The following is a 479,424-nucleotide window of genomic DNA, read 5'->3' as shown; positions in this document are numbered from 1 at the left end:
GGAAGAAAAAAATGAGAAAATATGCGACAACGGCCAAGTTAGCTAATCTTGGGAATAGAAAGCCGAAGGAGGAGTTTGATGTGAAATAAAAATGATATTTTATATATTGTACTGAAATGGTTTTAAAAAATTATGTTTTTGATCATTTTTACATATTAATCAGATTAAAAATTTACGGCTAGGCTCTTTTCCCCAAGTGAATATGTACTGTGGTTTTAGTTGATATATTATTAGTATAGCAGGGGAAATTAAGTAAAGGAAAGGAAGACTCCTCTGAATTAAAAAAATGAAATATAGGAGCAGCAGTGGCGTAGGAGGTTAAGGGCTCATGTACCTAATCTGAAGGAACCGGGTTTGATTCCCCGCTCTGCCACCTGAGCTGTGGAGGTTTATCTGGGGAATTCAGATTAGCCTGTACACTCCCACACACGCCAGCTGGATGACCTTGGGCTAGTCACAGCTTCTCGGAGCTCTCTCAGCCCCACCTACCTCACAGGGTGTTTGTTGTGATCCCCCCCCCCCACCCCCCCCCCCCCCCACCCCCCCCCCCCCCCACCCCCCCCCCCCCCCACCCCCCCCCCCCCCCACCCCCCCCCCCCCCCACCCCCCCCCCCCCCCACCCCCCCCCCCCCCCACCCCCCCCCCCCCCCACCCCCCCCCCCCCCCACCCCCCCCCCCCCCCACCCCCCCCCCCCCCCACCCCCCCCCCCCCCCACCCCCCCCCCCCCCCACCCCCCCCCCCCCCCACCCCCCCCCCCCCCCACCCCCCCCCCCCCCCACCCCCCCCCCCCCCCACCCCCCCCCCCCCCCACCCCCCCCCCCCCCCACCCCCCCCCCCCCCCACCCCCCCCCCCCCCCACCCCCCCCCCCCCCCACCCCCCCCCCCCCCCACCCCCCCCCCCCCCCACCCCCCCCCCCCCCCACCCCCCCCCCCCCCCACCCCCCCCCCCCCCCACCCCCCCCCCCCCCCACCCCCCCCCCCCCCCACCCCCCCCCCCCCCCACCCCCCCCCCCCCCCACCCCCCCCCCCCCCCACCCCCCCCCCCCCCCACCCCCCCCCCCCCCCACCCCCCCCCCCCCCCACCCCCCCCCCCCCCCACCCCCCCCCCCCCCCACCCCCCCCCCCCCCCACCCCCCCCCCCCCCCACCCCCCCCCCCCCCCACCCCCCCCCCCCCCCACCCCCCCCCCCCCCCACCCCCCCCCCCCCCCACCCCCCCCCCCCCCCACCCCCCCCCCCCCCCACCCCCCCCCCCCCCCACCCCCCCCCCCCCCCACCCCCCCCCCCCCCCACCCCCCCCCCCCCCCACCCCCCCCCCCCCCCACCCCCCCCCCCCCCCACCCCCCCCCCCCCCCACCCCCCCCCCCCCCCACCCCCCCCCCCCCCCACCCCCCCCCCCCCCCACCCCCCCCCCCCCCCACCCCCCCCCCCCCCCACCCCCCCCCCCCCCCACCCCCCCCCCCCCCCACCCCCCCCCCCCCCCACCCCCCCCCCCCCCCACCCCCCCCCCCCCCCACCCCCCCCCCCCCCCACCCCCCCCCCCCCCCACCCCCCCCCCCCCCCACCCCCCCCCCCCCCCACCCCCCCCCCCCCCCACCCCCCCCCCCCCCCACCCCCCCCCCCCCCCACCCCCCCCCCCCCCCACCCCCCCCCCCCCCCACCCCCCCCCCCCCCCACCCCCCCCCCCCCCCACCCCCCCCCCCCCCCACCCCCCCCCCCCCCCACCCCCCCCCCCCCCCACCCCCCCCCCCCCCCACCCCCCCCCCCCCCCACCCCCCCCCCCCCCCACCCCCCCCCCCCCCCACCCCCCCCCCCCCCCACCCCCCCCCCCCCCCACCCCCCCCCCCCCCCACCCCCCCCCCCCCCCACCCCCCCCCCCCCCCACCCCCCCCCCCCCCCACCCCCCCCCCCCCCCACCCCCCCCCCCCCCCACCCCCCCCCCCCCCCACCCCCCCCCCCCCCCACCCCCCCCCCCCCCCACCCCCCCCCCCCCCCACCCCCCCCCCCCCCCACCCCCCCCCCCCCCCACCCCCCCCCCCCCCCACCCCCCCCCCCCCCCACCCCCCCCCCCCCCCACCCCCCCCCCCCCCCACCCCCCCCCCCCCCCACCCCCCCCCCCCCCCACCCCCCCCCCCCCCCACCCCCCCCCCCCCCCACCCCCCCCCCCCCCCACCCCCCCCCCCCCCCACCCCCCCCCCCCCCCACCCCCCCCCCCCCCCACCCCCCCCCCCCCCCACCCCCCCCCCCCCCCACCCCCCCCCCCCCCCACCCCCCCCCCCCCCCACCCCCCCCCCCCCCCACCCCCCCCCCCCCCCACCCCCCCCCCCCCCCACCCCCCCCCCCCCCCACCCCCCCCCCCCCCCACCCCCCCCCCCCCCCACCCCCCCCCCCCCCCACCCCCCCCCCCCCCCACCCCCCCCCCCCCCCACCCCCCCCCCCCCCCACCCCCCCCCCCCCCCACCCCCCCCCCCCCCCACCCCCCCCCCCCCCCACCCCCCCCCCCCCCCACCCCCCCCCCCCCCCACCCCCCCCCCCCCCCACCCCCCCCCCCCCCCACCCCCCCCCCCCCCCACCCCCCCCCCCCCCCACCCCCCCCCCCCCCCACCCCCCCCCCCCCCCACCCCCCCCCCCCCCCACCCCCCCCCCCCCCCACCCCCCCCCCCCCCCACCCCCCCCCCCCCCCACCCCCCCCCCCCCCCACCCCCCCCCCCCCCCACCCCCCCCCCCCCCCACCCCCCCCCCCCCCCACCCCCCCCCCCCCCCACCCCCCCCCCCCCCCACCCCCCCCCCCCCCCACCCCCCCCCCCCCCCACCCCCCCCCCCCCCCACCCCCCCCCCCCCCCACCCCCCCCCCCCCCCACCCCCCCCCCCCCCCACCCCCCCCCCCCCCCACCCCCCCCCCCCCCCACCCCCCCCCCCCCCCACCCCCCCCCCCCCCCACCCCCCCCCCCCCCCACCCCCCCCCCCCCCCACCCCCCCCCCCCCCCACCCCCCCCCCCCCCCACCCCCCCCCCCCCCCACCCCCCCCCCCCCCCACCCCCCCCCCCCCCCACCCCCCCCCCCCCCCACCCCCCCCCCCCCCCACCCCCCCCCCCCCCCACCCCCCCCCCCCCCCACCCCCCCCCCCCCCCACCCCCCCCCCCCCCCACCCCCCCCCCCCCCCACCCCCCCCCCCCCCCACCCCCCCCCCCCCCCACCCCCCCCCCCCCCCACCCCCCCCCCCCCCCACCCCCCCCCCCCCCCACCCCCCCCCCCCCCCACCCCCCCCCCCCCCCACCCCCCCCCCCCCCCACCCCCCCCCCCCCCCACCCCCCCCCCCCCCCACCCCCCCCCCCCCCCACCCCCCCCCCCCCCCACCCCCCCCCCCCCCCACCCCCCCCCCCCCCCACCCCCCCCCCCCCCCACCCCCCCCCCCCCCCACCCCCCCCCCCCCCCACCCCCCCCCCCCCCCACCCCCCCCCCCCCCCACCCCCCCCCCCCCCCACCCCCCCCCCCCCCCACCCCCCCCCCCCCCCACCCCCCCCCCCCCCCACCCCCCCCCCCCCCCACCCCCCCCCCCCCCCACCCCCCCCCCCCCCCACCCCCCCCCCCCCCCACCCCCCCCCCCCCCCACCCCCCCCCCCCCCCACCCCCCCCCCCCCCCACCCCCCCCCCCCCCCACCCCCCCCCCCCCCCACCCCCCCCCCCCCCCACCCCCCCCCCCCCCCACCCCCCCCCCCCCCCACCCCCCCCCCCCCCCACCCCCCCCCCCCCCCACCCCCCCCCCCCCCCACCCCCCCCCCCCCCCACCCCCCCCCCCCCCCACCCCCCCCCCCCCCCACCCCCCCCCCCCCCCACCCCCCCCCCCCCCCACCCCCCCCCCCCCCCACCCCCCCCCCCCCCCACCCCCCCCCCCCCCCACCCCCCCCCCCCCCCACCCCCCCCCCCCCCCACCCCCCCCCCCCCCCACCCCCCCCCCCCCCCACCCCCCCCCCCCCCCACCCCCCCCCCCCCCCACCCCCCCCCCCCCCCACCCCCCCCCCCCCCCACCCCCCCCCCCCCCCACCCCCCCCCCCCCCCACCCCCCCCCCCCCCCACCCCCCCCCCCCCCCACCCCCCCCCCCCCCCACCCCCCCCCCCCCCCACCCCCCCCCCCCCCCACCCCCCCCCCCCCCCACCCCCCCCCCCCCCCACCCCCCCCCCCCCCCACCCCCCCCCCCCCCCACCCCCCCCCCCCCCCACCCCCCCCCCCCCCCACCCCCCCCCCCCCCCACCCCCCCCCCCCCCCACCCCCCCCCCCCCCCACCCCCCCCCCCCCCCACCCCCCCCCCCCCCCACCCCCCCCCCCCCCCACCCCCCCCCCCCCCCACCCCCCCCCCCCCCCACCCCCCCCCCCCCCCACCCCCCCCCCCCCCCACCCCCCCCCCCCCCCACCCCCCCCCCCCCCCACCCCCCCCCCCCCCCACCCCCCCCCCCCCCCACCCCCCCCCCCCCCCACCCCCCCCCCCCCCCACCCCCCCCCCCCCCCACCCCCCCCCCCCCCCACCCCCCCCCCCCCCCACCCCCCCCCCCCCCCACCCCCCCCCCCCCCCACCCCCCCCCCCCCCCACCCCCCCCCCCCCCCACCCCCCCCCCCCCCCACCCCCCCCCCCCCCCACCCCCCCCCCCCCCCACCCCCCCCCCCCCCCACCCCCCCCCCCCCCCACCCCCCCCCCCCCCCACCCCCCCCCCCCCCCACCCCCCCCCCCCCCCACCCCCCCCCCCCCCCACCCCCCCCCCCCCCCACCCCCCCCCCCCCCCACCCCCCCCCCCCCCCACCCCCCCCCCCCCCCACCCCCCCCCCCCCCCACCCCCCCCCCCCCCCACCCCCCCCCCCCCCCACCCCCCCCCCCCCCCACCCCCCCCCCCCCCCACCCCCCCCCCCCCCCACCCCCCCCCCCCCCCACCCCCCCCCCCCCCCACCCCCCCCCCCCCCCACCCCCCCCCCCCCCCACCCCCCCCCCCCCCCACCCCCCCCCCCCCCCACCCCCCCCCCCCCCCACCCCCCCCCCCCCCCACCCCCCCCCCCCCCCACCCCCCCCCCCCCCCACCCCCCCCCCCCCCCACCCCCCCCCCCCCCCACCCCCCCCCCCCCCCACCCCCCCCCCCCCCCACCCCCCCCCCCCCCCACCCCCCCCCCCCCCCACCCCCCCCCCCCCCCACCCCCCCCCCCCCCCACCCCCCCCCCCCCCCACCCCCCCCCCCCCCCACCCCCCCCCCCCCCCACCCCCCCCCCCCCCCACCCCCCCCCCCCCCCACCCCCCCCCCCCCCCACCCCCCCCCCCCCCCACCCCCCCCCCCCCCCACCCCCCCCCCCCCCCACCCCCCCCCCCCCCCACCCCCCCCCCCCCCCACCCCCCCCCCCCCCCACCCCCCCCCCCCCCCACCCCCCCCCCCCCCCACCCCCCCCCCCCCCCACCCCCCCCCCCCCCCACCCCCCCCCCCCCCCACCCCCCCCCCCCCCCACCCCCCCCCCCCCCCACCCCCCCCCCCCCCCACCCCCCCCCCCCCCCACCCCCCCCCCCCCCCACCCCCCCCCCCCCCCACCCCCCCCCCCCCCCACCCCCCCCCCCCCCCACCCCCCCCCCCCCCCACCCCCCCCCCCCCCCACCCCCCCCCCCCCCCACCCCCCCCCCCCCCCACCCCCCCCCCCCCCCACCCCCCCCCCCCCCCACCCCCCCCCCCCCCCACCCCCCCCCCCCCCCACCCCCCCCCCCCCCCACCCCCCCCCCCCCCCACCCCCCCCCCCCCCCACCCCCCCCCCCCCCCACCCCCCCCCCCCCCCACCCCCCCCCCCCCCCACCCCCCCCCCCCCCCACCCCCCCCCCCCCCCACCCCCCCCCCCCCCCACCCCCCCCCCCCCCCACCCCCCCCCCCCCCCACCCCCCCCCCCCCCCACCCCCCCCCCCCCCCACCCCCCCCCCCCCCCACCCCCCCCCCCCCCCACCCCCCCCCCCCCCCACCCCCCCCCCCCCCCACCCCCCCCCCCCCCCACCCCCCCCCCCCCCCACCCCCCCCCCCCCCCACCCCCCCCCCCCCCCACCCCCCCCCCCCCCCACCCCCCCCCCCCCCCACCCCCCCCCCCCCCCACCCCCCCCCCCCCCCACCCCCCCCCCCCCCCACCCCCCCCCCCCCCCACCCCCCCCCCCCCCCACCCCCCCCCCCCCCCACCCCCCCCCCCCCCCACCCCCCCCCCCCCCCACCCCCCCCCCCCCCCACCCCCCCCCCCCCCCACCCCCCCCCCCCCCCACCCCCCCCCCCCCCCACCCCCCCCCCCCCCCACCCCCCCCCCCCCCCACCCCCCCCCCCCCCCACCCCCCCCCCCCCCCACCCCCCCCCCCCCCCACCCCCCCCCCCCCCCACCCCCCCCCCCCCCCACCCCCCCCCCCCCCCACCCCCCCCCCCCCCCACCCCCCCCCCCCCCCACCCCCCCCCCCCCCCACCCCCCCCCCCCCCCACCCCCCCCCCCCCCCACCCCCCCCCCCCCCCACCCCCCCCCCCCCCCACCCCCCCCCCCCCCCACCCCCCCCCCCCCCCACCCCCCCCCCCCCCCACCCCCCCCCCCCCCCACCCCCCCCCCCCCCCACCCCCCCCCCCCCCCACCCCCCCCCCCCCCCACCCCCCCCCCCCCCCACCCCCCCCCCCCCCCACCCCCCCCCCCCCCCACCCCCCCCCCCCCCCACCCCCCCCCCCCCCCACCCCCCCCCCCCCCCACCCCCCCCCCCCCCCACCCCCCCCCCCCCCCACCCCCCCCCCCCCCCACCCCCCCCCCCCCCCACCCCCCCCCCCCCCCACCCCCCCCCCCCCCCACCCCCCCCCCCCCCCACCCCCCCCCCCCCCCACCCCCCCCCCCCCCCACCCCCCCCCCCCCCCACCCCCCCCCCCCCCCACCCCCCCCCCCCCCCACCCCCCCCCCCCCCCACCCCCCCCCCCCCCCACCCCCCCCCCCCCCCACCCCCCCCCCCCCCCACCCCCCCCCCCCCCCACCCCCCCCCCCCCCCACCCCCCCCCCCCCCCACCCCCCCCCCCCCCCACCCCCCCCCCCCCCCACCCCCCCCCCCCCCCACCCCCCCCCCCCCCCACCCCCCCCCCCCCCCACCCCCCCCCCCCCCCACCCCCCCCCCCCCCCACCCCCCCCCCCCCCCACCCCCCCCCCCCCCCACCCCCCCCCCCCCCCACCCCCCCCCCCCCCCACCCCCCCCCCCCCCCACCCCCCCCCCCCCCCACCCCCCCCCCCCCCCACCCCCCCCCCCCCCCACCCCCCCCCCCCCCCACCCCCCCCCCCCCCCACCCCCCCCCCCCCCCACCCCCCCCCCCCCCCACCCCCCCCCCCCCCCACCCCCCCCCCCCCCCACCCCCCCCCCCCCCCACCCCCCCCCCCCCCCACCCCCCCCCCCCCCCACCCCCCCCCCCCCCCACCCCCCCCCCCCCCCACCCCCCCCCCCCCCCACCCCCCCCCCCCCCCACCCCCCCCCCCCCCCACCCCCCCCCCCCCCCACCCCCCCCCCCCCCCACCCCCCCCCCCCCCCACCCCCCCCCCCCCCCACCCCCCCCCCCCCCCACCCCCCCCCCCCCCCACCCCCCCCCCCCCCCACCCCCCCCCCCCCCCACCCCCCCCCCCCCCCACCCCCCCCCCCCCCCACCCCCCCCCCCCCCCACCCCCCCCCCCCCCCACCCCCCCCCCCCCCCACCCCCCCCCCCCCCCACCCCCCCCCCCCCCCACCCCCCCCCCCCCCCACCCCCCCCCCCCCCCACCCCCCCCCCCCCCCACCCCCCCCCCCCCCCACCCCCCCCCCCCCCCACCCCCCCCCCCCCCCACCCCCCCCCCCCCCCACCCCCCCCCCCCCCCACCCCCCCCCCCCCCCACCCCCCCCCCCCCCCACCCCCCCCCCCCCCCACCCCCCCCCCCCCCCACCCCCCCCCCCCCCCACCCCCCCCCCCCCCCACCCCCCCCCCCCCCCACCCCCCCCCCCCCCCACCCCCCCCCCCCCCCACCCCCCCCCCCCCCCACCCCCCCCCCCCCCCACCCCCCCCCCCCCCCACCCCCCCCCCCCCCCACCCCCCCCCCCCCCCACCCCCCCCCCCCCCCACCCCCCCCCCCCCCCACCCCCCCCCCCCCCCACCCCCCCCCCCCCCCACCCCCCCCCCCCCCCACCCCCCCCCCCCCCCACCCCCCCCCCCCCCCACCCCCCCCCCCCCCCACCCCCCCCCCCCCCCACCCCCCCCCCCCCCCACCCCCCCCCCCCCCCACCCCCCCCCCCCCCCACCCCCCCCCCCCCCCACCCCCCCCCCCCCCCACCCCCCCCCCCCCCCACCCCCCCCCCCCCCCACCCCCCCCCCCCCCCACCCCCCCCCCCCCCCACCCCCCCCCCCCCCCACCCCCCCCCCCCCCCACCCCCCCCCCCCCCCACCCCCCCCCCCCCCCACCCCCCCCCCCCCCCACCCCCCCCCCCCCCCACCCCCCCCCCCCCCCACCCCCCCCCCCCCCCACCCCCCCCCCCCCCCACCCCCCCCCCCCCCCACCCCCCCCCCCCCCCACCCCCCCCCCCCCCCACCCCCCCCCCCCCCCACCCCCCCCCCCCCCCACCCCCCCCCCCCCCCACCCCCCCCCCCCCCCACCCCCCCCCCCCCCCACCCCCCCCCCCCCCCACCCCCCCCCCCCCCCACCCCCCCCCCCCCCCACCCCCCCCCCCCCCCACCCCCCCCCCCCCCCACCCCCCCCCCCCCCCACCCCCCCCCCCCCCCACCCCCCCCCCCCCCCACCCCCCCCCCCCCCCACCCCCCCCCCCCCCCACCCCCCCCCCCCCCCACCCCCCCCCCCCCCCACCCCCCCCCCCCCCCACCCCCCCCCCCCCCCACCCCCCCCCCCCCCCACCCCCCCCCCCCCCCACCCCCCCCCCCCCCCACCCCCCCCCCCCCCCACCCCCCCCCCCCCCCACCCCCCCCCCCCCCCACCCCCCCCCCCCCCCACCCCCCCCCCCCCCCACCCCCCCCCCCCCCCACCCCCCCCCCCCCCCACCCCCCCCCCCCCCCACCCCCCCCCCCCCCCACCCCCCCCCCCCCCCACCCCCCCCCCCCCCCACCCCCCCCCCCCCCCACCCCCCCCCCCCCCCACCCCCCCCCCCCCCCACCCCCCCCCCCCCCCACCCCCCCCCCCCCCCACCCCCCCCCCCCCCCACCCCCCCCCCCCCCCACCCCCCCCCCCCCCCACCCCCCCCCCCCCCCACCCCCCCCCCCCCCCACCCCCCCCCCCCCCCACCCCCCCCCCCCCCCACCCCCCCCCCCCCCCACCCCCCCCCCCCCCCACCCCCCCCCCCCCCCACCCCCCCCCCCCCCCACCCCCCCCCCCCCCCACCCCCCCCCCCCCCCACCCCCCCCCCCCCCCACCCCCCCCCCCCCCCACCCCCCCCCCCCCCCACCCCCCCCCCCCCCCACCCCCCCCCCCCCCCACCCCCCCCCCCCCCCACCCCCCCCCCCCCCCACCCCCCCCCCCCCCCACCCCCCCCCCCCCCCACCCCCCCCCCCCCCCACCCCCCCCCCCCCCCACCCCCCCCCCCCCCCACCCCCCCCCCCCCCCACCCCCCCCCCCCCCCACCCCCCCCCCCCCCCACCCCCCCCCCCCCCCACCCCCCCCCCCCCCCACCCCCCCCCCCCCCCACCCCCCCCCCCCCCCACCCCCCCCCCCCCCCACCCCCCCCCCCCCCCACCCCCCCCCCCCCCCACCCCCCCCCCCCCCCACCCCCCCCCCCCCCCACCCCCCCCCCCCCCCACCCCCCCCCCCCCCCACCCCCCCCCCCCCCCACCCCCCCCCCCCCCCACCCCCCCCCCCCCCCACCCCCCCCCCCCCCCACCCCCCCCCCCCCCCACCCCCCCCCCCCCCCACCCCCCCCCCCCCCCACCCCCCCCCCCCCCCACCCCCCCCCCCCCCCACCCCCCCCCCCCCCCACCCCCCCCCCCCCCCACCCCCCCCCCCCCCCACCCCCCCCCCCCCCCACCCCCCCCCCCCCCCACCCCCCCCCCCCCCCACCCCCCCCCCCCCCCACCCCCCCCCCCCCCCACCCCCCCCCCCCCCCACCCCCCCCCCCCCCCACCCCCCCCCCCCCCCACCCCCCCCCCCCCCCACCCCCCCCCCCCCCCACCCCCCCCCCCCCCCACCCCCCCCCCCCCCCACCCCCCCCCCCCCCCACCCCCCCCCCCCCCCACCCCCCCCCCCCCCCACCCCCCCCCCCCCCCACCCCCCCCCCCCCCCACCCCCCCCCCCCCCCACCCCCCCCCCCCCCCACCCCCCCCCCCCCCCACCCCCCCCCCCCCCCACCCCCCCCCCCCCCCACCCCCCCCCCCCCCCACCCCCCCCCCCCCCCACCCCCCCCCCCCCCCACCCCCCCCCCCCCCCACCCCCCCCCCCCCCCACCCCCCCCCCCCCCCACCCCCCCCCCCCCCCACCCCCCCCCCCCCCCACCCCCCCCCCCCCCCACCCCCCCCCCCCCCCACCCCCCCCCCCCCCCACCCCCCCCCCCCCCCACCCCCCCCCCCCCCCACCCCCCCCCCCCCCCACCCCCCCCCCCCCCCACCCCCCCCCCCCCCCACCCCCCCCCCCCCCCACCCCCCCCCCCCCCCACCCCCCCCCCCCCCCACCCCCCCCCCCCCCCACCCCCCCCCCCCCCCACCCCCCCCCCCCCCCACCCCCCCCCCCCCCCACCCCCCCCCCCCCCCACCCCCCCCCCCCCCCACCCCCCCCCCCCCCCACCCCCCCCCCCCCCCACCCCCCCCCCCCCCCACCCCCCCCCCCCCCCACCCCCCCCCCCCCCCACCCCCCCCCCCCCCCACCCCCCCCCCCCCCCACCCCCCCCCCCCCCCACCCCCCCCCCCCCCCACCCCCCCCCCCCCCCACCCCCCCCCCCCCCCACCCCCCCCCCCCCCCACCCCCCCCCCCCCCCACCCCCCCCCCCCCCCACCCCCCCCCCCCCCCACCCCCCCCCCCCCCCACCCCCCCCCCCCCCCACCCCCCCCCCCCCCCACCCCCCCCCCCCCCCACCCCCCCCCCCCCCCACCCCCCCCCCCCCCCACCCCCCCCCCCCCCCACCCCCCCCCCCCCCCACCCCCCCCCCCCCCCACCCCCCCCCCCCCCCACCCCCCCCCCCCCCCACCCCCCCCCCCCCCCACCCCCCCCCCCCCCCACCCCCCCCCCCCCCCACCCCCCCCCCCCCCCACCCCCCCCCCCCCCCACCCCCCCCCCCCCCCACCCCCCCCCCCCCCCACCCCCCCCCCCCCCCACCCCCCCCCCCCCCCACCCCCCCCCCCCCCCACCCCCCCCCCCCCCCACCCCCCCCCCCCCCCACCCCCCCCCCCCCCCACCCCCCCCCCCCCCCACCCCCCCCCCCCCCCACCCCCCCCCCCCCCCACCCCCCCCCCCCCCCACCCCCCCCCCCCCCCACCCCCCCCCCCCCCCACCCCCCCCCCCCCCCACCCCCCCCCCCCCCCACCCCCCCCCCCCCCCACCCCCCCCCCCCCCCACCCCCCCCCCCCCCCACCCCCCCCCCCCCCCACCCCCCCCCCCCCCCACCCCCCCCCCCCCCCACCCCCCCCCCCCCCCACCCCCCCCCCCCCCCACCCCCCCCCCCCCCCACCCCCCCCCCCCCCCACCCCCCCCCCCCCCCACCCCCCCCCCCCCCCACCCCCCCCCCCCCCCACCCCCCCCCCCCCCCACCCCCCCCCCCCCCCACCCCCCCCCCCCCCCACCCCCCCCCCCCCCCACCCCCCCCCCCCCCCACCCCCCCCCCCCCCCACCCCCCCCCCCCCCCACCCCCCCCCCCCCCCACCCCCCCCCCCCCCCACCCCCCCCCCCCCCCACCCCCCCCCCCCCCCACCCCCCCCCCCCCCCACCCCCCCCCCCCCCCACCCCCCCCCCCCCCCACCCCCCCCCCCCCCCACCCCCCCCCCCCCCCACCCCCCCCCCCCCCCACCCCCCCCCCCCCCCACCCCCCCCCCCCCCCACCCCCCCCCCCCCCCACCCCCCCCCCCCCCCACCCCCCCCCCCCCCCACCCCCCCCCCCCCCCACCCCCCCCCCCCCCCACCCCCCCCCCCCCCCACCCCCCCCCCCCCCCACCCCCCCCCCCCCCCACCCCCCCCCCCCCCCACCCCCCCCCCCCCCCACCCCCCCCCCCCCCCACCCCCCCCCCCCCCCACCCCCCCCCCCCCCCACCCCCCCCCCCCCCCACCCCCCCCCCCCCCCACCCCCCCCCCCCCCCACCCCCCCCCCCCCCCACCCCCCCCCCCCCCCACCCCCCCCCCCCCCCACCCCCCCCCCCCCCCACCCCCCCCCCCCCCCACCCCCCCCCCCCCCCACCCCCCCCCCCCCCCACCCCCCCCCCCCCCCACCCCCCCCCCCCCCCACCCCCCCCCCCCCCCACCCCCCCCCCCCCCCACCCCCCCCCCCCCCCACCCCCCCCCCCCCCCACCCCCCCCCCCCCCCACCCCCCCCCCCCCCCACCCCCCCCCCCCCCCACCCCCCCCCCCCCCCACCCCCCCCCCCCCCCACCCCCCCCCCCCCCCACCCCCCCCCCCCCCCACCCCCCCCCCCCCCCACCCCCCCCCCCCCCCACCCCCCCCCCCCCCCACCCCCCCCCCCCCCCACCCCCCCCCCCCCCCACCCCCCCCCCCCCCCACCCCCCCCCCCCCCCACCCCCCCCCCCCCCCACCCCCCCCCCCCCCCACCCCCCCCCCCCCCCACCCCCCCCCCCCCCCACCCCCCCCCCCCCCCACCCCCCCCCCCCCCCACCCCCCCCCCCCCCCACCCCCCCCCCCCCCCACCCCCCCCCCCCCCCACCCCCCCCCCCCCCCACCCCCCCCCCCCCCCACCCCCCCCCCCCCCCACCCCCCCCCCCCCCCACCCCCCCCCCCCCCCACCCCCCCCCCCCCCCACCCCCCCCCCCCCCCACCCCCCCCCCCCCCCACCCCCCCCCCCCCCCACCCCCCCCCCCCCCCACCCCCCCCCCCCCCCACCCCCCCCCCCCCCCACCCCCCCCCCCCCCCACCCCCCCCCCCCCCCACCCCCCCCCCCCCCCACCCCCCCCCCCCCCCACCCCCCCCCCCCCCCACCCCCCCCCCCCCCCACCCCCCCCCCCCCCCACCCCCCCCCCCCCCCACCCCCCCCCCCCCCCACCCCCCCCCCCCCCCACCCCCCCCCCCCCCCACCCCCCCCCCCCCCCACCCCCCCCCCCCCCCACCCCCCCCCCCCCCCACCCCCCCCCCCCCCCACCCCCCCCCCCCCCCACCCCCCCCCCCCCCCACCCCCCCCCCCCCCCACCCCCCCCCCCCCCCACCCCCCCCCCCCCCCACCCCCCCCCCCCCCCACCCCCCCCCCCCCCCACCCCCCCCCCCCCCCACCCCCCCCCCCCCCCACCCCCCCCCCCCCCCACCCCCCCCCCCCCCCACCCCCCCCCCCCCCCACCCCCCCCCCCCCCCACCCCCCCCCCCCCCCACCCCCCCCCCCCCCCACCCCCCCCCCCCCCCACCCCCCCCCCCCCCCACCCCCCCCCCCCCCCACCCCCCCCCCCCCCCACCCCCCCCCCCCCCCACCCCCCCCCCCCCCCACCCCCCCCCCCCCCCACCCCCCCCCCCCCCCACCCCCCCCCCCCCCCACCCCCCCCCCCCCCCACCCCCCCCCCCCCCCACCCCCCCCCCCCCCCACCCCCCCCCCCCCCCACCCCCCCCCCCCCCCACCCCCCCCCCCCCCCACCCCCCCCCCCCCCCACCCCCCCCCCCCCCCACCCCCCCCCCCCCCCACCCCCCCCCCCCCCCACCCCCCCCCCCCCCCACCCCCCCCCCCCCCCACCCCCCCCCCCCCCCACCCCCCCCCCCCCCCACCCCCCCCCCCCCCCACCCCCCCCCCCCCCCACCCCCCCCCCCCCCCACCCCCCCCCCCCCCCACCCCCCCCCCCCCCCACCCCCCCCCCCCCCCACCCCCCCCCCCCCCCACCCCCCCCCCCCCCCACCCCCCCCCCCCCCCACCCCCCCCCCCCCCCACCCCCCCCCCCCCCCACCCCCCCCCCCCCCCACCCCCCCCCCCCCCCACCCCCCCCCCCCCCCACCCCCCCCCCCCCCCACCCCCCCCCCCCCCCACCCCCCCCCCCCCCCACCCCCCCCCCCCCCCACCCCCCCCCCCCCCCACCCCCCCCCCCCCCCACCCCCCCCCCCCCCCACCCCCCCCCCCCCCCACCCCCCCCCCCCCCCACCCCCCCCCCCCCCCACCCCCCCCCCCCCCCACCCCCCCCCCCCCCCACCCCCCCCCCCCCCCACCCCCCCCCCCCCCCACCCCCCCCCCCCCCCACCCCCCCCCCCCCCCACCCCCCCCCCCCCCCACCCCCCCCCCCCCCCACCCCCCCCCCCCCCCACCCCCCCCCCCCCCCACCCCCCCCCCCCCCCACCCCCCCCCCCCCCCACCCCCCCCCCCCCCCACCCCCCCCCCCCCCCACCCCCCCCCCCCCCCACCCCCCCCCCCCCCCACCCCCCCCCCCCCCCACCCCCCCCCCCCCCCACCCCCCCCCCCCCCCACCCCCCCCCCCCCCCACCCCCCCCCCCCCCCACCCCCCCCCCCCCCCACCCCCCCCCCCCCCCACCCCCCCCCCCCCCCACCCCCCCCCCCCCCCACCCCCCCCCCCCCCCACCCCCCCCCCCCCCCACCCCCCCCCCCCCCCACCCCCCCCCCCCCCCACCCCCCCCCCCCCCCACCCCCCCCCCCCCCCACCCCCCCCCCCCCCCACCCCCCCCCCCCCCCACCCCCCCCCCCCCCCACCCCCCCCCCCCCCCACCCCCCCCCCCCCCCACCCCCCCCCCCCCCCACCCCCCCCCCCCCCCACCCCCCCCCCCCCCCACCCCCCCCCCCCCCCACCCCCCCCCCCCCCCACCCCCCCCCCCCCCCACCCCCCCCCCCCCCCACCCCCCCCCCCCCCCACCCCCCCCCCCCCCCACCCCCCCCCCCCCCCACCCCCCCCCCCCCCCACCCCCCCCCCCCCCCACCCCCCCCCCCCCCCACCCCCCCCCCCCCCCACCCCCCCCCCCCCCCACCCCCCCCCCCCCCCACCCCCCCCCCCCCCCACCCCCCCCCCCCCCCACCCCCCCCCCCCCCCACCCCCCCCCCCCCCCACCCCCCCCCCCCCCCACCCCCCCCCCCCCCCACCCCCCCCCCCCCCCACCCCCCCCCCCCCCCACCCCCCCCCCCCCCCACCCCCCCCCCCCCCCACCCCCCCCCCCCCCCACCCCCCCCCCCCCCCACCCCCCCCCCCCCCCACCCCCCCCCCCCCCCACCCCCCCCCCCCCCCACCCCCCCCCCCCCCCACCCCCCCCCCCCCCCACCCCCCCCCCCCCCCACCCCCCCCCCCCCCCACCCCCCCCCCCCCCCACCCCCCCCCCCCCCCACCCCCCCCCCCCCCCACCCCCCCCCCCCCCCACCCCCCCCCCCCCCCACCCCCCCCCCCCCCCACCCCCCCCCCCCCCCACCCCCCCCCCCCCCCACCCCCCCCCCCCCCCACCCCCCCCCCCCCCCACCCCCCCCCCCCCCCACCCCCCCCCCCCCCCACCCCCCCCCCCCCCCACCCCCCCCCCCCCCCACCCCCCCCCCCCCCCACCCCCCCCCCCCCCCACCCCCCCCCCCCCCCACCCCCCCCCCCCCCCACCCCCCCCCCCCCCCACCCCCCCCCCCCCCCACCCCCCCCCCCCCCCACCCCCCCCCCCCCCCACCCCCCCCCCCCCCCACCCCCCCCCCCCCCCACCCCCCCCCCCCCCCACCCCCCCCCCCCCCCACCCCCCCCCCCCCCCACCCCCCCCCCCCCCCACCCCCCCCCCCCCCCACCCCCCCCCCCCCCCACCCCCCCCCCCCCCCACCCCCCCCCCCCCCCACCCCCCCCCCCCCCCACCCCCCCCCCCCCCCACCCCCCCCCCCCCCCACCCCCCCCCCCCCCCACCCCCCCCCCCCCCCACCCCCCCCCCCCCCCACCCCCCCCCCCCCCCACCCCCCCCCCCCCCCACCCCCCCCCCCCCCCACCCCCCCCCCCCCCCACCCCCCCCCCCCCCCACCCCCCCCCCCCCCCACCCCCCCCCCCCCCCACCCCCCCCCCCCCCCACCCCCCCCCCCCCCCACCCCCCCCCCCCCCCACCCCCCCCCCCCCCCACCCCCCCCCCCCCCCACCCCCCCCCCCCCCCACCCCCCCCCCCCCCCACCCCCCCCCCCCCCCACCCCCCCCCCCCCCCACCCCCCCCCCCCCCCACCCCCCCCCCCCCCCACCCCCCCCCCCCCCCACCCCCCCCCCCCCCCACCCCCCCCCCCCCCCACCCCCCCCCCCCCCCACCCCCCCCCCCCCCCACCCCCCCCCCCCCCCACCCCCCCCCCCCCCCACCCCCCCCCCCCCCCACCCCCCCCCCCCCCCACCCCCCCCCCCCCCCACCCCCCCCCCCCCCCACCCCCCCCCCCCCCCACCCCCCCCCCCCCCCACCCCCCCCCCCCCCCACCCCCCCCCCCCCCCACCCCCCCCCCCCCCCACCCCCCCCCCCCCCCACCCCCCCCCCCCCCCACCCCCCCCCCCCCCCACCCCCCCCCCCCCCCACCCCCCCCCCCCCCCACCCCCCCCCCCCCCCACCCCCCCCCCCCCCCACCCCCCCCCCCCCCCACCCCCCCCCCCCCCCACCCCCCCCCCCCCCCACCCCCCCCCCCCCCCACCCCCCCCCCCCCCCACCCCCCCCCCCCCCCACCCCCCCCCCCCCCCACCCCCCCCCCCCCCCACCCCCCCCCCCCCCCACCCCCCCCCCCCCCCACCCCCCCCCCCCCCCACCCCCCCCCCCCCCCACCCCCCCCCCCCCCCACCCCCCCCCCCCCCCACCCCCCCCCCCCCCCACCCCCCCCCCCCCCCACCCCCCCCCCCCCCCACCCCCCCCCCCCCCCACCCCCCCCCCCCCCCACCCCCCCCCCCCCCCACCCCCCCCCCCCCCCACCCCCCCCCCCCCCCACCCCCCCCCCCCCCCACCCCCCCCCCCCCCCACCCCCCCCCCCCCCCACCCCCCCCCCCCCCCACCCCCCCCCCCCCCCACCCCCCCCCCCCCCCACCCCCCCCCCCCCCCACCCCCCCCCCCCCCCACCCCCCCCCCCCCCCACCCCCCCCCCCCCCCACCCCCCCCCCCCCCCACCCCCCCCCCCCCCCACCCCCCCCCCCCCCCACCCCCCCCCCCCCCCACCCCCCCCCCCCCCCACCCCCCCCCCCCCCCACCCCCCCCCCCCCCCACCCCCCCCCCCCCCCACCCCCCCCCCCCCCCACCCCCCCCCCCCCCCACCCCCCCCCCCCCCCACCCCCCCCCCCCCCCACCCCCCCCCCCCCCCACCCCCCCCCCCCCCCACCCCCCCCCCCCCCCACCCCCCCCCCCCCCCACCCCCCCCCCCCCCCACCCCCCCCCCCCCCCACCCCCCCCCCCCCCCACCCCCCCCCCCCCCCACCCCCCCCCCCCCCCACCCCCCCCCCCCCCCACCCCCCCCCCCCCCCACCCCCCCCCCCCCCCACCCCCCCCCCCCCCCACCCCCCCCCCCCCCCACCCCCCCCCCCCCCCACCCCCCCCCCCCCCCACCCCCCCCCCCCCCCACCCCCCCCCCCCCCCACCCCCCCCCCCCCCCACCCCCCCCCCCCCCCACCCCCCCCCCCCCCCACCCCCCCCCCCCCCCACCCCCCCCCCCCCCCACCCCCCCCCCCCCCCACCCCCCCCCCCCCCCACCCCCCCCCCCCCCCACCCCCCCCCCCCCCCACCCCCCCCCCCCCCCACCCCCCCCCCCCCCCACCCCCCCCCCCCCCCACCCCCCCCCCCCCCCACCCCCCCCCCCCCCCACCCCCCCCCCCCCCCACCCCCCCCCCCCCCCACCCCCCCCCCCCCCCACCCCCCCCCCCCCCCACCCCCCCCCCCCCCCACCCCCCCCCCCCCCCACCCCCCCCCCCCCCCACCCCCCCCCCCCCCCACCCCCCCCCCCCCCCACCCCCCCCCCCCCCCACCCCCCCCCCCCCCCACCCCCCCCCCCCCCCACCCCCCCCCCCCCCCACCCCCCCCCCCCCCCACCCCCCCCCCCCCCCACCCCCCCCCCCCCCCACCCCCCCCCCCCCCCACCCCCCCCCCCCCCCACCCCCCCCCCCCCCCACCCCCCCCCCCCCCCACCCCCCCCCCCCCCCACCCCCCCCCCCCCCCACCCCCCCCCCCCCCCACCCCCCCCCCCCCCCACCCCCCCCCCCCCCCACCCCCCCCCCCCCCCACCCCCCCCCCCCCCCACCCCCCCCCCCCCCCACCCCCCCCCCCCCCCACCCCCCCCCCCCCCCACCCCCCCCCCCCCCCACCCCCCCCCCCCCCCACCCCCCCCCCCCCCCACCCCCCCCCCCCCCCACCCCCCCCCCCCCCCACCCCCCCCCCCCCCCACCCCCCCCCCCCCCCACCCCCCCCCCCCCCCACCCCCCCCCCCCCCCACCCCCCCCCCCCCCCACCCCCCCCCCCCCCCACCCCCCCCCCCCCCCACCCCCCCCCCCCCCCACCCCCCCCCCCCCCCACCCCCCCCCCCCCCCACCCCCCCCCCCCCCCACCCCCCCCCCCCCCCACCCCCCCCCCCCCCCACCCCCCCCCCCCCCCACCCCCCCCCCCCCCCACCCCCCCCCCCCCCCACCCCCCCCCCCCCCCACCCCCCCCCCCCCCCACCCCCCCCCCCCCCCACCCCCCCCCCCCCCCACCCCCCCCCCCCCCCACCCCCCCCCCCCCCCACCCCCCCCCCCCCCCACCCCCCCCCCCCCCCACCCCCCCCCCCCCCCACCCCCCCCCCCCCCCACCCCCCCCCCCCCCCACCCCCCCCCCCCCCCACCCCCCCCCCCCCCCACCCCCCCCCCCCCCCACCCCCCCCCCCCCCCACCCCCCCCCCCCCCCACCCCCCCCCCCCCCCACCCCCCCCCCCCCCCACCCCCCCCCCCCCCCACCCCCCCCCCCCCCCACCCCCCCCCCCCCCCACCCCCCCCCCCCCCCACCCCCCCCCCCCCCCACCCCCCCCCCCCCCCACCCCCCCCCCCCCCCACCCCCCCCCCCCCCCACCCCCCCCCCCCCCCACCCCCCCCCCCCCCCACCCCCCCCCCCCCCCACCCCCCCCCCCCCCCACCCCCCCCCCCCCCCACCCCCCCCCCCCCCCACCCCCCCCCCCCCCCACCCCCCCCCCCCCCCACCCCCCCCCCCCCCCACCCCCCCCCCCCCCCACCCCCCCCCCCCCCCACCCCCCCCCCCCCCCACCCCCCCCCCCCCCCACCCCCCCCCCCCCCCACCCCCCCCCCCCCCCACCCCCCCCCCCCCCCACCCCCCCCCCCCCCCACCCCCCCCCCCCCCCACCCCCCCCCCCCCCCACCCCCCCCCCCCCCCACCCCCCCCCCCCCCCACCCCCCCCCCCCCCCACCCCCCCCCCCCCCCACCCCCCCCCCCCCCCACCCCCCCCCCCCCCCACCCCCCCCCCCCCCCACCCCCCCCCCCCCCCACCCCCCCCCCCCCCCACCCCCCCCCCCCCCCACCCCCCCCCCCCCCCACCCCCCCCCCCCCCCACCCCCCCCCCCCCCCACCCCCCCCCCCCCCCACCCCCCCCCCCCCCCACCCCCCCCCCCCCCCACCCCCCCCCCCCCCCACCCCCCCCCCCCCCCACCCCCCCCCCCCCCCACCCCCCCCCCCCCCCACCCCCCCCCCCCCCCACCCCCCCCCCCCCCCACCCCCCCCCCCCCCCACCCCCCCCCCCCCCCACCCCCCCCCCCCCCCACCCCCCCCCCCCCCCACCCCCCCCCCCCCCCACCCCCCCCCCCCCCCACCCCCCCCCCCCCCCACCCCCCCCCCCCCCCACCCCCCCCCCCCCCCACCCCCCCCCCCCCCCACCCCCCCCCCCCCCCACCCCCCCCCCCCCCCACCCCCCCCCCCCCCCACCCCCCCCCCCCCCCACCCCCCCCCCCCCCCACCCCCCCCCCCCCCCACCCCCCCCCCCCCCCACCCCCCCCCCCCCCCACCCCCCCCCCCCCCCACCCCCCCCCCCCCCCACCCCCCCCCCCCCCCACCCCCCCCCCCCCCCACCCCCCCCCCCCCCCACCCCCCCCCCCCCCCACCCCCCCCCCCCCCCACCCCCCCCCCCCCCCACCCCCCCCCCCCCCCACCCCCCCCCCCCCCCACCCCCCCCCCCCCCCACCCCCCCCCCCCCCCACCCCCCCCCCCCCCCACCCCCCCCCCCCCCCACCCCCCCCCCCCCCCACCCCCCCCCCCCCCCACCCCCCCCCCCCCCCACCCCCCCCCCCCCCCACCCCCCCCCCCCCCCACCCCCCCCCCCCCCCACCCCCCCCCCCCCCCACCCCCCCCCCCCCCCACCCCCCCGAAACCCCCCCCACCCCCCCCCCCACCCACCCCCCCCCCCCCCCCCCCCCCCCCCCCCCCACCCCCCCCCCCCCCCCCCCCCCCCCCCCCCCACCCACCATTCCTACTATCAGATCCTCTGAAGATGCCAGCCACAGATGCAGGCGAAACGTCAGGAGAGAACGCTGCAAGAACACGGCCATACAGCCCGGAAACCACACAGCACCCCAGTGATTCCGGCCATGAAAGCCTTCGACAATACATTGTCTTTGTTTTCTTTTTGCTGGCCTTGTGGCCGTAATAAACTATTCATTCCTCACTCCGCCATGGAAACTTGCTGGGTATGCTTGGGCCAGTAAAGCGGTCAGCATCAACCCTGACTAGTATTTGGATGGGAGGTCTCCAAGGAATTCCAGGGTTGTGACGCCTCTGAATGTCTCTTGCCTTGAGGACCCTGTGGGGTTCCCATGCTTGCTCAGCTTGACAGCACTTTACACAGACACATACCTCCCAGAGGTGACCAACGACAGGTGCATCTGCCCAGGAGTGTTCGGCATTCAAGCCAGCCTTCCCATTGCGGAAAACTACCAGCGTGAAAGATTTGTCAAACCACCTGTTGGGAAAGAGCTAGGAGTTGTGATCCTTCCTGGGGCAATGACATTCCTAATGAAATCCCCAAGCATCACCAGGGTTTGCAAGAGAGAAACCAGGAACCCAGGCTGAGTAACCAGTAATGTGTGCAGAGGGGAGAAAGCTTTCAAAGACACCCCCTCCAGCCCACCCTTTGGTGGGGTCCTGCTCACTTGGCTTTTAAAAGTAAAAAAAAAACCCTCTTGCAAACAAGATCTCTGATTTGTGCTGATTTCGTGATGGCAAAGGAGATAAAGGCAGAGCAGAAAACAAGATGGAGAGGGGAATTGAACGGCGTGGAGCTGAAAAAGGCTCCTTTGCATAATAGGGTGGAGTTGGAAGGAGATAGCCCCCTTTCCCATAATATGCTGCCCAGAAAGGTTTTTGGCTAGTGGGTGGAAGGAGGTACATTCCAGCCATCTCCTGTGTGATGAGAGGTCCATAGTACTAACTTTTGCTGGGGGTGGAGAATTTTTTGAAACCAAAACTCTACATGGGGTCCAGCAGCTATGCTGGGGAACATTTAACAATGTCACTCATGCAAATCACAGAAGTACAGACACCCCTCGGCGAAGCTGCTCGTGGGCATAGCAAAACAGACTGTGGTTGTTTCCCCACTTACCTCGACCCAAGGTTGCTGCGCGCTACTCCCAGCGCGCGTCATTTCTGGCGCGCTCCCAGGCTTCCCAAGGCACTGTTTCTAGGAGCGCCAGGAATGATGCGCGCTGAGGGGGTGTGACAGCGGCAGCGTCAGGGCAGCTGCGTTGTTGCTGCCCCTGTAGGGGGGAGTGCCGGGGGACCCCGCGCTACTTGGGGAGAGTAGCACGCAGCAGCAGGTAAGTGGGGAAATGACCCCAGATGCTATGTAAGTACTGACCCTCGCTAGTAGCTTCTAGATTAAATCAGGAGAACAGCATAAGGGAAAGAGTTCAATATCCCCTGTCCCAATGCTACTGCATTGATCAGATTTGGAATTTTCTGCATGGACCTACCCTGTTTCCCCAAATATAAGACATCCCCTAAAAATAAGACATAGTAGAGGTTTTGCTGAAGTGCGAAATATAAGGCATCCCCCGAAAATAAGACGTAGCAAAGTTTTTGTTTGGAAGCATGCCCGACGAACAGAACACAGAAAAATAAGACATCCCCTGAAAATAAGACATAGCGCATCTTTGGGAGCAAAAATTAATATAAGACACTGTCTTATATTCGGGGAAACAGGGTATTTGTTTGTTTTCATCAAAACAAGGTGGGAAAGGGGGCAATTCATACATTGTAAAGTCCAAGCGGCAGGTGCACAGGGTGTTGATCGGAAGCACTCTGTTTTCAGAACTTTATTTCCAAGCATTGTCGGGCCTAATTTGGATCAGGACTGGGGACTACAAAGGCTCATGAACACGATGAGGCTTCGCTTCCCCCAGTGCCCCCAATCACGATATGGAATATTATCCCCTGCAACATTGCTAGGACCATTTCCCATTTCCCAAAAGGAAGACCCAACAGAGAATGATTCCCATGGGATCTCCTTCTTCCACTGCTGCCCAGAGCTTCTCCTATTGGGAAATGGGAAACCAGTCCAGCTTCGCCAGTCAGGCATGAGTTCTTGCATGTAAGCAGCCATGCCAACCTAATGCCGTCCCTATCCATAAATGGGAATGTTGGACAGCTTTTTTCTCACGAAGAACGGGCAGTGCCATCTAGATTGCCCAAGTAGCAGAACTCACCTGTCATAACAGCGCCCATGTAGCAGGGACTTGGCATAGGCGTCCAGCGCCTGACCTGGATTGGGCCCCTGTAATCCTTGTTCGCTGGTGTCCAGGGTGACAAAGAAGGCGGCTTTCTCCACAACATTCAGAGATTGTTGGTTCTTCCCTGACTGGAAGTACGTTTGGCGGGCCCGGGCCCAGGGATCTCTGCAAAGAGCAACGTAGTCACAAGAGCTGGTGTGGTACAGTGGTTAGAATACTGGGTAGCTTTGGGAGACCTGAGGAACCTTAGGAGAGTTGAGAGACCAGATCCATTCTAAGATTCCACTGGGAGAAAATCAAGTCAATTTCTGCTTCCTGGAACATCTGATGGGGAAAAGGGCTATGGAATGATCTGGCAAGGATGCGGGAATTGGGACCAAGGGAACATAGGGGCCATTTCTGCATGGCCAAAATACCCCGGGGTGAGAAAGAAAAATATCCCTGTGCGGCCGAGAGGTGCACGGTTCTAGTTCACGGTGCTAGCGCAGCGGGCCACACTGCCTCAGTAATAAGCACATAGCAATATTTACTATTGCACGGGGATTTTCAAAAATCGCCAGTTTGGAGATTCTTTTTAAAAATCCCTGTGTGACCCAGCTTGTGCCTGCTACCATGCAAAAACCAATTGGGAGCAGGACCGGTTTATTTTTCCCGCCCAGCCGCCCCATCAGCCGTTTCATTCAAGCTGCCACTCAAAAACAACAGCCAATCAGAACGTGGGACACCGGGCACGCTCCGAGAAGCTTCCGACGTAAATACAGAAGTCCTGTGCTCACGCAGAGCAAACAGGATCATTTCCTCCTGGTCCTAACTCTGCTGCTGGGAAGAAATGGGGTTCCTCCATGCCACTTCTCAGGGAAAATTACACACACCAAAGTGAAAAGCCGAAAACTTGTACCCTTTAACCACCGCCGCAATAATGACCCCAAAAATTAAGTTCTCCCCGCTGGAAATTGCAATTTACTTATAAGTAACCAAAATAATTCTATAGTTTTACAAACAGTAACAAAATGTTTTGGAAGTCAAATTGTAGCCTGTTGGGTACAAGTTTTCTTTATTTTCACTTTGGTGTGTACCTTCCCCTTTTGCTTAGCATGGAGGAATCTCCTTCGGGGGCCTTGGCATCCACTAGCCTCCTGGCTTTTAATGACCAGGATTCTACAATCCTTAAAAGATAGAGGTAACACTTTACCATCTGGGATCTCAGGTGATTGGTCCCACATATTTACTCTTAAGAAATGTTCAAAACCAGAAGGTATGGTACGTACTTTTGAGTGCCAGCAGATTATGTGTGTGACCTTATGATTTGAGGACCTCTGAATACAGAAATGTTTAATGATGATGAGGTTTTCAAAAGCAGATGGGCAGCTATTCTCAACAAATGCTCCCATGACCTGATGTTATTGTTGATTGATAGATCTTTATCAGAAATGTCTACTATTGACAAGGAATTGGACAATTGTTTGTCTAAATTAAAATCCTCTACTGTTGGTGATGATTTTGATATTAAGTTAGCTCAAATTGATGCTGACATAAAAACTTTTAGTGATAACATTCATGACTTCCAAAACATTTTGTTACTGTTTGTAAAACTACAGAATTATTTTGGTTACTTATAAGTAAATTGCTACTCCAGTGGGAGAGCTAATTTTTGAAGTCATTATTGTAGCCTGTTGGGTACAAGTTTTCTTTATTTTCACAGGGAAGAAATGGGGAGCCGTGCGGAAGAAGAAACAGGGATAAATTAAGCACAGTATTAAGACCCTGGTTCAAACCCGGTATAATTGTGCTATATGGAAACAGCCAGGGGGTTGCACTTGCTAGCGCCGTGAAGGAATGGACCATGGTAGGGGTGGTCTCACCTGTCCGCAGCAGTCAAGACTGGCAGCTTCTCCTCGCCGGGCAGAGGTGGCGTTGGGTTGTCCAGAATTGACTGAAACTGGGCCTGAAGTTCACGAGGTTGCAGGAGTCTCCCGTTGTAGTACAGCCACACCCGAAAGAAGCGCCCAGCGTGGTATACTGCGATGTGCTCGCTGTCTCTCATATGCTGTACTCGGTCTGGGGGTAGGGAGGAAAGGCAGCGGGCGTGAAGGGCGGTGATTTGCGGCAAAGCACTAGCTTTGCAGGAGGTTTCGAGTTCCATCCCCTGGCATTTGTGGTTAAAGGGGACCCTGAACAGAAGGATGCAAAAGGCTCCCACCCGAGGCCAGATTTACATATGCAAGAGGATGAGGAAGTGTGAGTTAGTAGAATGCTGAGGCATTAAAAGGCACCCACTTCTGATCACGGGTGGATTCCAGCGTTGAATATTCCTTTGAATTGACAAAAGAAACATCTATGCTGTTTTGGGAGAAGGTGGCAATAAAAGGAACTGCTCCAATTCTAAAGCCCCAAGAGACCCATTGAGCTGTGGCTCAATGGTCGAACGTCTGTTTTGGGTACAGAAGGCCATGGGTTCAAGCCCAGCCATCTCCGGTTGAAAACTTGACATGGAAGACCTCTCCCAGAGACCCGGGAGACCCACTGCCTGCCAGAGCAAACAATACTGACCAGGACTGACCAATAGGCTGAGGCCCCTTCCGCACATGCAGAATGACGCAGTTTCAATCCACTTTCACAATTGTTTGCCAGTGGATTTTGCTATTCCGCACAGTAAAACCCAGCTGCAAAGTGAATTGAGAGTGGATTGAAAGTGCATTATTCTGCATGTGCAGAAGGGGCCTGACTCAATACAAAGCAGCCTCACGTGTTCAGTTTCTGTTCCCCCATCCTTGAAGTGTACCCTCCCCTATTCCTGATGGAGAGACCAGAGTCCCCCAAAACAGCACAGGGACGGATCTGAAAGAGAGGGGAGCCCATTTCAAGCCCTCCTCTGCAGGTTCTTTAAGGACGTTGATATCAGGGACAGGGAAGTAGGGTGTGCCGCAGCGTCATACCTCCCTCTTTGCCTGGGATACGTGTTGTATTAAACATGCGTTCAAACTGAGCCGAGCACATGGGCAGGGAGCCTTGGATCATCATCTGGGGAAAGCAGCGGCAGAGGAGGGGAAAGAGAGAAATGGAGAGAGAAGCAGTCAAGATGGTATGCCTGCAAAGCCAAGTAAACAGTCCAATGACATTAAGAGCCTTCTAGCACAAGCGGAACCTTCCTTTCTCCCCAAAAGTTAGAAAAGTCAAACCAAAGCATACAGGCAAAGCTCAAAATGCAAAATCCAGCGACATCCGAGCTTTGCAAGTGAGTGTCCCCAGGACGCACAGCAGGGGGAGCAAGGAATCCAGAACAGCCGCAGGCGGCGACAGATTTGTAGAATACAACCGTGACCGAGAACAGCGGGGTCTGAAGAATAAAATCCTAGCATCTCAGGACTCAAAACCGGATCAGAAAGCCCATCAAGAGACACCGTCAAGCCGAAGGCACCCTGCAAAAGGCCCCTGGCTAGGGGAAGGGTGGGGGGTTGTTTCACAGTGCCCCCTGAGTCACTTACCCTGACCCACCCCAGGTATCCGGGTGGTGTTGAAGAGACGTTCCCACTGAGCGGCACAGAGGGGGATGCAGGAAGAAGGGACTGGGTTCTGTTTTGGGAGGGGACCCCAGGGTTAGATTGGGAGAAAACATACCAAAAACGGGGGGAGGGGGGAATCAATGAACCATAGTTAAGGAACATTTAAAGTCAACTGAGAAAGGATTTGTTAAATTAGTAAGGAAGAAGAGAACCAACACTGAAAATTTTAGGCCCTACAGTACACACACATCGTTTAACACAAGATATGCTGTCTCGAAAAGGAACTGCCGAAGACAATTGTCGTGGGCCATTTGTGCATTTGGGATCTCCTTTGTATTGAGTGTACATTCCTTCTGGGTTTTGATTTTCGGTTACACACACATTTCCCCCTCTTCAGAACTCACTGCGCTCTCAGATCAGAGAATCCCCACAGTTTTCGAAAACTGTTAAAGCGTAACTTTTTCTCTCCATTCACAGGGAAAGCAAAGGAGATCCTTGTGCATTAAGCTTTCTTCAGGTTTTCTTGCTCCTCCCCACCTTCCCCCACCCACACAACAACAGTTTCTCTCACTCTTTGAGCCACCATTTCAAAATTATCAGAAGAGCTTTCTTTCTTTTTTAAATTTTAATGCTGAAGCTCTGTGGCTCCAGTATGATCATGTGAAATTGACATGAAATTGGCATGGTCTAGCTATGTAACACTAGAGCAGACCTGGGCATTATACGGCCCGCGGGCCACATCTGGCCCGCCAGATGATCCTGACTGGCCCCCCTGCCGTGCTGGGGAGCGAGGCGCCTTTGAAAGCCCCACAGAAGCCGGTTGCCTTGGCTGCCGGCTTCTGCGGGGTTTTCAAAAGCGCCTCCCCCCCCTGCCTTTTGGCCCGGCCCTCCACAATATTTTCTGTTTCTTATGCGGCCCCATGGAAAAAATAATTGCCCACCCCAGCACTAGAGCGAAGGCCGCACATAAAAAAAGTGACAGGCTACTTCCCAAAATGGAGGTTGCACAGAAACAACAAGGAAGCAGTGGGTGGGCAAAATGGCAGTTCGGTTCAGGATACTTTGCAGGAGGAGAATCTTGGGTGTAAGCAAAAAACTGCAGGAAAACCCCACTGCAAACCTAACAGCAGTGAGATAAATAATGCATGCTTAAAGGGCTATGGTGTCCTTGATGAGTGCATCTTTGAATGTACACAGACTGACTTGAAGTCCAGTTTCTGCACCCAGGGCTAAGTGTGCTACATTTCCTTTATAAGAACTTAGTAAAATATAATGGTGGCGGCTTAGGTTCATGTGTGAATGTGGCTGGGTCCCGAACTTCAGCAAAGAGACATCTGAGAAGAGCGTTCTAAGAGGAAAATAGCTAGGTAGGTTGGGTCTATGCTGAAGTCCTTTCCGGCCCAATCCCTACGTCATCATTATGGGAGAAAAGGCTTCCGGCTGCTCCGCCCTCCATCCCACCACAGTATCCAGGTTTGGCTCTCAGCGTGGTGTAGTGGTTAAGAGCAGGTGCATTCTAATCTGGAGAACCAGGTTTGATTCCCCGCTCTGCCCCTTGAGCTGTGGAGGCTTATCTGGTGAAATATATTAGCTTGCGCAATCCAACACATGCCAGCTGGGTGACCTTGGGCTAGTCACAGTTCTTCAGAGCTCTCTCGGCCCCACCTACTGTTTGTTGTGAGGGGGGAAGGGAAAGGAGTTTGTAATGTCCTTTGAGTCTCCTTATAGGAGAGAAAGGGGGGATATAAATCCAAACCCTTCTTCTTCTACTACTTACAGGCTTTATCTCTTCTCGGGTGAGCTTCCGTCGGTACAACAACATGGCATAGACTAGGTTAGCAGCACGAGCAGCCTGGATTGGGGTTGGGGTTACATACAGGAAATCCTACAAAACGAGTGCACAGGAAGGGGTCAAAGTTTGAAGAGAAGCATCCCCACCCCCTAATGTATACACAGTATCTTTCCCCAGCTTCTGAAACTCACCATGGCGTAATAGTTGCTATTTACCATCAGAGGGCCTCGTGAACGGAGATAGATGTACTCTTCCCACCAGTCACTCACCTGGGGAGGTGGAAAGGAGAATTAAAAACACACACAAACACACATTTGTGTTCTGCGTGCATACTCAGAGGAGTCCCCTCTCCCTTTGAGGACCACTCACATAGTTGGATGCCCACCAAGATTTCAGCTTGAGGTACCACTGCAAACGAGGTCCCAGGTTGCGTTCGAAGTCGCGGGCAAGACCGGTCATGCGCTGGAACTCGGCATCCGTCAGAAGAGGTCGTACAGACTCCAGGTACTGGGGGTGTGTAGAAGAACAGTGTGTGACCAAAAGAGCATGGCAGCAAAGACCCATTGCTTTGCTTCAGTCCACCCACCAACCTGTTCTTGAACGTTTGTTCTGTGAAAACCAGTTTGGACAAGGAGGGTCCTATGGACAAAGAGGTGGGGGGGGGGGGAGTGCTGACTTTTTATCTTGCTTAGACAGTTCGCTTTGGGAACTTGCCTTGGAAGACTGTGAATAGCAAGCCCAGACAAGCCTCAGGCCCCTTCCGCACATGCAGAATAATGCACTTTCAATCCAGTTTCACGATTGTTTGCAAGTGAATTTTGCTATTCCGCACAGTGAAATCCAGCTGCAAAGGGCATTGAAAGTGCGTTACTCTGCATGCGTGGAAGGGGCCTCAGTGGTGCTGTTTGGATTCAACCGGTAGCAGCAGCACAGGCAGAAGAGATGCTCAGTTTCCATCATTCTCACCATGACCTGGGCTCTAGTGAAGCAACACTTGGGACGAGTGAGGGCTGCTAGCAGAGGTGGGAACCAACCAGTTCTCACCTCTAGAAGTGGTTACTAATTTTTTCAGAGTGCCGAGAACGGGTTACTAAAGCAACCTCCTGCCCAATAGGGACTGGAGGTGCATGTGTGCAGCAGCACCACTGTTTGAATCCCACCACCATTGGAACCTGTTATTAAAATTTTTAGATCCCACCACTGGCTATTGGCCTGAAGTAGCCACTTGGCTTGGTTTGTTTTGGGGCCTTTTCAACTTCTCAGTCCACCACTGAGGGAAGGAAAGGGATACTGTACACAAGTACAGGTCTGAAGGAAGGAAATACATGCTTCAAAAGGGAAGGTGGAGTTGAACAGAATGACCATGGCGGGGTATAATGTCCAAAAGTCCATCCTCCAAAGCGGCCATTTCCTTCAGGCCAACTGACCTCTGTAGCTTGGAGATCAGCTGTAATTCCAGGAGATCTCCAGGCCCCACCAGGAGGTTGGCAACTCTAAATATAATAAATGCAATTTTAAAAAAAGAGGGCAGGGTGCAGAACAGAATCGGACTCACGCGTCGCATCGTATCCTTGATAGATGGGACAGGCAGACGAGGCAGCGAGGACTGATAGCTATACAGCATGGCTTTCCGGCCAGCAAAGATTTTCACCAGAGCCTTCGATGAGGGAAAACCAAATACAAGGTTTCAGTCGGGACAAAGTTCTGTTCCTGCCTCCCATCCCTCTGCTTTTCAAAACCCCTCGTTTGACTGAACTCACCCCCTCGAAAAAGTTTTCTGGCTGTCGTTTTGTGGTCGTTCTCTTCCCCACCCCACCCCCTTTTTTTTACAGATCTGTAGATCTAATGCTACTATGGCTTCAAAGCCTCGTGCTGAGATTCTATAGGGATCATAGACCCTCCCTCACCCTCCCTCAGAAAACTGATGGAAATACAGTGTGAGACAGCCAGTGCGAGCTCCGCAAATGGCGCCGAGGAGGAGATCCACACAGCAAGTGAAAACGGTCCCACAAAAGAAACGCTTCCAGAAAACTGTTTTCAAAAAAATAATCAGGCTCATTCTGCACATGCAGAATAATGCACTTTCAAACTGCTTTCAGTGTTCTTTGAAGCTGTGCGGAATGGCACAATCCACTTGCAAACAGTTGTGAAAGTGGTTTGAAAACGCATTATTTTGTGTGTGCGGAATGAGCCCCAGTTGGGAACAGCATGCAAATAAAACGTTTTCAGGATGGAAATAAAACGTTTTGGGCTAAAAACCGTGGAGGAAAAGTTTTATTTCCTGTCTCAAAACATTTTATTTGTTTTTTTGCGGAAAAAGCCTTTCAGTGGCAGTGGGCAAACCAGCGGTTCAAGCACCAGCTGTTTTCAGGTGCCTTCCCAGCCGTATGACTCAAGCCGTGTGGGTTTTTTAAAAACCAAGGCACCCCAAAAGGTCCAGCTGCCAATATTTGTTTGTACTCCATTTATTCACCTGCTTCCCAATAGTGAATGCATGAAGCTGCTCTATATTGAATCAGACCATTGGTGTATCCCTGTCAGTATTGTAAGCAGATGATAGCAGTGACGTAGTGGTTAAGAGCAGGTGCACTCTAACTTGGAGAACCGGGTTTGATTCCCCACTCTGCCACTTGAGCTGTGGAGGCTTCTCTAGTGAACCAGATGAGCTTGTGCACTCCAACACATGCCAGTTAGGTGACCTTGGGTTCGTCACAGTTCTTTGGAGCTCTCTCAGCTCCACCCTCCTCACAGGGTTTTTGTTGGGAGTGGGGAGGAGATTGTAAGCCCCTTACAGGAGAGAAAGGGGGGATATAAATCCAAACTACTACTCCTTTTCCTCTATTCAGATGGTCATGGCTCTGCATGGTCTCAGGAAGAGCTCTTTTACGCTGCCTACGTTACTCTTTTACCTGGAGATGCTGTCAATTGAATTTGGGACCCTGAACTCAAGGCTTTTCCAATACATACCAGCCAGATCTTGGTGATGTTGGACATCTTGCCATGCTCTTCATACATCCATCCATGGTAGCACAGCAGCATCCTGAGAATGGTCCGCATGGTCAGGATGAGGGCCAGCCATAGCCCTGTGGAAAAGGCCAAGGCACTGAGGACATTCTGGCCCTGATCTGACAGGTAGTCACTGGGGTCAGTGTGACAGAGAAGAGAAACAAGAGACAGTCAGAATTTTAAAACACACGCACACACCATAAAGCAGATGGATCCATCTTACAAAAACATAACCCCCAGTTCTAGATTTAAGCCCCTCTGTTCTAGATTACACAAATGCACACCCCAATTTCCAGTCTTTCTGTTTCAAACTGTTTACTCCAGCACCTTCTCAACAGTGGCCAAAACATGACCTGGGAGGCTCATTAGAAAACATCAGCATTTGAGAATCAGATAAACTATTTATGAAAAGGGAAGTTCCAGCACAGCTGTTATGTTTAACAGCCATTGATAAAACTTATCAGTTGTGACTCCCAGATCCCCACTGGGTCCTGTCAAGAATGGTATGCTATGAGTTCCCAAGTGAAACCTGATTCCCAGGTACATGGGGTCCAATTCAGATTGGGACTGTGTGGCATGCAGAGAGAATGAGTTGAAGAAGAAGAAGAAGAAGAAGAAGAAGAAGAGGCGGAGGAGGAGGAGGAGGAGGAGGAGTTTGGATTTATATCCCCCCTTTCTCTCCTGTAGGAGACTCAAAGGGGCTGACAATCTCCTTGCCCTTCCCCCCTCACAACAAACACCCTGTGAGGTAGGTGGGGCTGAGAGAGCTCAGAGAAGCTTTGACTAGCCCAAGGTCACTCAGCTGGCGTGTGTGGGAGTGTACAGGCTAATCTGAATTGCCCAGATAAGCCTCTACAGCTCAGGCGGCAGAGCTGGGAATCAAACCCGGTTCCTCCAGATTAGATACATGAGCTCTTAACCTCCTATGCCACTGCTGCTCCTAAGTCATCCCTGTGTGGTTTTTCTAATCAAAAACAACTATTTGCCCATATATACAAATGGCTACAAAAAAGAACCCCCAATGAGGGTGAACCACATCTTCCTGGGGCTATTTCAGTCTAGGAAGGGCTATTTCGGACTAGGAACCACAATCCTGATCTGAATTGGACCCACACACAGAGGAGAATCAAGTTTTACCCTGGATCTCCTAGTGCAGGGGTAGGGAACCTGTGGCTCTCCAGATGTTCCCCCACCCCCCCCCCCCCCCACCCCCCCCCCCCCCCACCCCCCCCCCCCCCCACCCCCCCCCCCCCCCACCCCCCCCCCCCCCCACCCCCCCCCCCCCCCACCCCCCCCCCCCCCCACCCCCCCCCCCCCCCACCCCCCCCCCCCCCCACCCCCCCCCCCCCCCACCCCCCCCCCCCCCCACCCCCCCCCCCCCCCACCCCCCCCCCCCCCCACCCCCCCCCCCCCCCACCCCCCCCCCCCCCCACCCCCCCCCCCCCCCACCCCCCCCCCCCCCCACCCCCCCCCCCCCCCACCCCCCCCCCCCCCCACCCCCCCCCCCCCCCACCCCCCCCCCCCCCCACCCCCCCCCCCCCCCACCCCCCCCCCCCCCCACCCCCCCCCCCCCCCACCCCCCCCCCCCCCCACCCCCCCCCCCCCCCACCCCCCCCCCCCCCCACCCCCCCCCCCCCCCACCCCCCCCCCCCCCCACCCCCCCCCCCCCCCACCCCCCCCCCCCCCCACCCCCCCCCCCCCCCACCCCCCCCCCCCCCCACCCCCCCCCCCCCCCACCCCCCCCCCCCCCCACCCCCCCCCCCCCCCACCCCCCCCCCCCCCCACCCCCCCCCCCCCCCACCCCCCCCCCCCCCCACCCCCCCCCCCCCCCACCCCCCCCCCCCCCCACCCCCCCCCCCCCCCACCCCCCCCCCCCCCCACCCCCCCCCCCCCCCACCCCCCCCCCCCCCCACCCCCCCCCCCCCCCACCCCCCCCCCCCCCCACCCCCCCCCCCCCCCACCCCCCCCCCCCCCCACCCCCCCCCCCCCCCACCCCCCCCCCCCCCCACCCCCCCCCCCCCCCACCCCCCCCCCCCCCCACCCCCCCCCCCCCCCACCCCCCCCCCCCCCCACCCCCCCCCCCCCCCACCCCCCCCCCCCCCCACCCCCCCCCCCCCCCACCCCCCCCCCCCCCCACCCCCCCCCCCCCCCACCCCCCCCCCCCCCCACCCCCCCCCCCCCCCACCCCCCCCCCCCCCCACCCCCCCCCCCCCCCACCCCCCCCCCCCCCCACCCCCCCCCCCCCCCACCCCCCCCCCCCCCCACCCCCCCCCCCCCCCACCCCCCCCCCCCCCCACCCCCCCCCCCCCCCACCCCCCCCCCCCCCCACCCCCCCCCCCCCCCACCCCCCCCCCCCCCCACCCCCCCCCCCCCCCACCCCCCCCCCCCCCCACCCCCCCCCCCCCCCACCCCCCCCCCCCCCCACCCCCCCCCCCCCCCACCCCCCCCCCCCCCCACCCCCCCCCCCCCCCACCCCCCCCCCCCCCCACCCCCCCCCCCCCCCACCCCCCCCCCCCCCCACCCCCCCCCCCCCCCACCCCCCCCCCCCCCCACCCCCCCCCCCCCCCACCCCCCCCCCCCCCCACCCCCCCCCCCCCCCACCCCCCCCCCCCCCCACCCCCCCCCCCCCCCACCCCCCCCCCCCCCCACCCCCCCCCCCCCCCACCCCCCCCCCCCCCCACCCCCCCCCCCCCCCACCCCCCCCCCCCCCCACCCCCCCCCCCCCCCACCCCCCCCCCCCCCCACCCCCCCCCCCCCCCACCCCCCCCCCCCCCCACCCCCCCCCCCCCCCACCCCCCCCCCCCCCCACCCCCCCCCCCCCCCACCCCCCCCCCCCCCCACCCCCCCCCCCCCCCACCCCCCCCCCCCCCCACCCCCCCCCCCCCCCACCCCCCCCCCCCCCCACCCCCCCCCCCCCCCACCCCCCCCCCCCCCCACCCCCCCCCCCCCCCACCCCCCCCCCCCCCCACCCCCCCCCCCCCCCACCCCCCCCCCCCCCCACCCCCCCCCCCCCCCACCCCCCCCCCCCCCCACCCCCCCCCCCCCCCACCCCCCCCCCCCCCCACCCCCCCCCCCCCCCACCCCCCCCCCCCCCCACCCCCCCCCCCCCCCACCCCCCCCCCCCCCCACCCCCCCCCCCCCCCACCCCCCCCCCCCCCCACCCCCCCCCCCCCCCACCCCCCCCCCCCCCCACCCCCCCCCCCCCCCACCCCCCCCCCCCCCCACCCCCCCCCCCCCCCACCCCCCCCCCCCCCCACCCCCCCCCCCCCCCACCCCCCCCCCCCCCCACCCCCCCCCCCCCCCACCCCCCCCCCCCCCCACCCCCCCCCCCCCCCACCCCCCCCCCCCCCCACCCCCCCCCCCCCCCACCCCCCCCCCCCCCCACCCCCCCCCCCCCCCACCCCCCCCCCCCCCCACCCCCCCCCCCCCCCACCCCCCCCCCCCCCCACCCCCCCCCCCCCCCACCCCCCCCCCCCCCCACCCCCCCCCCCCCCCACCCCCCCCCCCCCCCACCCCCCCCCCCCCCCACCCCCCCCCCCCCCCACCCCCCCCCCCCCCCACCCCCCCCCCCCCCCACCCCCCCCCCCCCCCACCCCCCCCCCCCCCCACCCCCCCCCCCCCCCACCCCCCCCCCCCCCCACCCCCCCCCCCCCCCACCCCCCCCCCCCCCCACCCCCCCCCCCCCCCACCCCCCCCCCCCCCCACCCCCCCCCCCCCCCACCCCCCCCCCCCCCCACCCCCCCCCCCCCCCACCCCCCCCCCCCCCCACCCCCCCCCCCCCCCACCCCCCCCCCCCCCCACCCCCCCCCCCCCCCACCCCCCCCCCCCCCCACCCCCCCCCCCCCCCACCCCCCCCCCCCCCCACCCCCCCCCCCCCCCACCCCCCCCCCCCCCCACCCCCCCCCCCCCCCACCCCCCCCCCCCCCCACCCCCCCCCCCCCCCACCCCCCCCCCCCCCCACCCCCCCCCCCCCCCACCCCCCCCCCCCCCCACCCCCCCCCCCCCCCACCCCCCCCCCCCCCCACCCCCCCCCCCCCCCACCCCCCCCCCCCCCCACCCCCCCCCCCCCCCACCCCCCCCCCCCCCCACCCCCCCCCCCCCCCACCCCCCCCCCCCCCCACCCCCCCCCCCCCCCACCCCCCCCCCCCCCCACCCCCCCCCCCCCCCACCCCCCCCCCCCCCCACCCCCCCCCCCCCCCACCCCCCCCCCCCCCCACCCCCCCCCCCCCCCACCCCCCCCCCCCCCCACCCCCCCCCCCCCCCACCCCCCCCCCCCCCCACCCCCCCCCCCCCCCACCCCCCCCCCCCCCCACCCCCCCCCCCCCCCACCCCCCCCCCCCCCCACCCCCCCCCCCCCCCACCCCCCCCCCCCCCCACCCCCCCCCCCCCCCACCCCCCCCCCCCCCCACCCCCCCCCCCCCCCACCCCCCCCCCCCCCCACCCCCCCCCCCCCCCACCCCCCCCCCCCCCCACCCCCCCCCCCCCCCACCCCCCCCCCCCCCCACCCCCCCCCCCCCCCACCCCCCCCCCCCCCCACCCCCCCCCCCCCCCACCCCCCCCCCCCCCCACCCCCCCCCCCCCCCACCCCCCCCCCCCCCCACCCCCCCCCCCCCCCACCCCCCCCCCCCCCCACCCCCCCCCCCCCCCACCCCCCCCCCCCCCCACCCCCCCCCCCCCCCACCCCCCCCCCCCCCCACCCCCCCCCCCCCCCACCCCCCCCCCCCCCCACCCCCCCCCCCCCCCACCCCCCCCCCCCCCCACCCCCCCCCCCCCCCACCCCCCCCCCCCCCCACCCCCCCCCCCCCCCACCCCCCCCCCCCCCCACCCCCCCCCCCCCCCACCCCCCCCCCCCCCCACCCCCCCCCCCCCCCACCCCCCCCCCCCCCCACCCCCCCCCCCCCCCACCCCCCCCCCCCCCCACCCCCCCCCCCCCCCACCCCCCCCCCCCCCCACCCCCCCCCCCCCCCACCCCCCCCCCCCCCCACCCCCCCCCCCCCCCACCCCCCCCCCCCCCCACCCCCCCCCCCCCCCACCCCCCCCCCCCCCCACCCCCCCCCCCCCCCACCCCCCCCCCCCCCCACCCCCCCCCCCCCCCACCCCCCCCCCCCCCCACCCCCCCCCCCCCCCACCCCCCCCCCCCCCCACCCCCCCCCCCCCCCACCCCCCCCCCCCCCCACCCCCCCCCCCCCCCACCCCCCCCCCCCCCCACCCCCCCCCCCCCCCACCCCCCCCCCCCCCCACCCCCCCCCCCCCCCACCCCCCCCCCCCCCCACCCCCCCCCCCCCCCACCCCCCCCCCCCCCCACCCCCCCCCCCCCCCACCCCCCCCCCCCCCCACCCCCCCCCCCCCCCACCCCCCCCCCCCCCCACCCCCCCCCCCCCCCACCCCCCCCCCCCCCCACCCCCCCCCCCCCCCACCCCCCCCCCCCCCCACCCCCCCCCCCCCCCACCCCCCCCCCCCCCCACCCCCCCCCCCCCCCACCCCCCCCCCCCCCCACCCCCCCCCCCCCCCACCCCCCCCCCCCCCCACCCCCCCCCCCCCCCACCCCCCCCCCCCCCCACCCCCCCCCCCCCCCACCCCCCCCCCCCCCCACCCCCCCCCCCCCCCACCCCCCCCCCCCCCCACCCCCCCCCCCCCCCACCCCCCCCCCCCCCCACCCCCCCCCCCCCCCACCCCCCCCCCCCCCCACCCCCCCCCCCCCCCACCCCCCCCCCCCCCCACCCCCCCCCCCCCCCACCCCCCCCCCCCCCCACCCCCCCCCCCCCCCACCCCCCCCCCCCCCCACCCCCCCCCCCCCCCACCCCCCCCCCCCCCCACCCCCCCCCCCCCCCACCCCCCCCCCCCCCCACCCCCCCCCCCCCCCACCCCCCCCCCCCCCCACCCCCCCCCCCCCCCACCCCCCCCCCCCCCCACCCCCCCCCCCCCCCACCCCCCCCCCCCCCCACCCCCCCCCCCCCCCACCCCCCCCCCCCCCCACCCCCCCCCCCCCCCACCCCCCCCCCCCCCCACCCCCCCCCCCCCCCACCCCCCCCCCCCCCCACCCCCCCCCCCCCCCACCCCCCCCCCCCCCCACCCCCCCCCCCCCCCACCCCCCCCCCCCCCCACCCCCCCCCCCCCCCACCCCCCCCCCCCCCCACCCCCCCCCCCCCCCACCCCCCCCCCCCCCCACCCCCCCCCCCCCCCACCCCCCCCCCCCCCCACCCCCCCCCCCCCCCACCCCCCCCCCCCCCCACCCCCCCCCCCCCCCACCCCCCCCCCCCCCCACCCCCCCCCCCCCCCACCCCCCCCCCCCCCCACCCCCCCCCCCCCCCACCCCCCCCCCCCCCCACCCCCCCCCCCCCCCACCCCCCCCCCCCCCCACCCCCCCCCCCCCCCACCCCCCCCCCCCCCCACCCCCCCCCCCCCCCACCCCCCCCCCCCCCCACCCCCCCCCCCCCCCACCCCCCCCCCCCCCCACCCCCCCCCCCCCCCACCCCCCCCCCCCCCCACCCCCCCCCCCCCCCACCCCCCCCCCCCCCCACCCCCCCCCCCCCCCACCCCCCCCCCCCCCCACCCCCCCCCCCCCCCACCCCCCCCCCCCCCCACCCCCCCCCCCCCCCACCCCCCCCCCCCCCCACCCCCCCCCCCCCCCACCCCCCCCCCCCCCCACCCCCCCCCCCCCCCACCCCCCCCCCCCCCCACCCCCCCCCCCCCCCACCCCCCCCCCCCCCCACCCCCCCCCCCCCCCACCCCCCCCCCCCCCCACCCCCCCCCCCCCCCACCCCCCCCCCCCCCCACCCCCCCCCCCCCCCACCCCCCCCCCCCCCCACCCCCCCCCCCCCCCACCCCCCCCCCCCCCCACCCCCCCCCCCCCCCACCCCCCCCCCCCCCCACCCCCCCCCCCCCCCACCCCCCCCCCCCCCCACCCCCCCCCCCCCCCACCCCCCCCCCCCCCCACCCCCCCCCCCCCCCACCCCCCCCCCCCCCCACCCCCCCCCCCCCCCACCCCCCCCCCCCCCCACCCCCCCCCCCCCCCACCCCCCCCCCCCCCCACCCCCCCCCCCCCCCACCCCCCCCCCCCCCCACCCCCCCCCCCCCCCACCCCCCCCCCCCCCCACCCCCCCCCCCCCCCACCCCCCCCCCCCCCCACCCCCCCCCCCCCCCACCCCCCCCCCCCCCCACCCCCCCCCCCCCCCACCCCCCCCCCCCCCCACCCCCCCCCCCCCCCACCCCCCCCCCCCCCCACCCCCCCCCCCCCCCACCCCCCCCCCCCCCCACCCCCCCCCCCCCCCACCCCCCCCCCCCCCCACCCCCCCCCCCCCCCACCCCCCCCCCCCCCCACCCCCCCCCCCCCCCACCCCCCCCCCCCCCCACCCCCCCCCCCCCCCACCCCCCCCCCCCCCCACCCCCCCCCCCCCCCACCCCCCCCCCCCCCCACCCCCCCCCCCCCCCACCCCCCCCCCCCCCCACCCCCCCCCCCCCCCACCCCCCCCCCCCCCCACCCCCCCCCCCCCCCACCCCCCCCCCCCCCCACCCCCCCCCCCCCCCACCCCCCCCCCCCCCCACCCCCCCCCCCCCCCACCCCCCCCCCCCCCCACCCCCCCCCCCCCCCACCCCCCCCCCCCCCCACCCCCCCCCCCCCCCACCCCCCCCCCCCCCCACCCCCCCCCCCCCCCACCCCCCCCCCCCCCCACCCCCCCCCCCCCCCACCCCCCCCCCCCCCCACCCCCCCCCCCCCCCACCCCCCCCCCCCCCCACCCCCCCCCCCCCCCACCCCCCCCCCCCCCCACCCCCCCCCCCCCCCACCCCCCCCCCCCCCCACCCCCCCCCCCCCCCACCCCCCCCCCCCCCCACCCCCCCCCCCCCCCACCCCCCCCCCCCCCCACCCCCCCCCCCCCCCACCCCCCCCCCCCCCCACCCCCCCCCCCCCCCACCCCCCCCCCCCCCCACCCCCCCCCCCCCCCACCCCCCCCCCCCCCCACCCCCCCCCCCCCCCACCCCCCCCCCCCCCCACCCCCCCCCCCCCCCACCCCCCCCCCCCCCCACCCCCCCCCCCCCCCACCCCCCCCCCCCCCCACCCCCCCCCCCCCCCACCCCCCCCCCCCCCCACCCCCCCCCCCCCCCACCCCCCCCCCCCCCCACCCCCCCCCCCCCCCACCCCCCCCCCCCCCCACCCCCCCCCCCCCCCACCCCCCCCCCCCCCCACCCCCCCCCCCCCCCACCCCCCCCCCCCCCCACCCCCCCCCCCCCCCACCCCCCCCCCCCCCCACCCCCCCCCCCCCCCACCCCCCCCCCCCCCCACCCCCCCCCCCCCCCACCCCCCCCCCCCCCCACCCCCCCCCCCCCCCACCCCCCCCCCCCCCCACCCCCCCCCCCCCCCACCCCCCCCCCCCCCCACCCCCCCCCCCCCCCACCCCCCCCCCCCCCCACCCCCCCCCCCCCCCACCCCCCCCCCCCCCCACCCCCCCCCCCCCCCACCCCCCCCCCCCCCCACCCCCCCCCCCCCCCACCCCCCCCCCCCCCCACCCCCCCCCCCCCCCACCCCCCCCCCCCCCCACCCCCCCCCCCCCCCACCCCCCCCCCCCCCCACCCCCCCCCCCCCCCACCCCCCCCCCCCCCCACCCCCCCCCCCCCCCACCCCCCCCCCCCCCCACCCCCCCCCCCCCCCACCCCCCCCCCCCCCCACCCCCCCCCCCCCCCACCCCCCCCCCCCCCCACCCCCCCCCCCCCCCACCCCCCCCCCCCCCCACCCCCCCCCCCCCCCACCCCCCCCCCCCCCCACCCCCCCCCCCCCCCACCCCCCCCCCCCCCCACCCCCCCCCCCCCCCACCCCCCCCCCCCCCCACCCCCCCCCCCCCCCACCCCCCCCCCCCCCCACCCCCCCCCCCCCCCACCCCCCCCCCCCCCCACCCCCCCCCCCCCCCACCCCCCCCCCCCCCCACCCCCCCCCCCCCCCACCCCCCCCCCCCCCCACCCCCCCCCCCCCCCACCCCCCCCCCCCCCCACCCCCCCCCCCCCCCACCCCCCCCCCCCCCCACCCCCCCCCCCCCCCACCCCCCCCCCCCCCCACCCCCCCCCCCCCCCACCCCCCCCCCCCCCCACCCCCCCCCCCCCCCACCCCCCCCCCCCCCCACCCCCCCCCCCCCCCACCCCCCCCCCCCCCCACCCCCCCCCCCCCCCACCCCCCCCCCCCCCCACCCCCCCCCCCCCCCACCCCCCCCCCCCCCCACCCCCCCCCCCCCCCACCCCCCCCCCCCCCCACCCCCCCCCCCCCCCACCCCCCCCCCCCCCCACCCCCCCCCCCCCCCACCCCCCCCCCCCCCCACCCCCCCCCCCCCCCACCCCCCCCCCCCCCCACCCCCCCCCCCCCCCACCCCCCCCCCCCCCCACCCCCCCCCCCCCCCACCCCCCCCCCCCCCCACCCCCCCCCCCCCCCACCCCCCCCCCCCCCCACCCCCCCCCCCCCCCACCCCCCCCCCCCCCCACCCCCCCCCCCCCCCACCCCCCCCCCCCCCCACCCCCCCCCCCCCCCACCCCCCCCCCCCCCCACCCCCCCCCCCCCCCACCCCCCCCCCCCCCCACCCCCCCCCCCCCCCACCCCCCCCCCCCCCCACCCCCCCCCCCCCCCACCCCCCCCCCCCCCCACCCCCCCCCCCCCCCACCCCCCCCCCCCCCCACCCCCCCCCCCCCCCACCCCCCCCCCCCCCCACCCCCCCCCCCCCCCACCCCCCCCCCCCCCCACCCCCCCCCCCCCCCACCCCCCCCCCCCCCCACCCCCCCCCCCCCCCACCCCCCCCCCCCCCCACCCCCCCCCCCCCCCACCCCCCCCCCCCCCCACCCCCCCCCCCCCCCACCCCCCCCCCCCCCCACCCCCCCCCCCCCCCACCCCCCCCCCCCCCCACCCCCCCCCCCCCCCACCCCCCCCCCCCCCCACCCCCCCCCCCCCCCACCCCCCCCCCCCCCCACCCCCCCCCCCCCCCACCCCCCCCCCCCCCCACCCCCCCCCCCCCCCACCCCCCCCCCCCCCCACCCCCCCCCCCCCCCACCCCCCCCCCCCCCCACCCCCCCCCCCCCCCACCCCCCCCCCCCCCCACCCCCCCCCCCCCCCACCCCCCCCCCCCCCCACCCCCCCCCCCCCCCACCCCCCCCCCCCCCCACCCCCCCCCCCCCCCACCCCCCCCCCCCCCCACCCCCCCCCCCCCCCACCCCCCCCCCCCCCCACCCCCCCCCCCCCCCACCCCCCCCCCCCCCCACCCCCCCCCCCCCCCACCCCCCCCCCCCCCCACCCCCCCCCCCCCCCACCCCCCCCCCCCCCCACCCCCCCCCCCCCCCACCCCCCCCCCCCCCCACCCCCCCCCCCCCCCACCCCCCCCCCCCCCCACCCCCCCCCCCCCCCACCCCCCCCCCCCCCCACCCCCCCCCCCCCCCACCCCCCCCCCCCCCCACCCCCCCCCCCCCCCACCCCCCCCCCCCCCCACCCCCCCCCCCCCCCACCCCCCCCCCCCCCCACCCCCCCCCCCCCCCACCCCCCCCCCCCCCCACCCCCCCCCCCCCCCACCCCCCCCCCCCCCCACCCCCCCCCCCCCCCACCCCCCCCCCCCCCCACCCCCCCCCCCCCCCACCCCCCCCCCCCCCCACCCCCCCCCCCCCCCACCCCCCCCCCCCCCCACCCCCCCCCCCCCCCACCCCCCCCCCCCCCCACCCCCCCCCCCCCCCACCCCCCCCCCCCCCCACCCCCCCCCCCCCCCACCCCCCCCCCCCCCCACCCCCCCCCCCCCCCACCCCCCCCCCCCCCCACCCCCCCCCCCCCCCACCCCCCCCCCCCCCCACCCCCCCCCCCCCCCACCCCCCCCCCCCCCCACCCCCCCCCCCCCCCACCCCCCCCCCCCCCCACCCCCCCCCCCCCCCACCCCCCCCCCCCCCCACCCCCCCCCCCCCCCACCCCCCCCCCCCCCCACCCCCCCCCCCCCCCACCCCCCCCCCCCCCCACCCCCCCCCCCCCCCACCCCCCCCCCCCCCCACCCCCCCCCCCCCCCACCCCCCCCCCCCCCCACCCCCCCCCCCCCCCACCCCCCCCCCCCCCCACCCCCCCCCCCCCCCACCCCCCCCCCCCCCCACCCCCCCCCCCCCCCACCCCCCCCCCCCCCCACCCCCCCCCCCCCCCACCCCCCCCCCCCCCCACCCCCCCCCCCCCCCACCCCCCCCCAGGAGAATGTCTGGGAACTGAAGAAGTGTGGGAGACATCTTAAAGATATAAGCACAGCAAGTGAAAACGTTTTCAGAAAAAGAATCACTAAAATCCAGAATGCATATAAAATGTTTTGAGGCTGGAAATAAAATGTTTGGCACTAAAAACCATGGGGGACTCCTCAGAGGAAACATTTTATTTCCTGCCTCAAAATGTTTTATTTTGGTTGTGTGGAAAGGGCCCTTGTATAGTAGCAAATAACCTGCTGACACCAGTTCTGGGACACCTGGACTCAAATTTCTGCTCAGTCATGGATTTCTAGAGAGGTTTTTATGTAAATGAGGATAGTAAGGAAAGTACAGCAGCAGGTGTGCTGTAGTGGTTACAGTGGCAGACTAGGGACAAATCCCGGCACTGTCACAAAATCTCTGGATGACCTTGGGCTCATCACAGGCCCCTTCTGCACATGCAGAATAATGCACTTTCAATCCACTTTCAATGCACTTTGCTGCTGGATTTTACTGTGCAGAATAGCAAAATCCACTTGCAAACAATTGTGAAAGTGGATTGAAAGCAGGGACGGAGCAAGGTGAAACTGCGCCCAGTGTGCATGCGCGCCCAGCACCCCTTCAAGCCCCCGTCTGCCCCCGTCCACCCCAGAATGCCCTGAGAACACCCCGGAACACCCCTGCCACACCCTCAGAACGCCCTGGGAACGCCTCCGCAGGGGCGTCCCCCCCCCCCGCCCCTTTGGCGCTATACCTCTGATTGAAAGTGCATTATTCTGCATGTGCAGAAGGGACCACAGTCTCAGCCCAACTTACCTCTCAGGGTTATTATTGTGAGGATAAAGTGAAGGATGGAAGAATGATGTGATAAGCTGTATGTGTTCCCACGAAAAAGAAAAGTGGGAGAAAAATTTTAAAAAATAAGCAGAAATAAATAGGAATCGGCTTTCCTGTGTTATTGTTAACACAGCGGCGAGTGCTGTGCAAAGGATTACCCACAATCTTTCCTTAATGCTGATTCTTGTATGCTTTGATGCTCTCCACCACAGAAGCTGTCACTTCTCAGCATATGCTGTAAAAACCACGAGAGCATAGGAGCGGGATGTTAACTGGTTAACATCCGCCATGTGCTGCCCGCCAAGGACCGGATGCAGCTGGGCTTGAATACAAAGGAAGACTGATGTGCCGGGTTTTTTTCCCTCTGACATAAGCAAATATTGTTGCCCTGCACCACCGGAAGGTTTAAAAATAGTTAAGATTTGCTGCCTGACTGTAGGTTTAAGGTGAGAGAGAAGCGTAAGGCAGGACTCCTGGGTTTTCTGGGTCAGGGGGAACTGGAGCATAATGATGCTACAAAGACCCAGATACCATTGCTTGGGATGGCAGACTGCTTGTCCCCCACCACAGAAAATGCCTTTGAGATTCATAATGCTCCAAACTTTGACTTGGTCTTATCACCTGACAAGGGCAGAAAGAGATGAAGAAGAGAAGAGTTTGGATTTATACCCCACCTTTCTCTCCTGTAAAGAGACTCAAGGTGGCTTACAAGCTCTTTTCCTTTCCTCTCCCCACAACAGACACCTTATAAGGTTGGTGGGGCTGAGAGAGTTCAGAGAGAACTGTGACCAGCCCAAGGCCACCCAGCAGGAATGTAGGAGTACGGAAACACATCTGGTTCACCAGATAAGCCTCTGCCACTCAGGTGCAGGAGTGGGGAATCAAACCCGGTTCTGCAGATTAGAATCCACCTGCTCTTCACCACTACACCACGCTGGCTACCCTGGTTTAGGTTTTAGGGAAATCTGGGAGGCTCCCAACTCTGGAAGCTCACTGGGTCACTTTGGGCCTGCAGCGCATTCCCAGCCTAACTTAACCTTAAGGGTTGTTGTTGCAAGGATAAAATAGAGAAGGGGAGAACAATGTTGTAATCAGCTTGGAGACACTATGAAGGAGAAAAGTGAAGTATAAGCAGCTAAATAAAATAAGTCAAGTTTCCACGCTCTAAAGGCCCTTCGGCACATGCAGAATAATGCACTTCCAATTCACTTTCAATGCAGTTTGCACCTGGATTTTACTGTGTGAAATAGCAAACTCCACCTGCAAACGATTGTGAAAGTGGATTGAAAGTGCATTGTTCTGCCTATGAGGAAGGGGCCTCCATTTTTTGGAGACCATTGTGATCAGCAAGAGTAGCTGATCAGGAAGGCCACAGAAAAACATGTTATTGAAATAGGCTTCAGAGACATGATCACCATCTTGCCGCGAAGGCAGGCCTGCTTCCCACACCAATCCTACTCTTCCAACAGGGATTTTTCTCCTTGAAGATCATGAGTAACCAGAACTTCTGATTCAGACCATCCAGCTGCCATGACCAGCCCACATCATGAACTCCTCATAGGTGCAGGCCACAAAAACCTGAGAAGGTTGGCAGGAGTTCTAAACATTAAATAAACTCCTGCATTTATGGAATCTGGCCTGTTGGCATGCTACCTATATTAATGCCACATTAATGCCCATTCACATATGGTGTTTCCTATAAAGGGTTTATTTCAGTGAAGGAAAACGTATGCTCTTTCATGTACAAAACCCAGTATTTTTTTCCCCCTTGATATGAATACATGAGCTGGAAAGCCAGAATACTCAAAATTAAATGTGCCAGCTTAGCACATACATGTTTCATCTTGCAAGGAGAAATGCATGTGGGCAGCAGCCTACGAAATGAACCGTCAAGGGCAGAGTTTGACGTCTTAAGGTGTGTGGCAGTGATTATTTTTTAATAATATGTGTCTCTTCCTCACTTAAAACAATAATAAAATGCTTAAAAACCACAGGGAATTCAGCAAGGTTTTCCAGAGTGTAAGTCCTTCCTTTAAGAACCTTTAAATGGATAGCCCATTTCTTATGTCCTTGAGAACTACTCTCTTCTCTAGACCACAGTCTTCATTTCACTACATAAAACAATCTCCGTCATAATAAAGTTGCAGGTATCACAAAACTATGTCAGTAGACTGTGTATTCCTCCACCACAGAACTCAAGATGCCAGACCTTTTTTGTCATAGAATGTTCCTCCTGAGTCCTAGTGCCTACCTAGCCCTGTTCTCCCCATTTGTTTGAAAGTTTGATTTTATTTATTTGTTTGTTTGTTTGTTTGTATCTAATTATTTAATTATTTAATTATTTAATTATTTAATTATATACCGCCCCATCCCATGAGGGCTCTGGGCAGTGAACAGCAAATAATATTACATAAACAATAAAAGCAGTAAGTAATTAATATAAATAGCATCATTAAAACATAAAATTACAACGTTTCACATAAACCACTTCACATAAACCACTATAAATGCTCTTGTATCAAATGTTCAGTAATGCACAAAATAATGGGTTTGACAAAGGCAACACATAAAAATGAATAATTCTCATATTTGTCCATTAGAATATATTCTAATGCGGAAGCATACACTTTTATCAACTGCCGCACCTCAACTGGCTGTACTGACATCTTTATCTGAGGGCCTTTCCCCACTTACCTTAAGCCCCGAGCTACTTGAGGAGAGTAGCGCGGGGTCCCCCGGCACTCCGCACGAGAGGGCCGGTGACAGCGCAGCTGCCCCGACGCTGCCGCTGCTGCGCCCTCTCAGCGCGAGGTGTTCCTGGCGCTCTTGCAAAGGGCGCCTTTTGATGACCCTGCACAGAGCACGGGGTCGTGGGGACGCCCGGGCGCACGCCAGGGATGCCACGCGCTGGGAATTGCGCGCAGCGATGGCAGCCGCGGGAAAAGTGGGGAAAGGCCCTGAGACAGAGTAGCTCCAAGAATAATGCAGAGTGTGTGTGTCCCCCCCAATGGGTAACTCCAGGTCATTGGGCACTTCTGCACATGCAGAATAATGAACGTTCAATCCACTTTCACAATTGTTTGCAAGTGGATTTTGCTATTCTGCACAGTAAAACCCAGCTGCAAAAGTGCATTGAAAGTAGATTGAAAGTGCATTCTTCTGCATGTGTGAAAGTGCCCAATGACTGACAGAGGTTGAGAAAACAGCAAGGGAAGGGAAAGGGTTTTTTTTTAATTTGTTCCCCATAATATATTTCTTTCTCTTTTTTTTTAAGTGAAGGAAGATCCTTTCATAGCTGTGCTGGGTGTGTTGAGTTTGACGTTTCTGTGGCATGTTCGGGGCTGATTTCCCAAGTTCTTGGGGCCAGTTGGGGCTGAGCTACTGCCTCCATATGGATTTTCTGTTTTCACTGCAGTATCTTGCAAAGAGTCTCAAGCACAATCCAGGAAGTGGAGGGAAAACCCCATAAATCAGTCCCCTACTGGATAAGGTTCCAATGTTGTTTAGAATTTTCAGAGTGAGAAGAGAAGTTGATCTGTTTGCTTACAGTAAAGGGAATGCCAAGGGAGTGGGAGGACTTTCCCCCTGAGTTCAAGAAGTTCACAGCAGCAGGCTGAACATAAAGTAGTGATACTCTAGGGCCGTGGTGGCGAACCTTTGGCACTCCAGATGCTATGGACTACAATTCCCATCAGTCCCATCAATTTGGCCATGCTGGCAGGGGCTGCTGGGAATTGTAGTCCGTAACATCTGGAGTGCCAAAGGTTCACCACCACTGCTCTAGGGCCCCTTCCACACACACACAATAATGCGTTTTCAAACCACTTTCACAACTGTTTGCAAGTGGATTTGGCTATTCCGCACAGCTTCAAAGAGCACTGAAAGCAGTTTGAAAGTGCATTATTCTGCATGTGCAGAATGAGCCTAGGAAAGGAATCTCAGAGGCTGCTAACCCTATCCCTAATAGTAGATTAAAGAACCCCTAGCCGCCATGCTATGGGGCCCAACATACAAAAAGCTCAACAGCCCCATTCCACCATGTAACATTCAACAAATACATTTTTAATTGCCCAAAAAAGAAAGAAGAAAAAGAATTTGGATTTATATTCCCCCCTTACTCTCCTGTAAGGAGACTCAAAGGCGCTTGCATCTCCTTTTCCTTCCCCCCTCACAACAAACACCCTATGAGGTAGGTGGGGCTGAGAGAGCTCCGAGAAGCTGTGACTAGCCCAAGGCCACCCAGCTGGCGTGTGTTGAAGTGCACAAACTAATCTGGTTCACTAGAGAAGCCTCCACAGCTCAAGTGGCAGAGCGGGGACTCAAACCCAGTTCTCCAGATGAGAGTGCACCTGCTCTTAACCACTGCACCAAGCTGGCTCTTAGGGAATAAAACCTGAGATACTCTGGTCAGCTGGGGACAAGGAAGCTGGTAAAGCCATTCAATTTGCTTTCACATGATGCTTGGATTCAATCCGGGTTGTGCGAGGAAAAAGGAAATTTGCCGATCAGCTTATCAGACCACAGTCTGTCCTTGAAGGAAGACCTTCCAGATCACATACATTTTTTATTCCCTTTCCCTACCTAACATTGCTCAAATGCATTTGAAATCCTTAGGGCAGTGGTGGCGAACCTTTGGCACTCCAGATGTTATGGACTACAATTGGCCATGCTTGCAGGGGCTGATGGGAATTGTAGTCCATAACATCTGGAAGTGCCAAAGGTTCGCCACCACGGCCTTAGGGGATGCCTAGTTGATTACACAGCCTGAACATTCTGGTCCCTAGGCCTAGAAAATATACATTGGCCCTTGAGAAGCGTTACGATTGCAAATCTGGAAAATTAGACACAATCTGGCATTTCCTTACTGAGTGCCACAGATACGTTACTGCTCAGGAGAAGTGGATCACAAATGTACATTCAAAAATGCACCCAAGCTCCAGAGGTGGGCATTGTAGCTAAACTGCTAGCTGATGTTGATCATCATGTGACTCCTGCAGTCTAAATTACAAAATTCCCGGCAACGGCATTCAATAGTAACAATGATGTCTCATGACGTAATTGGATCATTTCTAATCACGTCCTTTGTTTTCCCCTATATTTGCTTACGTCCAATTGGTCTGCACGCATAATGACGAGAAGTGTGATGGACCTTCTTTGTTGAAGACTTGACGGAATGGCTTATGGCCCATCAGTCATAGAAGAAGAAGAAGAAGAAGAAGAAGAAGAGGAGGAGGAGGAGGAGGAGGAGGAGGAGGAGGAGTTTGGATTTATATTCCCCCCTTTCTCTCCTGCAGGAGACTCAAAGGGGCTTACAATCTCCTTGCCCTTCCCCCCTCACAACAAACACCCTGTGAGGTAGGTGGGGCTGAAAGAGCTCCGAGAAGCTGTGACTAGCCCAAGGTCATCCAGCTGGCGTGTGTGGGAGTGTACAGGCTAATCTGAATTCCCCAGATAAGCTTCCACAGCTCAAGCGGCAGAGCGGGGAATCAAACCGGGTTCCTCCAGATTAGATACACGAGCTCTTAACCTCCTACGCCACTGCTGCTCCTAGTAGGAAGTTGCTAAGCCCAAGAAGCACTGTGGTGAATAACTCACACACACCCTATCTTTGCTGACACCCTGAGGCCTCCCATCATTATTCGGGAAGGGAGAAGCACAGGAATATAGGTGAAAAGTCAAGCAACTGTAGCTAGATTGCACAAGCGCTTGTTTTCCCACCCCAGGACTTTCCACTGGCAAGAGAAAAAAAAATTGCAAATGGAGCATCTACTCAGATGGAAGATAAGTTTGTGCCCAAAGGGATCAGAGGATGTTGGCTCGAAGACCCATCTCCTCAGGCTGCAAAAGGGGCATTTCCTGCTCAAAACGAATCCAAAATCTTGTCGTTTCTAATCTTGTCGTTCTTAAATCCCTCTAACCAACCTGTAAGGCCCCGTGTACATGTCCCAATTCGGCCTCTGCGTTCTGCAGAGGCCAATTTGCTGGTGGTTCCCGGCCCCTCTATGATGCGGCTGGCCTCCACGCAGGCCAGGACTTTTACGGCACTGGCCCTGGCCTGGTGGAACACCCTTCCTCCAGCTGTCTGGGCCCTGCGGGACCTGGGTGAGTTCCGCAGGGCCTGTAAGACTGTGTTGTTCCACCGGGCCTTTGGAGGGTCCAGCTGCTGATACGGTGCCCCCTCACTGCTCTGTGCCTTGGGACAGTTACATCAGGGTCCCCTCATATTGAGGGGCCCCACCGTGTCCCCCCCCCCTCATGGGGGTAGGTTTTAAATTGGGGTCGGACGCCTCCTGTTTATTTATGTATTACGGTTATTCGCTGTTTTTGTGAGTTTTAAGCTATTTTATGGGATGGAGCCTATGTATTTATATTTGTATGACCGCTCCTGTTTGATATTTAGATGATGTTGTTCACCGCCCGGAGCCCTTCGGGGATCGGGCGGTATACAAATTGAAGAAATAAATAAATAAAAATAAAAATATTTTTAATTGAAGGTTCATGTAGGAATGATGGCTTGTAGGAATCAATTGGATTACACATACCCTGTCAACACTCAGACACTTCCCAGACTCTTGACAGGAGTCAGACTAAGGCCCCTTCTGCACATTCAGAATAATGCACTTTAAATCCACTTTCACAACTGTTTGCAAGTGGATTTTGCTATTCCACACAGCTGCAAAGTGTACTGAAAGTGCATTATTCTGCATGTGCGGAAGGGGCCCAAGAGAAAGAAGGCAGTAGTGAATTGCAGGACCATCAAGGGCATGACACAACCAAAACACCATGTCCTTTTCCAGGAACATTAGCATGCCAGACTCTCCTGATTCCATCTTGTAATCAAATCAACTGACTGCTATGATCTTTCCCACAAAGACTCCCATCGTCTACAACGTGAGGCGTCAGTGCAATGCTAAAACTGTCTGTGCAGCAAGGGAGGGGCTGACATTAACACAAATGCTACGTCCAGTACCAACCAAGCCGCTCAGTTTCACAGCTCAAAATAAAGGCTGCAAATCTGCAGTCCCTCCCGAAATATCCTTCTGCTTGACTTGCTCCAATGAAGTTGCCCTGGCCCATACCTAGTCCTTGCAGAATTTTTCTGCAAGAATTTTTCTGTGCCTGGATGATAAGAATCACTACAGAAAGGCAAGAGCTTTAGACAGGTATTGGGGGCAATGGGATATAGCTCCTCTGCTTAGTCATCAGAAATTCAGTCTTTGCTTTCAGCCCAACACAAGCCAACATTTTTTCCTCATGTTTTTTTTTTGATGGCCTGAAACACTTTCAGCAACTTATGTTCAGTGTTTCATTCAAGGAAATAAATGTATTGGCTGCTGTCCTCAGAAACCTCTCTCTTACCCTCTCTTGAGAATGAGGAAGCAAGCATCTTTCAAGAGCGCTTAGGAATAAAAGAGAAAAAAAGAGTAAAATAGTATTTTGGCTTCAGGAGGAGTAATCCTGTCACCAGCACCAAGATCTTTAGCCCATATTTATGATGCTATGTCCTTTCTGGCCCCTTTTCCAAGCAAGACACGCTAGGTCAATCAATGTGTTTTCAAACCACTTTTCACAACTTTCATTTGGTAAGTGGATTTTGCTATTCAAGCCATTGCAGTTTCTTCAAAGAGCACTAAAAGAAGTTTGAAAGTGCATTATTCTGCATGTGCGGAATGAGCCTTTGTCTCTCAGCAGTACAATTTACCTCACAAAAACCCACAACAGTGAAAGCAGTGAAATAACTGTTAAAAATACAAGTCGGATTTTGTTACAGAAAAAACTGAACCTAATAGGTCCATGAAAGAGGAGTGAATGGACCAAAAGTCTGAGGTAAAAATAAATGTTTGTACTTGATATTTACAACAGTTTAGACTTGTCATTGCAGAAGGACCTGTGGGAAGAGAGTTCCAAAGACAAGGAGCAACAACAGAAAAGTCCCTGTCTCTACAGCCACCCCTCTTACCTTTGAAAGTGGGTGCATGTAGACTCAGACCACTGTAGATTATCTTTCCTGATGGGCAAGTTAATACAGAAGCAAGAGGTCCTTTTAGCATGGGTTCAGCTGATCCACGGGTATCAGGTCTTTGGGACCCAATGGCACTCGGGGATGAAGTAAACAGAGTTGATGGACTGAGGAAAAAAAACCCATTGATTTTATTTTGAGATCACAGAGCCTTCTTCCCTTGAAACACCTTCCCGTCAGCCTCCCACTCACAAATTCCATTTTCTCAGTCAGGGAACTGGAGCAAAGTAATGAATAGGCACGAGCACTTTCCAAGAAAAAAGGAACCATTACAATACCAGAAGAGAAACACAGAAAGAGATCAGTGATGTACAAAAGGTTCTGAACTACAGGAGCCAGAAATCTTGGCAACTACACCCTTGTTGGAGTCTGTTCTCCTGTCACAGAATCCAAGAGTCCTGCCAGAAGTCACATCCTCCTCTACAACCCCCTCCAGCTGAATACAGATCAGTTGTGTGCCACAAAATTCTCCCCAAACCCAAAGGTCTTTAATCCCATCCGTAGACTGCTTTTTTTAAGACAAGCTATTCCAAAATCTTGGTTCGTGACACTTTCCCCATTCTAGCTAAATAGACCCCCTATGCTTTTTCCACAGAGCCCCAAAACTTTGAATCACGGCCCTACCATATGTGATCCCTAAATCCTTTGTCATTTCTTGCAGTAGAAAATTCTCAGAAAAACCCCAAGCAGTTCCACTAGCAGCCCCTAAGATCCCACTAAATATGACTATCAACACAGTCCCCAGCAACAGGGTACCGTGCTGCAGATCCTTCAGCTCCGCGCTGGTTCCCGTGAGGTTAAGGATTCGCATCTCCTCCACATCCACAGAAACCCTCACCTGCTCCCTGCAGCCTCTGCCAAGGACTGTATGATCAGCCAGGAACTCTATCCTCAAAACTCTTCTTCCGCAAATACCGTCCCATCTCAAAACAAGTTGAACTCGTTTCCCCTGATAGGGCTGAGGCTGCAGCCGGTAAAGTACCCACTCAACACACACCCTACATATGGAAGGAGGATAAAGGAGAGGGTGGGGGAAAACTCTGGGGTGGGTCAGACAGATGTGCAGCCAGCTACAGTAGCTTTGCCTGTAATATACAGTGACAGAACGCAGTCCAGAATCTTTGTGTCTCCACAGTCTCAAAGTTTATGTCTGCTTTAGCCCAGAGCTGAGAGCATCCAGGTATAATATTTTACTGTAGGGTCCCCAATATGGCGTCCATGGGTGCTAGATTAGCTGTCATCACCTCTTTTAGCATCCTCCATGTTTTCAGGAAGTAGATGGGGCCAGGTACGGCTTTTGCCCCGCAAGGCTTCTACTTGACTATTAGAGATGTCATTGGCTGTGCAGATTTCTAAAACTGTTTCTTTGGCAGCAGCTGCCACCACAGCACACGGATCTGCCCTCTGTTACTGAAGTAATGCTTTGCCAATCGTTTTGTGAGTGGCTCCACCTTCTGCAGCTGAAGGTTGAGAACCACTGTGATAGTGGCTAAGAAGAGTAGGTAGATTCTAATCTGGAGACCTGGGTTTGATTCCCCACTCCACCTGAATGGCAGAGGCTTATCTGGTGAACCAGATGTGTTTCCACACTCCTGCATTCCTGCTAGGTGACCTTGGGCTAGTCACAGTTCATTCAGAACTCTCTCAGCCCCACCTACCTGACAAGGTGTCTGTTGTGGGAAGGGAAAGGAGCTTGTAAGCCACCTTGAGTCTTCTTATAGGAGAGAAAGGTGGGGTATAAATCCAAACTCTTCTTCTTCTACAAGCTCACCTGACCCAAGTCCCTACAAGTGATATTGACTTTTCAGACTGCATAATGCTGAAGATTCTGGAAATAATATGGGAAGCAATGGAAATGTGCAAGCATATATTAGCCAGATGTGAAAATACTCTTTCTGAGATATCATGAAATGCACTTCTAATTAGATGTTACAAAAGTTCCTTGCTGCATCTCATAACTCATGACCCCTTTCGTATGTAGGTTCCAAAGCTGTAATGCACTGAAATTTAATCGCCACTTGGCAGCTGTAATATATTGATGGAATGTTGCTGTTTTAAAATGTTTTTGGGCCTTTCCCCACTTACCTTCTGCTGCGCGCTACTCGCGGCACTCCCCACTACAGGGGCGGCGACAACGCAGCCGCCCCGACACTGCCACTGTCACGCCCCCTCAGCGCGCGTCATTCCTGGCGCTCTTCAAAACGGCGCCTTTTGATGACCCCCGCAGAGCGCGGGGTCATGGGGAAGCCCGGGCGCGCGCCAGAAATGACGCGCGCAGTGAGTAGCGCGCAGCGACTGCGGTAGAAGGAAAAGTGGGGAAAGGCCCTGTGTTGTATTGCCATCAACAAGGGGGCTACAAGCAGACCAATCATCATCAAAACTACAGACGTACAGCATGCAAGAAAATTGTGCCATCGTGGCCTGTTACTACAACTCAGAGCCAAAAAAAAACAAAACAGGATGCTTGAAGTGAATGTACGAACTGTGGAAACTGTGGAAACAATATCTGGATTCAAAACAAAGACTGGAGCAATACCTGGAGCAAAGACTGGCAGATCAAATATATATAGATATATATGGAATATATAGATTTGAAAGAAATTCAGAAAAATGGCAAAAAGAAATTAACTGTAACACCAGAAGAAAGAACAGTACATACTCCAGAAATATCGGGAGATGTAAAAGCAGAACTGCCAGATGAAAACGCCAATACAGGAAATAATAGTGCAACTACCAGAAAAGAGTTTGGATTTATACCCCCCCCCCTTTTCTCTCTGTAAAGAGATTCAAAGTGGCTTACAAGCTCCTTCCCTTCCTCTCCCCACAACAGACACCTTGTGAAGTAGGTGGGGCTGAGAGAGTTCTGAAGAACTGTGACTAACCCAAGGTTTTCCAGTAGAAGCCTAAATAGCTAGATATAAGTCACAGCACAGATTCTCCGGCCACCTTGTAATAAGGGGGTGAATAATCACATAAATGCAGATTCCCATTCTGAAGAACACTTTTGGGAATATTTGAGGGAAACACATTTAATGCCCCGACCTTTCTTATTATAGTAGGAAGACAAGCAAAACTGAGGCTGCCTGTTTCCATCTTTTATTCTGGTTGGGCCTGATTTACTGATAACATCGCAGGCCCTACCTATCCCCCCCCCCCTCCCGTCCTTGGTGTGGTTCGGGCGCCATTTTAAATAACGTTTAAATAATGTTGTTTACAATACTTTAGTTGTTTTTAAATATTGCTGCATAGGTTTTAAGGGTTTAAGTTTTGCGTTGCTGTTTGTTGATTTACTGATTTGCTGTTCATTGGAACGGCCATGTTGTGAGCCGCCTCGAGCCCTTCGGGGATGAGGCGGCCTATAAGTTTAATAAATAAATAAATAAATAAAAACGGAGTACTTCTGAAAACCCATGTCTATTGAGCAAAACCACTTCTCTAATGTAATCCTCTATCTCCCTAGCCCTCAAAACACAGATCCCCCTCATGTCAATGAAACATCGATCACTCCCTGCCTCAGCAGAAACATCACAGGCCAGATTATTAATAGTATCCAGTACAGTGATGCCCTTAGGGAACAGCGGGAAGCTACACAGAGAATAATTCCTCTTCCTCCTCCCAGACAGCTGGCACCCCCCAACCAATCTCCAACCCGGACTTTGCTATTGACTTACCTGTCCCACCAGCAAAGCCAGGAAGAACGTTCATTGGTACCCTCTTGAGGGATGTCAGGCAGTCAGCTATGGGAAAATAAAATACAAAATGGAGGGTGGAAAGTGCTGTCCTGTTGCAGCTGACTTGTGGTGACCCCATAGTTTTTTTATGGCAAAAGATAAACAAAGGTGGTTTGCCGCTGCTTGACTCTGCACAGCAGAGGTTTCCTCACAAGTACTAACTAGGGACTATACTCCCAAAAACCAAATCGAAGGAGATCCACTTTAAACCCATCCTACTTACACCATGACCTCACTGCTCCTTCTAAACTATTCCCTTTCTTAGCAACCCAACATTCCTGGCACCCACTAGTTCATGGACCCGAAACATTTCCCCCTCATATGGTTAGCGTGAATAGACTAGGAACAGAGTTCAAATCTGCCCACTGTTCTGGAAGCTTTCTGGGTGACCCTGCTCTCATTCCACTCGTTCCGGCTAACCTACCCCATGGGGTAGTTGTGAGGATAAGATAGGGGAAGGGAGGACAGTTGAGGCCTTGAGGTCTTTGGGAGAAGGATGGGTTTAAAATGAGATAGATCGGTAGCTCTCTTTCGAGGGCAGCAACTCTCTAGGGCAAATGAAATGGGGCAGAGCAAGGCCTCTCTAGGGCAGCAGCTGTCTAGGGCAGACCTTTTGTAGCACCCCCGACTTCAACTGGAGATGTATCCAGGGAAGAATTTTATCTGCTAAACCAGTAACTAGCTTTCCAAAGAGCCTACCAGCCCTGGCTTTCAACCTCCTTACACCTCCCCTTTCTCTGTGCCACCCTCCCAGCTTGTTCAAACCCATTAGGGCCCAGAGCAGCCCTGGACCATCCAGAGCAGCCTAGTCCATCCAGACAACCAGGACCCTCTCCCCATGCAGAAAGGTACTCACTTGGCAGCTGGTTCGGGGGCATGCCCCAGTCAAGTGCATCCTGACCAACTGCTTGGGCGGAGTGCTTCCCCCAAACTAAACTAGCCTCTCTTTTTTGAAGGGGGGGGGGTCAACAGCACCCTTCCTCCCTCTTAGCCCCCCTCCATCACCCCCCCCCTTCCTCCTCTCTCCCTCCACTCCCCTCACCCTGGCTTGGCTGTCCCAGACAAGCCGCTCTCTCTTTACTCTCCCGCCCGCCTTCTGGCTCGCCGGCCGAGAGCATCTCGCATCCTCCAGTTGGCCATGCCGGCTGCGTCCCTACAAAGATTCTCCCATCATCCCTCGCGCCGCTTGATGCTCCCTTACCGCTGCCGATGCTCGCAGCTTCCGGAGCGCCTGCAAATGTGCAGCCGCCTTTGGGCTAGTTTTGGAGGGGCCGCTCGTCTAGGAAGCCAGACCCCTCCTCGCCCCCCCCCCGCGCCCCCCCTTCTCCCGCTGAGGGGCTACTACTAGCTAGTTTCCAAAAACAGATCTGGAAGGGGATCAAGGCTGTGGGAAAGTCACACTTTCTAGCCTGGATGACAGTCCCCTCTTTCCCCCCGCTCCCCCCCCCCTCCAATACCCGGCTGAGATCAAGTTTGTTGCAGTTAAAGGAAAGGCACACTCTGCATATAATCAGAAACCGTTCAGGGGGAGGATATTACGACATAATTTCCCTGGTCATTTCTGAAAGCAATAATATACTTTTTAAAAAATCCATACAGGGACTTCAGTGATATAGATGAGAGAGAGAGAGAGAGAGAGAGAGAGAGAGAGAGAGAGAGAGAGAGAGAGAGAGAGAGCGTAGCATCTTAGACCTGCAAGCTCCAGGTCATTACGGACCCATGGGAGACTGTTTAAAGGGTGATGTGCCAGTGTTTTCCCCCGTCATCTTAGAAGTTCAAAAAATTATTAGGGCAGATTATCCCTCTCTGTCATTACACACACTCAACTGAACACAAAATGTCCAGTAAAAAAAAAAAAGTACAGATCCAAAAGAACATTCGTGCAGTTCAGACATTCTCATCTGCACGGGTGCTGTCCAGTTCCCGTGCTGCTGAGCTCTGTGTAAGCCTTCAAACAGTAAACAGTCACACCTTTTAAACCCATCAGTTTTAAGCTTAGGATGGCTTAAACATCAGAGAATGTTTCTGTAGGCAACAAAGTAGGTACACACAGAGAGGTAATACACAAGTATGTCAGAGCGACAGAAGCAACGTGTGCGATCCATTATTATTTTGTAAAGCCTAGGCTGCCTCTGAGTAATGTTGCAACTGACAAATGATCACAATAAATCTGTTGGTCTCCAAGGTGCCACAAAGCTGTGTTGCCGTTATTTTTATTGTTTTGTTTTTCCGCAATAGGATCAGACATTTAAATAGCTGAAAATACTACACATTGGGGGGAAAGGTACATTTAACTGAATCACTGAATCTCAAAAAGGACATAGCAGAGCTGGAAAAAGTACAGTGTGGTGTAATGGTTGTTGTTGTTGTTGTTGTTGTTAACAACATTGGGTGATGCTTTAGGCTGAAAACGTTTTGTCTTATTATGGCAAATCCTAATTAAAGGTATTAACACGGCTTTTGTTTGGGGATTTTGCTTTGAAACCACAGTGTTACCTGTAGTATGTCAGACATCAGTATCTGACTCATCGGCTGAGGGTTTGGTTTGGTTTTGCTGTCAAGTCGACAGTCAACATGCCATAGGGTTTTCAAGGCAAGAGACATGCAGAGGTGGTTTGCCATTTCCCAACTCAGTGTAGTGACCCAATTCTTCCTTGGTGGTCTCCCATCCATGTACTACAGGGCCAAACCTGCTTAGCTTCTGAGGTCTGATCAAATCGAGCTAGCTTGGGCTATCAAGGTCAGGACAAGCTGAATATTAGATATGGGGGGGGGGAGAGAATATTAGATATGAGGGGGGAGAAGAGAAATGGCGGGAAAATTATCTAGAGAAGTTACATATTCTCTGTCCTTGTTTCTTCTTGCCAGCATTCCAGGGGCACAGCACAGTGTAATGCCAGCTAGCACAGTGCCGTACCAGCTGGCCACATCCTGTGCCCACTGAAGTCAGCTAAGCATCCTACAGCCACCTGATAGGTGAAGACAAAGAGGATTTACCACCACAGACGGACAAAGGTTTCCTCACTTTTTTGTTTTGTTTTGGACGTCCGCTCTAACGAAGACTTCTGGAGGACTCAAAACCTGGCCCATGGTTTTGTGTCATTTTGATTGGCCCTAATAAAAAGTATTTAAGCTGATTTTGTTTTTTGAGTTTGCTACCTTATATTTTTTGCAGAGTTCCATAACAGAGCGGCCAATAAAGTACCTTGTCACTCAGCAGGAGAATGGACCAGATGGTTTACAGCCTTCCCCAGCTCTCTGATCCTAATGATAAACCACGAAGAATTTAATCATTCTCTTTCTTCCCCTTTTATCCCACACGTGGGATTATAACATTGAAAGAGTTGGTTCAACGCATTCCTTTCCCTTTTTCATGCCCCCTATGGTGCCTAGCTTTCTGTTTGCAGAAATTAAATGTGTGAAAGATAATAGGTGAGAACTGATAGCATCTGGAAATCCTATCAAGATTTGCAGTGACCCATCTTCTTCCCCTGCTCACTCCCGAGTGGTGTCTCCTCAGGAAAAAAAAAAACAGGGGAGAGGAAATTGGCGTCACTGTGTTGTGTAAAAATATGACAGCTCGGGGTGTTTGGAACTGTGTTGACGCACATATGATACACAGGGTTGCCTGGAGAAAAATGTCCTGTCCCTTCAATAGACATTTAATGTACAGAAATGGGCAATCAAAGCTATTTATGGCATGGAAGTTAATAACATCCCCAGGTAAACAACATCCTATTTAGCCTCTATTAAAATGGTGGGATATTTTTTGGTAGGTCAGTTGGCAACTCTAATAATATGTTCCTCTCTCTCTCTCTCTCTCTCTCTGTGTGTGTGTGTGTGTGTGTGTGTGTGTGTGTGTGTGTGTGTGACAAAGTCACAATTGCTTTACGGCAACTCCATAGGCCTTTTATGGCAAGAGATGTTCAGAGATGGTTTGCCTCTCAATTTAGGTGTGTTAACGTTTTTGGCCCTCATCTAAGCGTTCTGTCTAGATGGCATGCTGAAAAGTCTGCCTAAATGCCCAACACCTAAGCCAGGGTATGCAACAAGTCGTTCCGTTTTGTCAAAACAACAAAGAGAGTCTTGTGGCTGGCAAATTTATTGTGGCATAGGTTTCCATGGCACAGCCACTTCATCAGACGCATGAAGTGTTGGCAGACAGATTGGTATCAAGAGCTACAAAAAATTTTTAAAAGACAGAAGAAGGAAGAGGGGAACTTTTATGAAGAAGTCCAGTTTTCCAAGACGCGCCGTGTTGCGTTACATCAATGAAAACAAGCACAGCAGGACAATTTGTGTACATTATTCAAATTCATCCTACTTTGCTGTTTCATCAGCAGGAAGGAGTGGGCCACACCTACCCTGATTGTTTCATTTACATTTTTACTGGATTTGATTTTCATCAATGCCCTGAAACGTTACAAACTTTGGGCCTCTCTCCATAATGACTCCCTACCCTTTTGCCTTTCCGCTGTTTGCAGTTTTGTGCATATGTATCTCGCCCGTGGCCTATAACACTTCACGATCCAGCTGAAGTAGACTTATGAAAGCCGATGCCACGATAAATGGGTCAGCCTTTCCAAATGTCACATGACTCTTTGTCATTTAGTTACTCTTCCGCGTTTTTGTTCTGTGCTTGTTTGGAATGGCCAAGTATTAAGAAATAATTTCTTCAGCTGCAGGAATGTGCGCACCCAACAAATGAAACAATTTCAAAGGCGAGTCAAATGTGTGACACATACCCCGTAGCTCCACATTTACCATGAAAGCTACTGTGCTATGCTGACTCCTGTTCAGACATGAGCCAGGGCTAGGGGAGGTGTGCTTCGACATAAAATTGAGGCAGGCCCGGGAAAAGAAACAAACCCAAATCCCCTTTCCCTCCTTTCTCCCACACACAAAATAAATCCCTCTAGAGACAAAATAATACAGGTACAACATTAAAGATTCCAGATATATAAATCTCTTTTACTAACAAATCTGTCTCTCAAACCAATCCATATGCACAAATGAAGTAAACAGAGGAACAAGTCAAGGAATGCCTTTAGGTGATTTTGTTTCTGCCTTTCTGCTCCTCCACTTTGCCTACAACGTCTTTAGTAGGTAACATCAACTTCCACTTTCCAGAGGACTTGTCCGCATGCTGAGCTGTTCTGTTAATCCATAAAAGAGAAATCTCCTGCTTAAGAGGACGGAGTAAACCAGGTCCGCTGTCTTTCAAGGAATTCTGCCCTCTTTTCTGCCTCTCTTTTCCTTCTTTCTCAGCTTCTCTGTCTTGACCGCTGTCCCGGTGGAGGGCAGGTTTGACCACAACAAATACGATTCCATGGCATAGGAGCAGATGAGGAGGTTTATGGGAACGATGCGCAGATGATGCCTTCCAGACATCCACTTCGGAGTCTGCATACTTTCAAAGTTTGCAGGGGGCACCAGCTGTGGATTCTCAAGTGTATGTCAGAACCACCCCCCGTTCTCAGGTGAAGCACCTAGGTGGCCGTTTCACCAAGAAAGCTTCTGTAGATGCCCCTTGCTCTTTCCGGAGCAGAACCTCCAAGCGCCATCGGTCATCCAACCAGTTCTGCGGGCCCTTGCAGAAGCTCGGGGCCCCGTTTTGTTAATGCCAGTGTTTCCTTCCTCCAGACACGGGTTCTTAAGTCGGCACACCAATCGCTTGACGTTTCCTGCGGCCATAGCCCATGGGATCAGCCGCTCCCTTGTTGTTCTTCCCGGATTCATCTTTCTGGTTGTTGCTTCCATAACGATAGAGCAGATTGGCAAGGTTCTGGATCTGGCAAGTGCCTAGGTGACATCCCCGTATGGGAGGTGAAGCGAGCGCGTGGCGGGGGAAACGGTGTCCAGGAATGGAGCTGTGGGCAGAAAAGAGACTTTAAGGAACTCTGGAGACTCAGGGAGGACTGAGAAATAGTCTCCTAGATGTATTTGGGAAAAATATGGGACTAACAGTTTGAGTGCTTAGACAATAGGTAAGCTTTGGACTGGGGCAGGGATGTAATATAGGTGGGACAAGTCAGAGGTATAATGTAGGTGGGAGAGCCAGTGTGGTGTAGTGGTTAAGAGCAGGTGCACCTAATCTGGAGAACCGGGTTCCCCACTCTGCCACTTGAGCTGTGGAGGCTTATCTGGTGGGCTAGATTAGCTTGTGCACTCCAACACATGCCAGCTGGGTGACCTGGGGCTAGTCACAGTTCTTTGGAGCTCTCTCAGCCCCACCTGCCTCACAAGGTGGTTGTTGTGAGGGGGGTAGGGAAAGGAATTTGTACGCTCCTTTGAGTCTCCTTACAGGAGAGAAGGGGAGGATATGAATCCAACTCTTCTTCTTCATCATCTTGCCCTGGGTGCCAGTAGCATGGGGGCTCACAGGCCACCGCCCCCACTGTCCCTGTCACCACCACAGCTGAAGATTGCTGCATTAACCCTGTTTCATTAGACTTCTGAGTACTTTCTGTATGGTGAGTGGGAGGCCATCTGAGGGGCCGGCCAGAATCCTTCAGCTGTTGAGGGGAAGGCTAAGAAGAGTACATTTTTTGCTTCATGGGGTCGCAATTTGGGGGCTGGGGCAATTTTGGTGCGTGTGTGGGCGCCATTTTCTTTAGATAGGTCCCTGGACTGGGGAAGTCACTGGTTTTAGCACTGCAAATGTATCACCCAACAGTTCTGTCACCTACACTTGGGCTGATGCCGGCAGCAACCACATTATCTAAACCCAGGCAGGTAGGATTGTTAGAAACCACTGACATAGGAATCACGAGTATCACTAAGAAGTGTACACACGAACACGCTTGGAAGAATGCATTAAACTGAGCTTACTTGAAATAAGCATTTATAAGAATACAGCTTGCACAAGGATGGGGGCCTTAAACAAAGAAAAGGGTTGAATCCCACCAGCTTTTCGGCTGACACGGAAGGGAGAAAGAGTGATCTCAGACAATTCCCTTCCTCACTGAGGCCCCTTCCGCACATGCAGAATGATGTACTTTCAATCCACTTTCACAATTGTTTGCAAGTGGATTTTGCTATTCCGCATGGTAAAATCCAGCTGCAAACTGCATCGGAAGTGGATTGAACTTGCCTTATTCTGCATGTGCAGAAGGGGCCCGAAATCCCCCTTGTCCACATAAGGGCCCACAAACCCCAGCACTACTTCGGGGAAGGGGTCAAAATGGGCCCCTTCTGCCTCCTGCACCACTGTAAAAGCTGATATAATCTAACCCAACATCTGTTTCATAAGAACATAAGACAAGCCAGCTGGATCAGACCAGAGTCCATCTAGTCCAGCACTCTGCTACTCGCAGTGGCCCACCAGGTGCCTTTGGGAGCTCACCTGCAGGATGTGAAAGCAATGGCCTTCTGCTGCTCCCGCTCCCGAGCACCTGGTCTGCTAAGGCATTTGCAATCTCAGATCAAGGAGGATCGAGATTGGTAGCCATAGATCGACTTCTCCTCCATAAATCTGTCCAAGCCCTTTTTAAAGCTATCCAGGTTAGTGGCCATCACTTATCATTTGAGTCTGACCCAGGGTGAAAAACAGGGGAAATACTTAGGAAGAGTTCACTAACCATTTTGTTAGGGAGACTCCTGATAAATCACTTTGTTCCAAGAAAACCTTTGCCAGCAAACTTTCTCCCTGTCAAGCAGTGATTAAAAGCTCAACAGTTTTACCAGGGGTGTGGGTGGGGAGCAGGAAGTGTTTGTATGCAGGGGGCGGGGAAATAAGCGCTGTGTGATTTTGAATATACAGCTGCCAGTCTGGTATTTCACAACAGCTTGCTCTAAAGCAAAGAGAGACTGACATTCCAAGAATGGTTTCAGGAAGTGTCAATCAAGCAAAATCTTTGATTGATTTCAATATAATTTACATTCCAGATCTGTATCACAGAGCTCCTATTGAGATAAATCATAAAATTGAGAATGAGCCGGGAGGACTTCAGAATTCACTGAGAAAGACTCACGCCCCTTCCACACATGCAGAATAATGCACTTCCATTTTTTAAAAAATTATTTATTAGTTTTGTGCAATAAGAATGAAAAAAAGGATTTTACAAAGTGTATATAATACATTTTATACCTTACATATACATTTGGTATAGTAAAGGGAAAAAAACCACGGTAAAATAGAGGACAGATACTGCATGCTAGTCTAAACTAATAATGCACTTTCAATCCACTTTCAATGCACTTTGAATCTGGATTTTACTGTGTGGAATAGCAGAATCCGCTTGCAAGCAATTGCGAAAGTGAATTGAAAGTGCATAATTCTGCATGTGCGGAAGGGCACTCAGTTCTCCCTGACTGAACAGTTGTCCGGAACCATACAAAATCTAGCAGGTTACAGAAAAGCAGACAGTGGGCGTTTCCCCACTCACAAGGATCCCCCCTATGCCGTGCGCCCGGGCGTCCCCACGCTCTGCGGGGTCATCAAAAGGCGCCGTTTTCTCCAGCACCAGGGATGCCGGGCGCTGAGGGGGCGCGACAGCGGCAGCGTCGGGGCGGCTGCACTGTCGCCGCCCCTGTCGTGGGGAGTGCAGGGGGGACCCCGCGCTACTTGAGGAGAGTAGCGTGGGGCTTAAGGTAAGTGGGGAAAGGCCCTAAGTTCTCCAGAACACTAGCAATTTAAAGGGCCAAACTATATATGACACTGGAGACAGATCCTCAGACATATAAATAAAGGCAAAAAAAAAAGCAGTTGTGAGGGAGAGTTAATATGGATCAGTGCTGGGGAAGTGAAAGGAAAGCTTTATTCTCAAGCTTAGTCCCTAACTTAATCACAAATGTCCCCTTGGTGCTTTGAGCAATAGCAGAGGGGAAAGTCAGCAATTCTATGTTGTGCCTACTGGTTCCCCACTTGATGGCTAAAAGTGGTGGGGAGGGACAGGTTTTTAGAGGGAAAACCATGCAGGGCAACCCCCACACACACAGAAACTCCACAACTGAACCACAACACCTCCTTTCCCCAGCTGTTTTTTACACGCAAGTCTGATCCCATCTTGTGGGTTGTTTGGCCTCTATCCCAGCTGGGCTTGTCTGAGGGAAAGAGATTCATTTCTCATATAAGCCCCCTCCCCCACACACCACACCACAGTGCCACTTACCTCTTAACCAGGTTGAGTTGGCTCCTTGCTACCTCTGAAGGTGCCCACCAAGGGGGTCTTTCCCCTGCCTCCAACCCAGACTCCTCTGGGGCCCGGACATCTGCTTCTCCATGGATTTTCTGGAGGCGGTCCAAGAAGGAGATGACAGGTGGAGGCTGCCTCCTGGAAAAGAGATTGAGCAGAAAGGTATGTGAGGAAGGTCCAGGTAGAACTTCAGTGGGGGCTTCAGTGAAGAAAGGAATTGCCTGAGATCACTCTTTCTCCCATCTGTGTTTGCAGAAAAGCTGGTGGGATCCAACCTTTTTCTTTGTTTATAATAAGGAAAGGATCCTTCGCTTGCTTTTTTCTACCTGACCCTTCTCTTCTTCTATCATATCCCATCCCAAATTTCCTTTTGCCCTCACCTGTCTGGCTTCCACCAAGCCCTCCAAGGTTGACAAAAGGATGCTGTCAGCAAACAGAGCAACACAAGGACACTTCTGGAATCCATGGCCCTGAACTGGAGAAAAAAAGGCACAAATTAATCTGAGATCAGTCACAACACAGTTTTTAGCGTCAAGGCTCACAGAGCATCTTGACGATGACAGTCTCTGAACATGGGCAGATTGCCTTTCCCGCTCATTGCAAATAACCCCAACACCCCAGTCCTGGGCATCAGAAGGTTTTGAGGGTCTTGGCATGGTGGCATCTCTTCGTCATTAGTTGAAGAACCACTGTCTCACTTATAGGGAACTCTGGTTCTCTTTCAAGGAGAGGGCACTTGACTAAATCCAGATTGGGTGCTTGGGATATTCACACAGCTGCAGAGCATTTGCTTTGCAGGTGGGAAGTTCAAACCTCAACACTCCCATTTTTTAAAAAAAAAAATCTGATCGTAGGTGAACAGAAAGACCTCTCCACAGGACCCTGGAAACCTTCTTCCAGTCAGAATAGTCAAGAATGTTAAGGAGCAGCAGTGGCGTAGGAGGTTAAGAGCTCGTGTATCTAATCTGGAGGAACCGGGTTTGATTCTCCGCTCTGCCACCTGAGCTGTGGAGGCTTATCTGGGGGATTCAGATTAGCCTGTACACTCCCACACACGCCAGCTGGGTGACCTTGGGCTAGTCACAGCTTTTCAGAGCTCTCTCAGCCCCACCCACCTCATAGGGTGTTTGTTGTGAGGGAGGGAAGGGCAAGGAGATTGTAAGCCCCTTTGAGTCTCCTACAGGAGAGAAAGGGGGGATATAAAGCCAAAAAGAAAAAGAAAAAAGACTGACATTACTGGACCAAAGCTCCGACCCATTTCATGGCTAAGCGAGCAACCCTTCTCTTTCGCCTGATTATTTTTATAACACCCCGTCCATGACCTCGAGGAGAGTAATAGAACTTTTTCCCCTAGAAAACCCGGGCAGCCTTGAAAAGGCTTTCAGACCAAGCCCGTCAGCCTGCTAAGAAGCCCACGCGCCCCACTGCATTCCCCAGACAATCCAGGAATCTTGAAGAGAAGGACCCACCTGATATTCCCAGATCTTCTGCTCAAGCTCAGCTCTCTTCAGCAAATGTCTCTGTCCAGCAGTGGCTGAGAGTTTGTGTCGAGACAGGCTGTGTGGAGTGTGGTTTATATTCTCACAAGTCAGGAGGTGGAGTCATCAGGGGAAGACTTTACAACCAGGCAGGATGGAGGGGGGGGGGGTCCTTCCTCCTTCCTTGGTAGGATGCCTGTGTCTTTTCCCCATCCCTCCTCACTTCCAGCTGCCTTTCATGTTTTCTGCCGTGCACCCAGGGGTCATGCTGACTCATCACAAACTCAGGCATTTTGTCTGACACCACTTGAGTCTCTTTCCCACTCTCGGTTATATGCACCTGCCTCCCTACAAGGAATGCTTTGTATGTTGAAGTAGAACAGAAGTTGCAGGAGGCATCTAGAGTTAGGGGTCACTCAGAAGGGAAAAGGTCGCTTTTTATTTTTTAAAAAATCTGTTTCCTTACGTGCACATTGCTAGCAAAACAGAAAGTGAGGCTGGGAGAGTTTCGTGAAAAGCCGTGGGAGGATAAACGGCTTTTGTAATGGGCTCTGCCCTTCACCAGGCAATCCACCCCCACATACATAGCTCTTACTCTTGCTAATGAGAATAGCCAACGCGTGGTTAGTAGGGCTGTTGCTAAGAGCAGGTGACCTTCTAATCTGGGAGGAACCAGGGTTCTTGGGCTGCCCTGCTCTGCTCACTTGAGCTGTAGGAGGCTTAATCGAGTGAGAACCAGATATGCTTTCCACACTCCTACGTTCCTGCTGGGTGACCTTGGGCTAGTCACAGTTCTTCAGAGATCTCTCAGTCCCACCTACCTCACAAGCAGAGGTGGGATCCAACCAGTTCTCACCACTTCTCTAGAAGTGGTTACTAATTTTTTCTGAGTGCCGAGAAGGGGTTACTAAAGCAACCTCCCTGCCCAATAGGGACTGGAGGTGCGTGTGTGCGGCGGCGCCACTGTTTGAATCCCACCACCATCGGAACCTGTTATTAATATTTTTGGATCCCACCACTGCTCACAAGGGGAGAGGAAGGGAAAGGAGCTTGTAAGCCACCTTGAATCTCCTTACAGGAGAGAAAGGTGGGATATAAATCTGAACTGTTCTACATGTGCTGGAGCCAATGTATTTGTTTATTCATATGTACAGTGGATGGGGGGAATCCCCTCCCCCCCCCCCAAAAAAAAAGAGCAGAAGATAATCTATATATCACTGCATTCCATGGCTTTAACATTCACAGGTTACTTCTGGAATGGGAACCAAAAATGCTTTAAAAGAACAGAACGTAACTAGTAAGATGGGGAATGACCGAGCAGAAATTAAGTCCCCTTATTCACCACATGCTCCATTTTGTCTGAAAATAAGACCTTCACCTGTTTTCCACAGAAACAGGTAAATACCCATGAATTGCCCCATCATATCTGAGTTCCAGTTCATTACACTCTACTCCTCTCAGAACAATTCTAATTTAATAGTAAACTGGCTAGCTCCTGTATGAATGGCGAAAAGATCCCTCACACAGGAACCCCTGCCTCCCTGACGGACTGCACAACGATACAGAAAAAAAAAGACTAAAATGGGGAAAATATTTTAAAACTAAGATAGTCTAAAAATACACCAGAAGATAAGTCTAAAAGTCTTTTGGGCTCATTCCGCACAAGCAGAATAATGCACTTTCAAACTGCTTTCAGTGCTCTTTGAAGCTGTGCGGAATGGCAAAATCCACTTGCAAACAGTTGTGAAAGTGGTTTGAAAACGCATTATTTTGCGTGTGCGGAAGGGGCCAAAGTTCTTGCTTTGCCAATCCCCATTCCCAGTTACAGTCTCTGGATTTTTCTAGGACTGGAAGATTTCCTGGTCTTTCCCCAGGTCCCTCTGAGCATCTCTCACTGTCTAAAATAGATAGTCTAAAAGATAGTCTAAAAATAGTCTAAGATAGTCTAAAAATACACCAGAAGGGATGGAAGTGTCTGAGTGACCATGGAAGTGGGAAACGCAAGAAAGAAAAAACAGCCTTTTTAAGCCCATAAGAGCTTGTGGGGGGGATTTTGATGGGGGGGGATTTTCAAATCGTTCTCCTTTCCCGTGATTCCGTGTAGATAACAGTTGGCCCTGATTACAAGATAATGAAAACCACAACATCCGTTTGGGGGCTTCCAAGCATGCAGGACAAATATGACTGCAAATATACCAAAAGAAGAATAAATACATCATTTTTTTAAAAACAACAACAACCCTCAGCCTGATACAGGCTGAAAACATGCCAGAAAGTTAAGACAGTTAAAGGGGGGAATCACCCAACTCATAACCTCTGAGTTCCCAGAATTCTTGAGGAGGGAATTGGGGGGGACTTCCAAACTGCTACTGCTTTCGGCACTTCCGCTCATATTTTGGAAAAGACACTGGCACTAGGAACGCCACCTCCGGGTGCAAGCTGGGAATCCCCTGAAATTATAGCTCATCTCCAGATGACAGAGATTAGTTTCCTTGGAGAAAATGGGTGCTCTGGAGGGGCGGAACCTATATACCATCATGCCCCACTGAGATCTTTGTCCTCCCTAGGGTCCACCACTAAATCTCCAGGGGTTTCTGTCAAAACATGTGTTTAGATGAGCAAAATCTAAATGACAGCTGGACCCTCCTTCTAGCAGGTGCCGTGTGCAAATTAGGACTGAGTGCACAGCTTGTATCGTGTGCAAAATCTGATAAGGTGAGGGCACCTGATTGGTACCACTTTTGTATATAGATAGCGCAGACAGCAGAGCGATGTGTGCCTGAAAACACCTGTGGTCTGGCGAAGCACTTTGTCAATAGATAGCAATAAATAGAACTGCACTGGTGACTGTGTGTCCGTCAGTTCTTGTCTACATTGCGTCCTGCAAAGTGGTCTACTCCAAGTAAACCCGCTGTTTCAACAGTTTCTCAACCTGGATCTGGCAACCTACCCCTCCATCCCCCCTCTGGTGGCCAGGGGGACCTGGCAACCCTAAACGGTACCCCAGATGTCTTCCACAGAGATGCCTTCTATTCCACTGATCCCCACCACTAAGCATGTTTAAAGTGCAGTTCAAGCCAGCCAGGATGAAGCCTTTTGAGACCAGACTCCAGGATTCTTCTGGAAAAAACTGGATAGCATTTGAAAGCCAGGATATGTAGGTACGCCCTCCCCATCCACCTTTCCTGTCCAGCTTATTCTTAGCTGCTGAAAATGTTGACTCTTTGGTCATCTGCTAACGTTTCAAGGGCTGACTCACACCTTTGGTTGGTGGGAGATTGAGCCAGGGACGTGCCAGAAAACACAAGACACACAGCTGGGAGTAACAGAAGGAGGAACCGTGGCTATAGTTATGGGGAGGGGGTGGGGGAGAGAATCAGGAAAATAGGATACTGTGAATCAGGATGCGGGAACCAGGTAAGGAGACTCTCGAGATCAAAGTGGACAATAAGGAAACCATAGATTTCAATCCATTTCTAAAAGCTCTTTCAAAGTTCAGTCCTCCTCCCCGCCCAAAGTTTCGCTACCAGTTTTTAAAGGGAGATTGGAAGGAACGCAAGAATGTCTGGAAGCCGGTCAACTGGATGTTACGCAAAATTTTATCTGCACAGAAAGCCGCTGATTTAAACTGCAGGAAGAAACGCTTTATTTAAAGCTGAGTGACGGCGAATTAACCATCAGAGGGAGCAAAATGCATGCCAATCTGGAAAAAAAAACCCCAAAGAAACATGAAGTTAGATGCAAGGAAACTAAGAATCCGCAAAAGCCCTTAGATGTGTACCCAACCTCAGATATTTAGGGATGGGGTATTCAGAAGGAAGACAAAAAAGAGAAGATCCTCTGAAGATGCCAGCCACAGATGCAGGCGAAAGGTCAGGAGAAAATGCTACTAGAACCCGGCCGTACAGCCCAGAAACCACACAACACCCCAGTGATTCTGCCGTGAAAGCCTTCGACAAAAAGAGAAGAGTCTGGATTTCTATCCTGCTTTTTCTCAGCCAGAGGGAGTCTCAAAACGGCTTATCAACTCTTTCCTCCCCCAACAGCAAAACACCTTGTGAGATAGGCGAGGCTGAGAGAATTCTGGGAGAACTGTGACAGGCCCAAGGTCACCCAGCAGGATTCATGTGTAGGAGCACAGAAACCAATTCAGGTCAACAGATTAGAGTCCACCTGGTTCTCCAGATTAGAGTCCACCACTCTTAACCGCTATCCCACAGTGACTTTCGCCACGCTGGAAGAGAAATACACTCTGCACGCCTTTAGATATCTCTTTATAAAGTCATATGACTTCATAGTGTAATTTATGAAATTAATATCTCCCTCTGGCTTCCACAAGGTTGTTGGATCATGAAGTTCCTAACCCTGTTCTGGAGATGATTCTAGGCCAGTGGTGGCAAACCTATGGCACTCCAGATGTTCAAGAACTACAATTCCCATCAACCCCTGCCAGCATGGCCAAAGGTTCGCCACCACGGTTCTAGGCCCTTTCTCCAGCATCAAGAGTAGAGCTTTAGTGAGTCCTGGTCATAACTGAGAGATTATGTTAAACAGATTAACCCGTAGAAATTCAATTCAACTGCTGAGTTTTGAACCAGATCTCCCCATTCTCCTGCCCATGAGAGCCTTTTTCAAGAAGAGGCTTCAGAAAACTTAGCCACAGTCTTGAATACATTAGTCTTATACTGAATCAGACCATTGGCCTATCTGGATCAGCAGTGTCCATTCAATCTGGCAAAGACTCTCCCGGGTTTTAGGCGGGAGTTTCTCACATCACCTCTGACCTCTTCTTTTTAACTGGAAGTGTTGGGGTTGGAACCTGGCACTCTCAGCATGGAAGGCAGACTGCTCTTAAGATTGAGAAATGGCTCCTCCCTTCTTATCATGAATTCTCCTTCAGCAAATCACAGCGCAATCCTGTGTAGAGTTACTTAAGTGTAAGCCCATTGTAATCCTTGAGTAAACCTCATTGCAGTAGTAGAATAACTCTGCGCTGTCAGTCTCTGTGGCCTCTTCCGCACATGCAGAATAACGCACTTTCATTCTGCTTTCAATGAACTTTCCAGTGGGATTTTACCACGCGTAAGAGCAAAATCCACTTTCAAGCAATTGTGGAAGTGGATTGAAAGAGCATTGTTCTGCATGTGCGGAAGGAGCTTTCGGCAGCTCTACATGACTTCTGCCCAAAACCCACACTAGCGTACACCTACAAATATAATGTGTGACGGAGACAAACTCGTGTTTGTAATAGTGAGTCCTAAAAGTACACTCGGCAGCGAGACAGAAATGGCTCCAGTGCCCTTCCATATACACTCTGGTCGAATCCCCACTACCGTCTTAGCCAGGTTTCAGAACACAAACGACCTCAAACCTGGTTAGTTTGTGTTCTGAAACCTGGCTAAGACGGTAGTGGGGATTCGACAGGGGAGGTCGTCCCTCAAACCTGGTTAGTTTGTGTTCTGAAACCTGGCTAAGACGGTAGTGGGGATTCGACCTCTGTGGCAAACTTGGGCTTGATGCCCATGTGTAGAAAGGCCCTAAAATAGGCTGACCAGACGTCCCGCTTTTGGCGGGACAGTCCTGCCTTCAAACAATTTGTCCCGCGTCCTTCGGGTTCTCTAAACTGTCTCAATTTTTGGGAGGCTGCCGCACTGCCTTCTGGGGGGCAAGGCAGTGCGGCAGTGCGGCAGCCTCCCCCGTGCACGGCCGCAGGGAGCCGCGGTCTTCTGAGGGCTTTGCACCGCTTCAGAGGCCCGAGGAAATGGCAAGCCCCAGAAGGTAGTATGCCCTGACTTGCTGCACACTATGCGGCACGCTCTACCCCGTCATCCGGTTCGACTAAAGGTGACCATCTGGTCACCTTACCCTAAAAGATACCCAGTGGGTTTGGAGGGGAATAATTAGATGTTTCTCAACTCCCCTGGTGAGTTGAGATGGTCCATTAACTTTGTGGAAGGGAGGGGAAGATGAGGGGAGCTGGTTGTTTTTCATCCTGTCCTTGGCTGTATACGACTCTTTTCAGCAGCTGGAAAGAGCCGGAAAAAATATGACGCTTATGCGACTGTGACAATGGGAGGCCTGAAGAAGGTGTTAAGAAGGAAACAGCTGGTCTTCAGTGCTGGGGGGAGTGAAAGACCAGACAGGGGAAGGCTGGTGATGGGGAAGGCCTAAGAAAGCCCCTTAGACAGGGTCAGTGGAGTATCTTTTCATTGCGAGGAAGAATAGTCAACGGTTATTGGAGCAGCAGTGGCATAGGAGGTTAAGAGCTCGTGTATCTAATCTGGAGGAGCCGGGTTTGATTCCCAACTCTGCCGCCTGAGTTCTGGAGGCTTCTCTGGGGAATTCAGATTAGCCTGTGCACTCCCACACATGCCAGCTGGGTGACCTTGGGCTAGTCACAGCTTCTCGGAGCTCTCTCAGCCCCACCTACCTCACAGGGTGTTTGTTGTGAGAGGGGAAGGGCAAGGAGATTGTAAGCCCCTTTGAGTCTCCTGCAGGAGAGAAAGGGGGGATATAAATCCAAACTCTTCTTATTATTATTATTGGATGAACAGAGGAGGGAAAGGAGATAAAAAGGGAAATCTTCACAGGTGAAGGCTTATTGGGGAAGCCTTCTCAGGGTTGGAAAGAATGAGGCACACACAGGGATATGGCTTTTACCTCAGAAGCCATCTTTCCCTTTGCTTTGACATCCCAGGCCCCGCTCACGTGCTGCCGTGACACACTGCACGCCAGCCCCCGGAAAGGAAACTGCGGTTCCCTTGATGCGTCCCCCATTTAGAAACCACCTGCGTGTTTTGCCAGCAATAGTATTGTGCCAGCTATTTCCAGAGCTCGGGACCTTGTCTATATTTGTGTTGATTCTGAGCATTCCTTGAACTTTAAAAATGCGTGTTTGGATGGACAAAGGAGCGGAAACGGATGAGGAAGCTAAAACAACAAGGGAGGGCCAATTGTATTCAGGACAGATTCTCGTAACTGGGGAGGGGGGGATTTCTTCAGCGAGGCATTCCAGCAATGCAACGTGTAGATTTGCGGGGCTGGACGAAAGACGGAAAGGGCACCTTGCAGGGCTGGAACAAACGTATCACCTGTTTTTATCGCTTTACGTGCGTGTGCTCTTTTTCTCTCTCTTTCTCAGCTTAGAATGGACAATAACTCAAAAACACAAAGAAGAGCTTTTCTTCTCAGACTTCTTGACTTTAAAAAGTCCAACGTCTTCAGTCTCAGAACTAGACTTTGGGCCCTTCAGAGAGCAAATTTTAACAACAAAAAATTCACAATGAATGGCAGCTTTGTCTTTTTACCTTTTTAAACTTGGAGCCTTGGCGGGAAAGTAGATGAGTCTCCCAGGTATGGAAGTAGGAGGTTAACTGAACGGCAGTCCCAGCCACCATGAAGATGGAATGCTTCTGGAAAGCCAGCGTGGTGTAGTGGTTAAGAGCAGGTGGATTCTAATCTGGAGAACTGGGTTTGATTCCCCACTCCTCCACCTGAGTGGCAGAGGCTTATGTGCAGAGGTGGGATCCAGCAGGTTCTCACAGGTTCCCGAGAGTTATTTGTGTGTGCCGAGAGGGGGTTACTAATTGGTGATTTTGCCACGTGATTTTTGCCTTAGTTACGCCCCTCCTCTCAGCAGTAGCGAGCAGAACTTGAAGCAGTCTAGGAGGTGCGCCAGCTTGCGTGGCAGCCTGCGCCTGCGTGCATTTGTTTCCCACCCACAGCCCTGCCCAGGAATGCCCCGCCTCCGGAATGCCCGGCCACGCCCCCGTTGTGCCCCGCCCAGCCCCATTGGCGCTACGCCACAGTTTGAATCCCACCACCATGGGAACCTGTTACTAAAATTTTTGGATCCCACCACTGCTTATGTGGTGAACCAGATGTGTTTCCACATTCCTACATTCCTGCTGGGTGACCTTGGGCTAGTCACAGTTCTCTCTGACCTCTCTGAGCTCCACTCACCTCACAAGGTATCTGTTGTGGGGAGAGGAGGGGAAAGGAGCTTGTAATCCACCTTGAGACACCTTACAGGGGAGAAAGATGGGGTATAAATCCAAACTCCTCCTCCTCCTCCATTAGTGTTAGGCCTGAAGTTAAAGACTTTCAAACATTGCAAAGTCCTTGTGTCCTGTTGACAGTCATGTTCTGGGAATTCTGTGCTCAGAGAACTTGGCATGTAGAGGCCAAATTCAGATCGGAACTATGGCATATAGGACAGAGGATTTAAGTCTCTACCCCAGTGCCAGCTGCCTAACATGGGTGTCCCTGTTTACATTGCTGGGAAACTGACATGCAGTCCATCTGAATATGTATGTTTCCCCAGCAGGGCAAACAGCAGTTCCCCGAACCACTGCAGATCGAGGAATTAAATGAAAGAGGAAAATATTGATGCATGTTTCTCTCTTCCACAAGCTGTGCAAAGATTCAGGGGCAGCACTACTCACATTTGTGAACGAAAGAACTCTGGAGATTGATGGGGTTGTCATAATATTTCCTTTATTCGCAAATATGCGATAGCACTAGCAGAGCGTAAGAACTCCGAGACAGCAGCGAATCTTGCTGCTCTACATCAGATCTCCAAAGAGAGAAATTGCTCAAGACAATAGGGAACAAAATGGAAACACAACAAAACAAACTGCGCAGACAGAGGCCCCTTCCGCACATGCAGAATAATGCACTTTCACTCCTCTTTCGGTGCACTTTGAAGCTGGATTTTATTGTGCGGAATAGCAAAATCCACTTTCAAGCAGTTGTGAAAGTGGATTGAATGTGCATTATTCTGCATGTGCGGAAGGGGCCTAACAAAGGAAAATACCTTCCCTAGGCAGAAAAGTGCCCCTTTATTCTCCTGTGCATGGGGTCCCTTTACTATCCATGGGACTCATTTTTCCTTCTCCCCTCTTTGGGAGGGTTTTTAAATAAGGATTTTATTGCTGACACTGTTTTATTATATTTACCGCTGTTTTTATTTTAATGGTCTTAATTGTATATGTTTTAACTTTATGTTGTTCACCGCCCAGAGCCCTTCGGGGGTAGGGCGGTATATAAAACTTAGAAATAAATACATAAAATAAATAAAAAAAGATTTCTGAAAATGGTGTTCAAGAGAATGTACTTGAGAAGGGATTGCTGTGAGGAGCCAGGAATGGGAGACTTCCAAATTGCTATTCCCTTTTGCAATTCCGCGCAGGCCCCAATCTTATTTTGAAAAATACACTAGCATTAGAGTTGCCAATTTCCAGGTGGGGGCTGGAGATCTCCTGGAATTGCAACTGATTTCCAGGCTACAGATATCAGTTTCCCTGGAGAAAATGGTGGATTTGGAGAGTGGAGTCTGTGGCACTGAGGTTCCGCTTCTTCCCAGGGTCTTTCCCCAAATTTCCAAGAAGTTCTTATCCAGAACTGGACACTCTAGTGTCCAAACATCTCACTTCCTTTTGAAGGGTTGATTATCCCTTTGGCTTACTGCCCTTTTGGACATGCTTGATAACGTTATTATATGTTGCCCAAGCTAGGCTAGGGATGACCAAAAACAAAATTGAAATTCACTGGCGCTGGACTGTGTTTATTGGCAGGGATCTTCAAGGCCCGCCGGGCCTTTGGAGGGACCAGCCGCTGAAATGGTGCCCCCCACCCCCAGTTAGCTTTGTCATCTAGATTCATCATCTAATGGGATTCTGTCCTCCCTCTCTCCTGGGGAGAATTTTTAAAGTGGGGTGGCGGACACCCCTATTTCCATTATTGTTATTCGCTGTTTTAAAGGTTTTAGTAATTTATTATATTTATGTTTTATGTTGGACACTGCCCAGAGCCCCTAGGGGCCATAGTTTGAAGACCCCTGCACTATGGTGATAGAAAATGCCATCAAGTTGCAGCCAAGGGGTTTCAAAGCAAGAGGCACTCAGAGGTAGTTTGTCATTACTTGACTCTGCATAGAGATCTTGACCCTGCTCCAAGTACTGACAAGATCTGGCTAGCTTGGGCCATTCAGGTCAGGGCAGAGACAAACAGAGGTAGTTTGCCATTGCCTGGCTCTGCATAGAGACCCTGGACGTCCTTGGTGGCTTCCCATCCAAATACTAACCAGGATCAAGCTTGCTTAGCTTCTGAGATCTGATTATACCATAGAGTCTGGGTGAAATACAGCCCCAAACTCCTCTTCCACTCGCCCTGCCCTCCAATCTCCGGGCATTTCTCCAGCCAGCACTAACAACCCAAATCTCGTATTTCATATAAGGAGCTGAAACTGAGAGAGAGGGGTTGTTTAAGGCCACCTGGTGAGTTTGTGGCAAAAGTGACATTCAAACCAGAGCTCCTGCTCCTCTAAGCACATCAGTTGTTAGTCCTATGCCCCCCGTCATACTTCCTGTATCCTTTTGGTATTCTGGTTGACTGCACGTTCCCGTTGTGCTTCCCAGAACGATGAGGAAACAGGTCACAGCATCACACATCAGCTGTATCCAGTGGATAAATATTTAACTTTGGTGCAAAACCCAAAATCTTTTGAGTCACAGGATGCTCAGGGACATGCATGCGGAAAACACTCTCCATTCTGGTCCATCTGAGACAAGGAAGCGTTTTCCTCCTGAAGGAAGTCTTAATATAAAAACACAAACGTCAAGATATTCTGAGTACTGTGAAGAGTTGAACTGCTGTATCTTGGATGTTTACCACAAAAGGTCAAGGCAGTTCATAAAAATGGGTGTAGAGGTTGTACTGATGGTATTTAATAGCCACAATTTAGAAGAAGAGGAGGAGAAGGAGGAGGAGAAGTTTGGATTTATATCCCACCTTTCTCTTCTGCAAGGAGACTCAAGGTGGCTTACAAGCTCCTTTCCCTTCCTCTCCCCACAGACATCTTGTGAGGTAGGTGGGGCTGAGAGAGTTCAGAGAGAACTGTGACTAGCCCAAGGTCACCCAGCAGGAGGGTGGAAACACATCTGGTTTACCAGATAAGCCTCTGCCACTCAGGTGAAGGAGTGCGGTATCAAACCTGGTTCTCCAGATTAGAATCCATCTGCTCTTAACCCAGTGACGTAGCTATAGAATTTTTATGGGGTGGGTTCGGGGGCGTGGCCATGCCCCTACTCACCCCTGGGGGCATGGGCACACCTCCCCAAGCTCTGCCCCTGCCTCAGTGGTCTAAAGCCAGGGAGGGCAGCCTCCTCTCAAGGCACTTGAATTAGGAATCATAGAATTCTGAATGAAAATATATTTTATTTATTTTATTTATTTATACTTTAAATTTCTATCCCGCCCCGTCCCCGAAGGGCTCTGGGCGGCGTACAGCATACAATGGATACAGTCATAAAATATCATAAATAGGCTAAAACTTATAAAAGCAGCGAAACTAGCTACACATTAACATATAAAATGTAGAATGAATAAAAGCATAGATATAGGTATAGGTGGCGCCCGATACCTAATATTAAATTCTTCCCCCTAGAGAGGAACGGCAGATCTTGATAGATGTTAAAGGCCCAGGTGTAGGGCCAGAGAGAGGGGGGGCACCATCAGCGGCTGGTCTCTCCAAAGGCCCGGCGGAACAGCTCTGTCTTGCAGGCCCTGCGGAACTCACCAAGGTCCTGCAGGGCCCGGATAGCTGGTGGAAGAGCGTTCCACCAGGCCGGGGCCAGGGCTGTGAAGGCCCTGGCCCGTGTGGAGGCCAGCCGCATCAGCGAGGGGCCGGGAACCACTAGCAAATTGGCCTCTACGGAACGAAGAGGCCGTGTGGGAACATATTGGGTGATGCGGTCTCGAAGATACGAGGGTCCCAGGCCGCGTAAGGCCTTAAAGGTCAGCACCAACACCTTGAAAACGATCCGGAACTCTACTGGAAGCCAGTGCAGTTGGCGCAACACAGGCTGAATGTGATCCCAACTGGCGCTGCCTGTGAGCAAGCGCGCCACCGCATGTTGGACCAGTTTCAGTCTCCGGATCGAGCGTAAGGGAAGGCCAGCGTAGAGCAAGTTACAATAGTCTAACCTGGAGGTGACCGTTGCATGGATCACAGTGGCCAGGTCCGCTTGGGAGAGGAAGGGGGCCAGCCGCCGGGCCTGGCGAAGATGGAAGAAAGCAACCCGGGTTATATGGGCCACCTGGGTCTCCATAGAAAGAGACAAATCCAGGTGGACCCCCAGGTTGCGCCGCGGAGAATCGGCGCCAATGTGACCCCTCCCACACCGGCGGCTGAAAAGTCCCGCCCTCGCGGCCAAGCCAAAGGATCTCCGTCTTGATGGATTCGGTTTTAACCTGCTCTGCTCGCGAAAACCAACCAGCAACCGCCTCCAGACAATGCTGTAGAGCCGCAGAGGCGGGCTGCTCCCCTCCATCGACAGAATGAGCTGAGTGTCATCCGCGTACTGATGACAGACCAGCCCAAAACTCCGTACCAGCTGAGCAAGGGGTCGTACATAGATGTTAAATAATAGCGGGGATAATAGCGCCCCCTGGGGTACACCGCGAAAGCGGGCACTTCGGAGGCTTGATCCCCGCACCTCACTTGCTGATTCCGACCCCGGAGAAACGAGGCAATCCATTGAAGGACCGTGCCCCGCCTCCGGAGGCGGCCAGGCAGCGGGTCCAAAGGTCGTGATCGACCATATCAAATGCTGCGGTAAGACCTAACAAAGCCAGCAGCGCCGATCCGCCTCGGTCAAGCTGTATACAGAGTGTGTTTGTGACGGCGACGAGAACAGTCTCCGTCCCATGCCCAGCACGGAAGCCGGACTGGGAAGGGGTCAGCCGATGTGTCATCCAGAAAGCCTTGAAGCTGCTCCAGCACCACTCTCTCAATTACCTTCCCCAGAAGCGAAAGATTCGAGACAGGCGGTAATTGGCCAGATCCTGGATCCTAACGGTGGTCTTTTAAGAGTGGGTGGACCACTGCCTCCTTCAACCCATCCGGAAAGACTCCTTGCTCAAGGGAGGCATTGATGATATTCAACAGATGGGGTCGTAGCTCCTCGGCAGGCTTTTACAAGCCAGGAAGGGCACAGATCAGAGGACAGGGAGTTGGTCTAACAGCAGCTAAGGCCCTGTCGCATAGCGGCTTCAGAGAGCAGGGAAAACTGGGCCATGCAAGGGCCCGAAGACGGGCAAGGGAGCCTCCAGTTCGCTAATTGTATCCAACGTGGGGAAGGTCTTGGCGGGCGGCGCGACCTTATCCGTAAAAAAGCTCATAAATGCCTCACAGCTAATGCTCAATTGAGAATTTGAAGAACCCTCTGATAGGGAGGTTAAAGACCGAATTATACGGAACAATTGTGCGCGAGAGCTAGCGGATGCAGAGAGGAGGGAAAGCTCTCTTACGCCTCATGCGTGCATCATCTCATAGGCTTTCATGAACGTCCTATAAGATGTTCGCGCCGCTTCGTCACGATATTTCCTCCATACTCGCTCTAGGCGTCTAAGCGCCCGTTTCATGCGGCGTAACTCCTCCATGTACCATGGAGCACGCCGAGAGCGGGGGCGTAGAGGCCGCCGGGGGGCAACAAACTCGATGGCGTCAGAGAGCCGGGAATTCCAGTCCTTTACCTGCTCATCGAGTGTGCCGGTGGGTTCAGGGTCCCGCAGAGCATTCAGGAAGCCAAGTGGATCCATAAGTCTCTGCGGGCGGGCGTAAATCAGCCCGTCGCCCGCACAAAAATTTTATCCCCTCCCTCCCTCCCTCCTTGCTTGCCTGTGGTTCTAGATTATGTAAGTGGCATGCTTGCTTCTCATCCTCTTCCAGTAATATTTGAAACACGGGGGGGGGGGGTGTACATTGGATGAATGTGAGACTGTTATTGCAGCAAATAATGCATCCTTTATGGCTTCAGGCCTTGGATACAAGGGAAAGTCCAGTCTTGATGGTAGCATGATAAAGTGGCTCTTCATGGGAGGTTATATCAGGGAATAAACAAACCTTTTTGTGCTTTCTGACTTTTGTCAGGAGAGGAAGGCCATCCCATATCCTTCCCTACGCAGCTCTAGCCCATTGCTTGTTTAGCTTAGAAAGTCCCTTCATAACAGAAATTAACTCAGAAGCAAAAATTCCCAGAATTTCATTTTCCAGTTCCCAGCAATTTCGTCCTTGCAAGAAGATGGAAGAGTTTCCCAAACAAAGCCAAACCTTTATGGGCATGCACATAGCAAAACAAAAAGATTTAGAATAAACAGAATAAAATACATAAATGAGATAAAATATTAAAATAAAGATGAAATGGGGATGTATCAATTTCCAGTTTCAAATTTCCCATTACCTAAGTTCTGTTGGAAATTGTACAGAAATAATTTCATGGTTCCGGATCCTATGAGCTATCACTAAAAATGCAGCTATATCAGCTGTTATCTGGGGGGCATTATCACCCAATAGATATCTAATTTTCCCTGTGTCAGAGGTCAATCAATCTTCTTTTAAGTGAAGATTTATCAGTTTATTTCTTTGCTGGCAGTAGAGATTGCAGTGGAGTAAGATGTGTTTGATGGATTCTATTTCCAAATTTCCTAAACCAGTGATAGCGAACCTTTTCGAGACCGAGTGCCCAAATTGCAACCCAAAACCCACTTATTTATCGCAAAGTGCCAACACAGCAATTTAACCTGTATGCTGAGGTTTTAGTTTAGAAAAAACGGTTGGCTCTGAGGTGTGTGTTACTCAGGAGGGTTACTGAGAAGCAAGCCCCATTGCCAGCAACCGAGTTTACTCTCAGGTAAAGGATTACGCTTTAGTTCTTCACATGAAAATCAGTGGGGTTTACAGCGCTTAACAGGGTTACCTAAACTGTTTCCCCAAAACTAGGGGCTGATTCCACAAGGGCCAAAAACAGTGGTGTGAAAACAGTGTGAAAACAGTATAAACTCTTTTACGCCGTTTTAAACCCTTTTACACCATTTTCACACCGTTTTCACACTGCTATTTTGGGCCCCTGCGGAATCAGCCTAGGTCTTAGGTTTAATGCTAATAATCAAGGCCAGCGGCCCAGGCCAGCCTAGATGTGGGAGGGGGGGGAGAGATGGCACTCTGTTTGCGCGTGCCCACAGAGAGGGCTCTGAGTGCTACCTCTGGCACCCGTGCCATAGGTTCGCCACCACTGTCCTAAACCATAGCACAGTATCCCCAGTTCCCCAGGGCACCTTTAGCAGAATCCACAATGTTTATATAGAGATATATTTCAGAAGAGAATGAGGGAGATTTGTCAGGGTCCTAAGTCCTATTCTTGGATAAATTCAAAAAACTCTCCCAGAATTTGTTTATGATTAATTTATAGTGAATTCTAACTCGAGCAATGTTATCAAACACACATCGAGAGCCTCTTTTTTCCCTAAGGATTTGTGCCTTCGGAAGCCCTGAACAACCAACTGAAAAACAACATAAATGTCTTCATGGGAATGGATATTTGCGCTTTCTGCGATTGACCCAGCCCTCGCAATTGACACAATCATCTGCTGATGATCTAGTGCAGTGTTTCCCAATCTTTTCGAGGTCAGGGTACCCTTGACCTCACTCTTCATATCTCACGGTACCCCTGCCGCCACCCTCCACCTTCCCCTCCCATTGCCCCTTCTTGCCACACACCCCACCTTCCCCTCCCAGGGTGAAGGGAAGCACTGGGGGGGGTGGTGGCTGCTGACCAACAGGGCCAGCTCCATGTCCTTGTTGGCGCCAGTGGGAGACACCACAAAAATGAGGGGGGGCGGTAGTGTTGCCGCGGTACCCCTGGGACATGCTCACGGCACCCCAGGGTACCACGGAACCCTGGTTGAGAATGGCTGATCTAGTGGATAGAAAGCCAAGAGAAAAGGACGAAGAAATAGGTGGAAAAATAAAGGGCAGGGAAGGGGAATACAATGAGGAAAGAGACAACGAATGCTAGAGAAGGTAGAGAAAACCTGTAGATATATAAACCCCACAAAACTCTTCAACAGCAGTGTCCACATTTCCTTAGAAATTTCCAGGTTGTTCCTTCTTTTTAGGGAGAGGGGGCAAAATATTATTTGTTCCTATTGTCTGGAGTGCTGTGTGGTTTCCGGGCTGTATGGCCGTGTTCTAGCAGCATTCTCTCCTGACGTTTTGCCTGCATCTGTGGCTGGCATCTTAGTTGCCCAGTTTAACGTGATAGTCAATAAACTCAGAAACTTGTGCGATAGCAGGGCCCAAACAAGACAGTTACATACCTGGGGACAGAGCTGGATGAAGGCAGAAAGTGAACTATTTTAATTTTTAATCCTACAGCTATGATGCTCCTTTAAAAATGTATTTTTACTAAAATGACTAAATTACCATTTTGTGGTAAAGCAGTAGAGTCTCCAAACTGGCCATACTTGTTTAACATGTCTTAACCTGGCCCAATTTTAGAGATGCCAGTTCTGAGGATTTCACTTGAAGCATAAACGTAGTACTAGCAGCATTGCTCCCTTACTGGTATCAGGGACTTCCAAGAGTGGAAATCTATTCAGGGTTTCACTGTAAGCCTCCTTCTTAGGGTCTCGGCTTCTCAAAAGTCTCCAGGAAACTCTCCCCTCCAGGCTTATGCAAACAAATCACCTTCTCTGAAACATTTCAGAATGCAACTCCACCTCTTTCACCCCTGACTGGTTGCACTCCCTGGCTAGGGTCCCTGACCTGATAGGACTAAGGCCCCTTCCGCACATGCAGAATAATGCACTTTCAATCCACTTTCACAATTGATTGCAAGTGAATTTCACTATTCCGCATAGTAAAAATCCAGCCTTGATGAATCTCAAAAAGGATATTGAAGAGATAGAAAAAGTGCAGAGAAGGGCAACGAGGATGATTGAGGGACTGGAGCGCCTTCCTTATGAGGAGAGGCTGCAGCGTTTGGGACTCTTTCGTTTGGAGAGGAGACGTCTGAGGGGGGATATGATTGAAGTCTATACAATTATGCATGGGGTAGAAAATGTTGACAGAGAAATTTTTTCTCTCTTTCTCACAACACTAAAACCAGGGGGCATACAGTGAAAATGCCGGGGGGAAGAATTAGGACTAATAAAAGGAAACATTTCTTCACGCAATGCTTGATTGGTGTTTGGAATATGCTGCCGCAGGAGGTGGTGATGGCCACTAACCTGGATAGCTTTAAAAGGAACAGATTTATGGGGGAGAAGTCAATCTATGGCTACCAATCTTGATCCTCCTTGATCTCAGATTGCAAATGCCTTAGCAGACCAGGTGTTCGGGAGCAGCAGCAGCAGAAGGCCATTGCTTTCACATCTGGCAGGTGAGCTCCCAAAGGCATCAGGTGGGCCACTGTGAGTAGCAGAGTGCTGGACTACATGGACTCTGGTCTGATCCAGCAGACTCTTTCTTGTGTTCTTATGATTCTATGAGGTGGCCAAACGAACATTCTTTCAGATTGCAGGAAGAAGAGAGATCACATTTGGGGATGCAGCTCTGATAAAAATTCCTCGCAAGGAGAAAATCAACACAGCACGGAGGGAATCTTTCAACCTGCTTGCTATTTTTCTGTTTGCATTATTAATTCAGATGACACTCAAAGCTGGGAAATCTCCTTCGTCCTCACTCCAATCGGAACTGAAGCAGCGCATCCCATTTTGACGCTCATTTGGCTGCTTGTGTGAACCAAATCTGATCACATTATTGCAGGGTAAGCTCTCATAGGCAAGAGCTAGCCAGTGGAATATTGGACGAGTGTAATCAAGGGAAAACTTTGAATGAGATTATGGCCTACAGACACTACTGCCCTCCTGTGGCCATTCTGAATTTTATTATGGTTTCTGGAATCTGTAGAGAACATTCACAGGTGCCAGTATTGCTCTTTTGCTACTATTTCAATCAGTGGTGGGATCCCAAAATTTTAATAACAGGTTCCAATGGAGGTGGGATTCAAACAGTGGCGCCGCCGCACACACGCCCCTCCAGTCCCTATTGGGCAGGGAGGTTGCTTTAGTAACTCCTTCTCGGCACTCAGAAAAAATTAGTAACCACTTCTAGAGAAGTAGGGAGAACTGGTTGGATCCCACCTCTGATTTCAGTCCTGGAAATACCTCTTCGATAGACAGTCTCATCCTTTTTTCGGTATTAAGTTTGATGCATGGCGTCTCAAGGGAGCCAGAGTGTGACCCCCTCTCGTTTTTTAAATGCTGCTTTTCAAACAAAGAAGGCCTCTGAAAACTGCTCAGGACCATTAGAATTCAACCTATCAGGCTGATTGCAGGCGGAAATGAAAATAAACATATGCTCTACCCAGTCCTTACAAACGAAAGGTCTCAGAGCTGGGAGTGAAAATGCATATTTGTTTATAGGGATGGTGTTAAGCTCCTTAACCTAGTACAGTGGTGGCGAACCTATGGCACGGGTGCCAGAGGTGGCACTCAGAGCCCTCTCTGTGGGCACGCGCAAACAGAGTGCCATCCCCCCCACACACCCACACACATCTAGGCTGGCCTGGGCCGCTGGGCTTGATTATTAGCATTAAACCTAAGACCTAGGCTGATTCCGCAGGGGCCCAAAACAGCAGTGTGAAAATGGTGTAAAAGGGTTTAAAACGGTGTAAAAGGGTTTATACTGTTTTCACACTGTTTTCACACCACTGTTTTTGGCCCATGTGGAATCAGCCCCTAGTGTGGGGAAAACAGTTTAGGTAACCCTGTTAAGCGCTGTAAACCCCACTGATTTTCATGCGAAGAACTAAAGCGCAATCCTTTACCCGAGAGTAAACTCGGTTGCTGGCAATGGGGCTTGCTTCTGAGTAAACCCTCCTAGGGTCGTGATTCACCCGTTGGAAGAGTTGCATCGTTGCTTCAAAGCAAAGCCACCGACTACCACCAAGCTTACTCCTAAGTAACGCACACCTCAGAGCCAACCGTTTTTTTCTCAACTAAAACCTCAGCATTCAGGTTAAATTGCTGTGTTGGCACTTTGCGATAAATAAGTGGGGTTTGGGTTGCAATTTGGGCACTCGGTCTCGAAAAGGTTCGCTATCACTGACCTAGTACCTTCAAGATCCGTAATGTACTCTTTTGGTATTGTAATGGGATCTGAAGTGTTTGTGGTGTTGACTGAGAGGGAACAGAGGCAAGTCAATCCAGTTGGGAGGAGACAGGATCCTTTGGAGCATGTAGAAAAGGAGACCAAAGGAAATAAATTGCCTTCAGGTAGTGCCAGATTTACCTTTGGGCTTGGCAAGACGAAGTCTCAAAACCTAGGGGACAAGATGTATAATATAATAAACAAGATGTATAATATTTTTGACACTGACATAGGCCTTTCTTACATGCAAGGAAGAGTTATTTACTTCATTTATATCGTTTTCATCTCCAGTGGGAGTGCCCCATTCCCTTCCACTTTAGCCTCACAAAAGCCTCATGAAATGGGTTAAGCTAAGAGCGTATGACTGGCCCAAGGTCACCCAGCAAGCTTCCAGGGTAGAGTGAGGATTCGAACCCGAGCCTTTCCGGTCCTACTCCAACACTGGAGGAGCTCGTGGGAAAAGAGGGAGGAGACCCTTGAATCCAAAACAGCAGGACAAACTGGAACTAAGGAATCAGGCAGCAAGGTCCCCTTGAGACAAAAATACCAACCAGCATATAAAAATTAACTGTCCACGAATTAAGTGTTTAAGCCACTGCCTGGGGCAGAAAGAAGAAAGCTGTGCAGAGATAAAACTAACACAGGTAGCTGAAACGCAGATAAAAATACTTGAATCTCTGCCCCCACGTGACTAGCTAGCTTGTGTCCAGGGACGTGTGACCCCACATGTTCCCGTGAGTGCTCCGCCTCTGCTTAAATGTGTTAATTACTCCAGCTATACATGTATAATTTATCATAATTTCACCTTGCACTAGATTTTCCATTTTGACTACAAGCTAGTCAGAAGTGTCTCCCACCCACTATGAGCAAACATTTCAGATCTTGTTTTGAACTGGCCTTTGGGGGGTTAATAGTCTTTCCCGATCTCGTTGAAGCCCATGCTGGAATAAATTGTGTTCATGTTTCTGGTGCTACTGAACTTGTTTTGATGCTGCTGCCATAGCTACCTCTTTGGAATTTCCAGTTCCTAAATTATCCCGATATAATTTGCAGAAAAGGCCCCTGGGTGGCAGTGTGTAACAAGGGATCGAAAACAGCCAAGTCCAGAATGAAGGGTGTTCTACCGTGTTTCCCCGAATATAAGGCATACCCATGAAATAAGACATAGTAGAGGTTTTGCTGAAGTGATCAATATAAGGCACCCCCCGAAAATAAGGCGTAGCAAAGTTTTTGTTTGCCCGCCACGGAACAGAACACCAGAGCAGGAAGCTGTGGAGCGGCCCCTGGAGGAAGTGCACCAGCAACAGCAACGTTTGGCTTTTTACCCCGCCTTTCTTTCCCATAGAAAGAAACCTCGGGCCACCGAGGAAAGAGCAGCTTCTTTGTGCACGTTGGGAAAGGTTGGGAAAGGTCGTCGTGCCTCTTTTCTCCCTCTCGCCTTCTACTTGAAAGCCACCTTGAGTCTCCTTACAGGAGAGAAAGGTGGTTTATTAATCCAAACTCCTCCTCTTCTTCTAGTAAGTTAAAAAAACCCCTTCTAATATTTTGAGACGTTGCTGCCCACCCCCAGAGCTAGCTGGCCGAGCAGCAAGTGGGCATTTAAACCTGCGCCCGAGGGCCAGTCCAGCCTCTGTTTCTGGCTGGTGGGGCTCGCCGGCGGCAGCGATGGCAGTGCCCAGGCACAGGAGCAAGTGGGCTTAGCTGCTGCCTTCCTCTCCTCCTCCCCACGCCTGCAAGGCTCGGGCTCACCTTGGGGCCCGGGCCGCTGCCCCCTCCGGCCACCCTTGCTGCCTTCTCCCGCCGCTGCTCCCGCCTCCTATCTTCCCAGGAGGGATGATGACAGGGACGCCCTGTTGTGCTGAGGGGAGGTGTCGTCGAGGCGGTGGTCAGGAGCTTCACTCAAGCACAACGCAGGGCCTCTTCTTCCTCCTCTTGTTTACCAGCCCACTTCCACCACCACCTCCCTCCTCCTTCCCCTTACACACTCCTGCAAGTTTGCAAGCTTCAGCTTGCAAAAGACCCTCAAAGTTGCAGAAGCAGCTCTTCCCTGCACCCCCCACAACGGCCCGGGGGTTGCAACTTGCAAGCATCGCCCTGCGGTTTGCAAGCAGCGCTGGAAGGATCGTGGGTATTGCTCCCTCCCATTTTTTTTTGCAAGGGATGCCTGGAGATGCAAAACTGCGAACTTGCCCCCGGGCCTGGGCACATTTGGGTTGGTTGGAAAGACTGGCCCAGGCCGGGGTTTGTTTTGGCGGTCGGGTCCTCCCCATCCTGGTCGGGCGGCGCGCGGCTTGCAAGGCGCACCGGGTCGGTTTCTGCATGCACGGCTGAAGTGGGGAAGGGGGACCAAACAGCTCCCTAGCGGTGCTGGATTCTGCAGCGCTTTTGCACCGCTGCTTAGGCCAGTAGGGAGAATTAGCGTACTTTTAGCAGGAGGCGCTGGGGTGGAGGAAGGAGAGTGAACGGAGCAGGGAGAAAGTCAGAAGGAAAGAGAAAGAGAACGGAGCAGAGAGGGAGCCAAAACAGAAGAGAGAGAAATGCAAGGGGGAGAGAGAGAAGACGAAGCAAGACAGGGAGAGAACAGAGAGAAACTGCAAGAAAGGGCTACCAGGAAGGGAAGGGGGAATTGGAAGCCCTGAGAGTCAGAAGGAGGGGAAAAGAGGAGGGTATCTAGGGAAGAGGCAAACCCTGGGTGGTGCCTCTTCAACAACTCCCGGGACATCCTGCAGTCTGGAAGACGGGTGGGACAGGCAATCACTCTGTAGGGCTAACAGCCTTTATTGAATGACAGACTCCCTAAAACCGGGGTCTCAGACAGGGACAAGACCACCCCAGATAGGGAAGGAGGGAAGGCACAAATTCTTGATAGGATTCACATTTTGTCTAGTTATGCTGGTTTCAGATGACAACTACTCGTACAGTATATATAATAAATGTCTATTTTTGTTCAACAATAAATGTGAATTCTTCTTCATGGAAAAATAAGACATCCCCTGAAAATAAGACATAGCGCATCTTTGTGAGCAAAAATTAATATAAGACACTGTCTTATATTCGGGGAAACAGGGTATCAAACTAAACTTGTCACATGAAAACAGGGATTACATTAGCTAGGGCTCATTCCGCACATGCAGAATAATGCACTTTCAAACTGCTTTCAATGCTCTTTGAAGCTGTGCGGAACGGCAAAATCCACTTGCAAACAGTTGTGAAAGTGGTTTGAAAACACATTATTTTGCGTGTGCGGAAGGGGCCTAAGATTCATCAAAGCTCATCCTTGAGATAAGAGGCATTCCACCCCAAGACAGAGCAGGGCTTGCCTCTGTGAAATGCAAGTGTTCTGAGCATGTGCAGAATGCCTTTTCTTTCACCCCTGCACAAATGAGCATAGATGGGTGAATCAGTTTATTGGGGAGTGTCCTGCTAGACTTCCATTTCAGCACTTCTCAGTTTAAAAAGGTTGGCTGCGGGAAAGAGAAGCTTGTGTACAATTCTTTTTGCATTGCTTTATCCCCAGATCCTTTTTATGTAGGTCTCAGAAGAGGCAGTGTCGTGCAATGGGGTTAGTGTGTCAAGCTAGGCTCTTAGCCTAATCTATTTTGCAAGGTTGGGGGTGAGTATAAAAAGGGAAATGATACTGACGTAAGTTGCTTTGGGCCCCCACTGGAGAGAAAAGCACGGCATAAATGAAAATAAATATATTTGACATCCGCTTAAAATTCCAATGTGAATTATTTACAGGCTGTGGATCCACATACACTCAAGACAAACATACTAGATACAGGGTGACTCGGCACAATAAAAGGCAGATTATCTATCCTCCACCTGCAGAGGGAACTCTGTACAGCGCCGGAACATTAGAAGCAGTTCCTACTCCAAATTCATTTTATTTTTATTGCACCCAAGGGTCCCAGGACAAGACAGCAGTCTGAGAAGATCAAAATTAGAACAGCCCGAAGGGCTCGAGGCGGCTCACAATATAGCTGTTCTCTAAGACAGCAATCAATACAAAAATATAACTTAGACCCATTAAAACTTGAGCAGCAGTTACTAAAAATAAATACAATAAATACAATTAAAACAACAGAAGTTGTTAAAAACAGGCGCCCGATCTAAAGGCCAAAAGGGGTAGGGGGTAGGCAGGGCCCAAGATGGAGTCAGGGCCCAACCAAGATGGAAAAACAGATGTTCAAGAGCCCTGTTCTCCGACACAATTAGATGGCAAGGTGTAGTTGAGGAGATCCGAGTGGGCCCAGGTGCGCAGAAGCAAGGAGATGGAAGGGTTTACCAGGCTTTAACGTGGGAAAAACAAAGGCAAAGGATAGGGCGGAACTAAACAGAAGTCCAGTGGCACTTTACAGACTAACAACATTAATTCCAGGATGCACTTTCATGAGCCGGATGTAGACACTTTATTGTGTTCAGATAAAATTGGTAGAGTGTGTGAAGGCAGGAATAGAGAGAGTACGGCCCTTTCTGCACCTGCAGAATAATGCACTTTCAATCCCCTTTCACAACTGTTTTGCGAGTGGATTTTGCTATTCTGCACAGTAAAAATCCAGCTGCAAAGTGCATTGAAAGTGCATTATTCTGCATGTGCGGAAGTTGCCTATGTCACAGTCAGTTCATTCCTGGTTTGATCCTGCCATGTCTCCTGGCCGGGATGTGGGATCCTTTCCATCTTCTCTTCCTCCCTCCTTCTTAATTACTGTGGTTGTTCTCCTCGCTCTTTGTATTTCTGCTTCCCAAGCAATGCCTTATCAGCTCATTAGATACCTGCTATTGTAGTTCTTTCAGTATTGTGGAATGCAGATTGTTTTGCCCCGGGGAGACTTCATTGGATCTGGACCAGAGGACTGGTGGGACGCCATTCACTCTTGGGAACTGGTAGTCAGAAATGGTACTGTGTAACATGGGGGGGGGGTGGCATAGTGTTAAGGAGCGGGGGGGGGGTGCAACACACCAAGTGTGTGCCCCTGCAGGGGGTGGGAGGGGTGCAGGGCATGAGTGTGCACTGGGTGCAGTTCCCCCTCACTCCGCCCAAGGGGGGGGGCTGACGTGGGGTATAACAGAGGGTGCTTTGCTGCTTATGCTTTAGTTCTGGCAATAGTAGTCTAAGTGCTTATTCTTGATGCTGCTTCATACAAAATAAATCATCTGAACACAGAGTCTTGTTATTGAACAGTCCAGGGGCACGACAGAGTATATTCTTCAAACAAGTGGGGAAGAACAGAGGTTGGGTGAGTGGTACAGTCCACAGGTCATCGCTAAGCAGAATCATACACCCGGTTTTCAGTACTGGGGAGCAGCAGTGGTGTAGGAGGTTAAGAGCTCGTGTATCTAATCTGGAGGAACCGGGTTTGATTCCCAGCTCTGCAGCTTTGGGCTAGTCACAGTTCTTCTGAGCTCTCTCAGCCCCACCTACCTCACAGGGTGTTTGTTGTGAGGGGGGAAGGGCAAGGAGATTGTCAGTCCCTTTGAGTCTCCTGCAGGAGAGAAAGGGGGGATATAAATCCAAACTCTTCTTCTTCTTCTCTTCTACTGCAGTGGGGTGCTGTAGATGGATTTGCTTCCTAGTTCAGACGCCAACTGAGCTGGAGGTGGGGCAAAGACCGGCTCAGAGCAGAGTTGTCTCTACACCACCCTATCCTCCATCCACTGTACCAGTGAAGGTCCAATTAACACTGGTACAAGGGTTGGGAGACAGGGGGAGAGAGGGGTGCGCTCAAATCCTTACAGACCAGGTGGAGAGAGACATTCCTCAAATCTGTAAAGTCAAAAGGAAAGAGAAAATTAGTAGACAAAAAAATCTGGGCTCAAAGAAGATTTTTTAACACCATAACCAATCTGCCGTTTAACCAATTAGGCACATGAAACACACACATCAGCTAGTGATTTGGGAACCTGGGCTTCATCTCAGCTACTGGTTGGATGCCACACCTGATATACCTGCATGTGGAACCTAATCTCAGAGCCACAGTGTTTGCGCACTCGAAAAATGAGCACAGGTGTTGTCCGTGGCACGGTTCTAACCCAAAACAGCAGAGTCTAAGGAAGTCAAAAGAATCATGAACTTGGCTGCAGATCTAGTGTGGTCAAACCGCAAAGGAACCTTGGGGCTTCGCTAGCTATAAACACGATTAACTCTTGCAAGGAACAGAAACTGCAAGTCTATTTGCAATCGTCCTTCGGTTGCTCTTTGGATGGCCTCAGTTTAAGAGACATGTTTTCAAGCACTTTGGCTTGGTTGAGTGTAATCTCACGCATGCAGGATTTGTTCACCGTTGAATCTTGGCTTAATCTCTGCTCACAGAACCTTCCCTATCTATTTCTCCCACCTCACATCCCCTCCGCTCCAGAAATCTTTTCTGCCGGCTCGCCTTAATATTGTCCCCACAACCATCCTTTGGGGTAGATGTTTGTACATACCTTACAGTGAAATACTTTGCCTCTGTTCTCAGAGACAACAAACATGTCCCACTCTAGCGTGAGTTCTACATACCCCAGCAGGGAACACTTATTGGACCGCTGTTCAAAGCTGGTACCTTGTCTACCATCAAGGAAACAGTACCCTATCTTTTAGGTGATCAGCATTGTTACACAGTGACGGAAGTCATGTCAATTGCTGTGAAGATATGCAACTCAAAATGCAATTTTTGGTAACTTTTTATGCTCAGTTCCAATAAAGGTCGATAGAGAAGATGATGTCAGCTCACCCATCAACAGCAAACACATTTGTGTCTGTGTGTGTAAACAAAAAAATGGTTTTTACTGAAGAATTTTGAGGAAACTGAAAACCTGCTCATTACTTTGTGGAATTTTATTTATTTAGGTCGATTTGTGCGCCGCCCTCCCCACAAGGGCTCAGAGCGGCTTACAGTAATAAATAACAAATAAATTTGATTAAACACTTAAAACAATTAAAACAGTTTAAAACAATTATAGTAGTTAAAAATTATGGTAGTTGAAATCTACTACATTAAAAATATAGTAGTAATTTAGAGTTTGAAGAAGAAGAGTTTGGATTTATATCCCCCCTTTCCCTCCTGCAGGAGACTCAAAGGGGCTGACAATCTCCTTGCCCTTCCCCCCTCACAACAAACACCCTGTGAGGTAGGTGGGGCTGAGAGCGCTCCGAGAAGCTGTGACTAGCCCAAGGCCACCCAGCTGGCGTGTGTGGGAGTGTAGAGGCTAATCTGAATTCCCCAGATAAGCCTCCACAGCTCAGGCGGCAGAGCGGGGAATCAAACCCAGTTCCTCCAGGTTAGATACACGAGCTCTTAACCTCCTACGCCACTGCTGCTTTAAAACAACTGTAGTCATTAAAATCCAATCTAATCCAGTTAAAACAATTTAAAACAGTGATAGTAGTTAAAATCCAATCGAGTTTAAATACATTTAAATTAAAACCAACTAAAAGCTTAATTTCAAATCGCAATTGAAATAAGGCTGGCGTCAGATGCCATTTAAAGCAAGAGGGATTCAGGATTTGGGCGGGCAACCAAGTACAATTAAGTTTTCAGACCTCAACCAAATGCCTGGCGGAACAACTCTGCCTTGCAGGCCCTGCGGAACTGCATTAAATCCTGGAGGACCCTGATCAGTGGTGGGATTCAGCCGGTTCGCACCACTACTGCGGAACCGGTTGTTAAAATGGTGCTTGTAAACAACCAATTGTTAAATTATTTGACTCCCACCACCGGAACTGGTGGTGAAGGAGCAGCAGTGGCGCAGGAGGTTAAGAGCTCGTGTATCTGATCTGGAGGTACCGGGTTTGATTCCCAGCTCTGCCGCCTGAGCTGTGGAGGCTTATCTGGGGAATTCAGATTAGCCTGTACACTCCCACACACGCCAGCTAGGTGACCTTGGGCTAGTCACAGCTTCTCGGAGCTCTCTCAGCCCCACCCACCTCACAGGGTGTTTGTTGTGAGGGGGGAAGGGCAAGGAGATTGTCAGCCCCTTTGAGTCTCCTGCAGGAGAGAAAGGGGGGATATAAATCCAAACTCTTCTTCTTCTCTTCTTAAATTATTTGAATCCCACCACTGATACCTGATAGTAGGTGGCAGAGTGTTCCACCAGGTAGAAGCCAGAGCCGAAAAAGCCCTGGCCCTGGTGGAGGACACTAGTAGGACCAGTGATCACCAGGAGGTTTGCAGTTGCTGATGGTGATGATGGAAGGTGCCACTGAGTCACAGCCAATTTACGGCAACCCTGTAGGGTTTTCAAGGAGAGAGACATACAGAGGTAGCTTGTCACTGTCTGCTTCTGTGTCTCAACCTCAGACTTCCTTGGTGGTCCCCCATCCAAGTACTAACCAGGGATGACTCTGCTAAACTTCTGAGTTCTGAGAAGGCTGAGTTTGCCTGGGCGATTCAGGAATGTGAAACTTCAGCTGAATAGAAAGTATAACACATCTGCTACTTTTGAATGTGTCATGTTTTTGCCCAAGTACCACGGGTTGTTATTTCATATGTTTTCTAGGTTAGCAAGCAAAGTACAGGGGGAATAATTAAGTGGTCTAAAGATACTAGCTTTTTGGTGAGATCGACAAGACACCTGGCACAAACGTCAAACTTCATAACTGCACCTTGAGTCTGCAGCGATATGGTCAAAGAGCTACACTTGTTATGCAAAATGGGCAGCTCGCTTTCTGAGATTTTTGTATAAGCTGACACTTGATCGAGCAACCGGTGTTTCCGGGATTTGAGAGCCAGTGAGGTGTAGTCCTACACATGAAGCCTGCTGGTGACCTTGAGCGAGTCACAGTTCTCTCCAAACTCTTTCAACCCCACCTACCTCATAAGGTGCCTGTTGTGCGGAGAGGAAGGAAAGAAGTTTGTAACCCGCTTTGAGACTCTTGACAGTTGAGAAAGGCGGGCACAAATCCAAACTCTTTTCTCCTTCTTCTTAAAATTTCCCACCACTTAGGGTAACATGAAATCATAAACTGATGCTCCCCATTAACTAATATTTCTTTCTCCATCCAACTTAGGGAAAGCGTCTGACACACAGAATGGCACATTTCCTCTCACAAAACGTTTCACAGGAGCTAGAGTTTCTCTCCATAACCTGACATTTTCCACCTTAATCTCCTCAGATACTTTCACAGTAGGCCTGTCCTTGGCCTTCCATCTTGATATCAACCTTTTCTAGACAGCTTGCGATGCTGTAAAGATGGTACATATACCAGCACTCGAGTATCCCACTTTAGAATCAACACCTTCATTCTGACATCTGTCTTGTACATTTTTAATCCTACATTCCCTCAAGGGTTAAGAGAAACATACATAGATCTACACCCACCCCATTTTGGTTTCACAACAACCCTGTGAGGTGGGGGAGGAGAGCGGGAAGGAAAGACTGGTCTAAAATCACAAAGCGATCGCACAATGGAGCCATACCTAGAAAAACATTGTGTCTTTTGAGACAGAAAATGGATGCAGCACTACTTGGAGCATGCCAAGTTGTATAAGACTCAGGATATTATAACTCAAACATTCTTTTTTTAAAAAATGTATTTATTTAAAATATTTCTAAGCTATCTTTTGACCCAGCTCAGGAAATTCAGGATCCTACAAAGCACTCTTCCTGAAACCAGAGCGATTTCCTGTAAAAAAAATCATGCTACGGTCTAAGAAAGTCAACTCTGAGAACTCAGGAAGAGTCAAGGATAACACCCCACCTTTTCCACCACGTACTTTTACCACACACACACATTCAAAAATAAAGCGCAATTATTACGCTTACCTCTTAAAAGCACAGTACTGATGACTATTTTCCCCACAGGTTATCTTTTTATCTACCACCCTGCCCCGAGGCAAGAGGCCTTTCATTAAATCAAGGCCCACAAATCAGCTTTTTCAAGGAGACCACCTTTTGAATGCCTATCGAGATCAAATAAATAATTCCTGAACTTTTTGCCTACAGGCAGTTTCACATTTAAGGCCAAAATCAGTTTTTGCCATCTACCACAAACGTTGTGCAAATGTAATAACCCTTCGTTGCTAGAATCTACACACGGGGTATTTTTCTGTTTTGTTCTTCAATCGCTCTGCTTTCTAGCCACATATACCCAAATAAGCATTCAAGAGAGAGCCAGAGGCCCTCTAGCTTGCTTGTGGCTAAGGTGAGGTTTGCAATGCAGGTTCTCAGCACAGCCTTTTTGCTATGCTAGCTTTGAGCACGAAACACTTCGTGCGTGCAAATTTCAGCGGCAGAGTGCTGCTCCGGACCTCGGAATCCAGCATATAGCTCAGGCTGACCTACAGTCCAATCCTCAGGGTTGTAATATAGACGTCAAATGATTTAGATGGGTATGATTAAGAACATAAGAACTAGCCTGCTGGATCAGACCAGAGTCCATCTAGTCCAGCATTCTGCTACTCGCAGTGGCCCACCAGGTGCCTTTGGGAGCTCACATGCAGGATGTGAAAGCAATGGTTCGCTGCCGCTGCTGCTGCTCCTGGAGCATCCTTGGTCTGGCTAAGGCATTTGCAATCTGGAGATCAAGGAGGACTCAAGATTGGTAGCCATAGATTGGACTTCTCCTCCATAAATCTGCTGTCCAAGCTTCCTTTTAAAGCGCTATCCAGGTTAGTGGCCATCACCACCTACTGTGGCAGCATATTCCAAACACCAATCACACGCTGTATGAAGAAGTGTTTCTATTGGGGTCCTAATTCTTCCCCCCAGCATTTTCAATGAATGCCCCCTGGTACTAGTATTGTGAGAAAGGGAGAAAGATTTCTCTCTGTCAACATTTTCTACCCCATGCATAATTTTATAGACTTCAATCATATCCCCCCCTCAGACGTCTCCTCTCCAAATTAAAGAGTCCCAAACGCTGCAGCCTCTCCTCATAAGGAAGGTGCTCCAATCCTTCAATCATCCTCGTTGCCCTTCTCTGGACTTTTTCTATCTCTTCGATATCCTTTTTGAGATGTGATATCCTTTTTGAGATGATTCTTCTTCTCTGACCTGGACGGACCAGATATCAAAAGCTAAGCAGGGTCAGGCCTGGTTAGCATTTGTATGGGATACCACCAAGTCAGTCCAGGGTCGCAGAATAGCAAATTCCACTTTCAAATAATTGTGAAAATGGATTGAATGTACATTATTCTGCATGTGCGGAAGGGGCCCCTGAAAGACCAATGCATGAACAGTCTGACTCATGTATGTGTTCATGGTCCGTCCTCCTCAGTGGGTGAAAAAGGGAGACTTCACCTGTCTCCCTCGGTAGCCCTTCTCTCCAGAGGCAGCTGGCCTCCTACGGCCCCGTGATGGGGAAGACAGAATACACCGTGCTGCTCTTCCTCTATGCTTTGTGGCTCCCCACAGCTTATTTTTAGACATGTACTCAAGACAGAAACGAGATGTATCTGTGCTTCAAATGCAGAACGCACAGCAGGAAGCAAGGGGGACCTCAGAACTTGGTCAGAGCGTTCATCAGCTCCAGCATCTCTGCGGAAGCCAAGCAGTTCTGGGTTAGGTCAATCTTTGGAAGAGAGGACTCGCGGCAATCTTATGTAAGCCATTTGGAGATTCAATAAAAGACGGGTATTTATGCAAATAAACTGAATGCTTCCCACCTCCCAAACGATTATTTGCTCTTTGCTACAGAGAAGCCCTTTCCTGACCACTCATTCACCCTCTGATGCCAGGAAACTACTTTGCCCTGGTATTAAATGGGTACCAACAGACCCACAATATGACTTCGCACAAGACACAGAAAAATCATTAATATGGTAAACCTCTGATTTACAGGTGTTTCCAGAGAAACCAACAGATGGCAAGGCCCTATGATTTACATCAAGAGGGCAATGCATGTGAGAGAGAGCGAAGGGCTAGAAAATATTTGAGGGAATGAAGTGTTTTATTCGTCACAAAGAAGGAGGAGGAGGATTTCTACCCCACCTTTCTCTCCTGTAAGGAGACTCAAGGTGGCCTACAAGCTCCTTTCCCTTCCATAATAGACACCTTGTGAGGTAGGTGGGGCTGAGAGAGCTCCGAAGAGCTGTGGCTAGCCCAAGATCACCCAGCAGGAATGTAGGAGTGCGGAAACACATCTGGTTCACCAGATAAGCCTCTGCCACCCAGATGGAGGAGTGGGGAATCAAACCAGGTTCTCCAGATTAGAATCCACCTGCTCTTAACCACTATACCACGCTGATGCTTTATTGTTAATTACCCTTTGGTTAAAAACCACCAAATTGCCTTAGGCCCCTTCCGCACATGCAGAATAATGCACTTTTAAGCCACTTTCAATGCACTTTGCAGCTGTGCGGAATATCAAAATCTGCTTGCAAACAATTGTGAAAGTGGATTGAAAGTGCATTATTCTGCATGTGCGGAAGGGGCCTTAGAAGCAGAAAAGTGGGATACAAAATAGGGTAAATAGATAGGTGGATAGATCCAGACAACCTGTATCCCTGCCAGGAGCCTGACAAACCACAGTCAGAAGTAGTGGGGGGGGGGGTTTGGACCATTCTGGATCCTAGAGATGCAAACTATGTTGAAGAATCACAAAGGCTTGCTGTGATATAATCCTACAACAAGAGAACGCAGCCTGTTTTGCAATCCACTCAACTCAAGGGAAGATGGCTGTTTCAATTGTCCGGAAAACACCCTGGTGGGTCATCACCCCCAGAGGACCATCAGTAGCCAGGAGCAAGCAGAGACCAGGCTTGGCCAGTCCACCAGTACTTGAGGCTCCACCTGGCTCAGACCCTTCAGTGGCAATGCTACGTTGGTGCCAGCTCACCCGCTGTCCCATTAAGAGTGCTGCCATTTTGAGAGAGGAGGCCCTAGGCAAGCTAATTGCTCACCGCTAGCGTCACTGATAAGATCTGAGCTGAGTGTCCTTTGCAGAAGGGTCTTCTAACGCCCTAGAGATTGCCCACCCTTGCCTGGCTCCCGGGCCCTTCTGGCTGAGAGAACATGACCTGTATTTTGCCCTTGCCAGGATGCTCAAACTGCTCCATTCCAGAATGATATCCCATCCCCTTGTAATGGATAGGTGTGGTTGGTTTTACGGAATGGTTGTTCCCAGTGGCGGAGCTACAAGGGGACGAAAAATCACTTACAAGGTCTCCTGGGTAATTCCCATCAGGCCGTTTTTAAGCCTGAACTGTGAATAGGCCTTTTTTTCACCCTGAAAAAGTTCTAGGAAAAGAACTAAGGTAAGTGTGGGAAGGGGGGAGGGGGCGCCGGTGGGAGCATGGGGGGAATATAGACTGCGCACCGGGCGCAGTTTGACCCAGCTACACCTATGGTTGTTCCTACCTGTAAAAAATAAATGGGGCTGTTAATGTGCAATTCCATTGACATTCAAGAGTGCACAGCACTGAAAGACCAACATTTGAAAAGGAGAAGAAATAAGGATGAGGGTGAACATGCCAGAGGTTGTCCACAGCACACAGGGTAGGGTTCCAACACACCATCTGATAAACAGATGTTCTTTTACCACGCCAAGCAAAGAGATAATTTACCAAGTTCCTAAACAGCCTGCTAATGGAAGGTGAACAAGAGGTATTTTTATTTAAAAGCCATTGTAGGAGTCAGTGTGGTATTTTATTTATTTTATTGGATTTATATCCCGCCCTATCCCTGCAGTGATACAATGGTTAGAGTATCAGAAAAGGAGCTGGAAGACTCAGGTTCGAATCTCCACCCTGCCATAAGAGATTGCTGGATGGTCTTAGGTCCACACCGGTCTCTCAACCTAACCTATATCACAGGGTTGTTGCAAGAATGAAACAGAACAGGGAAGAAAGATGCTGTAAACAATTCTGGGTCTCCAATGAAGAGAAAAGCACAGTTCAAATACCTAAATAAGTAAAGATTTGGGATGTGCTTTACATCCTAGAACCATAGAGTTGGAAGAGACCCCAAGGGCCATCCAGTCAAGCCCCTTGCAATGCAGGTACACATAATCAAAATGCAGGAACACACAATCATATCTACCTATGTAAAAGGACTGAAAGAAAATATTTTAGGAGATGAACAAGACTTAACATGGAAACTGACAATATGGAAACTGACAATATTTTGACATTGTAATTGATGCAGGAAACAGCTTTAGAAGCTGCGGAGAGATAATGTTAAGGTTGTCAGTGAAAAATTCAAAGGGGCTAAATTCTTTCTTAAAAAACAGAAACAACAAAAACGAGATCTATTAACGGGTGTGAGAATGACCACAAGATTCAGTACTGCTTCTATCAGATTACAAATAAATTGTATAGCATTTGCATCAGCCACCACAAAAGATGGAAATCAGCTATCAGGAAAAGAGGTTTACATCCACAGTGAGAATATCCAAAGCATACATACTGGGGGAGAGGGAGGCGGGGGGGGGGGACTACATAAGAATAACAGATGATCTATTATGATAATCTTCGTTGATGCTTCGGGGTTTTTAAATAATTGCATATTAAATTTTCTTCAATTTATGATACTAGATCCATTGGCAGTAGCTAAGTTAACTACTGCAAAGGATGGGAGCAGCGCTGAAACTATTTATTAAAGATGGATCACATATTACAAATCATTGAGCGTGGCATTGAGTCTTAACAGCCAATCAGTGCTGCATGCCTGCAGGAGGCATAAGTTAGCACCCTAGTCAAAACAGATTTTTTTAAAAGGGGTCTTACTGTTATGCTTTAACAGAAGAACAAAACTGCTTACTTTCCCCTAACATGGACAGAAGAAATGGGAGAGTCATTAGCAACTAAATTCAGGGAATTATTTTCCAGAGGAGGATACCTCAGTATACAAGATGCCAACATCCAGTTGTTTTGCTGCATTATCCAACATCTGTATTATTCCTGAAGACCCTCTAGAAACCTCAATTTTAGGAGCCTGCAACGGGGGTTGTAATGAGAACTTGGGGTCTCCCTCGCAGGAGGCGGGCAATTTTTTGACAGAGTTTTTCTCTGTTCACAGCTAAAACAGTGGATTTAATTTTCAAGAGCTTAGAACTGGTGACTTCAAAGTTGGACAGCTTAGCGCTGCCAGTAAGAAACCTTTGTTGACAAACTTGAGACAGAATGGAAGATAGACTACAATGGCCAAATTAACACATCTGGTAAACAGGTAGTCAAAACAAGAGGTTGATGAGAAAGGAGAACTGTGTTTCTTATTTGAGGCTGAGTCGACTATGCAAGAATAATAATAATAGTAAGAATATTAATTGGTTAGTGGTTAAGATGTAACTGCTTACTAGATACTTATTGCTGTTTCGGAACTAAAGGTTAAAAAGTCACAAATGTTAAAACTATGTAACCTTCTCTCTGAATGATATCAGTGTTGCAATTTTAAGATCCAATGTGTTAGAGCTAATATATATATATGTATATATATAGAGACAGAGAGAGTTTATGGGTAACTGTTTTCTTTTTCTTTATCGTCTTTTCTGTTATTGAATTATATCTGAGAAAAATTAATAAAACTATTACCAAAAAAAGAGACAGAATGGAAGAGACTTTAGCCAGGTTGCTAAATGTTGAGCGCCAGGCTCCTGTTCTAAGGTAGAGAAGCAAAGCCTGTATAGGGAAAGGCAGTTAATCTCAGGCCTCTTCCACACACTTTCAATCCACTTTCGCGATTGTTTGCAAGTGGATTTTGCTATTCCGCACAGTAAAACCCAGCTGCAAAGTGCATTGAAAGTGGATTGAAAGGGCATTATTGTGCATGTGCGGAAGAGGTCTCAGTAGCTCTGCAGGAGCCACAAATCTGGAAGCCCAACATTTATACTCGGAGGTCTCCCCTGGAACCAAGCCAGCAACCCCCTTTCGCTGGGCATCTCTGTGCTTCCCTTGGAGCAATCTCTGCTGGAGACCTGGAAGCTGGGTCGAGTCAGGAAAGCAGCGGTCCTTGGATACTCTGGGGTTTTTAGCCAGTGGGGTTTTAGGAAGCGAGACAGGATTTATGCAATGGGGCGGATCCGAGCAAACTTCGGAGGCACGAGATCTGGAGCTTTTCAGAAAGGGAGCAGAGCGGAATGCAAAGAGGCAAAGCAAGCAAGGGATCCCAGCGTCTGCACCAAGGAAGGGGATCGAGTCGATTCCAGCCAAGAGCCCCAACACTAAAAATACACACACACACACCAGCAATTAGGAGAAAGCTACAACATTTGCACCCCTCCCTTGCTCCCCCAGCGGTTTGCATCTTACCCTTCCCGGGGCTTGCCTCTTGCCTGCCACGCTCCACCCTGCAGCCCGGCCAAGCGCCTTTGGGTGCAGCCCTTTAAAGCCCGCCCGAGGCTCCCCTACCCCACCCGGGCCCATGGGGTGTGGCGGGAAGCTGGAGTCCTGCAAAGCTTCCTGTTGGGGGGGAAGTGAGCTCAGAGCCCACCCATGAAAGTGCCTGCGCCGGCTTGTCAACAGGAAACAGCAGCTGGGGGAGAGGGGGGGGGGGTGCAGGCGGATCCTGGACCAAAAAATGTTTATTGCAAGAGGGGAGCAGAGTTGCAGAGAACCCCGCGCCCCGGGGGGGGGGGGCGGGGCTCTCCAAACCCGTTAGAGATTTCCAGTGAGGGAGACCCTACTTGATTCCCCAAACTCTGCATGGCCACCTGTCTGTCTGTGCCAGCGGCCCTAAATGCAGCTTGGCACAGATTGGGAATCCCTTGCGGGAAGCATCCTAAATAGGTCTGATATTAGGAGCAAGGGCCATTTGATGCAACGGGGCTTGGTTTCCAGGGAAGTTTTAGAGTTGCAGCATTCTGCGTGCAGAGTTATTGCTATATGTGTGTGTGAGAGAGAAAACTGTATTAAGGGTATTTTTTTATATATATATCTACGATTATGTGCATTTTTTAATAAAGCCCTGATTGGTTTCACAGACATAGTCAATAAAGGTACATGTAAATTGCATCCGGTACATGTGAATTGCATTTGGTACATGTAAATTGCATTTGGTAAATAAATTGCATCAGGTACATGTAAACTGCATCTGGTTATGTACTGGTTCTCTCTCCCAAGGAACAATATGGCGGGTGACGGGGGTGACATTTGATCTTCTCTCCCTCCCCGACCAGTTAGTTTTAACTGAACAGGTCGCCTCAGGGAGAGGCAGACTTTCTGACCTGAGTGTCAAACATGTCGCCCAGTGAAGATGCTGGTATGCCAGCGAAGGGGCAGGATGAGGTACTTGGTCATACATACCAGGAGCCAAGACTCCTGACTGGTCGCTACTCAGGTCTGGGAGATGACGGTGAGCATAAAACAGAGGACCCAACCTTTTTGAGCCTGTGAGCACACTTACTTCAACATGGCTCATGTGTGGGTGTAACCCATGCCATTTCACTATTTGTGTTTGGGTTGGATTGTCGGGCCCAGGAGACAAGAGCTCAGCAATAATGTGCAACTGGTAAGCTTGCTTGCATATTACAAACCACACAGCACCCATATTACAAACTGCTTGCATATTACAAACCCTCCTGAGTTGATCTAGCCTGCAGTAGGAGAAGGAAGGCCCACAGCTCAACTGAGGGAATTACTTAATTTTTACAGGTATGTGGTGGGCCCAATAAGAGAGAAAAGGATATTAGCATTGGGGGGTTGTGGTTTTTCCAGGCTGTATGGCCGTGTTCTAGTAGCATTTTCTCTTGACGTTTCGCCTGCATCGTGGCTGGGATCTTCAGAGGATCTAATGGTAATAAAGCATGTGGAATATATATACCTGTAGAATGTCCAGGGTGGGAGAAAGAACCATTCGCCTATTTTAACAAGTGTAGAGGGTGCAGTTAGCAAGCTTGAATTGCATATATTAGCATTTCCCCAATGTAACAGAGGGGTGTATTAACATGTTAATTATGTTATGCTCCTGAGTTGATCTGACCTGCAACAAGAGAAGGAAACCCTACAGCTCAATTGTGGGAATTGCTTATTTTTTTTACAGGCCCAAGTTGAAGAAAGACCTGCAGCAGCTACACCCTATGCAGAAGAACAGATGGGATAAAGAAGCCCTGCATTGTTGTTTGGACTTCCTTGCTTTTCTTTATTTACTGGGCGCTGTTAGTGGTTGTAACTGTTTTGAGTGCTTTCCCTAAAAGGCACTGAAGAATTTAAGAAGAACATAAGAACAAGCCATCTGGATCAGACCAGAGTCCATCTAGTCCAGCTCTCTGCTACTCGCAGCGGCCCACCAGGTGCCTTTGGGAGCTCACGTGCAGGAGGTGAAAGCAATGGCTTTCTGTGGCTGTTGCTCTTGAGCACCTGGTCTGTTAAGGAATTTGCAATCTCAGATCAAGGAGGATCAAGATTGGTAGCCATAGATCGACTTCTCCTCCATAAATCTGTCCAACCCTTTTTAAAGCTATCCAGGTTAGTGGCCATCACCACCTCTTGTGGCAACATATTCCAAACACCAATCACACGTTGCGTGAAAAAATGTTTCCTTTTATTAGTCCTAATTCTTCCCCCCAGCATTTTCAATGTATGCCCCCTGGTTCTAGTATTGTGAGAAAGAGAGAAAAATTTATCTCTGTCAACTTTTTCTACCCCATGCATAATGCATAATTTTATAGACTTCAATTGTAGCACAATCATTGTTGTGCTGTGTGTGTGTGTGTTCACGATTATTTATCCCTAAATGATTGAAGGTTGTTGTGTTTCAATTAAAGGTTTGTGTTTAAAATAAAGGTTTGTTAATTTGTTCAAGCAATTTCGTGTTTGTTTGCCAAGCCATAGGGTGCTGTCATTATATTCACTTTAAAATTTTCCTAAGTGCAATGGAGATTGATGTGGCCAAGGATAAGGAGGTGACATGGGCAAGAAGGGCTATAGAGGTCTGCGTTCAGTTTCTTCATGGAATGGGAATGAATGATGCAGTGGTGGGATCCAAAAATTTTAGTAACAGGTTCCCATGGTGGTGGGATTCAAACAGTGGTGTGGCGCCAATGGGGCTGGGTGGGGCATGACGGGGGTGAGGCCGGGCATTCCAGGGGCGGGGCATTAATAATTTCTCTGTTACTGTAAAAACTCTTACTGTAAAAAAACTACTTACTGTAAAACTTCTCCTCTAATTGACTGCCTGTCAAATACTTAATACTTTCAAATACTTAATTTTGTTTCTAGAAATCAAAAGAAGGATACTTTCCTTAAACAAGGAACTTTACCATATTTCTAAAACATGTTTTTAAAACAGCCCAACAGGGAGAATTATCCCCTTTTCTGCCTTTGCTAACCAGCCACATAGGAAACAACAGGACTCTATGATTTTTGGATCTAGTGGAATTTCTAATGGAAAAGCAGACCCAATTAGTAACCCCCTCTTGGCACTCACAAATAATTAGTAACCCACTCTCGGGAACTGGTGAGAACCAGCTGGATCCCACCTCTGGAATGATGGGGTAATGCCAAGGGGGTTATTTGGGTTGCCAGCTCTGGGTGGGGAAATACCTGGATATTTTGGAAATGGAGCTTGGGGAAGGGCAGAGGCATAGCTCCAAGGGAGCGCAACACACCAAGCACGCAGCCCTGTGGGGGTGTGGTGAGGGCGTGACGTGGTGTTTCGGGGCGGGGTTGGAGGATATACCAGTGCACCAGGTGCTTTCCCCCCTTGCTACTCCTCTGGGGAAGGGAAGGACTTCAGTAGCGTATAATGCCATTAAATCCACCCCCCCCCCCAAAGCAGCCATTTTCTCCAGAGAGACTGATCTGTTGCCTGGAGAGCAATTACATTAGCAGGAGATCTCCAGGCACCACCTGGAGATTGGCAACCTTAGTGCATAGTTACTCGTTGCTTTCCCATCGTTTCTATCACAGGCATGGCAACTGAGCACTCTGGGGATGCATTCCTAGATGCAGATTGTGGGAGAGAAGATAAGGTGTCCTCTAAAAATGGTATTTTGCAGTAGGTCCCCAGAGGTTTGGCATGTGTTTTCCCACAGTCCCTTGCTCCAATTCCCAGGGAGTCTGGCATACATTCCTTTTATAATATTTTTAAAAAATCCACCTCAGATATTAAAGGACATTTTATACAGAACGCTGCACCAGATCTCAGGTAAAGAAGGCTCCCGTCATCTTAAAAACAGGGTCCAAAAGGAATGGCAGGTTTTCTCTAAGAGAGGAGCAGCAGTGGCGTAGGAGGTTAAGAGCTCGTGTATCTAATCTGGAGGAACCGGGTTTGTTTCTCCGCTTTGCCGCCTGAGCTGTGGAGGCTTATCTGGGGAATTCAGATGAGCCTGTACACTCCCACACACGCCAGCTGGGTGACCTTGGGCTAGTCACAGCTTCTCGGAGCTCTCTCAGCCCCACCTACCTCACAGGGTGTTTGTTGTGAGGGGGCAAGGGCAAGGAGATTGTCAGCCCCTTTGAGTCTCCTACAGGAGAGAAAGGGGGGGATAGAAATCCAAACTCCTCTTCTTCTCTTCTTCTTCTTCTTCTTCTTCTTCTTCTTCTTCTTCTTCTTCTTCTCTTCTTCTTCTTCTTCTTCTTCTTCTTCTTCTTTTTTTCTTCTTCTTCTTCTTCTTCTTCTTCTTCTCTTCTTCTTCTTCTTCTTCTTCTTCTTCTTCTTCTTCTTCTTCTCTTCTCTTCTCTCTTCTTCTTCTCTTCTCTTTCTCTCTCTTCTTCTTCTTCTTCTTCTTCTTCTTCTTCTTCTTCTTCTTCTTCTTCTTCTTCTTCTTCTTCTTCTTCTTCTTCTTCTTCTTCTTCTTCTTCTTCTTCTTCTTCTCCAGCTCTCAAGAATACAAATACAGGGTACACTTTTCCCACAATTCTTTGCTCTGGATGAAGTTGGCTCTGTTTGTATAATGTGTATTAATCCATTCTCTGGTCCATCTTGGCACACAAACATGTATGAAAAGTGGTCCCACGCCCTTGGCCAACGGCCTCCAACCGCTTCCTTCGGCAGGTGCTCCAATCTCAGAAGGGTGTGGTATTTTGTGGTTCTCACAAGTTGCTGTCGGGGGGGGGGGAGGGGGTTGCGAATAAACAGGAACTAAAAAAAGATCCAACTGTGAGAAGAAAAGCTTAGCAAACATACAAATTGCCCTTGGCAGAAAATCGTTCCACAACCTTCCTTACTGGAAGGGGTGACTATGGGCTCGGATTAAAGGCCAAACGTTTGGGAGGAATGTTCCCCCTCCTTGGCAGTCCTAGCTCCTATTAATTTTAGAAACAACACCTTTTTCTGACAGTCTCCATACCTTTAACAAGCTTGAGTCAGGCAGAAATTCTGCTGGTGAAGATTTCCATTCAAAATGGAGGAGCAATAATGTGGCAACAGCTTTACCTATTGAACTTCTCCCCGACTGTGGGACTGTTAGCAGCACAGTGGATGATAACCTCGCAAAAGCAAATGATGAAGGATGGAAGGGTGAGAACAGCGCTCCATCATCTGAACGTCCACCCCGTGCCATACAGGTTTTTATCTTTTATTACAAAATAAAATCTTCAACCTATGATGTGAAAAGTGAGTAGAAACAAGCTATTCTTATTCCCTCTGTGCCAGTAAGTGGGATATTTAAATTGGCTATCATGAAGAAGAAGAAGAGTTTGGATTTATATCCTGCCTTTCTCTCCGATAAGGAGACTCAAGGTGGCTTACAAGCTCCTTTCCCTTCCTTTCCCCACAACAGACATCTTATGAGGTAGGTGGGATTGAGAGAATTCTGAGAGAACTGTGACTAGCCCAAGTTCACCCAGGAGGAATGTAGGAGTGTGGAAACACATCTGGTTCACCAGATAAGCCTCTGCCATTCAGGTGGAGGAGTGGGGAATCAAACCCGGTTCTCCAGATTAGAATCCACCTGCTCTTAACCACTACACCATGCTGGCTCTCACCATGGCTAGTGTGACCCTTAGCTGGAAGAGAAGGCTCTAAAGACTTGGTAGCTATGGTTCTGTTGGGAATTAAAAGCCCAGCCCAGTCCTGAGGAGGCAATGGATCAATGGTTCATCGTGGACCGCATTCTGTTTTCTACAGTGGACTCCAGAAGGCCTATCATACAAGACACTGAGGTGAAAACCATCTCCTGTTCTTCTGCTCCAGCATTAGTAGCAGGACACTGGCTCTAAAGATGGAGGTTACGTTTAGCCATCTTGTCTGACAGCTGTTGATGGGCCAAACCTTCATGAATCTGTCTAATCCACTTTTGAAACTATCTAAGGCCCCTTCCGCACATGCAGAATAATGCACGTTCAATCCACTTTCACAATTGTTTGCAAGTGGATTTTGCTATTCCGCACAGTAAAATCCAGCTCCAGAGTGCACTGAAAGTGGATTGAAAGTGCATTAGTCGTAAGGTGACCAGATTTTCACCTTTTAAAAGCAGGATGCATTTCGACGCACGTACAATACATCGCGAGTCGTTAGGAAGCATTGCCTCTCTGGCGCCTGGTTTCCCACCCTGTCACAGGGCGGGAAAAGGGGAGTGCCCCAGAAGGCAGTGCGCCAGCCTTCCAAAAATCGGGACATTTAAAAAAACCCACAGGATGCGGGACAAATTGGTTAAAAGCAGGACTGTCCCGCCAAAAGCGGGACGTCTGGTCACATTAATTATTCTGCATGTGCGGAAGGGGCCTATGGTAGACGCAACCACATAAGGTCATTATGCAAGGTGTAGAATATTTCTTTTTGACTGTTTTGAACCTGCTGCCCATGGAACGCATAGATTTGTCATCCTTTTGCTCTCCGTGTAGGACCTGTTGTCAGTTAACATCCCTTTCTGTTGTCAATTAACCGGGCATTGGTGTTGCTATAGAGTTGAGATGGTTGCAGCTCTGAATAAAATGGGCCCAGCAACACCTTAAAGAATAACATTATTCTATCTAGCGTGAGCTTTCATGGGTCACTTCTTTAGAGCTCACTTCTTCAGATGCTATGAAGAGGAAATCCTGGTCCATATATTTGCAGAGAAAATGATCAAGGGGTGGGGAAGGCAGAAGCTCTACTGCAGCTCTGAAAATTAAGAAAGGCATCCAAGTAATATCTATTTTCTGCATAAAATACATTCTGCCTTGTTAGACTGTAGCTTCGGAATAAAATAAAAGCCCACTGATAATTTAAAGACTGTGGCTCATTCCGCACATGCAGAATAATGCACTTTCAAACGGCTTTCAGTGCTCTTTGAAGCTGTGCGGAATGGCAAAATCCCCTTGCAAACAGTTGTGAAAGTGGTTTGAAAACGCATTATTTTACGTGTGCGGAAGGGGCCTAACAATTTATTCCAGCATAAATGTATACTGGAATACATTTTGTTAGCCTTTAAGAAGCCGACACACTCTTATTTTATGCTGTGCCTCTGAAGGCCCTTCCACACATGCAGAATAATGCACTTTCAATCCACTTTCACAACTATTTGCAAGTGGATTTTGCTATTCGCACAGTACAATCCTGCTACAAAGTAGATTGAAAGTGGATTGAAAGTGCATTATTCTGCATGTGCGGAAGGGGCTCAAGTGTGTCCAAATTCTGAATCCAGGATCCAAAAGAAGAAGATTACCCTAAATTACTCTCTCAATCTTTCTCTCTCTCAGCCTAATTTGTTTGGGACAGATTCCACCAGCAGTCTTGGGAACAACACAGCCCTTACCTAGCTAAGAGCCACACAGCTCTTTCTGCCGCACAGCGCTCTAAACCGCTGTTTTTCTGCTGTTTTTCCTTCTCATACACATAAGGGGAAAAACCACAAAAAGGGGGTTGGAGGGTAGGAGGTGTCTCACGAAGTAAGGTGTAACGCAAATGTATTGATGCACAAGGAGGCATGGGCGGGGGACAGGAAGATCTGTAAAACGGCAAACAACTGACAGAGCAATAACAGTTCGGGCAACGCAAATAACTTTTTTGTGAAAGGGAAAGGTTCGATCTCCAGCATCCCCAGTTAAAAAGTTCCAGTAGTAAATGATATGAAATGATATGAAATGCCTCCAGTAGTAAATGATATGAAATGATATGAAATGCCTCCGTCTAAGACTCTGTCCCCTCCCGCATAGGCAGAGTATTGCACGTTCAATCCACTTTCACCATTGTTTGCAAGTGGATTTTGCTATTCCCCACAGTAAAAATCCAGCTGCAAAGTGCATTGAAAGTGGATTGAAAGTGCATTGTTCTGCATGTGTGGAAGGGGCCTTTGTAGAGCCCCTGCCAGTGAGAGTAGACAGTGCAGACTTTGATAGACCAGTGCTCTGAAGGCTGCTTTACATGATCGTACTGCATGCAGTTCTATGTGCTTCATTTTGTGAACATTTCCCATTACATCTGTTAAAGCACAGGTGTCAAACTCGCGGCCCTCCAGATGTTATAGACTACAGTTCCCATCATCCTCTGCCAGCATGATGCTGGCAGGGGATGATGGGAACTGTAGTCCATAACATCTGGAGGGCCGTGAGTTTGACACCTATGTGCGAAAGGTTGCTATCGCAGCTCTTCTTTCATGTGAGTTATCCCTAGGCATCATTGCCTAAGGTTGGAATGCATGGCGATGACTCACTGCCAGCCAATCGCCACGCATTCCATCAGGGTCCAGCATTCTAGACCCCCATTGGCCTTCCCCACCACACACGCACAAAGAAAAAGTAAGACCTGGAGGGGCAGTGGTAGTGAAGCACTTTCCCACCTGGCCCAGCACAGGCCCACCCAGTTCCCACTGCCCACCACCACCCTCCAAAAAATGAGCAGAGCCCAGCAGGAAGCAGGGAGGGGGGCAGAAAGGGCTGGATCCTCCATGTGGGGCTCAAGCAGTGCAGGACTTGGGAAGCACAGAAGGGCAATGTCCCAGGAGATCTGCACCCCACAGTTTTCTAAAGCCCATTGCATTGTCCCTCACAATGGGCTTTACTGCTAGTGATGTACACCAATTGTGTGAAACACCTAGAGAAAGAGAGAGCCGTTTCTAACATGTAGGATACATTTTGCAGGAACAGCTCTCTCTGTAGATGTGTCAACCAACATGTCCATGATGTTAGGAACATACCAATGACTTATAGGCTTTTCTTTCACGATTTTCCCCTGCCTCTTCTGAGAGTTTTCCCAGCCTCAATACCCTTCTTTTTCTCTACCTCATCCAACATTCTCAATTTCTCCTGCTTCTTTCAACCTTTACTCTGAGACTGCTTGCTGTCCCCTTCCTCCTTTGCTCTTTTACTATGTTGGCAGCATATACTGAGGGCTAGGTGCAGAGGCATATCTAGGGAAAATGGAGCCTGGGGCAAAATCTGAGTCCATTTAGATACAGGGTGGGGGGAGATTGAACCATCTGCCTATCTCACGGAGGAGAGCCAGGTTGATGACAATGCCCAGATCTACCACTTGAAGCCAGTGAGGCGCCCAGGTCTACCTCCCAGAGCCAGCAATGGCACCCAGGTCTACCGCCCGAAGCCGGTGAGGTGCCCAGGTCTACCATCCGAAGCAGGCGATGGTGCCCAGGTCTACCATCCGAAGTAGGCGACAGTGCCCAGGTCTACCACCCAGAGCCGGCAAGCGCAACCTGGGCCGGGCACCCCCCATGTGATTAGATGGCGTGCACCTGGGGACATGTGACACCACGTGTCCCCATAGCCAGTTCACCCCTGGCTAGGTGTAAGTTTGCACAATGAGACAAACTGTGGTGCCGCAGAGCCATTTCAGGCAGGGGAATAGCCAAGGGGGGAGGCTTAAGTCTCCTCGTCCTATGTGTCATGATCCCAGTCTGATTTGGGCCATGCATGCTTGGGAATTAAGGCTCAGCATAGATCTCCTAGACCACATCCGTCGACAGTCCAGAGTTCCACCACATGGACTTTACGACAAATGAGTTGGCCCTGAGAGGGACTAATGTGTTAATGGTTAATAGATTCAGGAGAAATTGAAGGAAGTGATTCTTTACACAACAAATAATTAAATTGTGGGATTCAGTACCAGTGGATATAGCAATGGCCGCAAACATTGATAGCTTTCAAAGGGGTTAGACAGATTAATAAAGGATAGGCCCATAAATGGTTAGTAGCCATGGAGACTAAAGAAAATCTCCACAGGCAAAGGCAGTAAAACCCTGAATACCAGTGCTAGGAGGCAACTTAAGGGTAGGCCTTGGCCTCTATGCCCCGTTTCTTGAGTCTCCAGAACAACCTGTTGACCACTGTGGCAAGCAGGCTGGTGGGCTAGATGGCCCACCAATCTAATCCAGAAGGGCGCTTTTTATGTTTTATTCGCATTGCACACAAGACGAAGAGCTACACGTGTTATTTACACAGGTCCTTTATTAACACACTCGAAAACACAGTTTGAAACAACAAGTGGTGTGTGTGTCTGTGTGTACTGAGGGGGCCATTTTGTGTAGATCAGAGGTCACTAGTCCTCTGGGATCCAAGTGAAACCCAGCTAAGTGAATTCCATGCAGGGAAGGAAAGAGGTGGGTTAAAGTGAGTCAGGGGGGGCCGAGGTGGTAGGTGGACCGGATAAAGGGCAATCTTGCAGGGAGAAATCCCAATGAACACCACACACCCAAGAAGTGAGACGAGTACCCTCCCCATACTGCAGGTGGGCACGAGAAGTCATGGACAAACATCATCTTTCCCATGATGCTCTAGGAGGGTGAAAGACAGGAAAGGTTAGTGCTTTATTCCCCACAATCCTTTGCAGCAAGGAGTAGAGGTGATTTGGGGGGGCGGGGTTTACACTCTCTGCAGCCGTATAAAAGGGGATAAATGCTTTTGGTTCCTTCACACCGACGCTTTTGTTGATCTCTCTTTCTTCCTCTTATCTGCCCATCCTTTCCAAAAAATTTCAATGTTTTCCTAATTTTTTCCCTTTCCGATATGCGCTCTAGCTTTCAGTTTTCAGTTATTATTTTTGGGGGGTTCTTTTAGGTTCCTATTATTTATTTGTATCAGTTCCCCAACGGGAGGAGGGAAAGTTTGTTCTTTCTTTCCTTCCTTCCACAATTCCTTTGTGTTGGCTCCCTATAGAAGTTTCTTTCTCTTCTCATCATAATTGCAGCAACTTTTCCCAGTCCTCGCTGCCTTCTTTAAGGATCGGGAAAGGAAAGGCAGGCAGGGGAGGGAAGAAGAAAGTCATCCTATCATGGGATGGAGAAGAGAGAAGGGACAGATGACTGAGGGACTGTCCTCCTTCTCCTGTGGCGCATGAGTGTGCACAATTGAGGGGAAGGAGACGGCTCAGCCCTGACAAAGACATGGTTGCTTAACATAGATACATGAAGTTGAGGAAGGCTCCCCTTCGCTACTGTTCCCTACCCCCGGATATTGTGCCCCATCGCTGTTTTAACCCTATTGAGAAAAAGCCCCTTCCTCTTCACACATCTCCAGCTTTCCTTCTGCCTTCCGCTTTCATTTTCCCCTTCACTGCAGCCTTGGCCAATACTGAGAAAGATCCGGGTCCCCGCCTGGGACTTGTACGGGAACCGACACTCCTGGAGAGATTAACCCTAGAAAGAGAGAAAGGAAGAAGAAGAAGAAGAGTTTGGATTTGTACCCCACTTTTCTCAACCGTGAGGAGTCTCAACGCGGCTTACAAACTCTGCCCCTTCCTCTCCCCACAACGGACACCTCGTGAGGTAGGTGGAGCTAAAAGAGCTCGGAGAGAACTGTGACTTGCCCAAGGTCACCCAGCAGGTGAAGGAGTTGGGAATCAAGCCTGGTTCATCAGACTGCTCTTAGCCAGTACACAACCAAGTTGTTAGGAATTCCAAAGGGGTGTTGTTGTGCGTTATGGTTTTTCTGCTGGTGAAAAAATGGAGGAGAAGGGTCCAGTTTGGCCACCCAGAAAGGCTATGCTGGGGGTCATGGGACCTATATGGAGAAAAGCCATGTAGGATGGTGTGATGGAATAGTACCGTAAAACTAGCAAAATCACACATGACTGTGAAAAGCATCTTTGCCTTTTGATCTCCTGGAGGGAGGACAGGAAGCCATACAAAGGTGCCAGGATGAAACTTCAAAGGCCTAAGTTACCTCGTGGCCTGAACAGAGTTTTCCTGAGAAGGAGAAAACAAAAAGTTTTGAATTCCATCTTGAGATGCGGTCAGAAAAGCATCTCTGGGCCATGGGTCCCCGGAAGGGGGACAAAGAACCAAAAGGAACATAAGCAGCTGAGCAACCTCCGTGCATTTAAGTTTTATTTCTTTGATTTCTGTTTTTCAATAAAAATCGTTGAGACCTCAGCTGGTTGGAATTATTGGAGAAAAGAACCCAGGTTTTACTGAAACAAGCGTGGCTCTCCCAGGCTTGCTTTCATCATAGATGGGGTTTGGAGTATAGAGATAAACTGGGTGAGACTGAGGGACGATCTCCAGATTAAAGATAGGGTTACCCAAATCAAGAATGGTTCCCCCAGAATTAAAACTAATACCCAGACTACTAAGATCACTTCCCTTGGAGAAAGTGCTGCTATGGAGGGTGGATTCTACGGAAGTGCTCCTCAACATGGGGCCATGATACCCAGTGACGAAGGGAGGGGGAACTGCGCCCGGGGCATGAACTACCTGCATGCGTGCCCCCCATCCCACCCACCAAAAACTCCAAAATGCCCAAACACGCCCCCCAGCCCCGCCTCCCCACATGACTGCAATGGCGGCGCCCGGGACAAGCTGCCCCGGATGTCCCAATTGCATCTACGTGCCTGATGATACCTGATATTGCTGTCCTCTTGCTTCTTCTCAAAGCAAAAAGTCCATTTTGGCTTTCCTCCCCTTCACTGGACCAGGACTCCTTTTGTCCTGATCCCCGTCGGTGGGACCAGAGGTGGGATCCAGCAGGTTCTCACAGGTTCCCGAGAGTAGGTTACTAATTATTTGTGTGGGCCGAGAGGGGGTTACTAATGGGTGATTTTGCCACATGATTTTTGCCTTAGTTACGCCCCTCCTCTCAGCAATAGCGCGCAGAACTTGAAGCAGTCTAGCAGGAGGTGCACCGGCGTGCGTGGCAGCCTGCGCCTGCGTGCATTCGTTTCCCGCCCAAGGACCGGCGCAGCGGCCAAGCGTCCTTGCCACAGCCCCGCCCAGGAATGTCCCGCCCCTGGAATGCCTGGCCATGCCCCCGTCGTGCCCCGCCCAGCCCCATTGGCGCTACGCCACAGTTTGAATCCCACCACCATGGGAACCTGTTACTAAAATTTTTGGATCCCACCACTGGATGGGACCCCACTAGGTCACCACCACCACCACCCGCATCCCCTTTTGAGCCACTCCGCATCCTCAGTGGCTTCCACCCTTCCATTACCAGTAGAGGCCCCGTTGCTGGAGCTCAGGTTATGAGATGGGAGCTGGGAGGGAGCGTAAGAATCGTAGCTGCGCACCGACGAACTTCCAGGCAGCATGCAGGAATAAGAAGACGTCTGGCTAGCCACAGGAGGCACCGCCTGCTGTTGAGGGCAAAGCGACATACATTCGAAAGGCGGGGGGGAAGAAAAGTGGAGATTAACAAGTTTGGATTTATATCCCACCTTTCACTCCTGTAAGGAGACTCAAAGGGGCTTACAAGCTCCTTCCCCTTCCTCTCCCCACAACAGGAGGGGAGGAAGGTGGGGCTGAGAGAATTCAGAGAGAACTGTGCCTAGCCCAAGGTCACCCAGCAGGAATGTAGGAGTGCAGAAACACATCTAGTTCACCAGATAAGCCTCTGCAATGCCTGTGGAGGAGTGGGGAATTAAACCCAGTTCTCCAGATTAGCATCCACCTGCTCTTAACCACTACACCATGCTGGCTCTCAGGAGGATCAACACCTGCCCTCCCCTCCCCCTTCAAGTCCGTGTCAGTCTTGGCTCATCTTTTTAAAGCTCACCTGGATAGGGAGGCTGTTGGCCATGGAGAAAGTGGGCAAGGGTGGAAGGGCACCGTAGTTATTGCTGAGGGCACTTTCTGTACGGCTCAGCATCGTGCCTGGAAAGAAGAAAGAGGAAGGACATGTGACAAAGGACTGAATCTGCTGAGTTCGTAGAGAAAAGGAGGGGGGGGGGCTGTGGATCTCCCAAATGGTACGAATTCTTCAGGGGGTACAGAGCCAGTTGGATTTACATCAGAGGCGGAGCACTCACCGGGACCTGTGGGCGTCCCATGTCCCGAGGCGCACGTCATGAGTGGGGGGTCAAGAATTGCCCCCTACGCCCCTCCCGTCCGCCCTGCCCCACCAGCCTGCTCCTTCAGACAGCAGAGGCTCTGCTGGCCAAAGGAGCAGCCTGGCAGGACCAGGCCAAGGAGCAGCCTGCGACAACTAAGGTAAGTGGGGCATGGGGGCACACCTGGAGCAGGTATTGCCCTGAGCGCCATCTCCTCCCCTACACCTCTGATTTACATTCAAGCTAAGTAAACTACAACACAAAGTCTCAAATTTTGAGGGGCTTCTAAATACAAAAAAACAATTACAATTTCTAAATTTGGGGTGGGGGGTAATGTTATGTGTGCCAGCACATTGCGACTGCTTGATGGCAACCCCAGCAAGGGGTTTTGCTATTGCCTTCCCCTTCAGAGTCTTCCTCGGTGGCCTCCCGTCCAAGTGCTGGCCATACTTAGCTCCTGAGACCTGATGAAATAGCGCTTGTTGGTATTTTTGCAAGAGTCTGTCACACTTCAATCACGAAAGGGTTCACTGTGTGTATGTTAACTAATGACTGATGTCACTGTTTTGTGACCTGCTTTATTGATTAGCTGTCGGTCAGTCAGTCCGACATTGCTTGCACGCAAGTGGTCACGTAGTCAGAGGTTATAAAGTTAAGTCTGTTTTCTTTGGCCCTTTCCCCACTTACCTTAAGCCCCGTGCTACTCTCCTCAAGTAGTGCGTGGTCCCCCGGAACTCCCCACTACAGGGGCAGCGACAACGCAGCCGCCCTGACGCTGCCGCTTTTGCGCCCCCTCAGCGCGCAGCATCCCTGGCGCTCCTCGAAACGGCGCCTTTTGATGACCCCACGCAGAGCGCGGGGTTGTGGGGACGCCTGGGCGCACACCAGAGATGCTGCGCGCTGAGAGTAGCGGGCAGCAAAGGGTAGCAAAGGTAAGTGGGGAAACGCCCTTTGTTTGAAGAGAAGCCATGCTCACACGCACACACCATGATGCAGAAGCCACGTGAGCAGAAGAAGCCACTATGTGACCACGAGGCTAGGTAGAAAGATGTGACCAAGTATAGTACTATAGGTATGTAGCAAGAAAGTATAGAATTTATTGTTTTTTCTCCATGTAACCTTCCCTAAGAGTAAACTCTTTTTATATACAAGCAACTGAGAATCAGTCTCTTCTGTTCTACTCTGCTAATATGTATATATATTAAAAATTACCAACAACCATGCCACCTTCCTTCCAGGTAATGCTTTGGGGCTTCCTAAACATAACATGGTTTAGAGCAGTGGTGGCAAACCTTTGGCACTCCAGATGTTATGGACTACAATTCCCATCAGACCCTGCCAGCATGGCCAATTTCCCCATGCTGGCAGGGGCTGATGGGAATTGTAGTCCATAACCTCTGGAGTGCCAAAGGTTCGCCACCACGGGTTTAGAGCCTGTCTTAATCCAGTCCCGGTTACGGTACCTTGCTGAATAATTCCTGAAATAGACAATTGAGACTGACTGAGCTGAGTCCATGGCCCCTACCTGATCCAGTAGGTTGTGGCAGGGACTGGTAGACGCTGCTGCCCCCTGTGCCAAAACTGCTGTTTATGGTCAGGTGCCCCCCAGTGCCCCCTGCCTGGCGCCTTTGGTTCCGCAGTTTCTCCTCCCGACGCCACTTGGCACGGCGGTTGGAGAACCAAACCTGGAGGAACGACAGAAAGTAGCCAATTGCCAAGGGAGAGAAGGGGGAAAGGGAAGTTTTATAGCTTCTCTCCTTCCCATCCCAACCATAAGGTCCCCCTCCTATTACCTGAATCCGGGCTTCCGGGAGATCTATTTTTGCTGCCAGGCGTTCGCGGGCAAAGACGTCAGGGTAATGAGTGCGCTCGAATTCTGAGGAACATTGAGGGAGAGGTCAAGTTGAGGAAACAAATTCCCTTTTACCCACCCACCCCAAATCTTTCACATCTTTTCTTGCAAAGCATCCATTCCCAGTCTTCAACAACGACATCAATATCTTGGAACCACCTGGCAGCTAACTTCGGGATTCTGTCTTTCCTATATTATTTCTACTAATTCTCATATTCTTCATTATGTCAGCAAACAAGTCTTTTAAACCAGGGGGCATACATTAGAACCAGGGGGCATACATTGAAAATGCTGGGGGGAAGAATTAGGACTAATAAAAGGAAACACTTCTTCATGCAACGTGTGATTGGTGTTTGGAATATGCTGCCACAGGAGGTGGTGATGGCCACTAACCTGGATAGCTTTAAAAAGGGCTTGGACAGATTTATGGAGGAGAAGTCGATTTATGGCTACCAATCTTGATCCTCTTTGATCTGAGATTGCAAATGCCTTAACAGTCCAGGTGCTTGGGAGCAACAGCCGCAGAAGGCCATTGCTTTCACATCCTGCATGTGAGCTCCCAATGGCACCTGGTGGGCCACTGTGAGCAGCAGAGAGCTGGACTAGATGGACTCTGGTCTGATCCAGCTGGCTTGTTCTTATGTTCTTATGATTGTATCACATCTCCCTTGCCTTGCATATACTAATGAAGCACAGTGGCAGTGCATCCTCTGGATTTTTCAATGCCATTCGTTGGAGTTGGAAAATACTGGATGTTGACATCTGGGATTAAATTGCAGTGCTTTCTGATGTTGTGTCTAAATACCAGCCGTTTTACCCCCTTTCCTGGTGGATCTAACGAATCTGTGCACAGATTCTTCCTTTGCACCAGCTGGCTCTGAGGAGGTATGTCATATGGAAACACTAGAACTCTTTCCTGGGCACTACAATTGCTTTGCCAGTGCCCAAAAATAGGACTGAGAAGGAGCAGCGCAGAAATGTTTGAAGAAAAAGCTGCCAAAGGTGTGCCCAAGCTGCAATGTTGCTTAAATCCACTAGATGGCCATGCATACCGTTGGCCTCCCAACAGCCTAAATCCACTGAGATTTTTTTTATAAAAGGCACTCTTTTCTCTGGGACATTCCAAAATTTTTTAGCCTTATCCGCAGAGTGCCTCTAAGTATGTACGGATTGATTTTCCTATGTAGAAGGAAGCAATTTCTGCTTTTCTGAAAAAAACAAATTACATCTAAAGATTACATTGTCTCAAAACACCATCCTAATAAACAAAAATGTCTTGAAGGTAAGGAACTTCATTTTGTTGGATTGGATGAGGATCCAACCATTTTTTCTGCTGGTAAAAAGAAGAAGAGGAGTTTGGATTTTTATCCCACCTTTCTCTCCTGTAAGGAGACTCAAGGTGGCTTACAAGCGCCTTTCCCTTCCTCCCCCCCAACACCTTGTGAGGTAGGTGGGGCTGAGAGAGTTCTGAAGAACTGTGACTAGCCCAAGGTCACCCAGCAGGAATGTAGGAGTGCGGAAACATATCTGGTTCACCAGATAAGCCTCTGCCACTCAGGTGGAGGAGTGGGGAATCAAACCTGGTTGTCCAGATTACAATCCACCTGCTCTTAACTGCTACAGCACGCTGGCTGTAGGGGTCCCCTCTGACCACACACACTCACACACTCAAAGATTATGCTGCGGACCTGCATGCATGGGTGAAATCCAGGAGTTATAGTATGGAGAATTGGGCGAGACTGAATGAAAAAGCTGTCTGGATCCATCCCTGTGTCATCTATTACTCAGAATATCTGTCCTTCCTACTGAGTATAATTACAGTCCCAGAAAATCTACCTCAAAAGGAGAATTCTGAACAAATCTTGCTTCTCCCACCATGCCCTGTGCCATCCTTTCAAAAGGGGCACCTCATAAAATTTGTTCTTTAGATGCCGTTTTGGTTGCATCCTTAAGAGAGAAAGCCCCTGCCCTGTGGGTTTTTTAAAGGCAGGGTTGAAGCTACCTCTCCATATGCTCCTATAGATGGTGCGAGATAACAAGGCGGTGTGTGTAACATAAGAGAACAGACCACAGGAGTCAGTGGATGGCTTCTCGGTTGGTATGAAACAAATTCACATTTGGAAGGAGCTGCATTTTGTAGACACTGAGGACCGGTAGCAGAATGAGGTAGAAATTAAATGGCAGAGCTCCAAGATGGTAGAAGGGACTGTACCACTTCAGACTCTAGGTAGGCTACATTTTTTGAATTCTCACCTATGTTAAAAATTCTCAATAAATAGAAAAGATGCACAATGGATATATGGCTGGGCTATAATCTTTTGCTGTGGTGTGCTAATTTTTTATCTCGTAGGGAGGCTTTTGTAAATATATGAGGAAACATTCAGAAATGGAATCCCTGTTTGCAGCCTCAGTTGGCATGGTGTGGTCCACTCCACCATCTCAGGATTACAACATCTCAGCAACCCCTCCACTGGCATTACTCCACGGGGTAAATGGCGTACAGCATGCCAGTGTCATGCCAGTATGTGACATCACATCCTGCAAAAACATTGAAATGATGTCATTTCAAAGGCTAGTGAGTAAAAATGGGATGGGGCACGCCAATGTCATGCCAGCACAACATGACGTCCGACAAAAAGTAGAAATGATGTAATGATGTTGCAGTGACACTCTAGGATTCATTCACAACTCTATGGTTTAATCAAAAAAGGAAGTGACAGCATGGTGGGAGCACATCAACTCTTCTCTTTTGTTGAAGTAGCACATACGTGTTCACACTTCTAGGATTCATCCATAACTCTATGGTTTAATCAAAAAGGAAGCGACAGCATGATGACATCAGGGTGATACTGTAGGATTCATCCCCTATGGCAGCGATGGCGAACCTTTTCGAGACCAAGTGCCCAAATTGTAACCCAAACCCACTGATTTAATGCAAAGTGCCAACAAGGCAATTTAACCTGAATACTGAGGTTTTCGTTTAGAAAAAACGGTTGGCTCCGAGGTGTGCGTTACTCAGGAGTAAGCTTGGTGGTAGTCGATGGCTTTGCTTTGAAGCAACCGTGCAACTCTTCCAATGGGTGAGTCACGACCCTAGGATTTACTCAGAAGCAAGCCCCATTGCCAGCAACTGAGCTTACTCCCAGGTAAAGGATCGTGCTTTAGTTCTTTGCATGAAAATCAGTGAGGTTTAACAGCGCTTAACAGGGTTACCTACACTACTTCCCCAAAACTAGGGTTTAGGTTTAATGCTAATAATCGAGCCCAGCGGCCCAGGTCAGCCTAGATGTGCGGGGGAGGGGGCACTCTGTTTGCACGTGCCCACAGAGAGGGCTCTGAGTGCCACCTCTGGCACCTGTGCCATAGGTTCGCCATCACTGCCCTATGGTTTAACCATAGAATTGGGAATGAATCACTCCTTGATGTCATGCTGTGTCACTTCCTCTTTCTTTTCTTTAAATTGGAAGTGACATCACACACCAGTGCATTGCCTGTCCCCGCCCCCTGAATCCTCCTGGTGAGTTGCCATCTGAATCTGGCAGCCCTACTTTCTGTTGATTGTGTGAGACCTCACACAGAAAGGTGGCTCTTATTCAGGGCCAGCGGAGCACTTAACCCCGGCCACAAGTCCAGAGAGGGCTTATATGTAAGACACGTTAATTTGGGGGCTTCTCTGAACCTCTGAGAGAGCTGGGACCTCTTAAAGAAGTTTTCTATCTGCAGCGCACACAAACCAGTTCCCTCTTTCGTTATTGGCCGCCTGCCTAATTCATGTTTACACACTTGCATAACTGTCCATGGGAAAATGAAAATAGTCATCTGCCAGCCAGCCCCAGAAGGTTTGCAGAAGCTCACTGAGAAACCACTCAGACTGAAGGCAAACAGGCTTCACTTCCAAAGCTGCTGAGCTGGCTGGATCAGCTGCGTAACCACACCATTAACGAGCGCATGGTGGCAGCACATCGACTCTGCTCTTTGGTTGAAGTAGCACATACGTGTTCACACTTCACATTTAAGTAGCGTTTCCGCTCATCTCGAAAGCATGTTAATGCACAAGAATGAACCAGCACACTGTGCTTAACGATGAGAACAATGACACCCACAGCGTCTTATTGCCTCTTCAGCTTTTCCTTCAGTACCTGCCAGAGGAAGGTTTACCTGCGCTGACCACCTCAACCGACTCTCACCGTTGGTGCCTCGCTTTATCCTTTTTTTCCTCACCTTTCTCCAGCGCCTCTATCTGCTCCTGTGTAAAAGAGGTCCTGTTCCTTTGCAATTTGCGCTTCAGTTGCAGCCGGATTTGGGACTCATCCAGGTCTTGGCTGCTGGCACCTTGAGGGTGCTCAGGGTCCAGCCCGCTGTCCAGTTGCTGGCAGCTCTCTGGGGTCAGGGTGGAAAACACACAAGTGAAACAAAGAAGAATTCTCTACTACCTTCGTCGTCATCCATTTCCCATCCTGTTTGGCCAGCTAACTCCATTGATTGGAGCCTCATAATTCGAAGGTTATGGGTCTCAGTCCCTCACTGGGAATATCAGGCCTCAGGGACATGTTTGTAGCTCAGTAGCAAAGCACAGGCCTTTTCCACACAAGCCCCTGAAAACGTTTTTTAAATAATAATAATAATAATAATAATAATAATAATAATAATAATAATAATAATAATAATAATAATAATAATAATAATAATAATAATAATAATAAGCCTTTATTTGGCATAACAATAATCATAACACAATAAAAAACCTGAGATAAAAGGTACACAAATACAAAGGTTTGAGATAGAATATAAATTATTGATTGTGCATCACCTCCAGTAAAAATCGTGCTACCAATTCACAAGTTTCATTGTCAGTGAAAATGTTTTGCAGACTTAAAAAAAACACATTTGTACGCACTCGCCCCCTCATAAACATTTCCTAGATGCCATTTTGTCATCTCTCTTTTTTAAAGCTCCGTGGGTTTGAGATGCTGTGAAGCTTCAAAGCCTTGTGCTGCAATTCTGTAGGGGTCGTGTCTTCGTAGCTATGAAGGCAGGACCTCCCAAAATTTTTAAAAATGACCAAAATACAGGGCAAGAGTGTGAGCTAGAAAGTAGCACTGACATGGAGTCTGGGGACTAGGGAGGGGCATGGAAAACATTTTAACGAGATTGCACGCCAGTGAAAACGTTTTCACAAAACGGAAACTTGGGCGCAGCACGCAAACAAAACGTTTTGGGCTATGAACCATGCAGAACTCCTCTCAGGAAACATTTTATTCCCTGCCTCAAAATGTTTTATTTGGTTTGTGCAGAAAGGGCTGTAGATGGGAGTCCCAGATTCAGTTCCTGGTCTTGTGGGAGACATCTGACCTTTCTCTCTGCCTGCTGCCAGTTAAGCTAATACTGACCTAGATGCAGTCCAGAGGACAGGCCCCTCCAACTACATTCTTAGATCAAATTACATGTCTGGAGTCCCAGTAACGGAACTCCGGCATCACGCGAAGAACTGCCCTCGGCCCCCTTCCTCACAGACCATAGATGCTCCCTTTCCAGGTCAACACCTGCCCCCTCCTATTCTCTCAGGCCTTCTGTTCCTCCTGGCCGACCGTGTGGAATTTGTTCACAGTGACAGACATTTATTAATAGTTTATACAAGAGTTAATGAATGATTAATTAGCAAGTGTTAAGGAATTGTTAATCCGTCGCTGCACTGCGTGCCCCGTGTGTAGAACCTCGCCTCCCGACACACTTGGCGGGAGGCGGGAGGGCCGGAGGCCTGCGAGGACCTGTGATTCGGGGGCTGTGGGTGTCCCGAAAAGGGGAGGCCACATAAATAAAAAGCCGGGACACCTGGTTTCTCTGAACGGAGCTGATTAGACTTAAGATACCAGAAAGGCATCTGAAATCTCTGGGAACGAGGAGTTCTGTGGCGGTCGGGAGCCCTAGAGGTTGGCATTGTACTGAAGAAGAAGGGAAGTTGGATACCCTGGGTCTGGGGTCTCAGAGTACAATGGCCCGGGTGACAACAGGGGATTTTGGGGAGCCCACGAGGGTTTAACCTTTTATCCCAGGGGAGCTGTGGTCTGAACAGTGACCTTTCTTTGCTTCTACAAAGCCAGGCACTTGGACCTCCGCAGGCGACGCAAAGCCACGGCATCAGCCACAGTGCCCTAATGCGAGGCGACACTGTCAGCTCCCCCGCCTCCCTGAATCCTTTGCTGCCCCTGAAGCAATGAGATCCAAAAGGCCCCCTCGGTGAAGAGTGTCTCTGCTTGGCCCCAGCCCAGACAGCAGTGTTGTCACGATCGCCACCCCCATTCCTGCCACAGCCAAATCCGGCTCGCCCGCCCAGCCCCCAGCCCTGCTCTCTCTCTCTCTCTCTCTCTCTCTCTCTCTCTCCCTCCCTCCCTCCCTCCCTCCCTCCCTCTCCCCCCACACCCCCATCAGCTCTGTTTTGCTGAGAGATCTTTGCAGAATGCAAAGGGAGGAAACACACTTGCATAAGCCCAGAGGGGAAATGGGGTGGGGAGGGCGGGGAAGAGGTTGACGAGAGAGGAGAAGGGAAGTGTGGGGAGGGGAGGCCCTGCACAGTATCTAAAAACAGCACAGATGGAGAGAGAGAAAGAGAGAGGCACAGAAACAGCAAGCTCGGTTCGTGGATCACAGGACCAGCTAAGCCCGCCTTCTCGGACGAACACCAAATATCAGAACCCAGAATTCCAGCCGGGGAATTGGCATTTTAGAGGGTAGCAGAATCAGACCAGGCCGACAAGAGCATATGCCCCCAGACACTATTTGGGTGGGGACGTAAAAGAAGTTTTAAATCTGGCTCTTTGGAATAATCAGACATTTGCAAAGTAGCAAAAGGAAAACCAGAAACTGGCCTCCTTTCCAGGAGGCTTAGTAAGGGCAGCAGGCTAGATTGTACAGCACAGCAGTGTTACATTTTAATTTTCTTCTGCATCTACAGCTGAACACAGTGACACATATATTTCATTAGCATGACAATGTGCTCCTGCCATAGCAGCAGCAAATGGTTGGGGAATGGGTGGGAAAGACATCCACATATCCCCATTCTCACGCTGCTTGCAGGATGGGAATGTCTGTCTCATGATAAAATAAGACAGGAAAAGCTGATCTGCCCATTGGATAGTTATCCCAGGGTTTTTTCCCTTACTGAATTCAATGAGCTACTATTTATGGGGTAATAATTTGAGGGCTGCCATTTCATGTGCTTAAAATAACTGAAATCCTATTATCATGCTTACAAATATCATTAGCTGAAAGCATTTTAAAATAACAGGCTACGTTCTAGAGGAAGGCCATGTGATAGCCCCTCCCCCATACAGCAAGGTATTTGGGTTGTAGCTGCACATATACACAATTTCAGTAGCCTTGTTTGTTTCTTTTAACACTGTACATAGATAATAATCATCTGAACTTATGAAGCTGTCTTTTTTTTTTTTTTTAAATTTTTATTAAAAAGTATAAAAATCATTACAGTTTCCCTTGTCATTATTCTTGACTTTCAAATACGTAAAACATACAACATACATTTTACAATATAGTTGATCACACACAACACAATCCCAAACATAAAAAAGATATTAAAACAAAAACTATAATAACATGACCCTAGTCAATAACTATTTGTGACTATGTAATCACACCGTAGGGTCATTATGAAGCTGTCTTATGCTGGCACCAAAATGTTGGGGTCTCATCCAGAGACTTTCCTTATGATATCCCTCAAGTTTGGTGAAGTTTGGTTCAGGGAGGCCAAAGTTTTGGACCCTCAAAAGGGAAGCCCCCATCTCCTGTTAGCTCCCATTGGAAACAATGGGGGATGGGGGTACCTCCTTTGGGTGTCCATAACTGTGCCCCCCCCAGAACAAAACCTCACCAAACATGGGGAGCATCATCAGGACAGTCCATGAATCAGACTCTGAGATTTTGGTGCCACTATCTTTAAAAATGTGCCTACTGCAGGCCAAAATGTGAAAAAACACCCCCAAAATACAAAAAATTCAAACAGACCCGAATTTTTCAGATATACCCGAATATTCGAATATACCCGAATATGTTATTTGTCTTATTCGGGCATACAGATAATTTTATGCCCGAATAAATCCAAATCCGAATTTTACCGAATTGTTAGGGTATTTACCTAGTGCTGCCCTACGGTGCACCCTGATGAAGTGGTGCCTGGGGGTCCAGCCCTCCTATGCCCCCTAGCTACGCCACTGCACCCTTTTCTCCAGGGGAACTGATACCTGTAGTTAGAAGATGAGCTGTAACTCTGGAGGATCCCCAGGTGCCACCTGGAGGCTGGCATCTACAGTTCCACAAAGGATTATGCAATAGAGTAGACCGTACGTGGCACACTGCGTTTGCATCTGTGCATTTCATACCTGGGTTGGGGGGCCCTGTCACCAGGCTGTCTTGATACCACTCCTGGCGACTGCCCCACGCGCTGTTCTGGATGTTCAGCATTCTGCTCTTCTCATACATTCCATCCACCCCCATGGAATGGAGCCAAAGACCAGAGGGGTAAGGAAAAGGGAAGTGGGGCTGGTGGGTGGGTGACCCCCACCTGGAAGACAGTGAGCTGCAGGGCACACGCCCTGCCCCAGATAAACCTGGAAGACACAGCAAAAGAGAAACAACAAATCAACAGAAGCTGAATGTTGTTAACTGACAGACTCAGTTTCACAAAAAGATGTTAGTAGATTGCATATTCCTCCACCACAGAAAACCACAGCTCCCTCCATCTGCTTGAAAGTTTTAAAGTGAAAAAAATACATTTTGGCTTAAATGTTCTTGCATCAAAGTACCATGTTCAATAATGTACAAAATATTTGTTTTGAGAAAAGCAGTGTGTAAAAATAAATGATTATTCTCATATTTGTTCAGGACTATATTCTAATACAGAAGCATACAACTTTCTCAACTGCTGCACCTCAGCTGACTAAGCTAACATCTTTATGTGAAACAGAATATAGAGAATGTTAAAAGCATAGCCTGCTCCTTAGTAATCAGCCATGGACGCAGCCAGTATGGTGTGGCAGTTGAAATGTCAGACTAGGATCTGGGAGACTCGGATTTGAATTTCACCTTTGCCTTGGGCCAGTCAGTCACTTTCAGCCTAAACTACCTCACAAGGTTGTTGTGAGAATAAAGACGTGGAAACAGTGATGTTGTAAGATGCATTATGTCCCTCTTAGAGAGAAAGCGAGAAAAATGAGTGATCAAGACAGAACTAGTTCATGGCAACCCCATCCATGGGGCTTTCCTGGAAAGAGACAAACCAAAGTAGTTTGTCGTTACCTTTCTTCAAATAGCAACCAACTTTTCCCTTTTGGTCTCTCACTCAAGTACTGACCAAGACCAATTCTGCTCAGCTTTCAAGCCCTGACAAATTCTGGCTAAACCGGGGAGAAAAACAGCATACAAATATCTAAATACAATTAAACAATAGCAGATATAAACAATGTTCCTTCAATGTTTACATTATTCACGTGACATACACAGACCAATCCTACATAGATTCACTTGGAAGTAAATCTAGGGCCCCTTCCGCACATGCAGAATAATGCACTTTCAATCCACTTTCAGTGCACTTTGCAGCTGGATTTTACTGTGCGGAATAGCAAAATCCACTTGCAAACAATTGTGAAAGGAGATTGAAAGTGCATTATTCTGCATGTGCGGAAGGGGCCTAGGTGAATCAAAAGAAGCCTTCTGCGTGTTCACAGAATACACAGATGTGTTCAGTACCAGAAGCAGCAATGGTCTATTTTAAACCAGTTCCTAGGGAAAAGATTTGAGATGATCTTTGGCTTCCTGTCCTCTGATTTAGTTGAAGTGTATAGCCTGGAAATAACATCCCATTAAGCCTCTGCTAAAAGGATATACCATTTTTATCCAGGACTGTTGGCAACCCTAACATTTGTACATGCTGACAGCAATCATCTGGACTGAATTGACACCTTCACCTATTTGAATTATGAAAAGTCTCTCTCCCTGTCTCTTGTGTTCTCTCTCATTCCTTTCCCTACCAGTTTAACATAGTGGCAAGAGCAGCGGACTCTGATCTGGAGAACCGGGTTTGAGTCTCCCCTCCTTCACATGAGCAGTGCAGACTCTAATCTGGTGAAGCAGGTTTATTTCCCCACTCCTCCACATGAAGCCTGCTGGGTGACCTTGGTCCAGTCAAAGTTCTCTCAGAGCTCTCTCAGCCCCACCTAGCTCACAAGGGATCTGTTGTGGGGAGAGGAAGAGAAGCCGCTATAAGACGTAGTTCAAAAAAGCGGGGTATTAATCAAAAGTCATAATCTCTTCTTCTTCTTCTTCTTCTTCTTCCACTACTACTACTATACTGTACATTGGGGAGGGGATTCAGGGATGTCCAGCCCCCTACTTTTCTACATGTCCATGTTCACACCACAGCCAGAGGAAAAGTCCATCACAAGGACATGGGTTTTTTCCCAACATGTCAAGGACCTCTTTCTTTGCCCTTGAAAGCTGCAGATAGTGTGTGGTGTGTGTTTGTGAACAAGGGGGAGGCCTAGGCTATATCCTATTCCTCCCATCGACTCTCAGTACCACAACATTTGACATGAAAAGCCTAAGAAACACAAAGACTCTTTCCGCACATGCAGAATAATGCACTTTCAAACTGCTTTCAGTGCTCTTTGAAGCTGTGCGGAATGGCAAAATTCACTTGCAAACAGTTGTGAAAGTGGTTTGAAAATGCATTATTTTGCGTGTGCGGAAGGGGCCAAAGTTCTTGCTTTGCCAATCCCCATTCCCAGTTACAGTCTCTGGATTTTTCTAGGACTGGAAGATCTCCTGGTCTTTCCCCAGGTCCCTCTGAGCACCTCTCGCTGTCCCCCGCCCCACACACCCTGTCCTGCCCCCAGCTAAAGCAAGATTTAAATGCACTGCTGGCGAGGCAAAAGATCTTACCTTTGCAACTTAATTTTATTTACTTCATTTATACCCACTGTCTTCCTTCATGGGGACCCAAAGCAGCTGATCGTTTCGTTCTGTCCTCCATTTTATCCTCACAACATTTTATCCTCTGCAAGGTAGACTGGGCTAAGAGCATGTGACTGGCCCAAGGCCACCCAATGAGCATCGAAAGCAGAGTAGGAATTTGAACCAGGGTCTCGCAAACCCTAGTTCAGTGATGGCGAGCCTTTAAGAGACCGAGTGCTGGGGGGGAGCAAGGGAAAACTGCGTCAGGGGCACGTGTGCGCCCTCTGCCCCTGCCACGCCCCTGTCTGCCCCCACCCTGCCCTGGAATGCCCCGAATCACCCCCGTCACACCCTCGCCACGTCCCTGCAGGGGCACACGCCCAGTGCATTGCACACCCCTTTCCCCCTTGACACTATGCCACTGCCCAGTGCCCAAACTGGAGCGATGGCGCGTGTGCCCACAAAGAGGGCTCTGAGTGCCACCTCTGGCACCCGTGCCATAAGTTCGCCACCACTGCCCTAGTTGAACTCTAACTACTTCACCACGGTTTGCACGTTAGCCGCATCCTGCTTGTAGTGGATAGTTGTTTTGCTCAGGTGGTTGCCTAGTTTAAATGTGATACTGCGCAAGAGCAAAGGTGTGGGGTTGAGATCTTCCATCACAACAGCATCATAGACTGGCGGGGGGGGGGGGATCAGTATATTTGGAACGGAGGAAAGAAGGAGTTAAAGGAAGGAACCACAAGAAGATTGGCAGATGGATAGATACCCTGTATGCAGGTGGATAAATAAGGATGATCAGACCAACAGACATAAGGTAAGAAGTGAACCAATAGATGAAACATTTGCTGACAGTGAATACAAGAGACAGGCATACATCGCACAGAAGCGTTGACAGGGTATTTTCCCGCCTCGGGCTTTTCCTTGTCAACTATCTGCACCAATCTAGATAGGCCCTAACAACCAACACCTTGAGATCTAGCCTCTAAAATACTCTGCTTTCTGCACTGTGAGATGCTAAAACTTGGGTGTGCATATTCCTTTTATTTACTGCTGAGCTATCTGGATTTTGACGCGTGCGAAGCCAAGCTACGTTTCAGGGACTCGAAACAGCCCCTGAGCACGTCCAGAATCGCTGCTGCTCTGAAGACAGGCCTCTCTTCTTTCCAGCCAGAGGACCAAATGACAGAAGCACCCAAAAGTAGACTCGAGGATGGTAATATGGACTGAGGCACAGCGCAGAGGCAGCGGGGAGGGGTTAGCTGTTTTCTCCGTGTCATACCCTGAATCCAGCATGCCTCCCATAGGCAAATTTAAGTCCCAGCAGAATAAAATACAGGTACTCATATTATGCCAATCTGTTTTCCTCATTTGAGCTTAAAATAGTCCAGGAGAGATGCAATTGTTGACTGGGAAAATGAGGCTGGGCGACGAAGAACTAGATCTTTCTCCCACAGCACCACACTCCCAGCCAAACTTGCTTTTTTCACTCCCCAGGTGCTAGAATGTTGAGGCGGATGGATACTAGTCATGATGCAAAGGTATTCTCCCCAGAGGAACCAGAGGATCGTGCCTATGATATTAGGTGCTCTGGAAAACAAGCAGGATAATGCTGTAGCAGTTATCTTTTTTTGTGGGCTTCCTAGAGGCACCTGGTTAGCCACTGTGTGAACAGACTGCCAGAATTGATGGACCTGAGTCTGATACGCCATGGCTTCTCTTGTGTACTTATGAATGCTCAGGAGAATGAAGTGGTGGACTGTTGAGATGGAGGAAAGTGCAGGAAAATGAGGTGGTGGGATGTTGAGAAGGAGGAAACTGCAGGAGGAGTAAGGTGGTGGATTGTTGAGCCAGACAGATATGCAGGAGAATGAGATGCTGAAATGTTGAAGTGGATAAATGTGCAAGAGAATGAGGTGCTGGAATGTTGAGGCAGACAAATGTGCAGGAGAATGAGGTAGTGGAATGTTGAGATGGAGGAAAATGCAGGAGAATGAGGTGGTGGAATGTTGAGGCAGACAAATGTGCAAGAGAATGAGGTGCTGGAATGTTGAGGCAGACAAATGTGCAGGAGAATAAGGTGGTGGAATGTTGAGGCAGACAAATGTGCAGGAGAATAAGATGGTGGAATGTTGAGGCAGACAGATGTGCAGGAGAATAAGGTGGTGGAATGTTGAGGCAGACAAATGTGCAGGAGAATAAGATGGTGGAATGTTGAGGCAGACAGATGTGCAGGAGAATAAGGTGGTGGAATGTTGAGGCAGACAAATGTGCAGGAGAATAAGATGGTGGAATGTTGAGGCAGACAGATGTGCAGGAGAATGAGGTGCTGGAATGTTGAGGCAGACAAATGTGCAGGAGAATGAGGTGCTGGAATATTGAGAAGGAGGAAACTGCAGGAGAATGAGGTGCTGGAATGTTGAGGCAGATAAATGTTCAGGAGAATGAGGTGGTGGAATGTTGAGGCAGATAAATGTTCAGGAGAATGAGGTGGTGGAATGTTGAGAAGGAGGAAACTGCAGGAGAATGAGGTGCTGGAATGTTGAGATGGAGGAAAAAACAGGAAAACGAGGTGCTGGAATGTTGAGGTGGATAAATGTGCAGGAAAATGAGATGGTCGAATGTTGAGGTGGACAGATGTGCAGGAGGATGAGGTGGTGCAGTGGACTGCATCACTTTAGACTACACAGGGTTACCATTTTGAAATGTTCCCCTGTGTGAAAAATATTTGGGAGAGATGTTCTATATCTATCCAAACCTTTGCTTGGTGTTCGTTTTTTTCTTATTTGCAAGAAGTTTTTATTCTTACATGTGAACCTCTCATTTTCAGTTTGAAGTAGCACAGTCTATTCTTCCTCCTCAGGATGCTACCACCTTTGTTCTGTTCGTGGTTGCTAACCCTCAGGTAGTGGCTGGATATCTCCCTGTATTACAACTAATCCCAGGCAGGCTACATAGATCAATTTCCTTGCAGAAAGTGGCTGCTTTGGAAGGTAGACTCTATGACAGTGCACTTCATCCCCTCCCCCAAACCCTCCCCTTCCCTGGCTCTGCCCCACAACCCTCCAGGAATTTCCCAGCCAAGTGGTGGGAGCCCTGGCTAAGGCTGGAAGCAGGGGTTGAAATCAAGGCAGTCCTTGGGTGAAGGAAAAGAGTCAAGCAGCCACCAGAGATCACACTGCCTTGATCATAGAGCACAATGGAGAGAGCGGTTGACCAGGAAAGTGAGTTCAGAAGCTGTTGAAAAAAATGGGAAAGTGGAACGCCAGGAGAGAGGCTGAAGGAATACACACAGCAAAGCATACAGTGCCAGGTTAAGGTCAATGGAAAATGTCAAAGAGGAAGAAGCAATTGCAAGAGGCAAATTGGTAGAAGAGGGGGTTGGTTATGTGAAAGTTGCATCCACCGGAGACTGACAAACTGTGGTATTTTGTCACCCATTCGCTCCTCACATTTATGTTCTTCAAAGATGCTCAGGATAATGTACATCAACAAGATTACCCTATTTATTTCAGTATTTATATATTGGCCTCCCTTTCCCATCAAATGGGTTCAAAGTGGCTCGCAGCAGTTATATATTACAATTATAAAACCAACTGTAATCATAAAACCAATATCTCTGCACCCAAGAACTAATAGGTAGGAGACCAACTGGGAGGGAAAACAAAGGCAGATTCCTCATGGGCCAAAAACAGCAGTGTGAAAACAGTGTAAACCCTTTTACCCCATTTTAAATCATTTTAAACTGTTTTCACACCGTTGTTTTATGCCCATGCGGAATCTGCCAAAGAAAATAAATGAAGGATATAGAACAATAAACTGAAAAGAACTGGGGAAGAAAAGAAACAGTTAAGTTGAACACTACTGCTGCCCTCAATTATAGGCTTGGTGAAACAGTTCCATCATATAAGCCCTGCAGAACCGAACCAGGTCCCACGGGGCGTGGGTCCCATCTGTGTCCCACCAAACTGGGGCCACAGCTGAAAAGGCTCTGGCTCTCCCCCCACGTCACACGCACGCACACAACAACCACCTTGTCAAATAGGTTAGACCTCAAGGCAAGTGACTTGCCCAAGGTGAGCTTCATAGCCCTGTGGTCAGGATTCAAAGCCAGGTCTTTCCAATCAGACTTGTGTACCTCACTGCCTTGCCCTTTGCTCTATGTGTGATTTTTTTCCCCCTATTGCTGGAGGAAGCATTTGGGGCCATCTGCTCGACTGCTCATAGCAATTTTTCATGCTCTTGCTTTCGGTTTCCTGTTTTGAAGAGCATACAATCCACATCTCTTTCTGCAAGGCCAGGGTGGGGACAGGAAATTAAGGCCCCAAAGAAATCATTTTGACTTGGCCTTTGATTTGTTGAACATTTTGTATGATATGCACCTCAGGATTTTGGGATACACATTTAAATAGAACCAAGTTTTAGTTATTTATTTATTGAAAAAGTTCTATGCCTCTTTTCCTCACGGTTCAAGGTGGCTTACAATAGTTGTCAAAAGCAAAAATAAAACAACAAACATTGAATCTGTCTTTCACTCTGATCTTGCCCTGTATGATACTATTTTATTAATTATGCTTTCATTTTACCCTGCCTTCAAGGAGGTGTTAGAGATTTCCCTCCCTCCAGAACTGCTCTGTGAGGTAAATTAGTCTGAGGGAAAATAATATATTACAGCGCCCTCTCCTTTCTCCTGTGAGGGATCCAAACCTGAGTTTCCTGCAACTACCTGCATGCATTCTAGCTGCTACAGATATCCAAATGAGATAACTAAAGACTGCTGCCCTATCCCCACTAAAGAAATATATAGCAAATAAGATTGTTTCTGCACGGTCCAAATATCCCAGGTTGAGCAAAGGTTTGGCCAAGAAGTTTGCACAGTTCCCAGTCCTAAACCTGGTTTGTCCTGTGATATTTCCCTTGTCCCGGGATTTTCAAAAATCACCAATTTGGTAATCTTTTTCAAAAATCCCGCAGTGAACCCGCTACCATGCAAACTAACACAGGAGCAGAACCAGTTTATTTTTCCCGCCCAGCTGCATGATCTTCTCGCCCTGCCGTCCACCCCCCGATCTCCCCACCTGACAGAGTGTCAGTTTTCAACTCTGCTGAGTCACTGACTGTTGCAACCCGCCCTTCCCGAAACATTTCCCTAAGCACAGTTTCTGCTCATGGTATCGACCGGGTGCCATTTTGCCTGGGTTAATCAGGAGTAGAGTCCCAAAATGTACATGCTCAGAGCACATAGCTAGGAATATGTGCACTTTGGGCCAAATGTTAGTGGGCATATCACGGCGGGGGAGGGGGGTTCCTCTCATTTTCCACAAAAATATGAGAACGTGAGTGGGAATGTGATGTGAGCAGGTGTAAAGGTGGGTGCCAGCAATTCAAAAGGCAGGGCGGAGACGTTCATTCAAGCTGGCTCCCAAAAACAACAGCCAATCAGAACGTGGGACACCAGGGATGTTTGCATATGTGCAGATACGCTTGCGGTGTAAATACAAAAGACCCGGGCTCGTGCGAAACAAACTGGAGTATCTCCTCCTGGTCTTCACTCGATTCCTTCACAGAAACTGGCAGCCATGCGAAGGGAAAAGCCAGAATAAAATAGACCCAGATGGTAAGATACCGACTGTAACCCCGTATAATTGTGTGTGCAGAAAAGGCCTAAGAAAGGGAGAATTCTAGGGAAGGAAATTAGAAAAAGATGCCCAAATTGTAAAGTCACACCAGTGAATAGAGAGACTATAGTCAAATCCAGCTAGGCTTTTACTTCACTCTTATTTGTCATAGAAAGAAAAACACAACAAAACAGCTGAACCAGACCATGCAGAAAATAAAGCTTGCTTTCTATAGGCAAAGCCAGCTTTACAATGCCATCTTTTGTGAAAAGCTATTGACTGTATGGAAACATAAAGTCACTCAGGCAATCTCATATTATTCTTGTAATGAATCTGATTGTCATCACTCGGGCCCCTTCCGCACAAGCAGAATAATGCACTTTCAATCCACTTTCACAATGGTTTGCAAGTGGATTTTGCTATTCCGCACCGCTGCAGAGTGCATTGAAAGTGGATTGAAAGGGAATTATTGCCTTCTAGCTACGGTTGAATTCAGATTGATTTTTTTTTAAAGTGCATCTGGATTTGTATTGTCGAAGGCTTTCACGGCCGGAATCACTTGGGTGCTGTGTGGTTTCCGGGCTGTATGGCCGTGTTCTAGCAGCATTCTCTCCTGACGTTTCGCCTGCATCTGTGGCTGGCATCTTCAGAGGATCTGATCCTCTGAAGATGCCAGCCACAGATGCAGGTGAAACGTCAGGAGAGAATGCTGCTAGAACACGGCCATACAGCCCGGAAACCACACAGCACCCAAATGCATCTGGATTGTCTATAAAGACATAACCTGGTCACACTGGAACAATTATTCTAGGCACCACCATTCCTGTGCCACAGAATATACATTTCCAGCTCCATAAAATGGTATGAAGCAGGCATTCTGATTTTCCAAGACTGTCAGGGGTAACCTCCGTTTTTTGCAGGGGCTGCAAAGCTACGTACCTGGCTATCTGAAACTACAGTCTAGCTGTTGGTATTTTGCAAGTGTCTGTCAAAATTCAGTTACTAAAGGGTTAACTGTATGTAAATAAGTTGTTGAGGTCACTGTTTTATGACCTAGTCTATTGATTAGCCATTGGTCACTGAGATTGCAAATGCCTTAGCAGTCCAGGTGCTCGGGAGCAACAGCCGCAGAAGGCCCTTGCTTTCCCATCCTGCACGTGAGCTCCCAATGGCACCTGGTGAGTCACTGCGAGTAGCAGAGAGCTGGACTAGATGGACTCTGGTCTGATCCAGCTGGCTTGTTCTTATGTTCTTATGTTCTTATGTCAGTAAATCGCCATTGCTTATGTGTCAGGAAGCACATATATCAGAGGTTATAAAGTTCCCTGTTTTCTTTGCTTGAATATATAGCACAAGAGAGAGCCAGGAGGCTAGTTACCAAATAGCTACAAGATGTAGCCTTAAGTGTAAGATTACTGTCTGTCAGTATGAAACTGTATAGCATTTGTTGTTTTTATCCCATGTAACTAGTGGTGGGATTCAAATAATGTAACTACTGGTTGTTTACAAGCACCATTTTAACAGCAGGTTCTGCCAAAGTGGTGCAAACCGGCTGAATCCCACCACTGCATGTAACTTAAGCTAGTAAACTATTTTTATACAAAAAGCAACTCAAAGTATATCTGGCTACCTTTATTTTTCCATTTCTGCATCTCTGCTATTAGGAATCTCTTTGAATATATTAAAAACCTACGAAGGTTACGTTGCCCAGTTTTGCCTTCCTACTAGCCTATGTTTTTGCACTATTATGTGATGAAGCTTTAGAGCTCTTTTTGGACACAGAAGGAAACCAAGTAGGACGATAAGCCCCTTTGATTGGCAAGCAGCGTGAAGTCTCTCAATTGACCAGGTCAGGCATAAACAATGGGAACATAGTGCCAGGTTCACAGAATAGTGCTCCTCCTTGCTGCTGTTTCTCCTTTCTGCAAGCCATTGCTTTAGGAGACTGAAATCTGACAAGACCTACATTGGGGGTATGGCCAACCATAGTCTTGTCTTGGTAGTCTTTTAACAAGACAGCTCCCCTTCAGTATTCATTTTTCAATGTAAGTTTATTGGCCTCCAGATTTAAAGGAATGCCCGTTTGCACAGAAATGGCCCCCAGCCGAGTTCTCTGTATTCGGGATATTTAGAGATGGCGGCCATTTTGATGGGCATTGTGGACATAGTGTGTCCAGCGGTCCCTTCAGTTGAACCTCCCTTCTTCCTACCCAGTTGCAGCCAATTCATTCCCTCCAATTGCAGCTTGAGTTCCAGTCCCTCTACTTGCAAATATTAAAGGGACTAGAGCAGGGATGAAAACCTCCAGGTGGGATTTGGGGATCCCCGGTGTTTTAGCTCATCTCCAGGCAACAGAGAGCAGTTCCTCTGGAGACAGCGGGTGCCCTGGAGGGTGGACTGTATGGTAGGCTGACCAGACGTCCCACTTTTGGCGGGACAGTCCCGCCTTAAAACAATTTGTCCCGTGTCCTGCAGGTTTTTTCAAGTGTCCCGATTTTTTGGAAGGCTGCCGCACTGCCTTCCGGGGCGCACGGCCTTCTGGGGCGCTCCCGTTTCCCGCCATGTGGCCGTGCACGCACCTACCCGCCCGTCCTGGTTCACAAAGGTGACCATCTGGTCACCTTACTCTATGACTTTGCGCCCCACTGAAGTCTCCATCCTCCCTAGGCTCCATCCCCAAATTTCCAAGACTTTCCCAACCTGGATCTGGCAACCTTACCCCCACATCTGCCAGTGATGGCCAGGGTGGACCAGCCTGGTGTAGAACTCCCTGTAGAACTCCCTATGGAGCAGCAGTGGCATAGTGGTTAAGAGCAGGTACATTCTAATCTGGAAGAACCAGGTTTAATTCCCCGCTCTGCCGCCTGAGCTGTGGAGGCTTCTCTGGGGAATTCAAATTAGCCTGTGCACTCCCACACACGCCAGCTGGGTGACCTTGGGCTAGTCACAGTTCTTTGGAGCTCTCTCAGCCCCACCTACCTCACAGGGTGTTTGTTGTGAGGGGGGAAGGGCAAGGAGATTGTCAGCCCCTTTGAGTCTCCTGCAGGAGAGAAAAGGGGGATATAAATCCAAACTCTTCTCTTCTTCTTCTTCTTCTACCTACCTTGAATTCAGTTCAAGTTCTCAGCTTCCTCCTCTTGACCGCTGAGAAACTATTGGGACTGAGGTCACCCATAGGTTGTGAGGTTTAACTTGCTTTAGTTCCCTATGCACTTTAAAAGCATTCCCCACAGTATCCCAATACACCAATACTTTCATTCTTTATTGAGTCAAATATTTTGACCAAAACCATAATTTCCACTGCATCATTATAATGACCAGGCTGACCTCAAAGGGAGATGGTTAGGCTTCAGGTAAACTCCATGGAAGTTCACAGTGGTTTTTGCATTAACTGCAGTATACTTTGTATAATGGAATGAGTAGATTATATACCCCTCAAATTTAATTCCAAATGGCATGCTACTTCTTACTACTATTACCATGACTGCTTTTGAAAAGTGTGATATGCATCCTGAATTTATTTATTTGTTTAGAACATCCCTATCTGAGTTCTCCTCAAGGTGGCTTACAAAAGAACCACTGCTCAGTGTCTTCTAAAATGATCACCAGTATCATCCAGTCCATGCATTAGGATTCTCTTCACAAACCCTGCTCTGTGCCCTTGTCTGTAAGTTGAGGCAAGTGGTGACCACAAGGCACTTTCTGTGGTGGCATCCTGCCTGTGGAACACCCTGTTCCTTGAAGATTGCCTAGCTAGCACCTAACTACTTTATTTTAGGTACAATAAAATATTTCTTTTTACCCAGGCTTTTAAGGAAGAGGTTGGTCTTTCTGAATTGTTTTTGAAATTTGCTTCAAGCCTAGTGAATGTTTTACAAGAATTATTTTACAGTGCAGTTCCAAACAGAGTTATACCCTGCTAGGCCCATTGAAGTCAAGTGGCTTAAAAGTGTTTAACCCTACTCATGATGGAACTAGAGTGGCCAACCTCCAAAGGGCACTTGGAGATCTGCCACTATTACAATTGATCTCCGGGCTATAGAGATTATACTTATAACAAGACTTCATCTGAAAATAGACAGCAATTGCTGCCAGCCTTCTTTAGTGTAATTTCTATTGGGTTGTCCTGTGGAGAAAATGGCTGCTTTAGAGGTTGGCCTGTATGGCATTATACCTTGTGGGGGTCCCTCCCCTTTCCCAGATTCTACCCCCCCCCCCCAAAAAAAAATATCTCCAGGCATTTCCCAACTGAGCTGTCAACCCTAGATGGAACTATTAGGCTTCTATGGGTTTTTTAAAATATGGGTTTTTTAAAATGTTTTATTGGTTTTTAAAATGTTTTATGGGTTTTTTAAAATATGGGTTTTTAAAATGTTTTATGGGTTTTTAAGATGTTTTATGAGTTTTTTTAAAATATGGGTTTTTTAAATGTTTTTATGGGTTTAAAAATATAGGATTTTAAAATGTTGATGTTTAAGATTCTTTTCCTCTTTAATGACTTGTTTTATTTGGTGAGCCACTTCAAGCAGGTTCTTTGGAGAGGGACCATATACATTTTCCAAATAAATAAATAAACTTTAACACCCACTCCTACCCTTGACTAGAAGATTGCCCCAGGGGCCCCATGATATCACAGGGACCTCTTGGGAAACCTCCCACTTCACAATAGAGGGGCACCTGGAGCAAAGTATGCAATTATTTCTCTCTGTATGCACCATTGCAACCAGGCATCTTTTCCTTGGAAACTGGAAAATCAACCCCATGTCTGCAGACAGTTGCTCTACTAGGCCATAGGCCATCCAGATGCTTTGCCACATCAAGCCACAATCACAACAGAAAGCTCTCAGCCACATTAATATCATGATCATGAACCAACTTGTATCACAACCTTATGGCACCCAGAATAAGACATGGTGCCCTCTTACGGCCCCTTCCGCACATGCAAAATAATGCACTTTCAATCCACTTTCAATCCACTTTGCAGCTGGATTTTAAAGTGCGGTACAGCAAAATCCACTTGCAAGCAATTATGAAAGTGGATTGAAAGTGCATTATTCTGCATGTGTGGAAGGGGCCCAAGCTGTGTTCACACAAGTTTTACTGAGCACTTATAAAAACACTACTGAACACAGAGCACAATAATATGTATTACAGAAGTATCACAGTGTGCAGATGTTAATATCCGTTGCTTAGCCTGAAGGATACAAAGGCACATCAACTGCAACAATTTTTTTTAAAAAATAATGTTACTAAAGATAAAGAACCTAGATAGAGTCTCCGCAACTAGAGTTTTGCTGAGCAGTTTATTTTTAAAACAGTTCTTTCTTTCTTGCTTTGCCGAGGTTTGTTTCCTTCGTGGCTTCACACTTGTGGCCAAGTTCAACATGTGTGTTTTTTTGCCTCCGGGCAAAGATTTCAATCTGTAATACTAGAGTGGAGCAATGCATAATACATACTGTAGCTATTTCGAAGGAAGTGCATTCTGGCATCTTTTAACTCCTCACCCGTTGGCTCTGAGGCAAACCAGACATCCCTCCCCCCTTTTTCTAAATCAGTCTCCATGATACTTTATACATGATTGTAAATCAACATACATGGGGGGAAATACATGGGGGGAAATTAGCGGATCTGGTCCACAGAATGTTGCTGCTTGTGGAGAAAATCCACCTGCTCAGCAGTAATATGAGGGGAAAGAGAAAGAACTAGAAACCCCCTCAGATGCAGAAAAGACAAAAACTGCAGCGAAATTTTCTCTGCAAGAATGCGTGCCGAACGAAAAATCAGGAGGGGCGCACCACCGCAAAGGTCATGCCCTGTGCACCCAGGCATTACAGGTTCATATCATGTTTGTAAACATCCCGGGGCACTCACACCCGAAGGACGCATTGCAGCATAGTCACTGCTCCACAGCTACAAATTCCAGATGCACACACACAAAGGGAAAAAAATGATCCATTACAACATTGTTCGGAGCAGAGTTGTGCAGAAGGAAAACAATGTGTCGGAGGACTCCCTCACGATATCCTTGCAGGAGAGAGAGAACTTGCAGGAATTCTCTCTTCTACGTAACAAATTTGCCCCCTGCTTAAAATGGCTGTTATAGCCGTAGGAATCCCCAATTCAAATCAGGCTTTGAGCCTAGCAGGTTTATCAGAACAAGCACTCTGCACAAAACCCTAGTCACGGTAATCCATAAAACAAACATTTCTGGGTTTTAAAGATCCAGGAGTTGTGAGCTTCCACTTGATATCTGCCAAATCTTATTTGCAACCCTAAACAGAGCTGCACCCATTTACGTCTACTGAAGAAAGACTTAACTCATTTAAGTTTGCCCTGCTAACTTCACACTTAAAATCCAAGAGTTTTTATCATATGAGAATCACAGAAACTGGGAGTATTTTTTTTAAATTCAAGTTACTTCTGATCTGTGGAACTGTGAAGTGTCAAATGACTATAAAGTTGCCCTCCGATCAGTATTTGTGATCAACATACAAATCAGTATCCATGATCAATGTATCCTTTATCAAGGACGATGAGAGATAGAAAAAAAGCTAAATTCAGTGCAGGAGAAACATATTAGGCTTGCTTATGTCTGAACTCATTCGATTCAAGGAAATTTGCACTCAGCCCTGCTAGAAGCTGTTTAAAAAGGAAACAATAGAGTTGTAGGGAAAAATGAAAGCACTTCAAATTTAGATTCAGAGAGATTCAAATGCCGAATGGAATGGGGAACTAGTTTGAATGAGAGTTCTGGATTTGGAACCTATTATTTGTTCTGACAACATCAGCAACACATAAGTGGGAGACTGCCCAATTATGCTCTGTATAGGCACAAAAGCCTACAAGGCACAATTTGCAAGGACCAGTGCCACAAACACACAGCTATACTCCCACAGTGGCGGGCCAACACACACGCACTACGTTTCAGGAAATGTGTGTAAGCAGCACAAAAGGAAGAAATAGAAAACAAGCAGAGTACAATCAACAACATGAACAAACAAGGAAAGATCAAATGGGTACATCAGAACCAGGCTGTCTTTGTAACACCCCCCAGCTACAAACATATATTTCTGTTGTGTTTATAAACCAGGCTGGTGGATGTGAGTTTCAACGCATGAAAACTTACGCTGGAGTAAATTTTGTTCAACATTAAAGTGCCATTGGGTGTCTGTTTTATTCTCCTGCTACAGACTAACATGGTCACCCAACTGGAATAGTACTTCAAATTGTAACTCAGTGGGAAGCAGAGATGCACATGCAGCTGGATGTAAATTATACCCAAATACCCGCACCCTGCAGTAGTTCCACATTGTCCTTTTCCCAGTTTTGTAGCCTGATCTGTTTTCTTAGAAGGATAGAACTCTTCTAATTCTGCGTGTGCCGTATTCCATATTTTAAGAATGGTGAAAATCTAATTAGATTGAAGGCTTGCTTATATGTATTATTTTTTAATCAAGAAAACAGGTTTTCCAAAGTGCTTTGGAACCAGACGTCCTCTTCTCCCCTCCCCAGTATGAACAACAGCCTTGAAAACACACACAGAGTAGCTTCATCTGGGGAGCAATGCAAGCCACCGCAGGTACAATAGGCACTTCTGGTTTGAGACAGAAGAAGCCAGTCAAAAGGAAATGAGGTCAGATGAAGTGAAGGTCATTTCTTTGGGGTGTTTGCAGCATAACCGAATGAGCTGATTCAGTTCTTCTGTATCCCTGATACAAGTACGGTCAATCTTGCCCAGCCAAATCCCCCTTCTGAGCATATGTCCATCCATCCCACAGTCCAACCCACCTCCCTCCTATAGGATATCTCTGCTTTTTCTCTATGTTCATCTAACTACAATATTTCTTCCCCGACTCTTCTACACACCCACCTTGTCATAATTTAATTCCAATTCTCAATATAACGTTTCCTCAACAAAACTGAAACGCTGATTTTGGAACTATCACACAGTTCCACGCTAAAACCTTTTTGTGCGTCTGAACAATCCCTTTGGCCCATTCCAAATGTTGGGGCCCTCGATTCTGGGTCACCAAGAGCTGGGGGTATCCCAGGATGTATTGGCCACACCTACTCTGGCACAGGCCACACCCCCATGCGCCATCGCAGCTTTACTAATGGCACACAAAGCAATACCAAAGTAGTACTTTATAACAATATAGAAGCCACAAACACAGCGCCTCCCGCCAATACTGCCGGCATTATGCACAATAAGCTAGCTGCAGCTCTGACTTATAGTTCTGAATGCAGCCTCTGTCATAATTCCCCTCAGACACATATGAAACAGAATTGCACCAATTGCTCATGATCACATATCTGTGAACACACGGCACCCATCACCCACAAATATGGTCTTGAGACCCATCCTAGTGCCATCCAAGCACCTGACGAATGCCACGTTCTTGAAAACACCCAGTGCAAGTACACATCACTTTCATTGTATGCACACAGAAACACACATGAAAATGCCTTTATGACATTTCGCTCCCATGTGCTTTGTTAATAACAGGGACTTCTTTATGGCTGTTCAGGTTTCTTTCCATTTGTGCTCCCCGAAATAGCCCCCTTTCTATAGGCTCAGTAGTTTCGGCACACAGAGCCCCACAAAGCCCCACAAACTTATTTTCCTCAGCGTTAATGCCACCTTTCCCCCTCAGCCTGAAGGTCGGTCGCCCCAGACTGCAAACCACAATAGCAAAGGAGCATTCGTTCCCAGCCCCTTAAATACACACCCCAAAATGGCTGCTCTGCCTAGCCTTCTGCATAGTAAGATGGGCGCAATAAGCTCTTCTGACCTAAGACGAAGACATTTCGGAGGGAAAGCACAAAACTGGATTCTGAACACAGACGAGAAGGATAAATGGACCAAAAGTAAAGGCTGGGGGACATCACAGAAATGCAGAATTTTAAATGGTAATGGAATGGGGGCTTTGAGGTTATGTAATGCCCTACCTCTTCATACATATATCCCCCCCCCACTGCTTTCATATGGAACAGTGTCTTCCCCAAATTCACCAACCAGCACAATCTCTTCGCTCCAACTACCCTTAGAGCTAGATTCCACTTTTGCCCTCCCGCCAGAAGGATCCACAGAATCCCTGCCCCTCTGTGACCCATGCCCAAAAGCTTGGGTCTGCGACAACTCTGGGTGTGTTTGTGGTTTAGCACCAACCGAAAAACTCCAATCCGAACCATCTGTCCTCTCCCAAGATTTCTTTGGTATGGAGTTTGTCAGCTTTCTGCACCCTTCGCCGGACGTATTTATCATTTTCTACAAAGTAGATCCTCACATCAATAGTACAATATAAAATAATATTTTAAAATATACCTGGAATCCTCTAGTTCTGAAAACTGCAAATGAGCGAAACTGGAGCAGGCGAGGGAGAAGGTGAACCTGGTTGTAAACAGTCAGCGACAGGCGGAATTTGGGTCCATACCAGTTAGCTATTTACAAGTGGGGGTTCGATCCAACTGCAATAAAAGAGCACATTTGTTAGTAGGGAAAACTGTGTTTTCAAAGTCCTGCCCACAGATAGTTTGCTTAAATAAATCAGTGAGGTTTAGGGAAATGAACTGGGCTGAAAAGATGCCTAACCCCGGGGGTCTATAGTTGGGGGTAGGGGGAAAAAAGAAGGATACAGGAATGGAAGGATCCCAAAGAACGAACATATTGTGTTGTCAGTGCTTTTTCCCTCCCGCAATCAACCACCCCCTTCCCCACCTTGATCCCCGGCACCCATGCCCGGTGCCTACCTGTTTGTCAGAAGCCAAGCAGTCTTGTGGGCATAAGTTCTCCAATCCTTCCTTTGTCTCCCTGCCACCCAGTTTTAACCTCCCTGCCCAAGTCTTGCTCCCTGGCCTTTACAATTATTTTCTTAGAACCTGATGAACAGGACTTTCCTCAAACCACTTCTGATCACTGCTGGCGAGGTTCTCTTTGTCTCAGCAGTGCCCACCTGACTGTGCCTAGACAGGTGCTTGCCCGTCGCTGCCTACTTTCGCCTCATGCCCCCCGCGAACCCTCAAATACATTCCCCACTTTTCCCTCCTTTCACTCCCTAGCCTTGCTGGGTACCCCGCTCAAATGCCCATCCTTTCTGCCCTTCTTCGGTGTTTCATTTTTTTGGAGATCTCGCCCTCTGCTCTTAGCCCCCTGCCTCGTGATGCCCACCCTATTTGGTCTTCCGACAATGGTTTCGATGCCCCTTGCCGTGCCTGCTGCCCATACCCACAGCCTCTTGTTTGGCGTTGTGAGTGATTCTTGGGCGGGCGTAGTACAGGAATAAATATCATTCCTGGGCACTTTGATGAGGGGGGGAGGCTGGGATGCGCTGGGGGGGGAACGCAATGCTGCTATGACATTTGTGCTAAGTTGTCGTGTCAGATTTGAACTTAATTCCCTCCAATGGATCTGGGGGGGGGGGCAGAGAGAGAGAGAAGTCCCCAGCTATACACCCATGCGCCGTTGCTTGCAGAAATCATAGAGAAGGGGCTTGTCATAGCCAGTCAGGGCTACAGGGTATGGCAAGGATGGGGAGGGGGGGAAATGGGACAGACGGCACAGGGAGAGAGGCGTGGGGTTGCTGCACCTTGTAGTCAAAGGCTGCAGGGATGGAAAAATTAGAAGCCAGGATTTCAGTCTACAAACCTCCATCTGCTGCTGGCTCTGAGGACCTTAGAGTGCAGGTTCATGGATCCCTTTCGCTGTAGTCAAAACAGACTCCAAAGAATCCATTCTCACCAAAATCCAGGAATGCCCCCTGTGCTTCAAACTCTCTATGCACGGTGCTCAAAGCATCCAGGAACCCTGACTTTAAGCCCCTGTCCCCTACGAATGTTCCAACAGGCTGTCCAGGAGAACAACTCTAAATCATGTTCCATCCAGAGGCGTATCTAGGGAAAACGTAGCCAGATGCAAAATCTGAGTTTTCCGCTCCCCGCCCCCTGTATGGTCGGCTGCCCTCCCCCACCATAACCAAACAACTTTTTTTGCATCAGGTCTTGAATTCAGTGTATGGACCCAGGGGGGAGAAGGAGGGGTGTGGGGAGATTTTCTGCCCCCCATGTGACTAAATGACCTCAGCCTGGGGACATTTGACTAGGCTGACCAGACGTCCCGCTTTTGGCGGGACAGTCCCGCCTTCAAACAATTTGTCCCGCGTCCCACGGGTTCTTTAAATTGTCCCGATTTTTGGGAGGCTGCCGCCCTGCCTTCTGGGGCGCAAGGCAGTGCAGCAGCCTCCCACGTGCGCGGCCGCAGGAGCACGGCCTTCTGGGGCTTGCCGTTTGCCACCCTGTCACAGGGCGGGAAACGGCAAGCCCCAGAAGGCAGTGCGCTCCTGCGGCTGCACTCGCGCAGCCGCCTACCCCATCCCAGTTCACAAAGGTGACCATCTGGTCACCTTACATTTGACCCCAAATGTCCCTCAGAATGGTATGCCCCTGGTTCCATCCTAGGGTTGCCAACACTGGGCTGGGAAATTCCTGAAAATTTGGGGATGGGGCTCAAGGAGGACAGAGTTTTGAGAGGGAAAGGACCTCAGTGGGATACAAGGTCATAGACTCCACCCTCCTAAGCAGCCATATTCTCCCCAGCACCTGCTCTTTGGAGATCAGTTGTCGTTCTGGAAGGTCTCCCAGGTTCCACCTGCAGATCGGCAAGTCCATTCAACCCCAGATCAGGGTCCCAAGGAACCCCGGCTTGGTCCAACCACAAATGGCCAGTGCCCGCTCCAGTGGCAGAGGAAGGATCGGAATTCAAGATTCCTTAGAGAAACAGTGAGGCCTACAAGATTTGGTCAAAAGCAGCTGGGCGGGAAAAGCAAAAAGCAGGTTGAGTTGGAGCTTTGGATCAGGACGTATCACAATAAACGGCAAGAGGTCCTGCTTGAGAGGATTTGTAGACAGAATGAGAAGGGAGAGAAGCGGGTCAGCTCTTGGCAGCTTCAAAGGCAAAACACTGGAGCTGGTTCAGGACCAAGCGACAGCGACTAAAGAGAACCACAGGCAGTAGACCTCTTGGTGCCAGGAGGTCCCACCAGGAGAAACCCTTGGGCTCCATGCTTGATTGTTTGCCTTCTAAAGTAACTGGTAGGCCACTGTGTGGGATGCTGGACTAATTGGACCTGCTTCAATCCAGCAGGGCCTTTCTTATGTTCTTATGATCTGCCACTCCAAGAAAGTGGGCAAGATGGGGTCCTTGGTTGAAACCATTGGGTCTGAGTCTAGTAAATAGGGTGAGAGGTAAGGTTGGATTCTGAATTCACGGGGATGCTCCTAAGACCACACAGAGTGCTTTGCTATTGTCTCATGAGGAGACCACACCTAGGTACTGATGCCTTTGGGTCCATGAGGGTGTGTTTAGCTTATCTGGCAGAATTAAGCGTGGATTTGGTGTAAGGTGACCAGATGGGCGGGAAACGGGAGCGCCTGTGATAGGGCAGGAAATGGGAGTGCCCCACAAGGCCATGCGCTCCTGCGGCCGCGCACGCAGGAGGCTGCAGCACTGCCTTGCGCCCCAGAAGGCAATGCGGCAGCCTTCCAAAAATCGGGATGCTTGAAATAACCCGCGGGACACGGGACAAATTGTTTGAAGGCGGGACTGTCCCACCAAAAGCGGGATGTCTGGTCAGCCTAGTTTAGTGAAACCCCAGAGCTTATTCTGTCCCAAGCCAGTGTGAGTTCCCTTTGGAGTTAAGGGTGGGAGTTTTAGGAGAGTGTTCAGATCTGTGTTGGAAAGGTTTACCCTAAGCAGAGACACCTGTGCATGTGTAAAATTATATGTCAAGTAATCTGTAAACTGATACGACCATCTTTAAGTGAAGCCACATCTTGTAACAGCCGTTTAAAAGAAACCATTTGCTCTGTAACCTCTAAGAAAATATCTGCCTAAAAGAAACCAGTAACGCTTAAGTACCTATCTGTAACAACAACCTGAGAAGAAACCCTTGTAAAATAAAATCTAGTTTTTGTGTTTTATCTTTCTGAAGGGCCGTGTGGGATGCAAAGAAGAAATGAATCTGGGCCAATTAGAACCAATTGGACCAAGACAGAGAAAGAAAGAGAAAAGAAGGATTAATTTAGGACAGTGGTGGCGAACCTATGGCACGCGTGCCAGAGGTGGCACTCAGAGCCCTCTCTGTGGGCACACGTGCACAGAGTTGGTCATGTAGGGGGAGCAGAAAATCACCCCCCGTTACACACACATATCTAGGCTGGCTTTGCTTCTGAGTAAACCCTCCTAGGGTCATGATTCACCCATTCGAAGCATTGCGTGGTTGCTTCGCCAAGCTTACTCCCGAGTAACGCACGCCTCAGAGCAAACCGTTTTTTCTAAACTAAAACCTCAGTATTCAGGTTAAATTGCTGTGTTGGCACTTTGCGTTAAATAAGTGGGTTTTGGGTTGCAATTTGGGCACTCGGTCTTGAAAAGGTTCGCCATCGCTGACTTAGGATAATACCCCTTTCCAGATATTATGCTTGCACATATGTGGTGTCGGACAACCACATGTTGCAGACTTCTGAAGCAAGGGGTTGCCACGCTATCTGAGAGGGAAAATGTGAAATTTTCGCATACACGTATAAGCTGTGCATGCAATACAAACCCCTGATTGTTCATAGTGCTGGTTCAAATGTACCAATACTGAAAGTTCATGCATGCATTTTTTTCCAGACAACATGATGTCTGCACATCTCCTCCAAGTGAACTGACCTCTGCAATCTAAGAGATCAGTTTCAATTCTAAGACCTCCAGGCCTCACTTAAAGGTTGGAAAACAACCGGGTCGCCTTGAAACCTCCTAACATTTCTGTGGAACCTCCTCACACAGTTAGGACTCCAGCGTGGTGAGAGTGGTTAAGAGCAGGTGCACTGTAATCTGGAGAACCGGGCTGGATTCCCCGCTCTACCACTTGAGCTGTGGAGGCTTATCTGGTGAACCAGATTAGCTTGTGCACTCCCACACATGCCAGCTGGGTGATCGTGGGCTAGTCGCAGTTCTTCGGAGCTCTCTCAGCCTCACCCACCTCACAGGGTGTTTGTTTGGGGTGGGGGGGAAGGGAAAGGAGATTGTCAGGCCCTTTGAATCTCCTTGCAGGAGAGAAAGGGGGGGGGGAGACAAATCCAAACTCCTCTTCTCCTTCTTCTTCTTGTGCAAGAATTATAGGTGAAAAATGGTAGAACCAATGGCCCCAAAAGGGAGAAGAGCAATGGAATCAGGTCAGGATCAAACAAAAGTGGGGAAAGCAATCTGGAGGGAGAAGTCTGGTCTAAATACAAGGTTGCCAACCCGGGGTGGTTGGAAATTCCTGGAGATTTTGGGGGTGGAGCCTGAGGAAGGTGGGGTTTCAGGTGGGAAAGACCTCAGCAGGACGTAGCTCCCTACAGTCTACCCTGCAAAGCAGCCATTTTCTCCAGGCGAATTGTCCTCTGTAGCCTGGAGACCAGGTATTATTCTGGGAGATCTCCAAAACTCACCTGTAGGCTGGAGACCCCAACTTATCAATAGGAGAAACATGTGGGACACTAATTCAAGGTTTCGCTCAAAGGCCGAAAAAGTCAGGGGGGACCAGTTTCCTGAGATCAGGGTCAAATGGCACACAACTGGGGGGATGGGGGGGAAACACAGCATGGAGTCACTCTTGGGTAGGACCGAACGACCCAGAACAGAAAGAGGCTCTGGAGCAGTGGTTCTCAACATCTGATTCACCAGATAAGCCTCTGCCACTCAGGTGGAGGAGTGGGGAATCAAACCTGGTTCTTCAGATTAGAATCCACCTGCTCTTAACCACTACACCAGTGGCTCTCAACCTTCCTAATGCCGCGACCCTTTAATACAGTTCCTCATGTTGTGGTGACCCCCAACGCTCACATTTATCCATTTTACAGATGGAGAACACTGATGCAGAGGGTCTTAGGTGACCCCTGTGAAAGGGTCGTTCGACCCCCAAAGGGATCCCGACCCCCAGGTTGAGAACCACTGCTCTGGGGTGATCTGGTCATTTCATGGCTGGAACTGCGAGGCAAAATATCTCCTTCAAGATCCCAAGGGACCTGGTAGTTGGAAGTAGCATTATGAAAAGTATGTATGTGTGGCAGTGGTGGGGCGGGGGTGAGGGGGGAGATGGTCCATGTGGTCTGGGAGGGGGGGAGCTAAGTACAAATTTCTGTTGCTGCGACGTGCCGTCAATTAAAAATGCAAAGCAGATTGACTCATGTGTGAAGGGGGCCTGGGGGGAGTCAGAGACTGTCAGGCCCGATCTATCCGCCCGGCGACGCACGACTGGGGGGGGCGGCGGCGTGGCGAAGGGGTAGGCAATGCCTGCAGGGGATGGATTGCTGAGGTTTGCAGCACATAATCCCCCAGTGCTGTCCCCCCCACAGCATTGGGGTGGGGGGAGCAAAAGGCAACAGCCTCTGAATCCGTCAGCGTCTGGGTCTCAAATATTTGCCTTTCTGATCCAGTTAGGGGTTAGGCAGCCACAACGTGCTTCCTGGACCCCCACGCCTGTAATCCCCAAGGAGCCCCAAACACGAATACGGGGGAGCCCCGTATCTCCTGTCCAACTCCATGTCCTTCTTTGCCCTCCCCTGTGCCCCCCCCCTCCCCAGCCCCATCGCTTTGGATTATCTCCCGCCACTGACAGGATCTTGATTTTGTTAATTGCGACTTTAAGGTGGTTCCATTCCAAGCTCTGTCTTTTCTCCAGCCCCCACCCCCCACCCCCTACCCCCACCCCGGCAAATGCTCCTCTCTTAAGGCTGCCCCAGAAATAGCAGTTCAGGGGGCGGAGGAGATTCAGACTCTCAGCCGCACGCCTGGAGGCCCGGCAGCTACAGAAGTTCGGAAGTAGCCAACGATTTCATAGGTCCAGATGCAGCCCCGGCGTTTCCGCAGCGTGAAAAACGGGAGCCGCGGCTAGACGTGTTGCGTGCGCACGCAGGCAGATTTGGCACACTGCCGGGGCGGGAAGGGTGGATGGATGTTTCAGGAGGGCCACAGGACTGCAAGGTAGCAGAGGCCTTATTGGAGAGTCTGGTGGCCTTGACAGCAGCCCCCCCCCTTCCATTTCAAGAAACCTCCGAGCATGAGGTGGCACTCATTGCTTTCTGTCACATGGCTCAAGCCCTTCCCCCCACAACCGGATCCCCGGCACGTGTCACTTCGATGTGAGTCACAGACTGGGCTGGGGCGATCCAGCGCGGCGGAGCGGACTGCCTTTTCCCTTCTCCAGCCGTCTCTTGGGGTCCTGGGGGGGTGCCCAAGACATCATGTCAAAGGGATTGGAACGCGTTCTTCTTTCTCCCTTCGCCCCATTTATGAGCAATCCTCTAATCTCCAACCGGAATGGTCTCACATCCAAGACCCGGCTCGCCACCTTCCTATCCCAATTCTCTCCCCAATGTCTCTGGCGCTAAGCAACCGCAATTTGTTTCCCAGCATAAGGCTCCATGCGCCGGTTTAGCTGCTGTGCCTCAGTTTCCCATCCCTCAATCTCAATTTTGTCTCCTGCCCGGGCTCCGCCACTGTCACTCACACTTGACTCAAAGCCTTCTGGTTTATCCAGGCCTTACCTGGCAATCAGCAACCAGGTAATCAGCAACCTCCTAACTGGGTGTTGTGGGTTTTCCTGGTTGTATGGCCGTGTTCCAGTAGCATTTTCTCCTGACGTTTCGCCTGCATCTGTGGCTGGCATCTTCAGAGGATCCGATGGCAGCCACAGACGTAGGTGAAACGTCAGGAGAAAAAGCTACTGGAACACGGCCATACAACCCGGAAAACCCACAACACCCTAGTGCAGTGGTGGTGAACCTATGGCACGCGTGCCAGAGGTGGCACTCAGAGCCCTCTCTGTGGGCACGTGCACACAGAGTTCATCATGGGGTGTGGCAGAAAATCACCCCCTACACACAAACACACACACACATATAGGCTGGCCTGGGCCACTGGGCACGACCCGTTCAAAGTGTTCCATGGTTGCTTCACCAAGCTTACTCCCGAGTAACGCACGCCTCAGAGCAAACCGTTTTTTCTAAACTAAAACTTCAGTATTCAGGTTAAATTGCCGTGTTGGCACTTTGCGATAAATAAGTGGGTTTTGGGTTGCAATTTGGGCACTCGGTCTCAAAAAGGTTCGCCATCACTGCCCTAGTGATACCAGCCTTCGACAAAACAGCCACCGAATATTCTGACAACCCCACCAGCTCCCCCAAATCCCTTGACCCACATTTTCCTGATATCTGCCTCGCCTCAACTAAGGCCTCCTCCGTCTGACTCCTACACCCCGACATCTTCCCACTGGTGTTTTTAAGACTTGGTCCCACTTGTGTTCCTGGCAACCTATTTTCTACCTTCAAGAGACATGGAGCGATGCCCCCCAAGGCATCTCGGTGGCCTAAAAATCCCACATCTGCTCTGTGGGATTGTCCCGCCTGGGGCCGACCCAGAAAACGCAGCTGGAGGCAAGGAACGAGGGGAGGAGGGAGGAAAAGAGGTATGTCTTTTCAGCCCGGAGTGGATGCCTTCAGCTGGTGTCAGGGAGCCCCTGGGAAGGCGTAGCGGGAGTGTGCCAGATGGTGCCCCCTCTTGTCCTCACTCTCCACAGGGTAGAACCAGATGGGGAGGATGGACCAGCAATGGGAGAGAAGCAGGGAAGAGATTTCAGACGTGAAATACTGAGAATCCGGAGGAACGATGGGATGATCAGGGGAGTTTCCAAAAGGAACCGAGGGATATATTCAGCCAGGCAGAGGAAGACGGATGTCAGAGCAGGTATCATACCAGCTGCCTTTTCTCCTGAACCTTTGTTCTGAATGGGGAAGGAACACACCTCGGTGTGAGGGATAACCAGGTTTAGTTCCTGGTATCTCTGAGAGATCTTGGTCAAGGTAGACAATATTGGGGCCGTTCGCCTGTCCTGAAACAGCGTTATCTGGGGGGAAACCATATGTTCCTTAAGATACACGATCTTGACATCTCTCGACAGGCCTAATAGTACTTCCTGGGGTCGTTTCTGGTTGGGAAACTGGTACAAGGGGGGGAAGGTGAACCCCCTTGTCTTCAAATGATGGGGTGCTGATATGAATCAAGCACCGTGCACGTGGGAACTGAGGAGAATTTGCAACTCACATCTGAGTGTGTTTCTCTGACACAGCACGTAGACTCTGGACCAAAACTGCATTCTCTGTAATGTCTGGATTCCGCCTCAGTGTAAGGCAGTTTTGTATATTGTCCATAGAGGTTGATAGTTATTCCTTTGGTTAACAGCCCTTTAACTCAGCTTGAGGAGGAGGCCAAATACTTTGCCACCCTGAGCAAGGTATTTCCATGTCATTCTGGGGCCAGGCTGGCATGCTTCTATGGCAGGGGTCAGCAACCTTTAGCACCCAAAGAGCCATTTGGCCCTGCCTCCCCAAGCCCCACCCCCAAGCCCTGCCTTTAGCCAAATGGGTGGGATAGACAGTGGTGGCAACGCCAATGGTGGCAAGTTGCACTTGGGATGCGGCAAGCGCGCCTCCCTCCCTCCCTCCCTCTCCTTCCCAGGCACCAGATATGGGAAGGCGGGGGAAAGACACCGGAGGGAGGGAGGGAGGGAGGGAGGGAGGGAGGGAGGGAGGGAGGGAGGGAGGGAGGGAGGAGGGAGGGAGGGAGGGAGGAGGGAGGGAGGAGGAAGGAAGGAAGGAAGGAAGGAAGGAAGGAAGGAAGGAAGGAAGGAAGGAAGGAAGGAAGGAAGGAAGGAAGGAAGGAAGGAAGGAAGGAAGGAAGGAAGGAAGGAAGGAGGGGGTGGGGAAGGAGGCACGCTCTCCGTGTCCCAAGTGCAACTTGCCGTCATTGGCGTCGCCGCTGCGGAGCCACAGTATGAGGACGAAAGAGCCACATGCGGCTCTGGAGCCGCAGGTTGCTGACCCCTGTTCTATGGCAACCTCTGAGGAAAATGGCTAGGGTTGTAATTTGCCTGCTGCTGCTGCTGCTGCTGGGGAAATCTCTGCTGTTCTCCTTTGTACTCCGCTGTCACTCGGCAGGGGAAAAATGGTGGGGGCAGAACAACCCACAATGCCACTCCTAGCTGTTGAATCAGAAGTGACGCCACTATGTTGTAGGCTGCTCAAGGATTCGCCTGAAACTCTATGGTTTTTACCACTGAGTTTGGGGTCAACCCTAGAACATCCCACAACCTGGTGAGGTAACTTCCATTTATGTAGCCAGAAGTGATGTTGTACGGTTGTGGCATGCCATTAGGGTAAATCCTGCCCTGCCAATCTCCTGGGGTTGCCAAAGAGGCATAACTAGGGAAAATGTAGCCCGGTGCAAAATCTGAGTTTTCAGGGGGGGGGCCATGGGTGACTACCCTCCCCCACCACAACCAAACAACTTTTTTTGCACCAAGTCATCTCAAAGTTGGGGGGACCTGGGGAGAAGATGAGGGACATAGGGGGTGATTTTCTGTCCCCCCCCCACGTGACTAAATGGCCACAGCCCGGGGACATTTCACCCCATATGTCCCCCTGAGCGGTACACCCCTGGGTTGCCAGCCAAAAAGATCTAACCACCAGTGGTTCACGCCCAGGAAAGGAAGCCGGTCACCTCTGCATTGTTAGCTAGGAGTGAGCAGAGCCCCTACAGGTCAGTACCCCATTCACTGCGTCACCCCAAATAGTTGCTTCCGAGGCTTTGCTGGATAATCAGCCCTGAAACAAGGAAACAAGGAGCAGGGCGGGGTGGGTTGATGGGTTTTTCTGGTGCCGCAGAGCTGTCTGTAAATAGGCACGGCCTGTGATTGGCACAAGTAAGTTAAATATTTTGGGAACTTCCAGTTAGTTCACATGGACCTGGCCTTGAGTCAATAACCTCTGAAAACAATCCCTGCCACAGTATACTCCCCTGCTCAGTTCCTGGTCCACAGACCCGAATGCTGACATATGTGGACGGAGACCGGAAACACCGTACCTATCAAATCCAGTTTGCACGTTTGCTCTTCATTGCGCTGCATCAAAAAATCTGACAGTTACCAAAAATCAGGATAATCCAAATCCAGGCCACTGGGCCAGAGTAAGGGATTCAAAACGTGCACCCGTAAAACTTGAGATTCTCTACACTCTTATGAGCCAAACAATGTCCAGATATTAAGGGCAGGAAAAGGCTACTTAAAGATAGTGCTCTGGAAGTGATGTGATATTTGCAAACTCAGGACCAGAGGACAGAAGGAAGCTATTGTCAGATTTTGAAGACAAAGAGGCGGTGAGGGTTTTTTAAATTTTTTGGCTAAAGAGGAAGGCCGGGTAACGGGTTCAAAAAATCAATTTCAAGAGGGAACCACAGCAGAGAGAGGCTGGGGAGTGGAGAGAAGGTGGTGCGAGCCTAGGCTGACCCCCTGTGGAAGCAATTGTTACTACTAGGCACAGTCCAGACCAGAGCCAGGGGTCAGCAACCTGCGGCTTTCCAGATGTTCATGGACTACAAATCCCATCAGCCATTGGCCATGCTGTCAGGGCTGGATGGGAATTGTAGTCCATGAACATCTGGAGAGCGGCAGGTTGCAGACCCCTGGTCCAGACCTATGAGCACATAAAGGTGCTTTCAGTAAAACCTCTGGTCAGTATAGAGTACTCTGATAGGATGACAGTCAGAGGTTCTTCCTGGTCTGTCTGATCCTTTTAATGGAAAATGCTGCGGATTGAATCTGGGATCTTCTACATGCCAAGAAGATGGGCCACCACTGAACCATAACCTTCCCCATAGCACTCAGGCCCCTTCCGCACATGCAGAATAATGCACTTTCAATCCACTTTCACAATTGTTTGCAAGTGGGTTTTGCTATTCCGTACAGTGGCAAAGTGCACTGAAAGTGGATTGAAAGTGCATTATTCTGCATGGGCAGGAGGGGCCTAACCATTGATTTGATTGCTGAAAAGACTGCCCACAGGACATTCCTTCAGAGTTTTAATAAAAATATTTCTGCAAAAAATTACTTTGGGCATCTTGAAGCCCTAGGTAAAATTGTTTCCCAGTCTTCCACACAATGGAGATCTGGGATTTAGCGGCTTTTTCACAACTAATCTCCTCCCCCCACTAACTGGCCCATTCTCAGTGTCCAGAGCTCTCCCTGCTGCCCCCAACTTGTTTTGCTCCCTCCCCTTCAAAGTGCTTTGACCCTCTTCAGGATATTCTGCTGCAATCCCCTTGCCTGTGAGCAATAATGAAGGAGGAGGAGGAGGAGGAGGAGGAGGAGGAGGAGGAGGAGGAGGAGTTTGGATTTATCTCCCACCTTTCTCTCCTGTAAGGAGACTCAAGGTGGCTTACAAACTCCTTTCCCTTCCCTTTTACACAACAGACACCTTGTGAGGTAGGTGGGGCTGAGAGAATTCCAAAGACACCTTGTGAGGTAGGTGGGGCTAAGAGAATTCCAAACTGTGACTAGTCCAAGGTCACCCATCAGGAATACAGGAGTGCAGAAACACATCTGGTGGAGGTGTGGGGAAACAAACCCGGTTCTCCAGATTAGAATCCACCTGCTCTTAACCACTACACCACGCTGCCTCCCTCCTTGCTTTTGGGGAGCTCCTGCAGAGAACTGCACGCAACGAGGTGGTGCTATTGGGAAAGAAGAGAAGAGTTTGGATTTATATCCCATCCCCTTCTCTCCTACAGGAGACTCAAAGGGGCTTACAAACTCCTTTCCCTTCCCCGCTCACAACAAACACCCTGTGAGGTAGATGGGGCTGAGAGAGCTCTAAAGAACTGTGACTCGCCCAAGGTCACCCAGCTGGTGTGTGTTGGAGTGTGCAAGCTAATCTAGTTTCCCAGATAAGCCTCCACAGTTCAAGTGGCAGAGCAGGAAATCAAGCCCGGTTCTCCAGATTAGAGTGTACCTGCTCTTAACCACTACGCCACTGCTGTTACGGAGAAACTGTAACACCCATACGGTATATACTCGTGTATAAGTCGACCCGCATATAAGTCGAGGCACCTAATTTTACCACAAGAAACTGGGAAAACTTATTGACTTGCGTATAAGTCGAGGGTGGGAAATGCAGCATCAATTGAGGCATCAGTAGGTTAAATGTTTTTGAATATTTATTTCAAAGAAAAACAGTAAACTGGCTCTGTAAGTGGAAAAGAGGGTCAACAAGAACAATATGGTATCAACAATAACTTTAAAAGTACAAAAACCTTAGCTCAACCAGCAACCAAGCTAAAACACAAGAGTTAAAATCCTTCAAAACTGGATTCCTCATCATCATCTGTATGTCCAAATGTAACCCAACTTAGGTTTTAAGAGGGATATTATCAGAAATGAAAAAATCTACTTCATTAGTCACTTCAATTGTAAACAATAGATGGGGACCCCTTTGGGGGTCAATAACTTTGGATCCCCTGACCCAAACTTCACCAAACCTGGCTGGTATCATAAAGAGACTCTTTCTTTGATTTGGAGACCAGCCAGGGTTGGTGAAGTTTGGTTCAGAGGGTCCAAAGTTATGAACCCTCAAAAGGGTAGCCCCATCTACTAATAGCTCCCATTGAAAACAATGGGGAATGGGGGCACCTCCTTTGGGGGTCCATAATATTGGACCCCTTGAACCAAACTTTACCAAACTTGGCTGGCATCATCAGGAAAGTCCTCTGAGGGTACCTTGTAATTTTGGTGCCTCTAGCATAAAAACTGCGCCCCCTGCTGGCCGGCAAAGTAAAAACACAAAAAAATTAATGACTCGCGTATAAGTCGAGGGGAGCTTTTTCAGCATTAAAAATGTGCTGAAAAATTCGACTTATACATGAGTATATACGGTAGATGCTTTCTGCCGAGGGTCACTCCGGTTCAGGTCACAGGCAACTGGAAGGAGGCCCAGTCAGGTTTCTCCCCTGGACTGTTGAGAATGTTTTGGAGCCCCATCAAGCTATTTGGACATTCAGTCAATGGACTTCCGGTTCCCCAGAGAAGGGAGGGAAGAAAAATCTTCCTGCATTCACAAAGCCTTGGATTTACAGCTCCTGCCTCCTGTTATTCTCAGTTTGCCCAGCAGTGGCGTAGTCAGTGGTGGGATCCAAAAATTTTAGTAACAGGTTCCCATGGTGGTGGGATTCAAACAGTGGCGTAGCGCCAATGGGGCTGGGTAGGGCACGATAGGGGCGTGGCCGGGAATTCCGGGGGCGGGGCATTAATAATTTCTCTGTTACTGTAAAAAACTCTTACTGTAACAAAAAAAGTTCCTAATTTCCAGCTGGTATCTTTCTGTCCATAATTTAAACTCATTACAGCAAGTCCTATCGTCTACTGCCAACAGAAACAACTACTTCTCCTCTAATTGCCTGTCAAATGCTTAATACTTTCAAATACTTCATTTTGTTTCTAGAAATCAAAAGAAGGATACTTTCCTTAAACAAGGAACTTTACCATATTTCTAAAACATGTTTTTAAAACAGCCCAACAGGGAGAATTATCCTGTTTTCTACCTTCGCTAACCAGCCACATAGGAAACAACAGGACTTTATGCCAACTGTGAAATCATGAGTGGTCACTATAGTTTAGTGAAGATTCACCATCACCACTGTTTGTTAACTATATTCTGAAGGGCTAATACATTCAATATTCAAAATAATTTGCACTTTAGATCAAGACACCTAGACCCAATAGTAGTTAAAGGGTCCCTCCTCTTACTAGCCGGCAAGCTCCGGGCTATGAGAAAGAAGAAGAGAGGGGGAGGCAAGGGCGTGGAGACGGAAAAGCGGACCCAATTAGTAACCCCCTCTCGGCACACACAAATAATTAGTAACCCACTCTCGGGAACTGATGAGAACCTGCTGGATCCCACCTCTGGGCGTATTGGTTAAGAGCAGGTGTACTCTAATCTGGAGGAACCGGGTTTGATTCCCTGCTCTGTCGCCTGAGCTGTGAAGGCTTATCTGGGAAATTCAGATTAGCCCAGGGGTAGGGAATCTGCGGCTCTCCAGATGTTCAGGAACTACAATTCCCATCAACCCCTGCCAGCATGGCCAATTGGCCATGCTGACAGAGGCTGATGGGAATTGTAGTTCCTGAACATCTGGAGAGCCGCAGGTTCCCTACCCCTGGATTAGCCTATACACTCCAACACACGCCAGCTGGGTGACCAAGCTAGTCACAGGGTGTTTGTTGTGAGGGGAAAAGGGAAAGGAGTTTGTAAACCCTTTGAGTCTCCTAGAGGAGAGAAAGGGGGGATATAAATCCAACTCTCCTCCTCCTCCTCCTCCTAAATCATTAGGGTGGACAGACCTTTCTGCCAGAAAAGTAAATGACACTTTCTCTGTCTTAGCCTAACACGTGCAATTGAGGGGGATGGTAGAACTTTGGGGCGATTGTAGAATGTCGCATCTGGGTTGAGCGATTTCTGGAGATTTGGGGCCCAGACAAGGGGGAGGGGAGATCTGGGGAGGAGGGGGATGGGATGCTGCAGTATCCACTCTCTGAAGGTTTAATTTCCTCCAGGGTGACTGATCCCTGTCATCTGAAGATCAGTTGAAATCCCAAAAGGATTACAAGGCCTACCTGGAGGTTGGTGTTCCTAGGTGGTTGGATGGCCATTAAGGCCGTTATGCATGCACTATTTACCCCACAGCTAAGCAGCAATCGATTGTCTGATCTGGTTTCACCGTGAGGTTTTCCTGTTTACATCATTCTTTGCTGCTGCATTTTTAAATGCAGGTTAGCCTCCTCCCTACCTGTGCACCAATCTGCCTTCTCCTCGTTGTTTCCATGGAACCTCCATTTGGGGAGGTTCCTTCTGCCTCCCCCGCCCCCTTTCATCTAGCATTACTTCGCTAGACCACGACCACCCTTGTGATTTTCACTTGGTTCCAAAGGTTCACTGCTTCAGCAATAGACTTTTAGACCTGGGGGGTGGGGGAGAGCCCTTCTGTACATCCTGAAATGGTGGCCTGAAGAATGGGAGGAATGAATGTGGTATAAATGGGGAAAGGTGGGGAGAAATGAGAAAACCCAAGGAAAGTTAATACAGGGTGATCTCCTTCACTTTCCTTGCGATGGGAGAGAAAAAGCCACACTATGAGGCTTTCCCCACTACAGAAGGGAGCTAAGGTCGACTCGGTTCCCTTCAGTGGAGGGCGATTCCAGGCTGTCCCCACAGCAACTGAGTTGGCCCCCTGGAACCGAGCTAAGTGGGCGGGATCATCTTGGTGTCTGTTTCGCTCCTCGATCGTGATTGGCGCTTGTGTTACGGCGGGAAACGGGAGCGTTCTTTTTTTTTTTTTACAGTTTTTACAGTTACATGCGTTTTCTGCCCGCCACGACTTTCCCATTCTGTGCATGCCACAAAAGTGGCTTGTGATTGGTTGAACGGATGAGGTATCGTTTCGATGTTTCCCCACTTCGAAGTGGTATCGACCTTGTTCCCGCAGAAAAGTGTAGTTCATAACTGCGACAAGGATGTCGCAGTTCTGAGGGGGGGAACTGAGACAAAACAATGTTGAGCTCGGTGGCAGTGGGGATTCGCTGAGGCGAACCTAGGTAGAAACCAGTTCAACTCTGTCAGCGGGGAAAGCCCCTTACAGAGCTTTTGGAAACTGTGGGGATTCTCTGATCTGACAGCAGGGTGAGTGTCAAAGTGGGGAAACATATACATAACTGAGAATCAAACCTGAAGGGAATGTACACTTAGAGTAAAAGAGACCACACATGAGTAAATTGCCTAACACTGTAGTTGAAGAGGGTCATCCTTTTTGGGTCCAAATGCCCAAAAGTCAAAAATTAGCACCTCGGTGAAAGGTTGTCTACCTTAGCTCTTTGCATCATGTGCTAATTTACCACTTAACAGAATGGTTCATGTTGGAATAAAAGATGCTGTGTGCTACTTTGCGAGTAGGCTAGGCCTATCTCCGAGAGCTGGGTTAGGTGGGCTGCTATTGTCAGTTCTGCTGGGAGGGGGCAATCCTGAATCCAGAACTGGCTGTATTATCTCTTCTACGCCCTGGAATTGTGGTCTGATTTCTCAGGACCATCAAACAGACCGAGGCATCTGAAGTATCATTAAAGAGCGTCCAGTCCTGTATTTTGAACACATGCTGAATGGGGAGCGCCATTTGGGACTGCCAGCCTCAGGTGCCAACTCTTCCGGTTCCTTCCCACTTTCAACAGGTGAGTGAACACCTGATCTATTCGGAACATTTCTATCCATTCCCACCCTTCTTTCGAGGAGCTCCGGTCCTGTTTTATCCTCACAACAACCCTGCGAGAGATCAATGGGCCTGTGGATATCTAGCAAGCTTCTCGGCTAAATGGAGATTTGAACCCCAGTCTCCCAGGATACCAAAAGGCAGAACTGTGTGGCATTGGGGGTGGGGGTGAGGAGTGTGTTGGAGCCAGGGACAGAGGAGGGCTGGGAGACCCCCAACCCACCGTGCCATCATGGAACCCTGGGCTACTCTCTAGCTGCCAAAGTTGTTGCAAGGATAAAATGGAGGGGGCACCAATACTCCTGGTGGGGGGGGGGCGCAAGGATAAAAATGAACTAAATAAAGAAACCCTTGCACATTCCCAGCCTAGGACGTGGCTGAGGTTGGAGGAGAGAGATCGGGCAGACCTGAGGCCCCGGTTTCCGCACGTGCAGAATGGTGCACTTTCAATGCACTTTGCAGCTGGATTTTATTGTGCAGAACAGCAACATCCACTTGCAAACAATTGTGAAAGTGGATTGAAAGTGCATTCTTCTGCATGTGCAGAAACTGGGGCCTGAGGTCTACCAGGTGCAAGCCGATATGAGGACCAATTTTAATTATTTCAGTATCAAAGAGGGGGGGGGCTTTCCTCCCTCCTTGATCGTGGCGGGATCTACCGCGAAAGGGGTGGATTTCTTCCTCCAAGAGGGATGCCTGAGCGCTCTCCCGTTGCAAAGGGCCCCCGCAGAGCCGCAGAGCCCGCCCTGCCCTGCTCGCCCAGCAATGCAAAGGAAAAGTTTGGGAAGAATCAAACTTTGTGTCAACGTGGCGCCCCTCGGCCAGTCCGGGAGCGCTTCGGCCACGCCCCCCGCTCGGCAGCGCCCTCCGATTGGTCTCCGCTGAGAGGAGGGGTGTGGCAAGGGGAAACCAGGAGGTGCCGGGGATGAGCCGGGGCTGCATTTACAGCGGGAGCGCCACGCGGGTCCGGATTCCTGCCTGGGGGGGAAAGAGGTGAGAAGGGAAAGACTTGGGGAGACACGGGGATCGGGGCTGATGGAGGGGGGCCAGGAGGCAGACTGAGGAGGGAGAATGATATGCAGTGATTTTTAAGTGGGAGAGCAAAAGGTGCCCTGGTTGCAATAGAGGTTTGGCCGGGGGGGGGGGCACCCACTGGAGGGGGGTAGGGGCGCCCGGGTGCAATTAAGATTTGGTGGGAAGGCACCCCGAGTCACCCATTGGATGGGGTAGGGGGTGCATTGCGCCAGTGGCATTACAGGGGAAAGATTTTTTAACTGGGGGAGCAAAAGATGCCCTGGTTGCATTAGAGATTTGGTGGGGGGGGCACCCACTGGAGGGGGGTGGGGTGCATTGCGCGGTGGCATTACAGGGGAAAGAGGAGGGGGTCTTGGGAAACTTCATTTAGAAAGCTGAGGAGAATGAGATGGGAGGCTTCGCCCGCCCCACGCGCCCTGGGTGGTTAGCCATAATTGGGATGCTTTGCTTTGAGGGCAGAGAATCAGGAATTGGGGGTTTAAGTCCGGCCAGGTCTGGTGAGGGTGGAATGGGTTGTGGCTTGGAAAGGGTGCATCTTGCAGGGTTTTCCTGGGCCTCTGATCTAAGGGTAATTTTCCTGCCTATTGGGATTCTCTGGTTTGTTCAAAGCTATAGAGGACTTTTAGACACTCTGGATTTAATTAAGAACATAAGAAAGAGCCTGCTGGATCAGACCAGAGTCCATCTCGTCCAGCACTCTGATCCTCACAGTGGCCCACCAGATACCTTTGGGAGCTCACCTGCAGGATGTGAAAGCAATGGCCTGCTGCTGCTGCTGCTCCCGAGCACCTGGTCTGCTAAGGCAGATTGGTAGCCATAGATCGACTTCTCCTCCATAAAGCTCCATAATTGCCCTTGAGGATCCCCCTTTTCTGCTTAAAGATCCCTTTTCAGGCCGGCTCTGTCCCTGCCCGCTTCATCCTCCTTTTGGAATGCACCTAGGTTCTCGCATTGGGGCTCAAACCGATTGTACCCTGTTTTGTTTCATGCGTGGTCCATGTTTTCTCCAGCAACTTAAGAGCAAAAGGTTCAGTCCCTCTTAGAGGAAAGACTGTCATCATACTTATTTTTTAAAGGCTGCAGAGAAGAGTCAAAGGGAGGTGTTTTTACATAATCTCAGTCTAAGAAGGTGGAGGGGGGGCAGTGTTTGGAAACTAACTGACTCTAGCATCTTACAGTTCAGGAAAGAGCGGTACAGAGAAGAGGCGGGTGAGTTGCCTTTCAGAATTAAAACTACAGCAAAGGGAGAGCAGATCTTTGCTCCGGAGCGGAATTCCATCCAGTTGCCGAAGCAAGATTCCAGTCCTTCAATTGTTTCAGGGTTAGTTATGCACTCCCGTCATCTCCACCTTGGGTGAGACCAATCTGAGGGCACCTTCTAGTTTAAGGAGACTTTTGTAAAGCTTTTGGGATGCCGGAGGAGAAAACCTCGTTGTCTTTCTGGGGCTTGGGCGCCTAAAGATGACGCTTCCATTTGGGAGGGGGGGGTACTCCATTTGGCAGCAGCCTGTCTTCGTTTTGGGCATTTCACTGTAGCGGAGCAAACGGCAAGTACGCTTGCTTTTGTGGAGAGGCAGGAAAACTTCTGGGGTTTTTCTCTTTTTTTCCCCCCAGCCCGTTTTGCTAGCCGTCCAACCCATTTGGCACCCGCTGGGTTCTCTCTGTACCGCAAGCCCAGGAAGTAACGGGGTATTATCGGCCTGTCCCTTTCATCCTCCCAGGCTTTATTCAGTACAGAGTGGGGGCAGTTTTAATTGCGGCGCCTCCAGGAGTTGGACGTCCTGCATTTTGAGTAGCACAATTGAGAACTGGCCTACTTCTGTGCCGCTGGGATTAGCAACATTCTTATTGCTTGCCCAGTTTGCCTTTCGAACAGCAGGCAAAGTGGATTTCAAAAGCTGGTTTTCTCCTGACTGCTGCCCCCCCCCACCCTACTTGTCACCACCCCCATCTTTTCCTACAGCTCCTCAGAGATCAAAACTGAGGTCCGCTTGGTGTGGATTAGAATTGTGAGCAGGTGGAATTTCCTCCGTTTTGTTAGGAAGGTCGAGCAGAACTCCAGTTCTTGAGACCATGTCTTAAAGCAATGGTTGCAAACATGCGTGTCAAAGGTGACCTGCCATAACGTTTTGGGTGACACGCCAGCATTTGCCAGTATCTGACAACAACTATTCTCCCTACAAGGTGTAGGGGACTCTAATCTGGAGAACCGAGTTTGATTCCCCACTCCTCCACGTGAGCGGTGGACTCTTATTTGGGGAACTAGGTTTGTTGACCTTCTCCTACATTCCTGCTGGGTGACCTTGGGCTAACCACAGTTCTGTCAAAATTCTCAGCCCCACCTACCTCACAAGGTGTCCGTTGTGGGGAGAGGAAGAGAAGGAGTTTGTAAACCACCGGGAGTCTCCTTGTAGGAGAGAAAGGCGGGTATAAATCCAAACTCAGAAGGTGAATCCAGCCACCTTTTACATTCAGTTTCACCCAATTCTTCCCCTTGCTGCATCCCCCATGACCTTTGTCCATGCAGAATCTATGATCCCCAGCAAAGCTCTCTTTTGGGGGGGGGGGGGGGCTCAAAAGGTACAGCATGGTATAGTGCTTAAGAGCAGGAGCACTCTAATCTGGAGACCCAGGTTTGATCCCCTGCTCTGCCACGTGAGCTGTGGAGGCTTATCTGGTGAACCAGATTAGCTTGTGCACTCCCACACGTGCCAGCTGGGTGACCTTCTCTCTGAACTCTCCCAGTCCCACCCACCTCACAGGGTGTTTGTTGTGGGGGAGGGGGGAGGGAAAGGAGATTGTAAGCCCTTTTGAATCTCCTTACAGGAGAGAAATAAATATGAGGAAAGAAAGAAAGAAAGAAAGAAAGAAAGAAAGAAAGAAAGAAAGAAAGAAAGAAAGAAAGAAAGAAAGAAAGAAAGAAAGAAAGAAAGAAAGAAAGAAAGAAAGAAAGAAAGGAGGATATAAATAGAAAAGTTGGCAGGATCCACCCCAGAATCTGGAAATCAGGAGAGACTGGGGAAACTTACACTGATGTGGGTGGGGGGAAAGAGATGAGGGTGAACAGGGTCAATCCGCTTTGATTTTAAACTTCTGGTTTGGAAGGAGGCGTCCAACTGAGTGGCCCAGCATCTGGCATGCGTAGGAGGCTCTCTTTCCTTCCTTACGTGTTCCTTTTCCCTCTGAAGGTTGTGTGAACGATGACTTGGCAAAAGATGCTCTATTCCTGCTGTTTCTTGACCGTGTGCCTCACTTGCGTCCTGGCCAAGCCACCCCCTGAGAAAGACCGGGTCTACCACGGCCAGGACCTCAGTGACCACCCCCATGACGACAAACAGGATTTCCAGTATGATCACGAAGCCTTCTTGGGCGAAGAGGAGGCCAGCAGGTTTGATGAGCTGCCACCTGAAGAAAGCAAACGACGACTGGGGTAAGCGGACTGCCGAATGTATTTTGCCATTGGGTCGCGTGAGCGCAGAACTGTGCAATCGGCTGCAGAATTCTGCATTCTCGCATGCAGAGAAAAAGCAAGGCTCTAGTCCCCAGTGTAAGAAATTTGAGTTGGATTTCCAACAGGGCTGCAAATACCTGGATTCAAATACCCTTTTGGCCCTATGAAGCAGTCTGGGCAAATAGTTTTCTCAGTCTTAACTTACTTGCAGGATTGTTGTGAGGGCAAAATGGGGTGATTTCCATCTCTGCCACCTTGGAGGCTGAGCCATCGTGGTGTAGTGGTTAAGAGCAGGTGGATTCTAATCTGGAGAACCAGGTTTGATTCCCCACGCCTCCGCATGCGTGACAGAGGCTTATCTGGTGAACCAGATGTGTTTCTGTACTCCTACATTCCTGCTGGGTGACCTTGGGCTAGTCACAGTTCTTCGGAACTCTCTCAGCCCCACCTCCCTCACCAGGGGTCTGTTGTGGGGAGAGGAAGGGAAAGGCCATGTTGAGTCTCCTTACAGGAGAGAAAGGTGGGGTATAAATCCAAAATCTTCTTCTTACGTCCCTGAGAATTCTATAAGAAGGGCATTCGGCATCCACATCTTGAGCCTGCAAGGACGTCCTGCAGCCCTTTTGCAGCTCGCGGTATATTTATTTGTTTATTTATGGGCGACAACATTCTCTGTCTTGCAGGAAGATCGTAGATCGCATTGACCGGGACGGCGATGGCTTTGTGACTCAGCCTGAGTTGATGGACTGGATCAAGCACACTCAGAACCGACACATACATGAGGACGTGAACAAGAAGTGGAAAGAGTATGACAAAAATAACGACGGGCGCATCAGCTGGGAGGAGTACAAGAATGCTAATTACGGTAACGATGAAGGTGCAAACAGAGGGAGGGAAGCTGTGGCCCCTTCCGCACATGCAGAATAACGCACTTTCAGTGCACTTTGCTGCTGGATTTTACTGTGCGGAATAGCAAAATCCACTTTCAAACAATTGTTAAAAGTGGATTGAAAGTGCATTATTCTGCATGTGCGGAAGGGGCTTGTGATGGGGGAGCGATGGGGAAAAGCCACTGGGAGTTTTAGACCAGCGAGACAACCCGAGGGGTGTTCAGAAGGGGGAAATGTGTCCTGTTTACAGGGCCTGCTGAAGTGCTGTGTAGTGATTAGAGAATCTGGGAGACTCAGGATTAAATCCCCAAATAAGCATACAAATCACAGGGGTGTATCCAACGAAGAAAGTGTGTTAGGGTAGGATGGAACTGAAGTTACTAAGCAAGCAGTTATTTGCACACGGTAAGACCAGCAGTCATAGACTGTTTGCTAAGTGTACAATATGTACACTTACGGGGTTGTATCTCCGTAATGCCCTAGTAGAAGAAGAGGAGTTTGGATTTATATCCCACCTTTCCCTCCTGTAAGGAGACTCAAGGTGGCTTACAAGATCCTTTCCCTTCCTCTCCCCACAACAGACGCCTTGTGAGGCAGGTGGGGCTGAGAGAGTTCAGAGAGAACTGTGACTAGCCCAAGGTCACCCAGCAGGGTTGTAGGAGTGCAGAAACACATCTGGTTCACCAGATAAGCCTCTGCCACTCAGGGGGAATCAAACCAGGTTCTTCAGATTAGAATCCACCTGCTCTTAACCACTATGTCCCGCTGGCTCTCTGTCACCTTCAAGTATTTTTTTTCATGCAGAAATAAGTACGTTCATAAGTATTAATCTGCTCTTCTACGATTGCTTCCCTAATCTCCACAGGGAGAGCTGTTAATATTGAACACCCAACACGAGCGATCAGCTTCTGGATAGGTTTTGGCTTCAAAAATTTTCAGAGGCTCGTAAATGTGTATTATTTTTCAAGCAATAAGTCACCTATAAGATTGGTCTAACAAAAATTAAATTGGGCTTCATTAGCCGCTGCAAAGCTTGTGATTTATATGCAGAATATTTTGTGTATATGCTGTAGACTTAGTAAACTCATAAATTATACAGTCTATGACGGCTAGCCTTATTGTACACAAATAATTGCTGGCTTGATATAATCATGTTGATAGTCACTCTTTCTTAACCTTACCTACCTTGCAGGGTTGTTGTGAGGACAAAACACGAGAATCACATAAGCTACCTTCTAGATAGGTTAGAACAGAAAATGTGTTTCTTAGCATCAGGGCAGAGAGCGAGGGCTTCTTCAAGCAGGGCAGTGAGCGATTGATAGCCCCGTCCAGCCATGGGGTGGGGGGAATCTGCTCTTGGAAGTGGTGGGGCAGCATGACAGTTGATTCTCTTGGTGTGGCGGCAAAGTGGAAGGCCTATGAATGGGGCTGTAATTCTCATTGGAAGCTGGAGGATTTGTAGGTACTCAGGATCACAGTCCCGGGATCTGAAATCAGGACAGTCTTGGAAGTGAAGCAAAGTCTCATGAACTGAGCTTCAGGCCTGTTTGCAAGCACTGTTATCTGGACCCTCCGAACTTGCAAGCAGTTCTGAAGCGCTTGCACCCTGGTGTCTGAAGGCAGAGAAACAAGTGTCCAAGGTTTCTTCTCCATCATTCATTCGTTGCTAGTAGCAGTGTTGTTGTAGCTGGCTGGGGTTGAGAACACTGGGCTGGCATACTGCCTTACCTGGGAAGGGAAAGAGGTCTTGACCTGTGTGTTTTTGGCTGCTTCTGGAGCCAGCTTTGAGAAGGTTGGCTGGGTTTGAAAAGTCCGTTTCAGCTGATGATACAGAATACAAGATACATGGGCTGATTGTTAGTTTCCAGAAGCCGGTGAACCAGCAGTTACTGGTTCACGGAGAGGGGAAGCAGTTGCTCTATACTTGCATAAACAGAAAACAGCAGTACTGTGTTTTTTCCTCTGTTGAATGGCAGAAGCACACAGTGACCTGTGCATAGGAACCTGACAGGATCGTTTCTAGGTTTATCTAATCCAGGAACCATCTTCTGTCTGTGGCAAGCTAGATGCCTTTGGGAAGCTCACCAGCATAAAAAGCAAGAGCTGGCCCTTATAGTTTGTCGAATGTAATAAATCATTCCAACACCATTTGTACAAAGTTATTTTTTCAATTATTTTTCATATAAATATTAACACAATTATACCGGGATATCTAATCTCCTGAGTTCTGGTAGGGAGGAAGAGACTCAGAGGATTCCGTGGTGGCGAACCTTTGGCACTCCAGATGTTATGGACTACAATTCCCATCAGCCCCTGCCAGCATGGTCAATTGGCCGTGCTGGCAGGGGCTGATGGGAATTGTAGTCCATAACATCTGGAGTGCCAAAGGTTCGCCACCACTGCCCTATTCTATTATACTATTGATGAAAGTATAAAGTGCAATACATTTACATAAAGTGCCAGTGTCAATAAAACAATCAATATACAATTTTCATATCATTCATAAATGTATATTCAATTGTCCATATATAATTCCAAGTCAGTGTGCCAATTTGGTTTGTTCATTCCTGTCATAATACACTTGGCCCACTAATTTCAATCTTGTTCCCTATAGTTTGTCCCCAGCATCTGGCATTGCAAGGGTATATTGCCTCTAAGTGTGGAAGCTCCACTTATCTGCCCTTGCTAATAGCTAATACTGTATTTGCTCCAAAGCAAGAACAGGGTTTTTTTTCCAGGTATACCTTACATTTGCATACAAGTTACTGTTATGCACAATAATGTTTTTGTGCGTATAGCACTTTTAATGGGATTTTCTTACATTCAAAGTCATTTTCCTTTTGAGTAAATGCAGTATATCCTCCAGGGATTTTTCTAATCCCCCTTTGAAACCATCTAGGCAGTAAGTTCTTTAAGATGCATTCTGCGAAACAAGTCATTTGTTATGCTTGTCCGGAATCTCTTGTGTTGTTGCAAGATGCTGAGTTCTAGCGTTTCTAAGAAGACGACAACGACTTTATTTACAGTCAATGACCAAATATTAGTGTTTCTATGAGCGAGTGGGAAAAAACCCTGGTTTCCCTCTACTCTCTTTGTACTATTCGTGATTTCATAAACCTAAGTTGTGTCATTGTTTCGTTGGGGAAACTCCCTTTGGACCGCCCCGTTTGTCTTTTACTTTTAGGCGACGAAATTGCTGATGTCGAAAACAAAGAGATGTACGAGAAAATGATGGAACGGGATGAACGGCGATTCAAAACAGCCAACCAAGACGGAGACATGTTCGCCACGAGGGAAGAGTTCACGGCCTTCCTTCACCCTGAGGAATTTGACTTCATGAAAGATTTGGTCGTGACGGTAAGAATGGGGATACTTGACTTGCGGAAAAGAAGAAGGTTGCAGTAGCATAAATTGGGGGGGGTGGGGGTGGTTTCCATTCTCGCCCTGGCCTTGTTGAGTACTATATTTGGGGTCATATACTTGTGCCTTTTTGTCGCAATAGAAATCAAATCCTTTCAAGATAACTGATTCGCCAGCATCCCCAAGCACACAACCCTGTATGCCCAGTTATTTACTTTAATTACTTCATTCATACCACCATTTTTCCCCCCATGGGGATCCAAAGTGGCTTAAAACATTCTCCCTACGTCAGTTTTATCCTCACAAAAACCCTGTGAGGTAAATTAGGCAGAGTCTGTGTGACTGGCCTAAAGTCATTCAATGCGTTTCCACTGCAGACAAGACATTTGAACCCAAGTCCCCCAGATCCTGCTTGGGGCTGTATTTTGGAGGGGAAATGGACAAGGCTGAGTGTGAAAAAGATGCCACCTCAAGCCTCGCTTCTGCCCATAACTACAAGCTTCTGCCCATAACTACACGTGGAGCCCTTCTAAATCAGTGTGGTGTAGTAGTTAAGAGCAGTGAATTCTAATCTGGACAACTGGGTTTGATTTCCCCACTCCTCCACATGGGCAGCAGACTCTTATCTGGTGAACCGGATTTGTTTCCCCACTCCTACATTCCTGCTAGGTGACTGTGGACCAGTTCTCTCTGAACTCTCTCAGCCCCGCCTACCTCACAAGGTGTCTGTTGTGGGGAGAAGAAGGGAAAGGAGTTTGTAAGCCGCCTTGAGTCTCCTTACAGGAAAAAAAAGGCACGGTATAAATTCAAACTCCTCTTCTTGTCACCTTCTGTATCGAACTGAAGCCAGGGAGAAACTTCCTTGTAATGGCCCTGTAATTTGCATTACCAGGAGTCCAGGGGCACTCTCCATGCACACACCGTTCAGTCAAGATGCAGCTTGTCTACTATATCTCACTGCTAGGAAAAGGTTATCACTTGAAACAAGCGCTATTTTCTTCTATTTGGCAAGACGGAGGCCCATTTTGCACAGGTTATCAAAGGAGGATAGGCCTAGCCCAGTGATGGTGAACCTTTTTGAGGCCGAGTGCCCAAATTGCAACCCAAACCCCACTTATTTATCGCAAAGTGCCAACCCGGCAATTTAACCTGAATGCTGAGGTTTTAGTTTAGAAAAAACCGGTTGGCTCCCTCTTCCTCTGCCCCACCCGCTTGAGCAGGGGCCAGCCTTCTCTAGCCTCCAGCAAGTCCCACGCACACTGCTCTGTGCCTCTCTAGCATCTCTGCCTCCTCTGCCCCCCCTTCAGGCAACAGCCACCTGGAGCACAGGCACCAGGCCCGCCATCCGAGTCCTCCCTGCTCACCGTGGTGCCCACACATTGTGCTCAGTGGCCCAGGCCAGCCTAGATGTGTGTGTGGGAGGGGGGGGAGGTTGATCGGTGATTTTCCACCCCCACATGACAAACTCTGTGTGCGCGTGCCCACAGAGAGGGCTCCGAGTGCCACCTCTGGCACCCGTGCCATAGGTTCACCATCACTGGCTTAGCCCCTTTCGATTGAGACTGACTGCACTGTTGCTGGGTCTTTCCTGTTTTCTAGGAAACCATTGAGGACATAGACAAGAACGGGGATGGCTTTGTAGAAGTGGACGAGTACCTTGGTAAGAAAGAGGAAGTTTGAAGTGCATGAAGTCGGCTTTCTGTGTTGACTCTGTTTGTGCTGGAAGAAAACTATTTTCTTCAATTTTCTTCAATCCCTGCCATTTTAATGTTGGACCTGGCCTCAATTTCTAGGGCCCTGATATTGTTGTGCGAGGAGACCAGGAAACATGTTTTACAGCTTTGTGGAAGCACGGGGTCCTTAATTAACCAATGCACCCAGTCTTATTTTTCTTCTTTATTTAAAGGCTCTTTAAAAATTCAAAGCCTTGAGAGCCAGCGTGGCGTAGTGGTTAAGAGCAGGTGGATTCTAATCTGGAGAACCGGGTTGGATTCCCTACTCCTCAACCTGAGTAGCAGAAGCTTATCTGGTGAACCAGATGTGTTTCTGCACTCCTACATTCCTACTGGGTGACCTTGGGCTAGTCACAGTTCTTCTGAACTCTCTCAGCCCCACCTGCCTCATAAGGTGTCTGTTGTGGGGAGAGGAAGGGAAAGGAGCTTGTAAGCCACGTTGAGTCTCCTTACAGGGGAGAAAGGTGGGGTATAAATCCAACCTCCTCTTCTTCTTCTTCCTCTTCTTAAAAAGAGTAGGTCTGGAATTAACTTAGGATATCATGGCCAGTTCTTTCGACAAGGTTGTAGCTTTTTTGGGGGTGTTGGTCATAAAGGGCCAAGAACTTCCCAGACTCCCCGGCAGACACCCAAACATGCTCAGAAGAAGCTACAGGTGTCTTAGCTGGGGCAAGCTACAGGTGTCTTAGCTTATCTGCAGCCTTCAACTGAGGGGAAACTACCTGGATCCTCAGGGCTTCTCCTCTCCTCCCCAGGTGACATGTATAGTCCTGCATTCGGAGGCACAGAACCTGAGTGGTTGAAGAATGAACGCCAACAGTTCTTGGATTTCCGGGACCTCAATAAAGATGGGAAAATGGACCGGGACGAGATCCAGCACTGGATCCTCCCATCGGGCTATGATCATGCCGAAGTGGAGTCGAAGCACCTCCTCTTTGAGTCGGACAAGGATAAGGTGAGGACATGCACTCAGGGTATATCCTTAAGTGTGTAAAACTTCAAATAAGAACATAAAAAGCACTGTTGCATCAGACTAGCAGTCTATTTAGTCCAGCATCCCGTTTCACCTAGCAGCAGTGGCGTAGGAGGTTAAGAGCTCGTGTATCTAATCTGGAGGAACCGAGTTTGATTCCCAGCTCTGCTGCCTAAGCTGTGGAGGCTTATCTGGGGAATTCAGATTAGCCTGTACACTCCCACACACGCCAGCTGGGTGACCTTGGGCTAGTCACAGCTTCTCGGAGCTCTCTCAGCCCCACCTACCTCACAGGGTGTTTGTTGTGAGGGGGGAAGGGCAAGGAGATTGTCAGCCCCTTTGAGTCTCCTGCAGGAGAGAAAGCGGGGATATAAATCCAAACTCTTCTTCTTCTTCTTCTAGTAGGTCTGGAACTCTTCTTTGCAAATGCCTTAGCAGACCAGGTGCTCAGGAGCAGCAGCAGCAGAAGGCCATTGCTTTCACATCCTGCATGTGAGCTCCCAAAGGCACCTGGTGGGCCACTGCGAGTAGCAGAATGCTGGACTAGATGGACTCTGGTCTGATCCAGCAGGCTAGTTCTTATGTTCTTATGTGTATGTACTGGACTCTGTGACAGAGGTGCTCCAAACAGAGCACAGGAAAATGCTGTCCATGGTTTTATCTCCTGAAAATACTTTTTTAAAAAGACAGAAAACCCCTACACACATCATCTGGGCTCTGAAGCTTGAGGAATTACCCCCCCCCCCCATTCAGTAACTGAGATACTTTCTTCACTGAGGAGGAGACCTGAGGCAACCATTTTGAGACAGGGTGGTATCTGTGTGAGAAAGCCTCCTTGATTCTTACTTGGCAGGAGAAATCCAGCCCCGCTGCTGCTTGCAATTACCATCCTGTCTCAGTCCTCCAGAGGCCTTTTTGTGGGTCTTCAAAAGATGGATGCTGTTCTGTCATCGCCAAGTGACCAGCGGCCATCTGAGAAACCAGTGCTAATAGGTTAAGTCCTGAGGTAAAAATGGGCAGCAATAGACTCCATCAATGGATGCTGGCCCAGCTCTATTTTCAACTCCTCCAGGACAGCCTACCTGTTCGGCTCGAGGCCAAACGTTTTCTGGGACAAGCAATCTAGATCAGTGATGCCTGATGTTCTTTTATGTTCCCCAATGTCAGATAAGACGCAGATTTCATCTGAAGGAGGAAAATTTCAATTTGCCATCAAATGAGCTCATTAAAGTTAGAACGCAACCTGCTTCAGAATGTCTTTTAATTCCCCTCTGCTGATAACCTTCCTTTTTACCTTGCCAGGAGTAAAAAGTTGATTTCCTCAACTGTCCGGTTTGGAGATTACTGTGCACTTCTTTTTAGAACTTTAAATAGAATTGCAGGAACTTGGTTCCGGCTATTAACTATAATAGGTACTGTTCAGGCTGTACCCCAGTGATAGCCACATGGTTGCCAGCTTTTGTTTCTGCTGCCAGTTTTTGGCATGAGGAAAAGGAAATAATTGGCATTTGGCAACTACTGGTTTTCTCCCCTCCCCCCCTCATCTCCTCCTAGAACAAAATAGCAGCCCCATGGCATACAAAAATGCATCAGAGGTGCAATTTAAGCAAGTCTACTGAGAAGCCAATATTATCCAAAGGAACTTACTCCCGGGAAAAAGTTCTTAGGATTGCACCTTATATTTCTTTTAAACAGCCCTTTCTAATTTGGATATTGCCAAGGGAAGGGAAAGGAAGCAGCGTAGCAGAAATGTAGCTTAGGAGCTGGTTTTTGTAAGAAGAATCCTAATTTTTCTACTTCCTCCCTCTCTCGACCTCTGAAATGACTCCAATCCATAAATATGTTAATAAATATGTAATCAACTAACAGGGACAATTTTGGGGGGCAGGGTGGGGAGTTACAAAGCGATCAATTGGGTGTGTAATTGAGTTATAATTTTGCACTTCTCTCCTTGTTTTCTGTCCCCCCTCCCCTTCTGTTTCTTCTTTTCCCTCCCCCAAATCCATTGCAGGATGAAAAAATAACCAAGCAGGAGATATTAGACAATTGGAACATGTTTGTGGGAAGCCAGGCCACAAATTATGGCGAAGATTTGAAAAAGAACCACGATGAGTTGTGATCTAAGTGGCTTGGGCAGGAGGGTGTTCATTAGAAAGCCCTCCCTTAAGCAAGGGGGAAAGAACACGCCAAAAGGGAAAGATTGTCTTATTTATTGGTGGAAGGGCCTGCTTAAATTCTCCAAGAAGCTATGTTAGCTGGCCTACCTGGGCAGGTGAAGGGAAAATGGCTGGTAGAATTCTCTCTCTGGACAGTTGCCTCTCCGACCAATCCTGTTCAATACATTACACTCCTCTCTTCCAGGTTAACACTGTGACAGACACACTCTGCACTGACTGCTCCCTCCACGCACCAAGCAGGAGTCTTCGAGGGACATTGCTTTTAATGTGTCCTGTTTGCTCCTCAAAAGAACTTGATCTAACCTCCAAGGCTTCAATATCATTACTTCCGTGAATCGCTTGGGTAGCCACTTATTTGCTAAGGTTGCTTCCGCACCCAGGTTTTTGGATGCCATACTGGAACTTACTTGGTGTTTTGTGGTTTTCTGGAAATATGGCAACCTTTGTACACCATGTGAATGGGAAAGTGCGCATTTTTAAATGTCCAAACTACATCAACACTTCAGACTCTCTCCCCCAGCCTCTAGAGGACTTTTTAAAAACAGGCAATTGCTAGATCATGATAATATTATAAAATAAGCCCCAATCTATTCCTTATGGCCTTTTGTAATTTCAGAGCTATAAAGGGAAAAGTGCATATCTCTGCATTGAAAAGAGCCTTTTTAAGCAAAGCAAATTGAGAACGCAGAGGAATTTGTGACAATAGGTCACAATATTGCAATAATGTTACAACAATCTACCAATTTTAATATTTTTAAATCTCTCTTTTGGTATCAGGAGAAATGGTGGCTATGAGGAACTGAGGTTAGAAAGTAGTGGGGATAATAGCCATTGCAAATAACTGTGTTGAAACTGCTTGTGTGAACCCCAAATTACTTCTTCTTTAAGGGCAAACATGCATCTTCTCCACCCTGTTTTCCTTCCTCTTTGGCATGAAGATGCATGTTTCCTCTTACAAATTCCCATTATGAAAGGAGGGAAGGAAGACTAGAGGCATCTGGGAGGCCATAAATGAATCCAGTCACGAGATTCATGATCCCCCTCCTCCAAGCTGCTTGTAAAGACCAAAAGGACTTCCCGACATGCTTTTGCAAGGGCTTTGTCATTAACCCTGACACTCCCAACATCGCTGTTACTCCTATGGACTTGTCGCTCTTCTATCCAGGACGGCATGTTGTCGCGGGAGGAGTTGATGGAGAGTTACCAGCGTTTCCTTGATGATGCCAAAAGTTACAATGAAATACTGAAGCAGATGAGCCCCCACCAAGAGCTGTGACCTCACACATGTAACACTCTGCATTAGTAATAAAAACCATTCTTCCCTTACTCTTTTCTGGATATTTTGCAACTTAGATTGGCAAACAGGGCAAACAGCAAGCCTTTGGCTACCAGTAATAATGCCAAAAAGAGACAGGCTTTCTCTGGCTAGAGGTGTTGTCTGGATCAAGCCATACGTACGCTTCTTCTGCTACAAATTCTGAACCAGAACATGTTCCAGGCCTGTAAGACTTGGGCCCCTTCTGCATATGCAGAATAATGCACTTTCAATGCACTTTGTAGCAGGATTTTACTGTGCGGAATAGCAAAATCCACTTGCAAACCATTGTGAAAGTGGATTGAATTGTGCATTATTCTGCATGTGTGGAAGAGGCCTTAGAAGGTGGTTGTGGTATTAGCCCAGTACCTAACTGCGTGGCTTAGTTTTTACCAGGCGATATATGGGAATTCATAAACGAAATGTACCAAAGGAGCTTTTTGATCTCAAAGACCGTTTATTCCAAGACATCCTAGAACTCGCATTACTGCAACGTGGCGAGAAATCCGTCTCCCGCCATGAAGCACAGGTTATAACTCTGTCCTTCCCATCCTCTCCCTTGAGTTCCCCTTGAGACGTGGAGTTCTCATCTCTCCTACCACTTGAGATAGGGTCTCCGCCAGATGCATAGGCTACATTTATCGCCGGGTTATGGAATGCAGTCAAGGCCAGGCGGCTGTCCCGCTCATCAACACCATTGAATCCTTTACAACGTCACTGTGTCAAAGATTAAGACCAAAGCAAGAAGAGAAGAAGAGTTTGGATTTATATCCCCCCTTTCTCTCCTGCAGGAGACTCAAAGGGGCTTACAATCTCCTTGTCCTTCCCCCCTCACAACAAACACCCTATGAGGTGGGTGGGGCTGAGAGAGCTCCAAGAAGCTGTGACTAGCCCAAGGTCACCCAGCTGGCATATGTGGGAGTGTACAGGCTAATCTGAATTCCCCAGATAAGCCTCCACAGCTCAGGCAGCAGAGCTGGGAATCAAACTCGGTTCCTCCAGATTAGATACACGAGCTCTTAACCTCCTACGCCACTGCTGCTCCTTGAGGGAAAAGGAAGCAACTGAATGGCTGGAAGAGGTGGGAACTGGGCCGCCACTGTGGGCTCAATTTAGTAGTTAGCATTTTGCCTCAGGAAACCCAGGTCCAAACCCCTACTTGTGGTAAAGTTCGCACTTCCTCTCCCTGCCTAATATTCCCCATGTATTTATGAGGTAAAAAGGGGAAGCGAAAGCCACAGAGGCTGACTTGAACTCTTTGATGACATTGCAAGCAGGCAACTTCTATCAACCAGAAATAATGCCCATTCTGCCAACCTTGCATAGTCCTCAAGGAGGAAGTATATTAACAGACACTGTTTGGGCTTCTTTACTATTCCAGCTCACCTTGCATGTAAAGGGATGTTCGCAGTGCTGTAATGAGCTACTACAGCTTCCAAAAAAAGGTAGTCGTTCGTATACGGATCCAGAGGAGGGCTACCAGAATGGTAAAGGGTCTGGAATCCATGTCCTACGAGGAGAGACTTGGGGAGCTGGGGATGTTTAGTTTGGTGAAGAGAAGGTGAAGAGGTGACATGATAGCCATGTTTAGGTATTTGAAGGGATGTCATGTTGGTGAGGGAGCAAGCTTGTTTTCTGCTGCCCAAGAGACTAGGATCAGGAGTAATGGGTTCAAGGTGAAGGAAAAGAGATTCCATCTAAACATCAGGAAAAACTCCCTGACAGCAAGGGCTGTTCGACAGTGGAATGCACTACCTTGGAGTGTGGTGGAGTCTCCTCCTTTGGAGGTTTTTAAAAAGAGGCTGGATGGCCATCTGTGGGGAGTGCTTTGATTATGTGTTCCTGCATGGCAGGGGGTTGGACTTGATGGCCCTTGGGGTCTCTTCCAACTCTATGATTCTAGGATATACCCACACCATACCGGTGGCCTGTACAAATAACAGAACAAGGCAAAGCTCAGGAAAGGTGGTAGTGACATCAGGACTGCAGTCATCTCCCTATCCAATCACCTGTATTTGGGACCTGATGAATCTTCTGAGCACTTCCCAATGGAAGCTGATTCGCAGGGCAACACTAAGCATGTCTACTCAGAAGCAAGTCTCACTGAGCTCCATGCAGCTTAAACTGCAGCTTAAACCCCTTGTCCATATGGAGACTGGCTGGTGCAGTAGTGGGACCCTGTTCTCTGGCCTGAGCACATACAGGTGAAGCTGTTTATACAGAATCAAGACCCCTCGTTTACCTGCGTGAGTCTCGTCAGACGTGAGTCTGCTCAGACTGAAAGCTTACTAGCATCTTGAACGTTGCCTGCGTGTGTGTGCCATCAAGTCACAACTGACTTACGGCAATCCTGTATGGTTTGCAAGGCAAGAGAAGTTCAGGGGTGGCTAGTTTCGTGTGGAGTGGGGAATCTATCCCAGTTCTCCAGTTTAGAATCTGCTGCTCTTAGGGCACTTTCACACATGCAGAATAATGCACTTTCAATGCGCTTTGCAGCTGGATTTGGCTGTGCGGAATAGCAAAATCCACTTGCAAACAATTGTGGAAGTGGATTGAAAATGCATTATTCCGCATGAGCAAAATTGGCCTAACCCACTACGCTACACCTGCAACCCTTTTATTGAAGATGGAGAGGCCGGGGATTGAACTTCGGACCATCTGCATTACAAACAGGTGCTGCACCCTTCTTAAAATGCAGTTCCCTCTCTCTTACCTGCACCCATTCCGGAAGTGTTTTATTTTGCCAAGTTTGAAGCCGAGGTGTGCTCCAGCTGTTCAAAGTGTGGGATGTACCACCTTAGAACCATATAGAGCTCACGCAGACATAACGCTCACTAGGATTTAGCACAAAGTACGCGCGGCTGTAAAGGCCACCCGGCACCCAAAGTGATACAAGTTCACAGCGAAACCTGACCTGCCACAGAACTTCCCTGGTAACTCTAGAAGACAGGAGGGGAAGCTATTCGTGCAACTACAAATATGGCTGAAATGCTGCTACAAGTAAACAGTAGCTATTCTGTCAACCTCGCATAGTCCTTTTAAAGTTTGTATAGTAATAGCCACTGTTTTGGTTGCTTTACCATTCCAATTCACTGTGCGGAGAAAGGGATGCTTGATACCCAAAAACAGTGCTGTATTGAGTGTTCCAGAAATTACAAACACCTTATTGCCTTAACAAAAAAAGACAAGGTACCCCCCCCCCCTTTCATTTACTTGTAACTCTGTGGGAAAGCTTAAGAAGAAGAGTTTGGATTTATACCCCACTTTTCTCTGCTGTAAGGAGACTCAAGGGCCCCTTCCACACACGCAAAATAATGCGTTTTCAAACCACTTTCACAACTGTTTGCAAGTGGATTTTGCCATTCTGCACAGCTTCAAAGAGCATTGAAAGCAGTTTGAAAGTGCATTATTCTGCATGTGCGGAATGAGCCACAGTGTCTTACAAGCTCCTTTCCCTTCTTCTCCCCACAACTGACACCTTGTGAGCCAGGTGGGGCTGAAAGAGGTCAGAGAGAACTGAGACTAGCCCAAGGTCACCCAGCAGGAATGTAGAAGTGCAGAAACACATCTGGTTCACCAGGTAAGCCTCTGCCACTCAGGTGGAGGAGTGGGGATTAGAATCCAGTTCCCAGATTAGAATCCACCTGCTCTTAGCCATTGCACCACACCGGCTCTCATATGGCAAAATGGAGGGAGAGACATTCACGAGGGAACCCGCTGAAGGAAGGTTATAGACCAGCCACTTCTAACTTGAGAAAACATACACACACATCACCTTTTCGTCCACAAGCAGATACAGAAGTCCTCACTTTATTTACAAAAGTACAGAAAGCTGTTGACACCACTCCACCACACGCGATATTCTCCGTTTGGCAGGAAGCCCAGAGCAGTGGAGCCGTTTGTGCTATGGCTCGAGAGCCACGTTAAGCTTGCATGACGGGGCGGGACTTCTTGGCCTCCAGCTCCACCCCAGACCCTGAAAAGCCGGTGCCACCCTGGAAGAGGAAATCAGGTTTGTAAGACAGATAGGTAGCAATAGCCTCAGACCCAGAATTTGCTTGACTAGAATGCGTGGAGAGTTCTTGTTCCGCTCCAATGGCAAACAGAACTCAAGCCCCTTTGCAGCCTCAAAGGAGGAAAGTAGAAGAGTTTGGATTTACACACTGCTATTCTCAACTGTAAGGAAACTCAAAGGGGCTGACAAGCTCCTTTCCCTTCCTCTCTCCGCAACAGACCCCTTGTGAGGGAGGTGGGGCTGAGAGAGTTCCGAAGAACTGTGACTAGCCCAAGGTCACCCAGCAGGCTTCATGGAAAAACAACCTCAGTGTACCAGATTAGAATTCACCTGCTCTTAACCACCAAACACAAAGCCATTCTGTTCCCTACACCCAGATTTGGAGCAAGTGCAAAAGAAATAATCCATACATGTTCAGAGGTATTCTGTTTTTAGCCAGCTTGCGAGTGTAAAGAAAAGCAGTTCCGGCGAGTCCGTGTTCCTGCTTCCAAGACGCATCAGCTGAACTTGAGCATAGCTCTTAATATTCTAGCTGCGTTTCAAACAGCCAAATGCAGGGATTGCAACCTTGTGCTTGGCTTGCATTGCTAATGCAGAGCAGGCAATTTTCAGGGATGCTTAACGCTTCTCTGTCTGCTCTACTCAGCAAAGAACTCTTCAGGCCAACCCAAGTGGCTGCAAAGCCAAGCAGCTGAAAAGAAGAAGAAGAAGAGTTCGCTTTCGCTTTTAAACATGAATCTGACTGAATTTAATGCCTAGTGAGAGCATTTGTATCCAGAATTAGAAGAAGAAAAGTTGGATTTATATCACCCCCTTTCTCTCCTGTAAGGAGACTCAAAGGGGCTTACAAACTCCTTTCCCTTCCCCCCTCACAACAAACACCCTGTGAGGTAGGTGGGGCTGAGAGAGCTCAGAAGAACTGTGACTAGCCCAAGGTCACTCAGCTGGCGTGTGCACAGGCTAATCTAATTCCCCAGATAAGCCTCCACAGCTCAAGCGGCAGAGAAGGGAATCAAGCCCAGTTCCTCCAGATTAGAGTACACCTGCTTAACCACTACACCACTGCTCTTAACACAACACCACTGCTCCAGATTGGAGTACACCTGCTCTTAACCACTACACCACTGCTGCTCCAAAGCCATCACATTGGAAGTAACTCCTGAAGAAATCCCATTTAATATGACTTCAACCCACGTGTGTGATGCAATGCAGGTGCTTTTTTTGAATGAATCACCCTGTTTTGACATAGAGGAAGAGGAGTTTGGATTTATGCCCCGCTTTTCTTAACCATAAGGAGTCTCAAAGTGGCTTACAACCACCTTCCCTTCCTCTCCCCACAACAGACACCTTGTGAGGTAGGCGGGGCTGAAAGAGTTCTGAACAAACTGTGACTAGACCAGGGCACCTTGCAGGCTTTATGTGGAGGAGCAGGGAAACAAATCCGGTCCACCAGATTAAATGTCTGCTGCTGCTGTGGAAGAGTGGGGAATCAAACCCGGTTCTCCAGATTAGAGTCCACTTGCTCTTAACCATGACAGCACACAGGCAAGATGTACCTTGGGAGCTTTTGCCATGCCCAGTTCCTTCTCATTTCTAATTACTCTCTGACCAGATATTATTAGCATTAAATTGTGCCCTGTTCTGCATACCCAAGCAAGGCCAATCCCTAATTATCTAGGGGTTTTGTTTGCCTTCTAAATCCCTAATTATCCAGGGCTTTTGTTTGCCTTCTGAAGAAACACATTGAAAGAGGAAACAAATACTTGGACCTAGGTAAATTGACAGGGCTGCATAAGATAAAGTTTAAGGGTTCTCTTCACAGAACAGTTATGTAAACAAGCAGTAAAAGGATTAGTAATGCTAAGACGATTTGGCAGTGTTGACAATCCCTAGAAGTCGGTCTCTAAGTGAACCGCACAGGTCTCCAAGTTATGGGAAAAAGGATTCCGGAGTCCTATCTGGAGAAAGGCATTGAGGGATAACCTAACACAGTGATGGCGAACCTATGGCACGGGTGCCAGAGGTGGCACTCGGAGCCCTCTCTGTGGGCACACACACACACACACCCACACACATCTAGGCTGGCCTGGGCCACTGAGCATGACGTGCGCGCACCATGGTGAGCAGGGAGGACTCGGCTGGCGGGCCTGGTGCCTGTGCTCCATGTGGCTGCTGCCCGAGGGGGGTGGGGTGTGCAGAGGAGGCAGAGCTGCTAGAGAGGCAGAGAGCGGTGCGCACGGGAGTTGCCGAAGGCTAGAGCAGGCTGGCCCCTGCTCGAGTGGGTGGGGAGGCAGAGGGAGCCAACCGTTTTTTCCCCTGAACTAAAACCTCAGCATTCAGGTTAAATTGCCGGGTTGGCACTTTGCGATAAATAAGTGGGGGTTGGGTTGCAATTTGGGCACTCGGTCTCAAAAAGATTCGCCATCACTGACCTAACACAATGCAGTGAGTGAGGGCTTAAGGCAGGGGTCTCCAACCCATGGCCCTCCAGATGTTCATGGACTACAATTCCCATCAGCTCTGCCAATTGGCCATGCTTGCAGGGGCTGATGGGAATCACACTGGAGGGCCATAGGTTGGAGTCCCCTGGCTGGAGGTCATTCAGCTTTTCTAGTGGCAAAAAAGACAATCATCGGACCTGCACATACAAAAGCCGTGGGGGACAGTGATTGTAATAAAGAGGGAAATTGAGCAAGATTTAGTGGAAAAGGTAGCAATGGATCCAAACTACAATTATGGGAGACAGAGGGAGTGGAATCATGGTATCAATCTCACATCTCTTCCAGCTTTGTCTGGAACTGTCACCACCGTGTTGAGATGATGCTCTATGTATCCCAAACTCCATGGTTTTATCATGGTGCGGATACCATTTCTAGGTTTCCCCAGGAACTGACATCACAGCGTTCCCACAATGCCAATCTTCCCACTATGTCCTCTCTGCTGCCCTACTCAGTGTAGGGGGGGATGGGGGGCTGCTGGTGGGGGTTCTCCTGCTATAGTAGCAACCCTAGTCCAGACCGAAGTCTTATTCAAGAATAAGCAATATCCTGACAGCTGAGATGCAGGAAAGAGAAGCAGGAAAGAAGAGAAAAAGAGTTTAGATTTATATCCCCCCTTTCTCTCCTGTAAGGAGACTCAAAGGGGCTTACAATTTCCTTTCCTTTCCCTCCCCCCAACCCCCAACAAACACCCTGTGAGGTGGGTGGGGCTGCGAGCGCCAAAGAACTGTAATTAACTCAAGGTCACCCAGCTGGCGTGTGTAGGGAGTGCACAAGCAAATATGGTTCACCAGATAAGCCTCCACAGCTCAAGTGGCAGAGTGGGGAATCAAACCCGGTTCCTCCACATTAGAGTGCACCGGCTCTTAACCACTACACCACACATCTCAGAGAAGCTGCGATGGAGAAAAGAGAAGCTGAGACGCAGGAACGAGAAGTGAAGGGGCATGGGCTCTAGGTTCAGAGGTAAGGGTAGGACAGCCACTCTCACCCGCTGTATGACAATGATGTCCTTGTCCGTTAGTTTCTCTCCATTCACTGGATCAACCATGTCCTTCTTGATGAGTTTCTCCACGCACTCCAGCGTCACCACAGAGCCCCTGTAGGAAAGGACAATTGTCAATTGCAGGGCAAGTAACTTCTACAGATCTCCACCCTCGGTTGTATCTATAGCCTGGATGACACCCCCACTGTCATCACATCAAAAGCTCCCCATTTCTCAATCTGGATGCTCCCCAGCCCTGCACTCACGAAGGCCGGAGCACAGCACAAGGGACGGAGTTGCCGAGCATGTCTCGCGTGACAGCGCACACGTAGCGGTCCTGCCGGTTGATCAGCCCGACTCGATCCACGCTGGCATCTACGGGAGTGAAGTTCACTGGGATCAGATCCTTCAGCTTCAGGGGTTTCCCGCTCATGGGGCAATAAACACACTTGTCCTGAAATGAGAAGACCAGGGCAAATTGGGGAGGCTGGGCTGCAAACATCTCTAGAAGAACATCAGGATTAGTGGATGAGAAACAAAACCAATTCTTGCCCAAAGCTACTGAAATCAGCCAAAATACACCCCCAGTTTCCTATTATTTGATATGCAGAAAGGAATGCATCCAAGCACGCATACAGACAGACAAAAAACAGGAAAGGCATGACATTATTGTGACAAGCTGCCTTGAGCCCATTTATGGGGAAAAGTAGCCTGTAAACTGAACTATAAATAAATGAAGCAAGCAATGCAAACTAGAGAGAGCCAGCATGGTGTAGTGGTTAAGAGCATGTGCACGCTAATCTGGAGAACCGGGTTTGATTCCCCGCTCTGCCACTTGAGCTGTGGAGGCTTATCTGGTAAACCAGATTAGCTTGTGCACTCCAACACGTGTCAGCTGGGTGACCTTGGGTTAGTCACAGTCCTTTGGAGCTCTCTCAGCTCCGCTCACCTCACAGGGTGTTCATTGGGGGGAGGGAAAGACGATTGTAAGCCCCTTTGAGTCTCCTTACAGGAGAGAAAGGGGGGATATAAATCCAAACTCTTCTTCTTCCTCTTCTGTGAAGTTTAGCTTGTAGCCATGCGCTATGACTGTGGCCATTTGTAAACAAGTAGACAAAATTAAATTAGTGGTTCCTACTCACTGGCTTCTGAACCACTTTGGTCTTGGCTTCTGGGGTCAGCGAAGGGATCCAAAAACTGGGCAACTGCTTGGCTTTGTCTTCGTTGCTGGGCCCAGGCTGGGAATCGCCTGAAATTCAAAGAGCACAGCTGCACAACTCTCAAAGGTGGGGATTGGAGGAGAAACCGGGATCAACCTTAGAAGAGCCTATAAAGCCCTTTGTAGCCTGGGACCCATGCACTTATAAAAAATGCCTTTCCTGCTATGTCCTTCTGCAGCTGCTCCATTCAGCTAAACAGCTGCTCCATTCAGCTAAACAGCATCTATTGAAGTTCCCATCCTTCAGGTAGGTCAGCACAACTACTGCTCACTCCAGGTCCAGGTCCTTTTCAGTGGGGGCCTCACCTGGTAGTTAAGAGCAGGTGGACTCTAATCTGGAGAGCTGAATTTGAGTCCCCACTCTTCCACCTGAGAGGTGGAATCTTATCTGAGGAACTGGATTGGTTTCCCTGCTGCTATGCATGAAGTTTGCTGGGTGACCGTGGACTAGTCACAGTTCGGTGCTGTGTGGTTTCCGGGCTGACTCACCCAGCATTTTCAATGCAAATGAAAGCCTTCGACAATACATAGTCACAGTTCGTTCAGAACTCTCTCAGCCCCACCTACCTCACAAGTGTGTTGTGGGGAGAGGTGTTGGTAAGCCACCTTGAGTCTCCTTACAGGAGAGAAGAAGGGGGGGGGGGTTTAAAGCCAAACTCCTCTTTTTCTTCCTCTTACCAGATGAGGTTAGGCTTCTTAACTGATGAGCTGATCTAGGATGCTTATGGTGCAGTCCTAAAGAGGGTTACTCATCTGGAATAAATCTGCACAGGATTGCACTGTTAAGCAAGTACAGCTATGACTATCCAAGCTTCTGCCATTGCACTTTGAACGGAATATGAATTATTTGTACAAGCACCAGCTAGCAGTCAAAAAGACTGAATACATTCACAATTTTACTCGACAAATAGTACTTACACAATATACAAAAGTGCCAGCAACTCAAGTTTAGTTCCACTTGTCAAAGTTCCGTTCATCTCACAGGCGTTCCGTAATCAAGTGAGTTTCAAACTCACCCAGCATTTTCAATGCAAATGAAATATACAAGAATCTCTGATGTGATATTGAAAACTGGTCAGTTTCCGGTATATTACTGTCTTCAGAGACTTGTGGTATCAACAAGAGAGATGGCACTTTTATTAGCAAGGATTTGTCTCTGTTTTTTTGTGGTACTTATCGCTGATTATTGGTCACATTATTCTGGTTTGTAACATGCCGCCATCCACCCTGGGACAATGGGAGTTGTCCGCTTTGTTGAACTCACCTTCCTTGCGATCAAAGGGGTTGAGGGGCTTGCTGACGATGCTCAGCTCTTTGTCCAGGAAGCTCTTCACCTTGGACTCTTTGGCAGCCTTGCTCAGCTCTGCCAGCTCTGCCTTCTTCTCGTTCTTCTGCTTTTCGTAAGCCTACGGAGTCAGGACCAAAGCCCATTTTTCACTGAGAACAAACCCTCCCAGTCTACTTCTGCACAGTTGAAATGAACACGGTGCCAAACTTGGAGCAAATATTTCTTTATTTACACTGAGGATTTTCCTGGTGGAAAACCATGCAATCAAGTAGCACGGGTCACCCAGTAAACCACACCACAGGACTAGGGCAGAAACCATGCAAACAGAGTAGTAGACAGTTAAAACATGGAATTACAAAAGTAGAAAACAATGCAATAAGAGCAATATAATATATGTAAAAAGCATTAGTATAGCCCCAACCTGGATAGCTCCAGGATAGCCTCTTGAGTAGCACTCCATCTTAGTGAAGCCACCTCTCCCAACACACATTTAAAAACCAGCAGAGGTGTGTGTGTGAGCACAGAAATGCCACTCCCCGGGCTAACAGCATTTTCCTTTACCTTCATTTGCCGGGCAATCTCCTTTTTCTGGTGCAGGATATACTCCAGGATGGCTTCTTTCTCATATAAGTATCCATCAAGCCTAGGAACAAGAGGGAGACCGCAGGCAAAATGACAATCACGCTGGAAACCCAAAACAAACCAGCTGAGGCCTCCAGATCACCATGAGAATTTCTGGGTACCACTGGAATGGCAGAAGGACGTGCCAGGGATGTCATAATGCAAAGCTCTGCAATACAGGCCAAACCCCTTGGCATCCAGAGTAAAATGAGTGTTTACATAGAAGCCTGGATCTAGAAAGCTTCTTCCCAGCAAGAAAAGGGGTTTGCCTATGGCAGTGGTGGTGAACCTTTGGCACTCCAGATGTTATGGACTACAATTCCCATCAGCCCCTGCCAGCATGGCCAATTGGCAGCATGGCAGGGGCTGATGGGAATTGGAGTCCATAACATCTGGAGTGCCAAAGGTTTGCCACCACGGGTCTATGGTCTTACTTATGACTGCAGGGATGGAAACCTGGAAAGGGAAGAACCAAGACTCAGAATGACGGTATCCTTCTAAGCACATGTGCAAAGGTAGGTTGGGGGGGGGGGAGCATCGTTCATGGTGCTGTCTGGATCTGTAAGGCCCCTTCCGCACATGCAGAATAATGCATTTTCAATCCACTTTTGATGCACTTTGAAGCTGGATTTTACTGTGGCGAATAGCAAAATCCACTTGCAAACAATTGTGGAAGTGGACTGAATGTGCATTATTCAGCAGGTGCGGAAGGGGCCTAAGATGCTAGATCCCCAGTGCTGCCAGTGATTTTTGGCTCTAACCCTCTCTTCTTATCCTTCCTTGCCCCCCAAACAGCTCCCATTTCTATTCTGCCTTACTTCCCTACACTGCCCTGCTAAGATCATTAGAAACAGCTGACCAAGGGTAGCAAATTATTTCAGGAAGCTTAGGGAGCGTGAGGTCCAAACAGGTCAAGTAATCAGCAACAACGAGGTTACTGCAAACTGTAATTAGCTCCACAGAGGCAAGACTTCGTTCTGTAGGGTTAAAAGAAGGCTACGCCCCAGTGAAGGACTACTAGATCCTAGCCTGCATCCAGGCTCCTACTCAGCTGTCAGCAAAGGCCTCTCAAGGTACAATTCACCATTGGCGAAGGGGGGGGTAGGGACCAGAGAAGAGAGAGGGAACAGAGCCCTGTGCAAAAAAGGACGTGAATGGTCACTAGTTCTGCAAGCATAAGTGGCAAGCAAACCAATTTCATGTGACTTGTGAACCACTGACGCGGGCCACTCTTTTTGCTCTGTGGTGGGGTGGGAGATCCAGTTCTTCACTGGTCAAGAAGAAGAAGAAGAGTTAGATTTATATCCCCCTTTCTCTCCTATAGGAGACTCACAAACTCCTCACCCTTCCCCCCTCACAACAAACACCCTGTGAGGTAGGTGGGGCTGAGAGAGCTCCGAAGAACTGTGACTAGCCCAAGGTCACCCAGCTGGCCTTTGGAGTGTCCGGCCGCTGATATGGTGCCCCCTACTGCTCTTTATTGCCCCTTGTTTTGGGGCTGTTACATCAGGGTCCCCTCATATTGAGCCCCCCCCCTCTCTTGGGGGTAGGTTTTAATTTGGGTTTGGACGCCTGTTTATTTATGTATTAATCTGTTTTCGCTGTTTTCAAGTTATTTTATTGATGATATGAGATGGAGCCTATGTATTTATATTGTATGTGTGGTTGCTCCAGCCGTTGTTGAATTTTGTTGTTCACCGCCCGGAGCCCTTTGGGGATCGGGCGGTATAGAAATTGAAACAATCAATCAATCAATCAATCAATCAATCAATTCCCCAGATAAGCCTCTACAGCTCAAGCGGCAGAGCAGGGAATCAAACCCAGTTCCTCCAAATTAGAGCACACCTGCTCTTAACCACTACACCACTGTGTAAGAAGAGGTGCTCCCAATCTCCAGTTTAATTCACCAAACCACCACCCGAGGGCTTACGTGACTACAGGATCCTTGCAGGGCTGCAGGGAGAGACAGCAGCAGTCAAAGTCCTTGATGGCATCCTTGCTGAGACGGACGTTCTGGGTCCCGTAGCCGGAGGCAGCTGAGAAAAGAATGGTCATACAGCAAGGCTGTATCAGGGAAAAGAAAATCCATCCAAGCAGCTTTCCTAGGGACTTATTTAAACACAAAGGGAAGAGGGTGGTAGGACACTGGCTGGAAAACCCCACATTGGACCTGTCCAGGGCAGGACTGCTTGCTCTTCTGAAAAGTTTACCAGCTGGCCACTGCTCTCTTTCAGAGCAAGGTGCGAAAGACCAAATCGAGCTGGGCGTCATTTAGGTCAGTTTCCAAACAGAGTTTCAATGACAAAACAGGGTGGTGTCAATCACATCTCAAGGTGTGCCCAATATTTGTTAACTGGCCCAGAGTTGCCACCAATCCACTTCTGATCCTGCCAGCCATTACCTACCAACCCTGGTCCTCATTTCTTTCCAGTGCTAGCCCTAGATTTCCCTGTTGTTATTCAGACCAAGCGTTTGGTTCCTTTCTTCCCTCTTTTTTTATTATTATTATTATTATTATTATTATTATTATTATTATTATTATTATTATTATTATTATTATTATTATTATTATTTATTAGGTTTATAGACCGCCCTCCCCCGAAGGGCTCAGGGCGGTGAACAGTATAAAAAGAGCACAATCAAATTAAATACAATATAAATATAAGTTAAGATGGCTCTAATAGTAAAAATAAACCTTACCCCATTAAAATGCAGCATCAATTAATTAACTCAAGATGGCGCCTGCTATCAATTCCCACAGAGAATCCCAGAATAATGCACTCTTGCATCCCAATGCCATTCAAAGCCTTTCCTTCGTGAAGGAACTCCTTAGTTCATGAAGTTCTCACCTGCAGCCCCACCACTGAGTTCAAGCCTCCACCCAAAACCACATGTACTGAGTATTGGCCCATGGCTGTGAAGGGCGTGGCCTCCTTACCTGTGTCTTTTTTCTTCTCGTGGTAAGTATAGACAGCCCCCGCTGTGCAGTTCTTGCCGTGGCGCGTCATAGGGGCTCAGGGAGAGTCTCAGCTTATGCCCTGAAAAGATTGAGCTGTTTTAGTCACCCAAGTTCTATGGGAGCTGACCAAAAACAGCAGCAGGTACAAAAATGGCTGCGTGAGAATATTAAATTGTGGGATGGGCGGGGGGGAGGACCAGTGGGGGAGACCATGGGGTTACAGAATCATCATGGCTGCAAGCGAAGAAATTAGAAGAACATGAGGCAGGCAGGCAGAAATACGAAGAGGTCTTCATCGGGTGACTGGAATATTTTTTTACTTTGCTTATACCCTTACTTTCTCCCAATGGAAACCCAAAGCAGCTTACATTGTACTCCTCTCCTCCGTTTTATCCTCACACATCCTGTGAGTTTAGGTGCCAAAAGGCCTTTTTTTGTACTCTGTAGAACAGGGGTAGGGAACCTGCGGCTCTCCAGATGTTCAGGAACTACAATTCCCATCAGCCTCTGTCAGCATGGCCAATTGGCCGTGCTGGTAGGGGCTGATGGGAATTGTAGTTCCTGAACATCTGGAGAGCCACAGGTTCCCTACCCCTGCTGTAGAAGAAGAAATCTACAGTAGAAGGGCATTCTTCGGTTACTTTGTGGCACAACTGAATCAAAATAAGCTTCATTACTGCCACCTATTGGAAGAGCTAGCTAGTCACTTAGATCTACATACGTGTTGTCACTTAGGGCTAAACTAGTTGTGACAGCATCCAGGGGTCTGACCCATGGTCACTGCCACTTTGAGGGATTTAAGAATTCCGTGAGGTCAGGCCTGCAGCACAGTGGGACCAGGCACTCTTGTCCTTGCCCCTCCCCCCCAACTTTTCAAGTTTTGAAATGACAATGCGGGGGGAGCCATTTCAGCACTGGAAAAGGTGAGAAGGAGAAGAACAGCACCTCTGCTGTGTGGCAGGCACCTCACTGCATTTTTAAATCCCTTTATAAAGGTGGTGGTGTCCATAGGGCTGACCCATGGACACTGTGCCATCTAGTGTGGCCCTTAACCCAGAGCCCTTTGGGGATGGGGCGGTATATTAAATTAAATAAATAAAAAAATAAATATTCTTCTCCAAACCCATAAGAAACACAGTTTTCTCTGCCCCATTTCCCTCTTGCAGAGTATTCTCCAAGGGGGGAAAAAAACCCAGTGACCAGTCTGCTTTTAAACTCTTTTATTTTTGGATCTCTCCAAAGACACATTCACACCTATGGCTTTATAATTATAAGAACTTGAGGCAGAACTTCAGATGCTCTACCTAATCTAGCATCCAGTTTCCAATAGTGGCCAGTTGGATGCCAAAGGAAAGCCCTACAAGGAAGCGCACAAGCCTCTGCCTGCGGACTGTTTTCCAGCATCTGTCCATTGGAGTACTCTGCCTATAAACACAGACCTCATTTAACTGACACGGTTGTGACAAACCTATCCTCCATAACGTCCTACCCCCTTTTAAATCCATCTAAGCCAGTGGCAATTACCACCTCACCTTTTCAATTCTACTGGTTCAAAGTCATTGAGAACAAAATCAGAACCATAGGATTTGATTTGGACAATGTTGGGACTGATAGTGAACTGCATATTTTCAATCAGATCCGCGAAAGACTGAGGGATCTGGAACATCATTGTTTCTATCCAACAAAGGCGGCTGTATGCTCTCCCCGCTCCCTCGGAATACAACCAAGTTACAGAGCAAGAGCTAAATATCTCTCATCTCTGTTATCCATCAACCAACGTCGTGCATTCATGCTAGCACGCCTCAATATTTTCCCATCAGCGGAAACCTCAGGGAGATACCTCCAGATCCCTAAACATCAGAGACTATGCCGTTGCGGATGTTTAGGGATCTATAGAAACCATAACCCATATTCTTCTGGAATGCTGTCTTCACAGTAACCTGCGCATGATTTTAATTCACCCTCTGCTGCTTCCAAGACTTGAGCACTCCAAGTTCCAGGCCACTCGCTTTCTGCTAAGTGACTGTAATCCATCGATCACCTTGGCAGTGGCTAAATTCTTGGAAAGCATTTTAAATACCCATATTTAAATGTTTTAAAAGTTTTCTCTTTTAAATGTTTTAAAAGTTTTCTCTTTTCTCTTTTAAATGGAAATAATTTGTATGCCATTAAAGGTTAAAATGAAATGAAAAATGAAATGAAATTACCACCTCACCTTTGGCTTCCGTGGCAGCTATTTTACAGCCCCCAATCCATACCTGACATGAAAGCAGGGGATAAAACTTAGAATCACTCCGTTCAGAGGATCAAAACAGCATCTCATACAAGATCCCTCTTCCTTTGAGGACACTTAATTGCTGATAACCCACACAGACTCACATTACCACTTACTCGGGTTACACATTCTGGACAATATAAAGCCAAAGTTATGGCTGCCAATTCAGCTCTTGTAAAGGACGATCCCTCTCGTTTTGACTCACTTGATCCATCTGGCATCGAGATCAAAAACATGGATTCAAGATACTAGGTCCAGCATTCACTCTAACCAGGCATATGCAAACACGTGTGTATGTGTACATACAGATTATCAAGTTCAACATTCACAATCTACAATCAGAATCATACAAATGTAGAGGCTGAGTTCTGACCTGTGGCCTCTGCTCTGATATTCTGGAGTGCCAATTATGCTGCGCAGCGGACCCAAAATACGCTGCTATTTAAAGCTACTAATCACGATGGATATCTATTCCCTGCAGTACCAGAACTTGCACGACTCTTTAAATCCTCCTTGCTTAAAATACCCTTTTCAGTCTCCTCCCATTGGCTTCTGTAGACCGAGAAACAGATTGCCCCATAGGGCTCAGAGCGTCTTACATTCAAGATTAAAATACAATACATTACTAAAATACATTCAAATACAGATTAAAATAAATACAGTACCATAAAATTAACTGATAAAATACATTAAAATAAAATACATTACCCAACGCTCAATCCCCGTCTTTCTGTAGAACCGGATCCAGGAAGACTTCTCTCCGGAAGTGAAAGGTAGAGCTCTAGTCGGGGTAGTGCGTCACTCAAAGCGCTCCCCATTGCTGGGGAAACAACGAGTCATAGGCTGAGGTTCCTGGTGGGTAAAGGAGGTGGCCCGCTTCGTTCGCGAAATAAATACTTGTCCAAACCTTTTGCTTCAAGTCTTTAAAATCATTCGTTTTCGTTTCTGGGTTGAGGAACTGGGGGAGGGATGTCGAGGCAAAAATAGAAGCTTGTGTGAAAAAATAAATGCTTGTTTTTGTGCAAACAAATCCAGAACAGTGGCTGTTGCAGTAAAAAATAAAGTGGATTTTTTTCAAAGCAAACAAGTGTAAGCTTTTATGGGATTGAACTCACGCAAAAACAAACAAGTGTAAATTATGGAACTGAACTCACTCAAAACAAATTGAACTCAAAACTAGGCTAGAATAAAAATATACTGCCATTTATTTATTTATTCTCTCTACAATAACAATAACCACAAAGATGGTGGGCCTGCCACGCTACAAATTAGAAAAGAAAAAAGAAGGAAAGAGAGAGTGTCAACCTTTATCTCCTGAAACATCGTAGTGACTTTTGACATATAAAAAATCAAGACAGAAAAGGGGGGGGGGTCACATCCAGATTTAAAAAACACTAAAAGGAAAAACGAAATGATTCCCCATCCTGCTCCCCACCTTATATATAACAACTTCTTAGCAATTCTTGCAGATTAATCCCAATTCTAATAAAGACTAATCCCCTTTATTTTCATACCAGCTTTTCATACTATTATTTCCCACATCTATATGGTGTCTCCTCCCCATCCTTATCATCTCATTTATCCAAATCTATACTTGAGTAACTAACCCACCAACACCTTAAGAGTTTCTACCTTTACTTCTCCTTTTCCTAACAGTTTGTTGCCATTTCAAACATTGCAAGGTTGGGCTGCCAGCCTTCATATGGGGCCTGGAGATCTTGCCAAATAAGAAACTCATCTCCAAACTACAGGAATCAGCTTCCCCGAAGTAAAATATAACCCACTAAGGTCCCTTTACTCCCCAGGCCCCACCCCCAAAATTGGCAGGTATTTCTTCTCCCGGAGCTGGCAACCTTATATCTATCCCCAATCTCAAGGAAACTCCCAGCTTGAAGGGGAAACCTCTGCATCCTGTCCTGCTCTCAATAACTACTTTCTATTTCTCCTTCAGTCATTTCAGCTTGACCATCTGCTTGGTGTTGTGAGTCACTGTGTGTAACAATTCTCCATTAGTAAATATGCTTTTGGAAGCACGAAATAGACCTGTGGGTTGAAGCTACCAGGGTATCCGGCGTGTTGGCTATAGTACAGGATTGAAGGATGAACTGGAAGATGGGTAAATAAGCGCACCACCAGCAGAGGGTGTTTTGTACTTGAGATTTATTGTTTTACATTGTTGCAGCCAATGTCCAAACGCAATAAATTGTTCACTCACTACCAGAAGGTGGTGCATTCTGCATGTTCCAGGGACAATTCCTGTTGACTGGAATTTGTGCCTCTGTGTTTTGCCTGTGGGGAAGATTTGGGGGATATACTTTTTAATTTAAAAAGTTGCATGCACATGCACATGTCCTAGCATTACTCTTCTTATATGTGTGAACCCTGGGGCCCCATATAGGACCCACTCAGCCATCTCACAGTCGATTGCTGCTGAGGTTCATTTTAATATATATTATTATATTATATATGATAACATACTTGTGGTGGTCTTCAACATATGGACAGGCAATAGATTTCCCAACTCTGAGGCCCCTTCCACACATGCAGAATAATGCACTTTCAATGCACTTTCAATCCATTTTGCCGCTGGATTTTACTGTGCGGAATAGCAAAATGCAGTTGCAAACAATTGTGAAAGTGGATTGAAAGTGCTTTATTCTGCATGTGCAGAATTGCTGTTCTCAGTCATCCACTTTGCAGCTGGATTTTACTGTGCGGAATAGCAAAATGCAGTTGCAAACAATTGTGAAAGTGGATTGAAAGTGCTTTATACTGCATGTGCAGAATTGCTGTTCTCAGTCATCCACTTTGCAGCTGGATTTTACTGTGCGGAATAGCAAAATGCAATTGCAAACAATTGTGAAAGTGAATTGAAAGTGCTTTATTCTGCATGTGCAGAATTGCTGTTCTCAGTCATAAGCCTGGTGGGACAGCTCTGTCTTGCAGGCCCTGCGGAACTGTACTAAATGAAGTAAATAAATAAACTTCCATATCACACGTAGCCCAAAACAGTTTTCATGTGCTGTCAATTGATCCATTCAGCTTCAGATCATTATTAGATTTACAGTAATTAAGCATCCAGAGCAGTCCTACGATACACACAAACCCAATCTAATTTCAGATCTCACACCTTGAGAGGTATGTGCTGCTCAAAACAAAAAAGGCAGGGGGGAAAAATCCATCTCAATGTATGCTCCCACCCCAGAAAAGAAAAGAGACTCTTGAACTCTGAACAAACAAACACTCATTCCTGTGTCTCCCTGTTCCTCAAGGCTAAAAAAACTGCTGATCAGTTGAGCAATCCAAACTGGAAAGTGTTGATGTTTCTAGACAAACAACAGTTAACACAACACTGCATGCATTGCTAATACAGAAAAGCCACACGCTGGATCCTTGCCAGAGAACAATCTCTCACCACACTGAAATTGACACAGTTAAGGTCAATGCACATGTTACAATCAGCACTGCTCGATTGTCGAAAACAGCCACCCCATAGCGAATGTTTTCCCCACCCTGGCTATGACATTTTGAACTGCTTCCGGCATCTTCTTATGGAGAGACTGTTTCATCTCCCCAATACTGGTCGTCAGAAATATGAGAGTCACAACACAATTATGCAGGCTCATAAAACCAACTAAACATAACCCAGGTTAGGATATTTGTCACAAAGATACAGCTTGCAGTTGCTTACCAATGGAGAGTACATTGTACACACCTAAGAATACAGAATGGAGGATCTATTGAAGTGGAATATAGCAGTTAAAGCTGAAATCCTTGCTGAATGAATGATAAAATAGCTCAGCGGGGTTTTTTAGACTTTTGGTCTTCAGGGAACTATTTTCATGTTGATTCACCTTATAGATCTGTCACAGCCCCCCCCTGCCCATTCTAGAGGAAAGTTCTTCACAGGTGCACATTCATATTAGGAGAGATGGCCATTTAAGCAGAGAGGGATCCTGTTCAAGGGAATTAATAAAAAAGAAATTTGTGAAGTCAGGGCAACCCCTCTTTAAATGTGTGGCAAATTAGGAATGGGAAATTAGAAATGGGAAACAGGAGACTCAGACTAAACTGAAAATCATTTCCCTGTGTAATCATATTAGCAATGACATGGTTGTCAGGTTTCCCTGGCTACCAGTGAGCGGTGGGGGATTGCCAGATACAGTTTGGGAAACTCCAGGAGATTTGAGGGTGGAGACTGGGGGAGACAGGAACATCAGTGGGGTACAGTACCATAGAGTCCACCCTCCAGAGCATCTCCAGAGGAATTGCTCTATATATCCTGGAGGCGAGCTGTTATTCCAAGGGATCCCCAGTTCCCACCTGGCAGCTGGTATCCCTAGTGACAACAATGAAGTCAGATGTGCAAAACCAAGCCAAAGCAAGATAAGGATTGGCAGTATGAAAATCTGTTGTGCTGATAACAAGGGAAGGGCCTGCCTTGCTCTGCAAACAGTCTGCGTAGGAAAACTAAACAGCAATTCTTTCGTTTCAGTAACACAGATATGAGGAAGTGGGACTGGTTTATAGCTTTTTAGGTCAGGTTATGATCCTGCAAAGTACATTACTGAAAAGTGAACAAAGATTGAAACGACGCATAAAGCTGTAAGAAAAGTGTGTGTCATCGTGACAGGAAAGTATCCCCCTCCCCCCCAGCTTTCTTTTGTGTGGTTAAGAAATATTTCTGACAAATGTATTCCAGACTCTTGACTCAGCATCACAAGCTAACTGTTTTTGCTGCAGACTATAATTTCAACACTAGTAGCATAAGACAGCAGTTGTGAGGCAATAATGAACTAAAACACCATCAAACCATTGCATAAAATCTGGCAGTAAACAATGTTTTCACTTACCCCTCGCCTCCAAAGAAACCTGTTTCAATAGGTCCTGTTGCAGGACTATTCAGTCTTATGGAAATGGCACAACTCCATGGGCTGACCAATTGATTTTCAGCGTATTTATTAGATTTGAGAGCCAGCATGGTGTTGTGGTTACGATGCCAGACTAGGATCTGAGAAACCCAGGTCCAAATCCCAACTCTGCCATGGAAAATTTGCTAGGTGACCATGGGCCAGTCACACACTTTCAGCCTGGACCCTGGCAAGTGTTTGGATGGGAGACCTCCAAAGAATACCGGGGTCGTGATGCAGAGGCAGGCAATGGCCTCTGACTGTCTCTTGCCTTAAAAACCCTATGGGGTCACCATAAGTCTGCTTTAACTTGATGGCAGAAACAACAAAAATATTTTTGTTCCATCCCTTCACAGAAAACCTCAGGGTGATCTGGGTAGTCCCATTCTCTCTCCTTCCAATCATAAGAGGGCCCCTCCGCACTGTAGGATTCGACCTCAGTTCGACGTAGGTCTGACCCAGGTACTAAGCACAGCCGTAGCGTTCGACTCGTGTCTGTCTGGGCTCCCCCACCACCATTAAATTTTCGAGCTCGACTGGGAGGTACAACTTCCTGGTGAACTCGAGTTGCATTCAAGCCAAAGCCAGCAGAGTGCGGAATTTCCCTCGCCTTGACTCTGCCAGCCAGCCAATCATAGTGCAGTATTTCGGCCATGCGCAGAACGGGAGATTCGTGGCGGCAGCGAGAAGTGCGCCTTAAAAAAACCCTCCTATGTAGCTCCTATGTAGCTCCTATGTAGCTCCTATGTAGCTCCTATGTAGCTCCTACGTCAGTAAACAGTAAAAAAAGGGACGCGCACTCAGGTTTCCCACCATAGAATGGCAGCCAATCGGGAATGAGGAGCGGAAGAAGCGAGGAGATAATCCCGCCCTCTGAACTTGGCTCTGGAGACATAAGTCAGCTGCTGTGTGGAGTAACAGAGGAGTCGAGCTCAGGTAACGATTTCCGAAGACACGAGTCGAACCCCAGTTGCCTCTGCTGTGCGGAGAGGCCCAGAGATGCATTAAGCTAAGGGAGAATAACTGACTCACAGTCACCCAGTGATCAGAGTGACCATGCTCAAGATGGGGCCAGGAGCATTCTGGGAATTTCTACAGAGATCTGATTCACTTGAGGATATGGCAGCTTTGGAGAGTGAAGTGTTTGGGATCATATCTCCACTGGGTCCTCTTCCCCTTCCTCAAACTCTGCACTGCCTGACACTATTTCCAAACCTCCAGGAATTTCCGAAATTGGAGTTGACAACTCATGACTGAGGTTCTAAGCACCTGATAAATTTAGGGGTCTGTATGTAGGGCTGCCAGCCTCCAGGTTGGACCTGAGGCTCCCCTGGAAATAGTGCTCATCTCCAGGTTGGTAGAGAAATCCCCCCTATCTGTCCCTAGTCCCATTTTGTTGATCTATTGATCCGTAATGTACAGCCCAGTTTGGAATTAGACGTATGATGATGCCACAATGCAGTAGCGCTTACCAGGTTTTTTTAAAAGTCTGAAAAAACCCATTAGTGATAAAGTTGGAGGGGGGAAGTGGGAATACAGTAGAATGACAGCTGATAGAGCAAACAGACAAATTTCTCACGTGGTCACTCTGTTGGTAGTGCAACTACCTCTGCATTTGTGGTGGAGACAGTGCGCCAAGTGGAAGCATCCCAAGAATGGTTTTGACCTTCAAAGCCGTTCGCGGTCTCGGACCTGCATACCTGAGGGACCGCCTCTCCCCATATTGCCCCGGTAGGCCCCTCCGCTCCTCAGAGGAGGACCTATTCGTGATCCCTGGCCCCAAAATGATCAGGCTGGCCTCGACGAGGGGCAGGGCCTTTTCAGCCCTGGCCCCTACCTGGTGGAACAGGCTCCCTAGGGAGATCAGGGCCCTGCGGGACTTACAGAGTTTCCACAGGGCCTGCAAGACGGACCTGTTCCACCAGGCGTTTGGCCAGCCTGGTTAAAAATACATCTACCATGTCATCTGGCCTCCCGTGGGCACAAGGGGGGGAGGGGGGTAGCCAGACGCCATCCACATTTTTAAATGTTTTTATGTAATTGATATTTAAATTATGTTTTAATGTATGTTTTAACCTTGTTGTGAACCGCCCTGAGGGAGGGCGGTATATAAAATTAATAATAAAAATAAATTTTTAAAAAAGAGTTTAAAGAAACTCGTTCTTCAGAGCTGTGTCCTCACATCACTGGAAGCTATGCTCTCGTAGTGCTATAGCAATCATTCATAACTGGATTCATTCATCCCTACAGGAAAATCTGTTAGGTCTCGGAGCCGTAAGCCAACAAATGGACTCTGAGGTACTGATCGGTAGTGTTTATTGTTGAGGTAATGGGGCACCAAAGCTTGGCAAAGCCAGTTCTGACAAACCTGGCCTTTGCCATTTCCTTTATTCCCCATTGTAAATCCCCCCTCCCCTTTTCCCAAGAAGTCGTAAAAGACAGAAAAACAGTCTCCGGAGCTGAGGCGTCCCAAGGTCGGCGGCAGATAGTAAGAAAGAGTCCCCTTGGCTTCCTGCCCCATGAGATAACAGCTGCAATTTTTTCTCTCATGGGACCAGAGGGCAGGGGAAGCGTAGTTATCTACATAGCGTGTGAAGCTATAAAGTAAGGATCAAGGAAAGAATGCCCCAAATGGCGAGGGTAACATATATCTTTTAGCAGCATTGGTTCGTTGTTTTAAACGGTTACGTTGATTCAGGAATGCCTCTCCATCACATAGATATTATCCCCCTGACAAAATCTTATAGCGAAGGTAGGATTATAGTGCAATACCCAAAGTGGGGAGCATACAGTCGTGGTTTCCAGCCTCTAAGTTGAGACCTAGAGAATATTTGTATGCTGACTTTGGATGTCTTGAATTTTCCACTTTAGATGAGCTCCTCTTGTACTCTCTTAGGAAATAAACAGTCTCAGAATTTATCATTGGCCCTTTCTGCACAGGCAACACAAACAGGTTAAAAGAACCTGTGTTACCTGTCTCACCATTCACACAGTGGGTGCAGGGGCATCCGGGATCACTGGGAACCCGGTGACAGGATGCGGGATGTTTCGCACAGGAAATGCTTTCCCCCCCTGTGAAATGCGTATCCGAGAATCCCCTCCCACAAACATACTGACACAAAATGGCAGCTACCTAGAGAATCCACTCTAATGGCAGCTGCCTACAGAATAGCCCGTAATGGTGGATGGAAGGGGTGGGTGGGACTAGAACACTTCCTGCTTGGTGTAGTTGGCACAGGCAAGCAGGATGCGTGCGAAACCTGGGTTAAAGGGGGAAAGTCACTAGTGACTTTCATTTAACCTGGATTCAGCAAAATAAAATGGGTCAGAAGCACTGGGGGAGTTCTGGGGGAGCTTCTCCCCCCATAACACTTTATTCTCATCCCTTAACCCATTCTATTTTGCCTGTGCAGAATCACCCATTGCCTACATGATCCTTGAAAGGGATAACGTCGGCTCATGCTCAAGCAAGCTGATGTCCCCATACATTCCTTACTTTCTCAAGGCTCTGGAATTTGAGCCTACGTAATCACCTTCACTCAGCTGGCATCTGACTAAGAGAACTGGAGAATCGGGAGGAGATAGGGCCTGCTTTGAGCCATTTTTTCTCTGGGTAGGAGATGAAGTACCTGTTTTTTGAAATGTAGTGATAAGGAAGAATATATCCTGTGCCAGCTCTCTCTCTGTGTGTGTGTGTGTGTGTGTGTGTGTGTGTGTGTGTAAGAGCTGTTGGACGTTTGCAAATCCAAGTCTACCTGCCCACTTTCAGACTCCTCCTACCTATTACCTTCCCTTCGCTCCACCTGTCTCTCCTATGTTTGATTGCCGCTTCGGCAGCTCCTGGCTTTCAACGCGGCAGGTGCTTTCTTTTTTTCCCGCACTCTGTCTGGAACACCAAGGACTGAGGATACATCCTTTTTCTTTTCAACCTTCAACATGTGGATTCTCTTCTAGTGGCTCACATCTAGCCTTCTACAGAGGGGGAACTAGGGCTATTGGAAACAGCCTAATATTCCAACCCAGAATACCTGGTTTACACCCACGATTTCCGTACAGGTGAGTTGGCAGCTCAGCAAACAGGCAGCTCCCAAACCAAGTTGGATTCTTTTTTTAACGCTTTGTTTTCCAAGAGGTTGCCCACTCCTTTCTAATGAGGTTAGGTTCAACCAGCTTTTCTGATGGTGATAAAGGAAAGAGTGAGTCTCCTTTAAACACAGAGAGGATATGCTGGGGATAATGGGACCTGCATGGGAAAATGACATGTGGGGCAGTAGCCAGAAGAGGAATGCGGTGAGATTAAGTGAAAAAGTGGGGGGAATTTGTATTTATTTTTCTGGAAATTTGGTGTTGGTTTTCTGACCCTGGGGGACTGAGACAGAAAAGGGAAAGTCAGCAAGTCTATATTAATCTCTGATCCTAGCCTATGGCACTTTCATTTTCTTTCTATCAGGAACTAGAAGTAAGATCATTGGCAGTGTTAAATTCCGCATCACTCCACAATAATGACTATTAAGAAGACTAAGTGTGAATTCCTTTGGAGCAGTCATTCCCAACCTGTAGTATGCATACCCCTGGGGGTATGCTCCAGAGCATTTGGACTACATGAAAAAATTACACAATGCAGTGATGGCGAACCTTTTTGAGACCGAGTGCCCAAACTGCAACCCAAAACCCACTTATTTATCGCAAAGTGCCAACACAGCAATTTAACCCAAATACTGAGGTTTCAGTTTAGAAAAAACAGTTGGCTCCGAGGCATGTGTTACTCGGGAGTAAGCTTGGTGGTAGTTGTTGGCTTTGCTTTGAAGCAACTATGCAACTCTTCCAACGGGTGAATCACGACCCTAGGAGGGTTTACTCAGAAGCAAGCCCCATTGCCAGCAACCAAGCTTACTCCGAGGTAAAGGATCGCGCTTTAGTTCTTTGCATGAAAATCAGTGGGGTTTGACAGCGCTTGACAGGGTTACCTACACAGCTTCCCCAAAATTAGGTCTTAGGTTTAATGCTAATAATCGAGCCCATCTGCCCAGGCCAGCCTAGATGTGTGTGTGTGGAGGGGAGGGGGTGATTTCCCCCCCACATGATGAACTCTATGCGTGCCCACAGAGAGGGCTCTGAGTGCCACCTCTGGCACCCGTGCCATAGATTCGCCATCACTGACATAATGGGTTTGCTAATATGGAGGCACAATTTTTAGGGAAACGGGTTGCCAAGGGGTACACAAGTGGGAAAAGGTTGGAGCCGCTGCTTTAGAGCCCAGGACTGTCTTGTGCCAAGTTTTTATGGTGTCAAGCCGGTTTTACTTTAACTCTGATCTGAAATTACGCTTTGAGCTGATTTTAATTTAAACGTATTTGAACTATATTCGATTGGATTTTAACTATTGCGCCTGTTTTAATTGTTGTCATTGTTTATTTAATAAAACGTTACATGCTATTTTCTGATGTAAGCCGCTCTGAGCCTTTGCAGGGAGGGTGGGGCACAAACTGAATAAAATAAATAAATAAATAAATAAATAAATGCCATCAAGTCACAGCTGACTTATGGCAACTCAATAGGGCAGTGATGGCGAACCTTTTTGAGAGCGAGTGCCCAAATTGCAACCCAAAACCTACTTACTTATCGCAAAGTGCCAACATGGCAAACCTGAATACTGAGGTTTTAGTTTAGACAAAACGGTTGGCTCCGAGGCGTGCATTACTTGGGAGTAAGCTTGGTGGTAGTTGTTGGCTTTGCTTTGAAGCAACCGTGCAACTCTTCCAACTGGTGGATCACGACCCTAGGAGGATTTGCTCAGAAGCAAGCCCCATTGCCAGCAACCGAGCTTACTCCCAGGTAAAGGATCGCGCTTTAGTTATTCACATGAAAATCAGTGGGGTTTAACAGTGCTTAACAGGGTTACCTACACTGCTTCCCAAAACTAGGTCTTAGGTTTAATGCTAATAATCAAGCCCAGCGGCCCAGGCCAGCCTGGATATGTGTGGAGGGGCGACTCTGTTTGTGCGTGCCCACAAATAGGGCTCCGAGTGCCACCACTGGCACTCGTGCCATAGGTTCGCCACCACGGCAATAGGGTTTCAAGACAAGAGACTAACAGAGGTGGTTTATCGTTGCCTTCCTCTCCTGTGGACTGTCTTGCCATGCTTCAAACCTGCTTGTGTGAAAGCAAGACGTGAGCAAATCTGGTTCACGTGATCCTGGGAACAGAATCTGAAGTCGGGAGCGCTTATTCTAGTCCACATCCGTGCTCCTGAGAACAGGAACCAGAGCGCTTATCTTATTTTGTTTGCATTGTTGTGTTGTGTGTTACATTGCATTGTTTCGTTTGCTGTACAATACGCTTTATGGCATAGTGTTCTACTTCTGTCATTGTCCTTGAGCATCACAAAGAACGACAGACTTGTGGGAAAGCTAAGAAAGTTTGGAAGTCAGCACATACAATCATTCAAAAGATTTTGTAGATAAATATACACTTGAGAACTGATGCCGATCTGCTGTTTGCATTGTTGCTTCTGGAATAAACTCAGAGTCTTCCGTCTACAATATAAGATAATACTGGCCGACCTTACCGAGTTGTTGTACAGATTACAAAAGAATGTGCTTTTAACCCTTGGCTGTAAATGCTCCTGTCATTACTGTGATCTTTTTGAAAATGCCCCCGGTCTTTATAATGTTAATGTTGTAGGAAACTTTGCTGTGACTAGAGCTGGTTTGAGGTGAACTGCTAGTTCTAATCCAGGGGTCGGCAACCTTTATCACCCAAAGAGCCATTTGGACCCATTTTCCACGGCCCCGAAGATCTACCAAGCCGGAGAGGTGGCTCCGTACGAAGCCATCTCCGGTTTGGCCTTTCCACTCACCTTTCCTTCCAGCTCTGGGAGGTGGAGGCGCCGGGCAGGGGAAACCCCTCTGCCCAACGGAGCAGGCAGCTGCCTGCTCTGTGGGGTAGAGAGGGGATGGCAGCCACAACCTGCCTGGTGCCGCCACCTCTCGCACTGCGGGAGGCAGCGGCACTGGGCAGGGAAACCCCCTCTGCCCGTTGGACCAGGCAGCCGCCTGCTCCCTGGGGCAAAGGGGAATGGAGGCTGCGGGGATGGCAGAGGGGAATGGTGGCTGCTCTGGAGGGACACACCCACGCTACCCTCCAACCTCCAGGGGTCGGAGGGCAGCATGGACGCGTCCCTCCAGCCCTCCAGAGCAGTGCTGGAAGGAGAGGTGATTGGAGGGGATGCGAAAAGCGGCACCCTCACGTACGGAACTGCCTCAGATTCGGTTCCTCCACTCACCTTTCCTTCCAGCACTGCTCTGGAGGGCTGGAGGGACATGCCCATGCTACCCTCCAACCTCCAGGCCGTGTGGAGCCGCAGTATAAGGCTAAAAGAGCTGCATGCGGCTCCGGAGCCGCGGGTTGCAGACCCCTGTTCTAATCTTTCTGAGCTTTTGTTAGTTCTAGATTAGTTAGGGCTAATCTGAGTAAGAAAGGGTGAAAAAAAACAGTTTGCTTACAGTTTTCAAATATTCCTTACAGTGCCATCCTAAACAGAATTGCACCCCATCTAAGCCCAGTGAAGTCAGAGGGTTCAAAAGGGTGTAATAACATTTAGGATTGCACGGTAAGGTTGCAATTTTAAACTGATTTCCGGGCAGGTCTGCCCACACAGGCAATTCAGGCATTTTTTACAGGGCACCAGTGATAAAATACATCATTTGAGAAGGGCATGGTACCGTTCTCTGTCTCATTGCCAAGGATTCTAGACCGGCCTGGGTTCACACAGCACCTTTGGCCAGCCCTCATTGAGCACAATGGGTCATCTTTCTATCAGGAACTAGAAATAAAATAGTTGGCACTTAGGATGTGTAGGTTTGTGGCTATTAATGGTTAACTTGCTCAATAAGTTCATGGGAGGAGGGGGAATGCTAAATGGGTGACTGGTATTCCTGGAATCCAGCCGTTCTGTTGCTTTCCACCTGACTTCCCTCCCACAGAATCCTGGAGCCTCAATTCTGATCTCAAGCTACTTCCTCTGCGTGTAAACAAGGTGACCGGTGCACATCTGCAGGAGGTGGTTGACTTCTATTAGAATGCAGACGGCTGACCTTTTCTGTGGTTTTCTGTGGGTGTTGGTGAAAAATTCATAGAAGGGTTGCCCTGGATTTTAAGGGCGGAAATCTCCGGAGGCTATCTCCTTTAGGATCTGACTGAAGGGGTCATGCTCTTTCTCGTGCCTTACCCCTCGTATCAGAATAAAAAAAACCCAAATAGATTTCATACATGGTTTTTAGTTTAATCCAGTAAAAACAATGGCAAGTCCTTTGGAGTGTTGTCAGTTAACACGTTTGCTAATGTTTTTGTGGCCTACCTCCTATAAAATCCAGGGAGTTTGTTTCTCGGAGGAAAAAAATATCTGCAGTTTTACTAAATTTCTGCAGCTACCGCAGAGGGCCTGATTTGATTTCAGATCAAATACAATCTGGGCCTCTTCCCGTAGTCACTGTCAAGGAGAGTCGCAATTGGATGGAGCAGCCAGCGGTGTCGTGGTTAACAGCAGGAGTACTCTAATCTGGAGGAACCGGGTTTGATTCCCCGCTTTGCTGCCTGAGCTGTGGAGGCTTATCTGGGGGATTCAGATTAGCCTGTGCACTCCAACACACGCCAGCTGAGTGACCTTGGGCTAGTCACAGTTCTTCTGAGCTCTCTTAGCCCCACCTACCTCACAGGGTGTTTGTTGTGAGGGGGAAGGGAAAGGAGTTTGTAAGCCCTTTTGAGTCTTCTTGCAGGAGAGAAAGGGGGGATATAAATCCAATTTTTCTTCTTCTCTGGATACAAATGCTCTCACTAGGCCAGTGATGGCAAACCTTTTCGAGACCGAGTGCCCAAATCGCAACCCAAAACCCACTTATTTATCGCAAAGTGCCAACATGGCAATTTAATCTGAATACTGAGGTTTTAGTTTAGAAAAAACAGTCGGCTCCGAGGCACGCGTTACTCAGGAGTAAGCTTAGTGAAGCTACCGTGCAAAGCTTCAAATGGGTGAATCATGATCCTAGGAGGGTTTACTCAGAAGCAAGCCCCATTGCCAGCAACCGAGCTTACTCCCAGGTAAAGGATCATGCCCAGGCCAGGCTAGATGTGTGTTTGTGTGTGTGTGGGGGGTGATTTTCCACCCCCCCTCCCACATGATGAACCATAGATAGGTTCATCCACCACTACACTAGGCATTCAGTTCAGTCAGTTTCTTGTTTAAAAGCGAAAGCAGGTGGAGGGACAAGTGTGGTTTAAAAGAAGGGGAAGTGGTTTCCCAGAGTGTGTGAAAGGACAACCTTGAATCGTGCCCTTTGTCAACATATTTTTTTTTTACTTTCAGGGCGTGCTATGTGGTACCATCCAGGGCTTCTGTTGTTCCAAGCCGTAACCTTCAGTCTCGCTGGTTCTCTCTGGAGACAGTCTACAGACCCGCAAGATCAAGGTAACTTCAAGAAGCGTTGCAAATAAGGGGCAGTTGTCAAAATCCAGGATCGTAAACTGCGGAGGATCTGTCTTTCAATGCCCAGGCCTGACCGAAGGGTTTCTGGTGCCCTACTCACATAACTTTGCCCACCTCCCTGACCCATAAGGAAGCCCTCCACTCAGGGTGTCTTCACTGGAGCCAGGGCTGTGGCTTGCTGTGGAGTCACTGGATCCAGTGAGGGTGAGAAGGTTCTGAGAGTTGCCAGTTTGAGGTTTGGATATTCCTGGAGATTTGGGGGTAAAGCCTCGAGAGGCGAGGTTTGAAGAGGGACATCGGGTTGTATAATAAGGGCCATAGAATCTACCCTCAGAAGCAGGAGGAGGAGTAGGAGGAGTTTGGATTTATACCAGAGGTGGGATCCAACCAGTTCTCACCACTTCTCTAGAAGTGGTTACTAATTTTTTTTCTGAGTGCCGAGAAGGGGTTACTAAAGCAACCTCCCTGCCCAATAGGGACTGGAGGCGCGTGTGTGCTGCAGCACCACTGTTTGCATCCCACCACCATCGGATCCTGTTATTAAAAATTTTGGATCCCACCACTGATTTATACCCCACCTTTCTCTCCTGTAAGGAGACTCAAAGGGGCTTACAATCTCCTTTCCTTCCCCCCCACCCAACAAGAAACACCCTGTGAGGTGGGTGGAGCCGAGAGCGCTCCAAAGAACTGTGACTAGCTCAAGGTCACCCAGCTGGCATGTGTTGGAGTGCACAAGCTAATCTGGTTCACCAGATAAGCCTCCACAGGTCAAGTGGCAAAGCGGGGAATCAAACCCAGTTCTCCAGATTAGAGTGCACCTGCTCTTAACCGCTGCACCAAGCTGGCCAACGTTGTCTCCAGGGGAATTGATCTCTGTAGTCTGGAGATCCTTTAGAATTCAGGGAGATCTCCAGGCCCCACCCGGATCTGGCGACCTTCTGAGTGCTGTAGTGCAGCTGCAATCTGGGCTGCCACTTGCTGCAGCATCACTCCGGCTGAACCTGGCAATGGGGGACGGACTTCCTGCCACGCGAATGCCTTGGCATGATGTTCTCAGTTGATACAGATCCTGAAATGTTGTGGGAGGCAACGTTGTGCACGGCAATCATCTCGCTCTGAAGAGACCAACACCCTAGGCAATCGACTGCCTAGGTCTGTCCATACTGGAGCCCTCTTTCAGTCTCTGCCTGCCTTGTACACAAAGTCCTGAACAAAATCCAAGGAGGAATTTCTCCAGCTGCCTCTCCCATTAACTGACCAGCAATGTAAACTGCTCTCTGTAACCCCTTTAATGGCTTGCTCATCACACAAGTAATAGCCAATTGAGACATCCGACACTTGCTAATCTGCATTCCGCATGCCATAATTAATGAGCTTCGTGGCAGGGGAAGCATTATATCGCCCAGGAATAAAATACTGAACCTTCTGAGTACTGGAAAACTGCATAGGAACACTGCATCAAAGGGAAGACGGTGCGCTGTAAATCAGCAATAACCATACATTTGTGGTTGCGGTGCCATTTTTAAAAGCTATGAGAAATCAGCTGTTCGAGGCAGAGAAAAGGACAGGCCCCGACAGCTTCAGTTCAGCTTCTCTGTCCTCTCTGAACCAACTGGACACCTTTGCTTTATCTTCATTGACAGCCAATGTGGTGGAGTTGTCAGGGCAACAAACTCTAATCTGCAGAACCAGGTTGGTTTCCCCGCTCCTCCGCGTGAGCAGCGGAGTCTAATCTGGAGCATTGGGCAGAGGCGTAGCTCCAAGGGGACAGGGGGTGCAATGCACTGGGTGCGTGCCCCTGTGGGGGCATGACAGGGTGTTCTGGGGCAGGACAGGGGCGTTCTGGGGCGGGATGGGGGCGGAGGACGTATCAGTGCACTGGGCGTTTTCCCCCCTTGCTACACCTCTGGCATTGGGTTTGGTTCACCACTCCTCCACAGGAAGCCTATTGAGTGACCTAGTCATAGTTCCGTCAAAACCCTCTCAGCCCTGCCTGTCTCACAAAGTATCTGTTGTGGGGAGGGGGAGGTGATTGTAAGCTGCTTTGAGACTTCTCAAACGTAGAGAAAAGCAGGGAATAAAACCCAACTCTTCTCACCAGGTCACGTAGGCAGGCCAAATAACGAGTGGGCATGGCAGGTCATCTTATGAGGCCTCAACGCAGTGGAGGGACCATTCCCAACTGGAGATGCTTGATTCTTCTGCTCTCATGGGGAATGGGAGATGGGCCCAGAAACTCCTGTAGTATCTCGGAAGTCTCTGGGCAATCTCACCACCTGGGCAGAACAGAGCTGAACTCTTTGTTGCCTTGCGGAGGAGCATAATAGAATTGTACTGAGTTCTTTCCTCCAGGAGCAGGTGTGCATACACAATTTTGTTTCTTGATATGCTAATTTATCTTAGGGTTGTCAGCTCAGGGTTGGGAAATACCTGGAGATTTGGGGGGTGGATAAGGTGACCAGATGGTCACCTTTGTGATCCGGGACGGGGAGGCGGCGGCCGCGTGCGCACATGCGTGCGCAGCTGCAGGAGCGCACTGTTTTCTGGGGCTTGCCGTTTCCCGCCCTGTCACAGAGCAGCAAACGGCAAACCCCAGAAAGCAGTGCGCTCCTGCGGCCAGGCACGCGGGAGGCTGCCGCACTGCCTTGCGCCCCAGAAGGCAGTGCGGCAGCCTCCCAAAAATCGGGACAATTTGAGGAACCCGCGGGACAAATTTTTTAAAGGCGGGACGGTCCCGCCAAAAGCGGGACGTCTGGTCAGCCTAGGGATGGAGCCTAAAGAGGACAGGGTTTGGGGAAGGGAGGGGTTTCAATGGAGTTACACCACCCTGCTTGGTTCTTTGAAGTGTTGAAGACAAGAGGCGTTCTGGGGGGTGGGGGGGCTGAGTCATTCAAGGCAGAGATTAGGTATCCAGAGGGTAATCAAACAACACAGTCCGGTCCAAAGTCGGGTTTCAGAGAAGTAGTGGCAGTTCAGCGTGTGCTTTACTCATTGCGACTACACCTTACATCGTCTTTCGGGAGCCCTTTGTCACCCTGCTCCCGGTGCTTCAGTCACAACTACTCATCTGCACTGTCAGCAGGCAGCTAATGCCAAGCCACAAGTCAAGCACTGCACTGCCTAACTTGCAATCCCATTCTCAGCCTCCTCCTACGTTGCTTCAAAGGTGTAAGTGATCTTGGAGGACTGGGAGCATCCGTCTGCCTTTCCTTTTCTGGCTCAGAGCTAGGAGGGGGACGTGATTCCATGCGCCCAGCTCTGAACTCTTTCCTTTGCTGGCTACCGTCAGCTGGCTCTGGACTAGCTATCCAGGGTTCCTCTCCTTCTGATGACTTTCCATTGTCCTCAAGTCCTGGCTGACCCATTGCAATAATGTCATAGAGTTCACCGTCCAAAGTGGCCATTTTCTCCAGGTGAACTGATCTCTGTTGCCTGTAGGATAATTTTTCAAGATCAATTAAGAACATAAGAACTAGCCTGCTGGATCAGACCAGAGTCCATCTAGTCCAGCTCTCTGCTACTCGCAGTGGCCCGCCAGGTGCCATTGGGAGCTCACATGCAGGATGTGAATGCAATGGCCTTCTGCAGCTGTTGCTCCCGAGCACCTGGTCTGTTAAGGCATTTGCAATCTGAGATCAAGGAGGATCAAGATTGGTAGCCATAAATCGACTTCTCCTCCATAAATCTATCCAAGCCCCTTTTAAAGCTATCCAGGTTGGTGGCCATCACCACCTCCTGTGGCAGCATATTCCAAACACCAATCACACGTTGCGTGAAGAAGTGTTTCCTTTTATTAGTCCTAATTCTTCCCCCCAGCATTTTCAATGTATGCCCCCTGGTTCTAATAGCGGGAGATTTCCAGCCACCATGTAGAAGTTGGCAACCCCACTTTTACTCCCATTGGAGACCCTAAAGTAGCTTACAACATCCTCTCCTCCGCTGTACCCTTGTAACAACCTTGTGAGAGACGTGGAGGAGTGGGGAAGCCAACCTGGACCAGACTACGACCCAGTGCATTGGGTCGTCTACCAAACCAGGAGCTAGGAGACCCGGGTCCTAATCGCTGGGCACCTAGCGATTAGGACCTGGGTTTCCTAACTCGTGGTTTGGTAGTCTACCCAATGCACTGGGTCATAGCTTGGTCCAAGGGGGTAGCAGGTTTAGTGGGAGGGTCACCGGAGGTCAACCTGCCCCAGCCCCTCCCAACCTGCATGCTTGCTTATTGAGTTAAAATATCTATATACCATGTTTCCTTCAATTGGTGGGAGTTAAAGTAGCTTACATTACATTTTAAAATACAAACTCGTATCAATTGATATACAAGTAAAAGGAAGGAATCCATAGCTTCCATCCATGGGCTACTGAAAGCTTTGCTTTACAGAGCCTCTAAAATCTGTCCACAGTTGGGGGTCTTCCTCTCGATTTGGGGGAGCCAATGCCACAGCCTGGGCGCATCCATCAAGAAAGCCCAAAGCAGTTCTCCCTGGCCTGAGTGGAGGAAATGACTTGTTCCCTCGTCTGATGATCACAGCAGATGATCGCTTCTGCATTGTTTCCTCCCCATGACGAGTCATTTTTGGAGTCTTGACTCTAAAATAATTTGTGGACTCTAAAGGCCCTTCGGGGGAGGGCGGTTTAGAAATATAACAATAAATAAATAAATAAATAAATAAATAAATAATGTCTGATGGTTTCCTTCCTTAGTGTTCCTGGATGGGTCTGCTGCCCACAAATTCCTGAGCCGTAAACTCCTTTATAATCACTGGGATTTCGAGCTGGTTGTCCCAGGTAACCTGGAGCGCGAATGCGTAGAGGAAGTCTGCAACTTTGAGGAGGCCCGAGAAGTCTTTGAGGACGACTTAAAAACAGCTGAGTATGGGGAGTGGAGCGGGCCTTGGGCGGGGAGTGTTGTAGGATATACTGTCATGATTCTTCAACTGGGGGCCCTAGTTGTGGTTGCCAGGTCCCCCCAGCCCCTGGCAAGGGATGGAGAGGTAAGGTAGCTAGATCCAGACTGGGAAACTCTTCTTAGGGTTAGAGCCTGGGGAGGAGAAGGACCTCAGTGAGATACCATGCCAAGAACCTCAGTGAGATACCATGCCATAGAGTCTGTCTTCCAGAACATCCATTTTCCCAGTGAGATACCATGCCAAGAACCTCAGCGAGATACCATGCCATATAGTTTGTCTTCCAGTATATCCATTTTCCCAGTGAGATACCATGCCAAGAACCTCAGTGAGATACTATACCATAGAGTCTGTCTTCCAGAATATCCATTTTCCCAGTGAGATACCATGCCAAGAACCTCAGTGAGATACCATGCCATAGAGTCTTTCTTCCAGAACATCCATTTTCCCAGTGAGATACCATGCCAAGAACCTCAGTGAGATACTATACCATAGAGTCTTTCTTCCAGAACATCCATTTTCCCAGTGAGATACCATGCCAAGAACCTCAGTGAGATACTATACCATAGAGTCTGTCTTCCAGTATATCCATTTTCCCAGTGAGATACCATGCCAAGAACCTCGGTGAGATACTATACCATAGAGTCTGTCTTCCAGAACATCCATTTTCCCAGTGAGATACCATGCCAAGAACCTCAGTGAGATACCATGCCATATAGTTTGTCTTCCAGTATATCCATTTTCCCAGTGAGATACCATGCCAAGAACCTCAGTGAGATACTATACCATAGAGTCTGTCTTCCAGAATATCCATTTTCCCAGTGAGATACCATGCCAAGAACCTCAGTGAGATACCATGCCATAGAGTCTTTCTTCCAGAACATCCATTTTCTCAGACAAGTCATACCCCATACCATACACTTCGTTGTTCACAGCCAAAGGCCATCACAATATAAGATCCCATCAAATAAAATATACAAAAATAGAACCATGTGCTGCATGTGAAAGATACAAATATGGAACCATATACGATGACAAAAACAACATATAAAACGGTATGACAGCTATCAAACCCTACTGAGCTCTATCAACTGGATGCCCAGTTAGTAAAGAAGTTTATACATTATTTTGCTGTAGAGATAAATTTGGAGCGGATTTTTTTCCCAGCCAACAGCCAAAGCAAACAAAGACACGTTATACCTGATTATGGGATTAACATCCACTAGCAGAAATACCTGTTTGTCCGACGATAAATTTTGACCCATGAGCCATTTTGTTCTAAATGTAATCCTTGGCTCATTACACAATGAGCAAGATAATAGTGAGTCAGTCTTCTACCCCACATACGCATAATCGACCAGGTACTGGTGTATGGAATTAACGGCCAACAAGCAAGACCAACAGCATTGTTTGAAAGTGCAGTCGAGTAAAAGCCATTCTGAGGCTTTGCTTTGGGGAGACCAGCCGCAATTAGAACATAAGAACATAAGAACATAAGAACAAGCCAGCTGGATCAGACCAGAGTCCATCTAGTCCAGCTCTCTGCTACTCGCAGTGGCCCACCAGGTGCCATTGGGAGCTCACTTGCAGGAGGTGAAAGCAATGGCCTTCTGCGGCTGTTGCTCCCGAGCACCTGGACTGTTAAGGCATTTGCAATCTCAGATCAAAGAGGATCAAGATTGGTAGCCATAAATCGACTTCTCCTCCATAAATCTGTCCAAGCCCCTTTTAAAGCTATCCAGGTTAGTGGCCATCACCACCTCCTGTGGCAGCATATTCCAAACACCAATCACACGTTGCGTGAAGAAGTGTTTCTTTTTATTAGTCCTAATTCTTCCCCCCAGCATTTTCAATGGATGCCCCCTGGTTCTAGTATTGTGAGAAAGAGAGAAAAATTTCTCTCTGTCAACATTTTCTACCCCGTGCACAATTTTATAGACTTCGATCATATCCCCCCTCAGACGTCTCCTCTCCAAACTAAAGAGTCCCAAACGCTGCAGCCTCTCCTCATAAGGAAGGTGCTCCAGTCCCTCAATTTTGGGGGATCTGCAATTTTGGGGAATCTGGAGGCTGACAACCTGGCAGTCCCCAGGGGTGAACCACCCAGGGGGACATATGGGGTCAAATGTCCCTGGACTGCGGCCATTTAATCACATGGGGGGCAGAAAATCGTCTCCACACCCCCCCTCCTTCCACCTGGGTCCATACACTGACTTTAAGACCTGGTGCCAAAAAAATTGTTTGGTCGTGTGGGGAGAGGGTGGCCACCCATACAGGGGTGGGGTGGGCGGACAAAACTCAAATTTTGCACCGGACTACATTTCCCCTAGATACGCCTCTTGCAGTCCCTGATGCTTTTTAAGGTCATTTCCAAACACACAGTTATTCCAGAGCCTTTTAAAGAGCCAACAGTAACAAACAGCATATTTAAATCCAGCTCCTTCTGCTCTCCTGTGTCACCTATCTGCAGAGTTAAAGGGGAATGTTTAAGCTCAAGTTATAACATATTTATGGATAGGAGCAGCAGTGGCGTAGTGGCTAAGAGAAGTGGCTAAGAGCAGGTGCATTCTGATCTGGAGGAACCGGGTTTGATTCCCAGCTCTGCCGCTTGAGTTGTGGAGGCTTATCTGGGGAATTCAGATTAGCCTGTGCACTCCCACACATGCCAGCTGGGTGACCTTGGGCTAGTCACAGCTTTTTGGAGCTCTCTCAGCCCCACCCACTTCACAGGGTGTTTGTTGTGAGGGGGGAAGGGCAAGGAGATTGTAAGCCCCTTTGAGTCTCCTACAGGTGAGAAAGGGGGGATATAAATCCAAACGCCGCTTCTTCTTCTTCTTCTTCTTCTTCTTCTTCTTCTTCTTCTTCTTCTTCTTCTTCTTCTTCTTCTTCTTCTTCTTCTTCTTCTTCTTCTTCTTCTAAATCTTGCAGTTGGCATGGGAGTATATTACTGATTATGCACAAAGTCTTTGCTGCGTAGTGGAGGCCAGTGTTCGTTGCAGCGAGATTTCTCGTACGGGCGTATTTTCTGGAGCCCCCCCCCCTTTTCACTTTCCACTCTCTTTGCGGCAAGTAAAACCACTTACAGCACAATTTAAATCTTGCTTTGCCGCCAGAGCAGGACAGATTTTGCGATGCTTCCTATATAGAGAATACCTTTCCAGCAACTTCCCCTAAGGCATGGACGTAAGCATTGCAACCATGTGAATGTATGGAATCCTGGTGGGTGGCAAGGAAACAAAATTCCAGGCCTCTCTGGGAAGGCACATAACAGCGCTGATTCAAAGCTGTTGCCTCAGTAGAATTCTCCATGCCAGAACAAGTCTGGGAACCTGAGAGCAGGTAGATTCCTAGCATATTCGGGAGCCACGTGCGTGGCCTCAGGCATCTTAGCGCAGAACTGTGTCTGGACGTCTCTGGCTTGGGGAGGCAGGGAGCGAAACCAGCACCTTGAGATGACTGGGTGAGAGGGCCTAATGGGTAAAGTTAGTGCAGGGCATGTTTACGCCCCAGTTTTCCTGGAACAAAAGGAGTTGAACTTCTAGAGGATTGTGATGACCCAATTCACACACCCATTTTAAACATTTCAGCTCAGACTGACTTTTGCAGCGCATTCTGGCCCGTTTGTGTTTTTCAGTTGCCCTTTGCCAGCAGATGGTAATCTTTCCCATTTAACTGAATCATAGAGTCACAGAATCATAGAGTTGGAAGAGACCCCAAGGGCCATCAAGTCCAACCCCCTGCCATGCAGGAACACACAGTCAAAGCACTCCTGACAGATGGCCTCTCTTTAAAGACCTCCAAAGAAGGAGACTCCACCACTCTTGGAGGCAGTGAATTCCACTGTTGAACAGAGCAACAAAATGACATTCCCTGGTGGAAGGTACCCAGTATTCGTATTTCCACCCAGAGCTTCCTCTCCTCTCACTACTCTCTCCCAAGCCCCTCCCTGCCCCTTATCCCCTTCCACTGTCTAGTAAAGAAGAGTATCAAGGTTTGCATCTGTGTGGGTGGGTGTGGCTGTGTGAAAATGGACTTTTGCTATGACAACAGGAGCAGCAAGCATGTAAGAATGGTTGAGCTCAGGTCTGTGCACACATCTCTTCTTGCTCTGCTACCTGCTGCGGCTGCCACTACCCACCTTCCACTCCAGCACTTTCCTCTGTCCCACAAGTTGTAGAAGAAGAAGAGTTTGGATTTATCCCCCACCTTTCTCTCCTGCAAGGAGACTCAAGGTGACTTACAAGCTCCTTTCCCTCCCTCTCCCCACAACAGACACCTTGTGGGGTAGGTGGGACTGAGACAGTTCTGAGAGACCCGTGACTAGCCCAAGATCATCCAGCAGGAATGTAGGAGTGCGGAAACACATCTGGTTCGCCAGATAAGCCTCTGCCACTCAGGTGGAGGAGTGGGGAATCAAAGCCGGCTCTCCAGATTAGAATCCACCTGCTCTTAACCCCCTTAACCACGCTGGCTCTCAAAGTGTAGCCCCCTACAGCATATAAGAATCAGTCCAGCGCTGAAAGCGGATGTACATCTACCTGCTGTTGTGCTAACTGGCCCACGTTGCTGAACATCTGTGTATGAAGTCCAGTGCAATCTTAAGCCGAGCCATGCCCTTCTGAGCCCCTTGAAGTCAACGGACTCAGAAGCATAGAACTCTACTTAGGATTGTAGTGGTCTTCCAGATCATGAAGACGACAATGTAGAGTAGTGTCTACAGGATGTGGTATTACCAGGATATGTTGTTGATCACGCATACATAGAGTTGCCAGCTCTGGGATGAAAAATACCTGGAGATTTGGGAAGGAACAGGGACAGAGATTTGGGGAGGAGAAAGACTTCAGTGGGGTCTCATGCCATAGAGTCCACCTTCCAAAGCTGCCATTTTCTCCAGGAGAAGAGATCTCTGTTGCCTGTAAATCAGCTGTAATCCCAGGAGATCTCCAGCTACCGCATGGAGGTTGGCAGCCGCACTCACATATCATATCCAGCAAAGCTATTTCCTGTCCTATCCCTGCAGCGATACCACTTGGGGCAAACACCCAGGGATTTGCTTTCGTCAGCAGGCATAATTAGGCAAACTAAATACGTAGGCCAAACACAGGTTGTATTTGCATGTTATATAATATCTGAACAGGGCAAACGCTCTACAGAAGAGAACTCAGTTAAGAGGTGGGGCTTGTAACCCCAACCCTGCTTGTTGTAATAACAATAACAATAATAACTGGGGAAAAAGAAAGTGTGGATAGTCGATGTTGCAGTTCCTGGTGACAGCAGAATTGATGAGAATCAACTGGAAAAACTTACACAATACAAGGATTGAAGGATTGAACTACAAAGACTCTGGCACAAACCAGCAAAGGTGGTCCCAGTGGTGATCGGCACACTGGGTGCAGTGCCTAAAGACCTTGGAATGCAACCAAGTCACCATACTGGCGCTGACAAAATCACCATATGTCAGCTGCAAAAGGCCACCCTACTCGGCTCTGCACGCATTATTCGTCGATGCATCACACAGTCCTAGATGCTTGGGAAGTGTCCGACGTGTGATGTAATACAAAATCCAGCACATTGATCTTGTTTGCTGTGTATAACTGTTTTTGTATCAATATAATAATAATAAGAAGAAGAAGAAGAAGAAGAAGAAAAAGAAAAAGAAAAAGAAAAAGAAAAAGAAAAAGAAAAAGAAAAAGAAAAAGAAAAGAAGAAGAAGAAGAAGAAGAAGAAGAAGAAGAAGAAGAAGAAGAAGAAGAAGAAGAAGAAGAAGAAGAAGAAGAAGAAGAAGAAGAAGAAGAAGAAGAAGAGTTGGATTTATAGCCCCCCTTTCTCTCCCTAATTCCCTCATATTTAGGGCAATATGGAAATCCACCTAAAATGTTTGGTTGTCCCTTCGTACCACAGAATATGGCTGATTTTTTTTTATTTTTTTAACTTTTAAAAAGAAATGGTGTGTATTTATGGTGTTAAAAGTTAAAACATGTTGATATTATACAATGCTATACATATATTTAATGCATTTCTGAATTTTTAAACTTGTTCCGTGCCATCTGCTGGCCGTGGTGTGACGTCTGCGACTTCTGCAGCACTCCCCCCAAAACTCCCATTTAATTTCTGCTGCCGACCGGTAATCTATCAAAACCACGGTGGGGAAAATCGCATCGGCGATGCGGAAGGGATCACTATTTCAGGAGGACTTGCTCCTGCGGAGGGTTTCTTCCCCGTGGGCTGTTGCCCTCTCGTGTTCATAGCTTCAACTGCAAGTGAGGAAAATAAGTGAGGAATCCTAGGGAAGCAAGCCAGGCCGTGCCTAGTCACATGGGACAAGGGATTCCAAGGTTCAGTGGAAGGGGATTGGTTTGCTTTGCCACAAAGGCGTGGGTGGAAGCAGCTTTCTAGGAAGGGTGGACCCAGGAAGGGCCCGGCAAAATGGGGATTTCCTGATGAAAGCACCTCTGATGGATGAACCGTTTTATTTTTGCCGCCCACGCTCACATGGGGCTCGGTCCTGAAGATGCCAAGCCCTGGATTCTGCTTCTGAAAATTACGTAGCAGTAGGCATCGAATTCCCTACATCACGTTAGTTCATCTTCTTCGAATTCCCTATATTACGTTAGTTCATCGAATTCCCTATATTACGTTAGTTCATCTGGGAGCAGCAGTGGCGTAGGAGGTTAAGAGCTCGTGTATCTGATCTGGAGGAACCGGGTTTGATTCCCCGCTCTGCCACCAGAGCTGTGGAGGCTTATCTAGGGAATGCAGATTAGCCTGTACACTCCCACACACGCCAGCTGGGTGATCTTGGGCTAGTCACAGCTTCTCGGAGCTCTCTCAGCCCCACCTACCTCACAGGGTGTTTGTTGTGAGGGGGGAAGGGGCAAGGAGATTGTCAGCCCCTTTGAGTCTCCTACAGGAGAGAAAGGGGAGATAGAAATCCAAACTCTTCTTCTTCTTCTTCACCTCTGGCATGTTTAGGCTGGCTGGACGAAGCGTGTTTCTGAACGCTTCGTGCCTTTTACAACCAAAAGCGACAAAATTCAGAGCAAGCAGCAGTGTAAGAAAGCCCAGTTGCCTATCTGCAGTAACATTACTGACCTGTTGATTAATAATCCACACAGTTTGCACAGCCCAAAAGCTGGCTGTTTTGGGTTCTGGAGCCTACCTAACGAAGCAGGGAAATATGCGTGTTCCCTTGCTCTCAAAACACAGTAACCGCACGTATCCGGAGAATGACTGTCTCCTACACAATCTCTCTTTACATGCGTTTGGTGATGATGGCTGAAAAGAGATTTGCTTAACTTGCAGTGTTACATATGCTTTTGGGGGGAACAATCCGCATTGCACAATGGGGAAATTACTTCTGAGTAAAGAGCAGGACCAAGTTGCTAGAGGGATGGTCAATCCAGTTCTCAATCTCTGTCCTGGATTGTCAGGACCAGAAGTCAGGATTCCTAGATTTTATTGGAGGAGGAGGAGGAGGAGGAGGAGGAGGAGGAGGAGGAGGAGGAGGATTGTTGTTGTTGTTGTTGTTGTTGTTGTTGTTGTTGTTTATATTGATACAAAAACAGTTATACACAGCAAACAAGATCAATATGCTGGATTTTTTATTACATCACTCGTCGGACACTTCCCAAGCATCTAGGACTGTGTGATGTATCGACGAATAATGCGTGTAGAGCCGAGTAGGGTGGCCTTTTGCAGCTGACATATGGTGATTTTGTCAGCGCCAATTGTTTTTAAGTGCCGTCCAAGGTCTTTAGGCACTGCACCCAGTGTGCGGATCACCACTGGGACCACCTTTACTGGTTTGTGCCAGAGTCTCTGTAGTTCAATCCTTCAATCCTCGTATCGTGTAAGTTTTTCCAGTTGCTTCTCATCAATCCCACTGTCACCAGGAATTGCAACATCAACTATCCACACTTTCTTTATTATTATTATTATTATTATTATTATTATTATTATTATTATTATTATTATTATTATTGTTGTTGTTGTTGTTGTTGTTGTTGTTGTTGTTGTTGTTATTATATTAATCTTGTCTACCGCCCTCCCCCGGAGGGCTCAGGGTGATGAACAGCATGAATACAAGTAAAAACAAAATAACCTAATCAATCAACCATAAATAGATAATTACTAGGGTGGCCAACCTCAGGGGGGTGGCTGGAGGTCTCTTGGGATTAGAAGTGATCTCCAGATGACAAAGATCACCTGGAGGGAACGGTTGCTTTGGAAGGTGGACTCTGTGGCATTATGCTTCATTAAATTCCCCTCCCCTCCCCTAACTTCAGTCTCCTCAGACTTCGCTCCCAAAATCTCCAGGTACTTCCCAACACGTAGCAGGCAACTCTAGTAGTGAGATTAACCAAGTGATGAGAATGAGCCTTTATTCCTGTTGTGTAGGGCTGCCACTTTTAAACCATCCTCATCAGCTTTCCCTTAAAAAAAAAAAAACTATTGGAACTGCAGCAGCAGGCTCATTCCGCACATGCAGAATAATGCACTTTCAAACTGCTTTCAGTGCTCTTTGAAGCTGTGCGGAATGGCAAAATCCACTTGCAAACAGTTGTGAAAGTGGTTTGAAAACGCATTATTTTGCGTGTGCAGAAGGGGCCGCAGTTAGCTAAGATTGCAAAGGTGACTCTTTGCATGCTGATTTCTGCATATCAAATCCAGGCTGGATTTTTGGTGACCCCAGTGCAGTGGGGACAAACATTCAATGGTTGTCCTTAGAGCTCAGTATCTGAATTTCAAAATAAAGCTGGAGCTGTTTCTTCCCGTCAGGCCATGCTAACATTGCCCCTTTCTCTTTCCACCTTTTTTTTTTCTACAGAGAGAATTCTGGGAGTCCTACCCACACAATGGGAGAGGAGGAGCAAGTGAGTGTCAGAGCACAAAACGGTTGCCGAGTCTCGCATCTGTTTTCCTGATGCCCCCACTACACACCTGGTTCTATTTTCCAAGGTTCTGTTAGAATCACTTTGGCCCCTCCCACCCATGCACTTTCAATCCACTTCCACAATGGTTTGAAAGTGGATTTGGCAGTTCTCCACAGCAAAATCCAGCTGCAACATGCACTGGAAGTGGATTGAAAGTGTACTATTCTGCATGTGCGGAAGGGGCCTTAGAAACAGTTGTGCATCTAAATATGTTTATATTGACAACAATGCTTCCAAAAAGGAAAATACAACTAGATAACTTAGCTGCTGTTTAGTTAGCTTAACTTCAACGTTTTGGTCTGTATTGTGATATGTGGGATTTTGTCTGAGCCGTGGCCCACTGGGGTTAGATCCAGAACCTAATTTTAGTACCAGATTTTGTCTCTGGATCATGGGAAGTGCTAATGCAGCTGAGGGGGCTTTTAAGCATGCACAGAGTATTTCCCCTTCGTCCCTGCAGAACCACAACTGTCCTCTATGTATTCAAAATATGAAGAAGAGGGTCCACATGGCACACTTGTGCCCTTTCTTGCAACCCCATACTTGCCCTCAGGTCCATAATTGTTTTATTGCAAGAGTTGGCCAGCGTAATCTCTTACATTGGGTCCCTCTGGATCACAGAAGCTACATCCCCCGTAAAGCATACACCCCATTGGTCTATCTAGTTCAGTGTCATCTACTCTGACTGCAGTGGCTCTCCAGGATCTTAGATTTATGGAGGAGAAGTCGATTTATGGCTACCAATCTTGATCCTCCTCGATCTGAGATTGCAAATGCCTTAACAGACCAGGTGATCGGGAGCAACAGTCGCAGAAGACCATTGCGTTCACATCCTGCATGTGAGCTCCCAAAGGCACCTGGTGGGCCACTGCGAGTAGCAGAGAGCTGGACTAGATGGACTCTGGTCTGATCCAGCTGGCTTGTTCTTATGTTCTTTTACATCACCTGCTACTTGATCCTTTCAACTGGAGATGCCAGGGACCGAACCTGGAGCCTTCTGCATGCAAAACAGATGCTTTGCCCCTGAGCCACATCTCTTCCAGGGCATCTGATTAGAAGTTCCTCCTGGAAGATTTTGCAAAGGCGAACAGATGCTACTATTAACTGTTTCTCAATCTCTCTGCAGGACAGCCAGGTGTGGACGTGGCTGGCTTGGTGGCAGGTCTTATAGCAGCGCTGGTATCCATAGTCATGTTTGGGATTGTGGCTATGTATTGTTTCAAATACCGAGCGAAGCAGAGGAGCCAATCCAGGTATGGATGGAGATCCACCAGAAACTAGTGTCTGGAAGAAGGGTCCCCAAAATGTCCCCTGAGAGCACCTGGGGGGTGCCAGAATGGTCTTATAGCAGCATTGGTGTCCATAGTCATGTTTGGGATTGTGGCTATGTATTGTTTCAAATACCGAGCGAAGGAGCCAATCCAGGTATGGATGGAGATCCACCAGAAACTAGTGTCTGGAAGAAGGATCCCTAACATGTCTCTTGAGAGCACCTGGGGGGTGCCAGAATGGTCTTATAGCAGCGCTGGTATCCATAGTCATGTTTGGGATTGTGGCTATGTACTGTTTCAAATACTGAAATTAAGCAGAGTATCAATCCAGGCAGGCATTGAGGATCCACCAGAAGCTAGTGTCTGGAAGAAGGGTCCCCAACATGTTTCCCACAGGTGCCATTGCAGCCACCAATATCTTTCTGGCACCTTCCAGGTGCTTTCAGGAAGTGGATGGGGCCAGGTAGCGCGTTTGCTCTGTGTGAGCAGATTGAGGAGGGGATAAGATTGACCTATACTGCTGTTCTTTCACATCATAAAATCCCCCAAATGTAGAAAATTAAGGGGAGGAAATAAGCTGCAAGAATGTTTTTTTTTCTTTTTTAATGCAGATGACTTTTTTAAATGTAATCCCCACTTGCGGTTTGTAGGGAGCTGTAAATTCTGTTGCCTCAGCATTTTACTGCCTCTGCTGCAGGGACAGACCGGGCCATGGAATGGTTTTATGCTATAAGCATTCCTCTTCAGAATGTATGATCTAAATACTGGGGAGAATAAATAAAGGATAGCCCTGGTCCAGTAGGAGGAGCCAGCAGGGCTTCACAGTTAGGAATGGGTAAAGCAAATATAACAGAAGGGAGTACGGATAGCAAGACTGTTGCGCAATACCGCAGTTTTGAGGACAATCTGAAGGAAATATTCATAATAGTACCGAAAGCATGAAGGGTCCTATAGCTAGCTGAATGAAGAGAAGAAGAAGAAGAGTTTTGGATTTATACCCCACCTTTCTCTCCTGTAAGGAGACTCAAGGCGGCGTACAAACTCCTTTCCCTTCCTCTCCCCCCGACAGTGAGGTAGGTGGGGCTGAGGGAGTTCTGAGAGAACTGGGACCAGCCCAAGGTCCCCCAGCAGGAATGTCGGAGTGTGGAAACACATCTAGTTCACCAGATAAGCCTCCGCCACTCAGGTGGAGGAGTGGGGAATCCAACCCAGTCATCCAGATTAGAGTCCACCTGCTCTTAACCACTACACCACACTGAGATGTGTTGCAGGGTGATACCTGTACCTCTGAGAAAACCCCCAGGTTGCCCAATCCCAGATGGATGCTATCTCCAGATGGGAAAACTTACAACCAGCTTTTCTGCTGGTAAAAAAGGAAGCAGGGCATCCCTGCTGACTACCTAAAAAGGGAATACTAGGGACCATGGGACAAAATGTGCAAAGGAAGTTATAGTATGAAGGGGAATTGAACAAGATTCAATTAAAAAAACCAAATATATAAACAAAAACAGTTGGATTCTGCTCGTCGTTACCTGCTTGCTCTGTAAGCCGCCAGCGGAATAACAATGTGAGCTGTGCTGTTAAAACTGATGCTGACTGATCTTTTGATAGTAATGAATGTTGATTGATTGGGAATGACTACGACTGTTTTAACCGTGGACCACATCCAGTCGTCTTCTTTTCTCTCCCATTCATCTAAGAGGCAATCAGTTCTACTCTTTAGATTATGTCAGTCAGGTTTCAGCTAATGCACCTCTCCGCTGCTTCTTTCTCCGTCGTATTTGAAGAGAGAACCTTGTCCCCTTGAAGCTTTTTCATTCAAAACACTATCCAATTCGAAGGATTCCTTATGCAAAATTGTCCAGAGGCTAATGAAGTCTCCACGTAACCTTCAATACTTAAAATGAATCCACCAGTATCTTTTTTGTGGGGGGGTGGGGGTGGGGAATAGATAGCATCATGCTGTCTATCTATAAAACAATATATATGTATATATATATGTGTGTTTACACAATCTGGTTGTTTTTTAATGTATTTATTGATTGCTGCTGAGTTTTATTGGTTTAACTTATATGTTGTATTATTTGCTGTCAGGAACAGCCGTGTTGGGAGCCGCCTCGAGCCCTTCGGGGATGAGGCAGCCTATAAATTTAATAAATAATAATAATAATAATAATAATAATAATAATAATAATAATAATAATAATAATAATAATAATATAATTTATATAATAAAATAGTTACCCGTATATACCGGCGTATAAGACGACTGGGCGTATAAGACGACCCCCCCACTTTTCCAGTTAAAATGTAGAGTTTGGGATATACTCGCCATATAAGAGTACCTGCTGTATAAGACGACCCCACACTTTACAGATGATTTCTCAGGGTTCAAAAGTAGTCTTATACGCCAGTATATACAGTACATAGAATCATAGAGTTCAGAGGGGCCATCCAAGCCATCCAATGCTCAGTGCCGGATCAGTGTAGAGCAGTGATAGCGAATCTTTTCGAGACCAAGTGCCCAAATTGCAACCCAAAACCCACTTATTTATCGCAAAGTGCCAACACGGCAATTTAACCTGAATAGTGAGGTTTTAGTTTAGAAAAAATGGTTGGCTCCGAGCCGTGCATTACTCGGGAGTAAGCTTGGTGGTCGTCGGTGGCTTTGCTTTGAAGCAACTGTGCAACTCTTCGAACAGGTGAATCACGACCCTAGGAGGGTTTACTCAGAAGCAATCCCCATTGCCAGCAACCGAGCTTACTCCCACGTAAAGGATCGCGCTTTAGTTTGCATGAAAACCAGTGGGGTTTAACAGCGCTTAACAGGGTTACCTACACTGCTTCCCCAAAACTAGGTCTTAGGTTTAATGCTAATAATCAAGCCCAGCAGCCCAGCCCAGCCCAGCCTAGATGTGGGTGGGGGGCGATTTCCCCCCCACATGACAAACTTGGCACGTGCCCACATAGAGGGCTCTGAGTGCCACCTCTGGCACCTGTGCCACAGGTTCGCCACCACTGGTGTAGAGTATCCTTGACAAGTGCCAGAGAGGATAAACTGATCAGCTTCCTAGGCAGCAAATTCTATTGCTGACCAATGCTTACTGTAAAAAAAAATTCCCTCAATTTTCCTTTTAAAAAAATTAATTCACCCAGAAACATATTAATTTGTCCCGTCTAATCTCGTTATGTCAAAGACCATGTGTTGCTATAGTAAGAGACTATAATGCTTACTCCATCCTATAGTGCACAATACTATTTATTTACCTGCTTCATTCATAGCCTGCTTTTCTCGCTGGGACTCAATGCATGTTACAAAATATAGGCAACAGTTCCGTCAGACGGCACAAGATATTCAGTAACCAAACAATCAGACTAGGATTATATAAATTAGAAAACTATGCAAACAGAAAGCTCTCCAAGGCATAAGGCTGAGAGTGGATTAGAAAGGTACAAATCAGTGCAGCAAAAACCAAAATGGTAGATTTCTTCTTAGCAAAAATTAAAGAGAAGCAGTCCACAAATCTCAATCTCCAACAGACTGACAATAAACTATGAAAAAACCAAGGTATTGGTCTTCTCTAGGTGCTTTAAGAAGCTCACATGGGCAATGAAAAGCACCCAAGTCGAACAGGTTAAGTGCTATAAATACCTTGGCCTCTCATTCTCCTTTAACCTTTCATGGGCAACCCAGAGGAAGGCAGCTCTCCTAGCTACATCTAATAGTACATGTCAGCACTTACTACGCTTTTTTGATGGTAAGTGGCCACTCCTTTATCCCTCCTGTCTCCTCAAATTTTTTCAATGCCAATGTCGCCTCGAGATTGTTTTAATGGAGTCCCAAATTGGATTCAAGCTTATTAACTACTCCTTGAATTCTCTTCAATCCATATTTTTTCACAAGATAACTGGACTTAAATTGCGCGGCTCTATGCAGCCCTTTTTGTCTGGAGTTAGGTCAAAACTCCTTGGAATCATCAGCTATTGAGGACTTTTAGATTCTGGCTGCAAATTCATTTTCTCTCGGACTGTAATCCCCTGGTCCACCGCCTGCTCTCTGGACACCCATTCCAACTTCTGGTTTTCCATAATTGGAAGAAAAAATTGCCTCTCTATCGGACTGTCAGTGGATTCACTTTGCCCTTTGTCCTATCTCAGAAGCTTATAGGAAATTAAAAGGTCAACTATTGGATAGAGAGCTCTCCACCTTAATCACTGCAGCCAAGAAAACGCGGCTCCCCCCTGCATTTCTCTCTCCCCCCATTTGAATGGGGCCACTTTGGCACACTACCTGTATTGTTTAATAAACCCTGTTCAAAGGAGAGCCATAATGCTCTGTGTTCACTGTTATGCCTTCTGCCTTGTTACATGGCAGATTTAATAAGCAAGAAAAGGCTAAAAGATTGTGCCCATGTAACGATGGCTCAGTTGAATCTCTGGCCCACCAATTACTTCACTGTCTCAGATTCAAGGAAATCAGATCCAAGTATGTGAATCTCACTCCCTTACATTTACCCGACCTCCCCGATTTATTTAGATTACACTACTTGTTGGACAACCCTGATCCTTCTCTCTGTATGATAGTGGCAGACTTTCTCCTGGAAATTACTAAATGCCAGTAGATTTCCTTTGTCCTAACATGTATATCCTATGTTGTATATGCTTTTTAATCTGTTTTTATTATTGTTTTACTGCTGTCTATGCCAATAAAGGCTTGCTTCTTAAAAATCTCAATCTAAAGGTGCAGTACTTAGGTGAAGTTTTGGATTACATCCATAGTTGAAGTTGGATTGTGTCCAGCAGCTGTGTGCATTATGGAGGGGGTTATTTCCAGATCAGAGGTGACAGACTGTGGCTGGAAAACGTTACATCTCAATCTTCTCTGGTAACAATTCGCGTAACCAATAGCATGGAAACTCCCAACTGAGGCTTGGTTCAGCGGTTGTGCCAAGCCGTGGTTTATTTTAACTGTGGGGAGTTTGTAAAACCAGGATTCATTTTGTGGAAGGGCATTCAAATTCTGGTGGGCCACGAATGCCAGTTTAGTTGTCCTCGCTGCTTCCTTTGTTGAGACCTGGCTGGTATCCCAGCCTGCATTGCAGAGAGTGTGGCGCAAGGAAACCAATTAGGGTGTCTGCATTTATACATGAAAGACCCCTCTATTTAAGACTGTGGTTAATAAACCGGTTTCAAACTATGGTTTCAGACCCTCATTTGACATACTCTAATTAGCTGTAGTTAGTGGAGTGGTCTGTGTTTGGGCAATTATTCTAACCGCAGTTTAATTAAACACTGATGTTTGAACCCAGCTTGTATCTGCTTAACAAGTACAGGAATCGTTCCTTCACTGTGTGTACCAACAGCTGGCATGTACCTTGTAAATATTCCATCCCATAATGACGAATCTGATAGAATACTACATTTCTTTCCCTAGCAGTATCAGTGTTGCGTACACAGATATTCTGTACTCTGGAGAAAAAAAATATTTATTTTTGTTTGTATCCTGCCCTGTCTCATTTGACACACATAACAACTGTGTGGGATAGGTTAACCTGAGTGATAATTGTTTTCCATATGGAAACAGGTCCTGTGTTTTCCCTGTTGCCACTGTGGCTCCTGATATAGCACAGTGGCAGTGGGGCTTCCATGGGGCAAGTTTCCCTGCGTTTTCTAAGCTCCAGTTCCCCACGGCAGCCATAGGAATAATTGGAAATTGGAAATTGACCTGCTGTAAAGATAATAGTGTTATCTGTCAGGTTCTTCAAATTCTCTGCTTTCATTTAAAAAAAGGAAGTATCTCTGAAAGCTGGGAATTCAGCAAAGCTGACGAATTCGATTGTTGTAACACTGGTCCCTTCTGCAAAGGCAACACAAACAGGTTAAATGAACCTGTGTTGCCTGTATCGCTGTTTGCACGGCGGGTGCAGGAGTCATCTGTGGGCCTTTCCCCACTTACCTTAAGCCCCGCGCTACTCTCTTCAAGTAGCGCGGGGTCCTTAGGCACTCCCCACGACAGGGGCGGCCACAGCGAAGCCGCTCCGACGCTGCCACGGTCGCGCCCCCTCAGCGCGCGGCATCCCTGGCGCTGGAAAAAATGGCACCTGTTGATGACCCCGTGCAGAGCGTGGGGTCATGGGGACGCCCGGGCACGCACCAGGGATGCCGCGCGCTGAGAGCAGCGCGGCATAGGGGAGATCCCTTCGAGTGGGGAAAGGCCCTGGGATTGCTGAGATCCCGACATCAGGATGTGGCATGATTCGCACAGGAACCACTGTGTTTCCCTGCGAACAGTGCACCCGAGAATCCCCTGCACACACTTACCAACACAAAATGGCGGCCGCCTAGAGAATCCACTCTAACGACGGCCACCTGGAGAATCCACCATAATGGTGGATGAGAGGGTGGAAAATAGAATACTTTCTGCTTGCCATAGTTCACACAGGCAAGCAGGAAGTGTCTGAAACCCAGGTTAGCGGGGGAAAGTTGCTAAGTTAGCAACTTTCATTTAGCCCGGGTTCAGCCAAATATAACGTGTTGGAAGCATTTGGGGGGCGAGTTCTGTGGGAACCTCTCCCCCATAACGCTTTTTTCACACCCCTTAACCCATTACAATTGGCCTTTGTGGAATCACCATGACAGTGGTCAATCTTTTGAAAGCCCTCCAGTGCAGAGGTGGTGGCCACAGTAGTGGACTGGGTAAGGTGACTTGGGTGGAACTGGGCAATGTAGACTTTCCATCCCCCAAGGCCATCTGCATTTGCTTTCTGAAAAAAATCACAGCTAATCAGAGTTGGGGAAAATGGGGGAAAACTAAGAGGTGCACACAAGCACCACAAAGCATGAAATAAGCTCTGGTTTGGGTTCCCAATAGCCTCCAAGCTGGTGCAAACAACTCATGCATAAGTTACCATAATGGCTGGCCATCTTCTTCTTTAGCACTGAGGAGATAATTGAGTCTCAGGAAACAGGGCTTTCCAGGTCAAAGGTGCACAAGTGAATGTACAGTGAAGTCATGACTTGGAGGACTCTGGCTCTGAGGAGAATTATCTCAAGAGGATCTAGTTCCCCTGGGCTGAAATCTTTAGTTGTTCTTCATTTGCATGATTCTTTTGTGTCAAGATATGCTTTTCAAGTAAACGGAAGCGGACATTGCCAAAGTTCTTTGGCAGGATTTGCAAGCAATTAAAGTCTGGTCGGAGTGGTTGCTTGATCCTTCTCCATTTTCCTTAACAGGATTGAGGAGCACCTCTACCCAGAGATACCTCTAGCCTGTTATAGTGAGGTGCCAAAGCCAGAGACTGCACCTGGACTTCCATCTTACGAGCAAGCGTTGGCATTTTCAGGTGTGCACGATGCACCTCCCCCACCTTACAACAGGTATGATGACAGTCGGGGTCCTAGCCCCAAGAACTCTTCTCCCAGAAGCATCCAAAGATTCCTAGTCAGATAGCGATTAGTAGGTGGGATCGAGGGATCAATTTGTCAGGGCTGTTCGACAGTGGAATTCACTGCCTCGGAGAGTGGTAGAATCTCCTTCTGTGGAGGTTTTTAAACAGAGGCTGAATGAGCATATGTCGGGAGTGTTTTGATTGTGTGTTCCTGCATGGCAGGGGGTTGGACTTGATGGCCCTTGGGGTCTCTTCCAACTCTACGATTCTATGATTAGCAGAGGGATAAAGCACGCTATCCAGAGCAGAGGGAAGGAGGAGCAGAGAAGATCCCTCATCTGCTGTTTTGTGTCAGCATAACCTACCTCCCAAGATGGGTATGAGAATACAGATGGGGTAGTTCCACGTATGCTATCCTGAGGTCTGAGAAGAAGAGTAGGTGGCAAAGGTCAGATGTTCAGTGCTTTCTATGGCCACATGGGGGCACTTCACTCTGTTGCCTCTCTCAGCTTCCAGCCCCACCAGGAACGGGGAGATTGGACTACAACCCTATGTGATGTCATAGAACTTGTGACGCAATCTCTCAATTTCTGTGCTGGAATGACATGGGAAGACTGGAACAGTGGATCATTGGCTAGCTAAAGCTTCAGAGGTTGAAGCATGGTGGCATGCTCAGTTGGGGGAGGACACTGGAAGAAGAAGAGTTTGGGTCTCAAAGTGGCTTTCAAACTCTTCCCTTCCTCTCCCCACAACAGACGCCTTGTGAGGTAGGTGGTGCTGAGAGAGTTCAGAGAGTACTGTGGGCCAAGGTCACCCAGCAGGCATCATGTGGACCAGTGGGGAAACAAACCTGGTTCCCCAGATTAGAGTCCACTGCTCTTAACACTACACCAGTGGTTCTCATCCTGTGGGTCTCAACCCCTTTGGGGGTCGAATGACCCTTTCACAGGGGTCATCTAAGACTCTCTGCATCAGTGTTCTCCATCTGTAAAATGGATAAATGTTAAGGTTGGGGGTCACCACAACATGAGGAACTGTATTAAAGGGTCACAGCATTAGGAAGGTTGAGAACCACTGCACTACACCATGCTGGCTCTGTGTGAAAATGTTAGCCATGTTTAATCTTTCGTTTCTCATCTTCATCCGGTGACTTCAATCTTAGACTTCTTGCTAATGGATGCTATCTTTCTTTCTTTCCCCAGGAGTAGCACCAATGCAACCCCACCCACCTGAGTTGTCCACAGCAGGATCAACATTCCCGGAAGAGATATCCCTCCCCCCGCCCCCCAATATTTGCACAGAAGACATTGCACTTCCATATGGAACATAGCTGGGGGGGACTTATGTGAACATGTGGCATTGTTGTGAGTGACTGAGCATGTATGTTGGGAATGCATGGAAGGTATGAAGAAAATTATCTAATAAGATTTTATACAATGGGGAAAACCTGTCTGGGAGGGCTCGTGCTAGACAGCAAACAACGGCTGACAAAGCGGTGCGCATACTATATTAAGCAAGACGTTACAGAGAAGAAAATCTGAAATTGCAAAGATTATTGGTACGTCTAACGGCTGTAAAACCTGCAAGAAAACGAATCATCGGAATTACAGCTACAAAATCCGAAATGTGCAGGGAACATCCTTTCCTACTGCTTATTTTGTGAATAAGGCTGTTTGCATCTGCATTTTTCTATAATGTCTTTGGTGTGCAAGAATCACTCCATGTGGGGTGGGGAGTGTACAGGATAGACAACCTTGCTCATGGCTGGTAAAATAACTTTCCAGGATTCTGGAGTTTGGAGCAAGAATCTCATCCCCTGTGACTGGGATCTAATCAAGTATACTATGACAGGCTATCTGTACTCCAAGATCTTCAGGCGCAGAAGGAACTAGGACATGTAACTTGACTGCTGTCTGCAAGCCCAGAAGGAGAAGAGGTCAGCAACCAGCGCCCCCACCCCCACCCCGGTTCATCATGCCTGGCTCCGATACCAGTGAAAAGCACCTCTCTTCCAGCTACATATTGCTCAGAGTGGGGCCGAAGGAAGAAAAGGCACAGCCACGCATTCTTTTATCATCCCTGCACCAAGACCTCACTAATACTGATATTGGAACTGATATCCAAAGTGGTTTGCAGCAATTAAATGGATGGGACACTGATTTCTGGTCAGCATTTTGGGGGGTCTGAAAAGTGGAGTAAAATTGCAGTGATGTAATAAAGGCTCCTGAAATTGACAGACAATAGGAAGCCTTTGGATTGTTTGAACTGAGTATAAATACTGGTAGCTTGGCATCGGGCTCCTTTCTGCCTATTCGATGCAGTACAACCAGAGGTGGGATCCAGCAGGTTCTCACAGGTTCTTGAGAGTAGGTTACTAATTATTTGTGTGTGCCGAGAGGGGGTTACTAATTGGTGATTTTGCCACGTGATTTTTGCCTTAGTTACGCCCCTCCTCTCAGCAGTAGCACGCAGAACTTGAAGCAGTCTAGCAGGATGCACCTGCGTGCATTCGTTTCCCGCCCAAGGACCGGCACAGCGGCTGCATCCTTGCCACAGCCCCGCCCAGGAATGCCCCGCCCAGGAATGTCCGGCCACGCCCCCCCGTCGTGCCCTGCCCAGCCCCATTGGCACTACGCCACAGTTTGAATCCCTCCACCATGTTACTAAAATTTTTGGATCCCACCACTGAGTACAACCTTCTGCCTGCGTCACTCTAGCCGCAACAAATGATCTCGGGTTCTGCGGCAGATATGTCATATAAATCTGCACAGCGTGGAGCAAACGTGGATCGGTGCGTGGGTTCAAGTTCTCCCTCTCCTGCCTTTGTACTTAAGTGATGTGAAGAATTCCTGTTTGGCTCTGAGCATGGTAAAGTTAATAGGACATGGTAGCTCTAGGGGGGAACGAAGGACACAGCCAAAGGGAGGCCCAGCTGGATTTTACTGTGCGGAATAGCAAAATCCACTGGCAAACAATTGTGAATGTGGATTGAAAGTGCACTATTCTGCATGTGCTGAAGGGGCCTAAGTGCTATTGGGTATTTCTCAAGTGTCAGTGCACTTCCACAGTGACTACCCATCAGCACAACTGAGTCACAAGCCCCTATCCTGGCACTGTTGTGAGCAGTTCATGGAAGATGGCCAGAATTAGTTGGTTCCCTGAGCCATTTCAGCCTGGGAGCATCCCCTGACAGAGGCGCAAAGTTGCATCAAAAAAGGCCCCCATAGGGGCCAATTGTACACAAAAAAAAACACACACACGCTTTGGCCAAACCCATGAGGTCCGAAGTGGTTCAGGATGCTGACTACAGGCACTCACTATTTACTATATTTATAGACCCATTTTCTACCTGAGACTCAAGGTGCATTACATGGTATTAAGCAATGTAATCAAATAGCATGAGAGATGTCAAAAGCAGTGCAACTGGACCAGAGTTGCAACTATGTCGAGCAATGCAGAAAATAAAATCACAAAAAATTTAAAATAATGGTGTAAGATCAAGCTCCAATAGCATACATTGTGGCTCCAATAGCATACAGACTGCAGTCCTGTTCTCTATTAAGGTTGTAAAAATGCTCTCTCAAACAACTATTTTACATAGTTTGCAGACTTGAAGTGTGGGAGCCTTTCTTCCAGTTAGTGACACCTGAAATTGCAAATACAACCTTTTTTTTCTTCATAAATGTTCTGCAAAGGAAATAGAAAGCTCTGCCACTCAAAATAGTTTTCAAACCAAGAAAGCCTATCATGCCATCTGTAGCTAAATGTTCAGTGTTCTTATTTTGTTTAGGGGTAAACAAACTGAGCTTGCGATTTTGTGTACCTAAATCTAGAGAACAAATTAATTTAGTTCTCTAAAAACTCTTGGCCTCTGCTGCAGTTCTACACTTGAAACTTAGCAATTGTTGGGTTATAGTTAGGAACCTGTCCATTTCTTTACAGGATTAAGTTATTAAACTGATGCCAAATGAGACTCCCAATATTCAAAAACCACAACCCTCCCCTGTGAATAAGATTCCCGTGGGGTCACATTAATTATCAAAAGATTTGTGCTCACTTATCTCTAGGCCTAAATGTCTTATAATTTGTCTCTGGCCCCTTCCGCAGAATAATGCACTTTCAATCCACTTCCACAATGGTTTGCAAGTGGAGGTTGCTATTCTGCACAGTAAAATCCAGCTGCAAAGTGGACTGAAAGTGCATTATTCTGCCTGTGTGGAAGGGGCCTCTGTCCTGCCACAAATCATTTCCCCAGGAAAAAAATAGTTCTTCAGGACTATTGTGCAGACGCGTAGCTGCCAGGGGCCAAGGTGGGGCGTCTTGTCCTGGGTGTGCACCGGTGCGTGGGCGTGGACATTCCAGGGCGTGGCAGGGGCACAGGACACACACATGCCCCAGGCGCGATTCCCCCTCGCTACACCCCTGCTATTATGGAACACTGTCCTGTCCTCTCTGTCTTTTTCTTTGCTTTGTTCAGAGTCTGGTACGACGTTATTTTTACCCCTTCATTACTTAATCTCTATCGCTCTTGACTCAGGTGGCTCTGGATTGCTGCAGCTGGTAGCCAGAACATTACTTGAATCTAGCCAGGCTGAGATTTTATATGCAAGAGCAACCTGTTGTTCCCCTGTGAGTATCTTTTCCGTTCAATAAGCACAGAGGTTCCTGGCTGCCACAGCAACTCCCTTCTCACAAATGTGAGGACTGTTGGTGTGAAGATGAAACTCTTACAGCCCAGAATTCCACACCTAGGAAGGGCTGTGTGGCACAGTGGTGGAGCATTTCCTTTGCGTGCAGAAAGTCCCAGATTCAATCCTATCATATCCAGTTAAAAGGATCATGTGGTAGGTGATGCGAAAGACTTCGACCAGAGAGCCACTGTCAGGCACGAAAGATTCTGACAGACCAACAGTTTTTATTTGTAAGCCGCCCTAAGTCCTCTGGGAGATTGGTGAGGTCACAACACAACGCAACACAAGCCTTTATTGGCATATAAAACAGGACAAAAATTTTAAACAAAACAAGGTTAAGAAATAGTTAAAATTACTAATTTCCAGTATAAAATTTGCAACCGTTTCACAAAAGAGCACATCAGAGCTGTTCAGGAGGTTGGGTATCTTATAACACTCATGCCACTGAGAACATTGCAAGAAAATGGAATTCGTGTATTTCATGCGTATCTTATTGTATTTAGGTGAGGTAAAAATGCAACCAGTCAATCAATAATCGGAAGCCCTGTTCACCAATTACAGTGAATGCACATGTAGAGTGAACACCTCGTGTAGAAAAGAAAGGTTGGGGTTTTATGCTCAGCTCTTCTCTACCATAAGGAGTCTCAAAGCAGCTAACAAGCACCTTCCTTTCTCTCCCACAACACAAACCTTGAGAGGTAAATGGACTCTGGACAGTTCTGAGAGGACTGTGACTAGCCCAAGGTCACCTGTGGAGAAGTGGGGAATCAAACATGCAATATAATACAATACATGCAATATAAAATTTGCTTCAACAGCAACCAGGATCCCATCATACAGATGGAATATTAGTGGAGTTCCCATTGTGTCATTCTGCCACCAGAGCCAGCGTGGTGTAGTGGTTAAAAACAGGTGGATTCTAATCTGGAGAACCAAGTTTGATTCCCCACTCCTCCACCTGAGTGGCAGAGGCTTATCTGGTGAACCAATTACTAGATTAATCTAGAAAGAAGATACTTGTAAATCTCTTGTTCAACAGGGGAATCCAAGGCCGCAAAACAGTTGAGGTAGTTCGCAGCCACCCCCAAGCTGAAATTGAATATGCAGAAACGCTCTTTATGAGGAAAGTCTGAAAGGGAGAAGCATTTGTACATCGAAGGCACAACGTTTGGGATTTATTTTTCTTGTCAGAGAAGCTATATTTGGGATGAAAGGTGGGGTGTGAGAGTTTCATTATCTCTTCAGATTTGAGTTTAATAAATACACAAACACCGATATGCGTGATCGAACAGTATTAGATTTACAACAGATTAAAAAACTTCAGTTTGGTACACACATAATCCAGGATTCCTTATTTAAGGAGAGTCAGTGTGGTGTTGTGGTTAAGAGCGGTGGACCAAGGTTTGTATTCTCAAAGTGTGGAAGCACAATTGGAAATCTCCTATCTCTAAAAGGTTAATTCAAATTTTGGAAAATAAATTAAACTCCCATTCCAGACTTTCATCTAAGGTTTGGCTTGTTTTGTGCTAGAATGTAGCCATTTATTATGAGGTAAACTTCACATCCTCATTTTGACTGTTGTTAAAACATTAAATTTGTAGGCTGAGCAGCCAATTGGTTGAGGGCGAATAAGATGATCAAGGGACTAGAGCACATTCCCTGTGAGGTAAGACTGAAGAGTCTGAGACTTTTTAGTCAAAAACAAACAAACAGCTAAATGGGAAATTGAGGTTCATAAAAGTATATACATTGGAATGGAGAAAATGGATACAGAGTGCTTGTTCTATCTCTTCTACAACACTGGAACTTGGGGAGACCCTTTGAAGCTAATGAACAGACAGACAAAACAACATACAGTGGAACCTCGGTGTTGGTTGGTAATCCGTCCGAAAAGAATCGATGAAAACCGAAACCGATGAAAACCGAGGCAAACTTTTCCATAGGATTCAATGTAAATCCAATTAATCTGTTCTAGGCATTCCAAAAAACATACCAAAAACACATATTTTTGGTGAATAAACATAGTGTTTAATGCTGAAAACAGTAACAAACAATTATACTAGGACCCGCTTCAGAGCCAGTGGACCAATGTCGCACCAGAAAGCTGTCCAAAGAGGTCTGTTTCTGATGCCTCTTTAAGATTTGTCTGAAATGGGGCAAGACGTTGTCATTAAACAAGTTGCAGACACGGCCTGCAACAGCTTTGTCCGGGTGATTTTTCTCCACAAACCCCTGCACCTTACTGCAAATCGATGAAAACAGAGGCAAATCGATGAAAACCGAGACAAATTTTTCACTTAAAAAAATCGATGAAAACCAAAACGGATGAAAACCGAAGGCAATGAAAACCCAGGTTCCACTGTATGTCTTTACCCACTGAGTAATTAAATTGTGAACTTCACTGCCCGTGGGTTTAGTGATGGTCCTGAACGTCCACGGTAAGACAGATTGATGGAGGACATGCCCATCAATAGCTATTAGCCATGGTGAACTAATGCAATCTCCCTACAGATGCAGTAAATGTTTGAATACCAGAAATACGGGGCACAAATCGGGGAAAGGTCTTTCTGCGCTGTTTGCTAGGCTACCCGGGAAACTGGTTTGCTACTGTGTGATTCTGAACTAGATGGACTGGTGGTACCATTCTTATGGTCTTTGGGATATGGTTATTCCAAATATTAATTTTCTGGGAGGTCTGGATTATTGTACAACATGCTATCAGTAATCAGGACATCATGAGCCCGTTTGTACCAAACACTGGCTTTCCAGCACCTTCAGCAATATTTACTATGAGAAACATAATTTGTATTCAGTGTTTCCCACCCAGCCCTACCAATTGGTTGTCTGCTCTGTGCAGGAGGGGAAGGGAGACATGGGACGTAAGGGGGATTTTTAAATGTACATCTTAAATTTACATTCTGCTCTATCCTCTGGGCTCAGAACAGCTTACAGCAGTTATTTTTGCTATTGTAATATTTCTGTACCCAAGGGGCTCTCAGCTGAAGAAGAAGAAGAAGAGGAGGAGGAGGAGCAGGAGGAGGAGCAGGAACAGGAGCAGGAGCTGGAGCAGGGAGGAAGAGTTTGGATTTATACCCCACCTTTCTCTCCTATAAGGAGACTCAAGATGGCTTACAAGCTCCTTTCCCTTCCTCAAGGTGTCTGTTGTGAGGTAGGTTGGGCTGAGTGAGTTCCCAAGCACTGTGACTAGCCCAAGGCCACCCAGCAGGAATGTAGGAGTGCGGAAACACATCTGGTTCACCAGATAAGCCTCTGCCACTCAGGTGGAGGGGTGGAGAATCAAACCTGCTTCTCCAGATTAGAATCCACCTGCTCTTAAGCATTACACCATGCCTGCTCTCTGCCCTGTTAAATAGTTTGGGGGACAAAAGGGGGCAACTGAAAGAAAAATTAAATTTTCGAGACCTGGGGTTGGTAGGTCTTCTCTGGCTGCAGGCAGGAGGCGAGGGGTAGGGTTGCCAGGTCAGGTTGGGAAACTCCTGGAGATATGGGGATGGAATCTGGGGAGGACAGAGACCTCAGTGGGGTACAAGGCCATACAGTCCTTCCTTTAAAGCATCCATTTTCTCCAGAGGAACTGATCTTTGTAATCTGGAGATGAGCTGTAATTCTGAGGGATCCCCAGGTGCCACATGGAGGCTGGCATACCTATAGTGACCAGAAACATAACTTACAATGAAGACTACCTCTCCCGACATCCCAGCAAATGTACATGTCATACAGAGGAGGAGGAAGAGGAGGAGGAGGAGTTTGGATTTATACCCCACTTTTCTCTCCTATAAGGAAACTCAAGGGGGCTTACCAGCTCCTTCCTCTTCCTCTCCCCACAACAGACACCTTGTGAGGTAGGTAGAGCTGAGAGGGTTCTCAGAGAACTGTGACTAGCCCAAGGTCACCCAGCAGGAAGGTAGGAGTGTGGAAACACATCTGATTCACCAGATAAGCCTCTGCCACTCAGGTGAAGGAGTGGGGAATCAAACCTGGTTCTCCAGATTAGAATCCACCTGCTCTTAACCACTACACCAGTGGTTCTCAACCTTCCTAATGCCGCGACCCTTTAAGACAGTTCCTCATGTTGTGGTGACCCCCAACCCTAACATTAATCCATTTTACAGATGGAGAACACTGATGCAGAGAGTCTTAGGCGACCCCTGTGAAAGGGTCGTTCCCGACCCCCAGGTTGAGAACCACTGTACTACACCATGCTAGCCATGCTGGTCCATGCAAAATCCAAAATCAAGAAGAAAATCCATGTAAAAATCCTAAGTAAACCTTGAATAAAGAGCATTAAATGGATTTTGTTCTTGTTCATACCGTAAATAACCACTCAACAGCTATCCAAAGGGCAGGATCATTTACTGCCTGTTAAATGAAAATTGGTTGCAGAGGAGTGGACTGGGAGATGGAACAGGGAGGAAGTGGAGCTGAGTTCGAGGTATAACAGTGTCTCTGGAGTTCTGCCCATGAGGAAGTTGGATCTTCACTCCCATATCCCGGAATACTCCCCCTATCCATCCACAGCATCAACTATCTACTCAGGCCTGGATTTCAGGACACTCCCATTAGCAGCCAGGAACATATATCTTGCAACTTTCACTTGCTAGAACAATGATATAATCTCCCTGTCCAACTACAAGTGTCTCACTCCAAGGAATGTCTTGTGGCTGAATGCGCCGAGGGGAATTTTCATGACCAGAACACTAGATAAGCAGATTCAATGCTTCTTTTTTCCTCCTCCAGATTGACTGGAGGAGACTGTTTTTGACTGTATGCAGAGTGATTTTTCTTCTGCAGCTGGTTTACCCAGGATGGGTGCGAGCGCAGCTTATTTACAGACTGTCTCCAAAAACACAAGCTGCTTCCACATTGTGACTATTCTCCACGACCAACAGTTCCATTCCCACTATATTCCAGATTGTCACTACTGAGTATTATTTTATTTATCTAAAAATCCTGAACGGGGTTTTTGTTTTTGATCACTGCTTCACAGGGCATTTATACCATCCCCACCAGTTAAAAATAAGCATGTAAAAACACCAGAAGACTGATTACTTAAAGGGAAGTATCTGCATTAGGGTTAAATCAAGGTAAAAACAGGAAAGGAGTATTTGCCAGTTTAGAACTCCTGATATCAGCAACTGGGAATGCAGAAAAAACAACCAGGAAACAAATGGTTAAGCAGTCAATATTTACACCTGGGCTATACAATCCAAAGATTTCATACTGCCTGCCCATCATAGGTAGCTAACCAGGTTAGTGCAAACTTCAGATCGTTCTTGATTCAAGTCCAGGCAACATATCAAATCCAGTTGGCACAAGAATCTATACCCTCCACCTTATAAATCACATTATAAGCAATCTACTGGATTGAGATGTGTAATTTTTGTAACTAGTAAATTCAAATTTTTATCCCATGATGTTCATAAGCTTGTTTCTCTGGCTCCTGATTAAAAGGCAGGGTTTGGGCCTTTTCATATCTCCAGCCAAATGGATCCAAATGGCCTGTGACCTGCTTGTATTTATCTGGGGCTGAAGCCTGTTAAATGGCCGGTAGTCTAGCTCAGCCGGAGGCAGTGAATTGCTTCTGGCCTGTTAACCTCTGGGACTTCAAAATCAATTCGCCCTCAGAGAGAAGTTACTGTGCATTCATGAAACTTGCGCTCTCTGTCTAACAAGGTCTCATTGTCAGATTTTGTGGTTGCTCTGCCAATCCAGCAGAGACATAAACCATGGGTGATCTGGAAGGGATGCACCAAGAAGACCGGAGACGTCACACATGGTAAGAGACCCGGGAGAAGCAGTTGTAACCGAGACCCAGCATGGCACATCGGCAAAACTGACCGGAAAAGATGTGTGTATATTTTTCTGATGTGTGTCCCTTATGATAGAAATGTAGCACACAAAGTAAACCCTTGCAGCTTGTGATTTCATATTTTCAGGCCGTGGTTGGACCCCTGGATGGAGGGCGACACTTCTTCCCACACCCTTTCTGATGGCGCTGAATAGGAACACAAGTCATGTAGCATTTGCTAGAGTGAGGAAAAGGGTGAATAGCAAGAATAAAAGGCTACATGGAACTTTGTTGGTATAACCACATGATCTTCCAACCTTTTTTTTTTACTTCCACCACAACAACATGGGTTACATTTTGTGGGAAATGTGGTTGTTTTCCTACTGGGAGGTAGCACACCCCCTTGCCAATGGATTCTGCTGTTCAAGGTGATCCCGAGAATGGATCCCCCAAAGGGCAAGGGTGTACTGTATTCCAGCTTTGAAGCCCCTACATGATTCAAGATTAACAGGTACACTATGTGAAGTAGATATGCCCATCGCCGACCCTAAGCACACATGCAACTGGGTCCAGTTGCAACAGCTAGTAAACGCTCAGACTGTAGCGACTCTGAAGTCATTCCAGCAAGACAGGAACTCCGGCCACGTGCACCTGGCAAAACAAACGCCTCATTTTTTCCTACACCCACACCTTTACACCCAGGTAGGGGGAAAAAAGACTCAGGTGTGAAGCGACCCCCAGGGCCGCAGTGCCATCAAAACAAAGCCCGGTCCTCCCAAAGCTGCATCTTCCCGCATCTTTTAACATCTGGAGGGACTGAAAACACAGGAGCCCTCAAAGGTCAAGCTGGAACCTGCGTCGTGCCCATCCCCCGCGGACCCCTTTCGAACGCGACGCGCGAGTCGCGGCGTAACGTGGGAAGCCTTCCAACCCCATTATTTGCACGGGCTCATTGACAAGCAGGGATAAAAGCCCCGACGGGAGAATGAACTTTCCCCTAAAAGCCCACCGCCCCACTGTCTCCAAACTTCCCTCGTCGCTTCCCTTCCCCCAAATAAGACACGAGTCCAGTGGCGCTTTCCGAAAACATTTATTCCAACCCCCAAGCCCCTTCTGCTCTTCCATGCTGGGCTCGACGCCCCTCTCTGGCTTCTCTGTCCCCGCTTCTTCTGGCACGGCCCCTTCCATGTTCCTCAGCGCCCCTTTCCCGTCCTCCTGGCCGGCCTGGGAAAAAGGCGCCCTCGCCATCCTTTCCCCCTTTGTCCCCGTGCGCCTTCTTCTTCTTCCCCTCCTCCGTCCATCCCTCGCTTGCTGCCTGCCTGCCATTCTCCCATAGCACCACCCTTGCTGCTGCTGCTGCTGCTTCCTCCTCATCCTCCTTTGCCCCAGCCTGGCTCAATTTCCTGCAATTCTCCCCCCCCCCCCGTATTTCTGCGCGCATGCCCGCGCGCGCATGGCGGAGAGGGGAGCCTCTCCGGCTGCGCCCCTGCGCCTTCCTCCTGTCCCCGCCGCCGCCGCCGCCGCCATCCCTCTCCCTCCTCCTCCTCCTCTCCCCAGCACGGGATTCTGGGAGGAAGCGGAGCGGAGCGCAGCCAGACGCCCAGCGAACATGGCTGCACCATGAGCCGCCTCCCCGAGGCTCGCCGCCGCCGCCGCTGCCTCCTCCTCCAGCCGCCCCAGCGCGCCCGCCAGGCCGCGGCTTGAGCCCAGGCCCAGCGGCGGCCGAGGGGGGGCAGGAGGAGGAGGAGGAGGTGGGACCCCCCCGGTCTCCTCCCCGACCCCCCCTCCTCGCCCGACGCCGGGGGGCCGCCAGCCCCCGCCGACGGACCCAGGCCGCCCCCTCCCCATGGATAGGAACTACCCCAGCGCCGGCTTCGGGGATCCGCTGGGCGCCGGCCCGGGATGGAGCTACGAGCGCTCGGCCAAGGCCAGGTCAGGCCGCCGGGGAGGGGGGGCAGGCGGGGGGAAGCAGCCCCCTCCCCAGGCCGAAGGGGGGGGCTCGTTTGCAGCCTGCCCGGCCGCCTCCTTCTGCAGGCCTGGGGAAAGGGGGGTGCGCCAGGCCGGGCGGCCCCCTTGCAGGGAAGAATGCCGAAGGACACCCTTGTTTGCAGCTTCCCGAGGGAGGGCGGTTTGGGGGTGCAGCCTCAGGGAAGGGGGGACGGCGCCGCTGGTCGCCCGGTGCAATTGGAGGAGGCCCGTGCTGGAGGCTGCAGGCCGTGCAAGTGGGTGGAGGGGAGCAGACGGGGCATGATCCCCTGGGCATAGGGCGGGCGGGCGGGGGGGAGCCGGGGAAGGAGGGAAAGGAAATGTGTGTACAAAAGGCATGGGATGCAAGGCGAGTGGCTGGCCTTGGGGGTTTGGGGGTCGGGGACTCGAGCAGGGGTGCGCAGCCAGCCTCGCAGCCCAACCTGTGCAAGGAGAGAGGTGGCTGAGGCCTTGCTGGGCTGCTCCGGCAGGGGTGCACAGCGATCCTCACACCCTGGAGAAAGGGTTTTGTTTTTGTTTTCCATTCAGGTAAGGGATTGTGGGGGCTTGGGGATTTCTCATCTTTCCCTACTCCCCAGGGGATTGCCTGGAGAGGCAAGGAGTGGAAGGCACCCCTTAACCCTTAAGTTCTGTTCCTCTCATCCCATAGGCTAAAGCAGGAGGCCTTGGCTTTGTGCTTTGGGCCCAGGATGGTATTCACTATGCAAGAATAAATCAGCACACTTTAGGGTCTAGTTCTGGGCGGGAAGAAGGAGCAGGAGTGGTATAGATATTTTAGGAGGCTGTGCCTTTTAGGGACCCCTTTTTTTGCGTTTTGGGTTCAGAGGGCATTGCAGACCCTATACCACCATAAGAGGCGGTTTTGGCAGAGAATGGATTAGCTCCCTCCTGTTTCATAAGATGTGGAAGAAGTTAGGGGCTTCCCATTTGGGTAATTTAGGCATGTTATGTGTTCCCCTGTGCAGGATCCACCAGGTATGACGCTTGGATTGTAATGGTACATGTGAGATCGCATAACGTTGTAGAATCTCTGAGAGGATGACCTTTCTTGCCTTCTTTTGGGGTGCGGGGATGAACCAATGGGGTTTTGCAAAAGTCTGGGTAAGGTTCTTTCTAAATGACAGGGGAAATTAACAGAGCCTTGGGAATCCCCGTTATTTTCCTAGTTCTCTCTGAGAAAATAAGGTGCGATGGAGACTGTGAACCCTGTGATTCCTTTTAGGTTGTATTTATAAACAAGGAGGAAAACCCACTGTTGTGTTTGTCAGTTTATGCTTGAAAAGTTTTTGTCCCTCATTGAAATGGGCTAAGTCAGATCACAAAAGAGGGGAGGGGCCAACCCCGACCCTATGTGGACAGAGCAGTGGAGCGTTGTGACACCTCTTGGTTTCCAAAATTAAACCCTTTAAGCTGATGATCCCTGAGGCCGCAGCTTTGTGTGAAGAAAGAGAACTTTAGGGGACTCCCTCGATTACAGATCTGAAAGGTGTGAGAGGATTGGCTACTCTGGTAACTGAAGATTGTCTTGCTGTTTGGCAGGCAGGCATTGTTGGCCATCTTCCCCGCAGGTCTAGAGACCTTGTTTATCTTCCAGAAGCATGCTGGTGACTTCTCTCCTGCTGTCCATCCCACCCTGGTCGCATTCCTGGAGCAGAGAATCCTCTCAAGCCCCCCGCTGCCCTCCTGAGAAACTCAGAAATACTGGTTGCCGAAGGCTGTTGTACAAACAAACCAGGCCTGCTTTGCTTCTCTTATAGAAAACTCAGTGATAATGGATCCTTTTAAGTAACCAGGTCCTTCTTACAGGACCTAGGGATTTTGCATCTCAAATCCCATCTCCCATCCCCCAGCACCTCCCACCAGTAGAGTGCCCCCGCTCTCATTTGCTAGTGGTAAGACTCTAATTCCTGGGGGGTGTAAAATCCAACTCCTGATGCTTCAAGGATAAATTCCTTGGACTGCCAATTTCCATCAAAGCCTCTGCTTTGCTTCAGGGGCCATGCCAGCAGGGGCTGATGGGAATTGTAGTCCATGAACATCTGAAGCGCCAGACACCTCTGCTCTACTCTCTTCCCTCAGCATCTAGAAGTTTCATATTTTGGCATCAGTGGCCAGATAGCATTTTTATAATCTACTCCAGTCTTGTTGTTTTATATAGGTGATGAGGGGGCAGAGATGGCATCTTATGCAAAATTACTTCACCTCGTCCTGCGCCTCGTGTGTAGCTGTTAAGCATCGTATTCTACTCTCTAGATGTCAGTGCATCAATGTAAAAAAAAAAATTGCACCTTCTTACCCCAAGATGCTTCTTGGCAATGAGGGAGAAAAATCCTTCGAATTCTGCTTCGGCTGGCTCACTGCTTGTTACCTTTTGAGGAAAGGACATTAATTGGAAGCTGGATCTAAAAGTGACACTGGCCATAGGCAAAAACGCTTACCTGCATAAGCGTTTCGCTTCAGTAGACTCACTGCATGCACTGGTCTACCTGTGCATAGCAGTGCTTAATAGACTAGCAGTCTCTGGTATAGAAGTGCTGGTCCAGTCAGCCTGATAGTTCCGGATACGCAGGCCCAACACATGCAAGTTTAAACAAGATGGCTGCATGGGATACTGACATGGTTTGTCTGTGGCCAGTGATGTTCTGGCACACGTGTAGTAGGTTTCTCCTCTTAGAACCATAAGAGTGTTGCCACTGCAATGGAGGACTCCTTGGCTCTCTAGGAGTTCGGTGGGATGTGGCAGGTTAGAGCAGAAAGTTCTTGAAGGGAGGGTTGGTCTGTTCTCTGGGAGGAAGAACGAAGGGGAAAGGGAATATGGCGAAATTGCAAATCAGATTCCAAGTGAGCCTGGGCACAACGTATCGTCTCACTCCTAAACGGTTGTCATTGGAGATGTGAATTTAGCCATACACGCTCACAAATATGTGTCTCAAATGGGTCAGGACACAAAGTGAAACCATGTAAATATGGTTTTTGATTATTTTTATTTTGGGGCATCAAGTCACAGCCGACTTCACACTAACTCCATAGGGTTTTCAAGGCTAGAGGCACGCAGAGGTGCGTCACCAATGCCTTCCTCCACTAAGGAACACTGGGGTTCCTTAGTGGTCTCCTATCCAAATACTGGTCAGGACTGACCCTTCTTATCTTCTGAGTTCTGACAAGCTTGGGCTATCTAGGTCAGGGCATGTTTTTAATATCTATATGCATACAAGCCTCTTCCTCTGATTTTCGATGTCTCCCTCAAAGGAGTAATCCTCCAGTGGTTATAAGTATTTAGCTTTTCTTAGGCTGTAGCATCCTCTTCCTGATTTTGACTGCCAAGGAACGATCCACCTTTTGACTGTGATTTTAATTACAGTTGCGGAGACTCAAAACGGAGGCCTCAGGAAGCTCATCACTAGTGCTACAAAGTCTGGGAACTCCAGGCCTGGTGAAGAAAATCAGGGCTGTTCCATTGTGCAGTTCCCCCCCCCCCCCATTCTGGATTTTTAAACCTGCTGCCTTCAAAAGGAGACTTTGACATATCTGTGTCTGAAGAGGACTTTAGATGTCCCCTTGGATCTTTCTGAATAGCTGGACAGTGATGTGTGGTGCTGTGCGTTGTCTAAACACCACTTTGGGGGGAGCGGCGGTGAGCTGTGGATTTGAACGTGTGCAGAGTACATTTCTACCGCAGTGCCTTCTCTGACATGCAGGCATGGAGCAAAGTGCGCTTATCTAAGGTTAGCGATAGGGCCTTCCACTTGGTGGTGGTGGGGAGGACGTTTCCAAGTAGACAAGTCTCGCTTTATCTCTGGGGTGTAATGTGGAGTATATCCTTTGGCTGCCAGTATGCAGGTCTGACCTTACCTTGGAAATAAACCTGCACTGCTTTAGTCCTGAAAAATCTGTATTAGCCCATTTGCATGTGTCTAGACCTCGGTAGTCTAGCCCACTCTCAGATCTCGGAAGCTAAGCAGGGTTAGTACTTGGATGAGTGACTTCTGAGAAAGTCCGCAGAGTTGCTGTGCAGAGGGAGGCCACGGAAAACCACCTCTGTTATTCTCTTGCCTTGAAAATTTGATGGCGCTCGGCATCACCTTCCACCACCACCTACCTGTATTTTAATTGTTTCAGATGCATCAGCCAGCTTTCTTCAAGTTGTTCCTGCCTGGTGATTTGTGCCTTGTCTCTCCGTTTCTGCCTACAACCTTATATAGGCAAAAAATTGCTGATTTTGTGCCATGGGACAGTGGTATTTTGTGCATTCTTGGGCATTCCTCTTCTGTAGATACATCGTATAGCGAGGCATCCTTCCTCCATAGATTGTGTATTTGTGCATGCACTTGACCACAGTATCAGTGTGGTTACACATACAGCATCTGCTGCTTTAATAATGCATCACCCGGAAGTGTTTTCTCGTGAAGTGTCTTAGCTGTTCTGAAGGTTGCGCCTGAGAATTTAAAGAAATGGGTGGAGGATAGCCCTTTTCATCAGGAATCGTTGAAGTGAAATCTGTGCAAGAGATCAAATTTCCCAAGTTTTTGGATCATATAATATTGACTTCTGCAATCTGAATAAATGATACCGATTTGCAGATTTTTGCATAGTTGGTATAACTTTGGGTGACTTGAAGAAATGACAAGGATCTATGCAGGCCACTGAAGCTCTTTCAGACACCAGATTTCCAACTCAGCCTCAGTATGGGAATTTACTAGTTATTGAAGTTCACTAGTGTTCAGAGCTACATAGCCTATACTGCACCCTAGTATTAAACCCTTTGCTTTTACAACATTGCAAACTGCACAGAACAGGGAAAATAATATTCAGCACTGCCTTTAGTAGGCTCACAGCTCTGCACTTGCTGGAAGTCTTTGGGCTATGTTTACTATTATATTTACTATATTTACTGTTGACTTACATGCTGTTAAATTGTTGCTGCGGCCTGTTACATTTGCCGCACTTCCACATACCTTTTCGAGCTCATTCTCTATGAAGTTCATTCTTGTCTCTCAAAAGCACATGCTGGGAGAAATGTTAGTCTTTAAGGTGCTGCTGGACTTTCGCTTTGTTTCTTTCTACTGTATCATCCTGTTCTGGTTGCATCTGTGGCCTGGTTCTTTCTGTGCATCGTTTTGCATGGATCGTGCGCCTTGAGCTGCAGGCCTTTTGGACACATTTGGCATTAGTTGCACTGCATGCATGCTGTTCTGTATGTAGGGACATGCGCAAGGCATGCGTTAAGGGCACGAGTGGCTATATTGGGCATCTTGGACAATCAGATGTGCCGGTGGACTGTCTGCTCTTGTACTCAAGTTGTGAGCGCGTTTTTGTGCAGTACTGTTTGAAAGTGTTAGTGATTGGCTTTGCATATCACATGGCTACATGTAATGTGTAAACAGTTGTGGCAATTCAGTCCATTCATTCATGCACACTTTGACGTCCAGGACATGTAGGAAACAGCACGGTTATCTTTGCACAGAAAGTGCTCTTAATGTGTATTCCAGTAGCTTGCCCAGAAATCTGAATGTATTCAGGTTTTTTGTTTTGTTTCTAGAGCAGCATGTTTCTAACTCTCACAGGCTTCATATTTTTGGGTGGGACTCTCAAATAGACACATTATCTTGAAGTTCCTGGAATCTCTCTCTGGCATCATTCTTCCTGTCTTTTTTTTTTTTTTTAAATCTCCAGTCTAATTTATTATTTTTATTTTCCTCTGCTGACCTCAGCAAAGAGCAGCAACATGTGGAGGAAGAGAAAGCATGCAAATGAAGCAAACTTTCCCAGTTTGAATAAATTTGCAGACATCTACGTCTTGGCAGAGAATATCCTTATCTTTATTTCTCCTTTCTTTTCCCCAGGTAGTTGTATGCATATCAAAGGCCCGGTTCAGACATGAATGAAGGGGCAGATCCTTGTGTTTGGTAGACTGGACAGCAACACCTCAAGACTGCAATGGCTGGATTCCAGCTTGGGGTGGATAGAAATCTAGCGCAGCCGGGAGGAAGACGCTTTCCCTTCTCTTTGCTTGCAGATCAGCTTGTCTTGGGGAACTCTTCAAAACGGGATCTTCCACTTGCAGTGTGAAGCATTGCCGTCCCCGCTGCCATGTTGTTCTCCCTTATGACGTAGTGGTTAAGAGCAGATGGATTCTAATCTGGAGAACCGGGTTTGATTCCCCACTCCTCCACCTAAGTGGCAGAGGCTTATCTGGTGAACCAGATGTATTTCCGCACTCCTACATTCCTGCTGTGTGACTTCAGGCTAGTCAAAGTTCTCTCAGAGCTATCTCAGCTCCACCTACCTCACCAGGTGTCTGTTGCGAGGAGAGGAAGGGAAAGGAACTTGTAAGCCACCTTGAGTCTCCTTACAGGAGAGAAAGGTGGGATATAAATCCAAACTCCTCCTCCTCCTCCTCCTCCTCTTCTTCTTCTTCATGTTGTGAACTAGGCTTTGTTCATATGCTGTGCTTTCCCAGGTGATGGCTTGCAAACCTTCATTAGTCATAGTCCATCAGTACAGTTCCACATAGTTAAAGAGGAAGGAATCTGTTTAATCTTGCGGACCAGGGAAGAAGTTGCAGTTCAATGGACAGCAAAAGCTTTGCATGAAGAAAGATCCAGGTTCAACCTCTAGGACAGTGGTGGTGATCCTATGGCACTCCAGATGTTCATGGACTAAAATTCCCATCAGCCCCTGCAATTCCCATCAGCCCCAATTGGCCGTGCTGGCAGGGGCTGATGGGAATTGTAGTCCATGAACATCTGAAGTGCCAGTGGTAGGCCACCACGGCTCTAGGATATTCTCTTAAAAGAATCAGGTAGCAGGCAACGGGAGAGACCTCAGCCCGAGTATCTAGAGATCCGCTGCCACTCTAAGTAAACAGTCCTGATCTCTATGGACCAGTTTGATTCAGTATAAGGCACCTTCATATGTGTGTGTGTCTTGAGGAGAAGTTGCAAGGGTCCTGCTCGACTGACTTTCCTGACTGCGTACTTCTCTTTAAATCACAGCCTCCTTCCTCCCTTGAGTTCCTGTCTCAGCGAGAAAGCAGAGACGCTAAAGCACAGTGACAGTTTCTCAAACTGGAATAATGCTGTCTGTGTGACATAATGCTGTCTGTCTGTTGCAGCTCGATTTCGCCCATCCTCCCAGGAGCTTGGGACACCATCCAGGTTTCTCTTCCGGCACGATACGTTTCCGTTTATAGACTCTTTCAGATTTATTGATCTCCTCACGCAAAAGATGTTTGCATTGGCTGTGAGATGCATCCTTTGGACAGCAGGGCCTGTGGGGTGAATGCCATTGATCCAGCATATAAGACCAATGACAGAGAGAACCAGGGCCTTTTTCGTGGCTGCTCCTGTTTGAAATCATCTGGGGAAAGCCATGTCTTTCTCGGCTGTTTGTAGCGGCTGCAGAAAGTTTTTATGCCATTTGGTGAGGGATAAATGCTTGGCTACTCTGTAATTTCGATAGTCTTGGTTGCTGTTGTTGTTTTTTATTTTGCTCACTGATCAAGTTACATCTTTCCATACTCGATAAATCTAGCTGTAAGACTGCTTTGAGCATTGGAAAATGGCATACATTTTTCTTAAATTAATCTAGCATTCCTGTGCCACCCAGGGAGATAAGTAACTCTTCTTAATATACTGATGGGTATGCGCGGGAGAGAGGGTAAGTGAGGCTTGGAGTCAATGACTTGTTCAATATCCCGTTATAATTCCCAAGTCAAGTAGTCTATCAGCTGTTGTTCGCATGCCCTGTGGCCCTCTGAGGATCTTGTGCACTTCTTGCATGCTGTTTGTTTTTTACAAACACACACAATACATATATATAAATAAAACCAAAACAGCCTGCAAGACGTACACAGGATCCTTAGAGGGCCCTGCCTTTCCTTTAGGTTCAAGGCAGCGGTGGTATTGAGAACCAGCGTGGAGTAGTGGTTAAGAGCAGTGGACTCTAATCTGGTGAACCAGGTTTGTTTCTCCACTCCTCCACATGAAGCCTGCTAGATGGCTTTGGGCCAGTCACAGTTCTCTCTGAACTCTCTCAGCCCCCATGTATTGTCGAAGGCTTTCACGGCCGGATTCAACTGGTTGTGGTGGGCTTTCCGGGCTGTGTGGCCGTGGTCTGGTGGATCTTGCTCCTAATGTTTCACCTGCATCTGTGGCTGGCATCTTCAGAGGTGCGTTTGTAAAAAAAAACAAACCACCTGCAATACAGTACTATCAACCATATCTTTGCATAGCAAGTTCCACCCAAACACTCACTGATTGGTTCCCCGCCCTGGGACATGGACAATATATACCCCACTAAACATTCCCTTTTCACTGGACACAGTGTGTAACAGACTTCCCTCTGTAATACTCCTCTGAAGATGCCAGCCACAGATGCAGGCGAAACGTTAGGAACAAGATCCACCAGACCACGGCCACACAGCCCGGAAAACCCACCACAACCAGTCTCTCGGCCCCACCTACCTCACAAGGTGTCTCTGGTGGGGAAAGGAAGGCATTTGTAAGCCACTTTGCAACTTAAAGGTAGAGAAAAGTGGGACATAACTTGAAACTTCTCCTCTTTCTTCTTGTAGTTGGATCTTTAGGCAGCCCAGCTGCCACCTGGGGAAGAGAGCAAGAGATTTGGTGCTTGTGTCGCCAGACATTCCCAGTTGAGGTAGTAATGGCCACGACCATGGCTTTAAAAAGAAGTTAGATTCACTTTTTAATGACAATAATTTTTGTTTTACATAGAATTAAAATCAAACATAAGAATTGTTGTGACTCTTGCATACATCATATCATTCGAGTTTACAACATCTTAAATTCCAGGCATAGTTTTTAAGGCTCAAGAAATCAAAAGACAGACTTAATCGTTTGTCCTTATTTACATAGCCTTTATACACTTAATTAGACAGGTCACTAGTTTGTATAATTTATCAAAGTCCTCAATTAGTATAATCCAAAAAAGCTTTCCATCTTCTTTCATACTCATAAGAACATAAGAACAAGCCTGCTGGATCAGACCAGAGTCCATCTAGTCCAGCACTCTGCTACTCGCAGTGGCCCACCAGGTGCCTTTGGGAGCTCACTCTACGGAGGGTCAACTGTGCACCAAAGTCGTTAGCTTTGCCATTGTTGAGTATTCTGTTAACTTGCAGCCCTGCTTGTTTATTCTGCATTGGTCAGACCTCACCTGGAATATTGTGTACAGTTCTGGGCACCGCAATTCAAGAAGGATATTGACAAGCTGGAACGGATCCAGAGGAGGGCAACCAAAATGGTAAAAGGTCTGGAATCCAGGCCCTGCGAGGAAAGACTTAGGGAGCTGGGGATGTTTAGTTTGGTGAAGAGAAGGTTAAGAGGTGACATGATAGCCATGTTTAGATATTTGAAGGGATGTCATGGTGGTGAGGGAGGCAAGCTTGTTTTCTGCTGCTCCAGAGACTAGGACCAGGAGTGATGGGTTCAAGGTGAAGGAAAAGAGATTCCACCTAAACATCAGAAAAAACTTCCTGACAGTAAGGACTATTCGACAGTAGAGTGTGGTTGAGTCTCCTTCTTTGGAGGTTTTTAAACAGGCTGGATGGCCATCTGTCAGGAGTGCTTTGATTGTGTGTTCCTGCATGGCAGGGGGTTGGACGATGGCCCTTGTGGTCTCTTCCAACTTTATGATTCTATGATTGTTCATGGAGGATAGGTCTGTCAGTTGCTACTATTTGTTGAGGCTGAAGGGAACTTCAATGATCAGAGGCAATAAGCTACTGAATACCCAGTGCCAGGAGGCAACGTCAGGGGAAGGCCTTGGCCTCTGTGTCCTCTAGCACAGTTAATTGGCTGCTGTGTGAAAACAGGATGCCAGCTGAATTAGATGGACCACTGTTCTTTACATACTTTCCTTGAAATGGGTTTATTGCATGGCCTGGGAGTAGCTGTGGGTTGACAGGCTCAACTTCCGTTTATACAGTCATAATAGTAGTGCTCTGCTACGCAAGATCTTTTGCAAGGGTGAATATAGCAAAGGCTTTTGCAAACCGAAAGTGCCAGACAGTGAAAACTGTTTGTGAAATCTCTCTCTTTGCAAGCGTTGGATCGTGTGTGTCATTTTAAGGGCGGTCATCTGCATCATGTATCATTGGTTCTCACAGTCACAGAGTTTATTTGCATATTGTGAGTGCATTGTGGTGTGTGTTTCTATTTACGGAGGGTTTTCCCATCAGCTGTTGACAGAGCAGCCAGGGCATGGGTTAGATTAGGAGAGCGTGTATGTGTGCCTGTTTTTTTTTGAGTTAGGACAGTTTCCACTCAGCTGTTGACACAGTACAGTAGAGCAAGGGAGGGTGAATGAAAGAGATTCTTATTTCCTGTTTCCTGTAACCTTTCGCAGAATGGTCCTCATGTGGTTGCTGTTCTGCAGACCACGCTGTACCACCATTGCATGGTGGGTTGTTGGCATCTATTCTGTACGCCCCCTTCCTTTTAGGTGAACTAGATTTCCAAATCCTCAGTAGGTTGTGCAGATCCTCTGCAGGTAGCCACATTCCTCCAGGCAAGCCCCCTTGCTTCCAGCGTGAACTGCTTACACGTCAGGCAGGCTTGGATTTCTCCTCTGTGCCTTCCTCAGCTTCTCCTGTCCCTCGGCTGTGTTTGCGTTTCCTGCGTGGCACGTGCATAATTGTGGCACATGCCTCAACACACACATTCGGCGCATAAATAACGGTGTCGGGTTGGTGTGGTGCTCGAAGGAGGGGAGTGGCGTCGTTGCATAATTATGTACCATGTGTGGTTCCCAAAGGGAGTCTGAGAGAAGAGCGCGCAACTCACTGTGTGGGAGCGAGGAATTTGGGGTGTTCCGTAAAGAGAAGGGGTGTGTTAGCAGTGGCAGAACAGAGTCGTTTCTACCAATCTTTGCTCATCTGAGTGCCCTAGATTGACACACTTCAGGAACCTTTCCTATTGGATTTTGGGGGGGGGGGGGGGAAACTTGGGGAAAAGACCGTTCATGAGGTTGGTTTTATGTATTTGGGGATGGGGGGTCTGCAGCCAGAATTTCCCCTTTTAAAAGAAGGACACAAGCACTGGTTTAATGTATATACTTGGGGCAGGGAGGGAAATGTTGTAGACCGGTGTTCAAAAGCAGAATTTGTGGTTCCCCTTTCAAAAAGCTGGCTTGGAAACCGGGTTCCTCAGAGATGGCTGCACAGGGAGGGGTCCTCATAGCATACAGCTGGGATTCTTGGGTGTTTTGCTCCGTCAGTAGGCTGGGTAACTGATCAAGGGGGCCAAGGTTGCCGTTAGGGAGGAAGAATCGGTGAGATTTATCCCTACAGATCAATCATTGCCCCTTTTTTGGAGGGAGGTAGAGAAGGAGAACCGGTCAGCAACGCTCAGGAGGAGGGGCTGACCGAAGCGGGCTGCAAATAAGGACAGAAGGATCTCAGCAGCGCCCACGGCTGAGGAAGCAGGTCAGGACTGAGAGGCGGTCTTTTGCAAGAGCTGTATTTTGGCCGCCGGGCGAGACAGCTGCGTCTTCCTGTGCAGGGGGGAGGGAAGGGGGAGGAGAGGATGCAGGTCAGGCGCAGGGGCTGTGGGAAAGCAGGGCTCCGGGACTACATTTCCCATCATGTACCTCTGGTTCCACATTCCAATCTTCTTTCCTGCTTAGGCGGGTTACTGACGGAAGAGGATGTGGGTAAAAAAGGAAAAGTATGTCCAGGTCTTGCTCTTCTTGCTGAGAGTTTTGATCGAGGAGGCTCTTTCTTTGCTGTTCAGTTTCTCTTTTGTCACTTTCTGTAGCATGCAGTGTGTTCTGGCTTGCAGTAATTATCTTGCCCGTATTAAAGGAGGGCATTGCCCACCCCCCCATTTTACAGAGGAGGTAATGCTGACGATTGCCAAGGCCACCCAGGGAGTGCGGCTGAGCTGGATTTTCCATCCCTGGGCACGTATGCAAGATCCACCACTCACTTTCCCATCCAGCTATTAAATCCTGAATAACTGCCACTGCCAACACAAATTAGCAAAGCACTGGTAAACTTTGAACGGATTCTTTAAACCACCCTTTTGTGCACACCTTTGATGCTTAACGTGCATATAGTGACCTTGACTGAGTCTCCGAAGCTGATTGTCGGTTGTCTGTCTGTCTTACTCAGCTTGGTGTACGGCGGATCCCGGAGCTCACACCCAGACACGGATATTTTGCATCGCCAAGCTTACGCCACCCCTCATCCTCTCCAGGGCTACGCCACAAACCACCATCCAGCAGGTACTGTGTTCTCTCTTCCACCCCTTAATTCTCTGTGCATATATAGTTTAACTTAGGCCCCTTCCGCACATGCAAAATAATGCATTTTCAAACCACTTTCACAACTGTTTGCAAGTGGATTTTGCTATTCCGCACAGCTTCAAAGAGCACTGAAAGCAGTTTGAAAGTGCATTATTCTGCATGTGCAGAATGAGCCCAAGCCTTTTTTTACTGTTTCATATCTATTTAATGTATTTATTTTTAAAGATTTATTAATCGCCCCTCTCGTATTTGGCTCAGGGCGATGTGCAATCGACAGCGTGTTACATCAAAGCTGTTTCGACTAAAACTCTTGATTTTAAAATGAAACAATAATAAAATAAAATAACCTATGTAATCCGTAAAATCAGACGTTAATAAACCGGACTACAGTAAAAGCTGTAAAACCGAGCAGAGAAGAAAACCTACCCATGGGCGGGGGAACACATAGCCCCAGGGGAGACTGGTAGTCAAAAACGAACTATCGGCCTCCACGAAATGTCTGGCGGAACAACTCCGTTTTGCAGGCCCTGCGGAACTCCGTGAAATCCCACAGGGCCCTGAGACTGTTCCACCAGGAAAGGGGCCAAGGCTGAAAAGGCCCTGGCCCGTGTTGAGGCCGAACTTTTTAATATGCTGTTCCTCTGCTCATGTGAGTGCTTTTTTTTGCCTGTACTCTGGTCCAGTTTTGCTTCATTTACTTTTGCCCAGTTTCTCCAAACCCCAGCAGGCCTTCCCTTGCCTCTAGTTTTTCATCTGTCCTTCATTTCCTGCTTTTTCTGACTTTCTGTCTCTCTCCTTTGCCAGCCATCTGTCCGGCCACCAACTTATCATTCCACCCCCTCCTTGCGTGTGTGCGTGTGAGCGCACGCCCGTCCCTTGGCTGATTCCGCCCGTCCCTTGGCAGATTCTTTCCTCCTCCTGATTTGGCTGGTTTGCGTGGGGGCGGAGCTGTAGCTGAGTGGCACAGCATCTGCTTCACATGTAGAAAGTCCCAGTTTCAAACTGTGGCATCGCCAGTTAAAAAGATCGGTGTAGAGGGTGATGTGGCAGTCCTCTGCCCAAGACCCCGGAGAGCCACTGTTCAGGAAGAGCAGGTAATACCCACGGGAACAGACCAGTGATCTGACTCCATCATGTATTCACACGAAGAAGAAGAGTTGTTTTTCATACCCTGCATTTCTCTCCTGTAAGAAGTCTCAAAACGGTTTACAAACGCCCTCCCTTCTCCTCACAGTAGACGTCCTGTGAGGTAGGTGAGGGTGAGAGATTGCTGAGAGAACTGTAGCTGGCCCAAACCAGGCAGGTTTCATGTTAAGGAGTGGGGGAACAACTCTGGTTCACCAGATTAGAATCTGCTACTCGCGAGGAGGAGTGGAGAATCAAACCTGGTTCTCCAGGTTAGCGTCCACTGCTCATAACCACCACAACACCCTGACTGCCCAGTCCAGGGGTAGGGAACCTGCGGCTCTCCAGATGTTCAGGAACTACAATTCCCATCAGCCCCTACCAGCATGGCCAATTGGCCATGCTGACAGAGGCTGATGGGAATTGTAGTTCTTGAACATCTGGAGAGCCGCAGGTTCCCTACCCCTGGACTAGTCCCTCTTCTGTGCTCCTCACCCCCAGCCTCCCTGTTTTAGCTGCCCTGCTTTAGAGCCAGTGTGATGTAGTGGTTAAAATCAGGTGCACTCTAATCTGGGCAACTGGGATTGCCAGTTGAGCTGTGGAGGCTTATCTGGTGAACCAGATTAGCTTGTGCACTCCAAAACATGCCAGCTGGGTGACTTTGGTCTAGTCACAGTTCTTCAGAGCTCTCTCAGTCCCACCTACCTCACAGGGGGTTTGTTGTAGGGTGGGGGGAAAGGGAAAGGAGCTTGTAAGCTCCTTTGAGTCACCTCCAGGAGGGAAAGGGGAGATATAAATCCAAACTCCTCCTTCTCCTCCTTCCCCTTCCCCTTCTCCTTCTTCTTCTTCTCCTCCTTCTTCTCCTTCTCCTTCTCCATCTCCTCCTCCTCTTCCTCCTCCTCCTCCTCCTTCTTCTCCTTCTCCTTCTCCTCCTCCTCCTCCTCTTCCTCTTCCTCTTCCTCCTCCTCCTCCTCCTCCTCCTCCTCCTCCTCCTCCTCCTCCTCCTCCTCCTCCTCCTCCTCCTCCTCCTCCTTCTTCTTCTTCTTCTTCTTCTTCTTCTTCTTCTTCTTCTTCTTCTTCTTCTTCTTCTTCTTCTTCTTCTTCTTCTTCTTCTTCTTCTTCTTCTTCTTCTTCTTCTTCCTCCCAAACCTTCTGATGAGTCCTTCTGCCTTATTTCCCCCCTGCCAGCTTTCTTCATCTCTGTCTTCCTCTTCCAGGTCTCTCCGGTCTGTTCGAGACAGGGCTTCATCATGCCAGCAGTGCCACCCCAGACGCCTCTGTCATGAACCTCATCTCGGCGCTGGAGTCGCGGGCACCCCAGCCGGGCCCTTCTGCCTCCTCCCTCCTCTCCCAGTTCCGCACCCCATCCTGGCAAACAGGTAACTGCCCTGCAGCACTGAAAAAGAAGGTGGAGCACTTTCACCAAGATCATACGTGGGTTGAGTTTTTGTGAGGGAGGGCTTGCCAACCCAATAACATGTAATCAGCCCTTGGAACCTCATGCTGTCACCTCTGCGCTGGGGGTGAATCGCTGTTCTCCTTGCCATGACTTTTAGGCGAGGCCGATGGGCTGCACTGCTTTTCTTCGCTTGTCGCTACCCCCTGTAGAAGAAGAAGAGTTTGGATTTATATCCCCCCTTTCTCTCCTGTAAAGGGATTCAAAGGGGCTTACAATCTCCTTTCCCTTCCCCTCCCCCCCCCCACCACAACAAACACCTTGTGAGCTGGGAGAGCTCTGAAGAACTGTGACTAGCCCATGTTCACCCAACAGGAATGTAGGAGTGCAGAAACACATCTGGTTCACCAGAGAAGCCTCCGCCACTCAGGTGGAGGAGTGGGGAATCAAACCCAGTTGTCCAGATTAGAATCCACCTGCTCCTAACCACTACACCACGCTGGCTCACGCTGTAGAGTGGGGTTTTTTTGTTTCTGCTGAACCTAGCTCATCTCTCCCTACTAGCACCCTCTTTGAACAGGTGAAATTATGGGTCTTCTTATGCAGATGATCTGTTTCTATGGCTTTGTCCAGAAGAACTAACATGACTGTTTCTCTCCCTTCCTTGCAGCCATGCACACTCCAGCCCCGGCCGAGCTCTTTATCTCGGGGGCCCTCCCCGGCTCCGGCACTTTCCCCTCCTCGTCGGCACTCTCTGCATACCAGCACCCTGCCTCCTTCAGCGGGCGCAGCTTCCCGGTCACCTCCTCGCTCACCCTGCAGGACGCTACCTTCAGTCCGACCTCCAACGGCCTCTTGTCCCCCCATGACCCCCTGCTCCACATCAAGTCCTCTCAGCCCAGCGTCCCGTCATCCCTCAGCTTCGACCGGCTCGGCAGCGCGGTGCTGGGCACGGGTTTGCCCTCCCAGAGCTCCGCTTACCGCAGCGCCCAAGAGTCGGCGTCCCGCCACCTCCCCTCCCAGTTCAACCTCCTGTCGTCCTCGCTCGGGCCGTCCGACCAGACGTCCCAGCTCTACAACACCTCTGTCTTCTCCAGCTCGCCCGCCTCCTCCATCGAGCGGGCCATCCCCCGGCAGGACAGCGTGATCAAGCATTACCAGAGGCCCTCGAGCGCCCAGCCCCAGCTGCCGTCCGCCCATTCTCTCCAGCATTACCTGAGCTGCGGGGGCAGCTACCAGCAGATGTCCCACCGGTCCAGTCTTTCTTGCAGCCCTTTGGGCGAACAGTCCCCAGCCAGCAGCGAGGGCTCCCAGCAGCAGAAATCCTCCCAGGCCACCCGGCAAGAGCCCTCCCAAAGCTACCGCCCCATCATCCAGTCCCCAGGCTATTCCAGCACAGCCTCCTCCTCGAAGTCCAAGAGCTACTCGGCCTCCCGCCAGCCGCCACGGTCCACAGCCACGCCGAAGTGCCAAAGCAACTACAGCTCGTCCACCCCCAAGCCCAGCTCCGTCATCGCGAGCCAGTCGCAGGCCTACTCGCCCGGGCAGCCCCAGAGCCTGCTTTCCATGAGCCAATCCCAGAGTTACTCGGTCAGTCAGCCGCAGAACCTGTCTTCAGTCAGCCAGGCCTCGCAGGGCTTCAGCAGCAGCCAGGCCCAGGACCTGACGAGCGTCAGCAAGGCGCAGAGCTACTCGACGGCAGGCCAGGCCCAGCAGGGCCAGGCCGGGCAAGGCGGGCAAGGCCTGCAGACGTGTCAGAACCAAACGTACTCGCCCGAGCAGCTGCAGAGCCTGTCGTCCGTCGGCTACAGCGTCCAGGCCGAGCCCCACGTCTCCGTGAGCCAGACTCCGAGTTACGTCCCAGCACATTCGCAGGGGATGCCCACGGCCAGCCCATCGCTCAGCTACAGCACCGGCCATTCGCCCGCCATGCCGGGGCACAGCCAATCCATCGGCTATTCGCACAGCCAAAACCTCCCGGACTCCAGCCCTTCCCAGATCATCCGGCCGCTCCAGTCGCCCACGACCAACCGGCCCCAGAGCGTGGCGTCGCCCGGCCAGTCGCAGAAGTATCTCACGTCTGTGCTGTCTCCTTCCTTCATGCAGTCGGCTCACACCCAGAGCTACCAGAGTTCCCAGGGGGGCTTGGAGAGGGCGTCGTCGTACGGCAAAGCCAAGGCCGACTCGGACCTGCTGTCGTCCGAGCGGACGGAAGACGAGGAGTTCTTGATCCAGCACCTGCTGCAGTCGCAGAGCCCGCCGAGGGTGCCCCCCGAGGGCATGGTGGAGTGCGAAGACCGGGCTGGCAAAGGGATGGGGTACGAGCTGAGCAAGACCGAGGAGCGCTACCACCTGCAGAGCGTCATCCGGACCAACTCTAACCTGGACAACCAAGGCCTCGAGATGTCCTTGCAGAGCCTGAAGGACAAAAAGAAAGGGGAGAGGTCCAAGGAGTATCAGCACACCCGCTCCACGCCCGAGTCCTTGGCCACCTCTGTTGTCCACTATAGCCACCAGGCTGGCTCCATGGACTCCTACGGGCAAGACATGAAGAAGTCGGTGGAGCAGCATCTCCAGGGCGGCCACATGGACACCGGCAGCAAAGAGATCTCCCAAGCCCACTCGTATTTGCAGAAGACTCCGGAGCATGCCTCCCAGCCACACCCCATGGAGTCCCACGGGTTGATGTCCGGGCAGCAAGGAGCCACGCTGATGTTGGACTCTCCCCCCGACCTGCCCCCTCTCGCCCTCTCGCAGCAGCAGCAACAGCAGCAGCAATCCCAGCTGCTCCAGTCGGTGCTGACTCACACTCAGAGCCAGCTGCACCCCCGGGGCAAGGTCCGCACCCCGTTGGATGTCCACCTGATGGAGCCCCAGCGCATGCACCAGGCCGAAGCGCCCTCGCCGCAGCTTCAGATGCAGGCCCTGGAAGCGCACCTGCACCAAGCCCACGTGCGTTCCCAGAGCATGGAAGCGCAGCTCCTCGAGCCGCAGCAGTCGCCGCAACTGCAGGGCCAGATGCAGTCGGAGAGGATGCAGTCCGAGGGCATGGAGGTGATGCCCCAGGGCAACCTCGCCCAGTCGCAAGAGATCCAGGACTTCCTGGAGCCGGATATGAGCTTGGAGTCCCACCTGGGACAAGGCGGGGCGGTCCAAACGCAGCAGCATCTCCTCCCCGATGCCAGCTTGGACCCGGACTCCTCTCAGCAAGTCCCGCAAGGTCAACTGGAAGGCAAGGACCAGTTTGAAAGCCCCAGCCCCCAAGGGGCGAAGCAACGCTTCGTCCCGCTCACCTCCATCTGCTTCCCGGACTCTTTGCTGCAGGACGAAGACCGTAGCTTCTTCCCGGGCATGGAGGACATGTTTGGGCCGCCTCCTTGCGGCGGAGACGAGTTCCCAAAACCGGACGACGGCACGCAGGGCATGGAGAGGGGAGAGGGGATGAAAGGGGGAGGCTATGACATGATGCCAGGAGGTCAGGGGTACCAGAGCTACTGCCCGTCGGAAAGCGGGGACGGGCAGCACTTGGGGTTGGATTCGGTATCAGTGAAGCACGAGCTGCCCTCGACTGTCAACACGGAACAGCTGGGGCTCATTCAGTCTGGGCAGCACGGGACGGCCCCCATCTCGGAGTCCAAGTCGGGCCTCACGTCGCCCATTTTCTGCTCGTCTAAGCCCAAGAAGCTGCTAAAGACCTCGTCCTTCCACCTGTTGAAGAAGCGGGAGCCGCCTTTCCAGCCGCCCAAAAAGAACTATGCCCAGGAGTACGAGTTTGAGGACGACGAGGACAAGGAGGACGTCCCGGCTGACATCCGCCTTAACAGTCGGCGCCTGCCCGATCTGCTTCCGGACCTCATTTCCAGCTGCCGCACCAACCGGACCACTCTCAGCCCCATGGGGGACATAGACTTCTGCCCGCCCAACAGCGGCCTCATGGAAGGGCCCAAACGCCGGGGGCGCAAGCCGACCAAGCCCAAGAGAGATGGCCCTCCCCGTCCCCGAGGGAGACCCCGCATCCGGCCCCTGACCGAACCGCCTCATGGCGTGGCTCACGATGGAACCAAGAAACCCCGTGGCCGGGGGAGAGGGAGGGGAAAGAAAGCAGGGGAGGAGGGGGTTGACCCCGGAGCAGGCTTGGAGTCTCTCAAACCTCTCAAGGTAAGTTGGGATTGAAAGGTGGTGGTTTTGTTGTTGAGGTTTGCACTGGGAAGGAGCATTTGGAAAGGGGCTGGGTGGTGTCACGGTGGATGGGCAGGGGGCAAATGGTTGGAAAGGCGGCTTCCGGCTGATTGTAGAGCAGTGATGGCGAACCTTTTAGAGACCAAGTGCCCAAACTGCAACCCAAAACCCACTTATTTATCACAAAGTGCCAACATGGCAATTTAACATGAATACTGAGGTTTTAGTATAAAAAACGGTTGGCTCCAAGGCGTGCGTTACTCGGGAGTAAGCTTGGTGGTAGTCGATGGCTTTGCTTTGAAGCAACTGTGCAAAGCTTCAAACGGGTGAATCATGACCCTAGGAGGGTTTACTCAGAAGCAAACCCCATTGCCAGCTACTGAGCTTACTCCCAGGTAAAGGATCACGCTTTCGTTCTTCCCATGAAAATCAGTAGGGTTTAAGAGCCCTTAACAGGGTTACCTACACTGCTTCCCCAAAACTAGGTCTTAGGTTTAATGCTAATAATCTCCCTGAAATAATTACATTATTATCACATGACGAACTCTGTGTATGCGTGCCCACAGAGAGGGCTCTGAGTGCCACCTCTGGCACCCGTGCCATAGGTTCGCCACCACTGTTGTAGAGTCTTCCCAAGTGGGTGAGACTTCTGAAGTGGTCAGTTCTGAGGAGGTGGAGGCTGGTGTATGATGTGAACTACTGGGTCCTTGGATGAGTGTAAGCCAACGTACAAATGGAGGGTTCATGTTCCAGAGCAAACGATATACAAACAATACCGCTGAACCCAAATGGGAATGAATATATAGTTGCAAATTTAGTCTTGGGGCAGGAACAAACCAGAGCACCCACAAACAGTTGGGTGTTTAATGGCACTCAAAAAATACAGACACACCATAGTCAGCAGAGCCACCAAGTAATGCGTATACAATCACCAGCATCTCTAGAGACACAGTGCATTCATCACCTGGTAGCCTAAACAGTCTGTCCAGAAGAATGGAACTGTTTAAAGTCCAGGGGTACATGGTGTCCATCTTGCTTGAGGAACAGGAGAACGGGTTCATTTCAACCATCTCTGGTCAATCTCAACAAAATTCGCTGGTTGATCTCAACAAAATTCTCATTTCATGGGATCTTTAACCCACTTCACCAGCTTTCCATGACTTGGAGTTGCTGACATGGCTTGCGGAGACTTTTAAGCTGTTCAAAGCATTTATATCTTCATCGGACTAAGCCACGCGTGGCTGATTCTCTTGCTTGGATGAGTGATCCCCAGGGAAGACCAGGGCTGCTATGCAGAGGAAAACAAGGGCAAGCTACCTCTGCTAGCTCTTGCCTTGATAACCCCGTGTGGTGGACCTTCATGAGGTCACCATGAGTGGCTTGTGACTCAGTGGCACCTTTCTTTAATCCCTGGCTTTATAGGGTCAATCCATGGGCACCCCAAAGCATACGATTACTGCCCCAAATGTCTGATCTCTGATCAGCGGTCTACATGACTGCAGGAATGTTTCAAACTGTCTCCCGGGTGGGACAGCTTGACCACATGGTCGTTATTGAAACAACAGCAACAACAACAATAATAGTTGTTGTTAAATTTATTAGACTGCCCACCCCCAAAGGGCTCTGGGCAGTGTACAAGAAACAACAAAAACAATACATAATAAATATCAGAATCCTAAACAACATTAAAACCTTTAAAACGCATTACAGCAGCAACATCATAAAACCCATACTAACCCAACCTAAAGCTAAAGCCGGGAGGGGAATGGCATGCATAGTACAAGCATCAGGCGGGGGCAGGCAATCCATGGCTGGCCTTCCCAAAAGCCCGGTGGAAAACAGTTTTACACTCACCAAAGTCCCGCAGGGCCCTAACAGCTGACAGGAGAGTGTTCCACCAGGCAGGGGCCAGGGCCGTAAAAGCCCTGGCCCGGGTAGAGGCCAGCCGCATCATTGAGGGACAGGGGACCGTCAATGCCAGTGTCCCCCATGGACAGTTGCAGTACATTTGGTATCCCCAACTGGAGAGGTAACATTTCTAGGAAATTTCCTGGGCAGCACGGGGGAGGGGAATTTTGTGGGAGATGGAGATAAGTGGAAATTGCCGCACCTGTGGAAATCTAAACCGGATTTAACCTATTATTGTTTGTAGTACTGAGATTTAACTTATTATAGCTTATATTACTGAGAAGTTGCAGCTGGCTTATGGTGATCCCATAGGATTTGTGAAGCAAGAGACATTCAGAATGGGTTTGCCTGCCTCTGAACTTACTTTGGGGTCTCCCATCCAAGTACTAACCAGTGCCAGCTCTGCTTAGCTTACAGGTTCTGACGAGATCAGACTAGCCCGGGCTATTCAGGTCAGGGTGATTAGCTGCCACCAAAATTATTTACACTAAAGCAAGAAACTTATCATCAAAATATGCAGAACAAGTGTATAGTATACATCGGAATTGCCATTCTTTAATATTTTAGATTGCCGTACGTACTCATTTTTCCTGCTGCACATTTTGAGCCAGTAAAAATCTGGCCTAGAAGCATTTCGCCCATTTCACAGGAAAATATTTCATAGGAGGGTTTTCTCAGGACTCGCCAGATTGCTAAAGAACGTCCTTGGGGGGAATCTATACCATCTCCCCAGCACCCTCAGTCAGTCAGTCAGTCAGTCAGACTTTATTACACTCAAAGACCAGAAAAAAGTTAACAATAGAACCAAACTTTGTACATCAGCAATACAACATAATACGGTAGGCTGTAAAGGCACGCTACTAAGTTGCATTTTAGGTGATAAGAACATTTTAAAATCCTATTTAATATACGCTAAAATATCACACCTAAATGAATTGTTTAAAATTTCTATTTGATACTAAAAAAAATTTGTGGTATAATTATTTTAAAAAATAATTAAAATTGTTTAATACAAAATCATATTAACTGCATTAACATTTTAGAAACTTTTGAGCATAATTAGATTAAAAAAAATTACAGCACACATTCAGCATCAAACCTCAATTTGAAGAAGAATCCCAACCCACAGTTTTTTCTGGGTCTTCACATTTTCTCCCAACATGTTTTGGCTGCAGCTAAATAGCTTGAGAGACAGGAAGGTGTGTGAGAGCAAGATGCCCCCCCCCCCCCCCCCCGCCCCAAAAAGCCTTATATGGCTTCAGTCCTTGGTACCCAAGAGAGAGTATCTACCCATTTTCTCCTGTCTGAGTGCTGAGATTGGAGGGGGCAGGGCCTGCCTGGCTGTCCCGCCCCCTTCGGAGGTGAGGAGGGTGGAGTGGCCCACAGGGCCTTCTCTACAGTGGCCCCTACACTCTGGAATTCCCTCCCTCTCTTTGAATTTCAGCTCTTAGCAAAGACTGACCTCTTCACCTGGGCGTTTGGTTGACACCCCCACTGGGAGGGGAGCCCCAAGGTGTCTGTACACCCCTCCCTTTTTGTGGCGGGTGAGATTTTAGATGGTTTTTAGGATGGGGTTTTATTGTGATTTTACTTCTTGTTGGATTTTGTATGGTTTTTATTGTAACCCACCCTGTGATAAAAAGTGGGGAATAAAAGCAAATCAATAAAATGCCCATTGTCATCTGCTGCTTGAAGTGCCTAGGTCACCAGGCTTTGTCATAAGTCTGGCCCACTACAGGAATTAGAGGCCCAAAGCCATTGAGGAAATTTTGCTGAGAATCGGGATCAGATTCTTCTGTGGCTGTGGGATTTTGCAAGAGAAAATGTTGCAGAGATAAGGTAGAATATATGTACACAGCATTTGAGCAGGTCCAACATTCACAGATGGAACTTGCGGTGGGAAAGGCGGTCCAAGGTCAGACCTATAGTTCATCTAGTTCAGCAACTGCTGGCCAAAGGATTTCTTTATTTTATTTTATCTAAAACATTTTTGTACAAACTTTCCACCCAATCAAGAGTCCCCAAGATGGCTAATCTGAAACCATGTCCCCTTGGCCATCTGGTTTTCAGAGATGCATTGCCTTTGAGGGTGGAGGTTCCATCTGGCTTCGACGAAGAATGTGGTGGCCAACCTATGGTGCTCCAGATGTTCATGGACTACAATTCCCATCAGCCCCTGTCAGTTGGCCATACTGGCAGGGCTGGTGGGAGTTGTAGTCCATGAACATCTGAAGAGCCGCAGGTTGCACACCCCTGAATATACAATCAATACATAACACAATAATAAATGCAAACTATACATTAATACAATCCATAAATAGCACAATAAACAGTGCAAATAATTTAAATCAGAACAATAAATAGTTAACATTTACAAAATAGTCAAACTTAAGCACCTTTCCCTTTTCCATTTCAAGGGGATAAATTTACCCGAACAAATCTATAAATAAATAGAAAATAACAAAATAAAGAGTTCCCACTAAAACCTACGGACCCGCCCGCCCACCTCCCTTCTCCAAATAAAATAAAGAAGTAACAGATAGCAGTTTGTGAGCGCTGAATGAGGAGAAGGGATCATGCACGATTAATCTATGTGTGTATTTGTGCAGCCTTCCCCCTTGAGCACAGAATCTTTGTTCCTGGTCAGTATCCCGAGCATTCTGATTTTCAAAAGGGGGGGGGGTTCTAGTCCTCATAACAATAATGGGACGACATGAGGTTGAAAACGAGCAGGGCTAGGCCCAGGGTAGGACCCCTTCTGGGCCAGAATTCCTAAAAACTTGCAACATCTCACTGTCACCTGTTGAAAACAGTGGTTCCGAAGGGCCGGGGCGCGGCGAAGTCCTAAAAAGGACGTTCCTGACAATAACAAAATGGAAGATGGAGTTTGGAGAACTGTGTCAGGAGGCCCCTCAGACCCTCCCATTCCTCTCCCTTCTCTTTCCTTCAGATCAAGTTGCCAGTTCCCAAAGGCCTGGAGGGATCTCGGCTGGAGGCTTCCACCCCGACTCATCAGCCCCCTCAAGAGAGCAGCTTAGACAACAGCCAGACCCGAGAGAAGATCAAGCAGAAGATCAAGGAAGTGGAAGAGAAGCAGCCTGAGATGAAGTCGGGGTTCATGGCGTCCTTTTTGGACTTCCTCAAGTCGGGCAAGCGTCAGACATTGTCTTCCGCATCCTCCTTGGCGGCCACAGTGGGGGGCCCCGGGGTGGCGGCGGCTGCCGTGGCCTCGTCCTCAGGCAGCCCCTCCAAGACGCCACGTCCCCCATCAGCCACGTCTTCGTCGTCATCTTCCCAGCCTCCGCCTCCCTTCAGTATGGCACCTCCGATGCTGTCAGGGGGCTTGGATGGGCCTGAAGGGGATCCGGCCGGGCTTGTAATGAGCTGTACAAGCCCCTGCAAGCGGCTGGATGAGGAACTGAAACGTAACCTGGAGACTTTGCCCTCGTTCTCCTCTGACGAGGAGGACTCAGTCAGCAAAAACCAGGACCTCCAGAAGAGCATCTCCTCGGCTATATCAGCACTCTATGACCCCACAGACCGCAAGGAGGGAGAACCCAATGGTGAGTAGGAGGAATCCTTGTCCACACTAAAACACTGAGCAGACTCCTCATCCCCTTTTTTTTCTGTCCTTTATAACTATTAAACACCTTTCTTTTTGACTGTTAACAAAATCCACCTGAAACCCTTTATTAAATAATATTTAATGGATTTTGCTTTAGACTAACCAGAGTACCCATTTTTATTTTTAGAGAGAGCCAGTGTGGTGTAGTGGTTAAGAGCAGGTGGATTCTAATCTGGAGAACCAGGTTTGATTCCCCACTCCTCCAGCTGAGTGGCAGAGGCTTATCTGGTAAACCAGATGTGTTTCTGCTCTCCTACATGACCTTGGGCTAGTCACAGTTCTTCGGAACTCTCAGCCCCACCTACTTCACAAGGTGTCTGTTGTGGGGAGAGGAAGGGAAAGGAGCTTGTAAGCCCCCTTACAGGAGAGACAGGTGAGGTATAAATCCAATTTCTTATCTTCTTTTTCTTCTTTTTGGTTTTAAATTTCTGAGAATAATCTGCCTCGTATTTAGCATTAACTTTCTTCTACATTCTCTTAGCTTCTGCATGTAAGTTCTTAATGATCAAACCCTTTTCCATGTCATTCAATATATATGTATGTATATATATATATATATATATAGAACCAGGGGGCATACATTGAAAATGCTGGGGGGAAGAATTAGGACTAATAAAAGGAAACACTTCTTCACGCAACGTGTGATTGGTGTTTGGAATATGCTGCTACAGGAGGTGGTGATGGCCACTAACCTGGATAGCTTTAAAAGGGGCTTGGACAGATTTATGGAGGAGAAGTCGATTTGTGGCTATCAATCTTGATCCTCTTTGATCTGAGATTGCAAATGCCTTAACAGTCCAGGTGCTCGGGAGCAACAGCCGCAGAAGGCCATTGCTTTCACATTCTGCATGTGAGCTCCCAGAGGCACCTGGTGGGCCACTGCGAGTAGCAGAGAGCTGGACTAGATGGACTCTGGTCTGATCCAGCTGGCTTGTTATGTTCTTATATTTTAGCCAGTTAGAAGCAGAGCTCTTTGCTGCAGGTGTTTTTTGGTCTTTCACGGCACACGGGCTCCAGATAATCTAAGCGGAATAGATTATAAGGGGTTTTTTTTTAAGAGAAAGGAAGTCAAACGTTTTTCTCTTTGCAAGAGAGTACGTATCTTGAAGAGCAAGCACTTTGCTTGGAATTCAGTGTGCAGTTTCATGTGTTCGTGGACTTCTATGGTCAGAGGTCCATGTCACCTGCTCAGCAAGTGGGGGGGATCCCCTCTACTTCCTGTTCTCTGGCATTTTCTACTCATCCCATGAAGTAGTCTTTTTAATGAGCAGTGGAGGTTGGCCCCCATACACTAAATTGGTTCTAATTAAGGAAAGTGAGTGTGTTTGCTCCAAACACATGGTTTTCCCAACCACAGATTGGCCTGTGTATCTGCTGTTCTGACTAGTTGTGAATTTAAAGGCCACTTAATGTATTGTTGAAGGCTTTCAGTTGTTGTGGGTTTTCCAGGCTGTGTGGCCATAGTCTGGTGGTTTTAGCTCCTAATGTTCTGCCCTCTCAGTGTGCCACAGAGAGCAACACATCTTAAAGTGACATGCCTTTGTAGACGCCAGCCACAGTTTCTGGTGAAATGTTAGCAGAAGAAGAGGAGTTTGGATTTATATCCCACCTTTCTCTCCAGTAAGGAGATTCAAGGTGGCTTCAAAACTCCTTTCCCTTCCTCTCCCCACAACAGACACCTTGTGAGGTAGGCGGGACTGAGGAAGTTCCAAAGAACTGTGACTAGCCCAAGGTCCCCCAGCAGGAATGTAGGAGTGCGGAAACACATCCGGTTCACCAGATAAGCCTCCACCACTCAGGTGGAGAAGTGGGGAATCAAACCTGGTTCTCCAGATTAGAATCCACCTGCTCTTAACCACTACACCACGCTGGCTCTCGAGGAGTTAGGGGCTAAAACCACCAGACCACCTCATGTTTTTCCTCCAGTGAGCTGAACTTCATTTCCAGGGAGGTGCTTGATGTCGGGGAGATGGCGTGAATGAGGTCATGCTCTCCTTTTCCTGTGCTGGGGGGCCCACTTGAAAGGGTGGGGCCATCGCTGGCGTTTACCAATAAAAATAGAAAACCCATCTGTGAATCTACCAGGGTTGCCTCTGTTTGGGCCTTGATAGGCCTGTTTCTTCATGGCCGCTTATACTCCCAGACCCAACAGTTTTCTTCCATACCTTTCTGTCATTCCTTCACCTGTCTCCTCAGAGCTTTCACGTTTCCCTGCAAATCAGGGATTATGATAGTAGCCGAATGACAAATAATCGAATCGTCCCTCCATCACATTGCAGTCTGCTTGTTTCTTTGATTGTGTCGGAGGTGCAGAGCAGTGGACACCATGTCTGTGCATACACACCTCTGGGGTAGGCCCCCTGCCCTGGCAAAAACAGCCGTCTTGGAAGTTTTGGGAACAGGCTAGCCAGCTGGCAACAGCATCGCATGTCTCAAGAGAGAGTTAGAGACATTGTCGCTGTGGCCTGTACCGCTTGCTGCCGCAGGATGCATTGCTGGTATCGCTAGCATAGATGGCAGTTAGGCAGATTTGTGGAAGATAGATCTGGAACGGAATATTAACCAGGATGGCAAAATTGAACCGTTGTGTTCAAAGGCCCCGGACTTCCAAATATTTGCGTGACGGCCTCTTCCATTATAACCCCCAGCGGACATTAAGATCAGGAGCCAAGGGACTTCTAATTACCCCTGGCCCACGGAAGGTCCATTTGGCCTCAGTGTAGGCCAGGGTCTTTTCGGCCTTGGCCCCTTCCTGGTGGAAGTCTCCCTGCGGGATTTTATGAAGTTCCGCAGGGCCTGTTTCGCCAGGCATTTCGTTGAGGCTGCTCTTTGACTACCTGTCTCCCCTGCGGCTATGTGTTTCCTTAGCCCATCGGTGGGTTTTACTTCTCCTCTCGGTTTTACAGCTTTTAGTGTAGTCCGGTTTATTAATTCCTGATTTTATGGACCATGTGGGTTATTTTAACTTTATTATTTGGGTACTGTTTTGTTTTTAAATTATGGGTCTTTGTCGAAACAGTTTTTATATATTGCACTTTTGATTGTACATTGCCCCGAGCCAGACATGGAAGGGGCGATTAACAAATCTAATAAAATAAAATAAATAAAATGCAAGTTGTTGAAGGGCAATAGTAGAGAGGCTTTGGGTACCGTGCCCTGCATATCGGTCTTCGCAGGGCCATCCTGGTTGGCCACTGAGAAACAGCTCGCTCTGGATTACGTGGTCCCTTGGTGTGATCCAGTAGGGCTGTTTGTATGTCCTGTCTTCTCAGTTCTCCACCCAAATTATTCCTCCCCTCCCGCTCAATTTTCTGGACCTCCACCTCTGACTGCAAACCCATTGCTTCTCTCCCTTCCTCCCGCTTCTTTCCCATCCCAGATGTGCCACCAGTGGAGGAGAAGCCCCCAAGCCCAGCTCCATCAGTGGAGGCAGAGACGCAACCAGAGCTGCCCCCGCCGCCCCTCTCCCCAGCTCCCTCACCGAAGGAGGCTCCCCCGGTCCCCGAGGAGCTGCCTGCTCAAGCATCCCCCGAGCCCGACGATCCAGAGGACACGCGGCCCCTCCACCTCGCCAAGAAGCAGGAGACGGCTGCCATTTGCGGGGAGACGGACGAAGAGGAGGCGGAGAGCGGCGGGGAGGGAATCTTCCGAGAGCGCGATGAGTTCGTCATACGCGTTGAGGACGTTCAGGCCCTGAAGGTGTGTATGGAGACCCGTGGCTGTGTCGTTTGAAGCAGTGCTGTATTTATAAGCATGAAGTTCTGAAACCCATTTTCAAAGACGTATTGCACGTTTCAGTGTTTGAATCTTGGGTCAGATTTTGTACCACGCAGATCTGTTATATTATTTAAAGTTAAAATAAAATCCCATTCTTAACAACTGAACAATCTCCTAATTGTATTGTCGAAGGCTTTCACGGCCAGAATCACTTGGATGCTGTGTGGTTTCCGGGCTGTATGGCCGTGTTCTAGCAGCATTCTCTCCTGACGTTTCGCCTGCATCTGTGGCTGGCTTTAGATCCTCTGAAGATGCCAGCCACAGATGCAAAGCTATCAGAAAAATAAACCACACAGCATCCAATCTCCTAATTGATGGATCGTTAGTTTCATCGTCCATTTCACTGCCTGCCTGCAGTCTCAGAGGCTTCATTATAATTCATTGGTCCTAAATTTGCGCTTCCCTCTCTTTATCAGTATTGAAATGCTCAATTTACCAAACTCCCAAATGGTACATCTTGACAAAAATGAGTTTTTGGAAAAAGAGGAGGGTGAGAATTTCCCAGGATTTCATAAACAACAATCGGAGCTTGAGAACAAGTTAACACCTCTGTTGTGCAGAATTTTATCGAATGTGCATGAGACAGTGTAAACCATACAAGAGCCACAAAAAAGAGCAGAAACTGTGAAAAAAGCAGAAATTGACATATTGAAAGAGAAATAGACCCACACCTAAATGACAGACTGTTATTAAAATCAAGGAGTCTAATTATAACCTCACACGCTTTACACCTTCACTGTTATTTTTTAAATCTTCATTAAACTGTATCAAGACTATTCATGATTTGCTGGAGTGTAAAACTATCTCTGACTTAACTGGGTATTTATTTTCCCCTTTCTCTGAGCATATCAAATCAGATCAAATTTCCCACCTCCTATCTGAGGAGGTGAGATGGCCGAGAGTGCGTGACTGCCTTGATTCTTGCAAGGAGAGCTTCGTCAAGAATGAGAATGTGAATCTTGGGTTCCCTGGTTCTAGTCCACGTTCTAACCACTGCATTTCAAGGAGTCACAATAGATCACCGCAGCCAAGAAAACGTGCTCCCCCCTGTATTTTTCTCTCCCATTTGAACGGGGCCACTTGGCACACTAACTGTATTGCTTAATAAACCCTGTTCAAAGGAGAGCCATAATGTTCGCCAGGTTTAATGTTATGCCTTCTGCCTTGTTACATGGCAGATTTAATAAGCAAGAAAAGGCTAAAAGATTGTGCCCATGTAACGATGGCTCAGTTGAATCTCTGGCCCACCAATTACTACACTGTCTCAGATTCAAGGAAATCAGATCCAAGTATGTGAATCTTACTCCTTTACATTTACCCCATCTCCCCGATTTAATTAGATTACACTACTTGTTGGACAACCCTGATCCTTCTCTCTGTATGATAGTGGCAGACTTTCTCCTGGAAATTACTAAACGCCAGTAGATTTCCTTCGACCTAACATTTATGTCCTGTATTGTATATGCTTTTTAATCCGTTTTTTATTATTGTTGTACTGTTGTCTATGCCAATAAAGGCTTGCTTCTTCTAAAAAAAGAGTCACAATAGAGCATCCTTAACTAGGGGGGATTTCTTTAATGATGTGTATTATGCACTAGTCATTGAGCTGGACTTTAGCAAGGTGCCTTTTTAAAACCATTTAAGCACCTACCTTCCGTGTGAAACCAGAGCAAAAAAGATACCATTTGCAGAGCAGAGTTTACGGAAGGAAAGGGCTGATTTGTCGATGAGAATGTATACTGATCGAGAATGTGTTCTCGTCAGTATAAATTCCCATCAAGCAACAAACCCTTTGCTTCTGTAGATTCTGTTTTCTAGATAACTGGGCAAAGACCTGCCTAATTGTTTTATGAGCACAAACAAGCAGTGCAGGAGTAGAGTGTATTTTGGGTCTCTTTCAGTGTCACTCTACAAAGAGTTAATGTCTTTCCAAATCCACTAAAGCCGGCTGGTTTAGAAGGGTATAACTTTGGTTAAGACCGCTTGTGCGTTTCATTTTTGCACGTAATCCTGTTTTGCTGCAAGATTGTTACAGTTGGGCCCACAGATAGTGAGGTTCTATTGACATCAGTGCTGCTTTCTTTATCTTCCTGCAGCTTGCCCTTCAGACCGGCCGGGAGCCACCCCCCATCTGGCGGGTGCAGAAAGCTCTGCTTCAGAAGTTTACCCCTGAAATCAAGGACGGGCAGCGACAGTTTTGTGCTACCAGCAACGTAAGTGTTTCCGCTATCAGGCCCATTCCGATGTATTTGATACCCATACAGTACTGTCCTACTGTTTACGCAAATGCATGCGCTCACAGATGCCAACGGAAAAGCTCAGGCCCTGGATGTGTTGGGCCTCAGTGTGTTTGACTGTGTGCAGTTTGATTGGATTCCAACTTGGGTTTTTACTTTCACGTCTCTTATCTTCCTGCTGCTAGAAACTAGCTGTTTTCCTCCACGTTTGTGCAGAGGGACCGGCTTTCGTTGGAGGGACATGTGCAATAATATGTGCTTTGCCCTCCCCTTGGCCACTTCGGTAAACATTTTGCCAGCGTGGTGTAGTGGTTAAGAGCAGGTGCACTCTAATCCAAAGAACTGGGTTTGATTCCCCACTCTGCCACTTGAGCTGTGGAGGCTTATCTGGGGAACTAGATTAGCTTGTGCACTCCAACACATGCCAGCTGGGTGACCTTGGGAGAGTCACAGTTCTTTGGAGCGCTCTCAGCCCCCCCTACCTCATAGGGTGATTGTTGTGGGGGAGGGGGAAGGGAAAGGAGATTGCAAGCCCCTTTGAGTCTCCTTACAGGAGAGAAGGGGGGGATATAAATCCAAACTCCTCCTACTCCTCCTCCTCTTCTTCTTCTCCTCCTTCTCCTTCTCCTTAATTGTTGGGCTTGGGTCAGTGAATATCTTCTTGGAAAGGATTGAGGTTTTTAATTCCTTGCCCTCCTTGTTTCTGGAAAGTCCTCCTCAGCACTTTTGATTTCTGGCCTGAAAGATGTCCAGGTAGCCTCAACCAGCGCTGGGGCTTCCTCTGCCCTGGTCCAACCTGGTGGAACTCTCTGTCCAGTGAGACCCGGACCCTGCGTGATCTGATGCAACTCCGCAGGGCTTGTAAGACGAATCTGTTCCGCCAGACGAATAGTTGAGGCAGCAACATTTTCCCCCACCTAAATGTCCTCTGTCCTCTCTTATGCCGTCTTTCTTCCCTTCTCTGTTCAGTTTTTCTGTTTTCCAGTTTTGAATTTTGCTTTGGGTCTGTCGTATTTTTCAGTACGGACATCCGAAATCGTATAGTATTTTATGTAGAATTTTAGTCGCTATTTGAAATTGATTTGAACCCTGGTTTTATTGCATGTGTTAATGTGTTGGAAGCCGCCCTGAACCTGCAAGAAGGAGAAGGGCAGCATAGAAATTAGATTGATTAACGTCCAGCTACTTCCTACCTTGCTTTTCCCCCTCAGTATTTGGGCTATTTTGGTGATGCCAAGAACCGCTACCAGCGACTCTATGTCAAGTTCTTGGAGAACATCAATAAGAAGGATTATGTCCGTGTCTGCTCCAAAAAGCCTTGGCACCGGCCCCTGCAGGCTGTCAGGTAATGGGGGACCGAGTGGGGAAGGGCAGGCTAATGGGTTGGATCCACTCACCTTTTTTTCTAGTGACTCCTTAAGGAAGGAGGGGTGAAGTCGTTATGGACGACGCAATGAAGAGACAAGACGCAGCAATATCAGGAAACCGGTGGAGAGAGGCCAGCGGCAGGTCTGGCTGATCTGGCCAATCTGCCGAGCTGGGGTCCCTGGCACCTTTATTAAGGGTTTGGGGAGGCGGAGAAAGTTAGCGCCAATTCATGACTCAGGAGGGGCTAGCGTGCGTGCAGGGAGAAACGTTCCTGTCTGGGTCGAATTCAGGTATCTTGTGACCTGGGTGTATGAGGGATCTCGTGATGTGCGTACGTGTGAGCCCAGGAGGGGACAGATGGCGCAGGCATTCCTGTGCACTTTCTGAGGCTCTACTGGGTTCGCTAACGCACCCCTACAGAGGGGCTCCTCTTTGACCACCAGAAAAGGCTATGCTGGGGATTACGTGACCTGCATAGCCAAAACCCACACCTTTGCATAGCACATTCCACCCAAACACTTGCTGATTAGTTCTCCACCGTGGGACATGGACAATATATACCCCACTAAACATTCCCTTCTCACTGGACACAGTGTGTAACCGACTTCTCTCTGTAATACACCTCTGAAGTTGCCAGCCACAGATGCAGGTGAAACATTAGGAACAAGATCTACCAGACCACGGCGACACAGCCCAGAAAACCCACCACAACCAGTTGAATCTGGCCGTGAAAGCCTTCGACAAAATTAATATTGTTTGTTTTTGACGGTGCATAAAAACCTGGCTGTTTGCTCTAGAGTGTCCCTGGATTTGTTGTTTAACAAATAAAAAGTCTTCTGTTGGTCTGTCCAGCACTCTTAAGCCCATCAGTAAGGTTGAGAGAAACTTTGTTCTGGCCCCATTATGAAGAGGGGCTTGTATATAAACAATGCTGGCAAATAATTTTAGATGGTGTAATGAGTGAAGTTACATATAAAGTTTGCCAGTGGGTACTAACAATTATCAAGAGAAAATGTCAGTTGCATATGTAAAGTATCATGTACAAGGTCAGTACAGGCATTTTGCAATCTTCCTGTTTTGATGGAAATCTTCTCCAGATACCTTGTCTGCGATCACTGAATTTTTTTTTATTTCTCTGGAGTTTTCCTTTTTTGCCAGTATAAACTTGCTCTGTGTCAGCTGCCTTCAAAATCACATTGAGAGCCAGCGGGTTGTAGTGGTTAAGTGGTGAAGAGCAGGTGGATTCTAATCTGGAGAACCAGGTTTGATTCCCCACTCCTCCACCTGAGTGGCAGAGGCTTACCTGGTGAACCAAATGTGTTTCTGCACTCCTACATTCCTGCTGGGTGACCTTGGGCTAGTCACAGTTCTTTGGAACGCTCTCATCCCCACCCACCTCACAAGGTGTCTGTTGCGGGGAGAGGAAGGAGCTTGTAAGCCACCTTGAGTCTCTTTACAAGAGGGAAAGGTGGGGTATAAATCCAAACACTACTACTTCTTCTTCTTCTACATACTTAATTGCCAGCCAGCAGTTGTTCCTAAAAATCTTTTCTGTCGGAAGGGCAGGTAAAAAGATGTTTCCTTGGAACTCTTCCCCCTACTTGTGGTGGCTGCCAGGAGCTGGACTGAAAAGCAACCAGGAGACCGGGCTGACAATTAAATGCAAATGTTTGATTTGCATAATCACCAATCGTGCATAATATGCAAATCACGCTGCACAGATTTGAGAAACTGCAATACGGAAAGGCAACCCTCAGCTTGGCTTTCATCAAAATCCTCCCCCTCCCATCTTAGCAGACTTGGCCTGTAAACTTGGACCCTCTCTTCATACTAGACCAGGGGTGGGCAATTATTTTTTCCATGGGGCCGCATAAGAAACAGAAAATACTGTGGAGGGCTGGGCCAAAAGGCAGGGGGGCAAGGCGCTTTTGAAAGCCCCGCAGAAGCCGGCAGCCAAGGCAACCGGCTTCTGCGGGGCTTTCAAAGACGCCAGCTCCCAACTACTGACGGGGGGGCCAGTCAGGGTCATCCGGCGGGCCGGATGTGGCCCACGGGCCATATAATGCCCAGGTCTGTACTAGACCTTGAGCCCCATCCAAAGGGGGGGAGGCAGTTCCACCTGTGGGAACAGCACGCAGCCCTTCTGGTGCGTTTGGGATTTGCTCTCTGGAGCACTTACCCCAATAGTGATGTTGCTGGCATGCAGCTGCCGTGGCCCTCCCTGGCACTGGCACGTGGTGGCAGACGCCGGGTCCAGCACCCCCACTGATATAGTGGGGGAATGACCAGGGGAGAAGCCACCGTTAATTGGTTTCCCCCCAGCCACGTTACACCAGCAGATGCCTCAGACTTACATGACCAAAAAGGGTGGTGTAAGCCTATTACAGCCAATGGGGGCTTCTCAGCGGTGGGGAAGTTTTTTTTGCCTTTCTAGCCTCGCCATGCTGCCAGAAAGCCTTCTTGGAGTCAGCAGCACACGGCCTCTTGGATGGGGCTGCTTGTTTCTAAGGAAGGAGAACAGCCAGTTCTTGGGACTTGGTAGTCTTAATAGTTTGTCTTCCCTCTTGCAGGAGACAGAGCCAACCCAAAGCCTCTGGCCCCAAGACTCCCGTGACACCCAAAGTGGAGAAACCCGAGAAGCCAGAAGTCCCGGAGAAGGTTGAAAAACCAGAGAAGCCCGCCAAGGCCGAGAAGCCTGCCAAGGCCGAGAAAGCAGAGAAAACCGAGAAGCCCCCTAAGACGGAGAAAGGGCCGAAGCCGGAAAAGCCTCCCAAGGTTGAGAAGTCTGAAAGGCCCCCCAAGGCGGAAAAAGTGGCCAAGGCGGAGAAGCCCCCCAAAGTGGAGAAAACCGAACCCCCTGTGCCTGTTCTTCCCAAAGCTGCTCCAGCCAGTGGGACATCTAAACCCAAACCCAAGCCGGCCAAGGTGAAGGCTGAACCGCCCCCCAAGAAGAGGAAAAAATGGCTCAAGGAAGCGGCATCCTCCTCCGACTCAGATTCCAGCCCTGACCAGCAGAGCGAGGAAGGTGAGTAGAGCAAGGCAGGATCTCCCGATCCCAGAGAATGTGTGGTGATGGTGTGTGACGCAACTCCGCACTCAATGCTCTACCTCCAGCTGTCCGGGCCCTGCGGGACCTTAGCGAGTTCCGCAGGGCCTGTAAGGCGGAGCTATTCCACTGGGCTTTTGGAGGGCCGCCGTGAAAGCCCTACACTTGCCGAATCTGAGGCTGCCTGTTTCCATCTTTTCTATTCTGGTTGGGCCTGATCCACTGATGCCATCGCGGGCCCTACCTATTCCCTCCCTCCTTTTGGCATTAGTTCGGGCGCCTGTTTTAAACAACTTTTGTTCTAAAAAACTTTTGTTGTTTTAACTTATGCTGCATAGGTTTTTAAGGGGTTCAAGTTTTTAAGTTGTTGATTTGCTGTTCGTTAGAACAGCCGTACTGTGAGCCGCCTCGAGCCCTTCGGGGATGAGGCGGCCTATAAGTTTAATTAATTAACTAACAAACAAGCAAACAAACTAGGCATCCTAGAAAATTAACAGAAGAGACCGGGAGCATTGTGGAATTGGACCCAGACTAACTTTCCATGTAGCTCCTCCTTCCTGTTGCATACCCCCATTGTTGTTCTTTAGCATACCCTACGTACATACCTGTGATGGCAGGCATGGGCAGAAAAGTCAGTGGGAGAGGCAGAGAGCCACTGTGGTGTAGTGGTTAGAGTGTCAGACTAAGATCTGGGAGACCCAGGTTCGAATCTCCATTCTCCCATTTAAGCGTTGTTGGGTGACCTGGGGCCGATCACACTCTTTCAGCCTAACGTACTTCGCAACGTTTGTTGTGAAGATAAAATGGATGTGGGTAGAATGTTGTAAGCCCGTGGTGGCGAACCTTTGGCACTCCAGATGTTATGGACTACAATTCCCATCAGCCCCTGCCAGCATGGCCAATTGGCTATGCTGGCAGGGGCTGATGGGAATTGTAGTCCATAACATCTGGAGTGCCAAAGGTTCGCCATCACTGTAAGCTGTTCCAGGTTCCCACTGGGGAGAAAGGTGGGGTATAAATGAGGTGAATGAAGTTCGGGAAAATTTAGTTTGGATCCAGCCCATGTGGAGGAAACGGTCCATGCCGAGAGCTGGAGGGAAGTGTTTTTTCAGAACTTCAAAGTAACCGATTCCTGGGGATGGTGTGGTGATTTAAGGTGTGATCCAGAGTGTGGTGGGTTTCTCAAGAACTGCACAACCAGGTTGAGGGCTAAAAGTCCATTTCGGGGAGGTATTGGTGGGAGAATCACAGAGTTGGAAGAGACCCCAAAGGCCATCAAGTCCAACCCCCTGCAATGCAGGAACACATAATCAAAGCACTTCTGACAGATGGCCATCCAGCCTCTCTTGCCTTGTTCATGAGGGGCCTATATTTTAAGTGCCAGGGTAGGGAAATGTCAGCAGGTCATATTAGTATTTATATCACACTTTATCAATGTTCAAAGCATTGTATATTCCTGCAGTAATTCTAATAGCAGCCCTGTAAAAATACGCTGGTGGTATTGCCCCTAGATTGCAAGTAGGAGGACTGGACCGTCTAGCAAGTTTTGGCTGAGATATGAACCAGCAATTTCCAAGATCACCGCTCATTCTCTTTACTGCAGTTTGTCCAAGATAAGAAACATTTCCAGTCCAATTTGAGTGGAGACCAGGAGGGACATAAAAGAAATCTGTGAGGCCATGATGTTGTCTTTTCATCTTTGTCTCTCAACATTCTTTTCCCCATCTAGAGCGTGTGCCAACAGGCCGTATTCTAAATACGCGAGCCATGAAGGAAATGTACCGCAGCTATGTGGAAATGCTGGTCAGCACCGCTCTTGACCCGGACATGATCCAAGCTCTTGAGGATACAAACGGTACATATTCTTTTTTGTTGTTGTGGTGATAGGGTGTGTGGGGTAGTAGAGATGATCAGAACTGTGTTCCATTCTGGTCGCCACATGTCAAAAAGGATATCGAAGAGATAGAAAAAGTGCAGAGAAGGGCAATGAGGATGATTGAAGGATTGGAGCACCTTCCTTATGAGGAGAGGCTGCCGCGTTTGGGACTCTTTAGTTTGGACAGGAGACGTCTGAGGGGGGATATGATTGAAGTCTATAAAATTATGCATGGGGTAGAAAATGTTGACAAAGGGCAAATGGAAACGGGCAAAGATAGATTCTTTCCAAACCAGGAGGTTCCATTTATTTACTTGTTCATTTATGTACCTGATATATGATCTGCCTTCCTTTCTGAGACTCGAGGTGGATGACAGGATATAAACCAATGCAGACCGACAGTATTAAAACAACCAATTTTAAAGTATTAAAACAACCAGGAGCAGCAGTGGGGTAGTGGTTAAGTGCAGGTGTACTCTAATCTGGAGGAACTAGGTTTGATTCCCTGCTCGAGCTGTGGAGGCTTATCTGGGGAATTCACATTAACCTGTGCACTCCAACACACGCCAGCTGGGTGACCTTGGGCTAGTCACAGCTTCTCGGAGCTCTCTCAGCCCCACCTACCTCACAGGGTGTTTGTTGTGAGGGGGGAAGGGCAAGGAGATTGTAAGCCCCTTTGAGTGTCCTACAGGAGAGAAAGAGGGGCTATAAATCCAAACTCTTCTTCTTCTTCAATGAACAATGCAATAATACTAGGATTACAGAACAATGCAATAATACTAGGATTACAATGCAATAATACTAGGATTACAGAATTAGAGAAGAATATGAACATCAAACTATTTGAGGCAAACAAGACAAAAACAATACAGTATTGGATGATGCAGTAAAAGCAAGACCCCTTTCCCACATGCAGAATAATGCACTTTCGATCCATTTTCACAATTGTTTGCAAGTGGATTTTGCTGTTCTGCACAGTCAAATCCAGCTTCAAAGTGGATTGAAAGTGCATTATACTGCATGTGCGGAAGGGGTCCAAATGATACCTACAGTAATTGTTGCAGTGGATTATGCTCCTATTTCACTTTCAGCCCCCCTGGGGCTGTTTCATTCCTCTGCAGTTCTAGTCACTGCTTTAAAATGCCATTTTGGATATTATTGTTTTTGCACATTCTGCAGCACGTTATCTTAGTCACAGGTGTCCACATGTCTGCTTGATTCACTTTGAAACCATCTGTACTGTTGACAGTCACTTTAACTCACGATGTCGACTTCCATAAATTTTGAATGCGCATCAGATCAATTAGGGCCTTCTGAATCTATGCCGCAAGTCAGTTTAATTGGTTCTGGCACGATGGGAAAGGGAAGAAAAGCACTTCCTCTCTTCTGCAAGCATTAGATTACAAGCCTCGTGTTCTGTCCTTAGCTGTCTTATAGTCCTTAAGGCAGCTACTGCAACCTCTTGATTATTTCAGCTGCCCCTTTCCTGGGAGGGGGAGGAGGAGGGGGTCAGAACTGCACAGTATTCCAAAGGAGGTTCCAACCCCTGACGACTTACTTTGGCCAGAGTGGTGTAGTGCGTTCAGAGCAGGTGGATTCTAATCTGGAGAACCGGGTTTGATTCCCCACTCCTCCACCTGAGTGGCAGAGGCTTATCGGGTGAACCAGATGTGCTTCCACACTCCTACATTCCTGCTGCTGGGTGACTGTGGGCTAGTCACAGTTCTCTCAGAGCTCTCTCAGCCCCACCCACCTCACAAGGTGTCTGTTGTGGGGAGAGGAAGGGAAAGGAGCTTGTAAGCCACCTTGAGGAGTCTCTTTACAGGAGAGAAAGGTGGGGTATAAATCCAAATTCTTCTCCTTCCTTAATAAACGTTTGCGCTTTTCCACAGATGAACTTTATCTCCCACCCATGAGGAAGATTGACGGGATATTGAATGATCACAAGAAAAAGGTGCTGAAGAGAGTGTCTCTTAATCCCTCGCTGCAGGTACGGAAGTGGGCCAGGAGTGACAAGGTTGTTATCCTTCAGAGATTGTATTGTTCTCGGATGTTTGCTTTAGTCGTATAGTTTATTTGGTCACAGACTGTGAAGAGATATTTCCTCCAGGTTCACCTTCATGACAGCCCTGTCAAGGAGAGGGGTGGGGATTGGGGAGGATGGGATAATTCTTGTGAAAGATTGAACACTGAAAGATTTGTGAGTTGTCTAGGATTCAGCTGGGACACTGGACCTCAATATCTGGCCCACGTTAGGACACACAGCGTAGTGTCGTGGTTAACAGCAGGTGCATTCTAAACTGGAGGAACAGGGATTGATTCCCCGCGGTGCCACTTGAGCTTCTCCCCGCCACCCACAACAAACACCCTGTGAAGTGGGTGGGGCTGAGAGAGCTCCGAGAAGCTGTGACTCGCCCAGGGTCACCCAGCTGGCATGTGTGGGAGTGCACAGGCTAATCTGGTCCCCCAGATAAGCCTCCACAGCTCAAGTGGCAGAGTGCGGAATCAAACCCAGTTCTCCAGATTAGAGTGCACCTGCTCTTAACCTCTACACCACGCAGGACTGCATGGGGCTAGACAATCCTTCAGCTGCCTTATGAGCTGCCTATAAATTGACCCTTCAAGCAGTGACTTTCAGGTCATAGGGAATCTGTATTTGATTTTCGGGGATTTTAGTTGAAGCCCTGTGTACCCCTTCTGTCGGCGTCCCATACCTGGTAGATGCTGTTCTTGGCAGATTTCTCTTGAAGAGCATAATCATCCCGCCAAGTTAGACACCCCTTAGATGTGACCCCACCATCTTTGCTCCTTTCCCAGCATGCTGTGTGGCTGTACCTCACTCCACTCTTTGATGGTGCTCAAGACCCTCATTCTTTTTATTTATTTGAGTGCCTGTTTTTGACACATCCTAATGGGATCAAGGTGCACAGAAGTGTGAGGGTCTTCGATTTGGTCTGTTAGTGTGAAAACTGTCTCACAGTTACTGCTTTGCCCTCTACCCAGGAGGCACTCCATACGTTCCCTCAACTCAATGCCGAAACGTGCGACACCACGGTCAAGTTGCGCCCGGGTGGTGAACCTTACAACCGCAAGACACTCAACAAACTCAAGAAGAATGTATCCAAACCGCAGGTGGGTATTGAAAGCCAAGTCCACACTTTAGGCCTGCAGTATTTTTCCCCCACAATGCTTTGCTTAGCAAAACGGCTGACGTGGCTGTTTTTCTCTCAAACTAAGCCGCATCCAGTTCCGCCCTACTGGACTTGCAAACCCTCAACATATGGGTCTTTGGCCCCATGGCTTTTGGAGACTCTCTCTCTTTTTTTTTTTTTGCTAGCGAGGGCTACTGAAAAAATACAAACGTACACTGTCACTTATTCTGAGGTAAAATTTGCTGAGGTAAAATTTCAGAGCAGGGCATATATCCAACTCATATGCCACTCCATTTCTCTGGAACGTACGTATTTGGAGTCACCGTGGTAGTGGAATCTCAAATTTCCGGTGCATTGAAAACATACGTGGAAGAATTAAAGCATCCAGACTCTTCCAACTCTGAGTTGAAATTTTACCTCAGCAAATTTTACCTCAGAATAAGTGACAGAGTTCTTTCACCATCACTGTTCCCAGTTCTGGGAGCGAAGTCATCCACACCAGCAAGGGTTCACGAACGTTTGAGCACCATATTAAGCTTCATGGATTGATTGTCACTTTTCAGAAACCTTTTTTAAGGAGGGTGGGACTAAAGTTCTGCATCCTATGATGTTGATGTACAGGTCCAGTTTTGAGGGGCTGGTACCTAGGATACTTCTCATCTTCACGAACTCCCAGGGCAAGGAACGTTGGGACCCTGATCTTTGTAGCCCTAATTATTTGGCTGTTGAAGTCCAAATTATTTCACTTGTGCCATCTCTCTTCAATCCTGGTCACAAGGAGTCTTCGGTAGATAAATGTATCAGTGAACGACAAGCAGCTGTTGGGGAAGACACTGTTCACTAATGCTTTGTATGGATGGGAATAACCTTCCACCTCCAAGAACAGTCAGAAGGAACAAACCATCTTGTCGTGGGCAAAGAAGGCAGAAAGAAGCTAGCTTGAATTATTGATCCTGCATCTCTGGAAGCAAGGGGTTGAACCCTAAGCTCTGTACAGTCTGTTGCCTTTTCTCTTCAACATTATGATGGCGAATTGTTGGAGTTCTGCTCGTTGCAGGAGCTTGAGATCTCACGTTCCCCTAATTCCTTTTAAAAAATGAGAACCTTTAGAATTAATCTGGCTGCAAATCACCGGCTGTTAAGCACTGTTCTGCCCATTTCGTAAGGCAGCTTTATGGTCTTCCCTAAGGTGTGGTGGTTTCATCTAGGCTGGTGTCCTTGGCTACCCAAGGTGGTGGAGCCTGCTGAAAATGGCCATCTTGTAATTGATTGAAAAGGTAGTAAAAGGTGCTGCGGCAAATGTGAATGTGAAACCTTATCTGGGAAATGGAGGTCACCACGGGGCCCAAATGGGCCAAGAAATCCAGGTTTGTTTGCTTGTGGTCTTGTATCCACTTTGGTTTTTTGAGCAGCCTTCAGTGGCTTCTTTGCTGATACATCTGGTACATCTAATGTTGCGCTTTGTGAATTTCCCCTCCTGCCTCCGTGTAAATAAGGAATTGTATGAGCACTTCACAAGATCTTGTAGGTCTTACCAAGCATCCCAAAGAAGTTTTCACAGCTCAGTTTCTCTGAGTTTTACACATGCTTAGAGCAGGTTAGCCGGAGGAGGTTTCATATGTCCCTGCCTAGTCAAAGCCAAGTCCATCTTGGGCAGGAAGTGTGCTGTTTCGTGGATATTGTTGACATTTTGTAGTCCATCATTTACTTGGGAAGGAAGAGCAACCACTGGCAGGTAGGTCTTACTAGAACTAACTGCACGTGGAAATTTGCAAAAAATTAAGTTTGCCTTTCTTTGGAGCTCCTTGGGAAAAGCCTTGAAATGAATTAAACCCCATTTAAAATCAATTTGTAACACAAGGGTGCAGCCTTAATTGAATACGCTTCAAACCAATTTGTTTGACTGCTGATTAAAAACATTGTAATTTAAATTCTCTGAGGTTCTGAGCACCACATCAGAATTGCAGTTTCCAGAGAGTTTGAGGGAATTGGGGTGGGAAGGATCCCTGAGAGGATAAAATGAGTGCCAGCCGTATATCTTCAGCTGTAGTAAACCATAATGTTGCAGGGATTTTAAATCTCAGCAACTGCCAGGGTTGTTTTTTTTAAGTGGAAAGAGGAATCAAACATTTCTCATCCTAAAAAAATCAGCATCTTGGAATTGGAACATCATCTACAACTTGGTTTTTCAAAAGACTTGAATGCTTGAGAGGTTGGGGGAAAGATATGCTTAAATGCTTAGATTTGGGATCCAAACGATTTGGGGCCCAAACAAAAATCCAAACGATTAAAAACATACATCATCTTGATTTTGCAAGTGAAAGTAATTCAGCAACCCAAAATTAGACATGATTTTATGAAATTGAGCATTCAGCAAATACCTACCGTTTCCAGTTTGAAGAGATGTGAATTACTTTATGTTCGGCACAACCAGATTTTCTCTTCAATCTGAAATGTTCTGATTTTGGCAGTTCCTGTTTTGAAATAATTAGAGGATTAGAAATGTGATTGTGACTTCTCCAGCAAATCGAGGTGGTTTGAATCCCTCTTTGGTCAAGGGGACTACAGGTAGAAGATGGGACTTTTTCACTAAATGCCATCCTCAATAGTAAAAACATAGTATATCATGGAAGTGGCCCAAGCTTTCTTCCTGCTGTGCTAGAATTCTAGCTGCACAGGATTATTTAATTATGTGGGAGAGGATTCATAGATGCGATCATCTTCCTGGAGGGGTTGGATCATTTCAGGACTTTTATCACTCCATTTTACTGGAAATACACACCATCCCCAGGTCAGATCAAGGTGGCTGGAGAGCATAAAACATCTGCTGGGCGAATGAGTGAAAGTTCTGCAGTGTGCGGCAAAAACCGGGGCCACTGTGATAAGCACAGCAGGCTAATTTTGCAGGAGGCTTATAAACTGAAGGGAGAGGAAAGCAGTGGAAAAATGGGGAATGAAAGCAGGTAAGAGTTTGCATTGGGCAGATGTGGAACGGTTTTACCACATGTGGAAGGGTTTTACCACATTTAAAGAATCATTATTTTTGGTTCAAGATGACAATCATTTAGGACTAGGAATAGCGCGAGTGTGGGATATGTCAGGAGCATGAAAATGAGAGGGGCTGTAAGGTTTGGGGAAAAGAAGTCTCCTCCGACCTCCTGGTTTGATTTGTCTTTCCCTCCTCTCTTCGCTTCGGTGTCTGGCAGGAATTCAGCGTGGAAGTGGAGAAGTCCTTTTTCTACACTCTGTACCATTCCCTTCACCACTACAAGTACCACACCTTTCTGCGTTGTAAGGATGAGGTGAGTGAGACCCTCCTGCTTCTCCTCATGGGGACCTCCTGTTGCGTGGCTTTCTCAGTCTTCTTGTCATAGAATCATAGAGTTGGAAGAGACCGCAAGGGCCATGGTCCTTAAGATCTCTTCCTTGTAGACAGGTTTGTCACGGGTTGTTTATCAGTGGCAACCAGTCAAGGTGATTAAAGAGAATCTGCATCGTGGGGGCAGCATCATTGTTGACCTTCAGAGCAGGTGGTTGGCCATTGGGTGATACAGGATGGTGGCAGACTAGATGGACCACTAGTCTGATCCAGCAGGACTCTTATGTTCTCTCATTTTCATACTGAGTCATAAAGATGTGGAGCTGGGTAAGTCTAAGGATGAATAAAGACTTTATGAACCAACCTTGATAGCAAAGGAAAGTCTTATACTGGCTGTTGTGGGTTTTCCAGGGTGTGGCCATTATCTGTTAGTTTTTGCTCCTAATGTTTTGCCTGCATCTATGGCTGGCATCTTCAGAGGCATGTCACAGTGAGATGTGTTTGTCTCCGTAACTCAGTGTGGAGTCCTATAGCAATATAGCACCCTGGAAACCTGATTTATGTGCCCCAGTTGTTACAGAGGGTACAGATATCATTCTCTAAAACATCTGGAAAACAATTGGTAGCCAAGATGGCTAGAAGCTTGTTTTATTTTGTGAATGATGTGAAAACTGGGCTTTGGGGAGTTCCTGATGCCAGACTGCTTGGAATATCCTGGGTGTGGAAGAGGAAGAGGTCAAATTGCAGGGATCAAGCAAACTGATGGAACCACGTAGTTTCTCAGCCATAGATCTCTCGGTGCTTGATGGAGAGGACCCTTCAGCGGTGGAAAGAATTTCCCCGCATTCTGGAGTAGAGCGCGTGTGACACCATTTTGAACTTTAGAAAAAGTATCTAAAAATAAAATATCAAAATAGATATGAGTGTAATTATGTGTAAAGCTATTGTTTGAATATTTTTAGACATATCAGCTACATGATTTAACAGTAAAATAGCTAGATTTGAGTCCAGTAGCACGTTAGAGTCCAGTAGCACATTAGAGAAAGGGAGTCCGGAAGTTTTGGAAGGGATCATGTTTTGTCATCTATTATTGTAATAACTCTGTATTGCGTATTGTTATCTGGCGTTATTGTACTGCTGTGTTAATTTTTGCATGGCTTTATTTTAAAATGTTTTTATAAATTGTAATTGATTGTTGTGATCCACCCTGAGCCCTGTGGCGATAGGGCGGGATACGAATTTGAAAATAAATAAATAAGCTTTTGAGAGTCAAAACTCCCTTTATCACATGCTTTGACTCTCGAAAACGTGCTCCTCAAAAATCTTGTGGATCTCCAAGGTTCTCTAGCTCTTCTGCTGTAGACCAATGCGGCTACCCTCTGAAACAATCAACAGTAAGATCTCTGCCTTACAGGGAATCTGTATTCGGATAGATATAACACAACAACAACCACAACCTTTAATAGGCATATAAAATGAGTTCTAGAACATTACCAGGTATTTGTGATCTACAAAGCAAGAATATGATCAAAATACAGAGGAACTGTATCTAGCATTAGATGTTACTTACAAAGTTTGGTCACTTGTAAAAGGAATGTTGCTACTTTTTCCAAGAGCATGACTTCTGTAATGTTCAACAGAACACCCACAACAGAATTGTCAGAGTCTGTTTCATATTTGTTTTAACTGGTGTTTTAATTATGTTTTATGTTGTACACCGCCCAGAGCCCCCGCGGATTGGGCGGTATAAAAATCTAAATAATAAAAATAAATAAATAAATAAATTTGTCTAGGGCCAGCCAAAGAGAGAAATTCCTGATACCCACATATCTCGGACAGTATAATGTGAGCAAGAGTCCCCACTTTGTTTTTACAGTGTGGACAAACCCAGTCCTGGAGAGGGCTAGATAAATAGCGACCCTTCGTAATGGCAGATGGGAAAGCATTGCATCTGGCCCGTGTAGCAATCCTGGATGGATGTAATTTGGATGTAATAATCTCAAAAAGGATATTGAAGAGATAGAAAAAGGGCAGAGAAGGGCAACGAGGATGATTGAGGGACTGGAGCACCTTCCTTATGAGGAGAGGCTGCAGCGTTTGGGACTCTTTAGTTTGGAGAGGAGACGTCTGAGGGGGGATATGATTGAAGTCTATAAAATTATGCACGGGGTAGAAAATGTTGACAGAGAGAAATTTTTCTCTCTTTTCTCACAATACTAGAACCAGGGGGCATACATTGAAAATGCTGGGGGGAAGAATTAGGACTAATAAAAGGAAACACTTCTTCACGCAACGTGTGATTGGTGTTTGGAATATGCTGCCACAGGAGGTGGTGATGGCCACTAACCTGGATAGCTTTAAAAGGGGCTTGGACTAGATGGACTCTGGTCTGGTCCAGCTGGCTTGTTCTTATGTTCTTAATTTCCGTCCCTGATTTCCGTTGCCCGTTTCTGTACCCTCCACACGTGTCTTTGCCCCTCTTGAAGCACAGGCTCTTGACCGTTACCCTTTTGGTCCCTTCCAGACGACAGCGATCGAGGGCGAGGACGAGGACCTGGGCCAAGAAGAGGTGGTGCAGCAGTGCATGCGGAACCAACCGTGGCTCGAGAAACTGTTTGACTCCTTCAGCGAGTTGCTGACTCAGGCGCAAAGCAAATGTGCGTGACGTGCATGCAGCCGCCCAGAGCCACGCCCTGGGAGGGGCCGCCTACAGCCCGCCCCTCTGCAGAGCCAGAGCAGGAAGTGGGGAGAGGAAGATCGAGGGGTACCATTGCAGGCAACGAGTTCAGACTCCGCTCAATACCACCAACCAACTCTGCCCTTTTTTTTTGGTTTTTGTTTTCCTTTTTAAAAAAAAAAAAAAAAAGCAGGGACCTGGGATGGGTCTCCTGTTTCAGTGGGGTGTGGAACGGTTTGCAACGGCAGAAGTGGACACGTGGAGGGAAGGTTCTCATCAGATGCTAGAATGGTGGGATGCCCCGCCCCCTTTCCCTTTTGCCCTGGCTGTACAGAGAAATATTATTTATATATAAATGTATAAATGTCTAATTTGAGCAGCCTCGCGCCCCCCCCCCCCCTGCTCTGGTGGGGTGAAATTAGGAGGAGAACCCATAGGAAGGTCAGGGAGAAGTGGTGGGGTGTGATTCTTAGAGCTGGGAGGCTGGGTTGCGGGTCTCCTAGGTTCTATAGGTGGAGAAATTAACAAAGGGAAGGGGATCCAGGTACCCCTGGGTTCTATCCTGCATCTCTGCCATCGAGGCCCTTTAGATTCTCCCAGAGGTTGAGTTGAGCATGGGGAGAACAATGAAATGACACCCCCCCCTCCCATTTATATGGTGTCAGCTCTCTCTACTACCCGCAGTCTGATCAGGTAATATAACCCTTCTCCCCTCCCCCGTCCCAAACAACTTGGATCCCACCTCTGCCAAATCATTGTTGTTGGGTGTAAAGGTGGTGGGGGAGCGGGGGGAAGGCACTCTCGCCCACGCACTGACCGCGATCATTTTCTACTGTTGCTTCCGACAGCAAATATTTATTGCCAAGTTCTTCCCGCCCCCCCCCCCGTACACGACCCCTTCCCCCCCCCCCCCACAAGTCTTTTCAGAGAGCCCTTCTTTCAGGGCTATCCTTTTTAATCTTATCTTCTTTGTGGGAGGGCAATTACCGCTGGTGGATCCTGCCGATAGCCCTGTTCATCTCCGTCTCCCCCCCACCTTGGGTTCCTAGCTCTGAAGGACACATGGAGAAATCCCCCAGGATCTCTTCTGACCATAAATTTAGGGGAGGAAGCACAGCAGTAAATCTGCCTGTACCGAAACTTTCTAGGTGTCCTCCCGCCCCCATTGTCTTACATGTATTTTTTTTCCAAATGACCCCACTTAGGTCAAGGGGGGGGGAGGTTGAAAAAGCAGGTCACAGATAGGTCCCTTTTGTACCTGTTTCATTTGATTTCCTTTGAGGGAGGGATGGTGTGTGTCCCCTTCCCTATTACAGTCTTTAACATGGCAGGATTCGAACCCCACCCCTCCCCTCAGCTGTATATACTGTATAGGATAAAAAGTCTATGTATCATATTGTATTTGACTAACTTGAACTTAATGCGCAGGACTTTTTCTTCTCTCTCTCTTTACTCTCTCTCTCTCTCACCCGTAGCTGTGACGTTCTTTGGTTTGGACCGAAACATTTCATTAGGAGGTTGTTATTTTTTTAATCGTCGTTGTCGTCAAGGGGGGAAGGAGATTTCTGTGTTGCCTCCTACCCCTTCGCCCTCCTATGCCAAGAGCCCTTTCTCTTTCTCGCCCCTGAAATGAAATGCGAAAATTAAAAGTTTTTAGATTAGAAGAATAGGTCCGAGCCTGGAATTCCCCATCTCTTCAGCCCCCCCACCCCCCGCACCCCTAATGTCATTCAACTGGTCTCTGTTCCTACAACCACACGCGCTCAACACTTAGCAGCCTGTTTCCATCAGTTTGCTCTTCCTGGGATAGGCCCTTTAACATCTCCAATCAATCCCATACATATTCCACCCCCCCAACCCAACATACCAGATTTCCACTTCCCAGCCAACGTCTACCTCATTTCCATTCCTGACTTTTCCTCTTTGCCATAACGTTCCTGGTAGGATTTTTCCACACCAGTCCGGTTTCATCACTCTCCCGTTCCATTTTTTGTTTTCCCTCAGTCTCTTTCACGCACTGTAGCTTGGGTTTCGCGCTCTCCCCGGTTTCCTCACACCCGCTGCCCCTCTTTCCTACAGACTTCTCGTTCCTTTTCAACAGGCCAAAATGAACAGGAGTGTGCGAAAGTTCCGCATCACATCCCACCCCCATTTTTCATTTCGGGGAGGGTATGAAAAGGTACTTGTGGTAGAGGGAGGAGAGTGTCCCCTCTGAAGGAGCCGTCTTTTTTTTTAATACCAGAATTATTTTCCAACAGGTCTCTGAAGAGCAACAGAACTGTGTGTGGTGAACCCCCCACTCCCCTCTCCTTCATTTAGGGAGGGTCTTTTTATATATGCATACACATAACTCCCCCAGATTCCTCTAGATCCCATTTCCCTCCCCTAATTATTTATTGTGGGTGAATAGAGGTTGGCAAGTTTGTATGTGAGCATGTGTGGAAGGGGGGGGGGGTTTGCGTGTGTGATTAATTCGGCGTACACCAGGCTCCACTCAAAATGGAGTGTTTTAAGGGGGAGGGGGGGGTCGACTGGTTTCCTTCTGGGCTTTTTAGAGCTTGCAAATTAGTTTTTAACTGCTTTCCCTACGAACCTGGCTACCGATTGCTGTTGGGCCTTGTAGAGGTGACGGGGCTGTAGCTTCAGTCTGTACGTCATGGTGGGGTTAGCTTGAACACGAGGGGGTTGAAAAACGAGGCGACTGGGGAGGGGGGGAGTATGTTTCACAGTACAGGGTTAATTTTTCAAGGGACGCCAAGAGCCATGACATCTTGAAAAGGAGACAGGTCTGCAGCAGCGATTCTTTAGGAAACTTTACAAAAGTGTCGTTCCTGGGCGGAGTGGCCGAACCCCCATGCCCCCAGAACTGGACGGGACAAGCTTCATTCATGTTAATAAAAAACATATGTACACACAAACACACACCTGCTTCCTGTAACAGGGGGGGGGGAAAAGACTTTTCTCTCCTTCTCCCCCTCCCTCTATTTGGATCTCGGAAGGCCCCCTTTTTTACGACGTGTATTTCTGTGTATCTTGTTCGCGCCTCAAGGGTCTTGTTCTGAGATATGGGATTTGTGTTCTGTATTATTGGATGTTCCTATATATTTTTATTGTTTATTATTAGTGTCTGAGACGTTTTTTTCTCTCAATATGTAAAACTCACATTGTATACTGTGTACACAACAAAATGACAAAAAACACTTTTCTTTGCAAAAATGAAACGCCTGACGCCCCGCTTTGTTCATTTTGTCGGGGTTGGGGAGGCTGCGACCATGGCATAAAAAGGGGGAGGCAGAGATAATCCAGTCATCTGCTTGGTAGGGAGTTCTCCATTGTTCGAGAGAACATCTGGGTATTTGGTAATCCACCAATCAGGGAAGCAGGAATTTGAAAAAAAAAATTTCCCAGGCTTCTCTCTGTGTCTCGGCTCTGCCCTCCTCTTGCCAGTTTGTTTCCTGCCTATAGGGAGTGCAGTCGCAGGGGTTTTTAACAGCCACTGTGCCTTCTAAATATATCTTTTATTTCTTGAATTTTAATTTTATTTGGTGGATCTGATTTAGTGGGGGAGACTTCCCCTGTGATAAGGCTACTGTGCCTTTAAGATCTACTACTGAGGCAAAGCGTTACAGCTGGAAGCCTCGTTGGACAAGAGAGGGAATGGGATATAAAATAAAAATAAGTTTATAAAATTAAGCATGGATTGGAAAATGGGGATAGAGAATTTCTCCTTCTCCCATAAGACTACAACTTGGGGGTTCCCAGTATTGTTGATGAATGTTAGATTCAGGACAGGCCAAATGAAGGACTTCCTTACTCAACAAATAAACTGGGATTCACATCTAAAAGACACATTAATGAATGTAGGTGGCCTCCCCCCAAGGCTTTACTATTCTGACCCATCTGTTCACCGTTGCATAAAACCAGGATTTTTGGCTCGGATTCTCTTACGCAACTCTCGAAGATCCAGAAGCCCGGTTGCATTTCAACCAGCCAGTCTAGGAATACCAGTCTCTATTCCAGTAGTTTCCTCTAACAAAAAATGTATTGTGCTTCTGGACCCTAGAGTTCGATGAACTTTCCCACTGAATGGAAGGACTATAGATAATTGTGAAGAACAGGCGTGGCCCCTTCCTAACCTGAGTTATATTGTGTTATTTGCAACCATGTGGATTTTTGGCCAGGAGTTAAAACTATTTGAGAGGAAGGCGAAGGTCAGTGCTTGGATATGTGAGTGATAGACTTCTACAATTTTAAGGTCACCATTAAATATCTCAACCAATTTAATTTTAAAACAATGTATTCCTAACATTTCACCTGCATCTGTGGCTGGCATCTTCAGAGGTGTATCACAGAGAGAAGTCTGTTACACACTGTGTAACAAACTTCTCTCTGATACATCTCTGAAGATGCCCGCCACAAATCCTGGCAAAACGTTAGGAACAAGATCTACCAGACCACAACCACACAGCCTGGAAAACCCACCACAACCAGTTGAATCCAGCCGTGAAAGCCTTCGACAATACAGTATAATTCATGTTTGCCCTGTCCAAGATGGGCTGAGCTAGCTCAATCCAATCAGATTTTCAGAAGGTAAGGTCAGCTCTGGTTAATACTTGGATGGGAGTCCTCAAATAAAGTCCAGGGTAGCTATGTAGCAACATGTAAAGGCAAACCACCGTTCTTTATCTCTTGCCTTGAAAACACCATGAAGAATCCCGGCTCACTTGATTTTAAAATTAATTTTATGTTTTGTACCTGGCAAAATGCAAAAAAAATTTTCAAAAAAGAACTATTTCTGAGTGATTTAAAAAATCCCAGCATTTGACCAAGATTTGTTCTGTCCTCGCAACAAAACACAGAGCACCAGAAATGAAGCTGTTGCATAAGCGACGGTGAGAAAAATAAATCCAAGAAATATATGTTTTTTTCTTGAAAACAGTGTAGAACAGAACTTCTGGGTCTTTTAGCGACCTCTGTAGTAACTGGGTGTTTAGGAACTCTAGTAACTACTGATCTACAAGTAGCCCACAAGCTACTTGTTAGAGGAGGCCCGAGCCCTAGATAAAGTGCTTATTCTACTTTGAGGGAAATGCAGGGACAAACAGCTTCTCCCATCCAGTACAAAGGGGAATATTGTGTCAGTGCCATTTTAAAAAAAGCATCACATGAGAATGGGAGAGGGATGTTTTGAAGTATGGCCCCAGGCCATACTTGTGTTCAGTGCGGCGCATGATCAGCGCAGCGCTAAATAAGATTCAGGGGTCCTGTTTAAGAGATGTTAAACCTAGCTTGAGCCCAACTACACCCCAGTATTACTGCTGAGTAGGACCGCCTAATGTGGTTTGGGAAAATCCTGGAAATTTGTGAGCAGAGGGTGGAGTCTGGGGAGGGGTTTCCCGGGGTTAGGAGACCTTAGACTCCGCCCTCAGAAGTTGCCATTTTCTCTAGGAAAATGAGTATTTGTAGTCAGGCGATCAGTAGTTCTCCAAAAACTCAAGCCTCCTCCTTGAAGTCGGTAATCCTACTGCTGAGTTGCCATGTTTCAATTCATGATGCAGATATTCTTTTATTACTTATTATTGTGTATATGGATGTAAAAGTTGGATAATGAAATAAGCTGACAGGAAGAAAACTGAGCCAGCGTGGTGTAGTGGGGGACTCAAATCTGGAAACCAAGTTTGATCCCCCCATTTCTCCACATGAGCTGACTCTTATCTGGAGAACGGGATTTGTTCCCCTTCTCCTACACATGAAGCCTGCTGGGTGACCTCGTCACAGTTCGCTCCAAACTCTCTTAGCTCCACCTTGGCCTCGTCACAGTTCGCTCTGAACTCTCTTAGCCCCACCTATCTCACAAGGTGTCTGTTGTGGGGAGGGGAAGAAGTCTGCAAGCTGCTTTGCTTCTTACAGGAGAGAAAAGTAGGGTATACATCCAAACTCATCTTCCTTTGAAATATGGTGTTGGAGGACAGTTTCACGGATACCATGGACCGCCAAATGCACAAATAAGCGGGTCAACGTCAAATCAAGTCTGAATTCTCTCTTGCTAGAAGTTACCGTTTCTAAACTGAGGCTATTGTACTTCAGTCACATTATGAGAAGACCAGGGCTGCTGGAAAAGATAATAATGCCAGGAAAAGTTGAAGGCAACAGGAAATGAGGAAGACCCCACAGGGGATGGATTGACTCAACAAAGGAAGTCACAGCCTTCTGTTCACAAGACCTGCGCAAGATTGTCAACGACAGGACATTTTCGAGGTTGTTAATTCATACGGTCACCATAAATCACAACATGATGGCACAAAATACACAATCATAGGAAACACCTACAGCTGATCTCCTGGCTATTCTCATAAGAGGCTTATCTGGTGAACCAGATGTGTTTCTGCACTCCTACATTTCTGCTGGGTGACCTTGGGATAGCCACGGTTCTTGGGAACTCTCTCAGCCCCCTCCAACCTCACAAGGTATCTGTTGTGGGGAGAGGAAGGGAAAGGAGCTTGTAAACTACCTTGAGTCTCCTTACAGGAGAGAAAGGTGGGGTATAAATCCAAAACGCTTCTTCTCATGCTATCAAATCCAGCAAGTACCCGTAAACCTAAGGATGCTCTCCCCATTTTGTGCCACTATCCCAAAGATCACACAACAAACAATTTCTCTGGGAATATTTTTTTTTAATTTTGTTAAAATAACTTTTGGCTAAGTGACAAATCCAGAGACCTATGACTATCCTTGTATTTCGCGGCCTTTCGGCCACAGTTTATAAAAGTTCTCTGTACCTCTGTGCACGTGTGTGTGTGTATATATATATATATATATTTATATTCAGATAACATACTGTCTGACTACAAAGAATACTTTATGCCACTGATGAAATTAGTCCATGAAAGCCAGATCAGTTAAGCCTTTGAAGTGCCACAAGACTCTGCCGTTTTGAACAAGTGGTAACTCTTTGGCATTTTCTCGTTGGAATGCTCCGCAAGTTTACACAGCATGGCAGGAAAGGGGTGGAACAAACAGAAGAGAATTTTTATTTGTGCACGCCACTCGTTGCAACTGCTGAAAAATAGGTTTCCCATCTGATCAGGACTGAATGCATCTTTTTGCTTCACGGCGAACCAAGTGCAGAATCTGCACGCTCCTGGGCACAACTGGTACAACTATCAAGTATTAAAGGGGTTTTGGCAAACAATGGCCAAGACCCTTGGTAAGGTTTACTTTATCAAAATGCTCGCGAGGAGCCCTTGGCCCTGTCGGGCCCGTTGCCAAAAGTCACAGGTAAGTGATAAAAGTCAGCGGCCGTGGAAGGGCAGATTATAAACCGGCTGTGTTACTGTGACAAACTCAAAAGCAAGGCTTTCTGTTCTTGGGAAGGGCAGAACAACTTGCTTCTTCGGTCGACTGTACCTAGCAACGCAATTTTGTTTCTAACAATTAAAACTGTGTTAAAAAGTTTATTGCACCAGCTCAAGGCTGTTTCTTAGCCGCTGGGAGGAAGGGCTGTTTTTAGCGCAGGCTGTCCCTAATATGAGGGTGGGGGAGAGGACAATCCCTTGATTTTTGCTATTTCTTTTTTAGTTACATCCTCTGCCCAAAAGAAAGGAGGGGGTTCATTTTTCAGTCCCTCTATCTGCTAGGATGCAGCTACGCTTGAGTGGTCTGCAGGGGAGGAGGGAGAACGTTGCCAAGCTCCACCCTCTCCACAAAAAGCTCCACCCCTTTTCCAGAAAAACAGCGGTGACACCAAACGTGTGTGCGGGAGCGGGAAGGAGTTGTGACTTTGCACCAGCTACCGTTCCCCCTTTCTGCACTGTGGAGAACAACTGAGCACAGAGGTCCTTGTCAATTATGTCTGATCACCACCTCTGCATTTTTCAACATGTTTGTGTCTATGGCTCTGTGCAGAAGATCACTGGATCTGTTTTGTCAAGATCGCAGGCTACCCCAATTGTCCCTCGCTGTCAAATTTACACCCGGCTGCCCACATCTCTGAAAAACGATCCGGCTTTCTATCACTCGGCTGGGAGAGGAAGAGTCTTCCGAAGGAATGTGGCCGCATTTAGCAGTAGAAGGTGAGGAGGTACGACGTGCTGGCTTTCGTTCCCCGTCCCGCATCTTCCTTTAAGCCCATGGAAGCTTCTATAGGTAAAGGGTCACTGCAGGGGAGTTAAGGACCGATCCGCCGCCTGCCCAGTTCCAGTTTGCAGAGTTCTCTGCAATACTAGAGAAATGAAGTATTTTAAAAACCGTAGAACACACATGGACAACCCCGGTTGCGATGGGAGGAGGTGGAGAAGCTGATCTGAGCTAGGGGAAAATGCCGACTCTAGATAAACAGGACGGCTGTTCCTCCCCTTCCGGAAAGCGTGGCTCAGGGTGGGAGGGTGGTCTACAGAATGGAACATGGACAGCCTCTGGTTTCTTTCTTCTTTGGGTTGACAATTGGAGCAGGGGGAGACTCAAGTTCGTTAAACCTCCTGTAGAGGAAATACAAAAGAAGGAAACAGAGGAAGAGGAGGGTAATACAATAGATTGCTTATTCCGTCATCTGTTCCAAAATATATTTTTTTAAAAAGAGGAAAGTAATCCTACTTTCAGACAGACCCCCCCACCCCCAACTGTAAATGATTGGACCAACTCAATGATTGGAGAAACTCTTTGCCATGAACTTCCATATTCAGATGCAGTCTACCCCCAATTGGCACACACCAATGGAAAGACCTTTCTTTATCTTTATTAACCTTTAATAGGCATAGATAGATCAGGATTTACACAGACACATTCTGCAGTCTCAAGTATAGTTCAGTAGCAAGGAAATAGTCCACATAACTTGACGGTTGACTTCGAGGGATTCAAATCACTTCAGATTTTTTTTTTAGGAAATACCCAGAGCAAATGACAGTAAATACCCCTACACATCAATGTAAAAATACAATCTAATATAAAATTGCAATAAAAATAGATCTGTTTAGCAAGTTAAAAGCAAAATAATACAGCAATAGGTATCCTACCATGCCGAAAATTAGACAGATTGGAGAAGATACCTATCATTTATAAGAAGTTCTACATTTGTTTTATATATAATATTTGATATTTAAAATTTGATTATGTGCCAAATAATAATGAACCAATATGGTTTAGTGTACTGGTATAATATATGTAGATATGTATTTTTAAAATACAGTTAAAAGTAATAAAATGGGAATAAATTAGCACTTTAAAATGGTTGTCAGGTATAGAGCTACCATACGTGTTGTATGAGCATTGTAATCTCCAAGAAGAAAATGTATGGCAACAGTAGGGTTAGAAATTTTCCTCGCCACTAATAAAGGGTGAATTAATCTGAGACGCGCATCAGCATTTATTTGGCACTCTGATGTAGTAATGCACTGCTGACCCAGCAGCACCGTGGTAGAACGTTGGCACACCAACGGACCTACGGCCTTCTGGTCGCACCGCACCCCCACTCCTCAACCCCGTATGAGTCACGGGTCATGAACTATCTGGCTCAGTCACCGGGCGTCCCAGACAAAGGGACAATGATCTGCCCCCAGGTGAGGATTAGGCCCAGACGCTTACGCTCCTCTCCGCACATAGCAGCCAGGTGAGATCATGCATCACATGATGATCTCCAGGTCTCCCGGTCTCCCGCTCATCTCCCTACCCACCTCCTTTACACGCCCACAATGAAACCCTAATAAAAGGTGCCAGAGACCAGCACAGGGAGAGTTGTCAGGATCACGAAATCCCGCGCTTCCTGTTGCTGACGCTCTCCACCAGATGAAACCTCCTCTGCGTCTCGCCTATTCCTTAGCGACGACCCTGCGGGGATGACTACACTCTAGGAGGACATGGGTAAGAGAGTCAGTGGAGCCACAGCGACAGTGTCTTTGTTGTTTTGGAATTTGGTGATACCTTACCAATGGAAAGACACAGGGGACCTTCAAGTCGTGCTTGTGAGCTCATGGGAGGCTTCTGGACTAGTTTTTGCTTAAAAGGTGCAGAAGGCAATTCTTTCCCCTATGGGGGGGGGGGGTCACCTTGCTCAAAGAATGCTACAGCTCCAGGATGTGGCCCAAGGAACCACAGGGGCCTAAGAAACCACCGTGGGTGGATGGGTGGGAAGGAACCAAACAGAAATGAACATGAGTCTCATGCAACTTGCAGACATACTTCTGGCCTGCACTCCGACGGCCCTGTCCTGCGGCCTACGAAAGAACGCCAACTCTGGATATGATAGTGGCAGGAAGGCAGGCAAATCAGAAGATTTATCAAACCTCTGATCAGCTGGTGAGCCACAACTGGCTGGGGGAAGGAGGCACACGCCCAGGTACATAGGTAAGGGGTGGTTTCTCGGGTTCAAACCCCTCCTGTTACATGTCCGGCTTGCTTGAAACAATGCATGGAATGGAAGATGATATTTTGATGATTTTATACACGGTTATGATGATTTTATACACGGTTTTTATGTTATACACCACCCAGAGCCCTTCGGGGATGGGGCGGTATATTAAATTAAAAATAAATAAGGAAGGAAGGAAGGAAGGAAGGAAGAAAGGAAGAAAGGAAGAAAGAAAGGAAGGAAGAAAGGAAGAAAGAAAGAAAGAAAGAAAGAAAGAAAGAAAGAAAGAAAGAAAGAAAGAAAGAAAGAAAGAAAGAAAGAAAGAAAGAAAGAAAGAAAGAAAGAAAGAAAGAAAGAAAGAAAGAAAGAAAGAAAGAAAGAGCCGGAAAGCCCTCACTCACCAAACCCACCCCATAAAAAATCTATACCTATGTCACACGCCTGAAACCGGAGTGGCTCTGGATTCCCAGTCTGTACTAGGGAAGACATACCTAGTCGAACACTTCTGTGTTGAAAGGGACTGCCAAAAGAGTGGTTTGTGTGGTGGGGCAGGGGTAGGGGGAATAACCCGGCCAATAGCAATCCCCTCCTTACCTGATGGCTCGAACCAGCTCGTGGAAAGATTCGTCCACATTGAGGCGTAGTTTGGCGGAAGCTTCCATGTATGGGATTTGATTCTCCCGGGCAAAGCTGATGGCCTCCTCTTTGGGCACCTGCCAGCATATTTAGCAATTATGGGGAGCATTTAAATGTAAAGTACACATGACCGATGCCCTCTGCGGTCACTTTGGCTGTCTCTCTTGACCCCCAACTGGCTAACAGAGAGCCAGCGTGATGTAGTGGTTAAAAGCAGGTGGATTGTAATCTGGAGAACCAGGTTTGATTCCCCACTCCTCCACCTGAGCGCCAGAGGCTTATGTAGTGAACCCGACGTATTTCCGCACTCCTACATTCCTGCTGGGTGACCTTGGGCTAGTCACAGTTCTCTCAGAGCTCTCTCAGCCCCACCTACCTCACCAGGTGTCTGTTATGGGGAGAGGAAGGGAAAGGAGGTTGTAAGCCACCTTGAGTCTCCTTACAGGAGAGACAGGGGGGGGGTATAAATCCAAAACTCTCCTTCTCTCTTTATTTATTTGTTTAGAAATACCCAGTTTTCTCCCTAATAAGTGGTTCGCAACATTGCTTGCCCTTCCTCCATTTTGTCCTTCCAGCAGCAAACCTGTGACGTAAGTTAAGCTGGAGAACAGGGTTGTCAACAGGTCTGGAGTAAAAATAGTCCAGTCCTTTAGTGGAGGTTGAATTGGATGTTATTTACCTCTCTGCCATGAAAGGCTTCAACTGCCTATTTCTACACACTGACCATCTATTAGAAAGGGCAGTTCGTTTTTTCCCAGGCCTGCTGGAAAACATAGCTGAAGGTGACTCACAACAAGCTTCTACGGTGGAGCCTGTTTCTCTCAAAGCCACAGGCAAGTCTTGCTAATCACTTAAGCACTAGGAAAGGAAGTGGGTGAAACAGACCGCTGCAAAGAAACTACACAAATAAACTCTATTCTAATCCAGTTCCCATCCACAGCATGTTATGCACGCACAAGCAGTCTACAATTCCCTTACCTGCCGATATGGATCCAAGTCAGCCTTATTTCCCACGAGGATCATGGGAAACTCATCCCGGTCTTTCACCCGGAGTATCTGCATATGAAACTTGCTGATTTCATTAAAACTAGGATTGAGAAAGAGAGAGGAGATGGATGAAGGAGACCCTTCCCACACCCAGACACACCTCGAGACAAAATTATTGGTTCAGGATTAAAGTGCAACAACAGAGAACAATGTGTCTGTTTCAGGGTAATATTTTGTTCAATTGTAAATTCACTGGCCTAAGGGGGGAAAATCACTCTGAGACTCTCAGTTTTCACCATCTGTAAAATGGGAACCAGAATGAACTACTGCACTGCTGTGGAAAGTAACTGTATGTGAGCTGACTCAGCCGTCTATAAAATCAGAGTTATTTGCTTTCAAAATTCTCTAGAGTCTTTTAAGTGCATTAACGTGCTTGGCCTGTTAAGCGTGCTGTTGCGCATCCGTACAAAATTAACACTTAAAAATTCCAATTCACATCACAATAACAAATGTCGTTGTTATTGAACATAATGCGGTGCTGTGTAAGACACTGAGCTATCATCAGAGCTTGCTATCCTAGCAAAGTGTCAAATAACGTTAACAGAACTACCTGAAAATTAAAGAATCATTCCTCACTGTGAAAAATTGTCTCGGGAAACTTTGAAGCATTCTCAAAATGTCCAATCAAAGAAGAGGAACAAGGAGCAAAAACAGCAGCTATTAAAAATTATTTCTAGGCCTTCATATCCTCTGCTTAGGATTCCTTTTCTGGCTCCTTGAGATGGGATTCTCAGGTGTGAATGCCACAGCATGTGTCTTACCTGCCGCGATCGTTAATGGCGTATATGAGTAGAAAGCCTTCCCCTGTGCGCATGTATTGCTCTCGCATGGCCCCAAATTCCTCCTGTCCTGCAGTATCCAAAACTGCCAAGAGAAACAGAAAATTGGACAAGAAGGAAAATACTCAAGAACTCAAAACAGTGCCTACAGCGGAAGCGATACACCATGTCTGCTACAAACTCACCCAAACTCACCAGGAGAGGACGTTGTGGAAGGCTTGTTGGCAAATTTGAGTTTCAGAACCTAAGATGTGCCTTGCTGGATTAGACTGGTGTAGTGGTGAAGAGCAGGTGGATTCTAATCTGGAGAACTGGGTTCGATTCCCCACTCCTCCCCCTCAGTGGCAGAGGCTTATCTGGTGAACCAGATGTGTTTCCACACTCCTACATTCCTGCTGGGTGACCTTGGGCTAGTAGTCCCAGTTCTTCGGAACTCTCTCAGCCCCACCTACCTCACTGGGTGTGGGGAAAGGATGGGAAAGGAGCTTGTAAGCCACCTTGAGTCTCCTTGCAGCAGAGAAAGTTGGGGTATAAATCCAAACTCTTCTTAAAGCAGCAACCTTACCTCACCCAGCAGAGAATAAGCTGGCCTGAGGAATACAGCCTGTTGCTCATTCATGCTAGATAGTTGGTGGTGGGGAGTGCAGTCAAGTCACTGCTGACTTACAGTGACTCCACAAGTTTTCAAGGTAAGAGATGTTAGGGGTGTTTTGCCATTGCCTGCCTCCATGTCACGACCCTGTTATTCTCTGGAGGTCCCTCATCCAAACACTAGCCAGGGCCAATCCTGATTAGATTCTGGGCTAGATTCTGATGAGATCAGGCTAACCTGGGCTATCCAGTCAGGGTGCTGCATATTTAGAGGTGTGAAAAAAATAAGAATAAAAAATAAGCTGGTCCAGTGTTAAAAGAACGCGATTTATAAAAGGAGTCCTGGGCTGGAGAATGTGGATGGGAAGCCTTTTCTTCCTCTTCTGTAATATTAGAACTCGGGGCCACCCTATGAAGTTGACGGCCAGTCAATTCAGGATGGGCTTGAGGAAGTGTAGCGTGGTGTAGTGGTTAAGAACAGGTGGGCCATGAAGAAGGGAAGGGAAAGAACAGAATCAGCTTGGGAAGTCTGTGCAGAGTTACCCCCTTGCAACTGTGTTCACTTCGACAGACTTAGAAGGGCATAACTTAGGTTATCACGGCACTGCCGGTGGATCAAGAAATCGCTTTTGATATATTATAGCCATATGTGGATAGAACATGCAGAAGTGAAAACATTTTGGACAACTGTATATATATTATCGAGAAACTGGGGAAGATAAATATTGATTTAAATAATGACTTAATGTTCATGGGTGTAATGGAAGACAGAAGGGTGGATAAACAATATATGTATAAAATAATGATTAAAGCAGCCCATGCAACAATAGCCTTGGGCTGGAAAGAAAAGAGAAAATGGACATTTCAGAAATGGTTAGAATATATCTGGGAACAAAGTGACACTCGATATTTTTGATATACTAACCAAAAATAAGATGTGGCGAGATAAACAGAATGAAAATTTGAAGATATGGATAATATATGTGGACTGGATGAAAGAAGCTCGAGTCAATGAAGAAATGTGGGAGAAGAGGCTACAGAGAATGAACTTACTGCTGTTTGTGTGACAAAACTATGAAGAAGAAGTAATGGGGGGAGGGAGAAAAGGGGGGAAAGTATTGTTTGAAAATATATGAAGAAGGAAATTACTATAAACTGTAAAATTCAAATGATACAATAATTTTTTTAAAAAAAGAAATCACTTTTGATCAATTGCATACAAGACGAGTTTAGATTTATACCCTTGCCTTTTTCTCCTGTAAGGAGACTCAAAACAGCTTAAAAACTCATTTTCCCTTCCTCTCCCCACAACTTGTGAGGTAGGCAGGACTGAGAGAGTTCTGAAAGAACTGTGACTAGCCCAAGGTCACCCAGCAGGCTTCATGTGTAGGAGCAGGGAAACGAACAGTTTACCAGATGAGAGTCCTCCGCTCATGTGGAGGAGTAAGGAATCAAACCCGGTTCTCCAGGTTAGAGTCAACGGCTCTTAACTACTACGCCACCCTGGCTCCACTGATTAGACAGCAGCTTTCAATATGTACATATGTAAACAAAAGTTTGGACACAAGCACATATAACAACTGCAGTGGCAAACTGGGGCAGGTTATCTGAAGAGCTGCCTGCTCCCATTTAAACCTGGTAATTTGTTAAGATCATCCAAGAAGGGCTCTCTCTCCATCCCATCAGTACATCTGGTAGGGACCTGGGAGAGAGCCAGCCTGCTGTAGTGGTTAAGGCTAGGTGGATTTGAATCAGGAGAACCGGGTTTGATTCTCCACTCCTCCATCTGAGTGGCAGAGGCTTATCTGGTGAACCAGATGTGTTTTCAAGCTCCTACATTCCTGCTGGGTGACCTTGGGCTAGTCACAGTTCTTCGGAACTCAGCCCCACCTACCTCACAAGGTATCTGTTGTGGAGAGAGGAGGGGAAAGGAGCTTGTAAGCCACCTTGAGTCTCCTTACAGGAGAGAAAGGTGGGATATAAATCCAAATTCTTATTCTTATTTTGGTGCCTAGACCCTGGAACAGTCTTCTTATAGCTGCCCAGCATGCTTGTTCCTTGCTATTCTTCTGTCATCAGGGGAAGACATTTAACATCTCGATCCAACTATTGAGATCTGAACAAGCAGTGATTTAGGGTTTTAGGTGAATTTTATTGTGTTTTTGATTTTTTAAAAAATGGTAATGTCTACTTTCATTGTCTTGTGTTTTTACTGTATTTGATTGTTATGGGGTTATTGTTGGGTTTTATTGTATCCTGTAAGCCACCTTGAATACGGCCAATAGAAAGGTGGGGCATAAATACTGTTAATAAAGAATACAATAAACGAACAAATCTTAGGAGAGGCCTTCCCCACTGTGTGAGCCAAGTACAGGCAAGCCCTTTTCTATGACGTTGCCTGATATTTCCAAGATCCAAAGAGTCGGCCCTCCTTCTCTTGAATGTTCCCCTCCCCCCCTTTTACAGGCAAATGTGTGCACATTTAATCAACTGATAGATTAAAGAGATTAGAACTCATTGGATTAGCTGATGAGATTCTTCATCTGGCCGATAACCTTTGTAGCAGCCCTTTTTCCTACCACTTTGGAAATCACTTGGCGTAATATCCATCCCTGGAGGGCAAATTGTCACGCGCTAGGATCCCGTTTGCTAAACTCTTACTTGCCCTGACACATTTGTGCGCCACTTTCACAACACATGAACTCATGCTCTGTAAAGAGAGACACGCCACACACTCTCCACGCATGTATACACACCCCGTTTCAATACTCACTGTCTAGCCGGGTTTGGGTGCCATCGATGTTGCAGATTTTGGTGTAGGAATCCTCAATGGTGGGGTCATAATCCGAGACAAAGTATGACTGGAAAGAGGAGACGGCGGGAGAGGAAGTTAAGGGAAGAAACAAGCTCTGTCTCCCAGAACGCGGACTTGGGTAATCCTTGCAGTCAGAGCAAAGGGTCCCAGCCACCAGCCTTTCACTTCTTAAGAACAACATGTCTGGCTGGATCATACCAAAGGTCTATCTACCTCAGTAGACTGTTTGCAAGAGTGGACAGCCAGTGACCCTCACCATGGGAGGTTCCTTCACCCCACAGTCCCTGCGCTATTCTCACAGGTCTGGCTGGAGAATACCAAAGGTCTATCTACCTCAGTAAACTGTTTACAAGAGGGGACAGCCAGAGACCCTCACCATGGGAGGTTCCTTCACCCCACAGTCCCTGCGCTACTCTCACAGGTCTGGCTGGAGAAAACCAAAGGTCTATCTACCTCAGCAGACTGTTTTCCAAGTCAGAGACCTTCACAATGGGAAGCTCCTTTGCCCCACCGTCCCTGCTCCACTTCCACAGGTCTGACTGGAGCAGGGGTCTGCAACCTGCAGCTCTCCAGATGTTCATGGACTACAACTCCCATCAGCCCCGGAGCATACCAAAGGTGGATCTACCTCAGCAGGGTGTTTTCCAAGTCAGAGACCTTCACCATGGGAAGCTCCTTTGCCCCACCGTCCCTGCTCCACTCCCACAGGTCTGACTGGAGCAGGGGTCTGCAACCTGCGGCTCTCCAGATGTTCATGGACTACAACTCCCATCAGCCCCGGAGCTTACCAAAGGTCTATCTACCTCAGCAGACTGTTTTCCAAGTCAGAGACCTTCACCATGGGAAGCTCCTTGACACCGCCATCCCTGCTCCACTCCCACGCTTGGGATTTGCTTCTGGCCCTGCAGCAACTCTGCAGAACTGATCTGGGTTGGGCAGAACCCCAGCGGGACCACTAGTCCCAACCACCTTGCTTAACTGGGGCGGGGGGGGGGGTTGATCCGAATGCAACGCGACCCCACCCCTTCCTTTCCAGCCGAGCGTGCCGAGGGGTGGAGCAGGAGGGGAGTCTGGGCCCCCAGTGCGGACCAAGCAAGGCGGCGGTCTCGCGCCGGCTTCCTTGGGGACGTCGCCAGTCCGCAGGCAGGGCGGAAGTTCGCGTCCCGTTTGGAAAAGTTTCCCACCCTCGGCCCAAGAGTTTCGCTTTCACCCGCCCCGTCCCGGGAGCCCCCCGCCCCACTCGGGACCCCCGTCCGGGCCCTACCTGGATGAACTGGATGGTGAGGGCGCTCTTTCCCACGCCGCCCCCGCCGACCACCACCAGCTTAAACTTCTCCGCGGGCGCCGCGCCTTCGTTGGGGTTCATCATGGCTGGAAGGCAGGGAGGGAGGGAGCGGACTGGGAGGGGGCGGGACGAGGATCTCAGAAGCCCCCCAGCGCCGTGCCCATCATTGCTTCCCCGCTTGGCCCGACCCACCAGCCCCAAACCCGGCCCCGATCCGGCGCGGGGCCTCCGCAAGGGTAAAGAGCACGGCGCGCTCCCGGGCCCGTCTCCGCTTCCCTATTTGGCCAGCGGCAGCCGCGACGGGGCGGACCCCACGGCCGGCACAGGCGCGCTCTCCTCGGCCCCACCCGGCCCGAGGGAGGGGAGCGGTGGGGAGTGGCTTCTGTGTTTACACGTGGGCTCTGATGTCGTGTGGATGGCTGCCCAGAGGGGGCTGAGATCCAGGTCTGACGGGATATGTGGGGGAGACGTCGGGAAGGGCATCAGCAGCCTGGCTTTACGCGTGGGCATGGAGCGGGCGTCAACGGGACTGGAGGAGATGTAGTTAGGGGAGTTTCTAGGGGGACTTTTGTAGGGGGTTGGACTAGATGATCCCTCTGTGGATGGCTGTCCAGAGGGTGCTGAGATCCAGGTCTAGCGGGATAAGTAGGGGAGACGTAGGAGAGGGCATAAGAAGCCTGGTTTTACGCATGGGCACGGAGCTGGCGTCGATGGGGCAGGGAGAGAGGTAGTTAGGGGACTGGTTGTTGTGGGTTTTCCAGGCTGTGTGGCCGTGGTCTGGTAGATCTTATTCCTAACGTTTCGGCTGCTTCTGTGGCCGGCATCGTCAGAGGTGTATCACAGAGAGTAAGTGGTTTACCCACTGTGTAGTTAGGGGAGTTTCCTGCCTTTTGGACGGGGTTGGACTAGATGACCCCGGAGGTCCCTTCCCGCTCAACCTTTCTATTCTCTAGCAGCGTTTCTTAGTCGTTCAAAAGAGGTGCGTTTCCAGAGAGGGTTAGTCTTTGGCGGCAGAAGCTTTTGCAGTCTTGATAATCGATGCCATCAGACGGGTCCCTAAACTTTGGGCAAACGCGTTGCGTTCTCCTGCACCAGATTCCGCGCATCCCCTCTGAAGGAATGGGCCCTGGCGGGCCGAGAAAGTTGGCATGGAAAGGCCTGCGTCGTTTGAAGTGCCCCCCCTCCCCCCCGACTTTGTCGAAGGCTTGAGATCAACTTTCTGTTGTGGTTTTTCCGAGCTGTGTGGCCGTGATCTAGTCCCTTTTGCTGGCCCCTTCCGAGACATGGCACGGGAAGACCCGTGCCATGGAGAGAGCAACACGTCTCACCGGGCCCTGCCTCTCCAGATGCCAGCCAAACGTCAGGAGCAAAAGGGGCCATGAGCTCACCGCCCGCACATTCCTTTCCTGTGTTGTGTGCAAGGAAGTTGCTCCTCCGCCCTGGGCCCCTCCCTGCCCTCCGCCAGCTGCTGGCTCCGGGCTTCCTTGCAACACGAAGGGAGAGGGGGGAATTCGGGGCAGCCGATAGGCTGGGCTGTCCTGGGTTCTAGTCTTGCATAGGAGCGCGAGAGGGGGGGGGGAAGTTGCCCATTCTGCAGATGCCCCCAAACAAAGGCGATCATGGGGCTGACTGGCTTGGCCTGGCATGATTCTGTAGGGAACAACAGGGAAACGAGGCCAGTAGAAGAAGAAGAGGAGGAGGAGGAGGAGAAGGAGAGGAGGAGGAGGAGGAGGAGTTTGGATTTATTCCCCTCTTTCTCTCCTGTAAGGAGACTCAAAGTGACTTACAATCTCCTTTCCCTTTCCTCACCAACAACAAACACCCTGTGAGGTGGGTGGGGCAGAGAGAGCTCCGAAGAACTGTGAGTAGCCCAAGGTCACCCAGCTGGCATGTGTTGGAGCACACAAGCTAAGCTGGTCCCCCAGATAAGCCTCCACAGCTCAAGAGGCTGTGCAGGGAATCAAACCTGGTTCTCCAGATTAGAGTACACCTGCTCTTAACCACTACACCACGCTGGCACCAAAGGCAGGCCAAGATACAAAGTGGGAGGCCCAGAACTTAAAAATATTTAGACGGGAGTTCAGTGGGCAGCATCCTATACACACTTCTTTGGGAGTGAGCCATATTCAGGTTTAGGAAATTCCTGGAAAGTGCCCATTCCATTTTAGGACATTCCTGGAGATTTGGGGTGGGTGGAGTTTGGGGAGTGGGGGATGTGATCCCCACGACCCACCGTAATTCCCAAATTCTCTAATTCAGTGCTGGGACTTATTTCCAAATATTACTTATTCAGATATTTGTGCCCCCTCACAAAGAGGCTTGACCACATTGTTCTTTCCTCCAGTTTATCTTCGCAACCTGAAGGTGGATTATGCCGACAGTGAATGACTGGCCCCGAGTCCAAACAGGCTACTCAAAATCCTACCCCCATCTACTCAGTGGGTTTTATGCCCAGGAAAGTGTTCATGGCCTAGCACTGTCAATGCACATATTCTCCATGGTGGCTAAAGTATTGCTTTGAGACAGTCACCCGTCCTTTATCTGTTTAGATAGAGCCAGCATGGTGTAGTGGTTAAGAGCAGGTGGATTCTAATCTGGAGAACCAGGTTTGATACCCCACTCCTCCACCTGAGTGGCAGAGGCTTATCTGGTGAACCAGATATGTTTCCGCACTCCTACATTCCTGCTGGGTGACCTTGGGCTAGTCACAGTTCTCTCCGATCTCTCTCAGCCCCACCTATCTCACAAGGTGTCTGTTGTGGGGAGAGGAAGGGAAAGGAGTTTGTAAACCACCTTGAGTCTCCTTACAGGAGAGAAAGGTGAGGTATAAATCCAATGCTTCTTCATCTAAGTGACTATTGGAGATTTGATTGGCTGCGCAGATATTTACACGTTGCTTCGGCAGTACCTGTCACTGCGCAAGATCTGCACTGTGTTACTGAAGGTAAGCCATGGTAATCATTTTGTGGCTGGCTCCTCCTCCGGCACTCACTTTGTTACTGTACCCACCATGCTCTGCCAGAATTCCACATGCACCCATAGGTTCAAAAACGTTGGGAGCCCTGGGTTGGAGTGTGAGATACAGAGCCGGGAGGCCCAGATTCTGTGAAGGTGAAAAAAAGGGAACACGGAACAGACTGGGCTACTCTCTCAGCCTAACCTACTTCACCAGGTTGTTACAAAAATAAAATGGAGGTGAGGAGAATAATGGCATCTCCTTTGGGGCCTAACTGGGGAGAAAGATGGGGCACAAATTAAGTAGATTCAAAACAGTGCGAGAATTTCTGAGGTTCGACAATGGAGAATTCTGGAGACGGCTTGCGCAGTGTTTGAAGTCCTTTGGGTCGCTCCTTGGAAACCTGAAGTTGGTAGCTTTAGCTGGGATTTATAGGGGTTAAGTATGAACATAGGAGGACGGTATCTGTTCTCACATGAGCATGTGCCAGTTCTCAGCAATGCTGGAAAACAAAGGCTGCATCCCGCTTAGGTTTGTCGGTCCTGGCTGGCTACTGGCAGGGGATAGAAGGAGGAGGAGGAGGAGGAGGAGTTTGGATTTATATCCCACCTTTCTCTCCAGTAAGGACACTCAAGGTGGTTTACCAGCTCCTTTCCCTTTCCCCTCCCCACAACAGACACCTTGTGAGGTAGGTGGGGCTGAGAGAGTGCTCCGAAGAACTGTGACTAGCCCAAGGTCACCCAGCAGGAATGAGGAGGAGTGCGAAAACACATCCGGTTCACCGGATAAAGCCTCAGCCACTCAGGCGGAGGGGTGGGGAATCAAACCCGGTTCTCCAGATTAGAATCAACCTGCTCTTCACCACTACACCACGCTGGCCAGATCCTGGGTGGGAAACCCCTGGAGATTTGGAAATGGAGCCTGGGGGAAACCGGGACCTCAGTGGAGTGCTATACCACAGAACCCTCCCTCAGAACCATCCCTTTTCTCCAGAACGGTCATCTGGAGATGAGCTGTAAGTTTGGGGGACTCCCCATATTCCACAAGGAGGCTGTTTATCCTATTCCAGTGAAGTGTTGTTGCCACAGATGTTCATAGTATGCGTGCAGGCTCTGGTTGGAAATGACAACAGTTGGCTTGAGAAAGCTATTGTGGATTCCTTTCTCGAGGATGGCCTAAGAACCACTGCTAACAGATGTGGAATATGACAGGGAAAAGGAGAGGAGAAGAACAGTTTGGATTTATACTCTGCTTTTCTCTCCTGTATGGAGACTCAAGGTGGCTGACAAGCTCTTTTCCCTTCCTCTCCCCTCAACAGACACCTTGGGAGATAGGTGGGGCTGAGAGAGTTCAGAGAGAACTGTGACAAGCCCAAGGTCACCCAGCAGGAATGTAGGAGGGTGTAAACATGGAGGAGTGGGGAATCAAATCCAGTCCTCCAGATAGGAGTCCAGCTGCTCTTACTACACCACGCTAGCTTCACCAGTCTTTGAAAAGCAGCCTTTTAAGAACATAAGAACTAGCCTGCTGGATCAGACCAGAGTCCATCTAGTCCAGCATTCTGCTACTCGCAGTGGCCCACCAGGTGCCTTTGGGAGCTCACATGCAGGATGTGAAAGCTGCTGCTCCTGAGCACCTGGTCTGCTAAGGCATTTGCAATCTGAGATCAAGGAGGATCAAGATTGGTAGCCATAGATCGACTTCTCCTCCATCAATCTGTCCAAGCCCTTTTTAAAGCTATCCAGGTTAGTGGCCATCACCACCTCCTGTGGCAGCATATTCCAAACACCAATCACACGTTGCGTGAAGAAGTGTTTCCTTTTATTAGTCCTAATTCTTCCCCCCAGCATTTTCAGTGTATGCCCCCTGGTTCTAGTATTGTGAGAAAGAGAGAAAAATGTCTCTCTGTCAACATTTTCTACCCCATGCATAATTTTATAGACTTCAGTCATATCCCCCCTCAGACGTCTCCTCTCCAAACTAAAGTCCCAAACGCTGCAGCCTCTCCTCATAAGGAAGGTGCTCCAATCCTTCAATCATCCTCGTTGCCCTTCTCTGCACTTTTTCTATCTCTTCGATATCCTTTTTGAGATGTGGCGACCAGAACTGAACACAATACTCCAAGTGCGGTCGCACCACGGCTTTATATAAGGGCATGACAATCCTTGCAGTTTTATTATCAACTCCTTTCCTAATTATCCCCAGCATAGAGTTTGCCTTTTTCACAGCTGCCCTTAAGACTTTTCCCTTAAGACTCATTGCAAGATTTCCTTATCTATTTGGGACAGGACGTCTTTCAAGCAGTAAAAATGTCTGCAAAGTGTCTCTACCCCTCCCCCTCCAATTCTTCTGGTAAGATTAAAAATACATTTGCGATGATGTCTGTATTATGAATTACTCCAGCTGGAGGCGGGATAAAAATGCAGACACCCATGGTGGTGACGCCATCAAAGAGTGACAGTTTCCTCTGATGACGACTGCATGGTGAGCTGCCCTTTTCTTGGGTCTCTATGGAGACGATATTGCCGCTGGGGAGGCGCTGGATCATGCAATTTGCTCCGTTCTGAAAGGAGACCCCCTTGCTTGCACATAGAAAAACTGCATTTCCCATAAAGCTCAAGGGAAGAACCCGCTGCAAGGCACTATGGGATAGGGCAAGGGCTTTCAGGGAGTTGAATGGAGCAAACTTTTTTTCCTTGGTCCTGGAATGCCGTATTTAGAGGCATACATTGCATTATGCTCATTGTCAGCACACTGTCCAAAGCCACAGTACACTTGTATCTTCCATAGGCAGGGCAGGGCAGGAAAGAAAGTTATTTAAAATGCCATGTTTGCCTGTAGATCAAAAATAAATGAGTATCACAGCGCTTACAAAACTACTACATTTTATTCCAACATAAATGTGCATGGACTGGGACCTATGATGAGCAGGATTAGTGCTTTCAGCCACCCTTTAACCCTGCTTTGAAGGAGCTATGGTCCAAGTGCATACTTCTCTTCTTCTTGCATTGCATCTCCACAACAATTCTGGAATGTTTTCATTTCACTTGATATATCAGTGATAGCGAACCTTTTCAAGACTGAGTGCCCAACCTGCAACTCAAAACCCACTTTTTTATCGTGAAGTGCCAACACAGCAATTTAACCTGAATACTGAGGTTTTAGTTTAGAAAAAACAGTTGGCTCTGAGGCATGCGTTACTCAAGAGTAAGCTTGGTGGTAGTTGGTGGCTTTGCTTTGAAGCAACTGTGCAACTCTTCCAACGGGTGAATCACGACCCTAGGAGGGTTTACTCAGAAGCAAGCCCCATTGCCAGCTTACTCCCGGGTAAAGGATCGCGCTTTAGTTCTTCGCATGAAAATCAGTGGGGTTTAACAGCTCTTGACAGGGTTACCTACACTGCTTCCCCAAAACTAGGTCTTAGGTTTAATGCTAATAATCGAGCCCAGCGGCCCAGGCCAGCCTAGATGGGGGGGGGGGGCACTCTGCGCGTGCCCACAGAGAGGGCTCTGAGTGCCACCTCTGGCACCCGTGCCATAGGTTCACCACCACTGTGATATATGGATGGAATGGAATGGAAATTTTATTGATATACCGCCCTCCCCCGAAAGGCTCAGGGCGGTGTACAACAGCATAACAACAACCATCAGCATAATAATAACAATAATCGTAATATCAACAACAACATCAATAAACATAATACCTCTATTAGAATATCACTAATCATGACATGATCAACATAATAACATTTCATAACATAACTGCAAGTAACACCGTAACAGCATAATACCATAATAACAGATGAAACATCATAAACATAATAATATAACATCAAACTACAAAAGTAACAGATATGACATCATGACTAATATCAGATGTAACTTCATGACTATCCCCCTGTGTTATCCCCAAGTGGCTTACATAATTCCCCTCTCCATTTTTTTCTCACAGCAATCAGGTTACTGTTGAAAGCTTTCATGGCCAGAGTTAATCAGCTGTTTTGGGGTTTTGTGGGCTGCGTGGCTGCGGGCTGGTAAATTACCACAGCCACACAGCCCAGCAAACCTATAACATCCATGTTAGGTAGGTTAGGATGACAGTATGCGATGAGTTTCAAGTCACAAAGCAAGCTGCCATGGCAGAGTGGGGATTTAAACCTGGATCGCCTTCATTCTAGTCTATCTAACCACTACATCCGGGCTTGGTCAGTTAGGGTGAGAGAGTAGAATTGAGAAATAACTGGAGACTTTTGGGGGTGGAGCCTGAGGAAGGTGAGGTTTATGGAGAGGAAGTGGGATGTAATGCCATAGGGTCGACCTTCCAATCTGCCCATTTTTTTCTCCAGATAAACTGATCTCTATTGCCTAGAGATCAGTTGTAATCCCAGGAGACCTCCAGCCACCACCTATGGTGGCAATACTATGAGAGAGTAGATCAAGGTCACCCATTTGGCTTGGGATTTAACCCACTTTCATTTATTGGTTGTATGCATAATGCAGCACTCTAATCACTATGGAGCTGGTCCCTCATTGGCTGTTTGGAACTATGGTCACAGATAGATAGATAGACAGACAGACAGACAGACAGACAGATAGAGACACAGAGACATGTATATACACATACATACATACATATACATACACACATCCTCTTTCTGTGTGATAGTTGCAGATTTTCTTTTGAAATAATGCAGAATAATTATTAATTTTTAAATATATTCTATTTATTATTTTATGTATTTTATGCTCTTATTATTAAAGCTGTTGTTATATTCATATTTGTCTTTTTCTGTTATTATTATGCCAATAAAGGCTTACTGAACTGAACTATACACACACGTAAGTGTATATACATGTGTGTGTGTGTGTATGTGTGTGTGTGTTTATATATGTATGTATATACCCTGTTTCTCCGAAAATAAGACAGTGTCTTATATTAATTTTTGCTCCCAAAGATGCACTATGTCTTATTTTCAAGGGATGTCTTATTTTTCTGCTCCACAGCTGCATGCTCTGGTCGACGGGCATGCTTTCAAAGAAAAACTTTGCTACATCTTACTTTCGGTTGATGCTTTATATTTAGCACCTCAGCAAAACGTCTTATTTTCAGGGGATGTCTTATTTTCGGGGAAACAGGGTATATGCAGCCAACTTATGGGGACCCCATAGAGGTTTCAAGGTAAGAGATGTTCAGAGGTGATTTGCTATTGCCTGCCTCTGCATAGCACTCAATTTCCTTGGTGGTCTCCCATCCAGTTACTGTCCTGGGCCGATGTATATTGTGTGTGGGTAAGACGGAATGCTTGCAAAACCCTGCAACAAATAGGAAATTCTGCTGCTAATCCTAGACAAGAAGAAATCCAGCTGGCGAAGCCTTTTCACCTTGAGAGTTTCCCTTCGTAGAAGGCAAAGATGTGAACCCTGATTGGGGGGGTGGGGTGGGAGAGACCCTATTTTGCACTTTTACTTGTGACAAAAGGCGTGCTTATTTTAAACCACCACCTCTAAACAAGTCGCGTCGCCACTTTGAGCCCCCACAAATTTCCGCGCATGCCCACCCCCTCTCCCCCGCGCATGGATGACCCTAAACGACTGTCATACGGCAACCGGAAATCGGCTTCGAGAACCAGCAACACCACAGTCCTTTGGTCTCGCACAGCACTGCGGGAACGGCCGTCCCCTACCAGCCACCCTCGGCACGACACCGTCGCGACTACATCTCCCATCACACCGCGGACGCCGTTGGCTTGACGCACGTTCGACGCGTTGCGGGAGTTGTAGTCCGCGTTGCTCCTCTGCGCACGGCAGGCGTCGGCCTCCGGACTACATCTCCCAGAACGCCGAGCGGCTCCGTGGCCCCGTCTTTCTCGACCGCCCTACCCGCGGCAGGGCCGAGCCGAGTAAAATGGCTGCCGCAGAGGCCGGGCCCTGGCAGTGTCGGCGGCAGTGGCCGAGCCTCCTCTTCTTTTTTTGCTGAAAGGAGGCGGGTGGAAGGGCCTTGCTTTGCGGTGCGACCGGGTACTTATTGCAACCTCTTCGGGAAAAGCTGAAGGAGCTGCTGTTGGGGCTGGGAGTGGAGGGGGTGTTAACATTGGGGGGAGGGGGGGTGTCGATATTAGGTGTGCGCAATGCAGGGGTGAAGGCTGGAAAACAACAGAGGGGGCAGCATTGGGGGGGCTTTAGGGAAAGGGGTGAGCCTCATGTGGGGAGTGATGGGGAGGGAGGGGGTTGGAGTTGGGGGGTTGGGGTCAATTTGGAGTCGAGGAGACCCCTTTAGTCATGGGGGGGGGGGGCTTTGGAGCAGCTGCATTTGAAGGTTAGGAAGGATTTATTTTATGGAGGAAGAGAAACCACAGCGCACAGAGTGTACTGTTGTGTTGTCTTGGACGGGAGAGTATTGTCTTGTGTATCGAATGTATTGTCTTGGAAGGGAGAGGACAGTCTGGAAGGGTCCGTTTGTGTCTTAAGGGACCTGCCCTTATGAGAAATCACAAACTTTGGGGGGTGGGTGGCAGTCTTTTGCATCTTTCTCGTCTATGCCTTCTGCTGGGGGTGGGCACATCTTGATGTGGCTTGGGGATGTAGCATGGGGCTTTTCGTCTATGCCAGCTGGTAGGGGTGGGCACATTTTTTGATGTGGCTTGGGGATTCCTTATGGGGCTTTTGGTCTTTGCCAGCTGGTAGGGGTGGGCACATTTTTGCTGTGGCTTGGGGATGCAGCATGAAGCTCTTGGTCTATGCCAGCTGGTGGGGGTGGGCACATTTTGGTGCGGCTTGGGGATGCAGCATAGGGCTTTTGTTGGCCTTGGCTGGATGACTGGGCCCCTTTCTCTGTGTGTGCTTCAGGTTAGAAGGTGATTGTTGAGAGATCAGGGTAGTTTTGAGTTAGTGGCCTGTGAATCTATAACGGAGGAAGCTCACTTTAACGGTTTAGTGCCCGTATTGTTGAAGGAAATGTGTTTTCAGTGGAACTCGTGTATGTCAAAAGCGGTGTGGATGCTGAGATTCAGATTATGGAGAAGAACAGCTTTGGCTGAATGCTATTGTGGTGAGAGCAGGAAAGATGATCAGAAGTAGGAAGTGCACACCCTGACCTGGATAGCCTCAACCTAGCCTGATCTCATCAGATCTCAGAGGGTAAACAGGGTTTGCCTGGCTAGTGTTTGGATGGGCAACCTCTAAGAAATACTAAGGTTGTGATCTTAAGGCAGGTAATGACAAACCACCTCTGGACCTTTCTTGAAAACCCTTCGGGGTCATCACAAGACAGTTGTGAGTTAACAGCACACACACGAACCCCAAAAGGAAGTGCACGACGAAGTGGTAGTTAGCAGTGCTAACCGGCTGTGGGATTTTGGGGGATTGGGTTTGCCAAGCTGATCGGGTGACTTTTGCCAAGGGAGGTGACTGTTCAATATGAGAAACTGATGAAGTGAGGCCTTTGTTAGTGTTGTGTGTGTAAATGCAGTCCTGAGTGGGATGACAGTGGTTTGTAAAGGAAAAGTTAGATAAAGAGCTGTTACGGAAAGCTTAGATGTGGACTGCCCTTGGGGCAGAGGAGTTGGGCAGATGGTCTAGTGGGTGGCTTTGAATCCTTGTGCTTTTTACAGAGTATATCAATCTTGAGGTTCTGCTAATGTGTAGTGTCTAACAAGCATTGGTATAAAGCAAACAAATGATGTAATAAATGGGGAACTTTGGAAGACTAGGCGAGCTTTTGAGCCTCATTGGGCCTTATCTCCTCAAAGGTTAGGAAACTTTGTGTTGAACGTCTTAATCTTTGCAACGTATCCCTAGTGGGATTTTGCCAGTCTCTCAAAGAATCGATTGTTCACATTGTCATTTCCAGTGCTAAATAATCCACCCCTTGGAGACCTTCAGCCTCTCATTTGTGTTCATTCCAGTCACTTCCCAGATGTGCTCGTTGCTTTTCATTCTCACACGTTCTGTTGGGCTGGCTTCAAGTGGAGAAAAGTCACACCTGTTGGGAAGGTTAGAAAGATTCCAGATTCTGGGTAAAGGCTCACAACAGGGAGCATCAAAAGGGCTGAGGGGAAGAGAGTTCATGTGCTGTAGTTTTCGATGATGAAAACCTGATTTAGCGGGTCTGGATACCAGGGCTGTGCAGGAGGGAATTACAAGTGGAAGAGGGAATCCAAATAAGCCTTGTAGCAGGCTTCAGCTTTTGAAATTTAACCAGTATAGGTGTGGAGACACTTTCTTATTTAATGTTTTTCTGCCAAGAGAGGGACTGTGAGCCATCTGTGGCGCTTATCTTTGAAATGCCTCTCTTGGAAGGGCACTGGCTCTAGGCACTTGTGGTATTCACAAAGAAAAGGGGTGTGTGTTTTTTAAAGTCTTATGTGGTGGGTTTTCCAGGCTGTGTGGCCATGGTCTGGTAGATCTTATTCCTAACGTTTCACCTGCATCGGTGGCTGGCATCTTCAGAGGTATGTCATCTGTGTCTAGTGAGAAGGGAATGTTTAGTGGGGTATATATTGTCCATGTCTCAGGGTGGGGACCCAGTCAGTAAGTGTTTGGGCGGAACTTGCTATGCAAAGGTGTGCATACCGGTATTCTTTTTGTTATTACCTATTTTAAAAGAATGAGTCCTGCTATACAAAACAGCATCTGGAGTGAAATCCTGATTCCTCCCCTTTCTGTCTCTGACTTGCAAAGGGGCTGGAACATCTCTCTTCGCAAAGGGAACAGGGATGATTGTGTGAGTCTGGGGTAAAAAACCTTTCCCCTTAGTCTGCCGTAACTGTCTGATTGGAATATACAGGCTTCCAACAAGGCAAGTGTTTAATATTCCATCCTGGCACTTTCTCTTGTGCACATTTGGGTAATAATTAGCAATGCCTAATTGTTACACTGAAATATCTCTTCAAGAGAGTCAGATGTTAGCTGTTCATTCTCTCCTCCCACCCTCCCGCCGCCCCCCGTAGGATGATACAAACTTCAGTTCTGTATTAGATCAAGGAAAGGGGAAGGTGTTCTCCTGAGAAGGGACTAGAGTCTGGTGAATAGAAATTCAGGCCGGGGGCCAGGTCTGTCGGTGGTGTGTGAGGTATCTGTGCATATTTCAAGCTTGGAAGAGCAGGTGGATTCTAATCTGGGGAACTGAGTTTGATTCCCCACTCCTCTGCCTGAGTGGCAGAGGTTTATCTGGTGAACCAGATGTGTTTCCGCACTCCTACAGTCCTGCTGGGTGACCTTGGGCTAGGTACAGTTCTCTCAGAACTCTCTCAGCCCCGCCTACCTCACAAGGTGTCTGTGTGGGGAGAGGAAGGGAAAGGAGTTTGTAAGCCACCATGAGTCTCCTTACAGGTGAGAAAGGTGAGGTATAAATCTAAACTCTTCTTCTTGGATGCCGGGATTCTTGATATCTGTCAAGTGGGATGCATTGCACAAGAAGTTATGCTGAAGTGATCCAGGGGTCAAATCACTGATTACTGTCTCCGTTCCTCATCATCCAGGATTTGCAGTTCTTGCAGACATGGAAGAGGAAGAGAATCGACACCCTCCAGTAAGGGAGGATCCCGCACGAGGTGGGGAGAAGCCAGCCGCCGAACCGTCTCTTGATGCAGATTGGGACCAGTCGGGGGCCTTCTGTGCTGGCCAAGTTATCATTTTGGTAATGGCTGCCTCTGTTTCTCAAGGGTGGAGGGAGGGTGAGATGATTGTGAACGTTTGTTTTCTCGTTGTGGTTGGCGAATGCAATCCCTGTTGGGAAGCTGTCTTGTGCGGTTGAGATTGTGGGGAATGGGGTTGGCAGCGCTCGGAGCATTAGTTTGATTTGTCCTCTTTGGAAATGCAAACGAGCGTCTAAAAGTAGGTTGTTTATTTACCTGTGTAAAACAACCAGCCGATAATTTTGGAGATCTCTTCCCGCCTTCTTTTTCTCTGTTTCTTTCTGCTCGCTTCAATCGATAACAAGTTGCTCGCTTTTTGTAAACTTTTGTCTTGCTCTCTGTTGGGACACAGGATAACACGAAAGGTACTGTCTTTACGACGGTTCTTTCAAGAATCTGGGGGACGCTGGTATAACTCTACGTGGCACCTTGCCAGTGGATCCAGATTGAATGATGAAATTCCATTCCCTCCCTCCCTCCCAACACAGTACAAGGGGGTGGGCGCCCTGTCCCATTTTCTGAGTGCAACTGAACCAGTGGTGACGATCTTCAATTCTTTGCTCAGAATCTCAACTCTGCACCTTTATTACATTACACGCTCACACACCCTACACACAGGTTGCATTTATGATCCAAGTAGTACAGTGGATGACCAAAATATCTGTCTTGTGTATATTTATCTATCTGTCTGTCTGTATTTATCTATGCCTAATATCTGATACATGTCCCTGACCCGAGAGACATTTGGCTGGCTTCGACATGGCTCTGGCCTGGAAGAACAAACTACCAGCTGAGGTTAGAGCCCTGCAGGAACTATCTTAGGGCTTGCAAAACCTGATTGTTCCACCAGGCCTTTCCCAACTAGTCAGCTGGTACTACCCTTTTCCCCCAAATATAAGACATCCTCTGAAAATAAGACGTAGTAGAGGTTTTGCTGAAGTGCGAAATATAAGGCATCCCCCGAAAGTAAGACGTAGCAAAGTTTTTGTTTGGAAGCATCCCCGACGAACAGAACACAGAAAAATAAGACATCCCCTGAAAATAAGACATAGCACATCTTTGGGAGCAAAAATTAATATAAGACACTGTCTTATTTTCGGGGAAACACGGTAACAGCTCCTCTTGGCCTCCGAAGGGTGGGGAGAAGAGTGGGAATGAGAAGGTCTGATTCTTAAAATGCCATCTATTTTTATACACGATTTATTAATCTATTGTTTTAATATATCGTAGACGTTTTGTCATTTTTAATGGTAATGTTGTTTTTAAATATTTTATGGTGTCTAATTGTCGTAACCCGCCCCGAGCCGTTCCAGATAGGGCGGGATAAAAAAATGTGAAATAGTAAATAAATGTCTCCAATTTCAGGAAGAATCTTGGGCTGTCTTGTGGCGTAGACATTAAGAAGTATTTTTTTCCCCCTGGCATATCCTTTCTAATGCTCTGGTGAAGTGGGCTGTGGTCTCTGGAAGCGTCTGCTAGAATAAAAGCTTATTCTGCTAGAATGAAAGCTTTTATGATTCCGCACAAGGCTCCTGTTTGTTTCTGCTGTGACAGATGAACACGGCTCCTCCTCTGGAATTATTCACTTTTCTGGGGAACTATAAAATAATAGCTTATTAAAAATGCCAAGCTAAGTATACGTTAAGCAGTTTTATGACAAGCAACATCCCGTTTTATAGTCTATATTGTGCTCACGTAAAATTGCAAGGAATTTAAAACACACACACACACCCAGAACCCAGCTAGAGAACTGAAGAATGCAGAAGTAACAGTTTAGCGAAATGTAGGACTGGCCAGGTAATCTGCATGTACTTTAATTATGGATCGGCTTGTCAGTCATCTCCCTCCCACCCCACCCAGTGGGCAAACAAATGCTTGACTCTTTTGAATGCTAGACTTCTAAGGAGTGAAGAAATCTTACAGATGTTAAGAGCCTCTCATCGAGTTAAGCAAGGGGTTCAAGCTGAGAGCCTTATTATAACGAAACTGAATTGCATAATTGTGATCTCACCGCTAATTGGACTCCAGTGGAAATCATTTTCCGGGAACCTACACGACCCTGCATAAGAGTGCATAAATCAGAAAAGAGGCAACCTTGCAACAGTAATACGAAAAGGCCCCGGAAAAAGCTTTGTCTTGACTTTGGCTTTGCTGAGTATCAAAAGGACTTGACGGGTCCTCTTCTGTGTGTTTGATAGATAGATGTAGGCTTCTCTTTTATATCAGCAATTAATTCATTGCACTGTCTCTGTGCATGCTGGGATTTTTTTCTGACTTCCTTTTCGTTGTAGCTCTTTGAGTTCCCCAGTAAGACATTCTGAAGTATATGGGGGGTCCAATTCTGGAGCAGCATCCAATGGGACATGGGAAGATCCTCAGGGCACTTTTCATCTTTGGGTTTTTTGCATCTTCGGTCTGTTCATCTTCAGGCTCTCTGCTTCATTTTGTCAAAAGCAAATTCTCACCCCTTATTTCTACGTTCCTATTACAGTGCACGCTTTTAAAAAAACTTATTTTTAAGTAAACTTTTTAAAAATTTTCAGGCGATTCTAGATTGGTATTCATTAAAGCACCGTTTCCTATTTTACTCCCTGTTCCCTCCCCCTCGGTATGTGGCAATTGTGTTGTTTGTGGGGTTTTTTGTTTACTCAAGTTGTGTGGATTTCCAATCCATGGAATGGTGTTTTCAGCATTCAGAAGTGAATCTGCCACAATTTCCAACTCACACCCCCACCCCTTTATAAAACATTACCATTTAATCTTACACTCTTTAAAGCAGCGGTACAGGAAAAGCTGTTATGGGTTGGAAGGGTTAAGTGTTTCTGACTTTAGCCAAATTGGCCAACAGTGGCAAAAAAAATCCCTTTCTGTTGCCCAAATTTGACACATGCTGCTTGATCCAGTGGACTTTAGGAAGTTAAAGTCTGCCCTGCTGCTTCCAGTGGGGCTTATTCCCAGGTAAATACTTCAACCTGGGGAGAACTCCCACTAAATGTAGCCATAGGACCTGCTTTCAGATAAGCACAAGATTGCGGCGTCACGCTGAAATATGTCCCCTTGCTTGGGAGTGACATTTGCTTCCAAGTCAGCACACATCAGAGTTGTAAGATCGGGAAAGCTGCTTCCAGAAAGCATACAGTCAGCCTTTCCTCCTGAGAGAGAGAACAAACGTTCATAAAACTGGTTGGCTTCAGGGCGTGCAAAAGGAAAAAAACAACAACCAGAAAACCAGAAGGGTAAATAAGTAGTACAAAGTCAGCAGAGAGGATTGCACAGATATACAATGGGAGGATTTCAGTGAGGCACGCCATTCTCTCTGTCTCTCTCATGCGATTGGCGGTAGTAAAAGCCAGGGACTTCAGGTCTAAAAATACCAAAAGTTCTCTGGGTGCGTGCATCAGCCTCATAGAGCAGACTCTATCTTGACCGTGAGCCCTGCGTCCCTGCCAAACACAGTGCGATTTGAGAGTCGCAGTTGAATGCAGGGAGCTTTAAGGAACCCTTTATCTTTGGGAGTGGTTCCTCTGGATGGCCTGCTGTCGTTACCATCAGTCTTGTCTTTTGAATGACAAACATGAAATTAGTGTGCTTGTTAGTTATGGATCTTCATTGATAAGCTATAAGGAGTATTAGTAGGAGTATTGACAGGATTTTCAGATAGCTGTCCCGTCGCTCCCCTGAAGAGGAGCTGAGTCATAGAATCATAGAGTTGGACGAGACCCCAAGGGCCATCAAGTCCCACCCCCTGCAACGCAGGAACACACAAACAAAGCACTCTTGATAGATGTCCATCTAGCCCAGGGGTAGGGAACCTTTAACACTCAAAGAGCCATTTGGACCCGTTTTCCATGGGGAAAGAAAACACTTGGAGACGCAAATAATATTTGACATTTAAAATAAAGATAATACTGTGTATATTGGGTTTTTTTACCTTTTACTCCGCTCATTCTGAGAAGCGCATGGATGCGTCCACCCTGCTGCCTGTAGGGCAGGCAAGGATGGGGCCAGCGGCTCGGCTCGTGGAGCCACAGTGCAAGGGCAGAAGAGCCGCATGTGGCTCTCGAGCCGCAGGTTCCCTACCCCTGATCTAGCCTCTCTTTAAAAACCTCCAGAGAAGGAGACTCCACCACACTCCGAGGTAGTGCATTCCACTGTCAAACAGCCCTTACTGTCAGGAGGTTTTTCCTGGTGTTTAGGTGGAATCGCTTTTCCTTCACCTTGGACCCATCACTCCTGGTCCTGGTCTCTGGAGCAGCAGAAAACAAGCTTGCTCACTCCCCAACATGACATCCCTTTAGATATCTCAATGTGGCTATCTCGAAACAAACCCCCCAAATGTTCGTGGGATTGCTTCATGAGATGCTTTTTCACTTTTGTTGGCATTGGACTTGTCCCACTCGTTCTGCCTGGGCAGATGAATTCAAAGAGCGTCATTGGGCCAATCGGGGTGGAACGTAGCCAACCGCTTGGGAGTGGGCTCCTGGCTGTTGCCGTCCTTCATCTTCCTTGTCACTCGCGCTGACTCCGTTCCGTGTTCCTTTTTTTTCACCTTCACAGAAAGCTTTGCAGCAAGCCATGGGCAGCGGCTTGGCACCTGAACGGCAGGACCCAGCCAGTGAGAAAGGTATCTCAAAACTGCGGGGCTCGCTGTAGAACTTGAGAAACGATGGGGGAACAGGACTGAGAAGGCGGCTAAATTTTCATTAATGGAAGCCTTATAACAGTGGTGGCGAACCTACGGCACGGGTGCCAGAGGTGGCACTCAGAGCCCTTTCTGTGGGCACGCGTGCACAGAGTTCGTCATGTGGGGGTGGTGGAAAATCACCCCCCCCCCCCACGCACATCTAGGCTGGCCTGGGCACGATCCTTTACCTGGCAGTAAGCTCAGTTGCTGGAAATGGGGCTTGCTTCTGAGTAAACCCTCCTAGGGTCTCGATTCACCCATTCAAAGCGTTGCACGGTTGCTTCACCAAGCTTGCTCCCGAGTAACTTGTGCCTCAGAGCCAACCATTTTTTCTAAACTAAAACCTCCGTATTCAGGTTAAATTGGCATGTTGGCACTTGGCAATAAATAAGTGGGTTTTGGGTTGCAATTTGGGCACTTGGTCTCGAAAAGGTTCGCCATCGCTGCCTTATAATAATTCTGTTTGGCAACAGGGCCGTCTGTTGCCTGGGAAGAGGTGGGAAATGTCCCTTTAATAGAAGAAGAGAAGTGTTTGGATTTACACCCCCCCCTTTCTCTCCTGTGAGGAGACTCAAAGGGGCTTAACAGTCTCCTTTCCCTTCCCCCCCTCCCACAACAAACACCCTGTGAGGTAGGTGGGGCTGAGAGAGCTCCGAAGAGCTGTGACTCGCCCAAGGTCACCCAGCTGGTGTGTGTTGGAGTGCACAAGCTACTCTAGTCCTCCAGATAAGCCTCCATATCTCAAGCGGTAGAGCGGGAAATCAAACCCAGTTCTCCAGATTAGAATGGACCTGCTCTTCCCCACTACGCCACTTCTGCTCCTAGAGATTTAATAAAGACTGTGCCCTGACCTAGATAGCTCAGGCTAGCCCAGTCTCATCAGATCCTGGAAGCTGAGCAAGGTCGGCTTTTTATGCTACTTAGATGGGAGACCATGAGGAAAGTTCATGTGTGCTACGCAGAGGAACGCAATGGCAAACCGCTTCTGTTCAACTCTTCCTTTGAAAGCCTTTGGTATTGCAATAAATCTGTTTGATGTGCACACACCTGCATTTGTATCTATCCAATATCCAATCTGAGACCCCGTTCTCCTTTTCAGATGCTGAGTGCAAGCAAACAAACCGAAGGAAATGGTGCCGGAGCTCCAGATCTGAAGGACTTGGAGGAAGTTGGCTGGGAACAGGGGATCCTGCGTTGGTCTGTGATAGGAACCCCCCGATGGGTGAGGTATGTCTGGAAGGGCACGCACGCACGTTTGGCTTGTGTTAATGAGCTCACAGTTCTTGACGAGCAGCAGTTAGGAGGATGCCGCCGATTCTTAGCGCTCTGTGGTCTTCCAAACAAGATCTGGTGAATTCAGCATTGAAGGAGGAGGCCTGATAGTTAGGCCTGAGTGAAGCAAAGACTAATCAAAATGTAGCTGTTGCCTTATATTTTAGCTAAAGCCACTGAACTTAGAGGCTGATTACGCAGGGAACGCTTACCTCAGGACCCTTCTCTACGCATTGTGCTTTCATAGGGCTCTCCTCGTGTTTCTCTGTTTACACACAAGGAGGCAGCCCGGTGCTTCCCCTCAGCTGCTAGCTTAAGTCTCGACTGGCCTCTCCGCTGCTTTTCTTAACTCCGCCCATGAACAACCTTAAAGGCACAGGTCTCACTGATAGTTACATATCGAAGAATGTGCGCTTATATCACAGACTTTTTTTCCATTTCTCTCCAAGGTTATTTTTTAACCAGGTCCCACTGATCCTAGCTCATGGAGGGAATATGAAAAACAAAACAGATCATTTCCCAGTGTGTGTGCTGCTAAGGAAGTAACTTCCTCTTGACTCCAAGGAAACTAATCTTTGCCAAGTATTAGCATCCATTTAATGTAGTATCACTCCTGCCTACTTATAGTTGGTTGTATCTGCCTATAAAAAGCCTTGGCATCCCTGATGATTCTGAGAAAACTGTCCCTTACCCCTGCTGTGAATTTTTTATTAACTATTCTCTCTGTGCACCTTTATGGTTCAAATTCCCGGTTGGAGAACCCCTAACTTCTAGTGGGCTGGAATTCCCCATCAGTATTCACCCATAGGTTGTGACACTTTCTTTGCATGATCAGGCATCATAATGGTACATTGCGATGAACAATAATTGGTCTTGGGTTTGTATTCTGCCATTCAGCGAAGTGTGGAGCCTCATTCTCTGGCCAAGCCTTCAGCTGAGCAGAGTGGACTGGATACAGTCTACGGCAGTGACGGCGAACCTTTTCGAGACCGAGTGCCCAAATTGCAACCCCAAACCCGCTTATTTATCGCAAAGTGCCAACACGGCCATTTAATCTGAATACTGAGATTTTAGTTTAGAAAAAAACGGTTGGCTCTGAGGCGTGCGTTACTCGGGAGTAAGCTTGGTGGTAGTCGGTGGCTTGGCTTTGAAGCAACCAAGCAACTCTTCCAACGGGTGAATCACGACCCTAGGAGGGTTTACTCAGAAGCAAGCCCCATTGCCAGCAACCGAGCTTACTCCCAGGTAAATGATTGCGCTTTAGTTCTTCGCATGAAAATCAGTGGGGTTTAACAGCGCTTAACAGGGTTACCTACACTGGTTCCCCAAAACTAGGTCTTAGGTTTAATGCTAATAATCGAGCCCAGTGGCCCAGGCCAGCCTAGATTGGGGGGGAGCACTCTGTTTGTGCGTGCCCACAGAGAGGGCTCTGAGTGCCACCTCTGGCACCCGTGCCATAGGTTCGCCACCACTGGTCTACGGTACTGTAAATCGCAGATATGTTGAACAGTTGTGTCTCTTTCCTTCCGCTCCTTTTAGTGGAGGAGAAATTGCAGATCTCAGCCTGTCCCTTAGTTCTAAAAACTTTTATTTTCCTCCAGGTTTTTGAGGCTCCTTGTTCTGCTGCAGTACCTGCCTTGGCTGGAGTTCTGGATTACCTGGAATGGGCTTGCCATTTGCCACAGGAAGTAGAAAGCTCCTTTGGGACCCAGGCAGTTTAGTAAGTGGGATTCTTCCACAGAATGACAATTGCCAGAGGAAGCGAGCGGTGCAAAACGGAGCTCTGAAATTCTGCAAAAAAACAACAACAAAAGCTCTAGTAAACTTTCATGATCGACACAGTACAGTAACAGCTTTAAAAATGCCACCCCATTCACTGATTAAGTACAGACTCAAAAGCAATTTGAATTTGTTGGGCTCTTGTTTTCGTTGTCCGATACCAATTTAGATCCAGTTGCAAAAAGTAAAATGACATTTGCAGCGAACGTACTTTGAGCGGTTCTGCACGGGAAGGTGTTTTAGAATCTGTCCGGGCCGACGAGTTACTGCCTTGTCATGTAACGTTCAGGCTGGGCAGCTACTGGTTCTGTTCAGTCCAACAACATCAGGCATGCTCTGTTTAGTGCATTATTGATGTCTGAACGTGCCACTCGGACTACTTTAGAGATCAGACCGTGTCAGTGAGCTTGGGGATACCCAACAGGCCATGGGGAAGACCATCTCTAAGGTGCTTAGGGTAAAAATACCATGAATTATACCTGCTGCTGTATCAGTCAAGGCGTGTGCCACAGAGCAGCGGAGAGATGATCCCACCCACTTGCAGCCATAATCAGCTGCGTCCAGAGCTGCCATCAAAAGCAGGAAACGAATCGATGTTTGTGGCAGCTCTGTGTCCCATGCAGCCTCCCATTATGTGGGATTGAATGGTTAGGCTCATTTTGGAAGCTTTTGAACATAGTGATTCTCAAGGCAGAGAGCAGAGATTGTCTTCTAAGCCTTCACTGGTGAAAAGCCACTGTGAGGTTTTCTTGTTACAGCTATACATTCTACAAACATTTCTTACACATCTCTTACAATTTAACCCCCTGGTTTTCACAGTGTGATTTGGCTCTAGAAATGACGATGCAGACGTTTTATCTGTCCTCTGCCCCTTGTATGAATTGCTTCATTTTAAAGCTTTACGTTGGCTGCTGTGGGAATTCCTGGAGGTGAGAGATTCCATTCCTGATTCCTTATCTCTTCCTTCCCCTCTCGCCCAAACAGTGGGGAAGAAGGTCTGGAAGAAGTGGAGCTGGTGGCTGAAGTCCGGCTGGGGGACGTTGGTGCCTTGTCGGGCGTCCTTAGAAGAGATCGGTCCTGGAGGATGCAGAAGTCTGGTACATGTCCTGTTTGCATAACTTAGAGCAGTGCTGAGAGCCAGTGCGGTGTAGTGGTTGAGAGCAGGTGCGCTCTAATCTGAAGAACCGGGTTTGATTCCCTGCTCTGCCGCTTGAGCTGTGGAAGCTTATCTGGGGAATTCAGATTAGCCTGTGCACTCCCACACACACCAGCTGGGTGACCTTGGGCTAGTCATAGTTCTTCTGAGCTCTCTCAGCCCCACCTACCTCACAGGGTGTTTGTTGTTGGGGGGGGGAGGGAGAAAGGAGATTGTAAGACCCTTTGAGTCTTCTTGCAGGAGAGAAAGGGGGGATATAAATCAAACTCTTCTTTCTTCTAAAACCATGGTGGTGAACCTTTGGCACTCCAGATGTTATGGACTACAATTCCCATCAGCCCCTGCCAGCATGGCCAATTGGCCATGCTGGCAGGGGTTGATGGGAATTGTAGTCCATAACATCTGGAGTGCCAAAGGTTCTCCACCACTGTTCTAAAAGGACAGGACATCAAATTATAGCTCTGGCAAACCTCCTAACCACTTCTTTTTTACATCCTCTTAACAGTCTGCCTTGGACCATCAGCACCTTGCTGGAGAGGAAGGAGGGACTGCCCCGTCGGCCACTCTTCCCTTCTAGAACAGCCCCGCCCTCTGAACCCACACAGGACTCTGTCAGTAGTGGACAAAGGCTTTTGGACTTCTGCTTTAGCCAGGAGTGAGGTTTTGCAGTCCCCCAAAGCAAAGAGGACTTCTCCTTCACCTTTTCTGGGCATGACTCTGGGCACTGGCATGGGGATCTCCAATGGGGGGCAGCAGCGCCCACAGGGTGCCACAGGTCATGAAGTCCATTCCCAGCAGCTGCTCCCCAACCGCCTGCCAACCTCTTTGATAGGATTCCAGTCCTCCCTTCTTCGCTCTGCTCTTCATCAACATCCTCGGTGTCCCGCCATCAGGGTCTCCCTGGCGAAGGAGGCAGCGGCGGCTCAGTCAATCCCTGCCCTGCGATGCGTTCCCCAGACCTGGATATTTATGATCCCTTCCACCCTACTGACGAGGACAACCTGAATGGCGATTTCAGCTTTGGCGACTCGCCCCACAAAGAGACCGAGGGTGGCCGGCATGACCAGAAATACGACCCCTTTGACCCCACGGGCTCCAACCCCAGTTCTTCTGCTAGCACCCCCTCTCCTGAGGAAGATGACGATGACGACGAGGAAGAGGAGGAAGACGACCGTGACCAGCTCCCTCCAGATATGTCCCACAGCATCAGCCGCATCTCAGAAACTTTGGCCGGGATCTACGACGAGAACAGCTTGAGTCAAGACTTCCCCAGCTCAGACAAAGGGCAAGACGATTCGGAACCCGAAGCAGAACCTGCCAGGGATTATGAGAGTGAGTCGGTCGGTCCCGCTGAGCCCCCTGAGGGCAAGGAGCCACCCTGTGCCGACTCCACGCTGGCTGAGGACCTCCCTCCAGAACAGATGGAGGCTAAAGTTCCTGAGCCACGCCGAAGAGTCTTTGTGGTAGATTTAGCTCCTAAAGGTCGCTTGGATGCTGAAGCAAAGCCTCAGCTAGAGGGGAAAGTGTCCTTGGAGGTCGTGACTGTTGGAAATGCCAAGTTGAGGACTGGGGAGAAGGCCTCAAAGGGGAGCGGGCATCATCGGGGCGGGCGCCGGTCCTCGATGGAATGGGATGGAAGTGGAGGTGGGGACTCAGAAATCGAGGAAGGAGTGGTGGAATGAGCCCGCAGCCAGAAGACTCTAGAGGTATAGCCCCCATCCCGACCGGTTCCGAGCAGGTGCCATACTGCAGAGCAGCAGCACCCTGGCGCGGGCGTGGTGGAAGAGGATGACTTCCTGTCGTTTACCTGCACTGCACTCAGATGGACGTATGAGGCGCCTTACAGATCGACTTCAGCGAGAACCAGCCTGACCCCCGTTGGAAGGGGGTGGATCTGAGGCGGAAGATCCTGACCCAGCGCCGAGAACGCTACCACCGCGCCCCGTCCCCCTTGCCGCCGCCTCCGCCGCCCCCTGCCCCCAAACGCCCTGCTTCTAAATCCCACTCTGGTTCCAGCTCTGGCTCGTGTAAGAAATCAAAAAGGGAGCGCAAAAGGTCGCGAGAACACAAGGCCTCTAAAACCAAGGAGTCGTTTGCCTCTTCGTGGAACCCAAAGAAGAAATCTAAGTCACGCTCCAAATCCAGCGGAACCACTGGCGCTTTCATCGCCAAGGCCACAGGACCTCCCGTTCCCGCTCACACCACCGAACCTCCCGCCTCCTGGTAAGCGCCTCGATCAGCACTGCTACGCTGTCAGCGGTCGGGTTCCTCGCGATGACACCTCTGCTGCGCGAGCCGTGAAAGAGCAGGGCGTCAAGTCGAAGGAGAAGCCGACGGGTCGCTGCGTCCCCGATCGCACATGCAGCAGCCTCTCGCACTCCACCGCAGCAGGCACAAAAGACAAGCACCGGGAGACAGCAGCAAGAAGAAGAAGAAACGCCTTCGCCCTTACGCGCCATGAGAAGCATCCTTCCCGTCGCTGCTTATCCGCTAGGACAAGGGAACGTGGGAGCCGGGAGGTCCACCTCTTTGGACCTAACCCGCCGGAAAAGGTCTTGATGGAAGAGACGGAGAGGCAGCCGCCGCGATCTGTGGGTGCCCCTCCGGCTTCGATCTGCAAGACCTCAACGGTCACAATGACCTCTTTCACCATTAAAAGCTGACCATTTATCACGGCCAACCAGCAAAGAGAAAATGGAGAGAGCTCTGCTGGAAGACGCCAGAAAGGGCTTAAACGGGAAGTGCTCTAACCACTCCAGGGATGAGTTCGGCTTTGCTTCTCGGACCATGCTGGCTTCGCCGAGGGGAATCCAAATCTGGCGGTTCTCGTTCAGCCGTCAAGGAGGACACGGTCCCGTCCCGCAAGGACAAGCGGCCTGAGGAGGATACCAAGCAGAAGGAACGCAAGGAGCAGAACGCAAGAGCGCCGCACCTACCCGAGTGGACCCGGCCAGGTGCCCGCTGCGACAAGTACAAAAAGAAGCTGAAAGAGGCGCCTCCCTGTTCAGAGCAACAGGAATTGCCCAAGGCGGAAAAGAAAGCCCGACCCGATCGGGACAAGGGCGGGAAGAAAATCAAAGCCGGAAGCCACAAGGAGAGCGGCAAGCTTGGCTCAGGCCGGAAGGTGAAACTCCAGTCTAAGGTAGCTGTACTGATCCGGGAAGGCGTCAGCAGCACTTCACCGCCAGGTGAAAGCAGGTTGGATCCATCGCGGGAGCCTGGTCAGCCAGCTGAGCAAGGAGAGCCGGTCGCCTTTCCTCAAGTCAGAGGAGAAGGTGCACGATAGTCCGGGAGAAGCTTCGCAGGGCTGGGCCAGGGGAGGATGGCCAGCGTCAAAGAGCCCGGCTTCAAAGCTCCAAGAAAGTCAAAGGACTGACCAGCGCCAAGATGGGCGGAAGTTAGGGGGCTGGAAGGGGCTCTGCCGGGAAAGGTGCCTCGGAGCCCAAGAAAAAGAAGAAGCTCAAGGTGAAGACAGGGTTGAAGAAGTCCAAAGCAGACAGCTGCAGCCAGGGGGCCAGCAGCCCTTTGAGGGTCGGGCGGGAAAAGAACCCTCATGGTCCGGGCTCTGGAGAAGTCCCGAGGAGTGGGGACGCCCAAGCAGCACTGAGCCCTCTCAGCCGCTTAGCTCCGGCTGCAGGGTTTCACTCCGACTCCCAGACTGTGGACAGCGGCTGCAAGGGATCGCCTCGGCTGTCTCCTTCCTCCCCTGAAGACCCCCGGGCTGGAGCCGCCTAAGAGTGCTTCCCAGATGAGCCAGAAGCATGACAGCTTGTCCGAGACCAAAGAGGGCAGTGTTTAGCACAGCCGAAGCCACCCCACACCTCACAAGCATCTGCCTCGCGCACCCATCTGCTCCCATGTCTTGGAACCTGCAGGGTGGAGTGGACTGCACCAGTGGAGTGCTGGCATGTATGTATCCCAACAGGGAATGAAAGGGAATGGGAGTAATAGAAATATATTTTTGCACAGCCCTGCCCAATGCTGGCTGCTTCAGCTTTTGACAGCAGCTTGATAACAACACCTGTTTTGGCATTTTAACAGGGTATAAATACAGAGTTTGATAATAATACAGGTTCAACATTTAGATTCTCCCAAGTTTTATAAGCAGCCGTAAAAACTCTGCCACCTTCTCCTTTATGACAGGATCTTGACTTGAAAGATGAAAACCATACTTTATTTTCATCAGAAAATCCATTTGGTTAGAGATGCGTCAAGAAATCTGGGCCTGATATCAGTATTAAAGGGGCATTATAATATAACATGTGATATAGTTTCTATACAGAGCTGTCTACAGGGACAAAATCTGTTTATATAGGGGATTTTATGGACTCCTCCAATGGTGTAGCTGAAGGTAGGATAATTAGCCTGGTGAGCATAAAGTATTGGTTAGATCAGGGGTCTCCAAATTAGGGCCCTGCAGATGTTAATGGACTGTGATCTCGTCAGTTCTGACAATTGACCCTGCTTGCAAGGACTGATGGGGATTGTTTTCAACGAACATCAAGAAGGCCATTGTTTGGAGACCCCGGGTTAGATGACAGATGCCAGATTATTAGGGAACGGCAAGATCCCCATATATAATGGGGAAGAAATGTTTTTACCTGCCATATTGAGTCCTTGAAGCTCAGTGTCTAAAAGTCTACGTTGTATGTTATAAACTGTGACAACAGTTTTTATGGGCCTGCAGGCTCATCCTAAGTATGGTGTTCTGAGAAACCAGAACTGGGGAAAAAATGGGAACAGGCTGTGTTACGCAACTGGATAATCCAGAGATAGTTCTGGGACCTATTGACTGGAAAGACACGGCCCTTCCTTTATATTGAACGTGAGCTATTCAGAAAAGGGAGATGTGTGTGTGAGATGGAGAATTTGGACCTCTCTTAAGGCTGGATACTGGCTCTTTGCTTGAAGCTTAAAATCGCAGACAGGGGTTCAGACCCTGAGCCAAGCGCTAGTCCAATAAGGAAGTTCAGCCTTATTGGACTAGCAGTGGCTCTCCAAGACCTCCAGTCTTTTGCAGTGCTTGATCCTTTTAACTTGGGATTGAATCTGGGGTCTTCTGCAAAACGGGGCAGTTAATCTCCCACTCAGCCACGGCTCTCCTGGAAAGTGGTCAGCTTGGAGGAGGAGGAGCGGATGCTTAGATCTTGTGATGAGGGGCTGTCAATTTGAGAAACGGGACTTCTGCGTACCTGCAGTATGTATATGTCGAGTAAGTGGGCCAGCCTTTCGAAGCTGGAAATGCATTAATATCCCCCTTCAGGCATTTTCAGCCTGAGTCCAGGATCGGTTGGAAGGTGGGCTTAGCAATGTGTCTGCTCACTTCTGCAGTTTAGGGGCTATTTCTGTTCCTAAGGTTCTTGTTTCCCCACCTAGTAACTGCCCTGCTCTTCAAGATGGAAGAGGCCAACCTTGCAAGCCGGGCAAAAGCCCAGGAGCTTATTCAAGCAACCAACCAGGTATGAAAGCCTTTTTTATTTCATTTTTTTGGTAAAAATGCTAGAATTTAGTTCCTGGTGTCAGACTGAACAATAGGATGAATGTACAGGGCTCTACATATTTTGATCTGCCTTTTTATATGGATGGCTCTGTATTTTGCTACTTATGCCAGTAAAGGAGTGAGTGAGTGAATGTATGTATGTATGTACAGGGTATGGATTTCATTCCTGCTCCTCTTGGCTTAAGAAGACGACTGTGCTTGGTGTTGATAACTCTGATTTTAGCACAATAGGTGTTCTGAGCACCAGAATTTCAAATTCAGTTGAGAAACCTCCTTTTGATTTTCTGATTTGTTTGGATATTTCTTTTAAAAGTGTAGAAAAGTTTGTTCAAGCTCTGAAATGTTGCGGGGAGGTTTACAGGCTCACTGGAGATCATTTTACAGAGGACAGTGGCGCACAGTGGGTATGGAACTCCTGCAAAAAAGGCTTACATCTGGAGTGCATAAACAAGATGTTATTTTAGCACACACCTACACTTCCATGAAATCAGGATGTTCCATGGGACAGCAGGACTTGCCTCTTTGCTTGGGTTCACCTGGCGCCTTTAGGATTGTAGTACTTGCTGCTGAAGGTCTGACAAGTTCAAGCTTAGGGTATCTGGGCTGGTAAAGGCTTGTGTGGAGATAGGGCTTGGTTTGATTTCATCTGGGGCAGAGGTGGGGCTCGCTGTCCTTGGCCTCCTTGAGATTGAGTTGATGGGGATTAGCCGAGGAAGTTAATTTTGAGCACTCCAGGATAAGCAGGTTACACTCTGACAGCCTTCGCCAGCATGGCCAACTGGCTACGCTGGCAGGGCCGATGGGAATTGGTAGAACTATAACATCTGGAGTGCCAAACGTTCACACCACGATGTAGGATGCAGGCAGTTTGTTACTTCATTGAAGTCATCCCTTCCGCTAGATGTGTCTTTGTCACTCTCTTGCATGTAATTGTTGTGACTGAAGAAGGCCAAGGTTGAAAAGCGCCGCTGAACCTACACCTGGGTGAACATTACCACCAACCATGTTCTCCTGAAGTGGGAATCCAGCTGAACATCCAAGTGGCAATTGGAACCCTTCCTGCTTGTGCCTTCACTTTTTGGATTTCTCATTGAAGGGATATCATCATTTCTACAGAGACTTGAGTCTAAGTACATATTTTGGGTAACCCCTTTCAATTCTGTAAAATTCTGTCACCGCTTTTGCATTTTTTTTCTTTTATTGTTGGTCTTTCGACATAGACTTTTAAATTATTTCTACTTCACAGGTCTAGTTTCTTAACGCTGTTCTTTTGAGCCAGTAAGCAGAGGTTTCCTTTTTGCAATCTTGAGCCACCCCAAGCCCAGATTGAGTTCTCAAGCGTGGAATGTAAAGATACGCAACGGGCCACAACAGCTGGCATCTAAGTAACGTTATAAGCCACGCTTCTTTGTTTTTAGCCCTCCTGTTTTTTTTTTTTTTTTCTCTCCCAGATCCTGCACCCACAGCAAGCCTTCAACCCTCCCTGGGCCTCTCTCCTTAACCACCGCACTTCACCCACCCGCTCAGAAATGCACCTGGTCAGTACTAATCTGTCTCTCAGTAATCTGCTTCTAGAGCTCCTTGCCGATGGGAGGTTGTGGTTTCAACACCCCCCTGCACTTCTCATGGTGGGGTGATGCCGGTGGGTTGGAGCCGAGTGTCCAGCAGGCCTCCTCCACAGCTGGCATCTTTGCTTCCTCTTCGGGGTCACTGCACCGATTTGACGGCAGCACCAGCTCTGATGTATGCGGGTGATGATAAGGTAAAAAAGATGGGTAGAGCAGGTGCAGCTGAGGGGACCGCAGACACCCCTTCACATATCTCTCGAGCTTTTGGTTGTTAAGAACCTTGCTTCTTTCCTGATAGGAAAATAGGCACCAGGGATGTTTCTTGTTTCGTGTTAGCGCTTTGTGTTGCTTGTTCTGCGGTTAGCTGGCCCATCTTCATTTGGGTGAATGGAGGTGAGTTCCACCCCAGGGGCTTGCATCACAGTCCAGCGTTGGGTGCAGTGCAACATTTCCCCATTTGTTTAGTTTAATAAAGTGACGGAGAGGGAGTGACCAGAGCCAGCGTGGTGTAGTGGTTAAGAGCAGGTGGATTTTAATCTGGAGAACTGGGTTTGATTCCCCACTCCTCCTCCTCCTGAGTGGCAGAGACTTATCTGGTGGACCAGATGTGTTTCCCACACCTTATATTCCTCTGGGTGACTCTTCGCAAGGTCACAGTTCCATGGAACTCTCTCTCAGCCCCACCTATCTCACCAGGTGTCTGTTGTGGGGAGAGGAAGGGAAAGGAGCTTGTAAGCCACCTTGAGTCTCCTTTCAGGAGAGAAAGATGGGATATAAATCCAAACTCTTCTTCTTCTTCATTGTAGTCATTGAGTATGGGGGCAGTCTTAACGGTTCTGGGGCTGTGGACAAATCTCAGGGTTGGGGCCACAGAATCACTCAGGCAGCTGCGAGGAGGGAGAGGGTGCCTGAGATCAGCTCTAGGGTAGTGGTGGGGCCGTGACCACCCTACAGTTAATCCCTCCTAAACTGCCCAAGGAAGCGTGGGTCAAGTATAAGGTGGTTGCCTCCCCTTGCCATATTTCAGATTGCCTCCTCTGTCTATTAAAAGTTTCCTCCTTGTAATTTGGGTGCCCCGGGGAGAAACAGGAACTTCTGTAGTTGGAAAAAAACAACAACCTTGGTTTGATTTGTAAATCATAAAGGTGGGTCCTTTGTTAGGAAAGCCAACTTTCATAAGCCATTAAAGAATAATACCCTGGGCTTTGGGCAGCAAATATCCTATTTGTTCATATGTATGAGAGACTTTATGAATCCTTGTCAATTACTTCAGTAAAGGGATGTATTTATGAATCGTTGACAATTACTGCACTAATGGGATGTATTTATTAATCCTTTTCAATTACTGCACTAAGGGGATTTATATATGAATCTGTTTCAGAAGAAGAGGAAGAGTTTGGATTGATACTCCACCTTTTTTTCCTGTAAGGAGACTCAAGGTGGCTTACAAGCTCCTTTCCCTTCCTCTCCCCACAACAGACACCTTTAAGTAGGTAGATGGGGGCTGGAGAGGAGTCTCCAGAGAACTGTGTATAGGAATATAGGGAGGTGGGAAACACATCTGGTTCTACCTCAGGACAAGCTCTCTGCCACTCATGTGGAGGAGTGGGGAATCAAACCTGGTTCTCCAGATTAGAATCCACTTGCTCTTAACCACTACAGCACGCTTGTCAATTACTGCAGTAAAGGGGTGCTGTAATATTCAGATGGACACATAAAACTGTCTTCTAATGTATTGTCGAAGGCTTTCACGGCCGGATTCAACTGGTTCTGGATGGTTTTCCGGGCTGTGGGGCCGTGGTCTGGTGGATTTTATTCCTAACGTTTCGCCTGCATCTGTAGCTGGCATCTTCAGAGGTGTAGCCCCACCCATCACAGAGGTGTAACCCCACCCACAATACAATGCATTCAACCACACCTTTGCATATCAAGTTCCACCCAAACAGTTCATGATTGGTTCCCCATCAGGGGACATGGACAATATACCACACTAAACTTTCCCTTCTCACTTAGACACAGTGAGAAACAGACTTCTCTCTGTGATACACCTCTGAAGATGCCAGCCACAGATGCAGGCGAAACGTTAGGAACAAGATCCACCAGACCACGGCCACACAGCCCGAAAAACCCTCCAGAACCTGTCTTACAATGAATCAGACCCTTGGTCCATCAGAGTCAGTCTTGCCTGCTCAGACCGGTAGTTATCTTTCCAGGATCTCAGGCAGAGGTTTTTACACATCACCTCCTGCCACATCATTTAATTAGAGATGCCTGGGATTGAACTTCAGCATTCCAAGCACGTGTTCTGCCACCGAAGCCACGGGTCCTTTCCCCGAAAGTGAAGTTGATGAATGTTTTTTAAAAAAATATTTTTTAATTGTATAGTTTGAAATAAATCATTCTATTTACATCTTTCTGATATAATGTCCAAACAATACATTTCCCCTTTTTTTTCCCTCCTCCCACCCTCCCTAAATATTATGTTTTACTTTCTTTAACCAAACAGCAGTAAGTTCATTCGTTGTTGTCTCTTTATCCATATGTCTTCTGACTCCCCGCCTCCTTCATCTAATTCTCATAACTTGTCCATATCTTCATTATTTCATTCTATGAACACACACTAGATCGGAGAGAATATATACATTTTGTAGGCATTATATTTCATCTAGTAATAGTAAAACAACTAATAGTATAATTAAATCAACAGATATTAAATCCAAGTAACGTCCAGGAAAATAACGTGATCAATTTTTCAACCAAAGAAATGGGTCTTATTGATGCCCAATTATGTTTCTCTCTGGAAACCATAAGTTAATAAGTAATGTTTGAGTCTCAAACGCCTCACGTGTTTCAAAGCGTTTTCATTGATGTCTTCCTCAGGAGAAGAACAATTTCACACATTCTCTTTCACACATTTCTTAAGTGCCATACAGGTTTTTTGTCTCTCCTCAGAGCTGATCTAAACCCAAATGCGGCTTGTTCTTCTTATGGTTTACTTACTTGGATTTAATATCTGTTGATTTAATTATACTATTAGTTTGTTTTTGTACTGTTATATACTGAATGAATTATATTACACAAAATGTATACATTTCTCTCCGTCTGAGTGTGTGACACGATTCTTGGTTCCTTGCTACCACGCATACCAATATCATTGTCTTTATATTACGATTCTGTTTTTCTTGCCATGTTTTATTCTTTGATAATATTTCAAAAATGTCTAATGTTCCCATATATATTCCAACCATTTCTGAATCGTCCATTTTTTCTTATCTTTCCATCCAAACGCTATCACTGCATGTATCGCTCTAATCAACGTTTTATACATATTTCTATATTGTATATCTTATTTTTCATCATCAATTATTCCCGTAAATAATGGATCATTTCTTAATTCCACTTTATTTTTCACCAGTTTCTCTATCCATAGCAGCGCATTTCCCCAGAATCTTTTTACTTCTTTGCATTCAATCCACATATGGCTATACATCTTGGTCTCCACAGTGCCAACATTTCGGAGATAATCCCTTTACCATATATGCAAGGAACAAGTTGTTTGGGAGTTCTATACCATTTTAACAGTTGATGAATGTTGAGCTATGAGCAGAAATCATTTCGACTCGGGACTAATCAGGCGAAGGTTCCAGCCTGGCATGTATCTCCCTGGGGAACTTTGGGCCAGCCTCTCTCTTTCTAGCCTTCCTCACAAGATGGTGTTGAGGATAAAATAAGGCAGGAGTATAATTATGCACACTGCCTTGAGTTCATGGGAGGGAGGGCAGAATAAAAATGAAGATCCTGAAAGGGTGAAGGAAAAATCTACTGGATGGATGAAGGTCCTGAAAGGGTAGCAGCCTAGTTAGACCTGCGGTTTTCCAGATACCTGAGCAGCACCCCATCAGCCTCTGTCAGCATGGCCAATTGGCCATGCTGACAGAGGCTGATGGGAATTGTAGTTCCTGAACATCTGGAGAGCCGCAGGTTCCCTACCCCTGGTCTAGGCCAAGGATGCTCCCTGTGTCACCACATAGCCGAGACTCGCTGTTCGTAATATCCTCACTTCCTACTAATTTATTTTGTTTCTGATTCGCCTCAGTACCTGAAGAAGCTTCACACCCAAGAGCGAGCCGTGGAGGAAGTGAAACTGGCTATTAAACCTTATTACCAGAAAAAGGAGATCACCAAGGACGAATACAAGGACATTCTGCGCAAAGCCGTCCACAAGGTTGGAAGGGGCGTGGGGGGGGGGGGGGGGTCTGGGAGCAAAGGACATCGGGGCAAGTTGTTAACCACCTCCCCCCCCCCCTTCTGCTCCCATTTAGATCTGCCACAGCAAGAGCGGAGAAATCAATCCGGTCAAGGTGAACAACTTAGTGAAGGCCTACGTCCAGCGATACAAGTACTTTCGAAAACACGGGCGTAAGATGGATGAGGAGCCAGGTCCCCCCAAGGAAATGGGGGGGTTGGACAAGTCTGGCTTGCCCATGCCCCCGCTCTGATCTGCTCCGATGTGGAAAAAACAAAATCAAAAGGGGCCCTTCTTTTATGCAAATAGGCTTGGCTGAGCTCCCTAGCTCCCCCCGTTACCGTGGGGTGTGGACGGAAGGGTTGGGGCGACTTTTTTTTGTTTGTTTGTTTGGGAGGGGTGGCATTTGGAGAGTGCAGTCCTTGTTCATCTGCTACCTGCCCCCCCCCGCCCCCTCTCCTCCCCTCCCACACTTTCAGCTTTTAGCCACAAAATCAACGTGTGTTTTACCCTGTAAATAGAAGATGGAAGAGGGCGGGGCTGATTTTTAGTTCCACCGCTCTGGATCCCCCCACGACGAATCGGCGGACGTCGTTCCTTCTCCCCACCTCGTTTTTACTCATTTAGCATGTTTTTAAGTTGACGGTTTTACTCTCGCCCTCCCACTACCACCTGCATTTGAGAAGCGGCGGCACCACGGCGGATAGATGGCAACTTCTTGCCGAGGTTGGGCAACACCCCCCCTACTGCAGTTGTAAGTTTGTCTGTCATATTCCCCCGCCCCCGCCCCCCTTTATTTCCCTTTCTCTTCATAAAACTGCATTTAGCCATCTAAAACCGGCCTCATCTCTGCAATCCTTTTAGGCTGGGCCGTTGTGTTGCTTTGGAAGAGGGCAAGATAGCCATGTTTAGATATTTGAAGGGATGTCATGGTGGTGAGGGAGCAAGCTTGTTTTCCGCTGCTCCAGAGACCAGGACCAGGAGTAATGGGTTCAAGGTGAAGGAAAGGAGATTCCACCTAAATATCAGGAAAAACTTCCTGACAGTAAGGACTGTTCGACAGTGGAATGCGCTACCTTGGAGATTGGTGGATTCTCCTTCTTTGGAGGTTTTTAAAGAAGAAGAAGAAGAGTTTTGGATTTATATCCCCCATTTCTCTCCTGTAGGAGACTCAAAGGGGTTTACAATCTCCTTGCCCTTCCCCTCTAACAACAAACACCCTGTGAGGTGAGTGGGGCTGAGAGAGCTCTGAAAAGCAATGACTAGCCCAAGGTCACCCAGCTAACGTGTGTGGGAGTGCACTGGCTAATCTGAATTCCCCAGATAAGCCTGCACAGGTCAGGCGGCAGAGCGGGGAATCAAACCCGGTTCCTCCAGATTAGAATGCACCTGCTCTTAACCACTACGCCACGGCTGGTTGGCCATCTGTCAGGAGTGCTTTGTTTGCTCCTGCATGGCAGGGGGTTGGCTTAAAGGCCCTTGGAGTCTCTTCCAACTCTATGATTCTGTGACTTTTTAGCCCTTGTGCCCATGTATCTTCCCCCACCTCCTGCTGCAGAACTCAACACAGAAAATACTGTGTTGTCAAAAGCTTTGGACACAGTGTGTAACAGACTTCCCTCTGTGATACATCTCTGAAGATGCCAGCCACAGATGCAGTTGAAACGTTAGGAACAAGATCTACCTGACCACGGCCACCCGGAAAACCCACAACAAACACAGAAAATACTGTTTGTTTTTGCTGCTTTAAACCCCCCCCCCCCATTTTTTTCCCTCCTTGGCTGACAGGTGTTTTGCAAGTGGCACCCTTCCGACATAGAGGTTGTCCTGACACTGGAGTCTCCTAAAATTGCAGCCACCCCAGCAGAACTATCCCCCTTCATGTGCCCTGGGACTGCAGCGACTTCTTGTGCATGCTCCCATCGGCGCTCCTGAACCTGCTACAGACCCGTGCTTGGTTGTTTTATTGGTTCTTGACACACGCACGCACGCACGCACACACACACACACAGCCCACCCCCATAGTAGGAGGCCCTATAGCCCTCGGGGTCTCTTCCAAGTCTATGATTCTGTATTGGGGGTAGGGAGAGAATGAGCCGGAGGCAACTTCTGTGCCCCATTTTCAAGGCCTTAATTGTACAGCTCCCCCCTCCCCATGTGCGCTGAACAGCGGGGAACCGATCCTGGCCTTTTTAATCCTTCGCCTCAGAGGCACTGAGGACCTGGTTCTCCAGCTAAGCCACCGGCCAGGGCGGCATCAATGGACTGATGGGGCTCACCCTGCTCCCAGGCTGGGAGGTGACGGGAGCCATCACTGCCCGCCTGCAAGACGCCATCGCCCGGAGGTAATGGGTGTGACACAAAAGTGCCTTGGACCACCCTGAAAGGAGTAAATGCGGGTCTCTAGGGAAGCGGGTGGGCAGTGGTTGTGGATGGGCATCTGTCTGGAAGGCAGTAAGCTTGGCCAGTCTGATAGGATGAACATGCACTGGGGGAAAGAGGGCCTGTGAGAAGAGAATTGGGATTTTAAAAAAACAGTAGTGGAGGAGGTTGAGGCTTTGAGGGTAGCTTAAACTGCCTGGCCATGCAGGCACCCAGTGGGTCTTTTTTATTGTTGTGCCATCAAGTCACAGCCATAACAGTGGGATTTTCAAGGTAAGAGAAGTTCAGAACTGATTTGCCGTTGCCTGGTTCATAAGGCTCGTTTCCACATCCGTGTACTAGCAAGGGTTGAGGCTGAGAGGGTGGGACTGGCCCCAAGCAACCCAGCAAGTTTCCATGGTAGAGCGGGATTTTGGTTCCCTGTTCTTTTGGTTCTCTGTGGTAAATGAAGAGGAAGAAGAAGAGGAGTTCGGATTTATACCCTGCCTTTCTCTCCTGTAAGGAGACTCAAAGGGGCTTACAGTCTCCATTCCCTTCCCTCCCCCTCTCCACAACAAACACCCTGTGAGGTAGGCGGGGCTGAGAGATCTCCAAATAACTGATGAGCCCAAGGTCACCCAGCTGGTGTGTGTGGGTGTGCACAAGCTAATCTGGTGCACCAGATAAGCCTCCACAGCTCAAATGGCAGAGTGGGGAATTAAACCTAGTTCTCCAGATTAGAGTGCACCTGCTATTAACCACTACACCAAAAGAAAATAGTCTGTTGCCTTAACTACCACCCCATGCTGACTCTCGGTGTGCTACAGGGAGGTAAAAAGTTGGACTTAGGGTGGCTGGGTTGCAGTTGTGATTCCTGGTCAAATGAACTAAAATAGGATATAGAAGAAGAAGAAGAGTTTGGATTTATATCTCCCCTTTCTCTCCTGTAGGGGACTCAAAGGGGCTTACAATCTCCTTGCCCTTCCCCCCTCACAACAAACATCCTGTGAGGTGGGTGAGGCTGAGAGAGCTCTGTAGAGCTGTGACTAGCCCAAGGTCACCGAGCTGGCGTGTGTGGGAGTGCACAGGCTGATCTGAATTCCCCAGATAAACCTCCACAACTCAAGCGGCAGAGTGGGGAATCAAACCCGGTTCCTCCAGATCAGAGTGCACCAGCTCTTAACCACTATGCCACTGCTGATCAATGCTCAGTGTTTTCCTGTCTTGTTGCTACTGGGGCTCTCGCGATACCGAAACCCCTTTCATCTGCTTGCTTGAAACTGAATCTGTATGATTACCTATAATAGTCTCACGTACAACTAATTCAAAAGTGGCTGTCTGCAGGGAGGCCAAAATCCAGCCAACGTAAGTTCGGAGAGTAAAGGAGCAGATGGGGAAAGGGAGGGGTGGGAGAACCAAAAGAAAATAGTAAAGAAAAATCACAAGCCCAAAATCTATCAGCTTGAGGAGTTTATTGATAAAAATGCTGCTCGGAATGTGTCGGTTTTCTTACAATGCTTCAGAGAAACCTGAACAGCAGACAGTGTAAAAAAGACAGAAAGATGAGCCAGGAAGCATCAAGGCAACGAAGAACCTTATAAAGCAAGGAAGATTTTTGTTTTGCAAAAAACAAGGCGAGTATTGAGGACTTGAAATAAAAGCTGAGATTCTGGGGGGTTGATTTTAAAAACAGCCCAATCAACTCCTGCGCAATATTCACCAAACTCTTCTATGCCTTCCTTTCCCCTGAACTCACCCAATGTGCAAATAATAGAAGTAGCAGGGTTTTTTTTAAAAAAAAATCACAGCATTAGTGGCATAAAAGGGAGTTGGCTTTGCCTATGCTAGGCGTCAGACAAGATCGAAGCAGGTACTGTCATTGAGTGGGAATTCCAAACGTGAAGCAAGTACATTTACAGTGAGTTGCCGTCACCTTAAGGCCCTTCCTAAAATCACGAGCGGGACCATTCCATCACAGAAAGACGGATTTGTACCAAGCAAGAGTGTCGAGTGTGACCCAAAGAGCCCTGACTTGTGGGTCTAGCTGCCAAACTGCACATCCATCTTCTCCCCCCAGTTTTTCAGTCGCTCCAAGAAGGTGGAGTCCTGCAGCGAGTCGGATATCCTCAGGTCTGGTTCGACTTGATTTAACGAGGATGCCCCACTGGCTTTGCTCATTTCGTGGAGTATTTCGAAAACCTTGGGGATGACCTGGAAGGGGGAAATAAAACGGGGTGGACAGACCACAAACGGTTAGTTCCTGACACCCCAGAGCCTTGTTCTCTTGTAGACACGGGTTCAAAGTGCCTCTGTACGCTCCACCCCCCAGCACATTTCTATCCTATTTTCAGAACTGCAGGGCAGGAAGGTGGTGTGAGGGGGTGGGTACCGACGCTAGCCTATTTGCAGCAAACAAGTGCCGCTGTAAAAGAACTGAGTTGCGATACGAACGTTCACAGACTGGAATGCACTCTGCAGATGTTCTTAGTTTTTTTTGCTGACGGGTTGCAGCTGACTTCCAGTGATTTTGTAACGTTTTCAAAGCGTGAGACAAATAGTGGTTTGCCATTGCCTGCCTCTTGCGTAGCAACCCTGGCCTTTCTCCCATACAAACACTGACCTGGGCTGATCCTGCTTAGCTGCTGAGACTTAAGCCAGCCCGGACCATCCAGACAATGTACGCCAATACAAAAAAATAGTGGAGGAAATCCCAATGGTATACAAAGGCTAACTGGCTATACGTTCAACAGTAGCTCTGTCATTTCTTCGGAAAGCCAAAATGAGAACAACAGAAACCCAAAAACGACAAGCATACTGGGGTGCTGTGTGGTTTCCGGGCTGTATGGCCGTGTTTTCCACTTGTTTTCCATTCCTACTATCAGATCCTCTGAAGATGCCAGCCACAGATGCAGGCGAAACGTCAGGAGAGAATGCTGCTAGAACCCGGCCATACAGCCCGGAAACCACACAGCACCCCAGTGATTCCGGCCGTGAAAAGCCTTCGACAAGACAAGCATATTATTTTTTGCCAGGGGGGTGGAAAATAGAGATCTACAGCTATTTGGGATTTTTTTTAAAAAAGCAAAAGTATAACAAGCATCTTTAAAATACAGTAAATAAAAAAGTGTTCTACTGGATCTGAGCCGGGTTCTGTCTTGTTCAGAGACCTGGCTCACACCAGCCAGGGGCTGATGGGAATCATAGTCCATGAACATTTGGAGGATCAAGAGTTGGACACCCCTGCTTGAAACATTTCTCGTTATGGTTTTGAAAAATACAAAAAAAGGGTTATGGTTTTGCTTACTGGAAGATAACATTTACCTCTATGGAGAGATATAAGCATCGTGGCTTCTAAGCCTACCACTGAAGCCCTTGCTGCCCTCTAGAGCAGGGATCTCCAACCTATGGCCCTCCAGACACTCATGGACTATGAGTCCCATCAGCCTCTGCTAGCATGGCCAGTTGGCAGAGCTGATGGGAATCATAGTCCATGAACATTTGGAGGGCCACAGGTTGGAGACCCCTGCTCTTGTTAATCCTCAGAGGAACAGCTACTCCTTACGTCCCATCAGTTTGGGCTAGTCTCGCCATGCCAACAGCAGCAAGAATTGCTTTTGTTACCTCTATTTTTTACGTCTTAGTGCCACCTGGAGAAAATAATGGGACAAGCTGTTTATCAGTTCCCTCAAACAGATGTATACAGTGGTGGGATCCAAAAATTTTAGTAACAGGTTCCCATGATGGTGGGATTCAAACTGTGGCGTAGCGCCAATGGGGCTGGGCGGGGCATGATGGGGGGCGTGGCTGGGCATTCTGGGGGCAGGGCATTCCTGGGCGGGGCTGTGGCAAGGACACAGCAGCTGCGCCGGTCCTTGGGCGGGAAACAAATGCACGCAGGCGCAGGCTGCCACGCACGCCGGTGCACCTCCTGCTAGACTGCTCCACGTTCTACACGCTACTGCTGAGAGGAGGGGCGTAACTAAGGCAAAAATCACGTGGCAAAATCACCAATTAGTAACCCCCTCTCAGCACACACAAATAATTAGTAACCTACTCTCGGGAACCTGTGAGAACCTGCTGGATCCCACCTCTGGATATATACAATCCTCAACACAGGAAGAGGAAAGCAATTTCCAGTTAGGGCGGAGGTGTTCCGCAGATGCTTCCTAAGCCTTATCTGTCAACACCCTCACATGCTGCAAAAATCTGGCCCGCCGTTTTAGCAGCATGCCCTCAAGAGAACAGCAAATGCTCCGATGCGCGAGGAAGGTATGAGCGCGAAAGGGGTGCAGCTATCCCCACTACAAGTTTGCCTTCCAGTTTGTCTTTTTCCCGTTTCTTTTCCCTGGACCTAGGTTATGAATCCAAGCTAAATTTGTTTGAGTCTGCACCAGTGCCGGATTTAGATGAAGAGAGGCACTGGCCTATTCCACTTGAGAGGCCCCTTCCAACCCACTCCCCACCACCACTGAAGGAAGACGGGATCCACAAAATGGGGTCCACTTCGGTGAAGTCTTGGAAGGACAAAATCGATACAGAAATCAATGCTAGTGTCAAGTTATCAGCTTAAGGCAGTATTATTCTGAAGCGGAGTGCAAAGAAATTTACTGGAGAGTTATTTGGAGACTACAGCATGTGTAAGAAAGCCCTGTGACAGTGTCAAAAATATTATACACCTTGGCCAGAGGCCCCCTAGATTTTGAGGCCCTAGACCAGTGATGGCGAACCTTTTTGAGACCAAATCGCAACCCAAAACCCACTTATTTATCTCAAAGTGCCAACACGGCAATTTAACCAGAATACTGAGGTTTTAGTTTAGAAAAAACAGTTGACTCCGAGGCGCACGTTACTCGAGAATAAGCTTGGTGAAGCGACCGTGCAATGCTTCGAATGGGTGAATCACGACCCTAGGAGGGTTTACTCAGAAGCAAGCCCCATTGCCAGCAACTGAGCTTACTCTCAGGTAAAGGATCATGCCCAGGCAGCCTAGGTGTGTGTGGGGTGTGTGTGTGATTTTCTGCCCCCCCCCCCCCCACAGAAAGGGCTCTGAGTGCCACCTCTGGTACCCGTGTCATAGGTTTGCCACTGCTGCCCTAGACTTTGGCCTGCCAAGCCTAAGTCAATCCAGCACTGGCCTGCACCCCTAGGTGTGTCTCCACAAGTCAAAAAAGTTGGAGAAGCCCACTGGGAGATGGCATTGTGGCAAAGGGAAAAGCCTGAAGACACGTACCTGTACCATGATCAGTTTTTTCCTCCAAATGCAGTTGGGGTCAGGCCAGTCTTCTCCGAAACACAACCACAGGGTATATTCAGGGGAGCCATTACGTCCCTCCAGGAAGCCAACCAGTTCTGGAGTGTGAGAGGAAAAATCAATCTTTCTCTGCCCTCTCTTTTTCCACCAGAGGAAGATGGCATGGCTTTAGTCGGTGGCTGGACAAAGGCAGCTCTGTAGCTCGTTGCAATAGGAATGGCTTCCCCTTACTAACACAATAACATAAGATCCCTGTGGCACAGAGTGGCAAGCTACAGTACTGCAGCCCAAACTCATGACCCGAGTTCGATCCTGGGGGAAGTCAGTTCCGGGTAGCTGGCTCAAGGGTGATGCTGCCTTCTAGTCTTCTGTGGGTGGTAGAAAGGGTACCCCAGATGACTGGCGAAGGCAATGGCAAACTACCCAGCGTGGTACTCTCATCTGGAGAACTGGGTTTGATGCCCCGCTCTGCCACTTGAGCTGTGGAGGCTTATCTGGGGAACCAGATTAGCTTGTGCACTCTAACACATGCCAGCTGGGTGACTTGGGGCCAATCACAGTTCTTGGGAGCTCTCTCAGCCCCGCCCACCTCGTAGGGTGTTTGCTATGGGGGGGGGAGGACATTGTAAGCCCCTTACAGGAGAGAAAAGGGGGAGGGTATGAATCCAAAACTCTTCTTCTTCTCTTACCCTGTATCCCAGTCTGCCTAATAAACATCATGATGTAAAATCATCCCTTGGGCCAGCAATAAGCTGCCGCTTGCACAGGGGCCGATGTTTACCTTTTACAGGGACATAATGCAAAAGCACTATGGAGAATTCCTGTTTGGTTATAAGTCATACCAGAACTTGCACTGATACCTTTCAGTGAGAAACACAGCCACCGAAGTAGCTTTCCCTCTAACCAGCCGTGCCACCAGACTGTGGTGCCCTTTGCTTGCTCAGAGGGATGCCGAATGCTTATTTTTATGTGTCGTAAATCAACCTAATGTATACCTTAAAAACCCCAGATCCTTAGTTTTAAGAGCTAGGGCCTCTAGGAAGCGTGTATCTGAGTTTCCAAGAAGGGGCCTGAAGCTCTTGGAGCCCGCCTTCTCTGTCGGCAGCCAAGAACCACCTGGGCTGATTGCCCCTGAGATAGGTGGCCCAGATTGAATTTGTGCAGGGGACAGGTAATTGCTCTCTTTCTGCCTCATCACTTGGCAAGCAGAGAGGCCAAGAAGAGTGCCTGATTTTCCTCTAACAGTGTCTGTCCCCTCCATGTGAAGAGAAAGCACAAACGACCGGTTCTATTGGGGGAGAAACGACCGGTTCTATTGGAGGAGAAAGAGAGAGGGGGGGAGGGGGGAAACAAACAAAACGAGGGAGGGGGAGGGGGGGAAACAAACAAAAAATACAATGTGGAAAAACATACAAACACAGAACATAAGAACTAGCCTGCTGGATCAGACCAGAGTCCATCTAGTCCAGCACTCTGCTACTCGCAGTGGCCCACCAGGAGAGGCAGTGAGAGTTAATGAGGGAAAGGCAAACAAAACAACTTGTCTTTGCCTGCTGGTGGAAGACAGTGATGGTGGGGGACAGACAAATCCCTGGAGTGAGTTCCAAAGTTTTGGTGCCACAGTTGAGAAGGCCCTTTCTTGGATTACTGCCTGAAGGTTCCCGCTCTGTGAAGATCTTTGCATGCTATCCTGTAAACTATTTCGTTGATGTTTGGTTTGGAAAAGAAGAAGAGGAGTTTGGATTTATACCCCCCTTTCTCTCCTGTAAGGAGACTCAAAAGGGCCTTCAATCTCTGTTCCCTCCCTCCCTTCCCCCACAACAAACACCCTGTGAGATGGGAGGAGCTGAGAGAGCTGTGACTAGCCCAAGGTCCCCCAGCTGGCATGTGTTGGAGTGCATAAGCTACTCTGGTGAACCAGATAAGCCTCTACAGCTCAAGTGGAAGAGTGGGGAATCAAACCCGGTTTCCCAGATGAAAGCGCATCTGCTCTTAACCACTACACCACACTGACTAAGAGGTAGAGTAAGCTGGGCAAATGGGGCCCATGTTCGACATATTTAAGCTGCACCTCTCAAAGCTTGCTTTACTTAGATACTTTCATCCTTCTTTTCTCCCCAACCCACATCAACACATGTTGCTGCCTTATACTGGCCTTAGTCCATCAAAGTGAACACCGGCCCTTTCTAAAACAAAAATCGCCCCTCCTCCCCTGTGCCGACCCTCGGGGAGACGCTGCAGGTCATGAGGAACTGCCTGGCCAGGTTCGTGGCAGAGATGAGGGGTGAGCGCTCGGCCTAATCCTCCCCCACCACTGAGCCACCTGCAGGGGCGGGGTGGTGGTGCCTGGAGCAGGTGTTGTCCCCCGGGTGCCATTTCTCCCGATATGCTTCTGACCGTGAAAGAGTAAAGATTAAGACAAAAGTGACCATGCGCAGCAAAAGCAAGGGGAAGATTACCACGGCCCCTGCAGGGTCAAGAGCTGTAACACAGTACCTTGCACAAACTGCTGCAGGCTGTAAAGGCAAGTGAAGTTTCTCTTCGGGAATCCTCCATAACGTGCCCCGGCTGTGGGTGCTTCAGATTGGCTCCAGAAGACATGGCAGGTACCCAGTCGACTGCCGCACAGCGATGGACCCTCGATACGGAGCAGAACCCCAGGGGCCACACCTCGCAGAAGACGACTTGTGTAGCTTGCTTGCAGTTCATCATTCAAGATCGCGACATCAGGCAACACCACGTCGGCCAAATCTGGATAAGGTTCAGGAGATCCAGGGGGCACAAAGCGCAAGCCCTGTACCTTGCTGAAGGTGTCGTGGAAGACCTGCCGACCTCGATAGTAGACCCGCACTTCAAAATCTGTTTCTGAAGAACAGAAGGGAGGGGAGGATATGTGAAAACCCCTCCAATGTCACGCATCATTATCGTTCTTCTTCCACAAGATAAGAGCTATTCGAACCTCAACTCATTCAGCTACTGGAAACATTACCGCTGTGAAAACAAAGGGCGAGAAACGGGCATTTCGCCACCGCCGGTTCTTTTCCCCCACTCTCAGTTAAAAGAGTGAAATAATTCAATGTCACCTTCCTCTAATGGTCCCACAAGATTGCCTTAGGGCTTTCTGCAAGGAAAACTTGGAACTGCACAGTGGTATGCAGTTATAATTCATGCATGCGATACGATGCCTGTGCATTTCCTTGCATGCGTGTGCATGCTTCATTGTTCAGAGTCGCAGTCCTAAATTGGAGAAACTCTTCAGAACTGGGAATTTGATAGTCTTAATGCAGAAGATGTGAATGTCTGAAGGGCACGCAAATGTTTTAGAGCTACACTCCCTCCCTTCTCAAAAAGGCATAGCCTTTTGTCTGATGGCACTTAGAAATCTGCCTTCAATTGTCTTTAAGAAGACAACGACTTTTGGATTTATACCCCACCTTTCTCTCCTGTCAGGAGACTCAAGGTGGCTTAAAAGCTCCTTTCCATTCCTCTCCCTACCCCTTATGAGGTAGGTGGGACTGAGAGCGCTCCGAAGAATTGTGACTAGCCCAAGGTCGCCCAGCAGGAATATGGAAGTGCAGAAACACATCTGGTTCACCAGATAAGCCTCCGCCACTCAGGTGGAGGAGTGGGGACTCAAACTTGGTTCTCCAGATTAAGGTCCACCTGCTCTTAATCACTACACTCCCTAACCTTCTCTCTTGCCTTGCCAGTGGAACTCACCTCCTCACTTGCTTAGGACCGTCATTTTTTTAAACTGCCACAAACAAAACAATCTGCCAGCAGAGTGGATGAAATGCTATACTCTGTTCTACATCAAGAACTAAGTCAAACGGAAACTTCATCTGCCATTTCCTCCTGCCGCCACCCTCTGTGTGCTCCATGCCTCTCACTCATCATGTAGTCTAGACCAGAATGCGACGAGTGGGGGTGGGGAGCATGGAGCACGTGTGTGGGGGGGAGGGGCAGGAGGAAATGGCAGCTGAAGTTTCGGTTTTACTTAGTTCTTTATGTGGAACAGGGTACGGCATAAAGTACCAATCTTACTGAATCAGTTCTGTGATTATCACATCCAAGGCAAGCAAGAACTCCTCCTAAACCAATTGCTGGCCAGGCTCTATTCAAAGATACCCTCTGGTGCATGTGTGGGTAAAAATAGGGTGGTAAAGTCTTTGTGTACCTATTTGCCAGGGTGTAGCATGGACAGTCATATCTCATTGCCCGCCTTCCTCAAACGTTTCACCCAAGCCTAGTGCAACCTTGTCAAATATACAGAGAAAAGAACTTTAAATGCAAAAGAGTGAACCTCTAAGTATATCTCAGAACCTTTTCCACATGAAGGAACATATTCGGACCCCAGCGGACCGGGAGCAAGTTTTATGGCAGAGTGTGGAATCAAAGCTTGCTCTCCCTAATAGGATACTTTGCTGCATTGCATAGTCTTTTAGAAGAAAGATGACAGGAAGAAATTCAACAGATGATGTTCAGTCCACCATTATTGTACACAAAATGCAGATAATCCAGAGTTTTGGCCTTCAACTGATAGGCAGTAACTGACATAAGGGTTGCCTTGCGAAGAAGAAGAAGAGTTTGGATTTATACCCCGCCTTTCTCTCCTGTAAGGAGACTCAAGGTGGCCTACAAGCTCCTTTCCCTTCCTCTCCCCACAATAGACACTTTGAGGCAGGTGGGGCTGAGAGAGTCCAGAGAGAACTGTGACTAGCCCAAGGTCACCCAATGGGAACGTAGGAGTGTGGAAACACATCTGGTTCACCAGATAAGTTTCTGCTACTCAGGTTGAGGAGTAGGGAATCCAACCCAGTTCTCCAGATTAGAATCCACCTGCTCTTAACCACTACACCGCGCTGGCTCTCCCGGTCATGACACTGGCACTACAACATTTAATGCCCCCCACCCAATTGCATGTAATTATAAGGACAAAAGGTGGTGGGATGGGGGTAAAAATGGCTCCGGCTGAGTTCATGATAACCTACCCTGGCTGCACTATGGCTCCCTAGGGGGATGAGGAAAGAAAAGGAAAGTGAGTGTGTTAAAAAATTATAAACAGGTCTTCAAGGCTGAAGGTTAGGTTTAGAGGTAGGCCTGTGTAGCCCAAGAAGCTGACAACCATCACTCTGGATTCCAAGAAGGAAATGGCGGTAGGAACATGACTGTAAGCTCAGTTTTGGCCACAAGAGGACCTGCATCCCAAAAAACTTACCTAGCGCTGTGGATTCCATGAGCTGTTCCAAGGGCAGCACTGGGACCATAGGTGAGGCCTGATCCAAACCAGATGGAGGCAGGCCTACACAGGAAGCCGCACTGTCTGCCACTGGCTCTGAACACAAAATAGAACGGAGACAACAGAACACTTGAGAACTACGCTGACCCCGCAGGACTGGGGGAAGAGGCACACTGGGATGTTGTTTACCTCTGTGCTGTGAAAAGCTTCCTCTGTCTTTTTGCACGCAATAAGCCTGTATTCAATGCTAGCAACCCTAATCTGGGAGGGCGGCAAACTGATCAAAACAAAAGTGGCGCCTCCGCCATAGACTTTTGGCCTCATGCTTCTTTTTTTGGTAGCGATTCTCAAGGGGAAAAGTAAAAGTGCCAAAGAAGTGAACATTCAACTGCCTGGCACTTGTGTAAAAGTCCCGGCTAGGTTGCCAACTTCCATGTGGGACCTGGAGATACCCCAAAAATGGCAACTGATCTTCAAACTGCAGAGATCGGTTTCCCAGGAACAAATGGTTGCTTTGGGGGATGGGCTGTAGGGCATTATACCCTGCTCCCCGCCCTGAGCGCCATCCACAAATCTCTAGGAATCAGTGGCACGGATAGGGGATATGCGGGACTAGAGCTCCGGGTGCCACTTGCTGGGTGCACATTTTAGGCCCCTTCCGCACATGCAGAATAATGCACTTTCAATCCACTTTCACAATTGTTTGCAAGTGGATTTCGCTATTCCGCACAGTAAAATCCAGCTGCAAAGTGGATTGAAAGTGCATTATTCTGCGTGTGCGGAAGGGGCCTTAGAGTCGCATCCACCCCAACTGTGTTCCACCTGGAACTCCCCGAGGAGTTTGGGATGGGGTGCAGCGGAACACCAGTGAGTGCGGCTCACCCTGCCCCCTATCTCCATATGGAGATCAGGTGTGGGGTCAGCATGACTGGAGGCAGAGCTTGGGGTATGTATAGATTCAACAGTATAAAGCTAGAGGTAGACCAGCTGCATATTTAGTCAGAGCCTGGTCAAACAGGCCCTTGCCTCTCTGATCTTCACGAGATCTCTGCCCCCATCCCCATGCTCCATTTTAACTAGCTGCACCCCTGCCAGGAATCTCCCAGCCTGGAGTTGGAAACTTAGCTAGGTATGTGTGATGGCAAGATGCAGGGGATAAGAAGAGAAAGGAAAATCCAACAAAAACCTTTAAAGCAGGTCCCCTGCTCGAAGCTTAAGGCTGAAGGTAGGTTCTGAACTTGAAATGCTGACGACCACTTGCTCTCGGGAGAGATAACCTTGCAGAGTGACCTGAACGCGTGTGTAATATATCCTCTGGATTCAAAAAGCCTCACCAAAATTACTGGCACCCAAGGCTGGTTCCAGTGGTATCATCGGGAGTGTTGGTGGACCAGGATCCAAACCAGATGCAGAAAGGCCTGCATAATAAGCTGGGTTTTCTGCTCCTGGCACTGAAAGAGAACAGAACGCCTGAGAACTGATAAACACAGAGCCCTGGAATGAAAGAGTGATCGGATGCATGAGACATAGGCAGTAGTATATCAAAAACAGTTGCTGGTGGACAGGAAAAACCGCATTAGGTGAAATACCTTCCAAGGTTACTGCTAGTAGGTTAAGCGGTCACCTGAAGAAGAGTTTGGATTTATAGCCCACTTTTCTCAACTGTAAGGAGTCTCAAAGCGGTGTACAAACTATTTCCCTTCCTCTTCCTACATCAGACACCTTGAGAGAGAGGTGTGACTGAGAGAGTTCTGAGAGAACTATGACGGCTTAAGGTCACCCAGCAAGCTTCATGTGTAGGAGCTGGGAAACAAATCTGGTCCACCAGATTATTGATTGATTGAATGATTGATTGATTAAACTTAAATACCGCCCTTCCCCGGAGGGCTCAGGGCAGTGTCTGTCTGTCGCTCACGCAGAGTCTGTCGCTCACGCAGAGGAGTGGGGAATCAAACCTGGTTCTCCGGATTAGAGTCCACTGCTCTTAACCACTACACCACGCTGGCTCCAGTGGTGGGATTCAGCAGGTTCACACCACTTCGGCAGAACCGGTTGTTAAAATGGTGCTTGTAAACAACCAGTTGTTAAATGATTTGAATCCCACCACTGGCCTGGCTCCCTTGGATAATCCATGTGAAACAGGGTCAGCAAGAGATGAGATCTCACACTTGCAGGGGGACAGGTGATTGAGAGAACAATTTTTTAGTGATTGTTATGAAAACCGTGTATCCCATCCAGACTAGTTCTGCGTCCTTCCAGTGGTATGCACACCAGTTTGGCCAAAAGCACTGGGAACAAGCAGAGGACGAGAGAGGGAAGACAACAAGCACTAAAGCCTTACCCCAAAAACTCCTCCCAACTTTAAGGTTAAGGGCAAGTCCTGAGCTTGAAATGTTTAAAACCACTTTTCTAACAGGAGAACAGATGGCAGGATTATTAAGTGCAACCCCAGTTCTGGCTGGAAGCAGGACCTGATACAGTCTCCAGAGGCAAAAAAGCATACTGAAATTATTGGCTCCCAAGGTCGGCTCCATAAAGACTGGACGCGGTCAGATGCAAACCAGATAGGGGCAAGCCTGTTAATACATCTGCATGCTTTATTATTTGTTTGTTCATCCTTTCTTCCCATTAGGAACCCAAAGTGGTTTACATCACTCTCTTCTCCACTCTCCTCCAGTTTATCCTCGCGTCCCAGTGAAGGAGGTTCAGCCAAACCTCCTTCCAGCAAGCTCCCGGAGCAGATTGGGGATTTGAACCTGGGTCTCCCAGATTCTAGTCTGATACTCTAACTACTATGCCATACTATTCAGTGTGCTGATCTTGGGGTTGGTACACAAAACACTCCTCCTTGATTTCCGTTGGTCCCGAATGTTTCCAGCGTCTTACCCAATCTTGCACCAGACCCACCGTATTCGGAACTGGAGAGGCTGAGGGACATCAGCACATCCTCTAGTGAGTCATCCTAAGGAAAAGAAGAAGAGTTTGGATTTATACCCCGCCTTTCTCTCCTGTAAGGAGACCCAATGTGGCTTACAAGCTCCTTTCCCTTCCTCTCCCCACAACAGACACCTTGTGAAGTAGGTGGGGCTGAGAGAGTTCTGAAGAACTGTGACTAGCCCAAGGTCACCCAGCAGGAATGTAGGAGTGCGGGAACACATCTGGTTCAGCAGATAAGCCTCTGCCACTCAGGTGGAGGAGTGGGGAATCAAACCCGGTTCTCCAGATTGGAATCCACCTGCTCTTAACCACTACACCACGCTGGCTCTCCAGAAAGCTGAAGTTCTTGGCTTAGCCTTTATTTTCTCTCCTCCTCCCCCCTCCCTCCCTCCCTCCCTCTTCCCTTTGAGCTGCTCTTGCATCATTGCTTTGTTTGTATTTTGCCATTTCCTGGTTGGTGGGAAGCAGGGGGCGGGGGAGAGAGGCAGAAAGACAGAGACTGACCTGGCCAGAAGGTAGACTGTCTCCGTGTACCTCCAGGTTTTCCTGCACATCCCCAGCCACTGCCTGCCCATTGTCATTTGGATCTGCGAGATAAAATAATACATAAACAGTTATGCTTTTGGTCTCATCTACAGTCTTTGTTCCCATCAGAAACCCTTCTCCAGATCATCAAGTCAGCCTGTTCTTACTGGCAAGATGTTGTATTTCAAACACTTTGTGAGGGTCTTCTGAGTTTGTGCTGTTATCCGCTATCAGCTGGATCTCTGGCTTTCGGTTCAGGGCAGCGCGAAAGTTTCTTTTCCAATCCGAAGCTGTCCTGGGATCAGTCCTTGGATTGTAGCGGCCGCTGGCAATGGCCCAAGCCTAGTGGGAGAAGAGGAACTTTGGTCAAGTCCACAGGCAAATTTGTGGAGGTTCTGTTCATCGATGGCTATTAGCCATGATGCTAAATGGAACCTCCATGTTCACTCGATTTAACACTCATTCTGAGAGCAGCAATAAGGGAAACTTTACACTCTATGGCCCCTTCCGCACATGCAGAATAATGCACTTTCAGTCCACTTTCACAATTGTTTGCAAGTGGATTTTGCTATTCCGCACAGTTAAATCCAGCTGCAAAGTGCATTGAAAGTGCATCATTCTGCATATGTGGAAGGGGTCTACTTGTAAATTTTTCTGGGGGTATCTGGTTGGCCACTGTGTGAAATGGGCTGATAGATCAGATGGAGCATTGGTCAGATCCAACATGGGTGCTCTTAAACCCTGCCCACACATTTTCATCAGCAGCGAACCAGAACCTTTGGAATCTCAACACCCAGCATCTGCAAACCGTAGCCTTGTCCAATACTTTGACCCCAGCAACAGACACTAAAATGTTCTGCCTCTGAGCATGTAAGCTGTTTCCCTATCATGGTAACTGTCAATAGAACTGTTCTCCATGAATTTGTCCATTTCAGTTTTTTCTTAAAGTCATCTAAGGAGCAGTCCCCGTTACATTTTGCTGCAGTACACTCCCTAAGTTCATAGCACCTGATTTGGGACGCCTCCAACTAAACTTATTTGCTGTGACAACCAGCGTGGTGCAGTAGTTAAGAGTGTTGGAATCTAATCTGGAGAAGCAGGGTTGATTCCTCACTCCTCCCTGTGAGCAATGGACTCTGATCTGGTGAACTGGATTTGTTTCCCCATTCCTAATCAGGAAGCCTGCTGGGTGACCTTGGACCAGCCACAATTCAGTTGCAATGTGGGGGTGATAATCCTTACCCTGTAAGGCAGGTGCCCCCAGTGTGGCACCCATGGGTGCCTACCAAGTGTTTTTAGAGAGTGGAAGGTCCCAGGTGGTGCTCTTACCTGGCGAGGCATTTTGTTGTCTACTAGAGATCTGATTAAAATATTGTCATTGCAGTGGCAGCCGCCGCCACAGTGTCACTTTTATTTCTCTCCTGCGCCTCTGTCCCAGTATATGTACACATATTTCCCAGCATATGTATGTACATATATTTAAATTACTCTTTTTCTACCCTGCACTTTGGCTTCCTCTGTGCGTGCCCATACGTGGCTCCATCCCCTGGTGGCGGCCATTTTGTGGCTGCACCCGTCCACCTGTGTCAACATTCCAAAAGCGCCCACAGGTTCAAAATGGTTGGGCAGCCCTGCTGTAAAGTATTTCTGAAGCTGAGGAGAAGAGCAACACTTCAAATATGTTACGAAAACATCTTTGCTTTACGGGTTTCCGCAAATTACGTGCACCGCCCTGAACACTCACAAGGCGTTCTTTTTTAAAGAGCAGTTGAACGGGGAAAGATCAACAGGGGTAAATGGATCATTTTGTGTGTGGTTCCTACAAAAGTAGGGGGACATTCATATTCTGCCAGGGGAGCAGTTTTACCTCAAATAGCTGGAAATCCTCTGGGATGATGCTCTGCCGAGATCCATGCTTCCACGGTATCCTGAACCGTGTCCGTTCCTCGTTCAGCCATGACACGCCTGGAAATTGCTGGGCATCCAGCTGTTCCAACAACCAGGGCACAATGAGAGGCCTTTGAGCCCCCATGGAAGATGGAGAGTGTGGGGCCCAGCCCAGCAAACGATCAACTGTCACGGTGTAATTTTCCGGAGAAGAAGAAGAATTTGGATTTATATCCCCCATTTCTCTCCTGTAAGAACACTCAAAGGGGCTTACAATTTCCTTTCCCTCCCCCTACCCCCACAACAATCCCCCTGTGAGGTGGGTGGGCCTGAGAGAGCTCCGAAGAACTGTGACTAGCCCAAGGTCACCCAGCTGGCATGTGTTGGAGTGCACAAGCTAACCTGGTTCCCCAGATAAGCTTCCACAGCTCAAGTGGCAGAGCGGGGAATCAAATTCGATTCTCCAGATTGCACCTGCTCTTAACCACAACGGCACTGGTGCTTGATGTTCGGGCATTTCGGTACATACCAGATTCTAAAAGCTTGGATAGGCAGGAAGGGCACACCTCCTTTTCAGATCCTTTCCAGAGGACTCCTACCACCTTTCCAAAATCTACTCACATCTTCCTACCTGTGAATCTGGCAACAGCACTGGGCTATACCACAGCAATCCATTTGACAGCACTTGATTATACCATATCTATCCATTTGACAGCACTGGGACACCTTCCAAACATGCAGAATAATGCACTTTCAATACACTTTTGCAGCTGGATTTTACTGTGCGGAATAGCAAAATCCACTTGCAAACAATTGTGAATGTGGATTGAAAGTGCATTATTCTGCATTTGTAAAAGGGGCCCAGGCTACACCTTATCTGCCCATTTTACAGCCCTGAGCTATACCACATCTGTCCATTTGATTTTACACCACTGGGTTATACTATATCTGCCCATTTCACACCACTGGATTATACCATGTCTGTCCATTTTACAGCTAAAATGAGGCCAGGGAGACAACCACTCGCCCCAGAGGCTTCTCGCTCCGGGAGGGAGATCCAGAGTTGTCTGTGCATCGAAAATCCAAAGGCGGCCAGATTCGGTTGCGAAATCGGTTCGAATCTCTCCCTCGCCACTTTGGTGGGACGGCCCAAATTTGGCAATGCTGCGCCCATCGTCTCCTCTCCTCCCCGTGGGACTGGGAGGCTCTGTCCTCGGTGGGGAGGAAGGGGTTTCGTAAGCGCTCATCCCGAGGCAATACTCACCGGGCAAGGAAACGCGAGCCTCTTCTCTGCGGCGCAGCAAAGCCAGGGACTTCTCCGGGCTGAGTGCAGATCACGTGATCCGAACCAGTTCGTTTCGATTTCCTGACATGTGAACTTGGCTGTGCAATCTTGTTCTGCAGTCTGCAAGAACCGCCTCCTTCCTCGGCTCCCTTGGTGGAAATAAATTGTTGCTAAAAAAAACTGGAAGAGGGCAGTTTAAAACGGAAGAAAATCCTGCTTTTTCTTTGGATGAGTCGCAATGTTCTAACAGCGTGCGCAAGCTTGGGGGCTCAACAGAATTCAACGTGAAACAACGAAAGGGGTGGGAGAGAGAGAAAAAAATATGTTCAGGGGGAAAGCTGTCTTCTCTTCTCCTTTTGGACTGGGATCTGGGAGACCCGGGTTCGAATCCCTCCAGGGCCATGGAACTTGGAAGCTCACTGGGAGATCTGGCTACACTCAGCCTGACCCACCTCACGGGGGTGGTTTGTTGGGAGGATAAAATAGAGGAGAGAACAATGCTCTGCGCTTCTTTGGGTCCCCCGTGGATAAAAAGCAGAGTACAAATGTCTAAAAATGTTTAGACTGTAAATTAAACAAAGGCATAAAAAAAGGGAGCGGTAGGGTGTCATGCAGAATGAATTAACCCGAGACGCTCTTTGTGCCGAGAATAGACATTTTAATGTAATTAATTCTGTATGCCACTTCCTGTGCTCTCTCTGATGGCTGTACCCAGTGGCAGATAAAATAACTGCTCTATTGCATCTATAATGTATTTTTTTCCTCCGTTACCCTCCCCCTTTGACATCTAGCAGGGGGAACCCCAAAGCTTGCTGGCTCTAACGTGTGATGCCTTTGAAAGGCGCTAATCAAAGTATTACTTGTGCTGTGGGATTTAGAAAGGGAAAGGGGGGGTGGGATTTCTCAGGAAACAAGAAGTAGACACAACGACTGAGTCGGCCTGTTGGAAGACAGCTGCATCTCCTGATTTTTACATCTGGCTTTTGTCAAAACTGATACTGAAAGATTTGAGGCCAGCCAACCCTAAAAAACAAGGACTGTATATATAGGGATACAAGGCAACAGGACTGGGCATCGTCAAGGGTGACCCTGAACAATACCCTTTTCAACAAAAAGATCTAAGTAGAATTGTAACTTCATCCACTAGGTGCTGGACCCAGACGGTCCAACATGTAGCAGAAGTTACAATTCTACTTAGATCTTTTTGTTGAACAGGGTGTAGAGTGCATATGTGTGTAAAATGCCATCAAGTCACACGCCGTCCCCTCATGGGTTTTCAGGGCAGGAGGCAGACCAAGGTGGTTTGTCATTCCCTTGCTCTGCATAGACCCTGGACTTTCTTGGGGGTTTCCCATTCAAATTACAATCAAGAGGACTCACCCTACTTAGCTTCCAATCTGACTAGATCGGGCGAGCTTGGGGTTATAAAAATCAGGGCTGGGCTGGAGCAGGCCCGTTTTTTGCAGATGCTCTGATTCACAAGAACCCTTGTGCACAGTTATGCTGGAATAAAACGCTGTTAATCTTGAAGGTGCCGTGAAAGCCCTTCCCAAATACTCAGTTTGTCCACATGCTAGCAGCCCAGCAACCGTGCCTAGATCCTCCCAATATGTGTACTTCCTATGTTTTTGGATCAGGGTCAACGTATGGATTTTGCACGTGCCAGACCGTTGTTTGGACGCAGCAGATGCCTGGATCTCCATCTCCTCCTATAAGAAGTCACTTTCGTATTCATTTTTGGAATTTGTAAGTATGCTGCTTCAAGTGTCGAATGCACGACAGGATGAAGGAACTTCTTTTCCTGTTTCCGGAAGAGAACAGCAGAGGGTGCTGATGTCCAACATTTACTGGTCGCTTTTAGGATTTGTTTGTCTGATTCAAATAAATAAATAACAACGCAAGTCGGATCCAAGGCCAAAGCAGTTGGCTGGAGAATTTTGAAAGAGAGTCTTTTCAACAGGCTTTTCCTCTCCCTGCTCTTTTTCAAACAAGCGTGACTCCAAGCACGTGTTTTTCCTTTAAAAAAATACAGAGGTGTGAATTTCAAGCTGTCTCTTCCGAACCAGCACGGCATCTCAGAGATTCCCCCTGATCCACAGAGCCTGATGTGGGAGAAGGTACTTGGATCTCTCACTGCAAGTAAGATCTCTGTTGCACATCTCTTGTTAAAGCCGGAAACAGAGGCACAAGACCCTCTTTGTTGTGTCATGAAGTGGCTCATGTCTAGACTCTGATTCTTTGCTTTCTTTCCCTGACGAGAAGTATTGATACAGAAGGGTAGGGCTGAATTAATCACCAGTCAAGCAGGGTATTTTCCAGAGCAAAGCCCAAGCCAGGCTAATAAGAAATTGTACGGGATGAGTTTTTCTGCCCCCATCATTGCCAGAATAGAAAGATCAGTTTTCAAATGAAGTACGGGTGCCTTTGTGTGTGCTTGTGTGCCAGTGTAAATATCGAGGAAAGAATGCTGGTTACATCGTAGACCAGACCTGGGCATTATACGGCCCGCGGGCCACATCCGGCCCGCTGGATGACCCTGACTGGACTCTAAACAGAAGTTAGAGCTGAGCTTGTTCCTGCAGAAGCCGCCGTCTTTACGTCGTGGGTTTCATGGGTTTTCAAAGCCGCCTCGCCTGGTTGAGCTGGGCCTGCAGCCGTTGTCTGCTGCTCGTCAGCGGGCTTTCAAAGTCACTTCGCCTTGCAGGCCCGGCCCTCCACAATATTTTCTGTTTCTTATGCGGCCCCATGGAAAAAATAATTGCCCACCCCTGTCTTAGACAAACGAGTGGCCATCTAAATACCATGTTTTCCCAAAAATGAGACAGGTTCTTATGTTAATTTTTGCTCCAAAATATGCGTTAGGGCTTATTTTCAGGGGATGTCTTATTTTTTCCCCATGATTTTGTGCCCCCCCCCCCACGTGACCAGATCAGCTGCACCGGGGAATCTGTAACTAGGGCTTATTTTTGGAGTAGGACTTATATTTCAAGCATCCTCCAAAACAATCCCGAAAAATCATGCTAGGGCTTATTTTTTGGTTAGGGCTTATTTTCGGGGAAACTGAGTAGCAGGAGACTCCCAGCCACAATCCTCAATTCAGCATTGTGGGATTGGGCCCCAATAATTTCATGCTGTCCAGTAATCAGAGTGGATTCTGCAATGAGGGTATCATTAATGACTAATCATTAATATCCTTCCAGTTGGAAATGACCCTATGCCAGGGTAGTGTAGTAGCTAGGCCCATTCCGCACATGCAGAATAAGGCACTTTCAATCCACTTTCAAAATTGTTTGCAAGTGGATTTTGCTATTCCGCACAGTAAAATCCAACTGCAAAGGGCACTGAAAGTAGATTGAAAGTGCATTATTCTGCACGTGCGGAAGGGGCCCTAGAGTTTCAAGTTTTGTTTTTGCCTGTTCCCTCAACAGTTTCTGCAATAGAATGTAGGAGTTCTTTTTTTAAAAAAAAATAAGACAATAGTTGAACTGTTAGTGAGTATGGTTAGGGAGAAGACAAGCAGAAAAGTAACAAAAAAGGCCATTGGATATGTGAGACTGTAAAGATTTGTTAAGCATTTTGGAAACTCTGTGTTCTGGCCTCTTTCCCAACCCAACAAATGATCGTTATCTAACTGGTGGAATTTGAAACACTTTAGGCTATCCCTGTCCAGATGGCATAATTTGCCAGGGAGAGGGGGGAAAGAGCTACACGTGAGCAGTTAGAACGGGGGAGCAAGAAGTGATTATTCGGAGAATTAGGTGCTTGTGGCCAGCGGAAGTCAGGTGCAATTTTTTCCAGTATCTTTGGCAAAACAGGAGCTTTGCACATTTGGGAGCAAGCCAAGTAGCACACAGTGGGACTTGCTTCCAAGTCAACAGTCCTAGGATTGGGTTGCAGCTCTATGGAGATTTACTGAAGCCCCACTAGTTAACACATTAGGGCTTGCTCCTGAGTAAATACAAGCACTGTAAAGGTTGGGTTTCCAAAGGAACAGGCATTTGGCAGTCAACTGCAAGAAGTTTTGTATTCACAGGATCCAGCTTTGGGCTCTGGTTAGACACCTCCCGCTCTTTCGAATGGCTGCTTATGCACAGAATTTCAAAAGCTATTGTCATGGCTTGTTTCTCTGCAGGTGCATCTCCTGGCTATTATGCAGCCTTCAAAACACACAGGAGAGCTATTTCCCCATCCACAGCTTGTTTTGTGCTTTTCTAGGGAAAGGACTCAGTGCTGTGAAAAATGGATCCGACAACTCTATGCCTGTTATGACATATTCATATCACACTTTCTTGCCCAATGGGAACCCTAAAGCAGCTTACATCATTTCCTTCGCCTCCGTTTTATTCTCACAACAGCCTTGTGAGGTAGTTTAGGCCGAGATCAACTGGACTACAGTTTCCCAGTGAGCTTCCATGTCTAAGCCGGGGGATTTGAATGAGGTTTCCAGACACTCTAACCCAGTGGTTCTCAACCTGCGGGTCGGGACCCCTTTGGACCCTTTCACAGGGGTCGCCTAAGACTCTTTGCATCAGTGTTCTCCGTCTGTAAAATGGATAAATGTTAGGGCTGGGGGTCACCACAACATGAGGAACTGTATTAAAGGGTCGCGGCATTAGGAAGGTTGAGAACCACTGCTCTAACCACTTGACCACTGGCTTTCCTCAAGGAGTCTGGTGTTCAAACCCTCACTCGTACTTCATTTACTTAATTTGCATCCCAACCTTCTTCCCAACAGAGACCAAAAGCAGCTTACATCATTCCCTTTGCCTCCATTTTATCATGCAGCTTCCTTGGCAGATCTCACAGGGTTGTCGTGAGGATAAACTGGACGCTCGGGAGAACTACGCAAGTCACCCCAAGCTCCCTGGAGGAAGGAAGGGTGACATTAAACTGCTCCGCGTGAGAGTTAGAGACTCAGTCTATAACTCAACAGGTGAAGCGTTTTTCAGTACTCCACAGAACTCCTGTGCCTCTTGAGACTTTAAAAGGCAATTCTGCAAGCTGGAGAATAAGAGGCAATATTTTATTTATTAATTTAATGCCATTTATACACCACCCATCCCCTTCCGGGCTCAGGGCAAAGTTTCCAACCTTTTAAATACAATACACAACATCACAATATCCTTTAGCTCAGTGATGGCAAAATTTGGACAACGCCTCGCTTGACTTTGCTGGCCCATCACCCCTCGCTGCCGCCCAACAAAAGAGAAACAACTCTTTCATTTATTTTAAATAAATTTATTTTAAACGAATTGATTTATTTTTAAAAATACATTTTATTTCTTTTGCAAAATATAGTCTAATCGTGTATGTTGCTATGTATTATATAAAGAAGCGTCAAATAATTTCAAAGACGACTCAGATTCAAACAGGGTGAATAGCTGTTGTTGGGTGTCAGGGAATGCTGGTGTGTCACACAGAATGTTGCGGCATGTCACCGTCGACACGCGTGTCACAGTTTGCCATCGCTGCTTTACCTTATCTACTTTTATTGGGGTCACAACAAATGTGGCGGCATGACACCTTTGACATGCGTGTCACAGTTCACCATTACTGCTTTAGCTTATCTTTCTACTTTTATTGGCGGCCGCACCAAATGTGGCGGCATGACGCCTTTGACATGCGTGTCACAGTTCACCATTACTGCTTTAGCTTATCTTTCAACTTTTATTGGCTGTCACACCAAATGTGGCGGCATGACGCCTTTGACATGCGTGTCACAGTTCACCATTACTGCTTTAGTTTATCTTTCAACTTTTATTGGCGGCCACACCAAATGTGGTGGCGTTATCACCTTTGACACGTGTCACAAGTTCGCCATCGCGACTTTATCTGATCTTTTATTGGAGGCAAAAAGCAGGATTATTTTCGCAAAGGAAGAGGGGGTCCTTTTAAAAAAAAATGTGTCCCCCCTCCATGAGCAGTTTCGCTCTCACACGGAGGAGCCCCTCAGGGAGACTGAGGCGACTCTAACCCCACTGAGAGACAGAGGGAGCCCCGCCCATCAATCTCAACGGATTCCACGCTCGCCCGTCCTCTTGGCCTCCTGCGCGCGCACACGCCCCCTCGGCCGTTGCTTCTGGGCACGCACGCGACTGGGCCACGCCCCTCGCTCCCTGCTCCCCCGCCCCCTTCCTCCCCTCCCGCGAGCCCCCACCCCCACCCCCGAGTGTGCTGACGAGGAAGAGGGCGGAGGCGGACGAGGATCCCCGAGTCGTCTCGTCGCGCCTCGCCCCTTCCGCGCCTCAGTCGCTGCCAGGCGTTGCCGGGGCGGCTTCTTCCCGCTTCCTCCGCCTGAGCCCGCGGGCGCTCACATTTCTCTGCCGCCGCCGCCGCCGCCTCCTCCTCTTCTTCTCCTTCCCCCTCGCCGCCACAGCCGCCATGAACCCCAGCTGCGCCCGTTGCGGCAAGATCGTCTATCCGACCGAGAAGGTGAACTGCCTCGACAAGGTGGGTGCTGCCAGGGGGAGGGAGGGAACAACGGGCCGGTGGGGTGGGGTGGGGTGAGGGGCTGGCTGGGGTAGGGAAGAAGGGAAGGGAAAGGGGTTGGAGAAGGGGGAGAGGAAGGAGGTGGTTTAGGGGAGGCAGAGGGAAGGGGTGGGGTGGGTGAGATAGGGGAGGGGAAGGGGTAATTCGGGGTGGGAAAAGAACGGGTGGGCTACATAAGGGTCACTGGGATGGATTGGGGGTTAGGTAAGAGAGGGGAAGGGGTAACTTGGAAGAATTGGGTTAGATGGGGGTTAGATAGGGGAGAGGAAGGGGTAACTGGGAGGAATTGGGGGTTAGGTAAGAGAGGGGAAAGGGTAATTTGGGGTGGAAAAAGAACGGGTGGCTACATAAGGATGGGGAAGGGGTCACTGGAATGGATTGGTTATATAAGAGAGGGGAAGGGGTAACTCGGAAGAATTGGGTTAGATAGGGGATAGGAAGGGGTAACTGGAGGAATTAGGGATCAGATAAGGGTGGGGAAGGGGTAATTTGGAAGGATTGGGTTAGATTGGGTAGAGAAAGGGGGAACTGGGAAAGATTGGGGGTTAGATAAGGGAGGGGAGGGGTAACTTGGATGAACTGGAGATAAGATAAGGGAGGGAAAGGGTAATTTGGAGTAGAGAAGAGGCAATTTAGAGTAGGATAAGGAAGAAGAAGGGGGCAACTTGTGGGTGGGGTGGAAAAGGGGGGAAGGGATCATTTGGAGTGGATCTGAAGGTTGGGTAAGGAAGGAGAAGGGGCAGTTTAGGGGTAAAGAAAGGGCAACTTTGAGGTGGGTAAGGGGCATCTTATGGGTAGGCTGGTAGAGGGAGGGGAGGGGGAGAGAAATAGGGTACTGTCAGGGGAGCAACGCAGGCCCCAAGTGAGGAATTGCTGGAAGGAGAGAATACGGAAGTGTGTTGAAGGCGCAGAGGGAGGGCAGGGGGCCTTTGGTGGCTGATGGGAGAAGTGAAGGAGGGGGCCTTGGGGTGGGAAGAAGTACCCAAGGCAGGTTGTATTTAAGAAAAAGGAACCTGGGGAGACTGGGCGAGGTGCTTGAGAGAAGGGAGAGGCCGATCTGGCAGGGGGTGGGCTAACAGGTTGCTATGTGAATGCAACAAGTGCGGAGTGCTGGTGGAGGACTAAAGGGGAGGTATTGAATTTTTTAAAAAGGTGTGTGTGTGTATTTAAAGTATCTCTAGGGCTGTCAGTGACAAGGAAATCCCGTTTGAGGCACACTAGAAGAATGGGATGTGGAGGGCGTGTTTTTTCCCCCCAGCCTGCAAAGGGTAATTGGCTGGGTTTAGGTAGGTCAAAGACAGTGGCTTATGTCTGGCCCGCTTTACCGAGGAATGCAATTTGGTGTTTGACTTCGGAGGGGGATTATTGAAAAAGGCAGGTTTGATAAGACTAGTGATCTGTGGGAACAGCTGTTTCGTCTGAGAATGAAGTGACTTGGTAGGTTGCAGATGTTTAGACCCACATATGTAATTGAGCAGTGAAAACCTGTGGGTGGGTGGGGGGGACAGTTTCATTTCTAGTCAAAAGGCTAGGCAGCTAAGATTCTCAATGGAATTGGAGTCAAGGGCTAGAGTAATTGGAAATGAATGCACTGTATCCCAACAATGTCTTCCTTTTGGGAAAGGCCTGGTTTTAGGGAAGAATGCAGTATCAACAGGACAAATGACTGCAAGTGATTGTGTCTATGAATCTTATTATTTGTATCGTATTAGATTTTTGTCCCCTGTGAAGGATTGCTACCGAAGCAGGCCTTCCATATTATAGTATTCTCCTTTAGCAGAAGGGCACATGAGTTGAGCTCACCTTAATAAACACTGCAGGCCCCAAAACCTGACTTTCTCCTGTCTCTTTTCTTTGTTAAGCTGTTGGTAAGTCCAGTAGACTCAGGCTTTCTTACATTTCTGTGGGGGTTTTTTCCATTGTCTAGGAAGAGAGCGTGGCATTAAAAAAGACTGCTTGAGAACAGCACCGTCTCAATTTCTCTATTTTATGTTGCAAAGAAAAAACCCATGGAACAGCTGAATTGGTGTTGGGGATGTTCCAGATTTGACTTCCAAGGTCAAAAAAGTTTTTGAATGGCCATGGTGGCTGTTGGTTTGAAAAGAAACCTGTGTCGTTGCCACATTTTGTGGATTTTTTTCTTACGTGTTTTTAAACTTGCTTCCGATGAGCCATTAGCAGAGTTTTTCCCCGTGCTTGTTGTATTCCATAGTTACAAACACAGTTGGATGTCTTGCAGACAAATGTAAAAAAGGATTCTCATTCAATAACTCGCTATCATCTGCTTTACATTACATTCTGGTCTCCTGCCTCCACCCTCCAAATTGATTGTTCTGCAGTGCTTCCAACTTTCAGAACTGAGTATTTGTTTCATAGATCTGGTGCAAGAATTTATTTCTTGGTTTGGTGTTAACGGTAGATTACAAATATTTTAAATTGCCATTTCGTGCCTGTAGTACTCGGTAGTTTGGGAGAAGTCAGTTCAGCGCATGTTGTCAATATCCTCAGAATAACAGAATTACACTGTGCTGCTGCTCCAGTGAAAATGTCAATTCTGGTTTGTCTCTTGGTTGCTGATACCTGTGTTTGGGGACTGTTACCTCTGGGAAGATCTTTCCTTGGCTTGGCATTTATATGAAAACTAGCAGCAAAAGCCCATTTTAAGAGGGAATAAAATGGGTTCTAGTGGGGGGAGGGGAGGGTGCACGAGGGAAGGGGGAGGGCTGTTGCTAGGGGCGCCTCTTTTCCTGGTCAGGTGCTTTGGGCAACCCCAGGGCCAGTGTGTTTGCCACCCTCCGTCCCAACTCACCGGTGGCTCCAGCTGACTGTTTTGTGCGGTGAGTTGCTTTCTGCAAGGGGCAGATAGTGGGACAACTTCAAAGGGACAATGGTGAGTTGTGTGGGGCAGGGGTGCATTGGTTGGGGTGGGTTGGGAGGGTGCTGGGGCAATGGTCAGTTGTTTGGAATGGGTGGGACTAGTCTTTGGAGCAGGGGGAGGGTGCTTGGGGAAGGGAGAGGCCACTGGTAAGACCAGCAGGAAGGGCAGCTTCCCACTGTTACTTTGCTGGGCTGCTGCTCAGGGGCGTATCTACAGTGAATAGGGCCTGGGGCAAGCAGTGAAATCCCCCCCCCCCCCAAATGTCTGTGGTGTAGCAGCTGATCATAAATCACTAGATTTTGCCTTCTGTTTGTGGAGGGAAGCTTGTATCTTGGAGGCGATCAATGTAGTTTTCTCGTTTAAAAAGCTATCTCAGATGTTTCTCAAACTGGGGGAGGAAATTGCTGGGTTTTAGAAATGGTAAGAATTTCTTCTCTTTGTGGGACAGATGAGACTGGAAAGTGGGAGCCCCCCCTCAACAAGTGTTATCTGGGTTATGGGGAAGCGGGGTAGTGTTGAATTTTTTCTCTAATATCCACCAATTGGCAGAGAAAGAAATCACACAGCACACACACAGCATTAGATATTGGTAGATTTGTCCAAACCACAGTGAGTAGAGAAAAGTGTGTGTGGGGAGGGGGAGGTGGAATAGGAAAAACAAAGTCATAGAGCTGTTTGGAAAGCAAACCTAGCTAAAACCAAACTCAGCTTCCTTTGGTTTTTATGCCGACCCTCCGGTCCACAGCTCATTTTGAACATTTTCTCTGTTCAGATGGATAATGAATGAGATTCCGTGTTGGTCTGGAGAGCCCTTCAAAACATCATGCCTTGGGGAAGGGGGAGAGATTTCCACCACCACCTTAAAAACAGAACTGTGTCAAAGTCACCTTTATGGCCAGAAGGGAAAAAATGGTCAAGTTTTCCAAGATGACCCACCACAGCAAATGCAGTTCAAAAAGGGAGGGGGGTGGGTGAGTGGACGGAGGGCCACAGTCTTTAGCAGCCAGGTCAGACTCGGACGCACACCTGTATGCCCTCCGTCTACTTGCCTACTCCCCCTGCACTTGGACTTCTGATACGGGACACGATTCCTGGTTGCTGGGTTTTTAAGCTTTTTCCCCAGGAATTTTTGTTTATTTTGCACATTTAGATAACACATACGGAGAAAGATAAAGCTTTATGTCACACAAGCTCTGCAGCGGTGATTCATCCCTGATTCATTGACCCACAAGACATGAGGGAGAATAAGGAAATTAACACAAAATTTAAGAGGAAGGGGTTGAAGCAGTGAGGCGAGGGACTAAAATTGTAGTACTGAAGGGGACGTTCGGTGACTGCGCAGAGGGTGTGGAAAATGACTGCCGTGTCGGCGGGAAAGAAGTATCATTTTAAGTATGAGGGAAGCTGGCTGAGAAACTTTTCAGTGAGGACAAAAAACATCATAAAAGTGTTTTCAACAACAATAGAGAAAAGTTGCCTGCAGTTATTTTTGGAACCAAACGCAGGGGGGAGCGTGGAACTCCCCAAAGGAAATGTTTCATTAGTGGGCTAGAAACGATGCAAATAGCTTGTGCAGAAAAGGCCGAAATCTGTGTCTAGGAATGAAAGAGCCTCACTGCAATATTCATCGTTGCAGAGGCTTCTTGGGCAGACTGTAGACTAGGAGAACCCTTTCCTTTAACACAATAGTGGGATGTAACTTAACAGTGCAAGATAGCCAGTAGTCACCTTGACCTAGTTCTGTTCAGAGCAGGCTGTTCTGGTTTTCATTTTTAGTTAGAATTGAACTTTTGTGTAGAAAGTACTTCCAAAGGAGAGTAGAAGGAAGTGATCTATCTCACGTTCACACCTCTGACAGGTGTCCCCACCCCGTAGTTTCGTTTAACTTGAGTAGGGATTCATAAGGAACTCAGTCATATGTTGGGAGTTGTATGGGCTCTGAATGGTTTTGGGCACCAAATTAAGCATTGCTGTTTCAGATGATCTTTCTGCTGATACTTCTGGCAAAAAAAAAATTGTGTAGCGTTGACTCCCTTCATCAACTCAAATTGTGACTGTGTCCGACTTCTTTGAGCATAAGTCATGTAAGCTGGGAACTGCTTTAAACTGGGAAAATATTAATATTGCATTATGGTTGACTTCCGTACGTGGAACCAACAGAAAGGTTAAAACTGCAAAGATTGTCATGCCCTTATATAAAGCAGTGGTGCAACCGCACTTGGAGTACTGTGTCCAGTTCTGGTCGCCGCATCTCAAAAAGGATATTGAGGAGATAGAAAAAGTGCAGAGAAGGGCAACAAGGATGATTGAGGGACTGGAGCACCTTCCCTATGAGGAGAGGCTGCAGCGTTTGGGACTCTTTAGTTTGGAGAGGAGGCGGCTGAGGGGGGATATGATTGAAGTCTAAGCAAAAATTATGCATGGGTAGAAAATGTTGACAGAGAGAAATTTTTCTCTCTTTCGGCCAATACTTAGAACCAAAGGGGGCATACATTGAAAAATGCTGGGGGGAAGAATTAGAACTAATAAAAGGAAACACTTCTTCACGCAATGTGTGATTAGTGTTTGGAATATGCTGCCACAGGAGGTGGTGATGGCCACTAACCTGGATAGCTTTAAAAGGGGCTTGGACAGATTTATGGAGGAGAAGTCGATTTATGGCTACCAATCTTGATCCTCCTTGATCTGAGATTGCAAATGCCTTAACAGACCAGGTGATCGGGAGCAACAGCTGCAGAAGGCCATTGCGTTCACATCCTACATGTGAGCTCCCAAAGGCACCTGGTGGGCCACTGCGAGTAGCAGAGAGCTGGACTAGATGGACTTTGGTCTGATCCAGCTGGCTTGTTCTTATGTTCTTATGTTATATAAAACTTTAGTGTTATTTTCCTTAATGTGTAAATCGTTACCCCGTTAGCTTTATAGATAACACATTTCATGTATTGGTATTGTACGTAGTCGATATGGTGATTTTGGTGGCTTAAATTCCAAATGCGATTGGTAGGTTATTTTTCATAAGTGTGGGCATGGGGAAACGCCTCGCTGTAGTATTTTAAGCATTCTCTTTCACTGTGAGGTGTTTGTAAGGTGTAACACTATGAGGTGTTTGATTCTGATTCAAATCAAAACTGAGTTTCTTGAATGGTCTGACGTGTGGGAGATAAAGTGGTGCTCGATAATTCTGTAGAAACTTTTTGAAACCATAGCTGATTCGGTCGTGCACCATTGCTGTACCTAGCATGTCGCTGTTAAATTCTGGTGGAATAGAAGTAGTACCCTGTATTTTACATAAAAACTGTTTTATAATTTTTTGTCCTGCTCTTTTTTTTCTAATGAACGTTTGAGGTGGTTTAGAATTCTGCCAGACAGCCAGCAGGGTGTAGTGGTTAGGGTGTCATTGGACGTGGAAACCCTAGGTTCAAATCCCCCACACGCTCCATGGAGGCTTGCTGGATGACGAACCAGTCATGCATCATGCTGGCAGGGGATGATGGGAACTGTAGTCCATAACATCTGGAGGGCCGCGAGTTTGACACCTATGCTTTAGATTCATGGTGGCGAACCTTTGGCACTCCAGATGTTATGGACTACATTTCTGATGGGAATTGTAGTCCATAACATCTGGAGTGCCAAAGGTTCGCCACCACTGCTTAGATGCTAGATTTCCCAGGAATACCAGGGTCATGATGCAAGACAGGCAGCGGCAAACCACCTCCAAATGTCTGTTGGCTTGAACATCTTACTAGGTTGCCATAAATTAACTGGGACTTGATGGCGAAAAAAAGAAAAAGAATTCTACCATCCCAATACACAACTGAGGGTGAGCAATAATGGATTCCCTAATTGAGTTTGATATGTTGCCACATGTGGTCTACCGGGCAGAATTCGTTATGGCAATTTGTAGCTCAGTTTGCATGGCCTTCACAGTCTCTGCCATGTTTTAGCAGTATTTGCACAAACACACGTGCTTGGGTATATCCAATGTTTGATTCTGTATTCTTGCATGGGTTTGTAGTACTTTCATCTATCTCCTCCTGGATTGCATTGGGTGGAGTTTTTTATGCTTTTGCTGTCTACAGCATAGGCACAGCTGCATTATGTATGGGACTTCTGGTAGGAGCGAAGGGGCTTCTGGTAGGAGAAGAGTGAAATCCATTCTAATGTTCATACAGATAAGTAGTGGAGGCATGTGTTTCTGGTTCCTCCTATCTTTAACTGATCTCAGAACAGTTCAGAAATTTAAAAAAAGATACAGACTAACCAGTTAGCAGATGTTCCTTAAAGGAGAAGAAGAGTTGGAGATAATCCCCCCCCTTTCTCTCTTGCAAGGAGACTCAAAGGGGCTTACATCTCCTTTCCCCTCCCCCCCTCACAACAAACACCCTGTGAGGTAGGTGAGGCAAAGAATGCTCAGAAAAACAGTGACCAGCCCAAGGCCACCCAGCTGGCGTGTGTTGGAGTGTACGGGCTAATCTGAATTTCCCAGATAAGCCTCCACAGCTCAGGCAGCAGAACGGGAAATCAAACCAGGTTCCTCCAGATTAGCATGCACCTGCTCTTAACCACTACGCCACTGCTGCTCCCATTAACATCCTGAATGCTGTGCACAGTGTAGACCGGGGTCCCCATTATAGTGCCTGTGCACCAACATCTTTTCTGGTGCCCACCAAATGTTTTAAGGAAGTGAGAGGGCCAGGTAGGACTTTTGCCCAGCAAGGCTTCTGATTAACTATTGGAGATTTGATTGGCCGTGTAGATATTTTTAAAGGTTGTTTTGGCAGCAGGATCTACTCGCGTAAAACCATAGCAGCCATTTTTGTGGCTGGCTCCACTTCCTGCGGCAGCCGTTTTCTGGCAGCCTTTCTGTGACTGCGCCCACCATTCTGTGTCAGAATTCACAGGCTCATTCCGCACATGCAGAATAATGCACTTTTAAACTGCTTTCAGTGCTCTTTGAAGCTGTGCGGAATGGCAAAATCCACTTGCAAACAGTTGTGAAAGTGGTTTGAAAATGCATTATTTTGCATGTGCGGAAGGGGCCTAAGAGTGCCTGCAGGCTCCCAAAGGTTGGGAACCCTTAACATCAAAGGTCTTCTTAAATCAGTCCGAGGAAGAAGTTCAGGATTAGCTACCCCATGCTGTCTCTCTCCAGATTAGCGCAGTACAAGCAGGACACTTGCGGCGTTCATGTTAGCAAGTTCTTTGTCTTTAGTAAGACTGTCCGGGGTTAGAGGTGTGAGGCTATGCGGTTACAGCTTTTGGTGGTCCATACCTGATGGCCTGCTATCTTGTGGTTGTTCATGACTTGCCTGAGCAGTTTCTTCTTGACTGCTTGTCTTTGAAGTACAGTCTGCAACTTGCCTGAAGTCAGCATGCGCACAGGAGATGGGTAGGCTGTGGTTTTGAAGAGCTATTTGAGTCTCTGCTGACCTGCACCTCAGTGTCAAAAATGGTTTTTGCCTAAATATCTGGATGTTTTGCAACGAACAAAACCAATATGCACAGAGAACAAGTTGTACAGTTTTGCCTACAAAGAGATCATGAGGTCAGTTTTGCAAAGACCAACATTTTAGGTGGCCTTTGCATGTCACTGTGTCAATTCTTGGGTTTTGGGTGCAATTATCTGTCCTTTTGAGTGCTGTGGCCCTCAAAAAAGAAAAAAATATACCGTACAGATCTTAAGTTAAATGTCGTGACATGAAATTACTTACCTCACAGGTGAGTGGAGAACAGGTTTTTCCTTCTGGGAATTAGAGCTGAACTGAAGAATGTCAGAAATTTCTGCCAAAGGAGTTGGCCCACAGGTGAAGGTACAAATTTGTTGCCCTAGGCAGTCAAAGCAAGGAAGACTTCCTTCACTCCTGTACTGAGTTATTACCTGCTTCTGTCATGTGGGGTTGGGGTGATGTTTAAATATTGGGTGTAGCACTTTAACTCGCACCAGAATTTCCATAGTTGCTTCAGTGGTAACTGCTAAATATTCTGATTATGTGTGTTTTAAGATTACTAAACTCAGTCATGCATTGGACATTAAGCATAAGAGTGAGTTTTGCTTGTTTGCCAATCTGTAACCTTTGTACTTGATAAAGGAAATACTCTCCACTGAGTTTGTACAGAAAGGGGTCTAAAATCCAAAGAGGTGTGATCATATGACCAAGTTGACTTTATCCCCGTACATGACCTCCATTAGTCTCTCCAGAACTGGTGCTTGTGCACTTCTGTTTGAAGCAAGTTTCTGATCTTCACGGATATAGAGAAGTTGTGGTAGAATGGCTTATAAACCAGTCACACCTCTGTGGTTGAGGGATCTCTGGGCTTGTAGCAGTAAATTGACCTTCACCTCTCGCGTTCACGCCTGTAGCCCTGTATCACCTTTTGCTCATTGCTGGAAGGGTAGGGCGGATGTTGAACAATATACCGGTATTCATCTATACTTTTTTTAAAAAAAATTCTCTTGCCAAAGAAAATGTGTTCCAATTTTTCCTCCTTGTTTTCTGCTTTTCTCATGTGAACGTTTTTAATGAGTCATTGACTTTTCTGAGTAAATCGTAAATGCTGTGACATCTTTTTTTTAAAAGAATGACACATTTATAAAACATTGACATTTCTGGATCTTAGATGGCTCCATATCCTCTGCCTTTCCCAGTGAGCCTTCATGAACATATATTGTTGTGCATGATGTTCAGTGTATCTTTTACCTGTGCTGTTAGCCCTGAAATCTCTCAAACTCATCTTTACAATTTGATCTGTGTTTAAGGCAAAAGACTAGACCAGGTAATTTGCCTAGCTTGCCTGGACCGGCTATATGAATGGGTGTTCAGGCTGTGAACGTTGAAAGAAGTTAGGACGAACTTTCAGAAGGAGGAAGCAGTGATGAGGATGCCTGATTCCCTTCTGTAGTGATCCACAACACCTAGAGTTGGCCAATTACAGGAGTTTGCGAGGTCATACCGTGATGCCCTTTTCAGGTGACATATGTGATGGGTGCTTTCACTTGCTGTGAGCGTAGTTGTGGGTTGATAACAATGCTCCCTGTTGTCAGTCTGCTTCTTCCCTTAGGGCAGCATGCAAGGGAGTACCTTTCAACGAACTCATCTGAATCTGGGGTTCCAGAGCATCAGGGGCTCCTCATCTAAACAGAAACATTATTGGGGTGCTGTGTGGTTTCCGGGCTGTATGGCTGTGTTCTAGCAGCATTCTCTCCTGACGTTTCGCCTGCATCTGTGGCTGGCATCTTCAGAGCCTTCAACAATACAAGAAACATTATTTCCTTTAAGTACGCGTTTGGAAATTAAGGCTGCTCCTACATCAGTCTTGTGTGATGAGGAGCCTCCTTCTGAGGCCAGATGAGAAACCTTGGTTGGCTTCAAAGTTACCGTAAAGGGAGGTCTTCCTTGGCGTATCAAGATCATGTTTCTGTGCTAAGGCTGCATAAGGCAATTTCCTGTCTGATGAAAGGCCTCTTGCTGAAGCTGGGTAACAGGTTGCAAATATTTCCTTTTAAGGTTCAAGCTTGTGCCAGTGTAATACAGTTTTCCTCGGGTTGGCCAGATTGTGTAAAATAATAAAGTTTCTCAAAAACAAACAAGTTACAGGTGGTTGAACACGCTGGAATTTTTCCGTAGTCTTTCAATAAACACAGTGTTTTGGACTGAGTAATCACAATAGAAAGTGCCTTGGGTATATTTCTTATCAGGCATTGCATGGTATGGGGTACACTAGAAATAATCCCTCCTAGAATGCTAACCGTATTCAAAATACCTTTTCTAAACCAAACCGTATTTTTTAGGTAAAAGGTACAAGTCAATTAGAAGCTCTTTTGCGGGCATTTCTCACCTCCTGTTTCTCATTTCCCCCCAGTTCTGGCATAAAGCATGTTTCCACTGCGAGGTCTGCAAGATGACCCTCAACATGAAAAACTACAAGGGCTATGAGAAGAAGCCATATTGCAATGCGTAAGTTGCTCCTAATGCTGTTGCCTCTGCCCTTTTTGATAGCGCTGAATGTGAAAAATGTAATGGAAGGGGTTGGGTGGATCACGAAGTCTAAATTTTAGCGAGTGGGACTTCCTTAGCAAAAGAAAGATGAGGAAAGCAATTGATACCTAATACCTGGGCATCAGGGCATCCTTAATCTTGCATAGCCTTTTGCCATCCTTCCAAAACCTTGTCTGTCGTGTCAATAGTATTTCTGCACGAGTCCTTATATGGTTTAGTGGTACAAGTGTTTGGTGATATAGAGAGTACAAAGTATTATGGTCTTAGGTGGAATGCTCACCGTTTAAGCATAGACGGTTTAGGGGAGAAACAGAAAGGACTTTTGGGTAAGAATTTTGGTGGAAGAAACCCCTCCATATTTCTTTTCTGGAATGAAATGCCTTTTAAAGCGAGGGTTTACTCACTCCAAGTTTGTACCATGATGATTTTAATGTGAACTCTAGCAGATTGGAGAATAATTGCTGTATTCTGTTGACGGGTGCTGTGTTTTTCCCCAAGATATATTTACTTAAACTGAACTAATTTATTTCACAATTAATGTAATACACTTTTTAAGTGTTGATTGTTTAAATTGTTTTAGTTTAAAAAAAAATTAAATCTCTGTCTAAATAGGCTGCTAATCCTGGCGTGAAAACAGTAGCTGTGGTTGCCAGACAGTAAACCATACAAAGCATAGTTGGTGCAAGGGCTCTGGGTGGTGTACAATCAATAATAAACATCATAAAACATAATAAGAACATAAGAAAGAGCCTGCTGGATCAGACCAGAGTCAATCTAGTCCAGCACTCTGCTACTCACAGTGGCCCACCAGATGCCTTTGGGAGCTCACCTGCAGGATGTGAAAGCAATGGCCTGCTGCTGCTGCTGCTGCTCTCTGGTCTGCTAAGGCATTTGCAATCTCAGATTAAGGAGGATCAAGATTGGTAGCCATAGATCGACTTCTCCTCCATAAATCTGTCCAAGCGCCTTTTAAAGCTATCCAGGTTAATGATCATCACCACCCCCTGTGGCAGCATATTCCAAACACTGATCACGCGTTGCATGAAGAAATGTTTTCTTTTATTAGTCTTAATTCTTCCCCCTCCCCCCAGCATTCTCAATGGATGCCCCACTAGTACTGTGAGGAAGAAAGAGAAATTTCTCTCTGTCAACATTTTCTACCCCATGCATAAAACATCCTAACATATAAAACAAAAACCCAACAGTGCAACATCTCAGAATGGCAAACTCAACTTAAACTTCCCGGATGGCCCATCCTATCTCCGTATCAGGAATGGCACATATTGGCATCCTCTGGAAAGAGCTACACTTTTCATAATGTGTCTGCCATTAGAATTGTATACTTGACAAATTCTAAAAGCCAAGATTGCTTATAATTCTTATTTACTGCATGAAACCTGGGGTAAGGCTGTTTCACTTGGAAGCCGAGTTCTAAAAATGTCAAAAGGGTATTGATGTTTTCTTATCAGTGAAAACCTTGGTAATTGAATTTAAGTATAAATCCTTGCAAGTGTCTTGTTTATTTCACGTGCTACATAACACGTGAGATGGAAATAAGCGGCAGTATAGAAATGTAGGAAACAGTAACACGAGAGAGTGGAAATACTGGACATAATTGTGGTATGCTGGTATAAAGCAGCTGCGTGTGAATCCTGTGAAAAGAGTGACCGCTGGTACTGTCTTTAATCCGTGTCTGCTGCTTGGCATCCTCAGAGATGGAAGAATTAATATTGCTCCACCGGGAGCTTCTATGGAATCAGCGTAGTGATAACAAACAAGAGTGAAACTGTTTCCTGCTAATAACTCACGGCATATCCAGTTATCTCGGAACACTTTGTCGACATTTCCAGTTACGCCCCCTACCATTACCTACTTATGCTGTTCAGACATATGTGATTCTTCAGTTTGTACTGATCTCTCTGACCTACATAGCAAAGAAGGACTGGCACCAACTGTGCATTGCAGTGGGAAAGATTCTATTGTTTTCCCAGGGCGCTTTTGTGTTTCTAGCTGTGTACTTCAATAAATGTAGTCTCTGCCAGGGGGAGTGAGGCAGCAGTCTAGGAAGGTAAGCCCCCCCTTCCAACTCTCTAGTGGCCAAGATGGGTGTCCCCTCACCATAGCGCAGTGCCTTCAGGCTACCTCAGCAAACTTGTGTTTTCTGTCTCGCCTGCCTGTTCTATGAGAATGGCCTGTACTGTGGGCTCTGTTCATATCCTGTTACTCATAAGGCAAAGAATGTCGACACTGTTCAATGGGAAGATAGGGAATAATGGGACAGAGCAACAGACACGGGGCTGCCTTTGAATAGGAATTTGGGAAATGCACATACCCAAGGGTAGTTTTCAAGGACATCAAAGACCCAAGTCCAGAGCAAGAAGGGAACAGTTCCGCCAGGATTCTTCCTCCCCAGATCCAGTGCCCAGTTTTGCAGTGTAGAATTTGACCTGTGACACCAGGAATGCAGCATGAGACTTCGTTCCCGAGAGCCTTGGTTTTGTATTTGGTTTATTATTTATTGGTTTGTTATTTAACATGGTTTCGCTGAGTAATACGAAATGTCGAGCTTGGGGGAAAAAATCCTAAGTTTGTAGCCATTGGTCGATTTTTGAAAAGTGTTTCCATCAATCAGGAAGGAGCATTTAAATTTTTATTTTCAGTTGAAAATAAAACCACAAGTAGGAGGCAGCACATTTAGTCCTTTTTCTTTTTCAGAAGGGAATTCCATTTTTAATATAAGGCTTGCTGACATGTGTGCTTTCCTTAGATCTGTTGCTTTTTTTTCTTAGGCTCTGCAAATGAAAACCCACTGGCGATCCTGACCTGAAAAGTCCGGCTAGCCTCAACCAGGGACAGGACTTTTTCAACCCTGGCCCAACCTGCTGAAATGCTCTGTCCAGGGAGATCAGGATCCTACAGGACTTGATGCAGTTCTGCAGGGCCTGAAAGACGGAGCTGTTCCACCAGGTGTATGGTTGAGGTGGCTACAATTTTCCGTCAGTCAGGCCTCCTTTCTTCCCCCTGCCCCACCATACTTCTTTCCCAATCCCATAAAGTTAGAAGGTTTTGATGCTTTTAAAAATATGTGTATTGTTTTTCAATTATATTGGTTATGTTTTAAATTACGTTGGTCATGTATTATGGAACCGTTGTGAGCTGCCCTTACCCGGTTGGGGAAGAGCGGCATACAAGACCAATAAATAAATAAATGGCATTCAGATTTAATGTTTTAAAACCTGCCCGATTGACTGAGATTTCTTTAATTGGATGGGACCAACTGTAATTTTAATCCTTACAACAGGAAAGGCAGCCTGCAAAACACGCAGGCAGCGCCTGGAAAATCCTTTCTGTGTGTAAAGTGCCTTCAAGTGTAAAGTGCCTTCGCAGCCGACTACTTGTGGTTATCAAGGCAAGAGGTGCTTGGAGGTGGTTCTTTGCCTGCCTCAGCGTGGACTGAGAAAGTCCTGAGCGAATTGTCACTACTGGCCCAGGGTCAGCCAGCAGACTTCTTTTAACCACTGCGCCACACTGGCTGAAGTGCCGCTCCTAGTCCTATTGCCTCTTCAGCCACTGAAAACAGAAGATTTACTGTACAGAGCCTAAAAGCAGAATTCTAAGGCAGAGAGCCCCTACATATTTCTACTTCGCCATAATGTTTTGGCTAGGGTGGAACGGGGATTCAGCCACGATCAGTGCTGTCAACGTCTCGTCTTAGGGGTTCCCAGTGTCGCTCACAAGGCCCTCCTTTCTAAACAGCCTCCATAAAAAGTGGAAGCGCACAATGAAGTCCTATCATGCCGTACGGAGCGTGGAGGGGAAAAAAGGCCACGTTTATGCTGGCAGAAGCGAGCTTGTTTTTCCAAACATGCTTAACACAGGCTTTCTTCTATCCATGTTCTGGCTTCCTGCCAAACTGGAAGCTTATTTCTCAGCGAGAGCAGTAGATAGAACACCGGGCTTCCTCTTTTCTTCTTGCTGTCACACGGTAAGCTGAACACTTGCTGTTTGACTTGCTGTTTGACTGTGTCGTCTGAGATTTTCCTTTTTCTGATGAAGGGGCACGGGCCCTGTTCGTTCTGTTCTCAAGGCTTCTGTCTGTGGTATTTAAAAATGAACCAGGCTGATCAATGAAATACCCTTTAAACCCACTGTTAGGGAATTGACGCGCTGTAGTGCTGCAGCTATCAATTGGAATGTCTCTGGTTGAAAACTCGCCAATATCATGAACTTGCAAGATGCCTTTAGGCAAGAGAAATAAGAAATTTGAGAAATAAAAAAGTTGCTAACACTCAGCCTTACTGTACCTGTTTCCCACCTGCGATATGAAGGATGAGGCTGACCCACCTTACAGGTTGGTTGTGTAAGGACTTCAATGAAGTAACGTGTAGGTCTGTGTGTCTCTGATATAGGGAGCTTCAGGTAAGTAATTTTGTAAGTGCCGTAATAATTTGGGGTATATCCCCAGACTGAGCAAGTGGTGTACAAATATCACATTTTAAACTTTCTTACAACCAAATTGTCCTGGATTCCATCTACAAATTTTTGCCTTCAAGTCAATGTGGACACACTTTCACCATTTTAGAATACATTTCATTTGCCTGTTTGCTTCTAGTAATTGAAAAGTTGTGGTCCATGCATATGCTCAGTTTTAGATTTCTAGGTAGCATTCATGTACTCTTAGGTGTTTGATTTTTAAAGAAACGGTAACACAGCAGAACAAAATTAGCCTCAATAAATGTAAGGCTCTTCGTTCCACTGGTTAAAAGTGGTTCTTGCTGTTTCAGTTCTACCATTCCTAGCTCCAGCCTTGTTTCTGTCATAATTGTAGTGTACCTAAAGGGCTTCTGGTTGCAGGGATTGAGCTGATTTAGATGTAGCATTAGGAAAATGACAGTTAAGTGATGGGTGAGCCGAATTTCCATTCAGTTTTAAATAATCCTCCCGTCCCACCAGAAAGTAAATGAGCAAACCTCTTGGGAGACGATACTGCAGTAGGATAAATGTCTTGAGAAGAAAAATTGTGAGCCAAACTTCAATCAGGATAGTAGATTTAATAGTTGGTTTGGCATTACTGCAGCCATATTGGTCTAATTTTAGTTGAAAAGTGTTAGCAAGTTGAGGGCCAAGAGGGGCACCTAAAAATGTCGAAGGGCTCCTCAGAAATGACTCTGCTACAGTTTAGATGCATTTCGTTTCCTTGATCAAGAATTCATTTTGATCAAGCATTCATCATTCATGAAGTGCATTCATTTTTATAGTGCCAGCTACCCCTCCCAAGCTGTCTGTCAGCAAAACAACAGTCTTTGGGTTCTCCCACCTGTCTTTTCCACAGGTTTTCATATGAGCCATGTTGCTGCAGTGTTGTACAGTCAGTGTCTCCTACTTCATATCTATTGCTTTGTTAGAAATGAATATATATTCTACCATTACTGTACAGTGCAACAGTTGGACATGATTGCATGAAAGTATATTGAAATCATTATTTGCAGTTTGTTGGGAGAGGAAGGAAAGATTGACCGTGAACCAAGATAGATCAGATTTTGTTAGATGATCTGGAATTGGATCAGCACATAGAGGTTCTACATTTGACTGCCTGGAAATTGAGAACGGACACCTCCTGAATTCCAGGCTGAGTCAAGAAGTGGTCTGCATCATGCTGGTGGCGAGGAGGCTGTCCACCAATCGCATTTACAATGTTGCATGGAAGGCATTTGCACGGTGGTGCAAGAGGAAGAAGATGAACCTGATTTCCCTGTTGGTGGCCCCGTATCCTAGCTTTCTCGCAAGACGGCATTCATACAGGCCTGCGATCTGTGTCCTTGAGGAGGCAAGTTTGTGGCCATTTCTTTGGTAATACCTGTTATGGACGGATGGCAACTATCAAAACATCCACATGTAGCAAGTTTTCACAAAGCGGCTAAAGTGCAGGACTCCGCAAATCCATCAGTTTCCAATTTGGAGACTTCATACTGTCTTAGATGCTCTCACCGCCTTCCTCTTTGAACCCGTTATGAATACTCCACGTGAAGACAATATCCCTTGTGGCAACAACCTCGACCTGCAAGGTTTGGAGCTTGGGGCTGTCTCAGTAAATTCCAACCACTGCGTATTCCGTAAGGAAAAGGTAGTATTGAGAACTGAGCATACTTTTGCTCTCATGATTAACTCACAGTTTCACAGGTGACAGGAGAAACGTCCACCAACCTTTGCTCCTAATCCCAAACATCTGAAGGAGGTAAGATAGCACACCCCAAATGTAAGAAGAACACTGAAAGCACACATTCTGAGGATGCACAGTTTCCGAAAGACAGAAGCAATGTTCATTGTAGTCTCACCTCCAGACCTGGGACAGAAGATATCCACTTCTACTTTCAGCAGATGTTGTAAAAACCGGAGGCTTGTAGAGCACAGAAGTCAACTCCTCTCTTGGCGATCATAGCACACTTCGTCTGTATCTCAGCCGCAAATGCGGCCATGGCCAAAAACGCCTCCATAGATGAGATTTGCAAGGCAGCTACTTAGTTGTCGGTGTCACTGTTTATTTGCCATTATAGAATCAGCATCTGCAGAATCAGTTCAGCTAATGTGATCTTCGGTAGGCGGATTCTTCAGCGTGTCCTCAAGACAATGATGTCAACCCACCCAATTCCTAGATCTAGGGACACTTCTTTTGGAGATCCTGAAGATGTCCTACTTAGCCGGAAAACAATCCATCCCTTTCAGCTGAGTCAAAGAGGACATCTTGCCCTCCCGCATATCCGTCTCACAACACTTGTATATAGTTCTATCCTTTCTTGATTTCTTCTCTCTGCATTTTCCTTCCTGTTTTTCCAGTATTCCCTAAGTACTTATAAGGTTCACAACATTTATATTATGGTTGGCATTAGTTTTAACTGCTAGTTGGAGTTCCTGAACTGAGAGAAGGGGGGCAGTTCCTGCTGTGAAAAAGGAAGAATACTTGCTCCTACCACCCTGGCAAAGAGCGGGAATTGCCCAACGATGGTCTCCTTGACTCAGCTAAAAAGGACCTTTCACAGATAAGTACCAATGGTCCGTTCCATTCAGTGCAAAAGGAAGCAAGCACTAGCATCGATTGGGACTGCTTGAGTGTTGTGGTGAACGGGAGAGGCTGGCTTTTTTGCTCACACTCCACTGAACAGGCCTTTCCCCCCCCTTGAAATGCTTTAGAATCGCTGGCGAGAAGCAAATGGCCTACTTGCACAGCCATTTCCTCTTCCTGCCACCCCCACCCCCATGCCTGGGAGGAAGATGCAGCACTTCTTTCTGCACAACAGCTGTCTTAAAACAGTGTTTTTTGTGCGTGGAGGGGGAGGGAATTTGCATTGGGGAAATGGGATTGGCTGGCTGCCGTTCAGTTTTTCTTCCTTCACTGAGCTTTCTAGATAGAATGCTATGGTGAAAATCCTAGTTTACCATGGGTGCGAAGGTTGCATCTGCATTCTTTTCCATTTGCAGTCACTTCTGTTGTAGCTAGAATCGTCTAAATAGACAACATGAGAGTAGTTGTGTAAATTGCAGCAGCTCAACCTTGGACCTACTGTTCAGAATGACTTAATGTAGACTCTTAGGTTTTTCCTGCCCAGTTAGGGTATATTTGTATGGGCACCCTTCAACATGGCAGGAAATGAAGCTCTGGATTTGTCTATTCCCTAGTCTGTTAGCGCTGAAATAGTTCAGGAGGTCGGATGTTCAGTGTCTGCTGACAGTTTGTCATCTTTGGTTCCTTTGGAAGCTGACGTGGCTGAGCCCTGATTTAGGAGACAGTTTTATTTCTGTCACTGAAGACCAAAATACATAGTTGGGAGTGCCCATTTTTTTCCTCCTGCATTGCTGTTTGGGTGAGTTTCCGCACCACTCCTGTACTGGGGTGCTCACCTGACCTTTTAGCTCTCATGCAAATGTTCACTTGTTCCTCTCCTGCGGCTCTGTACTCCTTGCAGGAATGTTGAGCGGACAAATAGCGGCAGTTCCTAGAGACTAATAGCAATGCACTTTTAGTCTCTGTTCTGTTGTATTTTCAAAGTTATCTTAAATTTGTGGCCTACCTATTTGAGAATCGGCTTTCGTCTGAATTATTTTATCTTTTAAATTTTGTTTACAATATTTATATGCTCACATACCTCCTGGGACCCTAGGTATGCAGCACTTTTTTAAAAATGCAGCTGTTTTTTTAAGGCAGTACACTGGAAATATTGTTTTACAGTCTTCCTGCTGTAGGGCCAAGAGAGAAGGAACATTGTGGAATTACAAGCATGGCTGTCTTTTTCTTATGTACTTATCCCACAGTTGGAAAAGTAGTAAATGCTTGATTGTATTGCTTGATTGGCCCGGATCAGTGACAGCTTGAGAAGACCATTCTGAAGGTAGAAGAAGAGGAGGAGTTTGGATTTATACCCCACCTTTCTCTCCTGCAAGGAGACTCAAGGTGATTTACAAGCTCCTTTCCCTTCCACTCCCCACAACAGACACCTGGTGAGGTAGGTGGGGCTGAGAGAGTTCTGAGAGAACTGAGACTAACCCAAGGTCACCCAGCAGGAATGCAGGAGTGCGGAAACACATCTGGTTCACCAGATAAGCCTCTGCCACTCAGGGGGAGGAGTGGGGAATCAAACCCGGTTCTCCAGATTAGAATCCACCTGCTCTTAACCACTACACCACGCAGGTTTGTCTCTTCTTTAGTAGGTGTCTTCTTTTGTAGTGTCCTTCTCTCTCTAGCCTTTCCTTTGACGGAAAGATGATAGATGAACAGTTGCACATTGCCACCAGCTTTTCTGCCACTGGCTCTGAGCCTGGATATGTCACTGAAACTTCACACTATATAGCTTTGGTTATTCCGCACCAGATGAATGGGGAAACTATTTTCTAGCTACTGGAAGTTAAAGCCACCTCCACTCCCCAAATCCTTGGATCAAGCCCCAACCATGTTTTTCAAACAGAGGATCAAGTTTGCTTTTTAATTGCAGAAATCTTCAAGTGAGGGTTTTTGGCAGATAGTTGGATGATGGTCCTTGTTCTGCTGTGTGTTCTGCTGTTTGTGGGTACTAGAGGGGAGCTCTTACCAGTTATTCCAATATTTTAAATGAGTGCTGGCAGCTTAGAGAAGTGACTTGTTAAAACTTATGAACATAAGAAAGAGCCTGCTGGATCAGACCAGAGTCCATCTAATCCAGCACTCTGCTACTTGCAGTGGCCCACCAGGTGCCTTTGGGTGCTCACCTGCAGGATGTGAAAGCAATGATGGGCTGCTGCTGCTGCTCCTGAGCACCTGGTCTGCTAAGGCATTTACAGTCTCAAGGAGGATTAAGATTGGTAACTTCCTCTGTGTCTGATGTGTCCCCATATCTTCACTCCAATTTATCCTCATATTGCTTATGTCCCACTTTTGTATTCGTAAAAGCTTGAAGTGGGCGGGAATGCTATCGTGTAGTAGCAAGCTTCACAGAAATGCCACCTGTTGCAGTGTGGGGGACCGACAACTTCTTTTCAGTAGAACTGGAAAACTGGATTTTTTAATAGCTTCGCTTTATCTGTTGCAGTGACTGCTTGGATATAGTTTTGAAAGCACTGAATTTGTATGTTAATATAGCTCAGTCCTTTACGCTTCCTCTTGAAAGCTGAAACTGCGGACAAAGTACAATATCTGTACCCTCAAAGGATGGTCACATGGTTGGTCCGTAGAGCCTTTGGTCAACTAGAAGCATGATTTTTCAAGTGTTTTGTTTCTCGGCTTTAGAGCTTCCTTTATATCAAGGACCTAGGACAGGTAAGAGTCTGATTGGAAGAGCTTATCACAGATATAAAGCCAGTGGAAAGTAAAACAATGTGCAAACTTGTGCCACTTCGGAGGTTTTTGGGAAAAAATTCAAACTGTAGGAACATCTCGATAGCTTTGCAACCAAAGCTTGCCAGAATGTTGGGAACTACTGTTATCCAAAAGTTGTGCGCAGCGTTGTGCACTTCACCGCCAATGAAACACTTTATTTCAACTCCAACTATCCTACTAGGTTGCATTTCACCTTTGATTCCTTCCACCTGAGTGGTCTGAGAGGTAGGCTGTCGTTTGGGAGCCTTAGATTCCATTCCTGAGGGGGAGGGCCAAAACCCTGCAGGAGGCGGCACGACCCCGGTGCTGGAATAAATGCCTCTTTTGCGATGCTGGGAAGCCATGTGGTACGGCAACACCTGGTACCAACTCTCCTCTGGCTCAGCAGCCTACATTGGCATTAAAGGAGGGTGGGGGTGGAACCAGCTGTAGTCAGTTTCCTGAGCTCTTCTGGGCCAGGAACACCCCCTTTTGCTGGTGCCGACTTACACCAGCCACATGAGTGGCACAGCCCATTGAGCTGCAGGTGCCTCTTCCTCAGGGAAATGGCAGCGTTTCTTTTTGCTTACCAGCCATAGCGCAGCAAGCCTCCCAAGAGGCCGTGCATCTGTGCAACCCCCAGCCATGTCACAACCCCCCACCCCTTTAGGATTGTACTGCCCATTGAAAAAATGGAACAGCATTTTCATTATCCTGGGTAAAGTGTCAATTGGTGCCCTTTTTACCCCACGTAGTATTTTTGCGACGTTTTTCTTGTGTGATAGAAGAAACCCCCCCCTCCCCTTCCTGTTGTTGTGAAATGGTGGAGAGTTGAGGCTGCGTGGGTTCACGGCTGACAGCAGTTTGCCAACAGAGGAGGAGACGGGAATGCGTTTTGAGGAAGAGCATAGATGGTATTAAGACAAGAGTGTGATGGAACTGAGTCATGAACATGACTTAAGCGAAGAGGTAGCAAGCAGCTTGTGTTATAACCTTAAACAACTGCTTTGATTATTATGTCTACCTATCAGTTTTCTGTCAGCATGGCCAATTGGCCATGCTGGTAGGGCTGATGGGAATTCAGTTCCTGAACATCTGGAGAGAGGTTCCCTTGCACTCTGGCTCCATCGACAAGCCATTCCAGGCTCATGGAGTAACAAAGTTTGCTGCCCACTGCTCCGCCAGGCCCAAGACCAATTCTTCGCCCATCCCCCAACCAACTCCGCCTGGCAGAGCAGCAGGCAGTGCCTTTGCCTTTTGTTCCTCCCTCCTCCTGCCCTCATCTTGAAAACCAGTGCCGGCCCAGCGGAGAAGTGTCGCTCTCAGATTCTCCCACCTGCTCTGTGCATTGCCCAGCCACCCTTCTTTTCCCTGTCCCACCTTTGCCTGATAGAGAAGCAATGCTGCCGCTGCCACTCCCCACCGATCTCCGCCAGCTGGGACCATCCTGATCTGCCTCCCCATTTTCCCATCCACCTTCTCCCTATCCCAAAAACCAATGCTGGCCTGGCAGAGAAGCGGCACCAAGCCCCCACTCCTGCCAGGCCTCCCACCTGCCTCTCTATTCCCCTAGTCACTCTCTCCCATGCTCCAAAAACCACCTGGCTCTGCTGTCCAGAGTCCTGCCTGCCGGACTCCCATCCCGGCCATAGCAGCCCCACCCCTGTGAGGCCTGATGCAGTAGTGGCGGAGCACCAGAGCTACCCCAGAGTGAAAGGAGGCGGGGAATCCCAAGAGAAGCGGGGTGGGGGGCAGAGAAGGTGGCCGGCCAGGAAAACTTGTCACCAGCCTTCCCACTTCACCGCCTGCACTCCCACCCACCCCCTGTTCAGAGCCCATTTCATTGCAGTTTGCAGTGGGCTTTACTGTTAGTGATCTATGAGTGATCTCTTGAAGCAGCCAATATCATGCAGTGGAAGTCCTAGACTGGTAACTTAATTCTTCCCAGGCAGTCATTTGCCACTGTGGGAGATTCAGTTCCTCGGTGGCAGTTCATTGTACAATCCCGTTTATCTGCTTAATTCCAACATTAATTCCAGGGATGCCTGATGATGTAGACCATCTGATTATTCCGCTTCTGACTGAATGGACTTGTGGTTCATGTCTTCCATAATGCTCTGCCCTTCCTACTGTGCTGTGTCTTATGAGATAGCATTGGCACTTAAAAACGAAGTATTCAGGGCGTAATTAAATCTGTGTGGAATCAGATATGTTGAATACAGAAGACAGCCATCGGAGTCTAAAGTGTAATTTAAATGTGGACACCGTCTTAACCTCCAATTCCGCTCAGCCTCGTGTATTTCAATCCCCCCCTCCCTAATTTCGTTGCAATTCCTTCTAAAACAAGTGTGCCCGCTTCGGCAAGCTTATTGCATCGTGGTTCATTTATCCGAATCTTTCCAGTCTGCATTCCACGTCTCTTTGGAGTTGAAGCCAAGCATCTTGGGGCTTCTCCAGAATTTCCTTGAAATTCGCCTTTTCCTCCGTAAGCCGAAACCCAGAGGCCACTGCTGGGAACCCCCTTCTCGAACACGAGCCCTGGATATGGTTGCCATGGCAAACTTAAGGAGCCGGCTCTCCGCAGTAGCAGCATAAAGCTCATGAACCGTGACTGAACCATAAATGTGCCAGTATGTCTACCCACAGCGTATGTATACGGCAGATGCAATGCTATCGAAGGGAAAACAGCCACCTCCTTCCACAAAAATCCATTTCCATTGGCAGGCAAATGTGTCCCTAGGTAATACGTAATTCTGATTAATTCATGTCGCCCGTCCCTGCCCCAGTAGATGGCTGGGGAACAGTAGAACCAATGCCCTGGTTCTGCGCTGTCTCCCTCCGTTGTCTGCAATTAGTGCTAGACCCTCTTTGCCCCCCCCCTGTCTGATTTTGTACCCCCAGCAACGCCTTTTATCTCAGCTGCTGCTAGACTGTGCTTCTTCCTTCTAAACTACAAACAGCTCTCAGTGATAGGTTCAAGCTGCAGTCTTCCGCACGTACGTTGTGCCCCCCCCCCTTCCCCCAAACACTTGGTGTGTGAGCTTCAGTCCCATCTGTTGGTTCGGCTCTACTAAATAGATCGTTGCAGTTGCAAGTAAGATTGCCATGACTAAATAGCTTGCTTGTGGAACGAACGGCCTGAGTACATGAGGGAAACTCTCTTCCTCTTACGGAAGTTTCTCCTTTCCTGGGCACCTGGGAATGGTTTTTATCACAGGTAACAGTGACCAATTATAAGCACTTGCTTAGGTGTTGACCATTGGTGAGGCAGGGTGCTGTCCTGAAACCCTTTGCCCTCTTTCTACCAGGCCTGTAGATTCTGAGACCACTGTTAGGTTAGCTGGCCACTGGCTGCTCTGTCTCCCTTTATTCACAGGTGTCCAACTCTCGGCCCTCCAGTTGCTATGGACTACAGTTCCCATCATCCCCTGCCAGCATCATGCCTTATCTGCTCTGTAGAGCCCACTTCTTGTATGCTAGGATGTTGCTAATCAGCCTCCTATGCAAATAGGTTGTCTGAACTATACCTAAGAATATGAATTTACAGTTCATCTTTAGCAGAGTTGGATCCTTCTAAGAGAGTTGAAGACTGGCTGACCTTGTGAGCAAAGGGTGGAGAAAGAGAGCAGTTGAGTTGACCTGTGCTAATGCTGGAGAACTTTGGAGGGACTATCTTAGGTGCCCTCCTGCTGTGAGTGTGGATGTTTTTTCTCAACGTTGCTCTAGTTTTTGTGATTTCAGGCATGTGTGGATCTGTTGGGGTTTTGCACGTGTCTGTCACAACTCAGTTACTAAAGAGTTTACTGTTTGTATGTAAACAAGTTGCTGAAGTCACTGTTTATGACCTATTGATTAGCTATTGGTCAGTGAGATAGCCATGGCTTACACGTTAGTGAGCACGCACATCTGAAGTTATAAAGTGAACTCTGTTTCTTTGTTTCCACAGCAGCCCTGCCACAAGCACGAGATAGCAGATAGGTTCCAAGATGTAACCAAACGTACAGTAATGTAGATGTGTAACAGGAAAGAAAGAATTTCTTATTTTATTTCCTTATAATCCTCCATTTTTAGTTAGTAAACTCATATATCAAAAGCAACTGAGAATCTGTCTCTTCTGTTCTACTCTGCTAACACACGCACATACTCTCACCCCCCCCCCTCCAAACAGGATCACCTCTTTGAACTGTATATGAGAGGATAACAAATGCCACCAAAGTGTAAAGAGAGCTACTGAGCTTTGTATACTTCTAAGCAAACCACAACATATATTTCCCCTTCATGTTCTCAGTATTTCCTATTCTATCCACCCATCATTTTTGAGCAAATGACTTTGACTTTGCTCCTATAGCTGTTCGGTGAGCCTGCATCCTAGTCCCTGCCCAGTGAATACCCTCTCCTAAAATTGGGTTTGGGAAAGTATTTAGGATCATTCCTGATGCCTAAACGTGTAATTCTAAGGGCCCACATGTTGCACTAAATGTGCAGTTAATAACAGCATATACATGCTCAGCTTCACTCTACTTATCTATTATGATTTACCTGTGTCTTGATATAAAAAATGTTCTGCGTTTTCTTACTGGAAGCAGCTTGTGATATGTAGCGGAGGCAGGGAGAGGAATTTGGAGCACACGGACGGGTTTCAGTAGAAATAACGGAAGCAAATGGAGCTAGTTGCATGTTCAGCATAACATTTGTGTGGAAGATAATTGCTTCAGAGACATAACGTACCGGTTGTCCTTTATGCCGTCCATGATTTCTAGGCCATTTTCCTACGGTGTCTTGATATTAGAGTGCCACTTTAAGGCTTCTAGCATTTAATTGTTTGCCTTTTTACTCTATGGCCAGAGTGATTGACTTCTATCTACTATATATACTATTATATAGCAGTGGCATAGTGGTTAAGAGCAGGTGTACTCTAATCTGAAGGAACCAGGATTGATTCCCTGCTCTGCCACATGAACTGTGGAGGCTTATCTGGGGAATTCAGATTAGCCTGCACTCTCCAACACACGCCAGCTGGGTGACCTTGGGCTAGTCACAGTTCTTCCGAGCCTCTGCTCCCACCCACCTCACAGGGTGTTTGTTGTGAGGGGGGGAAGGGCAACATTTGTAAGCCCCTTTGAGCTTTTGGTGGAGAGAAAGAGGGATATAAATCCAAAAAACTCACTCTTTTCTCATATATTGTTAATTTGTTATTGAAGTGCACAGTTCGCATCACACCTGAAGTTTGGAATACAAATTAACCTACCAGTCCTGCTGTTGGTCCCTTAGTTTTCATATTTTTGCACAGTATAATCCATTCTTCATTCATAGATCTGCAAACATTTTGGGCGAGGCTGATTTTCGTCTCTTCTTAGAAGTGCCAGGAAAAGTGTCTCTGACCGTTCCTTTGTGCAAGTCACCACTGGTGGAGAGTTCTGAAAGCACACTGTCACTTGCTGCTTGCTTTTTTTCCAACTTCCTAGTCAGCGCATCTAGACACATCCTTTTTCGGGGTTAGAATATTTTTAATCTTGCACTTCCTGCATTTCATGTATGGCTCACCTTTAAGGCACTCTTCAGCAACTTTATGTAAAGATAGGTTTTAGCAAAGTGCTTAGATTCCCCAGGAACTTTATGCTTCAGGTATTTGTGAGCTTTGAGGGCGTGTTGTGTGTTGACAATAATACATGGTTGTCATGCTGTGGAGACTGTAGTTGTGCAAACTGTCATATTCAGTTGAGCAAACTACCATTTGAGCTACCTATCTCTTTAAGGAACAATATGCTTGGCTTTCTTTGTGGGGGGAAAAAACCCAAAACACTGCTTCTGATATACCTAGAACAACAATAGAGACAGTGACTAATAGCTTCTAATTCACAAAAGCCTTCTAATTTACAAAATCCTTCACAGTCTGCCATCACAACTATGTTTTGACACAGGTCATTCTATTTCCATGTTACAAAGTTGATGTTGAAAAGGTAAAGTTGGCCAGAGCAGCACAGGGGTGGCATGCAGGGGAGGGGAGGGAAGGGGCCCGGCATCTGAACATGGTCCACCCACCCTAGTAGAGTGGGAGGGGAGTGAGGGAGGTGGGCATGTGTGAGGCAATACAGCCTGTCAATTCCCTCATTCTCCTGGTAAATCTCCAAAGTGGCTTGCATTATCCTCCTGCCCTCCACTTTATCCTCACAGTGGACCCAACACAGGAGAATTCAGGTTAGGCTGAATGTGCCTCAGGGCCAAAGTCCCCTAGCCAGCCTTCCACAGCAGAATGTGGGCCTCTGAACCTGTATCATCTCTCCCAGATCTTATTCCCTACTTGGAGTACAGTGCCAAAGAAGAAGAGTTAGGATATACCTCCCCTTCTCTCCTGTAAGAAGACTCACAAAGGGGCTTGCTCTCCCACCCCCACACACACAAATGTCACCCTGTGAGCTTGGGTGGGGCTGAGAGCTCTGAATAGGGATAGTCTAGGGAATGTCCCACATACTACGGGCCAATTGGCCATGCTGGTAGGGCTGGGATGGGAATTGGGAATTCTGAACATCTGAGAGCCGCAGGTTCCCACCCTGGACTCAGCCTGGGCTCACCTGTAGCTGGCATCTGCTGGGTGCACAAGCTAATCTAGTTCCCCAGGACAGCTTCCACAGCTCAAGTGGCAGGAAACCTAAGCCTCAGATTAGAGTGCACTTGTTTTAACCACTATGCTGCCTAGGGCACCTTTCAACGGCGGGCAGGTGGTAGAATGCTGGGTTAAGATGAGATGAGAAAACGAAGTTCATCCTCCTCTCCTGCCCTGTAAGTGTAGCTCTCGCTAAGGACTTTGAGGCAGTACACTTAACCTAGCCTCCTCCCCTCAGGACACAAGTGAGGATAAATGAAAGGTAGCAAGTGAGGGAAAATACATTTGCCTGCCTCTTTATGCTTGGTCCCTTACCTGATACGTGGGCAGTGTACTGTTGCTGCAGCTCCCTGTGCTGCGGATCCTGGGTATGCTAAAGCCCCCTGTCTGGCAGGGTTTGTGCAGCTTAAATAAGATGTTTTGTTGTGCGGATAGAGCATTGTAAATGTATGCAGCACTGATTTGTTTGCCTGTCTAGCGCTACATTTTAAATTGAGCCTTGGCATTGCAAAATTCTCGAACTCTCTCCTTGGAACGGAAACCTAACTCCTTTAACAACAATTGAATCAACTTGAATCTTCTCATTTTTATTTTAGCTGTTATTTAGCGGGAACCGGGAAAACATTTACAAGACTTAAGAGTGTCAACTTTGTGCTTTCTCCATAGTTGGATTCGAGCTCCCATCATCCCCTGTCAGCATGATGCTGGCAGAGGATGATGGGAACTGTAGTCCATAACATTTAGAGGGCGTGAGTTTGACACCTGTGCTTTAGAGCGTTCCAAGGTGAGGATGATCTGTGGGTGTAGGAATTCACTGTGACTTGGTTTTGTGGTAACCCAGCATAAGCAAGGAAGGCTGTTTCCCCCCCTCACCCTTTCTGGTGGGAACTCCGTGTAGCTTTGATTTTAATCTTTAAACCCACATGGTGTAAAGCAAGTTCAAGGATGGGACGTCCAAAGTCACTCGGCAAGCTACGTGGCAGAGTGGGCAGGTGATCCAAGGATTCCTTGATCCAGAAGAGCTTTCTGTCTTCATATCTTCTATGCAAGGTAGTACTGGTTGAAAACCTGTCTCCAGAGGGAAGTTGACAGAGTGGTCAAGGGGACCATCTCCCATAGCATCCCTCCTGATTCTTCAGCCCTCCTTAGTTCATTCAGAATGACAAACTGGCGCAGAGGCACTCATTCAAGAAGGCAGGGGATTCTTCCCATGCCAAGGAAGCAACTCTGCCAATATTCAGGAGGGGGAGAAATAGACAAGTGCTTGACTGTTTTACTGATGTAGCCCAAGGACAGCTGAGATTCCCAAGCTCTGAAGTTGAAGATCTATCCAGTCAAGGTTCTACATGCCACTGTCCTGGAAAACTCTGAATTTTGCTTCAAGGTAACACAGATTCTGTGACACTAAAGAATGATGGAAATGAAGAAGAAGAATTGGATTTATGTCTCCTTTCCTTATACCTCCAGTACTACAGCTTTTCCCTTCCCCCCTCACAACAAACACCCTGTGAGGTAGAAGGGGCTGAGAGAGCACCAAAGAACTGTGACTAGGCCAAGGTCACCCAGGTGGTATGTGTTGGAGTGCACACACTAACCTGGTTCACCAGATAAGCCTCCACAGTTTAAGTGGCAGAGTGGGAATCAAACCCAGTTCCTCCAGATTAGAGTGCACCTGTTCTTAACCACTACACCACGCTGGTTCTGATGAGTTTGCTCTTAATTCTCCAGCTGTAGGAAGGAACAAGCCACCGCGTAGGGCAATAAAAACCCTTCTCCCCCAACCCCTAACATAGTCTGAGTTCAAGCAAGCAGTGGCTTCATTTTCCACATCCCTCTGCAGTCATAAGACTAAGAACTTTACAGAGCAGTTTAAGAGAAAACTGAAAGTGTTTGGGGATGGGCACTAAATAAACGTTGCAATTGAGCTGTGTGTGCCTCTCAGCTGCCCTAAAGACTCTTGATTCTAATTTTTCAGGGGTTAAATTATTTGCAAGGAAGCAACTCATCACTAGAGCACGAAGAGGTACTTTAAGAAGGATATCCCATGGAAATACATCTCCAAGTTAAGATCAGGGGAACTGCCTGCTCTTAAACTTCAGGAACTCTCAACAGCACGACAAGATATTGATATTTTGCACCGTTCACTGGATCCACTCTGAGAGTGCATACAACACTACAAACAAAATTTTAAAATCATTTATGTCTGCACCAACAACAGTTTAAAAGTAGGTCAGGGATAGTCCGATAATGGAGTTAACATGAAATGAACTACAAGAGAAAAGGAAGAAATTGAGGTGGGGGGAAGCTTGCATCAGACAAAGGAGATGGATTTTGCCTGGTGTCCAAATGCAAAAGATAACATTGACTGTGCCTGGCAGATCTCATTTGCACTGCAGAGAAAGCTAGAGTTTCTTTCAGTATTGGCAAAGGAGCCCTGTGTCAGCTTCTGTTTCAGGGGTCGAAAGGCTGGGGGCATCCTTTCTGCAGTAACTTTCTTAACTGAGTTATATTGCTGTGATTTGTTATAGGTTGCTTTGGATGGGAGATACTCCGGCAGAAATTGTTCTACCCTCTTCTGTGCGCCCAGGCACCCTTGCAGTAGTAAAATTTTAGAATTTCCAGAGCATGGTTCCACCCAGTGGACAGCTGGATTTCTTGGGAGGATTTCTTCTCTGCTGTAATATCATTCAGCATAGGGTGTTCAGATGTTCATCCTCTGCCAGCATCATGCTGGCAGGGGATGATGGGAACTGTAGTCCATAACATCTGGAGGGCCGCGAGTTTGACACCTGTGTCTCAAAGTATTACTTTTCACACACTAGGATTTTGAGTATGTTTTTTAAAATATTTTTTTTATTTGTATTGTATCCAATCCAATAATGCACCATCACACTTTGTCCAAACCATACAATTTTCCTCCCCCAAAGGATGAGTTCTTCTAATTCTTATCTAAGCAGCAGCAGCCCATTCTTTCTCCCATCTTTCCTCTTTAACTCCAACTTCTTTCATCCAGTCCACAAACAGAATCCATATCTTCATGATTTCATTTTGTCTATCCTGCCAAAGTTGGTTCCTTGACATTATTTCAAAAATTTCTAGGATTTTGAGTATGTTAACCATTTTGGTTAGCTGTCTTGCCCTCTCCCTTCTGTCTGCCCCTCTTTCATGATAGTGTCAAATTTTCCCATCAACAGTCTGGATAATTCGCGTTAAAATGTGATAAAATGTGTCTAAATTATTGTAGCGACATGAGAACCCAGCTTTGTGGGGGTAAAGGGTAGATGACTGGGGAAGGCAGTGGGAAACCATCCCATAAACAGTCTGCCTAGTAAACATTGTGATATGACTCCAGTTCAAAGCTTAGTAATGGCCTGGTGCTTACATAGGAACTCTGTACTATTTTTAAAAAGCTTTTGAATGATATCTGTTCATAGTTTAGGCTTGTGTTGTGGCATAGGGAACTTGTTAGTGGGGAGGCTGGGAGAATGTATGGAGACCTAACCGTTGTATGCCATTAAATAAGATCTTTCTGGTTCCTATGCTCATCTTCTTGGCTGGATAGCTTTAAAAAGGGCTTGGACAGATTTATGGAGGAGAAGTCAATCTATGGCTACCCATCTTGATCCTCCTTGATCTCAGATTGCAAATGCCTTAGCAGACCAGGTGCTCAGGAGCAGCAGCAGCAGAAGGCCATTGCTTTCACATCCTGCATGTGAGCTCCCAAAGGCACCTGGTGGGCCACTGCGAGTAGCAGAGTGCTGGACTAGATGGACTCTGGTCTGATCCAGCAGGCTAGTTCTTATGTTCTTATGTTCTTATGTTCTTGATTGTTGACTGATTCTGTACAGCAGGTTAGTGGTTTGAATGTACGTCTTTCTAAAAGACACGTTTCTACCCCAGAGCATGCTAAAGTATGTGTCCAGTGCCTTTGACTGGATGTGAGTTTGAGTGGTAAACATGTTTACTGCTTTCCTAGATTAGTGCTTGTAATGAATCCTTTATCAGCCAGATAAACCCTGATAAATTTGGGGCAGTTCTCCACTAAGCCTGTCTGATTTTTTTTAAGCTCTTCTGAAAGAAGGAATTCCTTCCACTTTTAGTGCTCTCGGAAGCAAAGCTAATGACCATGTAAAGCTTGCAGTGTATTTGCCTTACAGAACCCCAAGATGAAAATCTCATGAGGCTAATGTCTGAATTTGTCCGATTTGGAATGAGAAAGTAACATTATCTCGTTTTGTCGACTTGAGGTCTTCGGCCAGGGCAGCGTTCGTTTAGTGAAGGCAACACACAGAAGATTCAGACTGACTTGACACAAAACCCTAGAAGAAGAAAATAGAAACTGCCCACATTGTAGTAAACAAATGGAAAGTGTTATTATGTGAGCTTAAACAGTATGTTGGTCTGTTACTCTTTGGAAACAGAAGACATTTTTGAGAGCTTAAAATACATATTCCCGTGATGAGAGGATGGCAATAATTTGTCTATCATAGTATTTTAACATCATGAGCTTGAAGGAATCCAGTGGGTTTCCTCTGAGTATATTTAATAGGAGCAACCTACCAGTATCATAGTAAATATAGAGAAAAGGCTATTCTGAATTAATATTAATTTTAATATAACCCATCTAAGAATAAGCAATATATCCTTCAAAAATCTTATCTCTTATTTCTTGAATCAGTTTCTGAAAGAGTCAGAGTTTCTGATCCTGTTCTTTTTTGAACTTTGTAGACTTTAAAAAAAATGAAATTACCAAAAATGAAAGCTTTACACGAATTAAAAGAAGCTTCTTGACTTGCAAATAGCACACTTAATAAAATACAAGTGAAACTGTCCTTCTCAGACTTATTCACTCACAGAGGCCCCTTCCGCACACGCAAAATAACGCGTTTTCAAACCACTTTCACAACTGTTTGCAAGTGGATTTTGCCATTCCGCACAGCTTCAAAGAGCACTGAAAGCAGTTTGAAAGTGCATTATTCTGCATGTGTGGAATGAGCCAGAGATAAGTTGTGAACAGTGGGTTAAATGGCAGTTTGTTCCTTAATGGTATTTTGACTGCTACTTGTCAGTTTTCCATTTGATGCAGAAGATCAAAGAATCTGTGCTACAGCAAGTGTGAAGCTAGGCTCTTTTACTAAGTTGTAACATTTGGTATGTTTGGCAAGTCTCCAGGTTTGGACCCAAAACCTGAAAATGTTCCGTATTCCGTAACTTTGGAAATTATTTTTTTCCAGCTTGATGTCCAAAGAGTTGCTTGTTCGACTATCCAACAAATGTGGTAGTCATTTGGGCTCAATGGATGTAGCAGCGTTGCAGCTGTTGAATTGTATATAGCCATATTTGTTTACACACTACTTTCAACGGATGAGCAAAACGCTTTTCAAGAGAGAATTTCGCATAAGCTTCCTCAATCCCCCTCCCAATTTCATTTTTTTATAAAATCAGAAATCAGGAAAACAAGGGGGCAGTTCTTATGTTCTTCTCCAGGTGGTTGCAACACTAGTTGCTATACAGCAGTGGTTTTCAACCTGGGGGTCGCGACCCCTTTGTGGGGGTCAAACGACCCTTTCTCTGCATCAGTGTTCTCCATCTGTAAAATGGATAAATGTTAGGGTTGGAACTGTATTAAAGGGTCACGGCATTAGGAAGGTTGAGAACCACTGCTGTACAGCATCTTTGCTTATCTTGACATATGACTGCAGAATTTGAATCCTTCTCGTTGAGCTAATCCACAGAAGGTCTGTTCACTTATGTATTTACATTGCACTTTTCTCTAGGACAAGCGAGACCTTAAATGTCGGGTTTGAAGGGGAGGGTGTTTACCCACCAGGATCATATTGTGTATGAGTTTAATTCTTTCATTTCTATTTCACACATATTGCTGAGACTCAGGGAGGATTGCACAACCAAATCAACGTAATAAGAACAGTGTCATAGAAGAAGAGTTGGATTTATATCCCCCCTTTTTCTCCTCCAAGGAGACTCAAAGGGGCTGACAATCTCCTTTCCCCCCCTCATAACAAACACCCTGTGAGGTAGGTGGGGCTGAGAGAGCTCAGAAGAACTGTGACTAGCCCAAGGTCACCCAGCTGGCGTGTGCTGGAGTGCACAAGCTAATTTGAATTCCCCAGATAAGCCCCCACAGCTCAAGCGGCAGAGCGGGGAATCAAAGATTCTAATCTGGAGATTCCTCCAGATTCCTCCAGAGTGCACCTGCTCTTAACCACTACGCCACTGCTGCTCTTAGAATAAACAATGCAATAAGACTGGAGAGGGTTACAAAATTGAAGGTTGATATATATATAGCAGTATATACAGCAGACAGGGCAATAACAGGTGCTCACAGTTTCAGGCATTCACTGCAGTCTTGTTCCCTTTATGAAAATCCTCCCAGACGATTCCATTCTACTCACTCTGCAGTGACTTTGTTAGGGAGGGTGTTCCTCCCAGTGGGGAGCCCCAGCAGATAATGCCTGGGTTCAGGTCGCTGTTGATCTTCCCCATTTGCAGGGAGGCAGCCTGATCCAACTAATTGGGGTTGTGCGGGATGTCGGAATTTCCCTTTGCATTTTCCAGTCATTGCTGGCAACCTTTCATTTTCTGGGAGCGACTGCCGTAGAGTCACTTCACAGAGAGCAAACAGTCTGTGTCACCAAACAGATGGAAGCATCCAGGGAGCCTCTGGATGGAGCCCATGAACAACCTGGGAGCGTGTTCATGGGGACAATGAGCAGACAGTTGGAGCGATCAGAAGTGGTGTTAATTGTGTGTGTGTATGTGTTTTGCTGTTCGAACCAGATTAAGGGTGGCTGCTTCACACTGCCTCTTTTCTTCCCTTTTCAGACACTACCCGAAGCAGTCTTTCACCATGGTCGCCGACACTCCAGAGAACCTGCGCCTTAAGCAGCAGAGCGAGCTTCAGAGTCAAGTAAGGCTCCTTCTGACATTGTTCCTTTTGACGTTTCCTATATTTTGTTAAATCCTAACCATTGTCATACGGTGGCTCCTTCAAATGACCAGCCCCGAAGAGGACATTCGCAAAATTTCAACCTCTTTTAACGTAAACTTGCGGCTTCCATGTGGAGAAGGAAGGCTGCTAAGCCACCGCCAGAGGAAACAAAATTAGCAAAGCCGAAATGAAATTAACACGCTCTGACAGGCATTCACCCGACGAGCAGAAGATATTTATGATACAATCATTGAGGGCCGACAACTCAGCGGAGCGCCTGAAAATAGCTGAGAACTGTGCAGAGGTGGGAAGAGGTACGGGTTAAACGAACCAGATACCACCTGCTTAGAAGAAGGAACCCAGGTTGCAAAGTAGGCAGCAAATGGCTACGCAAATGATTTGTGATGGCAAATGCCAACTAGAATTTGGAATACTTTGGAAAGGATGGGGATGAACGGCTCAATACAGGCAGGGATCAGGTGGCAAGGGAGCAGGACAAAACACCGTTTCTTGATCAAGGAGTTACCCTCAGCAGCTTGCAGGCCCTTCTTTCTCCATCTTAAGGGCCTCCCCTCATCACTCAAAATGTTGCTTCTCCACGTGCTTGTAGCACTGCGGAGGCAGCTTTGATACACAATTTAAAATCTGTTTATCTGTCAGTGGAAATAATGCCCTACTTCATAGGATTATTATGACCATGTAGTTCTCTTAATGCTAAACAAGGTTCTCCCTGGATAGGTGGGGAAAGTCTGAACTTGACAGTCCACGTGAATACAAACAGATTGGAAGGTCCAGGAAGAGGGAGGTGTCTTGGCGATGCTTTAAGAATTAACAGGGATTGTTCAGTATCAGCTTCTTTTCCTCCGAAGGGTATCACAACCTTTTTTCATGCTCCCTTGAGAATCATCACAAGCCAGAATGATTTCTAACCTGGAGAATCGGGTTTGATTCCCCACTCCTCCACCTGCGTGGCAGAGGCTTATCTGGTGAACCAGATGTGTTTCCGCACTCCTACATTCCTGCTGGGTGACCTTGGGCTAGTCACAGTTCTCTTAGAACTCTCTCAACCTCACCTACCTTATAAGGTGTCTGTTGTAGGGAGTGGAAGGGAAAGGAGTTTGTAAGTCACCTTGAGTCTCCCTACAGGAGAGAAAGGTGGGATATTTATTTCTTCTTCTGTCGGAGAAAGGGCAAGAAGCTATGTAATGTGTACAAATCCACCATCTCTTTTGACTGCAGAATGTGCTGCTTTGGAAGAGAGATGGCCTGAAATTCTAGACGCATTAATTTCTGGCTCTGCTTTTGAAATGTCGCCTTCTGTAAGGCTGCCTTGCCCAGTGGCTCCCTGACTTGTGGTCAAATATATATTGGCCTGTTTTGTACTTCTGTCTCTACCGTTGCTGCTTAGTTTTTTGCTGCGTGAGGAAATGCAGTTTTTTGGGCCCCTAAGCCTTTGTGTGCTGCCCTAGCTCCCAAGCTGGGTTAATCATTAGGCAGGTAAGTAAACAGGACTCTGCTGTGGTTCTGTGCATGACCTTATTCATCAGCACATCTCTTCCCTCAAGATTTACTGCTTTACGGAAGCCTAGCCACACCTTCCCTGTACCTCTGGCATTTGTTGCTTTCTGTTTCACTCATTTTTCAACTGGGATTTTTCTTCTCTCTCCCTCCCAGGCAGGTAACCCTTTCTTGTCCATCTGTGGGTAGGAAACTGGCTAGCTGGGCATGACTTCAGTTTTCCTGGGGCATCAGTTGCTTTTATAGCTTGAGATTAGAAAATTAGATCTGGGAAAGTCACGTATGTGCTACACCCAACAAGTTACTGCAGCATGGTGAGTCAAACTAGGAACAAACACTAGTATTCCGAATAAACAAGGAGAATTATTTAAGAGGCGTTCATTAACGCTAGTAATATTGTTGCCCGGCTTCAAATATACTTATAGTTGCTAACATGTGAGTTTGGTTCAGTATACAGTTGGAAAAATGTGAAAGCAAGGATACTCTCAGAAACTGTGATTTTTAAAATTGTAGCTTCTGAATATCCAAGTATCTTCCTGCAGTCACAGTTTCTGGCACTGGAAACAGGCCAATCTACTGGATTTGTTCTACAATATTTACAGAATCAGGACGCAGGTCCATGTTCTTGCATCAGATTAGTAAGTTTTTACGAGGGATGCTCAGAAATGTGTTAGTTCCTAAGTATCCCTCGTAAAGGCTGGAGTAATTCTGTTCTGGGTTGCAGCGTTAGTCACACTCTGATTCCTGTTACCCTGGAGAAAGGGAGGAGGCCCTGATGCTGCATGTAGCTGTTGGAGGTCTCTGTGGAAAATGCTTCACATTGAATCTGGTTCCTTGACCGATGTTTCCCTGTGGCTAAAGTGGTCCAACTCTCTCACGAGAGCAGATTTCTTATCCTCTTTGAGGCTGGGGAAGGGGGCTTTCTCCCATTCTTCACTGGCTGGAGGCCAGTTGCTTTTTTCCCCGCACGATCCAGTAGGTGGTGCTGACACATCAGACAGCTTTTGTTGGCAGAGGAACGAAGTCAGTCAGGTGACAAAATATTTCACTGTTATCGTCGGGGGAGCCCACCATTCTTAAGCAACTGCACACAGTCTTGGTGAAATATTTTGTGTGTGTGTCTGAGTGGGGAAGGAGCACAAGCAGAAATACAGGCTTGAATTCAGCCTCAAGTTTGGGAAAAAATGGTTCCCCTGAACTGTAGGCAGAAGCTTCATTTTCCAGAAAAGACGCTCGTGACAGATATTGCATCATTAAAAACATTGTTCCCCCTGCTGGAGTTCTCACGTATGAAGTGTAATACTCTGTACATGAGAATAGGTGGATTTAGGAAGTTGCAATAATGTAGAAAACAGATGTTTCTGGTATATGGTTAAAGCAATAGTTCTTAAGTGAAAATGTGGTTTCGTTAGGAAAAAGGATGCAACACGGTTTAACATTCACATTCCTAAGTAACTTCTTGATGCGTGTTGCAGTTCTAAGAGGCACATTTATTTCACATTGAGACTATCACGCCTCCCCAATTAACCTTGATTTAAGCCCTCTTGGAAAAGGTTATGCTGCTGGTTGCTGTGCCTGATTCACTGTGTCTAGCTTTAGCACACGCTGCCTGCCTGTTCTCAAGCATGTCTTCCATCTGAAGGGCACACGGGCAGTGTTCTTTTAGAAGTGTGATTCTTGATGTGCTGGGTTTTGTACAGCTTGGGTTTCAGAAAAGAGACCTTCCTACAGGTTCCTCTTTGCTCAGTCAGAAGGTCGGTTCTCTTTTTGCCTTCCGAGTGTTGGAACGTCTTAATGGGAACCAGCACACTGAGTGTCACAGATCCTTGGAAAAAGGAGATAACCCAGGAGCAGTTTCCCTCCAGTTCTCTCGTTGCATAGCTGTGTGAGTGACTGAGAAACAAGCCGGCAGCCAGCTCGGCTGGAAGGCTGCCTGATTTGAGGCCCTCTGTAGAAGCTCTGTTCTTCCAGAGAAGGCTGTGCCACCGTTCTCCCTTTCTGGGAGAACTGGGTTTTGACTTCCACATCTGTGTCCCAGTTGCGGTGGCTTCACAAGGCGGAGCGTTAAAATTTAAGGAGGCCTTTCCCTGGGTAGCCTAATGGGGATCCGGAAGTGTCTCCTGCCTTGGATGTCCAAAGTCAACTCCTGGTGGGAACAGGGCTAGTAGTAAAATGTTGTGAATGAAGCCTGTTTTTAGCATGTCTGTTACCTGAAGATGTCAGGGGCGTAGTGGTTAAGAGCAGGGGCGCTCTAATCTGGAGAACTGGGTTTGATTCCCTGCTCTGCCACTTGAGCTGTGGAGGCTTATCTGGGGAACTAGATTAGCCTGTGCATTCCAACACACGCCAGCTGGATAACCTTGGGCTAGTCACAGTTCTTCGGAACTCTCTCGGCCCCACCTACCACAAGCATGTTTGTTTGGGGGGGGGGGAAGGAAAGGAGATTGTAAGCCCCTTTGAGCCTCCTTGTAGGAGAGAAACGGGGGGGTATAAATCCAAACTCTTCTCTTCTAAATGCATGGGAATCTTAACATTTTTGTCTGCAAGACAACCGTGTTTACTGATCCATGGGTACATAGTTTTAAAGTTTTTGTCTACTGGACAACAGTGTAAAGTCTGCTGACCCATATAAGATGGGTACATAGCTTTGGATTCGGAAGCATTATACTCCACTATCTTTCCTAACTAGAAAGACAGTAGAATTATTCTTCTAGATGTACATAACGTAAGCAATGGTACTATTCCTCAGCTACCAGCTCCTAGCCCCATCTGGGCCTCTGAGTCCTTTCCCCTTTCCATTACATGTGGTCCTCCTGTCTTTCCCAACTGTCCTTGGCAGGAATTAAAACCCCTTTCCCTATTTCCATAGTTTGTTGTGAATGATGCATGCTTGTGTTGGGAAGCAAGCAGCCTCCATGAGCAGGTGTAGGTTGAAAACCCCTGAAATGTTGGGGAGGTCTGGCTTCACTTGCTGTTGGAATAGCAGTCAGGTCATTGTGGGAGACGGGGCAAAAGCAGTTGACCTTTGGGGCGAGGAATTCTCAACAACTGCTCTGATCAGCTTGCGCCAGGGAGATCAGAACTGAAACCTCGTCCTGCACGCTGTACAGTCGGGAAGCTCTCAGAGCTGACAGCTAGACCATCTCCAAGAGCTTTGGGATCGATGCCGCCACGCTGCAGGCCTCCCACATGCCTCAGAGGTCTGGTTTTTTATTTTGAGATGCTGAGAAGGCGTCGCTAGTTCCGAGAGCTTGCTGGAAGTACACAATTATCTTCTGTGTGAGTAAACAAGCCCTCTAGGTGGGCTAATTTTAATGCCTGCAGCCCACAACTTACCAAGAATAAGAGGAATTGCTTCCTGTCATTTTGCTTCCTTGAATGATGAAAACAACGTCTTGTGGGGAGCACGGAGAACTTTGAAGTGGGGCAGCACCTTGGACTTTGAGGCTTGTGGTTGCTTTGCTCCAAGGTAAGGTGTCCTGTTACTAAAGTATATGTGAAAGATGTAGGTTCTGGGGTTGTTGGGTTTTTTTTAAGCTCTAAGGAGTTCCAGTGCATGAGGCAGCTATGTAGCATAGCTTGGCAGTGCTTTTCCATGCAACAAGCATGTACTGGTTTCTTATCAAAATGTCTTTTCTGGCTCCATAGGTCAGGTTTTAACCCTGAACACCCACTTCTTGTGAATTTCTCTAGATAAGAAGGAAAAGTTTGGATTTATACCCCACCTTTCTCTCCTGTAAGGAGATTCAAGGTGGCCTACAAGCTCCTTTTCCTTTCTCTCCCCACAACAGACACCTTGTGAGGTAGGTGGGGCTGAGAGAGATTGGAGAGAACTGTGACTAGCCCAAGGACTATTCCCAGCAGGAATATAGGAGTGTGGAAACACATCTGGTTCACCAGATAAGCCTCTGCCACTCAGGTAGAGGCGTGGGGAATCAAACCCGGCTCTCCAGATTAGCATCCACCTGCTCTTAACCACTACAGTCCTTCACGTGGCATATCTGTGCAGCATGGAATGCTGGTTCCTTTCATGGAAAACATAGGAGAGCTCCGGCATGGCTTTGACAATGGAGAAAGTATTAATGTGATATGAACAGGGCAAAAGTCAGGAATGACCTCTGTGGTCCTGTCCAGTCATTGTTCCTTTTCATGTGGATGTAGCTGTTAGTGTGTTTGACTGTCACAATTTTTAGTACAGGCGTTGGGCTTCTTACTGAAAACATTCACCTCGCTTTAGGAAAAGAAGAGAAGTGTCTGCCTCGTCCAAAACATTATTTGCATAATTGTCTCAGGGATGGAATAGTTCTACTTAGGAGCAGATCTGTATACCAGGCTGCTGAACTACCCTAAGCTAGAGAAAGATGAAGCCTGTGACTTTAATACGATCGTTTGTATTCTGCTTCTTCTACTGACAAGGAAACTGTAAACTGGCAAATCTTCGGACCGTCCTCCGTCACCCTGGTTTCTGAGATCTCACCAGCCCGTGCTCAAACACTTTCAAGCCTGTGTTTGTCATTGTATTCTTGAGAACTAGCAGGTTTATGGAGGAAGAAAAAAAAAGATTGTGTTGTCGAAGGCTTCCACAGCTGGAATCAACATGGGGTTGTGGGTTTTCCGGGCTGCATGGCTTTGGTCTGGTAGTCTTTCTGCTCCTAACATTTCATCCGTTCTCAGAGGCCTGCCGTCGATGCAGACAAAACATTGGGAGCAAAAACTACCAGACCAGGCCAGACAGCTCAGAAAACCCATAATACCCCTCCCCCCGAAAGACTGACAGTATCCAAAACCCAATGCTTCACTTGTGTGCAATTCACACAGCTAAGAGTAAACTGCAAACCACTTCTTTCAAAACCATCCCATTATTTGTGTGACTATTCTCGGATGAAGGGACAGTAGTCAAAAATGTGAACAGGCTGCTTAATTGCTGGGAAATGACGCTTCTGTAACTTTTTGGTAAAGTCAGATGAAAGGAATCGCTTCCTCGGTGAGGGGCTGCTAGCCCCCCCCTCCAAACTTCCCCAATTAGTGCATTTAGCCTTCCACCCCCACCATCCTCTTTCTGCCAGCTCATAATAGCCCAGGGTTGAGTGGGACATGGGAAAGTGGGAGCCGGCTTGCCTGACTCACTCTCGTCTGGCCTTCTGCAAGGTTCAGAGCTGAGTCGATTCCAGCCGAGTGCCCATAAAAGGACCGAGAGAGCTGAAAGCCAGCCTTGTCTGACAAGCACTTCCTCTGTTAGCCCCACTCTGTTGCCTCGCCCTCCGATATGCAGGAGGAGTGTCCCCCTTCATGCACCCTACAAGACTATGGCTGGGATCCTGCTTCCTTGCTGAGTGCCCCCCCCCCTTTAAAAAAGTGTAATATGGTTAGTAGTTTTATCCCATGAAATACATTTTGATCCTGGCAGGGAGCTGTCACTTGAATTCCCATTTTACTGGTAAAACAACTGAGTTTTTGTGTGAAGCTGGTCTTATAACTAGGACACAAGAGGAGCGGTATCCCACATACACCTGTGAAAAGGGGGCAGGGCTGCTTCTTCCTCAAAAGTCCAGTTTGGTGTCAAAGGTTGGGTCAAAGTTTGAGATAAAATTAAAAGAAACTCATAATGATGTTTTCCCCAGAATTACCTGCCTAGACTCAAAAGAAGTATTAATTTCTGAGTGCTTTTAGGGTTAGGGTTAGGGTTGTTGTTTGGATTTATATCCCCCCTTTCTCTCCTGTAAGGAGATTCAAAGGGGCTTACAATCTCCTTTCCCTTCCCCCCCCCTCCCCACAACAAACACCCTGTGAGGTGGGTGGGGCTGAGAGAGCTCCAAAGAACTGTAATATAGCCCAAGGTCACCCAGTTGGCATGTGTTGGTGTGCACAAACTAATCTGGCTCACCAGATAAGCCTCCACAGCTCAAGTGGCAGAACAGGGAATCAAACCCAGTACTCCAGATTAGAGTGCACCTGCTCTTAACCACTACACCACATTTAGATATTTACACCACATTTAGAAACAGGCTTCTCATGTTTAGAAGCAAGAGGCCCTTTGTTGATACTGAGGCCAGCTCCCTCTAGCCTTCTTTTGTGTTTTTATCCTTTTTTTGTCAGCTGGCAGTAAGATATGATTAGCTGCTTTAGGATTCAGCCCCATCTTCAGGGAGCTCATGTTTGATCTAAGAAGCTAAGATTGATCTGTGATCCTGGAGATCCCAATTCAAATCTCTTCTGCCAGAACTTCATTAGGTGGCCTTCAGCAAGACTCCACCCCCTTCCTCCCCTCCATCTGCAGTATGAGGTTTATATTGAATTACCTTAGCCTTTGTAAGGGTAGCAACATGTCCCAAGCCCTTCAAGCACTGAAAGTGTTCTATAAATGCTAAATATTTCATGTGAGCCCATCTATATTTGGGGGGCAGACTGCTGGAACCAACGTAGGGTCTAAATTTGAGAATCTCCATAGGCTTTAAAGGGAACATTTATAAACATTCAGCAATTGCTGACATGCCTTCTGTTCTTCTTCGATGGGCTTATTATTAATAATAAGATTTTAAATATTTGTACTTTCGTTCCAGCCAGTTCAGGGTCCCAAAAAATCAGAAGTATTTTAAAAAGGTTTAAATGTGTGCATGTGAGTATGTGTATATAGTGTCAAACTTACTGCCCTCCAGATGTTATGGACTACAGTTCCCACCATCCTCTGCCAGCATCATGCTGGCAGGGGATGATGGGAACTGTAGTCCATAACATCTGGATGGCCGTGAGTTTGACGCATATACATAAACAGGAAGGAGGTTCCTTGGGAGAATGCCAAACAAAAACAGAACTCACTAAAAAAAGACATACGGGGACAAACAAATCTTTTTTGGGACAGAATTCCATAATTTCTGGGCCATAATTGACATTCTTGAGTTGCCACCTGCCTAACCACAGAGACCAGAGGCGCCCACAGTACGGCCTCCAAAGATTTTCGTGACAGTTGGATAGGCTCATAAGGGAAAAGTGACCCTTTAACGTATGTTGGCCTTTGGTATTTGATTACATCAGCTGAGTTTTCTCCTTGTCAAGAGTGTTATGCCAGATATGGCCAAGCACATAGGGTGGGGGTTTGGATACCTTTGGCACAACATCACTGCTTGCTCCCTCCCAGGAAGTTCCCCAGGGAGGGACTGTGTGTCCTGCTAAAGAATTCAGTGGGGAGGGCACGCAGCTTCCGCTCAGCAGATTCCAAGTGCAAAACGTCAAGAGTCTGTGGCTCAGAGGTTTCTGCAGTAACACAAAGGCCTCTGGGAATTGGCTAACGGGAGTGATGGGTACTCCTATCCGGAAAAGCATTTTGGGAAAACGGCCTTTCAAAATGTAGCATGAGATTCAGATGTGGAATGGAAGCTGACAGTTTCTGGATTATACCATGGGAGGACGAAGACTGGAAGAAGGTTTGGATTTATTCCCCACCTTTCTCTCCTGTAAGGAGACTCAAGATGTCTTACAAGCTCCTTTCCCTTCCTCTCTCCAATGCAGACACCTTGTGACGTAGGTGGGGCTGAGAGAGTTCTGAATGAACTGTGACTAGCCCAAGGTCACCCAGCAGGAATGTAGGAGTGCGGAAACACATCTGGTTCACCAGATAAGCCTCTGCCACTCAGGTGGACGAGTGGGGAATCAAACCCGGTTCTCCAGATTAGAATCCTCCTGCTCTTAATCACTACACCACTCTGGCTGCTTGGTGTAAGGTATCCTGTTTCCCCGAATATAAGACATCCCCAGAAAATAAGACATAGTAGAGGTTTTGCTGAAGTGCGAAATATAAGGCATCCCTCAAAAGTAAGACGTAGCAAAGTTTTTGTTTGGAAGCATGTCCGACAAACAGAACACAGAAAAATAAGACATCCCCTGAAAATAAGACATAGCGCATCTTTGGGAGCAAAAATTAATATAAGACACTGTCTTATTTTCGGGGAAACACGGTAGGAGCTATCCTGTGCTCAGAGAACTCTCTTCTGTTTAGCGGTTGCGAAGTCCCTGCGAGGTGTGGGATCTTTCCTCATGCATGGAAATATGCAAAGTTGATAAAATATTCATCTTTAGATTGCTGTGGTTTAGTGTGGGTAAAATAGTTCGACAGCATAATTATCCTGTACACAGGATTAGCATTGTGCAGTTGTCTCTGATCTGAAACATCACGATCTGTCCACATGCGACCTTTGGCTCTTTTCTGTAAAACTGTAAAGCTTTGCATAGCCTTACAACAGAACAAGTCAATCCACGCCTTGCCTACTCTTCATAGCATCCTGTTTGAGGCTGTTGTGGCAGCAACCCTCCACAAGTCCTTTTTAGAATGCAGGCAAACGTCTTGTTTTCTGCCGGAGTCGCTCTCTTGGTACTAGCAGGATAAATACACGTTGGCGCGTTCCCAAGAACGATCCCTCTGCCTACTTAAATCAAAATTGTGTACGTTTCAGTGCCTGTTAAACCCACACTACTGCTGTGTGTTGGCATACTCTGCTTACTAAAGGCTCTCACCCATTTGAGATCCAGGAAGCTGCTTGCAGCTGTGGCTGCCTCTCCTGTCTCCGAGAACAAGAGTCCCTCTCTTCTCCTCTGCTGGGTACTCTTGACAATGCCAACAAGGCTGTTTACAGCCAGTAGACAGTCCGTTGGAGGGCTTTGGTCCGTACTTGAAGGGATTGGGCAGCCGAATGAAGAATGATCCCTTTGCTAGAACGGCAAGTTGGTGTAGAAGTTCGTCAATTTAATATTGCGCAAAACCTTTCATCAAGATCTTCAAGAAATGTACATGCTATTACAGCTCTCACTGTGGCATCCATTGATCTCCTCTGCATATCTGATATCCTGGCTGAATGTAAGAATTAATTTGGGGAGGGGATTTGGCTTGTGAGGTCAGGTCAGTATGTTTAAAATGAATGTAGTGTCTTGTGGGTTTTCCAGGCTGTGTGGCCATGGTCTGGTAGATCTTGTTCCTACTAGAAACAAGATCTACCAGACCACGGCCACACAGCCTGGAAAACCCACCACAACCAGTTGAATCCGGCCGTGAAAGCCTTCGACAGTACTGTCTTGTCTCTGCTATCTTTTAGATATTCTAAGGATGAGCTAGTCTTGGTGACGAGATTAAACTCACAGTGGTCCTCACTCCATGGATTGTGGAGAGCCAGATTCTAACAACCCCATCAGCCCAAAGAGCATCTACGGTATGCCCCTGCGCATGGCCTCAAGCACACATAGATGATATAAGAAGAGAAGAAGAGTTTGGATTTCTATCCCCCCTTTCTCTCCTGTAAGGAGATTCAAAGGGGCTGACAGTCTCCTTCCGCCGACCCCCCCCCCACAACAAATATGGGGCTGAGAGAGCTCCAAAGGGGTGGGTGGGGCTGAGAGAGCTCCAAAGAGCTGTGACTCATCCAAGGCCACCGAGCTAGCATGCGTTAGAGTGCACATACTAATCTAGTTCCCCAGATAAGCCTCCAAAGCTCATAGCAGAGCAGGGAATCAAACCCAGTTCTCCAGATTAGCGTGCACCTGCTCTTAACCACCATGCCACTGCTGCTCCTACATATAACTTGTCATGTACCTCGGATCCTGTTCGGCTGTCTTTCTGCACAACTTGGAGTTTTGCTTTAAGGGGTGAGCATGTGATATGCCCTGTTCTACCGCCACTTCATTCAGCTGCCTTTGCTGGGACGTGGGGTGGATGCCACAGAGAATAGAGATCAGGAAAGCCACAGGTGATCCGTATCACTGTAATGAGAGGATCAGATTGACCTTGGGAGACTGAGCTCAAATCCCAATTCAACCGTGACACTCCCTGGTTGGCGCCAAATCAATCATTCTCTTTCATCCTAACCTTCTCTATAGGTATTGTTGAAGGCTTTCACGGCCGGATTCAACTGGTTGTGGTGGGTTTTCCAGGCTGCGTGACCATGGTCTGGTAGACCAGACCACGGCCACACAGCCCAGAAAACCCACCACAACTTCTCCATAGGGCTGAAGATAAAATGGGGGATAGGAAAATCCTTCAAGGAAGCTCCCTGAGGGGTGGGGGCCTGGCTGTCCTCTTCACCCAGGCATTTGACTGACCCCCTCCCCTTGCTCGGAAGACCTCCTCAGGATGCCTGTATACCCCTCCTTTTTTGTGGGTGGGTGTTGGAGGTTTTAGATTGTGTCTGGGTATTTTAGAATGGGATGTTACTGTGTTTTTAGAATGGGGTTTTAGTGTGTTTTTTAAAGATAGGGTTTTTATTGTGTTTTACTGTCATGATTTCAGCATTGCATGTTTTATTGTAACCCACCCTGAGACAGTAGTATAGGGTGGGTAATAAATATGAATAGAATAGAAGGAACAGCAGGATAAAATGTGCTATTTATTTAGAGCAGCTGTTCTCAAATAGTGCTCCATGGAGTACTTGGTGCTCGGCGAAGCATCTCCAAGTGCTCTGCAAAGAGATTGGGGTAAATGTGACAAGTTCTCAAAATTGTGAATTAGTGCGGCCACGAACTGTGTATAATGCTTAACACAGCTAAATGCCTGAAATACCTCCCATAATCAATACTGTTGTCGTTCACCTATGTAGCTGCTGGGCGAAAATATTGTCACCTTTGTGCCAAAGACACCTATGTGCAAAATAAATGTCTTGAGAAAATGATACTTAGTTCCAATTTTAATGACTTTCAATGGAAAAATTAGGTTTAGATCAAAATTGAAGCTATTTAGAATTTGAAAAATAATTTGTGCTTTTGCTGAATATACGACGAAAGACTAACAATTTGAAAAACACAGTTAGACAAAAGCAGCCAAGAATGCAAGATGATAGCACTCCTTGATGGATTTCTCTCCTGAAAAGTGTTCTGCAACGCAAAAAATGTGAGAATATCTGATCTAGAGCATCTACATTACATTTCTACATGTATTTGCTGAGAATGTTGGGTCTCAGGGGAAAAGAATTAAAATAATACACATACAAATTTAAACTAAATCAACAAAACCTCTGAGAAAAACTCAGTAGAGCTAATTGCCCTGCAGGAAAACCAATTAGCTGTTGAAACCATGTGGTGGAAGTACAGTGACTTGGGACAGGTTTTCAAAATGGGAGATTTTTTGCATCCACGAACTAGCTTAGTCAATTGTAGGCTTTCCTTTTCTGGGCTCGTGAGATAACTTTTCAGTACTTCATCAACAGACAAATGTTGTCGGTCTGTCTTACTTGGATCCTTTTCCTTACGTTACAGGAATTTCAAAGGGTAACCCCAGGGAAAAAGCGAAGGCAAACTGATTGGAAGCAGAACAATTGGTTTATTGGTTGCACAATAAAAAGCTCTCTAACGTAGTGAAACATTCCCTTTTGGAATGGGGGAAGTACTTTTGTAAGACAAGGTTTTTGCTTACTTCAAACATGTTGTTTGAAGAATTTTGTTTAAGACAGGCTTTGTTCAATAATTTCTGTGTCACGTTTCGAGCAGCATGGCGAGGTAGTTTTGGAATAGGATCTGGGACGTCCAGGCTCAGATCTCCACGGAGGAGGAGGGTTTATATCTCCCCTTTCTATTCTGTAAGGAGAATCAAAGAGGCTTACAATCTCTCCCCCCCCCCCAAACAACAAACACCCTATGAGGTGGGTGGGGCTGAGAGAGCTCTGAAGAACTGTGACTAGCCGAAGGTAACCCAGCTGGCATGTGTTGGAGTGCACAAGCTAATCTCCTTCACCAGATAAACCTCCACAGCTCAAGTGGCAGAGCGGGGAATTAAACCCGGTTCTCCAGATTAGTGAGCCAGCTCTTAACTACTAATATGCTTTCAGAGATATCTTTATTGTTTAAAAGCCCTTTGGGGAAGAGCGGTTTATTAAGTCGAAATAATAATAATAATAATAATAATAATAATAATAATAATAATAATAATAATAATAATAATAATAATAATAATAATAATAATAATAATGTGACTGTGCTCATAACAAATGTTTGGTGAGACTACGGCTGGTGCTGTTCATTCAGTATTAATGAACACTGACTGGACACAGTGTGTAACAGACTTCCCTCTGTGATACCCCTCTGAAGATGCCAGCCACAGATGCAGGCGAAACGTTAGGAACAAGATCTATCAGACCACGGCCACACAGCCCAGAAAACCCACCACAACCAGTTGAGTTCGGCCGTGAAAGCCTTTGACAGTATGTTGAACACAGCTTATCCTTATGAAGTGGATTGAAAATAGGTGTGTTCTGACCTGTAGATGGGCTGTTTTTTTTAAATGTACCTATTCAGCCAGGTGTTTACTTACAGGTGTTTTCCTGCAGCTCATTCAAATTCAGCAGTATTGAATTTTAGGTTTCCTTTCTTTGAAACTTGACTGCAGCAATATTTTGGGTGCCTCTGTCCCACTACAGATGCAGATTCTCTTGCCATAGGGAATGGTAATCCACAATCCACCCCCTCCCCCCATTATCACCCCATGCCACTTAAGGCTTGCACTTGTTAAAAGGGATGCTGGAACTGAGGATTTCTCCCATGTTAATAATACTCTTTCCATTGTGCAGGTTCGTTACAAGGAGGAGTTTGAAAAGAACAAAGGAAAGGGCTTCAGTGTGGTGGCTGATACCCCTGAATTGCAGCGAATCAAGAAGACTCAGGATCAGATCAGCAACGTAAGTTGTCCTGCATATGGCTTTCTGTGTATTGCACGCAAAACCACATAAACTTTGCTTTTTTCCTGTGGCTGCTGCAGCTACTCCAACTGTGTTCAGGTGAAGCAGTTCTAAGCATCTGAGCTGAAAATTCATGAACTCTGTAACTGGAATTAGACAGTATTTGCTGCTTTGAAGATGACGAAGATAAACCCCAGTTTAGCTGAAATATCAAGTGCTGTATGAGCGTGTGGGTGTATAGAATACATGTCGAGGTATTCAAAGCAAACATAGAACATAGAATGTCAATGCTGACAATCACTTGTGGAATTTTCCCTTGGAAGAGAGGAAGAAGGGAAGGCCTAGACCGTTAGGGATGGTAGATTGCCATTAAAGTGTTCAGCCTTGCCAAAGGAATAAGTTTGCATAACTCAGCTCCACCCTGCTTCCCCTGCCAAAAGAAATGAGCAAACAGTTTGAACAAAGTGTACGGGGGGATATAATATCTGACTTGAAACACGAACTAATTTTTGTACCACAGTTTCTTTGTGTCAAAGTTACATTAATGGCATGTTTGTTATCCCAGACCTAGGAGGGTTTTGAATCGTGGGGCAGCAGGCGTGTTAGAGACACGAGCAGAACTGAATACCACTTTGCGACTGCTTACAGCAATTTGGAGGAAAGTACTGCGGTGTTTATCGTGAAGGCTCGCAACTTGCTGTTGCCTGTTTATAAATGAAAATGGGAGACCCCTTGGAACCTGCTTTTGGCACTTAATACTAGCAGTGTATTCCAGAAGATCTGTTCCTTGGACTTGTTTTCTCTCCCCTCCCCTCCCCCCCAGATATGAATAATTTGCACTGCAGGTGAGCAATAAAATCTGCACTTTCTCAACTGAGCACAAGTTTGAGGGCTTGAGCATAATACCTTGTGATTTATGCCAGAATGGCATGTCGTAAATGAGCCGCATGCAGTCTTGTCTGTCTCCAAAAAGATCCAGAAGGCCCGCTTCTCTTCCCATGAACTGGCTGAGCAACTCTGTCTCAACATGCTGTGTGTCGCACATGCCCTCCCACCTTAAAACTGCCTTCTGTTGTTGCCTTTGATTTTCCCCTGACCTCTGTTCTAGCGCCAATTTGAGGAATTTGAATTTCTGTTGGCCTTCTCCCTGGGGTGTGTGGGGCGGGTGGGGCTTCCCAATCTTGCTTTTGCTGGAAGTTGTAATAGAGTGGGAAACGTGGGGTGATGTCAGCTTGTGGAGGATCCAGCGAGAGGAGGAGACTGAATTTGACTACCTCGGCAGATGTAGGAAAATGGCAAAACCAGATCGGCGCATTTGCTCACCTTTTCCATGGATAGTTTTTGTAGTGTGTTTCATCATGCAAAGTACTTTGCAGCTCCTTCATTACAACATCCCTACAGTTGGTTCGGCTGGGAGAGGATTGTGTCGGTGTGTATGTGTGCATGCGCATGCTTCCCCCGAGAGCGCCCAGTAATCTTCAGGGCTGATGAGAAATTTATGCCTTGGTTTCTTGGGTCCAAACCCAGTGCTTTGAATAGTGAAAGTGCCAGCACCACTGATTTGAAGTCACTCTGCAAGGCTCGTAGATCAAAATGTTAATAGTTGGCATGGAATTTGTTTCCCATTCTAAGTGCCAGATTGGCTGAAGCATAAATACCCAGACGTATGGATGTAGTTCAAGGTGTTCTGCTGTAGCTATTCACTCAGCCCACCCTGTCGTGGTCAACATTATGTTACATTATTTATCGTCCCCCTTTCCCACTTGGACTTAAGGTGGATTACAACAGAGTGAGTCAGCACAGTCAACGGGACGGGGCGTTCTTTGAACAATGCAGTATGAATTAGGGTTGTCAAATCAGCCAGAAGTCTAAAAACAGAACTGAAGCAAAGCAGAAGTATTAACATGACACATTAAGCGAGGCAAAAATCACATAGTAGGATCTGGCAAGCTGCATGCAGTGGTGTAGATCACAGTCCCTAATAATTTATCCAAGTAACTTCGTGGAACATTTAGTACAGTGCGACTCTACTGTCTGCACAGGAAAGCCTTCTTCAATAATCTGAGGAAAGCCAGGAGTGTGGAAGCTGGGCCCATGAGGCAGAGAAGGCACGTGAACGGGCAGTTATTGATTTTGCTACTTGCAGGTTGGCACCTGCAGAAGTCCCTGCTCCAATGAGCGAAGCTGTTATGACGGAGCATAGGGGGACAGGCCGTCTCACAAATATGAGGGGCTGAGGCCATGAAGGGCTTTTGATGCGATAGCTTCCTTAAATTGAGCCTGGTAACTGATAGTCCCTTAAAGATCCCCAAATGTATTATGGCATTGTGGGCCAGTGTCCATTTCCTCAGAGGAACGAAGCAGTCATGCATCCGACAACAGACACTGAGTTGTGAAAGTTTACGCCTTTATTCCATAGCATGTGTTTGTTTCCACAAAGGCTGTTCCGTAAGCACTTGGGTAAGTAGGGGTTTGAACCCATGATCTCCAAGGTCAAGCAAGACACTCTTTCTGTCAGATCACGGATCACACTGACTTGGGTTGTGCTGATCCCAGCAGCTGGTTAATCTGCGGGGAGAAGGGGTTCCAGATTTGAAAAATAAAAACAGAAGGACAGAATTATAAGAATAGTGCAAGCTAGCAAAAAAGAACTGTGTCCAGGACTCCAGTGAGTGAAAATGTGTGATGGTTTCCTCGCATTCATTCCATATAACCCGAGCTTTAAACAAATCTCCTTGAGACCTGTTGATCTGTCCTTAAAAATTGACTGTAGTGATCTGGTACTCCTAGAGCTAATTCTCCCAGGGAGTCACTGCTCCGCAGTCTATTGCTCACCACACTTGAGCTCTTAAATGGAGCAATTGCCCTTTTGCTTGGCTGTTTTCCTCTCCAATTACGAATTCCTTTCAGTCCCCTCTTGGCTGTGAGCGTCCCTAGGCTGAAACTGAATGTCTGCCTTGGGCAAAGGGCTTGCTCACGATGACATGATACAACTCTGCTCGTCCCAGTTTCCTGGGCAGAATCTGTGGAGGGGCTGAGGCACGTGGGCGGGCGGGGAGATCTGTCTTCCGACTCATTCTGCCTTCGTGTTGGTGACATTCAGTGGCCTGGAAGTTTAGGAAAGGGCTTCTGCACCACCTGTTATGTGAAAGCAGAATTATGTGAGTTCCTGTATGGGTGGAGAGATGAAAGATGGGAGCAGTGTCTTGTTGAAGCTTCAGGAGCCAGAGGGCAGAAGTGGATGAGGGTGGAGACTTGGCAAGATGCGTAGCTGTCTGGGAGAGGACAACTGAGCCTGACTCAGCACTTCCCTGGGCTAGTGGAAACAGAATAAATCATGCACCACCAACATGTGCAAGTTACTTGATTTCACTGGTTGTGGTGGGTTTTCCGGGCTGTGTGGCTGTGGTCTGGTAGATCTTGTTGTTCCTAACGTTTCACCTGCATCTGTGGCTGACATCTTCAGAGGTGTATCACAGAGAGAAGTATGTTACACACTGGTGTATCACAGAGAGACTGTTACTGTTACAGGGAGAAGTCTGTTACACTCTCTGAAGATGCCAGCCACAGATGCAGGCGAAACCTTAGGAACAAGATCTACCAGACCACGGCCACACAGCCTGGAAAACCCACCACAACCAATTGAATCCAGTAGTGAAAGCCTTCCACTATACTTGATTTCAGTTTTCAGATTGCAAGGTGTAGATTCTTTTCTACCATCTTTGCCTGTTTCCTGTTACGAGAGGGCTGGTTATTATTCTCATTGAGGGGTCGGGAAAACAGTGTAAAGGATGATGACTAGCACATGATTTTGCTTCAGGGTAGGAGGTATATTGAGATGTTGGCCGAAGGGAAATGGTCCGAACAAGGACGCAGCATCAGCTGGCTAGAACTGAGAGAGATAAAGAAAGGTCTTCTGGCATTCAGACAGGAAGTAGAAGGTTTCCCAGTCCTAGTCAAAACAGACAACACAACAGCTTGCAAAATTTGCATCGCTCGGCCTGTTTAACCAGTCCAGGTGACTTTGCCCCACTGAAGAGAGGACACCTTCAACTAAGTCCTAAGCGTTGCCCAGTTTCAGGTACCTTGTGACTGCATTGCCTCATTCTCCCCTCCTCACATTTCACGGTTCAGAGTGCAATAACGGAAGCTTACCTGGGCTCTCAAACAGACCTGCGACGGCAGAGGGCTCAATCTTTTCTTCGATAAACGCAAGGCAAACTTTCCCCCGACGGAGTGCGATTGTAGATAGTTGTAGATAGGGAGGTTACCAATAGCAACCTGGTTTTGTCCGTGCAGGGATTTGTCCCTCTTTCTAAAGCTGAAGTGCAGTGTACCCGTGAACATGCTTTATTCTATGAAACGTGGCTTTCAGCACTGAACATATCCCTCGGAGCCCAGCTAGATGTTAATTTTTATGCATGTCCCCACGGGGACTTGCAACCACACTGCAGCTGTAAGTTCCAGTGGCAACTCCTGTGTAAGAAAGTGCAGGTGGGCCTGCTTCTGATTGATGCCACAACCGGGGCACTGTTTTTGGCTACCGGGATGACCCAGGGGGCTGCCAAGGCAGTCATATGCCTCCTCTGTCAAGTGGCTGCTGGTTTTCGATGGAGCAAATGAGGTCCATCCCCCCACCCCCAGCCTGCCTGGGTTGTTTCAGCTCTTAAAAATGGTGTTTGTTTTTGATGCGCCATGAGCGACCGTCTGTCCTTCCAAACGTTTGGTTAGAAGCAATTCGTGTTCTTGGCTACAGGCTCGAAAAGGGCAGCCCAGACGTCTGAAGGGAGGGATTGGCTGGCACCGAATTTTGCCATATGTGCCAAGCTATTCTTCTCATTCTCTCTCCCCTCCCCGGCCCTCTCCATTCCCGCCACGGAACATGGGGAGATGGCGACAGTCCTCCAAACAACGTGGCACTGCTGCAGTTCTCTGCTGCCATCTGCTGGTTGGCGTGCTGTATTTCAGGACCTTTTGGACTTGGGTTAGCGTGAGCAAACCACTGTTCAGATTAACAGGGCACAGCCTGTACTTCTCAGCCTCCAGCCTTTCGGATGGTTATCCGCTCCCTTGTCTGCACCTTATAATGGCTGTCAGCACGACCGCTGAGTTTCGTCTGGAGCAGGGGGAGAGCAGAAAATGGTGCAGCCGCTTATCACCCTTTCTCTAATCTGCCCTTCCTGTGCAGAGTGATTGAGAAAGCCTAGCAGACCAACTCCAGGCCTTCTTGGACAACTCGTCTGCTCCAGCCCTTTTTCAGTCTTATTTTGGACAAGGCTATGGGATGGAGAGGGCTCTGCTGGTTTTTGCTGAAGACCTCCATCTGAATGTAAGAACATAAGAAAGAGCCTGCTGGATCAGACCGGAGTCCATCTAGTTCAGTGGTGGCAAACCTTTGGCACTCCAGATGTTATGGACTACAATTCCCATCAGCCCCTGCCAGCATGGCCAATTGGTCCATGTCGTCCATAACATCTGGAGTGCCATGTAGTCCATAACATCTGGAGTGCCAAAGGTTCGCCACCATGGATCTAGTCCCACACTCTGCTACTCGCAGTGGCCCACCAGATGCCTTTGGGAGCTCACCTGCACCATGTGAAAACAGTGGCCTTTTTCTGCTACTGCTGCTCCCAAGCACCTGGTCTGCTAAGGCATTTGCCATCTCAGATCAAGAAGGATCGAGATTGGTAGCCATAGACCGACTTCTCCTCCATAAATCTATCCAAGCCCCACTCTGTCGATCACATTGTCTTATTCTAGGTAATCTGTCTTGAGTCCCAGTGAGAATGGCGATAATGTAATGTAAATAATGTAAACAAGTAATGTAAATAATGTAAACAGATGGTGAGCCAAGAGGAAGAGGCTTCCCCTGAAGATGAAGGGAGAATTACTGCTGAAGGGCTTCCTGTTTGTCTCCAGGCAGCAGTCGGGCTTCGTGACCAGGGTCCTTGTAACAATATCTCCTGCCCTCCTTTTGCAGATAAAGTATCATGAAGAATTTGAAAAGAGCCGGATGGGCACCCCTGGTGGGGAAGGAGGGGAACTGGAACGCCGCAACTCTCAGGAGGGCGCCAACTACAGGAGGCCAGTGGAACAGCAGCAGCAGCCGCCCCCACACCAGCAACCTCACCACATCCAGCCAGCTACCCCTGGTAAAATAACTGCGGTCATGCTTGAGCTGAGGGATGGGGGAGGGGAGGGGGGACCCTTGCGGCACTTCTTGTGGCCACTGTGAACTCCCCAAGTGCTAACTATGTTGCCTGTTGTTTCTTCTTGGAATGCTGATAAGAATTCAGAGCAGAATTTCCAGCTCAAGTGGAGGCTGGAATCCTGTGTTGTCTCCCCAGGGCCTGCTCTGCAGTCTCCGCAAGAACCAAGAGTTAGCTGACTGTTTTCTTCTCTTCCCCAGTGTATCACCACCAGCCGCCAACACAGGCAGCATCTCAGTCCTATGGATACAAGGAGCCGGCAGCACCTGTCTCCATACAGCGTAATGCCCCATCTGGAGGAGGGGTGAGTGCAGCCTCAGGCGAAAGAAGGCAACGAAGGGCTAGCTGGCATGTTTGGGGCAGGGGGAGGGGATCATTTTAAACACCTGGCCTATTGCAAGGTTGCCCTTGCCTGCGTGGAGATGTGCGTGGGGTTAATGGCTTCACATATGAGCATGCAAACGGTTCAGATTTTCACTGGGAACCAGAGTATTCTCTAAGCTTGTGGTCACTTGCCTTTGTGTTTTCAGAAGGGAAAGGTAACCCCTTAAAGTATTAGGTGTCAAACTGTGCTCTTCAGATACAGGATCTGAGCAGTTTATCATCCCCTGCCAGCATCATGCTGGCAGGGGATGATAGGAACTGTAGTCCACAACATCTGGAGGGGCGCGAGTTTGACACCTATGATTGATAATCTTTGAAACTCACATGAAGCACGTAGGAGCGTGTAGAGAATATTTCCCCCTCGAGCACCATTGCTGTTTTCCTCTTTCCTTGTTTTCCTGGGTGCAGCCCTCTTGTTTTTTTCGCTAAGATCGCGGACGAAAGGAAGAACTGTTCAAAGTAAATCAGCCGACTCCAAGAACACACCATGCAGCTATAGAAGAAGAAGAAGAGTTTGGATTTATATCCCCCCTTTCTCTCCTGTAGGAGACTCAAAGGGGCTGACAATCTCCTTGCCCTTCCCCCCTCACAACAAACACCCTGTGAGGTAGGTGGGGCTGAGAGAGCTCCGAAAAGCTGTGACTAGCCCAAGGTCACCCAGCTGGCGTGTGTGGGAGTGCACAGGCTAATCTGAATTCCCCAGATAAGCCTCCATAGCTCAGGCAGCAGAGCTGGGAATCAAACCCGGTTCCTCCAGATTAGATACACGAGCTCTTAATCTCCTATGCCACTGCCGCCGCACAGAAGATATAAAGCAAATCAGTGGCATTGAGTGTGCTTGGTGCCCGGTGTTTAAAGCTGAGGCTGGGGAGGGGGCAACTCACCCACCCCCCATAAAAACTGAGGCTGAAAGGTGATGACATCCTGTTTTCAACTCCCCGTGGAGTCCATGATTGCATTGGGCTTTGGGCCGTGATCTAAGGCTATTCTCGCCTTCAGGGCCAGGGTAAGAGTAAAGTTCTCCCAAGTCCAGTCTTGTTCCTTGGCCAAAGTTTCCCTCCACATCCACCCATAGGACTCAGGTCACACCGTGTGCCATAACGTTAGCATAGCACCAACATGTCTGTGGATTTCATGGCTGCCCTCCAGTCTTTGTCATCTGCAGGTAACGTGAGCCCAAACACAACATGGGTAGGGATGTCACTCGAGTGGTGAGGAGTGTCATCCATCACCAGCCCCATTCATCATCGCTTGTGGTGGCTGCCAGGGCCCCAAGACAGCTCTTTCACTTGCACGTGAAGCTGCTGCTGCTGCTGGGCAGTAGAAATAGGTTCTGGTTTGGATTAAATTCTGGTACCACTTCTTGACTCAAGACCCCCAGCTTGTGGAGACCCAGAATCGAAAGCTGTTTCATGGTCAGGGTTGGAGGCAGGAGGCTACCTGCCTCAGTGTACAAACTGCGCTTTGTGGAATCAGCCCAGCTTGTGGAGTAACCGCTGTTAGCAGAACTGGTTGACCAGTGCGGTGTCGTGGTTAAGAGCAGGTGGATTCTAATCTGGAGAACTGAGTTTGATTCCCCACTCCTGCACCTGAGTGGTGGAGGCTTATCTGGCGAACCAGATGTGTTTCCGCACTCCTACATTCCTGCTGGGTGAGCTGGGACTAGCCACGGTTCTCAGAACTCTCTCAGCCCCACCTGCCTCACAAGGAGTCTGTTGCGGGGAGAGGAAGGGAAAGGAGCTTGTAAGCCACCTTGAGTCTCCTTACAGGACAGAAAGGTGGGTTATAAACCCAAACTCTTCTTTTTCTCGGTGCAACTCCATGGGACTCCTGAGGGCTGATCTCTCTCTTCCTTCTCCTCCCCACCCCTCCTCAGAAGCGGTTCCGTGCCGTCTACGATTACAACGCGGCGGACGAGGATGAGGTCTCCTTCCAGGATGGCGACACAATCATCAATGTGCAGCAGATCGACGACGGCTGGATGTACGGCACCGTCGAGCGGACCGGCGACACGGGCATGCTTCCGGCCAACTACGTGGAGGCTATATGAGCCCTGCTCGGGTGCTACCCTGGAAGCAAGCAGGGGGAAGGGCTCTCATCGTGTGCTTCTCGTTCCATTATCCCTTCTCTGCTGTCTCTTGTCATGCATCAGTTACTTTGTTCTGAGCCTCTGGTCGTTTTTTTTATTCTTCTGCCAACATAGCCTTGTTTTGGGGGCATTTGACACCGGGGTGTCTCTCTCTCTCTCTCTTTTTTAAACTATCCTTGTAAGATTTTTTTTGAAAAGACCAGCTGTCCTTCCATCCTCTCCCGTTACTTTCATGGAACTTGGCATTGCGCTTTCCTCCCTCCCCCGGGACCGGCCGTTTTGGGAAGTGATTCTGAATTAAGTCAGCCCGATCGAACCAAACTGCTTCACGGGAACGGGAACCCAGAAGGCCCAAGGGAATTAATCTGGTGCCATACTTGCTTTTAGTGCTGTAGGGCCTTCAGTCACTGGGGGAGAGCCGCTGACCAATTTTCTTCCAGAAAAAAAAATTGCCCCAGGGCTTTGTTTGCATGTTAACTTTGGCTCGCCTATCTTTCTTTCTGTAACGATTAAATATCAGCTCGACGGGAATCAGAGAGAAAACGTACTTTGCTTTAAAGCCTTTGGTGGAATCCTCCTCCATTGCTTGCTTGCACAAAACGGTATATCTGTAACATCTGCCAGGAAGATGAAGGTCAATTTAAAAGCAGAATGCGAAGGATGGCGGGAGTGGATTTAGGAGAAGGGAAAGGGTGACTTGTAGCAGATACACCTGACCGTAGGCTCCTGGATGCCAGGGCGAACTCAGAGCGAGTGTCTACTTCGGAGGGGTCGAGAAGAGAATGTGCGCTTGGTGTTCCTGCAGATAAGTGGTCTGGAGCGGGAAGGGCACTGGGCTTCCGGCATAGCCTAAGATCTTGCCACTGAGGTAGCTCAGTCTGCACAGCTCCACTTCGGTGCTCTACCTCCGGGCTGGGAGAAGCGTGAGGGAGGGACAGCAACATTCCAGATGCGTCTGGCCATTCCTGCTGCTCCCCCTCGGCAAGCAGCTTTAGAACGACTTTCGAGCCAGCCTATGCAAGAATCACCCAGCCAATGATGTGTCCGGCCCCCTCTCTTAATGCCTCTGGTGCTTGTGTGTTTCACATGCATGCTTCCCCCCTCCCCCTCCCCCCGGCTTAAATTCTGTCGGCATCTAATACATGGAAACAGGCAGGCACGTCCTTAAACAGCCAGACTACCTGTAGCAGTCCCTTCCGTTCATAGGCAGGAAGAGCCACCCTTGGCGATGCTATCTGCGGGACCAGTTCTCCTTCCTCTTCTGTCGCTGGTGTTCTTGGGGATCCGTGAAGGGTCAGTGGAATGCTTTCCCCATGAACCCAAAAGGCAGGCCAGTAGACACCCGCATCTCCCCGTCTTGTACCTTTTCTGAGCCAAACAATGTTTACAGCCCTCTCTCTTCTCTCCACTGTCCACCAGCCAGCCTGGCAATTGGACAAAAGAGTCAGGGGAACACCTACCTTGCACTAGAAATATACCTCTCACCCCTTTTTTCAGTACCTAGCTGGCAGGTGCTCTTGCTGGCTTTGGATAGCATCATGGACCAAAAGCAACACGTGTTCACATTAAGATGGCAGGGAACCTCTCTAACTGGAACCACGCAAGGCCAAGACGGTATGTGCACAATGGGAGGATGAAGGCAGGAAAAGAAAGGGTGTTCAGGATACTTCCGTTCCGTTCCCAAACTAGACCCCCAGAAGTCTCCGTTCTCTGCTTGTAGGGATTTTCTTTGCATTACAGTTTACAGATCTGCAGGGGCACCTTGAAGTCATTCTTGGGTCAGCAAAGAAAGGCAAATTCTGTGTGAAAAAGAAACGCACAAAGAAACGCACAACCACAGTGCTCCAGAAGCAACTTTAGCGGTTCATGGCTCTGAAAGCAGAGCTGCTTCCCTTGAGTGGTGAAGCTAGAGCCGCTTCTGCATTTGCAAGTGGTGTTTGCACATCACTGCGCGGGTGGAAGTAACCTGTGGGGAAATCTTTATATCTTGATGTCTTTATATATATCTAAATATATAACTTGCAGAGTACCTCTAAGCCAGTTAAAGTTAGAGGTGGCCTCTTGTGACCACGTGGGTCTCTGGAAGTGGGCTTGTCAAATCTGCTTTGGAAGGCTGCCTTTCAAAGGTAGGTTAAATAAAAGGTGCTCGCGTTCACTGAATTTCCTCGTTTTTTGACTGTTCAATCTCAAACCTCTCCAAAACCTGAAACACGCAAGGACCAAACTCCAAAACTTGCATTTGACTGCACAAATTCTCAACCATTCCACCTCTTGCATCTTAAGTGCTCCCGGTCTGCTTTTCCCTCTCCCCCCCCCCCCCAATTCTGTGCCCAGAGGCATATCAAGGATTGACCTCAGGTTGTCTGTGGACTCTAGTGCAAAGAAAATCAATGTTGGTAATATCAGAAAGTGTCCACTTCGTGTCTTTGCGAGAGAAGTAAAAATCAAAGGATAACACAACCTCTCTCGGGTTAAAAGCAAGGAGACGCCGTTTGTTTTGTTCCTCCTGAAGTCTCCCATCTCTTTGTACTTGGCGGGAAGGAATCTTGCAGTGTTGCCCTCTAGCTTCACCTAACCAGGAGAGTTTGAGCCCTGGAGCCCCACTGCTACAGAACTGCAAAGCTCCCTCCTCCTCCTGCATAACTTGCCAATCTCAGCTGTCAGAATTAGTGACCAAATAACCCAGTTGTGGAAGCACAAATGTCTTTGAATCCTTTCCCTCCTCTTTCCCCTCCTCGGGTACTTTGCACTAGAGATAAACATGTTAAGGGGGATTTTCAGCCTTCCATCCACCAAATCTGCACTCCCAAAGGGAAAAGTGTGTTTCGAACCTGGTGCAGGAAGGGCATGGCTTTTTCTCTGATCTTTGAGAGATCTGCAGATGTCCGGGGACCTTTTAGCCGAGGGGGTGACCTTTCTCAAGGTGCCAGCAAGAGAAACTCAATTGTGATAAGGGGACGGGGGGAGTCATATCCTTGGTGCTAAGACGGAAGCACAATCTTATTGGTGGCTGTTTCCTTTGTACCTAATTAGGTGGAGGCAAAATCATGTATAGACAATCCTAGAGGACAGCTTTTTGTGTGTGTGTGTGAGGAAGATGCAAAGTGTCACAATGTGAATAAATATTTTTTAGAGGACCAAATAAAATTACAATATTCACATTTTTGACTCTCCTAGCTTTTCACTCCTGCCGTGGAAGAAAGTTTCTCACTGCTTGACTTATTTTTTTTCTGCCTTCTTTGACTTATGCACTTTTGCGTTTTTATTTTTTTTCTCCAATAGCTGAAAAGCACCTAAACCTGTATTTAAAGAAATAAAATGTTTAAAAAAACCCAACAAAAACAGCTAAGTTGCATCCGTGTATCCATTTTTATTCATGTAAAGTCTGTACATCTTAGCTTTCCAAGCTAGATTTCAGTGTCTATTAGAATGATTTTTTTTAATTAAAAATGGTATATTTTGGGGTTTTCATCTGTTGTCTGTATGTTTTCTTCTTTACGGGCTTGCACGCCCTCTCCAAAAGTCATCTAGGCCTTTTTTTCAGGGGCACCATAGAATCAATTGTAATTCCAGCTCTCTTCTGGGTTATGCCAATTTGAAAATAAAGGTATAATTTTTACCTGCCGACTGATTCTGGTCTTCATTGACTGTTTTACTTTTCTCCCTGCTAGAAGTTATTCTAGATATTAAATTTATTATGTTCTAAGGGAAGGCCTGTCTCTCAATGTGATCTGGAATAGCAACTGGAGAGCCAGCATGGTGCAGTGGTTAAGAGCAGGTGGATTCTAATCTGGAGAACCGGGTTTGATTCCCCACTGCTCCATCTGAGAGGCAGAGGCTTATCCGGTGAACCAGATGTGTTTTGGCACTCCTACATTCCTGCTGGGTGACCTTGGGCTACTCACAGTTCTTCGGAACACTCTCAGCCCCACCTACCTCACAAGGTTTCTATTGGGAGAGGAAGGGAAAGGAGCTTATAAGCCACCTTGAGTCTCCTTATAGGAGAGTAAGGGAGGGTATAAATTCAAACTCCTCCTCCTGCTTCTTCTTACTACTTAGAAAATGATCCCTTGCCTGTCCCAGGGTTGAGCTCCTGTGAACTGAGAGTGAAGTATCCTTGATGGCTGGGGAGCTTTAGTCTACTCTTGAATCAGATGAGTCATCCTGTCCATAGCTGGGTTATTGTATTCCAAGCTGGGCAGAGAGTGGGGTTCTCTTTGAACAGCGGACTCCATTAACAGGCCAGGATAATCTGCCCTACAGGATAATCTCTGCATGGGGGCTGTGCAGATGTCTCTCTTGGGCATAGGCAGGAGGAAATCCTGTGCTGTAGTCTGGCTTTGTGCAGTCAGAGCACCTAAAAGAGGGCAGGGGGCATTTATTGGTTTGTTGTATGGCTTGCACGTCTCATAGGCCGATGCACTTCTCATATGCCGATTCACACTGAAACAGACTTTTTTCTATGATCCATCTCTGAAGATGCCAGCCACAGATGCAGGCGAAATGTAGGAACAAGATCTACCAGACCATGGCCACACAGCCCGGAAAACCCACTACAACCTACACAATATTGCTCACACATCCAGAGATATTGACAATTTAATGCCAGATCTGAAATGTTTTGAAGATCTTAGGTTTTTGTGCACTTACTATAGAAGATATAAGACCCACTTCATAAATTTTTATCCACTATATAACAACTTAGAAGGCAGCTCCTGGTTTGGATTGGTACATCAGCTGTCCAAATGTGTGTTTTTCAAAATGTTATATCCATTGACCACTGACGAAGGCTGTAACGACCTAAACGTGTATGGTTTTGCTGGTCGTTGGATATGTTTATCAGTTGTAAGAACACCTGTATTGTTATGTGTGAAGTTGATGTGCAATGTATGTTGGGATCTGGTTTCCAGAACCTATATTTGTAACTATCCGTTTATATGCCGTACGACACATATGCTAATTACATATGTATTTTTATAACATTGTATTGTCGTTAGCTGGACCTTTATAGAAATACCAGCCTAGCCACTCCACCGAGCTGCCTGTTGTACATCCTACAGCCGTACGGTGCCGCCCAGAGATGCATCCAGAAAAGGAGTAAAACAGCTTTAGAAAAGCTATGGATTAAAGGAGTAAGAGGTGAGAAGCACTTTTGCGCACGGAAACAACCCCGTGCAAGCAGCTCTGAGCTTTCTGAAGGAACCTGTCTTGGATGCGAATCCATCTTGACCTCATGCAGCGTTGCCAAAACCTTTCAGTGTCCCACCAAGGTGAGTTCAAAGTCTGTTTTTGTTAACATCGGCAATCATTCTAGAGTAATCTTTGTCAGAATGTCGGTAGTGGTTAAATCAGTGAACTCTAATCTGGTGAACCAGGTTTGTTTCCTTACTCTTCCACATGAAGCCTGCTGGGCGACCTTGGGCCAGTCAGAACTTTCTCAGCCCCACCTACTTCACAAGGCGCCTGTTGTGGGGAGGAGAAGGAAAGGCGACTGGAAGCCACTTTGAGACTCCTTGGCCCCTTCCGCACATGCAGAATAATTCACTTTCAGTCCGCTTTCACAATTGTCTGCAAGTGGATTTTGCTGTTCCGCACAGCTTCCAAGTGCGTTGAAAGTGTATTATTCTGCACATGCGGAAGGGGCCCTTAAGTCTGCTATAGAAACCAACTCTTCTTTGTTCCAGAACAGAGCTCACCTGAGTCTGATTTGCCTAAGGCTAGTGCCAGTGTGCTGCCAAGTCACAGCACCCCAGAAGGGAGAATTAAAAATGTACCTACTGAACCAAAGCCGCCTTAATCCTGGTGCTAGAAACTTCTTCCTCCAAACGCACTAACTCGGTGGTTCTCAACCTTCCTAATGCTGCGACCCTTCAATACAGTTCCTCATGTTGTGGTGACACCCCCCCCCCCACCCTAACATGTATCTATTTTACAGATGGAGAACACTGATGCAGAGAGTCTTAGGCGACCCCTGTGAAAGGGTCGTTCGAGCCCCGAAGGGGCCCCGACCCCCAGGTTGAGAACCAACTATTACCACCACGTGTGGTTGAAAAGTATTTGCTAGGGGAGATGGCTGCCCTATGCTCTCCTGTTCCTGGTTGTCTGTAATGCACCAGAATTTAAAAAATAAACCTAACTGGGGGGGTGGGGGAGGCTAGTTATCTGTTAAACTCTGGCTTCCCTAATAAATGTGCAGCCAGCTGAACAGTGAGTCTGTGCTCCACGCTGCAGTCTGCACCCCCCACCCCCACCCCTCCTCTGCTCAAGTCACATTTCTGCCTCTTTCCTGGGAGAAAAAGACAGCTCCGTTTCATCCCTCACCTTCTCTCTGTCCTCTGAGGGAATGGTGCTGTTGCTGTGCACCAGCATCTCTCTCTCTCTCTCCCACTCCCTCCCTCTCCCCACCCTGCAAATCCCTCCCTCCTCCTCCTCCTCGCTGCATCATCCAGCCGTCTCTCGCCTCTCCCTCTCTTTGCCGCTGCCCTGCTCCCCCCCCTCCCCCTCCCTTCCGTCACCATGTTGGACATTTTCATTCTCATGTTTTTCGCCATCATAGGCTTGGTGATCTTATCCTACATCATCTACATGCTGTAGGACCCGCCGCCCCGCCGCCAGCGACTGAGGGATGCCAGCCAAGCAGGGGGGCGCCCTACCTGTGCCTCCCCATCACCTCTGAAGGCTGTTCTCAGCAGTGTTCCTGATGGGAAATCCGGCTTCTGGATTGCAGCAAAACCTGGTATTTAAAACCCGTGGTGTTGGGGTGGGTTTTAGGGTGTGATCGAGTGGACAGGGGCAGCTTATGTTTTTAAAGCTGCCACCGATATCCTTCGGCCTTTCTGAAAGACGCTGATTTGCTTCTACATTTGATATGCTGTTTTTTTTTTTTAAAAAAAAAACGTTTTGGGTATTTTGTCTCCACGCTTCTTTTTCCTATTTGAGAATCGTGCTTTCTTTCTCATCACGGGAGTCTGCCTGTTTAGATCTTGATGTTGCCGTGGATTCAGAAAACATAAAATATCTGAATCTTTGCATTGTCGAAGGCTTACGCGGCCAGAATCGCCGGGGTGTTGTGGGGTTTCCAGGCTGTATGGCCGCATTCCAGTAGCATTCTCTTCTGACGTTTTGCCTGCATCTGTGGCTGGGATCTTCAGAGGATCATCTTTGCATCGTGTCTGAATCTTTGTTTTTTTAGACATTTAATTCTGCCGTTGAGAATTAGTTGCTGGGAGAATCTGTTTGTCAAAGCAATGGGTATTGCTAGTTGGTGTTTGTTTTCTTCTTAAATGTTTAAATAGTACGGATGTGTATATGTTTTTTGCAGATGTGATTCTCTACCCCGGCTCAAAGCTGTGTTGACTTTGTGGGCAGCTGGCATGGCCTCTCAGAGCGATTCCAGAACTTTCTTGGGAGGAAGGTTAACCCTTGGCAATTACAAACTGGCGAAGAGAGCTGTGATTCATCCCAAGGTCTGAAGATTTATCTCAAGTTTCCAAAATGCCAACTTGGAAATACAAGGATGACTGGAACGGAATGGACAAAATTTGGCAAGCAGAGAATAGTATGGAATGACTCTATGGAAAGGGGATAAGAAAAAAATCTCCCTTGCCTTCAAGTGTAAAAGCTGCAGGGGTTTGCAACCACTGAGTAGCAGAAATGGTATTTTGTCTCATTTTAAGTTTTAGAGTATATGTATATTTTAAGTAAAAAATGGAAACTGGAGGGTGGCTTTCGAAGAATGTTGAAGGATCAAACAAAATGGTAAAAAAACCAACAAGACTGATAGCCAATTGCATTCCATTTAATATTTGGCATACTGTAGTCCCAGCATAGACATCATGAGTTGAATGTAGAAATTAATTTGTGCAGGTCGGCAGATCAGCTGTAACAGCCCTGCAAAAGGTTGCAGAGATGAGGTGAGGGGGTGGGGTGGGGTGAGATCATATCCAGCAACCTGGTGATAGATAGGAAATCCATTGCCTTGCCCTGGGTTACCAACCTCCTGCTTGGACCTGGAGTTCCACTGGAATAACTGGTCCCCAGCTTGCAGAGAGATCTATTCCCCCGACAAAATGGCAACTTGGGAGGATGAACTCTGTGGCATTATACCCGGCTGAAGTCGCTCCCCAAACCTCATCCTGCCCGAGGTCCACCCCCACCAAATGTTCAGGAATCTCCCGTGCCAGAATTGGCAGCCTTAATTGACGCATATTTGCATGATAGGTGGAAGGTTATTTGTGCAGCTAGGGTATCAACTGTGGTTCTCCGGACTAGGACAAACCAACAACTTTGGTTTGCCTCATTTGTTTTTAATGAGCCTATTCGGAAAGAACTATTTTTACGCATTTGCTTCCCTCGCCCGTGTGTTGTAAACCACATCAAATGATTACAGCAGCCCAAAGCTGCTTGGGGTGGAGAAAAAGGAGCGCTCCTTTTGGATGACATGAAAAATAGCATTGCATTTTCTCCAAACTGCCAAAAGTGTATGATTTCTACCAGTCGAAGTAGAGTGCTCCACCCCCATCCCCAACCCCCCCAAAAGCATGGTTGCATAGCTGTAGAGTGAGTGCTTTGCGGGATCTCGGAATTACTTGAGTGTTTTTTTAATTGTAAAAAGCTCTGCCGGATCAGTGGTCCATCTATTCCTGCATCCTGTTTCATATGATCATCCAACAGTCTGGTTTAGTGCAATTGCTAACACAAATAAAGAGATTTGACACGATGCAGTTCCTTGCTTCTAAGAAACGGTTGTCCAAGAGGCCCATTTTTCAGGGTGGGACCTTGCTTCTGGGCCTCTCACACGAAGGGAACCACCCCGGCAAACTGCACCGTCCTAGTCCAGTCATTCCAATCTTGGCACTCCAAATTTGCGTAGCAGGAGAGCACCCTACCCACAATCCCCTTGATATGTGTTGCCATTTTTTGTGCGACAATTTTGGGTTGAGAAATTCCTGGAGATGTACAGGTTGGCCAGAATTTGGGAAAGAAGAGTACTTAGCATGGTAGAATACCTGAGAGACAACCGGCTGGGTAGTTATTTCCTCCAGGTGAACTAATCCCCATAGTATGGCGATCAGCTGTGATTCTGAGGAGATCCCCGCCCCGCCCCGCCCCGCCCAGGCCGGCAACCCTAATAGAGCAGCATATATTTTTCCAGCTTCAGTGTGGAAAATCACAAACCCTCCAAAATCTGGGTTCCCCAAAACACATTCTGAAGCTGGAAAATAAGCGTATTGCCTCACTGAGGGGATTGGTCATAGGAGAATCTCCCCTTAGGTACGGTTGCATTGCTGAAATCATGACTGGATGCTTCTGTTTCAATGACTGAAGCCGTGGTTGTAACACTGGCCAGTGAAAATGTAACCATGGGTAATTTCAGCATTTTGGCCATGCTGCATATTCTACTGGGTATTCTATTGAGTATATTCTATTCAGCATTTTGGCCATGCTGCCTATTCTATTTTGTAGACTTTAGTGGAGGTTTCTGCCTTCTTGCTTTCTTAGATGGGCAAATTTAATGTAGCTGTTTTACTTTTCCCTTCCCTCTTTGTCCCCCCCAACTCCCCTTACAACAGCCTGGCTGATAATCTGGCCAAACTATCCCCCCCCCCGCCCCCCCCCAGCAAATGATAGCAAAGAATATATTCAGGCTTGGGCCAAATTGCTAATGGGAGATATTGTCAACTTGGTGGTGGTAGATCCCAGCTGTAGGAGCGCTGTCCCTTGCAAGGAAGTTGCACACTACTTCCATCCATCACACCCTTCCATTTTCAAGACTGTATTACATTCCAAAGTCCAATAAAGACGAATAGGTTTTAAACCTAAAAAACCAAATTGAATTCATATTCAGACCCCTGACCTATCAGCCCTTCAAAAAGTGCCTGCTCTGAACAGAAGAGCTGAAGTATAACGAATACTAGTGGAATGGAGTCAGATTTTCCACTAGTGAGAAAATCCCGTGTGGCAATCTGTGCATTCGTGGGTGAAGAAACACGCATTGCTATCTCCTGCAGCTCCCTGTGATTTGGGTCAAGCACCTATTTTAATGGTGAAAGCATCAAGCACAGCCTTCAGCTTCAAACCATCTATTCTGAGTGAACGGCACAGTAGATACCAAGCTGATCAATTAAGCTGTTTCCTTCCTAATGCGATCCCAGTGTGAGACCAGAATAAAATGCTCAAAAGTATTTGCTCTCTTCCTAGGGAAAGGGTAACTTGTTCCTGTGGAATAAGGAACTAGATATACTAAAATGAAATGTACTGCAAGGTTATAGTCTCTTGCCCAGAATGCTTTTGCATGTTTGGGGCAAATTATACATATGAGGAAAACTGATCTCGGTTAGCAGACTACAACCCCTTGATGGGAGCCACGGGATATATGCAGAGAGGACATGCAGGTGTTTATAGTCAATAATCACATAATTGATCTTGTTTGCAAACAGGCATCCTCTCCAAGAATATGTCTTGCCCATTAAATATTATATGCATACATATATATACATGTATATGTGTGTGTCTGTCTGTATAAACACACGCATACACACACACTTATACACACATTTATACACAGACATACAGATATGCAGAGGCGTAGCTCCAAGGGGACGGGGGGTGCGCAACACACTGGGCGCGCGCCCCTGTGGGAGTGTGGCGAGGGCATTCCAGGGCGGGGCTGTGGCGGGGCGGAGGGCGCACCGGTACGCCAGCCGCTTTCCCCCCTTGCTACGCCTCTGCAGATACACACACACACACATATATGGGCCAATTCAATCTGCAGAATTAGTTTTGGAGGATGAGTGGAATGTATGCATGCAGTATTTGACACACCTGCAAACTTGTATACACCAGCCCAGTTATTGTGCAGCCTCAAAAACAACAACAAATACGTTTGAACAAGACGATGGAGGAAGATGGAGTGCTTGATGCCCTTGATATTGACCGGCTTACAAGTGGGATCTCAAGAAGCCGTACGATTGCTACACTGATTTATTCGGTCAGTGTCCCCAAAGTGCCAGAATGGTTGCGAGCAATTTAAGCCTTCAGGCCTCGGGGCCTCCTCCTGGTAAGTGTTCAAAATGTTTCTCAAGGCACAAGCCAGATGTTACAACTTGGGCTATATTCGGGTATAGCAGAGGTTGCTCAGGTGTGTGAACTTAAGGGGAGCTTGGGAAAGCAAAAGGACAAAAGGGAACAGGCAGACCCCATGCCCATCTTGCTTCCCCTGCCAACCTATAGTCTTCTAAAGTTGAGATCCAGCGTGGTGTAGTGGTTAAGAGCAGGTGTATTCTAATCTGGAGAACCAGGTTTGATTCCCCACTCCTCCACCTGAGTGGCAGAAGCTTATCTGGTGAACCAGATGTGTTTCCACACTCCTACATTCCTGCTGGGTGACCTTGGGCTAGTCACAGTTCTTTGGAACTCTCTCAGCCCCACCTACGTCACAAGGTGTCTGTTGTCGGGAGAGGAAGGGAAAGGAGCTTGGAAGCCACCTTGAGTCTCCTTACAGGAGAGAAAGGTGGGGTATAAATCCAAAACTCTTCTTCTGTTCTACTTCTCTTGGGGCAAAAGTAGTTTCAGAAAAACAAAGGAGAGAGCCCTTTTTTACCGACCCACGCCATGCTTTAGATTTACCCCTTCCCTTTATTCTAATTTTGTAGCCACCCAGTTCTTACAAACAAATCTCCCTCCAAAATGTCTAGTTTGTTCCCAAGTCTCAAATTATTTGGGAGAGGCTTATGATTACAATTATATTTTTGCCTAAATCCCCCAAAGAGCCACATGTTTGAAAAACATGGGATGTGGTCAGCAACATTTTTGCATCATCCAAGAAACAGGAATGTCTAAAAAACTTTCACATACTGCATTTGCTATAAGTTATTCAGGGGGGTGACTGACTTTACAAATGGAATATGGGAAACAAATGAACTCATCTGAAAAGAATGGATATCTATATTTGCACAGCTTGCACAGCTTTTTTTATAGTTTACATTTCTCCAGTTGCTACACACAATTAACTACTGCTTTCCACAAAAGTTCTCTCTGTACCCCACCCACCACTGAAATTACAACAGATATAATCAATACGTGTAATAAATGTATCTGCCCTTTTAAAAAAAGCATTCACTTGCTGCAAACAGGATTATCTTGTCTTGCAACTATAACGCATATGGTCTTACATACTAAATTCAGAATAAATTCAGAAAATAGACGAGGATATCAGCAGTCACATATGTGAAGGGAAATAATATCAATAGGAAAAAGTTGCTTGTTTTATTGCTTCCTGGTAAGGCGTTCTCCGAAAACTTCTGATCTGAAGAATTTTTACGGTTTTTCACTCATGGTCAAATAAAGGATTTCCTTATGAAAATTTGCTTGTGCATTCACCAGATAAAACAGGTTCAGCAAGCTGCTATTATCCTCTCCGCGCCTCCCTAAGCAAAATAAACAAAAATATTTATTAAACCTGTGCACAGTTTGTGCTGAAAGCGGGAAAGGCCTTACTTGGCATACAGATTAATCGGCAGGTTTAATTCTAGCCAGGCTTCACTCTTCTAGACTGTTTGGCAAACTCAAAATGATCTTCAAGAGCTGCTGTTTACTCTAGTTGGAAATCCTTGGCTTTTGGCGCTTCCCCCCCCACTCCCACAAGTGGATCCCCCCCCTGGGCGTGCTCGGGAAGCGATTTCACCCCTCAGCCAGCCATCCCTGGTGCTGCTCACGGGCGTCCCCACAACTTCAGACTCAAGTGCCAAGTCATCAAAAGGCGCCTGCTTTCTCCAGCGCCAGGGATGCCGCACGCTGAGGGGGCTGACAGTGGGTGAGCTGCCAGGGCGGTTGGGTGCTGTCACCGCCTCTGCCGTGGGGAGTGCAGGGGAACTCCGTCACTACTACAGGAGAGTGCAGCGCAGGGGACAAGGTGGGTGGGAAAAGGCCCGGCCAGCCCCCCTTGTTATGCTTATGTTTCTCAGTACAGCAAACACCTTCCTCGCCCTTGTGCCATTTCAGTTTGCAAGAATGGTGGATGTGGTTTCCTTTGCCAATGGGCAACCAGGAAAGCTGCTCCGGACACTAAGCTAGCGCACCGGTGACCACCCACAGCTCCATCCCTAGACAGAGGACAGAAGGAAGAAGCCCCCATAACTGCTTGGGAATACCCCATTCAGTGCTCGGGGAGGCCACCTGTGGCAGCAACTGCAACTACCCTATCTAGGGCTTGTTCCACCCCTCACTTGGCTCTGGCAACAGGGGGATAGTGATTCTGGGGCTGGACTCTATCAGCGACAGGTCGTATTCAGCCCTGGCCCTCCCCTGGTGGAATGCTTTGTCCAATGAAATCTGGGCCCTGCGGGACAGGACACAATTCTGCAGGGCTTGTAAAATGGAACTGTTCCTCCAAGATTATGGGTTAAGGTGGCTACAGTTAATCGATCGTATGATTTCCAGCTCTCCTTTTCATCCTTCTGTGCAGATTTTTTGGGTTATTAAACACTGGATTTTAATGTTGATTTTAGTCACCATCAGGGGTTAAAACTGGATGGAATTTGTGGTTTTAGAGTTTTGTGATTATGTGTTATTGTATGTTGGAAACTGTCCTGAGCCCACAAAGGGAAAGGCAGCATATAAATCCATCATAACAATAATAATCGTGAAATTTTTGCCCAGGGCCCTAGAATTTCGAGACTGCCACTGGAACGAGGCGAAGCCCCTTTTCCCATGGATACTACATGCCTGTCTATAAACTTGTGTGGCACGGAACCTACTTGTCAGATGTAGTCGGCTACAAACAGAAGAAAGACAGGGATTGGGGGGCAAGATCGAAGTAATTGGAAAATAAAGCTGGAAGGTCAAGCAGTCAAGAGACAGGTAGACGACATCAATATGCACAGCACAAAATTCAGGCAAAAGATTAAAGTGCCCATCAAATGGAGTCATGTGGGGTGGGCCCAACAGCAACTTGAGAGCGCACATTAATTTTTTCTTTCCTTTTGGCCCCTGCAGTGTGAAGCCTGACATGAACAAGAAGAAGAAGAAGAGGAAGAGGAGGAGGAGGAGGAGGAGGAGGAGGAGTTTGGATTTATATCTTCCTTTTCTCTCCTGCAGGAGACTCAAAGGGGCTGACAATCTCCTTGCCCTTCCCCCCTCACAACAAAAACCCTGTGAGGTAGGTGGGGCTGAGAGAGCTCCAAGAAGCTGTGACTAGCCCAAGGTCATCCAGCTGGCATGTGTGGGAGTGTACAGGTTAATCTGAATTCCCCAGATCAGCCTCCACAGCTCAGGCGGCAGAGCTGGGAATCAAACCCGGTTCCTCCAGATTAGATACACGAGCTCTTAACCTCCTACGCCACTGCTGCTCCATCCCTAGACAGAGGACAGTTTGTAAGGAATCCTGTCCAGCTGAGATTTTGTCCATGCAGTCTACCAGAATAGCCTTTAGGGAACCATGCATATTTTTTTTTCATCAGTGGAAAAGCCAGTCAAATTCCACCCAATAAGTGATTTTAATGATGAACGTGTTATAAAGGAAAAACAGAAGAGGTTAGCACCACAATCGCAGGGAGAAAAAGGTGCACAAAATGTAGTTTGACCGAAACATAACATGACTCTAGAACGAAGTCAGTTCAAGAATGAGGGTGCTGTTAACAGCTCCTTTCCTTGTGAGCTAAAAGAGGAATGCTAAAACAGTGCCCCCGAGGAATGGTCTGACATTCTGTCAAAACACGTTGGGATTTGCCTTATGTTGAAGGAAACCATTTCCTGCATCTACTGGAATATCACTTTTCTTAAATAAATTTTAAAAAGCCATGCTTAGCTGAAGTTCACTGGACAGAAAATGTCACACACATCCTTTGCAGGAGTTAATGTTAAAAAGGAGAGAGACGCTTAAAACCAAATGACATTTTATACATACTTGGATGTTTGACCCCCTGTGGTTTATTTTTTTAGTGGGATTGTGAAAGCTGCAGCTGAGAGCAGAAGATCAGTGGAAACAGTAGGAAAGTAGCAGGAAAAGCAACTTTGAAGTGGGAAAGATAATTTCAAGTGGGAAAATCAATGAAAGGTTACGCCCTTTCCTCCTGTGGGGGATGGGGGGGGGGGGAGAGAAGAGGTCCCACTATCGAGTAACCTGATGGGAGAAAAATATTGTGAGTGGAAAAACAGCCTGTAAGTAGAGTTGTCAGAAGCTTGGACAAAATGGCCTACAGCTTTAATAGATAGGGTGCTATCTCCAACGTGGGAAATTCCTGGCTATTGCAGGGCAGTACCTGAAGAAAGAGTTCACTAGGAACTTGATGTCATAGGCTCCACCCTTCATGACTGCTTATGTCCAGCGTGGTATAGTGGAGAGCCAGCGTGGTGTAGTGGTTAAGAGCAGGTGGATTCTAATCTGGAGAACCGGGTTTGATTCCCCACTCCTCCACCTGAGAGGCAGAGGCTTATCTGGTGAACCAGATGTGTTTCTGCACTCCTACATTCATGCTGGGTGACCTTGGGCTAGTCACAGTTCTCTCAGAACTCTCTCAGCCCCACCTTCCTCAAAAGGTGTCTGTTGTGGGGAGAGGAAGGGAAAGGAGCTTGTCAGCCACCTTGAGTCTCCTTGCAGGAGAGAAAGGTGGGGTATAAATCCAAACCCTTCTTCTTCTAGTAAACATTGGAATGTGATGTCATCCCATGGGTCTGTAACGACCCAGACTTGCGCAGAAGGACTACCTTTACCCTAATGTGTTGAAATGGGCAGCTGCAACTTTTCATGGGATGGAGGCAAATAATATCGCCTGCTTTGCATTTCCAGATGTGTGCTTGACAGTAAGAAAGCAGACTTAGCAGTACAGAAAATGCTCTTTGTGCATGCTCAAATGAATACTGTTGTGCCTAGCCTTTGCTACCCACTGAAAACAGATTCTAGAGCAGAGTTCATTCTCAAGTGAAGCCCTACCCTTTTCCTTTGCGAGATGACTGGCTACAAAGCTCTGGATGACAAAAATGTTTGCAAATGGACCTACTGGCATAAATTACTTTTAAGGGAGAAAGAACAACCCATTTACAGTTTGGGCTTCTTCAGATAATCAAGGACAAGGCAATTGATGGAGCCAAGGTTTCCACTTTCTCACCAGAGATCACTAAGTGCAGGGCATCCGTGATGGCGTGTGCGAATTCATTCTCTACGCTTTGGAGGAAGTTGTTCTTTTCGGCCGACGTCTTGAAAATCTTACAGACTTTCTGCATTATTTTTACGGACGAGTACATGCTATAGAAGTCCTTCTCACACACCTGGCGCAAAATCAGGAAACGTCTGTAAAGCAAAGTTCCTCTGCGGGTGGGAAGATCTGTTACATATCTTTGCTCCCCACCCTCAGCTAAACCCATCAAACATGTGAACAAATAGGTACAAAACAGAGGGGTGAATCCAGCAAGCTTTCTCAGCCGCTCTTGCCCAATTTGTAGCCACCTAAAAGAGTTCCCATTCCACATGGCTTTTGTCCAAGAAGATCCCATGACTTTGTGGGCAACCCCCTTCCTTTTTTTGCAGTTGAAAAGCTGGTTAGCTCCCACCAAGAATGGCGCCAGAAGCTAAACCTAGTTATAACCGATGTGGGGAGCTGGAGCGATCATACTAATTTGTTAGGATTTCTTTGCTTTGCTTAATAGCTCTTGAACATTAGCTCTTGCAAGCACCTTTCGTAATACACCTGCTTTCCATATAGGAGGAGGAGGAGTTTGGATTTATATCCCCCCTTTCTCTCCTGCAGGAGACTCAAAGGGGCTGACAATCTCCTTGCCCTTCCCCCCTCACAACAAACACCCTGTGAGGTAGGTGGGGCTGAGAGAGCTCCGAGAAGCTGTGACTAGCCCAAGGTCACCCAGCTGGCGTGTGTGGGAGTGTACAGGCTAATCTGAATTCCCCAGATAAGCCTCCACAGCTCAGGCGGCAGAGCTGGGAATCAAACCCAGTTCCTCCAGATTAGATACATGAGCTCTTAACCTCCTACGCCACTGCCCTAACTATATGTTTTATTTATATCCCATCCTTCCACTGAGGTACAGCGTCTATAAATTGCCCCCATTTTATTCTCACAACAACTTTGTGAAGTGGGTCAGGCTGACAGTAAGAAAAACTGCATGGCCAGGAGCGAGTGCCTCCTCACATGTAAACAGAGAAACGCGAGAAGACCCCACTATAAGCCCACTGAGCTGTGAAGAGCCCCGAGGTAAGCGTTCCATACATAATGGGCCAAATACAATTTTATGTGCTGGAATACTTTGCATTCGCTAATTACCTATCGCTCTTCTATATTTTGTAGGAGAATATCACAAAGGGAAAGAGTTTAGTTGCTGTAGGGATGAGCCCTGCTAACCCAGCAGAGCCTCAGAAAGAGCGCAGGAACGCCTGTGCCATCTATGCCCTTCTGGGTGCACACGCTCACCTGTCCCCAGGCCCCCGTGAGTCATAGGTCATGAGATGCCTGACTCACCGTCACAAGACATCCCAGACAAAGGGGCGCATACCCCCAGGTATGGATTAGGCCCAGACAGGAACGTTTCCTCTCTCACATAGGCAACCCCATGAGTCATGTACTGTACAGTATTCTCCCGCTCTCCCGCCTCCGTCCCACCTCTTGTGAAACCCTAATAAAAGGTGCCAGGGACCAGACCACAGCAGAGTTGCCAGATCCACGGATCACGCTTCCTGCCACTGGCTCTCTCCACCGGATGATATCGCTGTGTCTCGCCTCTTCCTTGCGACCCTCGCGGGCCGACTTCAAGTTGCTCCTCTCCCTCTCCTTGTGAGAGTCAGTGTGGTGCAGTGGTTAAGAGCAGTGGACTCTAATCTGGAAAACTGAGTTTGATTCCCCACTAGATGAGCAGCAGATTCTTATCTGGTGAACCAGATTCCCCCTCCTTTCTTAGGTCGAATCCTCACTGGAAAATTGTATGCAGATCAAAACCAGTTTGTAGTGGAACCACACCTCTTCATCGGAGTTTCAACCTCCCCACCGCAGCATGCACACAGCACACACACGGAGGCCTATCCCGGGTTTCAGAAATGTAGCAATCCCCACTACCAGGCAATCTCACTTCAACGGTCTTCCCTGATTGGTTTGCGTGTCTTATTGGGGCGGGACCTTTTTCCCCATGAAAACGTGCCATTGGGGCGTTGGGTTAATTGTGTGAACAGTTAATGATTCAATAGTTACATGTTTGACACGTCCCCTTCTGCTCTCGCTCGCTGATGGCAAAAGCAAAAACGAACCCCAGGAAAAGCTGGCTGCGCCTGCCTCACTTCAGCACCGGCAGAGCGCTGATTGGTTGCCCGACTTTTGCATCACGCTCCGCAGCGCGAAACAAAACCCTGTCCCTCCCCTCGGATCTGTCTCTGAACCGTGCCAATGTGGTTTGTCCCCCTTGCAAGCAGGTTCTGCCGGGAAGCGGGATAAAGGGGAGAATGAGCGCCAGAATCCATATCTGTTGCACAAGCAATGGGGAGGTCGTCCCTGAAGCCTGGTTACTTTGTGTCCTGAAACCTGGCTAAGAAGGTAGTGGGGATTCGACCTTACAGTCCTTGTGCTAGTTCTCTCTGAACTCTTTCAGTCCCACCTACCTCACAAGGTGACTGTTGGGGGGAGAGGAAGGGAAAGGAGTGTTTGTAAGCTGTCTTGAGTCTCCTTACAGTTGAGAAAAGCCGGGTATAAACCCCAACTCTTCTTCTTCTCCTGCTGATCTGCCTCTTTAGCAGTGTGATTCTTAGCATAGCTACAGCAGATCCTCATCCAGTTGTGACCGGTGAATTCCCAGGGAGATAGGGTTCTGCTGCCTCCCAAAGAGCAAAACAATCACATTTCCCATCAAATGTCATAATTACAATGGTGGTATGATGGAAGGAAATGAAGGTTCGAGGCCACATTGTATGATTGGATAAATGAAATCGCACATCTGTAAATGACGAGAGTCTACTGGACATCATTCTAAGCCCAGTGACTTCCACAGACTTACAAGGGTTTGACTTTGCTTCAGGGTTTGCATCACAAACTCAGGAGCTGCATTCCGTAATAGCAGACAATTACAGAATGACATTTCTGTTCAGTTCTGCATTACTGGGATGAAGATACCACTAAATAAGAATGGATGTTTACGGTTCATTGCTACTCACCAAAGTCAGGAAAACCATCAGACTTGCCAAATCTGTGACTCTGCCGTTCACAGCTTTGCTAGCCATAAAAGTGAAGCAGATACTGTTTCCACACAGGATAAGGAACCTGACGCTGTTTTCCGGAAGCCATTCCTGGGGGACTACTGTTGCAAAACATGGGGGGGGGGGGGGGGGGATGGATGATGCAGGATGTGTTAGTGATGTATTTTGAAACTGCTTTGCTGCCTTTGCAAATGCAACTCCGATAAAACATAAATGAAACCGATAATAAAACATATAGACAACAAAATGCAAGTCAACCAACATTTCATCAGCAAAGCAATACAATATCTCATAATCCTGGGATGGAAAATACTTGGGAAGACAGAGAATATTTCAACATGGCCAAATTGACTTACAAATTAATGTTGTAAACAGAAGACTGGAGCATGTATTGAAAAAGAAATGGGAGCTGTACTTTATTATATAACGGAAGGATCTACTTAGGCATATAGTTGAGTTTATGTATTTAAGCACATAACATACTCTTGTTTTATAGATATTTCAAGTTAAGTATAAATATCATTTTAATAATCTGATTAGAGTAAGGACCTTTTTGAAGTATTGTAATTTTTTCTACTACACAAAATTATATTAATCTGCTTATTGGGGTGCTGTGTGGTTTCCAGGCTGTATGGCCGTGTTCTAGCAGCATTCTCTCCTGACGTTCTCTCTACTCACAGGTATATATACTCCACTTGCTTTCCTTTCCGACTATCAGATCCTCTGAAGATGCCAGCCACAGATACAGGCGAAACGTCAGGAGGGAATGCTGCTAGAACACGGCCATACAGCCCGGAAACCACACAGCACCCCAGTGATTCCGGCCATGAAAGCCTTTGACAATACAAATCTGCTTATTAATTTCCTTTTCAAACACAATGAGAATGTAGCAAAGATTAATTAGAGGGTTTAAATGATTAATGACTAAATTGGTTCCTTTTCAGTATACTAGTTAATCTTAGTTCATTTTTATTAATATGATTAAGAAGTTTACAAGATTAGGAATGCGGATCCATGTCATACTTAATTCTGATATGATTAGAACTGCTTTTTAAAAAATTGTCTACGTTTACTTATTTTTAAATTATTTTACTTTTTCTTTTCTATACATTTTGTGGGTACGATAAAAATTACTTCGTTTAAAAAAGGAAATATCTGCAGATTTTGGGGGCAAAGTTTGTGGAAGCTGGGGTTTGGGGATGGGAGAAACCTCAGCAGGATATAATGTCACACCATCCACCCTGCAAAGCAGGCATTTTCTCCAACTGACCGTGGTAATCTGGAGATCAGTTATAAGAGCAGGAGATCTCCAGGTGCCACATAGAGCACAGGTGTCAAACTTGCGGCCCTCCAGATGTTATTGACTACAGTTTTCATCATCCCCTGCCAACATGATGTATGCTCCTGTTCCTTCCGCTCGAGCACAGGACTTCTGTATTTGTTTTGGAAGCTTCTCTGAGCATGCTCGGTGTCCCACATTCTGATTGGCTGTTGTTTTTGAGTGGCAGCTTGGATGAATGTCAGGTGGGGAGATCAGACGGTTGGGCAGGAAAAATAAACCGGTCCTGCTCCCAACTGGTTTTTGTATGTTGCAGGTACAAGCAGGGTCACATCGGGGTTTTTTCAAAGAATCTCCAAACTGGCGATTTTTGAAAATCCCAGCCTAAGGTAAATACAGTGGGGCAACAGCAGGGCAGGCCCGTGTTAGCACTGGGAACTGTGCAGAATTCTCGGCTGCACAGGGATATTTTTCTTGCTCACCCTGGGATATTTTGGCCATGCAGAAACAGCCCCAGAGTGGACAACCTTAATCAACTGCAGCAAGAAATGTCTTACCATAGAGGACTAAAGTTGCAGAATTGGCAGCATGTCTAAAAGCTTTTTAATGTTGTAAAAGGACAAACTATAAAAACACTTGCAGTGCCATGCAGAGTAATGGAGCTTGAGTGCTATTGGTAGGAATTATTTGCATTAGTACAAAGATAAAACTAATAGTCTGTGCTCTGGTATCAGCCAGCAGACTGCTTCGTCCTTATATTTAAGTTTCCAGAATATCTCAATGCTACACAAAAGGGTAGGCCTGTGACATTCCTGCAATATGCATGCCAGTAAGATACAAATGTCACCAGGACTTTGCACGTTTGTTTGTTGATAGTGTCTGGCAGGGGCGGAGTGCTCACGGGGACATGTGGGTTCACCTGTCCCCAGGAACGTGCCAGCTGGTCACGTGGGGGGAATTGCCCCCCCACGCCCCTCCCCTTGATCCACCCCACCACACAGGAGCCTCCGCCGGCCAAAGGAGCAGCCTGGCTGGGCCACCACCAGACACCCCTTGGCCTGCCCCCCCCAGGCTGCTTCTTCAGCTGGTGGAGGCTCCACCAGCCTAACGAACAGCCTGGCGAGGCTGGGCTGAGGGGCGGCCCACGGCAGGCTCCTGCTGGCTAAGGTAAGTGGGGTGCAGGGGACGCGGGGGTGGTAAGAGGTTGGGGGGTGCCCAGAGCAAGTGTTGCCCCAGGCACCATTCCCCCCCCTACACCTCCGGTGTCTGGCAGCCTCCTGTCCCCCATGGCAGACCTGGCAACCTTAGGATTCTGGCCAGTCCACATAGCCCTGGCTCATGCTGAACCGTAAGTGGCTTGTAAACCGCCCAGATCATATAACTGGTTTCTCAGCCTTGATGTTATTTTTGGTTAATAGCTTTTAATTTTTTTTGTGTTTTATTTTGTAAGCCTCCTCTGGCAGTTTTCCTGGAGAGGCAGTGTAAAAATATTCAAAATCAATAAATAAGGGCTAAAGTACTTACAATGAAATCGTATGCAGAGTTATGCCAGCAGAGATTGTCTGCTGGTGGGAAAGAGAGCAAGGGGCCCCCAAAGGCTATTCTGGGGATGCTGGGACCTGCATACACAAAAAAACTGCAGTAAAGAGGATAATTGAATGAGACTGGGTGGGGAAAGTTGGCTGGATCCAACCCTTAACCTCCAGGTATACATTTTTAGAGAATCTAGTCCAGCTTTATTTCCACAGAAAATCATACAGGGTCTAAGCAGAAATTGTGTTTGTGTTGGCGTTTGCTTCTCGATTTTTACCGTCCATAGGGAGTAGCAAGTAAGCTATGCAAGTGTGAGTTTTATGTGCCCTGTAGTGAAATGTGGATTCGTGCAGGGCAGGAGTGTGAAACTGAAGAATACAAAGCTGATGTTTGTAAAGGGGAATGGCCTTCACAGTTCGTAGGCTGACACGGCCTTGACGATTATAGACCCTCTTAATTGGTCATGATTCCCAACTGGTGAAGTCATCTATCAAGATTTGGGAATAAAAAGATAATTGAATTCTGGTGTGGTCTGACTAATTCCAGGGGCGCAACGAGGCAAACTGTAGCCCTGGGCAAAACCTGGATGCCCCCCCCCCCATGGGCGGCCACTCCATCATGGCCAAAATATTTTTTGCACCAGGACATTGGTGCATGCAGGGGGTGCATTTTTAAACATATTTAGACAAAGGGGTGCCCCATCCCCCATTTTGCTAGGGAGATGGGGGCTATCCTTTTGAGGGTCCATAATTTTGGACCCCCTGAACCAAACTGCACCAAACCTTGGGGGTGCCATCATGACAGTCTCCAGATGATACCCTGAAATTTTGGTGCGGATACATCCAGGAATGCCCTCCCTGCAGGAACATCCCGAAATTTGCCCAATAATCTTTGTTCTGCATTGAGTTTTCTGCATTGCTGTCAATGGGGGTTGGAGGCTGGGGGGGGGGGGGGCACATTTCTGAAGGCACAGTCTCAAAACTTTCATGGTCTCATCAGGAGACTGCCTTAATGATACCCTCCAGGTTTGGTGCAGTTTGGTTCAGGGGGGCCAAAGTTATGGACCCTCCAAACTATAGCCCCCATCTCCTATTAGCTCCCATTGGAAACATTGGGGGATAGGGGCACCCCCTTTGGGAATCCATAACTTTGGACTCCCTGAACCAAACCTCACCAAACTTGGGGCGGGTAGCATAAGGACAGTCTCCTGATGATACGCTGAAATTTTGGTGCTGCTAGCCTAAAAACTGCGCCCCCTGCAGGCCAAAAATGGAAAACCACTAAAATACCCCAAAACAAACGATGCATTTTGATGCCCCCCACAAGGTGGTGCCCTGGGCAGCTGCCCACCTTGCCCGATGGGCATTACGCCCCTGACTAATTCGGATCCTGATTGGCGTTGGGTAATTACCTAATGTGAGAGCCATTTCTTTATAACTTTATCTTATGTTACCATCAAAAATCCATTCTGATCTTGATCCTGTCCTGTGTGTTTTGGCTTTTGTTTATCAGTCTGTACAGACTTGACTCTATCGGAATTATTCAAGGACTTTGCTTGCTCCTCAGAACAAAGACTTATGCCACTCAGATTATAAGGACCAGATGATTATTGGTATATTTGCTTATTTTTACCTTTTTCATTAATCTGCTGCACCATTTGCTGTCTGAGGGAAGTAGCTAAGAACCCTCCTAAACTTGGCCAAATTGAGTGGAGATTGCAACATGTTTTCTTATTGTGGTAAAAAGTTGGCCATAGCCATTTTATTTAATAACAAAATTGACTGAGAGCAACAAAGGAGCGTATGAAGCTGGCATTGGGGTCTGATCTGTGCGCTGGAGGCAGCCCGAAAGTGCTGTCCCCAGACACCTAAATTTTTCTTGCACAGCACGCCTGCTGATGAAAAAAAATTAATAAAGACGCTTGAGCAGCTGTGGATTCCAGATGGAAGCGGTTGCTGCTAAATTCTGAAGACTCCACTGCTGCCAGGGGCGCAGTACCATAGTAGCGCCCACGCCTGGGCAGGTTACCGCTATTTGGCTTCCGTAATCCCAAACCCTTATGGGAGGTTCCCATAAAGCCGGCATTTCAAATCTCGATGACCTTCTAAATCCAAAGATCAGTCCCCTACGCGCAATCCATGCCAACCCCAATAAAACAAAATGCATTAAATAAATAAATAACAAATACCAGGGAGGGAAGGGTGGGAAACTTCGCGTTCTCAGCAAATCGGTGGCGGCGAAGGGCCGGGTCGCAGCCTTTAAATAGAGGCTGCCCGGCCCCTTAGTCGACGCCAGGGCTTCAGCCGCCACTGCCGAAGCCTCTAGAAATTCCAAAGCCGCCAGCGAGGGCAGAGGGAACTTCGGCGGAGGCAGCCGGGAAAGGGCTACCCATGAGGTTGTCCTTCCCCAGCAGAAATGGCGACTGCAGTCAATCCGGCCGCTTTTTTGCTGTCTGAGGGAAGTGAAGCTAAGAACCCTCCCAAACTTACAATAAATTGAGTGTAACATGTTTTCTCTTGTGTGTGGTAAAAGGTAGCTGGCTATAGCCATTTTATTTAAATAAAATTGATCGGTGGGTAAACAAAGCGCATGGTAGCGAAATATTGGGGTCTGATCTGTGCATGTGCTTTGGGCAGCCCGAAAAGCTGTCCCTCAGACACCTAAATTTTCACAGCACGCCTGCTGGATGAAAAAATTCATCGTGACGCTGGAGCAGCTGTGGAGATTCCAGATGGGCGGCTGCCACTTTCCTGAAGACTCCATCACAGCTGCAAGCGCAGTTACCATAGAAGCCCACGGCCTGGGCAGAGTTGCACGCTTTGGTTTGCTCAATCCCAAACCTCATAAGGAGAGTTCCCATAAAGCGAATTATTTCACCATTTTCGACCCTAAACTAAAGATCAGTCCCCATGCAATCCGCCAACCCTTAACTAAAACAAACATGGCCATTAACAAATAACAAATACAGGGAGGGAAGGTGTACAGGAAACTTCGCGTGCTCCAGCAAATACCGGTGGAAGCGTAAGCCGGGCCTAGCCTAAATAGGCTGTCCGGCCCTCTCCCAATGACGCCAGGGCTTCCAGCCGCCACTGCCGAAATTTTAGAAACCTAAAGCCTCGCTGAAAGCAGAGGGAACTCGCTGAGGCAGCCGGGAAGGGCTTACACCGGCGAGAGGTTGTGTCCCTTCCCCAGCAAGTAATGGGCGACTGCGTGGTAAAGTCACGCGGCGCTTTTTTTGCTGTCTGAGGGAAGTAGCTAGAACCCTCCTAAACTTACAATAAATTGGAGTGCAACATGTTTTCTTGTGTGGTAAAGAAGTTGGCTTTGCAGCCATTTTATTTTAACAAAAAAAAAAAAAATTGGATCGAGGCAAATCAAAGCGTATAGGCGCAGTATTGGGGTCTGATCTGTGTGCTGGAGCAGCCAGTGCGGTCCCCCCAGAAAGCTAGAATTTTTTTTTTTTTTTCTTCTACAGCACGCCTGCTGATGAAAAAATTATTAATTTATCGCTGGAGCAGCTGCTGTGGAGGATTCCAGATGTATGGCCGCTAAATTTCTGAAGACCCATCAGCTGCGCAGCGCAAGCCACTTAGAAGCCCACGCCTGGGCAGGTTACCGCTATTTGTCTAAGCAACTTCAAACCTCATAAGGAGAGTTCCCATAAAGCGGGTATTTCACCCATTGAATCTCTAAATCCAAAGATCAGTCCCCATGCGAATCCGCTTTTCAGAGGAAGCTGACCTCCAGCTCCCCACGCCAACCATACCTTGGAGCCAATCACAGTGCATACATTCGCCACGCATGCTATGCAGCCAACAGTCCATGCCCCAAGAAGATAAGTGGAACACCGCTATCTCGGGAGCAAAGGGGGCCAGTTTATTCAATGTAATGTCCCAGTGAGCTATGCAATGGCCCCCCTGTGCCTGAACAAATCTTGACACTGCAATCTATTGCGGCGTTAATCCCCATAAGTCCACTTTGTTTCCGGAGAGATGTGGCGCCTCCGCCAGCTGCGCCTGCGCTTAGACCAGAAACAGTTACGCTGGTCCGGTAATATTCCGCAGGATCAGTCTCCAGATCTTCCTCGTGATCTTGTGAAGTAGTGAACTGTAATGCAGGTAAACTACCTCCCCGGAAAGATGTGCTGATGAGGGCATGAGGGCACCGAGACGGTCCATCTTGTCCCAGTAACGTGGGTACAAGGGCATCCCACCGCATTCCCAAGGCCAAACCATCAAACCCGTTCCCCGGGCGAAGACCTGTTCCATCCTCTATCCGAGGATGCCGCGTGAAGCGAGATGCCCAGTGGGACGGTATGCTACAGTCCAATTATCCAAATGCGCCGGTGGACCCGCTCGAACTGGAAAGACAAGCAAGCTAAACATGTGTGATGTGGGTCGGATGTAAGCCCTGTATGCGAAGAGATCGCCATCTACCTAATGACTGGATACGCTCCACTGGCCAGCTTCCAGGGAGGCGGCAGTGGATTCCGGCCCCACCGGGGCAAGGAGTAAGGCCAAAAAGACAAGTGGGAGGTGCAGTCTCTTGAGACAATAAACGGAACATTAATTGGCTATTGGTAACGGGACAAGCAAGTCCCGTCCTTGTGTATGAGCAGCCGGGTCCGGCATGCTCGGCTGGCAGCCATGTAAGCCTTCAGCCAAAGAGACGGGCAGGAGGCCTGATGGGATGGTCAATAATTACGCCCCGCGTTCCTCCCCTAGCTACTGCCTTGAACGGGCGGCGTATATGTAGGGCCTGGTCGGAGATGGTGATGTCATCCCATGCCAAGGCTCTACCCGTATTGTCGATGCGAGATGCCGAAACCAGTTCACTACTCCTGAAGGCACCGAAAAATGCCAATGCAAAGGCAGCTCTAAACAATAATGTTTCGTAACGGGACTTGCAAACCAAGGGAGGTGGACAGGACTTTTAAGTAGGAAGAGGAAACCGGGCGCCGCCTCTCGTCTTATTTTATGGGGGTTATCTGGCCCACCCCTTTGCTGGCCTGACGGGCGGCATGGAAATGGGAGGGGTCGGGGGAGAGAGGAGATTTTGCAATGGAAATGATACTGCCGCCATAAAACGCAGAGTCCGCAAAAGCAGACCGGCCCCTCCTCGCTGCAGGTGAGCCAGGTAGCTGCAAGCACAGCTCCGTAAAAGGTGACCTTGTTCTGCCCCTGCGACGCCGGTGCGGTATCCAGGAAGTTCCAGTAGCGTCCCTCTGCGCTCCGCCGTGGTCGCTGGGTGCCAAGATTCCCTGATGCCTATGGCCACTAATCTTGCTAAGGCTCCATAGTTCCTGGAGGAAAAAGGTCAGGGTTAGCCATCAGCGCCAGGGCCAAAGCCCGAATTTGTCCACATGTGTGGGAATCTGGAAAGGGGAAGGCCAGCTATGCTTGTCCACCCCGCACATGCCTATTGAAAAGGAGATGTTAAGGAAACAAGCAGGTGGCTAGCAAACCTCCGCATCTACGCATGACTCTTCTGATCGAGAAGACTGTTTATTGACTACCTGACCACTAAGGCAAGCATCGCATCTGCAAAGAGCAATATAATCTTCGATCCTAAACCGGGTGTTTTCCACAGGTACACCGCCACTAGTATGGGAAAGAATTCTAAGAAAGTTAAACTCAGAAGATACCAGTGTGGCCTTCCATTCCACCGCTACAAGCATAAGTACTACCCAGTGTCCGGCCAGAAGAAGACACCGAAACCCAAGCTTCCGGAGGCATCTGACTGCACCTGTAAATTAGATTGTGCGTCAAGCGGGGACTGCCATAATGACGTTCCGTTGAAATGTTTGAGAAATTCCACCCAAATTGCCAAGTCTGCTTTGATGCCCTTGGTTAAACGGATAGCCGGTGGAGGGGCCGAACCCCCCTGCTGGTCTGGAGATAACGGGCTTAGAATGGGCGGGCAGTTCGACACCAAATCTGCGCAAAATTCAGGTGTTCCCAGGACCACCTGTATTCTTGAGGGTGCATTTGGTGCTACTGCAAAAATCCTGCAGGAAAGTTGTTTACTTTGTAAGCTCTGTCCCATTGGCAGGTATTGAGGTGCCCCTTACGGTGTCCAGTGTGATCCCTAAAAAGACCAAAGAAGAAGCTGGGCCCTCTGTCTTCTCTTCCGCCAACGGTATGCCCAAATCTGCTGCCAGCTCCCAGAAAGCCTCTGGCCTGCTGTCAGCGACTACAGCCAGCCTTCCTATGATCAGGAAATCATCCAAGTAGTGTGTTATATGAGGAGAGGAAGCCCGACTCCTTACAAGCTCCATTCTATAAAATGTGCTGGAAAGTCTCAAGGCCGACATGCCAGCTAGAGCACCCCATCGGTATACAGTTTTGTCACCATCGCTATTCTGAAACTGTAGCCCAGCAAACAGAAGTCGTCAGATAGCAACAGGCTTAAAGCAGACTGAATGTCAAGCATTTCGGCCATCTGGCTGCGGTCAGAACGGATGAGGGCCATTGCGTTGATCTAAGGAGGCATACCTGGACAGAGCTGACCTCAGGGTCGATGCCATCGTTCACGGAGGAGCCCTTGGGATATGACAGGTTGTGTATCAAACGAAACTCCCCTGGCTTTTTCTTGGGGACGACCCCCAGAGGGGACACCCTAAGGTTGGGCAGGGGAGGGGACAAAAAGGGGCCAGCGATCCTGCCCGCTTGTAATTCTTGTTAATTCTTCTTTTTTGTTCAACTACATGGGGCAGGTCCCTGGCCAATCTCAAGTTCCCTTCGCAATCAGTGGTGAAACTCTGGGGCCCATGGTATTGGGGGGGTGCAGTAGGGGATACAGCAGGGGATGCTGGACGGGAGGCTGCCAGGTCAGGTTCAAGGTATCCCTGCCCCCTGCTGCAGTGGGTGGTGGCTTCGGTTCCCGCCCTCCATCCCTTCTGCTGTTGGGGCTGGTTGCGGGGCCGCACCCGAAAGGGCTGGAACGACTTCCCTTTTGGGCAATTAATGCGGGAGGGCTCCAGCGCATCGCCGCAAGAATGCCTCGGAATCCTGCAGAATTTGGTCCCAAAGCATTTCCCCGCTGAATCTCAGCAATACCTTAAGCTGCCAAAAAGCCATGGAAAGTTACGCCTCTTTATTGGTGTGGGCTGCTGGGTTCTGACGTTGGCCTGCACCATCATGGTCCAAGACTTGTCATGGATGAGATGCCACCGCGTCTTATAAGTGTTGGAGGCACTCTTACGGAACTGCTCATCGTACCCTATAGCGGCCGACTCCCCAGCGATCGCCCGTGCCCTCAAAACATTGTTGTAGTGGTGTTGATGAGCTGCTATGCCCAAGCGTAAGCTGATAAGGAGTATTACGGTATACTCATACCAAAACGCGCCAGTTGGTGAAGGTCCGTCCACTTTGCGCTCGGTTTTCCTGTTTAGAAGAGCTCCCTGTAACTTCCTGGGCCCCTTCGGGCACCACAAAGTCAAAGATATTTACATAATAGCCATCCAGTGCCCTTTCTTTGAGTTTCTTAGGCAGATGCCACCCTGGGGGATCCTGGAGCATCTCCCCGCTGGACAGGACTGAGTCATGGTCTGACCCATCCTGGGGCAAACCCAAGCTAAGGTCACGGCGCTTGGACAAAGAAGGTGGCAAGGCAGGAATGCCCTCCCGGGAAACCCAGTAAAACCTATCTGCCTGAGCAGAGTCCCCTAACCGAGGGACAAACCCACTGGACGGAAGATGTTTCTCTCAGGCTTCCCTGAGCATCTATGCTTAATTCTGGGCTTGGTAGGTTTTCCGTGGACGGGATCGGGAGCGAGGCCGCCTCGATCTTCTCCGGGACATTCACTGTCCGCAGGAGGAGAGAACTCTCTGGTCTCCCTCCCTGTCGACCTTGGTCAGATACAAGGAAAAACCTCCCCTAGAGTCCTAGTCAAGATAGTAACTGGTGCTGGGAGCATCAGAATCTGGTGACTGGTCCTGGGCCTCAAACCAATTCCTGCTCTTGGAGAGCTTCATCATGGATTTGGCCATGTTTCTCATGAAAAGGGGGCCCATATTCAGAAATGAGCTATCAGCCGGGCGGGGCAATGCCCCCCCCCCCCCCCCCCCCACGCCGCCCTTATGGCCATGGTGCTTCCCATGGTTGGCTTCCGCTGCGATAGTGAACGAAGCTGGGCTATTGGGTCCGCCCGCTGGAACTTCGTAACGCCTAATCTGTCCTTTGATGCAGGCCCGCTGTTTGCTTTTGTAGTAGAAAACGTATTTTGGGGGGGGCCTGGTGGGCTATAGAAAATTGCCCTCAGATCCCTTTCCCAGAGCTGGTGAGAAGTTGTGGCAATCTGGCTGATTAACTGACGTAGATCCTGGGAAATTTGGCTCCTCTTGGTTGTGGCCGGGCTTCTGGAACTCTGATGGGTTTCGCTTTGGGAACCATGTAACTCCATCGCCTCACTCTCTTTGTGGCCTTGGACCTTTGACCCTTTGCAGGAGCCATGATATAAACGACTGCAAAATTCCTGCGCTGGTGACAAGCAATTATTCAGTCCCAAGCACTCTCTGTCTAATCCGCGCAGGAGGGATAAGTGGGGGGGCTAGAGAACAGAAAGGATAATGCTTAGTATAGCAAACATCACAAGAAAGACCACTGTATTATAGCAAAGAAGTGGGGGGGGGGAGGGGTTGCCACCCTGGAATCAGGCAAATAAACAATAGTAGCCCAAGCAAATCTGGGTGGCCTGGCAAGAGTTCACCGCCGATGGTGAGGTTGTGTGTGTATGGGCGCCATCGTGTCCCCAAAAAATTATGACCCAACCCAGGCATGACCAATGAGCATCCCGCGGCCAGGAAGGATGTGGTTCACATTAGCCCAATCCCCCTAATGCAAAACCAAATAATCAAGCCGTATAAGTAGCGGCGATGCACGGGGGGGGGGGGGGGGGGGAGGCCAAGCGGCTGAAGCTGGCAAGGTAAAGCCGTGGTCAATGAGTGGCTGGCCTCCTAACCGCGTGGTCGGCGGATAGGAAACGCCGTGAAGGCGTAATGCAGGACGGTAGGCTAGGCTCCATCTAGCCGCTCCACATCCCTTCGCCTCGCGAGCTGGGAGGGAAACGCAGCGGCGCGTGGAATTATGGCGATTGGCCCGCCGCGTCAAGCCCAGAAACAGCCAGCGGTAGGTACGCCGGTAGCGGGCAATATGGCGATGGTTAGCTCGTCGGGTACCCTCCGCTCGTCCCAAAGCCGGAAGGAAAAATCCGCGATTGCCGTGGTGAGATGGCGCGTAATGGCCCTGCCGAATTTCTCCTCACCGGCTGGAAGCCGGTAATAGGCCTCCATGCGAGGGAGGATAAAGCGCGGCAGGGCGGCACCCTCTTCCCTGCCGCCACCTTCCCCAACCGGTCAAAGTTGCGAACGGTTGTGGGCAGCTGCCGGCGCTGGCGAGTGGGTAAAGCTCGCTTCGTCTCCTCCCCGCACCGCCCGCAGGAGTCCAACCGCAAAGCCGGGGAAAGGTCAGCGGTAGCGGTAGGCAAAGGGCGCGGCTGGCAACGCCGCTTCCTCCTGAAATCAATCTGCATTTGCGCTGGAATCCAAATGGAGGTCGTGAGAGCTTAGCTACACGGCGGGAAGGGAAAAGCCCCCCCCGCCCCTCCCAACTACCGTCATCGAGAAAGGCCGCTGGGCGGCGTGAAGTCTCTTTTCCGCCTAACCGGCAGTATCGACAGGGCCGACGGAGCGCAATGCGCGGCGTGAGGGCCCTGGCAATCGCCAGCCAGAGAGGAAGGCTGCGGCGGCAGCAGCGGGTGTCCTCGCCCGGCCGGTTAGATGGCTGCCGCAGGGCGGCAGAGAGAGGAGAGGGATGCAATGCAGGGTCTGCCCCCCAAGACGACTACCTACCTCATTGGTACCCTTGGTCTTGCAAACTCGCTAAGGTTCCAGCAAATGGTGAGCGGTCGGGCCTAGTCTTTGGGCCAGGCTGCCCGGCCTCCCCCCAATGACGCCAGGGCCTGTAGCCGCCACTGCCGAAGCTCAGAAAACCCAAAGCCTCGCTGAAAGCAGAGGGAATCACAGGCAGCCGGGAAGGGGCCACCCATGAGGTTGTCCCTTCCCTCTAGTATAAATATGCACTGGTAAGTCTTCCTTCACGGCCGCTTTTATCCATGAACAGGAGACAGGCAGGGAGCCTGGATCCTTGACATGGATAGCAAAATAAAAGTCCAGTGCAGCAAAATAAAGCCAAAGTCCAGTGGTATTTTAAAAACTAACAACATTTGTCTCAACATGAACTTTTGTGAGTCATTCTCACTTCATCAGATATGTGAAGGGGAATCACGCTGTAAAATCCTATGGGGAAGGTGGGGGAGAGTCAAGGCGTGGTGCGAATTACGCCATGAAACTTTCAAGTGTAAATCTCAATGTAAGGAGCTGATGTAGAAAGGTCAGGTGTGAGTCCCATCATACATCAACAGAATTAGCAGATACAACTACGGGATAGTAAGAGAGTTCAGATGCAGAGGCGTAGCAAGGAGGAAAAGCGTCGGGTGCATTGGCGCGTCCTCTGCCCCTGTCCTGCCCTGGAATGCCCCCATGCCACCCCGGAATGCCTCCACCATGCCCCCGGAATACCCTTGCCACACCCCCACACGGGCGCACGCCCAGTGTGTCGCACACACACCGCCCCCTTGGAGCTACGCCTCTGGTCAGACATTCAAACAGATAAATGAACTGTTAAAGTGAAAATTAACTAATACTGGTACAAGGTTATAGTCTGATAAAAATATTACAAAAATTGTTAAATTTGTGAAACAGAGGCAGTGCTGTACCTGAAAGTTCATCCACTAGGCTGACGACAACATCCGCTGTCCACTCTTTTGCTTCCAGGTCATCAAGTAATTTAATAGCACCTGCCAGTTCCTTTAAACTAGCCTCATCGGTTGACCCTTCAGTCATTTTCTGCCAAACTACATGACCTGAATTACACGAAACACAAAAACCACTGTCTAGAAGAGGCAAAATTTAGCATTACCTCCTGCTCGCTCTTCAAAACCCGAGAGAGAAAATCGCAGCTTCCATAGGTTCAAGTAGCAGGACCTCGCTGCTTGGAAGGGGTGCTCTAATTGGCTTCCTACAGATCTGACAGGAGGGAGTCAATTTTGTGAGGATCTGTGGTTCTGAATCCTCCATACCTTATGTGGAAATAAAATTTTGATAGTGCCACAGGACTCTTCTGTGCAGCTATGAGGAGAAACACTGCTGTAAGCTACCCAGAATTATTGCAAAAGGAATCAAAGGCATATGGTTAAGAAATAACGAGAGTGAGAAGTGAAGTTATTTGGAAGGGGGGAATCGAGGCTTCCCTGTGAGCTGTTAAAAAGCTGTCAAGCCACTTCTTCGTTGCCTGGGGAAGGAAAAGTTTGTGTAATCTGCTTTCTCCCTTGGATACCAGGGGTCATTAATCACATTGTATGTTTTATGGCCCAAGGGGCAGACATAAACCAATTCTGAATGCTGTTTACTGCAGCATAGAAAGAAAAACCGGGACTGGAAACCTCTATGTATTATGGTCTTGCAGAAACCCCACAATTTATAGTGTAGGACTGCCAGCTCTGATTCACAAAAGTCTTTGCAGATGGATAAAGCTGTTTACCTGTCACCATCTTATCCCCTTATTGGATCATTTCTGGAAATTTGGGGGCAGTGCCTGTGGAAAGTGGAAGTTGGAACGTGAGGGAGCTCAGCAGAGACATGATGTTCTTTTAGGACTTCTCTTTCTCCCAGCCTCCATGGAAGCCTTTATTCTGGTCACCACATCTCAAAAAGGATATTAAAGAGATAGAAAAAGTGCAGAGAAGGGCAACGAGGATGATTGAGGGACTGGAGCATCTTGCTTATGAGGAAAGGCTGCAGCGTTTGGGACTCTTTAGTTTGGAGAGGAGACGTCTGGGGGGGATATGATTGAAGTCTATAAAATTATGCATGGGGTAGAAAATGTCGACAGAGAGAAATTTTTCTCTCTTTCTCACAATACTAGAACCAGGGGGCATAGATTGAAAATGCTGGGGGGAAGAATTAGGATTAATAAAAGGAAACATTTCTTCATGCAACGCATGATTGGCGTTTGGAATATGCTGCCACAGGAGGTGGTAAAGGTCACTAACCTGGATAGCTTGAAAAGGGGCTTGGACAGATTTATGGAGAAGAAGTCGATCTATGGCTACCAATCTTGATCCTCCTTGATCTGAGATTGCAAATTCCTTAGCAGACCAGGTGCTTGGGAGCAGCAGCAGCAGAAGGCCATTGCTTTCACATCCTGCATATGAGCTCCCAAAGGTATCTGGTGGGCCACTGCTAGTAGCAGAGTGCTGGACTAGATGGACTCTGCTCTGATCCAGCAGGCTCTTTCTTATGTTCTTATGTAGGTTGGAGATCAATTGTAATTCCGGGCGAACCCCTTCAACTCCACCTGCGATCTTATTACAATGGCAGTTTCTTCAACAAGAATTATGAAATTCTACACAGTTTCTTGGAACTTCTGGTTACAAGATTGATTGTAACATTTGGCATATACCATATATACTCTAGTATAAGCCAACCTGAATATAAGCCAAGGCACCTAATTTTACCACAAAAAACTGGGAAAACTTATTGACTCGAGTATAAGCCTAGGGTGCAGCAGCTACTGGTAAATTAAAAATAAAAATAAAAAATAAAACTTCAAATGGAGGTTGCTTGAAAAGAACAAGCAAGCGGCTGGCGGGCAAAATGGTGGTTCAGCTCCATTAGGGACACTTTGCAGAAGAAGAATCCCAGTGTGAACAAAAAAATCATAAGAAAACCCCACTACAAAGCAAACAGCGGAGGGGGGGGGGAGTACTACCTGCATAAATCCTCTGTGTCTGCTCGAAATATTCATAAACCAATCAAAAATACTAGACACTATGAGATGCCAGTACTTTCTCCTTCCCCTGGGACTTATCACTGTGCGGAGAGATGGGATGTGCAGGAGAATATCTACCGTATGTACTCGAGCATAAGCCAACCAGAATATAAGACGAAGGGGGCTTTTTCAGCGTTAAAAATGTGCTGAAAAAGTTGACTTGTACTCGAGCATATACGGTACTTAGTCTACACTTGAATAAAGCAGCTTACCATCCAGATTAGAGGTAGGTCCAAAAATTATATACAGTAGCCGGGCTTGATGGACTATTGGCCACGGCTTTAAAATTTGTGTTAGCCAAAATGCTGAATCACTCGAATGGGCACAACGGTTTAACAGGACGTCGCGGTAAAATACCCTTATCCTCAGCTCCAGTTTTCGTGCACTTCCTAGGACAAATCATAACATAAGAAAAATCAAAAAGAGCAAAATTGGGACCTTTGCACAAAAGGAAATAACATAAAATTAGCACCTACTTTCATCTATAAAGAGGGATATAACAGAGGCTTACAAAATGATGCACAGGGTGGAGAAAGAGGACAGAGATAACTTTTTCTCCCTCCAACATACTATTAGAACTTAATGATACATTTTGAAGTTGTTTGGCAGTAGGATGGACAAAAAGAAGTCCTTGTTTACACAATATGTACTCGGCCAGAATGGAGTGGGAGACTCACAAGCAAGGTGTAACAGTTCAAAAAAGAAAAGAAAAAGGTTTATTGCTTAGAAGAATTGAGATCCTTAACCCAGGGTCTGACTAAAATAAAGTACTTGCTTCACTTGAAGCTTGAGACTTTGATTCTTTCTTGACCTCTTCCAAGGAAGTCCACTTTGTGCTTTCTCTTGGTTCCTTCAGTGTCCTTTATCTGGATTCTACTTTCTGTTAACACCTTAGACTTAATGCTCTCTATACACTTTAGACTATACACCATAGACATAAGCAATATTGCAGCCTTCCAACTCCATTGGCACTTTAGACTAACTGAGCTAAACAGGGGCACTACTGGGTAATGAAAGGAAGACTGCCTCTAGGGCAGTGATGGCGAACCTTTTCGAGACCGAGTGCCCAAATTGCAACCCCAAACCCAGTTATTTATCACAAAGTGCCAACCCAGCAATTTAACCTGAATACTGAGCTTTTAGTTTAGAAAAATTGGTTGGCTCCGAGGCGTGCGTTACTCAGGAGTAAGCTTGGTGGTAGTCGGTGGCTTTGCTTTGAAGCAACTGCAACTCCTCCAACGGGTGAATCACGACCCTAGGAGGGTTTGCTCAGAAGCAAGCCCCATTGCCAGCAACCCAGCTTGCTCCCAGGTAAAGGATCGCGTTTTAGTTCTTCGCATGAAAATCAGTGGGGTTTAACAGCACTTAACAGGGTTACCTACACTGCTTCCCCATAACTAGGTCTTAGGTTTAATGTTAATAATCGAGCCCAGCCCAGGTCAGCTTAGATGTATGTGGGGGGGGGGGGGGACTCTGTTTGCGCGTGCTCACAGAGAGGGCTCTGAGTGCCACCTCTGGCACCCGTGCCATAGGTTTGCCATCACTGCTCTAGGGGGATTTCTTAAAGGGACAGGGTCTAACTACAGTTCCCTCCCTTAGAACACTATACAAAAGGAACTAAACCCATTGTAACTTTAGGGACAACTGATGCTTAATAAAGAAAATAATAAGAATTTCTCTGGGGGCATGACATCGACTATGCGAGAATTTACCAGGTTTGCTGCTGACCGCTGTCTGCACTTTCTGGGGTAAGCTGTTCAGCTCACAGAGGAAGTTGTAAACCCGATGACATTCTAATTCATCCCAACCTCCAGTTAACGTCTGAAAACAATACAGAGACAGCAAACCAATGTAGATTCGAAAATCACCATGTTAAATAACAAAGCATGTCATATTTCTGCACATTTCCCAAAGACCTGAGAGGGAGAAAAAAGATTACCCAGAAAGACAGCAAGACTTTATCGATACAGGAAAGGGATGAAGAAGAAACAATGTAAAGTCACAGAGGAAACTCTTCACTGTAGCTCTGTATTAAAGTGGATAGTTCAGAGGGCCTGTTCTCATGGTAGAAAGTCCTGATGGCTCTCCCAAGGACTTTGGATCACACATATGTCAGGGGTTCTGTGCCTCCCAGATGCATAGGTACTATATTCTGATGGTTACCACTAGTGAATGTGAAGAATATTTTGCCTTTCCCCCTGCACTCTTTTGGTGAACTGAAACGATTCTGGGGAGCTGCTTTGGCTTCATTTGGGAAATTATGGGTAGCCACAATTACCTTTAAGTTTCCCAATGGCACCAATAGCAGGTCCCAGGGGCTATTTCAGTTCAAGAAAATGGTGGGTGGGTGGGTGGGAAGGTTGAAGTTCCTTTTCCATGGGCACAAAGGTTGCAATTGGAAGATGCCCCAATTTGTCGAAGAAGTATGAAATGCACACTGCAAGTGTGATACAAAAACCTAATGGTTGCCGTGGGAACTTTTGCATCACACATGCACCAGTAAGGAAGAGGGAAGTACATACTATATTGCATCTTGAAGGAGGAGGGGAAGGAGGAGTTTGGATTTATACCCCACCTTTCTCTCCAGAAAGGAGACTCAAGGTGGTTTACAAACTCCTCTCCTCCTCCCCCCACAATAGATACCTTGTGAGGCAGGTGGGGCTGAGAAAGTTCAGAGAGAACTGTGAGTAGCCCAAGGTCAGCCAGCAATAATGTAGGAGTGCAGAAACACATCTGGTTCACCAGATAAGCCTCTGCCATTCAGGTGGAGGAATGCAGAATCAAACCCAGTTCTCCAGATTAGAATCCACGGTCCCTTCCGCACATGCAGAATAATCCACTTTCAGTCCACTTTGCAGCTGGATTTTACTGTGCAGAATAGCAGAATCCACTTTCAAACAATTGTAAAAGTGGATTAAATGTGCATTATTCTGCATGTGCGGAAGGGGCCTGCTCTTAACTGCTACATACTCCTCTCAAAAAAGAATTCCTTGTGCCAATGAAAACAGTCTTTGGCCATACCCACAAGAAATGGAAAAAGCACCCCCACTATCAAAGTAGGAGTGAATGGCATGGGTGTGGTGGGACACTGCTGTGGACACTGCTTGCCACCTTCCCCTTTTGCACCAACTTCAAATTACCTATAATGGCATTTGTTCAATTTTACACTGAATAAAAGGACAAAGGCTAAACAAAAATACAATAAAGACTATCATATTCAAGTTTCACTTGATGCTTTGTCTTAAGGTTTTAGCCAGGAGAGTTGCTACCACCATAGTAAAGTGAGGGTCTTGGTTTCTTAGAAGGAGTTGAGTCAACATCAGAATTATTCAGATAATTCTTCCCTTTCCTATTTATATGAATGTCGAACATTTGTGGTGAGTCGACTCTAGAACTGGTAATAGGGCCTGTCTCTTGGCCTCTTCCAATCTGTTTTTAATTGCATAGAACAGTGATGGCGAACCTTTTCGAGACCAAGTGCCCAAACTGCAACCCAAAACCCACTTATTTATTGCAAAGCGGCAACATGGCAATTTAACCTGAATACTGAGGTTTTAGTTTAGAAAAAATGGTTGGCTCCGAAGTGAATGCTGCTATTCAGAGAGTAAGCTTTGAGAGGTGGTAAGGTCGGGTGGCTTCTGGTTTTGGAAACAACCATGCAACTCTTTCCAATGTGGGCGTGAATCACAACCTCTAGGGAGGGCGCAGTTTTACCTCAAGTAGGCCCCATTGCCAGCAACCGGGCTTACTCCCAAGTAAAGGATCGTGCTTTAGTTCTTCACATGAAAATCAGTAGGGTTTAACAGCGCTTAACAGGGTTACCTACACTGCTTGCCCAAAACTAGATCTTAGGTTTAATGCTAATAATTGAGCCCAGTGGCCCAGGCCAGCCTAGATGTATGTGTGGGCACTCTGTTTGCGAGTGCCCACAGAGAGGGCTCTGAGTGCCACCTCTGGCACCCGTGCCATAGGTTCGCCACCTCTGGCATAGAAGATATACTTTTCGCTTCACGCTGAGCTCAGATAACTACTTTGACCATCCCAGCTGATCTGTGATGACAAAGAAAAAGTCACCACACATGGAAAACAAGTCCTGAAGTATTCTACAGACTAGCCCTGCCTCAGAAGTGCCAGACTTAGGAGAGTAGACACTAGATTTTCGTTTATAACAATAACATTTGTTTGGTCCATTTCCTCCCAAAAAGCATACTCTACCTGTAAAAACAGTCCATAACAGTGTAGCCCTGAACAGTGCAGAGGATCTGAGCAGCCGCTCATTTTAAAGCAGGAAATCTATAAAGGCAAAAGACAAGTTTACTTGACGAATACACTTTAGGCTGCACAATTAGCATGCCCATATATTCAATGACTATTCTTTGCATGATTATTTATTTTTATTTTATTTTTCCATTTGTATCCCTGCCCTCCCCAACTGGGCTCAGAGCAGCGAACAATAAAACAACCATAAAACCATTCCACACACAGAAAACCAACAAAACCAATCACAAATGGCGAATTCCCTCCCCCACTTCCACACCCACGGGAGGCTAATTATGATAACAGTCAAATCAGTCCGGCTGGCTAGATGAAAATGCCTGGCGGAAAAGCTCTGTCTTTCAGGCCCGGTGGAAATGGTTCAAGCCCCGCAGGGTCCTGATCTCACTCAGGAACTTATTCCACCAGGTAGGGGTCAGGGCTGTAAAGGCCCTGGCCCTTGTGGAAGCCAGCCGAATATCCTTTGGGCCAGGGACCGCCAGCAGGTTTCCCTCAATATATCTATATATTGCACACTTAATTTTAATACATTATGAGCCTGATTCTAAAATGTAAACGCCATCATAAAATCAAAGAGCCCCTTGGGGATGGGGTGGTCTATAAATCGAATAAATAAATAAATAAATAAATAAATAAATAAATAAATAAAAATTCCATAAAAAAGAAATAATGTGAACTTTAAAACCAGCAGAAGACAAAGGCTTGTATCCATTGAGAATCAGAAACAAAGCAGAGCTCATGGAGTATAATTTTCCCAGTTCCATCTCAACATTGTCCCCCCTCCCCAATTCTGCACGGGGGTTAAGGGTGGGGTAGAGGCTGTGAAGGGTGTTACGTGAGAACAAGAGAGACCGCAGCAGGTATAATGCCATAAAATCCACCCTCCAGAGCCGCTATTTCTTCCAGGGAAACTGATCTCTGTCGTATGGAGATAAGTTGTAATTTTGGGAGGGCCCAAAGTCCCACCTGGATTGGGAAGAAGAAGATAAGCCTCCACAGCTCAAGTGCCAGAGCGGGGAATCAAACCCGGTTCTCCAGTGCACCTGCTCTTAACCACTACACTACGTTGGCAACCCTATGGGGGTTGAAGAATCAACACCAATAAACATAATTCAATAGTCTGCATTGGTTGGGGGTAATCTATGGAACTTGTTTCCTCTTTTCTGATGGAAGAATGGTCCTTCTGATAGCGATAGGAAACAAGCCAATATTGTTATCAATCCCTCTTTAAAGATGTTATTATCGTGCTTACTTCTGAAAATATCGTGTGTATATACCTCAGCCTCTCCTTTGTGGGCAGTAGTAAGGTACATCTTTTTAGTAACAGGCCTGCAAAAAAAAAAAAAAGGAGGGGGTGGGGAAGGAAGCACACGAAAATCTTTGAAACACAATATTGTGGATATGATTGCCTAAGGCTACAATCTTGAGTAGATTTAGAAGCAAGAAGCCAATTAATTTTAATGGGCTGGAGCTGGACTGCAATATTGCTTATAAGCAGCAAATTAGAACTGCCAAATAGTACATTACTTGGGGGGGATGCAGGGAAAGCAGATTTCGGGGTTTGGAAAAAAATCTCCCTTTTTTGTTGTTTATATTTCCCAGAGCCCTGCAGTTTATCAACTGGAGCTAAGTGTAAAATGGCTCTCTCAAAGGGCACAATTACTTGCTGTACACAGAAGCCACTCATTGGAAGATTGGGTTTGTCCTTCAAGACAAGGAGCATTGGGCAGTGAGGACCAACACATTACCGAGTGAGTGCACAGGATGAGTCTGTATCTAATGGGTGTAAGAGATTTTCAGGGGCTACTCAGTTCCCTTCCCTGATTCGGATCATTTATCATAACCCAACCCAGCATCGAGTGGTAGATCATAAACAGTCTTTTGTCCACCCCTAATATGTATTAAGCCTTGACCTGGATAACCCAGGCTAGCCTGACCTTTGTCAGATCTCGGAAAGTAAGCAGAATTGGCCTTGGTTAGTACTTGGATGGGGAGACTACCAAGGGAGCCCAGCGTTGCGGCACAGAGGCAGGCAAGGGCAAACCACTTCCAAAAGTCTCCTGTCCTGAAAACCCTCAAGAGTTGCTATAAGTTGGCTGTGTCTTGATGACAAAAAATTCACACCATTTCCGCTGCCCTGCTGCAAACTGACTTCTTCATTAAATATTGTCCTGATCTTTCAAACCCTAAACTTGCTCCTTAACTACCACCAGATTCTTGCCCCAACTCTAGCGAAAAACTGTGTCCCACATTTCCTTGCTTCTCATACGGATTTGAAACCCTCTGAGCAAGGACAACGCCATTCCTCCATTCTGTGTGGCAGCTAACCTCCTACAGCAGTGGTGGCACTCAGAGCCTTCTCTGTGGGCACGCGCAAACAGAGTGCCCACACACACACACATCTAGGCTGGCCTGGGCCACTGGGCTTGATTATTAGCATTAAACCTAAGACCTAGTTTTGGGGAAGCAGTGTAGGTAACCCTGTTAAGTGCTGTTAAACCCCACTGATTTTTCATGCAACGAACCAAAGCACAATGATTTACCTGGGAGTAAGCTCAGTTGCTGGCAATGGGGCTTGCTTCTGAGTAAACCCTCCTAGGGTCGTGATTCACCCATTGGAAGAGTTGCACGGTTGCTTCAAAGCAAAACCACCAACTACCACCAAGCCTACTCCTGAGTAACGTACGCCTCGGAGCCAACTGTTTTTTCCTAAACTAAAACCTCAGTATTCGGGTTAAATTGCTGTATTGGGTTTTGGGTTGCAATTTGGGCACTTGGGTTTTGGGTTGCAATTTGGGCACTTGGTCTCGAAAAGGTTCGTTATCACTGTCCTACAGGTACACAATAACTTTTCGTTGGTTTATAAATCCTAAACTGATTTGTTCTAAGCTACTCCAGCTTGGGTTTAAGCCAAGGGTTTAACCCTAAACCTGCTTCTTAAGTACCACCTGATTCTTACCCCAATCCTAACAAAAATCTTTCTTTGCTTCTCGTACACATTTCCCTGCTTCTCATACAGATTCGAAACCCCCTGAGCAAGGACAATGCCATTCCTATGTTCTGTGTGGCAGCTAATTTCCTACAGGTACAAAATAACTTCATTGGTTTATAAGTCCTAAACTGATTTGTTCCAAGTTACTCCAGCTTGGGCTTAAGCCAAGTAAACTTGACAAAATCAGTTTAAAGCACTCCAGATTAATTGGTTTATGGATCAGTCTGTAAAACTGAAATCTGTTGACACTTCTGGCAACAGTTGGCTGTCTGTGCTGAGGCACGAGCATCAAAGCGTACTGGAAATGGTTGTTGTGTTTAAAAGGTCACGTAAATAACATCTGGAGCCTTGGAAGAAAGATTATGCCAATCTCTGAACGACCGTCTCTAAAAATACCCACATTAAAAAGAAGCGCAATAGATTTTGAAAATACACTAGGGAAAAGCCCAGTTACCCTTGTCCATCATGGAAAGAAGGGCTTCTGACCTTCTCCAAGCCATGTCAGAAGAAATATTGTTCCAAACTGTTATAAAATAGCATGTAGGGTGGGAGAAACAGAATTGGTTTCTGCTGTTGTAGAATTTGGAACAGCTTGTTTGTGTTAGGAAACAAATCTCTCTTCACTAGTAGAAACTTAACAGGCTCTTTCCCCCTCAAAGATCTGGGTCACCAAAGGAGAACAGGGGTAAATTTTTACTAAGATATTTGGGACAGGGATAAAGAAGAGGGGAAATGCAGGAGATTGTTCAGCCTCCGAAATTCAAAAAATAGAGGGTAGATTGGTGGACTCTGACCGGGGAGACCGGAGTTTACAGCTCAGCAGAAAAACTCACGGTGACCTTGGGCTAGAGCACTGGCTCTCAACCTTCCTAATGCCACGACCCTTTAATACAGTTCCTCATGTTGTGGTGACCCCCAGCTCTAACATTTATCCATTTTACAGATGGAGAACACTGATGCAGAGAGTCTTAGGCAACCCCTGTGAAAGGGTCATTCGACCCCGCAAAGGGGTCCCGACCCCCAGGTTGAGAACCACTGGGCTAGAGCTCGCCATTTAAAAGGCACAGGTGCTGAAACCCTGAGAGTTGCTGCTGATCAACATTGGCCCTGATGGACCAATAGTCTGATTCTATATAAGGCACTGTCGTGTGCGTTCAGTCTGCATCCACGTAGCCTATCTCACAGGGCTGTTATGAGACTAAAGTCAGAACAGTGTATTGTCGAAGGCTTTCACGGCCGGACTCAACTGGTTGTGGTGGGCTTTCCGGGCTGTGTGGCCGTGGTCTGGTAGATCTTGTTCTTATTGTTTCACCTGCAGCTGTGGATGGCATTCTTCAGAGGTGTAACCCAGAGAGAAGTGTGTTACACACTGTTAGAAACATTAGGAACAAGATCTACCAGACCACGGCCACACAGCCCGGAAAGCCCACAACAACCAGTAAAGTCAGAACAGTTTCTTGAAGGAAATTGTCAGGGATGGTTTCCGCCCTCCCTGGCCCCACACTAGTCAAGGCCCAAGGCCACACCTAGGCAGCAGGGGAAACATCTTTTCCTATGCTTAACTGTCTTTTGTTAATAGGCCTGCTGTTCTTAATCACTGTGCTTGGCAACATAGAAAGTAGGCGACCTCGCCAGGAGCCTCCGGAAAGGGAGAGGTTGGAGCCTCCCAGCCGAAGACTATCACTTGTCCTTAAAACACTCTGAACCAGAGGTGGGATCCAGCAGGTTCTCACAGGTTCCCGAGAGTAGGTTACTAATTATTTGTGTGTGCCGAGAGGGGGTTACTAATTGGTGATTTTGCCACGTGACTTTTGCCTTAGTTACGCCCCTCCTCTCAGCAGTAGCGCGTAGAACTTGAAGCAGTCTAGCAGGAGGTGCACCGGTGTGCGTGGCAGCCTGCGCCTGCGTGCATTCGTTTCCCGCCCAAGGACCGGCGCAGCGGCTGCGTCCTTGCCACAGCCTCGCCCAGGAATGCCCCGCCCCAGAATGCCTGACCACGCCCCCGTCGTGCCACGCCCAGCCCAATTGGCGCTACGCCACAGTTTGAATCCCACCACCATGGGAACCTGTTACTAAAATTTTGGGATCCCACCACTGCTCTGAACTCCATAGCAAAGCTTTTCACACCTTGTTCTATTAATCCGTGGGAAGATGGGGGGAGGAGGGTTCAAGCGGGGAAACGAAAGGAATAAATGTGTTTGCAAGAAGCCAGGGCTTAGATCTGGCTTCTTGACGTTGTAGTCTCTGCTGACAACCCAATAAAGACTTCTGATTTCATATCCGGAGTCCAATTTATTGACCGTTGTACCAGGACCTAACTGAAATGCAGCACATGGATGTGATCAGTAGATAATTAAATTCCACTGGAGGTCTGAAAGTACAGAAGGATAACAACACACGCACCAGAACTGGAACAAGATTGTGGGGCAGGCTGTTTGAGGGATCTGTAATTATTTGGACATGTCTCCTGTCATATTCAGAGAACTGAAATAGGTTGGACATATTTAGCAGTTTATGAGAGACAGCAAGAAACTAATTTGTCCCTGAGAGTTTCAATGTTACTGGTCTGCAGAGGTTCCCTTCAGTCACTGTGGCTAGTAGCTGCTGATAGACCTATCTTCCATAAATCTGTCTAATCCCCTTTTGAAGCCATCTATGTCTGTGGCCATCACTGCATCCTCTGACAATGAATTCTGCTGGTAATTTGCTCTGGTAAGAGATACCTTTTTCATTACAGCAGAGTGTGCTGAGCCAAAACACAGCAGAGCTCACCGAGGCATGAGTATGTGCTGGCAACAAAAGAATCTCTGAGCCAATTCATAGTTTCTAACTAATAAGAGGAGTCTTTATTAGCGAACTCCATTCTGGATAGAAAAGTGGAGAGATAGGCCACTAACCTGGACAGATTTGGACAGATTTATGGAGGAGAAGTCGATCTATGGCTACCAATCTTGATGCTCCTTGATCTGAGACTGCAAATGCCTTAGCAGACCAGGTGCCTGGGAGCAGCAGCAGCAGCAGCAGAAGGCCTTTGCTTTCACGCCCTGCAGGTGAGCTCCCAAAGGCATCTGGTGGGCCACTGCGAGTAGTAGAGGCTGGACCAGATGGACTCTGGTCTGATCCAGCAGGCTCTTTCTTATGTTCTTATAGGTTCTCTATTCTAATCTATCTAGCTGGATGATGTGGGGTGCTGTCTGCATCTCTCTGCACGCATGGTGGAAGATGGAGGAGTATGTGCAAGAAAGGTGGAGAGTGGAGGAGAAGCATGAAGAAAAGAAGTTCTCTGAGAGTAGCAATCTACACATCAAAGGGACAGTGTCAGAGCAATAGAGAAAAGGTGCCTAGTGTCTTGACCCCCTCTAGCTATCTGACTCACTGGTCAGACCCCCACGGTCATCAAGGCAGGAGACAGTGCAAAGTCCTCCACTTCCTCAAAAATCCACATTTTAATTACTTAGCAAGCAAAGACTTTTGTCTTTCCAAAATCCAGTGCCCATCAACTTAATTGGTTTTGCCTGAGTGCTAGTATTTAGGGGGAGCGAGAAAATGTCCTCTCGGTCCACTCTCCCTACCCACTGCAGACTAAATTTAGGGGAAGCATTAAGAACCAACCTGACTTACATAAAAGCAACAGGAAAAGGAGGAAAATATACAGCAGAAGTAGCTATAGAGCAGTGATGGCGAACCTTTTTAAGACCAAGTGCCCAAATTGCAACCCGAACCCCAGTTATTTATCGCAAAGTGTCAACCTGGCAATTTAACCTGAATGCTGAGGTTTTAGTTTAGAAACAACCGGTTGGCTCCCTCTTCCTCCGCCCCACCCACTTGAGCAGGGGCCAGCCTGCTGTAGCCTCCAGCAAGTCCTGGTGCACTTCTCTGTGCCTCTCTAGCATCTCTGCCTCCTCTGCCCCCCCCCCTCGGGCAGAAGCCACCTGGAGCACAGGAACCAGGCCCGTCAGCTGAATCCTCCCTGGTCACCATGATGCACGCATGTCGTGCTCAGTGGCCCAGGCCACCCTAGGTGTTTGTGTGTGTGTGGGGGGGTGATTTTCCACCCCCACATGACGAACTCTGTTTGTGCGTGGCCACAGAGAGGGCTCCGAGTGCCACCTCTGGCACCAGTGCCATAGGTTCGCCATCACTGCTATAGAGAGTCTTAACAGCACTTTTTCAGTTTAGATCTGGAGCATGCCAAATGCAAATGCGTATTAAATTATTTTTCTTTCTTCGGCCACAACCCAAGTCCAAAAAGGACAGATCTTTGTTCATCCCTAAACAAAGATTTTATTCATGGGTTCAAAAACATAGAAAAACACAAGAATGCAATAGACTGATCACTGCATCATCTAGATTTGTAACATTACAAATTTGATTGAATAAATTTGATTGAATGGCTTCTGTTTCAAACTGAACAGCTGGTGGGGAAGCAAAGTCAGATGCCCTGAGGAAGCCCTCTGCCCATCCTGCACCATTATCTTTTTTCTGTTTATTTGAACAGGATGCAATTTGCAGCTGCATTCGTTCTCTGTCACTGGCTAATGGGGATTTTTGTTATCTTGACTTCTTTTTTTCTTTGTCGAGGTCTCAGTTCATTTGGTGGGGTTTTTGCAATTCAAAATATAGGGGAAAGGTGAAAACAACTAACCTAATGATGTGTAGTGTTTTAGAATACAGGACCCTTTCCTACAGCAAAACTCCTCGGGATGGTGGAAGTCCTGCGGCAAAAGCCTTTTCTTTCCTGTCGGAGTTGAGATGTAATTAACAAGGCGGCGGCTGATAGTTTTTGACACCATGCTTAGCATGCTGATATCTTTCACTGAATAAAAGAAAAGAACAGAAAAACAGGGGGGAAAATCTTGTTAGCCTTCATTCTCAGTGCTAATACTAGTTTCTGTTGCAAACTGAAGGCCCATTCACCCTGAAAGAAGATCACACATTTGACCAAAACGTTGGGACCAAAATATACCCCAGTATCCCTACTCTTATTTTTAGATAGAAGAGAAGAAGAAGAAGAGTTTGGATTTATATAAGGAGACTCAAGGTGCCTTACAAGCTCCTTTCCCTTCCTCTTTGGGCGGGAAATATCCCATTTGTTCATATGTATGAGAGACTTTATGAATCCTTGTCAGTTACTTCAGTAAGGGGATGTATTTATGAATCCTTGTCAATTACTGCACTAAGGGGATTTATATATGAATCTGTGTCAAAAGAAGAAGAGGAAGAGTTTGGATTTATATTCCACCTTTCTCTTCTGTAAGAAGACTCAAGGTGGCTTACAAGCTCCTTTCTCTTCCTCTCCCCACAACAGACACCTTGTGAGGTAGGTGGGGCTGAGAGAGTTCTGAAGAACTGTGACTAGCCCAAGGTCACCCAGCAGGAATGTAGGAGTGCAGAAACACATCTGGTTCACCATATAAGCCTCTGCCACTCAGGTGGAGGAGTGGGGAATCAAACCCCGTTCTCCCAATTAGACTCCACCTGCTCTTAACTACTACAATACCTGTAAACATCCTAGAGTGGCATGATATTTCACGGGTGGGATAGAACTGTTTGAGCATATATGCCCCACATTCTCAGTTTCTTACCTGGAAGATATTCCAAAACCATCTGAAAGATCTCTACGGGAAGTGCTTTAAAATTCCCAAGTGTTGATAGAGATAGAAAATCTGTGTCCAGACCGTTACTGAATTTGTTGTGGAGGCGACAGCTACGTCGATATTTCTGTTTGGGAATCAAGGTGTAGCTGGTTCTTATAGGAGACGTCATCTTTCTTTTTCTGCCCATGAAGCTAGAAAAAGGAAACAAAGAAAGCAAAAAAAAAATCAAATCCAGCCTCAGGAAAAATACACAGGAGGCGTCGAGATCTGAAAAAATTAAACCTACAAGAAAGATAAAATAAACCATAACTGCAAGAGCAACATAATGTTGTAATTAACATCTTGCTACATAAATGGAGCACATGGATTTTATTGATACTATACACAATATATCAAATACTCATTCAAATCTGTACTTTAATTTCCTGAATTGTATAGCAATGTGTAATTAAGACTCTTTTGAGGTAGATTAGTAGGTTAGACCTTATCTGTTTTTCCCCTGGTTGAAGAAAGTGGAGAGATTATCTAATTTCAGCATGGCCAACTGGCCATGCTGGAAGGGGCTGATGGGAATTGTAGTCCATAACATCTGGAGCGCCAAAGGTTCGCCACCACGGATCTAATACAATTCCCTGTCTCACTGGAGCCACATCTCTTGTGGATTTTTGTTTACACAGGTCCCACTAGCCCAGTCATAGCCCAGTTTTGCACCAGCAGATAAACTGTTTGGAAAGAGCCAGTAGGTTTTATAAGTGGGAGCTTATGCCAAGATTCCTATTCAGTTTAGACTTATTAGTGCACAGCCAAAAAATTTCATAGCAGCAAAAGTCCATAACCAAACAGTTGCTTTCAAATATAAGCTGTATTTAGTGTGTAAATATGGAGCATGTAATGATACCTAAGAAGTTTATGCATGCATACGTATGGGATGTTCATTGCCCCAGTGCAGAGAGGTAACTGTAAATGTATTCTCTTCTCTCCAGTATTTGGCATATTATATTTTAGCTGAAGTCACTGTATAATTTATGAATTCTCTTCAGTTCTTGTTTATGTTCCAGGTCTGTGTTCATAAAAACAAGATTGTGTACTTGCAACGATTTTCAAACTTTCTGCCTCTAAGAATTATTGCCCGCCGCGTCCTCTCTACTGACGAGTCCCTGTACATCAGTCGAAGAACCTAGGATGATGCTGAAAGCTCATGTGACCCACATCGTAGTATTAAACGTTTATGATTTTCTGGGGCTGCATTACTAGCTATCCCGGGCCACATGTGGCCCGCAGGCTGCGGGTTGGACATGTTTGGCCTAAAGTCTAGGAAAATAAAAGCAAAGCAGTTAAAGCTCACCCTGATCTGATGGCCCAGGCTACCCAGTCTCGTCTGACCTTGGAAACTAAGCAACGTTGCCCCTGATTTGTATTTGGATGGGAGGCCACCATAGAAATCTAGGGTTGCTACAATGAGGCAGGGAATGGCAAACCACCTCTGAATGGTTCTTGCCTTGAAAACCCTATCATGAAATGGAGGAAATGTATTTCCAAATCTTGAGCATTAGCAAGATCTATCCGCCAAGTCTTTCCAAGGGAAATTTTACTGGGGTTCAGCTCCGATGCATTCCTCTGTCCAATTGTGCAAGTCTCAAGCACTTTACTCCTCTCAAATGTATACAGGCTTCCTGCATGGTACCTACTCATTTGTAAAGATGGACTGCATGAAAATGAAAAGTATGGCTTCAAGAAAATGATTCTCCAGGTCTCTAAACTGTGTAGTCAAGATGGGAAAAGACTGGAAAAATGTTTCACCTATACAAACAACAAATCAATCATAACAACAAACAATGGGTGTTTGTGCATATATACTGTGATTTATGCACAGGGAAGGAAACATCAAGATTCAAGGCTTCCATCCTAGCTCCAAACACTATAAATTCTTACCACCCATGAATGCACATTGGTTCCACTAATAAAGCTAATGTCTGGACTTTGCATTTATCATTTTGCAAAATGCACATTATCTCTGACAGCCACTTCAAGATTTTGGCAGGTCTTTATTTTCTGTGTTACACAGATAATTAAAAAAAGATTGACATGATCTAGCTAGTTTATCTTACCTAGTTCCGGAAATAATGATACAGGGCACACGGGAAATTCAGGAAGTATGCTAAAATAATTAAAGGGGGCTGCAAAGGCCGCACAATATTTGTCAACATCTTTTGGAAAAGGCAGGAAGTCCTGGTATCTTTGTGCTGCTCTGAGCAGCAAAGTGATAACATACTAAGAGATCTTTGAAGTTCTCTTTCATGGGTTATTATGTTTGTTTTTATTTTGTTTTATAAATGTGTATCTTGTTTTTTTCAGTAGTAAAAATCAGCTGCAGACCCCCTAATTTGGATCAGGAGGAGGAAATTTAATAATTTCCTCCCTCTATCATTTTCCTGATGTTATATGCCCTCCCCAGCTGATACTTGCTCTTGGAGAGAAGGGGAAATATACAGGCAAACATGTTCACTCCTGGGTTGCAATCCATATGAGTACATTTATGATCAAGTATGGGGTTTACTTCTGAATTTCCATGGCTGGTATCCTGAACACACTTTCTAGGCAAGTCCCTTATCACCAACTTGTAGATTTCACTTGACAGGTGGGAGTGGAAGCGTTGCCAAACAGTGTCCTCTGCCAGCTTGGTAAAAATGAGTCCATGGGCCTTTCCCCACTTACCTTAAGCCCCGCGCTACTTGTGGAGAGTAGTGTGGGGTCCCTCGGCACTCCCCACGATGGGTGGCCACAGCGCAGCCACCCCGACGCTGCCGCTGTCATGCCCCCTCAGTGCGTGGCATCCCAGGCGCTCTTCTTAACAGCGCCTTTTGATGACCCCGCGCAGAGTGCGGGGTCGTGGGGATGCCTGGGCGCACGCCTGGGATGCCGCGCGCTGAGAGCAGCGTGCGGCATAGTGGGGATCCAAGAGAGTGGGGAAAGGCCCCATGATCCAGGAGGATCCTGGGGTGGATAATGCTGAAAGCCACAGAAACAGTGGTCCCAGAGAATCAACAGGGATTCAATGGATGGATAATATTATATTATAATATTATCATCATATCCTATAGTAGTGATATTCATACTTTGCTGATCTGGGTTCCAATGAACTATTTGCATGTGATAGGAAGAGTAATGATTTCAGAGTAATATGATAGCAATAGTAGTGACTAGGAATAGTGATAAATCTACAAACCCATTTTTAGCATAGTCAGTAGCATTTCATGAGGAATTTGGGAGGTGGCGTGACACCTAGTAAACCATGAAACTCACAGGATGACCACAGTTAAGCTTGTTTTTTTTCTTTTTCGCCCTCATAGATGAGATTAGAAACTGTCAAACAAGATTGACAGATGATAAGAAAATATAAATAGATGTTTTAATTTCCCTGTTTTAGCTCCCCCTCTCCAGTGGCTGAAGACTCACGTCTGTCAGGTAGTTTCACTGAGTTTGTCTGTGTAGAGTATTTATATGATGCCTCAAAGTAACCTAAAAAACCAAACATAGGAAAAAAATCACTGAAGAGCTTAAAATCATTCAAAATGAACAAACAGTTGCTAAAAAGTTAAAGCATAAAAACAATACAAAAGAATTGTTATTCCTTAAATATGTCTCATAAGACAGCATTCAGGCTAAAAAGCAGACTGTAAAACAATTTAAGAACAACTCTTTAACTAAAAGACACATTTTGTATGAGGGGAAAACATAATGGCATGTTACAAGGGTGGGGGAGGGGACATCCAAGCCTGTTGTCTCCATTAAAAATTGAGCCCATCTATGTTGGATTAATTTAGTGCAAATGGATTAATACAATTTTAAAGAAGTGTTTGAGTCAGGAATATTAACGTATTAGGCTTTAGCGATAGTTTAGATTTTCCCCCATTTACAACCATTACCTGAGGAAAATGTTTCACGAGTGTCAAAATGTGGTCTCTGCCTATCTGTGTCTCATTGCTACAACTCTGAGTAACAAATATGTACAAAACGGTCACATTTGAATTCAGAATTTATGAAATATTAGCAATAATAACACAGTCACATCTCAATAGCTTGATTGGTCCCTCAGGAAGTGGAGCAGAACAGGTTGAGATCACATTTTTAAAAATTTGTAAAATGACCTTTTTCATTTCATGAGAAGTTTTTCCTCAGAGAAATAAAAAGGAATACTCAAAACAGTGCGTATGTGTGTGTGTATTTATATAATAAAATAATTAAACATATTAAATAAGATAAACATTACATGTATATTCCTAGTTCATATGCATACATACGTGGATACTTTCCCCCTAAATATATTGTTGAGCTGTTAAAGACCCTTCACAGACACGTTTATATACCCTGTAAAGCATCTAGGTGTACTTGGAAGCAACTGAGTGTGAACAGAATTGTTTGAATGTGACTTTTAAAAGCTTTACTTTTTTTTGCTGTCGTGGCTATTCAGGTATTATGTGCACATAAAACTTCTATTTTTGCGTGCCAGAAATTATAGAAATTATTTCTGTGTACCAGAAATTATATTTCTAGATATCGCATGCTCATATTTCAGACAGACATGTGTGTATGCACTAGGGATAATGAATTACCACAGGAATAAGGTCTCCCTCAGAAATAATAATATATCAGTTAGCTACATGCCCAGAGAACTCTTCCGTATAATGCGACTTTTATATTTCCCGCCTTTCGGCAACCCCACCCCCTCCTTGTCTCAGCCACGCCTCTGCTCATGCATATTTAAATTTTTGAGAGGAGGGTTCTTCTGCAGGGCTGGCTCCGTGCCTTTCTTATTTGCAGTCCAGAAGTGGTACGTATGCCCCACCCCACCCCCTCATGAATAATGAATGAGGAGGAGAGGAAAAATTCTGCTCCAAGTCACCAAATGGCTTCCGTGGGCTATAAATATAAACGTAGTTGAAGAAGGAAGTTAGGGTTAGAGGGCAGGCTTGGGGCATGCTGATTTGGTCTCTGTTTCTGCTGCCAAAGCACATATATCCTAGAGCCGTGGTGGCAAACCTTTGGCACTCCAGATGTTATAGACTACAATTCCCATCAGCCCCTACCAGCATGGCCAATTGGCCATGTTGGCAGGGGCTGATGGGAATTGTAGTCCATAACATCTGGAGTGCCAAAGGTTCGCCATCACTGTACCTAGAATATGGGAAGGAAGCATAGAGGGCAGTGCTCCTGAGCAAATGCAGAGTGCATTTCCCCCACCAATTGTTGCAACAGATCTTGCTGAAGGATGAGCAAGTGGATTGCTTACTTCCTTCGTTTACATCCCATCTTTCTCCCCAGTGGGGTTTACATCATTCTTCTCTCCCCCATTTTATCCTCACAACAATGTCAGGTAGTTTTGGCTAAAGTATATGATAGGCCCAAAATCAGTGAGTTTTCATGGCAGAGCAGGGATCCAAACCTGACTCACCCAACTTCTAGGCCAGGGGTAGGGAACCTGCGGCTCTCCAGATGTTCAGGAACTACAATTCCCATCAGCCTCTGTCAGCATGGCCAATTGGCCATGCTGGTAGGGGCTGATGGGAATTGTAGTTCCTGAACATCTGGAGAGCCGCAGGTTCCCTACCCCTGTTCTAGGCCGACACTCTAATTACTACACCATACTGTCCCATAACAGTGTTGCCTGAACAGATGCAGAGAATCTGTAAACCCATATCAAGGATCAGTTGCCAGGATAACTTGAAGGAAAACCACAGATTAAATACGAAGGTCCTTTTCCATCGACAGAAAGATACCTGGTTTTCCACTTTGCTCCCCATAAATTCCTGAGGGTCCCCTTAGGAACAACATTTCGAATGCAGTGTTAACAAACCCTTTTCCCTCTTCCGCCGGTCTAAGTGGCTAATGCCACTGGAAAACAATCTTTGGATACAACCAGAGCTAATTAAAACATTTACGTAGTGTTCTCATGGACCATTTTCCACAGCATCTGACAATTTGTGTTGCAAATGGATGACTAGGAAAACCACTAGAGGTCCCTTCTAACCCAAAATTATTCTATGAGTGAGTGGCTTTAATGGGTTGGGTATCTGGCTGAATGTAGGCGTAGCTTTTGCAAATGATGGCATTTAGTTTTGCAAGGACAGGGAGTCCAAATGTAATATAAAGTCAACCTACAAGTACCTAAGATTTCCTGGTGACCTAGCCCCTTAGCTAACCCTCTGAAATACCTGATTCTCAGTATGCTGGTGTTTTCAAGTGTCTTAATTTTTTATGTATAATATCCTCAGTGGCAACAGTCCTACCAAAATGCTTCTCTGGCCTTCTGGAAGAAACAGTTGCAGGACATAAGAACAGGTCAAAATCCGAGATAGTGACTATAATAAGGAGGTTTGCCACAGTAGCTAGAATAACAAAAAAAAAACTTGTTTGCTTTTAAGATGCCCCGGAACTTTTGTTTATTTTTGCTGCAACAGACTAAAAATTTGGAAAAATTGCAAGCGACAATAATTTGCACCCCCCACCCCACCCATGCACACACAAGGCTCCTCACACACACACACCCCGGAGAGTTGTTACTTTCAGCCTCTGTTGTTTAAGAAAAAAGGAAGGGTTTTATGTGTTCTTTAATTTTGTCAACAAGTTCTGCAGATGTTTTCAACTTTCCTGTTATGATGAACATTCATAGGATGTGGCTTGACCTTTGAAACATGTATTAAAAATATTTCTGCCTTACAAGCATACTTTCTGTCGCATGCTCTGTTCTGAAATCTAGATCAGGTGCGGTTTCCAGCTTCATTGGTGGCTTACGTGAGAACGTAAGAAGAACCACATGGGATTAACTAGTGGTCCAGCATCCTTTATTTATTTATTTCAAGACTTATACCCTGCCTTATCGTGTTCCGATTCAGGATGGCTAATATGCTGCAAGGACATAAGAACATAAGAACAAGCCTGCTGGATCAGACCAGAGTCCATCTAGTCCAGCACTCTGCTACTCGCAGTGGCCCAACAGGTGCCTTTGGGAGCTCACGTGCAGGATGTGAAAGCAATGGCCTTCTGCTGCTGCTCCCGAGCACCTGGTCTGCTAAGGCATTTGCAATCTCAGATCAAGGAGGATCAAGATTAGTAGCCATAGATCTACTTCTCCTCCATAAATCTGTCCAAGCCCTTTTTACAGCTAACCAGGTTAGTGGCCATCACTACCCTCCTAAAAGTGGCAGCATATTCCAAACACGCTAATCACACACACGTTGCTTGAAGGGAAATGTTTCCTTTTTTTTTATTAGTCCTAATTACTTCCCCCAGCATTTTTCAATGAGGTGCCCCTGGTTCCATAAAGTATTGCAGAAAGAGAGGAGAAAATTTCTCTCTGTCAGCATTTTCTACTCCCATGCATAATTTTATAGACTTCAATCATATCCCCCCTCAGGCGTCCTCCTCTCCAGAACCAAAGGAGTCCCAAACGCTTTTCGCAGCCTCTCCTCATAAGGAAGGGTGCTCCAGTCCCTCAATCATCCTCGTTGCCCTTCTCTGCACTTTTTCTATCTCTTCGATATCCTTTTTGAGATGTGGCGACCAGAAGTGAACACAGTACTCCAAGTGCAGTCGCACCACGGCTTTATATAAGGCCATTCTGCACTTCGTATAACACTAGGCTGCTAACATCTTCTAGCCTTCTTCCCACTATCAGTTTAACCAGACTGAGGCCCCTTCCGCACATGCAGAAGAATTCACTTTCAATCCACTTTCACAATTGTTTGCAAGTGGATTTTGCTATTCCGCACAGTAAAATCCAGCTGCGAAGGGCATTGGCCCTTACTCTCAGTTCCGTGCAGACTCTTGTGGCCACCACTCACCTCATTCCCTCATCCCCCCCTTTCACCTCCCTTCTTTCTACAACTCACCTCTCATTTTAAAGAAACACACATGCAACATTTTAAATCACTGCAACTCTGAGACAGATTTTGTGTACACACTCTCAGATGGGAAGACAAAAAGGGAAATGATCTGAGCAACATCTGTCTCATCAAGAATAGCAATCACAAAGGGTGCAGCCGCTTGACTTTGCACTCTGGTTTTGGAGACGGGGAAAAGATTTCTTTTTTCCCAGCTGCCTGTTGTGTAGCTGAGGTGTGAAATCAGAAACTAACCTGGCTAGCAAGTAAACAACCTGTGCAGAAAGGCTGCGGAGGAAGCAGTAAGGGAATGGGAAGAATAGTTCAGCATCTGTGTCTTTCTGAGGCCCCTTCTGCACATGCAGAATAATGCACTTTCAATCCACTTTCAATGCACTTTGCAGCTGTGCAGAATAGCAAAATCCACTTGCAAACAATTGTGAAAGTGGATTGAAAGTGCATTCTTTTGCATGTGCGGAAGTGGCATGACTGTTTCCATATTTGAAACCACCCCCTCCACTTTACAGCTGTTGAGTGGTAACTAAGTCAGTGCATATTCGAGTCATGCTCTCCTCAAGTCTCTGTTCCCAAGCACACTTTGCTGTTGGGAAATGTGACCTGAAATAATCAGGATCCAAAATGTCAATGAAATGCAAAAACCAAATTAAAAAGCAAATCTGAAGATTGGTAAAACCTAAGGTGACCAGATGGTCACCTTTGTGAACCGGGATGGGTGGCTGCGAGAGCGCGCGTAGCCGCGGGAGTGCACTGCCTTCTGGGGCACTCCTATCCTTCGTTTCCATCGCCTACTGTCACAGAGGCGGGAAGCCAGGGAAACCCCAGAAGACCATGGTAGCCACTCCTATTGTACCTTACACGCGCGCAGGAGGCTGCCGCATTGCCTTGCGCCCCAGAAGGCAGTGCGGCAGCCTTCCAAAAATCGGGGCATTTGAAAAATCCCGCGGGATGTGGGACAAATTGTTTTAAGGCGGGACTGTCCCGCCAAAAGCAGGACATCTGGTCAGCCTAGTAAAACACAAAGTCTACTTTTTTTAATGGGGGAAAGTTGCTCCTGGTACACCCTTGCAAGAGATCCCTGCACTAGGGTTGCTGGATCTGAGTTGGGAAATACCTGGAGATTTGGTGGGAGGAGCCTGAGGGGGTGGGAGAAGCTTGGGGAGGGGTGGGACCTCAGCAGGGTGTAACAGCGTACAGTCTACCCTCCAAAGCAGCCATTTTCTCCAGGGGAAATGATCTCGTTCATCTGGAGATCAACTGTAATAGCGGGAGATCTCCAGGCAATGCCACCTGCCCTTAAAGCAGTGCTTATAAACGAAGCGTGTAGCAAATGAAGCAGAGCATATTCACTGAAAAAACATGCACCTATCTGAGGATCTTCAAAGTGTAGGCTGCATGGCCTGAGTAGTTGCTTCCAAAGTTGCCATATCAGAAATCGGGACAGGTAGGGATACAGATTGGCGGTGATTTCCCGGGCTATAATAGACTGCAGCTAGTGCATGCAATAGATACATGTTCTTCCACCATTCAGAAGTATGAAATTTCACTTAACACAAATCAGTCTTTGCCTTTTTTTTATTCTGAAAACCAAAAACAGTCTTCAAAACAGCAAGTAGTTAATATTTTTGTAATATATATTAGTTGTCCATGTTGTTCTGCATGCAGACATTCCACACTAGATGCATCACTTCAGGCTTTTCCGCCCCACCCCGACATTGGATCGGATTGTGAATTCAAGTATGTCGAAGGAAATTAAGTCCTAAATTGTTAAAAGAGGTAATTAATTTGGAGCTCAAATCCTGCTTCCTATAGAGATTAAGTAAATAGGTCATTGGTTTATGGAGTTAATAGAAACTTTTACGAGATCAGATATGGGTTCATTCTGCACAGCACAAATAAGACATCATGAGGACACCAAAAAAGGCATCTCGGGGAGGAACTCTGCACAGCTTTTCCCCCAAGGATGTCTTATTTCAGGCCAAGCCATCTTATTTTGAGGACACTAAGAGGTGGCCTTTTCCCCCTCAAGTTGTCTGCAAAATGTCTCCTGCCTGGCTATGTGGAGCTCAGGAGGCATCTTATTTTTCCCACCCAATCATTAAACTCTCTTGTCAGTTTCCTTCTGAGGTCTCTAGTCTAGTCAGTTTCCTCCTCAGGTTGCGCCGGACATTTTGTGCGCTGCTGAAAGGATTCTCCCTGCCTCCATTTGCTGAAGGTTGTTCCTGGGTGTTTGCTCTGCAGGCTCCTATCCTGGGCACCTTTTCAGCCCCAACAGTACATAGTTGTACTCAGCTTGCCCTGCTGATTCTGGCAATATATAGTTTTTCCTTTTTTGATTTTTGATGAGGTGCCTGGGAAGCAGAACAGACATGCTATGAGAATCGTAAGTTGCTTGGAGGATGAATCTACTGCCCATTGAGAAGCATTGGATAGACCTGCCCTCTACAATCAATGCTTTTCAATAGGCTTTTCAATAGGCAGTCGACTAGTCCTTCGAGTGGCTAAGATTCTCATAGTGCCATGGTGGCGAACCTTTGGCACTCCAGATGTTATGGACTACAGTTCCCATCAGCCAATTGGCCATGCTGGCAGGGGCTGATGGGAATTGTAGTCCATAACATCTGGAATGCCAAAGGTTCGCCACCACTGTCATAGTGTGTCTGCATTGCTTCACAGACACCTCATTGAAAACATTTTAAAATAGGAAAACTATATATTGCGGGAATTAGCAGGACAACTGAGTACAACTATGCACTTTGGGGGCTGAAAGGGTGCCCAGGATCGGAGTCTGCAGAGCAAATGTCCTTCAGCAAATGGAGGGAGAGGGAATTTCTTCAGCAGCTTGCAAAATGTCGGGCACAAGCTGTGGAGGAAACTGATCAGAGAGCTTAACGGTCGAGAAAAAAAAATCTCTTCTCTCTTCTGACACTGTGCTTTCCAGACGAGAAACGGGAGGCGCCTTTTTTAAGGACATCCCCAGGATGTCTTATTCGTGCTAGCTGGGAAGAAGAAGAAGAAGAAGAAGAAGAAGAAGAAGAAGAAGAAGAAGAAGAAGAAGAAGAAGAAGAGAAGGAGGAGGAGGAGGAGAAGAAGAAGAGGAGGAGGAGGAGGAAAAGGAGGAGGAGAAGGAGAAGGAGGAGAAGAAGAAGAAGAGGAGGAGGAGGAGGAGGAGGAGGAGAAGGAGAAGAGGAGGAGGAGGAGGAGAAGGAGAAGAAGAGGAGGAGGAGGAGGAGAAGACGAAGAAGAAGAAGACAAAGAAGAAGAAGAAGAAGAAGAAGAAGAAGAAGAAGAAGAGGAGGAGGAGGAGGAGGAGGAGAAGGAGAAGGAGAAGGAAAAGGAGAAGGAGAAGAAGAGGAGGAGGAGAAGGAGAAGGAGAAGGAGAAGGAGAAGAAGAGGAGGAGGAGGAGGAGGAGAAGGAGAAGAGGAGGAGGAGGAGGAGAAGTCTCTTTTTAAAACCTCCATCAGACATCTTATTTGTGCTGTGCACTATGGACCATGGTCAACACATCTAAATCCTCCTATTTTCATACATTAATTCTTTAACCAGCCACTTGCCTTCAATAATTGCATTACAGGAGGGGCTGGAGACTATTATGCTTTATGGAGTCAGCAAAGAGCATCTTTAGCATTTTTATAAAGTGCCCAAATAAAGAGCTTTTATTAAATGATTTTTTTCAGAGGGAAAGAACTAAGCTCTCACGTTGCTTCACTTTAATATGCTTTTGTCCGTTGACCACTCTTGCATACCAAAGATCGGTAAACAAATATGTTACCCTCCATGATTTTGCTTTAGGGAAGCCTTTTTTGGAAAGCTCCTCTTCTAGTGATTAATCTCATATCTTACATTTTTATCCTATCCTCCAAGGATTCAGGGAAGCACATGTTTGTCTTCCTGTTTATCGACCCTTTCCACACAAACTTTTAAAAACATTTTGCGGAAGGAAATAAAATGTTTCCTCCACGGAGTCCCACATCGTTTTTCCCGAAAGCATTTTATTTCCAGCCTGAAAACATTTTCAGAGAATCCCCTTTAAAAACAATTCGTTTTCAAAATGGCGTCACTTCTGTGTGATCATTTTAGAAGAAGAAGAAGAAGAGTTTGGATTTATATCCCCCCTTTCTCTCCTGCAGGAGACTCAAAGGGGCTGACAATCTCCTTGCCCTTCCCCCCTCACAACAAACACCCTGTGAGGTAGGTGGGGCTGAGAGAGCTCCAAGAAGCTGTGACTAGCCCAAGGTCACCCAGCTGGGGTGTGTGGGAGTGTACAGGCTAATCTGAATTCCCCAGATAAGCCTCCACAACTCAGGTGGCAGAGCTGGGAATCAAACCCGGTTCCTCCAGATTAGATACACGAGCTCTTAACCTCCTACGCCACTGCTTCTTTAAGATGTTTTCCGTGCCTCTCTGCCTACCCTGGTCTCCCTCCTTGGTGCCATTTTCTAAGCTCACTCTCTGTTCCTCCTCACTTGTTTTTTTGAGCATTTTGAACATTTCTGTGAGGTTTTTTTAAATTGGGGGTGGGGGTAATCTTTGGTGCATCCTGTATATGAGGGCAACTCAAGGCATTTGAAGCAATGAAGCATTAACTCAACAATTAACTAAAAAAAAGGGGGGGGATCACATCATGGCACCGTGAATCATTTTGAAGGGGTGAGTGCAGACACACTGGGGGGATCAAAACCGTTTTCCAAACGTTTCAGGAGATTTGTGCAGAAACGGCCATTTTCACAACAACCCTTTGAGGAAAATTAAGCTGAGAGACAGAATACCTAGCCCAGTGATGGCGAACCTATGGCACGGGTGCCAGAGGTGGCACTCAGAGCCCTCTCTGTGGGCATGCGCGCCCAGAGTTCATCAGGTGGGGGGTGGAAAATCACACACACACCCACACACACATGTAGGCTGGCCTGTGCACAATCCTTTACCAGGGAGTAAGCGTGGCAATGGGGCTTGCTTCTGAGTAAACCCTCCTAGGGTCATGATTCACCCATTTGAAGCATTGCATGGTTGCTTCACTGAGCTTACTCCTGAGTAACGCACGCCTCAAGAGCCAACCGTTTTTTTTCTAAACTAAAACTTCAGTATTCAGGTTAAATTGCCGTCTTGGCACTTTGCGATAAATAAGTGGGTTTTGAGTTGTAATTTGGGCACTCAGTCTTGAAAAGGTTCGCCATCACTGACCTAGCCTAAAGGTACCCAATGAGCTTTACAGAACTTTATAGGGTAGCAGGACTTGCACCTAAATC

At 50.0% G+C, this 479,424-nt stretch overlaps 11 protein-coding genes and 1 long non-coding RNA gene across 17 annotated transcripts; 6 read left to right on the top strand and 6 right to left on the bottom strand.

The window, feature by feature from the left end:
- Positions 1 to 20,713: 20,713 nt before the first annotated feature.
- On the bottom strand, positions 20,714 to 31,206 carry LOC125444015 (carnitine O-palmitoyltransferase 1, liver isoform-like). Its single transcript, XM_048516454.1, has 10 exons — positions 31,038 to 31,206; positions 29,626 to 29,727; positions 28,440 to 28,577; positions 28,262 to 28,339; positions 28,056 to 28,163; positions 25,712 to 25,796; positions 24,638 to 24,833; positions 22,752 to 22,940; positions 20,842 to 21,010; positions 20,714 to 20,743 (listed from the first exon to the last, which is right to left on the bottom strand). Exons 1-10 carry the CDS (start codon positions 31,125 to 31,127, stop codon positions 20,714 to 20,716), a joined length of 1,185 nt encoding a protein of 394 aa, XP_048372411.1. The 5' UTR covers positions 31,128 to 31,206.
- A 79,404-nt stretch (positions 31,207 to 110,610) lies between these two features.
- Positions 110,611 to 143,137, bottom strand: LOC125445195 (paired box protein Pax-6-like). 3 transcript variants are annotated; one of them, XM_048518116.1, is made up of 9 exons: positions 142,625 to 143,137; positions 142,200 to 142,342; positions 124,688 to 124,915; positions 120,516 to 120,674; positions 116,236 to 116,318; positions 115,968 to 116,127; positions 114,169 to 114,266; positions 113,608 to 113,749; positions 110,611 to 111,815 (listed from the first exon to the last, which is right to left on the bottom strand). In XM_048518116.1, exons 3-9 carry the CDS (start codon positions 124,800 to 124,802, stop codon positions 111,730 to 111,732), a joined length of 843 nt encoding a protein of 280 aa, XP_048374073.1. In that variant the 5' UTR covers positions 124,803 to 124,915; positions 142,200 to 142,342; positions 142,625 to 143,137; the 3' UTR covers positions 110,611 to 111,729. The 3 variants fall into 3 exon arrangements, with proteins under 3 accessions (XP_048374073.1, XP_048374075.1, XP_048374074.1); XM_048518118.1 differs by having other exon boundaries at positions 113,608 to 113,746; XM_048518117.1 differs by having other exon boundaries at positions 143,043 to 143,119.
- Positions 143,138 to 159,935: 16,798 nt separating this feature from the next.
- On the top strand, positions 159,936 to 173,983 carry RCN3 (reticulocalbin 3). Of its 2 annotated transcripts, XM_048517574.1 has the most exons (8): positions 159,960 to 160,031; positions 161,252 to 161,394; positions 163,262 to 163,503; positions 164,208 to 164,389; positions 167,599 to 167,771; positions 169,374 to 169,434; positions 170,263 to 170,462; positions 172,492 to 173,983. In XM_048517574.1, exons 3-8 carry the CDS (start codon positions 163,274 to 163,276, stop codon positions 172,597 to 172,599), a joined length of 954 nt encoding a protein of 317 aa, XP_048373531.1. In that variant the 5' UTR covers positions 159,960 to 160,031; positions 161,252 to 161,394; positions 163,262 to 163,273; the 3' UTR covers positions 172,600 to 173,983. The 2 variants fall into 2 exon arrangements, with proteins under 2 accessions (XP_048373532.1, XP_048373531.1); XM_048517575.1 differs by lacking the exon at positions 161,252 to 161,394 and having other exon boundaries at positions 159,936 to 160,031.
- Positions 173,984 to 177,748: 3,765 nt separating this feature from the next.
- LOC125445318 (nitric oxide synthase interacting protein) lies at positions 177,749 to 190,616 on the bottom strand. Of its 2 annotated transcripts, XM_048518331.1 has the most exons (10): positions 190,541 to 190,616; positions 189,773 to 189,815; positions 187,537 to 187,636; positions 186,529 to 186,634; positions 184,539 to 184,620; positions 183,954 to 184,095; positions 182,613 to 182,719; positions 181,737 to 181,924; positions 181,477 to 181,585; positions 177,749 to 177,967 (listed from the first exon to the last, which is right to left on the bottom strand). In XM_048518331.1, exons 3-10 carry the CDS (start codon positions 187,604 to 187,606, stop codon positions 177,896 to 177,898), a joined length of 876 nt encoding a protein of 291 aa, XP_048374288.1. In that variant the 5' UTR covers positions 187,607 to 187,636; positions 189,773 to 189,815; positions 190,541 to 190,616; the 3' UTR covers positions 177,749 to 177,895. The 2 variants fall into 2 exon arrangements, with proteins under 2 accessions (XP_048374288.1, XP_048374289.1); XM_048518332.1 differs by lacking the exon at positions 189,773 to 189,815 and having other exon boundaries at positions 190,541 to 190,614.
- A 7,970-nt stretch (positions 190,617 to 198,586) lies between these two features.
- Positions 198,587 to 228,967, top strand: PRRG2 (proline rich and Gla domain 2). The gene is made up of 7 exons (XM_048516874.1): positions 198,587 to 198,798; positions 204,108 to 204,209; positions 208,932 to 209,095; positions 217,962 to 218,007; positions 219,194 to 219,320; positions 226,572 to 226,715; positions 227,929 to 228,967. The coding sequence occupies exons 2-7, from the start codon at positions 204,116 to 204,118 to the stop codon at positions 227,957 to 227,959; spliced, it is 606 nt and encodes a 201-aa protein (XP_048372831.1). The 5' UTR covers positions 198,587 to 198,798; positions 204,108 to 204,115; the 3' UTR covers positions 227,960 to 228,967.
- A 9,702-nt stretch (positions 228,968 to 238,669) lies between these two features.
- On the top strand, positions 238,670 to 288,380 carry PRR12 (proline rich 12). Its single transcript, XM_048517085.1, has 14 exons — positions 238,670 to 239,158; positions 251,346 to 251,458; positions 253,822 to 253,983; positions 254,671 to 258,158; positions 263,038 to 263,650; positions 267,092 to 267,411; positions 269,586 to 269,702; positions 270,938 to 271,071; positions 273,665 to 274,119; positions 275,870 to 275,995; positions 277,909 to 278,006; positions 279,020 to 279,148; positions 282,375 to 282,470; positions 285,012 to 288,380. Exons 1-14 carry the CDS (start codon positions 239,073 to 239,075, stop codon positions 285,150 to 285,152), a joined length of 6,078 nt encoding a protein of 2,025 aa, XP_048373042.1. The 5' UTR covers positions 238,670 to 239,072; the 3' UTR covers positions 285,153 to 288,380.
- A 3,441-nt stretch (positions 288,381 to 291,821) lies between these two features.
- RRAS (RAS related) lies at positions 291,822 to 302,990 on the bottom strand. Its single transcript, XM_048518120.1, has 6 exons — positions 302,639 to 302,990; positions 301,333 to 301,420; positions 297,951 to 298,053; positions 297,121 to 297,229; positions 296,101 to 296,219; positions 291,822 to 293,641 (listed from the first exon to the last, which is right to left on the bottom strand). The coding sequence occupies exons 1-6, from the start codon at positions 302,741 to 302,743 to the stop codon at positions 293,554 to 293,556; spliced, it is 612 nt and encodes a 203-aa protein (XP_048374077.1). The 5' UTR covers positions 302,744 to 302,990; the 3' UTR covers positions 291,822 to 293,553.
- Positions 302,991 to 303,942: 952 nt separating this feature from the next.
- On the top strand, positions 303,943 to 336,291 carry SCAF1 (SR-related CTD associated factor 1). Its single transcript, XM_048516453.1, is given in 26 exon segments — positions 303,943 to 304,018; positions 305,004 to 305,039; positions 305,542 to 305,603; positions 307,904 to 307,967; positions 309,567 to 309,648; positions 311,274 to 311,632; positions 315,094 to 315,251; positions 319,807 to 319,873; positions 321,033 to 321,160; positions 322,807 to 322,925; positions 323,969 to 324,081; positions 324,646 to 324,936; positions 324,939 to 325,945; positions 325,948 to 326,281; positions 326,284 to 326,408; positions 326,411 to 326,752; positions 326,755 to 327,333; positions 327,335 to 327,448; positions 327,451 to 327,492; positions 327,495 to 327,980; positions 327,983 to 328,049; positions 329,517 to 329,599; positions 331,092 to 331,260; positions 331,263 to 331,402; positions 335,305 to 335,433; positions 335,531 to 336,291. Coding segments are annotated over 26 exon segments (5,349 nt in total). The 3' UTR covers positions 335,708 to 336,291.
- A 2,981-nt stretch (positions 336,292 to 339,272) lies between these two features.
- On the bottom strand, positions 339,273 to 354,969 carry IRF3 (interferon regulatory factor 3). 2 transcript variants are annotated; one of them, XM_048517182.1, is made up of 10 exons: positions 354,919 to 354,969; positions 353,635 to 353,840; positions 351,935 to 352,109; positions 351,747 to 351,829; positions 351,192 to 351,267; positions 349,640 to 349,756; positions 348,285 to 348,401; positions 345,563 to 345,931; positions 343,046 to 343,164; positions 339,273 to 340,026 (listed from the first exon to the last, which is right to left on the bottom strand). In XM_048517182.1, exons 2-10 carry the CDS (start codon positions 353,797 to 353,799, stop codon positions 339,856 to 339,858), a joined length of 1,392 nt encoding a protein of 463 aa, XP_048373139.1. In that variant the 5' UTR covers positions 353,800 to 353,840; positions 354,919 to 354,969; the 3' UTR covers positions 339,273 to 339,855. The 2 variants fall into 2 exon arrangements, with proteins under 2 accessions (XP_048373139.1, XP_048373140.1); XM_048517183.1 differs by having other exon boundaries at positions 351,213 to 351,267.
- Positions 354,970 to 361,089: 6,120 nt separating this feature from the next.
- On the top strand, positions 361,090 to 422,145 carry LASP1 (LIM and SH3 protein 1). Its single transcript, XM_048517415.1, has 7 exons — positions 361,090 to 361,389; positions 372,167 to 372,261; positions 395,574 to 395,658; positions 409,737 to 409,844; positions 415,825 to 415,996; positions 416,254 to 416,357; positions 418,314 to 422,145. Exons 1-7 carry the CDS (start codon positions 361,321 to 361,323, stop codon positions 418,485 to 418,487), a joined length of 807 nt encoding a protein of 268 aa, XP_048373372.1. The 5' UTR covers positions 361,090 to 361,320; the 3' UTR covers positions 418,488 to 422,145.
- A 2,724-nt stretch (positions 422,146 to 424,869) lies between these two features.
- On the top strand, positions 424,870 to 427,245 carry LOC125445193. Its single transcript, XR_007246273.1, has 2 exons — positions 424,870 to 425,262; positions 425,848 to 427,245. It is a non-coding gene; the product is annotated as an uncharacterized LOC125445193 (long non-coding RNA).
- A 3,325-nt stretch (positions 427,246 to 430,570) lies between these two features.
- On the bottom strand, positions 430,571 to 466,484 carry FBXO47 (F-box protein 47). Its single transcript, XM_048517791.1, has 10 exons — positions 466,268 to 466,484; positions 465,328 to 465,498; positions 458,943 to 459,019; positions 457,631 to 457,708; positions 455,128 to 455,236; positions 453,628 to 453,804; positions 451,302 to 451,448; positions 437,671 to 437,813; positions 434,633 to 434,792; positions 430,571 to 430,954 (listed from the first exon to the last, which is right to left on the bottom strand). The coding sequence occupies exons 1-10, from the start codon at positions 466,464 to 466,466 to the stop codon at positions 430,845 to 430,847; spliced, it is 1,371 nt and encodes a 456-aa protein (XP_048373748.1). The 5' UTR covers positions 466,467 to 466,484; the 3' UTR covers positions 430,571 to 430,844.
- Positions 466,485 to 479,424: the final 12,940 nt, after the last annotated feature.

Source organism: Sphaerodactylus townsendi, linkage group LG15 (assembly GCF_021028975.2).
Source record: "Sphaerodactylus townsendi isolate TG3544 linkage group LG15, MPM_Stown_v2.3, whole genome shotgun sequence".
Classification (NCBI taxonomy): Eukaryota; Metazoa; Chordata; class Lepidosauria; order Squamata; family Sphaerodactylidae; genus Sphaerodactylus; species Sphaerodactylus townsendi.
The sequence above is the reverse complement of the archived record's forward strand: the minus strand, read 5'-3'. Positions and strand labels throughout refer to the sequence as shown.

Coding starts and splice junctions, on each gene's coding strand:
- LOC125444015 (XM_048516454.1), bottom strand. CDS start 31,127: ATGCGGACCATTCTCAGGATGCTGCTGTGCTACCATGGATGGATGTAT. Junction 28,340..28,439: donor CTTGGTGGGCATCCAACTAT/GTGAGTGGTCCT, acceptor CCACCTCCCCAG/GTGAGTGACTGGTGGGAAGA. Junction 20,744..20,841: donor AACCCCACAGGGTCCTCAAG/GCAAGAGACATT, acceptor TACTGGCCCAAG/CATACCCAGCAAGTTTCCAT.
- LOC125445195 (XM_048518116.1), bottom strand. CDS start 124,802: ATGGGGGTGGATGGAATGTATGAGAAGAGCAGAATGCTGAACATCCAG. Junction 114,267..115,967: donor GCCACAACCTACTGGATCAG/GTAGGGGCCATG, acceptor TCTTCTTTCCAG/GCACGATGCTGAGCCGTACA. Junction 111,816..113,607: donor CAGCAACGGGGCCTCTACTG/GTAATGGAAGGG, acceptor CTCTCTTTCTAG/GGTTAATCTCTCCAGGAGTG.
- RCN3 (XM_048517575.1), top strand. CDS start 163,274: ATGACTTGGCAAAAGATGCTCTATTCCTGCTGTTTCTTGACCGTGTGC. Junction 163,504..164,207: donor GAAAGCAAACGACGACTGGG/GTAAGCGGACTG, acceptor TCTGTCTTGCAG/GAAGATCGTAGATCGCATTG. Junction 169,435..170,262: donor AGAAGTGGACGAGTACCTTG/GTAAGAAAGAGG, acceptor TCTCCTCCCCAG/GTGACATGTATAGTCCTGCA.
- LOC125445318 (XM_048518331.1), bottom strand. CDS start 187,606: ATGACGCGCCACGGCAAGAACTGCACAGCGGGGGCTGTCTATACTTAC. Junction 184,621..186,528: donor TGCAAGGATCCTGTAGTCAC/GTAAGCCCTCGG, acceptor TCTTGTTCCTAG/GCTTGATGGATACTTATATG. Junction 181,586..181,736: donor TGTGCTGTGCTCCGGCCTTC/GTGAGTGCAGGG, acceptor CCTTTCCTACAG/GGGCTCTGTGGTGACGCTGG.
- PRRG2 (XM_048516874.1), top strand. CDS start 204,116: ATGTGGTACCATCCAGGGCTTCTGTTGTTCCAAGCCGTAACCTTCAGT. Junction 204,210..208,931: donor TACAGACCCGCAAGATCAAG/GTAACTTCAAGA, acceptor TTCCTTCCTTAG/TGTTCCTGGATGGGTCTGCT. Junction 209,096..217,961: donor TTGAGGACGACTTAAAAACA/GCTGAGTATGGG, acceptor TTTTTTCTACAG/AGAGAATTCTGGGAGTCCTA.
- PRR12 (XM_048517085.1), top strand. CDS start 239,073: ATGGATAGGAACTACCCCAGCGCCGGCTTCGGGGATCCGCTGGGCGCC. Junction 267,412..269,585: donor AGGACGTTCAGGCCCTGAAG/GTGTGTATGGAG, acceptor ATCTTCCTGCAG/CTTGCCCTTCAGACCGGCCG. Junction 282,471..285,011: donor TTCTGCGTTGTAAGGATGAG/GTGAGTGAGACC, acceptor GGTCCCTTCCAG/ACGACAGCGATCGAGGGCGA.
- RRAS (XM_048518120.1), bottom strand. CDS start 302,743: ATGATGAACCCCAACGAAGGCGCGGCGCCCGCGGAGAAGTTTAAGCTG. Junction 298,054..301,332: donor CACCCAAACCCGGCTAGACA/GTGAGTATTGAA, acceptor TTCTCTTGGCAG/TTTTGGATACTGCAGGACAG. Junction 296,220..297,120: donor ACTTGGATCCATATCGGCAG/GTAAGGGAATTG, acceptor ATATGCTGGCAG/GTGCCCAAAGAGGAGGCCAT.
- IRF3 (XM_048517182.1), bottom strand. CDS start 353,799: ATGGGGGCTCAAAGGCCTCTCATTGTGCCCTGGTTGTTGGAACAGCTG. Junction 352,110..353,634: donor AGGATTTCCAGCTATTTGAG/GTAAAACTGCTC, acceptor TTCTCCCACTAG/GCTTGGGCCATTGCCAGCGG. Junction 351,268..351,746: donor ACAGTCTACCTTCTGGCCAG/GTCAGTCTCTGT, acceptor TCTTTTCCTTAG/GATGACTCACTAGAGGATGT.
- LASP1 (XM_048517415.1), top strand. CDS start 361,321: ATGAACCCCAGCTGCGCCCGTTGCGGCAAGATCGTCTATCCGACCGAG. Junction 395,659..409,736: donor AGAGCGAGCTTCAGAGTCAA/GTAAGGCTCCTT, acceptor TCCATTGTGCAG/GTTCGTTACAAGGAGGAGTT. Junction 416,358..418,313: donor ATGCCCCATCTGGAGGAGGG/GTGAGTGCAGCC, acceptor ACCCCTCCTCAG/AAGCGGTTCCGTGCCGTCTA.
- FBXO47 (XM_048517791.1), bottom strand. CDS start 466,466: ATGGGCAGAAAAAGAAAGATGACGTCTCCTATAAGAACCAGCTACACC. Junction 465,499..466,267: donor GGTTTTGGAATATCTTCCAG/GTAAGAAACTGA, acceptor TCTTTTATTCAG/TGAAAGATATCAGCATGCTA. Junction 459,020..465,327: donor AAAACACTACACATCATTAG/GTTAGTTGTTTT, acceptor TTTTTTTTGCAG/GCCTGTTACTAAAAAGATGT.